Below are 576716 nucleotides of genomic sequence, written 5' to 3'. Positions count from 1 at the left end.
TGACTTGGACAATGGGGTTCGCTTATCAATCGGATTGCTAACCCCTTTGATTCCAAGAATGAATCATGGGCATGAATTGATCATACAAAGGTCCGAGCTAAAACTGTACTAAATGCCATTAATGTAACCAATGCTAACATAGCTGATTTAAAAAATGAAGCAGGCATTGCCAAATCCAATGATGCTATGCAACAAGTGCCAAATAGAGAAGAGTTGCTTGACAGTCCAACTGCATTGACAAATATAATTGAGCAACAAAATAGTGTGGAACTTTTGGTGTAACCTCCTTCGGCAAACCCAGGCTTTTTATCTAGGTGCCACCGTAAACTACAGCAACACGCAGTAAAACGTGCTGAAAAATAAGAGGCGATCTGCCAATGAAAAATAAAAAAAAATAAAAAAGTAGAACCTCAACATTGTGAATGGGAAATCATCAAACCCAGACTCCCGTATGAACGGGGATGAAGATCTAATAGACATTGATCAACTGTACCTTGTGTCAACTGGACCTCTTGGCGCGTCGGGGCGAAATGGAGAATCCCAGAAATGTGTGGTCAGAAGTTTGAGCCAATGAATAAAACCATTCTATTAGCCGATATCGGGGGAGGGAACATAAAAACTCTATCAAAATACTTACCGAGCGATGGTAGGAAATGTACTATGACTACTACTACAGATGGTACGAGCGTAAATAATTCTAATGCCAACTGTAACACCCACACTGTTACAAACCCTCAAATTCATCTGTACTCAGAAATATGTAGTAAGTCGTTGAACGAATCTAATTGTACGAATGTTCCTAAAAGCGGCTCACCTATTGTTAAGATTGGGGCGGGGAAATGCAAGGAATTAATTCCATCTGAGGAAAGGTATAAGCACGCTTTAAACTCTGAACAAGAAATAAATCTAGAGAAGAGCACGATTGCTCCTGTTAAAGAAGGATGGATTATAAATTGAAACGAAAATAAGGCCAGTAATGATAATAGTAGTAGTTCCACGAAGCTACACAACGGCATCATCACAAGGGTGTTGATGCCGAAAGGGGATGGAAATGATTGTGGCGAACCAGAAAAATCATTAAAAAATGTCATCTTGACGATAGAAACGGTAACAAATTTATTCTACACATTAAGACACCCCCTGAATTTCTGACCACAGGTAAAACGTTGAGTAATCACAATGTGGAATGGACCATGGAACAAGGAATATCGAATCTTTAAAGTTGCTCTCTAAATGTGACAAATCCAACTACTAGTAATCCAAATACTAAAGGGCCTGCTGAAAATCACGTATACGTGAACTATCAAGAGAGCCTGGTAGGAGGTGTCCCAAAACAGGGGATCAATATTATGGGACTGGAGGGTCGAAAAAATATCTTAGGGCAGGTTAGAGTAAACAGGAGATATCTGTTGGATCTAATTGATAGGATTCCAGCCTTAAGAATACTAACCTCCAATGACTTTGATAAGATTGCATTAGCATCACACAGTAACTATAGGATCACGTGCCATCTACTTTCAGACCATGCTTTGAAAACTTATTTGGTCATATAGAAAGGAATTAGCCGACATGGAGTTTGTTCTCCACACATTTAATGATGTAAAAATCGCTGAAGAATTTCTATATCATAACCAAAAGCAACAAACTGAGAATGCAAATGGAGAGATTGGGAATTCTCAAGATGAAAAGTTATGCATTTCCCAACTACAACATTAAGCAAGGTGATGTTGAAACTTAAGGTTCTTTCATGGAATTCATGTGGATACTTAAACATCCCAAAATTGGCTTCTTCTTTTCCATCTAATGAGTCACCTGCTATTATACTCTTTCAAGAAACTATGAAATTAGATACATTAGTGACCCCCGATTATTGCACTTATTGTTCTTTTGCCCGTAAAGGTTTGGAGGGGCGCCCCTCAGGAAGGCTGGCAATTAGTATAAACAATTCCATTGATTGTTATCCTAAGATGGTATAGTCGTCTGTTCATATTTTGGCTGTTTCAATGGACCTAAAGAGAGTGGAGTGTAACCCGCTACTGCTGATTTGTCTCTATTGGAACCCATTAAAATATACTATTGGTGAGGTATTCAATGAAATTGATGGATGCTTAGAATATGTACTCACCCTTAATCTTAATTTTGAAGTAATTGTGGGTGGCTATTCCAACTGCTTATGTAGTGAATACTCTGAAGGTGCGATCAAAAATGATTCCCTTAGATCGAAAAAGATGCGTCAAAGAAGACATAAATGGCGAGCATACTTTTAACGATTGGGAAATTTCATTTGTCCAATATAACTAATCAACATCTGAATATACTTGGAAAAGAGGCACATCCTGTTCCATGATTAATTATTTCTGCATATCTGATTCGCTTTTACCGATGACTGAAAGTGCAGATATGAATGAATTTATGGGAAGTGATCATGCGCCTATACAATTGTCATTATCAATTGAATGTAAAAACCCATGAGGTGAATGATTTTTTGTGTGCATTGGAGACTAAGCGCACTCAAATTTCAACAAGATGGAATCCTACTGTTTGTAGGAAACGTATGGAAAGAGTATCTAATGAGTTAAATGGTAGGGAGGACTTCAATATTCTAGAATTAAAGATCGCAATTTTGGGATAAAATTGTGGTTGGGGCTTTAGCGAATGCGTTATTATATCTCTTAAGCAAACAAAAAGCTTGTAGGATTGATACTTGGCACCCATTTGATCTCGATATCAAATATCTAAAACGAAAGAGAAATAGAGATTTAAGAAAATTAAAGAGAGAAAACAGTGTGACTCAATTTGGGTATCTTAAAAATAGAATTGTACACATTTATAAGAATAAGATCAAAGAATTACATATACTTAATTATCATAATCAAAATTGTGACATGATTAGAGCTCTTTATAAGAATATTAGAAGATATGTGTGTCCACGCTTAAGAACAACCAAGCTACTAGTTGTATCAATTCAAAAAATATTATTCCAGCTGATACATGGAGGGCCTTTTTTGGTTCTAAGTATGAATTACCCGTACGTTTCGCCCATACAAAATTTAACATACCATCTAGTGTTACATCCTTAACATTCAAGTGGATGATTGCAGATATTGAATGGGGCATTAAGAAACTATCCAACTCAAGAGCTGCTGGCCCCGATCACATTCCATTGTGTGTACACAAGGCAGATGCAAAATTTTGGACAAGTATACTCAAAATTAAGTTCAATAAGATTTTGATCACAGGAGCCGTTCTAGAATCTTGGGTGTCTGCTATTCTCATCCCCATCTTCAAAAAAGGAAACCTACTAAGTCCAGCAAACTATAGGCCTATTTTGCTAACTGACGCTGCAGCAAAACATTTTCTATTCTTGTTCTATTTGCATTGGACAAGCAGCTTGAAATTCTTAATGCATGTTCTAAGTCTCAAATCGGCTTTAGAAAAGCCATGAGTACAACTTTGAACGCAACGATCATTGCCCACCTACTTGCAGGCCTGAAATCAAAAGAACTTAGTACTCTTTATAATGCATCAATTAATATGACGGCTGCTTTTGATACAGTGGTACGTGATTTGTTATGGTCAAAGGTGTATAAAATGGGTATACCAGTTTACCTAATTAACTGGATTGCCAAATTCCATCAGAACACATCGTATAGCATAAAAAGGAGGGTGCATTAACTGAACCGGTTAATTCATACGTGGTATTAAAACAGGGATGTAATTATGCTGCAACATTGTTTAACTTATATCTTAGTGCCTTAGATGAGATATGGAGATATAATGAAATATTTCCCACACGTCTCTGCTCCCTAAGATTGAATTGGATAGCGTTTGCAGATGATATTTTGTTTGATGTGACTCCAGCCGGTTTACAAAGAAAATTGCAAATGTTGTCTGAATACGCATTCTAAAACAATTTGAAACCTAAATAATCTAAAACGAATATCATGATTTTTAATGCAGGTAAAATATAGACAGAAAGGTGATTAATCACCCCAAGAAATTCATTTATCTCGGTCATTGGCTGAGTAATTCCTCAACAATTAAAGTATGGGTTGAACACTTGCATTCTAAGGCAAGGCCGCTTTTGAGTCAGATGAAAATCATATTTTCGAAGTATTGTACATTTTCTTTGATTCCGCTATTGGACTTTTTTTCTTTAAAAGTAGAACCTGTTCTAGATATTTGTTTACATAATGTGAAATGTCAAGTTAATTTGTTACAGGGTAACATGTTAAAATCAGCACTTCACCTGTCTGCCTCCATCCCCAATTGCATTATCCGACATGAGTGTGTACTGATATCTCTTGCATGTAGGTGGGAATGGAGAGCTCTAGCAAATTATAGTAAGATTACAAATCCACCAATTAATTCACTCTATTAGGATTTGAATCTTATGATCAAGTAGCTCTAGCTCACTTACGGCATATGGTGTAAGAATGAAAGAAATTCTAGATGAATTAGGTGTAGATCAAATTGATTTACATATGCGCCCTGGCTATGTAAAAAAAAAAACAAAAAAGGTTTTTGAGCGAGACTTGATAGTTACCATTGAAGAACTAGCAAAGCTGAACACTTATAAGGAATACGCGAAGTATTCACCGAAAAGGGAAGATTGTTGTTTACATCTTGCAATCCTTCCCTGCAGTACTGCATGAAGGTACTACGTGAGACTTTAATTGAATCAGCTTCACACTCTCAAAAGGACTAAGTATTGGGGTCAGATAAGAGCTACCACCTTGAGAACGAATTGTCGATTTCCCAATTGTAACAAACCTGAAAAAACTGTGAGCTTTACAATAAATCAAGGTGAAGATAATACAGTAGAAAAGGTGAAGGATCCCAATACTGGAATGAAAGAAAACAAAAAACAGGAAAGCTGTAAAAATATAACTATCGATATGGAAAACTCAAACGATTTAATGGAGCTATCAATATATGAAGATGCAGGTGTAAGCGAAACTAAGAGCTCAGAGGACATCGTAGTCGGTGATCAACCCAAACCGTACGACAACCCTGCTCTGGAGGCCACGCAGGAAGCCAAAGACAAAACAAATGAAACTGTCTATGTCCCGTCCACAAGGGAAGGTCAGGATATAACAGAAGCGCGTGTATGTGTGATGGTGCCAGTAATGAACATCGAAAAAAGCAAGAAGGTAAATGAAAGCAGTCCTGTGTTTCGAACAATGGAGGAGAAACGGAACCAGCTATCTTGTAAAGAGCCGTACATCAGTGACCAGCCCAAGAGAGCTAGTCGATCCATAAGTCCATACATGCACAAGAAAGTTGCAACTCAAACCAGAGATGTCGCCGTTAGCCAATGCGCCTCAAAGAACAATTTCAATGGCCCAGCGTGGATCCCTCCTTCCCAAAGAGCTCAAACTGAGCATGCTTATAAAAAGAACAGTCGGCAGAATGGTAAACAGGAACCGGAACGAAAACCTCTATTTAAATATTGTCTCGGTTTAGAACGGACATTTACAGGAAAAGACGGTTTAACGTTGAACCGTACAAATGTCCTACAACTCTTTCACTACATCCCGGCGCTAAGGACAATTGAATCCGGAGACATTAAATGTGTTGAATTCTTCAAAGAACCGGAAAACGATAAAGTAAACCTCCATCTTGACTCTAGAATAGTATGTGACATCCTCCTAGATGCAACGGCAGCCTTACTCTCGCTAGGATTTGATATCTTTGAAGTCAACAAGAAGGAAGACCGAATCAACAACAGAACAAAAAATTCAAACATAAATATGCCATCCCCGATAAGAGACAAAGTGAAAGTAAATTATGAAGATTTAGACAATGAGAAGATGGCAAGAACGTATACCTTAACCGACAACTCAATAACAAGTGAAACTGTACACAGCGAAGAAGTAGAAATACAAGTAGAGAAAGAACAAATCCAAATCACGTTCACATGTAACAACAACCAAAGAAAGGACAGTAATACAAGATCTTTGCTGCCTGAGAACGATGATGATCTAAAAAACTGGAACTGGATCCCGGTTGCATTGACAAAATCTAATAGAAAAAATTAACGCCAGGCCGTTCCAGCTAAATCAACAATTAGCTGTGGATCATGGAATACACGAGGATACAAACATCTTCTACAACAGGAGTGGATGAAAGGCCTAGACATAATATGTCTCCAGGAAACCTGGATGACCGATCCTCCAATCTCTGACGCATATGATATCTGTCTTAACCCAGCCATTAAAAACGAGAAAGGAAGACCGATGGCTGGATTAATTACACTGGTCAAGAAAGAACTAGGATACAAGATAACTGAAGATATAAATGTAAACGCGTACATACAAGTGATCCACATGTACAAACAAGATAAAGATCAAAGGGCTACAGATTCAATCCATATTATTAACATCTACTGGCAACATAAAACAATGAAACCAACGTGCTTTATTGACATGATAACGCAATTGCTCGACGAAATCAATGAGCAAGTTGATGCGTCTAACATTATACTCTGTGGTGACTTAAACATCAAGTGCATAGAAGATAATACATCAGAGCACATGAGCGAGTCTACCACAGCTAAGCAATGGTGTATAGATATGGAAGCACAAAAGATGCATATGCTGAATGGAAATACGCCTGGGGATATTCCAGCTAACATGACCTGGAGAAGAGACAACCAGAAATCCAGACTTTGCACTGGAGAATAAAGACCATGCAAGTCCACGAAAAGCAAGAAAGCGACCACAACTTGGTGGAAATAACTCTGGCCAATATAACATCAGAATCCCGAGCTTATTGAAAACATGATGTTGTCATTGATTCGTCAAGACTCTGTTTGAAACTTGAGGACTCGGATGTTAAAGACATTACAGCTATGTATAATTCTGAAAAAGATGTACTGGAACATGATCATATTCTCGCACAATTCAAGGTAAAAAATCATGGCCTTAAAAGACCAGGCTTTGTACCAAAACATACATTTGATCTAGAGATTCTTAAACAAAAACGTAAAATGAGATCACAAATATTAGCTATACAAATAACGAATACTACAGAGAAACAAAGCAAAAAAAAACACAGTATGCAAATGTATAAAAACTGGTTAAAGTCCCATAAATCGATCGTGAAGCAACGCGATGCCGAAATGATGTTAGCAAAGCTCGATAAAACAAACACGCGAGACTTCTGGAGAGTCATTAACCAACATGGTACCTCGCAACAAGGAACCATGACAAATGCAGTAAAAGAAAAAGACTGGATAACTCATTATACAAATGTATATTGTAAGAAAGAGAATGCAAAAGAGCCAAAATTTGCACCCGTAACATCGTGGGACTTAACTTTTGAGTATGATGAGATTCTAACAATCATCAAAAATTGAAATCTCTCAAGAGCGCCGGGCCCAGATGGGCTGAGCAATCACATATTAAAACAGAATCCCGATGAATGGGCCAGCTTCTGTCATGTACTCTTCAATAAAATTGCGACCTCACGCTGTACCCCGAAATCCTGGAAAAGTGCTATTGTAGTCCCTATATACAAAAAGGGAGATAGAAGCCATCCGAAGGACTACCGTCCAATAGCATTTCTAGATGTCTTGGGAAAGGTATACGCAACAATGCTAACACGCAAATTAAACCAATGGATCTACACTACAAACCAACTGGACCCAAGGCAGACAGGATTCGTTAAAGGAGTCGGGTGTGCCTTGAACCTGCTAATTGTCAACACTCTAAAAATGGAAACGATAAGATCGGGCAAAAAAATATACATCGCTGTCATAGATTTTGCTCATGCTTTTGATAGTATTCCTCGAGAAAGGGTATGGGCCAAATTACAGGCTTGGAAATGTCCCATAAGTCTTATATTGGCAATACGCGAATTACATACTGAAACTAATATACAGATTAGACTGGACAGAGCTGGTAAATTATCGGATGCCATACCTACCCACTGTGGAGTCAAGCAGGGGTGTCCATTGGCATCCATATTTTTCTATTTATTTCTCTCTGATATAGATGTTACTCTTGATCAGATCCAGTCATTCTCACCAAAAATAAATGGTCAGCAAATAAGCCGTCTTCTCTACGCGGATGATCTAATTTTATTAGATCTTACTCCTATAGGCCTGCAACGAAAACTAAATGCACTAGAGAGATATGTTCAAACTAACAGACTTACCATTAACACGGCAAAGTCTGAAATTCTCGTGCTAGAAATTCTTAGAAGCAAAAGCAAAGGCAGAGTAAGTAAATTCCGCTGGTCATTAGAGAAGACTTTCCTTCAAAGCACACCATCGTCAAGATACTTAGGAATGATCATCAACTCAAGCATTAATGACACACCTTGGGTTGCTAGTGTTAAATCTAAATGCCAACAATTGGCAAATCAAGCATGCATTATCCATAAAAAATATGGACAATACTCACTCCTCCCAGCCTTGGCATTTTACAAACAAAAAGCAGTTCCAGCACTCATATATGGAGCTGAAAGTGCATTTGGGGCCTCATGGGAGCTGTGGAATTCCCTTGAAAACACCTTTTGGACTAAGGTATTACATCTGCCCCAAGGTACTCCGACGGTGTGCATCATATATGAGCTCGGCCTAATATCAATTCACGCCAGAATCTGCTGGAACACGCTAAATCTATACTCGAAAATAACCAACATAAATACTCCTATTCAATTTGAGATCTTAAAATACATTGAAAACTCCAAGGAACTAAATGTGCTAACCTCATGGGTGGAGAGCTGCAAGATGATTTTAAAGAATCTTGATACTGATACCAAAACCTTACACAGTAACCCAAACTTGGTGAAAAAATACCTATGGAGAAGTGACTGGATCGCAACAGAAGAGAAAAGAAGAACGCACAAATTGATGGAAAATGTACCACATGAAAAACAAGCATACAACGAAATCCCAAACTACCTAAAATTATTTCCAGAGACGCGGCGACGTGATTTATACTTTAAATTCAAATTGATCTATTTAAGACACAAGAGCGAAAAAGCTTATGGCAGAAAAATAAAAACATGACAAAGATCTGCAGATTCTGTGGCTATGTGAAGAGACGTTAAAACATCTTACTTTGCTATGCACAGCCCTCACAAGGGAACAAACAAGATGTCTCGGAGACTTGATCAACAAAAGACCCTTCCTAAATGCTGACGACTGGCGGCAAATCTTGTTTGATGAGACAGATAGGAAATTAACTTTTGTCCTTACCTTTTTTATAGATATTGTGGAAATTAAATTAAATAGCTTTGAAAAGGAAACTGCTTAAGCAAATAGCCGGAAAAAACTGCTGAGTAAAACTGCAACAAGCTGTTGAATGAACATTTTTATGTTATGTGTGTGGATTCGATGATGTAATCATATTTTAAAGGTTTGTAATAAACCGCATAAAATAAAAAAAAGAAAAGACTTTAAAACATCTTCTATTGGAGTGTCCGTATTTTAAAATTGTTCGGACAACTCTTTTGATGTGATTTGTTAATATTAAATATGTTGATTTTATGGAGAATTTGTGAGATTGAATGATGCTGGGACAAGGAAAAGCATTAATCTTTGCTGTGGTAGCATTTATAAAGGTGATTGATGACGAATTACTATTATTGTAACCTATTGGTATTGAAGCAATGGCAGTAATTGAATGGATGCGTTTTAGTAGCTACAAGATTTGTTATGTCTGACAAAAATCTTTTTTAACGGTTAGTTTTAATGATTTCAATTTTAAACTCTAAACTGACTTGAAAAGATATGGATTATTTGTATAGCTTTGAAATGAACTTTTGTAAAGGTTCATATTTTGGAACCATATACAAATAAAAATTAAAAATAAATTACACTTTTAACTGTTGCACCTGATCACATTCATTGTCCAAACTGCATTGTAACTTGCCAATAACTTCACTGTCATTCCCTTGCATCTTTATGGATCTGTGTAGCAGGAACCATAGTTTTGCACAGTCTGATGATGCAGTTGTTCTCCTTTGTGCATTCTGATGCCCAGAATAGCCTAAAGGGCCAAAGCATGCACAATGCTTTCTTCATCAAAAATATTTTCAAACGCCTCCGTTCTACCTCTGTGGTAATTCTGTCTTTCCATGTTGTCACATTTTCTGAGGACCAAACTGCATGGGCATAAAGCTTTGCCTTGAGATAATCTGACACCTCAGAAACCTCAGACTAGATATGGGTCATGGAGACACTATTGCCAATGGCACTATAATGTGAGTCAAATGAGAACACAGTACTGCACTACCTCACAGCACTAATTCAATTAATGAGTGCACAATATGGTTATGCTTTACAGTGCAAGGCCACGCCCAGTAATTTCTTAAACGTTTCCCAGCCAACGCACCAAATCTGTTAGATATATTTTGAGGTTATATCTAGTACTTCATGGTATTTTGCTATGGTGGCATTTTTATAGTCCTAGGCAATTTATTGTGGTAAACTTGTGAGGGTATTTTTATAATGGTGAGACTGATTTCAGAATACTGCCTAATAATTATGTCACTAACAACAAACAAATACTGGACTTGATATACTTTGAATAAATGGGTCATGCTCTCCTGTGAGGATTTATTTACAACATCACGATGATGCCCTTTTGTCCGTGTTCCAACAAATGTAAAGCATGCAATTGAAATACAGCACATTCATTCAGTCGTCTAGGTAAAACAATTCACTGCAAATCCATACACACATATCACCTCTGAAAGGCTCAACTCCCACAAGTAATTTACCTTATGTTTGCCACACGCGGTAAAAGGTGAATTACAGCCTGCAGCAAAATCAGTCTGTTAATTCAGACACACAGTAAAATGCTAGCCAAATTCGTTTTTCTCTTTTATGGTTTTGTTAAATTCAGAAAATGTCCAAAGAGTTGTATTCTGCTGTGCTCCTTTACAGAGACTTATATTTAAACATGGATAAAATGCATTTCATTAGAGAGCTCGCACACATTAAATAGCTTTTCTTTGTTTGCTGGCTGGCTAACACAGAGTCTGATGTAACCTTGAATGTCGCTGTCATACAATTGTTGGCAGCTACAATTCCCTTAACAAAGCTTGCTTCAAAATGGGAATCCACGCACAATATAGATTGGGAATTACTTTAAGAAAACAAACCTAGTTCTATCATACCACCCGTAAGCATTTCACATGTATGCTACACACTCTCCTCAATTATTATATATTTACCTAGATCAAGCTGGCGATATTCCAACTCTGCTTAGCAGTAAATATTTCTCTAGCCTTTCTGCCTGCCTCGCAGAGGTTCAACCGAGATAAGGATTCTCGAGATTTCGCAGCTCTGCTAAGTATCGCCACGCAGGAGGGAAACGGCTTCTTTAGACCAGCCCTCTGCTTTCTTCATCAGTCAGTGCCAGAAGAGGATTGTCTCTCTAGCTGTGCCTCAAACTCTTTTCATGAAAACCCCTTGTCAATCACGAGCACCTCCCCTTGTCCAGCTGATCCCACTAAGAATCACACAATTTCTTCTGTGCCTTCCATATTGTGCTAACTGCATTTTTCTCTTGCGCTTCCTGCTCCAACACAAAGCTATGTCTTTAGGAATACATTTCCAAATTTTTCAGCTTACCACACAGCACAGATTCCACCTGCATGTTTGAAGTTCATTTTTCTTTCCCATTTTCAGAGCATTATGCATTTATCAGTCTGCATCCAGCTTATTTCATGAACTAATTTGCACTAAGTGTTAATATGGGATTCAGTTAAATGGGGTTGGGTTAATTAGCATGTTAGATTATGTTAGTATTATATTCAGTGCAGTTCATTGAAATATCATCATAGAGCAAAGTAATCATTTTCTAGCATGTGCTCTGTGCATGGCATCTTTTTATATTAAGCTTGAGACTCATACTCTTGAATCCTTCAGTGAAGCTTCTTACACTTGGCCCTAGGTAAAACTCAAACCCTTGCTAAAATGTGAAATGCGGAGTCAAATGCAGAGCTCATATTCCTACAGCTCAAGCACTGCACAATGCCTCACCGTCCGAGGGGTGAAACGAACAGGGGGAAATGGAAGATAATTTCTGGTTCTAGTAGGAAAGGCGTGGCATGACCTCCCGGTAAAGTTAAGACAGGAGAGAAAACAGCACACTTTCTAGAAACAGTTGAAAACTCTGTTATTTAAATAAGATACCTGCCAATTGTTTAACAGTTATATGCACTGCCCAGTTGACAGAAATGGTGTTTGTGCGGTGCCCTGATGTCCAAGGGCAATGGCGTGCTAAAAACACAAAGTGGGAAAACACCCAAACAGCAGTAGTGGGGTACACCTCGAATTGGAAAACCAGGGTAGTGGACAGTCCCCTAGACTGGAGACACAGCAGTGGTGGGGAACACCTAGATTTGAAACACAGCAATAGTGGGGAAACACCTAGAAATGGAACACCAAAGTAGTGGGGAAAAAGACTAAACCTGAAACATAGTGCTAGTGGGGGGAGCACCCAGAATTGGAACACAGCAGCAGTGGGAGAAATGCCTAGATTTGAAACACAGCAGTAAAAGGGAAATACCAAGAATTGGAACACGAAATAGGAGATTGGTGTGATGCAATAAGTGCTTGGCCAAAAAAGTCCAATATTGTAAAAGTGCTGTTAGCTATTCATTAGCTTGCAAATGCATAGTCCATTCAAGGTTTGGTCTTTGAAAGCCAATTAATAGCCAACAGGACGTTGCATTATTGGACGTATTGCATCACACCAACCTCCTATTCTGTGACTTTGGGTGGAAAAGGATTTTACTACTCTGTGATGGCTATGCAGCCGGCCATACAATACACTATAGGGCTTGAGCGCACCAACCCCACGGTTATACCCTTCTCTCTGCATTTTGTATTTAAGAATTGGAACACAGTAGCAGTGGGGCAACACTAAGAATTGTAACACAGCACGGGGGGATGCCTAGATTTGAAACACAGCAGTATTGGTGAAACACCTAGAGTTGGACCACAGCAGTAGTGGGCAAGAGCAAAATGTATCCCAAATAAATGCGAGATAGGCTGATTGACACAAGTGGACTATATTATAGTAGGTAGTAAGACTGATGGGGCTTCATTGGAATACAATAATGGCTGTACTCCGGGCCTAAACCACACATTATCAGTCGCTGCTGGGCGACTGCGGCAGGCTTCTCAGGCGAACACGGACTGGAGCTGCTTCTTCGGGAGTTGTCCTTTGGCTTGAGGCCCTTAGCGGAGGGCTGCTCTGGGAAGTTGATCTAAATGGATTCTGCTGGCCAATCACAGGAGGTGGGAGGGCTGTGAGGAGGGAGTGGGCTTCCAATTAGGAAGCAGCAGTGGATGGTGCCAGTAAAATGTATACAAATGCACACACAGCACAAACTTATTTCAAATGCCCAACGCAGGTGAGATTTCAAACAAAGGGGTTGGGCAGCAAGATCTCTTGACCTTACAAAACACAAAACCAAGACCGTAGGCACGACCACACACACTGACCCTGCCCCACGGCACCATACTCCAGTCCCCATTGACAAGCATCAGGAACGACATCCATAACTACTGATTTGAACCCTAAGGGAGGGGCATATGGAGGAAAGGAGACTTTGGACTAGGAGTACATTATTCATTACAGTGAGTAACTTGTTCTTACGCCTACTTGCATTACTCGGCAAGAGATGCCGTATGAGGCCAGTACTCTGATAAATGCGATCTGTGCCTATAAATATTCGCAACATGCCAGTTGCATTTCAAAATACAGATAACCATCAGGCGACAGCCACCCATGACCTCTGTCCCGGTAAGACCACTCAGAGGACCTATCACGGGCTACAGCACATCCCCTCTTAGGGTAATTATAATCCTATAGCGCTTTGCCCCGCTCCAACCTGGGTATCTGACCCCAAAGGGACCCCTAACCTTGGCAATCCAACTACCCAAAAAACTAATAGTCACAGACTCAAAGCAATCTTACTCAATACACGCTCTCTAAATAAACATGCTAATAACATTCACAACCTCATTGTTGATAACGATCTGAACTTGTTATTTCTGACTGAGTGACTCTAGTGGCCCATGATAACTCTGGCAGTCCCAGAAGGCTATACCATTTACTGTAAAAACAGAGGGGGGCGGGGACGTTGAAATTATTGCCAGGAACTACCTCTCATTATTCAATGTACCTAGAAACTGCAATGGATGTGAGATTCTGCATTTGAAACTCAGCCCAACACCATGTAGCTGCATTCATTTCATTCTGTTTCAACGTCCTCCAACTACAATGTACACCTTTAATGACAAAAATGTACATCTTCTATCAGACTTTAGAGGCACTAACAGCGCTACCCTATTTTATGGCAACCTAAACCGGTGGTGGAGAGATTCCTCAGACAAAGAGACTACTTTATTAGAAACTAACCTCTCTAACGTTGGTCACCAAGTCCAGAACTCGGACGCTACTATTGATAAAGGCAATATCCTAGACTGGATTGTCACACGAAATATGACCACTCAAATTACTAATACTACTCCCTGTGTTTGATCAAACCATTTTCTGATAGAATTTGTCATTACCCTACAAACACTGCTACTCCTATTACCGAATCCTCGTAAAACTATTGCAAATCGAAATCTGAAGAAAATAACATCTCATGACCTTAGGGAATCTATTACTGATATTATGCTCTCAACCTCGGAGACAGACGCCATGGATTCCCTAATTAAACGGTACAATGAGAAATTATCTCTACTCCTAGACAAACTTGCCACCCTCAAATCTATGGCTGTTCGGGACAATCCCAGTCACCAGAATTGGTTCTCAGCAGAACTTTGCTCCCTAAAAACCAAAAAGAGAAAGGCAAAAAGGTGCTGGCGTAAGCACCCCTCGACTGACAACAAAAATATCTGGAAGTCCCTCGAGACAGCCTATAGGGATGGTATTACAGATCTGTCTGGACCACGCTGGTGCAATGAGGTTCATTTTGCAATGGCAACATCTGTGTGTTTTGACCACTCGTAGAAACTGCAGAATTGGAGGTAAAACATACAGGAAGAGGCTCTCCCACAGGAATCCCCTAGACTCCTCAGCTAAGGATATCAGCTGGCAAACTTCTGACACTTAGCATTGGCAGCCGTTGCAAAGAGGTTGATTTGAAGGCGACCCCCACTCATTGAGACAAGATACTTGCCTCTGCTGAAGCTCCCTTTCGTGGCAGGACTGCAGCTCCCTGCTGCAAATCCGCGACGCTGTCTTGATGTCTGCCAGGTGAAAAGGGACGAGGAACATGTACTGAGCAATGACCCAACCCCACAGATGTTGTGCTTCCAGGAAGAGTGCATCTCGGCCAGTTTTCTGATGTTAAACATGGTGCTGGTGTTTTCCGTGAAGACCAGCACCACCTTTCTCTTGAGTGGAGGATGAAAAGACTTGTGGGCCAAGAAAACTGCGTGCAGTTAGAGTATGTGAATGTGCAACTCCTTTTCCTCCGGGAGCCAAAGGCCTCTGGCGTGAGAATGCCATGTGGGCTCCCCAACTCTCCAGAGGCTAGTCAGTCATGATTGTAGCTTGATACGGAGGGATCTGAAAGGGAGCACCCTGTGAGAGGTGTGGACAAACTGACCACCATTGTAGGGCTTGATGGAATGCCCGATTGCGGACGAGCTTGTCAGTCCATGTGCCAGTTAGTTGTTGCCACCTGACATCCAGAAATTCTAGAAGGGGTGCCATCTGCAGCCTGCAGAAGGGGACCAGAAGGATTCAGGAAGACCTTCCCAGCAGGGACTATATGGACTGGAATGTTGCCACATAAAATGCTGACAGCTGTTGGACCTTTCCTGGGATGGCCTTCACCCTCTTTCGAGGGAGTTGCCAGACAAAAGACTGTGTTGAGTCTGGCACCCAGGAACAGTGCATTCTGCGATGGCACTATAGAGGACTTTGGATAGTTGATTGAGAATCCGAGCAAATTCCGAAGTTGGATATGTCTACGGTGTGTAAGGTTTCCAGCGCGTGGGAGTGAAACCGGATAAGCCAATCTTCCAAGTAAGGGTAAACGGAGATTCCTTTGTGGCGCAAATGTGCTGCCACTGGGGTCAGGCATTTGGTGAATACGCTTGGGGACATTTTTAGGCCAAAAGGCAAGGCCTTGAACTGGTAATGTCACCCGGAGAGAGAAAACGTAGGAACTTCTGGTGTTTGCAATGAATGGGGAGGTGGAAGTAGATCTTTCAGGTAGAGTTTTACCAGGAAACTCTTTTTCTCCAGTTGACGGAGTACGTGCTACAAAATTATCATCCTGAACTTTTGGGATTAGAGGAAGTTGAGGCGCCCCAAATCTAGGATCAGGCGCTACTGCTCAACTTCTTCCACACCAAAAAGTATCTGGAAACCACTCTGGAGCCTCAGAGACCTGTTCTATTTTCCCTTTACCTAGCATGGCTTGAACCTTCTTCAGCAGCTGAGCCACGTGCAGTTCTTGTCTTGTGACAGGAGGAATGTGTGGGCATCTGTCCTGGATTTGCAAAATGTGCCCCTGCTGAAAGACATCAAGCACCCATTTGTCCACGGAGATCTTTCACCACTGATCAACAAAGTTTGAAAGACAGCCTACCACTGGGATGCAGAAGTGGGGGAACCGGTCCTGGGCTAGTTCGGCCTGCTTTGGAAACTGTGTCCTGCATGGAGGGACCACACTGGGAGCCACTGCTCAAGTCCTGGGAGCATCCTCTATGAACCTTTCGGGTGATAGAGCAGGAAGGCTGACGACAGGGGTGGTGAAAGTCTTTGAAGACCTGGAGCTCTATCTCTATGTCAGTCTATGGCCTGAACAGTTTTGCTGACCGCCTTGCCAAACATGTTGTCTCAATCAAAGGGCATGTCAACAATCTTGGTCTGCACATCTGTGCAGAAGTTGGTGGCTCTGAGCCAACCCTGGCGACGGAGGGTCACGCCATTCCCCATCTAGCAAAAGCCGGAATCGGTGATGTCGAGAACGACCGCTGATGGCGTGGTCAGAAGCCACCTCCCCCGCCTGGAACAGGGATAAGGCTTTGCAATTTTTATCACTGGGGAGAAAGTAGAGTATAGGCCCCAACATATACCTAAGGCTTCTCGTTTTATGGTATTTATTTTTCTGCCATTTCCATCTGTATTTAGCCACATTTTTTTTTTGTCATATAAAAAGATAATTTGCAACCAGTATTTTTCTGCATTTATTCTAATTAAAAAATGCATTTATAAAAGCACACGCGCTGCCATGTAGGAAATAAATGTTAGCTCCATTTATTCCATAACAAACGGTTGCTCCTGTGACTGCTGCAGCCTTCAAATATATACTGTCAGCAGTTTAAAGAACTTTAATGCTATTTTTATACATTTGTTACACTTTAGAGAACCAGGCAGAAAGCCCTGTTTTTCCGTTTTTTTCCATTCTTTATAAATAACTACAGACAGAAAGGCTGATTTCCGTTTGTATTTACGTGTAGAAATCATTAAAAACGAAAGCCTTACATATACCATAACTCCCTGTCGTACCTTAACAGGATGGCAAGAGTCGTTGGCGGCCTTGATTGTTGAAGCTGCCGTATTGATGATGCACTTTCCTGCAGCATCTAGATTCTTACCCTCCTGGTCTGGAGGATCCATGGACAAAGAGGGGTTTGACGACCTCTTTCTAGCAGCACCAAGACTACAGAGTCTGGTGAGGGCTTGGACCCGAGGCACTTCGGGGCCCCGACTCTCGAACCTGGTACTTCTTCTCCAACCTGTTACGCTTAGCAGGAGCGGTATTAAGAGCCTTCATGATCCCTAAGCCGTCCTCCCATATGTAATCCAACAAAGGGACCGATACGATGGTCTTCATGGAGGACTCCCATCATTCAAAAAGGAAACCACCTTTTTTTCTTTTCTTCCAGCATCAGGTTTAATAGCTTGGCAGCCTTTGATATTATAGAGAAGATAACACCATCCGGAGAGAGGACCTGACATGCGCACGCACATCCAGGGCTCCCCATCCGCGGGAACATAGTCATCATACTCATTGGTGTATCAAGGATTGGCCACCACCCGATCAATGTGTAATATCTCACCATAAAACAACAGAATTCTGTTTACCGAACAAACAAAACATTTGGCCTTGATTTCCCCAAGAACAATGCACTTGGAACATTTTCTTTGCCTAACCAAAATGTTATGTTCATAGGTAACAACGGCATCCCCGCAGCAAAATGTACTAAGCTTTGGTTGTCAATTTGTTTATTGTCATTGCATTACGATCAGTTGTGCAAACACCGGATACATTACAATCTATGTCTCTTAGAAGACTACAGAATCAGTAAACCACTTATGATCAACTTTTTCGGTTTAAATATTAGGAACCAATTGTTTTTAAGAATGTTCTTCATGAAGAAAGTAATCTCTTGCTAAATCCAACATTGTTATCCACTCCTATTTTATGACCTATGCTCAGTCTAGATGTGGGTAAACTTGGATTTGAACACGGTCTCCATTCCTTGATTACACTTAATGACAATGATTTTCTTTGTGTATATATGTTGTTCACTTGATTTTCTCTTACAATACATGTAAATAAACACATGTCCCCCTGAATTAAGGGGTTTATAACAGTTGTGATGATTTATTCACAGACAAATCTGTTATTACCTTAAATGTGAGCAAAATTTGAAACATTTGCATCCTGGGAATAGGGTGATTATCTCTAACACCATCGCAGTTCCCTGTAATTAATACAACATTCTATAATTTTTTTTAACCATTTTTATTTTTGATAGAAGCATAGTCAATTACAACATATAATCATTATACTTTGTTAACACAATGCAAAAAATCAAATTTTCATTTAGGGTTAATGTCACCCGATGTGTAAATTGCCTCCAATTCTTAAACTATAAATTATTATTTTACTTTCAACAAATGTCCAAGAGTATAGCTTTTGACGATAAGAGTGAGCGTCATAACTTCATAGTCTGCTGCTATACAACAGAAATTTTCAGTTTTATCGATTCATTCTTAATTTTATTTCCTCACCCCCTACCCAGGTCCTTTATCTTTAGGTTCCAGAGTCTTTTGACCTTTCTGTTAATCCGTCCCCATATGAGGATTCCACTTCTTTTGTGTTCCTGGCTGTCAGGGGGTGTAACCGTTTTGGGAATCTGAGGTTTGAAGAAATAGGCTTCCGTTTTTTTTTCCCCGACAAAGATTTGTGAGGGGGAGCCAGTAGGCTAAAGTCTCTGCAGTGAGGTTCTTGAGTGTATCGCTTAGACAGTTAACTCCCTCCCCCCCTTTACTTTACGCCTTGTTCTTTTTTCTCGCCGTGCTGATTCTTTCTCTCTTTCTTCGCTCTGGGTTGTTAGGTGATCGATATATTTCTGAGGTTGCGTGGTTTATAGAAATGGGCTTCCCTATCTCTGACCCAGTCTCTAAACGGGGACCATATGGATAAGTATCTCTGTTAGGTCTCTGTTCTTATGGCAGTTACCTTCTCCATTGCCATTACTCCCCATATTTTCACCCACCACCATGGTGCCGTTGGGCCCTCTAGCGTTTTCCACCTTTGTGCCAATGTCATTCGTGCCGCCGATAGTAAGTGTGTTATTAGAGTGGATATATGCCCTGATGCCGCATATATACCCTCTGCCTCTGCTCCCAGCAGGATCACTTTAGGTGATAGTGGTAATTCTCTGCCAGTAATGTCTTTGATGTGTCCCAGTATCTCCTTCCAATAGGTAATCGCCATGGGGCATGTCCACCACATGTGGAGCAGGTCTCCTCTCCCTCCACATTGTCTCCAACAGTTTGGGGGATATTCTGAGTTTATTTTGTGTAGTCTGTGGGGGGGACATGTACCATCTGTAGCATAATTTATATGCAGCTTCTTCAATTGCTGTACATTTGAAGGATCTATGAGCTCTCGTCCATATCTGGTCCCACTCTCTTTCCGTTATCGGCTCTCCTATATATTTTTCCCAATTCTCTTTATATCTTAGGTTGTCCGTTGGTTGTGCTCCATCCAGTAGCCTGTAAATTCTAGATATCCCTCTCTCTGGTTTCCCCTCTTGCATTGTTAGTTCTAAACCTGTTAGTGTTCTTGTACCCGCTCTTTTCACTGATGGGTGGGAGATCCAGTGTCGTATTTGCATGTATCTGAACCTTTCATTTTCCCCCAGATCGAATTTCTTTTTGCATTGTAAGAAAGGGATTGGGTTACCGTTTTGGTACATGTCCTGCAGTGTTAGGGTGTCTGCGCCTTTCCACCCTACCAAGAAATTCTTCTTCAAGCCTGGGGTGAAATCGATGTTATGTGCTATTTGGGATAATGGGCCCAACCCTCGTTTGATCTTTTTCATTTGCATGGCTCTGTCCCAGTTACTCAGGACTGTTTTAGTAGCTCCTAGTAGTTTTCCTTCTGTTTCGCGGGCTTTGGGGTTCAGTGCTAGGAGCGCTGTTATCGGGATCTGTGTGGATGCTTGTTCTATGGCTCTCCATCCTTTGGTGTCGGCTGGGTTAGCCCACTGTAGCATGGGGGCCAAGTGCGCTGCCATGATGTATCTGCCCAAGTCGGGAACTCCCAGGAGCGGAAGACGGGTCAGTATACGTCTCTGTATTCTGGGTCTCTTATTTGCCCATATGAATCTAAATACTGCGTTTTGAAGTTCTTTGATCATCTGTGGCGGGATCTCCGCGGGTGTTGAACTGGTCACATATATTAGGTGGGGGAGAAGGGTCATCTTTACCGCTGCTATTCTGGCAAACCACGACAGTTCCTGGTTATCCCATCTCAGTAGGTCCGCTTGTAGTTGTTTCCAAAGAGGGGGGAAGTTTAATTTATATAAGTCCTCAAATTTCTTTGCCAGGTGAACTCCCAGGTATTCTAGAGTGCTTTCCGCCCATCTCAGGGGGAAACTCTGCTTCATGCCGTTTATTGTATTTGCGTCCTCTGTTATGTTTAATGCCTTTGATTTATTGTAGTTGATTGTGAATCCGGATAAGGTGGCAAATTCCTCCAGTGTTTCAACGGCTCTCGGTAGTGTGTTCTTAGTGTCTCCCATATAGAGCATCACATCATCAGCGTATAATGCTATTTTCTGCGGGGTCTCCTTGATTTGCACTCCTTTTATAGCGGGGTCTCCTCTGTACCGCGCTGCTAATGGCTCCATAGCCATTGCAAATATTATTGGGGATAGGAGGCAGCCCTGGCGAGTACCCCTCCGTATCTCCACTTGTTTTGAGTCGCGGGTGTTTATCCGGAATGATGTTGATGGGCGTTGAAAGTTTGCCAGGATCATCCTGCTGAATTGTGTCCCGCATCCGAATTTCTCCAGGATCATACGAAGGTATTCCCAGTCCAAGCTGTCGAAAGCGCGTGAAGCGTCTAGGGCTGCTATTGCAAGTTTCTGATTTGTACGTCTCCCCCATTCAATTACATTTATGGCTCGTCTAACGTTATCTTGGGTGTGGCGTCCCCTAACAAAACCTGCTTGATCTTCGTGGATGATATCTGGGAGGATCAGCGATAGTCTATTCGCTAGTATCTTTGTGTATAGCTTTGCATCTGTGTTTAGAAGTGCTATCGGGCGGTAACTTGAACATTCGGCGGGATCCTTGTTTGGTTTCAGCACAAGGATTGTTGATGATCTTGCCATATCTGGGGAGATCGATCCAGTCTCTCTGATTGTGTTGAAAAGTCGGGTGAGGGGGCCTAGTAGTTGTGTTCGGAATGTTTTGTGGTACGCATTTCCGAAGCCATCTGGGCCTGGGGTCTTGTTCCTTGACAATGAAGAGATAGCTTTGTTGATTTCTTGGGCTGTGAATGGCCTCCACAGGATTTCTGTGTCCTTGTCCGAGATTTGGGGTAGATGGGTAGCCAGTAGATAAGATGTTTGGTCTGTCGCATTTAGGTTTGCTCCCTGTAGTAGTTCTTCATGAAACCGGACCATTATTTCCAGATTCTCTTCCTCTTTTGTGATCATATCCCCTTTTTCGTTTCTTAGGGCGGCTATATAGTTACGGGATTTCTGTTTGTTTAATTTGGCCGCCAGGAATTTGTTTGCCTTGCCTCCGTGGACGTAGTAGGATTGCTTAGTGTTAAGCAACATCTGTGCTACCGCATCCGCAGTGTGACCTTCTATTTGGGCACGAGCCTTCTTTAATTCTCGCCAGGATTTCTGCGTTTGTCGGGACTTGTGGTTTTTCTCTGCCTCTTTTAGGGCTAGTTCCATCCTCCGGGTTAGTAACGCCCGTTCCCTACAGTATATTGCTGCCTGGGCCATGAATTCTCCTCGGATTACAGCTTTCCCCGCATCCCAGACTGTTTTCCAGTCAACCTCGCCGTTGTCTTTCTCTTCAAAATAGTTGTTTATAGTTTCCTCCATGTGTGCCCTAAGCGCTAGATCGCGCAGGATCAGGTCGTTGAGTCTCCACGGCGGGCGTTGTTTGTTTTCCCCTCCGTCTATTTCCAGGCTAACCAGTACTGGGGCGTGGTCCGAAATGTATTGTGTTCCTATTTCCACCTTAGTCACTTGGGGGGATTAGAGTTGCTGAGACCAGGATCATGTCTATTCTGGAGTATCCTCTGTGTACTACAGAATCGTGAGTGTATTCTCTCGTGTCTCCTTGGAAGAAGCGCCAGGTCTCGATTACTTCTAGCTCTCTGAGGAACTTTCCCAACGCCTGTCTGTTTCTCTGGTCGGCTACTGTAGGGGGCAGGGTTTTATCGAGGCTAGGGTCCATTATGCAGTTGAAGTCCCCTCCTATGATCGTTTGCCCTTCGCACCAACTCCCTATTTTCAGTAAGAGATCTGTGATGTATCGGTCTTGTTTGTCGTTAGGGGCGTATATCGCCAGGACCGTGTAGGTCTTCCCTTTGATAGTTCCCTGATTCCCAGGTATCTCCCTTCAGTATCACTAATTGTCTGTTTGCGGAAATTCAGTCCCTTGGCCAGCAGTATTGCGACCCCTTTTGTTTTCGAGCCGCTGGAGGGGAAGTATTGTTGTGGGAATGCCTTGTTACGCATTCTTTTTTCATCCGTTTTCAGGAGGTGGGTCTCTTGCAGGATAGCTACCTTTGCAGGCAACTTCTCAAGCCTGTTGAGAATCGCTCGTCGTTTCCGACATTTAGCGAGACGATCAGTGTCTCTGCCATTTTTGTTCGGGATATGTTTGTTGCTTCTGTCTCTTAGTGTGTTTTGCTTTGGGTTAGTTTGAGGTGGCCCACCTGCCGTGGTCAGGTGCTTCCTCCGTGTCTGCTCCAGTCGCTTCTTTATTTAGTGTCTTCTTCAGGGTGTTTCGTTCGTGATATTTGAACGGGCCTGCCAGTTTCTTTTCTCTATTGTGTCTTCTTTTCTTTTCTGATGACCATTCCCATTGGTTGTTTTGGCTGCTGGGTGTGTTATTTTGTGGGCTAGTTCCGGTTTGGCTTTGTTCTTCCTCAATTTGTAGTAACACCAGGCCTTCCTCGCATGTATTGATCCTTCTTTGTTTCCCTTTCCAGGGGAAGGCTAGTCCAAAGGGGAATGTCCATCTGTATGCGATTTGTTCAGATTGTAGTGCTTTTGTGATTGGTTGCATAAGCTTCCTCTTATGTAGGGTAATCGACGCTAGGTCTTGGTACAGTTGGATTCGCCCTCCATTGATTGTTAGTTCTTTGTGGGTACGTGCGGCTCTCAAGATGTCCTCTTTCAGGCTATAAGAGGTCATGGCGATAAGAACATCTCTAGGTCTCACTCCTGGTTCATTCCTTTTTGGGCCCACTCGATGGATTCTGTCAAATTCGAATCTCTCTGGGTGGGGTGGGAGGGTAGTTCAGGATGCTGCTGAAGCAGTGTTGCATGGTGTCCCGTAGGTCTTTATCCTGGATCGTTTCTGGGAGGCCCTTGACCCGGATATTGGATCTTCGTGAGCGATATTTTCCAAATCTTCGGTTTGGATCTCTAGGTTATTTGTAGCTCTGGCAACTTGGTCTAGCAGGCCATTGTATTGCTTTGCTTCCTCTGTCATATGTGAGAGTCCATTTTCGAGTGTGTCCACTCTGCCTCCAAGTTCGTCTATCTCTTGTCGTACCTCTTTCAAGGACGTCTTCAGCTCTTCTTTCATTTTTTCTAGTTGGTTCTGGAGCGTGTTTGTTATCCTGGATTCCATGCCCCTAAGGTAGTCAAGTAGTTCTTCATTATTTATAGCCATGTCAGAATTGTTAGGCGTCGTTGATTCTCCCTGTTCCTGAGGTTCTTGAGGGGCACTTTGTTGCGTTGTGTTCCAGCAGCTTTCTAGCACGCAGGTTTGGTTTTTCGCTGGTGTTTTGGTTCTTGCGTGGGGAGTTTTCCCTTTAATCCCGGGCATCAGGTTCACTTCTCGTTGAGACTCCGTGTGGGTCTCCTGACACTTGTTTTCGTGGGTCTCCGCTAGGGGATGGCTCCGTCCGAGTCGCGTATGGTTCGCCTTCACATGGGTCGGACCCCTGCCATGGGCCAAGGACAATGTTGATTGCTTTTGGGAGGCAGGCCCTCGTTTAGGTAAAGCTTATTTGCAAGGGTAAGTTGTCTTGTGGCCTTCTACCACCCCAAAGCAGACAGTGTTGGTGGAGGAGCTATGATCCCCTCTCTTGTTGGGACCTCTCGTGGTCCAAACACAATTGTCCCCAGTCTTCAGGGTTAATCACAGGTTTATCTGGAGATGTGTGATCCTGTAGGACAGGGACAGTTTATCTTCGGGCCAGGGGTGTTGGAGGTGCGGCAGTTGTTGGTGCTGTGGGCCAGAATTGCTCCTGTAATCCGCGTGTTCCACCCACGTGCAGGCCTAAATTATAGCCGAGTGCAGGCCCAAGTATGTAAAGTTATAGGCCCCTTGTGATATCAGTTGCTGTTGGGCTGTTCGACCAGTGTTCCTCAACCAACGTCAATAGGTGGGGTTTCAAGTTGTCGACAGTTTTCTGGCCCTCTCCTGGATGGAATGTATCCTCCCACGTATTATGAGAATGTGAGAGAAGATGTCGCTATTCGTGCTGGCTTTCTCCCTGTGGCGCTGGTTCCTACCTTTATAATGTTGGCGGGCCGCGTTCCGCTCCCAGTGCAGCCGCAGCTCGGTGTGCGCCCACTGCGAATTTCCTCCACCTCGTTTGCGGGGCTGTTGGTGGATGTCGCTTCCACGGAACCTCGCCGCACTGCGGGGGGCAGATGGGGGAGTGTGGGAGTCCCCGGGCGCGCTCCCGCGTCGGCCCGAGGTGGCAGTAGGCCCGGATGGTGGTGTGGGCCCGAGCCCCTTGCTGTTCGGATCCCAAAAGGGTGGGGTGTGGGGGGGCAAGGGGCCGAACACTGCTCCGCGCCGGCCCGGATCCCAAAGAGCGGGCCTCACCTGCATTGGAGGCAAATCCGAGGGGCCGTTGCCTCCCGGACCTCTCCCGTTGTCTTTTGCCTGGAAGGGCCCGGGCGCGCTCCCGCGACGGCCCGGACCGGTGACACCGAGTCTTCACAGGGCAGAGAGCGCGAAGGACCACAACATTCTATAATTTAAGAATGGTTGAATTTTTCGGCGGCTACCATCCCCCCAGTTATACATACATATGTACCAGTCGTGACAGTGTCTGTGTCCTTCTGACCTGGTTCCTCCACCACAGGGGTGAACGTCACTGGCATTGGCTGAGGAGTGACAAGGGCCTTATGAGGTGGCGTTGATTAAGCTAGAGGAAGCCTCCAAGTGCTTCTGTCAGAGCAGAAGCAGTGGGGAGTCACTGCTGGATTTCAAACACCAGTGTGTGTAAGATGGTTAGTATGTTCAAGGACATGTTCCTTGGTGCAAGAGCATGTGCAACAGGAGCAGGGCCTGAGCACCTTCAAGTGCTAAATGGCTTGGAAGACCTGCGGGCCAGTGACCCGCGATGATGCATAGGCAGAATGGGGTTCAGTCCCCCTGCACTACTTTCTGATCAGAGTAAAATAGTCTGGAAGGTCTTTTTCAGAGCTGGTGTAGATTGCTGGAGAACATCTGTGGGATCTCAGAGGTGCCAGAGTGAAGAGTGGCGCAGCCTTGGTGGGCCTGGGCAGAAAGTCCAGTGGTGGAGGTGTCTCTCTCACTGAATCAGAGCCCTTAGGGAAAGTGGCTACAACCGGAACCTGTGGAACAGGAAAAGGTGCTGTTGTTGATGGGACAGTCATCAGACCCGCTGATGGAGGGCTAGGTGACAGGGAAACCCTGGGCGTGGTAATCATTGCAATGGTAAAGGTGATAGATGTGGACAAACCCTTTGCTGTTGCAGTCGAAGGAAGAGCAGACTTCATAGACTGAGTCGTGAACAAAGTCCTCATCAATGGTCTTGGTGGACAAAGTAGTCAAAGTGTTGATGACAGTGGAGCTGGTGACAGGTCCTTCAATGACTTGCTCTTCCAGCCACTTTTTCGTGGATCAAGGCAGACTACCTGGCAGTAGGCTTGTCTTCCACAGAGCAGGTGACCGGCCTCCTGAACTAGTTCTTGTAGCCGCCGCGGCCGTCAAAGACGGTGGAGCATGTGGTTTAACCTTTTGGATCGTCACCAAGGAAGCATCCTCAAAGGACCTCAACCTCTTTACTGGAGGGAGCATGCTCTTTGGACCTGCCAGTCCTGGAAGAGGCATGACTACTGGAACAAATGATAGTGGTGTTTAGGAGGTGGTCCTACTCGTTGGACACAGGATAGGAAGCTAATCTGGCCCTCTGTTGAGACACCCGGACCCCACCAGTGGGGAACCGAGGGGTGGGGGGTGGTATCTAGTGGGTAGTCTAACCACAGGCAGTGTTGGATCTCGTGCCTGTCTGGAGGGGAGGGGGATGACTGAGTTCCACTATGTGTCTGTGGTAATCTTGCTAGCGTGAGTGATGTTAAGAAAAAAGTACGAGAGAGGGATTAAATCTCGTGGTCAAAGCGTAAGGGGCTGGTGATGACAAGTGCAAAAAATGGAGGCATCAGGATTTCCTTATGATTTATTCACCCTGGTGACTCAAGAGTTCTTTTGCAGATGGGTGGTTGCCCAAAAATGTACATCAAATGTTATCAAGTTTTTCTAAAAACGCACAGTCCCACTGACTATGGGATGTGCTTTCTGGGTTTTGAGTGTAATTTCGTGTGGTATCCCCTGTTGGTCTTGGGGATATCGTAAAAAGTTGTGGTGGAGCCACAACAGGTCAGGTGGACCGGTTTCGATGGTGTGTTAGTGGTTATCGACCATCTTCTTCAGGACAAGCTCAAACTTCATGTGCTAGTTAATAGTGACTGTCCTCTTAGTAGGGCAGCGGTGGCAGGCTGCTTAGGGATCCTGGAGCGGGAGACACAAAAACATATTGCGAAGAGGTCATGAGTGAACCTCTAATCGCAATGTTGCAACATAGGTGCATCCAGAAAACAGCTTGAGATCCTGTTACAAAGCTAGTAAATGCTGTCTAAAGGGTGCTCACTTACTGGGTTGGAGCAACAGCCACTGCAATGGTGGCTAAAACATAGACAACTAACCCAAGTGTGGGGGTGGGGGAGGGCGAGGGTTAAGAGAGAGGAGAGAAGAGGGATAAGAGTACAACAAACTCGGTGGCAGGGCCTAGGGTAGGCAGGGTTGGGTGCATGATGAGAGGCTATTCATGTGGGGGCGGGGGGGAGTTTAATTAAAAGGGTACTCGGGGAGAACAGAGTGCCATGTTAAATGCAAAAGCCTACCTGGATGGGGTGGCTGCACAGTCCAGGGGGGCCATATGGGGCGAAGATGGACTCTCTGCAACTTCGTGCCTATTGGTGGAAGCAGAGGGGGCAGAGAGATTAGAGGCTGGCTAAGCCTGTGCACTGACACCAACGCTGTATGGATGGAGAGAACCACATACCTGGATTTCTCAGAGCGGACACAACCGCTGCCGCCTGCTCAATACGAACGCTGTTGGCGTTTGTGAGCAGCCGCAGAGGTAGTTAAGTTCCGCGTGTGACGCGGCAGGGGGGCGTGGATGCACCCTGTCATCAGCGCGTGGGCCAATCAGGGGTGGCCATGTCGCGGGTGTGTCACCGGCGCTCGGCCAATCGTAGCGCGGCCCATACGGGTGTGTGGCCGGCGCTCGTCCAATCGCAGAATGCACTGTGGTGGGTGTGTGCTCTGCAGGACAGGAGCCCATGGTGCCGTGAGCAGGGGGGAGAGGGAGGAGCCTCTGGAAGGAGGTGGCGATGCATGCCAAGCGCTGAAGGGCGTGTAGGGGGATATGAAGTCCCTGTTGTTCATGGGCAGCCGGGCGGTAAAGAGGGGGTCAGAGGAGACTGACACGCTGCGGGCTGGGAAAAAAATTTATTAAAATGAAAATAAAGTTGAAATGAAAGAATAGCACATCTTGTGCTGCATGGTTTGTTGAAGTGAAAAAACTGATGATTGAACACAGATCCTGCATCCGAACCAAGAAATGGTCAGCACCCATGGTTCCCCATTTCCTGGCTGAAGGCCATCCAGCTGAGTCTTTCCAATGGACCATCCTGGAGAAAATCAAGCGACTCACGCTAGCAAGATTACCACAGACACATAGTGGAACTCAGTCACCCCCCTCCCCTCCAGACAGGCACAAGATCCATCACCGCCTGTGGTTAGACTACCCACTAGATACCACACCCCACCCCTCGGTTCCCCACCGGTGGGGTCCGGGTGTCTCAACAGAGGGCCAGATTAGCCTAGCCTTGCAAACTGACAAACTTTTTCCCCAGTGAACCGTTCTTTGTGTACCAGTATGTTCCTACGGTTTGGGAAGGCAGTTGCCACCCTGGCTCTTTGAGCCTTAATTGACCCTGTTGTTTTTTCCAGATGCATGATTACGCCAGGAGGCCGAGTCAGAGGCCTTCTCCTCTTCAATCCACGCCACCAACCTCAGATGGTGGTCCTTCCGGGTCTTTATGGAAAAGACTGGCAAATTGGGCATCCGTCCACATTGTGGTCCGGATGAAGACCGTAAATGCACCTGGGGATTCGATCCTCAAAGATATTCTTCGGGACACACATTTCACAGGACCTGAAAAGACTTTTCTTCATGGCATCTGCTGTGGTGTTAGAGCAAGACCCAAGCCTGGGCCTGTGGCACCACGAGCTGGAGATCTGATGCTAAAATAGGATCTTCTCTGGCTACAGGTCCTCGCCGCCGGTAGCCACAATGTGAAGGTAGACAATGAGATGAAGACATTTCTCAAAAATAGGCTAAAAACAGCTAAAAGCAACGATGTCGAGGAGTGAAGCTTGAGGACTCACATCATGAGAAACGTACAGTAAAAATCTGAAGATGGCCACCAGGGGTGGAGCTTAGGAGGAAGTCATTGGCTGGGGCAGTATGACCCAAAGTGACACTGAAAGCCTATAGCGGAGATGAGCAGCTTTTAGCTTAAAGTTTAACTGATTTGAATTTACAGGGTATCCCCAGCTTGACAAGGGGGAATATTCAAGAGCATGTGAATCCCCCATGCTGGAGAATTGCCCATAATTTTCATTCTCACTATAAGTATCCTGACCTTTATACTGTCCTTGTGGTTCTAAGTCTTGGACAGCTACCCCAGTATTTCCCTCAGAATCCCCATGCTGCTGAGCCTCGATGGGCTGCAGCGGGTTAAAGAACTCGAGGTGGGGTCAGTAGAAGCAGAGGTGATTGCAGAACAGGCACTGCCGGTGCAGAAGGCACTGGTGCTTGGCCCGGAGGTTGTTGAAATTCTTGTGGTATAACCTCCGGCATGAGCCCTTTCAATATGCCAGATATGTGAGTTGATTTCATCAATTGGAAACCTCTCAAAGAATCGGTCCTCGGAAGCAAGTGAAGCCTGAGCCGCCGCTGACAGTCTGCCTCTAATGGTGTCCAAGTCAGCGCGGCCTGCCTGGGTGATGTGTAGGGCTCAGAGTACTGATGTATGTTTTTCGTTAGAGGATAGGAAGTATACCAGGGAACGACGCCGCTGGCCAAATCCATCCTTGCCACTGGGTCATTAGTACAGACCAAGTGTATAGCCCACGGGTCTTTCACTGAGCTAAGCTTTCTAGGCCTCTCTGTTTCCCTTTCTGAAGGTGATGAGTCTACTGAGGATAGTGCTTCCACCACTAGGCCAGAAGTGTTTTCCCACATTGCTGCCATTTTGACACTCTCTTTTGAGACTGTCTGTAGTGTTCATTCTACTATGGGTGCATGTGGTGGCTGGGCCCAACGTGACACTCTTCAGAGCAGGTACTCCTCTGGACCCTCAATAGTTTTGCCAGTTCTCCCTTTGGCCCCAGGAGGCTATGTTACAGTAGTCCTGCGCACTGGAGTTCTGTCGGGCAAATGCCCTGTGCTAGAGCTTACAAGCCCCTCAGTACTATGCCCGGGAGGATCCCACAACCCCTTGGTACGCACACCAGTAGCTACACGAGCCTCGGCCTACTAGAGTACAGACTACCCCTCCCAGTAGGGGAGCTCCCTGGAAAGGAGTCCCCTTTCTGTGGTACCTTATAATATAGAGGTTCACTTGCTTTCCCGTTCGATTTCCTTTTGAAAAGATCTCTCTCCACCTCGCTAGCTTGTTCTTCAGTGAACGTGGTGCAAACGCCTCGCAAGTGGCATACTAATCCTACTGGTGTTCCAGGCCCAAGCACTCCAAGCAGAGTGAATGGGCATCTGACACTGACGCAGAAAATGGGGTGCTGCACAACACACCTATTGAACCCAGACAAAGGGAAAGTGAAATTATTTGCAGAGCAAAAGACTCTGATCCCATATGGGGACTCACATGCAGTATGGAGGAAAGGGGACAGGACGTTGGCGTATGGCAGCTACTCCAGTTCCACTAGCCCCTTTAGAACCCTTCCCAATTATTGATATTCCCTTCTCCCGAATAGCAATGGATATAGTAGGACCCCCTAGAACCATCCAAGTTGGGGAAATCAATTTCTTCTAGTCATCATCTATTACGCCACTAGGTATCCTGAAGCTTTTCTGTTGAGAAACACCAGTCAAAACATTGTGAAACACATAATTCCCTTACTTTCCCGGTATAGGTTCCCTAAGGCAATATGGACAGACCAGGGTACCACCTTTATGTCCCACTTGTGTGTGAAGTTAAGGAAATCCTTCTTATAAAGACCCTGAGGATCTGGATGTACCACCCTCAGAACAATGGTCTTATCGAGCATTTTAAACAGATTATTAAAAGAATGGTGCGCAGGCTCATAGACGCTGGAAGGCAAGAACTGGGACACCTTGATACCGTGGGCCGTTCGCCGTAAGTAAGACCACAGCCTCCTTTGGGGTATTCCCCTTTGAAATGCTTTAAGGGAGAGAGCCCCGGGATGTCTCAGACATGCTTAATGAAACATGGGAGGAGAGAGAAGGCAATGCTGCCCATTTCACAGACGGTGCAAAATCTACGGTGGCACATGACACCAGTGAGGGAAATTGTCCAAAAACATCTAGGACAGGCCCAGGAACATCTAAAGGCCATTCCCCACACTTTTACAGTTGGACAATTGGCTCTAGTCTTGTTACCGAAAGCAAAGAATAAAATGTTGTCGCATTGCTTTGGCCCCTATAAGGTTTTGGAGAAAAAGGGACCCTTTGACTGTCCAATTTCTCAGCCAGAGAGGAAAAACAAGACACAACAGTCTCATGTTAATCTCCTGAAGGTGTGGAGGGTGGATCCCAGTGAAGATTCCACTGTGACTATAGCCACGCTGCTCACAGATCTGAGCAAGAAAACACCTTGATCTCCCTAGACCTGTACCCATCTCAAGAGGTAGACATCAGGGATTTGGTAGCTCAATTTACCAATATCTTTGTTGATCAACCAGGGAGAGTTAACAACTTTTTCCATAATATCTGCACTCAAGCGAAAATTGTAAATCTACCGGATTCCCAAATCCCAGAAAAAGATAAAACAGGAGGCAGAGAACATAATTCAAGTGGATATTATAGAACACTCAGAAAACCCCCGGTCTTCCAACCATACTAGTTGTAAAACCTGATCAATCGTGGAGCCTTTATATTGATTTCCGGAAGCTTAATTCAATCTCACACTTGGTTATTACTGGTAGTTTATACCAAACTACTCCACCATAGCTGTCAACCTAACCTATAAACTCAGAAAATGCACAGCCTCAAAAGTTGGTATGGAACCCTAACGACCATAATAGTTTCAATGGGCTAAATAACATCCTATGCAATGAGCCTGCACAAAAGGTGCCATTACTTTAATGGAGAATTCTTGCAGATGGATGCATCCAAAACAGGTCTTGGAGTTGTTATCCCAAGAGTATGGTGGCATAGAACATCTGGTATTATATGCCAGCAGAAATCTTTTTCCAAAACAAAATACCACCATCGAATTGGAAGCCTTGGCCGTCAAATGGGCGGTAACACCTCTCAAGTATTACCTAACTGGAAGAAAGTTTGGTTACTGATCATTCTCCCCTCACGTGGATGAATTTAAGAAAGGATACTAACGCTTAAATTATGAGATGATGCTTAGGCCACCAACCATTCTGCTTCACTGTGGTACATCGAAAGGGGCAAGAACAAGGACATGTAGACTTCCTTAGTCGATTTTTTCCATCAGTGAAAAATTGGAAGCCAGTGAACCAAGGGAAATGGTATGTGCTGAATCGCAGGATTCAGTAACTTCTCCCCAGGAGGGGAGCCTTTCCCTGTGAGGCTAGGGAGGTGAGTTCACTATGCAATACCCTCCCTACTGGTAGACACAAGCAGGACCTCACCGGAGGGACTTCTCTCTTGGGGTCAAGGACTCCCATTCCAATGAGGAACCCCCAAACCAACTAATCTACTAGAGCCCATTAGTAATAACACCTACCAGAACAAAACATAATTTTTTTATTGTCACGTAGAACCCTTGAGTCAACCTGAAAAGATATACTTACGTGGTACTGAGATGAGGAAAACCACTGGAGCAGCACTCAGTGCAAGCAGGGCAGAGAAGGAGGAGTTTGACACTCCGCCGGGGAAGTTCCACAGCAGCGTCAAATCGGAGATGAGAATTGGAAAGTAAAGCAGCCCGGGAAATCTGAATCAGCTGAGGGTGAAGCTGAAGGAGACAGATGCATAGCTTCAGGTGCTGAGAAGAAGCTGGCATGCAAGGCCAGGCATTTTACCCTCAGGAAAACCTGAAGAGTGCGAAGCTGAAAGACTGACACAACGTCCAATAAGTGAATGAGAGGGATGGTGGCGTGACTTAAGTTGGGTGGACTGGGCAGTCCCTAAACAACGCAGAGACCACTTACAGAAAGGCACAGTGGAGCATACCAAATGTAGAGGAAATGAAGATCCAAGAAGCCAACCTGACAATCACTGAAGAAGCCACAGTGCTAACCGCATGCCCAGTGACGTGATCAGAGACAGAAAGGTAACTGGTAGACTGGAAGACAGAAAAATCACAAATCGACTATTCATACTCATCCCAGTAAGGACCAGGGATGGGAAGTATAGGAGCGGGAATCCTTAGTAGAACAAACTCGTCCCAGTAAGAATCAAGTGGTGGAGAAGAGTGATAATTATTACTGAAACACTCATCTCAGTAAAGAACATAGTAGAAAAGAGAAGGAATTATTACTGGAACACTCATACTTGCCCCAGTGAAGACTAAATGTCGGAAATATTGGAGAGAGAGAGAGAGCCTTAATTGAACAGTTCCGCCTCATGTTTATCTAACAAGAGAACATAAATTGCCCTGAGAAAAAAGGGGGATAGAAACAAATAAAGTAACAAGAGAAGAATAAAACAGGAAGAACCAACATGTAAAAGACACCATTTAGACATTGAACAGCCCAACATCTGAACTACACGACTTGATAACATTATTTACAAAGAACTACCTACAAATACTTTAATAATGTGAACTTGCAGAACAGCAGCTCACAGGAGAAGGGAGTCAGTCTAATGTGCCTTAATTTTTTTGTTTGAGAGTTAAACTTTATTAGCATTTCAAATATACCAACAGCACAACAAACTTTTTAATGTGCCCACTTCCGCCTCCACCCTCCCATACTCTCCCCCTGGCTTGGTCCGATGACATCTTCACCAAACTGGTGCTGACCATAGCCGACCAGGCAACATTCAGAGATCCCGCCAGGTATGTCCTACCGACCCTCCCCCTTCCCTCTTTACCACAACACCCCCCTTATGCAGCTCTCACCCTCTACCCCCGATAGGCTCCCCTTCACCTTGTTGTCCAGCCTCCTGTACATAGTCTCAGGGGCCGCTGGCTGATTGCACATAGATTCCACATTCCGGCTATGCTTTACCCCCAGCTGTCTACCCTGCATCCCTCTTGGGAACCCTTGGTTTAGTTCTCTGGGGCCATGTACCGTATAACCCCCTGGTATCTTCTCCCTCGGCCCTGGAGATCCCCCCATTGTTCAACATCTGTACTTCTCAAAAAACAGTACCCATAGTCCTTTGATGTTATCTCGGGACTCATCAAGTAGATGCGCAAGGAACTCCATATCGTATATGGCTCAGACCTTACGCACCAACTCCTTTTCGGCTGTCATCCTCGTACTCTTCCTCACCTGTGCGATGCAACATCTAGCCGCAACCAACATTACTCTTAACATGTGTCTATGTGCTCATGCCTCCCTTCCTGACCCGCCCAGCATCACCCCAAACAGAAGCATCCACAGGGAGAGTTCCCTAGTAATTCCATCAACCCCCTTGATCCACAACAAAAGCTCCTTCCAGTATGTTTGTACCCTCCTGCAGCCCCACCACATGTGGCCATAGTCCCTTGGTAGCCCCCTCACACTTCAGCCCCGGCCGTATCCCTTACAAATGTTTGCTAAACCCGTTGGTGGGTAATGCCACCTATGCATGACTTTTAAGGACTGGTGTCGGTATTGCAGGGAGGCTGTTGAACCGGTAACCCTGCAGCACATCAATGCCCAAAGAGCATTGTCAATCTGCTTCCCTAAATTCCAACCCAATCTGGCCCTGGCTGTGGATGTATCCCTGGGTTCCTCCAAAATCATCCCCTTAGAGTTGTGCTGTGAGGGCCTCTGAAGCCCAGCCTCAAAAGCAATAGTTTCTCGAAATCAGTCAACCCCCTCTGCAGGTTCTCCCCCCATTGTCCCTCCGATAAGACCCCCTTCAGCTGTAGATAATGGAATATGGACAGCGTGCCAATCTTTAGGCACTACGCTAACCTTTCTATCATGATTGAGGCCTCCTCCTCCCACATTTGACCCGCTATGCTCAACCCTGCCTCATACCACGATTGGAATGCCAGAGGTTCTTCGATCCAGTCACGCAGCGGCAGAGCCCAGATGAAACTTGAGGGGTATGACCATGTAGACGGCCACACTCCCCGTGTTCTCCTCTGCCTCCTGCCAGAGGGACCATACTACTTCCAGGACCGGATGACGCAGCACCCTCGAGATACTGGATTGGGGGACCCACAGCCACTCTCCAATAGGAACATGGGCCAAGATCAAGTTATCCAACGGTACCCACTGTTTCTCAGAGGCCAGGTCCAGGTGCTCAACCAACACCCAGAGCTGTGTTGCTTTATTATAGCTATAGAGATCCGTGAAACCCACCCTGCCCTCCTCCTTTGGCAATATCAGCGTCTTATATGCAATTCTAAGTTTGGCCCCTGCCCAAAAGAATTTCAGCAGGACCCCTTTCACCTCTTCGAGGAACGATTTTGGGACCACCAGAGGGAGCATCTGAAATAGGAACAGGAATTTGGGTAACACCACAATTTTATGCACTTTAGATGAGCCATCCATGAAATCCCTAGCGCGCTCCACCATTCCACGTCCCAGCGCACTGCTAACCATAACAACAGATAGTTCCCCTCATAGAGGTACCTTGCTTGCACGTATACTTGTATACCCAAATAACAAAAGTGCTCTTCCTGCACCTGGAATGGGAGCCCTCTTACATAGTCTCTTTCTGCGCCAGACAGTCCTTGAGCCAGCAGGGCCACTGATTTATCGAGATTCACTTTAACTCCCCGACAGCTTCCCCTATTGCACCACGTTATCCATGAGGTGCGGCACAGATTTTCTCGGTTCTGTGATGTACAGCAGGGCATCAGCCTCCAAGAGGCTGATCTTATACATCTGCTCACCAATCGTCTCCCCTCTAATCCCCTCTGTATCTCCCCGGTCCACGGTTCCATAACCAATGCGTAAAGCAACGGTGAAAGTGGGCATCCCTGTCTTGTGCCTCTTTGTAGCTGGAATGGCTGCAAGACTAACCCAATCACCACTACCCTGGCTGTCGGGTTAGAGTACAGTGCTGCAATCCATTGTCTCCACCTCCCTCACAGACCTATTGTGGGGAGGACTTCCCTCATGAAGGCCCAATTTACCATATCGAACGCCTGCTTGGCGTTGAAAGCCAGCAGTATGGTGCCCTCAATCGCCACTACCGGAGAGTTAAGAATATGCAGTGTTTTCCTCATGTGAGCTCCCTGTCTATGTAGTATAAATCCAGCCTGGTCTGCATGTATCAGACTGGGAACATAGGCCTCCAAATGGGACACCAGCACCCTGGTTAAGATCTTTGCATCCACATTTAGTAGTGAGATGGGCCTGTACGAGGCACAGCTTGTTGGAACCTTGCCAATCTTTGGAATTACTGTGATCAAGGCTCTGAGAAAAGTTGGCGGAATGGACTCCAACCCCGTAAAAGAGTTAAACAGTTTGGCTAGGGGCGCTGCCAGAAGGTCCCGATACTTCTTATAGAAATCTGAGGGACATCCTCCCCTGGGGCCTTCCCGGCCTCTAGCCTGCGAATTGCAAACACCTCTTCCCACATTACCTCTCTTTTTAATATCTCCCTATCCTACAATGCCAGGCTGGGTAGTTATTTCTCCTCTAGATACTCCCGGCTCTCCTCACGCTGCACCTCTGCAGGCGCTGAGAACAGCCCCTGGTAATATTCTGCGAATCAGGTTCGGACCTCCTCCCCTTCACCACCCAGGTGCCATTTGCACCTCGTACCTTATCGACCCTCCTGGTCACCCGGTCACCACTTGCCCTATTTGCCAGGAAGGTGCCCGCTGCATTTCCCTTGCTCGTAGCATTTGTGCCGTGTGTATCTTATCCGTTTAACCACCTCCCCTATGTACATCGACTGTAGCTGCTGCCGCTTGTCCCTCATCTCCCCCAAAAGTGTTACCCTGTCGGCGTCCTTTTGCACCAACTGGGCCCTCAGAACTTTCAGCTCCCCCTGGAGCCTGGCTTCCATTAACCCCCTTTCCTTCAGTGCCCCCCTCAGCGAGGAGTAGTCCCCTGAATGTTGCTTTGGCGGTTTCCCAAACCGTGGCAAGTCTAATTCCCCATTATCATTGGTTGTAAAGTACGCCCCCATCTCATTCCCAAGAAAATCACGAAACACACAGTCCCTTGCCAGTTTATCACTGCACCTCCAGTGCGATTGCCTCCTCCATCTTCCATTTCCCTACCAACAGCTCGTGGTCCGCCATGTTATTACCTCCACTCTGGGTGCCTGTACTCCTCCTCTCCGCTCCCCCGGCACCAGTAACTTATCTATCCTGGTATATGATTGATGGATGGGGGTGGGGTAAGGGGGGAGAAAAACGTGTAGCCTCCCAGCCCCGCATGGTGTTCCCGCCACACATCCGCCCAATGATAATCCCAGAGCAGGTTCCTGAAGTCAACATTTTCTTTGATCCCCGCCCTCTGTCTATCCCCCCTCAATAACCAACAGTCAACCGCTGGATCAACTACTAAGTTGAAGTCCCCCTCCAGGACGGTGATCCCCTCCCCCAGTTCTCCATTATTTCAAATATCCCACGCAGAAACCTCACCTGCCGCGCATTGGGCGCATAAACGGTAGCTAGTGTGTACTGCACCCCCTCATGGAGACCCTTTCCCCCAGAAAACTGTCACCAAATCCCCTCTTACCCAGCGTCACCCCTAAGTAAAACATTTTTGCCATTATGATATCTACCCCTTCCTTCTTACGGTCTTTATGGGAAGCCCAGTACGTGTTCCCAATAGCCCTACCCTTAATTGGGGTTTCCGCCCCCTGTTTATAGTGGGTCTCCTGCAAAAAAAAAAGAACTGTCAAACGCTGCTTATGGAACATATTGCCCTTCAGCGACTGTTTATTTTGGGAGTTCAGCCCCTTAACGTTTAACATGGCTATCCGCAACTCAGCCATACCTCTTTTTCATCTTGCTCACATCATCCCCCTCAGTGTCGCGGGAGTCCTCCCTCTCCCTTTTCTGTAAAGTTGGCTGTATAGAACCCCCCACCACCACTTCCCACCCTTTTTCCAGTACCCTCTCCCATCTCTCCCCCCTTAACACTCCCCTTAAGGTCTATGGACCCACATTTCATATACTGTGGTCTCAGAGACCTAACCACCGGGGGCAGAAACCCCTGCCCTGGTTCTTCTAACTCCTCCCATCTTCGTCCCTAGGCATTAGAGCCTCTACACCCACAACATGGTGTCCCCCCTCCTCTTGCCTCCCCCAGTCAAAATACCTCGATTAACTGCCCCCCTCCTGACATACAAACTAATCCAAAATGAGGCCCATCACTGTAATCGCCCCCCTTGGAGGCTCCTCTCTCCCCCTCGCCAACTCCCAGAAAAGAGAAGAAAAAGAGAAACATGCCCTAATAACCATCAAACTTAGTGGCCCCTCCTCCAACATCAATGTTCCCATCCGTCTAGGCCAGGAATCTCACAGAGCCGGGCCCTCTTCCCTTCAAGTGACTTCACCTCGTGAGGGTGGGGTTTGAGCTTTCGGAACTTCCTGGCGCCCTGGATCCTGCGTTAGCCCCATGTAGTCTCCGGATCCCGTTCTTCGTTGGCCTGGCTAGGACCTCCCTTGTCAAAGGCCCCTCTTCTGTCCGGCTTGTGCCCGTGAACTTCCTATGTGGCCCTTTTAATGGCCTCCATAACCATCTGGTTCCTCTCCCCCTCCCACTCATAGATTAGCGCAAAACGGTATCCCCATCTGTACTTTACCCCTTTCTCTCAGAGCCACCTGGTAAGGGGACCACATTTCTTGCACTGAAAGAGTGTCTGGGTGGAAAAGCCCTGAAATGACCACTCGTGATCCCTCATACTCTATGTCCCCCATGCGTCTGACCTTCTCCAGGACACATCCACCTTGTCCCCGTAGTGATGCATCCTGGCAAGGACTGAGCAGGACCCTTTAACCCCACCACCCGATGCACTCTGTCCAAGGACATTGTCTCTCCTTCCTTGGACCATCCGCATGATCTCTTGTATCTTGCACTGGGGCCCCGCCAGGGATTCCCCCTCCTGGTCTTAGGCCGAAAAAGTGAAGGTTATTCCGCCGCTCTCTATTCTCCATGTCCTCCACCTTGAGCTGGAGCTCCTCCTCCCGCCTTCCCACTTCTTGGAGACTAGCCTCCACCTATGTTTCAAGGATAAAGACGAGATGTGGTTTGCCTCCAGGACCTCCATCTCATCTTCCAGGGTAACCACTTTTGCTAAGAGATCTGCCACTATGGCGCCATTATCCGTTCTTATACCCTGTATTTCCTCCAAGATCGCTTGCAATTCATTCTTGATGGTGCTTATCCCCGCTGTACATGGGTGGGGATCCGAGTCTTACTTTCGCAATCTCTTCTTGCTGGGTGTACTGATACTCTGTGAGCACCTCTTTCCAGCTCAACCCCGTGGTCGATTGTGCACCCACTGTTCCCTGGCCACTTTTCCCTGAGTCACCTTGCTTTTACTTGCCCACACTCCACCGCCGGAGGTTGGGGGGCCTTCGCCAGACTCACCCGACTGCTTATTACCAGTCCAGTGCCACCCTTCTGTCCGGGCCCTGCATCAGCAGGATCCCATGTGCCAACTTCCACTTCACCCTCCACTGTCCTTCAACTCCCTCACCAGGCCACATGTGAGGAGGCAGCACCAGATCCTGCTCTGGTCTAGGCACCCCCACTTGGTCAGAGGGGTCCTCACTCTTCAATCCTCCGCCCGTGGTGCATGGGGTCTCAAGCGCTGGTCAGCCCCAGTGAATTCTTTTCGGGGCTCCCCCTGGTGAGCCCCAGAAGAGGATCCACCCCTATGGCTACATCTTCCTCACTGCGGTGGCACATTGGCAGCAAAGCATAGTGGGGGGGGCCTGTCCAGCCTCCCCCTGCCTGGCACTCACCAGCTGCCTCCTGAGGGCCGGATTCGGTTACCCCTGTTTCGTTGGGCTAGCTCCGCGTCCGCCAGTGTTAGGGAGAATTCTCTTATAAGGCTAATTTCCCAAACCTAGTGAGTCCCCCAGAAGCTTTTCTGGATTTTTGGGGTTTGTTTTTTTTCTCCTGCTAAGAGTGAGCCTCTTTTACTCCCACTCTTAGGCATGATTTGAGGTATGTCTTTGACTTGTTATGTGCTTATGGGCTATGGGGTTCCTTTTTTACTCCATAGGGTATCTGTTTTTCTGTATGTGTGGTACAGAGCACCCTCAGTGCAGTACCACAGGGGTGTCACAGTGACCCCCAAACATAGACTCCATACCCTGGGACTGACTACTGTCTCCCAGGGCATGTAAAGTCACCATTAGCTTTACTAGTCCAAAATTGTGAACAGAACCAGTACAAACCATCATATTGTGGAAGTACTGGTAAGGGGTAATTCGATTGCCCCTGGGTCTGTTTTCGAGGGGGCACTGTCCCGTCCCCCTCGTCGAGTTTCTGGCTGGTGTTTGGACAGACCTTCCCTTTTGAACTTGCTGACAACTGACGTGCACCCAAGATAGTTTTAATTCGGTAGGCAAAACCTGTAGTTTAGTGAAAGTCAGGATTTTTCACTTTTTCCTTTAATAAAGAATACTTAAAAATGCAAGACCAGAGTCCTTGCCCCGCCACACCTCACACCTCCATAGAATGGGAACGCTGCAGTACTCAAGGGGTCGAATTCTGCAACACCTTGTGCGCCCGGCATTTGTAGTGTGGGGAAAAAAGGACGGTCACACTTGGTCCTGAGGTAGGGGTAATCAGATTTCCTTTTAGCCTTACCAAGTGTCCCAGTTGCTTTAGCCCTGATCAGCAGCCTTGCAGCAGAAACCCAGTAGAAGCCTTAGCCCTAGTACTGGGATTAGCTGTCTGAGGAAGTCACAGCAAAGACTGTGCTGGATATAGCCCTCTAAAAGGGAGCCTCAGGTGTTTTAGCCCAGGCTGTGGAACCTCAGCAGGTCCCGTAATAAATATAACCTTACAATGGCGATCTATTTACCGCTGTTTGGACTGGAATCTCAAGGTTGTTCCTGCAAACTATCCTCGGAACAGAAGAGCCTCAGAGTTGTCTCCACTGTCCAGCTTAGTCCTTTGTATGGGGTACCTGGGGGAAAAGCCTGGGTGGAAAAAAGATCAGAAATATATTTTGGCCAATTAAAACTGAATTTCAACAGCCTTTTTTGTTGCAATAACAGTTTTGTAATATTTTGGTTGACAGATATCCACAGTAGTTTCCAACGGCTCAATAATTAGAACTGTAACCCTACCCTCAAAACCAAGATAACTGAAACAAAAGGCACTTTTAAAAACTCTGATCAGTACAAGGTTGCTTCACCACAAAGGGGTTACTGAATCAGATCACTCCGTACAAATGCTTTGGAGGCTGCGCAACAATAATTTCAGGCAGCAAGCAACGCTACATTGAGAAATTAAAAATACTCACGGTAGTGATTAGAGTGCTCATAGCCCTTAGTCCCCTTTCGTCCATCCTTGTGGGCATCCCCCAACGAGGGGATGGTACCGAAAACTTCTGCAGCAAAAAATGTGAACTATCCCTTTAAATTTGGTATAGCATGTGGGTGAGACTCTGGGCGTGGGAATGACCCCTTGGCCCCACCCTCCAGAACCTTACCTCAGTCCCATTTTGACATAGTGGACGCTTGCAAACCTGGCTGTACTGACAATTTTAGCCCCTGGCATACTAGCGGGGGCAGGCGGGTGGGACGTATGGAGGAAAGGGGTGGAGCTGTGACCACATGACTCATACGAAGGTAGCAGGGAAAATCTTCCTCAGAGCTACCTGACCAAGCCCCGCATCCTGCCTGGAACTAGTATCCAAGGAATAGTGTTTACAGAAAGTGGACAGAGTGGCCCACGTAGCCACCTTACTAATGACTTCCCAAGAAGCGTGCCTCTGAAATGCGACCACAGTAGCCTTGGCCCAGACCGCGTGAGCATGGATCCCCGCAGGCACAGTCCTACCCATGACCACAAGCTTCTGAAATGGCCTGGACAATCCAATGAGTGATGGAGCCTTGGATGCCACGCCCCTGAACATGACAAATAGAGATATGACCCGAGCGGCGTGGCATTACCGACTCAGGTAATGCCCCCGCCACGAGGGTCATATTGCTATTAGTACCCCGGGCCGCATTATGCGTGTGACCGGGGCACTAAAAGCATTTTTTTCTGTCCCGAAACGCTGCAGCGTTTCGGGACAGAAAATAAAAAGAAACGACCAAGAAAATGGCTGCCATGGAAAGGGAAAACTGAGTCCGTTTTCCCTTTCCATGGTGGCCATCGGGAGCGGACGTGCTGGGAACACAAGGGATCCCAGCACGTCCGCTCCCGAAAAAGGATCATAAAGAAGGTAAGTGGGATTGGGAGGGGATAAAAAAAAGTAAAAAAAATAAAAATAAAGCGTGCGTGCGTCCCCGGCAAGGGACGAGGGAAGCCTCCAGCCGTGTGGAGGCGCAGAGCCGAGCGTCCACACGGCTGGAAGTTTCCCTCGTCGGGGAAGCAGAAACAAGAAGGTAAGTGGGGGTAAGAGGGAGGATGGAGGAAAGGGAATTTAAAAAAAAAAAGCCTTACCCGAGACCCCAGCGGGCAGGGGGGCGCGAAGTCAGCCTCTCAGCCGCAGGGAGGCTCGGAGCGGGAATGGCCCTGCTTCAAGCCTCCTCATTGGCTGAGGGGCTGCCACGCCCCACCCTGAGGACAAGGCGGCTGGAATCCCGGCCGAGAATCAAAGGATTCTCGGCCGGGTAAGGACCTGGCAAGAGCCAATCAGAATGCGTGTTGCATTCTGCTTGACTCTCGCCGGGTACTAATTCTAGAAAGATCTCGTCCAAGATAGGTAACTATTCTACGCAGATCCAGGGAGTGCAACGCCCTCTCCGCCTCCGATTGTGGATTTGGGAAGAGTACAGGCAAGAATATTTTCTGGGTTAAGTGGAACGGTGAGACCACCTTGGGCAAGATGTTTAGATGAGTGTGCAAAAATACCTTGTTACTGTGGAAAGTAGTGATGAGTTCACATGACAACAGCACCTGCAGCTTGCCGACTACACAAGTGAGAGCCACTAGCAGAAGCACATTGAATGTAACCAACCTGATGTCGACTGTAGCCCTAAGCTGAAATGGTTCACGCTGTAAGTCAGCGAGAACCACATTTAGATCTCTGATGGGATAGGCACAGGTGGGAAGAGTCTGGTCAATACCTGAAGGTGGGCCTTAACCACCAGGTTGGCCTCTGAGAAAGTCTGATCCGGACAGTTTGTGTACGCCCTGATGGCTGCCAAGTAGGTACGCAAGTATCCATCCTCCTCTCTCGCACTTGCTTCAGGGCCCTACAGCCCACCCACCCTGATGTTCCCTAGAGAGTGGCTCTCTGCATTTACTCCAGTCCAAATATTCTGGGTGCACTTGGACCCCCCCCCTTTCCCTGTGACCTCCTGTGCACTTGCACATTCTGAAGGCACTATGCCTGAAAATAGTCTGCCTCTTCTCCCTTGTCCTCACCCCTAAATGCACTTAGTAAAAACTGCAGAATGGCTGTTCAGGCCCATTTGCTGGTTCTCAACTGTAAATTTACTATATGCACTTACTCTGCCTGTGCAGACTAATATCTCAGAATTTCAAGTGCTCTGAACGACTGTTTGTTTTTCCTCATATCCCCACCCTCCTTGAGCGCTTTGAAACACTTGCCTGTGTATGGGCGCTTTATAAATAAACATTACCACCTGGACCCCTGAGTGGGCATGGTGTGCTGAAAAAGACAACATGTCGCCCAGGGAGCCAGAAAGGGGCGTGGGGGGTCAATGCCCTCTCCTTGAGCCCATGACAGAATCTGATCCACTTACTCACGAGTGGATGGGCTCCTGTATAATCTACCAATTATTTTCAGAGAACAGCAAGGGACGAAGCCTCAGCTGATAAGGAGCTAAGCCTAGAGTGCCAGTTCGGCCAGGTCCGGGCGTTCCACCACCCGTGTTGCTGGGTGAGGAAGCCCCTGCTTGGAATCAGAAGATGAATGAGCCCCTGCAACCAGAGTAGGAGGAGGTCTGTGAACCACACCCTCAGTGGCCATAGGGGGGTGATTAGGATAAGGCTGCAGCTCACTGAGGCCTTAAATTATGGCACGCTGGAGCAACAGAGGGGGAGGAAAGGCATAGCATCTGCAGCCGTGCCAGCAAAGCTGGAATGCATCCCCTACGCAAAGAGGGGGCATTTGGAGTTCTGAGGCGATGCAAACAAGTCCAGACTTGTCTCGGGAGGATAGCTCAGGGGCAACGTGCTCGCCTTGGAAGCAAGACAACGCGGAGCACCACAGGTTTGATCCCCAGGTCCGCGCTTAGAAAACTCTGGGAATTAAGCATGTTATAAATAACCTATATCATATCACATCCCCCACATCTGGGAGAGCGGTAACAAGGAGGCGGTGTGTAATTCCCACTCGAAGGTGTTGTACCCCAGGCATCAGAGCTTGTATTCTGCATTGCTGTCCCCTGGGAGACGAACCGCTGAGATCCAGATCACCTCCGACAACGGCCACACCCAGAAGGACACCGCTTCCATGTAAAGGGGAGACCATCAGGTCAAGTAGAACATGGTTGTCAAATTGTCGGTCCTGACCAGAACCAATTTGCCCCCGATGACTGGTAGGAACGCCCCGAGAGCCAGGCCCACCACCCTCATCTCCAAAAGATTGATATGAACGAGAGCCTGGGCCCTGGACCATGAACCATGAATCGAGTAGCCGTCCAGAGGCAATCCCCAGTCCAGGAGGGAGGAGCCCACGGTCACCACCAGAGTGGACTCCTGCTGAGAGAAGGAGGCCCCCACCGTTACATTACCGTTGAGGAGCCACCAGCGAAGATCCGGGGAATGGGCAGCCCGTCCAACTGCGCCCCCGTTTCCTGCTCCCAAGTGGACGCAAGATGGAACTGGAGCGTCTCATCGGTGTGCACAGTGAGCACGCATGAGGCCATGAGACGCAGCAGGTCCTAGAAACACCATGCTGAGGTAGTCGAGATGGAAAGTGGCAAACTGCTCTCCGGAGGACCAGTAGCCTGTCGGCCGTGCGGAAAACCCTCTGAGCGACCATGCCCCCACCTGACTCCGAGAAACACAAGATCCTGAGAGGGGTTTAAATAGGACTTCTGCTGGTTGAAGGAAAACCACAGGTGAAGTACATCCGCTAGCAGGAGTGAAGGGCCCTCTTGGGAGAGCTGGCCCTTACCAGCCAAGCATCCATATAATGGTATAGGTGGTAGCCCTCCAAGCTAATGCGTCCAGCCACCACGCTCATAAGCTTTGTGAACACAGAGGGGGCCGAATAGCGGCAGTCTGTAATTTGTTTACATTTGTTAAGCGCACAAAACCCAAGGGCATCGAGGTGCTGTTACAACCAGGTACTTTTACTTAGTCGGCGGGAAAAATTGAAAAAAAAGGGGAGGCAACCAGGGAGGTAACAGTTACAGTGTCACGAGTGCTAGATAAAGAGCCAGGTTTTCAGGGCTTTTCTGAAGGCCCAATAAGATTGTTCCTTTTAGGTACAGTACGCGTGAGTTCCATTGGCATGCAGCTACAGCAGGGAAGCTGGCGCCTCCACTTTCAGCTAGCTAACATTTTGGCAGGACCAGTGTGTGGATATAGGTGGGTCTGGAGGATTGAACTTTGTGAGAGGTAAGGGGCTGCCAAGTTGGATAGGCATTGGTGAATGATCAAACGTGTTTTAAAGATGATCCTTTCCTTGACAGGTAGCCAGTGAGCATTTCTTCTTGCCTCAGAGATATGCTCTCTTTCGGGAATTTTGAGTGCTGCTCCAATGGCATTGTTTTGGATCACTTGTAGTTTGTGAGTGTTATTTGAGTATGTGCCGGCAAAAAGGGCATTACAGTAATCCAATTTCGCTCCTATGATACCTCTCGCAAAGGTAAGGCAGTTGGTGAGGCAAGGAATGGTCTGGCAGCATTGATAAGATTTGTCATGTAGGCTGATGTCGCAATGACGTTGACTTGCCGAGATAGGGAGAGGGCGAGTTTACCTAGACTCTGCGGGTCTTTACTGATGTGGATACTGGTATAATGAGGTTGTCAATCTTTAGGTTGGCGTATTGGCTGCCAAGGTTTTTTAGGACTGAAGGTGGCCTGATCAGGATCTCAGTCTTTTCATCATTTAAGCACAGGCCATTTCCAGCCATCCAAGTCTGGATAACTGCGTAGATTGAGTCGAGGTAGTGGGAGTCTTCCGAGTATATGCCAGTGAGGGGCAGCAGAATTTGCGTATCATGAGCGTAGTTGGTGTAGGTGATGCCGATGGAGTCCAGGTAGTCGAACAGGGATTTGGTAAATATATTGTAGTGTAGGGGAGATACAGAAGCCTTGGGCAGCACCACAAGACGTGGCTTATTTTGAGAAATACCTTAAGAATGGTGAAGAGCTCCTTCATGCTTGAGTTTGCATTAACAATCCTGATATTGTAGGAGGTGGCCATGGCAATGGCCAATTTGTAGATCCTCATGAGTCTGATGTTTTTTCAAAGATGCTTCTGTGCTGTCGGAGAGCACTTTTACATTGCGTAGAGCCAGTGGGGCAACCATGTCCACAGCTGTCTCCAGTGTCTTAAGTTAGAGTTCAGCTAGATCCACAGGGTTATCAGACCATGGGGGAAGAGGTGGTCAAGGTGTAGGTTGGATAGAAGTGGCGTGATCATGTTTGGGCAAGAAGTTACCATAAAATCAATACATAGGGGGCTTAGGGTTGCCTGCCTGTCAGTTGTTCCGGGGGAGTGGGATGTTGAAGTTAACAATGAAGTGATCAGACCAGGGATATGGTGAGACATCTGTGATGTTGCCTTCACAGTTAAGGTCTACCAACCAATCTAAGATACAGCCCTTGACGTGCGTGGGGGTGTTTATGCAGAGCATAAAGCCTAGCGCTTTTAGTGCTGTAGCTAGATAGGTGGCATTGTGGTCTGACGGGTCGTTTAGGCTCAAGTTCACATCTCCTGGGAGGATTACTTTGGAAGTACGTTTAAGTTGAGCATTGAGATGAATGAGGTCATCTTCTAATGTGTTCGGTGGTCCAGGTGGCCTGTATACTAGATTTAGTAGTATGCAACTAGTGTGGGATGAGATGAGTTTTAGGGAGAGTAGGTCACAGTTGCCATTTAGATTAGAGGGGCATTCTCTAATATTTAGAGTTTCCCTGTATATTAATGTCACCCCACCTCCCCTAGAGTCCTGTCTGTCTGCTCTTAGGATAGTGTACCCCGGGGGAATGTCAAGGGAGTGCACTGGCCCTGAAGCTGGATGTAGTCAGGACTCCATGATGGCTAGGAGGTCTAGGCTGTGGGTTTCAATGAGATTGTGGCTGTCCAGGGCATGGGCCAGTATAACTCTTGCATTGATGAGCGCTCCTTTTAGCTTACAGAGTTGGGTGTTAGTTACTTTCAAGGTTGGTTAGTGAGCTATATCTATAGTGTGTTGTAACTTGGGGGTTGTCTTGTCAGCAGATGTGGTGAGCTCGGAGGGGTCCGGGAAGGGCAGACTGATGTGGTGGGGTGAGTGTGGGTGGTGAGGTGTTTCACAAGGCGGGCTGTGTTCTGGGTTGAGGTATGACTTTACAAGCTAGAGTTTCTGGTGAAGGTGGTCAGGGTATAGGTTATGGACCTTGAGGCAGTTCTGCATTGGAGTCTGCAATTTCTAGTGGAGGGTGGGTGGGACATTTGGCTAAGGTTGGGTGGGGGGCGCTTCCCTACATAGGAGATGGAGAGAGGCTCCCAGGCAATGTGTAAGTTGAGCTCAGGAGCGCTTGGCTGTGTTAGCTTCGGTGAATGACTCAGGGCGAGTAACCACTTATGGTCTGTTGGCTGTTGCTGTAGGGTTAGGAGGTAGCCACTACCTTTTAGTGGGCTAGTGCAGTTCAAGAAAGGGCTCATAGGAGAGTGTTGAGGTGCACAGCTGTGAGCGGAATTCCTCATCGTTAAGTGGCCATGCTGAAGGGCGAGCTGACTTAGCAGAGGGGCGAGGAGGCCGTGTAGCCTGAGGGGTGGTGTTGGAGACCATGTAGCCTGAGGGGAGGTGTTGAGTAGAACAGAAATGCATGGTGGCAATGTACGGCGGATGGCATAATTGGCACAAGACATTGAAGCGGCATTGCCTACACAAGCTGCAGAAAGTGTGTGAAGCCTTAATACACGGCCTTGGATAACGGCCGGCTCTGCCATCCGGCCTTTCATCACCATTCGCAGGGGTGCTGTAGCTGTTGCTTGCTTCTGGGGCGACCATCTTTAGAGGGCTGCTTTCGCCTACGCGGCGGTGCGGGTAATCATACTCCATTATGTTGGGGAGGTTTAGATGAGGATCTCACCCAGGATCTTTGTCGCAGCGACGCTGCAGAAAGTGTTGGAGGTGTTGCAACAATCATAAACTGCAGGAATTTCCAGGGAGGTTGTAAAATGTGGACGTGTAGGTACACATCTTTGAGGACTAAGAAACAAATCCAGTTCCCTTCACAGCGACTCCGCTATGTGAGCAGGAGTGATCATCATGAAGTGTTCGAGGGGTAAAGACAAGTTGAGAAATGACAGGTCCAGGACTACCCTCAGGCCTGCCTGTTTGTTCCTGGGCACAGCAGAAATATTGGAATACCACTCCTAGCCCCTGTTTAGGAGGGGGGGCCGATTTCACCTCCTGCATGTCAAAATGGAGCAGGATCTCCCGCAGTAGCGCAGGCGACCCTTCCTGAAACAGGGGAAGGGGAAAAGACTGAACTCTGAAGTCCACTGAATGAATCCAGGGATTTGTGAGAAAAAACGCTTCCAGTTACTCTCAAAGAGAGCCAGTCAGCACCCCAACATAATTGTGGTCCCTGAGCAAAATGTAATTGCTTTTTGATGTCTGAGGCAGGAGTGGAGGGGCCACATAAAAAGCCCCACAAGGTCCGGCACCACTTCCTGCTATGCTCACAAGATGACCTGCTGGTTGGCGAGTTCTACAGTCATAAAACCCATTGAAGCTGCAGAAGGAGTGCTGCTTGAAGTCAGACCTGCCCGGACTGTGGAAAGGATTTCTGTCCCGGCTTATTTAGGATCACCAAGGAATTTGCTGTCTGGGTAGACATCTTTTTTGTTAATTCATCTGTTGACAAATGAAACAGGTCAGAGCCCTCAAAAGGGAAGTCGAGGATCCTATTTTCACGTCAGAGGAAAACTATGTTGCATGCATCCAGGCGGTCCTCCTCATCTCCCCATCCAAACAGAGCCCCTGCTGGCTGTGTCGATATGGGAGACCGTGGACTCCATTAGATCCTGCGGTAACACGCACGCCTCTGCCAGGCCCGCATTGAAGGAGGCCTGAATCAAGAGGTAAGCATGGAAGAAAATCTCCAATCTCCACCCACAATTTCTGGTTCGCTGCAGCAAGGATGGCATTAGCGTTAGCCTGGCGGAGATTATAAAAATTATTATTCTTTCATAACGTGCTTAATACCAAGTATAGTTAGTATATTGTTACTTTTGTGTTTCTCACGAATATAATTACTGTTGTATATGAATACAAATTAAATAAAGATGTGAGAAAAAAGAAATACCAACAAGTAGTTTCCCAGGACGGGATTGGGATTTAAACCAGTGTTGCGCTGCGTTGTCTTACTTCCAAGACAAACACGTTTCCCCCAAGCTATCCTTCCTCCCCAGTAAAGGCCAACACTGAAATGACATCTCTTGCTGACAGACTCTAATGCCTTGCCCTCCTTAGACAAGCAGTTAGAGCTGGCCCCAGCCACAGAGGAAGACAAATAAGACTAAATATAAAGACACAGCCGCAATGACTGAAGAGTGGGGCTGGGGACGGGACACTAGGAAAACTGGATACCCCTCCAGGAGCCGAAAGTTGCCATCCAGCTTCTTGCTGATTTGAGCATTGGCCCGAGGCTTTTCCCCCAAACCATCCTGGCCAATGATAGAACATATTTTTGCAAAGGAATGCCCGAGAGGCCCATGGCACGCAAGGCCAAGACCTCCACCAGCACCTCTTGGTGGGCCCGTTCAGGTTGAGGCAAACCCAAAACCTCAGCTCGGCCCTGAAGACTCATTAAACGCTTTTACTAATGCGGAAGGCGCCTCTTCCTGTGCGTTGACCCCCTCCACCCCAATGTTTGTATCAGGCGGAAGGTCCTGCTGCAGCAGAGCCAGAGGAAATACCCCCCCCCCCCATGAAACACCTCCCCCAACCCTCCCCACCCCCTTCCGCGCACCGAGAATGTTGTGCCGGAGCAATATGCGTCTGCGTCAAAGGAGGCGATGGTGAAGGTGGACTGGGCACTGGAGGAGGAAGAGAGGGGGGGGCTGAACCAGAGCAGCCACAAGCTGTGGTACTGGAACCCCCAAGAGGAACTTGAGGCCTTGGAGGCAACACCTGGGAATCCACCTCTGATGAGCTCTTTAAGGAGTCCAGACATCTGCTGAGAGCGGACAAGCAAAAGCATGCGCTTGGGGGTGGAGGGAGACGAAAAAAGTCCTGGTAGCCCACTGGTTTGTGTGAGAGAGGAGCACAGCCCTCCGACATGCTGGGCCTTCTGTCTGGCTCAATCTGCTGAGGTGCCAGGGAAGGGTATCTGAATGGTTGGCTGGCATAGATACCCCTGCGGGGATTGTTAGGCAGAATTCTGTGCAGTTCCCTTAGGGAGCACTACAGAAGATTAAGACTACATGTATGAGCAATAAATCCCCTTTGGTATCAGTCTATACCCCAAAGATTTAGTTGGTAGCTGTGACTAAGCAGTCAGACTTATCTCAAGAGGGAGATGAGCAGTATTCAGGGTTTACACTATAGGACTACAGTACAGTGGCACAAGGAAACACTGACCAAAGCTTTGTATTAAAAAGAATATATGTTTTTATTTTACACACTTCTAGTTCAACACATTAATCACAGTTGTTAAAGCAAGTTAAAATCAGTCAGGAAAAGTATACACAACTCCCTAGTTAAATTGTAGACAAGTTTGAGCAAGAGTGAAAACTGAGCAAAACGGCACAGTGACAACCAAACACAAATGGCACTCTAGCAATTTCTCACAAGGGAGTGAAAGACCAAGTTATGCAGTAATATACTCTTAGGCACCCTTGCAACACTTCCCAATAAGTTTGTGAACAAGTTTAGGCAAGGCAATACTTTAGTATGTATGATACTGAGGTGAAAACCGAGAAAAATGGCACCTCACAAGTTTAAAAGGGGGGAAGGAAAAGGTGGTTATAAGAGATACGTGCACCAACACATTTCTAGGAGAGAAGCAATCTAGAGAAGGCAGTTGTAACAAATTCAGCCAGAGTCAATAGGCATGTGCCAGAGTCAGTGGTACAGGGCAAAGAGCCCAGGAGCAAAATGTTCTTGTAGCTGCAGTCACGTCTTTGTTAAACGATTCGAAAAGGTGGTTGCAGAAGGTAAAAGACAGTGTCAGAGGATAGGGGCGGCCAACCCAACAGGTAGGTAAAGGATTTAAAACACCTTTAGCGCTACCAAACGTAAAGGGAGGCCTGGCGGAACAAAGTACCTTAAAATGTAGAAGAGGCTCCTGCGGTGGCGGTTGTTCCTGGCAGTTCCTGCAGTTCGGGGGATCCAGCAGAGGAAGAGGGACTCTCGTCATGGAGGAAGGTTCGAGTTACTGCACTGCCCAGGGATGAAACCAGCTGCGGTGCTGCCAAACGAAATAAAAGGTACGCTCCTTTAAATCGCGGTCCGGGTGGAGTGGTGCCTGATTTTCCGGTCTTCGAGTGCAGGGCACTGGCGATTCGACCAAGGCAGGTCCTGGAAGGCGATTGTCAAACTGGTTGGCCCTACCAGCTCGAGGGAAGAAGGCTCTTGCAGATGAAGATCTTCTCTCATCGTGTGGAGAAAAGTGGTGAGACACTGCAGAAGGGCTTCACCGGTGGTTCAGTTGGTGCATATGTCTTTGGCTTCTCTCCTCTTCGGCTTCTTAGTTTCAGTGGCAACGTCTTGCTCTTCCAGTCCTCAGGACCCTGCTTTTATGCAAAAAGATCCCCTTTCATACAGCCTAGCTGTCACTCACACAGTGGAGTGGCCATCCTGGCGGGAGACCCTCCAGCCTATTGTAACGCTCACCTGATTCCCACGGAGGCGCAGGTCGTGGCAGGAAGGTGTCTGTGACTCGAAAGGTGATGTGCAGGACTCGATGGGCTTCTGGGGTCGAACCTCTTCGCACAGTGTGACGAACTCGTAGGGTGAGGTTTCTGCAGGTGAAAGAATATAGGGGTTAATGGTCTGGGTTGTTTAATGTCTCTCTTCCTCTCTCTCCCAAGCTTCTCCGTAGAGCCCCCAGGTCAACGTGCTCACCTTAGATAGGTGAATGCTGGACTCTCCATCTGCGTCTGATGCAGGGTGCTGTTGCCAATTCTTTCACTGGTGAAACATAGGCCTCTTGGACTCAGAGGACCTTTACCGTCGTTAATTGCACGAGCGGTGAGTTTTCAGACACCTTTTTAGTCTTTATAGTCTTTAGAGTCTTTAGGTGCAAGGCACGTTAACATTGAACAGGACTTCGTATGATGCCTTTCTCCCCTTTTGCTTGCAGGACTCTTGAGGAAGATGAAATAAAGCGCCTGGAAATGCGTGAGTAAATGCAAGCGCTCTAGCTGTTTTTTCCCGTGCAGCGTAGTTCGTGCTGAAGAGGCACTGGAGTATTTGCAGGCGTTCTATTGGGAAGAGCGCGATGGGCGTAAGTAAATACCTGTCTAATGTCTCTTCTTTTGTCTTTCAGAAGCTTGTTTGCAGCGCCGGAGTCCGCGGAAGGCCCGTAAGAAAATACAATGCTTTTATCTCCGCAGGTGGCGATGCAGCGTGAAGAATTCCAGAGTTCACGGAGTGCCGGTAAGTAATGACAATGCTTTTGTCTTCACAGGCGAAAGTACAGCGTGCCGAAATGACCGCAGCCGATGGATCACGTGAGTAAGCACTGCGAGTTAAGACTGCCTTGCTAACCTGCTGTTTCTTGTCTCTGCAGATGCTGCTGTCGACTGGATACAGGAATGGTGAGTATGATTCTTGCAGATTGAGGAAGAAAGGCTGGAACAGACTCGGTGAGCGTTCTGCTGCAGATGCAGAATAACGCGAAGCACGTTTCATCAATCGGGTGTGGTTTAAATAGCCTTGGAGTGATGAGGTGTCTTCCTCCATGGCCCTGCCTAGGTAAGAAAAGAGTTCCAGTTCCAAAAGCTTTCCCCATGCTGAATCCAGGGAATGGAGCTGCCCCACCCAGGTAAGAAAGTAGTTCCTGTTTACAGAGGACTTCTAAGTGGCTGGTAAGTAAGCAGCATGGTCTATTGCAGGTAAGTCCACCCAAACATCTGCACACATATTATGAGCCTGGCGTTTCCAGTGCCGGGACCGATGATTCTGATGAGCCTGGTGCCACCGGCGCCAGGACAAGGTCCAAAAGGTCCCCGTGGGGACTGGCTGGTGCCTAGGATTAGGGTTAGGGGCCTGCTTCCAAGGACGTTGGGCTGGTCCTGGCTCCTTGGAAGCAGTGATCATGACAGTACCCCCCTCAAGGCCCCTCCTAAGCATGTCTTCTCCGGGGGTTTTGGCTTGTCGGGGTGATTCAGATGGAATCTCTTGACCAGACGAGGTGCGTGGACATATTCTGAGGGTTCCCAAGACCTTTTCTGGGGACCGTATCCTTTCCAATCCACCAGATAGTATAATTTAGATTTGGAGATTTTGGAGTCTAGGATGTTCTTTACTTCGAATTCGAGTTCTCCGTCTACCAAAACGGGTTCTGGGAGTTCAGTCAATCGAGTTTCTGGTTGTACTGGTTTTAATAAGGAGACATGGAATACTGGATGTATTTTCATATGCGTAGGTAATTCCAATTTGACCGCCACCGGATTAACTAAGGTAGAGATGGTGTAGGGTCCAAGATATCTCGGGTTGAAGGTGCGGGATCCTTTTAGAGGCAGGTGCTTAGTGGATAACCAGACCTGGTCTCCTACTGCGTAGTGAGGGGCCTCTTTACGGTGTCGATCTGCTCCCTTTTTGACTTGAGCTTTAGCTCTTTGCAGATGGGCAGTGGCTTCCTTAAAAGCACGGGTAATCTCAGAGTGTAAATGATCCACAGCTGGTGTTTCGAATTCTTGGGGAGGATCCAAATTAGAGGTTCTAGGATGATGTCCGTATAATAGGAAGAAGGGAGTCTTCCCGGTCCAAGAATGAGTCGAATTGTTGTAAGCGTATTCAGCGATCCACAGAATATCCTTCCAAGGGTTTTCAGTTTGTTGGAGCATGCAACGCAGATATTGCTCTAGAGTCTGATTTGTCCTCTCGGTTTGTCCGTCAGTTTGGGGATGGTGACTGGTTGAAAGTCTTACATCAATTTGGGCTAGACGACAGCAACTTCGCCAAAAGTGGGAGATGAATTGACTTCCCCTATCGGAGATTAAAACCGAGGGAAAACCGTGTAACCGAATGATGTTTTCTAAGAATTCTCGGGCCAATACCGAAGCCGAAGGTAGGCCCTTCAGGGGAATGAAATGAGCCATCTTGGAGAATAGATCCACGACTACTAAAATGGTATTATACCCTGAGCATGGAGGTAAGTCCGTGATGAAATCCATGGACAGGGTATGCCATGGACAGGGAGGAATATCCAGAGGGTGTAAAAGGCCGGCTGGTTTCTCCTTCTGACTTTTATTCTGGGCACACACACCGCAGGAGATTACAAAGTCTCTAATATCCTTCTTCCATGATGGCCACCAGAAATGTCTCTTGATCTTTTCCATGGTTTTGGTAATGCCAGGGTGACCCTCCATCAGAGAGTCGTGATAACCGGAGATTACTTGTTTTTGTATTTTCTCACATGGCAAGTACAATCGTCCTTGGAAATATGGTAGGTCTTGATCCACTGAGAATTCTTTTCCCTTTAATTGCCAGTCCTGCAAATCGGCCGGAGTTAGGAGTGACTTGACTGCAGTCTTGATGTCTTCAAAGGATTGAGTGCTGACTAACCCCAAAATCCTTTGATCTGGGATTATGGGTATTGGTTCTGGATTGGTCAAATATTCATCTACTCCCATCCGAGAGAGGGCATCTGCTTTTCCGTTTTTACTGCCGGGATTCGATAAGTAATTATAAAGTCAAACTCAGCCAGAAACAGAGCCCAGCGAAGCTGTCTGGAAGACTGAGCTTTGGCCGTCTTCAGATATTGTAGATTGCGGTGATCAGTCATTACGGTGACTGTGTGTCTGGCTCCCAAAAGATAATGTCGCCAGGCTTTAAAGGCCGATCTGATAGCTAAAAGTTCCTTGTCTGTAATGGAATAGTTGATCTCGGGAGCCGAGAATTTGCGGGACCAAAAGGCTACAGGATGTAATTGGTGTGTGACCGGATCTCTTTGTGATAAAACTGCCCCCATAGCAAGACTAGAAGCATCCGTTTCCACGATGTAGGGGAGTTCTGGGCGAGGATGTTTCAGAACAGGTGCAGAAATGAATTTAGCTTTTAAGTCCTGAAAAGCTTGTTCTGCTTCAGTAGACCATTCAAAACGTTTGTTCTTTTTTAACAGAGCGGTGATGGGCTGGACTATCCGGGAAAATTCAGGAATGAATCTGCGGTAAAAGTTAGCGAAGCCCAACATGCTTTGAACTCCTTTTACCGAGGTTGGTGATGGCCACTTGATGATTGCATCGACCTTCTTCGAATCCATATGAACCCCATTAGGTGACAATATGAATCCCAGGAACTCAACTTCAGTTACGTTGAAAACGCATTTTTCAAGCTTGGCAAAAAGGTTATTTTGACGCAGTCTCTCGAGAACCTTTTTAACGTGTCTCTGATGTTCCTCTTCAGAGGATGAATAGACAAGGATGTCATCAATGTAGACAACAACACACACATCTATGAGTTCTCTAAGGACATTGTTCATAAAATACTGGAAAGCGGCAGGAGCGTTACAAAGTCCAAAGGGCATCACTTGATATTCAAATAGCCCATACTTGGTGCGGAAGGCCGTCTTCCATTCATCGCCTTCTTTTATTCGTACCAAGTGGTAGGCTCCTCTGAGATCCAACTTTGTATATATACATGCTTCTTTGACTTGGTCCAGGAGTTCAGGGATCAAAGGTAACGGGTGTCTGTTTTTAACAGTGATTTGATTCAGGGCGCGGTAATCTATACAAGTCCTAAGGTCTCCTTCCTTTTTCGGAACGAAGAACAAAGCCGAGGAAGCTGGAGACTTAGAAGGACGGATAAACCCGTTAGCTAGGTATTGGTCCAGATACTGTCTGAGGTGAAGATTCTCTGGCTCGGTGAGGGCATAAATCCTACTGCAAGGAGGAGTTGTTCCGGGTATCAAGTCTATTTGACAGTCGTAAGACCTATGAGGAGGCAGGGTGTTAGCTTGATCCTTCCGAAAGACATCTTGGAATTCCTGGTAGTCGGGAGGTAATGTAGGAACCTCAGAAGAAATTGCCGCCACTGAAGCTTCAGGCCGGGGATAACAAGTGGTAAAACATTCTGGAAACTGAACCGTCTTTGCTCGCCAGTCGATCTGAGGATTGTGTTTCTCTAACCAAGGGATTCCCAGAATGATCTGGAACTGAGGGGCCTTGATCACATTGAACACAATTTTCTCCCGGTGTCCATCTTGGCTCACTAGCGTCACTTCTTGGGTGGCGTGCGTTACTGGTCCGGAGGCTATCTCCGTGCCATCCACTGTAGTAATGACGTCCTTTACTGCCTTAGGGACAAGGGGTAGATTCAACCTTGATGCCATTTCACGGTCCACATAATTGCCGATTGCTCCGCTGTCGATGTAAGCTTCAATTGCATGCAAACAATCCAGACGTGCTGGACTAATGAGGACCATGGGCACCACGAAATGCGAGGTCACGGGACAGATCTTAACGCTCGGCAAGAGGACCTCTACACTTGCCGGGCTAGGTTGTTTCCCTGCTTTGAACTTGTGGCACTGGTGTCTGCGGCCCCTACAGCCTTCTTAGCTGGTTTCACTGGACAGTCTCGAAGAAAGTGCCCTGAGTTCCCGCAATAGAGGCATAATTGCAGCTGTCTTCTTCTTTCCCGCTCCTTTTGGCTTAAAGGACCTTTCATCCCCCCTATTTGCATGGGTTCCACAGTGTCAGCTCCCTTAGTAGAAGTTTGTGGTTTAGAAAACACTCGGGTATCAAATTTAGAACGATCAGCCTTCCTGTTCTGTAATCTGTGGTCCAATTGGACGACTAAGTCAATATAGTCTGAACATTCTTGTGGAGGGTTCACAACTTGAGCTAACACATCCTTGAGCTCTCCACGCAGGCCTCTGTAGAAAAGCGTTATTCTCTTATCCTCGGGCCATTGAGTTTCCACTATGAGTCTGTTGAATGAGGCTATATAGGTCAAGAGGTCTTGATTACCCTGTCGTAATGAAAGAAGTTCATGGTCCAAGGCCTGCCCTTGTGCATGTCTTGCAAACAGTTTCTCCATACTGGACTGGAAGGCCTGGAAATCATGCAGAACCGGATCATCCTGGGTGACTAAAGGGATCGACCAATCTGCGGCGCTGCCACTGAGATAAGAAAGCACGAAAGCCACTTTGGTCTGATCTGTTGGGAATGCAGCTGGTCGACATAAGAAATGTAAGCGGCACTGGTTGATGATCACTGCATATTTCTTTGGGTCACCAGAAAAACGTTTGGGCGGAGCCAAGGGCACATTACCAGGTAGATTGATTTGCACTGGATTTACAGATGGTGCAGAAGGATAGCTTCCTCCTGGAGCGGGCAGAGGTGTCTGTCCGGCCTGCGTTTGTAGCAATTGCCTAGCGAGGTCCTCTGTTCGCTCCTTGGAAAGTATTAGTTCTCTTCTTAGAGAGCTTGTTTCCTGACGAGCTGCATGTACTTCTGCTCTTAATTCTCCGAGCAACTGGGCTAAGTGATCAGTGTCTGAGGTTTCCATTGCGCCTGGGTAGGAGTTTTGCGGTGGTCTTCGCGTTCTGTAACGCTCACCTGATTCCTACGGAGGCGCAGGTCGTGGCAGGAAGGTGTCTGACTCGAAAGGTGATGTGCAGGACTCGATGGGATTCTGGGGTCGAACCTCTTCGCACGGTGTGACGAACTCGTAGGGTGAGGTTTCTGCAGGTGAAAGAATATAGGGGTTAATGGTCTGGGTTGTTTAATGTCTCTCTTCCTCTCTCTCCCAAGCTTCTCCGTAAAGCCCCCAGGTCAACGTGCTCACCTTAGATAGGTGAATGCTGGACTCTCCATCTGCGTCTGATGCAGGGCGCTGTTGCCAGTTCCTTCACTGGTAAAACATAGGTCTCTTGGACTCAGAGGACCTTTACCGTCGTTAATCGCACGAGCGGTGAGTTTTCAGACACCTTTTTAGTCTTTATAGTCTTTAGAGTCTTTAGGTGCAAGGCACGTTAACATTGAACAGGACTTCGTATGATGCCTTTCTCCCCTTTTGCTTGCAGGACTCTTGAGGAAGATGAAATAAAGCGCCTGGAAATGTGTGAGTAAATGCAAGCGCTCTAGCTGTTTTTTCCCGTGCAGCGTAGTTCGTGCTGAAGAGGCACCGGAGTATTTGCAGGCGTTCTATTGTGAAGAGCGCGATGGGCGTAAGTAAATACCTGTCTAATGTCTCTTCTTTTGTCTTTCAGAAGCTTGTTTGCAGCGCCGGAGTCCGCGGAAGGCCCGTAAGAAAATACGATGCTTTTATCTCGGCAGGTGGCGATGCAGCGTGAAGAATTCCAGAGTTCACGGAGTGCCGGTAAGTAATGACAATGCTTTTGTCTTCACAGACGAAAGTACAGCGTGCCGAAATGACCGCAGCCGATGGATCAGGTGAGTAAGCACTGCGAGTTAAGACTGCCTTGCTAACCTGCTGTTTCTTGTCTCTGCAGATGCTGCTGTCGACTGGATACAGGAATGGTGAGTATGATTCTTGCAGATTGAGGAAGAAAGGCTGGAACAGACTCGGTGAGCGTTCTGCTGCAGATGCAGAATAACGCAAAGCACGTTTCATCAATCGGGTGTGGTTTAAATAGCCTTGGAGTGATGAGGTGTCTTCCTCCACGGCCCCGCCTAGGTAAGAAAAGAGTTCCAGTTCCAAAAGCTTTCCCCATGCTGAATCCAGGGAATGGAGCTGCCCCACCCAGGTAAGAAAGTAGTCCCTGTTTACAGAGGACTTCTACGTGGCTGGTAAGTAAGCAGCATGGTCTGCTCCAGGTAAGTCCACCCAAACATCTGCACACATATTATGAGCCCGGCGCTTCCAGTGCCGGGACCGATGATTCCGATGAGCCTGGTGCCACCGGCGCCAGGACAAGGTCCAAAAGGTCCCCGTGGGGACCGGCTGGTGCCTAGGATTAGGGGCCTGCTTCCAAGGACGTTGGGCTGGTCCTGGCTCCTTGGAAGCAGTGATCATGACACCTATCAGGGCAGAGTGCGACATGGGTTGCTGAGGCAACCCTGTCCAGGGGTCCTACCTCCCCCTCCCACACAATGGATCCACCCCAGACTCAGTGGTGCCGAAAGGAGGGCTTCTTGGCAGAAGCCCGCCAAAAGGACGAACAAAGGATCCCCGACCTGGGTTAGGTTTTTAGAAAGACACGAGAAAGAATTTATATAAAGGTTCTGGCAAATAAAACCTACCGGAGTAAATTTAATATAAAAATAAACCGGTGGTATGTTAGAGGCTGTCAGTAAATGTGGTAGCCTCGAACAATGGGAAAATCCCATAGGGAAATATTTGCAGTCGAATATTTTTGGTAGTAACCACTGCCACCAGCCAGAAACTTTTGAGAGAGGGACTGTACGGTACCCTCTCGAAAATGCACATAAGGGAAAAACTATTAACCCATGCCAGTACCTCCATAGTAAGATGGGTTGCACTGGTTTTGTTCATAAAGATTGACTAGTAAAGTCAATGGGGACTTTACATGCCCTGGGAGACAGTAGTCAGTCCGGAGGGTGCTGTGTAACACATGTGGATAAAGATGGTTCCTATGGGGGTGAGATAAACCACATAGACATTAAACATAAAAAAATAGCCTAGAACACACATAGCAATTGCCTAGCGAGGTCCTCTGTTCGCTCCTTGGAAAGTATTAGTTCTCTTCTTAGAGAGCTTGTTTCCTGACGAGCTGCATGTACTTCTGCTCTTAATTCTCCGAGCAACTGGGCTAAGTGATCAGTGTCTGAGGTTTCCATTGCGCCTGGGTAGGAGTTTTGCGGTGGTCTTCGCGTTCTGTAACGCTCACCTGATTCCTACGGAGGCGCAGGTCGTGGCAGGAAGGTGTCTGACTCGAAAGGTGATGTGCAGGACTCGATGGGATTCTGGGGTCGAACCTCTTCGCACGGTGTGACGAACTCGTAGGGTGAGGTTTCTACAGGTGAAAGAATATAGGGGTTAATGGTCTGGGTTGTTTAATGTCTCTCTTCCTCTCTCTCCCAAGCTTCTCCGTAAAGCCCCCAGGTCAACGTGCTCACCTTAGATAGGTGAATGCTGGACTCTCCATCTGCGTCTGATGCAGGGCGCTGTTGCCAGTTCCTTCACTGGTAAAACATAGGCCTCTTGGACTCAGAGGACCTTTACCGTCGTTAATCGCACGAGCGGTGAGTTTTCAGACACCTTTTTAGTCTTTATAGTCTTTAGAGTCTTTAGGTGCAAGGCACGTTAACATTGAACAGGACTTCGTATGATGCCTTTCTCCCCTTTTGCTTGCAGGACTCTTGAGGAAGATGAAATAAAGCGCCTGGAAATGTGTGAGTAAATGCAAGCGCTCTAGCTGTTTTTTCCCGTGCAGCGTAGTTCGTGCTGAAGAGGCACCGGAGTATTTGCAGGCGTTCTATTGTGAAGAGCGCGATGGGCGTAAGTAAATACCTGTCTAATGTCTCTTCTTTTGTCTTTCAGAAGCTTGTTTGCAGCGCCGGAGTCCGCGGAAGGCCCGTAAGAAAATACGATGCTTTTATCTCGGCAGGTGGCGATGCAGCGTGAAGAATTCCAGAGTTCACGGAGTGCCGGTAAGTAATGACAATGCTTTTGTCTTCACAGACGAAAGTACAGCGTGCCGAAATGACCGCAGCCGATGGATCAGGTGAGTAAGCACTGCGAGTTAAGACTGCCTTGCTAACCTGCTGTTTCTTGTCTCTGCAGATGCTGCTGTCGACTGGATACAGGAATGGTGAGTATGATTCTTGCAGATTGAGGAAGAAAGGCTGGAACAAACTCGGTGAGCGTTCTGCTGCAGATGCAGAATAACGCGAAGCACGTTTCATCAATCGGGTGTGGTTTAAATAGCCTTGGAGTGATGAGGTGTCTTCCTCCACGGCCCCGCCTAGGTAAGAAAAGAGTTCCAGTTCCAAAAGCTTTCCCCATGCTGAATCCAGGGAATGGAGCTGCCCCACCCAGGTAAGAAAGTAGTCCCTGTTTACAGAGGACTTCTACGTGGCTGGTAAGTAAGCAGCATGGTCTGCTCCAGGTAAGTCCACCCAAACATCTGCACACATATTATGAGCCCGGCGCTTCCAGTGCCGGGACCGATGATTCCGATGAGCCTGGTGCCACCGGCGCCAGGACAAGGTCCAAAAGGTCCCCGTGGGGACCGGCTGGTGCCTAGGATTAGGGGCCTGCTTCCAAGGACGTTGGGCTGGTCCTGGCTCCTTGGAAGCAGTGATCATGACACCTATCAGGGCAGAGTGCGACATGGGTTGCTGAGGCAACCCTGTCCAGGGGTCCTACTCCCCCTCCCACACAATGGATCCACCCCAGACTCAGTGGTGCCGAAAGGAGGGCTTCTTGGCAGAAGCCCGCCAAAAGGACGAACAAAGGATCCCCGACCTGGGTTAGGTTTTTAGAAAGACACGAGAAAGAATTTATATAAAGGTTCTGGCAAATAAAACCTACCGGAGTAAATTTAATATAAAAATAAACCGGTGGTATGTTAGAGGCTGTCAGTAAATGTGGTAGCCTCGAACAATGGGAAAATCCCGTAGGGAAATATTTGCAGTCGAATATTTTTGGTAGTAACCACTGCCACCAGCCAGAAACTTTTGAGAGAGGGACTGTACGGTACCCTCTCGAAAATGCACATAAGGGAAAAACTATTAACCCATGCCAGTACCTCCATAGTAAGATGGGTTGCACTGGTTTTGTTCATAAAGATTGACTAGTAAAGTCAATGGGGACTTTACATGCCCTGGGAGACAGTAGTCAGTCCGGAGGGTGCTGTTTAACACATGTGGATAAAGATGGTTCCTATGGGGGTGAGATAAACCACATAGACATTAAACATAAAAAAATAGCCTAGAACACACATAGCAAATATGCCTAAGAGTGGGAAAGAGAGTCACACTCTTAGCAGGAGAAAAAAACAAACCCTTCAAATCCAGCAAAGCTGCGGGGGAACTCTATAGGTAAGGGAAATTAGCCATAGAATGAGAATTCTCCCTAACAGGGATCACCTGCTCGGACCCTGAGGGCAGGAGCCACTTCCCGGAAGGAGGACTAGAACCACCACGAGCTGCCCATTCTGAGGCCGAGGGAGTTGCCGGAGGCCTGTTGTCAGAATCCAAGATGGCGGCTAATCAGGCCAGCTCAGCCACGTGCCTGTCTGCCATTTTGGGTGCCTGCGCCACCACTGTGCTGGGTCCGATATCAATGTGGACTGTTTGAGCCCCAACCCTGAAGCAGAAGTGCTGCACTCGGAGAGGGCTCCAGTATGCCTAGGGCCCTCAGCCAGCAGGTAGTCTATTGATCCCCCTGTGCAATGACATCGGAGTGGGCTCCAGGAGGCTTTTTGCCTCCAGCCGCTGAGCTGGTACTCCTATGGGACAACTCCTCAGACTTGCACCTGGAACCATAGCTCGAAAACTCCTCCCACCCCAGTGTAGAAGACAGCAGAGCTGGAGTGCACTTCGGTGGGTGGCCTGGAAGAGCCCCTGGGATCCTTGGCAAGGAGGCTGGTAGCCTTTACTGGCCTCGGGCCTACCACTGGTGTTAGAGTACAGAGGACCTCTTCCAGCCGGAGACCCTGGGAAGGAGTCTTGTGGCTGGGATGCCTTCGAGAATAAAGGACCTACCTTATCTTGGCACAAGGCCTGGGCCACAAAAATCCTTCATATGACCGGGAGGTGACGTGTAGAATATCGCCCTCCAGCGTTAAAGCCGATTCTTCAACGAACGATGACCGAGAGAACTGCAAGCTGCGAACACATCCCAGCGGTGGTCAGGCCCCAGGCACTCAAAGCAGAGTGCATGGGGGTCAGAAACGACCAATCGCAGGATGTCCATCTCAAAGCATCCTGCTGCCGACATGCACTGGGGAGGCAAGAAATTTGAAAGAGAAAAGAAAGGGGAACATGCGGAACGCCCAAAAGGTTTCTGTGCAAAGCTGCCAGGTCCGACGCCATCCATGCAGCAAAAGAGACAGAGGAGAGGCGGAGGCGGACGGGCGGTTTGCAGGCCTGGGGTCGCTCACCCATACGTTATAGAAAATTGAAATGGGTAGCTCACATTTTCTACTGCCAAAGGTTCCAGTACCGTCCCCATGTTGGGGGATGCCCACAAGGATGGAGGAGAGAGATGGCCACAAATCTAAACGCGATGTGAACTATACCTTTGTGTTAATTTTGCCATTATGCTTAAAAGCCCTCTACATGTCTCAATGCTTCTTTACGAATCTCACATAGACTAGTTCCAGAGGGTAAGCTACCTTCCTACTTCGTGGTAAACATTTGTTAAACAAACTCAAGTAAGGTATTGTCGTGGGTGTCAGTTATTCTTTCCTCATCAATCCCAAAGGTTGGTCTCAAACAAATAGACGAACCACTCAACACCAATTTTTTTATATGTTTATGTGGCCCAGGTTAGTTAATTCAGCAATACCACCCATATATATCATCAATTATATCTGATAACCGACCACCAATCAGTACACAATACATACGTGGATTGTGCCCCTGATGAACGTCTATCAGATTTAAGCCTCAAAAAGACAGAAATTTGAATGAGTTGGGCTATTCACACAATGTTGGGAAGGGGGCAGAGGCATTGTTAGGGAGGCTGAGGGGGCTATAGCGCCAGGTCTTTTGGTTGTAGCCCCGGATAAAAGCTCAGGGGCTACAACCAAAAGGCTAGCTAGCCCAGAGTCCTGACAGTCCCGACATTAGCATATCCCCAGATCTTTTTCAGACCAAGCAACACCCCTAGAAGGGGGGGCGGACAATCATCCTAGCCCCCCCCCCACGAATGATGCATCAAATGCCTGGAAGTGTGCGGTAGGGGTTCAGGGAGGGGTGCGTCACCAGACTATAGTGTGGAGAGGGTAGCGCATGCTTTGGGTTTAGAATACACTGGGAATTAAATGCCATGTTTGATCATAGCAGCCATATTGAAATTAAGGCCTACTAGCGCACTGCAGACCGCAGCCTCAGGCCAAAAACATGGAAATAAGTGTGCATGCAGGAATAGGTTGTATCCTGGGCACCGGTGAGAAAGGCCAGAGCTGCAGAGATTCATAGACCTTTCACATTTTCATGTTGCCAGCATTCATATCCCAGGAGGAAAGTGTCCTGCAAGGCCATGAGGGGGTTGAGAGCTCCCTGCGAAAAGCAATCCTACGAGAAGGAGGGCACAAGCCTCCGACATCCCCCCCATCCCAGATCCAAGTAATAGAGCCCAGATGCTCCTGTCCCAAGACCCCAGCATTCCAAGGTGCCAGTCAGTCCCAGACCACCGACCATAAAACTGTTAGACCCCCCCACCCCCCAACCAATCGATCAGAAAGCAGGGATCTGTTACCTTCACCAGAGGTCACGTGATTTGTGTTGTAAGGTGTCTGGGGCAACAAATCTAAAATAAGGGTGGTACACTTGGATGGGTGCCGACGTTTCTGGAATCGAGCTGGTGTGCGCGAGTTGCCATGACCTCGAAGTATACACTTTGCCCTTCTCTGAAGTAGCAGGTGCACATTAGGTTAGAGAATGTATAATTTCTTCTGCATATATGTTATGATTACTTATAACCCACACATTCGCCCGTGGGCATCTTGGCGCAAGGAAGTCCACAGAACAGTAGAAGCAGCCCTCAATACGGCACAGAAAGTTTGGTTTTTTAACAAACTGCGAAAGAGTAGATGGTTCTCAGTCAGCCTGAGTTGAAGGGGCAGACTTTTCCAGAGTTTACTGGCAGCCACCGAAAAAGCATGGCCACCCATTCACTTAATGTGAAAATTGGGGTTGAAATTTGTCCCAGAAATAATCCACTCCAACTTGATGGTAGGCCGAGGCAGAGGGATTTGAAAGCAATTCTGTTTCACTGGGAGCCAATGCAGACTGTGTGATACCAGGCTGATGTGGGAGCCATACGATGTGTCCGTGGTTATCCGGGCAGCAAGATTTTGGAGCAGATGACTTAGGCCAACTGGTTGGGCCAGATAGCGAACAATGCAGTAGTCCAGCCTTCTGGAAATAAGAGGCAACGACCACCAGCCGGAGAGGGCAGAAAGGGCAAAACCTTCCAGAGAAACCTCGAAGAAAGTGCCGGGTTTGACAGACCGCACTGACTTGCGGAGCCATAGATAGAGTTGGCGTAAAACAGACCCCCAGGTTCTCCACTGGAACCGGGAAGTCGCCTACTGAGGAGGGCCAAGAAAGTCAAGAGACCAAGAACAGGATTGAGAGGAGGCACCCACCCCCAGAACCTCAGTCTTGTCCCCATTCAGCTTCAGCCAGTTGGCACTTATCCAGTCCCCCCAGAGCCAGCAGACACTCTTGCACAGGAGCCACTACCCCTCCTCTGTTGAGAATCAATCGGACCAGTATCTGTGTATCATCAGCATACGAGTAGCAGCTGAAACCGAGGGAGCGGGTTAAGCCAATCAGCGGCTGAATGTAGATGTTAAACATCGGGGACAGGACAGAGCCCTGGGGCACACCATACAAAAGTGAAGAGCAGAGAAAAAACAAACTGATTGGCCCCTACCAGGCAATAAGGAGGTAGACGAGGCAAGGACTGAGCCTGAGGGGCCAATGGTGGCCAGGCAGGCGAGAAGCAGGGGGGGGGAGGGTGGTCCACAGTGTCAAAAGTATCGAGCAAAATCAGGACACCAACACCCCCGCCATCAAGCAGCGGGCCAAATCATCCAGCACAGAGATTAGGAAACTCTTGCTTCCCCTCGTGGGGCGGAAGCCAGGCTAGAAGGGACCACATACAGCAGAGTGCTTGAGAAAGGCAGATAGAAGAGGTGAGAAAAGAGATTCAAGTAATTTCATGAGAAAAGTTAGCAATGAGATAGGACGAAAGTTGGAGAACACAGCAGCATCCAGTGACGGCTACTTCAAGAGGGGCTCACAGTGGCCTGTTTAAGTTTATTTATTTTTTATTTATTTATATTGCACCAGTAACTCGCACGTCTCGGGCGCAGATACATGGACACAGAGGACATTTACATAGCCGAAGAGATGGGACTCAACAAACTATTACAGATACCTGGTCATTTGGGAGAGGGGATTCAGTTGAAGATATGGGTCTTCACTAGTTTACGGAAGCTTAGGTAGTTGGCTTACAGTCTTATATTTGTGGGTAGGTTGTTCTATAGGCCTGCAGCTGAGATGGGGAAGGATTTCTCTGAGTCAGGTTTACGCTTGTGAGTGGCTTCTATGAGCTTCCCTTGATCTGAGGATGTGAGGCTACGGCTGGGTGCATACAGGTGAATTTTTGTTTTTCCGTACCTTGGTGCTTTTCCTGTGGATGCATCTGTGCACCAAAGTCGAGGCTTTAAATTGGACTCTATCTTCAATTTTAAGCCAGTTTAACTCTTTTCTGGCATCACTGATGTGGTAATTTTTTGTTTTTTTCTTTACGATACTCACTGCGTTGTTCCGTACAACCTGATAGCTGTGGAGGCATGTTTTGTTAGACCCTAGCAATAATGTGTTGCAGTAGTCCAGGCGAGATAGAATTGTCCATTGGAATAACTCCAGAGCTACAAGAGAGATTGATAGCCTGGGTCACCAAAAGGTCAATCTCGGGTATAAGAGCCTTTAAAACAAAGAGATGGGATCAGACGGTGTTAGGTAAGATTTCCACAGAGCTGATAAATCTTCCTTTCCTGGTTCAACTCCAGAACTTTTTGCTTTTCTAGGGGGATATTTTTCATTAATACCTCAGTGAGTGGGAACCTTTTTCCACACTCACCTAATCTTTATCTCTTTTTATGGGTGTCATTTTTAAGACTCTCCATAGTGTCTTTTTAAATTTATCATGTCTAACAACTTATTGGAAATAAGTGCCTGTTGTTGCTGGGTTGCCCTAGGGGCTCCCCATTTAACTTTCTTGTGCTAACCTTGAGTGAACTACAGTTCCCAAGGGTAGAAAGCATCTTTGGATCCCTTTTACATTTTATTCTGTGAAACCAGCACACCCCACCTTATGTGGAGTGCTGGGGAGATACAATGTATCCCCTTTCACATAAAAACTGTAACAATTCTGTTACAGTGACAAGCTTAACTTTAATGGCTGGTGGCAGTGATACCTTTTACTAATTTGGTGCACGTTTACGGTGGGCTGTAATCACAGCTGCAGTAAAGGCACCTAAGTGTGCTCATTTTACCAAAATGGTCCCTGTCTTTTTTTTCTGCCATTTTAGTGTTTCTTGTCGCATCCTGCCTGGAACTAGTATCCAAGGAATAGTGTTTACAGAAAGTGGACAGAGTGGCCCACGTAGCCACCTTACTAATGACTTCCCAAGAAGCGTGCCTCTGAAATGCGACCACAGTAGCCTTGGCCCAGACCGCGTGAGCATGGATCCCCGCAGGCACAGTCCTACCCATGACCACAAGCTTCTGAAATGGCCTGGACAATCCAATGGGTGATGGAGCCTTGGATGCCACACCCCTGAACGTGACAAATAGAGATATGACCCGAGCGGCGTGGCATTACCGACTCAGGTAATGCCCCCGCCACGAGGGTCATATTGCTATTAGTACCCCGGGCCGCATTATGCGTGTGACCGGGGCACTAAAAGCATTTTTTTCTGTCCCGAAACGCTGCAGCGTTTCGGGAAAGAAAATAAAAAGAAACGACCAAGAAAATGGCTGCCATGGAAAGGGAAAACTGAGTCCGTTTTCCCTTTCCATGGTGGCCATCGGGAGCGACGTGCTGGGAACACAAGTGATCCCAGCAAGTCCGCTCCCGAAAAAGGATCATAAAGAAGGTAAGTCGGATTGGGAGGGGATAAAAAAAGGAAAAAAAATAAAGCGTACGTGCGTCCCCGGCAAGGGACGAGGGAAGCCTCCAGCCGTGTGGAGGCGCTGAGCCGAGCGTCCACACGGCTGGAAGTTTCCCTCGTCGGGGAAGCAGAAACAAGAAGGTAAGTGGGGGTAAGGGGTAGGATGGAGGAAAAGGAATTTAAAAAAAAAAAGCCTTACCCGAGTCCCCGGCGGGCGGGAGGGCGCGAAGTCAGCCTCTCAGCCGCAGGGAGGCTCGGAGCGGGAATGGCCCCGCTTCAAGTCTCCTCATTGGCTGAGGGGCTGCCACGCCCCCCCCTGAGGACAAGGCGGCTAGAATCCCGGCCGAGAATCAAAGGATTCTCGGCCGGGTACAAATTCTAGAAAGATCTCGTCCATGATAGGTAACTATTCTACGCAGATCCAGGGAGTGCAACAGCCTCTCCGCCTCCGATTGTGGATTTGGGAAGAGCACAGGCAAGAATATTTTCTGGGTTAAGTGAAACGGTGAGACCACCTTGGGCAAGATGTTTAGATGAGTGTGGAAAAATACCTTGTTACTGTGGAAAGTAGTGATGAGTTCACATGACAACAGCACCTGCAGCTTGCCGACTACACAAGTGAGAGCCACTAGCAGAAGCAAATTGAATGTAACCAACCTGATGTCGACTGTAGCCCTAAGCTGAAATGGTTCACGCTGTAAGTCAGCGAGAACCACATTTAGATCTCTGATGGTATGGGCACAGGTGGGAAGAGTCTGGTCAATACCTGAAGGTGGGCCTTAACCACCAGGTTGGCCTCTGAGAAAGTCTGACCCGGACAGTTTGTGTACGCCCTGATGGCTGCCAAGTAGGTACGCAAGTATCCATCCTCCTCTCTCGCACTTGCTTCAGGGCCCTACAGCCCACCCACCCTGATGTTCCCTAGAGAGTGGCTCTCTGCATTTACTCCAGTCCAAATATTCTGGGTGCACTTGGACCCCCCCCCTTTCCCTGTGACCTCCTGTGCACTTGCACATTCCGAAGGCACTATGCCTGAAAATAGTCTGCCTCTTCTCCCTTGTCCTCACCCCTAAATGCACTAAGTAAAAACTGCAGAATGGCTGTTCAGGCCCATTTGCTGGTTCTCAACTGTAAATTTACTATATGCACTTACTCTGCCTGTGCAGACTATTATCTCAGAATTTCAAGTGCTCTGAACGACTGTTTGTTTTTCCTCATATGGGCGCTTTATAAATAAACATTACCACCTGGACCCCTGAGTGGGCATGGTGTGCTGAAAAAGACAACATGTCGCCCAGGGAGCCAGAAAGGGGCGTGGGGGTCAATGCCCTCTCCTTGAGCCCATGACAGAATCTGATCCACTTACTCACGAGTGGATGGGCTCCTGTATAATCTCCCAATTATTTTCAGAGAACAGCAAGGGATGAAGCCTCAGCTGATAAGGAGCTAAGCCTAGAGTGCCAGTTCGGCCAGGTCCGGGCGTTCCACCACCCGTGTTGCTGGGTGAGGAAGCCCCTGCTTGGAATCAGAAGATGAATGGGCCCCTGCAACCAGAGTAGGAGGAGGTCTGTGAACCACACCCTCAGTGGCCATAGGGGGGTGATTAGGATAAGGCTGCAGCTCACTGAGGCCTTAAATTAGGGCACGCTGGAGCAACAGAGGGGGAGGAAAGGCATAGCATCTGCAGCCGTGCCAGCAAAGCTGGAATGCATCCCCCACGCAAAGAGGGGGCATTTGGAGTTCTGAGGCGATGCAAACAAGTCCAGACTTGTCTCGGGAGGATAGCTCAGGGGCAACGTGCTCGCCTTGGAAGCAAGACGACGCGGAGCACCACAGGTTTGATCCCCAGGTCCGCGCTTAGAAAACTCTGGGAATTAAGCATGTTATAAATAACCTATATCATATCACATCCCCCACATCTGGGAGAGCGGTAACAAGGAGGTGGTGTGTAATTCCCACTCGTAGGTGTTGTACCCCAGGCATCAGAGCTTGTATTCTGCATTGCTGTCCCCCGGGAGACGAACCGCTGAGATCCAGATCACCTCCGACAACGGCCACACCCAGAAGGACACCGCTTCCATGTAAAGGGGAGACCATCAGGTCAAGTAGAACATGGTTGTCAAATTGTCGGTCCTGACCAGAACCAACTTGCCCCCGATGACTGGTAGGAAAGCCCCGAGAGCCAGGCCCACCACCCTCATCTCCAAAAGATTGATATGAACGAGAGCCTGGGCCCTGGACCACGAACCATGAATCGAGTAGCCGTCCAGAGGCAATCCCCAGTCCAGGAGGGAGGAGCCCACGGTCACCACCAGAGTGGACTCCTGCTGAGAGAAGGAGGCCCCCACCGTTACATTACCGTTGAGGAGCCACCAGCGAAGATCCGGGGAATGGGCAGCCCGTCCAACTGCGCCCCCGTTTCCTGCTCCCAAGTGGACGCAAGATGGAACTGGAGCGTCTCATTGGTGTGCACAGTGAGCACGCATGAGGCCATGAGACGCAGCAGGTCCTAGAAACACCATGCTGAGGTAGCAGAGATGGACAGAAAGTGGCAAACTGCTCTCCGGAGGACCAGTAGCCTGTCGGCCGTGCGGAAAACCCTCTGAGCGACCATGCCCCCACCTGACTCCGAGAAACACAAGATCCTGAGAGGGGTTTAAATAGGACTTCTGCTGGTTGAAGGAAAACCACAGGTGAAGTACATCCGCTAGCAGGAGTGAAGGGCCCTCTTGGGAGAGCTGGCCCTTACCAACCAAGCATCCATAGAATGGTATAGGTGGTAGCCCTCCAAGCTAATGCGTCCAGCCACCACGCTCATAAGCTTTGTGAACACAGGGGGGGCCCAATAGCGGCAGTCTGTAATTTGTTTACATTTGTTAAGCGCATAAAACCCAAGGGCATCGAGGTGCTGTTACAACCAGGTACTTTTACTTAGTCGGCGGGAAAAATTGAAAAAAAGGGGAGGCAACCAGGGAGGTAACAGTTACAGTGTCACGAGTGCTAGATAAAGAGCCAGGTTTTCAGGGCTTTTCTGAAGGCCCAATAAGATTGTTCCTTTTAGGTACAGTACGCGTGAGTTCCATTGGCATGCAGCTACAGCAGGGAAGCTGGCGCCTCCACTTTCAGCTAGCTAACATTTTGGCAGGGCCAGTGTGTGGACATAGGTGGGTCTGGAGGATTGAACTTTGTGAGAGGTAAGGGGCTGCCAAGTTGGATAGGAATTGGTGAATGATCAAACGTGTTTTAAAGATGATCCTTTCCTTGACAGGTAGCCAGTGAGCATTTCTTCTTGCCTCAGAGATATGCTCTCTTTCGGGAATTTTGAGTGCTGCTCCAATGGCATTGTTCGATCACTTGTAGTTTGTGAATGTTATTTGAGTATGTGCCGGCAAAAAGGGCATTACAGTAATCCAATTTCGCTCCTATGATACCTCTCGCAAAGGTAAGGCAGTTGGTGAGGCAAGGAATGGTCTGGCAGCATTGATAAGATTTGTCATGTAGGCTGATGTCGCAATGACGTTGACTTGCCGAGATAGGGAGAGGGCAGAGTCTACCTAGACTCTGCGGGTCTTTACTGATGTGGATACTGGTATAATGAGGTTGTCAATCTTTAGGTTGGCGTATTGGCTGCCAAGGTTTTTTAGGACTGAAGGTGGCCTGATCAGGATCTCAGTCTTTTCATCTTTTAAGCACAGGCCATTTCCAGCCATCCAAGTCTGGATAACTGCGTAGATTGAGTCGAGGTAGTGGGAGTCTTCCGAGTATATGCCAGTGAGGGGCAGCAGAATTTGCGTATCATGAGCGTAGTTGGTGTAGGTGATGCCAATGGAGTCCAGGTAGTCGAACAGGGATTTGGTAAATATATTGTAGTGTAGGGGAGATACAGAAGCCTTGGGCAGCACCACAAGACGTGGCTTATTTTGAGAAATACCTTAAGAATGGTGAAGAGCTCCTTCATGCTTGAGTTTGCATTAGCAATCCTGATATTGTAGGAGGTGGCCATGGCAATGGCCAATTTGTAGATCCTCATGAGTCTGATGTTTTTTCAAAGATGCTTCTGTGCTGTCGGAGAGCACTTTTACTTTGCATAGAGCCAGTGGGGCAACCATATCCACAGCTGTCTCCAGTGTCTTAAGTTAGAGTTCAGCTAGATCCACAGGGTTATCAGACCATGGGGGAAGAGGTGGTCAAGGTGTAGGTTGGATAGAAGTGGCGTGATCATGTTTGGGCAAGAAGTTACCATAAAATCAATACATAGGGGGCTTAGGGTTGCCTGCCTGTCAGTTGTTCCGGGGGAGTGAGATGTTGAAGTTAACAATGAAGTGATCAGACCAGGGATATGGTGAGACATCTGTGATGTTGCCTTCACAGTTAAGGTCTACCAACCAATCTAAGATACAGCCCTTGACGTGCGTGGGGGTGTTTATGCAGAGCATAAAGCCTAGCGCTTTTAGTGCTGTAGCTAGTTAGGTGGCATTGTGGTCTGACGGGTCGTTTAGGCTCAAGTTCACATCTCCTGGGAGGATTACTTTCGAAGTACGTTTAAGTTGAGCATTGAGATGAATGAGGTCATCTTCGAATGTGTTCGGTGGTCCAGGTGGCCTGTATACTAGATTTAGTAGTATGCAACTAGTGTGGGATGAGATGAGTTTTAGGGAGAGTAGGTCACAGTTGCCATTTAGATTAGAGGGGCATTCTCTAATATTTAGAGTTTCCCTGTATATTAATGTCACCCCACCTCCCCTAGTGTCCTGTCTGTCTGCTCTTAGGATAGTGTACCCCGGGGGAATGTCAAGGGAGTGCACTGGCCCTGAAGCTGGATGTAGTCAGGACTCCATGATGGCTAGGAGGTCTAGGCTGTGGGCTTCAATGAGATTGTGGCTGTCCAGGGCATGGGCCAGTATAACTCTTGCATTGATGAGCGCTCCTTTTAGCTTACAGAGTTGGGTGTTAGTTACTTTCAAGGTTGGTTAGTGAGCTATATCTATAGTGTGTTGTAACTTGGGGGTTGTCTTGTCAGCAGATGTGGTGAGCTCGGAGGGGTCCGGGAAGGGCAGACTGATGTGGTGGGGTGAGTGTGAGTGGTGAGGTGTTTCACAAGGTGGGCTGTGTTCTGGGTTGAGGTATGACTTTACAAGCTAGAGTTTCTGGTGAAGGTGGGCAGGGTATAGGTTATGGACCTTGAGGCAGTTCTGCATTGGAGTCTGCAATTTCTAGTGGAGGGTGGGTGGGACATTTGGCTAAGGTTGGGTGGGGGGCGCTTCCCTACATAGGAGATGGAGAGAGGCTCCCAGGCAATGTGTAAGTTGAGCTCAGGAGCGCTTGGCTGTGTTAGCTTCGGTGAATGACTCAGGGCGAGTAACCACTTATGGTCTGTTGGCTGTTGCTGTAGGGTTAGGAGGTAGCCACTACCTTTTAGTGGGCTAGTGCAGTTCAAGAGAGGGCTCATAGGAGAGTGTTGAGGTGCACAGCTGTGAGCGGAATTCCTCATCGTTAAGTGGCCATGCTGAAGGGCGAGCTGACTCAGCAGAGGGGCGAGGAGGCCGTGTAGCCTGAGGGGTGGTGTTGGAGACCGTGTAGCCTGAGGGGAGGTGTTGGGTAGAACAGAAATGCATGGTGGCAATGTACGGCGGATGGCATAATTGGCACAAGACATTGAAGCGGCATTGCCTACACAAGCTGCAGAAAGTGTGTGAAGCCTTAATACACGGCCTTGGATAACGGCCGGCTCTGCCATCCGGCCTTTCATCACCATTCGCAGGGGTGCTGTAGCTGTTGCTTGCTTCTGGGGCGACCATCTTTAGAGGGCTGCTTTCGCCTACGCGGCGGTGCGGGTAATCATACTCCATTATGTTGGGGAGGTTTAGATGAGGATCTCACCCAGGATCTTTGTTGCAGCGACGCTGCAGAAAGTGTTGGAGGTGTTGCAACAATCATAAACTGCAGGAATTTCCAGGGAGGTTGTAAAATGTGGACGTGTAGGTACACATCTTTGAGGACTAAGAAACAAATCCAGTTCCCTTCACAGCGACTCCGCTATGTGAGCAGGAGTGATCATCATGAAGTGTTCGAGGGGTAAAGACAAGTTGAGAAATGACGGGTCCAGGACTAACCTCAGGCCTGCCTGTTTGTTCCTGGGCACAGCAGAAATATTGGAATACCACTCCTAGCCCGTTTAGGAGGGGGTGGCCGATTTCACCTCCTGCATGTCAAAATGGAGCAGGATCTCCCGAGGTAGCGCAGGCGACCCTTTCTGAAACAGGGGAAGGGGAAAAGACTGAACTCTGAAGTCCACTGAATGAATCCAGGGATTTGTGAAAAAAACGCTTCCAGTTACTCTCAAAGAGAGCCAGTCAGCCCCCCCACAGAATTGTGGTCCCTGAGCAAAATTTAATTGCTTTTTGATGTCTGAGGCAGGAGTGGAGGGGCCACAAAAAAAGCCCCACAAGGTCCGGCACCACTTCCTGCTATGCTCACAAGATGACCTGCTGGTTGGCGAGTTCTACAATCATAAAACCCATTGAAGCTGCAGAAAGAGTGCTGCTTGAAGTCAGACCTGCCCGGACTGTGGAAAGGATTTCTGTCCCGGCTTATTTAGGATCACCAAGGAATTTGCTGTCTGGGTAGACATCTTTTTTGTCAATTCATCTGTTGACAAATGAAACAGGTCAGAGCCCTCAAAAGGGAAGTCGAGGATCCTATTTTCACGTCAGAGGAAAACTATGTTGCATGCATCCAGGCGGTCCTCCTCATCTCCCCATCCAAACAGAGCCCCTGCTGGCCGTGTCGATATGGGAGACCGTGGACTCCATTAGATCCTGCGGTAACACGCACGCCTCTGCCAGGCCCGCATTGAAGGAGGCCTGAATCAAGAGGTAAGCATGGAAGAAAATCTCCAATCTCCACCCACAATTTCTGGTTCGCTGCAGCAAGGATGGCATTAGCGTTAGCCTGGCGGAGATTATAAAAATTATTATTCTTTCATAACGTGCTTAATACCAAGTATAGTTAGTATATTGTTACTTTTGTGTTTCTCACGAATATAATTACTGTTGTATATGAATACAAATGAAATAAAGATGTGAGAAAAAAGAAATACCAACAAGTAGTTTCCCAGGACGGGATTGGGATTTAAACCAGTGTTGCGCTGCGTTGTCTTACTTCCAAGACAAACACGTTTCCCCCAAGCTATCCTTCCTCCCCAGTAAAGGCCAACACTGAAATGACATCTCTTGCTGACAGACTCTAGTGCCTTGCCCTCCTTAGACAAGCAGTTAGAGCTGGCCCCAGCCACAGAGGAAGACAAATAAGACTAAATATAAAGACACAGCCGCAATGACTGAAGAGTGGGGCTGGGGACGGGACACTAGGAAAACTGGATACCCCTCCAGGAGCCGAAAGTTGCCATCCAGCTTCTTGCTGATTTGAGCATTGGCCCGAGGCTTTTCCCCCAAACCATCCTGGCCAATGATAGAACATATTTTTGCAAAGGAATGCCCGAGAGGCCCATGGCACGCAAGGCCAAGACCTCCACTAGCACCTCTTGGTGGGCCCGTTCAGGTTGAGGCAAACCCAAAACCTCAGCTCGGCCCTGAAGACTCATTAAACGCTTTTACTAATGCGGAAGGCGCCTCTTCCTGTGTGTTGACCCCCTCCACCCCAATGTTTGTATCAGGCGGAAGGTCCTGCTGCAGCAGAGCTAGAGGAAATACCCCCCCGCCCCCATGAAACACCTCCCCCAACCCTCCCCACCCCCTTCCGCGCACCGAGAATGTTGTGCCGGAGCAACATGCGTCTGCGTCAAAGGAGGCGATGGTGAAGGTGGACTGGGCACTGGAGGAGGAAGAGAGGGGGGGGCTGAACCAGAGCAGCCACAAGCTGTGGTACTGGAACCCCCAAGAGGAACTTGAGGCCTTGGAGGCAACACCTGGTAATCCACCTCTGATGAGCTCTTTAAGGAGTCCAGACATCTGCTGAGAGCGGACAAGCAAAAGCATGCGCTTGGGGGTGGAGGGAGACGAAAAAAGTCCTGGTAGCCCACTGGTTTGTGTGAGAGAGGAGCACAGCCCTCCGACATGCTGGGCCTTCTGTCTGGCTCAATCTGCTGAGGTGCCTGGGAAGGGTATCTGAATGGTTGGCTGGCATAGATACTCCTGCGGGGATTGTTAGGCAGAATCCTGTGCAGTTCCCTTAGGGAGCACTACAGAAGATTAAGACTACAGGTATGAGCAATAAATCCCCTTTGGTATCAGCCTGTACCCCAAAGATTTAGTTGGTAGCTGTGACTAAGCAGTCAGACTTATCTCAAGAGGGAGATGAGCAGTATTCAGGGTTTACACTATAGGACTACAGTACAGTGGCACAAGGAAACACTGGCCAAAGCTTTGTATTAAAAAGAATATATGTTTTTATTTTACACACTTCTAGTTCAACACATTAATCACAGTTGTTAAAGCAAGTTAAAATCAGTCAGGAAAAGTATACACAACTCCCTAGTTAAATTGTAGACAAGTTTGAGCAAGAGTGAAAACTGAGCAAAACGGCACAGTGACAACCAAACACAAATGGCACTCTAGCAATTTCTCACAAGGGAGTGAAAGACCAAGTTATGCAGGAATATACTCTTAGGCACCCTTGCAACACTTCCCAATAAGTTTGTGAACAAGTTACGCAAGGCAATACTTTAGTATGTATGATACTGAGGTGAAAACCGAGAAAAATGGCACCTCACAAGTTTAAAAGGGGGGAAGGAAAAGGTGGTTATAAGAGATACGTGCACCAACACATTTCTAGGAGAGAAGCAATCTAGAGAAGGCAGTTGTAACAAATTCAGCCAGAGTCAATAGGCATGTGCCAGAGTCAGTGGTACAGGGCAAAGAGCCCAGGAGCAAAATGTTCTTGTAGCTGCAGTCAAGTCTTTGTTAAACGATTCGAAAAGGTGGTTGCAGAAGGTAAAAGACAGTGTCAGAGGATAGGGGCGGCCAACCCAACAGGTAGGTAAAGGATTTAAAACACCTTTAGCGCTACCAAACGTAAAGGGAGGCCTGGCGGAACAAAGTACCTTAAAATGTAGAAGAGGCTCCTGCGGTGGCGGTTGTTCCTGGCAGTTCCTGCAGTTCGGGGGATCCAGCAGAGGAAGAGGGACTCTCGTCATGGAGGAAGGTTCGAGTTACTGCACTGCCCAGGGATGAAACCAGCTGCGGTGCTGCCAAACGAAATAAAAGGTACGCTCCTTTAAATCGCGGTCCGGGTGGACGGGTGCCTGATTTTCCGGTCTTCGAGTGCAGGGCACTGGCGATTCGACTAAGGCAGGTCCTGGAAGGCGATTGTCAAACTGGTTGGCCCTACCAGCTCGAGGGAAGAAGGCTCTTGCAGATGAAGATCTTCTCTCGTCGTGTGGAGAAAAGTGGTGAGACACTGCAGAAGGGCTTCACCGGTGGTTCAGTTGGTGCAGATGTCTTTGGCTTCTCTCCTCTTCGGCTTCTTAGTTCCAGTGGCAACGTCTTGCTCTTCCAGTCCTCAGGACCCTGCTTTTATGCAAAAAGATCCCCTTTCATACAGCCTAGCTGTCACTCACACAGTGGAGTGGCCATCCTGGCGGGAGACCCTCCAGCCTATCAGGGCAGAGTGCGACATGGGTTGCTGAGGCAACCCTGTCCAGGGGTCCTACTCCCCCTCCCACACAATGGATCCACCCCAGACTCAGTGGTGCCGAAAGGAGGGCTTCTTGGCAGAAGCCCGCCAAAAGGAGGAACAAAGGATCCCCGACCTGGGTTAGGTTTTTAGAAAGACACGAGAAAGAATTTATATAAAAGTTCTGGCAAATAAAACCTACCGGAGTAAATTTAATATAAAAATAAACCGGTGGTATGTTAGAGGCTGTCAGTAAATGTGGTAGCCTCGAACAATGGGAAAATCCCATAGGGAAATATTTGCAGTCGAATATTTTTGGTAGTAACCGCTGCCACCAGCCAGAAACTTTTGAGAGAGGGACTGTACGGTACCCTCTCGAAAATGCACATAAGGGAAAAACTATTAACCCATGCCAGTACCTCCATAGTAAGATGGGTTGCACTGGTTTTGTTCATAAAGATTGACTAGTAAAGTCAATGGGGACTTTACATGCCCTGGGAGACAGTAGTCAGTCCCAGGGTATGGAGTCTATGTTTGGGGGTCGCTACGACACCCATGTGTCACTGCACGGAGGGTGCTGTGTAACACATGTGGATAAAGATGGTTCCTATGGGGGTGAGATAAACCACATAGACATTAAACATAAAAAAAATAGCCTAGAACACACATAGCAAATATGCCTAAGAGTGGGAAAGAGAGTCACACTCTTAGCAGGAGAAAAAAACAAACCCTTCAAATCCAGCAAAGCTGCGGGGGAACTCTATAGGTAAGGGAAATTAGCCATAGAATGAGAATTCTCCCTAACAGGGATCACCTGCTCGGACCCTGAGGGCAGGAGCCACTTCCCGGAAGGAGGACTAGAACCACCACGAGCTGCCCATTCTGAGGCCGAGGGAGTTGCCGGAGGCCTGTTGTCAGAATCCAAGATGGCGGCTAATCAGGCCGGCTCAGCCACGTGCCTGTCTGCCATTTTGGGTGCCTGCGCCACCACTGTGCTGGGTCCGATATCAATGTGGACTGTTTGAGCCCCAACCGTGAAGCAGAAGTGCTGCACTCGGAGATGGCTCCAGTATGCCTAGGGCCCTCAGCCAGCAGGTAGTCTATTGATCCCCCTGTGCAACGACATCGGAGTGGGCTCCAGGAGGCTTTTTGCCTCCAGCCGCTGAGCTGGTACTCTTATGGGACAACTCCTCAGACTTGCACCTGGAACCATAGCTCGAAAACCCCTCCCACCCCAGTGTAGAAGACAGCAGAGCTGGAGTGCACCTCGGTGGGTGGCCTGGAAGAGCCCCTGGGATCCTTGGCAAGGAGGCTGGTAGCCTTTACTGGCCTCGGGCCTACCACTGGTGTTAGAGTACAGAGGACCTCTTCCAGCCGGAGACCCTGGGAAGGAGTCTTGTGGCTGGGATGCCTTCGAGAATAAAGGACCTACCTTATCTTGGCACAAGGCCTGGGCCACAAAAATCCTTCATATGACCGGGAGGTGAAGTGTAGAATATCGCCCTCCAGCGTTAAAGCCGATTCTTCAACGAACGATGACCGAGAGAACTGCAAGCTGCGAACACATCCCAGCGGTGGTCAGGCTCCAGGCACTCAAAGCAGAGTGCATGGGGGTCAGAAACGACCAATTGCAGGATGTCCATCTCAAAGCATCCTGCTGCCGACATGCACTGGGGAGGCAAGAAATTTGAAAGAGAAAAGAAAGGGGAACATGCGGAACGCCCAAAAGGTTTCTGTGCAAAGCTGCCAGGTCCGACGCCATCCATGCAGCAAAAGAGACAGAGGAGAGGCGGAGGCGGACGGGCGGTTTGCAGGCCTGGGGTCGCTCACCCATACGTTTTAGAAAATTGAAATGGGTAGCTCACATTTTCTACTGCCAAAGGTTCCAGTACCGTCCCCATGTTGGGGGATGCCCACAAGGATGGAGGAGAGAGATTGCCACAAATCTAAACGCGATGTGAACTACACCTTTGTGTTAATTTTGCCATTATGCTTAAAAGCCCTCTACATGTCTCAATGCTTCTTTACGAATCTCACATAGACTAGTTCCAGAGGGTAAGCTACCTTCCTACTTCGTGGTAAACATTTGTTAAACAAACTCAAGTAAGGTATTGTCGTGGGTGTCGGTTATTCTTTCCTCATCAATCCCAAAGGTTGGTCTCAAACAAATAGACGAACCACTCAACACCAATTTTTTTATATGTTTATGTGGCCCATGTTAGTTAATTCAGCAATACCACCCATATATACATCAATTATATCTGATAACCGTCCACCAATCAGTACACAATACATACGTGGATTGTGACCCTGATTAACGTCTATCAGATTTAAGCCTCAAAAAGACAGAAATTTGAATGAGTTGGGCTATTCACACAATGTTGGGAAGGGGGCAGAGGCATTGTTAGGAAGGCTGAGGGGGCTATAGCGCCAGGTCTTTTGGTTGTAGCCCCGGATAAAAGCTCAGGGGCTACAACCAAAAGGCTAGCTAGCCCAAAGTCCGGACAGTCCCGACATTAGCATAGCCCCAGATCTTTTCCAGACCAAGCAACACCCCTAGAAGGGGGGGCGGACAATCATCCTAGCCCCCCCCCACGAATGATGCATCAAATGCCTGGAAGTGTGCGGTAGGGGTTCAGGGAGGGGTGCGTCACCAGACTATAGTGTGGAGAGGGTAACGCATGCTTTGGGTTTAGAATACACTGGGAATTAAATGCCATGTTTGATCATAGCAGCCATATTGAAATTAAGGCCTACTAGCGCACTGCAGACCGCAGCCTCAGGCCAAAAACATGGAAATAAGTGTGCATGCAGGAATAGGTTGTATCCTGGGCACCGGTGAGAAAGGCCAGAGCTGCAGAGATTCATAGACCTTTCACATTTTCATGTTGCCAGCATTCATATCCCAGGAGGAAAGTGTCCTGCAAGGCCATGAGGGGGTTGAGAGCTCCCTGCGAAAAGCAATCCCACGAGAAGGAGGGCACAAGCCTCCGACATCCCCCCCCATCCCAGATCCAAGTAATAGAGCCCAGATGCTCCCGTCCCAAGACCCCAGCATTCCAAGGTGCCAGTCAGTCCCAGACCACCGACCATAAAACTGTTAGACCCCCCCACCCCCCAACCAATCGATCAGAAAGCAGGGATCTGTTACCTTCACCAGAGGTCACGTGATTTGTGTTGTAAGGTGTCTGGGGCAACAAATCTAAAATAAGGGTGGTACACTTGGATGGGTGCCGACGTTTCTGGAATCGAGCTGGTGTGCGCGAGTTGCCATGACCTCAAAGTATACACTTTGCCCTTCTCTGAAGTAGCAGGAGCACATTAGGTTAGAGAATGTATAATTTCTTCTGCATATATGTTATGATTACTTATAACCCACACATTCGCCCGTGGGCATCTTGGCGCAAGGAAGTCCACAGAACAGTAGAAGCAGCCCTCAATACGGCACAGAAAGTTTGGTTTTTTAACAAACTACAAAAGAGCAGATGGTTCTCAGTCAGCCTGAGTTAAAGGGGCAGACTTTTCCAGAGTTTACTGGCAGCCACCGAAAAAGCATGGCCACCCATTCACTTAATGTGAAAATTGGGGTTGAAATTTGTCCCAGAAAAAATCCACTCCAACTTGATGGTAGGCCGAGGCAGAGGGATTTGAAAGCAATTCTGTTTCACCGGGAGCCAATGCAGACTGTGTGATACCAGGCTGATGTGGGAGCCATACGATGTGTCCGTGGTTATCCGGGCAGCAAGATTTTGGAGCAGATGAATTAGGCCAACTGGTTGGGCCAGATAGCGAACAATGCAGTAGTCCAGCCTTCTGGAAATAAGAGGCAACGACCACCAGCCGGAGAGGGCAGAAAGGGCAAAACCTTCCAGAGAAACCTCGAAGAAAGTGCCGGGTTCGACAGACCGCACTGACTTGCGGAGCCATAGATAGAGTTGGCGTAAAACAGACCCCCAGGTTCTCCACTGGAACCGGGAAGTCGCCTACTGAGGAGGGCCAAGAAAGTCAAGAGACCAAGAACAGGATTGAGAGGAGGCACCCACCCCCAGAACCTCAGTCTTGTCCCCATTCAGCTTCAGCCAGTTGGCACTTATCCAGTCCCCCCACAGCCAGCAGACACTCTTGCAGAGGAGCCATTACCCCTCCTCTGTTGAGATCCAATCGGACCAGTATCTGTGTATCATCAGCATACGAGTAGCAGCTGAAACCGAGGGAGCGGGTTAAGCCAATCAGCGGCTGAATGTAGATGTTAAACATCGGGGACAGGACAGAGCCCTGGGGCACCCCATACAAAAGTGAAGAGCAGAGAAAAAACAAACTGATTGGCCCCTACCAGGCAATAAGGAGGTAGACGAGGCAAGGACTGAGACTGAGGGGCCAATGGTGGCCAGGCAGGCGAGAAGCAGGGGGGGGGGGTCCACAGTGTCAAAAGTATCGAGCAAAATCAGGACACCAACACCCCGCCATCAAGCAGCGGGCCAAATCATCCAGCACAGAGACTAGGAAACTCTTGCTTCCCCTCCTGGGGCGGAAGCCAGGCTAGAAGGGACCACATACAGCAGAGTGCTTGAGAAAGGCAGATAGAAGAGGTGAGATAAGAGATTCAAGTAATTTCATGAGAAAAGTTAGCAATGAGATAGGACGAAAGTTGCAGAACACAGCAGCATCCAGTGACGGCTACTTCAAGAGGGGCTCACAGTGGCCTGTTTAAGTTTATTTATTTTTAATTTATTTATATTGCACCAGTAACTCGCACGTCTCGGGCGCAGATACATGGACACAGAGGACATTTACATAGCCGAAGAGATGGGACTCAACAAACTATTACAGATATCTGGTCATTTGGGAGAGGGGATTCAGTTGAAGATATGGGTCTTCACTAGTTTACGGAAGCTTAGGTAGTTGGTTTACAGTCTTATATTTGTGGGTAGGTTGTTCTATAGGCCTGCAGCTGAGATGGGGAAGGATTTCTCTGAGTCAGGTTTACGCTTGTGAGTGGCTTCTATGAGCTTCCCTTGATCTGAGGATGTGAGGCTACGGCTGAGTGCATACAGGTGAATTTTTGTTTTTAGGTACCTTGGTGCTTTTCCTGTGGATGCATCTGTGCACCAAAGTCAAGGCTTTAAATTGGACTCTATCTTCAATTTTAAGCCAGTTTAACTCTTTTCTGGAATCACTGATGTGGTAATTTTTTGTTTTTTTCTTTACGAGACTCACTGCGTTGTTCTGTACAACCTGATAGCTGTGGAGGCATGGTTTGTTAGACCCTAGCAATAATGTGTTGCAGTCGTCCAGGCGAGATAGAATTGTCCATTGGAATAACTCCAGAGCTACAAGAGAGATTGATAGCCTGGGTCACCAAAAGGTCAATCTCGGGTATAAGAGCCTTTAAAACAAAGAGATGGGATCAGACGGTGTTAGGTAAGATTTCCACAGAGCTGATAAATCTTCCTTTCCTGGTTCAACTCCAGAACTTTTTGCTTTTCTAGGGGGATATTTTTCATTAATACCTCAGTGAGTGGGAACCTTTTTCCACACTCAAATAATCTTGATCTCTTTTTATGGGTGTCATTTTTAAGACTCTCCATAGTGTCTTTTTAAAGTTATCATGTCTAACAACTTATTGGAAATAAGCGCCTGTTGTTGCTGGGTTGCCCTAGGGGCTCCCCATTTAACTTTCTTGTGCTAACCTTGAGTGAACTACAGTTCCCAAGGGTAGAAAGGATCTTTGGATCCCTTTTACATTTTATTCTGTGAAACCAGCACACCCCACCTTATGTGGAGTGCTGGGGAGATACAATGTATCCCCTTTCACATTAAAACTGTAACAATTCTGTTACAGTGACAAGCTTAACTTTAATGGCTGGTGGCAGTGATACCTTTTACTAATTTGGTGCACGTTTACGGTGGGCTGTAATCACAGCTGCAGTAAAGGCACCTAAGTGTGCTCATTTTACCAAAATGGTCCCTGTCTTTTTTTTCTGCCATTTTAGTGTTTCTTGTCGCATCCTGCCTGGAACTAGTATCCAAGGAATAGTGTTTACAGAAAGTGGACAGAGTGGCCCACGTAGCCACCTTACTAATGACTTCCCAAGAAGCGTGCCTCTGAAATGCGACCACAGTAGCCTTGGCCCAGACCGCGTGAGCATGGATCCCCGCAGGCACAGTCCTACCCATGACCACAAGCTTCTGAAATGGCCTGGACAATCCAATGGGTGATGGAGCCTTGGATGCCACACCCCTGAACGTGACAAATAGAGATATGACCCGAGCGGCGTGGCATTACCGACTCAGGTAATGCCCCCGCCACGAGGGTCATATTGCTATTAGTACCCCGGGCCGCATTATGCGTGTGACCGGGGCACTAAAAGCATTTTTTTCTGTCCCGAAACGCTGCAGCGTTTCGGGAAAGAAAATAAAAAGAAACGACCAAGAAAATGGCTGCCATGGAAAGGGAAAACTGAGTCCGTTTTCCCTTTCCAAGGTGGCCATCGGGAGCGGACGTGCTGGGAACACAAGTGATCCCAGCACGTCCGCTCCCGAAAAAGGATCATAAAGAAGGTAAGTGGGATTGGGAGGGGATAAAAAAAGTAAAAAAAATAAAAATAAAGCGTACGTGCGTCCCCGGCAAGGGACGAGGGAAGCCTCCAGCCGTGTGGAGGCGCAGAGCCGAGCGTCCACACGGCTGGAAGCTTCCCTCGTCGGGGAAGCAGAAACAAGAAGGTAAGTGGGGGTAAGGGGTAGGATGGAGGAAAGGGAATTAAAAAAAAAAAGCCTTACCCGAGTCCCCAGCGGGCGCGAAGTCAGCCTCTCAGCCGCAGGGAGGCTCGGAGCGGGAATGGCCCCGCTTCAAGTCTCCTCATTGGCTGAGGGGCTGCCACGCCCCCCCCCTGAGGACAAGGCGGCTGGAATCCCGGCCGAGAATCAAAGGATTCTCGGCCGGGTAAGGACCTGGCAAGAGCCAATCAGAATGCGTGTTGCATTCTGCTTGACTCTCGCCGGGTACTAATTCTAGAAAGATCTTGTCCAAGATAGGTAACTATTCTACGCAGATCCAGGGAGTGCAACACCCTCTCCGCCTCCGATTGTGGATTTGGGAAGAGCACAGGCAAGAATATTTTCTGGGTTAAGTGGAACGGTGAGACCACCTTGGGCAAGATGTTTAGATGAGTGTGCAAAAATACCTTGTTACTGTGGAAAGTAGTGATGAGTTCACATGACAACAGCACCTGCAGCTTGCCGACTACACAAGTGAGAGCCACTAGCAGAAGCACATTGAATGTAACCAACCTGATGTCGACTGTAGCCCTAAGCTGAAATGGTTCACGCTGTAAGTCAGCGAGAACCACATTTAGATCTCTGATGGGATGGGCACAGGTGGGAAGAGTCTGGTCAATACCTGAAGGTGGGCCTTAACCACCAGGTTGGCCTCTGAGAAAGTCTGATCCGGACAGTTTGTGTACGCCCTGATGGCTGCCAAGTAGGTACGCAAGTATCCATCCTCCTCTCTCGCACTTGCTTCAGGGCCCTACAGCCCACCCACCCTGATGTTCCCTAGAGAGTGGCTCTCTGCATTTACTCCAGTCCAAATATTCTGGGTGCACTTGGACCCCCCCCCCCCTTTCCCTGTGACCTCCTGTGCACTTGCACATTCCGAAGGCACTATGCCTGAAAATAGTCTGCCTCTTCTCCCTTGTCCTCACCCCTAAATGCACTTAGTAAAAACTGCAGAATGGCTGTTCAGGCCCATTTGCTGGTTCTCAACTGTAAATTTACTATATGCACTTACTCTGCCTGTGCAGACTATTATCTCAGAATTTCAAGTGCTCTGAACGACTGTTTGTTTTTCCTCATATCCCCACCCTCCTTGAGCGCTTTGAAACACTTGCCTGTGTATGGGCGCTTTATAAATAAACATTACCACCTGGACCCCTGAGTGGGCATGGTGTTCTGAAAAAGACAACATGTCGCCCAGGGAGCCAGAAAGGGGGGTGGGGGTCAATGCCCTCTGCTTGAGCCCATGACAGATTCTGATCCACTTACTCACGAGTGGATGGGCTCCTGTATAATCTCCCAGTTATTTTCAGAGAACAGCAAGGGATGAAGCCTCAGCTGATAAGGAGCTAAGCCTAGAGTGCCAGTTCGGCCAGGTCCGGGCGTTCCACCACCCGTGTTGCTGGGTGAGGAAGCCCCTGCTTGGAATCAGAAGATGAATGGGCCCCTGCAACCAGAGTAGGAGGAGGTCTGTGAACCACACCCTCAGTGGCCATAGGGGGGTGATTAGGATAAGGCTGCAGCTCACTGAGGCCTTAAATTAGGGCACGCTGGAGCAACAGAGGGGGAGGAAAGGCATAGCATCTGCAGCCGTGCCAGCAAAGCTGGAATGCATCCCCCACGCAAAGAGGGGGCATTTGGAGTTCTGAGGCGATGCAAACAAGTCCAGACTTGTCTCGGGAGGATAGCTCAGGGGCAACGTGCTCGCCTTGGAAGCAAGACGACGCGGAGCACCACAGGTTTGATCCCCAGGTCCGCGCTTAGAAAACTCTGGGAATTAAGCATGTTATAAATAATCTATATCATATCACATCCCCCACATCTGGGAGAGCGGTAACAAGGAGGTGGTGTGTAATTCCCACTCGTAGGTGTTGTACCCCAGGCATCAGAGCTTGTATTCTGCATTGCTGTCCCCCGGGAGACGAACCGCTGAGATCCAGATCACCTCCGACAACGGCCACACCCAGAAGGACACCGCTTCCATGTAAAGGGGAGACCATCAGGTCAAGTAGAACATGGTTGTCAAATTGTCGGTCCTGACCAGAACCAATTTGCCCCCGATGACTGGTAGGAAAGCCCCGAGAGCCAGGCCCACCACCCTCATCTCCAAAAGATTGATATGAACGAGAGCCTGGGCCCTGGACCACGAACCATGAATCGAGTAGCCGTCCAGACGCAATCCCCAGTCCAGGAGGGAGGAGCCCACGGTCACCACCAGAGGGGACTCCTGCTGAGAGAAGGAGGCCCCCACCGTTACATTACCGCTGAGGAGCCACCAGCCAAGATCCGGGGAATGGGCAGCCCGTCCAACTGCGCCCCCGTTTCCTGCTCCCAAGTGGACGCAAGATGGAACTGGAGCGTCTCATCGGTGTGCACAGTGAGCACGCATGAGGCCATGAGACGCAGCAGGTCCTAGAAACACCATGCTGAGGTAGTCGAGATGGACAGAAAGTGGCAAACTGCTCTCCGGAGGACCAGTAGCCTGTCGGCCGTGCGGAAAACCCTCTGAGCGACCATGCCCCCACCTGACTCCGAGAAACACAAGATCCTGAGAGGGGTTTAAATAGGACTTCTGCTGGTTGAAGGAAAACCACAGGTGAAGTACATCCGCTAGCAGGAGTGAAGGGCCCTCTTGGGAGAGCTGGCCCTTAGCAGCCAAGCATCCATATAATGGTATAGGTGGTAGCCCTCCAAGCTAATGCGTCCAGCCACCACGCTCATAAGCTTTGTGAACACAGGGGGGGCCGAATAGCGGCAGTCTGTAATTTGTTTACATTTGTTAAGCGCACAAAACCCAAGGGCATCGAGGTGCTGTTACAACCAGGTACTTTTACTTAGTCGGCGGGAAAAATTGAAAAACAAGGGGAGGCAACCAGGGAGGTAACAGTTACAGTGTCACGAGTGCTAGATAAAGAGCCAGGTTTTCAGGGCTTTTCTGAAGGCCCAATAAGATTGTTCCTTTTAGGTACAGTACGCGTGAGTTCCATTGGCATGCAGCTACAGCAGGGAAGCTGGCGCCTCCACTTTCAGCTAGCTAACATTTTGGCAGGGCCAGTGTGTGGATATAGGTGGGTCTGGAGGATTGAACTTTGTGAGAGGTAAGGGGCTGCCAAGTTGGATAGGAATTGGTGAATGATCAAACGTGTTTTAAAGATGATCCTTTCCTTGACAGGTAGCCAGTGAGCATTTCTTCTTGCCTCAGAAATATGCTCTCTTTCGGGAATTTTGAGTGCTGCTCCAATGGCATTGTTTTGGATCACTTGTAGTTTGTGAATGTTATTTGAGTATGTGCTGGCAAAAAGGGCATTACAGTAATCCAATTTCGCTCCTATGATACCTCTCGCAAAGGTAAGGCAGTTGGTGAGGCAAGGAATGGTCTGGCAGCATTGATAAGATTTGTCATGTAGGCTGATGTCGCAATGACGTTGACTTGCCGAGATAGGGAGAGGGCAGAGTCTACCTAGACTCTGCGGGTCTTTACTGATGTGGATACTGGTATAATGAGGTTGTCAATCTTTAGGTTGGCGTATTGGCTGCCAAGGTTTTTTAGGACTGAAGGTGGCCTGATCAGGATCTCAGTCTTTTCATCATTTAAGCACAGGCCATTTCCAGCCATCCAAGTCTGGATAACTGCGTAGATTGAGTCGAGGTAGTGGGAGTCTTCTGAGTATATGCCAGTGAGGAGCAGCAGAATTTGCGTATCATGAGCGTAGTTGGTGTAGGTGATGCCGATGGAGTCCAGGTAGTCGAACAGGGATTTGGTAAATATATTGTAGTGTAGGGGAGATACAGCACCACAAGACGTGGCTTATTTTGAGAAATACCTTAAGAATGGTGAAGAGCTCCTTCATGCTTGAGTTTGCATTAGCAATCCTGATATTGTAGGAGGTGGCCATGGCAATGGCCAATTTGTAGATCCTCATGAGTCTGATGTTTTTTCAAAGATGCTTCTGTGCTGTCGGAGAGCACTTTTACTTTGCATAGAGCCAGTGGGGCAACCATATCCACAGCTGTCTCCAGTGTCTTAAGTTAGAGTTCAGCTAGATCCACAGGGTTATCAGACCATGGGGGAAGAGGTGGTCAAGGTGTAGGTTGGATAGAAGTGGCGTGATCATGTTTGGGCAAGAAGTTACCATAAAATCAATACATAGGGGGCTAAGGGTTGCCTGCCTGTCAGTTGTTCCGGGGGAGTGGGATGTTGAAGTTAACAATGAAGTGATCAGACCAGGGATATGGTGAGACATATGTGATGTTGCCTTCACAGTTAAGGTCTACCAACCAATCTAAGATACAGCCCTTGACGTGCGTGGGGGTGTTTATGCAGAGCATAAAGCCTAGCGCTTTTAGTGCTGTAGCTAGATAGGTGGCATTGTGGTCTGACGGGTCGTTTAGGCTCAAGTTCACATCTCCTGGGAGGATTACTTTGGAAGTACGTTTAAGTTGAGCAGTGAGATGAATGAGGTCATCTTCGAATGTGTTCGGTGGTCCAGGTGGCCTGTATACTAGATTTAGTAGTATGCAACTAGTGTGGGATGAGATGAGTTTTAGGAAGAGTAGGACACAGTTGCCATTTAGATTAGAGGGGCATTCTCTAATATTTAGAGTTTCCCTGTATATTAATGTCACCCCACCTCCCCTAGTGTCCTGTCTGTCTGCTCTTAGGATAGTGTACCCCAGGGGAATGTCAAGGGAGTGCACTGGCCCTGAAGCTGGATGTAGTTAGGACTCCATGATGGCTAGGAGGTCTAGGCTGTGGGCTTCAATGAGATTGTGGCTGTCCAGGTCATGGGCCAGTATAACTCTTGCATTGATGAGCGCTCCTTTTAGCTTACAGAGTTGGGTGTTAGTTACTTTCAAGGTTGGTTAGTGAGCTATATCTATAGTGTGTTGTAACTTGGGGGTTGTCTTGTCAGCAGATGTGGTGAGCTCGGAGGGGTCCGGAAAGGGCAGACTGATGTGGTGGGGTGAGTGTGGGTGGTGAGGTATTTCACAAGGTGGGCTGTGTTCTGGGTTGAGGTATGACTTTACAAGCTAGAGTTTCTGGTGAAGGTGGGCAGGGTATAGGTTATGGACCTTGAGGCAGTTCTGCATTGGAGTCTGCAATTTCTAGTGGAGGGTGGGTGGTACATTTGGCTAAGGTTGGGTGGGGGGCGCTTCCCTACATAGGAGATGGAGAGAGGCTCCCAGGCAATGTGTAAGTTGAGTTCAGAAGCGCTTGGCTGTGTTAGCTTCGGTGAATGACTCAGGGCGAGTAACCACTTATGGTCTGTTGGCTGTTGCTGTAGGGTTAGGAGGTAGCCACTACCTTTTAGTGGGCTAGTGCAGTTCAAGAGAGGGCTCATAGGAGAGTGTTGAGGTGCACAGCTGTGAGCGGAATTCCTCATCGTTAAGTGGCCATGCTGAAGGGCGAGCTGATTTAGCAGAGGGTCGAGGAGGCCGTGTAGCCTGAGGGGAGGTGTTGGAGACAGTGTAGCCTGAGGGGAGGTGTTGGGTAGAACAGAAATGCATGGTGGCAATGTACGGCGGATGGCATAATTGGCACAAGACATTGAAGCGGCATTGCCTACACAAGCTGCAGAAAGTGTGTGAAGCCTTAATACACGCCCTTGGATAACGGCCGGCTCTGCCATCCGGCCTTTCATCACCATTCACAGGGGTGCTGTAGTGTTGCTTGCTTCTGGGGCGACCATCTTTAGAGGGCTGCTTTCGCCTACGCGGCGGTGCGGGTAATCATACTCCATTATGTTGGGGAGGTTTAGATGAGGATCTCACCCAGGATCTTTGTCGCAACGACGCTGCAGAGTGTTGGGGGTGTTGCAACAATCATAAACTGCAGGAATTTCCAGGGAGGTTGTAAAATGTGGACGTGTAGGTGCACATCTTTGAGGACTAAGAAACAAATCCAGTTCCCTTCACAGCGACTCCGCTATGTGAGCAGGAGTGATCATCATGAAGTGTTCGAGGGGTAAAGACAAGTTGAGAAATGACGGGTCCAGGACTACCCTCAGGCCTGCCTGTTTGTTCCTGGGTACAGCAGAAATATTGGAATACCACTCCTAGCCCCTGTTTAGGAGGGGGGGGGGCGATTTCACCTCCTGCATGTCAAAATGGAGCAGGATCTCCCGCAGTAGCGCAGGCGACCCTTTCTGAAACAGGGGAAGGGGAAAAGACTGAACTCTGAAGTCCACTGAATGAATCCAGGGATTTGTGAAAAAAACACTTCCAGTTACTCTCAAAGAGAGCCAGTCAGCCCCCCACAGAATTGTGGTCCCTGAGCAAAATTTAATTGCTTTTTGATGTCTGAGGCAGGAGTGGAGGGGCCACAAAAAAAGCCCCACAAGGTCCGGCACCACTTCCTGCTATGCTCACAAGATGACCTGCTGGTTGGCGAGTTCTACAGTCATAAAACCCATTGAAGCTGCAGAAAGAGTGCTGCTTGAAGTCAGACCTGCCCGGACTGTGGAAAGGATTTCTGTCCCGGCTTATTTAGGATCACCAAGGAATTTGCTGTCTGGGTAGACATCTTTTTTGTTAATTCATCTGTTGACAAATGAAACAGGTCAGAGCCCTCAAAAGGGAAGTCGAGGATCCTATTTTCACGTCAGAGGAAAACTATGTTGCATGCATCCAGGCGGTCCTCCTCCTCTCCCCATCCAAACAGAGCCCCTGCTGGCCGTGTCGATATGGGAGACCGTGGACTCCATTAGATCCTGCGGTAACACGCACGCCTCTGCCAGGCCCGCATTGAAGGAGGCCTGAATCAAGAGGTAAGCATGGAAGAAAATCTCCAATCTCCACCCACAATTTCTGGTTGGCTGCAGCAAGGATGGCATTAGTGTTAGCCTGGCAGAGATTATAAAAATTATTATTCTTTCATAACGTGCTTAATACCAAGTATAGTTAGTATATTGTTACTTTTGTGTTTCTCACGAATATAATTACTGTTGTATATGAATACAAATTAAATAAAGATGTGAGAAAAAAGAAATACCAACAAGTAGTTTCCCAGGACGGGATTGGGATTTAAACCAGTGTTGCGCTGCGTTGTCTTACTTCCAAGACAAACACGTTTCCCCCAAGCTATCCTTCCTCCCCAGTAAAGGCCAACACTGAAATGACATCTCTTGCTGACAGACTCTAGTGCCTTGCCCTCCTTAGACAAGCAGTTAGAGCTGGCCCCAGCCACAGAGAAAGACAAATAAGACTAAATATAAAGACACAGCCGCAATGACTGAAGAGTGGGGCTGGGGACGGGACACTAGGAAAACTGGATACCCCTCCAGGAGCCGAAAGTTGCCATCCAGCTTCTTGCTGATTTGAGCATTGGCCCGAGGCTTTTCCCCCAAACCATCCTGGCCAATGATAGAACATATTTTTGCAAAGGAATGCCCGAGAGGCCCATGGCACGCAAGGCCAAGACCTCCACCAGCACCTCTTGGTGGGCCCGTTCAGGTTGAGGCAAACCCAAAACCTCAACTCGGCCCTGAAGACTCAAACGCTTTTACTAATGCGGAAGGCGCCTCTTCCTGTGCGTTGACCCCCTCCACCCCAATGTTTGTATCAGGCGGAAGGCCCTGCTGCAGCAGAGCCAGAGGAAATACCCCCATGAAACACCTCCCCCAACCCTCCCCACCCCCTTTCGCGCACCGAGAATGTTGTGCCGGAGCAACATGCTTCTGTGTCAAAGGAGGCGATGGTGAAGGTGGACTGGGCACTGGAGGAGGAAGAGAGGGGGGGGGCTGAACCAGAGCAGCCACAAGCTGTGGTACTGGAACCCCCAAGAGGAACTTGAGGCCTTGGAGGCAACACCTGGGAATCCACCTCTGATGAGCTCTTTAAGGAGTCCAGACATCTGCTGAGAGCGGACAAGCAAAAGCATGCACTTGGGGGTGGAGGGAGACGAAAAAAGTCCTGGTAGCCCACTGGTTTGTGTGAGAGAGGAGCACAGCCCTCCGACATGCTGGGCCTTCTGTCTGGCTCAATCTGCTGAGGTGCCTGGGAAGGGTATCTGAATGGTTGGCTGGCATAGATACCCCTGCGGGGATTGTTAGGCAGAATCCTGTGCAGAATCCTTAGGGAGCACTACAGAAGATTAAGACTACAGGTATGAGCAATAAATCCCCTTTGGTATCAGTCTGTACCCCAAAGATTTAGTTGATAGCTGTGACTAAGCAGTCAGACTTATCTCAAGAGGGAGATGAGCAGTATTCAGGGTTTACACTATAGGACTACAGTACAGTGGCACAAGGAAACACTGACCAAAGCTTTGTATTAAAAAGAATATATGTTTTTATTTTACACACTTCTAGTTCAACACATTAATCACAGTTGTTAAAGCAAGTTAAAATCAGTCAGGAAAAGTATACACAACTCCCTAGTTAAATTGTAGACAAGTTTGAGCAAGAGTGAAAACTGAGCAAAACGGCACAGTGACAACCAAACACAAATGGCACTCTAGCAATTTCTCACAAGGGAGTGAAAGACCAAGTTATGCAGGAATATACTCTTAGGCACCCTTGCAACACTTCCCAATAAGTTTGTGAACAAGTTTAGGCAAGGCAATACTTTAGTATGTATGATACCGAGGTGAAAACTGAGAAAAATGGCACCTCACAAGTTTAAAAGGGGGGAAGGAAAAGGTGGTTATAAGAGATACGTGCACCAACACATTTCTAGGAGAGAAGCAATCTAGAGAAGGCAGTTGTAACAAATTCAGCCAGAGTCAATAGGCATGTGCCAGAGTCAGTGGTACAGGGCAAAGAGCCCAGGAGCAAAATGTTCTTGTAGCTGCAGTCAAGTCTTTGTTAAACGATTCGAAAAGGTGGTTGCAGAAGGTAAAAGACAGTGTCAGAGGATAGGGGCGGCCAACCCAACAGGTAGGTAAAGGATTTAAGACACCTTTAGCGCTACCAAACGTAAAGGGAGGCCTGGCGGAACAAAGTACCTTAAAATGTAGAAGAGGCTCCTGCGGTGGCGGTTGTTCCTGGCAGTTCCTGCAGTTCGGGGGATCCAGCAGAGGAAGAGGGACTCTCGTCATGGAGGAAGGTTCGAGTTACTGCACTGCCCAGGGATGAAACCAGCTGCGGTGCTGCCAAACGAAATAAAAGGTACGCTCCTTTAAATCGCGGTCCGGGTGGACGGGTGCCTGATTTTCCGGTCTTCGAGTGCAGGGCACTGGCGATTCGACCAAGGCAGGTCCTGGAAGGCGATTGTCAAACTGGTTGGCCCTACCAGCTCGAGGGAAGAAGGCTCTTGCAGATGAAGATCTTCTCTCGTCGTGTGGAGAAAAGTGGTGAGACACTGCAGAAGGGCTTCACCGGTGGTTCAGTTGGTGCAGATGTCTTTGGCTTCTCTCCTCTTCGGCTTCTTGGTTCCAGTGGGAACGTCTTGCTCTTCCAGTCCTCAGGACCCTGCTTTTATGCAAAAAGATCCCCTTTCATACAGCCTAGCTTTCACTCACACAGTGGAGTAGCCATCCTGGCGGGAGACCCTCCAGCCTATCAGGGCAGAGTGCGACATGGGTTGCTGAGGCAACCCTGTCCAGGGGTCCTACTCCCCCTCCCACACAATGGATCCACCCCAGACTCAGTGGTGCCGAAAGGAGGGCTTCTTGGCAGAAGCCCGCCAAAAGGACGAACAACGGATCCCCGACATGGGTTAGGTTTTTAGAAAGACACGAGAAAGAATTTATATAAAAGTTCTGGCAAATAAAACCTACCGGAGTAAATTTAATATAAAAATAAACCGGTGGTATGTTAGAGGCTGTCAGTAAATGTGGTAGCCTCGAACAATGGGAAAATCCCATAGGGAAATATTTGCAGTCGAATATTTTTGGTAGTAACCACTGCCACCAGCCAGAAACTTTTGAGAGAGGGACTGTACGGTACCCTCTCGAAAATGCACATAAGGGAAAAACTATTAACTCATGCCAGTACCTCCATAGTAAGATGGGTTGCACTGGTTTTGTTCATAAAGATTGACTAGTAAAGTCAATGGGGACTGTACATGCCCTGGGAGACAGTAGTCAGTCCCAGGGTATGGAGTCTATGTTTGGGGGGTCGCTACGACACCCATGTGTCACTGCACGGAGGGTGCTGTGTAACACATGTGGATAAAGATGGTTCCTATGGGGGTGAGATAAACCACAGACATTAAACATAAAAAAATAGCCTAGAACACACATAGCAAATATGCCTAAGAGTGGGAAAGAGAGTCACACTCTTAACAGGAGAAAAAAACAAACCCTTCAAATCCAGCAAAGCTGCGGGGGAACTCTATAGGTAAGGGAAATTAGCCATAGAATGAGAATTCTCCCTAACAGGGATCACCTGCTCGGACCCTGAGGGCAGGAGCCACTTCCCGGAAGGAGGACTAGAACCACCACGAGCTGCCCATTCTGAGGCCGAGGGGGTTGCCGGAGGCCTGTTGTCAGAATCCAAGATGGCGGCTAATCAGGCCGGCTCAGCCACGTGCCCGTCTGCCATTTTGGGTGCCTGCGCCACCACTGTGCTGGGTCCGATATCAATGTGGACTGTTTGAGCCCCAACCCTGAAGCAGAAGTGCTGCACTCGGAGAGGGCTCCAGTATGCCTAGTGCCCTCAGCCAGCAGGTAGTCTATTGATCCCCCTGTGCAACGACATCAGAGTGGGCTCCAGGAGGCTTTTTGCCTCCAGCCGCTGAGCTGGTACTCCTATGGGACAACTCCTCAGACTTGCACCTGGAACCATAGCTCGAAAACTCCTCCCACCCCAGTGTAGAAGACAGCAGAGCTGGAGTGCACCTCGGTGGGTGGCCTGGAAGAGCCCCTGGGATCCTTGGCAAGGAGGCTGGTAGCCTTTACTGGCCTCGGGCCTACCACTGGTGTTAGAGTACAGAGGACCTCTTCCAGCCGGAGACCCTGGGAAGGAGTCTTGTGGCTGGGATGCCTTCGAGAATAAAGGACCTACCTTATCTTGGCACAAGGCCTGGGCGACAAAAATCCTTCATATGACCGGGAGGTGAAGTGTAGAATATCGCCCTCCAGCGTTAAAGCCGATTCTTCAACGAACGATGACCGAGAGAACTGCAGGCTGCGAACACATCCCAGCGGTGGTCAGGCCCCAGGCACTCAAAGCAGAGTGCATGGGGGTCAGAAACGACCAATCGCAGGATGTCCATCTCAAAGCATCCTGCTGCCGACATGCACTGGGGAGGCAAGAAATTTGAAAGAGAAAAGAAAGGGGAACATGCGGAACGCCCAAAAGGTTTCTGTGCAAAGCTGCCAGGTCCGACGCCATCCATGCAGTAAAAGAGACAGAGGAGAGGCGGAGGCGGACGGGCGGTTTGCAGGCCTGGGGTCGCTCACCCATACGTTATAGAAAATTGAAATGGGTAGCTCACATTTTCTACTGCCAAAGGTTCCAGTACCGTCCCCATGTTGGGGGATGCCCACAAGGATGGAGGAGAGAGATGGCCACAAATCTAAACGCGATGTGAACTATACCTTTGTGTTAATTTTGCCATTATGCTTAAAAGCCCTCTATATGTCTCAATGCTTCTTTACGAATCTCACATAGACTAGTTCCAGAGGGTAAGCTACCTTCCTACTTCGTGGTAAACATTTGTTAAACAAACTCAAGTAAGGTATTGTCGTGGGTGTCAGTTATTCTTTCCTCATCAATCCCAAAGGTTGGTCTCAAACAAATAGACGAACCACTCAACACCAATTTTTTTTATATGTTTATGTGGCCCAGGTTAGTTAATTCAGCAATACCACCCATATATATCATCAATTATATCTGATAACCGACCACCAATCAGTACACAATACATACGTGGATTGTGCCCCTGATGAACGTCTATCAGATTTAAGCCTCAAAAAGACAGAAATTTGAATGAATTGGGCTATTCACACAATGTTGGGAAGGGGGCAGAGGCATTGTTAGGGAGGCTGAGGGGGCTATAGCGCCAGGTCTTTTGGTTGTAGCCCCGGATAAAAGCTCAGGGGCTACAACCAAAAGGCTAGCTAGCCCAGAGTCCTGACAGTCCCGACATTAGCATAGCCCCAGATCTTTTCCAGACCAAGCAACACCCCTAGAAGGGGGGGCGGACAATCATCCTAGACCCCCCCCCCACGAATGATGCATCAAATGCCTGGAAGTGTGCGGTAGGGGTTCAGGGAGGGGTGCGTCACCAGACTATAGTGTGGAGAGGGTAGCGCATGCTTTGGGTTTAGAATACACTGGGAACTAAATGCCATGTTTGATCATAGCAGCCATATTGAAATTTAGGCCTACTAGCGCACTCCAGACCGCAGCCTCAGGCCAAAAACATGGAAATAAGTAGGCATGCAGGAATAGGTTGCATCCTGGGCACCGGTGAGAAAGGCCAGAGCTGCAGAGATTCATAGACCTTTCACATTTTCATGTTGCCAGCATTCATATCCCAGGAGGATAGTGTCCTGCAAGGCCATGAGGGGGTTGAGAGCTCCCTGCGAAAAGCAATCCCACGAGAAGGAGGGCACAAGCCTCCGACATCCCCCCCATCCCAGATCCAAGTAATAGAGCCCAGATGCTCCCATTCCAAGGTGCCAGTCAGTCCCAGACCACCGACCATAAAACTGTTAGACCCCCCCCCCACCCCCCAACCAATCGATCAGAAAGCAGGGATCTGTTACCTTCACCAGAGGTCACGTGATTTGTGTTGTAAGGTGTCTGGGGCAACAAATCTAAAATAAGGGTGGTACACTTGGATGGGTGCCGACGTTTCTGGAATCGAGCTGGTGTGCGCGAGTTGCCATGACCTCGAAGTATACACTTTGCCCTTCTCTGAAGTAGCAGGTGCACATTAGGTTAGAGAATGTATAATTTCTTCTGCATATGTTATGATTACTTATAACCCACACATTCGCCCGTGGGCATCTTGGCGCAAGGAAGTCCACAGAACAGTAGAAGCAGCCCTCAATACGGCACAGAAAGTTTGGTTTTTTAACAAACTGCGAAAGAGCAGATGGTTCTCAGTCAGCCTGAGTTAAAGGGGCAGACTTTTCCAGAGTTTACTGGCAGCCACCGAAAAAGCATGGCCACCCATTCACTTAATGTGAAAATTGGGGTTGAAATTTGTCCCAGAAAAAATCCACTCCAACTTGATGGTAGGCCGAGGCAGAGGGATTTGAAAGCAATTCTGTTTCACCGGGAGCCAATGCAGACTGTGTGATACCAGGCTGATGTGGGAGCCATACGATGTGTCCGTGGTTATCCGGGCAGCAAGATTTTGGAGCAGATGAATTAGGCCAACTGGTTGGGCCAGATAGCGAACAATGCAGTAGTCCAGCCTTCTGGAAATTAGAGGCAACGACCACCAGCCGGAGAGGGCAGAAAGGGCAAAACCTTCCAGAGAAACCTCGAAGAAAGTGCCGGGTTTGACAGACCGCACTGACTTGCGGAGCCATAGATAGAGTTGGCGTAAAACAGACCCCCAGGATCTCCACTGGAACCGGGAAGTCGCCTACTGAGGAGGGCCAAGAAAGTCAAGAGACCAAGAACAGGATTGAGAGGAGGCACCCACCCCCAGAACCTCAGTCTTGTCCCCATTCAGATTCAGCCAGTTGGCACTTATCCAGTCCCCCCACAGCCAGCAGACACTCTTGCAGAGGAGCCATTACCCCTCCTCTGTTGAGAATCAATCGGACCAGTATCTGTGTATCATCAGCATACGAGTAGCAGCTGAAACCGAGGGAGCGGGTTAAGCCAATCAGCGGCTGAATGTAGATGTTAAACATCGGGGACAGGACAGAGCCCTGGGGCACCCCATACAAAAGTGAAGAGCAGAGAAAAAACAGACTGATTGGCCCCTACCAGGCAATAAGGAGGTAGACGAGGCAAGGACTGAGCCTGAGGGGCCAATGGTGGCCAGGCAGGCGAGAAGCAGGGGGGGGGAGGGTGGTCCACAGTGTCAAAAGTATCGAGCAAAATCAGGACACCAACACCCCCGCCATCAAGCAGCGGGCCAAATCATCCAGCACAGAGACTAGGAAACTCTTGCTTCCCCTCCTGGGGCGGAAGCCAGGCTAGAAGGGACCACATACAGCAGAGTGCTTGAGAAAGGCAGATAGAAGAGGTGAGATAAGAGATTCAAGTAATTTCATGAGAAAAGTTAGCAATGAGATAGGACGAAAGTTGGAGAACACAGCAGCATCCAGTGACGGCTACTTCAAGAGGGGCTCACAGTGGCCTGTTTAAGTTTATTTATTTTTTATTTATTTATATTGCACCAGTAACTCGCACGTCTCGGGCGCTGATACATGGACACAGAGGACATTTACATAGCCGAAGAGATGGGACTCAACAAACTATTACAGATACCTGGTCATTTGGGAGAGGGGATTCAGTTGAAGATATGGGTCTTCACTAGTTTACGGAAGCTTAGGTAGTTGGCTTACAGTCTTATATTTGTGGGTAGGTTGTTCTATAGGCCTGCAGCTGAGATGGGGAAGGATTTCTCCGAGTCAGGTTTACGCTTGAGAGTGGCTTCTATGAGCTTCCCTTTATCTGAGGATGTGAGGCTACGGCTGGGTGCATACAGGTGAATTTTTGTTTTTAGGTACCTTGGTGCTTTTCCTGTGGATGCATCTGTGCACCAAAGTCAAGGCTTTCAATTGGACTCTATCTTCAATTCTAAGCCAGTTTAACTCTTTTCTGGCATCACTGATGTGGTAATTTTTTGTTTTTTTCTTTACGAGACTCACTGCGTTGTTCTGTACAACCTGATAGCTGTGGAGGCATGGTTTGTTAGACCCTAGCAATAATGTGTTGCAGTAGTCCAGGCGAGATAGAATTGTCCATTGGAATAACTCCAGAGCTACAAGAGAGATTGATAGCCTGGGTCACCAAAAGGTCAATCTCGGGTATAAGAGCCTTTAAAACAAAGAGATGGGATCAGACGGTGTTAGGTAAGATTTCCACAGAGCTGATAAATCTTCCTTTCCTGGTTCAACTCCAGAACTTTTTGCTTTTCTAGGGGGATATTTTTCATTAATACCTCAGTGAGTGGGAACCTTTTTCCACACTCACCTAATCTTTATCTCTTTTTATGGGTGTCATTTTTAAGACTCTCCATAGTGTCTTTTTAAAGTTATCATGTCTAACAACTTATTGGAAATAAGTGCCTGTTGTTGCTGGGTTTCCCTAGGGGCTCCCCATTTAACTTTCTTGTGCTAACCTTGAGTGAACTACAGTTCCCAAGGGTAGAAAGGATCTTTGGATCCCTTTTACATTTTATTCTGTGAAACCAGCACACCCCACCTTATGTGGAGTGCTGGGGAGATACAATGTATCCCCTTTCACATTAAAACTGTAACAATTCTGTTACAGTGACAAGCTTAACTTTAATGGCTGGTGGCAGTGATACCTTTTACTAATTTGGTGCACGTTTACGGTGGGCTGTAATGTCTTTTTTTTCTGCCATTTTAGTGTTTCTTGTCGTTTCTTGTTCCTTCCCCTGACATCCAGGGTGGGAAATTCCTTTGTTTGAGTTTTGTCTTTGGCGGGAGTCCCCTGGACACCCCGCGCAGGGACCAGTCAGTCTGTAAGCACAGGAAGTGGAGGAGGAGTCCAAAACTTCCCCCTCCTTGGTCTCATGCCTTCCTTCAACTGGGCCAAATCCCAGTGGGGGGCTGGCTGTCCTGATTGGACAGCCAGACGCCCTTTCTTGTAAAATGCGGGGGAGAATTCAGAGGTTGTGTTGTAGTTCCTGATAAATACTGGAAACCTGGAAGCTGAAGTCATGTCGACCACTGGAACAGAAAACCGAAGAGGATGACGAAGGAAAAGCGGCGGGAATGATTTACAGCGACCGGAGAGCCTGCTGTGTAAACGGAGCCTGCTGCAGCCCTTCCTTCCGATCAACCGGGGGTCTCCGAAAACAATGACCCAAACTCAGAGCCTGGTGAGACCCACTAGACTCAAGAAGACTTGCATTTTGAGCCATCCCACGGGTTGCTGCAACCTTGCGTTCTTGCAATACCCGAATACCCTGGGACCTCCAGCCACTGTGCAGTCCACGGTCTTCCCAATTCCAAATCTCGCTGAAACTTCGTGGGCATCCTGTTGTATCTCCAGAGACACGAATCGAGTCCGATAAGTCCCCTCACAAGAGTGCTGGAAATTTGTAATGACGAGAATTCAACCGCGATTTTCTGTCGTCTTCTGTGCTCCTTGAAAAGGCGCCAAACCCGCAGAACTGCATTCACCCACAATAGAAATCTTGCCTAGAGCCTTCTTCATTGATCCCTGCTGCAAAGTCCCTTCTGAGGCTTGTGTTCAGTCTCCAGGACAAGGAATCCACTGACTGGTTATTTGGCTGCAGTCCCTGAAGTTCTCCTGCTGCAATCTCTTCTTCATTGGTGAGGTACTGTGTTGGCTTGGGTATATACTTACCTTAAGCCTGTTGGGATTTCTGTGTAGCTTTGGGGTGTCTTCTGTGATTGGGAGGTCCCTCATCCAGTTCACCCAGTCCCACTGCTTGAATCCTGCTGGGGTGTCTTCTGTGAAGCCCCTGGACCCTCTTCTAACCCTAGAAGTAAAGTACTCACCTGTTTGCCCAGTTTTCCTAAGGAACTCTGACTTTTGCTACTAAAGAACTTATTCTAACACTGCCTTTTGGTCACTAGTCCTAGTGACCCCCCTTCTGCCACTGAGAACACTCATGCTCTAAGGGAAAGACTTTGAAGGGATTGGGACTTCTGCCTAGAAAAGAAATCAAGTGTTTTACTTACTTGTAAAGAGTTGGTGGGTAAATGTAATTCTCAGAGTGAACAGTTACAAAAGTTCTTACTGATCTTGAATGTGTGATGCACTATTCTAAAAAGTATGGTTAACATCTTTCCTTCCTTAGCCACTGTTTTGCCAGTCTAAAAGAAAGTAGATGTGAAGGTATTTTACTCTCCTGTTATTAGGTTGTGCCTCTGTACAAAAGTAATGTGTTGGTTTCACTAGATTATTCCTAAAGGGTAATTGTATGAGTGTCCTCCAGCTGTTGGTATCACCAGGTTAGTCCTGTTAGGATAACTGTATGAGTGTCCCCCAACTGGGTCTTGCTGCTAGCCTGTCCTTAATAAGTCTGCATTAGGTTGTTGCCTACCTAGAATAACTATTCAGTAAAGTGTGACATTGGGTTTTACTTTCCCCTTCACTGTGAAGTTAAAGTATGTGGGTTTTACTTACCTTGTGTTAGCTGTGTGCCATCCAAAACAAGTTACTAGAGTTATTGCTTACCTCAACCTGATTTCCAAAGCATCTGTAATTGTATATTACATGCTTAGATTTTACTCACCTGGTATAACTGTTATGACAAAAGTAGTTATAGGTTTTTACTGCACCTAGAATAAGTGTTTCACTATTCACCAAACGTATATTGTCCAGTTGACTGTTTATGTGATTTGTTCCGAGAGTCACTGTACAACTGGAAAGGTCTACTGTCCTTGTATTACCAAAAGTAATCTAAAAGTAACCATTGGTCTTTTACTCCCAAAGAATAGGCTTGACCTATACTAAATGTGTATAACAAGGTTTTGACTTCCCTAGAACTACTGTTAGGTGTTCCAAATAAGGTCTTTACTTGGTTCTGTGTACTTTTGGATCATCTGTATGACAATTTCATTTGTACTGTATCTACTGCCCTCTCTCCCTCCTAGGATAAGCCTGGCTGCTCTGTCTACGCTACCCCAAACTCAGGTGGTACAGCCTTCTACTAAGAGTGGAGTCTTGTACTGCCTCAGTGGAATGGTTTTGCTAGGCCCTTAATTGGACTTTAGAAAAACTGTCCTAACAGACGGTGCAGCAGATTTTAAGCGGGAAGTTGCGGCCAGAACATAATGAGCAATTAGATGCAGTTTCATGCCTGATAAGACGTGGGAGAAGATGGACAGACGGTGCTCGAACCAATGGTGTGGCATCCCTTATGGAGCAGGTAGCCTATGTATAGGGTCTCACCAACCAGCCACTGATTTGTACACTATGTGACTTACGTCACTGATGAGACAGTGTGCCTTTTTAATGGGCTGCTTGTAATAATTTTGGCTGAACGTTACGTGGCAGCAGATTGCTTTGCTGGCGCATCTCTATTTTCGTGGATGTTTAGTTACTTACCTATAACTGTATCCCTCCAGCATTGGTATCTTTAATAGATTCACATTCTTGAATATTCCCGTCGTCCGATTGGGAATCCTCTTATTAAAATAATATAAAATCTTATTCCTTAGGAAAAAAGCTAGAGCCCTATAGGCCCTGTGTAGCCCTTCACTTGTGGAGTCCCTCCACCTCATTTGCTCCTTTTAGGCCCCAACCAAGGGGGTGACAGGGCTTAGGCTCAACCCAGTCAGCCCTTGACGGCTAGTTTCTGATGACTGACTGGCGAAGGAGCAGCCTCTCCCCAGGGGGAGGAGGGCAGGCGCATGTGAATCTACGAAAGATACCAATGCTGGAGAAATAAGTTCCCGGTAAGTAACTAAGACTTCTCCAGCATTGGATCTTTCATAGATTCACATGCTTGAATAGAATACTTAACTAGCATGTCTGATAGCCGGAAGGTTGCACCTGAATGTGCATGCTCTATAGATTACAAAACAAGACTACCAGAGAAATCTATGCAATGGCATGGTGGGAACAAACAAGAGTCAAAGTTAAGGAACAAAAGGCTGCTCCTACCTAAGTGCTGAAGCACTGCTTGTCCTACCGCCGATTCCCTTCCGCTGTCTTCTTCCAAGCAGTAATGCCAGGCAGATGTGTGGCTGCCAAGCAGATGTTCTTCAGAGACACTCCTGCCTGGAATGCTGTTGAGACCACTCTTTGCTCTGGTGGAGTGCGCTGTGGGTGTGGCTGGCAGAGGGTTATTTCCGACTTTGTGACAATGAGTAAAGCAAATGGAAACCTAACGTGCTAGACTTTGCTTTGATATGCATTGACCCTTGGGTTGTCCGGCCAAAGGAGACAGTCTTAGAGGTCCTGAAATCCTTTGTTCTTTCTAAGTAGAACTTGTGTTCATGCCACACCTAGTGAATGTAGTGTCAAGTTGCGCTTGCATGGTTGCCAAAGAAAGTGGGGAAAACCATTCTTTCCGCTAAAATGGATTCAAATATGACCTTTGGAATGAATTTAGGGTGCGGTTGAAGAACGACCCTCTCCCTGTGAAAGTTGGTGGACAGTGCTTGTAGCTCCCGTGGAATTTTCGCTGCCGAGGAGCCAGCCCCTGAGTGATAAACTGGCTGGGTTGTGGTGAAGCAGTTTGCCCCTGTGCTGTGCGCTTGGAAATGAATTGGCTTCTCCAGTGCTTGTTGAAGGAGTGCAGGGTACCAAATCTGATGTGCCCACATCAGTGCCATCGGTATCATGGTGCAGGGTTGCTCATTCATCCTGCATAGCACCCACATGATGAACGTGTTGGAGGGAACCTGTAAAGGAAATTCTGCTTTAATTTTATGGAGAACATTTCTCGCAGGGAGTGTCCTTCCAGGTATCTGGAAGCGAACTGATCGCATTTCTTGTTTACATGGGTTGCAAACAGGTCTATGGTGGGTTTTCCCCCACCTGAGAAATAGTTTGTCCAGGTTGCGGTTGTTGATTCCCCATTCATGGGATTGGAAGAATTGCCGGCTGAGTTTGTCTGCTAATACATTGACCTTGCTGGCGAGATGTTCTGCCCCCATGTGAATCTTGTGGTGTAGTGCCCAGTTCCAGAGCTGTTGAGCTTCCAGCGAGAGGATGCTGGACTTGGTGCTGCCCCGTTTGTTTGTGTAGAGCACTGATGTGGTGTTGTCCGTCTGCACAGTTACCATTTGCTCAGAAAGTACTGGTAGGAAGAACATTAGCACCCATCGAATGGCCCAGAGTTCCAGCACAATTATGTGCAGACGGGATTCTGTTGCTGACCACACCCCACTGGTTTGTAGATCCCCCAGATGGGCCCTCCAGCCAGAGAGTGATGTGTCCATTCTCAAGAGTAGAGTGGAGTGGACGTTGGTAGCTGGAAAGGTAAACCCTGTAAAAGATTGTAGTGCCTGGCCCACCATTTGAGGCCCTTGTGGAAATTTGGCGTGAGGCAAGGTCCTCGCACGAGCCGCTGTCTAGCTCTTCCTGAAGCAGTCTTATATTCAATCTGCAATTTGGTACAAGCAAAATACAGGAGGACATCATGCTCAGGAGGGCCTTTTATTGTCGGACAGTGGCGCTTGTTCTCCCTTTGAACAATGCAATGAGGTTTTGATTGTTGCCACTCTGTTCGGGCAGGGACGAACCCTGGGAACTAGAGTGTTGAAATCTGCTCCTAGAAAGATTGCCGTTTGTGCGGGTTGAGGTGAAGATTTGTCCTCATTGATCAAAAACCCTAGGTCTTGAAGCAGGGTGGTTCTCCCTACTGCTTCTGACACTGTTCCCAGGGAGCCTCTTTTTACTAGCCAGTCTAGGTATGGAAACACCTGTACTCCGGAACGCCTGAGGTGAGCAGCCACTGGGGCCAGGAATTGCGTAATATCTCCTGGTGCAGTCCGAAAGTACCTTGAACTGGAAGTGTTGATTGGCAACAGTGAACCGAAGGGCTATCGTACAAAAATGTCACTCTCATTTGTGCACCCCCACAGTCACTGCAACTTAGGAGGCACACAAAATGAGGGTGACATTTACTGCACCCAAGCAGAGCGGGGGTGTCCCCCGCTCCTCCTGGGTGCAGTAATGGGTATCGGGGGGGTTGCAGGGTTGCTCCCCGCTTACCATTTTGGAAAGCGGGGGACATGTTAAGTTAAATAAATGTTAAAAAAAAAAAAAAAGCACCCTGTAGCGTCAGCTCCAACCCACGTTATTGGGAGGAGCTGACACTGCAGGGATCCCAGAGTGTGGGCGGCACAGGCAGAAGTGTGCCGCCCTAAAGGTAAGTGTGTTTGTGTTGGGAGAGTGGGAGAGGGCACAGTGATCCATTTGATCACTGCGCACACCGTAACTGCCGTCACATAGATCCAACTGAAGGTACTGTCTGTGGGATGGATGGGGATATGGAAGTAGGCATCCTCCAAGTCTAGCAAGGAAATCACGCTTTTTGAGCCACGGAAGGAAATGTTGAAGGGAGGTAATCTTGATTTTAGACGAGGAACAAACTTGAGGGCCCGTAGATCTAGTATCGGCTGCCACTGACTGTTTTTCCTCCTTACTAGAAAAAAGTGAGTAGAATTCCCCCCCCCCCAACCCCCTCAACCACAGTTGTAGAGGTGGTACCCGCTCTATGGTGGCCTTTAGTAAAAGCTTAGCGGCTTCGGCCCTTAGTTGTTGAAGCCAGAGAATGTTGGTTCTTGGCAATGGTCGAGGTGGTGGTAGTTGAAGCAAGTCTATGGTATGTCCTTACCTGAAGCACCCATTTGTCCGATGTTGTGGTGTACCAATGATTGAGGTGCAGTGAAATATCCTCCCACTGGGGTGTGGTGTGGAATGCGTGCTGAGTACGAGTCAATTCATCTTGGCCTGATCCCCTCTTGCCATGTTGGTTCTGGTACCTGGTGGAACTTTGTTGATATCTACTGCCCGATTGGTAGGAGGTTGAAGAGGATTCTTGACCCTGGAAAGACCCGCCATATGACCTGTACTTTCAAGTGGCACCTTGAAAGGAGCAAAAAGAACTGCGGTACTTTTCCTTTAAAGAGCTAATCGCCCTAGCGGTGTCAGCTTTGATGCCCTTTCTTTCCAAATAGGTCTTAACCATCAAAGGGCATGTCTAGGATCTGAGCCTGTACATCTGGCCTGAAACCTGTGGCCTTCCTACTGGCTTGCCGTCTTAAGACTGGCCGTGTGCCATCTTCCTGAAACAGTAGTGAGCGGTGTCCACAGAGGTGTCGATCATGTGGTCTGTGACCACTTTGCTGTCTGCAAGAATGACTTTGGCCTCTTCTTGAAACAACTCTGGGAGGTGTTTTGTGAGACGGGACATACAGAGCCATAATTCTCTATCCACCCTTGCCATCATGGCCATGGCGTTGCTGGCCCGTACCGTCACCTATGCCGCCGCTGAGACCTTCAGCCCCATCGCATATAATTTATATACCTCCTTATCAGGCAGAGATGTAGGGAGAGAGGCTGGGTTTTGCAGTCTTTTCCTCGCCACCACTGTGATAACTGAGTCGAGTTTGGGATGGGATGGGATGGGATCCGAGACACAATGGAGCCAAGTCCGGGGCTTTATACTTTTTCGCCGGTCTAGCCACCAGTGCCTGAGTAGAAAGAGTGGCCAGGATTTTCTCACTGTGTCCCAAATAGTCTCTATTATTGGTATTGTGGTGATGGTGCCGCGTCTTTTGTCTCTGTGCTCATAGAGGAGTGATGCTCTCTCCTCTGTGGCGCCTTGTATTTTGAAGATTTTTGCCAACTTGGCCATGATCGAGTGAAAAGATACGATATCGTCCGGAGGTGAGGACCCCCAGTGAGTCACATTTCTTTTGCTTCTCGATGACAATAGACTCCCAATAGTCTGGGTCTGTAGTGTCCTGAGGCAGATTACCTTCAGGCTCGTTGTCATGTGTGCCAGGGTTGGAAAACTCCCCAAAAGGGTGATGTTTCCCGGCATAGTTTGCAAGGTCATCAGGCCATTCAGAAGCTGTAGCAGTTGAGGGCACATTGTGCGCTCTGATTCTTTGAGGTGAAGACCTTGGAGGAGACGGAGAGCATCTTTTTTTAGGCCTGGGTGACCCGCCATAGTGTAAGCCTTGTCCTTGGTGGCTGCTTACTGATGATCAGCAAGGCGGTGGTGACTGGCGAGGGGTACAATCTCTAGGAGACCCACTTCCAGTGCGGTGCAGCAGTGATGTGCTTCGCGAGGGCCTGCTTACAGGAACTGTCTGGGTGACAAGGAGCCTTGCCCTTTGCCTCCTCTGAAATTCGGCCATAATTCTGTGCATAGACTGCATTAGAGTTGGGTCGAAAGGGTCTGCCATGTCTTGCATTATCAGTTCCAAGTGTGGACAGTTCTCTTTAGGTTGTACTGACAGTTGCTCCTCCCCCTCTGAAAACTCCTCCTGCAAGATGTCAGGCAGTTCATTCATTTCAGTTATAGGGGACAGGGGTAGCACCTTGAAACCCCTCTAGTTGTGTTTTATGGATGCTTAAAACTTCCTCTGGCTGTGCAAAAGGCTTGTCGATGACATCTGGTGGTGGTAAGTCACTGTCGTTTTGTTCTGCTTCTGGGAGTTTTTTGAGAGCTCTTCCGTCAACAAGGACGGGTCCTTCGTCGACTGTTTTGATGTCAACGAGTGCATCGACAACTAGGTCTTCGTTGACGTATGCTTTTCTGTAGCATCCTTCGGGTGCTTCAGTCAACGATTCTTTCGTCGATGATGTGGTTGGTTTGATCAGTCAACGGGACAGTTTTAGCGGACAGCAAGACTAGTTCAGTCGTGGACTGTGTCGCTGTAGCGGCCGTTACACCCATGAAGAAGTGGAGAAACATTCACCTTTGTGTAGTTCTCCTTCCCGCAGACCTTTAGGGGCTCCTTCAGGTTCAGTTGAGGATTTCCCACTCCTCTTGTTCTTGGGTGGCGGAGAGTCTGTCCTGTCCACTGAAGGTCTCCTTTTTGGAGCTTGCTTCTCAGGGAGCCTGGGAGAAGTTGAGGGCACAGTTTTGCTGGATTCCTCGTCAGATGACATCTGTCTGCTCTCCAGGTGAAGTAATAGCCTCCCATGCCTGCCCTCCAGAGTCTTCATGGAAAAAGTCTGACATATTTTGCATGACTGGATGTCATGTGGGTAAAGGCAAGAGATGCAGAGTTTGTGGGGACCTCTGAAGATTACCCTTTTACCACACTTGGAGCTGTCCCTGAAAAGGGAGGTCTTCTCCTTGACAGTCTGTACTGGAGTCTCAGCCATAAGGTGAAAGCAGGCAGCCTAAAAACACATTTTTAAATGGCAAAAGGGCGAAACCTGAGCCCAAAATATTCAGTCAGGACGCTCCAGTGATAGGGAAGCCAAAAAAAATTAAAAAGCTTCAAATATGACAAAAATTACTAGGGTTAGTTTGAAGAAAATACATTTAAGTAGCTGAAGAGGATTCCCCTGTTCAGTAAGTGTGAAAAATCAGAAGATGGATGACTGGGGTGGAGCCTAAGCCCTGCCACCTCATTGGTTGCGGCCTTAAAGGCCCAAATGAGGTGGGGGGAATCCACAAGTGAAGGGCTGCACGGGCCCGATAGAGCTCTAGGGTTGTAGCCCCCCCAGGAAAAAGATTTAATATTATTTTAATTACTGAGGATTCCCAGTGTGACACCCACGACAATACCTTCCTTTAGTTTGTTTATTACATGTTTCCCCATGAAGTAGGAAGGTAGCATACCCAACAGTGGGGCTGGCCAATGTGAGATTCATATGTTTGAGGCCGATTGGTCTCAGTGGCTTGTTTCGATTTCATCCTTTGCTATCCAGGAGTTCTGGATTCAGACCTACTATTTCACAATATTATATAAATTGTAAGAATGGACTACTTATCAGACAAATGTCTCACAGCAAAGAGTATGTATGTTCAGCAGTTCCTCAATTCCATGCCAGTTTTGGGCCTACAGTAATCTAGGCGATGTGGGGAAGAATGATCAATGGGACGATTTAATCCAAGTATTTAAGCGATTGATACGCGCTGAATTCCATGCAGTCATTTTGTTTAAATACTTAAAGAAACCAGCATTGTCACAAGGTTTAATTTTGCGCAATGAACCTAGATTATTTCTCGACAATTGATTTTAAACTCAAATGGCATTACGTAGCCAATAAATGTGGCCAAGATTGGCTGATTCTTATAATAGAAACAGCCCAGGAGACCAATAAAAATATTGAAATAGATCTTAATTACAAGAAATCAAGAAAGTTTGATGTAGAAGCATTCACATCTAAATTAGAATCCATCTAAAAGAGATGCAGGGTTTTAAACTTGAGACCGTTACAGAAAGTGTAAAAAGGATGAAAAAAGACCTGCCCACTTTTAACCATGAAAGTCTTCCCCCAACATAACTAAAGATCACAGATTTGGACACCCCCACCCAACCAGAAATGACAACAAAAAAAACCTGCTCCCCGGACCCTTTTCTGAAGAAATTCCAGTACCTGAGACAAATCCACCAAGAATCCTTGTCTCCTTGCAGAGAATAGGTTGCCCATTCCAGGGCTGCAAAGTTCCAAATTCTACCCACCCATTTGTGCTCCGTGGCAGGGTCCTTAAACTTCAATTTTTTGTGCCACCCTCAAAGCCCCTGCCATTCTTAAGATCATGTATACTTTACGTTCTGCTCTGGTGGTCAATTCTTCCAATGACCCCCCCTAATCCCAGAATAGACATGCCTCTATTGCTCCCTCCCTTCAGACCCAGTACCTGTGCCAGTGCTTCCCATATTAGCCTCCAATACTTTTGGATAAGGGGGCAGTTCCACCAAATAGGATTCCACATCCCCACCATACCGCATTGCCTCCATTGGGCACTGAGGGGTAGAATGTATGCATTTTGTCCTGAGTTAGATGCCAATTGTAGCATAAATGTAATCCATATTTCCTGGATTGGCAAAGATCTCGTTAGCTTATGTACATTGGCCCACAATTGCTTCCATTCTGTTACCTCTATTGCCGGGCCTGATACCCCTTCCCAAAAAGCCATGTATTTCCTTTCCCCCTGTTCCTCTCCCTGTTTGATATGTGAATATATCGCCACCACTAGATGTTTGTCCCTGGGGTCTATCTTTAAGCAATTCTCAAAAGGGGTTAAGCTTTGTGTTGCTGCCTCCCCCAAGGAGGACTGCATTAACCAATGCCTTATTTGATAGTATTGAAATCTCTGCCCTTCTTCCAGCCCAAAGTCTACCTTACATTGGGATAAAGGTTTTATGTCCGACCCCCTCGAACATGTCCCTAATCTTTAGGCAGCCACCTTCCCGTCATGCTCCAAAGCCCTTTCCTCCATTCCATGAAGTAGTGTAGATGACCAAAAATTGGCATAATTGGAGATGGGAATATGGTGATTTGAGACAGCCTTGGGAGCTCATCCCAGGAGTCCCCTACCACTGACAGTATCTTACTTCAGTAGAACAAGTTACTCTCTTACCTGGTAACGTTCTTTCGATGGGATGGTCCGACGACATATTCCATATCTATGACAGTAATCACCACAGCTGTGCTGCTTCGGAAAATCTTTTGGTGTCTGCGTCCTGTGTCGATGACGTCGATACGCTGTCCTCGAGGGCCTCCGTCGAGCCGACGTCACCGGATGTTATAAGTAGGACGCACGATGCCCGTAGCCTCAGTTGTAGTTTGTTCCCAGAACGTGTGGCACCAATCTTCTGCCAGTATGACCACAGAAAGCCTTGCAGAAACGTAAGCTGCAATCGCATAAGAAATTCTGTAGCTGGGCAGGGAGTGATATGGAATACGTCGTCAGACCATCCCATCGAAAGAACGTTACCAGGTAAGAGAGCAACTTGTTCTTAGAGGGGATTGGGTCCTCCGACATATTCCATATCTATGACAGACTCCCAAAGCAGTACCAACATATGGAGGAGGGAAAAAGAATTTAGAATATAGAAATTTAGAATGCCCAATCAAATTGCAGTGTAAAGGACCACCTAGCCAAAGGCCAGATCCTGCCCATGGATAGAATCTAGGGAGTAGTGTCATACGAAAGTATGGACCGAAGCCCAAGTGGCTGCTTCACAGATATTACGAATAGGAACACCCCTCTGCAGAGCAGTCGAGCCAGCCATACCCCTAGTAGAATGGGCCCGTAAGCCTACTGGAGGGTCCATACCCACCAAGCGGTAACATTCAAAAATTGCCAAGATTATCCATCTAGACAAAGTCTGCTTAGTAATAGCTTGTCCCAAACGCTTTCCAGCGTAACCAATAAAGAGCTGATCGTCCACTCTGACCCGGGACATGCGAGAAATGTAGAAGCTTAAAGCCCTCCTAGGATCCAACCTATGGAGCCTCTCCTCTTCCTTATCAGGATGTGGAGGAGGATAAAAGGCCGGAAGAACAACCTTCGGGCTTAAATGAAATTCGGATAACACCTTCGGAAGGAAGGAAGGACAAACTCTAAGGACAACCCTGTAGGGTGGCTTAACTGAAAGTGCCTGCAACTCATTCACTCTGCGAGCGGAAGTGACCGCAACTAAAAAGACAGTTTTAAGAGTTAACAGCCTCAAAGGACAAGAATGTAAAGACTCAAACGGAGCACCCATAAGGAATTTCAGAACAAGGATCAAATCCCAACCAGGCACCCGGAAAGGTGAAGGCGGAAACACATAGTAGCTCCTTTGAGAAACTGAGAAATTAACAGAATTTTGAAATAAGAACACTCCTCAGATGAGCGCTTTAATATAGACAGTGCCACCAGGTAACCTTTAACAGAACCCACTTGCAGGCCCCTGTGGGCCAACAAAAGCTAAAAAGACAGAACAACCGGAATGTCACATGAAAAAGGATCCACATTCTTAAACCTGCACCAGTCGCAGAACTTTCTCCAACGGTACAGGGGCATTGTTGCCGGCCGTCTGGCTGAAAGCAATACCTCCATCATGTCTTCAGGTAGAACCCAATCCTTATACCTCAACCTTTCAGAAGCAAAGCGTGAAGGTTGAGGGATCTGACCTCTGGATGGAGAACCTGGCTGTCATGATTCCTGCCCCTCATGTCCCCATCCCTCCAAGATGTCAGGCTGGAACCAGGCCATGATCACCTACATGGCCCTCAAGGGCCTCTCCATCCCTCCAAAGACCCACTTTGAGTCAGAGTTGGCGCTTGTGGCACCACACTCACTCACTCACTCCCATAGGATAACATTGGGGATTGATGGGGACAAGATGGATGCCCCCACATATTTCGGTTCCCAGAACTGCATGTGTGGTCTAGTCTTTTTGGTGTGGTTCAGCCCAGAGGCACCTGGGATACCCAGAGACTATTTAAGCCACACCCAGGCTGAGAAACATCCTTTGCGTTTTGTGCACCTGCAGCGTGACACTCACTGTGTTCGGATCGGTCTCCAGTAGGCCTGCATCTTTCTTCTGCGCTCAGCTCCTGCAAGAACAAGAACACTGTTAGGAACAGCCTTACATTGCAGCGCTTCTGCCCATCAGTCATCGCTCCTTTTGTTCTGCGGGCATCTTCGGTGGTGTCATTCCCATCCCGGCACGCCGCTTCGTAAGGAAAAATGAAAACAGAAAAAAGGCATTAGTAAGCATTCTGCAAATCTTCGCTTATTTTTAAATACTGTACGAGCTTCAAACGCCTACCTGAATCCCAGCCGCTCTGGGGGAACTCTGTCTCCGGAACTTCTCATCCATCTGCAAGGGGGAAAAGGCACTCCAGGTTAGCATGGAAACATCTAGAGGCGCCGCATACCGCGCTTACCCACCGCATTTGTTCTTCATAACCGGCATCCACGCTGAAAACGTCGAGGCACCTAAAAGACACAGAAAAATAACTCAGTGCAATGCAAATACGAAAGGGGTGCATTGCGCTCTCACTCACCTTCAGCGCTACTCATCTCAGCAGCACGCCACCATCCCCGGACGCCGGGCATCATCTAAGGAAGGAAAGGAACAAAGTTAGAGAACTGTTCAAAAGACTCATTATACTTATCTGTCGGACTCTTGCCAGTGAAGTAACTAGGCAGCAACGAGCCCGCATCAATCAACGTGCCCCTGTGCTGAAGGCAGGACAGAGAGCACACTATCCAAGAAAACAAGGTGAGCTGTGGATCAAAGGGAAGGGTTGGACCCCGGGGAAGAAGGGGTTCAAGCACACAGACAATAGGGAGTTAAACTCTACCAATCCTGTGTTTCAGGCCCAGTCTCCAGTCGAATAGTCTCCAGGGAATGGTTTGAGGTTGTAAGAGGTCAGAACAGGCTGAGTGACGTCCTTGTGGATACCAGGTGAGCGTTACACTGACCCCCCCCTCCCATGAGAGCAGGTTGTCTCGGTAGGGAAGACGACGTGGAGGGCAGATGGACAAGTCGAGAAGGTCCGGGTAACACATCCTCCGAGCCCAAGCCGGAGCAACGAGGATCATCCGGGAACCGAACCTCCGTAACCTCCGCAGCACTTGCTGGATGGCGGGGACTGGAGGAAACGCGTACAGCAGTGGGAAGGACCACTCCACCACAAACGCATCTCCTAAGGCTCCTTTTGGAGGAAATTCCCACGAGCAGAACCTTTCACATTTCCGGTTGACACTAGAGGCGAAGAGATCCACCTGAGGGGTTGCCCAAAGGGCGAAGATCTCCAAGAGAATCTCCTGAGCCAGCTCCCACTCGTGAGGGATTGCGCTCTGCCTGCTCAGAGCGTCCGCCGTCTCGTTTTTGTCTCCGGCCAGATGAACTGCCGAGATCGAAACTTCCTGCTGGATGGCCCAGAACCAGAGCTGCATTGCCTCCCTGCACAGAGGAAGTGACCCCCCCCCCTTTTTGTTGAGGTAGTGCATGGCCACTGTGTTGTCCGTCAGAATCAGGACATTCTTTCCTCGCACAGTCGGCAGAAAAGCCTCCAGGGCAAGCTTGACAGCCCTCAGCTCCAACAGATTGATATGGAGTCTGGACTCCGACGGAGACCAGCGACCGCTGACTGTCAACTCGTTGGCATGAGCTCCCCATCCCGTGAGGGATGCATCCGTCACGATCGTCACCTCCTGCCAGGGTAGCCAAAACGGAGCCCCCTTCATCAGATTGCCTTCGACGGCCCACCACAGAAGGTCCTGGGCGACCGAGGGCAGCATCTGAAAGGGGTCTGACATCCTGCCGGAGGACTGCAACCACTGCATCTTGAGGGCCCATTGCAGAGATCTCATCCGCAACCTGGCCTCCGGCACCAGAAGAATGCAGGATGCCATGAGGCCGAGCTACCTCAAGAACTCGAACGCCGGGAGACTCAGGGCGTGTTGAAACTTGTGCACCATCTGCTGAATGTGATGAGCCCTCACCTGGGGAGGAAAACACTGCCCCAGGGATGTGTCGAGCACTGGTCCGATGTACTGGAGCCGCTAGGTTGGCGTCAAATGGGACTTCTTTAAATTGAGGGAGAAGCCCAGCTTGTGAAGGGAGTGGCAAGTGACGAACAGATGATTCAGGACTTGCTCAGGAGAGCGCGCCCTGATCAACCAATCGTCCAGGTAGGGGTAGACGTGAATCCCCTCTTTCCTGAGATACACTGCCACCACCACCATAAGCTTGGTGAAGACACTCGGGGTGGAGGTCAATCCGAACGGCAGGACCCGAAACTGAAAGTGCGAGTCGCCAACCGCGAACCTCAGGTACTTCTTGTGCTTTGGATGGATCGGCATATGAAAATAAGTGTCTTTGAGGTCGAGAGACACCAACCATTCCTGAAGTTGAAGGGCCTGGAGGACTTGAAAGAGTAACCATCTTGAACTTGTCCTTCCTGAGGAGCTTGTTCAAACCGCGCAAGTCCATGATGGGTCTCAATCCCCCGTCTTTCTTCGAAATCAAAAAATAAGGGGAATACCATCCCTTGTTCCTCTCCGCTACAGGCACCAGTTCTATGGTGCCTTTCTTCAGCAGGGATTGAATTTCCTGCGCAAGGAGCGGATCCGGACTCTTAAAAGAGAGATTCCCTGGTGGATTGTCGTGAGGCCTCTGCCGGAAAGGAAGACAGTAGCCATGGGCTATGATATCCAGAACCCACACATCTGAAATAATGGCACGCCACTCTACAAGATGCTGCGCCAGCTTTCCCCCAACCGGTGAATCATGTGACATGGCCTCATGACTGAGCTGAAGCAGCTGCGGTAGTGTCTGAGGGCAAAGAGGCAACTGCCCAAGCGACTTTGGCACCTCGAGTACCCTGTTTTCCACCTCTGGCACTCCGACAGTGGCCCCTTTGACTTGCAACTCCTCTCGATTTACTAAAGGATGAGTAATATCGAAAGGAACCTTCATTCCATTGCTGTCCCCAAGGACGAAAAGGCAGAGGTTGGCGAACTGAAGCACTCTACGACTTCGCTGCAGCTTTGGAGGTCTGCAACCTCTCAAGGCTCTCGTCAGCCTTGCTGCCAAAAAGATGTTCACCATCAAAGGGCATGTTGAAGAGCCGGGCCTGCACATCAGGAGCAAACCCCGACTTCCGCAACCACACAAACCTGCGTATTACGGTGCTCGCCGCCATGGACCGGCTGACACAATCCGCCATGTCTAGACCCGACTGAACGGACTCACACATAGCATCCTTGCCATCCTGTATGATAGCAAGAAAACCATCCCGTTCCTCCCCTTCGGGAATATGTTCAGCCGCCAATGAAATACAGTTCCACAGAGTGTGCGTGAAACGCGACAAGGCACACACGGAGTTGGCTGACTGTAAAGCCATATCCCCTGAAGAAAACACTTTCTTCGCCCAGCCATCAAAACATTTGTCGTCCCTATCAGGAGGGATGGTAGGGTACGACGCCTGCTTTGCTGGGGCCATGGCCGCCTGCACCACCAAACTCTACGGAGTGGGGTGCGTGGTCAAGTAGGAGGGGTCACTACTGGCTGGACGGTATTTTCACGGCAAAGACTTGCTCACTGGCGGGAGACTCTCCGGAGCAGTCCAAGCCGCAGCCACCCTTCTTTGCAAAGCCATATGGAATGGCAATACCGGGTCAGTTGGAGGACCATGGTCGAGGATGTCCGTCAGGTCATCCTGCAGAAAATCCACAGGTGTCGCAGACCACCCCAAGTAGTCCGTGACCCTCGACATAAGGCCCCTGTACGAGGACTCTGCATGGGTGCCAGGCTCAGGCCGACAGAACTCCACCTCCGGAGAGGTGTCCAGACCACTGGCGTCGTGGAGTGACTGGCGCAGGTCTTTAATCTGGCTGTGACCAGACAAAATCTCATCAGGCACCAAACCTTCCTCAGATCCCTCATCCCCCTCATAAATAAAATCCAGAGGGTGGAAAGAGGGCACAGAAAAAGGGACAAAGACATTCTTAGCCTTGGCCAGAGCCTTTCTGTGGGGTTCCACCGTGCCTAGTGGTACCCCCGACAAAGCAGCCTCGAAAGGTGTTGAGGGCCTCGACGGAATCGGCATTGAGTGAGGCGCCGACAACTTTGACGGCGTCGACACAGGCCTCGAGGGTGGAGCCCCGAGCGTGTCCTTCGACAGCCTGGGCGCCGATGGCATCGATGACTTCCTCGGAGGCGGAGCCTCAAGAGAGAGTCCCTCGACGTCAATGTCTTCCTCGAAGACTTCACAGGCTCACGCGGTCTCGAGGGCATCGAGGACCGGGACCTGGAACAGGCTTGGCTAGAGCAACCATCCTTGTCCGACTGGGACCTCTAAGGCGCCCGGTGGTCGCGACGACCGCTCGAGCCCGAAGGCGGAAGAGCAGTGTCTCTAGCATGGTCACAGCCGGCATCCTTCGACGGCGCGGACGGACCGGAGCCCTGCGATTGAAAAACCACCATCATCTCCTTTCGGAAGGAATCCTATTCCTCAGGAGTGGAATGCTTGTTGGGACAAGCAACCCGCCGACGGGCGGTGTCCTCGGATGAGGACGGGGAAGGTGACCTGTGATGGCGCTTCCGTGAGTGCCTCGAAGAGGCAGAGGAATGGCGAGACCGACTCCCGAACCGAGACCCCTCGGACTCACTACGACGATGCGGAGAGTCGCCCCTCGTATCGTCCATCGAAAGTCCAGTGGATCGCGACTTCCGGGGCTTGGCCACCTTACCCACCGACAGCTTCTTCTTACGCTCCCGCAAGGCCTTCGATGTAAGCGACTGGCAGTCAACAGTCATCTGTATCATGGTCCTCCCTGAGGCACCAGAGGCAAGCTTTGTGCGTTTCCGTCAACAACATCTTGGACCCGCACACCCGACACTTCTTAAAACCCGACTGCGGGGTGGAAGAAGCCGAATGCGACATTCAATACACAAACGAACCGGTTCAAAGAACCGGAAGAACAGGATTCATTAGAACCGAGGCGGGCCGAGATCTCCAAAGGGAACACGTTCGCGGAAAAAATGGAACTGAGGCTACGGCGTCCTGCGTCCTACTTATAACATCCGGTGACTTCAGCTCGACGGAGGCCCTCTAGGACAGCGCATCGTCGTCATCAACGCAGGACGCAGACGGCGAAAGATTTTCCAAAGCAGCACAGCTGTGGTGATTACTGTCATAGATATGCAATACGTCGGAGGACCCAATCCCACCAAACATATTGCTTGGTCCTTTTCCCTTCGGCTTCCATAGTACTTCAAGATTTCCCCGATCCACTGCCTTGTACATTGCCCTCCATATCTTTTCCTGGTCATCCTTCAACCAGTCCCTCATCACCTTTATTTGTGCCGCCATAAAGTATACTTTAAAGTCTGGTTCCCTTGTTCCACCCCTACTTCCGCGCATCATCATTACCATTCTAGATATCCTCAGTCTTTTATTGTTCCAAGCAAAGTTCCCTGTGCATTTTTGAATAGCTTGGAAGAAGGGGACACAAACCTGTATTGCGAGAGTCTTGAAGTAGTACAACAGCTGGGGAAGGATAACCATCTTTAAAACGTTGATTCTACCCATCCAGGTTATCATTAATGGTCCCCAGTTGATCTGTTTTTTTTATTGTTTGTAACACAGGCAAGTAATTGGCCGAATAGAGCTTGTCCACGGTTTTAGTTTGATCCCCAAGTAGGTTTTGGCTTTCTCGACCCATCTATATGGAAGCATACCCTTGAGCCCCTCCTCAGGTTAAGGATTTCCGTTTTGTGGGGATTTACTTTTAGCCCCGCCACTGAACCCCATCATATCTCTCTGCATTGCCTGAAGGGAGCATTCCGGTTCTATCAAGGTCAACAACAGGTCATCTGCAAAGGCGGCGTTCTTGTGGGCACTACCCCCAAATGTTATCCCTACAATCTCTCTGTTCTTATTGCCGCCAGAAGTGACTCCAAGTAAAATGCATAGAGCAAGGGTGAGCGGGGGCATTCCTGCTTAGTTCCCCTTTTGCATCTCCATGGACTCAGACAGTTGGCCATTAATAGCTAGCCTTAGCGATGGGTTCTGGTAGTTGTCCTTGATCCTTATTAGAAACCCATCACCAAAGCCCATTTGCATCATTGCGAGGAACAGGAACCTCCACTCTACCCTATTGAAAGCCTTTTCGGCAGCTAGGGCTACTAAAATGGCTGGATTTTCTTTTCATTCACTTTTCTATAAGGTGGGCTATCCTTGTGCTGTCACTCGTCTGTCTACCCCAGATGAAACCTGACTAGTCTGGACTAATTATACCAGTAAGAATTTGGTCAAGGCGATTCGCCTGGGCCTTTGCATAGATTTTAGTTATGTTAATGTTAAAGGATATTTGTACTGCGCACTTCCGCAGTGGTCCCCTGGCGCTCTGAAAAAGGGAGAGCGAGGGGGTGCATTAGTGGGAATGAGCTGGGAAAGTGCTAGGTAGCAGTGATGTGCTGTTGGCAGCCTCAGCCCAGTGGGTCCGTTGGCTGGGCTTGGGGTGTTATATGGTCGATAGTCGTCGTGTGCGGTTGTGCAAGTCTTTGTGCGGTTTGTTTTGTTGTTGCAGTGCAGTGAAGTGAAGTTTGGGCGGTTTGCTGCGTTTTAGGCTTGCGGTTGTGTTTGGTTAGAGTTTGAGAGGAGTATGCAGAGGGATGACATTGTTAGTGGGTTGGTTAGTTGGCATTGCTGTCCTTGCAATTGTGTCTAGGTGTGATGTCTACTATCATTCACTATTACTTTGGAGTGTGGCGCTTGCTAGTTTCTTAAAAAAAAAATACACCAATATCTGGAACATCATTATGAAAAATGACATTGGCACACAGAAGAATAGAACCCCCAACAAGGAAGCTTGTGGGGATTACAGGTGGTAGGACACTACCCCTGTGGGAAACTGATGTACCCTCAAACTGTTCCCTTAGAGAACACACCAATTGTAACACAGAATGTTGTATATGTGATCCCTTGTCCATGGCCATGTATTACTATTGGGAAGACCAATAGAAAGTGCAAGACAAGAAGGATTGAGCATAGAAGCCGTGTTAAAAACAAAATTGAATTAGCACCACTAGTAAAACATTTTATGGAAAAAGGCCACACCTATACAGATTTTGAATAGACGATCCTAAAAAAATGGTCAAGGGTAAGAGTATGTCAATAAAACATTGTTAAATTTGGAGCAGAAACCTGTCCATTTCTAAAAGCCATATTAGCGGTTTGAATGAAAACATTGAGTGGCACAATGGGACCTAAAAGGTTCCTCCTATGTGTATCATTTGTCATCAGTAGGCTAATGAAAAAGGTCCACACCCTCAAAAGGCAAATCCAGAATGCGCTCCTGCACATCGGATGAAGACTTTGTGGCTTGCATCCACACCATCCTCATCTCTACTTCAAGGCACAGCCCCCTGCTGGCTGTATCAATGTGGGCAACCAAAGTTTCCATGAGGTCCTGCATCATGGCCCGGGCACCCACGATACCAGCTTTAAAGGAGGCTTGCGTGTCCGAAGTGAGGTCAGGCAAAAATTCAGTGAGCTCCTGCCACAGCTTTTGGTTAGCCGCAGCCAAGAGGTCTTTATTGTATCAAATTCTTTCTTCGCGTTCTCCAGCGCATCATCCACTGCTCTCCCAAAGAGGTTGGACTCCTCTGTGGGTTTATTAATAAGGGACGCTTGTGTTTCCGCCTTAAATCCGGAATTGCGAAGCCAGACGTGACGCTTCAGTAAAATTCCTTGTACCAACGTGCGGCCAGCCGTCTCTGCTGCATCGAGGGTATTCTTGACGATGCTTTGATTGACCAGAGAGCCCTCGTTAACTGTAGTCAGTAACCGAGTCCTTAGGGGTTCGGGAGCTTCTTCGATGTCCTGTCTGAGCTCAGCCCATTGAGCATCGGCGTAGCTTGCCAATAGGGTGTTGTTATTGGCGATTCTGGTAGAGAATCGCTGCAGAGGTGGCGATTCTCTTGGCTAGGGCATACAGCTTCTTCCCCTCTTTGTCTGGGGGTGCCTCGCTAGTAGATAGTGGGACTCCTGCCCTTTTCCTGGTGTTGGTCACAACCAGGGAGTCCGGGATTGAGTGACCCTTAATATATAATGGGTCTGATTGAGAGGGAGAGAACAGTTTCTCAATCCTTGGATTGACCCCTCTCACCAATGCCTGAGTGGAAAGAGAAGGTGTAATACGTCCCTTAACTGAGGCGAGGATGGGTATAACCTGGCTAGTGGGGTTTTTTTCTTTGATAATCCTCTCCACAAAAATCGGTGTCTGGGGTGACCTCCCCAGTTTCGATCTCGAAATGTGCTGCTGCTTTCTTCAGCAGTGCATTGAAGGTGGGTTGATCATCGACAGGCGAAGGGTTCCTGACTGGTGTAGTTTCAGTAGACCTGATGACTATACTGCTACTGCCTGTGTCAGTCGACCTAGCCGGTGACTGCCAGAGATTTGGCTCGCCCCCGCCTGTGTCTTCCTGGAATCCTTCCTCACATAGGTTAGTTTCCTCGTGAAAACCTTCCTCTTCTTGTTGGTCCTCAACATAGGTGAACTCATCTTCCTCTTGGAAGAAGGTGTCTTCCTCAGTGGGATTGTAAGAGTCTAAGTCCTCCTGTATGGGGTTATAAAACGTCTGGTATTTAGCCCTTGGACTCTCCAGGGGTGCCTCCCTTGGTCTCTTGGGTGCCCTGTCTTCTGGGATGGACATGAACCTATCTAGTTTGTCCATACAGGTCTGGAACCTTTCAAAGGTCCACTGAGGTCGGCCAGGACAGTCTGGGAAAGAAAAGGGGCTTTCCTTCCTCCTGTAAAAGTCTGGTTCTGTCCCATAACGTCGAAGAAAGAGAGCCTTCGCCTTCTGAGTATCCTTCTTGCTGGCTAGGGCCTTCTGTCGGCGTCGGGAACAGGCCTGATCTGTTTCCCGGCGCTTCGGCGTATCTTTGGCCTTGTGCGCGGTTTTCGGCGTTGCACTCAGCGTACGTCTTTGGCCATCCTTAGATGCTATGCGCGCGAGGCTTTCGGCGATCATACTCTATTCCGAGGGATCGGTCGCCGTCGCGCTATGAAACGTCGAGCCTTTGCTCGTCAAGTCCATGCCCGTCGAGTCCATGTTGGCAGCGTGAGCGCTCTTGCGATGCGCGTCGCCGGAAATTTTGGTGTTAGCGCCCTTATTTTTAGAGTGCCCAGTCGCCTGTCGACCCTTACGGTCGGTGGAAGACGTCAGTGGGCCCGGCGTCCCCGTTGGCGCTATGGCTGCCTTCGTCTTCGACGAATGTGTACCTGGGGGTATGTGCTTTGGTTTTTTTTGTGTGCGTACTTGTCGCCGGGGTGTTCATCCCCATAAGCTGGGCGTGAGCCGGGCTTGTCGGGGCCGGACGAGGAGGAGCGTGAACGCTCCTTTGAGAGGTCTACAGCCTCTGTTACGGGGGGCGTATAGTCACTTGTCCTCGTCACACTCGGCGGCGGCGGCAGCGGGCGAGGAGTCAGGCCTAGACATGGCGTAGGCCGCCCACCTTTTGACCCTGCGGTCTTTTAGAGTTTTGGGCTTTAGTAATTTACAGGCCGCACAGCCGTCCTCCTGGTGATCGAGGGGTAAGCAACGGTTGCACCGTTTGTGCTTATCCTTCCAGGTATATTTACCCTTGCAAAGCGGGAAAAACCTAAATGGCGTCCTCTCTATATATAGCTGAGGGTAATAAGTGTGACTACGACCTCGAAAGAGAGGGAGGGGAAGAGAAAAGCATTCTTAAAGAAAAGAAAGACCACAAAACCCCACTCTCCCTACTGTGTACGGCCGGCGAGGCCAGGCCACGTGTTCGGCAGCGCCGAAGGATCTCCTCCGCTCGTCCTTCCGTCGAAGATCTTGCTCGGCGGAGAAACAGCTCTGCGTCGAGGGAGGGATCTTCGTTATTGATATTAATAACAAACGACCAAAGGTCGAAGAACTATTTGGCAATGTCTCTCGAGAAGCTTCGCATAAAGGCGACCAGTAGCTGGGCGGAAAAAAACAATCTGAGGGACCTCGACGCGTGAGGGATTGTGGGTACAACGCACGTCACTATAGGGATAGTGTTAGACACGCCTTGTCGACGTCCCCTTTTCTACTACGAAAAACAAAATGCAATACTCCGCAGTGACCACTGGATGTCGGACCTATGCACAGCATGTGATTCTAAGCAGATTAAGAAATATATATGACATGGATGTAAAAAAAAAAGCCTTTTCAGGCAAAGAAGTTGGAATTTGTCTAGGCATGGAAAATGGCGTTGACTTGGGTTACCTTTGGGATAGGGCAGATGCTGGATTAGACTGTGCCGAATAACCAGGTTACTCACCGTAGTGACCACCTTACTCCTAGTCCATAGTCCCCTTTCCTCCATACTTATGGGACACTCCTCCGTCCTGTGGGACGGGACCGGAGCGCTTTGTAAAAGCATCCAAACATTTTGAGTCTTTCCTCTTTCTACATGGGGCCCAGCACACGGCCGTAACCCTGCCCATCTCGGCTCTGCCCCGCACATCACCCATCAGTCCCTTTCTATCGGCAGGTCAGAGACCTTTTAGCAATAACAGAGGAACCTTATTAGAGGGGATGGCGGGCGGGCGTATGGAGGAAGGAACAAGTTACTTACCTGCAACTGTTCTCCAGCATGGGTCTGGCATGGATTCACATGCTCATGAATATTCCCCGTCGTCAGGTTGGGAATCCTCGGTAAAGAAAAAAATCTGTTTCAGTTTCATTTCTGAACTGTCTTTCTCCTAATATCCAATCACTGTTCTCTGGGTCATACTGCCCCCAGCCAATAACAGCCCTCTACCTAAGCCCCTGCTCTGGCAGCCACCTTCAAATTTGGTAGCGAGTAAAGTGGCAGTATGACCAAGTGAAGAGCCGCAGAGGGGTAGGAGGGAGGGTTCGCATGTGAATTCATGCCAGACCCATGCTGGAGAACAACAGTTACAGGTAAGTTACTTGTTCCTTCTCCAGCATGGGGTCTGTCATGGATTCACATGCTCATGAATACAAAGCAGTAAAAACATGCACAACCACAGGAGGTGGCAAGGCTCAACATTAAGCATTTCATCACTCAACATTAAGCATCTCTTACCTCCTCACCAGACCCACTTTCAGGCGAACAGGTTGCACAGCACTGCCTGGCCGACTCTGGACTCCTCCTTGGAATCCTAGTCAACGCAGTAGAATCTCGTGAAGGTGTGCATCGACCTCCACGTAGCAGCCCTGCAGATGTCCAGCAGGGGCACACCAGACAAAAAAGCCATGGTAGCAGCGATCGCTCTGGTCCAATGGGCTCTCGGACGGCCGGGCAACGGTCAGTTTGCCAACCAGTGAAAGTGCGCCTTCGAGAGGGCCTTCCCTTGATTCACAGATCCAAAGTTCACAAAAAGCTGTGATGTCATCCGAAAACTGTGCGGTCCACGTAGAACTTCAGCGCTCTAGCTACATCCAGCGAGTGCAAAGTCCTTTAAGCCGGCCACGAAGGTGACCACGAAGGGCTCGTTGAGATGGAAGTCCAACATCACCTTGGGCATGAAGGAGGGGTGCATCCTCAGCACCACCCTTGTATTGTCAATAGTCAAGTATGGAGGTTTACAGGAGAGGGCCTAGATCTCTCCTACTCGTCGTGCGGAGGTGATGGCCACAAGAAACGCCGTCTTCCACGACAGGAACTTCAACGGTGCCGAATGCAGCAGCTCGAATGGCAGCCCCATGAGCCTGGACAGCACCATGTTGAGCTCCCACGCCGGGGCCGCAGCCTTCACCGGCAGGAATGACCGGAACAGTCCCTTCATAAACTCCTTCACCGGGCAATGGGACCAGAGAGAGATGATCGCCCCGGGGTCCTGGAGTAGCGGGAAATCGCTGCTAGATGGATCCTGATGGAAGTGTGAGCCAGCCCCACCTTGGCCAGCGACAGAAGGTACGGCAGCACCTAAGGGGGGGGGGCGTAATCCGCAGAGGGTTAGTCTTCTGTGCACGGCACCAGACAACGAACTTCTTCCATTCGTGTTCATTACACTTGAGAGTCGAGGGCGCCCTGGCCTGTGCAAGCACCTCCTTGCAGTCCGCTGGGATATCGTACTCTCCAAACCAGATCGTGGAGGATGGAGCCTCCTTCTCCGACAAGGATATCCACGTCCATGGGCAGCTTGACTTGGGGGGACGGAGGGGGCAGACATGTCCAGATGGTCCGGGAAGCAGATCTGCCTCGGCCACGCCGGTGTGACGAGGATCATCCTGCACCGGGACCGTTTGAGTTGGTTGATGAGTCTCAATGGCAACGCATACAGGAACAGGCCGTCCCAGGGGAACGAGAAGGCATTGCCCATGCTCCCCTGCTGGCGAAAATCTGGCACTGTGGTGTTCGCCGCCGTGAACATGTCAAGCTGGGGATTGTCCTATCGTCGCTAGAGGATGTCCACTTGATCCTGCCGCAGTTCCCACTCACGGCACGAGCGCAACTCCCTGCTGAGTGCGTTGGCGATGGTGTTTTTTATTCCTGCCAGGTGGAAGGGTACCAGAAACCTCCCTTGGGCTACGGCCCAATGCCACAGATCCTGGGCCTCCTTGGATAGGGCTGGGGATCTGGTGCCTCCCTGCTTCTGGATCTAAAACATCGTTGTGGTGTTGTCAGTGAAGATCCTCACCACCTTGCCCTTGAGGGACGGAAGGAACGACCTGAGGGCCCAGAACACGGCTCGGAGCTCCCGGACGTTGATGTGAAGTGACCTCTCCTCCGGTAGTTAAAGGCATCTTGCGTGGAGATCTCCGGAGTGAGCCCCCCATCCCTCCAGGGAGGCGTCCATCAGTGTCTCCCGATGGGCCAGGGTCTGGAAATCCATACCCGCCGTCAGATGCGCGCAGGTGCCCCACCACTGGATCATTCGTCGAAAGGTTTTGTTGTAGTGAGAGCTTATCGTCGAAGTTGCCCGTCGCTTGCATCCAACGGGCGTCTAGGAAGTCCTGCAGTGGTCGCATCCGTAGTCTGCAAAGGCGCACAAAGTAAATGCAGGAGGACATCATGCCGAGCAGGGACTTGACAGACCTCACCTTGGCCACGTCCATGGTCGACAGTTGTTGCACCTTGCCTAGGACGGCCTTCGTCCTCTCCTCCGACGGAGATGCCAGTCGCGCCACTGTCGAGCTTGGCTCCCAGGAACAGGGCAACTTGCGACGGTACCAGGTGGGATTTCGTGAAGTTGATCGAAAATCCTAGATCCATGAGCAGTTGGACAGTCTTCCTTGCGTGTTCGACAGCGAGTTCCCTTGACTCTGCCCGGATGAGCCAGTTGTCCAGTTAAGGGTAGATGTGGATCCCTTGTAGGCGCAGCCAGGCCGCCACAGGTGCCAGCCACTAGGTGAACACCCTGGGCGCCGACTTCAGTCCGAAGGGAAGGGCCTTGAACTGGTAGTGCCATCCTTGGACTACGAATCGCAGAAACTTCGATTTTTTTTCAAGATGGGGATGTGAAAGTAGGCGTCCTCCAAGTCCAGCGACGAAAGGAAGTTGCCTTCCTCCAGTTGCCCCAGCACGTGCTGGAGGGTAACCATCCGGAACTTCTGGGGCCTGATGTACTTGTTTAGACAACAAAGGTCCAGGATGGGTTGCCAACCGCCGGTCTTTTTCCTTATTAGGAAGTACCGCAAGTATACTCCGGAACCCTGGAGCTTCTTTGGGACGAGTTCGATGGCTCCCTTCTTAAACATCGCTCGTACATGCAGTAGTAGTTGTGGGACGTGGTTTTCCTTTCTGGCCACCGGTGGAATGCAGGAACTCTTAGAAATTCCAGTGTGTGCCCACGGGCCAGAGCATCCAGCACCGAACGGTCGGAGATGGACTCCCACACGGGGTGCTCAGGTGGGGGCCCGACACTATGGCCGGTTCAATCCCGCTTGGCAGCGGCCTTACCGCCCTGGTTTCCTTAGCGACAAAATCCTCCTTGCTTGCCGCTTCTCCTGTAGGCCTCCTGCAATGAGGAGTGAGCCGCCTGGCGGTATGTCGAGGAGCTTCCGCCAAATCCCTTGGAGGCACCCTGCTTGCATCTAGCACCCCGAAAAGGTGGCCGTCGTTACTGAAGAATGCCTAAGGCACGAGCTGTCTCCGTGTCGGCCTTGATGGCTTGCAGCGACTCGTCCACTGTCTTGCCAAATAGGTTGTTCCCGTCGAAGGGCATGTCCAGGACCCTGGTCTGCACATCGACGGAAGTCGGCTGCCCTAAGCCAACCGCGCCAGAAAGGCAAACGCTGTTACCTATCTGGCAGAAGCAAGTGTCTGCAATGTCAGTGGCCACTGTAATGGCGTGGTACGACGCCACCTCTCCCTCCTGTAGGATCTCTAGGGCCTCCGTCCTCTTGACGTCCGGGAGGAAATCCAGTAGGGGAGTGATCTTAAACCATAGCTCCCTGTCTTAGCAGGCCAAGATCGCGAGGGCGTTGGCCGCTTTAATGGTAGTCGCCGCCAACGAGATGACCCGTTGTCAGATTTCTTCCCTTCGCCGCCCGGCGGAGATGTCGAAGTTGATGCCGTCGCCCCCGCCGCTTTCTTCTTGGCTGCCGCAGAGACAACCGAGTCCGGGGTAGGTTGCGCCCTAAAGCACATGGGGGCGTAATCCGGAACCCGGCATTGCTCATACCGGTCTCTCTTGGCAGGGGCCGTGGATGGGTTTTTCAGGAGCAACAGCCCCTCATCCCAGATGTCATCGAGTAACGGGACCAAGAGGACCGTCTTCCTTTTGGCCACCCGTCGTTGGTAGAGGAAACCTTCCTTTTCCATGGGGAAGAGCTTGGATGCCCTGGCAATCATGGCGTGAAAGGAGCCAATTTCATCGGGTGGGGAGGCCCAAGCAGGTGGTGATGGAAGGTCCATCCCGTCGTCACCACCGTCGTCATGCGTCCCGTCGTGGCAGTCTCTGTACCCGTATCATCCCTTGGCTCAGGAGGCATGGGAAGAAGGCTGTGCAAGCCAAGAAGGCTGGAAAGGAGGGGGGGGGATGGGGAGGAGGACAAATTCGCCTCCGCTTGTTTGGAGGGCTTTTCGACGGTCCAGGCTCCGCTGGGTCATCCATTGGTGGTAAGGGCAACCTGGTCCTCATCTCCATACACAAGTCCTGGATTGCCATCAAGATCACCCCCGAGTTGTCTTGTGGTCCAGGGACCGGCTGCGACAGCCGCAACGGTTAGGGAGTGGAATCCTCCACCTCCACATGTTCCTTGTCGCCATCGCTTTCCTGGTCCGCCTCTTCGGGATCCTTCCCGTGGGACCGGACTTCGAACTTCTTGCTCAGGCCCTTTATGACTCCAGCCAGTAATCTTCAGAGGCTGTATCCATGTCCTTGATGGCCCCCGCCCCCCTCTTTTCCCACCGGGGTTTTCACGGGGGTCTTATTGATGGGCTGGAAAGAAGATTCCCTCCGTGGTGGCAGGGAAACTCTAGGCCCCAAGGTCACCTCCACAGGCTTTGCCAGGGCCGCCACAACTCCCTCGATAAGAGTCCTTAGCCGGGTGAATCAAGGCCTTCACTACCTTGGGGGCACTTGAGGCCTTCACCTTGAGGGGAGGGTCACCGCCTCGCTCCCCTTTGGCTGTCGTCGGGATCGACCAGGACTTCTCCCAAAGCTTACCCGGGTTCTCCGCTTTCCTCTTCCCCGAGCCAGAGCGTTGGCTCATGGTTGATGGCGTTGGTGAAATTGCGCCCTGCCTGGCAGCCAAGGAGCCCAACCGTCGCCGGGGTGCCCTCAAAGGACTTAGAAGACCACTCGACTTCTTTTTCTCACTCTCCAGCCAGTAGGTGAGGCGGGCACAACGATCCCTCATCGTCCGCTCGGACATGTTCTTGCAAAACGCAGTCCTTCTCCGTGCGTTTTGTCTTCCTGAAGGCAGTTGAGACATCGAGAATGTTCATCTTCTTTGAAGACTTTCTGCAGTCCACATCCAGGGCAGCTCCTGAAGAGCTTGAGTCCGGGCGTCGTGTTTCCTTTTTCCTGGGCCATGTCTACGTGGGGTAGGACTCAAAGATCTTCCGGAAGCCTCTGAGAATTCAAACTCAATGAAAATTCCACCCTTGAGGGGTGTAGAAAAAAATCCAAAACGGGTCCCCGTGGATCGGAAGTAGAAACGGTGGAGCTTGAGGCTCGATTGACCGAAAAATTAGATGAAATCTCTTTGAAAAGTCGCAAAACTCAGTAAAAGCTTGAGAGCTACAGTACGAGGACTCCCAACTCTTGAACGTGCAGTAAAAATCTGAAGATGGCTACCAGAGGAGGGGCTTAGGTAGAGGGCAGTCATTGGCTGGGGGCAGTATGACCCAGAGACAAGTGATTGGTTATTAGGAGAAGGACAGTTCAGAAACGAAACTGAAACATACTTTTTCTTTACCGAGGATTCCCAGCTTGACGACGGGGAATATTAATGAGCATGTGAATCCATGCCAGACCCCATGCTGGAGAAAGGGGATTATGGACTAGGAGTAAGGTGTCACTACGGTGAGTAACCTGGTTATACTCCTACGTCCCGTCCCCTTTCCTCCATACTTAACGGAGATTCCCAAGCACTCCTCACAAACTATGGGTGGATCGAAAAAAAAAACCTTACTGAAACAGGTTCTTCAGCACAGCCTGACCAAACTGGGCATCAGCTCTTGAACTCCGGTCTAGACAATAATGTTTACAGAAAGCCGATGGGCAGGCCCAAGTAGCTGCCTTTGCGATGGTCTCCCAGGGGACATTTCTGAAAGGCAACTGCGGCTGCCTTGCCCCACACCAGGTTTGCATGAATACCGTTAAGAAGCTTTAGCCCTTGAATGGTGTAAGACTCCGTAATGCAGGCCGCGATCCATCGGGAGATGGTCGCCTTATAGGCCTGCTTACCTTGTGGATTACCGAAGGTGACAAACAGTTTAGAAAAGCTCTTAAGTTCGGAAGTTCTGTCAAGATAGAACCTAAGAGCCCTTCTAACATCCTGACAGTGTAGAACCCTTTCTGCCTCTGAAGCAGTGTTCGGGAAAAAGACCAGCAAGGAAATAGACTGGTTTAGAAGAAACCCAGAAACCACCTTCGGCAGAAAAGCGGGGTTTGTCCGTAGGACCACCTTATCCTTGTGAAAAGCCAAGAAGGGATGTTCCACCGACAAAGCTTGGAGTTCACTCACGCGCCTTGCCAAAGTGACGGCCACCAAAAAGGACAACTTCCATGAGAGGTGCTTGAGGTCCATCATGGCCATTGGTTCAAAAGGCTTATGGCACAACGCCGCAACAGACACCAGCCGTTGCCAGCTGATTGTCCCATTAGGAGTGCAGCATAGGGCTAAGTCCCCGTTATTTTTAGAATCTCATGAATCCAATCCCAATCCAACCGGGAGAAGTTTTGAGTCACAAGAGACCACAATCTGAATTAGTTACGATGCAGTCAGCATTCACTGTGTTCATAATCTATTCATGTGATCAACAAGGTATATAAAGTATTTGTCTATCTGCTAGTCTACAGAAAAACACCACAAGGCTGAGACAAAACAGTTTTTAAACAGATAGTGTTTTTATATATAAATAAGTAAATTTTACCAAAATGCGTTCAAATTTACGACCCCACTATTACCTAATAGTGTGGGAAACCATTAACAACAAAAATAGTAGTGCATCGACAATATTCTGAGCTGAATAACAGTCCTCAAAAGCACCAAACTGTACTCAGATTATTCATGAAGTAACATTTTAATTTAAACTAGGAATTCATATGTAGCTGAACAACACTACTATTATTGTTAATGAGGCACAACTTTCATCGATAAGGCCTGGGCAGGCCTCTCAGAATTGTTGATCGCTTTAGCCTCTGCACGAGGGACCTCAGACCCAGGCCCGATAACAGCCTTACTAGCGCAGGCCTCAAACATCCGTTCGGTAACAACAAGCCCAGCAGAGGCCTCGGCGCGCACCCCGGTACTTTTGAGGGAAGCCGATCAGGCCTCAGCGCATGCTCGGTACCCCACGACTCAGTAGAATAGGGTCTTACAGGCAGCCCCTACAGGAGGGGCCTCGGAGCGTGCTCCGGCATCCACAGGCCCCCAACGGAGACCCTCAGAAAAAACTGGTACAATTATTAGGCCCCGAAGGCACCTTGGTGCAATCCCCGGTGACAGAGCGATCAACGCTCCTCCCGGCGCGGGAAGAGCCTGGAAAAATATCTCCCGGCCGGTGTGCTCTGAAAAGTAAAGAACGGGCGCTTCTTGTTTTCGTTGATAAACGCCTGAAAATGCAAAGGAGGAATACGTCGAAACGACACCTCCCACCACTCCAACCGACATTGAAAGTGCCCAGACCGAAAGGGAGTCGCAATAAAAACAGGAGTCGCAACGGACTTTAATAGACATCTTCCTGCCACACTTCAGAAATCTTTTGAACCCCGTCTTGGGTTTGGAGGGCGTTGAAGACGAATACATAGTGGAAGAAATTCTTGAGGCGCCGTTCGTAACACAAAGCAGTTGTGTCGGAAAAAACAGAACTGAGGTAACGAGCGCTGCTCGAGCCCTTTATACAGTGGATGACGTCGATGCCAGACGGCGGCCCACGAGGGACTTCGACTCTGCGGTCGAAAACACAGCACCCCCTGGTTAAAAAATGTTGCGAAGCAGCTGAAGTGGGGATACGATCATCATAAAATGAGGAATACGTGGGTGGACACTATCCATTTGAAAGACCCTGGTGGCTCTTTGTCTGAAAGAGTGCCTGCATGCAATAGTTGAGCAGGTGGTAACGCTCCAGGTGAGCGCAACGATGACCGGGTGAAGAGGGTTTTGCCTTGGGAGACAGGAGAGAGCTGCGGCATCTCCTTGGCCACACTAGCACCCCTGGGGAAGGATGCAATAACAGGGGCCTGTGGTGTCGACCGAGACAAAGATGTGCCGGCTGAGGGAGGCAGAGCAACTTTGTGGATGGTTGTCATCGACTGCTTTCCAGGTAGTCGACACAGCTGTCAGGACAGTCGATGTAGTGGGGGCAGTCGAGGAGACAGAGGAGCCATTCACAAGGTGGTAGACAAAGATTTTGGCCGGTGACAATGTCTTGGTGGAGACTTGAGCTTCAATGATGGAATGCGGACATGGATGTTACCCTTGGTATGACCGCCCGTGGATGGTGCGTCACTCATCACTGGTGAACTACTCACCAGAGGTTGATGCCGTGCATTGTTTTTCTGACAATGAGGCCGCAGCCGGAGTAGTGGCAGTGGACCCTGCTGTTGTACACAGAAACTTTGGAGTAAATGACAAATAAAGTTGGAGTGGGCCTTGTCCTCTGTAGGTCAATTACCCCGGAAATGTCCTCAAATCATCTCAACCTCTTAATAGAGCAAGTACGCTGAACAGATCTGCTGACCCTGGCTAAGGCATGTAGACTGTCAGAGGCAATGGCACCAACCTCCTGTGATGATCCCGCTGAATTTTGGAGGACTGGCAGATGGGAAAGCATTGTGGTCCGGGTGTAGGCAGTAGAAGCATTTGTCATGCTGATGGACAAAGCCGTTCATCAGGTTGCTCTTGGAGCAGGCCTTCAAGAGACTTCACCAGGTTGCATGGCAGACATCAGCGAGAAGGCCCAAATTCCAGAAGAAGGCCTCACTCGAAAATGATCCGATCATGGAATGGATCTTTACTGGCAATGGGTCACCGCTGCTGAAGGTCACACCGTGTCCATCTCAAACAAATATAAGAATTGGGATTTAAGGAGCGATATTCGAAGACTCCCAACACAAAAACATGCAGTAAAAATGAGGACATGTAGGAGTGAAGCTTAGGGGGACTAATGCCATTGGCTTGGACAGTATGACCAAAACGACAGCAATAGACTGCAAGCCACAAGCAGTTTTTTTTACTTTAAAGCAAAACTGCTTTTAATATCATCAAAGACTCTCGGACTGACAGGGAATATTCATGAGTATGTGAATCCATGTAAGATCCCATGCTGGAGAAGCAGGTGCTAAAATCGCTCCCAGCAACTTTTAATACAAAATGAAAAGCAAGACATTTATATTGCGCTAACGACCAGAGAAGGTATCCAAGTGCATTACCAAGACCCTTGGGGCTTTATCCCTGTATCCATTACTATAAACTATCTGGGGTACCCGCCGTTGCCTGTGTCCTGATATGAGTGGTGTCTCATGTGCCTTGGAGGATGTTGCTCTTGTCTTCATGCCAGCAAGTCTTGCTTCAGGTTTGCTCTGGCATCTCATTTGCCCTGGAGAAAGTTGCTCTTGTTGGCAGGTCATGCTGCCGTTTGTTGTGTTTCAGTAGCTCCTTATATTGATTGTCGCTTTGCATCAGATGGAGCTTTTCCAAGGGATGTTCGGTTTTTGTGCACCATGTTTCAGTCACTCAATGGCTTCAGCACATTTGAGAAAATGTCCAAAAAAATAATGAATTTTCTCTTATCGTGAATGAACTTAAGTAAACTATAACCGTGCCATTTCCCATATTTGCAGTGGCTTGACAAAGATTTTAATTTGTTTTAATTTCCTTAAACAATTTCGAATTGTATACAGTAATACTACATTTCAAAGGAATAATCAACACATCGAACATTTTGCTTCAGACAGGCTTCAAGATTTGACCCCTAGAACCGACTGGAGTGAATCGTGGAGAGTATCAGTAAAAGGTGTCTACGGAGTGAATATTTTTCATCCAAACAGACTACAATCGTGCCACAGAGACATACAAGGAATCCATGCAAAATTTAGTAGACGTGGGTTCAACGGTGTGGATTTTATTGCCAGACAAACACATATATATATATATATGGGATACATTACTCACCGTAATCGTATTTCTGATGCTTGTATCTGCTTAGATCACATGCTGTGCATAGGCCGACATCTAGTGGAAGCTGCGGAGTATTACAGTTTGTTTTTCGAAAGTCGAAAATGGGGCGTCGACACAGGCGTGCCAGTAATACTATCCCTAGTGTGACGTCCACTGTACCCAAGATCCCTCACGCGTGTAGGATACTCAGATTGTATTTTTTCTGACATGAGGAAGCATGAGGAGTAGCGTGAGTACAGATAATCCAAGCAGATAGACAGAAAGGTAAGACTACAAGCAATCATGCGCCTTCTCTCGGAGGGGAGGAAGGGTGGGTCGCATGTGAATCTAAGCAGATACAAGCATCAGAAATACGATTACGGTGAGTAATGTATCCCTTCTGAGGCTTGTGGAATCTGCTTAGATCACATGCTGTGCATAGATTAGCGAGCAGTACCAGAAGAAGGAGGTGGGATGTGAGAAGGGTCATGAGCAAACAGGTGTCTTAGAACCGCTTGTCCCACTTGTGTATCTGTCTTGGAATGAGTGTCAATGCAGTAATGCTGAGTAAAGGTGTGAATAGAGCTCCAAGTAGCCGCTTTGCAAATGGTGTCGAGGGGAACATTTGCAATGAAAGCCAGAGTGGCACCAATGCCTCTAGTAGAGTGGGCCCTTGGCGTAAAAGGCAGACTCTTTTTAGAAAGAGAGTAACACAGCTGTATACAGTTGATAATCCACTTCGAGATAGCGCCCTTGGAGACGCGATCCCCCTCTCTGCCTGTAGCTACGGAGACAAACAGTTGATCTGTTTTCCTTAGCGGTCTGGTTTTATTTACATAGTATAGGACCGCCCTACGCACATCTAGGGTGTGTAGTTTCACCTCAGCCGAGCTTTGCGGGTTTTGGAAGAAAGCCGGAAGCTCGATGGACTGGTTTACATGGAATTTGGATATGAATTTAGGTGAGAACCTAGGGTGTGTGCGTAAAACCAGTTTGTCCTTGTGGATAGTAAAGAAAGGATCCTGCACTGACAGAGCCTGAATTTCACTGACCCTTCTTATGGAGGTAATGGCTACTAAGAAGGCCGTTTTATAAGTCAGGTGTTTGAGACTACTTTTATGCATGGGTTCGAATGGGGGTCCCATGAGCTTAGCTAGCACCACGTTGAGGTCCCATCCTGGCGGTGGGTTCGAAATAGGAGGGTGAAGTCTCTTTACTCCTTCCATGAAGGCTTTAACCACTGGTACTTTCCACCACGAGACCTTGTTATGGGATGTGGTGTAAGCCGAGAGGGCTGCCAGGTGTACTTTCAGCGAGTTAAAAACCAACCCTGCATCTAGCAGGTGGAGCATGTATGTTACAACGTTGGAAGGAGTGCAATCAACCGGGTTGATTTGTTTATTCTGGCACCAGATAACAAATCTTTTCCACTTATCAAAGTAACAGTGCCTTGTATTAGGTTTCCTGGACTCCTTTAGAATGTCCATACATCTCTGTGGTAATTTGAGATGTCCAAACTCTATGACTTCAGGAGCCATGCTGCTAGGTTCATAGAGTTGGGTTTCTGATGCAGTGTTTGACCCTGTTGCTGGGAAAGTAGGTTGTACCAGGCTGGAAGTCTGATGGGTTCGCACACCGCCATCCTGCGTAGGTGTGGAAACCATGGTTGTCTCGCCCACATGGGAGCAACTAGGATGAGCGTCATCGATTCCTTGTTCATCTTGTACACCACCTTCCTGATGAGAGGAGTTGGTGGAAAAGCGTACGCAAACATCCCTGACCAGTTCATCCACAGGGCATTCCCTTGGGAGTCTGGCTGGGGGAACCTGGATGCAAATCCTGGGCATTGTTTGTTTTCGCTTGTGGCGAATAGGTCTATAGTGGGGAAACCCCACTGAGAGAAGAGATCTTCTACTACGTCTCTGTGAAGGACCCATTCGTGTTCTTCTGGGAGGGAGTCTCTGCTTAGAGTATCCGCTAGGGAATTGAGCTCCCCTGGAACATGTTGCGATGACAGGAAGATGTTCCGTCTGAGTGCCCATATCCATATTTCCTGGGCAAGCTTGGACAGATTTGGCGAACGAGTCCCCCCTTGCTTGTTCAGATAGAACATGGCTGTCGTGCTGTCCGTCCTGACCTGCACCGACAAATTCAGTAGATGGGGCTCGAACGCCTTTAGCGCTCGGAATACTGCCAGAAGCTCTAGCAGATTGATGTGGTTCTTGGCTACTGAGTGAGACCAGAGACCCTGAGCTGTGTGGTGGAGATGGTGAGCTCCCCACCCAGTCAGGCATGCATCTGTAGTCACCACGGCTTGTACTTCGGGATCGTAAAAGGGTTTCCCCTTTGCGAGATTCTCTCTTGTCCACCAGTGTAGGCTCTGTACGAGTGTTGGCGAAACGACCACTAGATCGTCCCAATGACCACTTGCCTGAGACCACTGTTTCGCCAACCATTCATGCATGGGACGCATGCGCAGACGCGCGTGGGGGACCAGGTAAATGCATGACGCCATCATGCCCAGTAACCGCATAGCTTTGCGTACTGTTATCTGTTGACCTGACTGATAATACGGAATTTGCAGAAGTATATTCCGAATTCTCTCTTCCGAAGGGAAGGTCAATCCTTTCTGAGTATCTAGGATAGCTCCTAGAAACTGTTTTGAGGTGCTTGGCATCAGACTTGACTTTTTCTCGTTGATGGAGAAGCCTAATTCGTGGAGGAGGTCGATAGTCCTCTGAATGTTTGACCTGCAAATTCCCGGGGTTTCCCCCGTTATGAGCCAGTCGTCCAGATAAGGGTACACCGGGATTGCTTCCCTGCGTAGGTGTGCAGCCGCCACCGCCAGTACCTTGGTGAATACCCTTGGTGCTGAGGCTATCCCGAAGGGCAGTACCTTGAATTGGTAGTGGCGGCTGTCCACCTTGAAGCGCAAGTACTTCCTGTGCGCTGGGAGCATGGAAATATGAAAATAAGCATCTTTCATATCCAAGGTTGCCATGTAATCCCCCTTTTTTAGGAGGGGGATTACCTCTTGTAGCGTGGTCATACGGAATTTTTGGGGCTTGACATACTTGTTGGCAGGCCGTAAGTCCAATACTGGGCGAATTGTCAAATCTTTCTTTGGCACAAGGAAGTAAGTTGAATAGATACCCTTGTTTACCTGGTGTCCTGGGACGAGTTCTATCGCGTCCTTTTCTAGCAAAATGGCGATCTCCTCGAGAAGGATCCTTTGATGCTCTAGGGAGTGCACTCTTTGTCGTGGAGGATGGTTCCGGGGACGCTGCAGTAGTTCTATACAATATCCAGCGGATACTGTTGACAGCACCCATCTGTCTGAGGTGATCCCTTCCCAAGCTTGGGTGAAGGTGGAAATGCGTCCCCCTACTGGGGTTGCGTGGCAAGGGACCCTGAGCTGAGCGTCACTGTTTTGGTGGAGGCGTGCCACCTCCCTTGTTGGGGCTGCCTCTGCCTCTTCCACGACCTCTCTTGTTACCCCTGCCGTAACTCTGGGTAGACTGCTGGTTGTTATTCCATTGTGTACCCTGTCCCTGGGCATAGTTGCCTCTTTGTGAATTTTGGCCGCGTGGGCGACGAAAATTACTGTTCCCCCTCTGGTTAGGGGGTTTGTTGGTAAGCTGGCCAAGGGATTTGAGAGTCTCATATTCATCTTTGGCATTTTTAAGTGCGTCTTCGACCGCTTTCCCAAACAATAGGTCGGGTTCCACTGGCTTGTCTATTAAAGAAGCCTGGGTTTCTGTCTTGAATCCCGACTGCCGTAACCACGCATGTCTCTTGATAACAGTACCTTCTGCTATCAATCTCCCTGCGTTGTCAGCGGCGTCGAAAGTTGCTTTTAAAATGCAACCAGACACGGCTCTCCCCTCTGCCGAGATCCGAGCCAGTTGGCCCTTTAACGGTTCTGGAGCAGAGGCAATGAGCGCCGCGACTTCTTCCCATTGATGGCAATTGTAACTAGCCAACAGGGTGGTGGAATTCGCAATCCTTGCTTGGTAGGCGGACGTTGAGGCTACCTTCCTGCCAAACCCGTAAAGTTTTTTGCTCTCCTTGTCGGGAGGAGCTTCTGATGAAGATAAGGGCGTGCCAGCCCTTTTCCTAGTGTTGGTAACCACTAGGGAATCTGGTTTAAGATGTCCCCTTATATACAGAGGGTCAGACTGGGCTGCCCGGAAAATCTTTTCAATTCTGGGGTTGACAGCTCTGGTGAGGTTAGGATTCACCAGGGAAGGATCTATTCTTCGTTGGATGGATTTGAGGATAGGGATGGTCTGAGCGACCGGTCTTCTCTCTCCTACAAACTCCTCCGCGAAGTCCCTTTCCTCCTGTACACCGTGGGTGTCGATGTGGAAATGTTCCGCTGCTCGAGCGAGAACCTCGTTAAGGAGGGGCTGGTTATCAACTGGAGAGTCGGTAACTGGGGCTTCGCTTTGTACTGGGGAATCTACTCTGTAAATTTCCTGCTCATCTTCTCCCTCCTCCAGGTCCTCATCCTCTGCATAGTAATCTGTCCCGGTTTGTTCTTCCATAATTTCAAACTCCTGGTCCTCTTCAGGGAAAACTTGTCCCTGGTGACTGGGGAGTGGAGTAGAATATGGAGTGGAGTAAGGCTGAACCTCGAAGGGTTCGGGTCTTACGAACCGGGGCTTTTTACTTAGCGGGATAGGATCGGAGGAGCCTGAGGGTGTGGCCCCTTGAGGGTTATATGAAAGAAAGTGTTCTGGGTTCTTATCATAAAAATCGGCCAAGGAAGACATCCTAGACATAACCCTGTCTATGTCTTCACTGGACCATTCCCTGGAACAGGGTATTACTTTAGCAGGTGATGATTTATGGGACTTTTCAAGGGTAGACTTGTGTTTGCTTGTCTGCCTAGGGTGAGAGGATGGCTTTACAGGGGTTGAAGGCTGTGCTTTCCGCTGTTTTCCCCCCTCCCCGTGCGTGGAAAAATGTTTTCCCAGTCCCTTGGAGGCCCCAGAGACTTTCGACGCCTGGCGCCGAGGGTCTGGAGAGGTATCTGTGTGCTTCGGGCGTGGGGCCTCACTGGTGTTAACCGCGGTCTCGGTATCTTGGAGCGCGGCCTGGGGGTGGAAGTCGTCTTCGTCTCCCGACGATCAAACTTCTGTTAATGTGTGTAGCGAGGCACTCTTGGCAAGAGTGGATGATTGCCTTGCGTCGTGAGGCGATCTCGATCGAGAGCGCCCAGAGGACACCGAGTCGGACCGTTCTTTTTGTGCCTCTTTCTGGGAAGTCGACGTCGTCGAGGTCCGGTTGGTCTTAGTGTGTTTAGTGTGTGTTAGGTGTGTAGCGCTTGCGTCGCCGGGGGTCTTCCCCATAGCCGCCCTGCCGGACGACCTTCCGAGGTCGGGGACCTGCGCTCGTCGGCTGTCTTTCGACGCCGTAATGCCCTCGCCGTCCGAAAGTGCGGCGTCGCTGCCATCGCTGAAGGCGCCCTCCGCTGCCATGGCCTCCTGCCTGGCGTGGTGGGCCCAACGCTTTGTCGAACGGTCCTTAAGTGTCTTAGGTTTAAACCTACTACACGCTCTGCAGTTCGCTTCGGGGTGATCCCTCGGCAAGCAGAGATTGCACGTGGCGTGCCTGTCGACCCAAGGGTATTTGCGATTGCACTTGGGGCAGAATTGAAAAGGGGTACCCTCCATACGCACCTTAAGGCAGCGGGCTGCTAAGTGTAGGAATATATAAAATGTAACTATATATCAAGAGTGAAGAGTATGTACCACCCCCCACTCTCTCTACTTGTAAGGGCCGAGGCCAGCGGCCTACTAGGCCCGGGCCGAGGCCAGCGGCCTTCCGAGGCCCAGATCCGTCGTGCAGCAGTCGACGGTCGATGACTTCTCCAGCCGTCGTCGAGGTTGAGGGTCGACGTGGGGAAGGGAAAGAATAAGAATTATAATTATAATAACAGCAAAAGTATGGCTAAGGCCAGGGAACTCCGCAAGATGCTTCCGACCAGTATGGCGGAAAAAAACAATCTGAGTATCCTACACGCGTGAGGGATCTTGGGTACAGTGGACGTCACACTAGGGATAGTATTACTGGCACGCCTGTGTCGACGCCCCATTTTCGACTTTCGAAAAACAAACTGTAATACTCCGCAGCTTCCACTAGATGTCGGCCTATGCACAGCATGTGATCTAAGCAGATTCCACAAGCCTCAGAAATATATATATATATTAAAAAAAATGTCTAGAATTTCAAGGAGAGCATGGATGAAATGATCGATAAATTGTTGCCCATCAAGTACATGAGCTACACTTCTGAACAGCGGATGTTGGATAAGTATACAGGAAATTTGAACTTTATGTAATTATTTACGTTTTCCAGTTGACAACATGCACCCATCTAACACATCTTTATAATGTTAAGGCGAGAAGATTTATATTGCAGGTACTGTTAGAACATCTCCCTATTATGTCAAGGATAGGGGCATAGAAGTAGATCCCATAAAAGGAACGCTTATGCCGTATCTGCAATAAAGTAGAAACTCCTACACATTTATTAACCAACTGCTGCAAATTAAATTAACTATGTGAAAGGTCATTATAATCTCTCCATAAAAGGGACATTTGTGGATGTGATCCAAATGTTCAACATACTTCACAACATGCTACAAACCTCAAATTTGGCATGTGGGTAGGTTCCATGGTGTAGACAATTGAACAAGAACAAAATACCCCCTTTTTGGATTTTCCTTTTTTCCAAAGGTCTGCAATGCTTACGGCCCTTTGCGTTGTAGTTCTACACTCATTGTTCTTAAAGTTCAGGAGTTCATGAATACTTCACCAGTTCATTGTTCCTAAATGTTCCACACCATCAGCATCACTCACTTTTGAAGTCATGCGGGTGACAAAACAGTGCTTTTGTAGGGTGACAGAAAACCATGCATGTCTTCAATAGTGTCCACGATGACGTTGTCCATCATCGTGGCAAATCTAATAATTACAGAAACATTTCCCATGGAAGTTAATGCATGTATGCCATCTCACCAGTACAAAGCTTACAAACTTCAGCCCTACATGTACGGCACATATGTTAAGGTTGCTTTTTCTTCAGCTGTAGATCGGGACACCTATAATGTTGCTGCACAATCTCAATGGTCCAACTCAAGGACGCTGGAACAGAATTACGGGATTCTTGCTTTCCGCATAGTCGGCTTTGTGTGGCTTGCTCCAGAGTTGGAAACAATTTGTTCACACTAACTCCTACAGGAAAGGCTTTCAATATTGTCTACCAAAGCAGCATTGGTTTAGTTCATTAAATACACTTCAAACTAGGACTGAAGTAGGATTTACTGTGCAAAGTTATTACAAGTTGTAAAGTACAATTTAGAAACAAACCTGGAGCCCATTGTATTCTGTAAACATTACGATTTTAAATTTTACTTTGTATCACATCTGGCTGGAAATTGAGAAACGCTTGGAATAAGTATGACATTTTAATTTTAAGAGTATTTTCAGGATGTTTTAGATGAACAAGTTACTTTCTTACCTAGTAAAGTTCTTTCGATGGGATGTTCGGCGATGAATTCCGCATTTATGACAGGTAATCACCACAGCTGTGCTGCTTTCGAAAAATATTCAGCGCCTGCGTCGATTATGTCGATACGCTGTCCGAGGGCCTCTGTCAAGCTGACGTCACCGGATATTATAAGTAGGACGCACGACGCCTGTAGCCTCAGTTGTAGTTTTTTCCCCCAGAACGTGTGGCACCAATCTTCTGCCAGTATGACTACAGAAAGCCTTGCAGAAACAGAAACTGCCATCGCATAAGAAATTCTGTGGAGGGGCAGGCTGGGAGGGTACGATGTGGAATACTTCGTCGGAATATCCCCTTCGAAAGAACGTTACCACTTAAGAAAGTAACTTGTTCTTCGAAGGGATTGGTTCCTCCGACGTATTCCACATCTATGACAGAGTCCCAAAGCAGTACCAAAGTAAGGCGGTGGGAAAATTGCCCAATTAAATTGCAGAATAGAGGACCGCCTTGCCAAAGGCCAAAACTTGCCCATGGATAGAATCCAGAGAGTAGTGTTTTACAAAAGTATGTACAGAGGCCCATGTGGCTGCTTCATAAATGTTACGAATGGGAACACCACTCTGCAGGGCAGTAGAGGCAGCCACACCCCTAGTAGAATGGGCCCGTAAGCCTACCGGAGGGTCCTTGCCCGCCAAGCAGTAACTTTCAGGAATTGTCAAGATAATCCATCTAGACAAAGTCTGTTTACTAACAGCTTGTCCCAAACGCCTTCCAGCGTATCCTACAAAGAGCATATTGTCCACTGTGACCCGGAACATGCGCGAGATGTAGAAACATAAAGCTCTCCTACGATCCAAACTGTGGATCCTCTCCTCTTCCTTACCAGGATGCGGAGGAGGATAGAACGCTGGAAATATGACCTTCTGGCTTAAATGAAATTCAGACAACTTTCGGAAGAAAAGGACAACCCTGTCCTTATGGAACACTGAAGGGTGGCTTAACGGAAAGTGCCTGCAACTCGCTCTGCGAGCAGAAGTGACCGCACCCAAAAATACAGTTTTCAAAGTCAGTCTCAAATGACAAGAATGTAAAGGCTCAAACGGAGCTCCCATTAGGAATTTTAAAACCAGGTTCAAATCCCAACCAGGCACCTGGAAAGGTGACGGTGGGAACACATTAGTGAGCCCTTTCAGAAACTGAGAACTCAAAAGGAATTTTAAAATAAGACCACTCCTCACAAGCGCTTAAATATGGACAGCGCCACCAGGTAACCTTGAATGGTACCCACTTGCAGGCCCTTGTGGGCTAACGAAAGCAAAAAAAGATAGAACCACAGAAATGGCACATGAAAAAGGATCCACATTCTTAACCCTGCACCAGTCGCAGAACTTCCTCCAACGGCAACGGTACAGGGACTTTGTTGCAGGCCTTCTGGCCGAAAGCAACACCTCCGTCCCAATCCTTCTACCTCAACCTTTCAGAAGCCAAGCATGAAGGTTGAGGGACTTGACCTCTGGATGGAGAACCTGACCACCCCCCACCCCCTCGCGTGAGAGCAAGACGGCGTGGAGGGCAGATGGACATGTCGAGAAGGTCTGGGTTCTCCTGGCCCATGCCGGAGCAATACAGGATCATTCGGGAACCAAACCTCTGCAGCACTTGTGGAATGACGGGGACTGGAGGAAACTCGTACATCAGTGTGAAGGGCCACTCCACTACGAACGCGTCCCCTAAGGCCCCTCTTGGAGGAAATTCCTGCAAGCAGAATCTTTCTTACTTCCGGTTCACACTGGTGGCGAAAAGATCAACTTGTGGGGTCCACCAAAGGGGAAAGATCTCCAGGAGAACCTCCTGAGCCAGCTCCCACTCGTGAGAGACTGTGCTCTGCCTGCTCAGAGCGTCCAGCGCCACGTTTGTGCCTCCAGCCAGATGAACTTCCGAGATCGAAATTTCCTGCTGGATGGCCCAGAACCAGAGCTGCATCGCCTCTCTGCACAGAGGGAGAGACCCTGACCCTCCCGTTTTGTTGAGGTAGTGCATGGCCACTGTATTGTCTGTCAGAATCGGGACATTCTTCCCCCGCACAGACTACAGAAAAGCCTTCAGGGCTAGCCTGACGGCCCTCAGCGCCAACAGATTGATATGGAGTCTGGACTCTGACGGAGACCAACCGTTGACTCAACTCGTTGGCATGAGCTCCCCATCCTGTGAGGGATGCGTCCGTCACGATCGTCACCTCCGGCCAGGGTAGCCAAAATGGAACCCCCCCCCCCATCAGATTGCCTTCGACAGCCCACCACGGAAGATCCTGGGCAACTGAGGGCAGCACCTCAACGGGCCCGAAATCCTGCCGGAGGACTGGGACCACTGCATCTTAAGAGCCCACTGCAGAGATCTCATCCGCAACCTGGCCTCTAGCACCAGAAGAATGCACGATGCCGAACAACCTCAAGAACTCGAACGCCGGGAGACACTGGGCATGTTGAAACTTGTTCACCATCTGCAGAATATGAGGCCTCACCTGGGGAGGAAAACAGTCCCAGGGATGTGTCGAGCACTGCTCCGATGTACTGGAGTCGCTGGGTAGGTGTCAAGTGGGACTTCTTTAAGTTGAGGGAGAAGCCCAGCCTGTGAAGGGAGTAGCAGGTGACAGATGATCCAGTACTTTGGGAGAGCGCGCCATGCTCAACCAATCGTCCAGGTAGCGGTAGACGTGAATCCCCTTTCCTGAGATGCGCTGCCAGCACCATGAGCTTGGTGAAGACCCTTGGGGCGGAGGTCAATCTGAACGGCAGGACCCGAAACTGAAAGTGTGAGTCGCCAACCGCGAACCTCAGGTACTTCTTGTGCTTGGGATGAATCGGCACATGAAAGTAAGCGTCCTTAAGGTCGAGAGACACCAACCAGTCCTGAAGTTGAAGGGCCCGGAGGACGAGAGAGAGTAACCATCTTGAACTTGTCCTTCCTGAAGAGCTTGTTCAAACCATGCAAGTCCATGATGGGTCTCAATCCCCAGTCTTTTTTTGGGGTTCAAAAAATATGGGGAATACCACTCCTTGTTCCTCTCCGCTACAGGCACCAGTTCTATGGCACCCTTTCTCCAGCAGGGATTTGATTTCCTGCACAAGGAGCGGATCTGGACTCTTCAAAGAGATTCCCTGGTGGATTGTCATGAGGCCTCTGACGGAAAGGAAGACAGTAGCCGTGGGCTATGATCTCCAGAACCCACACATCTGAAGTAATGGCACATCATTCTACAAGATGCTGTGCAAGCCTTCCCCCCAAAAGCTTCTTCTGCTCCCGCAAGGCTTTCGACGTTAACAACTGGCAATCATCACAGTCATCGGTGGTGTGGTCCTCGCCTAGGCACCAGAGGCAGACGTCGTGCGGGTCCGTAAGTGACATCTTGGAACCGCAGTGCCAACACTTCTTGAATCCCGACCGCGGGGTAGAAGACGAAGACATGATATCTTCACAAACACCAAGTTCGAAGAAGCGATAGAAGTAACAGAAGAAACGAGGCGCGCTGAGATCTCCGTAGCGAACACGTTTGCGGAAAAAACTGAACTGAGGCTACGGGCGTCAGGCATCCTACTTGAGGCCCTCTAGGACAGCGTATGGACGTAGAAAATCTTGCGAAGCAGCACAGCTGTGGTGATTACCTGTCAGATGTGGAATACGTTGGAGGAACCAATCCCTTCGAAATTAAATGGTTATGTAATTTTCAATAGTCTTTTTAGGTATTGTATTATTGAAGTAGATGAATTAGTACTATGTGAAGTGTGATGTGTTGATTCAAATGTATGATAACGTAAGCAATGTAAATTGTATTTTTGTTATTGTGTTAAAAGGTTTAACCAAAAGAGACAACTAAAAAAAAAAAAAAGTACTAAGTTGGATAAGGCTTCCCATTACCTGTTTGCAAAAAGGCATGAAAGCAAATTCTCCTGCGAGTCCTTCTGCACCTTCAGCTCACCGCTTTCCTTCAGCTTATTGAAGTTTCCTCAGATATTAATCTTGACAGCATACAAACAATCCTAATTTCATAGAAGAATCACACGGACAACACTATTTTGGGAGTAAATCATATGCCAATGTAAAACAGGCATATGGGTTTATTAAAAGGTCAGTACACATTTTTACAAGGCAAATATTAATAGGTTGAAGGGTAAAACCATTACACAATATGTACAGAACAATGTACAGCAGAAAGTAAAAAACAAGGTTTTACTTATTCCGTAATTTGAAGCGATTTTGGAAAAAGACTACTTGTTTAACCAACTCCTCCCAATGCTTCTTCACCTTTTGAGGAATAATTTATTTTCAATCAAACTAATGTTTGACCAAGAATGTACAAAATACAAAGGATGATCTGTCATTGGAAGGTTACACATGTTACAATGCCATGGCAAACTAGGTCAAACAGTTGTATACAAAGCAGGATTTTTTTAAAGATATATCTATGAGGTCATTACAAAATATATACTTTTTAAAAAATGTTAAGGCTTCATTTAAGTTCACAACTGTAGTACTGTGGTAAGCAGAATAAAAATAAGGAACCCAAGTTTTCCAGAAACAAGGCACCGCTTTCTAAATGGCACACGAGAAAAATGTTTCCCCAGTCACCAAAAGTAGCAGCACTGCATATGTTCCTCAAACAAGTTAACTTCCATTGTACCCACCCAGCTTACCCACTATCTGGCTTGCATTTATGTTTTAGCTCTATTTCTATGGAAGAGAAACCATCGACCACAGGGTTCTCCAACCCTTGGCTCTCCAGATGTTTTGTACTGCAACTCCCATCTGCCCTAACCAGCCCATTCAAAGTTGTAGGCTTAATGGCCTTCAAGTTCAAAATATTTGCAGAGTCAAAGGTTCAAAATCCCACGATTTACCTTGAGTCAACAGCAGAGTTAAGGCTTTGGTGTCTACGATTCCCATGCATGAAATACTTACCATTGAGGGGAAGTAGAAGGCACATACGCAAAACGAAATGGCACTGGCATTTCAGCTGCATGATTTTCAAATGCAGTTGGATCTTGCTGCCACACATTGAAAATGCTACAAGATTATACCAGTGTAGGTGGTGCAACAGACATGATTACTAGACCATGCAACATTGAAAGACGAACATAAATCGATGTGTTCCGAAAGCCAACTTTTCAGTTCGAATACTATTATGAGGGGAGGAATACACCAGAAGCTACACACTACCAAAACATCCTAAAGTTTATTTTTTGTGGTGATCGGGGGTGGTGGAAAAGGGTCCCAAAGCAACACAAAATCTGTCGGAATTCCGCAGCATGATCATGAGTAAGTACCATGTTGAAGGACAAAGGATGCTAATGAAATTTAAATGCACGAGCGAGTGACTTGGTAAAAAGAGCCACATTTACTTATCAACCGCAACAACTTTTCTTTAAACTAGGTCAAAGTATGGCTTTCAAAATTGCAGTAAACCATATAACCTGTACAATAGCCTTCAAGTCTACATACAGCACAGCTAGAAACGGCACAATTCAAAAAAATCCTAACTTTCATCATCTTGGAGAATAGAAGTGAGGCCTACAAATTGTTTATTTGCAAAGAAAAAACGAGTGGCCAAGTACAACACGTTAAGCTGTTTTTGATTCATGCCATACCAACAGCTTAAAAAGGCAATGACCATGCCGGATAAGGATTCATTTCACTAAATTTTACATTTCTTGAACTTAAGCTCAGTTTTTCCACAAGCCGACAAAAGGATCCCAAACAGTCTAGAGAATTGCTACTATGGTAGGATTGTGTGCCTATTAATTTGCAAACCAAGGTTGAAATGTAAAACTGATCTGCTTGACATGAATTACTTTCGTACACCTCCTAAAAGGAACTTTAGGCGACATGTACATGAGAGAAGCAGAGCCATTCAAAAGCTGGAGAAAAAATAAAAGGTGTGCACAACTGACTTGGCACTATGGTTGTTTTGGTAAATATGCATAGGAACTGGTTATATTCAGAATCTACATGTTCAAGTAAAGGAGAAGTGTGTTAAGAGCATCAAAATAAATACTGGATACTATTTGAGCCGGGCAACTTATTTTGGCAAAAGGCCTTTCGGGTGGCAAACATTTGGCAAAGCCAGAAAACACAAAAAATCATGCAAATACATGCATACAAAAGAATTACAAAAAAACCTTAGTGCTATGTGCTTTTAAGAATATACAATTTCACATTATATTTAAATATATGGTGAAAACTAGGGAATTGTGCCGCATGTCAAGGTTTTCAGTGCTATAAAACATAGCTAATCACCTTGTAAAACACGCAGCCAATACAACTTGTTAAGTTTACTTAAATAAAGAAGGTTCAATGGCACAGGTAATCCAGAACAGCTACCAGCATGGGCGGTGAATCAGGTTGGCAACCTTCACAGAGCAAGCTTTCCAAAGTAGACCATAGGCACTAAATGCTCAGAGAAAGTTACACACGAAAGTGAGTGGTTGATGGACAAGGCTTAGAAATTAAGTTTCTGGATTTAAAGCCAGATCTACAAGATGTTAAAGAAAAAGGCATCGGCTGGGGCCCTACCGACAATTCAATACTGGAAAAGCAATTTAGATGAATAGTTTGATGCTTTCTATTGCATAAAGTGAGCTGCGCATTTGGGAAGCCAGGGGATGCATTGATCAAAATGTATGCAAGTGATCTGCGCACATCCAGTGATCTGGAGAGCAAATTGGTTTCAATGTACATAGTCATTGCTGCACAAGCCCAAGGCACAACTCTGCAATAGGAATGATAACCCCACCCCCCATTGGACTCTGCACTGGAAAAAATGCCCTCCAGGTATTTCCCCGACAATAGTTCAACTAAATAATGGGGCATAAAGGCCACCAGTGTCAACTAACACTTTCCAACACAGACCAAGTGTCCCAAACACCCATGGCATAATTTACCACTGAGTTTGGAATCAGTGTGCACAAAGCAATACATTAACTACAATAGACCACATTTGCATTTACATTATTTTGCTGGCTCAAGCCTGGAAAGGACAGATAATGTACCTGTTTTAATCCTTCACTAACGTCATTGCAACTCATCCAAAAGGGAATGAAAAGACTTGCAGCCCTAGGAAAGTGGATATTGGTAGTTCTAGCAATCTGGCACAAGCTAACCATGCTTTCCACAAACCTAGCTTCAGTGAAAAACCTTCCATGCACCTAGGACTGTGCTTAAATATTACCTCCAAAAATCGTCCGCAATATAATTGTTTTGACACCAAATAAAAAAGCACCAATGCCTTTAGCCATTCACTGATTGGAGTGTGTATGCGTGTACACTAAAAGCACACTAAATACTGTTCGGTACCAAGATTCATGCACAGTTGACTTACTTTGGAATACAATAAACCTGGTTTACGGGGATTTACAGTAGTAAATAAATTCCTGGGTTAAGTAACCTTCAACATTTCAAAAACCTAGAAAAAGGCCCCAATAAACCCAAAACTCAGTTGCACATGCACAATAGTAAGAAACCATTAATATCCTACATACAAAAATAAAAATACCTGAGATCACAAAATTAGCTACCGTCATGGACAGTTAAAGGGCTATGAGAGTTATTTGTGCCTATACAAAAGCTATGCAGAGCTTGAATAGAGACAGTCAAGTAGTGAGAAGGATAGTATACCTTGCGAAGAACCTCTCCGCATTGCGAAAAATTAGAAATTGGAAGAACGATCGTGAATACATTTGGGTGGGGGGACAAGATTCACCTAAGCATTAAAAAGAGGCATCATCTACCAGTTTTCATTAACAATTAGAACAGTTTAGAAACTCACTGGAGTTGCTCTCTGAAATAAAGGATACACAGAATTTCCGTCCTCTACCCACAGCGCAAACAAGTACATATTTTCTCCAAACAGGTCACCTTACATCGCCTTCCCCAATGCTATAAAAAGTAGCTGTGCAGATTAAATTCTCAACTACCGTTCGGACTTTACCATGAATGAAATGCGATGTTTATGCCATACAGGGAGGGGGAGATTTTGGGCAGAGAAATAATTGCAAAACACTGCTCCCGCCATTATCTGCTATTTCAGTACAATGGAACAATCAAATTATTGAAATCTTATTTTCAAAACAATTCATTAAGCAACCATCTCATTTACACACAGACATGGGTCCGACATGCCTTTTGCACGGTTACCAATTTCAACAAATCATTTAACCAGGCACACTGGAAACTATGGAGCATCTGGCTTGCAAAAGGTAAAAATGTAATTTATTTGCAAGAGGGATGTGTGAGCACTGATCAAATGGTGTAGGCAGACAAAAGATTAACAGAAAAAATTGACAGCTTCTTGTAAGTTTAAAACAAAAAGGGACTTGGTTTAGAAATCATAGCAATGTTTATGGTATATAAAAAAACTATTTTGGCAAATGCATTTTAACATCTATTTTAATAAAAGATGTTCAACACCAATCGAGTTTGTAAAGACAACTCAACAATATTGCCTCAACATTATCAATGAACAACCAAAATATCGGAAGGATTATTGCTCCCCAAAATCTCCACTGAGAGCAAGATAAGGCAACGATTTGGTAGACCAAACATTTGAATGAAAGTATAAACTGAATATGCCTTCCTTCAGAAATGACACTGTGCATCAACGAATGCTTGTACGACTTCTAGTGGAAGACTGTTCACCAAAATGGTAATGTGGCAATTTTAGAAAAGTGCATGGCAAAACATTTTACTCAAAACTATTAGATTAAAAAACTTGCAATTTCGTTTCCCTTAACATACTGACATAGTGGCTCTTCATTGTACAGCTACGAGTTTTCATTTATGCCATCGTACCAGTTTGTGAACACCCCAGTCATAAGCATGCATTCAAAAATGCACATACGTAAACTTTAAAATACCGCTTAAGAACACGAATTAAAATCCACACTTTAAAAAAAAAAAGAAACATTGATTTTCCATACAGATTTGAGCTAAACATCCGTTGTCTCCAATAAACCCAGGGCCAAATCTGGGGCAAACATTGAATAACATTGGTGCATAATTTTCTGTAGAAATTTCTTGTAACCTTTATCATTTACTCATGATCAATACAATTCCAAAAGATTCCAACTTGAGAAAGGGATCTCTCCTTCAGAAGTCGTGCTGGCTTGCCTCTTTACCAAGTTCTCCTTTAAAATAAAAAACACTTCAGCGAGATGGGTGGAAAAAGAAAAAAATCATGGTAGCCAAGTGGCAACATTCAACTACCCGTGCCTGCCGAAAAGAGGCACGTACAACTTGGTTTCATCTTTAAGCTACAGTGGCTGCGCAGTTCAAAACAAAATCGCAACATTTTTGTCTGCAGCGGTACAGCCACCAATCAAAAGTCTTGTTGAGCAAGAATGGACTCCCTTTGTAAACTGTTGAAACAAAATTTTAAACTGAACACAAAGGGTGATCAAAGAAAGTCTTGTTGTGCACATCATTGCAGCATAAGTTGCTTGAGGTTGTCATGAAGGATTGTATCCTTGACATCACGGAAAACCAATCGAATGTTTTCGGTATTAATAGCAGTGGTGAAGTGGTGATATAGGGGCTTCTGTTGTTGGTCCCGGCGTTGATTACGGAAGCAATCAACCAGGAATTTTTGGACATCTGTTAGATTGATGGGGTCTCCTTCAAACTCTGGAAAGTAGTCCTTGATGCTCACAAGTTTTACTTTTTGCTCAAGCAAGTCTGTCTTGTTGAGAAAAAGGATAATTGAGACATTGCTGAAAACCCTGTTGTTGACAATTGTTTCAAAAATGTTTAGTGATTCAGTAAGACGATTTGTTGCACGGTCCTCCATCAGCACCTGATCATATTCACTTGAGGATACCAGGAAAAGTATAGATGTAACGCTGTCGAAACACTCAAACCAACGTTTCCTTTCCGACCTTTGCCCTCCTACGTCAACCATCTTAAAAGGAACATTTTTTATTTCAAAGTCGTACTCATGAATTCCTTTTGTCGGCCTCCTTGCCAATAGAATGTCTTGCTGAGATGGTAGATAGTCCTAGAAAATAAGAAAAAAGAAAATGAGAAAAAACAATTCAGTACTGTCAATCCATTACTATTTTGCCAACAGAGGATGAAACAGCAAACAAAATCTACTGTACTATTCATTCATATTTGGCAACTCAATGTCTAGATGAAGAAAAAGCAAACCAGTGCAAAATTATACCAGTACAATCCATACTGACGAAATGCATATCTTCTACAAGGTACATTCTGTGCTTCACAACGCTTTGGATTAAGGCGCTATATAAATAACAGAATATAGTGGATATTTTTCATAACAATTTGCCATATTTAAAGTTAGATAGCAGTTTAAGTCCCCCATTTACATCCGGTTTTGCCTCTTATTGTGCATTCCTGTCTAGTAGGAGACCGGGTTCTATGTGGACGGTAACCTTGCTGTCCAATTAACAGCCAAGAAGTCAAGGCAAAACTAGCAGTGTACTAGATGGGTAATTAGCGTAAATACCACATCATGCTCCAGAGACAGAAAATATCAACCTGTAAGCAATGATGGATGTGCTTTTGCAGTTTGCTGTGCATATGAAACGTTCTTGAAAATGGGCCATATATGTTGTGAGGGCCAAGTGTTTGAGGAATTGACACAGTGGATCGGTATCCAAGACAAATGTCTCAAATTCACAAGCCACACATTCTGGAACCGACTAGCTGAAGGATGGGAGCAAACGTGCAGTTCTGCCCATCTTGCAATGGTTGGCTTGTTTGGCCAGACCCCTTTATTTTGGATTAGGATAATTGGTTCTTCATCTGAAAGACTCCTAGCTTGTCAAAAGAGGACATTGGAATCTCCATGTTGGAGTGAGGATACAGTGGGTAAACAAACTTCCATAAATGTCTCACTAGCAAAGATATTTATTGGGAAGGAGGCTTGCTTTGTTAAGTTATAGTTACTCTAATCATCTTGAAGACTGCTCCTTAATGGGGTATGGCTGAAGCCGGTCCTTTAATACCACACTTCAATGATCGGCGCGGCAATAAGAAAAGATGAAAAGTAAATTGGAGCAGGTAAACCTTGAATGAATAACCATATTGGCATTCCAGCCTTTTTTTAGGGCGATGCAAGGGGAAATGCCTTCCAGAAGACACTGCCCTTGCTTCTTCAGCTGCTCCTGCAAAAAATACTGGGAAACAATTTGTAGAGGACTATGTTCCAAGCAAGCGTAAAGTAACAAACCCAGACAAATAATTCAGCTTCTGTGTTTTCCTGTAAAAGATGCTCCAAAAGCATACAAGGGAACTAGAACATGCGGTCTGAGCCCCAAAGTAGGGAATAGTGTCTTACCTGTAACTCCATTTCTCCAGCATTGGTATCTTTCATGGATTCACATGCTTAGAATATTCCCCGTCGTCAGGCTGGGAATCCCCGGTACATTATATAGACCCTTTCCCGTAGGAAAACTTTTGACGCTTATGCGTCCTATCCACCTCGTTTTGTATCATGCGTGCCCGCGCCGTCAGGACGCCATGATATAAATACAGGGCCCGCCCCCGCGCTCCCTCAGATTTCGGCCCCCAAAGTAGTGGGGGAACCGGTTTGCATGTCCAGGGGAGGCAGGGGGGCGCATGTGAATCCATGAAAGATACCAATGCTGGAGAAATGGAGTTACAGGTAAGAAACTATTCCCTTCTCCAGCATTGGATCTTTCATGGATTCACATGCTTAGAATAGATTACATAGCAGTACCATCCCTAGAAGATGAGGCGTGCATGCAAACCCGCATACTTCTCACAATGACCGTTCCCTATGGTCGTGTACACATCATTAATCATTAGCATAGAAAAACAGACAATATTGAAACACAATTGCAACAGGATATAACCCCTCAGCCGGGGCTTACCTTATTGGAATAGGTGTCGAAGCACCGCCTGTCCCATCCGGGTATCTTCAGCATGTTGTTGCGACAGGCAGTAATGGCGGGTAAAGGTGTGTGTAGCCGCCCAGGTAGCCGCCATGCAGATGTCCCCCAGCGGGACTCCAGACCACAGCGCCGTCGACGATGCCGCCGCTCTAGTTGAATGAGCTCTTGGCCGTCGTAGAAGAGGCTTCCCTGCCTTGGAATGGCAGTACGAAATGGTAGATGACACCCATCTGGACAGTCCTTGCTTTGAAATGGCCTTGCCTTTAGCACCCAACCCATAGGCCACGAACAACTGCCTCGTTTCTCTGAAAGGTTGCGTGCGATGAAGATAGAACTTGAGAGCCCTTTTTACATCCAGTGTGTGTAACGTACGCTCCACTCCCGAGCATGGTTCTGGAAAAAACGTAGGTAAGACAATAGAGGAGTGTTTATGGAACACTGACAGAGTTTTCGGTATGAACTGTGGGTTAGTGGCTAGGACCACCTTGTTCTTGAAAAAACCTAAGTACAGTGGGTCTACCATTAGAGCTTGGATGTCTGAAATACGTCGGGCTGAAGTGATGGCGACCAGGAAGGCCAATTTCCACGACAAAAACTTTAGAGATGATGATATTGGTTCAAAGGGAGGTTTCATAAGAGACGCTAACACCAGATTGAGGCTCCACGCCGGAGGAAATTTCTTCTCTGGAGGAAAACTCCGAAACAGGCCCTTAAGGAAGTGCTTAATCAGGCAGTCGCTGAATAATGGTGTGGAATGTCGTTGACGTGTAAACCTGGAAATGGCGGCCAGGTGTACTTTTATCGACGAGACCGATAGGCCCTTTTGAGCTAAGAACAGCAAGTATGGAAGGAGCTGTTCCGGCTTGATCGACTGCGGAACCAAACCTGGTTGATCCGAGCACCACTGACAGAACTTCCTCCATTTGTACGAGTATGAGGTGTTTGTGGAAGGTGCTCTTGCCGCTTGCAGAATACGCCGACATTCCTCCGGAATCGTTAGCTGACCAAATTCAGCGAAGTCAGGAGCCAGGCCGTCAATTTGAGGCTGTCCGGGTCGTGATGCCAAACAACCCCCTCCTGTCGAGACAGAAGGTTGGGGGGTCCTCTGGAACCTCATCGGTTCCGCCGCTGCTAGGTGCAGTAGGTCTGAAAACCACACCTGTCTGGCCCAGTACGGGGCCACCAGAATCACCCGACATGGGTACTTGAGGATCCATTGCAACGTCCTCCGGATAAGGGGAAATGGAGGGAATGCGTACAGGAATTTGTTCGTCCATGGAAAGGAGAACGCATCCCCCAGAGAGCCCTGCTGAGGCCATCTGCTTGCATACTGCAGGCATTTCCTGTTGTCCCTCGTCGCGAACAGATCGATGGAGGGATGTCCCCACTTCTTGAATACGTGTTGTATTTGCTGGTGGTTCAGCACCCATTCGTGAACATCGTTCAGTTCTCTGCTGAGGGCATCGGCCTCCACATTTCTCACGCCTGGCAGGTGGAACGCCAAGATTTGTATGTTGTGTTGCAGTGCCCAATGCCAGATTTTTTGTGCCTCCGTCGACAGGGACCTGGACCGTGTCCCTCCTTGCTTCCTCAAGTAAAACATTGTAGTTGTGTTGTCCGTCATGACACGCACCACCGAGTTCCTCAACTGAGGAAGGAATGATTTTAGAGCCCATCGCACTGCTCTCAGTTCCAGCAGGTTGATATGCAGGGAGGATTCTTGTAACGACCACCGGCCTTGTACCTGCAACGTATCCAGATGAGCTCCCCATCCGCTCAACGATGCATCCGTCACCACCGTCTTCTGGAACTCCGGTTCCACCAGAGGCATTCCTTTCGTTAGATGAGAAGACGCTTTCCACCAGCAGAGTGCTTGTACTAGTTGCTCGTCGACGACCAGTCTGTCGGACCAGCGACCTTGACTCTGCGCCCAACGGTCCGCTAGAAATTCCTGGCAAGGCCTCATAAACAGATGGCAGTTGTTTATCAACGGAATGCAGGATGACATAGTTCCTAGCAGGGACATGTATCTGCGCACCGATACCCTGGTACCGCATTGCCATTCCGACGCCTTGCTTTGTAATTTCTGTACCCTCTCGCTGGATGGTCTCACAAGGTTTGTTTGCGTATGAAACTCCGCTCCTAGAAAAACCAAAGTCCTTGAAGGCTCTAAGGAGGATTTGCTGAAGTTTATCGAGAAGCCCAGTTTCTGTAAGAGGGACAACGTGGCCCCCAGACTGTTCCGTGTTTGTTCCGTGGACGAACCTCTGACCAGCCAGTCGTCTAGATAGGGATAGACGTGGTGACCTTCCTTTCTTAAATGGGCCGCTATAGGGGCCAGACACTTGGTGAACGTCCTGGGGGAGGACTTGAGACCGAACGGGAGGACCTTGAACTGGAAATGCTTTCGTCCGACGACGAACCTTAAATATCTCCTGTGTCGTGGACGTATTGGGATGTGAAAATAAGCGTCTTGAAGGTCCAGCGACGACAGGTAATCCTTGGGTTGCACCGACCTGATAACCTCCTGGAGCTTTAGCATTTTGAATTTTACGCTCTTTAGCCATTTGTTGAGTACCCTCAGGTCGAGAATGGGCCTCCATTTTCCATTTGGCTTCTTGACAACGAAGAACCAGGAATAAACTCCGTTTCCTTACTGTGCCACAGGAACCTTTTCTACCGCTCCATTTTTTAGCATAAGCTCCACCTCTTGTCGTAGGACCCGAAGGTGGGGCTGGGCCAAAAACACCGGCGGAAGACGTGGAGGTTTGTCTTTGAATTGTAGCGCATGACCCATGCGAATCGTGTCCAGGACCCATCGATCTGTGGTGATGCATTTCCATTGGTCGATATGATGAGAGACTCGCCCCCCCAGGACGTTCCGAAGGCCATCATTGGTTGCCGGTTTGCTTGCCCTTCGTCGAAGAGGAACCCGAGCCACGTCTTCTGGAGGCTTGATAATCTCTACCTCTTCGTGCCGACTGGGATGCACGTCTGAAACCTTGTGAAGAGTACGAGGACCTGTTAAATCCACGGTCCCTAGAGGCTCCAAAGCGGGAGTTTCCAGAAGCACCCCTGAATGGGCGAAAGGAGCGAAAATTTCTACCTGTCTGGTGGGCTCCCAGAGACCTAGCAGTATCCGTGTCTTCCTTCATCCCCTTCAAGGCTTCATCTACCTTTTCTCCGAACAGATGTTCTCCTTCACATGGCATGTCAAGGACTTTGTATTGGACTTTGGGACGGAAAGTAGTACATTTGAGCCACGCTTGTCGACGAAGCACTACGCCATGATTGATCTGTTTGAAACCAGACTCTGCTAGATCAACTGCAATATTAATTGCATGGTTCGAAGCCTCCTCGCCATCTCGTACAAGTAACATGGCTGCTTTTCGGTGTTCTTCTGGCAGATGTTCTAGGATAGGGGCTAGTTTGTGCCACATTTCTCTATCGTATCTTGATACGATAGCCAAAGAATTGGCTGCCCTTACCGTCGTCGCGCCAACTGAGCACCTTTTTTCCAAAGGCGTCCTGCCTTCTGGCCTCGCTTTCTGGTGGGGTCGAACATTTTTGCTGTACTCTAGCCTTCCTAGCCGCTGCCGCCGACACCACGGAGTCTGACAGAGGTTGTGCCGTTAGACATTTTGGAGTTGACTCCGGAGCTTTAAACTTTTTCTCAATACGCCCCTTGATAGCCGGCTCCGAAAACGGATGGCGCATCGTCTTGAGGCCTTCTTGCCACACGTGGTCCAGAATTGGGATGGCAAAAACCGATTTCCTCCTTTGACCCATATGATCAAAGAGAAAACAGTCTTTCTTTTGTTCCTCAGGAATCAAGCCGAACTCGGAACACGCCTTTCCCCATCATGGCGTGGAAGCCTCCCACATCATCCGGAGGAGACGGTTGTGCCTGGCTTCTCGTAGACTCTACCTCCACATCCGAATTCCATGTTGGGTCTCTCGACGGTGACAGGGAAATATCTGACCCTGAGTCACCCTGGATAGAATCAGACTCCGATAGCTCACCCTCCTCCTGCGCTCGAGGACGATCCTTCACCACCTGGGAGGCCGATGGGCTTTTGGTCGTCGAGCGGGCTGTTTGAGCTTGTTCGTCGACGGAAGGTACAGGAAATAGCGACGATGAGGTCCCAGGTTGAGGGATCTGCGTATCCAGACGCTGTAGGAGCTTCTGCAGCGTATTCAGTACATCCAGAGACAAGACCGTCTGGGGGGTCAGCAACGTCGAGGATAGAGGGACCATACCCCCACTCGCCGTCGTCGAAGTGGAAGGCCGTAAGCCCAAATCCAACGGCTGTAAAACCATGCCACATTCCCCTTCCGCCGACAGCGCTGACAAGGCCGTGTCCGGCTGCAGTAAGACTTCAGGGGGGACCGGGTCGTAGACCTCTGGTTGCCAAGCCATAGACTGAGTCGCCGTCGACGAAGGAATCCCCACCGCTGCAGCCTGAACAGTAATAGGCATCGTCAACGTCACCGGTGTCGACGAGCAAGTAGCCAGCTCCGAGACTTTAGACTTGGAAGCCGATTTCGATGCCGATTTCCCGGCTGAAGAATCCCGACTCATGGAAGACCTATGACGGTCCCCTGAGGAGGATTTTGACGTCGCTTGCCTCACCGTCTTAGATAATGAGGAGGAGGAGGACTTTTTGTGTGATGAGGAAGACCCAGCATGCTTCCCCGTATGCTTGTCATCAGGGAGGTTGTCGACCGGCCGTACCTTCTTCGAGGGAGGTTCCGACTTGCTCCTGGAGGCCGTTGAGCCAACTTCTGATGCCGGATAGGCACCCGCTCCATCGTTAAGCCAGTCGACCAACCTTCTTTTTCTGTCTTTAAGGGTTTTTTGGGAGAAACCCTGGCATATCTCACATGTATCCGCCGTGTGGTGCGGGTGGAGACAGTAGATACAATCCATGTGGGCATCACCTTCATAGACTTTTTTGAGTCCACATGTCGCACAAGGGCGAAATAACGCTTTTCCGGACATAATTCTCCAGAATATAACGTCGCCGAAGCGAAAGAAAAAACAACCTAATTTCCACTAGTAGTAACCACGAGGATCCCACTACTTTGAAAGACGGTTGAAATCTGAGGGAGCGCGGGGGCGGGTCCTGTATTTATATCATGGCGTCCTGACGGCGCGGGCACGCATGATACAAAACGAGGTGGATAGGACGCATAAGCGTTGAAGTTTTCCTACGGGAAAGGGTCTATATAATGTACCGGGGATTCCCAGCCTGACGACGGGGAATATTCTAAGCATGTGAATCCATGAAAGATCCAATGCTGGAGAATGTGTTTTTCTAATTATAGAAAGAATGCAATGGCTACGAAGAACATGTTAGAGAGCTAAAGACCTAAATAAAGGGTTGCAGTTAACTTACTACAAGGCATAAACAGCACCAATTAAAAGTGGCAATAGATGGGAATCTGTGCATTTCATGAGCCTCAAGACAGTTAATCTTGAGTGGTCTGGGGAGAAACCACATTGTGCATCTGCCTGAATCCAGTCCAGGCAAGTCTTATTAGCTAGACAAATACAGGACAAGCCAATTCCCCTGCTGCTCCCGTTCACGGTAATGATCGCTGGGCTGTTAAATTTCAGGGACTGCAATGCAATTCTGCTGGCGACATGCAAAAAATTGTCACTTGAGCTACAAGGAGCACAAGTGGCGGTGTTCCCAGATTATCCTCGCAAAGGGACAAGCAACCTGGATGCAAGAGGCGCCTGGTGACCATTAACATTAAATATGCTCTTTATTAACCAGAAAACTTCAAGAGCCTACATGAGGACAGGGCTACCTTCTTTATTGACCCCCAAACAGGCATGGGATTGAACTGAGTTGTATCAGAGACAGATCACCAGCAACAGAAGAAACAGCCCACCGGAGAGTACCCGCCCCGAAGCCCTTCAGCTGTGACTCTGCCTCTACCAAGTGCACTACTGGGCAAGGACTGAGTAACTAGAGTCATTATCATGGTTTTGGTTATGCCCAAGTGAGTGGGCCCACAGGAATATAGTTTCTCCATAGGGTCTATTGTTAACTTTATGCTACCCGGGGGTAGAACATGTATTGGTAGCACAGAGGCACAGTAGACAGTTTTTTTCCATTGGCTTTTGTCCACCTCATAATGATATAGTTTGTTAGTTGTACATTAGAGTGACAGATACACCAAGTTGTATGGCTGCATGCGGACATGGGAGCTCTATTAAGTGGATGAGGGGAGTTTTTCAATCAGTAATCCATTTTGGCCAAACACTGACTGCATGTGCAAATATTGATTTCCATGTGTTCTCAGCATTTCCATAGAAGTACCAATAATAAAATTGTTCATGTCTGTCTAGGACCGACAAAGGCCCATGTGATGAGCTCAAACCAAGTACGATGCTGCAATTTCTCAACAGGCAGACCAGCCGTTTTCCTTCAGAAAACATCTCGCTGGAAATTGATGTAAATTCTGATTTAAAACCAAATATGCAAGAGCGTTCAATGCGGGATTCGCAAGCGGGTCATGACTGAATCAGAGAAATACACCTTTCGATTTAAAGGCAGTGGTAAGGGATGCTAGAGGGAGTTCTGCTGATCACTGGGTTATTCGAGGGTGAAATTGTCAGGTTAACGTGCATGCCCCACAAGTGTCCAGCATGGATTTGTTTCTGAAAATGCAACGCCAGACAGTCGATTGGTAGGCAGAGATTAGCGTCCTGGACCACGCCAAGGAAAGATTTGCACGGTCAATAACTAGGTTTGCCCATGTACTATGCTGTATGACTGAGCGCTACAGGCTTAGTGGATGTATGGTTGGACTGACCCTGTATAAACAGCGCCATTAGTTTCACTCCCCACTGCCCTGTATTATTTTTCTATGCCCAACAAGGATTCCGCTATGTAGTATCCCTCTTGAGGTATATCTGATCATTCCCAGATGTCCTTACACCAATCATGGACTGACGAAACCAGGGTATTTGTCCCTTCTCCCCAGGGGTGAGCCACCCACTTTGAGGCTAGGGAGGTGAGCCCACTCAGCAAGACCCTCACTAGGGGTCTGGGCAAGTAGGAGCTCACTGGGAAAGACTTACTTCGCAGGGACAAGGACTCCCATGCTGGAATACTTTGCCCACTTATAAAGACTGAAAAAGCAGATACTTTGGTTTTGAATGCTCCTATTTTGAAACCAAACAGTGACACTTCCATCTCTTTGCCTTCAGGTAATGCTTGATGTCGCCTGAGCACCAACGTCAAAAAGCATCAACAGAACCCTCTTAACTGTGATCTTAATGTGGATTTACTGAAAAGTGATGCTCCCTCCAACTCTCTGGCTTCAGGGAATTCTGAATTTCGCCTGAGTGCCATAGTCAAAGGACAACAACCTGTATGTTCGTGAAGACTCGTATGAAACCAAGATTAACTTTAAACCAGAGAGACTCCTACTGAGGGAGGAGAACCGCTATGCCGAGGCGAGCTTGAAGACTCACCGTCCTGGAGGGGCAGAGCAAGCAGGACAGTGGAGCATGTGGCAGTAAAGGAGGGAGAGCAAAACAGTAGCCGAAAGCCTGAAGGTTGGTGTTCTGACTGGAAAGCAGCGGTTGGAGAAAGAGCAGGGACAGCAATCACCACAGCTCATCTGGGAGGGTGACTACGAGCAAGTTGCGGTGGACCAGGAGGATGGTAACAGATGAAGAGTCCAGATCCTTGGAGGAAGCAGAGTTCTCGAGCTTCGCACACATATCCAACCATAGCTACCGAGACGAGTAGCTGCGGGTAAAGCCATCGAGGTTACAGGAGCCTGACAAACCAGACAGCCTACAGTTCCAAGGCATGAATATTGTGAGTTAAGAGCTGAGAAAGCTATCTAGGTTACAGGAGTATGAAGAACACAAGTGTACAAATACCCGATAAAGGGGGAGTGAGAACATCAAGAACATTGTGAGAAAGCGCCAAGATATCAAGGTTACGGGGGACTAAGAAACCAGAAAATCCCTACGAAAGGGCCAATGAGAAAAAGTATTCATATTCTGAATAACGGCTGGGAAGCCATCAAGGTTATGCGAGCATGAGAAATCTGAATATAAAATTAAATGCAAAGTGAAAAGCAAGAAATATGAACATTTTTAAACAAGAAAGGCAAATAAATTGTAAAACGCTGAATAACTATAGTGGACCACAGCCCTACCTACACAAACAATGTGTGATGAGAAAAATCAGCCATCTTAGGGTTGCAGGATCAGACAGTTTAAAGTTTCCAAGCCATCTTGGAGGATTAGAATTATTTGCATCAAGGAACAGTTTTCTCTAGGGTCCAAGAAGAGGTTGGAACCTTTAATTTTTGTAGAGGGGATGGGAAGCATGTCCTGCTTAGGAAAGCAGAACTTTTTTCGATGACCAGTCCCACCTGGACACGCCATCTCCAGCTGCTCCCCAAACGGGGGTGGTCTGACCAGCTGGCATTTTGTCGGGCTGCATGCCATGTGCCCAAGTCGTGGTACTTGCCTCACTGGGCATGGCCTCCTCCTGGACTCTTGGTGGTGGAGCTTGAGGCCTACCCTGCACCCCAGGACGAGGCCTTGTAGAGTGGGGCCCTCGGCTGCGTCATCGGTAGTGCTGCATACAGGCGCCCCCTCAGACATGCGTCTGGTAAAAGAACCTTGCGGTCCCTCTGCACTGTCTCCGGAAGGATCTAGCGACCCCTCAGCCTGGCTGCCGGTAGCTAAATGAGCCTCGGTACCTGTGCTGGTGTGAACCTGAATAGTCCCTTCTGCTCAGGCGTTTCCTGGAAAAGGAGTCGCCCTTGCGGGCTGCGTGGAAATAAAGCAGCCCTACCTTGGGCCTTAACTTGTGTTTGACCAAGTTCTTCAAGTCCTCTGGAGGAGACTTCTCGAAGAGTTCGTCCACCGATCTAACCTGTTTTTCAGAGCGTGCTGTGTAAGCGTGTCACATGCAGTACCAACCCTCCCTGCCGTGTTCAGAGCCAAGGCAGCGGAGGTAAAGAGCGTGGGGGATGGAAGCAGGGAAGAGCCCCTTGCAGACTGGCCACCTACTGAAGACCGCTGACGTGGACATGCGCAGAGCAGTAGCATGGCACCAGAGGACAGACTACCTGATTTAAGAGAAAAGACAGTATCCATGGAAGAGCGCATGGAATTACAAGGCCAAAGCCAAACCCAGGAGCGCTGGTGAAAGCGGTCCTATCCAGTAGATGGGGAGTGGCGCTGGTGGCCGGAGTCAGGGGAGCACATGCTCCCAGAGCCTCGCCCCTGCACGCTTCTAAATTTAAAGGGGTGGGGGACACACATTTTTTCTGGTGAAAAAGGTTTAGTCTCCCGTCCCTAGCGAGGGACGCCCTTATGCAGTATAGAGGAAAGGGGATGGGACGTAGGAGTAAGTTAGATGAGCAATCACAAAAGCTGACTGCCTTCAATACCGATTAGGGAACATTTCCGTTCGAGGATGCCATTTGCTTTGGTTTCTGGTTTTACAGAAAATTGATATATTGCTGAAGGATGTGCATCGCTTTCAGGACTACATCTTGGTTTGTGGACAACATCAGAAAAACATGAGAATTTCAGGAGTGTTGGAGATATTAGAGAGCAGAGAAATGTGTGTTTGGGAAAGAAGATTGAGTATCTGGGTCATGCTTTAAAAAAATAATTTAAACAAAATAACCAACAAATAACTATTACAAGCATTCATGTAATATAAGTAACAATTCCTTTCTGGACAATCAATGAATACACCAACAACTTAAGAATCCTATGACACAGGCTTGTACTATAATATTGCACATTCCCCACTAACCTACATTGTACTTGGACTACCCACAGAATACATTGAAACTTATCGAAGAAAGAAAAGCGACAAAATTAATAAGAAATGTGCACATATCCTCCACTCAACCAGAATTCTTCTTCTAACCTACTTGGCACACAAGGTATTAAATAACTACCCACCATAGAGGCTGTTAAAAGGCGACAAGAGTTCTAAGTAATCATGTTCTTTAGTTTTTGAAACAAGACCATCTCAAAGTCGGATTACACTTGCACGTCACTCACCCAACTCACCACTCATTTTCTTTCCTTGTTTTCAATAATTTTTATATTTGTTCTACAGCCACTACTAGCACTTTGTCAGTCCAATGACTACTGCCTAGCAATCTTACACAGACTTGGCTAGCAAAAGGACTTGCAAAGGCATCCTAGGAAAGGTCATTGATAATACTGGATCCATTCTGTCCACTACATCCACCCAAAATTTCTTCAGCCTAGAACAATCCCACAACATATACATAAATGTATCCCCTCTCCTTACCACAACCTCAGCAAACAGCATTTTCAATCAACCCCAAACCATGCATACGCATAGAATCCAGTATAGACATCCCAAAACTGAGGTCCAAGTCTCAAATTCAGATCAAACTTAATCCTAAAACCTACTCGTCCCATCTGCCCCCATTCCTTATCCAGAATTTCACAACCCAGGTCCTGTTCCCATACCCCCTTCAATTTTTTCCAGGAATCTTCAATGAGAGGATCCACAGGCATTACCTTAACATGTGTGGAGCAAATCAAGCACATCCTGCCTGGTCATCCTGTATTGGCATAGATAACATGCCTAGTCTAAGAAAAGCGCCTCAAGTCCATTGAATTTAACTCGCTCCATTGCTCAGACCAGTTGCAGTTCCTCAAAACGGTACCATTTGACCATCCTGCAGCACATCCCCATCTCAAGTATTCCCCCTAGAAACCCAACTACGCCAATACAATGTCCTATTAGCAATTTGAAGACTTGGATTATGCCAGAGGGAGGCATAAATAGGACATTACCTTCAAAGTTAGATAGCCACCAATTAAGTATTTATCTAGTCACAGTAGTTGTGGGCAACTGCACAACCATTCAGTATTGTCGCCATTGAGTAAATATCGCTCAATTTATAAGGTTTAAAAAGGTTCCACTCTCAATTGAAAACCAAATAGGCTTATGTGCAGCTTTCTTCATTAGGAAACCTCCAATATGTATCCAAATCACACGTTACAGAATGAACCTCTGGATTTTTTTCTTTTTACGCCACAGAACATTTTAAAAGATCTGATCAATTATTTTCAACATTTTTTTGAACCTCAATGGTATGGATTGTAGAATACAAGCACTTTTGGTAACAGTCATCTTTATTGCATTGAATTTAGCCCATATGCCCAAATTCAAACGGTCCCATTTTCTTATGTCCTTCCTTCAAAGTCTCTGCTAACCTATTTAGGTTGAATTCTACAATTCCCTTCAGAATCCTGATCAGGTAGATCACTAAATACCTCACATGTGAATCTGAACACTTATAGTTCCAATCCGCAAAATCCCCTCCTGCAGGCCGTTGAAAGAGGGAAAACCTCAGTTTTGTCCCAGTTTGTGGCCTGAAATTTCGCCTACCTTCTGAAAAGCATTCTTCAAAATTGCACTTCCTTCTTTGGGGTTAAAGTATAATCACCATGCCATCGGCGTAAGAGAACCTTGAACTCAACTCCTCAAACTTTAGTCCTCTTATTCTTTGTTCACTACTGATCTGAGCCGCCAAAGGTTCTAATGCAATATTGAACAAAAAGGGTGACAGAGGCCAACCCTGCCTTGTACCCCGTGTAAGAGCAAACATGTCCGATAATTCATAATTCACCCACATTTTAGCCCTCGCCGCATCGTGTAGACAACCAGCTACCTTAAGGAAATTAGTGCCAAAACCCATCCTTGATTTGGTAAATTAAAACAATTCCCAGTTGACCATCAAAAGCCTTCTCTGCTTCAATGAATATCAACATAGTACCCTGAGTTTGTTTGGCGAATGATCTATGGCAATTATAATGCGCCTATACATAAGTGTTTCAAGGCGTGAACAGCCAAGGGAGGGGGGAACAGAGGGAGGACAGAACAATCTTAATAGGCCAAGTGACATTGAGATTGTGCAAGTGCAGGGGAGGGGTCAGCGCTGTACATGGCATCAAATAAGAAGTACGGCCAGCAGGAGGCAAGTGAAAGGGTAAGCGCAGACAGCAGGTATCCAGTAAGTGTAGGTAAGGGGACTGTAAGGTTACAGATACAGACCCAGATGCAGTGTGGATGTGCAAATGGGTGGGCAGGGACATGGGCCCGAAATCAGAGGGTAGCCAAGTGACCAGTGCAGTATCAGACCGGAGATCAGCAGGACAGAGGAAGAGCGAAGGCAGAAGCAAAGAGGAATGCCTTGAGGCACTTTCTGAACAAGAGATGGTTCTCCTCAGGTTTCAGAGCGGCTGTTCCTGAGGGAGGCCCCAGCCGAAGAAAGATCTACCACAAACCCATTGCTTGGAGAAGCTACCGACCCAGAGGGAGTTGGAGGAGCGAATCGCTCAAGTAGGAATGAATTTACGAAACGAGAGTTAGAGGTATTGAGGACCCAATCCCCATAAGGCCTTGTGAACAATGTAGAGGGTCTTGATAATCCTTGCAGCCACAGGGAGCCAATGAAGATATTTCAGTGCTGGAGCAATATGATCCCTGGGCTTGAGGCCAAGGACAATTCTTGCAGCCATGTTCTGGATGAGTTGCAGAGGGCGGAGAGTAGAAGCAGGCAGATTTAGAAAGTCTGGTGCAGTAGTCCAGCCTAGAAAGAACCAGAGCTCTAGAGACAGTGATTCTGGAGGAAGGGCAGGAAAAGAAGAATACCTCTTAGGAGGTGCAGCTGGTAGTTTGACTTCTTAGAGACAGATGCGAGGAGAAAAGGAGAGTGTGGACTCTAAGATTAGAGGTTCATAGCCTCACAGGCCAGAAATAAACAGTAAAGGAGGGTGCAGGTGTGCCAATGACGAGAATCTATCAATAATGGTCCTTATATTATTATACCCGAACCTACCCCTCATAAATCCAACCTGAGATGCATGAATTAGACTGCCTATTCACTCAAATGTTAAATATTTTCACATTGACATTAAGTAGTGAAATAGGCCGAATTCCCATATTGGTCGTATCTTCCTAGCTTTGGTATCAAAGTGATCATGGCCTCTGTCATAGATGACACACTGCCACCCTGTATGAAAATATTAGAAAAAAAAAAAACTCACCTAGAATGAGTGCTAGAGTTGATCCAAATGTTCTGCAAAACTCTACAGGCAAGCCCTCTAAACCCAGAGACTTTCCAACTTTAAGCTGCTTTCAGCTGCTCAATTGCTAACAAAACGTCCTCAGGCATTTTCTGTTCTTCCAAACAAGTACATTCTTCCTGACTGGGCTTGATTCATTCTTAGAGTATCCTCAATGAAGGTTTGAATCCCTGACACTGTCAACTTCCCTCAAAATCCCGGTTTTGAGACACCACCTTACAAATTTAGACCTCTCGACTAAAATTCAAACAAAGGTCTACTAAGGCATGATCTGAAATCTCCCACACCCTAGTGTCTACACCAAAAGACCGGTATAGTAACTTATCAGATATTAAAATGTAGTCTAAGAACGAATCATGTACTGGCAAATAGAACGTGTATTCCTTCATGGATGGATTTAATGCCCTCCATACATCCACCAAGTCAAATCTCTGAAGGAAAAGGCTAAATTCCATACACACTCCTAAATTTGTGTATCTGAATTTGCCAGTACGATCCATTTTATGGTCAACAGTTAAAATCCCCCCGTAAAATGAGTGACTCCACACGTCACGCAGTAACTCATTACCTCAAAAATGACCGTACCCGGTGAGCAAGGACCATACACCCCAGAGTCGGGACCTTTCCATTATAATTAAAATCCACAAAATTCATCCGGCCTTCACCATCCACAGCTACCTTATCAATCATGACATGCATATCTTTCCTAATCAGGATGCTAACACGTCTCAACCTTGTTGATAAGCAATTCAACAATTCACGTGGGTATCTTGCACAAGTCTGACATTTCCTATCATTAGTCAAATACGTTTCTTGTAAAAAGGACCAAGTCTGCTCTCGCTCTCCATATCCTAGCCATCACCATCCTCCTCTTTTGCAGGCAATTAAACCCTTAAATATTCCATGTCACAATGGTCATTTCAGTCATTCATCCCAAGTCAACAGCTAGTTTCCTACAACTATACAGCTCTATAATTTACTAGACACCTTCTGTGAGTGGCATTAACCAATTATCCATCCTTGCCTCAAAAAACATAATCCAGAATCCCAAGCTAAATTAGATCCTTCACACAATAAATCCTACTGCGGGTAGCACAACCACCGAAGAACCTAGAACAAACCCAAAAGAAAAAAACAGGGCCTCCCAGACCGAGTAACACTCCAATGCACAAAAGATTATGAACCATACCACTCAACCCCCAATTTCCAGTGCTCCGACAGTATAAACAAATTAAGCATTCTCCCCATTATACACCAATCCCCATAACAATTGTCAATTGCCAGGTTCAAGTGTAACTAAAATCTTTGTGGCCCTACTTGTATGGCTAAATTATGTCTTCAAGTTGGACCAGAAGCTAAAAGTACAATACATTTGCCAGCTACATCGTATATTCAAGAGACCACAAGTGAATTGCAACGTATGTGCACTCTTTACACATCTCCATCACCAAATCAGCCAACACATCCATGTTGCCATCCTCCCTCTAGCACTTGCATACACTGGGCATGCATCTGATGTACAGTATTCAATACCGCAGCCTCCCCCCTATACACAGGAATATGCATTCTCTCCGCTGACAGTCACTTCTAGAATCATGTATTTCTAGAATTCCATAGATCTGAATGCTAGCTAAAATCCTGACCCGTGCATGTCAAAGGTTCAACCTGAATAATTTAGCAGAGAACACACGTGGGAATTCACTACAATTACCTGTTATATAGATCATTCAAGCCGTAGATACATTGGTTAGAGCAACAAGGGAAGTGAGACATCCCAACCAGAAATCTAATGTATTGACAATTATACAATGCTCATCGGTATAGGCTCCCTCTGTCTGTGTGCCACGCAAAGTAGCTTTCGTGTTTCGGGATCATCACCACTGCGCTAGAGTATGTTTCACTGCCCAGCATTGCAGGTCCTTATAAACAATGCCTTTTCCCCAATCCACTCAAGTACAGAGACTGGTCCCGAGCGATCACCCGGACGCCATCGCCTGCATTCCAGCTTTGAGGTCCGACTAATGTTCCTCCATACAGTGTCTCCTAGCCACTTCCTGGTATCTCATTTCGCTCAGGCCCGCACTACGTCCATTCCTGTTTACCTCCAAACTCACAGCCTAGATTCCATACAGTTTAACGGGCAGCATAATATATTATTGCATATGAAATAAAACTAAAATATTTGAAAAAACTTGAGTGGCAACAACTGTTGCCAATTATATGTAAAACACACAAGAACAATCCCCGGTTGAGAACTAAAATCCGATTTTGATAATCTGTTTCTTTCCAAACATCACACACTGTTGCTACAGACTCATCCATTAGTTCTTGATCCAGTTCAGGTAAGACAGCATCTGGCTCCATGATGGTCAAGAGTGTGAACCTGAAATTTCTATTGATGGGTTAAAACCCAAATCTGAAATCGTGAATGCGATAAGGAAAATAACCCCCCCCTCCCCTGAAAGGATGAAGGGGAGTTGAGGTCCTTTTTTGGCAGGATTGAATTTTGAATTTGACCAAATATTTGTGCAGAGCTTTGCGGCCAAGATTGTGAAAATGAGGGCCCTATTAAAGAAGGGTGTAGAACTCTGCTGGGATGCGGAGTGCAAGAAGTAAATTGTCCAAATTAAGCATGAAATTGATTTGGTGAGACCATTATCTATGTTTAACAGAAGAAAGAGCTCGATTTCTGTGGATGCCAGCGATTCAGGCATTGGCACTGTATTATCCCCGACTGGTGAAGATGGTTCTGAGCACATCATCACACACACGTCAAGGGTGTTGAGATGTGCAGAAAGGAATTCTGTATTAGAGAAGGAAACCCCTTCATGTCATTGGGCAGTTGAAGTGTTACAATTGTGTGGGGGCAGAATTTACTTGGAGAACTGACAAGCCATTGAAAGTGATTCTGAAACAGAAGGGCTTGGACAAAGTGTCAAGGAGGGTTCCCGGATGGGTGACCAGGATGCAAGGACATAAGTTTGTTATGGTTGCAATTCCTGGGGAGGAGAACGTTTTGGCTGATCATGTGTCAAGGTTAGAAGATGTAGAGCATGATTTGGGCAGTTCACCAACGGGGTCATATGTGATGTGACATGTGGCATTGTTTCTCGTGAAGAGTGGCAAAGTGCTGTGAGAGAGGAAGTGGTGTTAATAAGAGTAATGGAATTTGTAAGCGAGTGCTGGCCTGACAAAATATTACTTGATGAGGAGATACTTCTGGGAAGTTATCAGAATTGAGTGTCAAGGGTGCTATATTGTACAGGTGGGATTAAGCGGTGGTCCCCAAGTGCTTGAGAAGGAAGATGGAGATTGCCCATGAGGGGCATGTTGGGATCACCAAGACAAAAGATTCTGAGGAAGGAGTATTGGTGGCCTGTGTTTGATTGAGAAGTGGAGAGAGCAATAGCAAAAAGTATGGAGTGTGAAAGATCTGGTAAGGGGGTTGTGGCACGTCTACAGCCAATGATAAAGGTAGATGTTCCAGAAATAGGGTGATTTGGCATTGGACATCTAAGGTCCACTAGATCTAGGAGGGGGACGAGGAAAGTTATTTTATTTTTTGTGGATTTAACACGGATGCAGTTAAGCATTTTACGTGATAATTACTTGATTCACAGTTGTGGAATTTCTACAGAGTGCATTTGAGAGACTGTTTACCAAGTTCCATTCTGATGGACAACGGAAAACAGTTAGTGGGAGGATGTTTTGAGAAATATATGAAGCGTAGTGGTGTGAAGCATAAGAGAACTGCAGCTTATCATCCTGAGGGGAACAGTGCTGTGGAGAGGATGAATAGGTGTGTGATGGAAACCATAAGGATGGCGGATGCGTGTGGGAAAGAAAGGTTACTGTGAGGGATAGACTATGCGTTGGGCATGGCGCCTCATGCCGCCACGGGTGTGTTTGAATTGATGAGGGGAATACCAGAGTATCACCCACTTGGTTAAGAAGGGCACGGGTGAGTTACTGTGGTGGAAGAGTGGAAGGTGATGCTTACTAGAAAGAGATGGGTGGAGAACATGAATAAGAAATGTGGTAGGCGCAGTATGGTGGCGCCAGTAGATGATTGGGTGCGCACAACGAAAGGGGTAGTGAAGATGAAGGATGATCTGTTGTATTCAGATCCTGTGTAAGTGGTAGAGGTGTTAAAGGATGCAAAGAGGTTGCATGGAGGGCAAGTGTGGAACCAGTCAAGGGTGGCCCGCATCAAGTGTGGGTAAATGTTTAATAGTACTTCGTTCTTTACTGCTGTTGTGTAGGGCGTTATAAGTATTGTACATAGTAACCGTGTATTGTTAAATAATGTTGTGAGGACGGTGTTGAAATCTAAACATTGTGCAAAAGGTTAGGAGAAACTGTACCTAGTTACTGTGTATTCTTGAATAATGTTGTGCTGAAACGGTTTCAAATTTAAATGTTATACATCATTTAGAGAGTGAGATGTGTTGTATTGTCCTTTCCTGTTGCTGCAATGGGACCGGTCATAGGAACTGCTGTGTGGAACACAAATACATTCCAGGCTGGATTGTTGAGGGACGGAGTGTCAGTTTGTGATTGAAGAGGTGGCCTCCAACTGTGCTGGGGGTTGCTGCGCTGCATGATCTTAATATAGGTCTCCGAGTGCAAAGGACTTTATTCCACTAAACTATTGTTGCTCTAATTTTCTCGTATTGCTCATTGTTAGTCTCTTTTGGTTTGTCTACCTGCGATTCATATTGCCCTTCTCAGTTCCATTTACAATTCTGCTACTCTCCTACTCTTGTCTAAATTAAGATTTGATGAGTAGGAGCTAAAACCAGCTCCTGGGTATCAGGCCTCGCTCAGTACACAGGCGCTACCATAGAGGAACGAGCACCGACCGTACCGCAAATCTAACTTCCATATGAGATACACACCTACTGTCTTTTGTAGGATTCATTGTTTAAATGTGTACTAGGTGTGCCCAAATTCTTCATAAGCCGTCTCAAATACTCAAAGTTGTCACATGTGCATGTTTGTAAGGCACCAATTGGCCTGCCAAACGTAGCTCCTGGTAGTTTGTTTTAAGATACCAGTATCTCCTAGGCTAGAAGCAGGAGCTAAATGGCTCCAAGCTCCCCAATAGTTGCAACCCCATCTCTTTGATCTTCTATTTCAGCTGCACTTTGTGGTTGCTATCCTGCTGTTGGGAGTCTTGTGTTTTCATTTGTATTTAAATGTGTTCACGGTCTGGCCCCTCCTTACCTTGCGCCTCTGGTTTTCTTCTACTCACCCCATCCGCCACAACCCCACAACCCTGTGTGCTGCTTCTAGTTTTTGTTTATTCTCCTATTGCTCCATTCTCAATTCCACTGGAATTCTTCCTCTCAATTCGTTCTTACTGTTTTTGTTCCGTAGTCATTTAAAGACTAATTTCTTATCTATGCAATTTTCTTAATTGTTAAGCCTCCTCGCATGTCAAATTTATTATTGTATGTAGTTCTTTTTAAGTTTAATGGCGCTTTGGCAAAAGCACAGTATAAACAAAATACAAATATGGGCGGTCGCCATGCAGCCAATTGGCCAAAGTCAATTGCCTCTCCCCATAAGTCCTGAGATTAGGCAGCCCCATCACGCTCTACCAAAATGAATTTTGTAGGCGGAAGGCAATTCTCGGGTAGGATCCCTGCCAGAGAACGTCGCTTATGATAACATCTACTCCGTCATCTGCCTTGGGTATCGTGACCGTGGAGTTTGAGGACATACACGTGTGTAGGACGCATTGTGTGTAACATGGCTCTTTAACAGCATTTTCGGGGTTGGTTTTTCAGGTTTCATATCTTGTAAGAAAAGGCTAGTTATTGGTCCCAGATTATGTTTAATGAACAGCTTCGGATTCCCACACAAATGCATACCCAATTAGAAAAAAAGCACCTCTGGTTACCCTGTATGCACAGTCCCGGGGAATCGCCAGGCCATCCCGATGCAACGGAAACAAATTATATTTATGCTAGTTCACCTTACATCCGCTAAATATTCCATATTCACAAATAATCTGTCACTCATGGACAGGAACGAGCAAGATCTCCCATGAAGATGAGGTAGTCGCATACAATGCTACTCTGTCCTCATTTCAGATGGGACATATAAAGCCATTGCACATTGGTGTCAGATTGCCAGAGGTTTAATGGAGTGGGTGAACATAGATGAGGAACAGTCTGGAAGATGCCCCATTCACGTCCACTTCCGCCACTGGTTTCTCATACAGCAGTTTGGTCCATGGTAGAATTTCAATGCCAAAACCCATGCGCTCCATCACTTCCCACAGGAATGTTCATAGTACCGAATCAAACGTTTTTCAAAGTCGATTGACAGTGGGCCCTGAATAAGAGGTGCTTGTTCCATCGACACATGGAGCCTCTTAACATTCATCGGGTTGATCCATTAGGTAAAAAACCACACTGGCTGAGGTTAATGTGGGGGGGGGGGGGGGGGGAGGGTTTTGAGAGGTTGGTTGAGAGTTTACTCTACCAAGCTTATTCCATACCTCCAGTTCTTATTGTAGTCGGGAGGCCTGTAAAAAAACTGGGCGAAGGAGGGAGAGAGTAACATCTTTACAAGCAGGGATGCGCATTCAGTGTTTTGCCGGGTAGTTTCTCAGTTAGGACTGAAAGGTGATGCTTGTGGAGAAGGGCTATCCCTTCAGCTCTGCAGGACCTATTGTGCACGATCAGGGAATAGCTTCAAGGTGGGTGTTCGTAGTCAGAGAACCAGGACTCTGATGAAGAGTGGCAATTTTCATGTGTAGGGATACAATAGTAGATCATGTACTAGAGATGTGTAGGGATACAATAGTAGATAATGTACTACAAGTGTGTAGACGTAGGCATGGTTTACCTGAGCATTGCAATGGCTGTGCTCCCTGCCCGTGCCACCCTACCTGTAGTTGTCACTGTAGTGCGCTCCGTCAGGCATCCATGGGCATACAGGGGCAAACAGGAAGGTGAGCGTTGTAAGTGATTTCAATCCGGCACTCCAACTAAGTCAATGCCTAGTATGGGATACCCAATGGAAACCCTTATCTATATATTTTTATGTCAAAAGTTAGTTTAATTCTGGGTGATGTACCCTTATATAACGCCCCTCTATGAATTCCCCCGGTCTCACTGAACCAACAAATAGGTTTGTTTTGCAAATTAAAAGATTTGAATAATTGAATATAATCACACTTTTATGAACATGAATAATATCTGAATATCACATTTATGAATATGAACAATGATCAGCAATGGGTGATATTACAATCGACAATCTCTAATCAATTAGGAGTCGGAATAGGAAGAATAACATATCAGAATACTTTGTATGGGTCAAGGAAATTGCAATGATAGGAAAGAATGCAATACAGAAATAAACTGGATATGAATTTAACCAAAGACAATATGATCATCCCCCCAGCATGCAATATGGAGATCTGGAATGAGGGCACACAGGTTATCAGGAATAATCGACAATGCAGTTCAATCCCACTCCCCCCCCCCCCAGCAAGCAGAGAGAAACGGATAATTATTTTTTATTTATTTGTGTGAATCAAAATTTGAATTGATTTTTACAAAAAATGAATTTTTCCAAAGAATTTTCAATATCAGTTTGTCGAACAGCTTTCAGTAGTTTGCACGTGAGTTTTGAAATAAAATAAAGCGAGGTTAACTTGCTTTTTCAGCCCGAATACGCCTTTTCAAACTGATAGCTGAGAAAGAAGACTCGGGTGATTGTAGTTGTAGCGAGTTGACTTCGCTTTCTACGATCCCTTCCAGGTTATTCAGGGTGTCTAGTTTGGACATAATTTGTTGCACTATTTTGGAAGTGGCCATTAGCCAGGTTGGTTTATCCCCACTGATCATTCTTGACCACCAGAAAGATTCACTGTCGATCGAGGGATCCGACGAGAAATGCTGCATGTAGGCTGTCCTGCTACAGGGCTGATTTTAAACAGATCAAAATGCTTTTAAATGTGGTTTGAATTGAATGGGAAAATGCTAAAAATGATTTTAATTCACTAAATGGATTCAGAACTAGTGAGAGTTGCTTTGGATATGGTCAGGGAAACACTAGCAATGATTATAGAATGATTAGCAGATGGAAAACGAAATTCAGAAGTTGAAAACAAGAAATAGCTGTTTACATGGGGTGAAACTGAGCCAAATTGCAAATCGCTGCAACTTTTCCACGTGCGGGAAACGCGATTACAGAAACAATATAAGGAATTGGAATGTCTCAGGCACTGGGTTCTGCTCTCAGCAAGGCCCTCTGGTATGTGCGGCCTCTTGGACTGGATCTGATGGGTTCTGGGTTACAGCTCTGCGGGTCTGGATCTTGTTTCTAGCACGGAGTTCTTAGCTAGAGCAGCAAAACAGCTCAGCCAGGCTGTTGGATTTTGTGGTGCCCCTTGGAAGTTTCGGGGTTAGAATCAGGTTGCTTAAGATTCTGAAGGCCAGCTGAGAAGAGTTCAGCTTTTGGGTTGGGCCTTTCTGCTTCAAAGTTCTAGAGTCTGGATTCTGGATCTATGTCTGGAGCCTGGATCTTCCTGCAGGGTGCTTCGCCAAGGAATCAGTTGAGTGGAAAGTGTGTGCGTTTCTGGGTCCTCAACAGTCCCTACTTATCCATTTCCAAAGTGGGTGGGGAGGCTGATTATCTATGCCCAACTCTCTAAGGATCTGATAGGTCAGAGAGAATTTCCCCTCTCCTGATTTGAGACAGAAGCAGTGTGTCATATGCGTCAGAGTGACACTGTGTTTATGGGCCAAAGGAAATACCTCCCCTTTGCTTTTACTTAGGAAATTTGCCCCAAAAAAACATTTCCAAGATGCACAACTTGTCAATACATAATTACATGACAGATTGCTTAAGGTACATTGCTGTCCAACTCATCTTCCTGCGAGCTTTAGTTCATAAACGACAACTTTGTCACACTTTTGGTGGGTTTCTCAATGTTAGTTCTGCACCAATTTGTATACATGCATACACATCCCATCTAGGCATATTCCTGTAATTATTCATGTTCCTAACAAACACAATGGCTGGAATATGAATAATTTCTGGGGTTCAGTATCACATCGCACAGATTCCAGATTAGTTTTGAACTGTGAGCAAATTTTTCATTTTAACAACCTATAACTTTCATATTTTTGTCAGTTCAGTACAATTTGCTATAATCATTTTTCTAAAACATACATTTACTTCCACTTCAATCACCATTTTCAGTCTGGCACACCTCCAAAGCTGGGCCGAGTCAGAGGGTCACATGGCTTGCCTTCCTGCCAGAGCTGCTGTTGTCAGTCATACTGTGAAAGTTAGCATGTCCACTCCTAGACGGAATTGTGAAAGTTAGCATGTCCACTCTAGAACTGTGAAAGTTAGCATGTCCACTCCTAGACGGAATTTGTGAAAGTTAGCATGTCCACTCTAGAACTGTGAAAGTTAGCATGTCCACTCCTAGACGGAATTGTGAAAGTTAGCATGTCCACTCCTTGACGGAATTGTGAAAGTTAGCATGTCCACTCCTAGACGGAATTGTGAAAGTTTGCATGTCCACCCCTAGATGGAATTGTGAAAATTAGCATGTCCACTCCTAGACGGAATTGTGAAAGTTTGCATGTCCACCCCTAGATGGAATTGTGAAAATTAGCATGTCCACTCTAGAACTGTGCAAGTTAGCATGTCCACTCCTAGACGGAATTTGTGAAAGTTAGCATGTCCACTCTAGAACTGTGAAAGTTAGCATGTCCACTCCTAGACGGAATTGTGAAAGTTAGCATGTCCACTCTAGAACTGTGAAAGTTAGCATGTCCACTCCTAGACGGAATTGTGAAAGTTGGCATGTCCACTCCTAGATGGAATTGTGAAAGTCAGCATGTCCACTCTAGAACTTTGAAAGTTAGCATGTCCACTCCTAGACGGAATTATGAAAGTTAGCCTGTCCACTCTAGAACTGTGCAAGTTAGCATGTCCACTCCTAGACGGAATTTGTGAAAGTTAGCATGTCCACTCTAGAACTGTGAAAGTTAGCATGTCCACTCCTAGACGGAATTGTGAAAGTTGGCATGTCCACTCCTAGATGGAATTGTGAAAGTCGGCATGTCCACTCTAGAACTTTGAAAGTTAGCATGTCCACTCCTAGACGGAATTATGAAAGTTAGCCTGTCCACTCTAGAACTGTGCAAGTTAGCATGTCCACTCCTAGACGGAATTTGTGAAAGTTAGCATGTCCACTCTAGAACTGTGAAAGTTAGCATGTCCACTCCTAGACGGAATTGTGAAAGTTGGCATGTCCACTCCTAGATGGAATTGTGAAAGTCAGCATGTCCACTCTAGAACTTTGAAAGTTAGCATGTCCACTCCTAGACGGAATTATGAAAGTTAACATGTCCACTCTAGAACTGTGAAAGTTGGCATGTCCACTCCTTGGCGGAATTGTAAAAGTTAGAATGTAAAAGTTGCATTTAGAAAGTGTGCCCTACAGCCTTTCCGTCAAGCTTAGAAATGTGCCCAATAGCCTCTCTGGTAATTTGAATTTAGATGTGTGCCCAAGATCCTCTGTGAAAGATGCATTTAGAAATGAGCCCAATAGCCACTCTATGAAAATTGCATTCAGTAGTGTGCCCAATAGACACTCTGGAAAGCCGCATTTAGAAATGAACCCAATAGACACTCTGGAAAGTTCCATTCGAAGTATGCCCAATAACCTCGCTGTGAATTTAGTAGTGTTCCCAATAACCACTCTGTGAAAGTTGCTTTCAGAAGTGTGCCCAACAACCCTCTGTGAAATTTAGAGGTGTACCCATTAGCCGCAATGAGTTACATTTAGAGCTGTGCCCAATAGCCTCCCTAGTAAATTGAATTTAGAAAGGTTCCTAATAGCCTCGCTGGAAAACTGAATTTGGAAGTATCCCCAATAGCCTCGCTGGAAAATGAAGTTAATAGTGCGCCCAGTAGCCTCTCTGTGGAAAATTGAATTTAGATATGGGCCCAATATCCTCTGTGAAAGCTGCATCTAGAAGTGTGCCCATTAGCCACACTGTGAAAGCTGCATTTAGAAGTGCTACCAATAGCATCCGTGAAAGTTGATTATAGAAGTGTATCCAATAGACACCCTGGAAAGTCTCAAGTAGAAGATTGCCCAATAACCTCTCTGGAAAATTGAACTTAGAAATGTAGCCCAGTAGACGCTCCGTGAAAATTTGCATTTAGAAGTGTACCCAATAGCCTCCGCGAGTGTTACACTTAGAAGTGTGCCTAGTAGCCTCGCTGTTAAACTGAATTTAGAAACGTTCCCAATAGCCTCTGTATGGAAAATTATACTTAGAAGTTCGCCCGGTAGCCTCTCTGTGAAAGTGATTTTAGAAGTTTGCACATTGAAAGAGCATATAACCACTCTTACCACACCCCACGCTTACTCTCTCCTTTACATCACCACTCAACTAGAACACAGAGATACTATGACACCATTCGGTATATCTGTTCCCATACGAACATCCACCGCTTACTCCACATCATTCTATGTAAACACTGCTGGTCTCACACCCCCAGCCAGGCGTTCTCCTCAGGCCTAACGCAGCCACATCCGTTCCGGATAAATCCTGCCAGAACGAACACATTCTCCTGATCTCTCAACCACCACACCTACCAATAAGAATCAGCTATTACTTTGTGTACCGCACGAGCTGCACACATATCCGGTGCACACACGCACCTTTTGACTCTCCCTACTCTCTCTACTGATCTGAACTTCGGTTCCCAAGGGCGTTCAACCTACCAGCGCCTTCAGACCATACCAATGGTATATAAGGCGCTATATAAGTGCAAAATAACAATAACAATAACAATACTTAGCATTTTCTATTCAGTTCAAGGAACCCTTTGTTTCTTGCTCAGGGCAGCAGAGGAAATCTCCTCCCCTTCTGATTAACATGCCAATGCGAAATCCTCTCCTTTTGGTGGGAATGAACAAGGTGGGAGGTTCTCAGGGAAAGAAAGCCTTTTGGAAGTTTTAGCTAAACCAGGTTACCTTATGGTCAATTGTAACAAAGTTCCTTGTGAAAACATTACATTTATACATTTAACATCAGCAAACATATCCTTAATGCTAAGTCTTTTTCAACATGAAATCAATGTGTGGCACTCTATATGGCATTTTGATGAAAATCCCTTCTTTAGCATGCTTAGCTTTGAAAACACAAGTTTCTCCTGTCATATTTAGTGATCGCCAGCGTCTGTCGGAGGCAATTAACGGTACTGCACCCATTTTGACAGATTTCTTTCCATCAAGTATCTGTTGAAGTGGATTTTGTTCTGATAACATAGGATTCTTGCTGACATTGTATTTATGTGGATTCTTGCAGTAGAATAATGCGGAACAAGGAGGTTGGATCTTTTGGGTGGTTTGAGAGTCATGATTTTTCCAAATTTGACAACCAAGAAAACGGATTTCCAAACAGCTCTGTGTTTCTTTTGGCAATCAGAATTGCTTTTTCAAGTGGTTTCAGGCTACTTTGTGGGTAGCCCAATGGTGGGTTTTGGCAGTGGTCTCCTGTGCTCACTGAGATAGGCAAAAGAGGATAGCGGCCTATTTTTAAGATTTTTACTGCGCAATTTTGGCTGATTTTTAACGAGCAGCATGCTTTCCAGGGGCCATTTGAGGTTTCGGCTGCCAGCAATGTTGCAGGTCCTGGACCAGTGGGTTGAAACATCCCACAAGCCCCCCTCTTGCGATTGGCGTTCATCGTCCATCAATGGCAACTCGCAAGACTGGGATGTCAGCCTCATCTCTTCTGATTCCACAAATGGCAAGTTCAGCATCTTTTCCTCCATCAGGGGTGGATCGATCGGTTCTCCCCGCCAGTGCTGATGCGAGTATTGAGCGATACTCCAGGCCCTCGGATCTTTGCTCCTGGTCCCCGGGTAGTCCTCCTTGGTTAGTCTCCATGGTTTTCAATGAACTATAGATTATCTCCTAGGATGACAAAGCAAAATCATATTTGTAGACATTTCCCCACCACTATTAATGTAGTGGGGCAGACATACATTTTGATAATCAGGACACATTTTTATTATTATATTTTATAGACTATGTATGGAATATTTAGATTGTAATTTTATGGAGCTGGAGTGGCCCCCTCTGGGGTTCCAGAAGACTCCTCCATTTGCTGCAGAGTGCCTAGGATGGCAACACTTTAGATGATTAATATGGACCCACATATCTTCCCCCCTCTGCCAAACTGCCTTTGGGGACGTGGATTTTGTAGGCGACTGGTGAGATTTTGTCTATAATTTCAAAAGGACCCCTCCAGGTAGGCAGGAATTTTCGCTGTTTGGCCTGGTTCCTTTGGAAATTGTATAAGTAGACCCGGTCTCCTACATTGTATTCTTTTCTGGTAGTCTAAGTCATAGTGGGTCTTCATGCTGTCTGCAGATCCCTCTAGCTTTCGTGGAGCATAGGCAAAAGCATGTTGAAGGCGTTTTCTTAGATTTTCAACATACTCATGAGTTGTGGAGGCATTGATCAATGTCTGCTCTTGGGTTCTGTAGAGCAGATGCTGGGGAAGCACCATCCAGCGTTCAGTCATCAGCTCAAACAGTGACATTTTAGTTGCAGATGAAGGGGTAGATCTGATGGCCATTAGGACAAGAGGTAATCGAATATCCCAACTTGGCCCAGAATCTGCCACAAACTTTAATATGCTCACAATGGTTTTGTTGCATCTCTCCACTGCACCACTAGAGGTTGGCCAGTAAGCAATATGTAGCTTCCTTTTAACCCCAAGTATCTCCCACATCTTTGTCATTACTTCACTGGTGAAATGGCTACCTCTGTCTGACTCGATCCTTTGGGGTAGTCCAAAACGCAAAAAGATCTGGTTGATCATCAGGGCAGCTGCTGTTTCTGCCTTGCAGTTTGGGGCAGGGAGACATTCCACCCATTTAGTAAACAAGCATGTCACAGTCAATATGAACTTGTTCCCCCTAGAGGAACGAATCATGGGCCCAATGAAATATACTTGCAAATTCGACCATGGCAGTGTCATCCCCCTTCTTTTGGAGAGGTGCACGGTGTGAGGGATGTTGACTGAAATTGTGCACACACAAGACACCCCTTCAAGTATTGGTCGAGGTCCTGCCCCATGTGTGGCCAATATGCAACCTGTTGTATGACCGGCTGTGGCCGCATCATGGGCGTGACACATCAGGCTTCGGAATGAGGTAGGAACCACCCAGTGATCATGGCCAGCTAGGGATTTCCTCACGAACAAACAGTCTTGCATTCAGAACATTTTTGGACATTTCATCAACACTCTGAGGTCCTCTTTCCCAATGTAATCAGTATCCGTCAGGGGAAAGTTCTCAGGGTCCTCAATGTGTTGATAAAACCTACCAATTATTGGATCCCCTTTCTGAGCCATAATCAAATCAGCATCTGGGGTCTCCTTACTCCATTGTGCAGTTGAGAGGTCATTATGAGCATTTGTCTGGGACCTAGTGATAGCAGTGACCTGGATTTCCCCCAACAGGGACTCAATCTCTATTAGCTTCCCTTGGATGGCCCCGGTTTTGGCCAGCTGATCAGCTAAGTCATTTCCAGTTTTGTCTGGTCCCTCTACTTTGGAATGACCTTTGATCTTTTTCCAGTAGATGGTCATCCCATTCGAGGTGACCAGATAATCAATATTTTGAATTGACTTCCCATGTTTAAAGGGTTTATTAGCACATAACATGCCTCTGGTTTTCCAAATAACCAGGTGTTCCACGAGCCCGTTCCGTACATAATCCGAATCAGTAATTATGACCAGTTTGTGGAGTTGATGTTGGACAGCAGTGAGGATGGCTTGATGCACAGCCATCAACTCTGCCACTTGACTACTTTGGGGACCAATCTTGTACCCAGCGGAGGGTTCTGGGGTCTCATTCACCCATGCATTCCCTACACCGGCCACAAGTTATTTTTCCCTGTTGTCAACATGGTAAGAGCATCCATCCACATAGACAGTGGGCATTCCCTCACACTTTTCTTCAAAGACTGTGGGGAATTGAGGTATGTCTCCATGTTGTCTTTGATTTTTAGACTCTCGTCCTCGAGACAGTTTTCTCTGGCACAATCATGCAAGTCAGCCAGACCTTGCGCGAGGGGACTCTTCTTGTTTTGGCCATATCTGACCTGTACAGGGAAGCCTTGCATTGACAGAATCCTGGAAGTAATTCGGGAATTACTCACATTTCTCGCCCGGATTCTGTCACTTTGGAGATATTGCAGAGGCTAGTGCGGCGTCTCCACTACGATGTGTTCCCCCTGGATAAACAGGCGGTAATTCTTCAATGCCCACACCGTTGCCAGGAGTGCCTTCTCACAATCATTGAATTTTCCCTCCACAGAGGATAAAGTTTTACTCGCATAGGAGATTACTTTGACCTTGTCATGCTTTTGGTATAATACTGCAGTCAAGCATGTATTAGAGAACCCTGTCTCCAAGAAGAACTCCTTGTTTCTGACCGGGTAAGCTAGGCAAGGCGCTTGTGAGAGGCTTCTTTTGAGTGGTCTTACTGCCTCTGCTTGTTCTGGACTCCATCCCCACTTGACCCCCCCTTCAAGAGAGGAATCAGGGGTCTAGTGATCTCTGTATAGCCTTCAATGAACTTTCTGCTGTAATTAGTCAGTCCAAGGAGGCTCCTTAGATCCCGCAGAGTTGTGGGGTCTTTCAATTTCTGGAGTGCTTCCACTTTCTTTTCCTGGGGACTGAGACCCTGAGGAGTAATCTCATGCCCCAAAAAATGTACACGGGTTCTACACCACTGTGCCTTTTGAAAGGAAAGTTTTGCTCCGGCAGCCCTCAACTGTGTCAGTACATAACGAATCTCCGCTATGTGCTTCTCCACAGTTGAGCTTTTGATGAGATCATCACCTACATAGGCCAGGTTACCCCTCTCACCCAGGTCGGCATGGCCTTATGTAGAAAAATTTTGAACTCATTGCCGGAGTTAATGTACCCGAAGGGAGTCCGGGTCCATGTGTACTGCTGCCACCCCCAAAGGTAAAGGCCAGCTTGTATTGGTCCTCCCTACTGACAGGTACAGTCCAGTATCCATTGGTCAGGTCTATTGCAGTGAATACCTGTGACCCCTGGATCTGGGCCAGCCCTTGGTCAATGTAGGGAAGTGGCCATCGGGAAGTATGGACCCGTTTGTTGAGCTCCCTAAGGGCAGCGCAGAGTCTCCACTGGCCGTTTGGCTTTAATATCCCCAGCACCAGATTATTGAAGGTGCTGTGGACCGGACGGATTATCCCACGGGACTCGAGGTTTTAATTATTTCAGTAAGGGCCTCCATTGATGCGAGAGGCAAGCGATATTGCTTCACAAACACTGGAGTCATGCCAGGGTCCGTGGGAATTGTGTGGATGTCGGTGCGACCACAGTCATGAGTCCACCCCAAAGAGATCTTGAAAATCCAAGAAAACTTGTTTCAACTTTTGCTTCTACTCCAGAGTCTCACAGGCATCAGCTAGGTTGACTCTTCAACCATCTGCCTGAAGCCTGGAAAGACTTCTGGTTTTGCTATCTCAGCAGCCTCCTCCAGCTGGGTGGAGAAGTCCCTGGTCAAGGTGCCGATTTGGACTGGTGGCTTCAGGTGGGGGAAGGCAGTCCTCACGGACCTGGAAAAATCACCTCATCCCTCCTGAAGTCACAAGTCACATCTTCCTTACCATAAGGGCAGGAAGTGTACACCAGGAAGTTCCCCCATGCCAGGTAAAGATCCGGTCTGGTGTGGTGTTGTCATCACTGTCACAACAGTCCTTGGGGATTGGTCCTAACAGTTCGTTTCCTAAATCAATGGAAAAATATCGGTCAACCACCGCCATTCCAATAATGGTGCCTGCCGCTAGAGTGATACTCTAAGTCGCTGTTATCCACCTCCATTGGAATGGTGTCATGTTCTACATGGACTAGTGGTGTTGGGTTTACCCCCAACCCTTGCTGTTGGAGAGAAGCATTTAGATGAATATATGCATCAGGGTTTTTCCATTTGTCCTTTTAACTTTCACTTCCAGGGAGAGTTGTCGAGTCCTTTCTGGGATGGCGACTTCCTCTCCAATCGGAATTTCAACTTCATAAGGCAGCAGTTGAGCTGACCTAAATGCTTTCTCTGGGTCATCAAAGCCCATCGGATTATCCGCTAATCGGGAGCAAGCTTTGAAGTTTATTAGGTCCAAACTAATGGCAAAGCGTTTAAGAATATGACTGCCTAAGTAAAAGGCGGCAGTGATGTCTCGCATGACACAATTATGAACTATGCTCTTGTTGCCTATGGAGATTGAGCATACACCTGCTTGGCAGGAGATGTTTGGAATGGGTGTTTCCAGAACCATTTCCCATTAGTCTAAATGTGGGAATGGCTGGATCTTTTGGGAGTTGGCGGAACATGGCTTGGCTGGCGAAGCTCTTACCGCCGTTCACACACACTCGGGCAAGAACAGAGTCCTTCCCTTCATTTAACTGAACAGGGATGAACAACTGCTCTCCAATTTGCTGAATATCAGCCAGGCTCCGAGCTGATTTCACATCTTTCTGGACTACAGGAGTGGGAATGCCCGATTGTGGATTGGTAGAGAGTTTGAGTGTTTCCTTCCAGTGTGGAATGCCACCTTAGACTGGAAGGAAGGTTGATTTTCAGAAATAGAGAGGACCCCCCCCCCTCACCATTCTGTTGTCCTACTGCTATTACTGTCACGTCTGGAATTTGGTTGTTCTGGAAGTGAAATTCTACTTGGTCAGAATTTTGTTCAACCATGTGGCATGTGCCGTTTAAACTAACATGGTTGACACCGTTTTAATTTTATTGGTCGGCTAGTCTGGGTCCAGAGGACCTTGTTTAAACAGTCTATTAGGGGTGACAACCTTCTCAGGAGGTCATTCCCTAGTAAACAAGGTGTGCCCTCTGGAGTCACTACTATGACGGGTGTTTCACCTTGTGCCGCCCAATTTTAATGTCCAAATCTGCAGTCCCCTCGACAGGAATTTGATAATTCTCCCCCCTTCTTGAATTCAGTTCATCAAAGGACTTTTTGGACAGAAGGGTATCTTGGGATCCAGTGTCCACCAGTGCCAAAATTGTACCCTGCCCCTGTATTTGTACTGGGGCATAGTATCTTCCTCCTTCTTCGCAATGGGTCACAGATAATGCACATTTTTGGACAACTGGTGGGCTAGTTTTTTAGTTTTGGACATTGAGAGAGTGTCACGCTCACCTGATTCCCACGGAGGCGCAGGTCTGGCTTCGAGTGCTGATGCTTCTTCAATGGTGAAGCGCAGGACTCTGATGGACAGGAAGGGCCCCTCTACTCTGGCTTTTCTGGCTCGCAGGAATATTCCCCTGTGCGTGAAAAGGGAGTATTACCTACTGACGGAATAATGCTCAAGCCTCCCACTCCCTTCCAACCCTCGATACCCTTCCACGATTCCCCGTGAAGTCTCACCTTAGGGTCTGGAAGGATGAGTTCTCCATACTGCTTCTGATGCAGGGGCGCGTTGAAACCCAGTTACTTCACTGGATTGAGGTTTGATGGGAGTTCAGAATAAGCTTGACTATTCAGGTGAGGCGCTGTAAGAGTTCTGTTGCAAGTTCAAAAGTTCAAGCTTAATAATAATGTTCATTGTCTTATTGCAGCAAGCACTAATGCTTATGTCTTTTTCCCCTTAGGGGCCGGGGTTCGGAATGCCGGAGATATGGCGCCGACCCGAAGTGGAAGTTCTGGATGAGCGTTCAGGTAATGTCTTTGCATTCGCTCATTCAATGTCTTTGTCTTTTTTTCCCCAATGGGGCCGGGGTCCGGAATGCCAGGAAGCGGCAGGACCCGAAATGAAATGGGAATGACCCAACAGGTAAGTCTTAGAAGGAAACTGAGCTTTTCCGATTTCCCTTCCTTCTCTCACCTTGTTTTCTTGTCCTTTCTCTCTAGGCTCTGGGAAGTGGGTGCGGATCCGGATGATCGCTGCTGAAAATGGAGGCGCCCAGGAAAGGTGAGTGAAATGCAGCGCTGCAGCGATCGAAGCGAAATGCTTTTAAAATTATGTCTTCCCTTTCAGTATCGGTGTGATGTCTCCGTGATGCAGCTTTAGCAGGTAAGGTCTTCTTTCTCCCCAATTCTCTCTTATCTCCCTTTGCAGGCGACCCAGGTTGCTGACAGGCATGGCTGAAGTCCAGATGCAGGAGCTGACACGGTGAGCGTCCAGCTGCGAGGAGCAGAACGCGAAGCCTGAGTTGCTGATCGGGCGTGGTTTAAATAGCTTTGGAAGAAGTTCCAGGCATGTATCCTTCCACCGATCAGGTATGTATCCTTCCCCGACCACACCCAGGTGGAAAGTAGTCCCACAGGTAAAGTAGTTCCATTCAGGCCTCATGAGGGCCTGGATGTAGCAGCATGGTCTGCATCAGGTAAGTGCACATTAAAACACTTGAACACATGTCTAGCTTTATGAGCCAGGCGCCTAAGGCGCCAGGACAGGGGTCCAACATGAGCCTAGCGCCTAAGGCGCCAGGACTGTGTCCAAAGGGCCCCAGCTTGGGCCCGCTGGCACTTCCCTGGGGGGAATGATGCCTGCCTCTGGGGTTGCTGGGTCCGACCTGGCTCCTTGGAGGTAGGCATCATGACAGAGAAGAGATTTGAGCAGAATTCTGTGGGGAGTCTTGGGAATCTGCAAAGAAAAGGTGGCAACTAGATATGGGAGGAGTTTTGGATTCCCCTGGTTCTGGGCCGCTCACCCTTTTGGAGGCAGTCACCAGGATGGGTTTGAACCAGGGGATGTTCATGCTGTTGGTTCTGGGGTTGGATGATGGGCGGCGCTAGCTCAGTCCCCACATCTACCCAGTCTGAATTTGAATCCTTTGGGACCCATTTTTCTTTGGGAGGAGTTCCCCATCTCTGAAGATCCTTTCCCAGGATCCTATCAGGACCCCTCTCCTTCAAATTGGAAGATCTGTACCTCCTCCACAAAATGGGTCTGTTTGGATCCTTTGTTTCCCCTACCACCTCTCTGCTCCTTGGGTGGCAGATTTTCAGGGGCAGGAGATTTTGGTTCCGGTTCCTGGGTTTCCAGGGGCTTTTTACAAGTGGGGAAGGAAGCTTCCTCCAAGGCTTTACACCCCCCTTCCCCTTGTGCCTCCTCCCGGGGAACCGGTGGGTTGTCGGGGTGCTGACCCGGTCATTGTTCTGGAGCACCAGGTCCAGAGTTTGGGGCATTCTGTGCCGGCATGCCCATCTGAGGGTTCTGTTGAGCCCTCAGCATGCGACCCAGATCCTGTGCCATATTTTGGACCTGGCACTCTAGCTGTGAAATCCGCTCAGGCTGATACAGGGTTCTGTTTTCTCCCCTGGGCTGATCCCAGGAAGGGTAGCTATCCCTTCTCTGGTAATAACCCGGGTTGGGAAAATGTGGGTAGCCCTCCACCCTTGGCCTCCCCTCTCCCGGATTAGGTTGTTTGGGCTCAGGAAATTGGGGAAAGGAGGATGGATGATTTTGGGGTTTAAAGTTTTGTGGATACCTGGGGAAGAAGTACTGTCCAAGATTTGGGGAGTTTCTGCCCTCATGGGGGAAGTTAGGAGGGAAGTTCCTGGGGTTAGGTGTCTGGTTGGATCCCCCTCCCTTGGGCTGGAGGAGTCCACACATAACCCAGGATGGGTCTGTTCCCCTTGTAGCGGGGACTTACATAGTCAGGGGAGTGAGAGATCCCATTTGTAGGACTACCTCCTTGGCTCCCTGTCTGACTGGCCGGAGGGCCTTCTGGGCTTGGGATTATTCTGTTGTGCAGGCAAGTTAAGCCCCCCCCCCCCCCCGCACACCCATCTCTAAATCTAAAATGGGGGCAACCTTTACCTCTGCCACCTTAGCAGCAGCAGGGGGGTTGGTTGTTTTGGGGATTTTGAGTATTCTTGTTGTCTATAGGCTTTTGCACCTCATAGATCCGGGTGGCCTGTTCAATGACTCAGTCTCGTGATCTTTTCTCATGAAAATGTCTCACTAGCTGGGTCATGAGGTACTTTGGTAGAGCGTGGAAAAAAATATTAACAAATTCTCTGCTGTCCGTGCGCACCCTCCTGGTAGTCTGCGCAAAGGCACACGTTAGCTCCTGCACAAATTCTTGTGGGGCCTGATCCTCCCCACATTGCAAGTTGTAGGCTGCCTTGCGAGCTTCTTGGGGATTTCTGAGAACAGAAAAATGCTTCAAGATGGCCGCCCTATATGTGGACCATCTTAAATGATTATGGTCCTCCAGCTCCGCAAAGAAACTGGAGTATTCTGGTGAGAATGTCCATTTCACATACTGAATGCAGCTACTGCTATCTTTCAAATGGAAAGTTTCCATCATCTGCTCAAAGAGCTCCAAGTGCTCCCAAACAGAATACTTAGCGTTCTTATTATAAGGCGCAATGACGCGCCTTATTGCCTTGATTTGTTTTAAGTGGTCCTTAAGCAAGGCCCTTTTTGCCTTATTGGCCTTCTTAGTTCGGGTAACCCTGGCCCATTCATCCTCCGACTCAGAGGCACTGCTTCCAGAGGTGCCCGTCTGGTCTTCTAGGTTCTCCCGGATTCTGTGAGCCTGGGAATGGCTGGCAGAATGTGGGGACCCAGTCTCCTGGGTCACTCAGAGGAGTCTTCCGATTCCTCCTTGCTCCCAGGATTTGATGGGTACCCCCCCCCCCCCCACTGTCCTGGCTGGGCAGACCTTTTTAGGATGCGCTTAGTGGGCCTACCCTCCTGGAGTTCACCACTAAACTTCACAGTACTTGGGTACCCATACCCAGGTGCCAGCCCATCCATTCCTGGGAGGTACTGGCCTATCAGCCCCATACTTCTGACTGGATAGTAATCTGCCATCTCCGTGGCCCTGAGCGCATGTGTTCCATGGGGGTGGCAGAGTCCAGGGACTGTAAGAGATGAAGGCCTCTGGTACTAGGGTTCCTGAGGTTATGCTTGGTCCAGGATGAATCGAGGCAACCGTACCTGCTGAGGGAAATACTCTAACTTATACGTAACATTCTAGAAGAATAAATTGGAATATACCTGTAAAAGTGAATAGAAAATATAAAATTAATAAAATCAATCAAGATTAAGAGAACAAAAATCAATAACAAGGAATCTCTCCTGAGGAACCATAGCTAAAGCTATGGGGAAACACGTGTTGGGAGATAACTAATGTTATAAGGATGGAACTAAAGATTTGAATGTATGGATTAAATACATGGAGTAATTGAAAAATATTAAATCAAATTACTCTGAAAAACCGACCGTAATTCTTTTCTGGGGATCACATATTTTAGGAGTACCAACTATACTATTTGCAAATTTGGAATACTCTTAAAATGTTTAGCATTGGATTATACGAATTTATGCATATTTGTATATTGTGATTGCACATTTTTTATTGTGGCATACAGGTGTATTAGTCCAACGTTTGAGGAAATGGTGTCCTATGTACCAAATCAACTAAAAGCTTTGAAGCACTTTATATTTGATTAGTACATGAACTTGAATTCGGATTATTTATTAAGTGATTTGTACAGATTTTTTTTTTATCACAAACACGATTTAAAACCCAAGTAAAAAGAGTGGAGACATCACCTTATGAATTATTTTACAGTGATTCATTCCATTTGAGACCTTTCATGAACCGGACACAAAACCCCCACCTTTTAAGCACACAAAGATACCTGCAAATCTATAACAAACAGGACTTGGAAACCATTGGTCTACCTTGAATGTGAGGTAACAGTGATGACCTCAACATGGAAATATGCAAGGTTGTAGAATTAATGTCTAGAGTCGCGATGTACTTGTGCAGTTTTACAAGTGTTTTCACCTCCTGAAGCGTGGTTGGCATGAATTTGACAGACATTTGTTTGCTGGCCTCGTATCCGGTCTCATGGTCAGATTTTCTTCTAGTTCCAAAAACAGTTACTATATACCCATGTTTCTGTTAAATGCCACCTACACACTAACCACACCCCCTTTTGATGTAAAACGTCAACAGCAACAAAATGGAGCTGAATGTGTTCCAAAGGTGTTAGTAGATGCTGCAGTATTTTGTGCTAGAAATTCAATGCAGTACCCTTCCATTAGAGTAACATTTGTCAGTGGTTAAACCTTCCCATTTGTGGGTGAATGAGACTATCCTTGCCACTAGATGAGTAACATGGGAAGGGACTCTTAGCACAGAGGGACAGAGAAAGCATCCTTAGTCTTCCCCTGCACTATGGCGTGTATGGGGACTGGTAAGCAGTTCACTGGTGACCAGTTGTACCAGCAACCTATCCTGCTTTGATGTGAGAAGTGCTAGGATGCACCCAAGGTATGAGTCTGGTGGCAATGAAAACATCTGGCATCTGCACCCAGCAGAGTTACGGCAGCCCAAGTTTAGTCCTAATGTCTTGAATGTCTCATGACCCTTTTTGCTTTCTCAGTGGCCTATTCAACTAACTTTCCAAATCTGACCGAGTCCTCTAGAGGATTGTGCATGTAAGCTAAGCTGTCTTTGAGGCAGCTGTGTCAGCCTTCTGCCAACTGCACCCAGGGCATTACAAACAAACTTTTTGAATCAAGACAGACTGTTGACTTTGAAGTATGGACTGAAAGTTCTCCTCCAGAGAAACTAGAATGTACTGGATTAGCAAATGTCAGTCGTACCATTGAGTCAGATTACAGAGCCTTTAATACTGTGGCATTGCCACACATTCTGTAGACGTGGCTACTCTGTACCCTCTAGAATATATATTGTTGCCCAATTACTCTGGAGCAGAAAGTGGGGCAGCATATCACTTCCTCACTGTGGAAAGCAAGAGTGGTGTGGTAGCCACAAAATTAAAGTTACTCACCGTAATGACTAGAGTACTCCTAGTGCATAGTCCATAGTCCCCTTTCCTCCATCGTAGTGGGTCTCCCAACAGTGAACAGAACAGGGATAAAGGGGCAGGAGGTGGGGTAGCCATAATAGCAAGAAACACATTTCGCCTATTTAAATATTCACTATCCTGCACAAGTTGCAAAACCCCCCACTTCAAATACTCTCCTACCCCCAGAAAATGCATCAATTTTATTGTGATATATAGGCCTCCCTCGTTTCAGTCGGTATCACCCAGCAGCTGAATGTACTGAAATCTACCAACTCATCTTCAATTCTTGTGAGCGATCTTAATTGGAGGTGCAGAAACCCCCTTGAAAAAGTAGCAATCAGCCTTGAAAAGTTGTTAAAAAAGGTTTACTACTTAATCCAGAACAATGAACCCACCACAATGAAAGGCAATCAGTTGGACTGGGTTGTAACTCAATCTCATCATTCAGAATATAATAACCCAGCCATGCATCTGGTCCGACCATTTCAAAGGCAGGTTAGAAATATGCCTGCAAGATGCACCCAAACCTAAACAGTCCCCACATCAGGGCTCAGTAGAAATGTTAAAAGGCATAGGTCCAGAACAACTGGAAGCCTGCCTTTGTCAAATAGAGTGTTTTCAAACTGGGGACTCCTGTGAGAAAATGTTGAGGCACTACTCAAACCACATACTGGAGATTGTGGAACAGCATGCCCCTCTAACATAGTCAGGAAAACCAACCAGAGTTGGTTCAATAGTACACTCCGTGATCAAGACTGAGAAGACACGGCTGGAAAGAATCTGGAAAAAAGATCCTTCCCCAAGCCATAAAGGTGACCATCACGCCATTGTTAAAAAAAAACAGGCCTCGATGCCAAGGATCCCAAACTATGCGCCCAATCACCAACAGTAATTTTATCCTGAAAATTATGGCTAACATTGCCACAGAACTGTAGGCACATGTTGAAGCCAATAACATTTTGCATGAGCAGCAGTCAGGCTTCCGTGCTGTGTGCAGCACGGAAACCGCAATGCTAGATTTACAATCATGAATGCTCTCTATAGCGGACAAGGGCAAGACAGGGATACTAATGCTTTTGGATTTAAGCGCTGCTTTTGAGCTTGTTGATCACCTATTAGTACAGCAGGTACTGGAGAAAACGGCAGGATGCTCCAAAGCGGCCCTGGCGGGCAGGCATCTTTTCTCACAGACCCAGTAGCCAGAGTACACTGGGAAGAGAAGTTTTCAACTCCAACTCCTATAAGTGTAGGGGTCCCACAGGGAGCTAGTATATCCCCTCTTTTCAACCTCTTTATGAAATATCTATGTGTACTCCTAGAATCCATTGGCGTATATTTTAACAACTACGCCGATGATACAGTGTTAGAACTGGAGGGTGAAGATCAAGACCTTATACAACCTAATTGACAAAATTGACGGAAGATAATTGGATGTGCTTAAAAAAACGGAGGTAATTATTTTCGGCTCTAGCCAAATGAGGGATAAGCTCGGAATAGAATATGAGGAGTTTGTGGCCAAAGACTCACGTATTAAGGTAGTCTATGTAAAGACGCTTGAGATGATGGAATATACCCTGGGGACGGAGGCTCAGACAAACTACTGCTATAAAAACAACGCCTACCATATAAGGCTCCCGAGAGCCATCCGCCTGCTCCTTAGTGAGAACAACGCGGCTATGATAGCCAGGGCCATTATACGGTTGCGTCTTGATTACAGCAACTCGTTATTGCTGGGAGCTTCTAAAAAATGCATCAAGAAATGTCAGATGATGGAAAACAATGCGTTTCGGGTTGTAAAAGGGATCAATAGAAGAGATCACGTGACTGAAGGCAGGAGATCTCTTAATTGGCTCAGGGTTGAGGAGAGCATCCTCTTTAAATCCATGATGCAGGTGCATAGATTTTTATGTTGGGGGGGGGGGCTCTGTCGTACCTCAGATCCAAGTTCACCCGATATATCCCTAACACGGCCTTGAGATCACAAGCACTAGGCAAGTTACCGGTACCAATGGTAAACCAAGCCTTGGGTGCCGGGAAATCCTTTTGCGGTCCAGGCGGCTCCGAGGTAGGAACAAGCTCCCAGTGACAATGCGAGTGGAACCAAATTACAAAATTTTCAGGAAAAACCTGAAGACGCACCAGCATCTGACAGTCTACCCAAATTTGGGTTTGTCTGTCTGCACCCTGATGCCCGCAGGCTGTCGGCGCATTACAGATAAACAATGGGGCAGTACCAGAACTTTTGGCAGCGAGAAATTGAGCTCCCCAATAACATTTAGTATAGCAGGCAGGGGCACGGCCTGTGGCGTGGGAACGCTGCGCCGAGCCCCTGCCCTCTGGCACCTCACCTCAGTCCTCTTTGAACACGTTGGATGCTTAGATAAATGGCTACTCTTAGTACATATTAGCACTTCCCATACTAGCGGGGGAAGGTGGGACAGACGTATGGAATAGGGACTATGGACTGGGGGTACAATAGTCACTACAGCGAGTAAGGTTTAAGTTACTTACCTGTGACTATTGCTCTCCAGCATGTGTCTGGCAGGAATTCACATGATCATGAATATTCCCAGTCAGGCTGGGAATCCTTGGCAAAAGGACAAACAGTTCCACTTTAAAACTGCATTTCTCCTCGAAACAAATGACTTTTCTCTGGGTCATACTGGGTCATACTGCACCCATCCAATGTCAGTCCTCTCCCTAAGCTTATTTGGTAAGCTTGTAAAGTGGCAGTATTCAGAGTATACTAAAGAGATCTTTGCCAATCTGAAGGGATTAAAGAACCCATACGTCAAGCAGCAGGAAAATATTTGTTAAGATAAAGATTGGTGTGCACTTATCCAAAGAAAAACACATGTTGGATCAAATCAAAGATAATATACACATATCATGATCCCATGCAGTATAAGAGACTAACTAATGAAAATATCTACGTCCAGCAGAGCTCACTTTCAACTGAGTATTACAGAGGACGAGGTCCAAATTATTTTGTTTAAACTCCAGCCGACGTCCTCTAAAGGGGTTATTTTCCCAGCAAGAGCGATTAAGGCATGCTCGGAACTACTGATTAATTCCATTGCAAAAATAGTTAATGCCTCTTTCAAAGAGCGACATGTTGCAATGAGATGAAAAGGAGCCTGGATCACCTCTCTGCTGAAAAATCAAGGGCTGGATCCTAATACTGCCACTAGTTATAGGCCAATAACCAACTCTCCATTCCTGCTTAAAATATTGTCTAGAGTTGCTTACGAACAAATATTGAGCCGTTCTCCATCGTGGGCAGAAAGGTTTTAGACCCGGATTCAGCACGTAACAAACACCATTAGAACATGTTGACCAATATTAATGAAGGCAAAACTATGCTGCTGATGGCCTTGGACTCGGCCGCATTTTATTTGGTTAACCATCCACTGCCATTAGATTACAAGAGGTTGCCAATTCTAGTAAACTAGCAGTGGATTGGATGTTTAGGTAACAGAACAGGGAGGGTCTACAGCAATCAAGCCGAGGCTCTTCCAGTTGTGCTTAGATTTGGAGTCCCACAGGGTGCATCTTGGGCTCCTGTCCTATATAATATTTTTACCACTCCGCTTTTCCAGCTACTTGAGCATTAAAATAATTGTTTTTCAAACTACGCCGACGACACACAATGTCTTACCTCACTGTCAGGCAATTACGAGGAATTCTCTAAAGTGGTGAGAAAGGTTTATAGTCATTTGGTCGAAAACAAAAATGTCGAACGTCAATGTTGAAAAAAAAGTCGATTTTTTTTTCAATACTTTTTTTTTCGAAATGGGGGTTCCCACCCCAACCCCCTCTTTTATTTTACCCATTTTTTTATACTTACCAAACCCAAAAAATACAGAAATAAAATAGTCGACTTTTTTTTCAACATTTTTTTCCCGACATTTTTGTCATTCGACTTTATTCGACATTGTGACTGCACACCGGTGAGAAACACCTATTACCTCATACAAGACTGCATAGATACAAGTGGTTTGGCCTTGAACCACAAAAAAAAAAAAAAAACCTGTTTGTAGGCTCTAGGCCTAGACTGAATAAGCTGGATGGAGAAGATGAAAATACCATATTACTACTACAAAGGACAGGATAAACACGCTTGGAGTCATTCGTTCAGAGACTTGGTATTACAACAGAGGTGAAGAGTCTTGTCTCGTCAGCTTACTACATTAGATCACTCCCTCATATTCACCCATTTCTCGCTCAAAAGTGTTACGAAACAGTAGCTCGGGCCATTATTTCCTCCAAAATAGACTACTGTAGCAGACTGCTGGTAGGACCTGGCAAAGGAGACCTGGCCACTACAAGTAGTACAAAACAGTATCATCAGAGCCATTATGGGGATGTGGAAATGTGAGCATGGGTCTGAAGTGCGGCGGAGCCTGCACTGGCTCCCTATAGAGGCCAGGATAGATTTTAGACTATTGACTATCACTTACAAATCCTTGGCAGAACTATTTCCAGATTACATAGCCTGCAGGCTCAAACAAAGTGGAAACTAGAACTTTGCGTTCTAGTAGTCAGAAACTTCTTCAAATAACTAAAGCTAATTTAGCTATGGTAAAAAAAAAAAAAAAACTAAAAAAAATAAAAAGGAGCACCTTCTGGGGAGCAGCACACTTTGTGGAATTCCTTGCCATTGGAATTCAGAAGTTGCTCATCTTTAGATTGTTTCAACTCAAAACATTTATTTTCAGATAATTGGTGTTGGGGTCTCCCCTCCTGGTGGGGTTTTCCTTCCAGCTGGGGCTTTACACTTCTTAGGCACTCGTATGCCCCGGGCCACTTTGGTTGCGCGTTACAAATAAAGTATGAACCAAGAAGAGCCACAGAGCGAACAGCGGTAGGGTTTGCATGTTTATTTACTTTTATAGCGCCGAAAGCCCGTGGGCAACAGGGCGCTGACATACACAAAGGATGCAACACAATGACGGGACAAGAGAGGCAATATTAATATGCCCTATTTGAGGCTAGTTAATTCCTAACATTGAATAAATGTATCTTAAGAGATGTGTCTTCAAGGATCTTCTAAATTGACTCAAACTGGAGGTTTCTCTGAGGGACGGTAAGGAGTTCCAGAAAAATGGAGCCCTTGCCCAGAAAGACCTACCTAGGCCTCCGATTCTTTCGATTCTCATTTCCTGTAGAAGAGCGAGGGCGGAAGATCGCAGTTCTCTGGCTGGCTTGTAGGGTATTTTTTTTTTTTTTAAGTACTCTTGTGCTTTTCCATAGAGGGAGCGGTGGATTATTAGGCCCATTTTGAATTCAATGTGTTGCTGTATTGGTAACAAATGAAGCTCTCTCCTAGCATTAGAGATATGAGCTCTTTAGGCCTGGTCATGGCAATGCGGACATCTTCACTTTGGATGGTCTGGCAGATCCGAAGATTAGACTTTGAGGCTCCGCACAGCAGTATGTTTCAATAGTCTAGTCTTGATAAAATCACTGATGGTCACTGAATTCTTTTTGTTACAAAAGGCTGTATGGTCCGAAAGGTGATAGTTGCAGATTTTAGAGGTTTTGTGCCTCGGCATCGTAATTCAGGGAGGCTTCTAGGCTACCCCTCCTAGAGTCTTCACTTTGGATTGAGTCAGGATCTTGTTGCAAGGCATAAATTAGTTGTCAAAAATTGGATTAGCAGAGTTTGCCAATCAAGTTTTTGATTAGCAGACCGACCCATTTGATTAGCAATTTTGTACTGATATTGTTAATGTCACAAGACGTTTATTTGTACCAAAGACATGAAATGAGCAATATAGCAGTTCTGCCTACCACTGAAAGACGACATTAGTGAGGGGAGTCACGCCTTGCCAATTCTTCAAATTTCAGCTAGACCTGCAGGTCGGGTAACTTAGTTGACCTATTCAGCCTAAGAGAAATGCACTCGACCAATAGGAACGGAGGACAACACATTTAAAATGTGATTTTTGTCAAATGGTGCATCTTACAACAAACCCACATGTTGGGCACACTGCTTCCCCCCCAGAGGCCAGCCATGCACAGAGCAACTTGTTTTTGATATTTACTGCAAACAAAGTAAATGTTATAAAAGTTTCAAACGTCTTTTGTAAATGCTACTCGCCCTTCATAAAATCTACTAGACTATGCGAGTGGGCAAAAAGACTTTGCGAGCCATAGGAGAGACTGTAAAATGTAAAAGGTTAGCTGTATGACTGGACACAAATATTAATAACAAAAGTAATCAGGATGAGAGATCCTCAAGCAGTTAAAGTTTTTGGACATGTTAATTTCACTCTCGAAAACAGTTTCTTTAATTTTTACACTGCTTTGGCTAAGCACGAAAGCGACAACGGACAGATTTCAATACAGACATAGGGAAGTGCAACTGTGCACCCTCGTCAAGGGTGTGGAAGAAGAGTCCCTAATGAAAAGCACATTTGAGTACAAGAGATTGGTGAAACAAATAACGTGAGTGCTGCCCAAGGCTGCTATTCAGTCTGGTTGTGTTTTAAACAAACACTGTGTACACAACACTATATAGAAAGATACAACAAGGGGTATTTTCACAGTTGTGTCACAGGTAGTCGACACTAGTGTTTCGGCCACAGTGGCTGAGTTGGAGCTTGTGGTTATGGTGGCCTTCATCAGGAGAGACTTGTTGGGTGGGTCTGTCCGTGGGCGTTATCTGTGGGGTGGAGAACTGTGAGGATCTCAATAGGTAAGTATTAAAGGTGATCAAATAACGGCTTATTGGTGTCTGAGAGGTACACCAATGGCGTAAGACAAACCGCAGCTTACCATCCAGCCGGAGTCAGGCAGTGTTGCTGTGCTGTCAATCCTGGGAGCGGTCCTCCTGCTGCTGCCAATCTCATAGGGAACGTGCTATCTGTGCTGGTCTTGATCGCCTGCAGAGATTTAAACACCTTTCCAAAGAGGTTTTCCCCAAAGAGCATATCCAGCACCTTTTTGTGAACGTCCTGGCGGTAGTTTGTAGCTTTCAACCAACCTTGATGGTGCACACACACCGTTAGCCATCTGGCAAAAACCTATGGCTGCGATGTCTACCGCCACCATGATTGGTGTGATCCAAAGCCACTACACCTTCCTGAAAGAGTTCCAGTGCCTCAACGACCCAGCCTTCGGCCAGGATGTCCAGGATAGGGCCCAGCTTGTACCAGAGTTCCCGGTCATAATGGGTTGGGTGTTGGCCGCCTCGATGGAAGAGGCTGCCGTGTAAATTATCCTCTTGCCCATTGCATCAAGCTTCCTTCCTGCCTGGTCCAGAGGTACCATGGCTGCCGATTACTTGTTCGCCAAGCGTTTCCTAGCTGTGGGAGAGACCACCACAAATCCGGTGATCTGAGGCACATGGGAGCAGAGTTGGGTACTCTGTACTTTCCCAATGTCTTGTTTGGTCGGGGCTTTACTTTGATTCATTAGGCCCTCTTCCCATATGTCGTCCAGGAAGGGAACGACATGGTTTTCCTCCTCGACTCAGGTTGCTGGTACAAGAAACCCTCCTCTGGGACTAAAACAGTTCCAAGGATCTCGAGATGTCTGAAAAGATCCAACTACGTCCAAAGTAGAGGGCCTATGGGGCTCGTCTGCATGCAGAGTCTCCCCGTCCGTCACAATGAAATAGTCACCCTGGTCGGTACCAGCAGCTGTGTCAGAGTCCCTGTCCCTGTGTGGATCTGGAGCTCTGGTAGGAGTCATGTAAAGGTGGTGGTAAGGTCAGGTGGTGTCAAGGACCTGCGAACCCTGCCCCGAACCACACCCCCACCCCCGGTCTCTCTCTTCCGGAGGGGAGTGTTTTCCCTCTGAGGTTCAGGAGGTGACAGCCCAGATGGTGGCCTCCTTTGCTGGATTTCGGTGACTAGTGTGTGCAGGGCGGGTAGACTGTCCAGAGACACGTCCCTAGGTCTAGGGGTACCAGGCTAATGTGTATTCTTGCGCACAAGGGACTGATGTCCTACCTCTGGACCTCCCCCTTTGTGGCCCGAGCAGCACCGCTCATGAGGATCTTTGTCCTGGTCAGTACTAGAGTAGATCTGATCTATCTCAGTAGCCTGCCGTCTGCATACCTGGGACCGCTTCCCTCTCAGGACGCAGGTGGGCCGGAGCGGCTATTGCTTCAGGAGCCATATCTGGCCTTGGGGGCAGAGACACCCGCGAAATGGCTCCTACTTCCTTTCCAGACCTCGCACAGACAAAGCTTGTGGTTGCCGTTGACTGTGCCATCGTAGACTGATGACTTGGCCTTGGTTGAAGCCTTAGCTGGCTTTGACTAGTGCTCCACAGACTTCCCTCATCGGACTATCTGCAGACACACAGTTGGGACAGGGTCAGCAACTTTGTTCGAAGGCAGGCTCACTGGGTGAATGATGGTGATGGCGAATGCCTTTTATCCGACTCGGGACCTGCATCAGCAGCGAACCCAGCAGAGCTGGTCTTGCTCTTGGAACACTGCATGCAGGGCATCCTCAAAGGATCTCAACTTCTTCCCGGAGGGAGAACGATCCTCGGACAGGCCAGTCCTGGATGAGGCGTGACACTGCCTTGAGGCAGTGTCAGAGGCCTTGCTCGTCTTGAGCCATGCCGACAGTCTGCTCCATCGTCTTCGAGAAACCACTGCACACCTTGCATTCCCTCCACATCGTGGTCCAGATGCAGGCAGTACAAGAATTTATGGTGTCTATCTTCTGCAAAGGCATTTCTTAAACCACACTTCACGCAGTGTTTGAAGAGGCTGTGGCCTTCCTTCTCCTAAGCCATATTGAAAGGGCGCAAAGTATGACCCTCAGGCCGGGTCTTCTCAAAACTTTGATGATCCAACAGTGGATGAAGATCTTTGCCGGTCTCTATCCTTGGAAGAAAAAGCAAATAAATACAAATCGCTCAAATTCTAACCAATTTTCAAAGAACTCAAAAAAAACACAAAATTAGCTCGGAGAGCAACTTAAGTCTCCCAACACTAAAGCGTGCTGTAAAAATCTGAAGATGGACACCAGGGGTGGAGCTTAGGGAGAGGAATGTCATTGGGAGGGGGCAGTATGACCCAGAAGACAATGATTGGTTTAGAGGAGAAATACAGTTTTAAAGTAAAACGTTTCTTTTACCGAGGATTCCCAGTCTGAAGGAGAATATTTGCGAAAATGTGAATCCATGCCAGACCACATGCTGGAGACCTTTACTCATACGTCCCGCCCCTTCCCTACATCCTTGTGGGCGATTCCACTGACCAAGAACATTGGGTGCAGGGCAGCGGTGACAGCCAGCCTCCTATCTAGGATGAAGCAAAAAGTTTCTTTAGAACAGCCTGCCCAAATTCTGCTTCATGCCTGGAGCTAGTGTCCAGCGAGTAGTGCCTAGAGAAAGCCGACTAGTTGCCAAAGTAGCCGTTTTGCTGATAAAATTCCAAGAAGCAGGCCTCTGAAACACGATGGCCTAGGCCTTATCGCTGACCGCATGGGCATGAATCTCCTCAGGAACAGGTTAGCCCATGGCCGTGTACACCGTCGAAATTACCAGAAACATCCAATGGGCGATGAAAGCCTTGGAAGCCCGAGAGCTTGGAGGAAGGGGCGTCAAATGTCAAACAAATCCACAGACTTCCTGAAGGATTTCGTCCGAGAGAAAACTTGAGGACCCTATAGAGCTCCAAGTAATGTAGGGCCCTCTCTGCCTCCAACTGTGGGTTCAGGAAGAACACCGGCAGGCAGATCTCAATTCAGAAGGAATGGAGAGACCACCCTGGGCAAGAGGTTTGGGCGAGTATGCAAGAAGACCTTGTCGTGGTGAAGGGCTTGCATGAATACAACGCTTGCAGCTCACTAACCCTGCACGCGTAGGCGAGATCCACCAATAAAACCATTTTTAACATCACCAAGCGGATGCCCACAGAGGGCATCGGGTCGAAAAGCTTGCGTTGCAAAGTTGCAAGAACCACATTGGGGTCCCAGACCGGATGCGGCTTATGCACCGAAGGGAAAACCCTTGACAACTCCTTAATGTGGGTCTTAGCCACTGGGTTGGCTGATGAAAACACATGCTCTGGGGAATTCTTAGAAGCCACAATGACCACCTACATGTGCGGCAAGTATCCACCTGAAGTATCAACCATAACTCCAGAGCGAGACGGGTATACTGAAAAGGCCAGAACCTCACCTATAGGACAGGTGATGGGGTCCAGACATCTGTAGCAAGCCCAATGGCAGAACCCAGTCCATTTGCTCCTATACTGGGACAGAGTCGAGGGCCTCCTGGCCTACTGAATGATGTCATTTGAAAATTGAGCATGCTGAAGCCTCAGCTGACCAGGAAGGCGGCTGCCTGGGCCAGTTTGGCCAGATCCAGATGTTCGACTGCCCCGCCTTACTGCGTCAGGAACCCCTGCTGGGGATCGGAAGATGGACGGGACCCCAGGAGCACAACTGCAGCAGATCCGAAAACCAGGGTCCTTAAGGCCATTGGGGGGGGGGGAACTAGGATGAGGCTGCAGCCCACGGAAGCCCAGAACTTGCAGATGGTTGGAGCATAGGGGTGGGCGGGAACGCATAACAGCTGCAGCCGTGCCAACACCTGGAAGGCGTCTCCCAGTGACCTCCGACCTGCCCATGAGGCAAACTGGGGCACTTGGCATTCAGGGGAGATGCAAACAAATCCAGGTCTGCGAAAGCCCCATCGCTGGAACAGGGGCAACAAAGTAGTGTGCAATTGCCACTCGTAGGTGTTGAACCCCATGCAACTCAGCTGATCCACTTCTGCATTGCTGTCCCCCAGCAAATGGACAGCCAAAATCCCCTTTCTCAGGGCCCATTCCCAGATCTAAAATGCCTCCATGCAGAGGGTTGCAGGGATTTCGGGGTGGGGGTTGAGAGGTTGAGAAACAGGTGCAACCATGCTTGTTCAGGTAAAACATCGTAGAATTGTCCATCCTGACCAGAACTGACTTGTCCCCGATGAGGCAAAAATGTCTCTGCCCTGAGCTCAAGCAGATTGATATGTAGGAAGGCTTCCGTCCTGGAACATGCTCCGGTAGGGTTAAGGGGGCTCGCGCTGAAACATTGCCATCCCATCAGCCAGCAGCGAAGATGGGGCAGCAGGAGCAGTGGTATAGGGATCCTTTCCAACTGAAACCCCGTCTCCCGATACCAAATGGTCGGCAGGTGGATCTGGAGGTGCCTCATATGGAGGTGGCTGTGCTGTACCGTTTAGCACGCAGGAGGCCATTAGACCCAGAATGTGCTGGAACCATCATGTCGAGGTGGTCGTATTGGCCAGAGGGACAGAAGCCTCTTGGGCATAGGGAACATCCGCTGAACAGTAGTGTTTCAACACGCGCCTAGGAAGACCAGTTCCTATGATGGACGCAACAGTGACTTAGTCTGGTTGAAGGAAAACCCCAGTTGATGAAAGATATCCACCAGTAGCTGGCAGGAGTGTACCACCTCTTCGGCTAACTCCGCCTTCACCAGCCAGCCAGACAAGGTAAGGTATAGATTATGGCCCTCCAAGCGGAGAAGGCCTGCCACTACATTAATCAACTTTGTGAATACACGACAGGCAGAGTTCTGGCTGTTGGGCAGCACCTTGTACTGAAAGTGGCACAACAATCATGAACTGCAGAAACTGCCGATGCAGTTGGTACATGCAGGTACACATCCTTTGTGTGCAGGGGACTGGATGTGTTCACTGCACTCTGAGACTCGACTATGTGTGTGGGACTAATCATCTTGAAGTGCTCCAGCGGTAAAGACCGATTTAGAAATGACAGGTGCAAGACTACCATGCGGCCAGTCTGGTTGTTCTTGGGCAACGCAAAAATCCTAGCATAGTAACTGAAGCTCCGTCTACAAAAAGGAACCAGTTCCATCATCTCCAAGATCGAAAGGACCTACCATGAAAGACGAAAATGAGCAGAGGATGGAAGAGGCACAGGAAGACAAAGCCCATGGAGACTAAAGAGAGTATGTTACTGAAGAGATGCTTCCAGGTGTCCTGAACAGAGCCAAACAACCCCCACAGGCGAGCTGAGCTGTGCCCAGACCTTGACGTTGCTGCTTCTTGGTATCAGAGGAGGAGGGGTGGGGGGGAGCGGAAAAACCCATGCAACTTCCTCTGCTGATTCCTCCTGTTGTCGCTGGGCAACCCGTCAGGCCTCTGGATTCATGGGGTTCTGAGACTGCAGTACACAGAGCAAGGGCAGGGTTTGAACTTAGTCCTGCCGTGGGATTGAGAAAAGGACTTTGGATCTGGTTTTGTCAGGATGGCCAAGGAGTTGGCGGTTTGAGTGAATATTTTTTGTCAATGTGTCATCGTGTCATCGGTGGATGAATTGACAAGGTCCACCCCTTCAAATGGTAAATCTGCTCCTGCACGTCAAATGAACTTTGTGGCATGCATATATGATGTCCTCATCTCGACCCCAAGGCGCAGCCCTCTGCTGGCTGTGTCGATGTGGGGGACCAAACACTCCATGAGGTCCTGCCAACAGCCCAGGCATCTGCCAGTCCCACCTTGAAGGAGGCTTCCTTGTCCGAAGTGAGGTCAGGCAGAGATTCCCCAGAGCTCCCGCTACAGCTTCTGGTTTGTCACAGCCAAGATGGCATCCACGTTGGACTACCACAGATGAAGTCCTGAAATGGGGCAACACTTTCCCCAAGGACTTTGTACACCTTGGAGAGGCAACTGGAGGCGGCTCCCGTGGAGGAGGACTAAGGTTTAGAATACAAGGAAGCCTCAGCCACCACAGAGGAATGGTGCTGCGGATGGAAGGCAAGAAGTGTTTGCTCACCATTCGTCAGCTTAAACTTGCTGTCCAATTTCTTGTTCATCTGGGCGTTGGCCCTGGGCTTCTCCCAGACCTTCTGCACCACCTGCAGGACATGCTTCTGGAGGGAGATGCCAGGCCAGATTGTGAAGCATTTGCCCAGGACCACTGCTAACAGACTCCTGCCCCCTGCCCGGCCCATCCCATCCCATCCCACTCAGAACTTTTGTCAGGCCCTGAAGGCGATCATATAAGGCCTGAACAGATGACGAGGGTTCATCCTCCTGGACGTCATAATCATCGCTACCCCCCTCTCTTCTACAGGACGAGGGGAATCTGGGCTCAGGGACACAGGTCCCGGCGAGGTGCGCCTCAGGTCTAGAGCCACACAGGTGCAAAGGCCGCTGTGTGGGAGGCAGTGGTACAGGAGGCGGTCAGAACTGGTGGGGCCTGAGCCAGTGAGTGCAGGAGCACCACCCAGCAGAGGGGGGCCAGGGTGGTGCCACCTGCAGGAAGACGGGTGCCCCTTCATCCAAGGGGACGCAGGAGGAGGAGGATGCGCTCAAAGAAGCGGTTCTCACAAGCAGATGGAACCCTAGGGTACCGGCCCTCCGAGGTACTGGGCCTCTGCTCCTGGTGAAAGAACCTGGGCGCCCGAGGTGTGTAGCCGGAAGGCTGCGATGGGTAGATGTACCCCTTCCAGAGGGAAGGGGACTAGGATTTTCCTGTAAAGCCGATTCCATGGACAAGATCACAGGCGAGCCCCCGAGTTGGCTCCCAGATGGCCACCAGCCTGGCAGGCTCTGCCATGTGCCTCTCTGCCATTTTGAAACCTTGCGCTACGCCCCGGGCGGTAAGGCTTGAAGGCCCTGAGCCACGAGAAGCCTCAGACATGGGAGGATACACCTTGCTTGGGTCTTGCACGCGGAGTGGAAACGTCGACCTCAGAGATCACCCTCGGCCGGAATGCTGTAAGTCACAATGCCCCGACTCATGACCTAGGAGTGAGCTCTGGTAGGCTTGACGCCCTCAACACTTGTGTCGGTAGCCATGCTGGATTGTGCTGAGGACAGACTCATGAAGGCGGCACTCAATCCCTTACCCTTTTGGGGCGAAGAGTACTAACTTGATTGCCCCTCTGAGGACAGCGCGGTAGTGCCCCTGAGCCCCTCAGCTTGTAAACCAGTAGCCTGGATGGCCCCAGGCCTGCCCCCGGAAGTCTCCTTGGGCCCCTTCGCTTGGGTGCTGGTAGCCTTGGAGGCTTTCGGGCCTGCCAGAATGTGAATCCAAGGAACCCCTATCTGTGTTAATCCTGGGGAAGGCGTCACCACACTGTGGAGCCATGCTGAACAGAGGGCCGACCTGGTCTTGAAGAGAGGTCATGGAGACAAAGTCCTTAAGGTGAGGGGGGAGGAGAAGGGAGTAGTTTCTTACCTGTAACTCCATTTCTCCAGCGTTGGTATCTTTCATGGATTCACATGCCGGGAATATCCCCAGTCAGGCTGGGAATCTTCTGTTACTTTGACTTAGTAATTTTCCTTTGGAAAAGTGCAACACTATCCCATCGATGTCGTGGGTGATATTGGTCCCCACCAATAGTAGGTAGCGTGCATAGCTCTGCCCCAGCAGCTTCCCCTCAGATTTTAAACACGCCAGCTGGAGGATAGCCCCTATAGAGCACGATTGCCTGTAGGGTGCATGTGAATCCATGAAAGATACCAATGCTGGATAAATTAGTTAAAGGTAAGAATCTACGCATGCTTCATGGATTCACATGCTGTGAATAGATTTTTATAGCAGTATACATGTTAGCAGGAGAACAAACAAACAAGTTATAGACTAGCACATTTTCTGCGCCAATGCGAGAAGTATACATACATAAGTAGAAGAAAAATACCCCAGAAGCTGCAGGGCCTATCTTACTGGAACAGCCGTTGAAGGACTTCCGGTCACATGCGTACGTCTTCACTGTGCTGTTGTAAGCAGTAGTGCCTAGTAAAAGTATGATACAATGCCCATGTTGCCACCTGCAAAATGTCTGATGGGCACTCCGAACCAGAGAGCCGCAGGAGGCAGCCGGAGCTCTTGTAGAATGTGCTCTAGCCGCAGTTTGCAGAGACCTGTTGGCCTTCGAGTGGCTGAAGAAAATTGTGATGCCCTGTTTTGAAATAGATTTTCCCTTGTTGGATGGGCCAAAGGCGACAAAAATTGGTTTAGTTGATCTAAATTATTTTGTCCCGTCTAATATTTTAGCGCCCTTTTCCTTACCAGAATGTGTAAGGCTTTCTCCGCTGGTGTAGTGGCGTTTTGAAAGAAAGTAGGCAGAGCTATGGTTGCATTCTTGTGAAATTCTGATGGCACTTTTGGGATGAAATGAGGGTTGGTGTACTATATCAGCTTGTCCTTCGCGAATCGGAGATACAGAAGATCTACTACTGAAGCTTGTAGTTCCGAAACAAGTCTAGAGGATGTAATGGCCATTAAGAATGCCACCTCCCAGGTCACAAACTTAATTTGTCCTGTTGATAGAGGTCCGAAAGGAGTTTTCATAAGATCGGCCAGGCCGAGATTCAGGCTCCATACCGGTGGCATCTTTCTTTGGAGGAAAGAGTACTTAAGAGACCTTTTAAAGTGTGAGTAGCCTGGCGCTGTAGAGAGGAAGTGACCCTCTTTTCCTTGTGTATCTAGAAATTGCCGCCAAGTGCATCTTTATAGAGGAGGCCACTTGACCCTTTTGTGCCAATTTGAGAACGTGGGGAAGAATCTGTTGAGGTTTTATGGCCAGTGGTTGCAGGTTTGGCTGCTGTGCACACCATGTACATAACCTTTTCCATTTGTGGTTATACGAAATGTTAGTGGACGGAGTCCTAGCGCCGCTAGAATACGCTGGCAGTCTTGGGGGATGCTTAAGTGGCCGAACTCTCGGACAGGAGCCACGCTGTTAATTTGAGGGAGCCTGGGTCGTGGTGCAGAATCAACCAGTCGTTCTGTGACAGAAGATTGGTGCGCGATCCTAGATAGATTGGATTGTCTGCCACCAGTTGAAGGAGGTCCGAGAACCAGGTCCGTCTGTGCCAGCACAGGGCTACCAGGATTATCCGGTAGTGATATTTGCCTATCGTTTTCCTGATGAGGGAAAGCATGTGCGAACATTTGGGTCCATGGGAAAGAGAATGGTGTCCAGTCAATCTCAAAGCCAAAATGTCGAATTACAATAATATCGAAGCAATAATGTCGAATTTCTTTTTTTATTTACATGTTTTTTTGGGGTTCCGGTGGTAAAAAAAAGGGGTAAAAAAAATAAAAAAGGGGGGTTGGGGGGAACCCCCCTATTTCGAATAAAAATCAACACAAAAAAAGAAATTCGACATTTGTGTTTGACTTTATTTTTTCGACATTATGACTTTCGACATTATGACTATAAACCAAAGAGAATGTGTCCACTGGAGTCGGGATGAGGGATCCTGCTCATGAATTTCTTGCACCGTTGCTGCTCTGAGTCACGAGGTCCAGAGGAGGATCGCCCCATGTCAAGAAGATTTTGGATATCTAGTTGTGTAGTTGCCGTTCGTGCAACAAATCCCTGCTGAGTGTATCCGCTTGTTTGTTTTGTATCCCCGGTAGGTGGAAGCCTTGAAGCATAATATTGTTGTGAATGACCCTGTGCCAAATGGATGTGCTACTTTGGACAGGGTGTTTAACTGGGTTCCACCTTGTTCCTCAGATGAAACATTGTGGTTGGGTTGTCTGAGGACACCACATTTTTAATTGGAGGAATGATTTCAGAGCCCAAAGCACCGCCCGCAGTTCCAACACATTCATGTTGACTGATTCTTCGCGAGTCCACATGCCTTTGACTTGGTGTTTGTCCAGGTGAGCTACCCATCCCACGAGGGAGGAGTGTCACAATTGCGAGATAGTAGTTGGGTTACACAAGAGGCATCCCCTTCGTAATGTTGTAGGGGTATGTCCACCATTTTAGTGCAGTTGAGAGAGTCCGAGTGATGACAATTTTTTCTGACCAGTGCCCCTGGGTTTGGGGCCATCTGGTGGCTAGAAACCTTTGCACTGGCCGCATATGTAGCCTGCATGGGGTATTAGCGGGATGCAGGAAGACATGGTCCCCAAGAAATCCATGTATGTGCGCACAGTGGGAAGCATGTTTGGAGTGAAGGAATTCACTGGGGTTATCAATTTTTTTTCACCCTGTCTGAAGAATGCCTGATGAGACTTTGGTTGTGAGGAACTGAGCACCTAGACACCAAACCTTTTGAAGGAACTGTGAAAGATTTGGTGTCATGTATTGCAAATACCAACTATTGGATAAGAGCTTCGGTTTGTATCAGAGAAAACATGGTCTGCTGATCTGTTGGACCTCAAACCAGTCTAGATCTGGGTAAACGTGGTGGGCCTGCTTTTTGAGAAAAGCTGCTACAGGTGCTAGGCATTTTGTGAATTGCTGATTTTAGGCCAAATGGAAGTGCTCAAAACTGGTAGTGGCTTTCGCCGACCTTGAACCTGAGATACATTCGGTATCTTGGAAGTATTGGACTGTGGAAATACGTATCCTTGAGGTCTAACGCCACCAGATATTTGCAGGGTTGTATGGCCTTTTATGACGTCTTTAAGTGTTACCACCTTGAACTTCTGCTTTATGTTTTTGCTTAGCTCGCCAAGTCTAGAATAGGACACCTCATCCAGTCTGGTTTTTGGATAACCAAGTACCTGGAGTATACTCCTTTGCTGAATGAGGAACTCTTTCGATTGCCAGTTTCATCAACAATTGATGCACCTCCCGTTATGGCATTTGAAGGTGCGGGTGTGATACCTTTATGGGAGGAAACTGGATTTGTGGGCATTTGAATTCCAACAAGTGGCCATCCTAGGTGGCATCTAGCACCCACCCGTCTTATTGACTGCCACTTGCTGTGAAAAAAGCACCACATTTCCTCCCACCTGCAAGCCCCTGAGGCAGTAATTGTTGGGTTTTGTTCCGCTTACCTCTGATCCGTGCTTTCGCTGGCCTTGGTGATACTCCACTGGTAATTTCTCTTGTAGCCCCGAGAATAGTACCCGGATCAGTTTTCCCTTAAGGACGAGAATCTAAAATCAGCCGTGGCTCCTCGAAAAGAACGAAAGGACTGTCTGCCCTGTGGGTTAGTAAGATCTAGCAGTGACTGCTTTCATGGTTTTGAGGGCCTCTTCAACTTTGTCACCAAACAGATTTTCTCATTCAAACGGCACGTCAACCACCTTGTGCTGAACATCTTGCCATAAATTGGTGCAACGTAGCCATCCTTGCCTTCGGAGGACCACCCCATTGCCAATCTGGTTAAACCAAGTTTCAGCTAACTACAGCGATATTAATGCTGTGGTTTGAGGCTTCCTCCCCTTTACACATCAGTGTCATGGCTTCCTTCCTCGGTTGCTCTGGGGAGTGTTATAAGCCAACCGATGCCACATTTCTCAATCATATAGAGCAACTATATCAAGGGCATTTGCTGCTTTGACAGTTGTTGCTCAAATGGCAAGCACCTTCTTACTGAAGTACTGAAGGCATCAATTTTCCTGCCTTCACTGTCTGGGGGAGTGGCGCATTTGTGCTGCGTACAAGCCTTGCAACTCGCTGCCACTGACACCGACTCTGGAGTGGGATGTGAGGTAAGACATTTTGTTGTTTCAGGTGCCTTAAACTTTATCCAGACTCTTTAATTGCTGGCTCTGTAAATGGATGTTTAAGAGTGCCAAGACTCCCCTGCCAAACATGAGCCAGGATGGCTATGTGGTCAAAAAGGAAACAGTCTTTCTTCTTCAGGAATGAAGCCGAATCTCTGACACGCCTTAGAAAACATGGTGTGGAAGGCCCCAATGTCATCTGGAGGCGAGGGTTGAGCAGGACTGCCCTGCATATCTTGGTCGGGGTCATCATTGTCCCACATATCAGCTCTGTGAGGAGATGAAGGTGGTGGAGCTTGTTTCCTGTGGACCAGTGTCCTGGTCTGTGTCTACTAATTCTCCCTTGCAAATAAGTGGGAGAAAGCAAAGAATCTCACCAGCTCGAAAGACGGTTGAAATTTGAGGGGAAGCTGTTGGCGCGTGCCCCAAGCAAGTACCGAAGTACTGCATTGCGGCGTTACTCGGACGACTCCTGCTGGATTTCTGCACTCTGAATAGTGCATTACCCTGGATAAAGACTTCAAAAACTTGTAAAGACGCGTGTTTAGTATGGTACTGCTTTATACGCTATAGTGGACACTTTTACATCATACTCCTACTGTATGATGTCTGTTTTAGGTGTATTCACCTTTTGACACCCCATGGGGATGTGCCTATTTAACCGAGAGCGTGCGCGTGCACCAAGCAAGTACCGGAAGTACCACTTTGCCGCGGTGCAGCAGAGTAGCAGCTTTGCAGTCCAGGTACATTCAAGGGTGGAGGCGGTTTGAGGGGGTATAGATTGTTTGGTCATTTCATTCTGAGTATCATTTCATTGTCTCATGTTGAGATCACTATACACATTAAAAACAAATATGCCCAACAACCCGAAAAACCCAAGCACTCCTTCCAAACCCAACACCAATATGGTTGAACATGTTAAGCAAATATCTAGGAAAGCAATCACACTTTCACCAGTGTTGCGAACTCCGGTCCAACCGAGACAACTGCACATTGTGCTTTGCGCAACGAGAAAGACCGCCATAAAGATCAAGCAACACCAAGCACTGCTTCTTGTCCAACCGATTCACCAGACACTAGAAGTGTAGCAGCTGTCCATGCATGCTTTCCAGAAATATCAAAAGAGAAGGCCATCCTGCCAAAGACCCAGATAATATCGGATGTGACCATTTGAATGTAGCCAAGACTCCCCTCAAATTGATAACCAAACCTGCACCTACTGTCTGCGCCCTCACGGACTTGAGTGCAGTATTGTCCGACATCGATCCATGCTAGCTTCGGGAAGCAGAGTCTGTATAATGAGCCGCGATCTCCGGATTACACAGCTCGCTGCTCCATGGACTCTTCAATCCAATCGGTGTCAACAATACGCGCAACCGACCCCTCGTTGAGGGACCCCCTCTCTATGCACAAGCAAGCAATGCGGAACACCCGTCATTGCTAGAAATCACCCTTACCTCAGTCAACATTGCAAGTTTGTTCAAACTGTTCACATCTCTAGAAGCTAAAATTACATGGCAATTGGCCCAAATCCAGCATCTGGTCTCGTGGATGTCTGGCCTGTCCGAGGCCAAGAGACTTCTGCCTCTTAAAGAGCAATCTTCAATCACAGACATTCCGGATGACCAAGACAATCCATATGTAAAGAGTATGACGAAGATAACGCCAGCTGCGCTACCAGTGTTTAAGCACATCATACAACCAGTTGAACATGACAATAGTCCAGCTCTGGCCATAAACAACGAGTCATGGATCAGTGTCGACCCTTTCATTCCAACCAATGAAGACAAGACACCAAAATACTCCTCATTTCCCCAGACATTCCGCATAGTATCTCACAGAAAATAAGCAAAAAAAGAGGAACGTGTAAAACAAACAACAGCTAGAAGAACAAAAAACAGCAATAAGAATCAGTCATGCTGTCGCAACATGCCAAACAAGATCGCAGTATCGGATGTGACAGCTGGACCGATCCCGACGAACGCGACCACCACTACAATAGATAAATATCTGGTGACTCCCGGTAGGATAGCACCCTCAGCAACATGTGCTGATCCGAGAATCAATGAACTGGTGAGACATGTCCCACTTGATGCATTAGTGGAACTCATTGAATCAACTACAACAGAACTACAGCATAGGAGCAAGCGCCAACCAAAGACAAAATAAAAACAAATGCCTTTAAAAGCAACACTCATACATCCGATCTGGAAATTCGAACTTTGCAGATCAAGGCAGCTGTTGACTAGTATTTCGCCTTAACAAGGCAACAACGCCTCCATCGCAAGTGGTCACGGAATGTCAAACAGTGACGGCCGCACCAAGTTCAACAACATTCGATCAGCGAGAGAGCTTGCAACAAAAGAACACACTACCTTTAGGCTTCCTAGAAGCACAAGACCCCGAGAGACTAAGCAACAAGAGGGTCCTGAGGATCTGAAGAATGTAAGAACAAATGTAAAGAATACCACACCATCATCTCAATGTGCCTATTGCAACAATGCCAGCACCACTCATGATAGAATCCATGGTACACATTTTGCATAACCATCATTGATCAATAAATCGAAGCAACTCTTTAGCAAGCTGGAACTGTCGTGGTCACACATGTACAACTAGCAATGAACAACCAAATAAATAATTTTGACATTGCTCTTCAGGAGACATGGATGCCAACTTCCCCGATATGGGAGGGCCACGATATAGTACTACTTCCAGCAAAGTCCGGCACTCTACTTGTGTGGCATGAAAGGGGCTCCTATATCCTATTCCTCAAGCATTCCTTTCTCTGAAACCGCTTCCTCATGCACCTCTGAGAATAATTAATTCACCATTTTAGACTGTAATGCTGTACTGGAGAATAGTGCGATATTTGAGATTTTATTTTGAGCTTTGGAGACTGCCAAAAAAGTCCTTACACAAGTTAAAGTCTTGTATTTCTGGGCACAAGCAACACATTTTGCACCTAATGCTTGGTAGGCATTTCCTTATTAACAGTCTCACTCCTAGAAAAGAAACATGTACTGAACGTTTGCCTGGCTTTGAGACATGTGAATGTGACTAGACGTCATGTTTTAATAGCATCTTAGACCAGTTGGTGCACTGTTTCAGTCTCAAACCTGAATCTTCTGCGCTTGTGCAGATCAGCACATGTGCGCTGTATTTATTCGGCTGGACCTTGCCTTTCAAGGGCGTCTTCATCCATTAGTGACAAACTCAGTTGCCAGAAGTGGTCCCCCTAGGGGCGAACTGAAGGTGGCCCAGCTGTACAACTCTTGTAAGTATTGAAGACTGAGCCGCCCCCGAACCCTGACCCCTCAGTCTCCCACACAGCTCTACTAACGTGTGAAACACTATGATCTGAGGCCTTGCATAGACTGTCCACCACTTCACTTAATTGTTTTAATGATTTGTGTTTCAATAATTTAATTCATGCAGAGTATATGTTCTTGGAAGGCAACGGTTATGCATCGAATGGGTGCCCTTCCAACGGAACTTCGAGTGGACGGTCAGGAAGAATTTGAATGATATATTCTACATTAGAGTAATCTAGGGCAGCCAATTACTTCATAGATTTTTTTCTCTCCAGTTTCAAATGGTTTGTGTGCCCTATGTACACCAGGCCCCTTCTAGATTCGATCTCATTTCATCCAAGAGGTTTGTCAAGAACTCTATATTGTAGATACTTTGTACTTTTGAAACCCATTCCTTCTGTGGGGACCCTCTTCTCTTTCAGTACTACGCCAGGCAGCTGTGCACAGCCAACAGAAGGATTCTCACCATGTGTCCCATACTGCCTCCCCACTCCCCTTCAACCCCAAATAGTTTATTTACAAAGCACTCCTCACCCGCAGGTATCTGGGCGCATTGCAAGAATATGCAATTTCCTCCTTAGAATGCAAAAAAAACATGTTATATTACAGTACATTATAATACATAGAGTGTGTGGACACGAATGAGAGATCCAGTGATGTAAAGGGTAAAATACAGGGGCAATATTTAATTAAATATATTGGCAGTGCCCAAACCAGAAGGTATCACTGCGCTGAGAAACTTAGGGGGGAAAAAAACATGTAAAATAAAACTAATTGCTACATAAGCATCATAGTAAATGCAGCAGAGTTAGGTATGGGTGGATATCCTAGTTTCAGGTTAGTCGTATTTGTCAAACAGCCAGGTCTTTAGCAGTTTTCTGGAGGAGGTAGGATGCCTGCTCTTGGATGTGGAGAGGTAGGGCATTCCACATGGTGTGAGAAATGACCGTGAAGCAGGTGCCCCCTCCACCCCCAGCTCTTTTTAGAGACTCTGGGGATGGCAAGTGACAAAAGTGGATGAGGATGGTCTGGTGGTGTAGGCCGCTGATGAGGCCAGGGCTTTGATGCGTTTGTGCATAGATAGTTCTGCATCTAGGGGGACACCCAGTGTTTTCACATGGCTTGAGACGCTGGTGGGGTTTCCGTCAATGCAGAAGGATGCAGAGGCGGGGTCTAGGCATTTAAGGTGGCACAGGGAGCCTACGAGGAGTTCGGTTTTGTCATCAGTCAGAGATGGTGTTCCGCCATCCAAGCCTGAATGATGCTGTAGACTTGATTGAGGTTTGTGGAGTCAGTGGTGTGGTTACCAGTGAGCGTTAGCTGAATTTAGGTGCCTGCAAAGTTTGCGTAGATGATCGAGGTTGTTGAGGTGGTTGAACAGGAATTTAGTGTACATGTTGTACAGGGTGGGTGAAATGCAGGAACCCTGAGGGATGCCATAGTGTACTGGTAAGGGGTTGGCAGCTTCCGTAAAGAGTAAAGGAGAGTATTCTACTAATCCGATCTATTCTCTCAATCCACTACAGAATCTCTTTCCAGTAACCCTGGGCGTATTTACAAGCCCCCCACATATGAAGTCCTTGTTAACCCTTCCAACATCGAGACCCCCTCTACCCCCCCAGGGAACATTCTAGCCAGTCTGGCTAGTGCTGCCTGTGGATCCATTTTAACGACACCATTTGGTACAGAATTGAGACACTGGATTGGGACACCCACCTGCACATCGAAGACCATAATGTATCTGAGCTACAGGTCGAGATCCCTTGCCCATTTATCCCCACAGCCAATTAGTCCAGGGGATCCTCCTGGAGCAGTTCTGCATACAACCCCGCAATCAGGTCCCTTGAGCCTATGACCTGGAGTATCCTCTTTTCAAATTCTGTCAGCTCCCTGGAGCTCTCCCCCCTCTCCCTACACCTCCCCCCACCCAATCTAGTATTCAGGATGTGAAAGGGTGATAGCCAAACTTATCTGCAGCCACTCCAACCTCTCCAGGGAAATTAAGTTTCAATTCCTCATAATTGCCCCACTCTGGGACCTCCCTGGTACCATAACTGACATTTTAGTGGCTCTGCTATACAGTGGAGGCACACATATAAAACAGGGATGAAATCTATGTAATAAGCGATCAGGTGCCTCCCCCCTCCAAGATCGACTAAAATATCACAAGAACTGGGTGCAGTAGTACCCTTGTGGGAATCATGCCTTGGGGAACCCAGAACCAATCCGCCAATGACACCAGGGTCATTACCAGGTTATCATTTCCACCCACTGCTTCTGGGATGTGGGGCTTAAGTGATCCATTATTCATATTTGTGCTGCCTTATAATATAGACCCCTCAATCAAGGAATCCCTCCCCCCTGGCTCATCACGCTACCTAACCAGAGTGGCGCAGGCTATCCAGGATTTGACCCCTGCCCACAAGATATAAAACAAGACCAACTTTGGATCAAGACCAACCAACTTTGGATCAAGACCAACCAACTTTGGATCAAGACCAACCAACTTTGGATCAAGACCAACCAACTTTGGATCGGCCATTTTTATACAAGACTTGCCATCCACAAGAGATTCAGCCTTTCCCACATTCGCAAGCAGTGCTCCAGATAAGGTTTGGAAGTGGGAGTATTTTACTCCCCATTTTTTAAAGTTGGGAGTAAAATGATTTTTTAGTGAGTAAAAATGAAAATCCAATTCCCAATGAGAGTATTTTATAAGCCAGTACAAATATGTTTTAACTGAAAATCTGAATATTTTTTGTAATATGTATTTCTTTACCCTTTGTTATTCATACACATTAAAAGATACATGTTTACTTCTTCCAATTAGGCTGTTGAAATAGTAGTTTTACTATGTGCACTACTGGTGCAAACATACCCATGGAGCTGTATGGGTGAAAGCAGGAGCGCACGATTCTACATGTCTTTTTCCTATTTTTTGTTGGGAGTATTTTTACTCCCTCTTTTTATTTTTGGGGAGTATTTGCCAATTTTTGGTGCGTAAAAGTGGCCGATACACACCTTATCTGTAGGGCTGTTCGCAAGTCCAGATTTAGCAGAGGGAAGTTCATAATGTATGCCTCCTTTTAATCGTTTGGGATTCAGAAGCTGCCCCCCCAAAAGGAACTTCAACCCTTTGTGTTGAAACTGAAATGGGATATGCTGGACATTCACTAACACTCTGTTTCAAGTTACCAACCAGAAACACCACCGATTTATCAATGTTTATGTTAAATCCCTCCATATTTAGCTAGTGCCTGAAGCAGACGCAGCATGGTCTCCCTTGGCTCTTATATAAAGGGAGGTGTCGTCTGCAAAGAGACTAAGCTTATAATCGTGACTTCCTAATCTGGCCCCATTGATCTCCTGATCTGCTGTCAGCCCCAGAGCTCCATGACCAGCGCATACAAGAATGGGGAGAGCGGTTATCCCTGCTGTGTGCCTTGTTTCAACAGGAATTTCGGAGGCATCCCCACACCTCAGCAGCAACTACTCTTGCACCAGGAGTAGAGGGCTGCAATCCATTGCACAGCTATTCAATGCCGTTTCAACGATAGCATCAGTGATCCATCAACTAGCCAATGTGTGCAGAGTTCTCCTCAAATTGTCAGGCTGGTCTGTTTCGTATAAACCCTTTCATGTCAGGGTGTATCAACCTTGAGATGAAAAGCTCCAACCTGGCAGTCAGCACCCAAGCAAACACCTTGGCATCCACACGGAGTGGTGAAATTGGCTTGTAGGCTGGACAGTGTATGGTCCTGCCCCACTGTAGGTATGACTGCAACCAACGCCGCCAAAAAAGTATGCGGGATATCATCCGAACCACATATTGAGTTGTACACTTTAGCCAGGGGCCCCGGCAGGAAGCCTTGAAATTGCTTAGAAAAATCGAGGTAGAACCATCTTCCCCTGGGGCCGTCACTTTCTTCAAACGTCCTATGGCCTGCTTTACCTCCTATGTAATGTTACCCTCTTAACACAGACCTCTCAGTTTGGGAAGAGGCAACCCCTTCAGGTAGTCACGAATCGCCTAATCTGCTGCGGACCATTGTTAATACAGGTCTTGAGCCTGCAAAATGGTTCGGTATTCTACTTTGCGCCACCCCGAAAATTTCCTTTGCTATCTTTAATCTTTTCCACTCTTCTTTGCACCCTATTTTCCCCTCACTATTACCTAGAAGTGTCACAATCTGATCTCCCTTATAATATTTGCCTCGCATACCTCATTTTCTTCACCACCTCCCCCATCAGGAAAGTAGTTCTTGCAGTTTGTCCCTTATGGCACCTATGATGCTCTCCCCAGTCCCTTCCTTTCCAGTCATCTGTGACCTCCACTCCTTTTTCTCCTACCATAGCTTAGCGTCTATCAAGCATTGCTTTCTTTTCTTCCATGCCCCCTCCGCAATAAGACCCCTCGCCATCCCTTTGGCTGCCTCCCACACGTTTCTGGTGAGTTTTCCATTATCATTTACTTCGAAATAGTGCTGAAGTTTTTTCCATAAATTTAAAAACCACTTCCCCGAATGAGTCATTGAATCGCTCTCCGAGGGTGTCCTCCCCTGCACAACACCAGCTGGCACCTCGCTGGGCCCATCGCAGTGTCCGACCAGGTTACTGCTTCCACAACTGGTTCTGCTGCTATATGTCTGGTTCCCTAGGGACCAGTAGCAGGTCTATTCTTGTATAGTTGCACTGTGGTGGGGAGAAGATGGTGTACCATCCTGCCTGCGCATACGTAAGCCTTCCAAACATCAGTTCAGAAGTGCTCTTTGAGCATGTTGGCTAATAACTTCTTACTCTTGTGCTTACCACGTCAACCACCAATCTACACTTGGGTCTTCTATATTCATATTAAAATCCTCTCCCAGCAACATAGATTCCCCCGCTCAGAGTTCAATACCTACACCACAAACTCATTCTGCCCCTCATTAGGTTCATAAAGCGTGGTTACGGTGATCATTGAACCCCACCAGCTTCCCTTTGACCACAATGAAACTGCCCCGAAAATCCCCTTTCCAACTGCACAGCTCTCAGTAGGAAGGTTTACCCAGCAGTAATCCCATCCTTTTTTGAGATCTTCGTGAGGCCCAAATGTCCTATTGCACCTCCATTCATCCACCACTCCCCTCATTGCTTAAAGTGTGTTGCAGCAAGAGAAGCGAGAGGTGCGTTCTGAGTAACCGTGCTCAACCTCTTGTTGGGGGAATTAAACCCCTTCCATTCAGGATAGCTCCCTTGATGTCTGCAATCCCCCAAACTCTTGCCTCTGCTCCTGTCTGAGCAAGTAACACATTGTGTTACTAACAAGCTAAAACCGTGTGAAAAGTCCCCCTTTCCAATCTGCCCCACTCTCCTCACCCCTTTCATAACTTCGCATAAACCAACCCATATTCATACCCTGAAACCCAATAGTAGTGCGAGTCCTAGTTGATCCCAGGCCACTAGGTTAGCAAATATGCTCCCAGCTTCAAGCACATATCCATAATATTCCCATTGCTGCTGCAGCCCCTGCTATTATCAGTCTCTTTGTGCACCGGTCAGAGACTTCATCTCATGGTTTTCGGCTGCAGGGTGGCCGTCATCCAGCCCATCCTGGCTCCACTGTTCGCCCTGCACTCAACGGACAAGGCGAACACACTAATCTTTCTCAGTTGTCGACCCTCCTGCTCTCGAGATGCTCCCTCTCTTTGTAGCACCTGAAGTATAAGTTCCACGTTCTCCCCTTGTTTACGCTCATCCCTAGCTTCAAAGGCGAGGGCAAAAGGGAACCTCCATTAGTATCGCACACCCTCCCCGCCTGGAGCCATGTTGAGGGCTTGCATTCCCCTCACTTGTCAAGGGTGTAAAGAACTTGATACATGTATCCTGAGGCACCCTCCCCATCAATATGGTCTACTTCCTGTGCTTTCCAGAGGAAGTTGTCCTGGTCATCACCGAGCGGGGGTCAGCATCTGATCCCCGCAGCTCTGTGCACCCTATCAGAGTGCACCTCGAGTGTCCATCTGGCCCAAGAGCGTCAGCAAGAATCTCCCAACAATTGTCACCAAGTCCTCCAGTGTTTCCTCCATCTTTTTGCAGGGAGGCCACAGATCCGCAAATTTTTCCTCCGTTCCCCATTTTCAACATCATAGAGCTTGATCCTTGCCTCCTCGGTTCTCCAGCTCTTCTATTCTCAGCTCTAACTTCGCCTCCAGCACACCCGCTGAGAGCTGGTTGTTTTCCAGGGCGTCCGCCTCTCGGATTGCCCCTAGAGATGTCTGCAATTCAGCTTGAAATGCCTTCAGTTCAATCAATGCTTTGGATGTCCTGTGCATTCCACCCAGGCTTCTAGCTTGCATTGTGCCGTGCCAGCAGTCTGCAGCCCATCCAATCCTGTGTGTCCCTCTCCATGTTATGTCACACACCCACAAAGCACTCTAGGGTGAGCTCTTAGTATAGAATTAACCCACTTAGTCTGTCATAGGCACAATATATTCTGGCAAGATTTGAAAACATGTTGTGTAATGAATTAACTGTAGTGCTCAAGATAAGATAGACCAGTAGTGGAACAAACAAGAAAAAAGGAAAACAACAAAGAAAAACACATTGAGCACTAATTTTTCCAACTCGTCAGGGTTCAGAAAACCAAATGTGAAGTAGACTGTACAAGATCAGTGAAACTCGTATTCTCAAGCAGCCACATTCTTCATTCAGTACAAACATGATGTACAGTGGGGCATACAGCACAACTGGTCTCCCCTTTCCAAAAAACTAAGTGCAGCTTCTTATTCATGCCATGTGGCACAATGGACTCCAATCTGAACAACCAGAAGGCTTCTCTGTGCTGCTCTGGTAATATTACAGCGAAATTCCTGACCATCAAGTACCTCAAGCATCTGAAACTTAATTTGTGCCATAGTAGAACCATGTTCAACAAAGTGACATGCTACTGATGAGTGTGCATTTCTGGTTTGTATACTTGTGCTCAATCCATCTAACCCTCGGCCTCCTTTCAGTGTCTCCACATAGTACATGCCACAGGGGCATCTGATACAATATCACACTCGGTGGAACAAGTGGCAACATTTCTTTAACTTAATTTTCTCCCGTGCGGGGTGAAACCCTTAATCACATGGTTACAATCAACCACAGCTCAATTATGGATACGTGCCCTTCCTATTGGTCTTGATGGGGCTCTGCACTTGATCTCTTGTGCTAACAAGCATATCTCTCAGATTATTGCTTCTCCGATAGGCAAAGACTGGTGGCTCAGGAAACAAGTCTTTGGTTCTTTCCTCATTGCATCGAATGTCCCAATGTCTACCAATGCTTCATTTGACCTTGTTACTCTGTAGACAGAACTGTAGAGCAGTTCTCTTTGGTCTGTTTTGCAGTAATGTCGCTCTGGATTGGCTTGTGGCTTTACCAACAGCTGCCTCAAGGTCATGTGTCGGATACTCCATCCTTGAACTTGCTTACCATTCTGTTAAACTATCGTACATTCATCCGGATTGCGGACTATCCGTTTGATCCTTAATAGTTGTCCATGTGGCAAGTGTGAGTTTCCTGGATGAAAACTCATCCGATGGAGGTGGTTATTCCCGTCAGTAGCTTTGGTATAGTGTGGTCAATATGGTGATGTTGCTGACATTCCACACCCAAGTAATGGATGTAAGGTGTCCCCATTTTGACTGTACACTGGATTCGAGAGTCAATCTCTATGGAAGTGAGGAAATTCTGTAATGTATTAAGGGTACCATGTAAGATAGCGAAGAGATCGTCAACATACCTGACCCACTTCAAGTAGTTGCGCCAAACCGAATGTGTGACGTGTGTAGTTTCAAACCTGTGTATGAAGCAGTTGGCGTACCCAGGGGCCATAGTAGTCCTCATTGAGGTGCCTGATGTTTGGAGGTAATGCTCTTTCCTATACTTAGGATAGGAATTCTGGGAGAAACTAATAGAATCAGGATGAACTTTATTAGCACCAACACAGTCCGTTTGCAATAGCCATTCTACTGCCTCTTGGCCAAGAACCTGTGGGATGCTTGTATACAGACTGCTGACTGTAGTAAATGGAATGTCACCATTGGTAAGATTAACTGTTTCAAGTGTTTGGAAAAAGTGAGTCATGTCCGATACAAGGTGTAGCTTGAACATGTGGCTGGAGAAAATAGTCAATGTAAGTCCCCAATGGTTGGAGTAGTTAGTCCACCTATGGCTGCCACTATGGGTCTCCCTGGAGGATCCATCAATTGATTATGTACATTGGGAAGCAAAATGTCAGAACTACAGGGTGGGCTGTGGTTGGAAATGCTTTGGTTTTTATCAGAGATCCATCCCAGTTTTTCTGCTCTGTCAAGTATGTTGTCTATGCTGCTTTTAATCTCAAGTGTAGGACCATTGCTCATTGATACATATATATTAAGGTCCTGCAACTTTCATGCATTCTTTGCGATAGTCAGTGGTGTTTAATAAGACCAATGCACCACCCTGGTCTTCTGGGCAGATTGTGATGTCAGGATCAGTGTACAGTGATGCAAGATATTTCTCCTTCGTTTGGGAAGCCAAAATGCTCAAACCTAAAGTTAAACTGTTTCAGATCAGTCACTCATATTTTGAAAAATATCTGTTGATGGTACCGTAATGGGCTCACAACTGTCTTCTGAATTGATGTCCACTCACCCACACATTGTGCAATTTGTTTCCGCACATTCTTTTGAGTGGAGGCACGCAGATTGTGTCGTTTGACGACAGCGCTACCACACTTGGCTTTTCAGCCGATGAGGCCAACGCCATACTCAATCTAATCAAATAAACAAGACTAACAAGTAAAACAGATCCCCAACACGAGATCAAGCAGCTTGAATATGTCATAAGGAAAGATTAATCGCAAACTGCACGCTGTGACACTTGGTAAATACTATCTAGCACAACACATTCCTACAGATTCCTCAGACACACTCTGCAAAGACAATAAGGACTTTGTAACCAAATGGAAACATACTCAAAAGCTCACTTGATCCGATTTTACTCACCATTCAAGAGCTTGCTAGCAATATCAACCAACTAGAAAAAGATAGTTGAATTGACCATTGAGATTACTATTCTTACTAGTGCAGAAACTTATACAGAGAATCTATCCGATATTAAATCACATAGAGTCATACAAAACAGAACTTGAGACCGAAAAAATCTAAGGATATTTAAGAGACACAGGATTACCTCAAAAATGAAGTTTACATTTGGGCAGACAAATACAAACAACCACTATCACATTTGAGTGAGGTAGAAACATAACACCAACAATCCACAAGGCATCCCTATAGCCCAAGAGGTGAGTACTTCAGGCAGCAACATGGGCACAACAGGAGAAATCCACATCCTTGGATTCTAGAGGAAAAGGACAAGGAGGGATAGGAGCAAGAAACCGGGGGATGCAGACCAGGTTTCAAGCACAGAGAACTTCATGGTCAATCTGTCAAGTAGGCAACTTATACAACATGAAAGACATTACAGAAAGGGCTTAAGTACGTACCCACGTACAGTTCAAAACTGTTCACATGAAGGTTGATCTATTTAAATTTACCCGCAAACTGAAGCTCATGACTTTCTTTCCTGAACTACCCGAGAAGAATACTGCAGGCGATACGACCAATTCATAAGAGAGGTGTACACAGAGTCCAAACCTAAGAGCACATTAATACTGTTCATTACGGTACAATCAATAGATACTTTTCAAAATATGGTAATGACGGATCTGAAGCATGGGTCTTGCATGGATTCACATGCTCATGAATATTCCGTCCTCAGGCTGGGAATCCTTGGTAAAGAAAAAAAAAAAACAGTTTTTCTGAACTGTCTTTCTCCTAATAACCAATCACCGATCTCTGGGTTATACTGCCCCCAGCCAATGACTGCCCTCTACCTAAGCCCCTCCTCTTGCAGCCATCTTCAGATTTGTTAGCACATAAAGTGGCAGTAAGACCAAGAGAACAGCCGCAGAGGGGTAGGAGGGAGGGTTTGCATGTGAATCCATGCCAGACCCAGGCTGGAGAACAGTTGCAGGTAGGTAACCTGTTCCTTCTGCAGCATGGGGTCTGGCATGGATTCACATGCTCATGAATATAAGAATACATAGCAGTACACACATGCACAACCACGGGAGGTGGCAAGGCTCAGCATTTCATCAACTCAACATTAAGCAACTCTTACCTCCTCACCAGGCCCACCTTCAGGTGAACAGGTCGCACAGCACTGCCTGGCTGACCCTTGACTCCTCCCTCGAATCCCGGTCGACGAAGTGGAATCTCATGAAGGTGTGCGTCAACCTCCATGTAGCAGCCCCACAGATGTCCAGCAGGGGCACACCAGACAGGAACGCCGTGGTAGCAACAATCACTCTGGTTGAATAGGCTCTTGGACGGCCGGGCAACGTCTGTTTGCCAACCGGTGACCGTGCATGATGCAGCAGGAGAGCCATCTGGAAATTGAAGCCTTCCAGAGGGTCTTCCCTTGGTTCACAGGCCCAAAGTTCACAAAGGCTTCTTGCTTGGAGATCTCCGGTGTGCGCTCCCCATCCCTCCCGGGAGGCATCCGTCCTCACAGTCTGATGCGCTGGGGTCTGGAAGTCCATGCCCACCGCCAGGTGCACGCAGGTGCCCCACCACCAGATCGCTTGACGGAACGTCTCGTTGAGGGAGATCTTGTTTTCAAAGCTGCCCGCGGCTTGCATCCAACGGGCGATGAGGAACTCCTGCAGTGGCCACATCCGCAGCCATAGACGCACGAGGTAGATGCACGACATCATGCCAAGTATGGACTTGATGGACCTCACCATTGCCACTTCAATGGTCAACAGCTGTTGTACCTTGTCCAGGAGGGCCTTCGTCCTTTCCTCCGACGGCGAAGCCAACCGCGCCACTGTGTCGAGTCTGGCTCCCAAGAACAGGGCGTCTTGCAATGGTACCAAGTGGGATTTCGCAAAGTTGACCGAGAATCCCAGATCCGTGAGCAGTTGGAAGTTCTTCGTTTTGTGATCGACGGCGAGTTCTGGCCCTAATCGTCCAGGTAGGGGTATACATGGATCCCCTGCAGGCGCAGCCACGCCGCCACCGGTGCCAGGCAATTGGTGAATACCCTCGGCACCGACTTCAACCCAAAGGGCAGGGCCTTGAACTGGTAGTGTCGCCTTTAGACCATGAACCTTAGGAACTTTCGATGTCCTTTGTGTATGGGGGATGTGGAAGTAGTGTCCCAGCACGTGCTGAAGGGTGACCATCCAAAACTTCTGGGACTTGATATATTTGTTGAGGCGACGAAGGTCTGGGATGGGCTGCGAGCCACCGGTCTTTTGGATGCGGAAGTACCGCAAGTATACTCTGGAGCCTATTCGGGACAAGTTCTATCGTGCCCTTTTTTTTTGCATCGCTCGTACCTCTAGAAGCAGCTGTGGCATGTGGTTTTCCTTCCTGGCCACAGGTGGTAGACGGGGACACTTTCTTTTGAACTCCAGAGTGTGCCCGTGGGCCAGGGCATTTGGCACCCAACGGTCGGTGGAGATGACTCCCACACGCTGACGAAATTCACCAACCGGCCTCCCACCGGGGTGCTCTAACGTCACGGCCACCTTGGCGACGGTGTCCTTCGGGCTTGCTGCGGCCTCTGTAGGCTTCCTGCGACAAGGAGCGGGCCGCCGAATCCTTTGGGGGCACCTTGAGACTTGCCTCCGGAGGTCCGAAAGGACGGCTGTCAATGGAGAGAACCAAAGGCCTGGGCCGTCTCGTGTCCGCCTTGATGGCGTGCAGTGACTCGTCCACTGCCTTGCGGAACAGGTTGTTCCTGTTGAAGGCATGTCCAGTACCCTGGTCTGTACGTCCTGACTGAAGTCAGTGGCCTTGAGCCAACCGCGAAGGCAAACACATTGCCCATATGGCGAAAGCCGGAGTTAGCGATGTCCGTGGCCACCGTGATAGCGTGGTCCGAAGCCAACTCGCCTTACTGTAGGATTTCAAGGGCTTCCGCCCTCGTCATCCGTCGGAAAATCCAGGAGGGGAGCGATCTTGAACCACAGCTCCCTGTTGTAGCGTGCCACGATCGCGTTGGCCACTTTGATGGTCGTCGCTGCCGACAAGATTACTTGTCCCATGGTGTCCAGCTTCTTCCCCTCGCCGTCCGGTGGCGAAGTGGAAGTTGATGCCGTCACCCCAGCCGATGTTTCTTGGGCGCCGCAGAGACTCCTGAATCCGGGGACGGCTGTGCTCTGAGGCACATCGGGGCGTAGTCTGGGACCTGGTACTTCTCGTACCGGTCCCTCTTCGCAGGAGCCGTGGACAGGTTCTTCAGCAGCGACAGTTTGTCCCAGATGTCATCCAGTAACGGGACTGAGAGGACGTCTTCCTCTTGGCCTCCCGTCGTTGGTAGAGGAAACCCTCCTGCTCTTCGTGGCAAAGCTCCGATGCCCTGGTGATCATGGTGTGAAAGGAGCCAATTTCGTCGGGGGATGGGTGGGGGGGAGCTGGGGGATGTGTTGGGGGCTGCTAAGGGGCCAGACCCAGACAGGAGGTAATGCGAGATCTGTCCCGTCGTCACCACCATCGCCGTCTCATCCCTTGGTTGGGGGGTATGAGGTGAAGGCTGGAAAGGGGGGGGGTGGATTCACCTCTGCTTGTTCGGTGGGCTCCCCGACGGTCCAGGTGCTGCAGGATCGTCCACTGTGTAAGGGCAACCTTGTCCTTCTCTGTACACAGGGTCTGGATAGCCATCAAGATTGCTCCAGAGTTGCCCTGTGGCATCGGTAGCGACGGCTGGTGCGCGGGGACATCCGTTTCCTCTGCGGCCTCGGCTCCGAGTCGGCCCCACCGTTGCTCTCCGTAGGACCGGACTTCCTTGAACTTGTCCTGGATCTTTGACGCCAGCCAGCTCATCTTCGGAGGTGGTGTCTGTTATGGCTACCGTGCCCCCCCCCCCCCCCAACCTCTTTCTCGTTTCAGGGGGGTCTTCGATAGGCTAAAAAGAGGATTCCCTCCGGGGTGGCAGGGAAACTCTAGGCCCGGAAGTAGCCTCCACTGGGGTAGCCTCCACAGGCTTCGGCAGGGCTGCCGCGACTTCTTCAATCGATAGCCTTCGCCGGGTGAATCAGGGCCTTCACAACCTTGGGCGCGTCTGGGGCCTTCACCTTTGGGGGAGGGTCACCGCCTCACCCCTCTTTGATTCGCCATTGGGATGAACAGGTCTTCTCCCGAAGCTTACCCGGGTTCTCCAACTTCCTTTTCCCTGAGCTAGAGCGTTAGCTCGTGAATGATGGTGTTGTTGACATCGCGCCCTGCCTGGCAGCCGAGGAGCTCGAACCAACGGCGCTCCCGGTGCCTGCGGAATCACGGTGCTTTGCCTTTTGTCGGGTCGCCCGAGCGTCCTCAAAGGTCTTAGAAGACCACTCTGACTTCTCACCTGCTGCTAGGCTCTTCCCCTCCAGCCAGTGAGTGGAGTCTGACGGTCCTTCAATGTCCGAACGGACATGTTCTTACATAATGCGCAGTCCTTTTCCACGTGCGACTTGTTGTGAAGGCAGTAGAGGCTCCGGGAGTGCTCATCCTCCTTGAAGGCATTCTGTAATCCACATCCTGGGCAGATCCTAAACAGCTTGGATCCAACAGGCGTAGTGTCTCCTTTATCCATTTCCATACTGGGTAGGCCTCAAAGATCTTCCGGAATCCTCCAAGAAGAGAAACGCGACGAAAATTCACCCTTGAGGGGCGTAGAAAAATTCCAAAACTTGTCTCCGTTGATCGAAAGAAGAATCGGAGCTTGAGGCTCGAATTGACCGAAAAATAAGAGTAAACTCGTAGGAAAAAAGCAAAACGCAGTAAAAACGCGAGAGCTGTACCACGAGGACTCCCAACACTTGAATGTTCAGTAAAAATCTGAAGATGGCTGCCAGAGGAGGGGCTAAGGTAGAGGGCATTCATTAGCTGGGGCAGTATGACCCAGAGGCCAGTGATTGGTTATTAGTAGAACGACAGTTCAGAAACAAACTGAATTTTTCTTTACTGCGGATTCCCAGCCTGACCGGGAATATTCATGCACATGTGAATCCATGCCAGACCCCATGTTGGAGAAATGCGGTTCGATTCTGCCGAGTCTGCATTGTTAAGACTACACGGTATGGACATGACCGATTTATGCAGTTCTATTCAGTCTAGATAAGATGTCAGAGCGTTTGAGCCACATGACCAATTGGTCACTTGACCCACTACTCTATTAGTAACTTCCTGTAGCTGAGGCAAATTAACAAGAGCACTTCATTTCTACTTGCTGAAGGTGAAGCTGTACTTAAGACTGAGCAAGTAGCGTAGGGGCACTGAAAATGTAGGCACCGCGTGATGAAGATTATGGACAGGGGCCTCCTGTTTTTCCTGTGCAGGTTCATAGGTGTGTTTTTTTTAACTAAGCTCTCCTGAGCACCGTTTCTTCCATATTGGTGCGAATCACCAGCATGTTCTATAGACATACACTGTATGCACATGAAACTGAGCCAAGTACAATTCTGCACAAAGTTCAGCATTTCTTTGATTGTTTGATCCATATGGTGTACTGTGTATGACGTGATTCAGAGAGAAGCTATAGGTGCATGAGCATTAACAGTTCTGCTTTACAGAATGTAGTGTTGTACTGTTGGAGCTCCAGTAACCACTTTTAAGTGGGAAAATGTTGCCCCTTTATTCTTCTGTAACCTTAATGGTTTGTTTTTTCCTCCTTTCCCCCCACTGTTCTTTTTACGTTCTTTATCTTCTTCTCTCATTGATTTTCTTTTTATTGGAAAGAACCGAGGCCTCATGTGACTGCATTATTTGAACTAAATCTCGTGATTGTTTGTGCTGCATGCCAATTATCTCCAAACGTGTACCATAGCGTAATGCTGGTTGATCCAAGTACACGTGTCACGGGGTGATGTGCATGGATTCTCAATTTTCCGATTTTGGCGATACGGTCTGCAAAATTATGCCATCATATTGATTTACTGTATTTGTATGGTTTTGGTCAACAATTGGTTATGAGTATGTATAGAAAACTGCCCTGAGGATGGACATGTCTGAAATACAGCTGTTTTTTTCAAGAGTCGAGAGTGATGTTATTTAGGACAGATCCCCAGTGGGCTCCTGGCTCCCTGCACCAGTCCTAAATCCTGGGTGTGTACGGCATCCCCCCCTCCGACGCCCAGGTCTGGGAAGTCCTCTTGGCACTGCCTATTGAACCTTCAAATCAGTTCTCTTAGCAAGGCTTTAAGCTGCCCTTTCTTCTCACTTGAGGCTGCCTCTGAACAGGTCCAGTAACCTCCCTTTCCCTGCCGACACCTCTGCTGCCACAATCAACCCTATAAAAGGGCATCAGCCTTCCCCAAACAGTTCTACTTCCCGGGCCTTCCACCTATGTTAGGCTCTGTACCTCTCCCAGTCCGATTCTCTCCGCATCCAGGCCTCCATGCAGCTCCACTTTCAGTTCAGAAGGTTCTGCAGACCAGCCCAGCAGCCACCTCAACCTGGCCCCTCTACCTCCTGGAAATCCCTCAATGTGCAGAGTCTGGGGTCTCCCTTCCTTTACTAAGTATGTGCATTGCAGGGTATCTGTGAGCCAATCCTTTGCCATTGGTCAGCTCTGTTACCATCCAGGTCTCCTGGCTCCACTCAACCTGGCCTTCACTTCGCCTCAGGCTTTCCATGCCCAGCTGTAGCTTCCTGCCCAACACTGGCTTCTCCCTCCGTCTCCGCTGCTCACCCAATCTGCGAGGTCTTACGACTCTGCGACTATTCCCGCAGTCTGCACCTCCTGGGCCAGCGCAGTCTCATTGTGCCCCCTGCAGGACCCTTGCGGAAGGCCATGCGGCATCCTGCGCATAAGTGTTCCGCTGCTAGTTCACTAACGGCTGCCTCAGAATTCAGCTTTTTCCAGGGCGCTACCAGGTAGCCATATTGATCAGCGCACCCTAGTGGTCCAAGAAAGAAACTTTTTTATGCAACCTCCCAATTTTTCAGTCTTACCGTGGAGTAAGTACCTTGAAATTTGTATGTCTTGCATTATACTTTTCCATAGTTCCCATCCGATTCCCAACTTCATGGGTATTCAGCCAAAACTGGTGGAACATTCAGGCAGAGTAGTGAAGTGCAATCCCATCCATTGCCAATGAGGGGATTGGCCACTTTTTACGTTTGCCACTGGTAACCAGGCTGACCTTCAGGTTTCATAGAGGGAGGAGGAAATGAGGCAAAGCCTATTGAGGTTATTTTATTTCAATTCTAGACTTACCAGGGTTAACACTAGAGCATATAGAAGAGTTGAGGTTAGTAGACACCCGACCCCGCAAAAGTGAAAAATCACAACCATTGATCACTCTTGGCACAAAACGGTCACTTTGAAGCTGATATTTGCATTGCATCCCTTATCTATATTAAGCATGTCCGCATGAGGCCAAGTGCTGGATTGAACCACCTAAGCCACCCCCATTTTGAGCGCAGCTACAGGACTTTACTGTACCCCATGCATTCCTCAAACAGGACTGCATAAGCAACCAAACACAGACACTGCAGGGTCAGAGGGGCATAAAAGGCTTTCTCACAGAGAACATCCCTCCAGCAAGTCACATGGTAGCTTAGAACCGTGCCACATTGTTTCCACAGAATCGTCATCACCCTCACAACAAGCCCTCTCTAGGGCACTATTCAGGGTAGATAGCATAAGTAATGGCTTAAGCCAACTCCTAGCACCATCTTACTTTCCTCTGCAAGATGAGCTGGCAGATCTAAAGCGGTCATAAAAAGGTTAAGAATCAGGACACTACCAAACACCAGAGTCATCCAGAGCCTCCACTGTTCATTTATCGTGATTGAATTGCCATGGTTTAGCAATATTACCTAGCATGCCCATCTTCTTTGCAGGCGGATTTGTCCACACCAAACAGTGGCAGTAAATAGGAAATAAAGGCATCTCATGTATCGACCACAAGACAGTCAATCTGGAATTGTTTTTTCGTTTGATGGACTTCTACAGTCTAGGTTAGCCTAATTTGATCATGCCTTATTTGACACCTCATCTTCCTGGGCTCAACAGCTGTAGGTCTAAGGCCACCAAGGCAAACATAGGTCATGGCTTGAATTTACTTCACACTGCTTCCAAACACAGTGTAAAGGTAATGAGGTTTGGTTGACTGAAGGTTCGACTGCAGTTACTCAGCAACTGTTAACTTCACAAATCATTCACTTTAATGGCCCCATTTGTGAGCCTCATGGTATCTGGCTCCTCATCTATTTGATTATGGAGAATTTAGGAGCCTGGGCACTCAGATTTGTATGTAGGAGAGACTTGTAGGCAAGTGCCCTTTCAATGGTTTTGCTTATGAAGGGGCCAGGTGCTGAAATTTTACCAGGTTACTCACCGTAGTGACCACCTTACTCCTAGTCCATAGTCCCCTTTCCTCCATACTTGTGGGACATCTCTCCGTCCTGTGGGACGGATCGGAGCACTTTGTAAAAAGCATCAACATTTTTCCAAAAATGTGTCCCTCTCTTTCCTGCGCGGGGTCCGGCACGCGGCCGTAACACCGCCCACCTTGGCTCCGCCCCGCACATCACCCATCAGTCCTTTTCTATCGCAGGGTCAAAGACCCATTAGTAATAACAGAGAAACCTTATTAGAGGGGACGGCGGGCGTATGGAGGAAAGGGGACTATGGACTAGGAGTAAGGTGGTCACTACAGGGAGTAACCTGGTAATACTCCTACGTCCCGTCCCCTTTCCTCCATACTTGTGGGAGATTCCCAAGCACTCCTTACAGGAACTATGGGTGGATGGAAATACCCCTTACTGAAACAGGTTCTTTAGCACAGCCTGACCAAACTGAGCGTCAGCTCTAGAGCTCATATCGAAGCAGTAATGCTTATAGAAAGCAGATGGGGAGGCCCAAGTAGCTGCCTTAGCGATGGACTCCCAGGGAACATTTCTGAAAAGCGACCGCGGCTGCCTTGCCCCGCACCAGGTGTGCATGGATACCTTTAGGAGGTTTCAGTTTTTGGACGGTGAAAGACTGATGCAGGCGGCAATCCATCTGGAAATAGATGCCTTAGACGCCGGCCTGCCCCAAGGGTTACCGAAAGTCACAAAAAGTTGAGAACTCCGAAGCTCGGAAGTCCTGTCCAGGTAGAACTTAAGAGCTCTTCAGACGTCAAGACAGTGTAGAACCCTTTCAGCCTCTGAGGCAGGGTTCGGAAAAAAGACCGGAAGGGAGATCGGCTGATTCAGATGGAATTTGGTGACTACCTTCGGTAGGAAAGCCGGGTTTGTCCGAAGGACTACCTTGTCCTTGTGAAAGACCACGAAAGGATGCTCCACCGACAACGCCTGGAGCTCACTCACTCTCCTCGCTGACGAAACGGCGACCAGAAATGACACTTTCTAGGACACGTACGAGGTCACCGTAGCCATTGGCTCAAAGGGTTTGTGGCACAGCGCCGTCAGGACTACATTTAGATCACAAGGCGGGTGCGGACTACGAACCGGAGGGTAGAGGCGTGTCAAGCCAGCAAAATGTCTCTTCACCACCGGTTAGTTAGAGAATAAGAACACAGGTCTGTAGAAAGGTAAGCGGAAACTGCTGAGAGATAAGTCCTGCAAGACAGAACATGAACCCCTGACTCTGCTAGGGAGGATACGAAGGACAGCACCATGTCAATCGTGGCCAAACTCGGACCCAACTCTCTCCAAACACCAATGACAGAACCTGAGTCATTTACTCTTGTATTGAGATCTGGTCGAGGGTTTCCTGGCTGCCTGGATAATGTGCATGTTATCCGCAGACAAACTCAAATGCTCTAAATACTTTAACTCGGGCACCATGCTGCCAAGCTGAGCGATCGTGGGGAGGAATGCCACATCTGTTCCCCTTGGTGAAGAAGATCGGGAGTTACTGCTAACCTGATCGGCAGATACACTGACGGGTGTTGAAGTTCTGAGAACCAAAACCTGGCCGGCCACCACGGGGCTATCAGTAGAAGAGAACAGTTCACAGAGTTCTTCAACTTCCAAATTGCTCGATGAACTAGAGGCGGAGGCGGGAAGGTGCAAGCTGTCATGTTCTGCCATGGAATCTCGAGAGCATCCCCCAGAGAGGCTACCAGCCCCCCCCCCCTCTGGAGGCATACTGAGGAAGCTTCTTGTTTACTGCCGTGGCAAAGAGGTTCACCTCCGGTGTGCCCCAATGCGAGAAAATCCATGGGGGGACCTCTGCCTTCAACTCCCATTCGTAGCTGACCACTGTCCGCCGGCTGAGGGCATCCGCTGTGACATTCAGCTGGCCCGGGATGTGCACTGCAAGCAGCCACACCCCATGAAGCATGGCCCACTCCCAAATCTGGCTGGACAGGTCCAAGAGGGGGAGGGGGGAAGACTTTGTTCCCCCTTGCTTTTTTATGTAATACATTGACACCACATTGTCCGTTCTTATGTGGACCACCTTGTTGACAATGAGCGGTCTGAACGCCCTGAGCGCTAAGAAGATCGCCAGAAGCTCCAAATGATTTATGTGCAGGAGCTTGTCCTGAGGCGACCAAAGGTCCAAGACCTGAAGGAGATCTAACGTCGCACCCCACCCGAGGAAGGAGGAGTCAGTCGCAATCGTCACCATAGGGACCGGGTCCTGAAACCCAGCGCCCCCAGACAGATTGCTGAGAGATTACCACCAATCCAGGTCCACTCTCATGGAATCCAGAATCATTATCCGCATGGAGTCTGGTTCCACTGCCTGACGCCATGAATTCCAAAGGGCCATCTGGGTCCGTCTCATTTTGAGACGAGCAAGAGGAAGAGCCAGTACACACGAGGCCATGAGGCCCAGAAACCTCTGGAACCACCAGGCCGCCATGCTCTCTGACTGCGCAAACATCTGACACGTGGCCAACAGATCCGCCATTCTGTCCCCGGTCAGGTACACTCTGCAGTCGATCGTGTTCCAACGAAAACCCAGAAAGATCAGGTCCTGAGAGACCATCATGGAGGATTTCTGCCAGTTCACCGACAGCCCAAGATGGAGAGACTGGAGATTGCCCGCTGCTGCCAACGGGCAAGGGCTGCGTAAAAGCCAGTCGTCCAAATAAGAAGCACCCGAAACTGGAAGTGCTCCTCTCCCAAAGAGAAGAACTAGTTACTCTTACCTTGTAACGTTCTTTCGATGGGATGTTCCTCCGACGTATTCCTTATCTTAGATAGAAATCCTTCAGCTTTGCTGGCCTCGGAAAATTTTTTCGCCAGAGGGCGCTGCGCGTCGATGATCGCCGAGTCGATGACCCTCGACGGCCTCCGTGCCGACGTCGACGTCATCCTGCCTATAAAGGCCGCGCGCAGCGTCCGTTGCTCAGTTCCGTTTTGTAGTCCCCAGTAATGTTTTTGGATTAGACTAATCACCTTGAAGGAGCATAGGCTGCAAACCCACAGGAAGTCATACTGCGGGGATGGATGGGAGGGTCGATAAGGAATACGTCGGAGGAACATCCCATCGAAAGAACGTTACAAGGTAAGAGTAACTAGTTCTTCGAAGGGATTGTGTCCTCCGACGTATTCCTTATCTTAGATAGACTCCCATAGCAGTGGTATTGTGACTGGAGGCGGGAGTAATAAAAGTTATGTTACCCTTCCAGAATGGACAGAGTGTAACACAGCCTTGCCGAATCTAGTTTCTTGACTAGAGGAGGAATCCAGGCTATAGAATTTGGTAAATGTATGTGCGGACGACCATGTGGCAGCCGCACATATATCTCGAATTGGCACCCCTCTTTGAAGGGCTGAGGATGTTGCGATACCCCTGGTAGAATGAGCCCTTAGATTTTGAGGAGGCTCCTTTCCTGCCAATTTGTAGCACTCCAGAATGGCTAAAATAATCCATCTGGAGATGGTTTGTTTTGTTATTGGAAGGCCCAACTTATGTCCTGCATAACCTACAAAGAGTTGGTCTGCTTGTCTGATCTTAGCCAATCTGCTGATATAGAAGCTCAAGGCTCGCTTAGGGTCCAGCCTGTGCAGTCTCTCTTCCTCCTTCCCCGGATGAGGAGGAGGGTAGAAAGAAGGTAATATAATCTTCTGAGTGATGTGAAACTCCGAGACTACCTTCGGGAGGAAGTTAGGCTTCACCTGAAGAACAACTTTGTCCTTGTAAAAGATTGTATGTGGAGGTTTACACGATAAGGCTTGCAACTCGCTAACCCTTCTAGCAGATGTCAATGCTATTAGCAAAACAGTTTTGAGGGTGAGAAGCTTCAATGAACAAGAGTGTAGTGGTTCAAAAGGGGCACCCTTTAGGAAGTTTAAAATTAGGTTTAAATCCCATAAGGGAACTTGAAAAGGTTTCGGGGGATAAACATTAGTTAATCCTTTTAGGTATTGTATTACCAATGGAATTTTGAAGTATGAAGGCTCCTCTGCAGTGCGCTTAAAGATTGATAGCGCTGCGAGATAGCCCTTAATTGTGCCAACCTGTAGGCCTGAATTAGCCAGGTAAAGTAAGAATGACAACACCATAGGTGTACCACAAGAAAAGGGTTCAATATTCTTTTCTCTGCACCAGCTGCAAAATTTGTTCCAACGGCAGCGGTATAGAGTTTTAGTTGCCGGCCTTCTGGCCGAAAGCAACACCTCCATAACATCATCCGGAAGGTCCCAATCCTTGTACCTCAACCTTTCAGACACCAAGCGTGAAGGTTGAGGGTCTTGATGGCTGGATGGAGAACCTGACCTTCCTTCTGCGAGAGAAGATCCTCTCTGTATGGCAGTCGAATTGGAGGGCAGATGGACATGTCTAGAAGGTCCGGGTACCACGTTCTCCTGGCCCAATCCGGGGCAATTAGGATCATGGTCTTCCGAAACCTTCTCAACCTCCTGATCATTTGAGGAATGACAGGGACCGGAGGGAACGCGTACAGAAGTGGGAACTCCCAGTCCACTACGAACGCATCTCCTAGAGCTCCTCTCGGGGGAAATTCCCTTGAGCAAAATCTGTCGCACTTCCTGTTGATACTGGCGGCGAACAGATCCACTTGAGGGGTTCCCCAAAGGGCGAAGATCTCTTGAAGGACTTCCTGAGCTATCTCCCACTCGTGAGAGACTGTGCTCTGCCTGCTCAGAGCGTCCGCTGTCAAGTTCTTCTCTCCGGCTAGGTGAATTGCCGATAGAGAGATTCCTTCCTGAATTGCCCAAAACCAGAGCTGCATCGCCTCTCTGCACAGTGGTAGTGAGCCTACGCCTCCTCTTTTGTTGAGGTAGTGCATGGCCACTGTATTGTCCGTCATTATTAGGACGTTTCTTCCCCGTACAGACGGCAGAAAAGCCTTCAGCGCTAGTCTGATGGCTCTCAGCTCCAACAGGTTGATATGTAGTCTGGACTCCGATGGAGACCAACGACCGCTGATGGTCAAGTCGTTGGCGTGAGCTCCCCACCCCGTGAGTGAGGCATCCGTGACTACTGTTATCTCCGGCCATGGTTGCCAAAACATTTCTCCTTTCAGGATGTTCTCCCGACAGGCCCACCACTGAAGGTCTCGGGCTACTTTGACCGGGATCCGAAGGAGATCTGTCATCCTTCCTGAGAACTGTGACCACTGAGTTCTCAGTGCCCACTGGAGGGATCTCATTCTCAGGCGAGCCTCCGGCACGAGGAATATGCAGGATGCCATGAAGCCTAGCAACCTCAGAAAGTCGTAGGCTGGGAGATATTGGGCATTCTGAAATCTGATGACCATCTGCAGAATATCTCGAGCCCTCACCTCTGGTGGCAAGGCTTTTCCCAGGGAAGTGTCCAGGACTGCTCCAATGAATTGGAGTCTCTGTGATGGTATCATCTGTGACTTCTTTAAATTGAGGGAGAAGCCCAGCTTGTGAAGGAAGTGGCAAACATAATCTAGTTGTCTCTGAGCCTGTTCCGAAGATACAGCTCTGATCAACCAATCGTCTAGGTAAGGGTAGACATGAATCCCTTCCCTCCTTAGACTTGCAGCCACAACCGACATTAGCTTGGTAAAGACCCTCGGGGCGGAGGTTAGCCCAAATGGCAGAACTCGAAATTGATAATGAGAGCTGCCAATTGCGAACCTCAGGTATCTCCTGTGCCTGGGATGGATCGGCACATGGAAATAAGCGTCCTGGAGGTCTAGAGATACCAACCAGTCCTGAAGCTGGAGGGCCTGAAGGATCTGAGAGAGAGTCACCATCTTGAACTTGTCCTTTCGGAGGAATTTGTTCAATTCCCGTAAGTCTAAGATGGGTCTCAGTCCTCCGTCCTTCTTCGGTATTATGAAGTAGGGGGAGTACCAACCCTTGTTCCTTTCCGCTACAGGTACCAGTTCTATGGCACCTTTCTCTAGCAGGTCTAAAACCTCCTGCAAGAGGAGCGGATCTGGAAGCTTCAAAGGGTTGTTCCCCGGTGGATGACTCTGAGGGATATGTAGGAAGGGCAGGCAGTAACCTTGGGCCACTGTCTCCAGAGCCCAAGCATCTGACGTAATAGCCTGCCATTCCGTCAGATGGTGAGTTAACCTGCCCCCTACTGGTGTTCTGTGAGGGGAGACCTCAGAGTGGTTTTGAAGCGGCTGATGCAGTTGCCGAAGGTAAAGTGGCTCCTGCTCCTGCGGGTGCGGCTTTCTTTCCCCTACCCCGTCCACCACGGGTAAATCTTCCTTGGCCTCTTTGAGCCGGTCGTCCCCTGCCCCTTCCATATGAGGAATAGTAACGAAAGGACCGTCCTCTCCACGATGATCCCGAAGGACGAAAGGTATTCTGACGGATAGCAGCTCCCAATGACTTGGCTGCTGCCTTGGACGTTTGCAGTTTCTCCAAACTGTCATCCGCCTTCTTTCCAAAGAGGGTAGAACCGTCAAAGGGCATATTCAAAAGCCTGGTCTGCACGTCAGAGGCAAAACCAGACTTCCTCAACCACGCATGCCTGCGGATTGTGGTACTTGCCGCCATGGCCCTGCTGATACTGTCAGCAGAATCTAGGCCAGTTTGTAGGGTCTCGCACATCGCATCTTTACCATCCCTGATGATGTTTAAAAATGCGTCCCTTTCCTCTCCTTCTTGGAGGCAGTCAGCCGCTGATGAAGCGCACTCCCAAAGGGTGTGGCTGAACCTAGCGAGCGTACAGGTCGCGTTAATAGACTTTAACGCCATGCTACAGGCAGAAAAAACCTTCTTAGCCATGGCATCATACTTTTTGTCATCCCTATCCTGCGGAGCAGTGGGGTATGCAGATGTGCTGCCTGATGAGGTTGCAGCCTGTACAACCAAGCTCTCAGGAGTAGGGTGTTTTGACAAATATTCAGGGTCAGAACTAGCCACCCTGTATTTTGTTGACAGTTTTTTATTTACTGCCGGGATAATTTCTGGCGTTTCCCAGTTTGTCAAAATCCTTCTCTGTAGAGCAGAGTGAAATGGAACCACAGGATCCTCCTGTGGGCCCTTGTCCAGTATGTCAGTGAGGTCATCCTGCTGAAAGGCAGGAGAAGGTGCAGACCAACCCATAAATTCTATGATTCTAGACATCAGAGCTCTATATGGAGTCTCCGCATGTTCTCCTGGGTCTGGTTTGATAAATTCTGCTTCAGGAGAAGTGTCCAAGCCACTAGCTTCCTGAAGTGCATCCTGAAGATTTTTTAATCTTCCTTCCTCAGAGGCGAAAGTCTCTGGCTCTGGTGATGTGGTCCTCTGTAAATCAATATCTTGGTCTGAATCCTCCCTTTCCTCAAAAATCGAGGTTAAAGGGGGATACATTGGTTTTTGGAATGGTATAAACCCCATTTCCAATGCAGAAGGAGCCATCATCACAGGCCTTGAAAACGTCGATGTCGTCGACACCGACGTGAAAGTACTCGAAGGCGCCGTGAAAAGCGTCGAGAAATGTGTACTAGGCCTCGAAGAACTCGAAAGGATCGGAGTCTTGCTCGAGAACGACGTCGACGTTCTCGGCGTCGAGTCGGAGGTCTTTTGTCTAACCGTTGGCTGTGGAGTAGCCGTGGTTCTTTCCTTCACCGGCGTCGATATCGGCGTCGACGTCGGCGTCGACTCGATCGACTGATGCGCCGATGAATCCTTCGACAACGGCGTCGATGGCGCCGACCTCTGTTTCGAAGGAGTTTTCGACGATGGCGTCGATGATGCTTTATCTCCCGATGGCTCGAGGCGCTTTCGGGTTGACTTTTCCGCCGGGTACTGCGACTCGCGGCGTTTAGATTTTTTGGGTTTTTTACCCGGGGTATCACCCTCAGCTGTCTTCGAGGGGGACGAGGCCGCTTTCTCGAAGACGCTTAGCATCTTTTTCCTGAATTCCTCCCACTCAGCTTGCGAGCTGCGTTTTGTGGGGCAATGAACTCTCTCAGGAGAACTCGACGAAGATGACGAAGGGGATCTCCTACGTCTCTTCTTCGAGTGTCTCGATGTCGACGAGTGGTGGGAGCCACTTCGTGATCTAGATCGAGAGTGTTTTTTATGGTGAGGAGACGAACGTCTCGACTCTACCGAAGAAGCTTTCGAGGAAGTTAAAGTTGACCTACCTCTCTCGAGCTTCCCCCTACGCTCCTTCAAGGCTTTCGCCGTCATGGAAAGGCATTCCTCACACTCCGAACTCTGGTGCGTGATTCCCAGACACCACAAACAGACCCTGTGAGGGTCCGTCAACGACATTTTCTTCCCGCAGTCTCGGCACTTTTTGAAACCGGACCGAGGGGTCGTCGGGTCGGAGGAGGATGCCATCGATATCGAGGTAAATAGTAGTTATTATATACGTTATCTTGACGAGAACTGAGCAACGGTGTTCCGAGGCACAACGAAGCGCGGAAAAACGGAACTGAGCAACGGACGCTGCGCGCGGCCTTTATAGGCAGGATGACGTCGACGTCGGCACGGAGGCCGTCGAGGGTCATCGACTCGGCGATCATCGACGCGCAGCGCCCTCTGGCGAAAAAATTTTCCGAGGCCAGCAAAGCTGAAGGATTTCTATCTAAGATAAGGAATACGTCGGAGGACACAATCCCTTCGAAGCAGAGGCATCTCCTGTGTGGAGCCCAAATCAGGATATGCATGTACGCGTCCTGAAGATCCACCACACTGAGCCAATCGCCCATCTGCAAAGAGGAGCGAATCTGGCCGGGCGTGATCATCTTGAATTTCTCTTGGGGTAGGAAGAGCTTGAACTGAGAAAGGTCTAAGATGGTGCGCAGGCCAGCCTGGTTGGGTTTGGGCACCGTAAACAGCCGGGAGTAGAAGCCATCCCCTCGCTCCCAAAGGGGAACGGGTTCCACAGCTCTGAGGTCCAGAGGTTTCTGAACCTCGGCCTTGAGGGAGGGTGAGCCCGACAGCTGAAAAGGAAAGTTGAGGGTTGGGGTAGGGGGTAAAGGTAAGCAGAAGCCCGCTCGAGCGACTGACAAGACCCATCTGTCTTCTGTGATCTGCCACGCCTCCAATGAGACGCAATGCATCCTCCCACCGTGGTCTTGTGCGAGCGCTGAAAACCCTCATTTGGCAGGTTTATGGGTGGCAGTGCCCCTGAACCTGAGGAGGAGGCTGAGGAGCGGGAGAAAAACCACATACGCTGTTGTCTACGGCGGTTATTCCCCGCAGGAGTATCCACTCTGCGAGACTTGCGGTCGAGGAAGCCCCTGAAACCAGAATGACGACTCTGCGATAACGGTCTCTGTGGTTTGAAAGGAGCTTTGACCAAACCAGACAATGATTTAGCCGTCTGAGTGCTATTCTTGGTTTTGGTGAGCTCTACATCAGTAGAAGAGTGAAAAAGCTCTTTACCATCGAATGGAAGGTCCAGTACCTTGTCTTGCACTTCCTTCGAAAACTTGCCGCGAGGTATCAACCCCAAGCATCAGGCCCCGAGCCGAGGTGTCTACGTGATGAGCCGCAGCCTCCAGGAGATCCTGGGCCAAGACTGGCATCGGAAAGGCCACCTCTGAAGTGTTCCAACTTCTCGACCGGAATGTGCTCCTCAAACTCCGACAGACCTTTCCACATCCGCATGTTAGCTCCCGCCAAAATCGATTCTGCATTGGCCTGCCTGAGCTGCAAGGCCGAATTGGCAAAGATTTTCCTCCCTAGGGAGTCCAGGAGCTTGTCCTCCTTTCCCAAGACCCCGAGTAGCAGTCGTGGAAGAGGATGCTGCAGGTCAGGATTCCAACGTAGCCGCAGCCACCACTGTGGAGGAGGGTGGCGGACAAGACGACAAGGCCACTTCTTCCGAAGAATGCAGCCTGTACCTCGCGTCAATCTTTTTATTGACAAAAAGTCCTGAGAGTGGCTTTTCCCAGACTCTTCGGACCTCAGCCAGAACGTCCTTCTGCAGTAACAGGCCGGTACGCTCCAAAGGAGACAAGGTGAACGCCCCAGAAAGCACGCCCTCCTGCGGAGAGGGTGCGTCGGCGACCGGAACATCTAAGAAACTCGCGTCCAGTACCCGGTCATGAAAGGCTCTGACATAGTGGGGGAAGGTCCTCGTTGTCCTGATCGCCTTGAGGGTCATCTGACAGGTCAGGCACTGCGGACAATGGTGGCAAAGGCGGAAGAGCAGGTCGAGGCACCACGGGCAAGGGAGGTGCCGGCGGAACCACCAGAGGAATAGGTGGAGCCGGATGCGCAGGTGGACAGATCTCCTTGAAAAGCCCTTTGAAATATTCCCTCATGGGGTCGGTGCGCATAAGTGCTTGAAATTTACTGAAAAAGGCGTCCTCAGGAGATGGTTTCGGAACCTGAGGAGGCCTCTCATGAGGTGGACAAATCTAGGGACGTAACGGAGAAGGGTGCCACACCGGCCCCTCCACCGACGTATCCACATAAATCAAGGGAGCCGCCCCCGCAGGCAACGAAACATTGTGCGGAAGAGGCATCTGGGCGTCCCACTCAAACCGGCCGGTAAGGATGCGCACAAGGTACCTTAGGTTCACCCAAAGGACCGAACCCTACACCAGGGGCCGATGGCCTAGTTGTAGTGGTAGTGCCTAAAATGACCGCCGTGGGCATGGCGGGAACGGCCGCCATTTTGTCCTCATCTGAGGGGAACTGCGGCACGTGAGGAAGTGTGGCAGGGGTCCCCGTTGATGGATCAGGGGTCTTAATTTTAGCCTTAACGTAAGGAACCTCGGCAGAGCCGGTACTATGAGGCCTGGAATGTTTCTGCGACATAACAACCGCCAACTGAGCCTTCGAAGGAAGGGCCTCGGCACTGCCGGTAAAAGCACCACCTTGCTTCTTTGCCCCCTCAACAGATCTGGTGTCACCACTAGAGCGGGAACGGTGAGCAACCGCTTTCACCGACAGGGCCTTGCCCGGCCCCTGAGAACTGATGGTAGCCTTAGCCTCTGTACGAGGGACCTCGGACCTAGGCCCGGTAATAGCCTTATCGGCACGGGCCTCGAACATTCGTTCGGTAACCACAAGCCTAGCCAAGGCCTCAGGGCGCACCCCGGTTTTGTTTTTGAGGGAAGCCGAAAGAGGGGCCTCAGATCAAGCTCCGGTACCCCACGACTCGGTAGAACTGGGCCTACAAACAGCCCCTATAGGAGGAGCCTTGGAGCGTACTCCGGTGTACACAGGCCCCTTACGGAGACCCTCTGAGAAAACTCTGGTAGAATTATTAGGCCCGACAGGCACCTCAGGGCGAACCCCGGTAACAGAGCGATCAACGCCCCTCCCGGCCTGAGAGGAACCTGGGAAGGTATCCCCCAGTCAGGGTGCTCTGAAAAGTAAAGAATTTACCGGGCGTTTCTTCTTCTCGTCGATGAACGCCTGAAAATGAGAAGGAGGAGGAGTTTGTCGGAACACCTCCTCCCACCGCTCCAACATACGTTGAAGTGCCCGGTCCGAAAGGGAGTCACAGTAAAAACAGGAGTCCCAAAGGTGATCCGGACCCAAACACTAAGCAAAGAGGATGGGGATCGGCCCCCGCGAAGCGACGGTGACACGATGAACAGTCTCGAAAATCTAATTTAAAAGACAGACTAATAAACGAACGCTAGCGAGAGCCAGAGAGGAAAACAGGGAAGAAAATCTTCCGAGGATGCAAGTGCATCCGGCCCCAATCGTGCGGAGAAAAGGACTGATGTTTTATGGTTGGGTGTCCATGGCGTGAGAAACAGCCTCCCAAAAAAGCCTGCAACACCAACATGAAATCGTCTCCATGAACATTTCATGTACTTATTGCATGCCATCTATTATTTTCCATACCACCTCGGTCCCGACAGAGCCCTCCAATCTGCTCCCATGCCTGAAAGCAAGATCCCATTATACCAATTATAAAAGCAAATGTATTAGTAAGATTGTGTCCCAGGAACTAGTAACAATGAACAGAGAAACATTACATCAATGTACAAAATAGTTTTATATATAAAATATCAAACTTACTTGGTCTCCAAGTTTATCCAAATTGTCCAGGAAATATTTTACAGATTCACCCTAAAATAATAAAAATACAGATCAGTGTGCCATATGTGGTTAAAACATCAATACTTAAATCATAAACTCTGTACGGGCATCATGTGGTTATCAAGTTGATACTTCTATTGGAGCAACAGTGAAAACCCAATCAGAAAATATAAATTTCAAATGAAATGGGAAATGTAAGAACCAAACCAATTTGGCACAGATTGGTGTGAAGTTCGCATCTAAAATTAGCCAACACATGAATCCAACAGTTAAGTCGGGCCCTGCACATGCAAAGCACAGAATCCTCACATTCTAGGTATTTAACGTTCCAGGGAAAACATTTAGCCTCCCACCCATTTATTCTATTCGCTAATTTTACATGGTACAATAACAGAATGGTTGTACTTGCCCAATGCTATTCCCTTAGTTTGTATGCAGCAGCAAACGGAAAATCATTGCCAGCACACCCAGAAATGGAGTTACCAGGAAGAGATACGCCATTGCAGGAAGCACTCGATCTTGATAGCCACTTACCTGAATTCTCAATCAGCAATATTTACTCCCAGAAAAAAAAAAAAGGAGCACATTTCTCCAGTTCTATTTTTGCAACGGAAGAGGTTGCATTAAAAAAAGATTCGATACAAATTCTGATGCCCTAAACTTTCATCGGCTGTGTATGTAATCCTTAATACAAATGTTAAAAAAATATGCATCACAAAATATTCCAGTGTGGGCTCAATACAAACTCACCTGCAAGAAAATCCCCGAATCAGGACTAAAGCTAACAATGTAATACTCTAAACTATACTCCTCTTCAACAAGACAAGCTGGAGCAGTCTCTTGCAGTCCGATTTAGAAAGGCAGCATAGAGTTTACCCCGATTAGACGGCAGGACACTTGTTTGAATTACAACTTCTTACCAATTTATTCTTCAAAGTTGAAGAAATGTAACGCCATGTATAGCAGCGTTAGAACAGCATTTTTCATGGGGGAGTAGCAGAGTCAGAGCTCAATATGTGCAGTCAACACTCGACATTGGCTTGTGAGGTTTGACTCAGGGAGAGAAATACATGGTGTGCTCTCTGCATATGGAGAATTGGGGTGAGTGCACTTATTTGCCTGGCTAGTTACTTGCAACTTTCATTCTGTTACCCTGGCAGAACATGAAGGCTTACAGTGATGCACAGCAGAAGTTGCAGGACTCTCAAACACTGGTAACAAGTGCATGTCGGTAAGTTCTGTTAACCTATAGACATTCACATTTAAAGTATCAATAAACATTCAAGTGGGGGAAAGAAAGTGTGGTAAAGAGGATCCACAGGCACTTCAAGTGAGTTACTGGTTCCTTTATTCAGTTACATTATAAGTCCACAAGACAGGAACTCACTGGCTCCCACCACCCAGACTACATCTCACCAACTGGAGGTGGTGGCATGCCAGAGAACTCACATTCTCGCATTCAGCCATACACATTCTACATTTCATTATTCACGGACCTCATGCATTGCAGACTTGCAAGCATGCATCCACAAGCACATCACAACACATTTCCCTTCCTTTCCGAACAGACGAAATATCACCCTCACTGCAATACATTATGAACCATCTACACATTGGTCACATAACCCACACATTGCTCTATACTCCAGGCATTCTACTTATGCCACCACGTGTAGTCACTATCCACCAACTCGAGAGCAGTCGCTCAACTACAGCTACTGAGATGCCTCCTGACCCACCTCTACACGTAGTTCTTGCTTACTTATTCCGAGAATACTGTAACTATTTGCATCTTTACAATCACCACAATAAACGTGTGCACTCACAAAGTACTTCAGGTGCTACGTCTTTTTGAACTCATACATCCGGTACCCCACTGGTACGCAGTATCTTCATGCTAGCCAATCCATATCCATCCAGTGGCACATCATTGGCATCATACAAAACCTCTTTCATCACCTCATACCATGGCACATTACATGTACTAAATAAATTCGTTAACCATGCATACACTTTCAGGTCAGATAATAGCCTACACACCAAAGCTTCTTAATATACGTTGCCCCATTGCAGCACACAATGCTTTCCTAAACACAAATGGCAAGTTGGCTTTAACCTAAAAAAGTCCTTGTTGCTGTTGGAACAGTATGCCTGCAAAATTACTCGGCCAGCTGATGCCAAGGTTCTCCTCCCTCGATGTCGAGGACTGGCGGGCTACTCTAACAAGCGGAGAAAAGACATCACAGTCTCGTTTATGAACAAAACGCTACCAACAAAATGAGAGTGACTAGACGTTTGACCTCAAGGAAATTTCATTGCAGCTGCTACAAAATACTGCACACTATCCTAGTTATCCTGTACAATACACTGCGCATCCTAGTAACATCCATGCTACCTACCAATCGCAAACTATTTACAGCACATGTACTTTTCCTTGGCCATCTTCCCAAACCTAGCATTTCTACATGCCGCCACCTAAATTACTTTCCAAACTCAGGACGCTGTGCACATCTCTAATGGAACCCACATTTGCCAAGCACATTTACCAAGCAGTATTTACCATGCTCCTAAATCCTCAACTCTCCGACCCATTGTCTTTATAGGAACATAACATCCTCCCTGGGGAATGGCATCTCTCCCCACCTCCCCCCATCTCCTAGATTGTGCCTACACATAGCGAGAGAGATTCCTCAAGTTGGGCATCAAAACCATTACACATGTAAAACAGGCATCGGGTCCTCAGCTCAGACATGGACGTCATCACTCCAGCCCCATACCCTGGTCCAAACCAAGCTCCTGCACCCGACCAGATTCCGAATCACCACAGGTCTTTCAGTTAAGTCTCATGGAGAACTGAAACACTGCCACACTATCAACTACGCCTCGCAGGTACATGTACACTGGCACAGTTCAATGTGAAGGTTACAATTTAAACTGCGCTTCCCAGCAGCTTCTTCAAAGAATCAACTGTCATTCTTGCTGTGACAAGTAATCACACTGCCGTTTTCTACATGATCCATGTCTGGTATCTTTTACTTCCAGGTGCTCCCCAAGTACATCAGTCATCGTATCTATTTTCCCTCCATTATGGTATTTATTGAGCGCAGACCTAGTTTTGAGAAGCAATGGAGCGCTTTACAGTGACAGTACAGCTGTACAGGGGGATTAAAGGGGCAGACAGTCTAGCAAGTCAGGCAGCGTGGGGGTGATGTGGTGACCTAGGGTTTTTTTTTTTTTTAAACACTCATTTTAAAAACACAAGTCAGACAAGAAAATATGAACTTATCAATGGAGGTTAACATTTGGAATACACCATATATACAATATCTAACCATCCAAATATTATATTAACAATAGTTGTTACACTTATCTTTATCTACTGTACAAGTCCTCTATACTACTGCAACAATCCAATACACATAAGACCAGAGAACACCTCGTTGACAAACAAGTAACAGAATTTCCTAATAAACCTATCTCCTATCATGTCACATCCATCTATTTATTTATTTGCTTGATAAAGCCAACATTAGCCATACAGCTCATTGAATGATTCCCCAAATCTGAGTAATATTCCTCTCGCTTCTGTTTAAGCAGGACTTTCTCATAACCAGACAATGTTTGCAAGTCCAACAACCATCCTCCCACTTCAGTTTTTCCCACAACTTCCATACCCTTAGAATTTGCTTTGCCGCCACCACAAGCACTCTGTTAATCCACTCATGCTTTTGAGCTACTAAACCTCTCTATGACAAGAGGATTGTTGATTAAGGTGTTCCCTGTAGTGCACCCCTCAGCATTAAATCCAATCTAATCGGAACATCATTCCAAAAACCAACCACCCTTGGACATGCCCATAACATGTGTAATGAAGTACTGCAGTTACAACCCCAACACTAAGACAAGCCTAAACTAGCCATCCGCACTGGGGTCCAGTATAGTCAGAATCCTTTGCCGCACAATAGAATCATTTGCTGCACATCACAGGCTCAAATCCATCTTCGATTGCGTGCCAATTCTCATTAAGCTATCCTTTACAAGTATATCTTTGCCCAACTCCTGCCGCCAAGCCTGATGGTTTCTCCCATGCATTCACATAACTATCCATCGGCATCAGATTCAATAATACCATACACAGAGGATTGCATAACGCTACAAACCATAGGGCTATCCAACATCCCCCGTATTTCAGTTAGGAGGCACTTAAAAGTCCATATAACACCTGCGTTCTCTTCCACCTAACCCACAAGTTCCTCCAAGTAGCTCAAAAGGGACCATTTGACCATCTTTCCACACATCACCTATCCTCAAAATACATTTCTTAACCCAGCTCTGCAAACAGTCTTATTTTCAACCTGTAATCCCATACTATGCCATAATGATGCAGCGTAATGAATCCAAATATTTTCTCCACTGATGGTCATAAAAGTTCTAGGGCCTCTCCAGTAGTTCCTATAGTAGGCAACTTAGATGCTAAATTGGGTATCTTTCCCATCGTGCACACATCTTGTACAGCACAGACTTCTTGCCTCTCTAATCTTCCATAGAGTTATGTCATTATCCCTCCCATCACAATATAGTGCCGACTTCTGCAGTACAAACCCCCTACAGTAATATTCCAGGTTGGGGTACCCAAAGCCCCCCTCTCACACAGCCTGCATCAGGACGTACTTTGGTTTTTCTAGGCCTCTTGCCTTTACTCCCAAAGAAACTTTTGAAAAACGTTATCAATGCAGCCAATAACAACCTTTGTGAACCTAAGCGGAATAGACAATGATATAGAACCTTGTGCAGAAGTACCATTTTAATAGCATTAATCTTTGCCCAGAACCCCAATACTAACCGGCCCCATTTTAACACATCCTTCTAGATAATGTCAATAATTGAGACATTAGATTCCACCATCCTCTTCAAATCGCAAACCAGATGGACCTCTAAATACTTAATCGTTCCCACGTTCCACTGACAGTTCCACAAATTTAAATCACCCCTCAGTTATGAAATATCCAATGGAAACACCAGTCTTCTCCCAATTAATGTTATGACCAGACAAGCGTCCCACTTCCTCAAGCATGCACTTTAGCTTACCCCCCCTCCCCCTAAACCCCCCTCCTTTGGGTCAGACAATATTATGGTCATGTCATTCGCGTAACAGTACTTTGACCTCACTATCCCCAACTCTAAGACAACTAAAGGTCTTGCTCTTGTCTAATATAGGCTATCCGAGGCTCTAATGCCAGGTTACTAGATTAGGCGACTAGTTCCCCCTAGTCAAGGGAAAGTAAGCAGAGTACTCCATTAACCCATATTTTTGCGCTAAATGATGAATGTAAAGTTTTAACTCAAAAAGTTATCCCCAAAACCCAACTTCCTAAGCGTGTAATAAAAATAAAAATTAACCCGATCAAAAGCCTTCCCTGCATCCATGAAGATAAACATGTTCTTGTTCTTCACCTCATCCTTAGGAAGCCTCAATATATCCATAACTGTCCTGATGTGATCATAGCCATACCTCCCACGCATAAACCCAACTTGAGACTGTACAATCAATCTGCCAATGTACCTTTTCAAACGATTGGTTAATATTCTTGTAAATATTTTGAAGTCCACGTTTAATAATGATATTGGCCTATAATTCCCAAAGATTTTTATGCTCTTCACCTGGTTTAGGGATTACTGCCTCTTGCATAGTTGGACACAATCTCTTCAGTCATGAAATGGTTATATAAACTACATTATAATGGAGTTAATTCAGGACCTAGTGCCCTGTAGAACTCGACCGGTAGCCCACCCAGGCCCGGCGATTTACCCGTGTTAAGTTGGTAAATTGCTCTCAGTATCTCTTCCTCCCCAATAGGCTGGTCAATAGCGATTGCTTGGTCTACAGATCATTTTGGCAAGTTTTATCGTCCCAAAAAACTTCCAATCCATCAGGTGTTGTAACCCGAACCTCTGTATAGAGATTCATAACATTCTGAAACCTTCACGTATCTATTCCTTTTAAACCATAGATTTTCCCTCTTCAGTCACTATCCTCTGTACATAGGAGTTATCAACTAAACCCTTCAAATTGTTGGCAAGTAATCTGCCACCTTTGTCGCCCTGGTCGCAGTATTCGTTTCATAAAGAAAATTCCTCTGTATATCCATCTCACTTTTCAGAGACTCACGCACCCTATCTGCTTTGTCTTCACTACTTCTTGTCAATTGATATTTCTTCTTTACCCAATCTACTCACCAACCTTTTCAATGCCACCATTCCTTTTTTCTTGTGTGAGCTGTAATATTGATCATTTCATCCCTAATTGCTGCCTTAAACTATCCCAAACCATTAGCTCAGAAGCAGATCCTATTTTTCAAAAAAAGGTCTTGATAAATGATGCAAGTATCTCCTGTTGCTGTAATATGTATATTTTTAAACGCCATCTTGACGTTGCTGGCCGTACCTCCCCCAGTTAATTTCAGCATTATCAGACCATGATCCGAGATACCCCTCTCCATTAGCTTTAGACTAGTTGCCTTTTCGATAAGTCATTCAGAAAATCAATTCTGGAATACGAATCCTGAACCAGCGAGAAGAAAGTGCTCTCTCGCCAGGGTGTAAACATCTCCATATATCCACCAGACTATGTAAAAGTTCAAACAGTCTGCAAGTACTCGCTGATACATATGGACATTGTGCAGAGCGGTCTTTACAATCAAGGACAATTGAAATCTCCCCCCAAATAGTGTTATCCCGCAACAATGATTTTTGTGAAAAAACCACTCCCCGCAGTACATGGACCATAAATGGATCCTATTGCAATTACTCTGCCTTCATACTTACCAACCAGAATCACTCTTCTCCCTCCCCCACTCATCCATAACCACCTTCTCCACACTCGAGTCTTACCCTCTACGAAATAGTATTCTCCCTCTCGATTTAGAAACGTAACAGTTGAACAACGTCTTATTGTACAGTGTGTTCATAAGAGTTTTGGATTCCTCTAACAAGTGGGTCTCTTGTAGAAAGGCAACATCAGTCTTTTCCCTCTTTAGTCTCATTAAAACCTCCTTTTGCTGGGATTATTCAATCCGTTAATGTTCCAAGAACAAAGCGTCAATTCATTCATCTAATAGTCGGTTCTCCCAATAGCTCCCATTTACCCTTCTGTATTCCCAATTCGATATACACTTAGCACCAGATAATCCTTAACTGCTCTGGCAATACAAATTTGGAATCATGTTACTTGGAGACTCGATTTGGGAAAGGACATCAGAGCCAACTGTATCCAATTAATACATTCTTGACTTGACAGATTCACTTATCACACAGACAATACTCATAAGACAACACAAAACAAAGACATATACCCATTAAAACACAGAAAATTGACCTTGACACCCTGCATCCTCACAGAGCGAATCAGTCACAATATTTACATCATCACCGCTGTTCTGAACTAAACCACTCCAAAGGCTGATGCCTCAAAACATTAGCATTGCAAAAATAGGACCTACACCCCACTCTTTTTGCTGTTCATACTTAGTTCCCCATAATGCATAACACATTAGCCTGACACGAAACAGTAGTTCTAATACCGTCTTCAGATTCTATGTACAGATGTGGTAAATAAACCAGCATAAGATTCCAACTCCTGTCAATCGCTACTCCCTCCTTCGATCCACCTCACATCAATACCAGTCATTGCATCTCTTATTACAATAATTTAGCATGCATTAATGTGACCGCCCCCCCCCCCTTAATCTATCACTTCATGTTCCCCTATAAGTGATTGACTCTCCTACCATTACAGCACTTTGGAACCTTTCAGCGCCACACTCCACCCGCCATTTATATAAACATACATTGTCCCCCACCCACTCCCACTTAATGAATTACACTATGAATGTATTTCTTGGCGGTATTAAACCCATCTTCCTACCTTTAGTATCATGCCTACTCCAACCCAACAAGTCATTGTTATCGTCCAGAATTGCATAGCTGTCAAGAAGTTACACATATCCCAACTTTGAAGTTGCTGCTATTACTCCTCTCACTGCCATCCATAACCAAAATAATCTAACCTTCAGGCCGATATGTCATAACATACCCCATTACATGCAATTAACATACGTTATTCTAGCCCACTGTTGGCATCAACTAGACAACAGGTTGGCCTCCAACTGCGGGATTGCGTGCCAGGTTGTCCATGAAGACAGTCGCGGTCCAGGGCAAATTTAAGTCCAGATCATGATCCAAGAAGCGAGTTGCTCCCAAAGGGTTAATGCTGAACAATGTGCAGACGCCCATCCAATCACTCCTAGTAAGGCCAATTTGTGGTTTTTCACCCTCAGTAAGGGGAGTCAGTGCGTGGAAATGTTAAAATACGGACCTTGTACCAGGATAGTCATTTGGAGCTGCGGATTCATGTCTGGGGTGGCATTGGGGGCAGTTCAGTTATAAGTTAGTATCATCCAACTTGAGAGTTCTACTTTACAGCCGATTCCAACCTGTCTGGATTCAAATATACAGGCTGCATGTGCTCAACCCACTTTGCCACTTTAAGAGTGGTAGTTACGGAAACCACCATAATGGGTATACCATGAGAGACGGGAAAGCAATGCGGTTTATGCAGGGAAATGACTGGCGTCTTCATTCGGCTACCCAAGGTGCCATCTCTGCTGGCCACTCAAATCTTACGCTTTTGGTCCATCTTGCTTTCTAATCTGTGTTCATTGAAAGCCCCTCCTACTTACTAAGGAGCCCCAAAAATACCTATTTGACGCCATGCTTTCACGTTTCGCTGAGCCAAAATCCCATCAAGTCCGCTGAGCTGCCAAACACAAGATGTTCGCCCCTCTTTATATCCACCAGGCTCATGGGATAATACGGATGTAAGCTGCGTTTTAAACATCGGCTTGTAATGAAAAGGGATCAACATTGTTTTTCCGAGGGGAAAGCAGAATGCAATGAAAACTGAATTATTATAAACGTTAAATGCGCCATGGTCCATACTGCAAACCCCCATGTGCAGCAGTGCACTTTCCATTGAAGGAAACTCGCATTGGTAACAGCCCATGCATGCCGAGGGGCAGGCATGCCCGCGCAGCTCGCAGTTCCTGGACACGAGATATCTGCACGACCTAGGAGCCTCGCCATGCTTGCCTCCATTGCTTAGGTCTTTGGAGGGATATGCATGTTTAGCGCCAACTGTGCTGCGCCCTCTCCCAGCACAGGCCCTGGACCACCACGGCTAGTGCTGGACGCAGGGCGTGTCCTACAACACTACACCGCTGTCCACATCTGCACGACTACTGGAGGTCTAGCACTTATTGGCACTGGCCCGGCAGGAGGCTTTTGATGTGCGCTGGCGTGCACAGGACCGCAGCAGACGGATGCCAAGCGGCGCAGAGCAACTCATCCCTCAATCACAGGTCAAAGTCCGATAATGCTGCATCACACCACATACTCCGCTTACTGTCATTATGAACTGCTTCGCGTCCGTTTACTGTTCGCCTGTTCCATACTTGGCAGAATATGTGCTATTAGATTATCGACCGCACAAAGCAAAAGATGACGACACTCCATCAGTTATCTTTTACGAATCCTACCACCACTTGCTGATAACGTCGTACACGCAGCTCACATCACCGCTAGGGCCTTTCCTCCGATAGTTCTGGGCTTACAGACCAAAGTAAACAAGCCAGAACGAAATTAACAGCTGCAACTACCATCACATCTCTCAAACAAATACCTCGCCCAGACCGCCCCATTCTACCCATCAGAAAGATTACACCAGGGTCTAACTGACCAGACCAAAACGTGACCAATACGCCCACCTACTTACAGTCCCAGCATTCAACAGAGCTAAAGCTGGCGGCACAAGTTTCGAAGTATTAGCCCCAACAGCCTGGAATACAATCCCGCTTAGCCCAAGAAACGAAGAATCCCTCACAGTATTCAGAAAGGTGCAAAAAACAAAACTATTCAACTAGACTACCACAACACAGTACTTCCCCCAACACTGTTCCGTGCAACATCGGAACACCCCCCCCCCCCCCAACTTTGTTATCCAAGGCAGTATTGAATTTGTATTAATGCATAAGAACAACAAGTTACTTTCTTACCTGGCAACGTTCTTTCGATGGGATGTTTGACGTATTCCACATCTATGACTTAATCATCACAGCTGTGCAGCTTTGGAAAATTTTCGGTGTCTGCGTCCTGTCGATACTCTGTCCTCAAGGCCCTCTGTCAAGCCGACGTCACCGGATGTTACAAGTAGGACGCACGACGCCCGTAGCCTCAGTTGTAGTTTTTTCCCCAGAACATGTGGCACCAATCTTCTGCCAGTATGACTACAGAAAGCCTTGCGGAAACGGAAGCTGCAATCGCACAAGAAATTCTGTAGAGGAGTAGGCTGGGAGGGTACGAATTGGAATAAGTCGCTGGAACATCACATCAAAAGAACGTTACCAGGTATGAAAATAACTTGTTCTTCGAAGGGATTGGTTCCTCCGACATATTCCACATCTATGACAGACTCCCAAAGCAGTACCAACGTAAGGAGGTGGGAAAAGAATTTAGAATGCCCAATTAAATTGCAGAATAGAGGACCGCCTTGCCAAAGGTCAAAACTTGCCCATGGATAGAATCCAGGGAGTAGCGTTTTACAAAAGTATGGACAGAGGCCCATGTGGCTGCTTCACAAATTTTACGAATGGTAACACCCCTCTGCAGGGCAGTAGAGCCAGCCACACCCCTAGTAGAATGGGCTCGTAGGCCTACCGCAGGGTCCTTACCCGCCAAGCGGTAACATTCAGAAACTGTCAAGATAATCTATCTAGACAAAGTCTGTTTAGTAACAGCTTGCCCCAAACGCCTTCCAACGTATCCTACAAAGAGCTGATCGTCCACTCTGACCCGGGACATGCGCGAGATGTAGAAACCTAAAGCTCTCCTAGGATCCAACCTATGGAGCCTCTCCTCTTCCTTACCAGGATGCGGAGGAGGATAGAACGCCGGAAGAATGACCTTCTGGCTTAAATTAAACTCAGACAACTTTCGGAAGAAAAGAAGGATAAACCATAAGGACAACCCTGTGCTTATGGAACACTGAAGGGTGGCTTAACAAAGTGCCTGCAACTCTGAGCGTAAGTGACCACAACTAAAAATACAGTTTTCAAGGTCAACAGGACAAGAATGTAAAGGCTCAAACGGAGCTCCATTAGGAATTTTAGAACCAGGTTGAAATGCCAACCGGGCACCTGGAAAGGAGACGGTGGGAACACATTAGGGAGTCCTTTCAGAAACAGAAATCAAGGGAATTTTAAAATAAGAACATTCCTCAGACGAGCGCTTAAATGTGGACAGCGTCGCCAGGTAAACTTTAAATGGTACCCACTTGCAGGCCCTTGTGGGCTAATGAAAGCAAAAAAGACAGCACCACAGGAATGGCACATGAAAAAGGATCTACATTCTTAACCCTGCACCAGTCACAGAACTTTCTCCAACGGCAACAGTACAGGGACTTCGTTGCAGGCCTTCTGGCCGAAAGCAACACCTCCATCACTTCTTCAGGGAGGACCCGATCCTTATACCTCAACCTTTCAGAAGCCAAGCATGAAGGTTGAGGGACTTAACCTCTGGATGGAGAACCTGACCCCACTCCCGTGAGAGCAGAACATCTCGGTAGGGTAGACGGTGTGGAGGGCAGATGGACATGTCGAGAAGGTCGGGTACCACGTTCTCCTGCCCCATGCCAGAGCAATGAGGATCATTCGGGAACTGAACCTCCACAGCACTTGCGGAATGACAGGGACTGGAGGAAACGAGTATAGCAGTGGGAAGGACCACTCCACTACGAACGCGTCCCCTACGGCTCCTTTTGGAGGAAATTCCTGTGAGCAGAATCTTTCGCACTTCCAGTTGACACTGGTGGCGCAGAGATCCACTCGTGGGGTCCCCGAAAGGGCAAAGCTCTCCAGGAGAATCTCCGGAGCCAGCTCGCACTCGAGAGACACTGCTCTGCCTGCTCAGAGCATCTGCCGCCGCGTTTTAGTCTCCAGCCAGATGAACTGCCGAGATCAAACTTTCCTGCTGGCTGGCCCAGAATCAGAGCTGCATCACCTCTCTGCACAGAGGGAGAGACCCTGCCCCACTCCCGCCTTTTGTTGAGGTAGTGCATGGCCACTGTATTGTCCGTCAGAATCAGGACAGTTTTCCCCCACACAGACAGCAGAAAAGCCTTCGGGGCTAGCCTAATGGCCCTCAGCTCCAACAAATTGATATGGAGTCTGGACTCTGACGGAGACCAACGACCATTGACTGTCAACTCGTTGGCATGAGCTCCCCATGATGGATGCGTCTGTCACGATCATCAACTCTGGCCAGGGTAGCCGAAATGGCGCCCCCTTCATCAGATTGCCTTCGACGGCCCACCACAGAAGATCCTCGGCGACCGAGGGCAGCACCTGAACGGGATCCAACATCCTGCTGGAGGACTGACCACTGCATCTTCAGAGCCCACGGCAGAGATCTCATCCGCAGCCTGGCCTCTGGCACCAGGAGAATGCAGGATGCCATGAGGGCCAGCAAGCTCAAGAACTCGAACGCCGGGAGACACTGGGCATGTTGAAACTTGTTCACCATCTGCAGAATGTGATGAGCTCTCACCTGGGCAGGAACACAGCAACAGGAATGTGTCGAGCACTGCTCCGATGTACTGGAGCCGCTGGGTAGGTGTCAAGTGGGACTTCAAGTTGAGGGAGAAGCCCAGCCTGTGAAGGGAGTGGCAGGTGACTGACAGATGATCCAGGACTTGCTCGGGAGAGCGCGCCCTGATCAACCAATCGTCCAGCTAGGGGTAGATGTGAACCCCCCCCTTTCCTGAGATACGCTGCCACCACCACCACCATGAGCTTGGTGAAGACCCTCGGGCGGAGGTCAATCCGAACGGCAGGACCCGAAACTGAAAGTGCAAGTCACCAACCGCGAACCACATGTACTTCTTGCGCTTGGGATGAATCGGCACATGAAAGCAAGCGTCCTTGAGGTTGAGATACACCAACCAGTCCTGAAGTTGAAGGGCCTGGTGGACGAGAGTAACCATCTTGAACTTGTCCTTCCTGAGGAGCTTATTCAAACCACGCAAGTCCATGATGGGTCTCAATCCCCAGTCTTTTTTTGGGATAAAAAAAATATGGGGAATCTATGGCGCTTTTCTCCAGATTTCCTGCACAAGGAGCGGATCCAGACTCTTCAAAGAGATTCCCTGGTGTATTGTCGTGAGGCCTCTGCTGGAAAGGAAGACAGTAGCCGTGGGCTATGATCTCCAGAACCCACATCTGATGAAATGGCACGCCATTCTACAAGATGCTGTGCCAGCCTTCCCCAACCGGCGAACCATGGGACATAGCCTCATGACTGAGCTGAAGTGACTGCGGCAATGCCTGAGGGCAAAGAGGCAACACCTCGAGCGGACTTGGCACCTCGAGTACCCTGTTTTCCACCTCTGGTACTCCTACTTTGGCCCCTTTGACTGGCCGCTCCTCTCAATCTACCAAAAGACGAGTAGTATCGAAGGAACCTCCCCTCCATTGCTGTCCCCTAGGACGAAAAGGCGGAGGTTGGCGAACTGCAGTGCTCAACTTCGCTGCAGCCTTTGAGGTCTGCAACCTCTCAAGGCTCTCGTCAGCCTTGCTGCCAAAAAGATGGACACCATCAAAGGTCATGTTGAGAAGCCGGGCTTGTATGTCAGGAGCAAACCCGACTTCAGCAACCACGCAAATATGCGCATCACGGTGCATGCTGCCATGGACCGGCTGACAGTCTGCCATGTCCAGACCTGAATGAACGGATTCACATATGGCATTCTTGCCATCCTGAACGAGGGCAAGAAAACATATTCCCGAAGGGGAGGAACAGGATGGTTAAGTGTGAGTGAAACGTGCTAAGGCACACACAGTTGGCTGCCTGTAAAGCCATACCCCCTGAAGAAAATGCTTTCTTCGCCCAGCCATCAAAACCTTTGTCGTCCCCATCAGGAGGGATGGCAGGGTACGACGCCTGCTTTGCCAGGGCCGTAGCCGCCTGCACCACCAAACTCTCCGGAGTGGGGTGCGTCATCAAGTAGCAGGGGTCGCTACTGGCTGGATAGTTTTTTTGGCAACGACTTTCTCACTGCAGGGAGACTCTCCGGAGCAGTCCAAGTCGCTGCCACCCTTCTCTGTACAGCCATATTAAATGGCAGCACCGGGTCAGTGGGTGGAACTTGGTCAAGGATATCGGTCAGGTCATCCAGCAGAAAATCCACTGGTGGCGCAGACCACCCCCAAGTACTCCGTAACCCTCGACATGAGGTGCCTGTACGAAGATTCAGCACGCGTACCAGGCTCAGGCCTGCCAAACTCAAACTCTGGGAAGGTATCAAGACCACTGGCATCGTGCAAAGACGGACGCAGATCTTCCAACTGGCTATGACCAGATAACAGGTCGTCAGGAACCTCATCAGGTACCAAACCTTCCTCAGACCCTTCATCCACCTCAGAGATACAATCCAGAGGCTAGAATAAATCCCTGGATGAGGGCACAGAGAAAGTTTCAAATACAGGCATCACTGACTTCTTCAGGGCCTTCCTCGGAGTTTCTATCGATGCACAGGGTACCTCTGGTAAAGCCTCCACAAAAGGCGTCTAGGGCTTTGAAGTCGAGCATGGCACCGATGGCCTCGGCACAGGCCTCGAGGGCAGTGCCCCGAGCGTGTCCTGAGATGGCCTCGGTGCCGATGACTTCCTGAGGCAAAGCCTCGAGAGAGTCCCTCGACGGACATGGCGCCTACGGTGTCGACATCTTAGACCTCACAGGTTCTGCCGGTCTCGTGGGCGTCGAGGACCGGGACATGGGGCGGGCATGGCTAGAGTGATCCACCTTGTCCGATCGGGATCTCAAAGGCTCCCGATGATCGCGACGACCGCCCAAGCCCAAAGACATGCGAGCGGTTGCCCTAGCACGTTCCCTGCCAGCTTCTTTCGAAGGCGTGGACAGAATGGAGCCCTGCGATTGGAAAATCGTCATCTCCGTACGAAATGCATCCTATTCCGCAGGAGAGGCATGCTTGTTGGGACAAGCAACCCGCCATCTGGCGGAGTCCTCGGACGAGAAAGGCGACCGGCGACGGTGCTTACGCAAGTGCCTCGAGGAGGCAGAGGAATGGCGGGAACCACTCCGGAACCAAGACCCCCCCCTGGACTTACGCCAATGACGCGGAGAGTCGGCCCTCTAATCGGTAGAAAGGCCAGCGGATTTCGTCTTTCGGGGTTTGGAAACCCTACCTACAGTAAGCTTCTTCTGCTCCCGCAAGTCCTTCAACGTTAACAACTGGCAATCGTCACAGTCATCGGTGGCGTGTTCCTCGCCGAGGCACCAGAGGCAGACGTCGTGCGGGTCCATAAGTGACATCTTGGAACCGCAGTCCTGACACTTCTTGAATCCCGACCGTGGGGTAGAAGACGAAGACATGATATCTTCATAAACACCAAGTTCGAAGAACTGATAGAACAGAAGAACCGAAGAACCGATGTGTGCTGAGATCTCCGAAGCAAACACGTTTGCGGAAAAAACGGCACTGAGGCTACGGGTGTCGTGCGTCCTACTTAGAACATCCAGTGATGTCGGCTTGACGGAGGGCCTCGAGGATAGCATATCGACATCATTGACGCAGGAGCTGAGAATTTTCCGAAGCAGCACAGCTGTGGTGATTACGTCGGAGGAACCAATCCCTTCGAAATACTAATCTGAATTCACTGCCACTGAAACATCTGTCATAACCTGTATAAGCAAACATTCTGCAACAGAGCCACAATGCCTCTGGGCGCTGTACAAATAAAAATAAAACTGTACACACGGCACGTCTATGCCGGTAACTAAGGTTACTCACCGTAGTGACCACCTCAATCCTAGTCTTTAGTCCCCGTTCCTCCATACTTATGGGGGACATTCCTCCGTCCTGTGGCACGGAACTGGAGCACTTTGGAAAAGCATCACATTTTTAAAAAATGTGTCCTCTTAACACAGGCTACAGCATGCGGCCATAACCCCGCCCCCCCTTAGCTCCACCCAGCGCATCGCCCATCAGTCCTTTTCTATCGCCAGGTCTGAGACCTTTACGCAATAACAGAGGAACCTTATTAAAGGGAAATGCGGGCTGGCGTATAGGGGACTATGGACTAGGAGTAAGGTGGTCACTATGGTGAGTAACCTTACTATACTCCTACGTCCCGTCCCCTTTCCTCCATACTTATGGGAGATTCCCAAACACTCCTCACAGGAAAAACGGGTGGATGGAAACTCACTGAAAAAGGTTTAAGCATCAGACCTGGAGCTCAGATCCAGACAGCAATGCTTACAAAAACACTGATGGGGAGGCCCACGTAGCCGCTTTCGCGATGGTCTCCCAGGGAACATACTTCTGAAAGGCAACAGCAGCTGCCTTGCCCCGTACCAGAGGAGCATGAACCTCCTTTGGCGGTTGAAGGCCCTGAACAGCGTAAGCCTCTGCAAATACAGGCAGCAATAGGAAATAGTCGCTATAGAGGCTGGCTTTCCTTGCGGATTACTGAAAGTCACCAAGAGCTGAGTAGAGGAGCTAAATTCAGATGTGTCCAGATAGAACTTAAGAGCTCTTCTAGCATCCAGACAATGCAAAACTGTCAGCCTCTGAGGCTGGGTTTGGGAAGAAGACAGGCAAGGAGATTGACTGATTCAGATGAAAATCAGAGACCACTTTTGGAAGGAAGGATTCATCCTCAGGACATTCTTATGAAGGAAGGGATGCTCCACCGACAAGGCCTGGAGCTCACTCACACGCCTTGCCGAAGTCACTGCAACCAAGGAGGACACTTTCCACGAAAAGATACTTAAGGTCTACAGTAGCCATGGGCTCAAAGGGCTTAGGGCACAAGGCCGCAAGGACCACGTTCAGATCCCACGTTGGATGCGGTTTGTGAACAGGAGGGTAAAGATGCATGAGGCCCGCAAAGTGTCTTAACTGGATTCGAGAGCAAAAAGGAGCACTGATCTGTGGCCAGGTGGGCAGCAACAGCCGGAAGACGAGTCCTGCATGACAAGACATGAATGCCCAACTCTGCTAGATGGGACAAAGGACAGCACTGTGTTGCTCGTAGCCCCCCTCGGGTCCAGCTATCAAGCAAAGCACCAGTAGCAGAACCAAAGCCATTTGCGTCTGTATCGAGAGCTCATCGAGGGCTTCCTGGCCACCTGAATAATGCATTTTATCAGCAGACAAATTGACGTGTTCTAAAGATCTGAACTCAGGCACCATGCCATCAAGTTGAACGATTGTGGGGAGGGGTGCCACAACTGCCCAGCTCTCTGGTGAAGCAGGTCGGGAACCAACAGAAGCCTGATCAGTGCACACACAGACAGATGCTGAAGCTCTGAAAACCAAAACCTGGCCAGCCACCACAGTGCTATGAACAGAAGAGAACAAGTCACTGTGCCCCTCAGCTTGCAAAGCGTCCGATGAATCAGAGGCAGAGACGGGACAGCATAGGCCCTCATGTTGTGCCTGGGAATCTCGAGAGCATCGCCCAGAGAGGAGGCTCCCAGCCCGATTCTGAAGGCATACAAAGGACGTTTCCCATTTGTCGCTGTTGCGAAGAGGTCCACTTCTGGAATGCCCCAACACTGGAATATTTTGTAATAGGACCTCCGTGTTCAGTTCCCACTCGTAGCTGACCATTGTACGTCGGTTGAGAGCATGCGTAGCAACATTCCGAAGGCCCGGGATGTGTACTGCTATCAGCCAGATGCCATGCTGAACCGTCCATTCCCACATCTGAATGGCAAGATCCATAAGACGACCACCATAAGAGGCCCGTCCTCATGAAAGATGGGGAGCCAGTAACATTTTGGAATTGGGATACACTGCTTGGCGCCAAGCCCTCCGAAGGTCCATCTGCATTCTTGATATGAGCAAGAGTAAGAGCCAGCACACACTAGGCCATGAGGCCCAGAAGCCTGGAACCACCAGGCCGACATGCTCTTCGACTGCGTAAACACCTGACACGTGGCCAACAGATCCGCCATTCTGTCCCCGGTCAGGTATACTCAGCATTCGATCGTGTTGCAACGAAAACCCAGGAACATCAAGTCCTGAGAGACCTTCATGGAGGATTTCTGCCAGTTCACCGACAGCCCAAGATGGACCAGGAGCTGGAGGAGAGACTGAAGGTTGCTCAAGGCTGACAAAGGACAAGGACTGCACAGCGGCCAATCGTCCAAATACGGATACACATGGATACCTTGAAGCTGAAGATGCGTTGCGATGACCAACATCTTCGTAAAAACACACAGCGCCGAGCTGAGGTCAAACGGGAGCACTCAGAAATGGAAATGCTCCTCCCCCACGGAAAACCATAGGTATTTCCGATGCGGACTACAAATACGGATATGCATATAAGCACCTGAAGGTCCACCACGCTCTGAGCCAGTCGCCCTTCTGCAAAGAGGACTTTATCTGACCGGGCGTGATCATCTTGAATTTGTCTTGGGGTAGAGAGAGAATGAACTGGGAAAGGTCTAGGATGGAGCACAGGCCAGCCTGGTTGGGTTTGGACACCGTAAACAGCCAGGAGTAGTAGCCCTCCCCTCGCTCCCCTAGGGGAACGGGTTCCACCGCCCTGAGATCCAGCAGCTTCTAAATCTCGGCTCTGAGGGAGGGCGACCCCGACTGCTGGAAGGGAAGATTGATGGGTGGGGCGGGGGGGAAGGGACAAGCGGAAGCCCGCCCAAGAGACTGCCAAGACCCCACCGGTCCTCAGTGATGGCCTGCCACGCCTCCCAGTTAGACGCAAAGCGCCCTCCCACCGCGGTCTCGTGCGAGCGCAGAAATACCTCATTTAGCTGGTTTCTCAGTGGCTGCACCGCCCGAACCAGAGTAGGAGGCCGAGGATCGAGAGGATAAAATCGGCCTCGCTGCTGCCGCCGAGAGTTTCCTGATGGAGTATCGACCCTATGGGTCATCCAATCCAGAAACCCCCTAAAACCAGAGGAAGGCCGAGGATGCAAAGACTTTCTCTGTGCCCTGAAAGGTGGTTTCACCAGGACAGACAAGGACTTGACGGTCTGAGTGCTATCCTTAATCTTGGTCAGTTCAACATCTGTCGATAAATGACAAAGCTCTTTGCCATCAAAGATCAGGTCCAGAACTTTATCCTGCACCTCTTTACAGAACTTGGTCGTATGAAGCCAAGCCTGATGAGGTGTCCACGCCAAGCATTAGGCCCCAGGCCGAGGTGTCGATGCGCTGCGGCCTCCAGCATATTCTGCCCCAGGACCCTGGCATCTGACAAACCCGCTTTAAAATACTCTAGTTTATCCGCGGGAATGAATTCCACAAACTCTGACAGACCTTTCCACATTTTCATATTTGGCCCCGCTAATACCAGCTACGCGTTCGCCTGATGCACTGCAGGGCTGAATTAAAGATCTTTCTCCCTAAAGAAGCTTGTCCTCTTTGGCCAGAACCTGGGTTGCCACTGTAGAAGATGCTGAAGCCGGTCTGGATTGTAATGTAGCAGCAGCCACCACTGTGGAGGAAGGGGGCACACACGATGCAAAAGATACTTCTTCCGAAGAATGAAGTCTAACGAGTGTCAATCTTTTTGTTAACAAACAGTCCAGAGTGTGGTTTCTCCCAGACCTTAGGGACCTCGGCCAAAACATCCTTCTGAAAGAACAAGCCGGTACGCGCCAAAGGAGCCCAGGTGAACACCCCCGAAAGCACCTCTTCCCGTGTAGCAGGTGCTTCGGGTACTGGAACATCCAAAAGACATGTCCAGCACCCGGTCGTGAAAGGCTCTAACAGAGCAGGGCTGGTCCTCGCTGTCCTGATCCCCGTGTGTCATCCGACACATCCGGGTCAAGCTGTGTCGCATCTGGCCCTGCTGAAGGTTTGTCCACTGGAGACAAGTGAGGGAGAGCAGGTGGTGGCCTGACGGTATAGGCGGAGCTGGCAGAACCACTGGTGCCGCAACTGGGACCAACGGCGCAGGAGGGCATATTTCCCTAAACAAACCTCGGAAATACTCTACCATGGGGGTCAGTGTGCATATTTTTTTGAAATGTTCTGAAAAAAAGCATCCTCTGCCGACAATTTAGGCGCGACTGGAAGGGGTTCTGCCCTAGCGAAGTGTCGATCGCACAAATAAATAGTAAAATTTAACTGAAACGGCATAGACGGACTACTAAACGACCGCTAAGCCGGAGCAGGAGAGGAGTACACTAAGGAAAAAAGCTAAGGAGGGCATGGTTATGGCTGCGTGCAGTACCCCGCGTAAAAAAGTGAAGGACACATTTTTGGAAAATTTGATGCTTTTACAAAGTGCTCCGGTCCCGTCCCACAGGACAGAGGAATGTCCCCCATAAGTATGGAGGAAAGGGGATGGGACGTAGGAGAAGGAACAAGTTACTTACCTGTAACCGTTGTTCTCCAGCATGGGTCTGGCATGGATTCACATACTCATGAATATTCCCCATCGTCAGGCCGGGAATCCTCGGTATAGAAAAAAATCAGTTTCGTTTCTGATCTGTCTTTCTTAGTAGTAACCAATCACTGGTCTCTGGGTCATACTGCCCCCAGCCAATGACTGCCCTCTCCCTAAGCCCCGCCTCTGGCAGCCATCTTCAGATTTGGTAGCACGTGAAATGGCAGTATGACCAAGTGAAGAGCCGCAGAGGGGTAGGCGGGAGGGTTCGCATGTGAATCCATGCCAGACCCATGCTGGAGAACAACAGTTATAGGTAAGTAACTTGTTTCTTCTCCAGCATGGGGTCTGGCATGGATTCACATGCTCATGAATATAAGAATACATAGCAGTATACACATGCACAACCACGGGAGGTGGCAACAGGCTCAACATTAAGCAATACAACAACTCAACATTAAGCATCTCTTACCTCCTCACCAGGCTCACCTTAATCGAACAGGTTGCGCAGCACTGCTTGGCCGACCCTGGAGTCCCGATCGACGCAGTAGAATCTTGTGAAGATGTGCGTCGACCTCCACGTCGCAGCCCTGCAGATGTCGAGCAGGGGCACACCAGAGAGGAACGGCGTGGTAGCAGCGATCGCTCTGGTCGAGTGGGCTCTGCGACGGCCGGGCAGCGGTCGGTTTGCCAACCGGTGACAGTGCATGATGCAGCCGGAGAGTCATCTGGAAATGGAAGCCTTCGAGAGAGCCTTCCCTTGATTCACAGGTCCAAAGTTTACAAACAGCTGTGATGTCTTCCGAAAACTCTTTGTGCGGTCCACGTAGAACTTCAGCGCTCTAGCTACGTCCAGCCAGCGACGAAGGCGATGGGAAGAAAACTGGCAATACCAAGGATTCGTTGAGGTGGAAGTCCGAAGGCACCTTCGGCATGAAGGAGGGGTGCGTCTTCAGCACCACCCTTGTGTCGTGAAAAGTAAAGTATGGTGGCTTGCAAGATGGGGCCTGGATCTCTCCCACTCGTCGTGCGGAGGTGATGGCCACGAGAAATGCTGTCTTCCACGACAGAAACTTCAACGGTGCCGAATGCATCGGCTCAAATGGGGCCCCACCATGAGCCTGTTCAGTACCACGTTGAGCTCCCAGGCCGGGGCAGGGGCCTTCACCAGCAGGAATGATTGGAACAATCTTCATAAATTCCTTCACCAGCCGATGAGACCACAAGGACGCCCGTCCTGTAGTTCTGGTGTATCGTGAGATGGCGGCCATATGCATCTTGATGGAAGCGTGAGCTAGTCCAGCCTTGGCCAATGACAGTAGGTACGGCAATACTTGGGGGGCCGTAGAAAACTCCGAAACGGGTCCCCGTTGATCGGATGTAGAAACGGTGGAGCTTGAGGCTCTTTTTAACCAAAAAAATGAGAAAAATCTCCTGAAAAAGCGCGAAAACGCAGCAAAAACTCGAGCTAAAGCACGAGGACTCCCAACACTTGAACGTGGGGTAAAAATCTGAGGATGGCTGCCAGAGGCGGGGCTTAGGTAGAGGGCAGTCACTGGCTGGGGTCAGTATGACCCAGAGATCAGTGATAGGTTACTACTAAGAAAGACAGGTCAGAAACGGAACTGAAACTGATTTTTTCTTTACCGAGGATTCCCAGCCTAACGACAGGGAATATTCATGAGCATGTGAATCCATGCCAGACCCCATGCTGGAGAAGTGGAAGTTGATGCTGCCGCACCCGCTGCCACCTTCTTGGCCACTGCCGAGATGACTGAGTCCGGCATAGGCTGGGCCCTGAGGCACAAGGGGGCGGCGTTGGGGACCCGGTACTTCTTCTCGAACCTGCCCCTCTAGGCGGGCGTCATAGAAGGGTTCTTGAGGACAGCCAGCCCTTCGTCCCAGATGTCGAGCAACGGCACTGCTATGACCGTCTTTCTCTTGGCCTCCCGTCGTTGATAAAGAAAGTCTTCCTTTTTCTGTTTCTCCGGGCAGAGTTGGAAGAGCTCGGACGCCCTGGCTATCATGGCGTGAAAGGAGCCAATTTCGTCAGGCGGTGAGGCCCGAGGGGGAGGCGATGAAGAAATGTCCGTCGTATCATCGCCACCGTAGTTTTCCGTCCCCGTATCTGTCGCTGTATCATCCCCAGGGTAAGGCGAGGGGGAGGAGGGGTCCACAGGCCTTGTGGGCACGAAGGGCAGAGCGGGATGGACTCTCCTCCGCTTGTTCGGGGGGCTTCCCGACGGTACTGGCTCAGGATCCACCATCGGGGTCCGTGGTAACCTCATCCTTCTCAGTACATAAGGATTGGATTGCCAACAAAATGGCCGCCGAGCTATCCTGAGGCTCTGGCAATGCCTGCGACGGGAGGGACGGTTGCTCCGCCGGGCCTTCGTAGTCATCGCCATCCTCGCCATCTTCGATCTCCTCAGCAGGATCCTTCCCCTGGGATCGAACTTTCTCGAACCTCTCGTTGACGCCCTTCACGGTTTCCACCAGATCCTCCTCAGAGGTTGATTCCGAGTCTGTAATGGCCACAGGCTCCCGCCCCCTCTTTCTGCCGGGTTCTTCACGGGGGTCTTAACGATGGGCTGGAAAAAGGATTCCCTCCGCGATGGCAGGGTTACTCTGGGCCCAGAGGCCGTCTCCACTGGCGTAGTCTCAGCCGGCTTCGCCAGGGCCGCAGCGACCACTTCAATAGAGGCCTTTGCCGGCTGGATCAAAGCCCTCACCACCTTAGGTGCGTCCTGGGCCTTCGCCTTGGGGGGAGGGTCAGCGCTTCGCCCCGCCTCGGGTACCTTCAAGATCAACCGGGGCCGCTCCAGCAGCTTACCTGGGTTCTCGGACTTCCTCTTCCTCGAACCAGAGCGCTGGCTCGTGGTTGAACGTGCCGGTGAAGTCACGCCCTCCCTGGCAGCCGAAGAGCCCGACCTTTCGGCGCTCCCGGTGCCCGCGGACTCGCGTTGCTTGGCCTTCTGTTGGGCCCAGGTCGCCGGGGCGCCCCACAAGCCCGCTCAGACTTTCTTCACCTTCTCACCTGCTGTGTCCTTATCCAGCCAGGCGGCGAGGCGGGAACGACGATCTTGCTTGGTCCGTTCCGAAAGGTTCTTGCAGAATGCACAGTCCTTATCCACGTGCGTCTTTTCTTCATGAAGGCAATAGAGACATCGCAAATGCTCGTCCTCCTTGAAAACATTTTGTAATCCGCATCCAGGTCAGCACCTGAACAGCTTGGATCCGGGCGTCGAGCTTCCCTTGTCCTGGGCCATGTCCGTTGAGGTAGGCCGCAGATCTTCCGGAATCATCCAAGAAGCGTAAACGCGACGAAAACTTCACCCTTGAGGGGTGTAGAAGAATTCCGAAACGGGTCCCTGTTATCGGAGGTAGAAAAAGGTGGAGCTTGAGGCTCGATTAAACCAACAAAAAAAAAAAAGAGAAAGTCTCCTGAAAAAGCGCGAAAACGCAGCAAAAACTCAAGAGCTAAAGCACGAGGACTCCCAACACTTGAACGTGCAGTAAAAATCTGAGGATGGCTGCCAGAGGCGGGGCTTAGGGAGAGGGCAGTCATTCGTTGGGGCAGTATGGCCCAGAGATCAGGGATTGGTTACTACTAAGAAAGACAAATAAGAAACAAAACTGATACTGATTTTTTCTTTACCGAGGATTCCCAGCCTGACGGGGAATATTCATGAGCATGTGAATCCATGCCAGACCCCATGCTGGAGAATATTGCATATTTCTAGAAAATTGCTGTAGTTGTGCAGCTACCGCTTTCTTAATGATCTTACCTAGGAAGGGAAGAATTTAAGTGCTGCTCACCGGAATGCCCAACATACTCCTAGTCCATAGTCCCCTTTCCTCCATCCTGTATGGGCGTCCCTCGCAAGGAATGGACCAGAACCTTTTACCACCAGAAAAAAACAATTCCTCCTTAAACTAACTTATCCCCACCCACCAGCACCACACCTCAGTCGCCCTTTCACAAGTCGGCTGTATTACGCTTTAACAACCTTGCTGGTCTTATAGGGAGATGGATGGTGGGGAAGATGGTGGAAAGGGGACTATGGACTAGTATTACATTAGTCCCTCCAGTGAGTAACAATTACCCTGACATCCCATCCCCTTTCCTCCAACTGACAACACCCTGGGGAGGAGAGCCTGACCCTCTTAGGCAAATGGATTACACAGCACTGCTTGGCCAAATGCTGCATCTGCCTTGGCACTGGTATCTAAACAGGGTTTGCAAAAGGCCAAAGGGGTGAGCCATGTTGCCGCCCTGGCGAGTCACCTGCCATGGAACGTGGCGCTGGAAAGCAACTGGTCGCCTTGGCTCTTACTGCATGCTAATGCATGCCCTGCAGTGGATCATTACGCTGCACCTTGTATGCCGCTTGGATCGCTGTCATCCATCATGCTATGGATGCCTTGGAGTCTTGTCGCCCAGGCCTGGAACCTCCAAATGTTACAGTGCATCTGTCTTGCGGATGCCTTTTGTTCTGTCCAGAGACAGTGGAGTGTTTTTTTTTCTGCATCTTTCTTGGGGTCCAGGAAGAACGTGGGGAGCAAAATCTCCTAGTTGATCTGAAAGGATTACACTACCTTTGGAAGGAACATGGGTTGCGTGCGCAACAATACCTTGCCCTTGTGACATCTAGTTAGGGCTACGAGGCGACCAGTGCCCGAATCTCTCTCACTCTGCTAGATGAGCAAAGACCAACCAGAAGGGCCGTCTTCAGAGTGACCAACTTAATGTCTGCCGTGGCCATTGGTTCGAATGGCTTGGGGGTTATAGCACTTGGCAAAACATTGAGGTCCACCCAGGATGCAGGTGTTTGACCAGGGGAGGGTGGGCAGTGTTTTGCTTTTGAGGGTACAGCCTGGTCATGCCCATCTGGTATATTTTTTTACTACGGAATTGGCCGAACACAGGATAAGTGAGTCGCTATATGCGCCAATTGCGGCCAGGCATGTATGGCAGGTCTCCACCTGAACTTCAATCTGGCGAGGTAGGCCGAGAATGATCAGACTTGGTCCAGGGTACATGTCAGTGGATTCACCCCATTTTCCTTCACACAAAAGCAGAATCTCGTCCATTTGCTTTTGTACTGCTTGCACGTAGCCAGACTAATGGCACTATGAATAATCTCCAGATTGTCGTTAGATAACTGAAGGTGCTGGAGTGTTTGTTGCTCAGGAACTAGGCCGCTAGGGTTAGTTTCTCCGCAGAGGCGTGTAGCACTGCACCTCCTTGCTGCGCTAGTAGAGGGCCCTTCCCGAGGGGGGGGGGGGGAGACACCATCTCTGGTTGGGTTGACAGCTGCCGCAGGTCCAAGAACCAGGGTGGTGCCAGCCAGCGCTGCGCTACGAGGATCATCTTCAAGTGCCTGCTTTTGCTCACCACCTTGTGAATCAGCAGAGTAGGTGGAAATGTGCATATGCCCACATCCCGTCCCAGGGTATCTGGAGTGTGTCCCCTAGAGTCTCGCATTCTATTCCTCCCCAGGACGCAAATTGTGGACATGTCCGGTTGTTTGCTGTCGCAAATAGGTCTGTGGTAGGTTGGCCTTATCTGCTGAACACTTCCTGGAGTACTCTCCCATTCAGCTGCCACTCCTAATTGTCGGCAGCTAGTTGACCGAGTCTGCTTCCAGGTTGGATTTTCCCAGAAGGTGAACCACCGAGATCCACAACTTTTGACTGAACGCCCATTACCAGATTTCCGGGGTCAACAAGCACAGCTGCAAGATCTGGTGCCCCCAGTTTGTTGATATAGTACATTCAGGTCGTGTTGTCCATTTGAATATACACAGACCTGCCCTTGGTCTGGAGCAAGGACTTGAGGGCCAACTTGGCATAAGCTCCAGCCAGTTGATGTGATTTCCCCTAGTCGGTCTGGGTCCAGAGCCCATGCACAGTGTGGCTCCCCACACAAGGCATGAGGAGTCTGTGTTAATTGTGTATTTTATGAGGTGTGGATGAACAGCCTGCCCACCCGGATGTTCTCCTGCTGCCAACATTTGAGATTGTGGTCCAGATGTTGCGGGATGGAGACCTGGGCCTCCAGCACCTGGTAGCTGGAAAATGCAACCGAAGGCTCCTCATGCAGAATCTGGTGTATGGTATCACTAGGAAGCATGCTGCCAAAACACCCAGAACGTGTTCATACCACTAGGCCGTGGTGCTTGATCGGCTGCTGAAATGGGAGACGGCAGTCCGAATTGCTGTAACCTTATCCCTGGTGTGGAATACCCTCTGCTGCTGTGTGGCCCATACCAGGCCCAGGAACACTAGCGTCTGCTTAGAGGTGACCCGAGATTTCTGGTAGTCGATTGACAACCCCATTTCCAATAGGGTGGAGATGAACCTCTCTAAAAGGGAGCAAATCTCTGCTACGAGTGATTGTGTACTGATCCGTAAGGGGAGGGGATCTTGGGGGAGGAGAACGAAGAGGTAACTGGAATCCCTGGACACCGAAATGAGACGCGTCCACGAACTTCACCTGCCAAGAGGGACTGTGCAGGGCCAGCCTGGGGCGCTGTAGACCTGAAAAGAACAGTCATTGTTTGTTCTGGTCAGAGGCCGATGAGCGGGAGGGGGACTGGAAAAACCCCTTTAAGCTTTGTGGTTTCGCCTGTGCCAACTGAGGGACGTGTCAGGCTGCCTGGCTTTGCGGTCCTGGGATTTGCCAACAGATCACCCTTTGTCTAAAAAGAGACTGAAAAAGACTGCTGATGGTTTGGTAAGAACGGTCAGCAACTTGGCTGTCCGAGAGCTGCTCTTCTTGTCCAGCTCTTCATCAGTTATGGAGTGGAAAAGATTTCTCTCCTACCCCCCACCCGACCCCTTGGCAGGGAAGGTCCAGGATCCTATCCTGGACATCTGGGCTGAACTTGGTAGCATTTAGACAGGCCGTGCGCCTCATGTCTGTTGCGAGAGATCGCTCTGTTAGCCATGTCGATGTAGCCTACCGTGGCCTCCATAATGTCTTGTGCCAAGAGTTTTGCCTCATTTAGGCCCACTTTGAAGGAGACTTGCTTGTCCTTCGGGATGTCTGGCAAAAAGTCTGAGATTTCCCTCCACAGCCGTTGATTAGCTGCCACCAGGATGGCGTCTGCGTTGGCCTGTCAGATGTAGACCAGCGTTTGAGTTGACCTTGCCGTATGATTGGAGGGTAATTTCTTCCTTTGTCAGGAGCGCTGCTGAGGCAGTACTAAACAAGGACGCCCAGGGCTTGGCATACATGGATGCTGCAGTGAAAACCACTATCAGGATGCAGGCGTGTTCAGAGCAGCATGCCGCCCCCCTCAACATGCCCGAACTTAGCAGCCAGCCTTTTGTCAACAGGATTGTGTGGGGTGTGTCTTGAGCCGCCCCTTCATGGCCAAGGCCTGCACATCTTAGGGGGATGCCCGACCTTGCCCAAGTCCTGATGCTTAGACCCTCTGCCAGGACTCCTGCCTCCAGAGGCTCATTCTGGGGCTGGGGGATGCCCAAGTATTCCAACAGGCCAGAAACCTGTTCTGGAAGGCTTTGGCCGAGGAAGGTGTGTCCTGCTCCTCCTCATCTGTCCCGAGTGGGGTGACGCCAGCATACTTTGTAGGTGCTTCCGGTGTGGGGGTTTGCACCTGCACTGGGAGTACTGGAGCCTCAGTAACAGGTTGCTGCAGAGGCAGAGCTGGAGGCGGGAGCATGGACTGTGTTGCGGTGGGCTGAATGGGCTAAATCGAAGGCAACATATCCTTGATAAATGCCTCAGAGAATGGTGCCCATTTGTGGAGATCCCATGGGACCTGAATTTGTCCAAAAACCCTGTCCTCACAGGCTGGCTGAGGCGGTGGCGAATATGCCTGCTGCCTCCCCAGCCCTTGTCTGTACATGGGGTCACTGTACCTGGAACCTGAGGTATTGAATGAATCTTGGGAGGCATTTTGGAGACCACACTGGTGGGTCCGCATGGATTCTTTTCAATGTGTGGCTCAGACCTGATCCATTTGAAAGTAGGCCCCAAGATGTCCCTGCTGCTCTTCCAACCAGACCCTGCAACCACTGGAATTTACAATACGCACCAACTTGGACATTTGGGACATCGAGCTTGGCGAGACAGCGCTAGGGGATGCTGTACATGGATGACTATCACACACACAATCCATTCTGGCAGTGCTTTTGATGATAAAGACCTTTAGGTAGTTCTCTGGCCACAGCTTGAATGTAACAATGTGTTCATGTAGTCACATAAGATGGCAGATCCCACAAAAAGTGAAAGTTTCAAATAGCAAATAATCAGCAAGAAAAACAATACCTCTGCATGGTTTTCCATCGTAACCCGGCAGAACACGCATCATTGCAGAACTGCAGTCGGAGGTCTTAAAATGGTCCAGTCTGCAACAATCTTCTGTGCCAAGATTAGCACCCTAAAGAGGACTATGCTGCTGAGATTACTGGATGTTCATAACTACCTATCCAGTGTACAGAGCAAGACATCTTGAAGTTGCACGTAAATTGCAGAGCTCCTGGGCCATACTGAAAGCACCAGGGGAAAGATGCCGGCTACTCAAATCTAGTGAACTATTGCGCTGCGTACTTGCTACACCAATGAAGCTTCTGAAGTATAGATGAGCAGAAATTAGTGATGGTGGAACATGACATACCAGGCTCACTACTGTACAGCACTACACTTGGAGCGAGGTGGATGTCCAATACAGTCACTTTACTGAAAACTGTTAAGAAAGCAAGGACGTTTTCAGAAGTGGCAAAAAACAAAAAGTAGGGCAGATGCAAGACGCTGAAAGCATCCTGCTGAAAGAAAGCCTGATGGACGAATCTGGTCCTGTATCTTTTAACCATTTGCCGGTCAAGTGGCACAGCGAGTAGAGCGCCCGCTTTGACACCCGTGCAGAGCCTGTTAACGCAGGTTCGAATCCCGGCGGGGCCAAACTCAGCCTTTCATCCTTCCGAGGTCGATAAATGAGCACCACACACCGTGGGTAATAATAAGCAGCGCTCAGATACCTGAGGGTTTGTAGCGCTATATAAAAGCCTAATTTGCTGACCTACGGTTGGCAGATGGGCTTGCAGGCTGAGCGTAAAAATGCATGGAATCCTGGGCCAAGCAGTGAAGTAACATTGCACGGAATGAGGCATGGGAGGAGTAAAACAGCATGGAGGGTCCCATGTTTCGGCTTCGGCGATATGGGAGGCTGGGGGGGGGGGGGGGGGTCAGACAAGAGAAACAAATGCTAAACTGGGGAGGGGGCAGCAATTTATACAACCATTGGGAGGACAGGGACAAGCTAATTGCATCATATGGTAAAATCAGCATCAGCAGGCATTAGAACTTTATATAGCAGAACATTATCAGGATGTACAAAACTTCCCTGAAAAAACAGGCTGCCTTTGCTTGAGGTGCAGCAATTAGGAAGAGGGCTGCGAATGAATGTTTTGCTGGTCCAGTCAAATGGACTGTTGAAGGTGGATGACGGATCTAGTTGCTGGACAAGCACGGCTAGTGGAAGCTTGCTGATTTTGGAGGGCATGAACACAAGGCAATGGGCCATCGCAAGAAACGGATTGTAATAGCTCTCCATAGCCAACATGCTCACAGCCAGACACTAAGGGCAATATCACTAAAGAGGACTAAATTAGTAAAATAAATTGCAAGGGGAGTTAGGAAAATGTAACGTTCAGTGTGAAGAGCTTGAGGGCCGCATTTGAGAAGATTTGTGATGACTTTTGCAACTATATGAGGGTTGATTTCCCAGGTCTGCGTGCAGACCGACCACACAGGGGAAGGTTCCAATGTGTATAGGAGACCTGAACGATTTACGAGTTCAACCACTGTAATAGCCTTGTATGTGTGGCTACGACATGCTGTTAAGGCAACTGTAATGAACCTTAATGTAATAAATGCTTTGCAGAATTGCTGGTTCAAGTTGGTACAGAGCGCTTGTTAGATAAATACTGTCTAGGGTGACCGAAAAAGGTAAAGGGGCAGATTGGTAACTTTCAGAGTGCTCTAGGTCCCCTTAATGTTATCTTGATATGAAATGGCATTTATAACACGCCTATACACAAGTGTTTCAAGGCGCGACGAGGCAAGGGAGGGGAACAGAGGGAAGAGACGACGATCCTACTAGTCCAGGTGACAATGAGATCGCGCAAGGGGAGGTCAGGAAGGGGAGAAATGAGGGGGAAGAGGGAGTGGAAGTTCAGTACTTAAGATAACAGTAATAAACAGAATAAATAGGAATAAATAAAAAGTGCGACCAGCTCGTGGCAGGTGCAAGGGTAAGGGCAGACATCAGGTGTCCAAGTGCTGGTAGGGGGCAGTGGTATATAGAACAGCCCCAGAATGCAAGGGTTGCCAGGGAGGCAGTGCAGGTGTGTGCAACTGGCAGGCAGAGGACCAGGGCCCAAGAACAGGGTAGCCATGTGACCAGTGCAGTTTCAGCCAGGAGTTCAGCAGGGAGAGGAGGCAAGAAACCAGAGGCAAAGCGGAAGGTCTTGAGGTGCTTCCGGAACCGGGGATGGTTCTCAATTTTCAGAGAGGCAGGGAGGCTGTTCCAGAGGGAGGCCCCAGCAGAAGAAAGTTTTACCACCAACTCGTTGCTTGGAGAAGCGACTGAACCTGAGGCAGTTGGAGGCAGATGAGCAAAGCTATTTAGGAAGAGAGTTGAAAGTCTTGAGGCCCCAGAAGGCCTTGGACAATGCAGAGGTTTTTTTTAACTTAATCCTCAAAGCCACTGAGGGCCAGTGCAGAGATTTCAGTCCTGAGAGATACAATCCCTGGGCTTGAGGCCAAGGACAAGTCTTGCAGTCCTGTTCAGGGTGAGTTTTAGAGGTCCGAGAGTAGAGGCAGGCAGATTTAGAAAGAATATGTTGCAGTAAAAATACCTCTGGAAAAAAAAGTGCAGCTGGTAGTGTGACTTATTAGAGACGTCAGATAGGAGGAGTGTGGAGTCGAAGATGACCGAGGTTTTTAGCCTCACAAGTGGGAGCAGGAAGAGGGCCAAGAGGCCGGGCAGAGAGAGACAGGAAAGGAGGGGGCTGGTCACCCCGAGTTACCTGGGGGAACCCAGACGTTGACTCCCTGCTCACTGTGCTCAGAGAGGCACAGCTCCACCTCACTGATGAGGCCCAACAAGGCTGAAACACGTATGGCGTTGCTGTTGCTACTCTTGTTCAGAAGGGAATTGCCATAGCATTTCGGTGCTGGACTGCCCATGTGGGCGGGAGAAAGACCGATATTCAAATGGCTATTTCCCCCATCTGTGAAAGGTACAGTGAGCAAAAAGCAATGGCTGTGACCTCTTAGAGGGAGAAAAACAGAACAGGTTATCATGCCTGTTCTCTCTGGAGAGAGGCGCCTGCTACCTTTTTTGAAGGATTCCTAATTATGGACTTTCTGCTGGGCCTCTCCCTTTAACCAGAGTATATATTTGAACATAACCATACTCAACATCTGTTAATCAGGGGAGGTCGTGGGGGGAAAAAAAAAAAACACAGGAGGAAAGTGGAACTCTGCTCCAATGACCCCAGCAGGGAGCCGTAGTTGTGAAGCCAGAGACAGTCAAGGGTGGCTGTTTGGAGCAGAGGGCTCCTGCCGAAAACAGCTGTCTGCTGTGACCGTTGCATCACTAAGTTAATTGGGAGTCATGGCATCATGGAGTCCCTAGTGACTGGCTGTAGATTCTCAGACCTGGCCTGTTCTGCATGCACCGTCGTTTGACGCTCGTTTTGATTGCTTGTCGTGTTGCTCTGGGTTGGACCCCCCCCCCCCCCCCCCCCGCCGAATTATAATTGGAGTCGATCTGGGTTATTTCCAGCTTACTAGGCATTAACTGAAAAACTGGGGGGGGGGCTGGTGTGGGGGGATTCTAGAGTGTCCACGACCTATCCTTGCTTCTTCCCTGCCCGGACTGTCGATGCTGGGAGGGGTACTCTTTGTTCATAAGAAATTGACAGTGGTGAAAAGAAAGGCAGAGGGGTGGTCCAAGCACCTGTTGATAACACTCAGTTTACCTGTACCACACCCATTGCCCATTAGTAACTGTTTTCAGCCTCTGAGTGTTAGATAGAGCCCCTGTCCGAATTACAGAGTGAGCGTCAATTCGAGACTGTCGCGGAAAATAGGGGCAATTTGGGTGCGGTCCTGCCGGGTGGCATGGGGAAGCCAGTCTTAGTGCGACAAAGGCACTAAGATATACCATGACATAGGTACCCAGACATGCTGCCATAAGCCCGATGACATTTGTAATGACAGCAGCATGCCAACTAAGAAAGTCGAGACGATCCTGGTAGATCTAAAAAAAAGATTTCCATTATACCAAGTATGGACAGATGGGCTTGGGATCTACGGGAAGAAATCAAAAGAATCAAGAAAAGGTTGCCGGATTGATTGCCACCCCCCCACCTCCGCCCCACTACTCTCTTCCCCCAGTACTTAGAACCCTGGTCCTGTGAAACCTAACCACAGCCATGTTCCCCATAGGCCCAGGCAGATTTCCGAATATGCTGCTAAGAATCAAGAAACCACTGAAAAGGGAGATTGTACAACACAATCGCAGCCAGAAATTTGTATCAAGAGGGTTGGTGGGGGCAAACGACAAAATCGGAAGGCACAATGCCACAACGGTCGGGTTGCCCCCTTGACTGGCCCCAATGCCCTCCCCTTACCCGATCTCACTGTCAATACAACTGCTGGGAAACTGTACCCTGTAGGGGGTGACCCGAGGCCCTCTGTAATTATGACCAACATTGCTAGATTAGCTCCCTACACTTTAAGGATAAGTCACTTGTTAACAAATGCATTCACTGGATACGCCACTCCAAACACTGCCTCTCCATAATCAGGAAAGACCTCACGCATTGTGTCAAGGGTTCCATGATGTACCGACGATTATATTCAGGTTTTCTTAGTGTCTAATAACCGAACAGTGACAGCTAGGTATTTTTGATGATATGATTATTCAACAAGGAATTTTACCTTGAGATCGTGTAGGTCAATTGAAGATACTATTCATGAAATTCAGATTATGTACTCTGCCTTTCAGATCTTTGTTCCAGATTGCTGTCACAATTGTACAGGAATAAAGGAGGATGTGGTCAATATAATTCCTGGACTAACACCAAATAAGGAGAATGTGGTTAAAACTAATTATGAATGTTCCTGAACTACAGTGACTTAAACTTGCTATCCACACAGGTCTTCCAATGACGGGATTAGTACTTTTGCTGTAATTACCTGCAGAGAGACTGTCAGAAAAGAAGTCTGTCAATATGGCATTTGTATGCCGGCTGCTTTTGCTGTAACTTAAATGCGTACTGCTCTCGGGTGGATAGCTCCGGGGCAACGTGCTCGCATTGGAAGCAGGACAGGGAGCACCACAAGTTCGATCCCCGGCTCCGCACTTAGAAACCTCTGGGTATTAAGCATGTTATAAATAACCCATCATAACATACACCATTAGCCATCAGCTATGCGCATTTTCAAATCTGTTTAATATTTTCTTCCAAATTAATGAGCCTCCAACTGTTGATTTTAGTGTTCCAGCTGTAGGGAGTTTGGATTGTGGCACAGACGTAAATATCCATTCGCTTGTTTGTTTATGGGAATTAAATAAGTTTTTGCATTGAGAACTTTGCATGTCAATTCACTGCTACTTTTTTTTACGTGCAATTGCTTTGATGGTTAATACCGAAGTACTAAGAAACCACCATTCCAATTAAGGGAAAAAAAAATGATACGTTGGCATCTCGTCACCAACCGAAGTAAAACCAAACGTGACTCTAAGGGCCCTCTCAAGTTTACAGCTACTAAATGTAAACATTTGGCGTCATTAAAACCATTCTAGTTTGCACTTCTAATTTTTTTTTCAAACTTTACTCGGCAGAATGCTATTAAAGCACAAACAGTAAAAAGAAAAGAAAAAAAAAATCAGAAAAGCAAAGAAGCACTTGGGCAAACCACAATTATAGATCCATTTAATTGTATAAAAAATCGGCCATAGTCTTAGATCCGCATAAAAAAAAAATGCTGCCATCTTAAATTGTATAGCCATTTAAAGTTGAAGAATAGTTTGTGGTTAAGACGCATTATTATCAAAGAAAGAAGAGCACAAGTTACGCATTTTCCTTCCCCTTTGAACATACTTGTTGGTGTGTCTGACGCATTAGTGACTCAATCACGCCATCTCATTTCCCCTCGATACTTTTTCCTTTGTGCATCCGCGGACGGTTCAAACGGAAACCAAACCCAGCACTAAACGTAGCCCACAAAACTACCCTAACTGGTAAAAATGTTGTCATCCAAACATCTGCATAATATACAAGTCACCATCCACGGGTGCACTGAGGCTTTTGTTTAATGGGTCTGTGAAGTATTATTTAGCTTGCTGTTATACAGCAGTGGCAAACTGCAACAAAGCAAAGACACCACCATCTATAAAAAAAGACCAAACAATGCATTTCCTACCACATATTAAGATAACACTCCAAGAGACAGAAAGAAATGGGCGCAGGCTTCTATTGGCAACTAAGAGTGCTTTGTGGATAGAGGGCAAAACTACAGACCCCATTGAGTTAAAATGGGCTCTGGATATCCAAAGGGCAATGCCAATCCCACCTCTCCCTCTGTCCTGTAAACCCAAGGGTTCCAGAATAAATTGGGATTCAGCTGGGGTCACCATCTAATAAAATTTGACAATTACGCCAAGGAGCTGTATCGAACTAATCCCCCTCCCCGCAACCCCCACAAACCCCCATCCCAGACTCAAAATAAAAGGTAAATTCTGGCCATTAGATACACCCACGTAATGTTGAATGTGAGGGGGAAGAGAACACTTTTGCACCTTCAGGAGGGTATACATGCCCAAATTCTTGCAAGCGGATCATAGTGGTAACGACTTGTCACAAGTCCACTGCAAATTATACGCTCACACCACCCAAAAAGAATGGGAGGCACTAGGCTGACTGCAAAACATACTGCATCATACGAAGACGTAGCTCAGAGCAAAAGCTACAGGGCAGGCATGGCAACAGTTGGTTCATGAGCCTGTTCCCGCTTTGTAGCATGGAGTTTAAGTAGCACGCAAAGTGCCAGGGATGTAAAACCACACAAATAGACCAACAAACGAAATAATCGCCTGTGTGCCTTGATAGGTCTGGCAGTCCCTTTTTGGGATTGTTAGGATGCCTCGGGTCTACCATAAATCAGGCAATGCAAGGAAGTCTCCTTCACCCCTCCAGTGCACGAGATGCAGAACACGAAGATTGTATGCCTCTATTTTGCCTTCTCATTGATATGATATGGCATTTATAACGCGCCTACACACAAGTGTTTGAAGGCGATTCAACATCTTTGCACAGAAAATATCAATTAAATACAATGGCACCAAGACAAAACTGAAAACCGCACTGCTTACTTAGGGTAGACCTGAATTAGTACTCCTGCTAATCAAAGTGTGGAAAATAAAAAGTAAGTTACCCACTGTAGTGGCTCAGGTACTTAGTTTAGTCCCCATTCCTCCATCCTTGTGGGAGTCCCCCAACATGGGCATGGTACCGGAACCTTAGGCAGTGAAAAATGGAGCACAATTTAGTCCAGTGCTGCGGGTTCGGGAAGAACACCAGCAGGCAGATCTCCAGATTCAAATGGAATGACCAGAGTGGGCAAAAAATGTGGACGGTGCACGTTATGAAACTTAGTAAAGGGCTTGCATGACAAGCCTACAGCTCGCTGGCCCTGCGAGCCAAAGTGAGCGCCACCAGCAATATGGTCCGTTTTACCAGCCTCATGTCCAAAAAGGCCATCGGCTCAGAGGGCTTGCGCTGCAAGGCCGCAAGAACCACATTAAAGTCCCAGACAGGACGAGGCCCGTCACTGGAGGAAAGAGCCTGGACAATCCCTTAAAGTGGGCCTAAACCACTGGGTTGGCCGATGAAAAAACAGGCTCCAGGGAATTCTTGAAGGACCTGCCGGCTGCCAGATTGGTGCGGCAGGTATCAACTTTAACACCGGAGCAGGATAAATGTGTGGAAAAAGCAAACACTTTGTCCAGGGAGCAGGTACAAGGGTCCAGCCCCTCGTCAGCCCAGTGGAAAAATCTTGTCCACTTACTCTTGCACTGAGCCGTGTGTTAGGGAGAATTCTCATTTATGGCTAATTTCCCTCACCTAGTGAGTCCCCCAGCAGCTCTGCTGGACTTCTGGAGTTTATTTCTTTCACTTGGTAAGAGTGTGAGCTTTTCCCTCACTCTTACTACCCATGTTTTGCTATGCGTCTTTTACCCGTTTTAGGATTGTGGACTCTGAAGTTCACCACTTCAGTAGCACCCCCCCCCCCCTTCTGTGCGTTACACAGCACCTTCAGTGCATTAACACAGGGTTGTCTTTTAGACTTCCCACCGACATCCCACTGACTACAGTCCCCCAGAAAAGGGTAAAGTTGCCAATAACTTTAGCCAAATTACCACAGATCCATTACACCCCATCTTCCATGGAGTACTGAAAAGGGTTACTTCGTATCCCTTTGCATCTGTGCTTCCTAGAGCATTGTTTCGCTCTTTTAACATTTAGACTTGGCTGGTGGCAGTGGTATCTACCCTAACTTTTCTACTGCGATTATATTAGATAAACGTGGTATTGTTTTAAGCTATTATATTAGCCTCGAACTTAAACCCGCTTGACCAAATACTTTTTTTTGGCTCCGGTCGGGTTTATCCACCATTTCTTTTACTTTGCGCGGCAAACCAGGTTTGTCACCTTTGTTCGCAGTCTTTTGGCGGGCTTCTGCCAGAAGCCCTCCTCCAGGCGCCTGTGTGTCTAGGTGGGCTGAATTTGAGGGAGGGGTGCAGTCACCACCTGCACAGGGTATCCTAGGAAACCCAAGTTGCACTTTGCCATGACAGGCTGAGGTGGTTGTCCGGGCTGGACAACCCCCCTGCTGCTTGACAACCATGCTGTGTGAATGGGGGATTTTCACATAAAAGGCAGGTCTCTTGGGCTAGAAGTCAGAGTCGCCACTGGAACTACAAGTAACCGAAGAGAAGCGGAGAATAAGTCGGCTGCTGCAGCTACCAACCGAAGAGAAGCGGAGAATAAGTCGGCTGCTGCAGCTACCAACCGAAGAGAAGCGGAGAATAAGTCGGCTGCTGCAGCTACCCAGTCCCGGTGAAGACCTGCTGCAGTCCTGAGCTATCTACCCTTACAACCAGAGAAGATCCAGTCCAGAGTCTTCTACCCTTGAGCTTGGTGGGAATAACCAGCTCATCTCCACAGCCAGAGGATCCTCCTCTTGGACGAAATCGATGCAAACTGCTCTAGTGGTCCGGATAGCCATCTGAAGAGCCTCTCCTGTTTTTAAGGAGCACACCTTTTATTCATAGTCGCTGCTGCCGGCTTCATCCCTGTGTGGTGCAGACCCCTTCAGATGTTCTTCACATCGAAGCTCCAGAAACCGTGGGTCTGCGGGAAACCAACACAAACAACTGCCAAGGCACCAGCATCTCCATTTCAATAAGGTACTGTGTCCTGCTTGAGGAATTAGGGTGAATTGCTTTTCTTCATCTCCAAGGCTTGCCCTTGTCTTCCCTCCTTACTTTTGCTTCCGAATATTGACAATATCAAAGTACTCTTTGCTACATTGAATCGTGAACTGTCCGACTGTGATCCTCGACCACAGGCACCTGGTGTCACTTGACCCTGGCTCCGGCCGTTTGACTCTTGAATTCCTGTCTATGAGTATTCTTCGATTCTGTCTGTCCAACTATAATATTGCCTATGATTTTTGCCTCCAACTCCCTCTGGGTATCTCAGGTGCTAAGTGTGTTTTTACCCCGGTAGCATTTCTTGTTACGGATACACATTTAGTAGGCCGAACTGTCAAAAAGTGATCGCAATCGTATTCCCAGTAACATGTCTTGTTTCAGAACACTGGTCCATTCAAACACAGGGTACTTACCTTGAGTCCTACCGTACAAAGTGAATTGGTTAGTTGTAGTATATTTTAGGTGTGGGTTTGAATTTAATAAACGTGTTGTGTTGATAACAAATGGTTTAAAAATAAATGTACTTCTATTTTTCTACCTGAAACCTTGAGTCAGTGTTTGCTCGAGTCTCAGTAATTGTTATACTCTTGAGATAAGCCTGGCTGCTCCGCTACTGCCACCACTTGAACAAAGTAAAGGCTTGTACCAAAGGTAAAAAACTTTTATTGCCACCTGTAGTCTTAATTGTGTGTGGTGGTCCCTAAAGGCACTGCACAGGATTCTGCCTAACCACCATTCAGATATTCACTCACCATACAAGTCATTAAAGGGTGCCCAGAGAGCCAAATACCTTTCTTCTCAATCCTGCCTTTGAAGCATAACTCGCTCAAACAGATAATATCAGCACATCATTCACCCAATTCTCAACCTGCGGCTCTTTCCTTGGCTTCTACACTTTCAACACCTGCTTTGCTACTGTAAGTACCTTGTCAATCCATTGTTCATACCGTTCAGCAGCTCTGCATCGCCCTGATAACAGCACTAGTGGTGTCCTAGTGAAACTTGTTGATAATACTGCATCTAATCTGTCCAACACTTCCCTCCAAAACCTTAGTGTTCAAGAGCAGTACCGCAACATAATAAGTGTTCCCTTCTCTATACCACATCCCCAACATACATTGTCACTCCGCCCCAAATTACACATGCATACTGGCGTTTAATACAGAGGTCCTAATATTTTTTCATAAGTCTCAATTTTAAGTCCAACATACTCCTGTAGCCCACACACCATATTTGCCCCATTCTCCTTCTGTGATCTTACACCCCATTTCCGCCTTCCATTTCTCCAGCAACCTCCTCCAAGATTCAGTAACTGAACAGCTCACTGGCATGAGGTTTAAGTAGATACCATACACGGGGAGGTTAAAATAAAAACACTGCAACATTTTTAATTTATCACTCCCAATGGGAATTTAATTCTGCAAATCTACTACTCTTTCCATTAGCTAGATGAAACGCCCCTTTGCAGCTCCTCAAATGTAGTATCCGTCCATCTCGTACCACATCTCCTATGCTTAAGATCCCTTCAACACACAGTTTCACCAATTTAAAGTCTTGTTAGCAATCTGCAGGCAAGGCTTGAACCAAATAGAGGCCTCGAGATTTAGATAGATTTCCATTAAACATAATCAACCACCAAATAAGTGTTTCCTTGGTCACAACAATAGACAGTAACTTGTCAGCCCCTCCAGATAATTTCTCCATTGAATAGCGTTTAACTTGAAACGAGATAACATATCCCCTTCAATGGATAACCAAGTTGGTTCATGATCCTTCTCTATTGACATAATCTGCTGCCTTCTTCAATATGAATCCTCTATAATACCTCAAGGCCCAAACCCCCCTCTTTAGTACTAAGCATTAAGATGAATCTTGGGATCTTTGGTCTTTTCTTGTCATCCCACAAGATATTCTTGAAAAACTATTGTATATCAATTCTTTTGAGTAGCTTAGAGGCAAGGATTGCAAACCAGTACTTTTGGTAGAAGGGACATCTTGACTGCATTGATCTTTGCCCAAATCCCCAGGTATAACTGCTCTCATTTCCTTAGGTCTCCATTTAAGGTTTCCAGTAATCTTTTCATATTAAACGCCACCATCTTATTCATATCTGATCAGGTAAACTAGATATTTCACCTGAGATTCAGACCACTTACAATTCCAATCTGTAAAGTCTCTTGTGCAAGTCATAGAAAGTGGAAACACTTAAATCTTGTACCAATTAATTTAACAAGCACAAAGTTACCCACTTTTCAAAAATCATTTTCAAAAATTCCACTACCTCTCTCTGGGTTAGACAGGATTACCACCATATCAGCATAAAAAAGAAACTCCACTTAAGTCCAAATCTCAAACCCGATTCCTTGTTCTTTGCGAATGTAAGCCATGGCTCTAAAGCAATATTAAGTAAGAAAGGCGACATGTCTCGTTCCCTTGTTAGATTGAAAGTGTCAGACAATTGATTGTTCACCCAAATACATGCTTTCGCTCTATTCTGAAGGCAATTGATTACCCCAAGAAAGTTGCTTCCAAAGCCAATATATTGCATTGTAAACTTCAAAAATGTCCAACTCACTGTCAAATGCTTTTCTGCATCCATGAAAATGAATGCTGTATTCGAGAGTTGATTTATATTTTCACATCCAAATCTGTTGCTCATAAATCCTACCTGCGACTCATGAATCAATGTCGCAATATGTTTTTCCAACCTATTTGCCATTATTTAAGCAAATATTTTCACATCTACATTGTTAGGGAGAATTCTCATACTATGGCTAATTTCCCTTGCCTATATAGTCCCCCAGCAGCTTTGCTGGATTTGAAGGGTTCGTTTTTCTCCTGCTAAGAGTAAGACTCTTTTTCCCACTCTTAGACATGTTTGCTATGTGTGTTCTAGGCAATTTTTTGTGTTTAATGTCTATGGGGATTTTCTCACCGTCATAGGAACCATCTTTATACACATGTGTTACACAGCATCCTCCGTGCAGTAACACAGGGGTGTCGTAGCAACCCCCAAACAGACTCCATACCCTGGGACTGACTGTCTCCCAGGGCATGTAAAGTCCCCATTGACTTTACTAGTCAATCTTTATGAACAAAACCAGTACCACCCATCTTACTATGGAGGTACTGGCAAGGGTTAATAGTTTTTCCCTTATGTTCATTTTCGAGAGGGTACCGTACAGTCCCTCTCAAGTTTCTGGCTGGTGGCAGTGGTTACTACCAAAAATATTCGACTTCAAATATTTCCTTATGGGATTTTCCCATTGTTCAAGGGTACCACATGTACTGACAGCCTGTAACATACCGCTGGTTTATTTTTATATTAATATTACTCTGTAGGTTTTATTTGCCAGAACTTTTATATACATTCTTTCTCGTGTCTTTCTCTAAGATCCTAACCCAGGTCGGGGATCCTTTGTGCATCCTTTTGGCGGGCTTCTGCCAAGAAGCCCACCTTTCGGCGCCACTGAGTCTGGGATGGACCCATGGTGTGGGAGGAGGGAAGGGGATTGGGGGGGGGGGGGGGTAAGTAGGACCCCTGGACAGGGTCAACCCATCTCGCACTCTGCCCTGATAGGCTGGAGGGTCTCCCGTTAGGATGACCACTCCACTGTGTGACAGCTAGGCTCTATGAATGGGGATCTTTTTGCATAAAAGCAGGGTCCTGAGGACTGGAAGAGCAAGACGTCGCCACTGGAACCAAGAAGTCGAAGAGGAAAGCAGCCAAAGACATCTGCATCAACTGAACCACCGGTGAAGCCCTGTTGCAGCGTCTCACCACTTTTCGCCACACGAGGAGAGAAGATCTTCATCTGCAAGAGCCTTCTTCTCTTGAGCTGGTGGGGCCAACCAGTTTGCCAATCGCCTTCCCGGACCTGCCTTTGTCGAATCGCCAGTGCCCTGCACTCGGAGACCGGAAAGCCAGGAACCCGTCCACCCAGACGCGATTTAAAGCAGCGTACCTTTTATTTTGTTTGGCAGCACCGCGGCTGGCTTCATCCCTGGGCAGTGCAGTAACTCGAACCTTCCTCCACAACGAGAGCCTCTCTTCCTCTGCTGGATCTCCCGAACTGCAGGAACAACCGCCACCACAGGAGTCTCTTCTACATTTTAAAGGTACTTTGTTCCGCCAGGCCTCCCTTTTCGTTTGGTAGAGCTAAAAGGTGCTTTAAATCCTTTACCAACCTATTGGGTTGGCCGCCCCCATCCTCTAACTTCGTCTTTCACCTCCTGCAACCACCTTTTCGAATCGTTTAACAAAGACTTGACTGCAGCTACAAGAACATTTTGCTCCTGGGCTCTTTGCCCTGTACCACTGACTCTGGCATAGGCCTAATGACTATGGCTAAATCTGTTACAACTGCCTTCTCTAGATTGCTTCTCACCTAGAAATGTGTTGGAGCACCTAACTATCATAACCACCTTTCCTGCCCATTTTTTAAACTTGAAGAGGCATTTTGCTTGTTTTTTACCTCAGTATTATACATGCTAAAGTACTGGCTTGCCTAAACTTGTTCACAATCTTATTGGGAAGTATTACAAGGGTGCCTAAGAGTATATTGCTGCATAACTTGTTCTTTCCCTCCCTTGTGAGAAATTGATAGAGGGCCATTTGTGTTTGGTTTCCACTGTGCCGTTTTGCTCAGTTTTTCAGTTTTCACTCTTGCTCAAACTGCTCTACCATTTAACTAGGGAGTTGTGTATACTTTTGACTGATTTTAACTTGCTTTTATAACTGATTTATGTGTTGAACCAAGTGTGTAAAATATATATTCTTTTTAATACAAAGCTTTGGTCAGTGTTTCCGTGTGCCATAGTACTAAAGCCCTATTGTGTAAACCCTGAATACTGCTCATCTCCCTCTTGAGGTAAGTGACTGCTTAGCCACAGCTACCAACTAAATATTTGTGGTACAGCCTGATACCAAGGGGATTTTATTGCTCATACCTGTAGTCTTAATCTTCTGTAGTGCTCCCTAAGGGAACTGCACAGGATTCTGCCTAACATACATTTAATAAGGATATGGGCCTGTAATTATCAAATTTTGTATGATCTCTCTAATAACTTCACTCAGATTGGCACATTTCCCCCGCTTATATAGAAAAGTTTAATAGTCTGCACATGCTAGGTGCTAGAAATCTTCTATAGAATTCCACCGGCAAATCATCCATTCCTGGGGCTTCTCCCAGTCTACTTGTTCGATTGCCAACAGAACTTCACTAATTTCAACTTCTAAAGACACATTTTCCTCCAATGTTAGCTTAGTAATATCTATAGTGGCGGAAAAATCCAAGTCAAAATGGGGGGTGGCTCTGCTGATGCGAGGCATCCGAGTACTGTTAACTGATCTGGGTGTCTGTCGATAAAGTCCAGAAAACAGGACTTTCGCCCTAAGATCTTCTTAAATTGTTCTGGTGTAAAACGACACTCTGGTGGGAAGCCCGAGATGACAGGGCCCTGGGAAGGGACAACATCTTTAGTAGGGGTGATTTTTGTGCGAAGGCGGGAGTTAATAGTGTTGAAATTGTGGTTTTCCGGCAGCCTTGCCTTTAAGAGAGAGGCGCCAACCTGTTTTTGAATTAGCGCTTGTATATTCGATGCGTTTTAGGAGACGCCGAGATGCCTTCGACGCCTGTTTTTCAGGGTGCGAAAGGGACTTTATACGCGGTGCCCAGACTGACCTTTTCTTCTGGTTTTCGGGAGCTGTCAAAAGGCGAAAGCATGCACTATGGCCCAGAGGACAGTGAGGAACCCAAGGCTTTATCCCCAGTCACTGAATGGGCCTCAACACTCGACAGCGTCTTCGAGAGTCAGCAGTTGGGTAGGTCTTTAGCATGTTTATGCTTGTGTGTGCCGTAGCCGCTGGGTGTCTCCATCACAGGACCACTAGCCTGCTTCTGGGAGTCGGAGGCCTGCATTTGGGGTATGGGCGGATCCCAATCGCCCTCAGCGTCACTCAAGACTTACTGCCCTCGCTGGATTCTTTCGTCACGTCTATGGAAGCCTCGGCCTGCAGGTCTTGACCAGCCCAGTGTTTTGTGCAGCGATCTTTTAGGGTTTTAGCCAGAAAAGCTGACAACATTTACAGTGCTTTTTCAGTGTGATCCCTCGGGAGACACTGGTTGCACACGCGCTGCATATCTTTACACAGAAACTTACCACGGCAGGAGGACATTTAAATGGCGTTTTGGTCCATTATGTGTAAACAGAGCAGTTGGGCGAAAAGAGAAGGGGCGAATAGGATAAACATTCTATAAAACGAATCAGATAGAGAAAGCCTGTAAGGCTGTGCCTGGGCGCCGATCGATCAGTCAGATTCTGTTCGTCAGGAGCCGTTGAGAGGATTAGCAGTTGTGCAGCGAGGCGAACAATGAAAAGGAAAAGGAAGACATTCTACCAATATAACTAGTAAATCAAAGGCATCAGTCTAGAAAAGAACTCTGCATTTGCAACGGACCTCGATGGCAGAAAAAAAAGAAAAAAAAGACTGGATACGTGAAGGACCATAGTAATAGTACACTTCACAGTTGGGATAATATTACTAATCACGCCCTGTCGACGTCGAGTTTCAAAATCAAATCTTGTAATACTCTGCAACTTCCACTACATATATACACACACTAGTAAGTTGAGTATCAAGTTCCATCGGAAACCTCAAAAATGAATTGCTAATAACTTAAGATTGATTTGGCGGATATTTTATCAAAAGATGAGCCCTTCTTCCAAAATGATAGCTGCATCTCCCATGGTGCTTTACAGCAGAGGGGCTGTCAAATGAAAGCAGCTTTTTTTGGTTCAATGCTAAACCAGTGTGATTTCCGAAATAACAGGGGTTAGCCGTAAACAAAGTGGGAAACTATAAGAAAATGTAATCAAGCCTAAGGTGGAGAGAGGGCGTGGGGGTGGCCAAGGGGACACAATGTGAAATTTGGGGGTGCAGGCATGCTGGGGACCAAGCTCTTCGAACCAGGGTTATTTTCACATAACAGATTATAATAGAAACAGTATCAGGAATGAAAGTACACCACATGAATCACCCGGGGTGGTTACGCCACACGAATCACCCGGGGTTATTGTAGTACATTACTGTTATTAGGGTTATACCAAGCACATTTATAGCAAAAAGTTGTTTTTAAAGTTAAAACATGAATTGAAAAAGTGGAATGTTATATCAGAAAGGGATCAAGATCGGCAGTTTTGTAGTCTGTTGGGCTTTAGTATAGGGGAGTATGAAGTCAAAGTTCTGGCCTATGCAGACAATGTCACAATTATTCTCAGTAATCCTGACGAGGGGTGTGCAATTTCGCGTAATATTGTTAGACTATTGTTAAACTGGAATTGTAAGTGGGAAAATAATCATGTGAAATACTTGGGGGTATATTCGACTAGAGATGTAAAAGATGGCTAGATTTAACATTGATAGGGTTAAAGAAACTCTACAGAAAGATTTGTAAATGGAGTATGCTCCCTTTATCCATCTGGACAAAGATAAATGCCATTAAAATGGTGTTGCTGCCTTAAGTCTTGTATGTAATTCAATCGCTTCCATTCAAACTAAGAAAAAAAATCTAGGTAGCGTAAAGTCTTCCAAGAGTTCTTATGGGGCATTGGGAGAAGGCCCAAGATGCGTTATGTCTAGGAATGTAAATGGCAGGGGATTTGGTTATCCTTGAACTTTATAAGAGTTTATTGAAGAAATGTGATACTTAATTCGCAATGGATGGGCCAGTGATTACAATTTGGGCTCAAATAGAAGGATATAAAATGGTGCCTTTTCGTATCGATTGCCTATACTCGCTTGGCAAACTACCCCGATCAGTAACTTTACTCGCTTGGCAAACTACCCCGATCAGTAATCCTTACAGAGAAAGTTTGGATTTAATAGACCAGAGCTAAGGAGATATAACTTGTTAAAGAGCCTGAGGTCGCAAAGATGACGGATGCTCGATATACATATACTGGAGAGGCATGCAAGATGTGAGTTTCTTAAGGTTGCTCCATCTGTGGTATGTTTTTTAAAGCTCTTCCCAGCTGAGGATAGTGCAAAAGTGTATTGGATAAGTTGAGAATTGCCTGGTCAGAAGAATTAGGAACAGTAATTACGATGAAAGATTGGGAAAAATCTATGAAGAATTCCGGTTAAATTGAAAACTGATCTGAATCTGCGCTACATTCAGCAAAGGATCTTGGGGCGTTTGTTTTGGACTCCTGCTAAGATGTGTAAACTAGGATTAAGTATGAATGATCGATGCTGAGGATGTGCGGAGGAAAAGGGCACTACGCTAAGCCATGCAATGTTATGTTGGGTTAATATTGTCCTTTAGGTGGCAACCTGACAAATTCTGCGTCTCTGGAAAACTAGAAAAAAAAAAATCAAATCTGATACGTTGCATGGAGAATAATCTTATAAAGAACAATGGAGTGTTTTTAATGAGATTTATGCTTGAACTTTGTTAGGGCTAATTTTAATTGCATTTAATGTTTCAATTCAGGATGGGAGGTTTGGTAGGGGGGAGGGGTATTTATCATGTCTCGTGTCTGGTTTTTGTATATAATGTAAATATTTACAATTATACCATGTCTGTATATTGTGTGATAATCAGACTGTTATTGATAATACTTTACCATTTTATTATACTTTCATCTGGGTTTGTTTAGATTTAACTGTTATGCTTTATTGATGCTCTGGTTATTAATTTGTTGCACTTTTTCTGTGTTGATATATTGTAATTGCGGAAAAGTTAAATAACGTTATAAAAAATAAATAAAAAGTGCAATGTTACCACCACCTCAATGTATCTTTAAAGGGTGCGGACCAAGACTATGGCTAATAGGTTACCTTAAGGAACCAAATGGTGCAATATGGAAAGTAAACGCAGCCGAAGGCCATGGCTAGTTGAGTGCCAAACAAAATCAATTGGGGCAACTGTAAGGGGGGGAGGGGGGACAACAGCAAAATATTTACCACAACAAAACCCTTAAAATTCAGCAAATGTAGGAAGTCATGACCAGCTTTACTCTGCATGTTCCGACTGCAAAGCCCATGAGCACAAATATAATAGAAAAGATTCACAAAGACATACCAAATTGAATTATGGGGGATATTAACGAGCGCGCGCTGAAGCTGGTCATGATTTCCCACATCTTCTGAATTTCAAGAATTTTGTTGAGTCAGCACAACCTAACTGCACCTTAACTAAGGTTTTTTCTGTGATACATTTACAATTTAAATTTGTGTATAGAGATGTGCTAGATCACATTTTTTTGTTGTAGAGTAACAATTTCTGCGCCCGACTACAGGATATTAATTCTGGAAACAGTAAATTTTTCGTGTTGAAGACTCATTCAAAAAATCTACATAGTAATAGAATTCAAAACGTATTTCTAAGACTGTTATAGATGTAATCATTTTTTTCTATTGATGCTGAATGTAGGTTTCATTTAATTTGCCAACCATATTTTTGTTGATCCCGATGAAAAATTGACTGGTTCTCCAGCGGGTAACTGCTATTTAGGGAGATCATTCTTTCTCCTCATAGTATTGTGCAGCCTATTTACCAGCTGGGTGGTTTCACCTTCCCTGCACCCAAGTACAAATATATTTCCATATATCTAGATATATCAAGCAAAGTTTTCTTTTTTTTTCTCCAAACAGGTCTACTATGTGCATTATAGCTTTGTACTTGGTCCAACCAGATTTTAGAGCCAATAACTAAGCAAAGATGCCTCCAAAGATACCAAACATACCAACATTCAAACAAGTTGGATTTTATGATATTCAATATGGTGAACCCTAACATTTTATTTGGCTTCATTGTAGGAAAGCACATCTACCATGGAACTTTATTAGGAATTCCATGCATCTTGTTTTTGGCGATTCGTAGCATGGAAACAGTTTGAGGGTTAGGAATAAACAAGGCAGGGGTTATAAAGATAATGATAAAACATCCTCTTTAAAACACTTGCCCTTATCCACAAGTGCATCCATATCAGAGCCCTGCACTAACCATCTCAGAGTAAACATACTCCTCTCATCCAGACATAACACCCTACTCCAACCTGCTGCTTGTACCCAAAGTCGAGCAGACCGGGGGCGTGGGAATCTGGGGATGCAAGCTTCCTCTTCCTTGTTGCCAGGCAATGTAACTCCCTTCCACTTGCCCTCAGATCTGAACCCTCACAACTTGCGTTTCGCAAAGCTATCAAACCAAGGCCATTCTCCTAAACGCCTCAAAGCAAGCAGCGTCTCCATGCCAGGCCATGATGTGCACACATTTTTAACACCTATATGTAATGTGCCATGCCACGGTATGCTATACACCATGTAACCTTGCATAGCTATATCGCCCTCCATGTAACAAGTACCCAAGTATGTACACCTACTTGCAACCGTAACTAAGTGGATTCCATGCAACAGCGGCACAATGCCTCCAGGCTGTCTTTGCGCTTCATAAATGCCAATAAATAAATAAAACTGCTTGATATAACAAAAGCTGTGAATGACAGCTAGGGGGTCAATCTCACTTAGCCAACTGCTGTATTTGCAAGGGTCCAATATGAAGAGCTAGCTAAAGCAAGGTGCATTTAATGTGTTGTGTGACAGATTGCACCATGTCTCATTGATTCAGGGCCCTTAGTAGTCCTCGAGTCCATAGGGCTGTGGGTAGAGTCAATTCGTTGATCAAGTCTTGCTTAGAAGAATAGGCAAAGCCTTTCTAAAGCGCAGAAGGTTTTCCTATGTAGCACACAGGCAGTACCCGAGCAAAGTAAGCATCTCCCATTCTAGCCTGTGGCCAACCCTCCATGGGGCCTAGAACACCCTATACTGCATTTTCAATTTGCTCGCTCAAATCCCCGAGACGTACTATGAGGGAACATGTGCCCCGGACGACTGACTCTCCCCCCCCCAACCCCCTCCTTGGCGCTACAGAATCGCCTGCACTACGCAACTGGTACCAGACCTGGCCAACAAACCCAGCACTGAACTGCATACTTTGTGTTGCAACCTGTGCCATTGCCAATCTCCCCAACCTTAACTGCAGATCTTGCTGTCTCGCACTAGACACTGCTTTTAGGCCCAATGTTGTGCTGCATACCAGATTGTTCTGCATCCTGCCTTGACTACATTACATAATGTTCAACCCCATCACCAGCATTGCCACACACCCAAGGAGAACCCTGCCGTAACCGCTTTCCGGCGAACCCAGTACCCCCCCCCCCCCACCACTATGCGCTCGATCACACTCACAATGAATCCCTGAACTCCCAGACTTGAATTTGGTCCCCCCAGCAGATTCCGAACTTCAGCCCTTACCCTCTCCCACCTAGGTGAAGTAGCATACGTACCCCCAAGAAAGATGCACTCTCCCACAAGGAGGCCCCTACCACTCCAAATCCAACCACGCAACCCTTACCCCACCTGAGCTTCCCCTGTAGGCTCATCTCTAGAAACAGATTAGCGACTCGAACTAGGCCAAGGTCCACCATATCATCCATTCTTAACTTCGACCAGCAAAAGGAACCCACTTCACACATGAACCCTCAAATCCACTAAAACATCCCATCCAAACTACACTAGCCGACGCCCTCCAATATCCTTCAAGAACGGCCCGAGCTACAATACTAGCACCTCCGACACCCCAACATCAACACACCTCCATACAACAAACAGCTCAGACACACAAGATATTAACAGCGATTAAAATTTGGATTCAGGGGGCCCTCAAAGCCAGATCGCTCCTTGCGCAGGCATTAGGCATGGCCTACCTCATCACTTCTCTACTTCAATGCCATCACAAAAACCGGGCTCCATGTGCCGGCAGGCCATACCCTTTCGCTAGCTATCCCGGATAACTACACCATCTTCAGGACATACCCACGGCCAAAGGGGGTGGGGTTGCCACCATTGCCAAAATAATCACTCGACAGAAATTCCAAATATCATCCTTCAGTCGGGTGAAATATCCATCAAAATCGCCTACGGTTACATTGAACATGTATCTGGTCTACAGACCTCCTGACCCGATCCTCTCCTTCGAGGACGACATAGCCCAACTATGATGCAAGGCAGGACACCATCGAGTCTGGCCCCAAGGAACAGTGCGCGTTCAACAATGGTATCAAGCAGGACTTTGGATAGATGGAGAATCCCAGATCCGCCAGCAGCTTGACGGCCGTCTGTGTCCGAAGCCAACGCTCACGAGCAGGCCCGGATGAGCCAGTCATCTAGGTAGGGTAAACGTGAATCCCCGTGGACACAGATGGACACGTCACTTCGTGAACACTCTGGGGGCCGACTTCCAAGCCGAAGGGTAGGGCCTTGAACTGGTAGTGCTGTCCCTGCACTATGAAGCATGGAAACTTCAGGTGTTTCCTGTGAATGGTGAGGTGGAAGTAGGCGTCCCCTCTTACCATTTGGCTGCACACCTGCTGCAACATGTAGCCTGGCCCCTACTGCCTCAAGAGCTGAGGGACGTCCTTCTGACGGGCCACCGGCAGGATCCACAGACACCTGTGCTGAAATGCCAGGGTATGTCCTTGGGCGAGAGCATCCTGAACCGTTCTGTTAGTGGTGGTGATCTTCCACTCGCTGACTACCCTAGTCAACCAGAATCCCACTGGGGAGCATGGGTGGGGGCACGATGCCTTGGCCGTTTCAGGCTTGCTTTGGCGCCAACGCCCTGCCCTGCCGGCAACACCATCCTCCCCTCATAAGCCTGGGAACGGCTTTCTGGGTTGTGGATCTGGAAGGCTGACTGTACGAGAAGAAACCGTTCAAAGACCTGCCCGACATTCCTCTGGAGGAACGAAAGGAAGAGCGGTTCTGTTGAAGGGTGCCCAGGCCACAGCAGTCTCCATATCCGCCTTGATTAGCTTCCCGAACCTTCAGGACCTTCCCGAAAAGGTTCTCTGTCGAAAGGCATGTCCAGTACCTTAGTTTGGACCTCCTAATGGAATTTTGTGGCCTTCATTCAGCCTTGGCGACAAAGGCAGACACCGTTCCCCACATGCCAGAACCCAGTGTCCGCAATGTCCAGCGCCACTATGATGGCGTAATCTGATGCTACTTCTCCCTGTTGGCCTCCATCTTCTTTTTGTTGGGGACGAACTCCAGAATCTGATCCATCTTGTACCACAGATCCCGGTTATACCTGGCTAAAACTGCCAGTGCGTTTGCCACCTTGATGGTGGACACTGCGGTGTAAATCACCTTCCTGCCTATGGCGTCCAACTTCTTACCCTCGCTGTCCGGGACGGACGACGAGGACAGGTTAGATGAACACTTGCTCACGGTCGCCGAAACCACTGAATCCTGCGATGGTTGCGACCTCTGGTACCCAGTACTACCCCAGCCTATCCCACTTGGCTGGAGCAATGCAAGGGTTCTTCAAGATGACATATCGTCCAGGAGGGACACCGCCAAGATAGTCTTCCTCTTGGCCTTGTGCCACCGGTACAGGATCCCCACCTTCCTTCAGGCATGAGCTGCAACAGCTCGGAGGCTCTGGCTATCAGAGTGGAGCGATCCCACCTCGTCCGGTGGGGACGCCCTAGGCTGCGGGGACTCCCTGCCTGCTCAGACTATCTAGTCGTCGTTGCCGTCCCTGGGTATGGGTATGGGGGGAGATGGGACCAGGCGCAGATGTGGAGGCTGAAATGAGAGCGTCTGATGGCACTTTCTTTTGTCTGCGATTAGTCTGGGGCCTAGGGGACTGTTGGAACAGGCCTTTGTGGAACACTTTTCTGTATCTCCGACACCAAGGTGTGGAGGGTTGATAGTATGTCCAGAGACATCCCTCTGCAGATCTGCCATGATCGGAACACTAGGCCCCGCACAGTCATTCTCTTCCACGTCCTTGTGGACCGTAAGCAGAGACTCACGTCCCCATCGTCCGTGGATGAAATTTTCATGGCTAGGGCCATGGCCTGTGACTGATCCAGGGCCTCTTTGCCCCTCATCCCCTTTTTGTTCCACCCCGAGGGGCTGGAACCAGTTTCTGAGGCGTGTCCTCTTTTCCGGCATGCCGGTAGACTTAGTCGAAGTCATCACGGCGGCCTTGTGCCTCAGAGGGAGGGATACCTTCAGCGATGTGGGGGCTTCCTTCTCATGGTCAGCCCCTTTAACTTTCAAGAGAGCAGCCGCCACCGGCTATATTGTCGACAAAGAATTTCCTGTGCTGCCTGGGCCTTCTTGGGCAACTCTGCCTTCTCCTCAGTCTGACTTGTCTGACTTCTCCGGCTTCTCCCGTAGCTTAGCCGGGTTGGAGGACTTCCTCTTCAAGGAGGAGCTCTATTGCCAGCTGGCAATGGAGGCGGAGGGTGATGTCGATTGCGCCATCATGCTTCCATGGCGACTGTGGTGCTTGGCCTCATCTTGAGCCCCCACGGATGAGGCGCCCTCACAGGACTTAGAAGCCTGCGCCTCAGACCGGCCTTGGGTGAGGCATGCCCCTGCCCAGGTCAAAAGTCTTGGCGTTCAGCCATGCTACCAGTCTACTGAGCCTGTCCTTTGTAGTCTTCTTGCATCATATCTTGCAATCTCCTTCCTCCGGATGCAGGCAGTAGAGGTATTGCAGCTGCTTGTCCTCCACAAACGCATTTCGGCGAGTGTGCTTGGTGCAGGACTATGAGGGAGTTTCCTTCTTTCTTCTCCTCCGCCATGGTCGGAGGACACGAAGGAGATCAGGTGGCCTTCTGGAAACTTCGACGATATTCACCCTTGAGGGGGGGCTCAACTCCAACAATGGATCCCCGCTGTCGGCAGATAGAGATTAGAGCACACAGGCGCTTTTGGAATAAAAATAGAACTGCTCCCATGAAAAACAGATGTTGCTGGCAGAGCAAATCTGAGAACTCCAACACTGAAGCATGATGACCCAGAGGACAGTGATTGGTTTATGGGAGAACAAGTTACTTCCCCCCGGTAACTTTCTTTTTCCACTGGATGTTCCACCAACGTATTCCTCATCTTTGGCAGACTTCCAAAGCAGTAGTAGAATTTGGAGGAGGGTGTACAATTTATATATTTTATATATTTCCAGGGCAGAACAAAGTACTGCCTTGCCAAAAGCAAGATCTTGAGAATGGGAAGCATCCAGAGCATAATGCTTTGTAAACTTGTGTATTGATGACCATGTTGCAGCATCAGATATTTTCTATAGGGACCCCCCCCCCCTTGAAGGGCTGTAGATGTGGCCATGCCCCTGGTGGCGTGAGCCTGCAAACCTTAAGAAGGGCCTTTTCCTGCCAGACTGTAGCACTCAAATAACAAACCTTTTCTAGGAGGATATGACCCCGTTTATGTCCTGTATACCCTATGATCGAACCGTAATTTGATGTTCTAGAAATGTAAAGGCTTAGAGCTCTTCTAGGATCTAACCTATGAAGTCTTTCTTCCTCCTTACCAAGGTGAGGAGGGTAGGAGGGAAGGACAATCTTCTGGTTCAAATGAAAATCCAAACAATTTTCGGTAAAAAGGAAGGTTTGACTTTCAAGATAACTTTGTCCTTGTAGAAGACTGTAAAGGGTGGCTTTACTGACCGTGCCTGCAACTCGCTCACTCTGCAGGCTGATGTGAGAGGAACCAATAAAATGGTTTTAAAAGTTAACCTTAGCGGACACATGCCTTGCTGAAAAAAAAGATGGGACCTGTCAAAAGGCATATTGAGAAGCCTAGACTGCACATCTGGTGCAAAACCCAACTTCAACCATGCATATCTGCGCATCACGGTGCTGGTAGCCACGGAAATGCTTACACTATCCGCAGTATCCAATCCTGACTGAAGGGCTTCACAATTAACTTCTTTGCTGTCCTTCATAGCCAAGAAGCCATCCCTTTCTCCCCTCTCCCCTCAGGAATATTCTCTGCCGCCATAGATATGCAATCCCACAGAGTATACAAATATTTTGCAGGGCACAGGTGTAGTTTGCCAATTGCAGTGCCATGCTCACTGATTAAAATACCTTTCTTGCCCATCCATCTACACGCTTGTCGTCCCCATCAGGAGGGATGGTAGGGTACGCCGCCTGCACCACCAGACTCTGGAGTGGGGTGTTTCGACCGGTAGTCTGGGTCACTATTGGAGGGGAGGGGGGCAGGGGGAGTATTGCCAGATTATGGATTCATCTCTGGAGTTTCCCAGTTTGAAGCCACCCTCTTTTGTAATGCCATATGGAAGGGCAAAACAGGGTCTGAGGGCCTTTATCCAAATATTAGTTAGATCTTCCTGTTCATAAGGGAGTGAGGTGGTCTGCTCCGTCTTACGTTTTATAAACTGCACCATGAATGTTATTTTAAGTCCTAGAGATTTTTATTTTGGAGCCTCAGTCGGTATTTTTGGGGCAGAAAAAGTCAATGTGGTGGCTACGATTGTTACCAAAAGTGGGTTGAGTGCGAACCACAATCTTCTTATGACTTATTCAGCCTACTTGTTTCAGACGCGGATCCTAGCCGGTCCCGGGAGGTATGTTTTATGCTTGTTGCCAGCAGGGGCCTCCATAACACCGCTTGGCACCTGCCTTTTAGAGCTGGGAACTGGCTCATGGAAATGGAAAGGTTCCCCGTCTGATGTGGCCTCATTTTTGCTAACCGTGATTGTCCTTCTGGGTCTCAAGTCCTCTGCAACAGTGGGGAATTCGGCAAATGCCTCAGCCAGCAGCATGTAGGCTGCCCGACCTTTCAGCCTTCAATCGTCAAACCGTAATTTAAGCTTCTTCAGTTTGAAGAGCTTGCAGGCTCGGTACTGCTGATATCTAGGGAGATCATAGTTCCACACTGCATCTTTCCAGGGGAAAGTCTTATTGCATGCGGGGCAAAATTTAAAATTGAGTATTCTCCATTGTCGAAGCTGGTGGACAGGGAAACCTTGTAAATTAAAAGGGGGAATAAAATGGAAACATTCTCCAATATGAAACTAATGTATGTATCTCTCTCCAACACCTTCCTCCCCCACTCATTCTAGGACGTCTCCAGGCCTTTCGGTCTACAACCGACTCTCAATCTTTTGGAACCACAAGGCCCACTAGCGATGGATAGTCTCAGGTAAGTAGTATGCTCAGTTGCTCAATCTCCAGCCAAGACAACAGTCATGAATAGATAAGTATCTAAAGTATTGCTCGAGCTAAGTATTAATATTCATTATCTGCACATAAATCGGCCAACCAGATGACAGGAAAAAAACAATCCGAGGACCGACGCATGAAGGATCATGGGAACTGTACATATTACAGTAGGGATATTACAGAAAGGCCACATCGTCCTAGTTTCTACTTGAAAAAGAAGTATACTCTGCACCAACCACTAGATGTCGGCCACTTCAAAGCAGGCGATACCAATAAAATCCACAAGCCTCTGAGGTATACATCTATAAATAGCGACCACGCAACGTGGAAAAGTATGCAAAAACATTTTCCAAGTTGATGGCAGACATCGCGGCAGGCGGGAGTGGGCAGAAGGAGACCAGAGCGGCGTGCAGCAGCTAAGGAGATAGGGTGGAGAAAGATGGAAGGTAAGGGGATGGGAGGAGGCAGAGACCTGGAGGAACGGGGGAGTGACCAAAATTAATGGCAGCACTTGGTAGTGGTGGAGGCTGGAAACAAATGCAGGTTTATACCTAGAGTGCAAGTCCACAATTCGTAGTCCGAGTGCCTGGCGCCACTTCTTCAGGTGCTTGTGAAAGAAATTACAACAGAAAAGTCCATTCCAGTCTTTAGTTTGGAAGCAGCCTCAAGTGCCAAAGAAAACCCTCAGACACTGGTGGCCTTTAATTTGCCAAACTTGTTCGGGCACGCTGAATCAAGCTACTTGAAGTGGCTAGAAAAATCTGAACGGGTGATCCACAAACAGACCAAGGCAAAGCAGGCAATTTCCGGTTTCATTAGTGAAACAGGTATCATCAAATCAGGAACCTTTAGATTCCCCATGAACCAAACTCCAGTTCCGAAAAGGCAGGAGTCAAGGGTGGTTGCAGAGATTTGCTTCCTCTGGCGACAAAGTCAAACAAAACACACAGGAACCAGCATCCGAAACAAGTACGCATATCAAGTCTAAACGCACGAAACACTAAAACAATCGTTTTGACGCACATCAAAAAAAAAGTTTCAGAAACTAAAATCGGCCCTAGGTTCAAAACACGACCCACATTTTTTTTACATGTTTTTATTGTTGCATTAGTTTACATGAAACCTTATACAACATAGTACACATAATAAAAATAATTTATTTTTGAAACACATACCATTATACACATGTTTTATGGAGGATGAATTTACATTGGGGATCTTTTACCTTTTACATCTATCACAACCCTTAATTTTCCAATATAAGAACATTGCGCGTCAGATTCCTTTTTTACAATTCCTCCGTAATATCCTGGGTTAAGTTCAAAGCTAAAATTAAGGAAATGTTTTCACCCCACATATAACGGCTCCAAAACAAGTGCATAGACATATCGAGATCCTTGTAAAATCTGCCTTTCAGTTAGACCGCACGTTTAGGCTCAAAGTAATTACATGTTAGTACAAGGTGCTTAAGAGTCTCTTGCGTTCTGGTTTCTCCACAAAAATCGACATGTAAATTCGATTTGTTCCAGATTAAGTGCCACATCCTTGTACCCCAGTACCGTATCCTTTCGAAGGTCGGACTCTGATCAAGTCTGAAGTGCATGTACATGGATCTCGCCCTGTCACAAGGGAATCTTTGTAAATAAAGGGGAATGCATTCCCTGGCATATCCAAAACTTGCATACTCCTTGTATGTGGAGTAAGAGTCCATCCAGTTTACCATATCCACCCAATCTGCCAAAAATAGAAGTCTCTTAATCAGCCCAGGTCGCTGGACCAGATCCTCTAGACAAGGACCTAGTGTACCTAGCAATAAAGTCATATTGTCGATAAACTTTGATATATACTACTGACCCAGATTTTATAACCTCATTTAACAATTCATATTAAGTGTTTGTAGGTGGATCGTTCATTTTTCTAAACAAGGATAGTTGCCGCCAAAGTTATCTTGCTTTAAGTGAAATGAGACATAACTCGTGGCGGATCATGACATTGGGGATTGCTATTGGCAGACCAAGTACTTCTTTCCAAATTTTCTCCTGGATCACATTAAGGCTTAAACTCATATAATAGGTACAGATGTCCAGGCCATACAGAAGGACCGGCTCACATTTTCTAAGATAAAATCGACTTATAGGTAAGAGCGAAAATGTACATACCCTGACCATCAAAAATTTAATTTGCACCTTGAGTTTTGTTGCTTTCTCCTCCAGGCTCAATTTTCACATCTTCAGGCTAGATCTATTAGTAAAATTATAGCCTAAATATGTTGTGGCCTGGACCCGTTCCACCTGATCCTCACCCATCCACCAACTATAGGATTTGGTGGTTCTTTTTTTGTAGCCACAATCGTTTGGGATTTAGATGCATTCGGGGAAAGATAATTTACCTTCGCATAATGATAAAAAATGTCCATCTTTCGAAGGACACGTGGCGTGCAGTCAAAAAGAATAAAGTCGTCAGCAAAGGCCATCCACTCGATAGCCAAACTCCCCAACCTAGCCGGTCAATGGAAAGGCCCTGCCACATGCCCTCCACATCGCACACACAGGTTGAAGAGCGTGGGCGCGAGTGAGCAGCCCTGCTTGACCCCAACTTTAGTATCAATGGCCTCAGAAAGAGCACCTTCCTGGGTCAAGCGGACCCAGACTGAGGTATTCCTATGCATCAGAGCCAAGAGTTGGACAATTTTGCGAGGAAAACTCATTGCTAACATTTTGGTCCATAATCTCGCTCTAATAACTCCGTCAAAGGCGTTGGAAAGGTCTAAAGATGCCATGAAGATCTCTCCTATATTAGATTGATGGACCGTTTCTCTAAGGTGGGCCAGGAGAGTCCCGTTCAAGTTAGTTTCCAAACCCTCTCTAAAACCAACCTGAAATTTACTATAACAAGTATTCCTCCTAATCACTGAGGTCTCTTAAGAGCAAAATACCAAAGACCTTACTCACTGCGTCCAAAAGTGCTATGGGTCTGTAGTTATGGGGATTAAGAACATCACCCTTTTTGAATATGGGTACTCTTAATACTTTGAGTCCAAGATTCAGGGATGATATGGGTTATAAAAATATCAAATATGGGTTTGAGCAACTCAGCCCATATTTCGGACACTGCCTTTATGACAAACTGGGATATACCATCCAGGCCCAGTGCTCTGGACTGGTTCAGTTTGTTAATGGTCCAGATAATATCCTCAAGATCCCATGAACATTCACCCACAACCGGAGGACCTAAATCCGAGTCCTGTTCTTTAGCAAAAGTGAACGGCAATTCAAATTTTTTCTTATAACGAGTGCACCAAACCTCTGCTTGGATAGGGCAATCAAGTCTATCCTTAACAGGGGTAAGCGTATTAACAGTAGCCCAAAATGTAACATCTCTACCCGTACATAGGATTATACATCATCTTTGATGGACTGCAAGGTACTGGTCAGTTTTCAGAGACTTAACCAGATTGTGTTTCAGGATGATTTTTCTTTTCCTAAGCTGCAATTCAACAAATGAGATGGGTAGCTTCTTCAGGATCCTCGGATCCCTGCATTTAATGAGCTTGGATCTTTGGATTCTGGAGTCCCCATCCCTACCACTTTGTCTATGTACCGCCTTGCCACCCATCCTACTAATTTTATAGACACATGACAGCATAATATTATTGTAGCAACACCTCTCCCCCCCAAAGTGAGGTCCTCCTCCCCTCCTCCCTCGAAACTCGATGGGAGGCCAGGGCCAGATTCTCTAGAACAAGGGCGTTAAATTTCGCAATCGTTTTCCTATTCCAGATAATCATTCTCCCATTGTTTGCCACCTCTAGGCCCATAAAGTCAGGTCTTATATGGAGATCAGAACATGTCAGTGATTATGAAAAAAGTAGGAGTATGATCGCCCAGATCTACCTCCATAAGTGTCAATTTCCCACATGCTTGTTTCCATCTATTAGAAATATAGAAGAAATCAATCCTAGAACTATTAGCTCCCCTTTTCCAGGTATGTTTGGGTAAATTCCAGTCCGGGGAGTGGTCTAGGAGTCCCAAATCCCAGTGTTCCAAGAATTTATCCCACCATATACCTCTCCTAAAATTAGGTTGGAGCGTTTTCAGGGTGGCCCCTCTCTCATTCCACACGGAACCCTCTGCACAGGAGATAAATTCTCCTCCCATGAGAATACGATTGCCAAAGCCCTTCTCAAACCAACCCTCCAGAATTTCTCCAAGGGAATCCTCCACTATTTCGAGAGGCACCCTTATAGGATTCCAGTAAAGGTTCAACAAGAGGATGGGATAGGATCTACATCATTTTCTGAAGATAAAGCAATGCCCAGGAGCCATTCACTCGTAAAGATCACATTACTCTGAAGCCCCAAATTGCTAACAGCAATAGTCAAAGCCCCCCTGACCCACCTGGCTGCCCCCCTAGACGCTAATGAGAAAGTATAGAAACCTTCCATATACATTTCAGTGAGCATCATGGTTTCTTGGAAATAGATGCGGGGGCATGTATAGATCTCGCCTTTAGTCAGAAATGTATTCAAATGTAAGCCCCCCCACACGAATTCCAGGAAATAACCTCAATATTAATACTGTTAGGAGCGTCCAGTACCCTTTAGTTTTAAGAGCTGGCTGCAGCCATTACCAATCCTGGGCACTATTAAGAAGGCTGGAGATTAAGGCCAATGCTGGATCTGAATTTTCAGGTTTTTTAGAACCCAAATGTACAATTTGTTCCATTTGGGTGTTAGTTTTTGACAACATAAGGAACCGACTATCAGCCTATTTATCGTCCGCTAGTGTAAACAGACCATAACCCAAAGAATCAAGATTTTCTTCTTGGGCACACACCATATCTTGAATATTAAGGGCCTGTGTCTCTATGGGGCTTTTTCCCATATTATTGGATGAAGACCCACACCCACTCTCAGCCATAGCAGTCAGCCCATTGGAAGACAGTGTCTCAGTGGCTAAAACAGGGGCCTGTCCTTGTGCACTGGGAAGGATATTCATTTGTTGCGTATGTATAGATGTTCTAGCATGCTTAGTGCTGGTTATTTTGCCAAAGGCTGTCATCTTAGTTTGCGGGTGCTCCTGACCGGCCCTCAATTGATTACCCTCTCGGGTGTTGGGGTTGATATTTTTATCCCCCCAGCTGGTGGAAATTCCTTATTGGCCTCCCCCCTACTCGGGCCATTAGCTGTCCCACCATCACTGGACTCTTGAGCCGGAATATTTCTAATTGCTTTGAGGTTAGAATTCCTACCTCTAATCGTTGTGTTGGGCATGTTTTTAGTTTTCTTAAGCATCCTAGCCTGTTTTTCCCCCCGCCTATAAACAGGAGATTGGGGTACATCATTGATATCATAGTTAGAAGCATTTGCAGGGCATTCTCTATAGTGTTTAGAAGAACAACCAGTTTCCAGTTCCGAGTCCGCTGGTATTTTCTTCATACGTTTGGTTTTTTATTTGCACTTTTGCCCCCTTTTAGGTTGCGTTTGTTGGATTATTGTAACATCATCACTGCTAATGTTCAAGCATTCCCCCTCCTTGGAAATTTCCATGACATGCTCCTGAGCATTGGAAGTTTCCATATCTTGTTCCTGAATAGGTCCCCCAGATGCTATAGCGATGGCCTCCAAGAGAACAGATGGACTGTCAGGACACCTCTATTCATTTTCATAATCGTTCTGTAATATTCTTCCTCCTTGGCCTGGCAATTCTCGGTCCTTTACCCTCTGACGAAGTAGGGCGGTCCCCTGAAAGCATAAATTCCAACAGAGTGGTCATTTTTGCATCTATGGTTGCTAGCCTACTGTTTTGTTCCTCCCTATATTTTCCGTTGTTATTAGTCTTACCCTCCACAAGGCAGTCGTACCCTCCACAAGGCCCTCTAAAAATGCCAAACGTGTAACTAATCAGTTGAAAGCAGCTTGTTGACCTACCATAGAACCCCCAAGCATCTCGAATTTCCAATATCGCCTGGTCTGGTTCAGTGGATCTATCCACAGTTTACAGCTGGTCGATGCCATCCTTACCTTTATCAGTTTGAGTGGTACCAACCTTCATATGTATATGAGACTTCGGGGCATCCCATGCAGATAGTGGGGCATTTTTCCTTTCCCGCTTGTTGTTTACCCAATATAATATCTATAGTTTGAGTGCACCACTAGGTGCCCTCTCGGAAAGACTCCTCACACCCTTACCATTAGATAAAGGTCTCCCAGTCGGCATCTCTAAATCAATAATTGCTTTAAGCAGGTCTCCCGTGGCATCAGCCATAAGCATAAATCAATCATCCATGTCACCCCCCCCCCCCCCCATTGCTTGATTAAGGATGTGTCGAGGAGGAATAGGAGTCCCTTTAGAATGTTCTCCCCAACTAGTATATTTAGACTGGATAGGGATGAGTGGAGGAGTTTGTACCAAATGGATAATTACCCTTAATTTTTTTCTATCGTATTCCCCCTTAATGAGTCTAAGATCGGAACTTGCCTAGCTTTCATTTTTTCCCCTTAAATCAACCTTCTGGAGGGGGGTAGATGCATGAAAGCGAACAACCCTTTTAATAGCCAGCAGACTTTCTCGAAGACATTCTGCATCAGTAAGTTCCTGTCTAATACCCGACATACCAGGTTACCAATGAGTGCCTCTGTATCTAATACGTCTGGATTTCCCACAATGGGCGATTGCTCCCCAAGACCTGGTACGTTAGTAATTGGGGGTCTCTCAATACACACCTTGGGCTCTACAAGTGCTTGATTCGATCCTCTATCATCAGTTGTTTCCCCAGGTAAATTATGAACAACATTATTTTCCATAGGGTCTATGGTGATAGCCTCTTCACACTCTGAAGGAGAGATCAGCTAAGCTTCTACCACCATATTCTCCTGACACTAAACCGTTTCAAACCCGCTTCTAAGCGCTGGCATATTCAAATAGATCACCTGTACAAGCACACTCCCTAAGATTAAAAATCTGTTGGGTAGTATAGGATGGAGTGCAATATGAAAAAGTTGTCTAACCAACCAGGGGAGAGAACAACTCGCAGCCCCTGGAATTTAAATGAGGAAGTAGAAGAAGTTACAAAAAATACTTCAGGAGAGGAATTAGCCTTAAAAAAATAATCCAAAAAGAGAACAAAACCCAATAAGAAATTGAGGGTTAAAATTGTGCCAATGATAAAATTGCAATTATCTTAATAATCTGTAGAGGGGAGAAAGTTGCATCCCCTAGATAGTATTAAAAATAAAAAGGTTTGAGATAAGAGTACAGTATCAATAAAATATGTACGACATTCAGAAGGTACCCAGTGCAATATAATTTTGTTCAGTATTGTAAATATTACATTTTCGCTGTCTTGGGACCACCCGATGGCTTGAGGAGCAGCCTTAGTCCGTCTCTCCTCCCCAGTGTACAACCAAACAAAAGTTAAGAAAAATGATCCCTCCTTTCAGAGGTTAAATAAACTTAAGTCCCAATTAATGACGGCAAGAGGGTAAATTCCTGTAAGCCAGCAGTAATAGGACAGTACCTGGGATCAAAGACTACTCCTCCACAGCCTCCCAGTCTCCTGTCAGATAGTCTAAAAGATCAAAGTGGCGTAGTTCTTACAGGATATTGTAAAGTGTGTAGATTCTTGCCTGCAAAGATGACTCTGGGCAATGTCTCCTTATTTAGGACTGGAATGGGAGGATGTACTGCTCCTACCTCTTCCCTGACCCGGAGCCTCCCAGAGCCAAACAGCAGACAAACAGCAAGTTAAGATGCCGCACCCTTGTCTCCGCTGCGGGCTCAACGCTGCAAGGGTGGTTGGGCCGGCAGTATATGCAAGATGACGGTCACGTGATCAGTCACGTGGCCGCAGCAGGGTCCGCCTCCTCCAGGAAGCGATTTCGCGGAAATTCACAGCACAAAACACAGCAAGAGCTTGATGCAGCTCGCAATGCTGTAATAGATTAAATTGTTGCAGGCAAAGTACACGTTCCCCCAGGAGAGCGTTCCTTCCAAGAATGTCAAAAACCCACATTTCCAAACCATGGCAGCCAACAAAAAGTACTTCCTCCACCCCGAAAATATCCATTCAGACTAAAAAACAAAATAACTAGCAACAGTTTGTTTATAAAACCAGTCACACAGACGGTCCCACCACTATTTGAGCCATTATTAAATGGCAAACGCCCCCTCAAAATGAAAATGTGGAACTAATCAGACAATTTGATTCAATACTCTAATTGTGCAGTTTGTAAACATCTATGCTGGACTACAATTTGATGAGGAAAAAAGTCAAGTTGCTCACCCATAGGGGCTGCTTACCTATAGTCCCCCTTGAAGGGCAACAATGTTAATGGTCAAAACATGTTGCAGAGCAGCATATTCAAAGACAGCTGCATGGGCACATGCACATTCAAGTCCTATGTGGTACCTCCCTCGCCCATGCTCCCGGCCCCAACCACTAGTCCATATTTCGGCGCAAAATTAATTGTCTTTATTGGGGATGACAGAGGGTGGGGTTGTGTGAAAGGAGACAAAGGGGGCAGCAGTCACAAACTGAGTAGCCATCTTACTCCTACAATCTTTCCCCATCATACATATGGGATGCTTCAGAGTACCCACCAGATTGGAGGATGGAATGCATAAAGCAAGGTCTTAAAAAAAGCGAGGCATAGACCAAGCAGCTGCCTTGCAGAGGTCTTTCAAAGACTGGTAGGCAACTGTACTACTTCTGACCTCACCTGTACATCTTTGGGGGAGGAATTTCTCAGAAACTCCAGCATGCAGCTGGAGAAAAAGAGGAGCTTGTGGTGGCCGCTGTGGGAAAACATGAATTGTACTAATTAATGTTATCTTGCATACCCGACATTCAGCTGTGCAGAAACGTAACACCAGGGTGTACAACGTGACCATTGGCTAGTGACATTGGACTCTTGGCGAGTAAGAACTGCATGCTATGCAAATATATACAATTCAGGTGCAGAGTGTCTTTAGGGCTGGTTAGTAGCTTGCAACTTCGAATTTCTGCCCTTTGTTAACACATACTTAAACACATAGGTTTGTATATTTCAGTGACCAGTGGAAAAGTTTGCTATAGGCACCAATAATGGACACATCTCAGCCAACCACCCAATGGTCCTTTCCCAAAACTGCTTTATATAGTCACGCCTGAAGTGATGGACATGATTGAAAAGTAACAAATTCTTCCCCTTGCGAACTGGGCAATTGCCCACTCTCAAACTGTTGCACCCCTGGCTAAGCCCACCTCTCTATAGGCTGAGTGGGTAACTTGGAATCTCTTGGGGATAGGTTACATACACTTCAGCAATGAAAAGCAAGACACCCCTAACCTGTGTGAGGGGTGCGTATATCCCATACAGCGGCAATGTGTTTTGGTCACATTTCTGTCAGTGTCTGGCATTTCCACTTCAGTTTCCGTGTGAAGCTCAGCATGATGCACATCTGTGCTACTGATCACTTTGCACAACCTGGGGACTTCGGCCTGCAGGTATACCCTCTGGTCGGACCCCAGGGCCACCAATTTCCCCTGGGTTGAGGTTGAATAGCCGAAACTCACACCAGTTCCTGTGGGGCCCCTGCTGCTCTCTGGGTACAGACCTCTGTACTGGGCCAGGTATTGCATTGGCTTCCTAGTGAGAAGACATGCACATGTGATGTGTGTGTTCCTCCAAATGCCTTTGCCAGACTCAGAGTCCCTGTCCCACTCCACAGACTTTCTTCTCGCTGTCTGGTCATGGTGCACACCAAAGTGAAATCAGGGTACTAGGGACCCACTCCAGAATGCTTGGAGCCAGACACGCATACTCCCACTCTTCCAGCACCGATGGGGCACCTTCACAAGGGCCAAACACATACCAAGTCGTTCCGCTATTCTTAATCTGCAGTAGGTGTGAGGGGTCCTTTCTATGCTGTCTTTAATGAGCAGAAAACCTATACATCCCATCACCCTTCACAGTCGCAGGGTAACTCCTACACTCTTTAGCCTATGACAAACCCTGCCCCCTTCCCTGGGTGCTGCCCTACCCAGCAACCCGCAAGGCTTCTGCCGACCTCACTCGACGTTCTCTGCCATTTTTGTTGCAGCAGGTACCCCCCCCCCCCCCAGTGCTCCAGATAAGATTTTGAGGAGGGGGGTATTGTAAATTGGGAGCGAAATTATTTTTGGGGAGAATAAAAGGGTAAGTCAATTTCCCCGTATTGGAAAACAAATGTTTTTGTAATAATTTAATTACACCTAGTTATTCATACCCATTAAAAATACACGTTTACTTCTAATCAGGCAGTAATAGTAGTTCCTTCCTGTCGTACTACATTCACTACTGGTCCAAACATATCAATGGAGCTGTTTGGGTGAGACAGCAGGGCCACAAGTTTTTTTGCTGCGAGTATTTTTACTCAGTTTTGGGGAGCATTTGTTTATTTTAATAGAGTTAAAGTGGCCGATACCAAAACACAAGAGTAACAGGGGATTCCAGGAATATCCAAGTACTGTGACCTGGCCTGGATAGAACATATGAGAAATTAACATGGAAGGTCAGAGTACTGTTGTGTTCATGTGGTGAGTACCAGTGTAATACACCTGTCTACATAATCAAGTTAACTTCACGATACAAAAAACATCTAAAGAAAATGCGTCTTTCAAAAAACCAAACTCTGAGATGAAACAAATTAAATTCAACCCAGTAGACGCTCATACACAATTCAATATTTTTTATAAACATATATGGAATAAATCATTCTAAAAAATTGATTTCATAATAAAACCATACATCAATATTAGTATCAATAAATTCATTAATCAATCCATCAAATTCATCATTGGACTGGCGAGATACATCATTCCCCATCTAAAACCACAACGGACCACACTTCAACCATACTACATTCATACCCAAACAATTCATCAAATCACTCAATTGTAACAAATATTTCATCAATAAAAACAGCCATACTAAAACACAATTATACAATATCTAGTCCATTATAAATATGAACCGTGAGTTTAACACAACTGAGCCTGTAACTTATTAATATGATCTGTTCTGACTCAGACGAATAGGACTTAAAACTGTTTTACAAATAACAGTACATTCCCCGACCCGACATGTTTCTTTCTGTATAATTCTTGGTTAACAGAAATTCTTCAGGGGCACTAAGGTCCAGCGGGGTTGTGTGGAATGTGGATGGAAAAATGAAGAACGTGATACACCTTATCTGTAGGGCCGAGTTCATCCTTGGCAGAACCATTCCTGCAAGTTACCCAAAGACCATCAGGACCAGGATTTTGTGCTCCTCTAAACAAAAGGGCATGGCTTCCAACACACTATTATATGAAAGTTTCTGAACGACAATGCACATTGACCTAGCAATATACAATAAAACGTGTTGCAAAAGCCCAAGGACAGTGGGAATGCTTCCATTTATTCCCTTTGCCAGATGTTGCCTGGTAGCCCCACAATACAAGCCTCATTTGAGCAAGGGGCTACATTTACCAAACTACAGAAAAGGCAAACTTTGATCTGCGACATGCATTCAGAATGATGCCTTCCACCAGTAAGTTCCTCTGGGTTCTTTTTATTACCAGCTCTTCAGAACCAGTTGACCTGAATACAAGTATACAACAGTTATTTACATTGCCTCTACGTGAAACCTACAGCAAGTTGAGCACACGAGATGGTGTATCTATTGGAGTAGCCACCACTTAAAATCAATACACATGCATTTATGAAACTGAACGGTTTGCTGGCAATAAATGTACTCCATTTAGAACCTCTCGCTATGGGTCAACATGTGATAGCACATCAAAATCAGACCTCATACTGCCCTGGAATAGAATTTCATCCATCATTCTAAACTTCAGCTTCTAATGACCACATCCTATGTAGTCCGGGGTTTCCTAGTGGAACGCATTGAGGCAGGTTCACACAACTCCCTCAATTATAACCTAAGGCCTCAAAATAATGCAATCGCCATTGGCGGGTGATAGTCACTCTTGGCGAGTAAGAAAGGATGAACTGTGTGCATGTGGAGAATTGAATTTATATACCTGGCTGGTAGCTTGCAACTTGACAATTATACATAAGACAACATTTGTCAAGACAAACAGCTGTGTGACACTAGGTTCCAAAACAGTCTTATCGGCACTTAAGTACAAACATCTAAAACATACTTAAATTGTTGCACTAATAGAATCCTGTATGTTGTGTGAGCCACGACAACCACTACTAGATGTGCTCTGAATTAGGTTTTCGCCCATTCATGGACACTACAAATTGCACATTGTAGTTTTATAGCCCCCATGGGACACAGACGGCGGTATGGGGAAAGAACAACATGCAATAGTGTCACGCATACAAGAAAGGGCAATAGTTATCTTGGGGCAAAGATATACTACCCAGAGAGGTAGTGTAAAACAAAATGGAACGACCCAGAAAACTAATGTAAAAAAATAAAAGCCACAATCCCTAATGCAGGAGGTTTTCTAAAATTAAACTCAAAACAAGCCCTGCCCGGGGTATGCCAAGTGTGAGTTCAGGGGTCACTGGTCAATGAAAAATCCCCCTTGTGCCAATAATGACAACACAGATGCCACTCATTTGCTCTAAATACCTCTCAATAGTCGCTCGCCAGTTTTGACTTTTCAGAACTACATCTACCACAATTCAACAGCAAGCAGCCACCGGACCAAAACCACCAGAATCCTAGAACTTCAGCCAGTCAGATAACAATGCAGCACCATGTCCCAACAAAAGGCAACACCCAAGCAGTAAAACCAGGAAATCGTCCTTCCAAGAGAGATTTATAAAAATGCAATTTTGTACATTAATTTCAAACGGTGCTGTGTACTAGTGCATCAGTCCAATCACTATCACCTACAAAATACAAAAAGGATCTAGCACAAATCTAGAATTTAGTAAATAAACCACAAATTAATACATCAAAAATTTCATAGATGACAGGCTTCATATCAAAAATACAGACATCAAAATAGTTTACTACAAAAGAAAAGTCAGACAAATTATTAAATGAATAGGTCCCCTATGCATTCCATAGCTGCATTGCTACCAAAGAACCACCAACTACTTCAGGGGACCCTTGGAACTGAAGGTGAGCCAATAAATCTGTTGGGCCTTGCAGACTCATGCGTTACTGACTTAATAGTCCATACGTTTCGGCTGGTTGAGCAAGTGACTCCACCTCCTTCAGGACCAGGCAGAACAGCCCTGGGGACAAACATTTAGACTCGCTTAAAATTCAATAAGTGTCAAAGCAGTTGCAAGAAAACCATCACCATAAATGGCGTGGAAAACCCACCAAATGCCACAGCACAAATCTCTAAATGGAGCCATCTAATCACCAAAGCACGAGGGCTCTACTGTCCTCAGGAGAGGGGAAACGCGTAGCACAAATCGGAGAGCACACAAACCTTACCCTATACAATCATTCATTAATCATGAAGTACGAATAGTGAACCTTGGGGTTGTAAAAAATAGCACCAAAGTTCAATTAGAAAGGTGCTGGGGTGGCTAACTTAGACCTGTAAATAAAGTAAATATGAACTAATCAATCACGGGTAAGGTCCAAAACAAATTTGACCTCCTGAAAGAAAGGCATGCAATACATTTTCCAGGTGGTTGCTGGCTCCAGTGATGCTCACGAGCCAAATGTAGAAACAAATGCTTAACCACCATTAACTGCAGCACGTGGGAAACCTAGAAAGGGACGGGGAGAAAGTCAGTCAAAAGCCCTAATCCCATACGGAGTGTGATCAATTGAAACGAGTTATGCAGGCATCACATGATTTATCAATGGGCGCATGCTTACCTGGGCAGATATTCCCGAGATTAAGCTGCGCAATGTTGATACAGTAGCGGGCGGAAAGGAAACCCGAAACATTAAGGGTGACTTTAAAGAGCCACTGTGCGGTCTCTGAATCATGTGGCAGTGCATTGACACTGACCGTACATGTCGCACCACAGCGGCTAGAAAACTAAAGGCTGTCTCTAAAGTAAGGTCCGACTCACCATCTTCTAGTAGCTGGCGCCCCATGCAAAAGCTATGGGAGCTGAAGCACAAAGACAGAATAAAGTAGCGAAAGCAGAAGTACTGCACTGTTAAGAGGAGCATAATCAACAAAGCGATGTCCATCAGAAATGACTTTCCTGTGGCCAAATAAAGCCGCACAAAGCCATGCCTGTCAATGAAGGTAGGCAAAAATGCAGAGCGCTCAGCCACCATGTTGAAGTGGCAACCACAGCCTGATAGAAAGATACACTATGCCAAAAGCAGATCATACACAGACTAAGAGGAAATATGTACACCACTAGGGCCAAAAAGCCAGCGTAAAGGCAAATACAAGCTGGGAAACAGTAAATGCCAAGAATATCCAACCCTGAAATGCATCCTGAGCTGCACTGCACCTACAACATGGAAGGTAGCGATTCATTTAAACTCTACATGCATGGTCAGTCGGTGAATCCACAGAGCTTCCTTCAATAGGGGAGCTTGTTGCAGATTAGGAACATTTCTCAGTGTCAATTACCCACCACTGTAAATCATTCGCAGTGTGTTGGAATTGGGTTCTCTTGGTGAATTTACATGCCTTGCAGCGACCACACAGTAAGTGTCCACGTAATGGTTGTAGATCCCAATTGGAACTGGACGATCCATCTTGTTTGGACCAAGAATGGATAAGTATTTGGACCGTTTAAAAGCAAAAAGTGGGGTAGGTTCATTGGGAAAGCAGTTCTCCAAAAGTGACCAATATTTCTATCATTCCTTTGAACTGAAAGGAATTGGCACTATAGGTCACAACAGACTATCGTGTCATGTGGGGATATGGATTTTGGGCTCAAGGAGTGTTTCCCTGGAAGTGAAACACTGTTCATGGAATGTGAAACGAATTTCCTTGGATAACCCTGGGATTTTAACACACTGACAGACAGAAATCTCATCACCAATGTAGAAAATCAAACTTTCAACCACAGCAAGGCAAAGATGAATATTGCTTGTAAAACCCTGCTGTGAGAGGGGCTTAGAAGGGTTTTTAAAGCCTACCAGCTGTATAGCCCTCCTCCTGGGATAAAGGAAGGCACTGCAACCAATGGGTGCAAGGAGGGCTGTCAGTCCAGGTGTGCTGCACTATAAAACAAGACTGCAGCAGAGGCAGTGTGTGGTTTGTACCAGTGAGGTCGTAGGTGGAGTTGGAGAAAGACCCACAGACCAGGAAGAGAAGGACAGCAGAGTGTTGGAGAAGGTGTTACGATTCTATTAATGAAATCCATCTGACACATTACGAGCCTAAGCTACAAGCTTTGCCTTGTTTTCTAACACTTGCTAGATGCAATGGTAATAATGTCAGGATATGGTATTTTGGTGCTGAAATCCTAAATTAACAAAAGAATAGTTTTTAGAATACGAACGCATCTAAACATTCCAAATGGCAACATGGTTCTTGCAAAATGATCGACTTCTATTTATGTGCATTTTAATACAAACTCAAGGATCAAAAAACCAAGTAACTTACCAGGAGCTAAAAGTAGCTACTAAAAATTGAGAGGCACATGGCTTTGGAAAGCAGGGTCGATCGCTCCAATGCAACCTACTTGCTCACCTTGGGGACATGATGATCCTATGCAACATGCGTTGGATACGCATGTCGGGTTGAGGAAGGCCTTAAACCTCCCGAGGTCATTAAAGTGAGTATCACCAGTGGATGAAAATAGCGAACACAAACAGGAAGAATGTAGTATGAAGAACCATATAAGTTATGAAAGTATTTTACTGCAATAACGTCAGGGCGGCCCCTAATGTAATGTAAAACGAAAAAACCATGTTATATGTACTTGGCATTATGCCAATGATCATCTGAGTGAGGTAAAGTGCTTTTATACACGCCTGCAGAAACACTCATTTCCAAAAAAGCACATTTATAATCATGCCGACCGGCCCATCACATGCGTGAATAATTTGATGTGAAGGCACCAACACAGTTGCTATGGAGAGAACTCCTCGGAGAAGGCTAAGGAGGCTTTTCTGAGTTACAAGCTGGACGCCGATAGCTCCTATTTTCTGTGTATTTTGATCCATGCAAACTCACATAAACATATGTAAAATCGCTTGTTTCAGTGCAGCTGTGCAAATCGGTTACAAAAAGCAAAGCAAACCGTGTTTCAACATAACCTTGTAATTATTTGTGAATTTGCTTTCATAGCTCAAACTAGTTTAAAAATGGTTTGGCATGAAATAACCAATTGACATGGTTGTGTCTACTCAAATATTTCAGTACAAGCCACATCCTGTAAGATTTAGAGACTTCATAATTAAAAATCAATTGCTTAAAATAAGTTAAGTTAGAAAGCAATTTAAACTTGCTCGAGCTTCCTAGAAAACTGCGTTTTCAAAACATAAGTTAGGATTTCTCCTCAGACTTCTACACACCGACATCTGGGGACCACGACTTTTCGTACGGTCTGCAACTTTAGAATTATAGAAATTACAGGTCACAGTGAAACAATTTCAAAGGATGGAAACAATAAAATAAAAAATTAAAAAAAATGTTCTCGGGTATGGTTTCGAACATGGCTTACCAGTTGAAATTCTCGGCGTCTGTCATAGGCGTGTTGGATTCCATTGTCTTGCCATAAAGCTCGGATTGATGCAAGGTGTTTTAAAAAAATCTGTGTCTCCACGACACCTTTTGCCACCATGGGTGAACGAGTGTCAAACGCCATCATCCGTTCACCGTGCTTCTGATTAGAAGGGTCTCCCCAGGGAATATGTAGCTTTTCTCGAGCATCAACAAGCACTCGAACGCCTTTACAAACAGAAATAGAACAATTTAGTCCAAGCCATTTTGACCGTCCACTTCAGCCAGTGGATGTTTGAGCAGAAAAAAGCTAGTGCACACTTCAAATCAGTTAAGCAAACAACCAGAAAGGTTAAATATAGTAGGTTATGTAACATGCCAGTTTACATGACACAATGTTATTGTGAAATTTCTAAATATGGACGACTTGTAATGCAATTGTTAAGCAAACAAGTCTATTTTTTTGTTTACATACACAATCAGTTACTTAACTCCCTACACGAGTCCTGCAGCACCTATGCATCATTCCGTAACATATATTCAGTGCAGTTTGGCTTAAGAAACCTTTTGCACAGCTTCAATACATACATTTCCTATTTCATACAATTTAATTTAAACGATGTTTAAAAAATTAAAAACTGCAATACAAAGCCAGTGTTTGAGAATGTAAAATACAGTGCCAAAATAAGTCTGGCGTCACATACATTTAGTTAATGTCTAAAACACATTGCATATCTCAATGGGAGCTAAATAGTGCACTCTGATATTAAAAATCTTACATTTCCCACACCAACCTTACTAAGTTTGAGACCGTGGTACCTCCGTACCTCACCCACACTAGTTCAGAACAAATTCAATCTTAAACCCCCCCGCCCCCTAACTATAAAAGCGCAGGAAGAATGTTTTAACCAGGTTACTCACCGTAGTGACCACCTTACTCCTAGTCCATAGTCCCCTTTCCTCCATACTTATGGGACATCTCTCCGTCCTGTGGGACGGGACCGGAGCACTTTGTAAAAAGCATCCAAAAAATAAATACATTTCAAAAATGTGTCCTTCCTCTTTCTGCGCAGGGCCCAGCACGCAGCCGTAACCCTGCCCACCACCTTGGCTCCGCGCATCGCCCATCAGTCCTTTTCTATCACCAGTTCAGAGACCTATTCGCAATAAGAGAAAACTTATTAGAGGGGACGGCGGGTGGGCGTATGGAGGAAAGGAACAAGTTACTTACCTGTAACTGTTCTCCAGCATGGGTCTGGCATGGATTCACATGCTCATGAATATTCCCCGTCAGGCTGGGAATCCTCGGTAAAGAAAAAACCAGTATCAGTTTCGTTTCTGATCTGTCTTTCGTAGTAGTAACCAATCACTGGTCTCTTCGTCATACTGACCACAGCCAATGACTGCCCTCTACCTAAGCACCACCTCTGGCAGCCATCTTCAGATTTGGTAGCACGTGAAGTGGCAGTATGACCAAGTGAAGAGCCGCAGAGGGGTAGGCGGGAGGGTTCGCATGTGAATCCATGCCAGACCCATGCTGGAGAACAACAGTTACAGTTAAGTAACTTGTTCCTTCTCCAGCATGGGGTCTGGCATGGATTCACATGCTCATGAATATTCCCCGTCGTCAGGCTGGGAATCCTCGGTAAAGAAAAAACCAGTATCAGTTTCGTTTCTGATCTGTCTTTCGTAGTAGTAACCAATCACTGGTCTCTGCGTCATACTGACCACAGCCAATGACTGCCCTCTACCTAAGCACCGCCTCTGGCAGCCATCTTCAGATTTGGTAGCACGTGAAGTGGCAGTATGACCAAGTGAAGAGCCGCAGAGGGGTAGGCGGGAGGGTTCGCATGTGAATCCATGCCAGACCCATGCTGGAGAACAACAGTTACAGGTAAGTAACTTGTTCCTTCTCCAGCATGGGGTCTGGCATGGATTCACATGCTCATGAATAAAGAATACATAGCAGTACACATGCACAACCACGGGAGGTGGCAAAGGCTCAACATTAAGCATCACATCAAACTCAACATTAAGCATCTTACCTCCTCACCAGGCTCACCTCAGGCGAACAGGTTGCGCAGCACTGCTTGGCCGACCCTGGACTCCTCCCTGGAATCCCGATCGACGCAGTAGAATTTCGTGAAGGTGTGCGTCAACCTCCACGTAGCAGCCCTACATATGTCCAGCAGGGGCACACCAGAAAGGAACGCCGTGGTAGCTGCGATCGCTCTGGTGGAATGGGCTCTCGGACAGCCAGGCAGCGGTCGGTTTGCCAACCGGTGACAGTACATGATACAGCCGGAGAGCCATCTGGAAATGGAAGCCTTCGAGAGAGCCTTCCCCCGATTGACAGGTCCAAAGTTCACAAAGAGTTGTGACGTCTTCCGAAAACACTTTGTGCGGTCCACGTGGAACTTCAGCGCTCTAGCCACATCCAGCGAGTGCAAAGTCCTCTCAGCCGGCGACGAAGGCGACGGGAACAACACAGGCAACACCAAGGGTTCGTTGAGATGGAAGTCCGACGGTGCCTTGGGCATGAAGGAGGGGTGCGTCCTGAGCACTACCCTCGTGTCGTGAAAAGTCAAGTACGGGGCCTTGCAGGAAAGGGCCTGGATCTCTCCCACCCGTCGTGCGGAGGTGATGGCCACAAGAAACGCTGTTTTCCACGACAGAAACTTCAACGGGGCCGAGTGCAGAGGCTCGAACGGAGGTCCCATGAGCTTGGTCAGCACCACGTTGAGCTCCCACGCCGGGGCCGGAGCCTTCACCGGCGGGAACGATCTGAACAGCCCCTTCATGAACTCTTTCACCAGACGATGAGACCACAAGGACGTCCGCCCCGTGGTTCTGGTGTATCGGGAGATCGCAGCAAGATGAATCTTGATGGACGCGTGTGCCAGTCCAGCTTTGGCCAGCGTCAGCAGGTACGGCAGTACCTGGGGAGCCGTAATCCGTAGAGGGTTAATCTTCTGTGCGTGGCACCAGACAGAACCTCTTCCATTTGTGTCCGTAGCATTTAAGAGTCGAGGACGCCCTGGCCTTTGCAAGAACCTCTCTGCAGTCGGCCGGTATGTCGTATCCTCCAAACTCTAGCGCTGCAGGAGCCAGGCCTGCAAGTTCAGCGATTTCGGATCGTGGTGGAGGATGGCGCCTCCTTCCCTGGAGAGTAGATCCGCGTCCACCGGCAGCTTGATTGGCGGTGACGTTGACAAGTCCAGAAGGTCCGGGAACCATATCTGCCTCGACCACGCAGGTGCGACGAGGATCATCCTGCACCGTGACCTCTTGAGCTGGTTGACGAGCCGGATTAGCAGTGGCAAAGGAGGGAACGCGTAGAGGAACAGGCCCTCCCAGGGGAACGAGAAAGCATCGCCCATGCTCCTCGCCTGGGGAAACCTGCTGGCGAACCTCCGGCACTTGGAGTTTGTCGCCGTCGCGAACAGGTCGATCTGGGGTGTGCCCCACCGTCGGAAGAGGCGATCCACTAGATCCTGCCGTAGTTCCCACTCGTGGCACGAGCGCAGCTCCCTGCTGAGTGAGTCGGCGATGGTGTTTTTTATCCCTGCCAGATGAAACGGCACCAGAAACATCCTTTGGGCGACGGCCCAATGCCACAGGTCCTGCGCCTCCTTGGACAGTGCTGGGGACCTGGTTCCGCCCTGTTTCCTGATGTAAAACATGGTGGTGGTGTTGTCGGTGAAGATCCTCACCACCTTGCCCTTGAGGGACGGAAGGAAGGACCTGAGGGCCCAGAACACTGCACGGAGCTCCAGGACGTTGATATGGAGGGACTTCTCCGTCGGGAGCCAAAGGCCTCTCGCGTGCAGATTTTCGGTGTGCGCTCCCCACCCTTCCAGGGAGGCATCCGTGGTCACTGTCTCCTGGTAGTCTGGGGTCTGGAAGTCCATGCCCGCCGTCAGATGCGCGCGGGTGCCCCACCACCGGACCGCTCGGCGGAAACTCTCGTCGAGTGTGATCCTCTCCTCGAAGCCGCCCGTCGTTTGGATCCAGCACGCGTCGAGGAACTCCTGCAACGGGCGCATCCGGAGCCTGCACATGGGAATGAGGTAGATGCAAGAAGACATCATTCCGAAGAGGGACTTGATGGACCTCACCTTGGCCGCGTCGGAAGCCAACATCCGCTGTACCTTGCCCAGGATGGACCTGGTCCTTTCCTCCGACGGAGAGGCCAGAAGGGACACTGTGTCGAGCTTCGCTCCCAGAAACAGTGCGTTTTGCGCGGGTACCAGGTGGGACTTGGCGTAGTTCACGGAGAATCCCAGGTCCGTGAGAAGTTGGACGGTCCTTGCCGTGTGCTCCACGGCGAGCTCCCTCGTCTTGGCTCGGATGAGCCAGTCGTCCAGGTAGGGGTAGACGTGGATCCCCTCGCGGCGCAGCTGCGCCGCCACAGGTGCAAGGCACTTGGTGAATACCCTGGGTGCCGACCGTAGTCCGAAGGGGAGGGCTTTGAACTGGTAGTGACGCCCTTGGACCACAAACCTGAGGAATTTTCGGTGCCCCTTTAGGATGGGAATATGGAAGTAGGCATCCTCCAAATCCAATGACGACAGGAAGCCTCCTTCCTCCAGCTGACCCAGGACGTGCTGGAGGGTGACCATCCGGAACTTCTGCGCCTTGATGAATTTGTTCAGACGTCACAGGTCTAGGATGGGGCGCCATCCTCCCGTCTTCTTCACGAGGAAGTATCTCGAGTAAACTCCGGAGCCCCGAAGCCTCTTTGGGACGAGTTCGATGGCGCCCTTCCTGAGCATCGCCCTTACCTCCAGGAGAAGCTGAGGGACGTGAAGCTCTTTCCTGGCCACGGGGGGGGGGGTGGACGACACGCAGGCACCTTCTTTGAAACTCGAGCGCGTGGCCCCGGGCTAAGGCGTCCAGCACCCAACGGTCGGTGGAGATGGACTCCCACACGCTGACGAAGCTCGCCAGCCGGCCTCCCACCGGGGTGCATCGTGGGGGCCCGACCCCACGGTCGGTTCAATCCTGTTTCGACGAGGCTTTGCCGCCTTGACCTCCTTGGCGACGACGGCGGGGTCCGCCGGACTTGCCTCGTCCTCTGTAGGCCTCCTGAGACGACGAGCGGGCCGCTTGACGGTAGGTGGAGAAACCGCCGCCGGAACCTTTGGAGGCGCCCTTGCCTCCGCGGCTCCGAAAGGGCGTCCGTCGTCGCTGCAGAAGCCCAAGGGCCCGGGCCGTCTCAGTGTCCGCTTTAATGGCCTGAAGGGAATCGTCCACTGTTTTCCCAAACAGGTTGTTCCCATCGAACGGCATGTCCAGGACTCTGGTCTGTACGTCTTGACGGAAGTCCGTAGCCTTGAGCCATCCACGCCGCCTAAGGCACACGCCGTTGCCCAACTGGCGAAACCCAGTGTCGGCGATGTCCGTCGCAATAGTGATGGCGTGGTCCGACGCCACCTCACCTTCCTGTAGGATCTCCAGGGCATCCGCCCTCTTGTCGTCCGGTAGGAAGTCCAGCAGGGGAGCCAGTTTGTACCATAGCTCCCTGTCGTAGCGGGCCACGATAGCCAAGGCGTTGGCCGCTTTAATCGTCGTCGCTGCAGACGAGATGACCCTGCGTCCCATAGTGTCCAATTTCTTTCCCTCGCCGACCGGTGGGGAAGTCGATGTGGAGGCCGCACCACCCCCCCCCGCTTTCTTCCTGGCCGCCGCGGAGACGGAGTCCGGGGTAGGCTGCGCCCGGAGGCACAGGGGGGCCGCGTCCGGGACCCGGTACTTCTTCTCGTACCGGTCTCTTCTAGCTGGCATAGTGGAAGGGTTCTTGAGGAGGGCGAGGCCCTCATCCCAAATGTCGTCCAGTAGAGGCACCGCGAGGACAGTCTTCCTCTTGGCCTCGCGCCGTTGATAAAGGAATCCTTCCTTTTTCTTCTCCTCAGGGCAGAGTTGGAAAAGCTCGGATGCCCTGGCGATCATGGAGTGGAACGAACCAATCTCGTCGGGCGGAGAAGCCCTGGTGGGAGGCGACGACGGTAGATCCTCGTCGTATACCTCGTCGTCCGTACCCGTCGCTGCCGTGTCAGTCCCCGTATCATCCCCTCGGGTGGACGGGGAGGAGGGCTGGACGGTGCGCGACGGCTGAAAAGGAGGTGGAGGGTGAATCCTTTTCTTGAGCGGGGGAACGCCAGAAGGTCCCGGTTCAGGCTCCCCCGACGGGAGAGGTTCCTCCGTCGGCAACGGTAGTCTCGTCCTCATCTCTGAGCATAAGGACTGTATAGCCAACAAAATGGCCGCCGAGTTTTCCTGCGGCGCTGGCAGAGGGGAATCCGACGGGCGATCAGGGGCCCCGTCGGCACCCTCGACGATGTCGTCGTCACCTGCGTCGGGATCCATCCCGACGGGCCGGTCTTCTTCCACGCCAAGGCCGTGGCTTAAGACCTCGATCAGCTCTTCCTCCGAGGTTGAAGCCGAATCTACGACGACGCCCTGCCCCCCCCCTTCTTCCCTGCCGGGGATTTCACGGGGGTCCTATCGATGGGCACAAAAGAGGGCTCCCTCCGAGGTGGCAGGGAGACTCTGAGCCCCGAGGTCGCCACCACTGGTGTAGCCTCCACAGGCTGAGCCAGGGTCGCTGCAACAGTATCGATAGAGGGCTTGGCCGGATGGATTAAGGCCTTCACCACCTTAGGTGCGCTCACCGCCTTATCCTTGAGGGGGGGGGACACTGCCTCGCTCCCCCTCCGATGGGGCCTTCGAGCTCGACCGGGGCCTCTCCAGGAGCTTTGCCGGGTGCTCGCCCTTCCTCTTACCCGACCCAGAGCGTTGGCTCGTGGTTGATGGTGCCGGGGAGGGTGCGGAGAACAACAGTTACAGGTAAGTAACTTGTTCCTTCTCCAGCATGGGGTCTGGCATGGATTCACATGCTCATGAATATAAGAATACATAACAATATACACATGCACAACCACGGGAGGTGGCAAAAGGCTCAATATCAAGCAATACAACAACTCAACATTAAGCAACTCTTAACTCCTCACCAGGCTCACCTTAGGCGAACAGGTTGCGCAGCACTGCCTGGCCGACTCTGGACTCCTCCCTGGAATCCCGGTCGACGCAGTAGAATCTCGTGAAGGTGTGCGTCAACCTCCACGTAGCAGCCCTGCAGATGTCGAGCAGGGGCACACCAGACAGGAACGCCGTAGTAGCAGTGATCGCTCTGGTCGAATGGGCTCGGAATGCCGAGCAGCGGTCGGTTTGCCAACCGGTGACAGTGCATGATGCAGCCGGAGAGCCATCTGGAAATGGAAGTCTTCGAGAGAGCCTTCCCTTGATTCACAGGTCCAAAGTTCACAAACAGCTGTGATGTCTTCCAGAAACTCTTCGTGCGGTCCACGTAGAACTTCAGCGCTCTGGCTACATCTAGCGAGTGCAGAGCCCTCTCAGCCGGCGATGAAGGCGACGGGAAGAAAACTGGCAACACCAAGGGCTCGTTGAGGTGGAAGTCCGACGGCACCTTGGGCATGGAGGGGTGTGTCCTCAGCACCACCCTCGTGTCGTGAAAAGTCAAATATGGAGGCTTGCAAGACATGGCCTGGATCTCTCCCACTCGTCGTGCAGAGGCGACGGCCACGAGGAATGCTGTCTTCCACGATAGAAACTTCAACGGCACTGAATGCATAGGCTCGAATGGGGCCCCCATGAGCCTAGTTAGTACCACGTTGAGCTCCCACGCCGGGGCCTTCACCGGCGGGAATGATCGGAACAGTCCTTTCATAAATTCCTTCACCAGACGATGAGACCACAAGGACGCCCGTCCTGTAGATCTGGTTTAACATGAAAAGGCAGCCAGATGTACCTTGATGGAAGCGTGAGTTAGGCCAGCCTTGGCCAAAGACAGTAGGTACAGCAATACTTGAGGGGCCGTAATTCGCAGAGGGTTAATCTTCTGTGCCCGGCGCCAGACAGAGAACCTCTTCCATTTGTGTCCGTAGCACTTGAGTTGAGGATGCCCTGGCCTTTGCAAGAACCTCTCTGCAGTCGGCTGGGATGTCGTATCCTCCAAACTCTGGTGCTGCAGGAGCCAGGCCTGCAAGTTCAGCGACTCTGGTTTGTGATGAAGAATGACGCCTCCTTCTCTGGAGAGAAGATCCGCGTCTGTCGGCAGCTTGACTGGTGTGGATGCTGACAAGTCCAGAAGGTCCGGGAACCAGATCTGCCTCTGCCACGCCGGTGCAACGAGGATCATCCTGCACCGGGACCTCTTGAGCTGGTTGACGAGCCGGAGTAGCAACGGCAACGGCGGGAATGCATAAAGGAACATGCCGTCCCAGGGGAACGAGAAAGCATCGCCCATGCTTCTCGGTTAGGGAAACCTGCTGGTGAACCTCCGGCACTTGGAGTTCGCCGCTGTCGCGAAGATCGATCTGGGGTTCGCCCCATCGTCGGAAGAGTCGGTCCACTTGATCCTGGCGCAGTTCCGACTCGTGGCACGAGCACAGCTCCCTGCTGAGTGAGTCGGCGATGGTGTTTTTTTATCCCTGCCAGATGAAAGGGTACCAGAACCATCCCTTGGGCGATGGCCCAATGCCACAGATCCTGGGCTTCCTTGGACAGGGCAGGGGATCTGGTTCCGCCCCGCTTCCGAATGTAAAACATCGTGGTGGTGTTGTCGGTAAAGATCCTCACCACCTTGCCCTTGAGGGACGGAAGGAAAGACCTGAGGGCCCAGAACACTGCGCAGAGCTCCAAGATGTTGATGTGGAGGGTCTTTTCCTCTGAGCACCAAAGGCCTCTCGCGTGGAGACCCCTGGTGTGCGCCCCCCAACCTTCCAGGGAGGCATCCGTCGTCACCGTCACCTGGTGGGCCGGGGCTAGGAAGCCTGTTCCCGCTGTCAGATGAGCGCAGACACCCCACCATCGTATCGCCTGAGGGAACGTTTCATCGAGCGAGATCCTGTCCTCGAAGCTGCCCGTCTGGATCCAGTGGGCGTCGAGGAATTCTTGCAAGGGCCTTATCCGGAGTCTGCAATGGGGCACCAGATAAATGCAGGAGGACATCATTCCGAGGAGGGACTTGATGGACCTCACTCTGGCCACGTCTCTTTAGAATAGGTGTGTGGAAGTAAGCATCCTCCAAGTCCAACAACAACAGGAAATCGCCCTCCTCCAGCTGTCCCAGCACGTGCTGGAGGGTGACCATCCGGAACTTCTGTGCCTTGATGTATTTGTTTAGTCGTCGCAGGTCCAGGATGGGACGCCATCCTCCTGTCTTCTTCACGAGGAAGTATCTTGAGTAAACTCCGGAGCCCCGAAGCCTCTTCGGGACGAGCTCGATGGCACCTTTCCTGAGCATCGCCCACACTTCCAACAGCAGTTGAGGGACGTGATTTTCCTTCCTGGCCACGGGAGGAATGCGGGGGCACCTCTTCTGGAACTCGAGGGCGTGCCCCCGGGCCAGGGCGTCCAGCACTCTATGGTCAGTGGAGATGGACTCCCACACGCCGACGAACCTCGTCAGCCGGCCTCCCACCGGGGTGCTTCGGCGGGGGCCCGACCCGGACGACGGTTCAATCTTGCTTGGAGGCCGCTTTGCCTCCTTGACGACAACGGCGGGATCCACCCGACTTGCCACGTCCCCTGTAGGCCTGCGACGAAGGCCTTGCCGCTTGACGGTAAGTAGAGGAGCTGCTACCGGCTCCCTTGGAGGCACCCTGTCTGCCTCCGGAGCTCCGAAAGGACGGCCGTCGCTGTTGGAGCACACCCAGTGCACGGGCCGTCTCTGTGTCCGTCTTGATCGCCTGAAGGGATTCATCAACCGCCTTGCCAAAAAGGCTGTTCCCATCGAAGGGCATGTCCAAAACCTTGGTCTGAACGTCCTGGCGGAAATCCGTCACCCTGAGCCATCCTCGTCATCTCAGGCAAACGCTGTTGCCCAACTGAAGGAAACCGGTGTCGGCGATGTCCTTAGCCACCGTAATGGCGTGGTCCGAGGCAATCTCACCTTCCTGCAAGATTTCCAGGGCCTCAGCCCTCTTGGCATCCGGAAGGAAGTCCAACAGAGGGGCGATCTTGAACCACAACTCCGTCGTAGCGGGCTACGATGGCCAGGGCGTTGGCCGTCTTGATGGTCGTCGCTGCAGATGAGATGACCCGTCGTCCCATCGCATCCAGTTTCCTACCCTCGCCGTCCAGAGGGGAGGTTGAAGTCGAGGCCGATGCACCACCCCCCCCGCTTTCGAGTCCAGGGTAGGTTGCGCCCTAAGGCACAAGGGGGCAGCTTCGGGGACCCGGAACTACTTCTCGTACCGGTCCCTCTTCGCAGGAGCTGTGGCAGGGTTCTTGAGGAGGGCGAGCCCCTCATCCCAGATGTCATCAAGCAGCGGTACGGCGAGGACCGTCTTCCTTTTAGCCTCGCGCCGCTGGTAAAGAAACCCCTCCTTTTCCTCGGGGCAGAGCTGGAAGAGCTTGGACGCCCTGGAGATCATTGCATGGAAGGATCCAATCTCGTCGGGCGGGGACGCCCGGGCAGGGGCGACGGGGGACACGCCCCGTCGTCGCCTCCATCATCATCCGTACCCATCGTAGTCGTGTCCATGCCTGCATCATCCCCGTGGGTAGTGGACAGGAGGGAAGGCAGAGAAGGCCGCAGAGGCGGGAGAGGAGGCCTAGGATGCTGCGTCCTCTTAAGCGGTGGGCTCCCCGAAGGTCCTGGCTCCGGATCCTCTGTCGGGTCTGGATCAGGCTCCTCCGTCGGGGGAAGGGGCAACCTAGTCCTCATCTCCGAGCATAAGGACTGGATGGCTGACAAAATGACCGCCGAGGTGTCCTGCGGCGCCGGAAACGACGGGAGCGAGGGCTCTTGAGGAGCCTCGTCTGCGTCACCGTCGCCCTCGTCGTCGCCCTCGTCGGGATCCCTCCCGACGGGCTGGGTCTCCTCCATGACTTGGATGAGCTCTTCAGAGGTCGTGTCTGTATCCACGACGGCCACCGCCCCCCCCCCTTTCCAACGAGGACTTTGTGGGGGTCTTCTCGATGGGCCTGAAAGACAACTCCCTCCGCGGTGGCAGGGAGACTCTGGTACCTGAGGGCGCCTCCACTGGTGTAGCCTCCACAGGCTGAGCCAGGGCCGCGGCGACATCCTCAATCGAGGTCCTAGCAGGGTGAATCACGGCCAACGTCACCTTCTATACGCCTGGGGCCTTCACCTTCGGGGGAGGGTCTGAGCCTCGCTCCCCCTCTGCCAGAGTCTTTGAGATCGACTGTGGCCTCTCCAGAAGCTTCGCCGGGTTCTCGGACTTCCTCTTACCCGAGCCAGAGAGGTGGCTCGTGGTCGATGGCGCCAGGGAGGGTGCGCCCTGCCTGGCAGCCAAGGAGCCTGACCGTTCGGCGCTCCCGGTGCCCGCGGTGCTTTGCCTTTTGTTGGGCCTCCGTTGCCGGAGCACCCTCACAGGACTTAGAAGACCGCACTGACTTCTTCTCGCCTGGCGGGCTCTTACCTTCCAGCCAGTTGGCGAGACGGAGGTGGCGATCCTTCATGGTCCGTTCCGACATGTTCCCACAAAACGCGCAGTCCTTCTCCTTGTGCGTCTTGTCCTCATGGAGAGGCATAACGAATGCTCGTCCTCCTTGAAAACGTTCTGAAGCTGGCATCCAGGGCAGGTCCTGAATAGCTTCCCGGGCGTCAAGCTCCCTTTCTCCTGGGCCATTTCCGGGGTAGGCCTCGGAACTTCTGGAATCCTCCAAAAGCATAACTCGACGAGAGCGTAGAAAACTCTGAAACGGATCCCAGTTGATCGGAAGTAGAAACGGTGAAGCTTGAGGCTCTTAACCGAAAAAATGAGAAAATCTGAAAAAAGCGCGAAAACGCAGCAAAAGCTTGAGAGCTAAGCACCCAGACTCCCAACACTTGAACGTGCAGTAAAAATCTGAGGATGGATGCCATGGGCGGGGCTTAGGGAGAGGGCAGTCATTGGCTGGGGGCAGTATGACCCAGAGACCAGTGATTGGTTACTACTGAGAAAGACAGATCAGAAACGAAAATGATACGGATTTTCTCTATACCGAGGATTCGCGGCCTGACGGGGAATATTCATGAGCATGTGAATCCATGCCAGACCCCATGCTGGAGAAACATGAATACCCTGGAGACGAAGATGTGCCGCAATCACCGACATCTTTGTGAAGACATGCAGCGCCGAGCTGAGGCCAAAAGGAAGCACTCGAAACTGGAAGTGCTCCTCTCCCAAAGAGAAGCGGAGAAATCTCCTGTGTGGGTTCCAAATCAGGATATGCATGTACGCATCCCGAATAAACACCACGCTGAGCCACTGGCCCATCGGCAAGGATCGTATCTGGCTGGGCGTGATCATCTTGAATTTCTCTTGGGGTAGGAAAATATTGAACTGAGAAAGGTCTAGGATGGTGCGCAGGCCAGCCTGGTTGGGCTTGGGTACCGTAAACAGCCGGGAGTAGAAGCCCTCCCCTCGCCCCAAGGGGAACGGGTTCAACAGCTCTGAGGTCCCGAAGTTTCTGAACCTCAGCTTTGAGGGAGAGCCCGACAGCTGAAAAGGAGGGTTGAGGGGTGGGGTAGAGGTAAGCGGAAGCCTGTGCGACTGACAAAACCCATCTTGTCTTCTGTGATGGTCTGCCACGCCTCCCAATGAGACGCAATGCGTCCTCCCACCGGGGTCACGTGCGAGCGCGTAAAACCCTCATCTAGTAGGTTTATCAGTGGCGGTGCCAACTGAACCTGAGGAGGAGGATGAGGAGCGGGAGAAAAACCGCGTCCGTTGTTGCCTACGGTGGTTGTTCCCGGCAGGGGTATCCACTGTGAGATTTTTGGATGAGGAAGCCCCTAAAGCCAGAGGAAGGTCGACTTTGTGACAACGGTCTCTGGGTTTTGAAAGGAGCCTTAACCAGGACAAACAAGGACTTAGCTGTCTGAGTGCTATCCTTCGTCTTGGTGAGCTCTACATCTGTTGCAGAATGAGAAAGCTCTTTCCCATCGAATGGAAGGTCCAACACCTTGTCCTGCACTTCTTTTGAGAATTTAGTTGCATGCAGCCTCGCCTCCCGTGAGGTATCAACCCCCAGCATAAGGCCCCGAGCCGAGGTGTCTAGGTGATGAGCCGCAGCTTCCAGGAGATCCTGGGCCAGGACCCTGGCGTTGGATAGGCCTCCTTTAAAGTTTTCCAGCTTCTCGACTGGGATAAACTCCTCAAACTCCGACAGACCTTTCCACATCCACATCCACATGTTAGTTCCCACTAATATCAATTCAGCGTTGGCCTGCCTGAGCTGCAAGGCCAAGTTGACGAAGACTTTCCTCCCGAGGGAGTCTAGGAGCTTGTCCTTTCCCAGAACCCGAGTAGCCGTCGTGAAAGATGATGCTGCAGGCCTGGACTACAAAGTGGCCGCAGCCACTATTGTGGAGGAGGGGGGCGGACAAGACGACAGGGGACAATGGAGGCAAAGGCAGAACGAGTCAGGGAAGGCACCGTAGGCAAGGGAGGAACAGGTGGAGCCAGAGGTGCGGGCGGACATCTCCCTAAAAAGCCCTTTGAAATACTCCCTCATGGGGTCGGTACGCATAAGCGTTTGAAATTTACCAAAAAAAGCGTCCTCCAGAACGGTTTCGGAACCTGAGGCCTCATGAGGTGGACAAATCCAGGGACGTAACAGGGAAGGGTGCCACACTGGCCCCTCCACAGATGTATCCACAAAAATCAACGGTGCCGACCCTGCAGGCAACAAAACATTGTGCGGAAGGGCATCCGAGCGTTCGTCATAAACTGGCTGATAAGGATGCGCACAAGGGACTATGTTCACCCAAGGGACCAAGCCCTACACCTGAGGCCGATGGCGTAGTTGTAGGGGTAGCACCCAAAATGGCCACCGCGGTCGTAGAGGGAACGGGCGCCATTTTGTCCTCATCTGAGGGGAACTGCGGCACGTGAGGCAGGGGTCCCCGTCGATGGATCAGGGGTCTTAACTTTAGCCTTAACATAAGGGACCTCGGCAGAGCCGGTACTGTGAGGCCTGGAATGTTTTTGTGACATACCAACCACCAAATTACTGCCGGTAAAAGAAGAACTTTGCTTCTTTGCCCCCTCAACAGGTCTGGTGTCGCCCCAAGAGCAGGAATGGTGAGAAACAGCTTTCACCGACAAGGCCTTGCCAAGCCTCAGAACGGTTGGTAGCTTTAGCCTCTGGACAAGGGACCTCTGACCCAGGTCCGGTAAAAGCCTTATCTGTGCAGGCCTCGAACATCCGTTCGGTGACAGCAAGCCCACCCAAGGCCTTGGGGCGCACTCCGGTCTTATTTTTGAGGGAAGCCAACAGAGGCCTCAGAGCGAGCTCCGGTACCCCACGACTCAGTAGAACTCGGTCCACAAACAGCCCCCACAGGAGGGGACTCGGAGCGGTATCCACAGGCCGTTTACAGAGACCCTTGGAGAAAACTCTGGTATAATTATTAGGCCCAACTGGCACCTCAGGGCGCACCCCGGTGACAGAGCGATCAACGACCCCTCCCGGCCCGAGAGGAACCTGGAAAGGTATCCCCCGGCCGGGGTGCTCTGAAAAGTAAAGAACTTACCAGGTGTTTTTTCTTCTCGTCGATTAACACCTGAAAATGTGAAGGAGGAGTTTGTCGGAACACCACCTCCGACCGCTCCAACCGACGTTGAAGTGCCCAGACCAAAAGGGAGTCGCAGTAAAAACAGGAATCCCAACAGTGATCCAGACCCAAGCACTCTAAGCAAAGAGGATGGGGATCCGCCCTCGCGAAACGACGGTGACACGATGAACAGTCTGGGAAGTCAAGTTTGAACGACACAGACTAGTATACGATCGCTAGCAAGAGCCAGAGGAAAAAGGGAAGAAAACATTCCGAGGATGCAAGTGTATCCAGTCCCGAACGAGCGGAGAAAAGGACTGATGGACGATGCGTGGGGCAGAGCCAATGTGTGCGGGGTTACGGCCGCATGCCGGGCCCCGAGCAGAAAGAGAGGAAGGACACATTTTTGAAATTTTTCTTTTTTTTGATGCTTTTTACAAAGTGCTCCGGTCCGTCCCACAGGACAGAGAGATGTCCCACAAGTATGGAGGAAAGGGGACGGGACGTAGAAGTAAGAAAGATACCCTGGCAGCACATAAAATCCTATAATTTCAAAGATAAATGTTCCGGTAGCTTAACAGTTTAAACTATTGTCCGACCAGTCCAAATCAAATTGCTTTTTCTCCACCTTGGCCAGAGACCGTATTAAATCCTCAGCCGCACATCTATTTTCAATAATAATTAGAGCTAACTTAGTGGAGTGTTAGGTTCGTACTTACAATTGGTTACCGAACTAGCTGAGTGCAGATTTCATAAAACAAATAAGAATTTGGGGTCGATAAACATCAGTACAGCTGCAACATTTGCCAGTTTATGTGTGCTTCTAGTGAAATCAGGCTGAGTTCATAATGGATACTGACTACGAGTCCCTGCAGGAGGTTCAAAATCTTCCCACAGATTGAAGCCTCTTTTGTCCCAGTCCACACCAGACTCAATAGGTCCACCATATGTGATCTTAGCAATGATTTTGTTGGTAAAATAGCAACATTGGTCTGATTAATAATTTACCAAATCGCATATCTAGTTACTGCATTCTAGTTGATGCAATTTTTGTCTGGGCCATCAATTGGCCGAATACTTAGTGTCAATTCCCTACCGCTTGGAACATTATACCCAGATACTAAAATCATCCACCGATTCCAATTATTAAACCATTTAATAAGTTAAATTCAAACTTCGATCTATGGCATATTTCCTGTTCTCACAATCAACTTCGTCTTTTATACGAGTTAACAGATCTAAATCCCTTAAAAAGGTTTACCGCCACAAGGCTTTTTTGCAGGCCTATTGCAGTTTGATCACAAATTACGAGGTCATCAGCGTATACAAAGTACTGTACATGGAGCTTCCCTAGCTGTGGTGGGCTTGTATTAAGATTATGAAAATCCGACCTTGCATCGGAAATAGAATTAAAAATAAATGGTGCAAGAATGCAACCTTGTCTTAGGACACGGGTAGTATTGATCCATCCATGTACCTTTGTTGTCCAGCCTAATTTGGATAGCCTTATGCAAATCAAAGTATTATGCAAACTGGCTGGACAATTCCTACTTCGTAATTTGTTCCAAAGCTTGTCAACACAAAAGACCCGAGTGAGGTCCAAGAAAGCCATAAATAAACATTTCTTCTGGACTCTTGCCTGGATAGTTAAAATGTGTAAAACAAGTGAAGTCCCCAGGCCATTTTAAAAACCTGCTTGAAATGTATCCGCCACCCCCTCCTGCACAGCCCACTGTTCCAAAGGATAGTCACGACATCCAGCAGTGAAATTGGCCAGTAGTTCTTCAGGTTTGATCGATCTCCCTTTTCAAAGGGAATGATGTGAACACCCTTCCAGGAAAGTGATACACTGGGTATAAATATTTTGGAATAGTCTCAACAGTAATATAGACCATAATGTCTGGTTTACATGTACAGTTTGATGAACCATCCGGGCCAGGGGACGGTTTACACTACAGTCTTTTGTCTAATATCTACCACCTCTAAATTTAAATGCCCTGTTTCCGCAGTAGTGCTCAAGATCATTTGAGGCACATTCCCAATTGAAAAGGGCTCCAAAATATTCACCCCGGACTGATTCATCTATTGGGACCACTTGAAAAGAGTTGTACTTAAAAATCTAAGTCCAAAACATGTCCAAGTCTTTGCCCAATACAGCTCTCAGTATGGCTGCCTAATCTTTCTGAACCATGCTGACTTTATGGCTTCATAACCAGTTCTTAAACTTTGCTTTAAACTTAAGAGTCCTAGTTATCTGGTTAACACTGATATATCAAAGGTTTTAGGTTGGCATGCAGTATTGCAGACCAATCGGTCATATTCATGATCTTTTTTCCCGTAAATATTCCCCAGTGGAACAGCTTAACAGATACCGAATCTGCACTGGATAATGTTAAGGTTCAATAAAAATCAAGATTGTTGTTTGCCATTAAATTAATTGACAAATTAAAGTGAGAGCCATAATCTGGCCACCATATTAGAGCAAAGTCTCTTTTTCCGACTTCCAATTACAGAGGGCTTTCAGGCATATTACAATTAGATGGACAGTAAATAAATTCTAAAAAGGACATTAGGGTCACTTGCCTCTGTTGTTACTATAGACAGATTGACATATTTTAAGTAAATCTCAGGCAACACAAAACAATCTATTGTAGAAGTTAAGTATGGCATGCATTATTTACCGTAAAGCATTTCTGATGATTGTATCTGCTTGGATTCACATGCTGTGCATATGGTCCGACATCCAGTGGTAATGGCATCTCGTCTTTAGGGGACCGAAAGGGGACGTCGGCATAGGTGTGTCTGAAACACATCCCTATCGTGACGTGTGTAGTACCCAAAATCCCACACGCGCCAAGGTCCCTCCGATTTTATTTTTTCTGCCAAGAGGGAGCCCAAGGCTATAGTGAGTGAGTACATGAAGAGAGAAAGTAAGAAGTCGTATGTTCCTTCCACCCCGAGCGGGGAGGCAGGGAGGGCGCATGTGAATCTAAGCAGATACAAATGCTTTTACGGTAAGTAATGCATGTCTTCTGATGCTTGTTAATCTGCTTGGAATCACATGCTGTGCATAGACTAGCGAGCAGTACCCGGAGTTGGAGGTGTGTTGTGAGAAGGAACAGTAGAAAAAACATGTCTTAGTACTGCTTGTCCCACCTGAGAATCAGACCTAGAATAAGTGTCTAGGCAATAGTGTTTTGTAAAGGTGTGTACAGAACTCCAGGTTGCCGCTTTGCAAATGGACTCTAGGGGAACATTTGCAATGAATGCTATGGATGCCCCAGTGCCTCGAGTAGAATGCGCTCTAGGCTTGAAGGGCAGTTCTCTCTTTGCAAGAGAGAAACAGTGTGATGCATTGGACAATCCACCTTGATATTGCAGAGAGACAGGGTCCCCTTCTCTACCAGCTGCCGCTGAAACAAAGAATTGTTTAGTTTTCCTCAGTGGTTTAGTTCAATCCATGTAAAACATGACTGCCCTGCGCACATCTAGTGTGTGAAGGCTTCTTTCGGCCATGTTCGTAGGTCTCTGGAAGAACGTGGGTAGTTCGATTGACTGGTTCACATGGAACCTCGAAATAAATGTAGGCGCAAATCTGGGATGTGTGCGCAGAACTACCTTGTTGTTGAACTAAATGGTTGTTTGCCAGAGCCACCCCTCATTGATCATGTGTGTTCGATAGTGCCAATCCATTTTCTGAGGAGCCCTACCCCATACTGCTCAACCACAACTACCGCTCTCCCCCTCATGTCACCACAATTGTCTATCTGTTGATGGGCCAAGAATCTTACACCATTGGCTCCTCCCGTATGAAGAAAAGAGGGGTTTGGGCATTGGCATTGTTAGTCATTAATCCTGAGCCCTTAGGCTAGCAGTTGTATTTGTTGCCCTCCCCCCCCACCGCAGTTGTATTAGTGAAACCCCCCTCCCCAGAGTTGTCTTTGGCCCGACCTGCCTGGATTTCCACAAAAAAAACATTGAAAGTAGGGATTGCACCCCATTGTTTACTAAGTGTGTGTGCGCTTCAGACAGGGAACTTGTTGATACTGATGCAACCCTAATTCTTTGTTATCAGGGCCTCTTACCAGTTGATCTATATCACCCTCCCCTTTCTCCAACTCAATATCTGGGCGGACTGTTCATATGCTGAGATCCAATGCTCGGAGAGAGCTGTTGCGTTACCAATTGGTTTGAAGAAATGGGTGATGAAATGTTGACCGAGTAGCGGACCAGGGACTGACCTTTTACCCTTTTTAATTCCCAATTTAGGCACTTTCTACCGGATTGTTTACTGAGGCGGTCATAACTTCTGTAATTGACCCTTCGTGCTAAAACTCTAGTTCTAGCCCTTCCTCGAAACTACACATTTCATCTGGAATAGCCTGCTTTAGTTTAACTGAAGGGCCTGTCTTAATTAGGCAGAAACGGAACACCCAAAGTCATTTCCTAGAGCCTTTGTTCCTAGTTTTAGGGCCATTTTTGCCATGTTTAGATTTTTTTAGTGGCAGAACAGGAATTCATTTAATTTGCACTACCAAACCTTCTTGCATTTGTCGTGGCATCATTCCACACTCAACATTAACACAGTCTCCTAATTGAACCAAGTCAATTTGAGGCATAATTGTAGCATTCTGGTTATTAGTGATCGACCCATGCAAATCAGATTCTACTACGTTAAGCTGGTCAAGCATTCCTGCAGGTAGTGCCCCTCCTTTACCCCCTGCAGCTCCATAACATTCATCAAATTCGCATTAGAAAATGTGTTTAAACTTTATTTTAACAAAACAGAAACCTTGACATTGACATATGGAAGTACACACAAGTAGCAACAACTTGAGTGAAGTCAGCACAATGTACCAAATCAACAGCAAGTAATTGACTATGTCATGAACCGCTGGTACAGTGACCAACCCAGGAGTTGCCTACTGATCCAATGAAGCCTAGATGTCCTTCGGCCGACAGGCCGCTGTTACCATGGCAATGCATGTTTCCTCTCGTTGTATAGTAGACCAAATCCTTAAGTCATTCTTCCCATGTTATAGGATACATTTTTTAGCAATATAGACAAGGTTAAAAGACCCTTAGCGATATTTCTCAAATATTTTAATGGGGACATAACGGGAGGAACCCCAACAATGTCACTCAACAGCTCAGCACATTAGGCCAAAATACATTGGCAGGCGGACAGTCCCAAAACATTGAGTGAGATAGAAGGCGAGAAACCACATTACGCACAAGCACCATCCCCCATCAGAAGAAATCCAACTACACTACACCACTGTCAAAATAAGTATTTTGAACTGTATTAACCGGTACCCGGAATTCATAGTAACTTCAGTTCTTCGACAACACCTCCTCCACTACATATCTGTAAATGCAATGCCCAAGTCCTGCTCCCAAATCTGACGTGCCCCATTTCAACAACCCTTCCCTGCTTGCACCAAGTCATAAAGTTTGGACATCATGCGTCTCTTACACCCCCCCATTTATTGGCATAATAGATTCATGGGTTTCAGGATCCTGTGGGAAGGAAGGCCACAACCACCGGGCGGCCGCCTTGATCCTGAAAGCTGTCACCCAATTTGGACCGAAAGTCATTGGCACATATTTATCATCAGGAAACAGGTCTCCTACCAAATTGGTATTCTGTATCCCATGCCCTGTGTATTTCTGCATTGCATGTTAGAGGAAGACTTGGGTAGTGCCATAGAGCAACCCGCCGATTCTAAGGATTAGTGAGCGCCAACCTGCAAAACCGTCTAGCCCATGCGATTACTGTAGTGCGCACAGGATCAACTGAACAGGAATCCACAAACCAATCACTGAAAATGACAAAGTTAGAGTATCTTACTCCTAGTCCAAAGTCCTTTGCTCCATACTTGTGGGAGATTCCGTCCTTCAGGGTGGAACCGGGCCACTTGGCAAAAAGCAAAAAAAGTAATTTCTCCTATTTTTAGGTGGGGGCCAAAGCACGTTGCTGTAGCCCCGCCCTCCTGGGCTCCGCCCAGCCCTTCAGTCCTTTTCAGGCAACAGGTCTGAGACCATTTAAGTAATAGGATAAGTTTTAGAGGGGACAGCGGGCGGGTATGGAGGAAAGGGGACTATGGACTAGGAGTAAGAGTCACTACGGTGAGTAACTGTTATACTCCTACATCACATCCTCTTTCCTCCATACTTGTGGGAGATTCCCAAGCACAACCAGAGGTAGTAAGGGTGGATGGAAAATCCCTAAACTGAAACAAGTTTGAGGACAGCCTGGCCAAATTAAGCATCAGCCCTGGAGCTCACGCCTAAGCAATAATGCTTGCAGAAAGCTGATGGAGGCCCACCTAGCCGCCTTGGCGATAGACTCCCAAGGACCATACTTTTGTAAGGCAACAGCAGCCGCTTTGGCGCAGACTAGATGAGCATGGATGCCCTTAGGGGGTTGAAGGCCTTGGATCTTAAAGGCTTCTGCAATGCATGAGGCAATCCAATGGGAAATGGATGCTTTGGAAGCTGGTTTCCCTTTAGGGTCACCAAACGTAACAGTCGTGAGGAGCTTCCGAGTTCCCCCGTTCTATCGAGGTAAAACTTTAGGGCCCGCCTGACGTCCAAATTGTGTATAATTCTCAGCATCAGATGCCAGGTTCTGGAAGAAGACTGGTAAAAAGAAAGACTGATTCAAATGAAAGTCAGTAACCACCGTAGTAAGGAAGGGTGAGTGCGAAGCACAACTTTATCCTTGTGGAAAGTGAGGAACAGATGTTCCACAGCTTACTCACCGTGCGGATGGAACGGCAATCAGAAAAACAACTTTCCAAGAAAAGTACTTAAGGTAAGTAGTGGCCATGGGAACGGCTTAAGGCATAAAGCAGTGAGGATCACATTTTAATCCCATTTGGGATGAGGAGCGCGTACTGGCGGGAAAGATGGAGTCCTGCAAAATGCCTTTTGATGACTGAATGAGAAGAACAGCTGTCTGGACAGGTATGCTGCAATGGCAGATAAATATGTTCTGCAAGACAGGACATGAATGCCAGAAGCTGCCAGGTGTGAGAAAGTATAGAACGGTGTTCACCATAGCGTGTCTGAGGGGTTTTGGGGGGAGGGGGTGCATGGGTGTTGGTGGGGGGGTTGAGCGGTTTAGCTAAGCATCAGTGGCAAAAACAGAGCAATTTGCTCCTATATTGAGCCCTCATAGAAGGCTTCCTGGCCGCTTGGATAATGCGCATATTGTCCTCGGACAGATTAACTGTGCTAAAGATCTGAACTTAGGAACCAGACAGCCAAGCTGAATGATTGTGGGTAGGGGTGATCGTGCTGGTAATCGTTTTGGTGAAGGTCTGGAATCAGCAGCAATCTGATCAGAGGAAGAATCAGATATTGAAGTTCCGAAAACCAGAATCTGGCTCGCCACCAAGAAGCTATGAACAGAAGAGTGCAATTCGATGCAGTTCTGAGCTTGCAGAGTGACCGATGAATCAGAGGCAATGGAGGGAAGGCATAAGCCTTCATGTTGTCCCACAGGATCTCAAGGGCGTCTCCCAGGGAAGACGCTCCGAGGCAGTCCCTGGATGCATGATAAAGAGGTTTCCCGTTTGTAGAAGTTGCAAAGAGGTCCACCTCTGGAGTGCCCCATTGGCAGAAAACGTTGGATGGGACATCGCTGTTCATTTCCCACTCGTAACTGGCTGCCGACTGACAGCTGAGTAAGTCTGCAGTTACATTGATATGACCCAGTATGTGCACAGCCTGGAGCCAAACCTTGTGCTGAATGGCCCATTCCCAAATTTGTATGGCTAGGTCCACACGGAGCAGTGACTTGGTACCACCCTGCTTGTTGATGCAAAACATTGCCACAGAATTGTCAGTGCAAATACAGACTCCCCTGTTGGTGATACTGTTGAAAAGCTTTGAGCAGCAGGAGAACAGCCAGGAATTCCAGATAATTTATATGAATCTGCCTGTCCTGAGGCATCCATAGGTCGAATACTTCTGAGGTGACAGCGTCGCTCCCCATCCCAGAAGGGAGGAGTCTGTGGTAAGTCACTTGTGGGCAGGGCTCCTTGAAGGAGGCCCCCACTGAAAGGTTGTTGGTGGAGGACCACCATTGTAGATCCGCTGTCATGCAGGATGGACTGGAATAATGTTGGAATCCGGATCCAATGCCTGCGACCAGCAGCTCTGAACGGCTAGCTGAGTTTGCCTCATCTTCAGATGTGCAAGGGGCAGAGCTAGCATGCAAGAGGCCATGAGACCCAGAAGTCTTTGGAACCACCAGGCAGTCGTGTGAGGACTGGAGCAAGAGCCGACACGTGGCCCATAGATCAGCAATCCTGTCCACCGTTAGGAACACCTTGGTATTGAGTGTATTCCAACAGAAACCCAGGAAAATCATGACTTGAGAGACCGTCATGGACAATTTCCGCAAATTCACCGACAGCCCAAGATGGAACATGAACTGAAGGAGACTGAGGATTCGTCAAGGCAGTCTGTGGGCAAGGACTGCACAGGAGCCAATAGTCCAAGTATGGAAATACATGAACCCCCTGCAGTCTGAGGAAAGCTGCGATGACCGACTTCTATGTGAAGACACGTGGCGGCGAGCTGAGACCAAAAGGGAGTACAAGTGTTCAGCTCCCACGGAGAACCGCAGACATTTCTGATGCGGGCTTGAAATCAGAATGCACATGTATGCATCCTGGAGGTCTGCTACGCGGCGCCAATCGCCCTGCCGAAGAGGACTTTATTTGGGACCAACTTCTTGACGCCATTGGCAAGAAAGTCTTTTCCAATTCGGAGCTCCAATTTAGTCAGGCTAACACCAAGCTTATTCTGGCAGCGACCAATGTCAAGCTGTGGAGGGAGCTAGCCGATTTCCAGAAATGACTTCACAAGATTGACTGTCAGGCGGTTTAAAATTTACCCAGCTGTAGCAAAAGCAACTGCAGTCCCCGGGGGCCTTCAACACCAAATCATTGGTGTAGAATAACCATGGGATTACATTTTGGGCTAATCTTGGGGAAGACTATCAGTAAAATGACACCTCATATCTGCAATAAAGAAATAAAAAAGTGCTGAAGCCGTAAAACACCTCTGCTTCAGCCCCCTAAAGGTGGACATGGGGGCTGAAAGTTTACCATTTTAAGACATGCGCACATGGATGCTTGTATTCGAGTGAAATTGTAAACTCCAGTGCTGTAAATGAGTTGGACATGCTACCATTATTAGCTTACTTCTTAGTAACTCTTGAAATTGAGTCAAAGGCGGTTTGAAAATGTATAAAACGCTAGACAAATTGGTTGCTTCATTTACCATTCATGGGATTTAATCGCATGGAGTGTAAGCAAATTAACTGTCCCTAACCCTGGCACAAAACCTGTTTGGAAAGGATCTTGAGGGTTTGCCGTTCGTATCCACAGGTTAAAATCTTTTAGGATTAAACAGGCAAACAACTTACCCGGGACTTCTAACAGAACAACTGGCCTATAATTGGAAGCTGACGGTGTGCCTTTTTATAAATGCCGACGATTATGGATTTACGCCATGATGGGGGTATCTGGCGAGTATAAATGACCTGTGAAAATATGATGAATAAAATGTTGGCCCACGCCTCCGGATGCGATCTAAGCATTACAATGGAGAGACCATCAGGGCCTGGCACTCTAGATGTACTAAGTTTCGATATGTGGAAGATCAAGTCTTCAACACTGAATTTGATGTCGTTATCAGATAAGGTGTGCTCTACAGTCAGGCAGGTTGGTGTTGTTGCAGCATATAGAGCTTCATAAAATATTTCCCAGATTTCCTCTAGCACTGCATTTATCGGCATAGGTGTCCATAAAAAGTTGTTAGCCTTGTTTAATAAACTGCATATTCAAGCTTTGGCATCGAAAAGCTCAGCGTTAAGTATATGTTGTGCCTCCAATTGAATCATTGACGCTTTTCTGGATCTTAACCAGTTTTTATATTTGGTCTTTAGCTTCTTTAACCCATCAATCAACTTCGAGTCAAGTGGTGAAGTCCCTAAAGGCACGTTTCGTTGCTCAATTTGCTCTTGTGTTGTGAAGCTCAATCATGTGTGCAGATTCCTCTTTAGGATGAGCAGAAGTGAGTAATTTAAAAAGGACTGTACAGCTGCTACGTAAAAAACATCTGAATAAATGAGCTCAGGATGGAGAACATCTACCGGATATTTCAATTGCAGTTTTAGTTCTAGTAAGAGGTAGGGAGTCCACCTAAAGAGTTTCCTACCATTCGATATAGTAAGTGCCTGGACACACGTTTGGTGAATCATTGTACTAATGGACGATGGCCAGGACCACAAGGAAAAAAAGCTTGTTGTCACTATATTCCTGGGTTACAACCTGAACATGACCAAATACAGCAAAAAAAAAAAAAAAAATTATATATGGGATACATTAGTCACTGTAATCGTATTTCTGTTGCTTGCATCTGCTTAGATTCACATGCTGTGCATAGGCCGACATCTAGTGGAAGCTGCAGAGTATTACAGTTTGTTTTTCGAAACTCGAAAATGGGCGTCGACACAGGGCGTGCCAGTAATACTATCCCTAGTGTGACGTCCACATGAGGTAGCATGAGGAGTAGCGAGAGTACAGATTATCCAAGCAGATAGATAGGAAGATAAGACTACAAGCATCCATGCGCCTTCTCACAGGGGAAGGAAGGGCGGGTCGCATGTGAATCTAAGAAGATACAAGCATCAGAAATACGATTACGGTGAGTAATGTATCCCTTCTGAGGCTTGTGGAATCTGCTTAGATCACATGCTGTGCATAGATTAGTGGGCAGTGTTAGGAGGCGGGATGTAGAAGGGTCATGAGCAAACAGATGTCTTAGAACCGCTTGTCCCACTTGAGTATCTGTCTTGGAATGAGTGTCGGTGCAGTAGTGCAGAGTAAAAGTGAATAGAGCGCCAAGTAGCTGCTTTGCAAATGGTGTCAAGGGATACATTTGCAATGAAAGCAAAAGTGGCCCCAATGCCTCTTGTAGAGTGGGCTCTTAGCGTAAAGGGCAGAGTCTTTTCAGAAAGGGAGTAACATAGTTGGATACAATTGAATACCCATTTGGAGATGGAACCTTTAGAGACGCAATCTCCTTCTCTGCCTGTAGCTATGGAGACAAACAGTTGGTCTGTTTTCCTTAGTGGTCTGGTCTTGTCTACATAGTAGAGGACCGTTCTTCGCACATCCAGAGTGTGTAGTTTCACCTCAGCAGAGCTCTTGGGTTCTTGGAAGAAGGCCGGAAGCTCGATGGACTGGTTAACGTGGAATTTAGAAATAAACTTAGGTGAGAACCTAGGGTGTGTTCGTAGAACCAGTTTATCCTTATGAACAGTAAAGAAAGGATCATGCACTGACAGCCTGAATTTCACTGACCCTTCTTATGGGTGTAATGGCTACTAAAAAGGCAGTTTTATAGGTCAGGTGTTTGAGACTGGCTTTATGCATGGGTTCAAATGGTGGTCCCATGAGCTTAGCAAGCAACACAATAAGGTCCCAACCAGGTGGAGGGGAGGGGGGGGCGAGGGGGGGGGGGAGAATCTCTTTACCCCTTCCATGAAGGCTTTAACCACTGGTACTTTCCACCACGAAACCTTGTTGTGGGAAGTGGTATAGGCTGACAGCGCTGCCAGATGTTCCAGCAGGTGGAGCATGTAGGTAACAATATTGGAAGAAGTGCAATCAACTGGGTTGATTTGCTTATTCTGGCACCAGATAACAAATCTTTTCAATTTATCAAAGTAACAGTGTCTCGAGTTAGGTTTCCTAGATTCCTTTAGGATGTCCATACAACTCTGTGGTAAGTTGAGATGTCCAAACTGACTTCAGGAGCCAGGTTCATTGAGTTGGGTTGAGGGTGCACTGTTTGTCCTTGGTGCTGGGACAGTAGGTTGTACCATCACAGCAGTCTGATGGGTTCGCACACCGCTAGTCTGCGTAGGTGTGGGAACCACGGTTGCCTCGCCCACACGGGAGCAACTAGGATGAGCGTCATTGATTCCCTGTGCATTTTGTGACCACTTTCCTCATGAGGGGGGGTGGTGGAAAAGCGTAGGCAAACATTCTCGACCAGTTCATCCACAGGGCGTTCCCCTTGGAGTCTGGCTGGGGGAACCTGGATGCGAATTCTGGGCATTGCCTGTTTTCGCTTAGGTCTGTAGTGGGGAAACCCCACTGTGAGAAGATTTCTCCGACCTGAGTAGACACCCTTCGTGTTCTCTTGGGAGGGGATCTCTGCTTAAAGCGTCCGCTATGAGATCCCTGGAACATGTTGAGGTGACAGGTAAATGCTCCATCTGAGTGCCCATCTCCAGATTTTCTGGGCAAGCTTGGACAGATTTGGCGAACAAGTCCCTCCCTGTTTGTTTAGGTAAAACATCACTGTTGTGCTGTGTCAGGATCTGCACTGACAGGTTCAACACGTGGGGTTCAAACGCCTGAAGCACTCTGAATACTGCCAGAAGCTATAGCAGATTGATATGATTCTTGGCTACTGTGTGAGACCAGAGACCCTGAGCTGTGTGGTGGAGGAGGTGTGCTCCCCACCCAGACAGGGATGCGTCTGTAGTGACTACAGCCTGTACTTGTGGATCGTAGAAGGGTTTCCCCTTTGACCGGTTCTCTTGCCCACCAGTGAAGACTTGAAACAAGTGTTGGCGAAACGACCACTACATCGTCCCACTGACCATTTGCCTGAGACCACTGTTTCGCCAACCGTTCTTGCATGAGTCGCATGCACAGGCGCGCATAGGGGACCAGGTAAATACATGACACCATCATGCCTAGCAAACGCATCGCTTTGCGCACCCTTATCTGGTGACCGGGATTGTAAAAAGGAATTTGCAGTAGTAGATTTCAAATTCTTTCCTCTGATGGAAAGGCCAACCCCTCGAGTGTCTAAGATCGCTCCTAAGAACTGTTTGAGGTGCTTGGCACCAGACTATTTTTTCTCGTTTATGGAGAAACCCAATTCGAAGGAGGTGGTCGTTGGTTCTTTGAATGTTTGACCTGCAAATGACTGGGGTCTCCCCCGTGTTGAGCCAGTCGTCTAGGTAAGGAAGGGTACACCGGGATTGCCTCCCTGCACAGGTGTGCCGCCGCCACTGCCAGTACCTTGGTGAATACCCTTGGAGCCGAGGCTATACTGAAGGGCAGCACCTTGAACTGGTAGTGCTGACTGTCCACCTTGAAACGCAAGAATGTTCTGTGCGCTGGGAACATGGAAATATGAAAATAAGCATCTTTCATATCCAATGTTGCCATGTAATCCCTTTTTTAGGAGGGGGGATTACCTCTTGGAGAGTAGTCATGCGAAACTTTTGGGGCTTGACATACTTGTTTGCAGGGCGTAAGTCTAATACTGGGCACATTGTCAGATTTTTTGGCACAAGGTAGTAAGTTGAATAAATACCCTTGTTTACCTGGTTTCCCGGGACGAGTTCTATCGCGTCCTTTGCTAGAAGATTGACAATCTTCTTGAAGAGAATATTCTGGTGGTCCAAGGAATGTACTATTTGATGTGGGGTGGTTTCGGGGACGCTCGAGCAGTTCTATGCAGTATCCTGCGGACACTGGACAGCACCCATTTGTCTGATGTGATCCCTTCTCAAGCTTGGGTGAAGTTGGAAATGCGTCCCCCTACTGGGGATGTGCGAGAAGGGACCCTGAGTGCGGCGTCACTGTTTAGCGGGAGGCGTGCCGCCTCTGCTGTGGCTGCCTCTACCCTTACCACGGCCCCTCATTTCCTCTGCTGTAACTCTGGGTAGACTGCTGGTTGTTACCCCATGATGTACCCTGCCCCTGTGAATAGTTGGAACCTCTGAATTTTGGCCATGTGTGCGATGAAAATTACTATTGCTTCTTTGATTAGGGGGCTTGTTGGTCAACTGTCCCAGGGATTTCAGAGTCTCATACTCATCTTTGGCATTCTTTAATGCGTCCTCTACCGCTTTGCCAAACAGTAGATTAGGCTCCACCGGCAAGTCGATTAAGGATGCTTGTGTCTCTGGTTTAAACCTGGACTGTCTTATCCAAGCACGCCTCTTAATGACACTGATCTCTGCTATTAGCCTGCCGGCGTTATCTGCAGCATCAAAGGTTGCCTTAAGGATGCAACCGGACATGGCTCTCCCCTCCGACGCTACCTGGGCCAACTGGCCCTTTAAAGGTTCCAGTGCGGAGTCGATGAGGGCAGCTACTTGCTCCCACTGGTGGCGTTGGCAATCCTTGCCTGGTAAGCAGAAGTGGAGGCTACCTTCTTTCCCAACCCGTAGATTTTCTTGCTCTCCTTGTCGGGGGGGGGGAGGGAGGAAGCCTCAGATGGAGGCGTTCCCGCCCTCTTCTGGGTATTAGTAACTACCAGGGAGTCAGGCTTCAGTTGCCCTCTTATGTAAAGCGGGTCTGATTGGACTGCCCTGAACTATTTCTCGATTCTGGGGTTTACTGCTCTGGTGGGGTTAGGATTCAGAAGGGAAGGATCAATTCTCCGTTGGATGGACTTGAGAATTGGAATGGCCTGAGCAATGGGTTTCTTTTCTCCTACTAGTTCCTCAGCCAAAGTCCCTCTCCTCCTGTGCCCCTGAGTGTCTATGGGTTCTTGGAGTAGAAGTCTGCTAGGGAGGACATTCTAGACATAACTGTCTATATCCTCACTGGTCCATTTCTTGAAGCTGGGAATGACCCTTTCCTTTGACTGGATCTTTGGGCTTGTGCAGGGGTCTTGGCTAGCTGTTTATCAGAAGACTTAGAATTGTCTTTATGTAACTGTGGTGCAGAAGAAGGGCGAGATGGTGTATTCTGCTGTTCCCCGCCCCCACTCCCTTCCCCATGAGTGGAAGAGTGTTTCCCTGGTGTTTTCACCCTCTGAGCTTTTCGACGCCTGCTGTCGAGATTCGGGGGTAGTGTCCGTTTCCTTAGAGTGAGGGCGTCGGGATTCGGAAGCGAACGGTCTGCAAGCGCCGACTCCTGGTGAGCAGCTTGGGGCTGGCGGTCGGCTTAGTCTTCTGACGAGTGCACCTCCATGACTTGGTGAATGAGGCACTTTTGGCAACTGGATGGTTGCCTGGTGTCGTGAGGCGATCTTGACTGAGAAACGCCCACAGGACACCGATTCGGTGGACCGCTCTGTGTGCCTCTTTCTAAGAACTCAACACGCGCGTCTAGTCTCAGTTGGACTAGAGTGTTAAGGTGTGGAAGTGGTGTGGTTAGCGCTTGTGTCGCCGAATGTGTTCCCCATAACTGCCCTGCCGGACAGCCTTCCGAGGTCAGGGACTTGCACTTGGCCGTCTTGCGAGGCCTCGTTGCCCTCGCCGTCCGAAAGTACGGCGTCGCTGCCATCACTGAAGGTGCCCTCCACTTCCATGGCATAGCGTTGCCTGCCTGGTCGAGCGGTCCTTTAGTGTCTTAGCCTTGAACCGGCTACATGCTCTACAGTTCGCCTCGGGTTGGTCCCTCGGCAAGCAGAGGTTACAGGTGTACAGGTGGCGTGTTTGTCAACCCAAGGATACTTGCGGTTGCACTAGGGACAGAATTTGAAAGGGGTACCATATATATATATATATATATAGTAGGTTTCCACCCCCCCACTCCTACTTGCAGGGCAGAGGCCTTCCGAGGCCCAAAGTCCGTCATGCAGCTCTCGACAGTGGTTTCGTCTCCAGGCCGGCTTCGAACTTCGATTACTCGACGTGGGAGTGGAAGAAACAGGGAAATATGATATTTACCAAAATATGGCTGAAAGCCAGGGAACTCCGCGGAATGCTTCCGTCAAGTATGGCGGAAAAAACAATCTAAGGGTCCTACACTTGTGAGGGATCATGGATACAGTGGACGTCACACTAGGGATAGTATTACTGGCACGCCCTGTGTCGACGCGCATTTGAGTTTCAAAAAACAAACTAATACTCTGCAGCTTCCATTAGATGTCTGCCTATGCACAGCATGTGATCTAAGCAGATTCCACAAGCCTCAGAAATATATTTATCTCGCAATGAGCAGTTTGTTTACCTCTCTGCTAGTCATTAGGTGGTGGAATAGCAGGCACAGTTCCAGTGACCATTATGAATTGTCTGTCATAAGCAAAGACCACCGCCTTGCCAGTTTGGATAATTTAGCACCAGGCGCTCAGACAGTTGATGTTAAGATCTCCTGCAATAATTGTGTAGTTTATGCTAGTCACCAGAGATCGGATCTAAAAAGGATTCTAAATCATCCAGGAAATCATCCTTGATACCCAAATGGTTCCAATATGTGTATCACTACAATTGTAAATGAGTACCTGAATCTTAACCAACTGTAACAACATGTTAGGGGAAGCCCATGGTAAAATCTTCAAACCTGACGACACTCACCGCAACTAGCAACCAAGCCATCAGTCTTCTACTAGACAGCCAGGGTCTTAGCAAGGATCAAGGATAGTTTATAATTATCCCGCACCAGTGGCTCGTGAAACAAATCTTCCGCAATGCTACAGTGTCATAGGAGTTCAGGGGATTCAATATTGTTGTGGAAAGGTGCTTATGGCCTCTGCTATTCCATGAGGCAAAACTGCACCTATAGAGCAATTTTTCCTTGGGTTGTTGCTTTGAACAATGGCATGCTGAAGGGAGGCTAGTTGGTTCTACCAATCGTAAAGTTTGTAACGGCCCTTGAGAACAAGCAACCTTCAAGGGCGCCATGGGCAAGTGTGCATTACCACAATCCTTATAGGTCAATTGTCTGAGGTGCAATGGTTAAATGACGGTTGCTGAGACAGTAGAAAACCCAATTTATACACATCACGAGCCTGCCAAATCATGTTCATAATGCCGGACAACATACAAAGTTTAACAATTGATGTATCATGTTCTTTTATAAATTCAATCTGTGTAAGGTCACTAGAGCATAGATCAAGTATCGGACATCGCCCAGTATGTTTAGTACACTAGTTCTATTTAAAATCGTATACAGGGAAAGTCCAGCCTCTACGTTGCAACACTAAATGATGCGCGCTAGATTTACAGCTTCCATTTTTCTCATTTTTACATACATTTTCATTTGTTCAACTGTTGTGTTAATCTTCTGGCCTCAGCATTTACAATTTTTCTATAATGATCTGGCCCCAGTGGTTTCCTATTTCGATCTCCATCAGAACCAGAATTTTATAAGACTGATTCTGGTCTGAGTGAGCTAGAAATAACGCAACTGATTTCACAATTTCCTCACACCTCTCCTCTAGAGACTATTAAAGTTTTCATTTATTATTCAATGAAATTTTCAATGGTACAGAAGGAGGTATTCGCCAAGCTGCTATTAGCGTCCAGGATCAGCACTGGCGCTTCAGCTTTTTGGGCAAATTCAACTTCAGATAGTAAACTGTCCAAGCTCCTGTGCTAGACCAACTGAAGCAGCACCATGTGTCTGTTTACTTATCAAGGCCTTATTGCACGCTATATTTGCATATTTTTAGAGCCTGCTAGGCCAGTCACTTGTGTGTTATTTTTAGTGACTGTTAAAGAATGACTAAAAAAAACACAAGAGTATTTGATTTAAGGCAACTGTTTATACTTTTTTTAATGAAGCTGCAGGCTTTACTAATTTTTGTTCTCTTTAGCAAATATTGTGAATGTTGGTTTTATATTTGACCTTGAACAGGGTGGAAGACCCTCTGACTGCGTTCTTTCAGTCGCAAGTTCTGATTTTCAGTACTTAATGAGGTAATTTCAGCGACCACCGGGACATTTGTTCCCAGAGGTTTGGACATAGCCAAGGAGACTGGAAGATTAACAGTATGCAGATTCTCAACTTCTCTCAACCGCTAGTCAGTCCTGTACGATGTGAACTCGGGATGATCTGAGATACTTATCGATGTCCCAGCATCAGCCTTGACAATCTTTTAAGAGCTCATATGCATGAACTGTAACATTGTATTTGTTTGTTCATTCACTTTCATGTCTAAATTCTCATACAATTTTGCTAACGAGAAAGCAGAATTCATTGCCTGCTGAATGAATTCAATTATGGAAGGTGGATTTGTAGCAGATGGATTTGAAAAAGGGTTCATGCAAGTCCTTTGTTTTCCTGCGTGTTGGGTTTGTGAAAGAACTGGACAAAACAGACACCGAGTTTGAAAACATCACAGGCGTCCAATAGCTCACTTGAAACCGGGTAGGAGAGTGGAGTCATAGCAACTATCTGCGGAACATTTCCATACACAGCTGGGAGACTGAACAGTGACAAACCAGTTACTAATCGTCTTTGCAGATGCAGGCGAGCTGAATATCGGAAGCAGTAATGGCGAAGGGTTGTGTATTTGAACAATAGTATCAGGATCTTCTATTAGTACCCCTTCAGGCGTTTTCTGATTCTCTAGCTATCTAAAGAAAAACCCACGGCCACCAGGGAATCCGGCAGAGTACATAAGTTAATCGTTGGGGTGGGATGGAATTGCGTTCTTGTTGTTGTCACATGACCCATTTGTAATTGACAGCTGACAGCGATTGAACAACCGTAACCGAACAGACCATTTGTCGTCAGGTGTCAGAATAATACTTGTGAATATCATTTGTCGAGGATCTCTCGTGCAGCCGAACCAGCACTCTGAATCAAGTTTGTGCGTTGTACGTTTGAGCAGATTTAGATTCCTTGATCAAGTTTACTATATCTTTAGTCGGCGGCATTGCTGACGTTAGCGTGTAGACAGCAGACATTCACAAAAAAGCAACACTTCATACAATTTGGGTCAGAATTACACTTGAATGCCAACAGATCAGATATTTAGACCCACTAGCTCACCAGCAAACAGCTAAACAGCACTTCTGAAGGCACTTTGTGAATGCGCGCCTGTGTTTATGTTGTGCCCATTGGTACAGCAGGCGGAACTTGGTTTTCCCCGCTGTAGAATAGAAAGGGATATATTTCAATAGTTGGTCCAAGTAGATTAGCAATGTTGATGGCAGCCCATACTAATCCAAGAAGTAGTCCATACCAGTAGTAATATCCTCAAGTAAATATTCCACAGCAATGCAGAGCTAAGCAGCACGACACAGCCAAACTCTGCTAAACAGCATTTATGAAAGCACTTCGTGAATGCGTTCTCTTTATCCATCGTAGACTTAAGGGAGCTAATGTTGGCAACAGTATCATCCAATTTAGTAAAATTGGCGGTGAAGCCAGACTGCATCGCTGCCATCAAGGGTTCCATACCTGCAGGTACAGCCTAACCTGCATGTGAGGGCAGACCTGCTATGGAGACAAGAGTTGGCTCACTACCAGGTTTAATGACAAAGGAATCCAGCACGCCACGCTTTTTCACCGCTCCCATTGTCATTTCCAGTGTAAGTCATATTGCCAGGAGATACGCCCGTTATAACAATGGCAAGAACGCTCCATAGCAGTCAATGAACTGTGACTGCAATTTCCTTCAATCAGTGAAGAACCATGTCAAAATACCCGGCTATAAGGGGGGCCCTTTCCAGATAGCGACCTACCCAATTTGGGCAGCATACAGTGCCAAGTGTCAAATTACTCCCCTGAATACTCACTTGTTTTTGAAAGGAAGACCCCTCTGGTTCGATTAGCACTGTATACACTCCCAAGCAAGCAATTGGATAAGGCTAGCCTCCACTTTCTTTGCTGTGAATGAGGCCCGATTATATGGTATTTATGACGCGCCTATACACAAGTGTTTCAAGGCGTGCCGAGGCAAAGCAAAGGGAACAGAGGGAGGACAGAGACAACAATCTTACTAGGCCAAGTGACATTGAGATTGCAGAAGTGCAGGGGAAAGGGAAGGGGCAGTGAGTGCTGTACATGGGATCAAACAAGTGCGGCCAGCAGGTGCAAGGGTAAGTGCAGACAGCGGGTGTCCATTAAGTGCAGGTAGGGGGACTATAGGGTTATGGATAGACCCAAGTGCAAGGGTTGCCAGGGCAGGGACCGGGGCCCGTAATTAGAGGGTAGCCAGGTGACCAGTGCAGTATTGGACAGGAGATCAGCAGGGTAGAGGAAGAGAGGAGGCAGACGCAAAGAGGAAGTCCTTTCCGGTACGAGAGATGGTTCTCCAGTTGCAAAGAGGCAGGGAGGCTGTACCAGAGGGAGGCACCAGCCGAAGAAAGATCTACCCCAAACTCGTTGCTTGGAGAAGCGTCTAACCTTGACGGAGGAGCAGTGAAGAGCTTGAGTAGGAAGGTATTTAGGAAAAGGGAGTTGGAGGTATTGCAGACCCAGGCCCCAGAAGAGGGTCTTAAACTTAATCCTTGCAGCCACTGGGAGCCAATGAAGAGATTTCAGTGCTAGAAAGATACGATCCCTTGACTTGAGGCCAAAGACAAGTCTTGCAGTCTTGTTCTGGACGAGTTGAGACGGCAGAGAGTAGAAGCAGGCAGATTTAGAAAAGGAACAAGTTACTTACCTGTAACTGTTGTTCTCCAGCATGGGTCTGGCATGGATTCACATGCTCATCCATATTCCCCATCGTCAGGCTGGGAATCCTCGATAAAGAAAAATCAGTATCAGTTTAGTTTCTGATCTGTCTTTCGTAGTAGTAACCAATCACTGATCTCTGCGTCATACTGACCACAGCCAATGACTGCCCTCTCCCTAAGCCCTGCCTCTGGCAGCCATCTTCAGATTTGGTAGCACGTGAAGTGGCAGTATGACCAAGTGAAGAGCCGCAGAGGGGTAGGCGGGAGGGTTTTCAAGTGAATCCATGCCAGACCCATGCTGGAGAACAACAGTTACAGGTAAGTAACTTGTTCCTTCTCCAGCATGGGGTCTGGCATGGATTCACATGCTCATGAATAAAAGAATACATAGCAGTACATACATGCACAACCACGGGAGGTGGCAAAGGCTCAACATTAAGCATTATATCCAAAACTCAACATTAAGCAATTCTTACCTCCTCACCAGGCTCACCTTAGGTCGAACAGGTTGCGCAGCACTGCTTGGCCGACCCTGGACTCCTCCCTGGAATCCCGATCGACGCAGTAGAATTTCGTGAAGGTGTGCGTCGACCTCCACGTAGCAGCCCTGCAGATGTCCAGCAAGGGCACACCAGATAGGAACGCCGTGGTAGCTGCGATCGCTCTGGTGGAATGGGCTCTCGGACGGCCAGGCAGCGGTTGGTTTGCCAACCGAAGACAGTACATGATACAGCCGGAGAGACATCTGGAAATGGAGGCCTTCGAGAGAGCCTTCCCCTGATTGACAGGTCCAAAGTTCACAAAAAGTTGTAACGTCTTCCGAAAACACTTTGTGCAGTCCACGTAGAACTTCAGAGCTCTAGCCACATCCAGCGAGTGCAAAGTCCTTTCAGCCGGCAACGAAGGCGACGGGAAGAAAACAGGCAACACCAAGGGCTCGTTGAGGTGGAAGTCCGACGGCACCTTGGGCATGAAGGAGGGGTGCGTCCTGAGCACTACCCTCGTGTCGTGAAAAGTCAAGTACGGGGGCTTGCAGGAAAGGGCCTGGATCTCTCCCACCCGTCGTGCAGAGGTGATGGCCACAAGAAACGCTGTTTTCCACGACAAGAACTTCAACGGAGCTGAGTGCAGAGGCTCGAACGGAGGTCCCATGAGCTTGGTCAGCACCACGTTGAGCTCCCACGCCGGGGCCGGAGCCTTCACCGGCGGGAACGATCTGAACAGTCCCAACATGAATTCATTCACCAGACGATGAGACCACAGACATCCGTCCCGTGGTTCTGGTGTATCGGGAGATCGCAGCAAGATGAATCTTGGACGCGTGCGCCAGTCCAGCCTTGGCCAGCGTCAGTAGGTACGGCAGTACTTGGGGAGCCGTAATCCGTAGAGGGTTAATCTGTGCGTGGCACCAGGCAGAGAACCTCTTCCATTTGTATCGATAGCATGTAAGAGTTGAGGATGCCCTGGCCTTTGCAAGAACCTCTCTGCAGTCAGCCGGTATGTCGTAGCCTCTACACTCTAACGCTGCAGGAGCCAGGCCTGCAAGTTCAGCGACTTTGGGTCGTGATGGAGGATGGCTGTAGAGAAGATCTACGTCCACTGGCAGCTTGATTGACGGGGACGCTGACAAGTCCAGAAGGTTTGGGAACCATATCTGCCTCGGCCACGCAGGTGCGACAAGGATCATCCTGTACCGTGACCTCTTGAGCTGGTTGATGAGCCGGATCAGCAACGGCAATGGAGGGAACGCGTATAGAAACAGGCCCTCCCAGGGGAACGAGAAAGCATCACCCATGCTCCTCGGCTGGGGAAACATGCTGGCGAACCTCCGGCACTTGGAGTTCGTCGCCGTCGCGAACAGATCGATCTGGGGTGTGCCCCACCGTCGGAAGAGGCGGTCCACTAGATCCTGACGTAGTTCCCACTCGTGGCACGAGCGCAGCTCTCTGCGGAGCGAGTCGGCAATGGTGTTTTTTATTCCTGCCAGATGAAACGGCACCAGAAACATCCCTTGGGCGACGGCCCAATGCCACAGATCCTGCGCCTCCTTGGACAGGGCTGGGGACCTGGTACCGCCCTGCTTCCTGATGTAGAACATGGTGGTGGTGTTGTCGGTGAAGATCCTCACCACCATGCCCTTGAGGGACGGAAGAAAAGACCCGAGGGCCCAAAACACTGCACGGCGCTCCAGGACGTTGATATGGAGGGACTTCTCAGTCGGAAGCCAAAGGCCTCTCGCGTGCAGATTTTCGGTGTGCGCTCCCCACCATTCCAGGGAGGCATCTGTGGTCACTGTCTTCTGGTGGCCGGGGGTCTGGAAGTCCATGCCTGCCGTCAGATGCGCGCGGGTGCCCCACCACCGGATCGCTCGTCGGAAACTCTCGTCGAGTGTGATCCTCTCCTCGAAGCTGCCAGTCGTCTGGATCCAGCGCTCGTCCAGGAACTCTTGCAACGGGCGCATCCGGAGCCTGCACAGGCGGATGAGATAAATGCAAGAAGACATCATTCCGAGGAGGGACTTGATAGACCTCACCCTGGCCGCGTCCGCAACCAGCATCCGCTGCACCTTGCCCAAGATGGCCCTCGTCCTTTCCTCCGACGGAGAGGCCAGAAGCGACACTGTCGAGCTTTGCTCCCAGAAACAGTGCGTCTTGCGCGGGCACCAGGTGGGACTTGCCGTAGTTTATGGAGAATCCCAGGTCAGTGAGTAGTTGGACTGTCCTTGCCGTGTGCTCCACGGCGAGCTCCTTCGTCTTCGCTCGGATGAGCCAGTCGTCCAGGTAGGGGTAGACGTGGATCCCCTCTAGGCGCAGCCGCGCCGCCACCGGTGCGAGGCACTTGGTGAACACCCTGGGTGCCGACCTCAATCCGAAGGGAAGGGCTCTGAACTGGTAGTGACGCCCTTGGACCACGAATCTGAGAAACTTTCGGTGTCCCTTTAGGATGGGGATATGGAAGTAGGCATCCTCCAAATCCAACGACGACAGGAAATCGCCCTCCTCCAGTTGACCCAGGACGTGTTGGAGGGTGACCATCCTGAACTTCTGTGCCTTGATGAATTTGTTCAGTCGTCGTAGGTCCAGGATGGGACGCCATCCTCCCGTCTGCTTCACGAGGAAGTATCTTGATTAAACTCCGGAGCCGCAAAGCCTCTTTGGGACGAGCTCGATCACGCCCTTCCTGAGCATCGCCCTTACCGCCAAGAGAAGTTGAGGGACGTGATGTTCCTTCCTGCCATCTTTAGAAACTCGAGCGTGTGACCCTGAGCCAGGGCGTCCAGCACCCAACGGTCGGTGGAGATGGACTCCCACACGCCGACGAAGCTCGCCAGCCGGCCTCCCACCGGGGTGCTTCGGTGGGGGCCTGACCCCATGGCCGGTTCAGTCCTGCTTCGACGAGGCTTTGCCGCCTTGTCCTCCTTGGCGACGACGGCGGGGTCCGCCCGACTTGCCTCGTCCCCTGTAGGCTTCCTGTGACGAACGGGCCGCTTGACGATAGGTGGAAAGTCCGCCGCTGGAACCTTTGGAGGCACCCTGTCTGCCTCCGCCGCTCCAAAAGGGCGGCCGTCGTTGCTGGAGAACACCAAGAGCCCGGGCCGTCTCCTTGTCCGCCTTGATGGCTTGTAGGGAATCGTCCACTGTTTTCCCAAACAGGTTTCTCCCGTCGAACGGCATTGCCAAGAGACTGGTCTGCACGTCCTGACGGAAGTCAGTAGCCTTGAGCCATCCACGCCGCCTAAGGCACACGTCGTTGCCCAACTGGCGAAATCCAGTGTCCGCGATGTCTGTCGCTATCGTAATGGCATGGTCCGACGCCACTTCTCCTTCCTGAAAGATCTCTAGGGCCTCCGCCCTCTGGTCGTCTGGTAGGAAGTCCAGCAGGGGGGCGAGTTTGTACCACAACTCGCTGTCGTAGCGGGCTACGATAGCCAAGGCGTTGGCAGCCTTAATCGTTGTTGCTGCCGATGAAGACTCTGCGTCCCATCGTGTCCAATTTCTTTCCCTCGCCGTCCGGCGGGGAGGTTGACGTAGAGGTCGCGCCTCCCCGCTTTCTTCCTGGCCGCCGCGGAGACGACCGAGTCCGGGACCCGGTACTTCTTCTCGTACCGATCCCTTCTAGCCGGCGTTGTGGATGGGTTCTTGAGGAGGGCGAGATCCTCATCCCAGATATCGTCCAGTAGAGGTACAGCGAGGACCGTCTTCCTCTTGATCTCGCGCCGTTGGTAAAAAAAAAAAAAAACACCTTCCTTCTCTTCCGGGCAGAGCTGGAAAAGCTTGGATGCCCTGGCGATCCTGGGGAAGCCCGGGTGGGAGGTGACGGGAGATCCTCGTTGTAAACTTCGTCAGTACCCATCGCGGCCATGTCAGTCCCCGTATCATCCCCACGTGTCGTGGACGGGGAGGAGGGCTGAGCAGGGCGCGAAGGTTGAAAAGGAGGTGGAGGATGAATCCTTCTCTTAAGAGGAGGGCTCCCGGAAGGGCCTGGCTCCGGGTCCCCCGTTGGGAGCAGTTCCTCCGTTGGTGGTAACAGCAGTCTCGTCCTTATCTCCGAGCATAAGGACTGTATAGGCAACAAAATGGCAGCAGAGTTGTCTTGCGGCACTGGTTGAGGGGGTTCCGACGGGCGATCAGGAGCCCCGTCGGCACCCTCGACGTTCTCGTCGTCTCCCACGTCGGGGTCCCTCCCGACAGGATGTTCTTCTTCCACGCCAGGGCCGTGGCCTAAGACTTCGATCAGCTCCTCCTCAGAGGTTGAGGCCGAATCCACGATGACCTCCTGCCCCCCCCTTTTTCGTCTCCGTCGGAGGTTTCACGGGGGTCCCGTTGATAGGCATGAAAGAGGACTCCCTCCGCGGTGGCAGGGAGATTCTGGGCCCCGAGGTCGTCACCACTGGTGTAGCCTCCACAGGCTGAGCCAGGGCCGCCGCGACTGTCTCGATAGAGGCCTTGGCCAGATGGATCAAGGCTTCCACCACCTTAGGTGCGCTCACCGCCTTCTCCTTGAGAAGGGGTGGGAGGGTCACCAGGAGCTGAACCGGGTGCTCGGCCTTCCTCTTACCCGAGCCAGAGCGTTGGCTCGTGGTTGATGGCGCCGGGGAGGATGCGCCCTGCCTGGCGCCCGTAGAGCCCGACCGTTTGGTGCTCCCGGTGCCAGCGGACTCGCTGTGCTTGGCCTTCTGTTGGACCCCCGTCACCGGGGCGCCCTCAAAGGTCTTAGAAGACCGCTCGGACTACTTCTCGCCTGACGGGCTCTTTCCTTCCAGCCAGTTGGCGAGACGCTGATTGCGGGCCTTCATGGTCCGCTCCGACATATTGCCGCAAAACGCACAGTCCTTCTCCACGTGCGTCTTGTCTTCATGCAGGCAGTAAAGGCAAAGGGAGTGTTCGTCCTCCTTAAAGACATTCTGAAGCTGGCATCCAGGGCAGACCCTGAACATCTTTCCGGGCGTCGAGCTTCCCTTCTCCTGGGCCATGCTCGAGAAGGGCCGAGAAACTTCTGGAGTCTTCCAAAAGCGTGGCTCGACGAAATCTTCACCCTTGAGGGGCGTAGAAGAATCCGACACGGGTCCCCGTTGATCGGATAAAGAAACGGTGGAGCTTGAGGCTCTTTTAACCGAAAGAAAATTTTCCTAAGAAAAAGCGTGAAAAAAAGCACTAACGCTCAAGAGCAATAGCACGAGGATCCCAACACTTGAACGTGCGGTAAAAATCTGAAGATGGCTGCCAGAGGCGGGGCTTAGGGAGAGGGCAGTCATTGGCTGTGGTCAGTATGACGCAGAGATCAGTGATTGGTTACTACTACGAAAGACAGATCAGAAACAAAAAACTGATACTGATTTTTCTTTACCGAGGATTCCCAGCCTGACGACGGGGAATATTCATGAGCATGTGAATCCATGCCAGACCCCATGCTGGAGAAAGGCTGCTGCAGTAGTCCAGCCTAGAGAGACCCAGAGCTCTCAAAACAGTGAGCTTCTGGGGGAAAGGAGAGGGGAGGAAGAATACCTCTGAGGAGGTGCAGTTGGTAGTTTGACATGTTAGCAACATCAGAGATTTGAGGAGAAAGGGCGAGTGTGGAGATGAAGATGACCCCAAGGTTCTTCGCCTCACAGGTGGGGGCAGGAAGCGTGCCAAGGGAGGCTGGCCAGAGAGTGACAGGAAAGGAGGGCGCAGGTGTGCCAATGAGGAGAATCTCCGTCTTACTGTCATTAAGGCAGAGATCATTGGCGGCACACCTCTCCTGGATAGCAGACAGAAATGAAAAAAGGAGTAGCGGTGGCAGAGGGGAGCCTGAAAATGAGCCGAGTATCGTCTGCATAGCACTGAAGGTTGGCGCTGAGGGCGGCAATGCGGTGGGCAAGAGGTGCCAGGAATTAGTTGAAAAGCTAGGGAGATAGGTTAGACCCCTGGGGAACATCACAGGTAGAGAGGAAAGTAAGGACCCTAGCTGGACCGGAGAGGGTCTATCAGAGAGGAATGAGGTCAGCCAGGCCAGGGCCTGATCGTTGATACCCAGGTTATTAGAATCACGGTTAGAGAACAGGTCTTCACTGATGTTCAGGGGATCAGTTTCCATGCTTCTGGCTGCTGTGAAGTCAGACCGATTGTCATGGAGGCAACCAACAGATTCATTGTGAAGATTAAGATGGGAGATGGCCAGCTTTTCCAGGAGTTTGCCCTGGAAAGCAGTGATGGAGATTGGGTGATAGTTAGCCGGGCAGGAATGGTCGGCACAGGGTTTCTTAAGAAGAGGGTCCACAAGGGAGTGCTTCGAGGGGAAGGGAAGACTTCAGTGACGAAGGAGTGGGCGCAGAAGTCAGGCAGAGCAGGAGCCAGGGTTTCAATGTGGTCCTTGGTGGTTTTGGAGGAACAGGGGTGAACCAGTTTTGACGAGACTTTGATAGATCGGACTTGTCTAGAAACCTTGTCATGGGGACAACAGGGGAAAGGAAGAGAAGGAGGAAGGAGAGGTGGCCGTGGAAGGGCAGGGGCAGAGGGGGGAAGGGGAGAAGATGAGAGAACAGGATATCCTGAGTTTTAGAGCTGAAATGAGAAGCCAGGGCCGTGCAGAGGGCCTGGGAGGGAACAGGAGAGGTAGAGACTGTAGCAGGATTTGCCAGTTCCTTGCAGATTTTAAAGAGTTTGGCCGAGTTATTAGATGCCGCAGAGACGCAGGCTTGGATGTGGACTCTCCTTGGGGCATACAGAGAGCCGGTATTGCCTTTGGAGCAGGCCAGTTTGTCAGAGGATGTACCGGAAGCACGCCATTTCCTCTAAGCCCCCCTGCACTTGTGTTTAAGGGTGACGAGGTCCGAGTCGTAGCAGGAGTGGCCCTTGGCTTTGGGCTTTAAGCAAATCCTCATGACAGCAAGATCAATCATATAAAGCAGAGGGGAGCATGGAAAGGGCCGTCAGGGTGTGAGTCAGCCAAAGAAGGCAGGGGGGTGTGAAAGTGACACGCTTCATGGGTCAGGTAACCGAGAAGGTAGGTGGCAGTGCTGGAGTTGGCTTGGCCAGAGGGGTGGATATAGGGAGCTGGGAGGAAAGGAGAAAGTGATCACCACAGCAGACAGAAGTGATAAGGATAGGAAGGGGAAGGTCTGTAGAGATCAGAACATCCAGAGTGTGCCCTGCAGAGTGGGTTGGGTCGGGCCAGAGGGGAGGTTAGAGAGTGATAGTTGCAGAGGTCGCGAAACAGTCTAGAGGAAGGCCAGGAAGCATCCAGGGGGATGTTAAAGTCTCCAAGAAGGAGGAGTTGCATGGTCGCGACCAGGAGGGAAGAAGAGGTCCGCCCACTCAGAGGAAGGAGGAGCTCCGAGCAGGTGGCAGATAGATTGTAGCCACTGTAAGGGAAAGGCTAGGGGAGAGAGCCTGCAGACGAGGCATTCGAAAGAGAAGGCCTGCGTAGGAATGACAGAGGCAGGCATCCACTCAGGGAAGATCAGGGATACACCCCCTCCAGAACGATTGGACCTGGTAGCCGTCAGGGAGGAGTGTTGAAGCTGGTTACAGAGCTCTGAACCATATATCAGTGAGACCAAGGACATTGAGGTAGAGTTCAAGGAGGCGGCAGCAGTTGTCAGAGTGACAGCTGAGTGAGAGTTGAGTGGCAATATGGAGAAGGTTCCCGTCCTTTAAAGACTTCCGGGGACGGATAGGAGCGACGGGGGGCGGGGGGGGGGGGGGGTGGGGGGGTTGTAGGTACAGAAGGAGGAGAGGGCAAGGTAGCCAAGGAGTAGGTAGCAAGGGGAGGCAAGGAAGCTGTGGAACAAGCTCAGATTAATTTGCTTCTGGTCGCTGTAATACAGTTCAAGAGTACAGTTGGATACAGTCTCATTGGGCTGCTAAATGTTTATAAGCAGAAGCTGGATCGCTTCAATATGCAATGGACATAGTATAGCGATTATGAAGGTGCATCCAAATCAGGTCTATCCTGTTATGAAATAGTTGAACAAGTTACTTACCAACTGTAACGTTCTTTCTGGATGTTCCTCCCACGTATTCCTCATCTTAGATATCTCATCTCCTAGCTCTGATGCTTTGGAAAAAAAGTTTAGAGGGTGCTGTGCTCAAAGCCGCGGAGTTGAAGTTCGAGGGCCGCTGCTGAGTGTCTACGTCATCTGCAGTATCAGTTCTATTTTTACGGTTTTAGTGGTCGCATCAGTTTCAGGCTTTCATAGTCCCTTGGCTCTTAAGGAAGTTCAAGTGCAACTGGTGCGAACTGTACGGAGGGGTAGGTTGGGAGGGACAATGAGGAATACATGGGAGGAACATCCAGTCGAAAGAATGTAACAGTTGGTAAGTAACTTGTTCTTCAAATGGATGTGTCCTCCATGTATTCATCTGAGATAGGCTCCTAAAGCATTAGGAATTTGGAGGAGGGAGTACCAGAAATTTGAATTATGGACTGAATGAAGGACGGCTTTTGCAAATAAGCCTCCTTGATATGATGCACAGTCCAAGCAGTAATGCTTCACAAAATTGTGCATTGACAAACAGGTGGCCACAGCACAAATATCCTGCACCGGAACACCCCTCTGAAGAGCCGTAGAAGTTGCCATGCCCCTTGTTAAATGAGCACTTAGCCCATCTGGAGGCTCTTTGCCAGCACATTTGCAGCACTCTGATTGCAGAATTATCCATCTGGATAGAGTTTGCTTAGATACTCCAAGGCCCAATTTATGTCCTGTATATCCAACAAATAGTTGTTCACATTGTTGGAAATTTGCTAGTCTAAAAATATAGAAACTGAGAGCCATTTTTGGGTCCAGTCTGTGCAATCTCTCCTCTTTACTTGCATGTGGAGGAGGGCTAAAAAGAAGGTAAGGTAATCTTCTGTGACAGGTGGAAATCAGACTATTTTAGTTAAGGATGGTTTGACCTTTAGAATTACCTTGTCCTTATGGAAAATGGTGCGAGGAGGATTACAAGAGCGCCTGCAACTCCCTCCCATGTGGGATGATGTTAGAGCCACTAGTAAAATTGTTTTTAAAGTGAGGAGCCTTAACGGGCAAGAATGTAAAGGCTCAAAAGGGGTACATTAGAAGTTTTAAAACTAAATTTAAATCCCAGGTGTGAACCTGAAAAAGGCAGAGGGTACACATTTGTCAGTCCTTTTAGAAAATGGGTAAATAAAGGCAATTTAAAAATCAGAAACCTCTTCAGAGGAGCGCTTGAAGATAGATAGCGCTGCTAAGTATCCTTCAATAGTGCCAACTTGGAGCCCCAAATTGGCTAAGTGCAAAAGGAAAGACAGTACTGTTGCAGTATTACATAAGAATGGGTCCACATTCTTATCCCTGCACCAGATACTGAACTTGTCCCAACAACACTGATGCAGGGATTTTGTTGTTGGCCTCCTGGCTGTAGGCAAAATCTCTGTTACGTCATCCAGGAGGTCCCAACCCTTACACATCTCAGCCTCTCAGAAACCATGCGTGAAGGCCGACTGCCTGATTCATGGAATTATTTGTGCACTATTCTGCCCGCAAATCCCCGTTTGACAAATGGGGATTTGCAGGGAGAATGGCACACAAATCCCAGTTTCCGGTGGAAATAATTCCATGAATCAGGCAGTGAGTGTCTTGACCTCTGGATGGAGAACCAGACCTTCCTCCTGAGAGAAGATCCTCTTTGTGGAAAACGTATTGGAGGTCAGATTTACATGTCTCGAAGGTCAGGGTACCACATCCTCCAGGCCCAATCCGGGGCAATTAGGATCATGGTTTTCCTGAACTTTCTCAACTTCCTGATTACATGAGGAATCGCGGGGACTGGAGTTAACGAGTATAGGTGGAACTATAACCAGTCCACCATAATGAGTCCCCTAGAGCTCCTCTTGGGGGAAATTCCCTTAAGCAGTATAGTTCACACTTCCTGTTGACACTGGTCAAGAACAGATCCACTTGAGGGGTTCCCCAAAGGGCGAAGATCTCTTGAAATACTTCCTGATCTAGTTCCCCACTCGTGAGACACTGCTCCGCCTGCTCAGAGCATCCACCACCGTGTTTTGCTCACCAGCTAGGTGAACTGCCGACAGATTCCTTCTTGCATTGCCCAGAGCTGCATTGCCTCCCTGCACAGTGGTGGTGATCCTATGCCTCCTCTTGTTGAATTAGTACATGGCCACTGTGCTCCGTCATTATCAGGACATTCTTTCCCCGTACAGAGGGAAAAAATAAATGTGAACCCCCCCCCCCCCCCTCCAAGTATCAGAATTGGCTATCGGTGGATGATCTTCAGGTCTTTGTTGAAAAGGAAGGCAGTAACCATGGGTCACTATCTCTGCCCCACCGTTCGTGCAGATACTGAGTGATCCTGCCTCCCACCGGGGTCCTGTGGGTAAAGACCTCAAAGTGGCTTTGCAGCGGCTGCAGAAGCGGCTAACCAGGAAGTAGCCGCTGCTGGGGCTGATCTACCAACTTTCCCTCTTCCAGCACATGAGGGTTTTCTCCATTGGCCTCTTTAACTGGCCTATCCCCTCCCTCTTCCAAAAGAGTAGAAACAAAGGGGACGGCTCCTCCAGGAAGATGACCCTGCGTAGGAGTGTTGCTGAGGCTGTCTTATAGCAGTGGTGAGTGATTTAGCTGCCACTTTCGAGTTCTGCAGCTTCTCCAAACTCTCGTCCGCCTATTCTGCCCAGACCGGATTTGTTCCGCACAGAAACATTTCCGACAATCTCAGAAGGCTCCACCGAGTCATAGAGCAGATAGAAGCGGACTCACAAGATTTTGCAATTGTCTCAGACACGGTGAAGGCCTTTGATTCAGTCAAATGGCCTTGGCTGATGGCAGCCCTAAAGGTTTCTGGTATAGGGCCCAGGTACCCGAAGTGGGTGAAACTACTTTACAGTAAACAATCTCCTAGGTGTTAGACAATCAGGTTTACGCCCACTACATGGGACGGAAAATGCACTGGTAAGACTTGAAAACACAGATCGATGAGGTGAGAGACAAGGGAAAGCAGCACTTCTACTGTTACTTGACCTCTCAGCTGCATTCAACCTGGTGGACCACAAGGTCCTCTGTAGACACATTGACAGCAGCCCACTTCCCCCCGAGATGCAGTCAACTGGATAGAATCCTTCCTGAGTGACAGAACCATCAGAGTATTCTTCCCCTCAGCAGCGGCCGACCCTACCCCAATCATGTGCGGAGTCCCCCAGGGCTCTTGTGTGTCCCCTATCTTGTACAACATTCACCAAACCATTGTTCAAGGATTTGGACCTTCTGGGTGTCACCTACACCAACTATGCAGATGACAGATTCTCCTCCCACTTTCCGGGGATCACAGCAAGGACTTGGCCCTGGTGAATGGGATCTACCTCATTCAGGCATGGATGGCCACAAACAGCCTAAGCCTGAATGATGACAAGACAGTTGATAATTCTTGGCACCCCTTCCAGCATATCCAAATTATGGCACAAATATTCATCCATCATTGATGGCAAAAATATTATAGTCTAAGGAGGTAAAAAGTTTAGGTTTTTACCCAGATGCTACCATGTCATTTAACAAGCAACTGAAATCTTTAGCCTCCTCCACAGCTTACACGTAAGCTTATTAGAACTGGCAAGCCCTTCCTCTCCAATGACAGCTGCATTATACTAGCCAGAGCTCTGATCCTCTCCAGACTGGATTATTACAATGCCTTATATAGTAGTGCTAACAAAGTGTATCCAAAAACACCAAATTCTACAAAATAACGCTCTTAGAGCCGCACTAGGTATTAACAAAAGAGCGCTTATGACTGCAATTAGACACCAGTTTAGCTGGTTATCTACCCACAACAAAAGCCAACTAAAAATAGCCTCTGAGACACAAAGCATTACACAACGCCGCCCCCAGCTACCTAATCAATAAACTGTCCAGAAAAACCTCTAGCAGACCCATTAGAGCTGTCAACTCAAACTGCCTGGTGGTACCAAGGTTTAAGTATTCCAAGATCGGCGGCAACAGTTTCCATGTGAAGGCCGCCAAACTTTGGAACTCGCTACCAACCGAGCTGTGAGCTGATCTACCCTATCCTCTCTTCAGAAAGAACCTTATTCACCCACCTTAATCTATCCGAAGACTAATTCCCTTTCTTAAACTGTTGTACTATATGACACCCCACTCCGTGTATAACCGTCTGTATATTAATCTGTAAATACATTTCCTGTACATTCACCACATAGGCACACCACTATATACACCTGTGTATATTACAATGCAATAACTTTGCCGTAATTTGTAATGGCCCTTTTCTTAGCTTTACTTATTGTGCATCTCCTTTGTCTATGTATACTGTTTATCATTATGTAATTTGTTAAGCTTTGCATATCCCTGCTGCGCCCTGCTACCTTTGGGTCCAGTGCGCTTTAGAAATTCAATAAACAAGTAAATCACTAGCTAGAGTCAAGACGGGAGCGATCATCTCTGAGAGGTGGCAACTTAGTAGGGGCACCAGGGATGCCCCTGGTCCCCGATGCGGTTTATCCTAGCACTGGAACCTTTAGCGATATATCTGAGGCAACAATATGAGATGGGAATCTACACGAAAGGAGGGCCACATCTAATATCGATGTATGCCAACGATATGCTGTTATACTTTAGGTATCCAGAAGAAAACCTGCAATATATCTTATAAGTAATGGAGCAATCTGAGCTGCTCTCTGGCATCAGTTAACCCCAAGAAGTTAGGTATATTCCCCAAGAGGGATCCTGTCTTCGAAGCAGCCCGTCGCCTGAAACCAGCGGGCATCAAGGAACTCCTGTAGCAGACGCATCCGAAGTCTGCAAAGGGGTACAGGGTAGATGCATGAGGACTTCATCCCGAGGGGGGGGGGGGGTGGGGGGGAATACAAAGGGATTCCGCAAGAACATCTACCAATATTACAAATACCCTGGGAGACTAGAACCTTCAGATACCAGAGGATTAATATCCATCACACGGTGGAGGCTGAATATAAAACAGAAAGCAGTGGGAAAGGTTGAGAATAGCATGAGATTCTGGGCCAAGCTCCCTCTGGCCATGGTAGGGAGGGTGGCATTGCTCGAAGATGGTAGTACTGCCGAGGGGGTTACATTTTTTGGGAATATAAAATACATGATACCAAAGAGATTCTTTGTTAACTTCAGAGCATATGTAGAGGGTTCATATGGCACAATACCAGGAATAGAATAGCCCTGTGGAAACTGCAGAATATGTATGACAAAGGGGGCATAAAATTGCCCAACTCTGAGGTTTTGAGGTTTATCTGGCCAGCCAATTACAATATGCGGCCAAGTGGTTAATGGAAGACTCAACATCGGAGTCCAGACCGCCGAGGCCTGAATATGCTCGGTTCTTTTTGAAAAAATGGATATGGCTGCCAAAACCAGAGCTAAAAGGGTGCATGAGGATGTTAGAACTGGGATGGAAGATGTGATTGTAAGGCTTGCCAGGCCATGGAGAACCCCGACCCTGTGTTCTCCGCAAGTGGCATTTGCGGTACTGATTGGAGGGGAAGAGCAACTGAGGAAGACTATTCGCATGCACTGGGAACCGGTGGGCATTGCAACGTTGGGAGATGCATGGCAGGATGGGAAGGTAATGGAATTTCGCGTACTGATAGAAGCAACGGGCCTACACTCAGGACGGAACAAGTTACTTACCTGTAACTGTTGTTCTCCAGCATGGGTCTGGCATGGATTCACACGCTCCTGAATATTCCCCGTCAGGCTGGGAATCCTCGATATAGAAAAAAATTATCAGTTTCGTTTCTGATCTGTCTTAGTAGTAACCAATCACTGATCTCTGGGTCATACTGCCCCCAGCCAATGACTGCCCTCTCCCCAAGCCCTGCCTCTGGCAGCCATCCTCAGATTTGGTAGCACGTAAAGTGGCAGTATGACCAAGTGCAGAGCCGCAGAGGGGTAGGCGGGAGGGTTCGCATGTGAATCCATGCTGGAGAACAACAGTTACAGGTTAGTAACTTGTTCCTTCTCCAACATGGGGTCTGGCATGGATTCACATGCTCATGAATAGAAGAATACACAGCAGTACACACATGCACAACCACGGGAGGTGGCAACAGCCTCAACATTAAGCAATACAACAACTCAACATTAAGCATCTCTTACCTCCTCACCAGGCTCACTTTAAGCGAACAGGTTGCGCAGCACTGCTTGGTCGACCCTGGACTCCTCCCTGGAGTCCCGATCGACACAGTAGAACCTTGTGAAGGTGTGCGTCGACCTCCACGTAGCAGCCCTGCAGATGTCCAGCAGGGGCACACCAGACAGGAATGCCGTGGTAGCAGCGATCGCTCTGGTTGAATGAGCTCTTGGACGCCCGGGCAGCGGTCAGTTTGCCAACCGGTGACAGTGCATGATGCAGCCGGAGAGCCATCTGGAAATGGAAGTCTTTGAGAGAGCCTTCCCTTGATTCACAGTCCCAAAGTTCACAAACAGCTGTGACGTCTTCCGAAAACTCTTTGTGCGGTCCACGTAGAACTTCAGCGCTCTAGCTACATCCAGCGAGTGCAAAGTCCTCTCGGCCGGCGTCGAAGGCGACGGGAAGAAAACTAGTAACACCAAGGGCTCGTTGAGGCAGAAGTCCGACGACACCTTGGGCATGAAGGAGGGGTGCGTCCTCAGCACCACCCTCGTGTCTTGAAAAGTCAAGTATGGAGGCTTGCAAGATAGGGCCTGGATCTCTCCCACTCGTTGTGCGGAGGTGATGGCCACGAGGAACGCTGTCTTCCACGACAGGAACTTCAAAGGTGCCGAATGCATAGACTCGAATGGGGCCCCCATGAGCCTGGTCAGTATCACATTAAGCTCCCACGCCGGGGCTGGAGCCTTCACCGGAGGGAACGATCGGAATAGTCCCTTCATAAATTCCTTCACCAGGCGATGAGACCACAAGGACGCCCGTCCCGTAGTCCTGGTATATCGGGAGATGGCAGCTAGATGTATTTTTATGGAGGCGTGAGCCAGTCCAGCTTTGGCCAGTGACAGTAGGTACAGCAGTACTTGATGGGCCGTAATCCGCAGAGGGTTAATCTTCTGTGCACGGCACCAGACAGAGAACCTCTTCCACTTATGTCCGTAGCACGAGAGTTGAGGACGCCCTGGCTTTTGCAAGAACCTCTCTTCAGTCAGCCGGGATATCGTACCCTCCAAACTCTAGTGCTGCATGAGCCAGTCTTGCAAGTTCAGCGACTCCGGGTTGTGATAAAGAATGGTGCCTCCTTCTCTGGAGAGAAGATCCGCGTCCGCCGGCAGCTTGACTGGTGGGGACGTTGACAAGTCCAGAAATTCCGGGAACCAGATCTGCCTCGGCCACGCCGGTGCAACAAGGATCATTCCGCACCTGGACTTCTTGAGCTGGTTGATGAGATGGAGCAGGAACGGCAACGGCGGGACCACGTATAGAAACAGGCCGACCCAAGGGAACGATAAAGCATCGCCCATGCTCCTCGGCTGCGGGAACCTGCTGGCGAACCTCTGACACTTGGGAGTTCGTCGCCGTAAGGTCGATCCTGGGTTTGCCCCATCGTCGAAAGAGCCGATCCACGTGGCACGAGCGCAGCTCCCTGCTGAGTGAGTCAGCGATGGTGTTTATTCCTGCCAAGTGGAAGGGAACCAGAAACATCCCCTGGGCGACAGCCCAGTGCCACATATCCTGGGCCTCCTTGGCTAGGGCTGGGGATCTGGTGCCTCCCTGCTTCCGTATTTAGAACATCATGGTGGTGGTGTTTTCGGTGAAGATCCTCACCACTTTGTCCTTGAGGGACGGAAGGAACGACCTGAGTGCCCAGGACACTGCTCGAAGCTCCAGAATTTTGATGTGGAGAGACCTCTCCTCCGGGAGCCAAAGGCCTCTTGCGTGGAGATCTCTGGTGTGGGCCACCCAACCCTCCAGTGAGGCATCCGTCGTCACCGTCTCCTGAAATGCCAGGGTCTGAAAGTCCGTGCCTGCCGTGAGGCGTGCAACCCACTATAGGATCGCCCGACGGAACTCGTCGAGAGGGATCCTGTCTTCGAAGCAGCCCGTCGCCTGAAACCAGCGGGCATCGAGGAACTCCTGTAGCGGACACATCCGAAGTCTGCAAAGGGGTACAAGGTAGATGCATGAGGACTTCATCCCGAGGAGAGACTTGATGGACACGTCCGTGGCTAGCAGGCGTTGCACCTTGCCCAAAATGGCCTTCGTCCTCTGACGGGGAGGCCAATTGACCCACTGTATCGAGCTTCGCTCCCAGAAACAGTGCTACTTGCGACGGAGCCAGATGGGATTTGGGGTAGTTGATGGCGAATCCCAGTTCCGTGCGCAGCCGGACGGTCCTCGCTGTGTGCTAGACGGCGAGTTCACTTGTCCTTGCACGGATTAGCCAGTCGCCCAGGTAGGGGTAGACTTGGATCCACTGCAGGCGCAGCTGCGCCACCACTGGTGCCAGGCACTTGGTGAATAACCTGGGTGCCGACTTTAATCCGAACAGCAGGGCGCTGAATTGGTAGTGGTGTCCCTGAACCACGAACCTGAGAAACTTTGTGTCCTTTTAGAATGGGGATGTGGAAGTAAGCATCCTCCAGGTCCAACGCCGATAGGAAGTCGCCCTCCTCCACAGCTGACCCAGCACGTGCTGGAGGGTGACCATCCTGAATTTCCGTGCCTTGATGTACTTTAAACCGACGCAGGTCCAGGATGGGGCGCCAACCGTCTTGTCTTTTTGACGAGGAAGTACCTTGAGTACACTCTGAGCCCCGGAGCCTCCTGGGGACGAGCTCGATGGCACCTTTCTTGAGCATCGCCCTTACCTCTAACAGCAGTTGAGGGACGTGATCTCCTTCCTGGCTACGGGAGGAATGCGAGGACACTTCTTTTTGAATTCCAGCGAGTGCCTGTTGGCCAGGGTGTACAGCACCCAACTGTCGGTGGAGATGGACTCCCACACGCTGACGAACTTAGTCATCCGGCCTCCCACCGGGGTGCTTCGTTGGGTGCCCGACGCTACGGCCGGTTCAGTCCTGCTTGGAGGTCTTGCCGCCTTTGCCTCCTTGACGGGATTCTCCTTGCTTGCCGCGACCTCTGTAGGCCTCCTGGGACGAGGAGCGGGCCGCCTGGCAGTATGTAGAAGAGCAAGGGGCGTTGTTGTTCAAGTACCCCTAGGGCCCGGGCCGTCTCCGAGTCGGTCTTGATAGCCCGGAGCGACTTATCCACCGTCTTCCCAAAAAGGTTGCTGCCATCGAACGGCATATCCAACACTCTGGTCTGAACGTCCTGGCGGAAGACCGTCGCCTTGAGCCGCCGTAGGCAAACCCTGTTGCCCATCTGGCGAAATCCAGTATCGGCAATGTCTGTTGCCACCGTTATGGCGTGATCCGACGCCACCTCGCCTTCCTGAAGAATCCATAGGGCCTCGCTCTCTTGTCCGGCAGGAAGTCCAGCAGGTGAGCTAACTTGAAGCAAAGCTCCCTGTCGTAACGGGCCATGATCGCTAAGGCATTGGCCGCCTTATTCGTCGCCGCCGAGATGACTCGCCGTAACATGGAATCCAACTTCTTGCCCTTGCTGTCCAGCGGTGAAGTGGAAGTTGATGCTGCCGCATCCGCTGCCTTCTTCTTGGCCGCTGCCGAGATGACCGAGTCTGGCATAGGCTGGGCCCTGGGGGCGGCGTCGGGGACCCTGTACTTCTCGTACCTGTCTCTCTTCGCGGGCATCGTAGAAGGGTTCTTGAGGACAGCCAGCCCTTCGTCACAGATGTCGTTGAGCAACGGCACTGCTAGGACCATCTTTCTCTTGGCCTCCCGTCGTTGATAAAGAAAGCCTTCCTTCTTCTGTTCCTCCGGGCAGAGTTGGACGCCCTGGCTATCATGGCGTGAAAGGAGCCAATTTCGACGGGCGGTGAGGCCCGAGGGGGAGGCGATGAAGGAATGTCCATCGTATCATCGCAACTGTCGTCCGTCGCCGTATCATCCCGAGGGTCAGAGGGATGAGGGGTCCACAGGCCTTGTGGGCACAAAGGGCGGAGCGGGATGGACTCTCCTCCGCTTGTTTGGGGGGCTTCCCGACGGTCCTGGATCAGGATCCTCCGTCGGGGTCTGTGGTAACCTCGTCCTTCTCAGTACATAATGATTGGATTGCCAAAAAAATGGCTGCCAAGCTATCCTGAGGCTCTGGCAATGGCTGCGACGGGAGGGACGGTTGCTCCACCGGGCAGCCGTCATCGTCGCCATCCTCGATCTCCTCAGCAGGATCCTTCCCCTGGGATCGAACTTTCTCGAACCTCTTGTTTAGGACCTTCACGGGTCACACCAGATCCTCCTCAGAGGCTGATTCAGAGTCTGTAATGGCCACCGGCACCCCCCCCCCCTACTCTTTCAGCCAGGGTCTTCACAGGAACGATGGGCTGGAAAGAGGATTCCCTCCGCGGTGGCAGGGATACTCTGGGCCCAGAGGCCGTCTCCACTGGCGTAGTCTCAGCCGGCTTCGCCAGGGCCGCAGCGACCACTTCGATAGAGGCCTTTGCCAGCTGGATCAAAGCCCTCACCACCTTAGGTGCGTCCTGGGCCTTCGCCTTTGGGGTGGGGGTCAGCACCTCGCTCCCCCTCGTGTCCCTTCGAGATCAACCAGGGCCGCTCCAGCAGCTTACCCAGGTTCTCGGACTTCCTCTTCCCTGAACCAGAGCGCTGGCTCGTGGTTGAACGTGCCGGGGAAGTCGCGCCCTGCCTGGCAGCCGAAGAGCCGGACCTTTTGGTGCTCGCGGTGCTTGGCCTTCTGTTGCCCCCCCCCCCCCAATCGCTGGGGCGCCCTCACAGAACTAGAAGCCCGCTCAGCCTTTCTTCGCCTTCTCACCTGCTGTGCCCTTCTCCAGCCAGGCGGCGAGGCGGGAACGACGATCTTGCTTAGTCCCGTCCGAAAGGTTCTTGCAGAACGCACAGTCCTTATCCACGTGAGTCTTGTCCTCATGAAGGCAGTAGAGACATCGCAAATGCTCGTCATTTTGTAATCCGCATCCAGGACAGCTTGGCTCCAGGCGTCGAGCTTCCCTTGTCCTGGGCCATGTCCTTTGAGGTAGGCCGCAGATCTTCCGGAATCCTCCAAGAAGCGTAAACTCGACGAAAACATCACCCTTGAGGGGCGTAGAAGAATTCCAAAACGGGTCCCCGTTATCGGAGGTAGAAAAAGGTTGAGCTTGAGGCTCGATTAAACCAAAAAAAATGAGAAAATCTCCTGAAAACGCAGAAAAAACTCGAGCTAAAGCACGAGGACTCCAACACTTGAACGTGCGGTAAAAATCTGAGGATGGCTGCCAGAGGCGGGGCTTAGGGAGAGGGCAGTAATTGGCTGGGGGCAGTATGATCCAGAGATCAGTGATTGGTTACTACTAAGAAAGACAGATCAGAAACAAAACTGATACTGATGTTTTCTTTACCGAGGATTCCCAGCCTGACAACGGGGAATATTCACGAGTATGTGAATCCATGCCAGACCCCATGCTGGAGAAAGTATATTACCTACACCAGATTAGTACGGTGGGTGAAAGACATGGTGCGAAATAGTGCTGGAAGACAAACCTTACCCGGCCATAGAAACAATCTATGATATTTCAGAGGGATGGCGGAGGGCATGAGGTCTCTCGAATCTATGAACTACTGATGTCCAGGGTGGGAAAAGAAGTGACCCAGCTGAGAAGACTGGGAAGCAGCAGCTGGGGAACCCATGAATAATTGGTTGTGGGAGATGGTCCAGAGATACCATAAAAAAGTATCTAGGAATGCAACAGATCCAGCTATATGTTACCCACAGAGCATACATGAACCCCCCCAGAGGATTGCTTGATTCAAGAGCACAGAAATACAAACGTGTCCCAAATGTGGGGAGATGAACGCAGGGATGATACATATGTTCTGGGCATGCCCGTAAATTCGAAAAATCTGGGTAGAAGTACCGCACTGCTTAACTGAGAAGGGGATCGCGCTAGATGTGGAATCTGTGTGGGCATGCATGGAAGGGGGATTCTCTAGACCGTGCAAACTGTAACACGCAAGTAAACTCAAGGACTTGGCCTACATACTCGCCAAGCACATAATTGCCATGGGGTGGGCCAAAAGGTAGATGTCTGCTGGCATGATCTCCAGAAATGGGCAGAAGGGTAAACGGTATTTAATGAAGCGGCCAATAGGGAGGGGGATGAGGAAGCGGAAAGTCTGATGGCCTTGAGATAACTGGTGGCCACACCCTGGGTCCACCCAGGCATGCCCAAGTGATCAGGATTCCTCCAGGACTACAGACGGGGAGGTACCCCTAGAGGAAACAACGGCAGAGGGCGAAGTGGAGTAGGCTCGAGTTTACGGAGGAGAGTAATGGGGAGACCGTGGACATTGTACGATACTGTATATGATGCTTGAAGTTATGTTAGGTTATGTACTGTTGTGTTTGTTTATTGGTTGTTGTAAAAAATAAAATTGTTTAAAAAATGAGAAAAAAATGATATTGTTTTGGATAGAATACATTTTAACAAAAGTACAACAGCTCAAATGAATCAAAATAATAGATTGTAAAACTCATCAACTTCCTTCTCCTGCTGAGCCCCCCCCCCCCCTGGCAACCCCTTTCCGGCTTCCTTGCCTCCCACCTCTGCCTCCGTCTCACTCCTCCCCGCCCTTCTCGGGCTCCTTCTATACCTCCACAGGTCATACTGTTGGCTACAAGATGTGGTGGGGGTGTAGCCTTGATCTTCCTGGAGTGGATTCCTGCCTTTGTGATTCCCACGCAGGCCTACTCCTTTGAATGCCTTTTCTGTAGGTGCTCCGTCTCCCGGCCACACACACCATTGCTATCATCTACCTGGTCCGACTACCTCTTTCCTCTCCGAGGGGGCTGACTCTCCTCCTCCCTCCTGGCCTCGACCACTCAACTCCTCCAAGACCTCAATATCCACCCGGATGCTTCCTGTCCCTCTTCTGAACTCTTTTGCAACCCCTGCGACTATTCATCCCTCTGCAGGGCACACTCTGACCTCCCCTTCAACACTCTTGGTGAGAATCAATTTCTCCTTTCCCCCTCTACCCCGCAGGCCAAGCCTACTCCAGCACTGCCACATACCTTCTCGGTCACCCGGCCCATAAAACGTGTCAGTTGAGGCTTCCGCTGCCACTTTGTCCCCCTCCCCCTCCGGCTGACTCATCCCAACACTGCCCTTTCCAAGCTCCACTCTATCTCCGACACTCTTGATATTTATTGCCCCGTCATGAGGACCCGCTTGAAGCCCAAAACCAAGTGCAACTCTTGGTAAGACTCTGACCTAGTTACCCTTAAACTGAAGTGTAGGGTGGCTGAGAGGAAATGGCAGGCATCTTGTGCATCCTCTGACACACTGACAAACTGGCCCAACGCCTGCTCCAAAGGCACTACCGGCTCTCTTTCCACACTAACAAGAGAGCCTGCATCTCTGCGGTATCTAACAACAACTCGGCCGAACTCTAAAATCTGCAAGGAGCTGGCCAATCCTGCTGCAGTCTCTACTTCTCATGTCCCCTCCCAGACCCTCTGCACAGCCGTGGCCTCTCATTTACTCTTTAAAAACCCAGGACATCCTGTTTGTCTCGTCTCCTCTTCCCTCTTCTCGCTCTGTGCCCCTCCGGCCCCCCTGCAGCCGCCTCTCCTCCCCCTTTCTCTTCCTTTACTCTGCTCTCCCCAACAGGATTGCCAGACAAGTCTGATCTATGAAAGTCATTAAAACAGGTTCTACCCTGTTCATCCGAAACCATCAAGGATCATATCGACACCCTTGCTCCTGCCCTGACAGACTTCCACAACCACTCCTTCGCCTCTAGAGCCTTCCCCTCCTCTCTGAAGCACTCTTGTGCATGCTCTTCTCAAGAAACCCACAGCCAAACCCTTCTGCCCAGCTAACTATCGCCCAATCTCCATCACTCCTTTCCTGGGCAAACTCATGGAAAAGCTGGCCATCTCCCAGCTAAGAACCTCAGGGTCATCTTCAACTCCACGCGTTCCTTTGCTCCACACATCTCGGACGTCTCTAAAAAGTCGAACTACCAACTTCACCTCTTCAGAGGTATTCCTTTCCTCTCCTTCCCCCAGAAGCTCTAGAGCTCTGGTTCTCTCTAAGCTGAACTACTGCAACAGCCTCTTTCGAAATCTGTCTACTACTCTCCGCCCTTTGCAACTCACACAGAACAGGACTGCAAGACTTGTCCTTAGCCTCAAGCCCAGAGATCCTATCTCTACAGCCCTGAAATCTCTTCATTGGCTCCCAGTGGCTGCAAAGATTACATTCAAGAGCCTTTTCATTGTCCACAAGGCCTTCTGGGGCCTGGGTCTGCAATACCTTCAACTCTACTCTCCCTTTGGCAATACCTTCCTGCTCGTGCTCTTCACTCCTCCACCTTCAACTACCTCAGGGTTAGTCCCTTCTCCAAGCAACAAGTTGGGGGTAGATCTTGCTTTGGCAGGGGCCTCCCTCTGGAACAGCCTGCGGGCTATATCAAACCACTAGGCCTTCACTCATCCCTCCAACCACAGTACATATTGCAGAGGTATGTCCACTGATCAGAGATTCAAAAAAAAAAAAAGTGCTCTTTAGTTGCAGACCCTTCCGTTATGTTCGTTGAAGGGGGCCGTCACTCTACAGCGTGGCTGGGGTGCAAAGAACCAGTGTACTAAAAAGCAATGTACCTAAAAGAAGAACAGGTTACTTAAATGAATAACCACCGTCACATTGTTTATACGGGTATACCGTTTATACTGTTAAGTGTGCTATTTGATTTGGAAAGGCTGTAACGTAAAGTGTCCATGTGTGTGTATGCGCACAAGCGTATACTACAATCAGCCTCCATTGATCTGTGGCATGCAGGCTATCAAGATGGCAACATGTTATCTTCACCAGTAGCCAGTGGGGGAGCTAAAAGCCAAAATGACCACTTAAGAAAAGCTATTCTCCACACGTGTGTTTGGTGGAAGCAAGGGGTGGCATTTCAGTGGAAAGTATGTTGAAAAGCCTAAATCTGGCTGGTTTTGTTTGTGATAAATCTGACAATTTATGACCTTTTAGAAAAAATGTTAAGATTAGTTAACTCCACCTTCTATACCGCGATATACCGTCGTTTGGCAAGAAGGTTATCGTACCGTCAAAACTAATACTGTGACACCCCTAATCCTTACTTTCAGCTTTTCTGTTTTGGGAAAAAAAAAATATATTCTCCACCAGAGGGCACCTTGCTCGAGTCTGCGGCGTCGATGTCCCTCGGCAGTATCCGTCGACAGTCTGCAGTATAAATGGCTCGTGCCGTGCCAGTTGACCTCAGTTCTGTTTTTTTCGTATATTGTTGAAATCAGATAAGGCATGTCCCTTGACCAAAAGCTTTAAAAGGAACTTTAAGTGTAAAACACAAACTGTGCTGTGGGTTTGGCTGGGTGGGTCGATGAAGAATACGTGGGAGGAACATCCAATCATAAGAACGTTACAGTTAGTAACTTTTTCTTCGAATGGATTGTGTCCTCCCACGTATTCCTCATCTTAGATAGGCTCCCAAAGCAGTTTTAATAGAAGGAGTACATGAATATTAATCATGTACAGAATGGAGTACTGATTTTGCAAAGAGACCTCCCTGTGAAGAAGTTGAGTCATTGTTTTACAAATGTGTTTACAAATGTGTGGATGGATGACCATGTGGCTGCTGCACACATCTTGCATCGGGACACCTCTCTGAAGAGCTGTTGAAGTCGCCATGGCTCTGGTTCAATGAGCTCTCAGCCCATCTGGAGGATTTTTCCAGCCAATCTAACATTCAGTTATAGCTAAAATTATCCATCTGGACAATGTTTGTTTTTTTACTTCCAGCCCTAATTTACGGCCAGTATATCCCACAAAAAGCTGGTCACAATGCCGAAATTTAACCAGTCTCGATATATAGAAACTAAATTCTCTTAGGGTCTAATCTGTGTAATCTCTCTTCCTCCTTACTTGCATGAGGAGGAGGATAAAATGCAGGTAATGTTATCCTTTGTGACAAGTGAATCCTTTTGGTACTAAAGACGTTTTAACCTTTAGAGTAACTATCTTTGTGAAAGATGGTGTGAGGTTTGCTAGAAAGCGCCTGCAACTCACCCTGCCGGCTGAATTAATTGACACAAGTAGTATAGTTTTTAGAGTTAGGAGCCTTAACAGGCAACAATGTAATGCTCAAATGGAATACAAGTGAGAAATTGTAACACTAAATTTAGGTCCCACAGAGGTACTTGAAAGGGTATAGGAGGAAACACATTAGTAAGCACTATTAAGAATTGTACAATTAAGGGCATCTTGAAAGATTCCTCCTCCGAGGAAAAATGGATAGCGCTGCCAAATAACCCTTAATCGTGCCAGCTTGGAGCCCCAAATTGGCCAAATGTAAGCGAAAAGACAATATTTTAGGAATATTACATTGAAAAAAGTCCACATTCTTATCTCTGCACCGGTTACTGAATTTGATCCAACGACACTGGTACAGAGATTTAGTTGCTGGACTTCTGGATGGGGGGGGGGGGGGGGAGCTGGTGTTTGTGTGTGTGCTTTGTGGCAGATTTATTGGAGGGCAGCTTGACATGTCCAGAAGGTACCACTTTCTCCTGGCCCAATCCAGGAGAATTAGGATTATGGATTTCCCGAACTTTAACCCGATTATTTGAGGAATCACAGGGACTGGAGGAAACACGTACAGAAGGGGAAATTCCCAGTCCACCACAAACGCGTCTCCTAGAGCTCCTCTTGGGGGAAATTCCCTTGAGCAGTACAGTTTGCACTTCCGGTTTGGCACCGGTTGAGAAAAGATCCACTTGCGGGGAATTCCCCAAAGAGCGAAGATCTATTGAGACTTCCTGAGCTAGTTCCCATTCGTGGGATACTGTGCTCTGCCAGCTCAGAGCGTCTGCCGCTGTGTTCTGCTCTCTGGCTAGGTGAATTGCCGTTAGGGATATTCCTTCCTGTATTGCCCAGAACCAGAGCTGCATTCCCTCTCTGAACAGTGGTAGTGACCGTCCTCCTATCTTGGAGATAGTACATGGCCACTGTGTTGTCAGTCATTATCAGGACGTTCTTTCCCCGTACAGAGGGCAGGAACGCCTTCAGTGCTAGTCTGATTGCCCTCAGCTCTAAAAGGTTGATGTGTAGATCCTGTGCCATTCCGGTTGGGACTTGCAAAAGATCTGACATCTCCCCTGAAAACTGGGTCCATCGAGTTCTTGGGGCCCACTGTAGGGACTGCATCCTCAATCTGGATGCCATAAGACCGAGCAACCTCAGTAAATAGAAGGACGGCAGATTCTGGGCATTCTGGAACTTTGTTACCATCTGCAGAATGTGGCGAGTTCTCTTCGGGAGGAGAGGCTTTGCCCGAGAAAGTATCCAGAACTGCTCCGATAAATTGGAGTTTTTGTGACAGTATCATATTTGACTTCTTGAAATTTAGAGAGAAGCCCAGTCTGTGTAGGAAGTGGCAGATCTTGCTTAGATGCGAGTTTGTTCTGGAGAACGTGCCCCGATTAACCATCCATTAACGTCCAGGTAGGGGTAAACGTGAATTCCCCCTCTCCCGAGACTCGCTGCCACTACAGCCATCAACTTGATTAAAACTCGGAGCGGAGGTCAACTTGAATGGCAGAACTCGAAACTGATAGTGAGAGTTGCCAATCGCAAGCCTCAGGTATTCTGTGCTTGAGATGGATTGGCACATGAAAGTAAGCATCCTGAAGGTCCAATGATACCAACCAGTCCTGGAGATGGAGAGCATGAAGGATCTGAGAAATGGTAACCATCTTGAACTGGTTCTTCCTGAGGAACTTGTTCAAGTTTCTTTAGTCCAAGATGAGTCTCAATCCTGTCGTCCTTTGGGATGAGAAAATATGGGGAGTACCAACCCTTGTTCTTCTCTGCTACAGGTACATGTTCTATTGCACCTTTCTCCAGCAGGGTTAAAATTTCCTGCAACTGGAGCGGGTCTGGAATTTTGGCAGAGTTGTATCCCGGAAGGTGATCCTGAGGTTTCTTTCGAAAAGGAAGGCTGTAACCTTGGGATACTGTTTCCAGTGCCTAGCATCTGATGTAATCCCCTGCCATTCCTCCAGATGCTGAGAGATTCTGCCTCCCACCGGGGTCTTGTGGGTCAAAACCTCAGGGTGGCTTTGCAGCAGCTGCAGTAGCGGCTGATGGACAGTTGCCGCTGCTCGGGCAGATCTTGCACCTTTTCTTCACCCCGAGGAAATTGCCTTTGTCCTCTTGACAGGCCTGTCCCCTTCCTTTTCCAAACGAGGAATAAAATCGAAAGGGACGACCCCTCTAGGAAGAGGAGCATGTGTAGGGGCGTTGTTCAGGTTGTCGGATTGCGGCACTAGGAGACTTTGCTGCTGCTTTAGAGGTCTGCAGCTTCTCCAAACTTCCGTCTGCCTTGCTGCTGAACAACCTCAAGCCGTCAAATGGCATATTGAGAAGTCTGGCCTACACATCCGGTGCAAAACAGGACTCTCAGCTACGCAAATCTGCGTTGCACCGTATTAGATGCCATGAACGTGCTGATGCTGTCAGTGTCCTGGAGGCATTCCCCCATAGCCTCCTTTCCATCCTTAACCATGGCTAGGAAACCTTCCCATTCCTCACCATCAGGGATATGTTCAACAGCCGCCGTCATACAGTCCCACAGGGGGTAAGGAAATCTTGCAAGGGTGCAAGTTACATTTGTAGATTTCAATGCCATGCTACCCGAAGGAAAACAATCTTACTGGACCATGCGTCCATTTTTATCATCCCTGTCCGGGAGAAAAATTGTAGGGTATACTGCATTCCTAGTAGACGTGGCCCCTGAACCACTACTCATTTGATGGATGCTTTCTTAAATATTCAGGGTCTGAAGAAGACTGCCTGTATTTCGATGCGAATTTTGTATTCACTGCAGGAGCCGACTCCGGGCTTTCCCATGCAGCATTCACCTTCCTTTGCAAAGCTATGTGAAAAGGAAGTACTGGGTCTTGTTGCGGTCCCCCCCGAAAGGATGTCTGTCATATCCTCTTGGTAAGCCGTGGAATTTGTTCCATCCCATAAATTCTGTTACTCTATTCATCAATGTCCTGTATCCTGCATCTGCCTGATCAGCAGGGTCAGGTTTTTCAAACTCATACTCTGAGATGTGTCCAGCCCACTTGCTGTTTTTAAGCACTCATAGATCTGTCATTTTTGAATGAGGGTCAATAAACTCCTCAGGGACTCCCCCCCCCCCCCCCCCTTGTCCCAAACTTTACACCAGCCGGTGAAATATCCTCCTTTGAGGATTTCTCCTCATGAATGGAGGACATGAATTTGAAAAAATCCAGTCTATTTTCCTGATGGAAAATCTTCTCTGGTGGCATAGACCTTACCTTCGACACAGAAGTCGATTTAGTAAGGTGAATAAACGAAGACATCAACAATGGCGTTGACGTTAACGGTAAAGGCTTCGATACAGTCGAAGTAGTTATCGATGCCGAAGGAACCTTCGGCACCAAAGTAGTACTCGATTTAAGAGTCTTCAAGTGGCCTGTTCGACTCCCAAGTCTTTGAGAAAACCTTGGAGGAAGCCTTAGATGACGATTTGAATGGCAGACAAGTATCCAATGCCATTTTATCGAGTTTTGCCTCTGGTTTTTGCACTGGTAGGTGTTTGTGAGGTGTTGGGTAGGATCCCCTCGACGATTTTTCATCTGATCTTTTTGTTTTAGATCTTCCCCTGTCACTTTTAGCATGAGCAGGTGCATGGCTTTCAAAAGACTTTTGAGGGGGTCCGGCCCGCATTTGCAAACTTTAACATTGAGGCACTGTAGGCCTCCCACTTCTTTGGAGAATCATGTTTGGAAGGGCAGGTGATTACCTCCTCTGAAGACTTTGAAAGAGCAAGAGGGAGACCGGCATCACCTTTTCTTCAACTTTTTTGGAAGACGCAACTTCCTAGATCTACTCCTCGACCTTGATCTTAGATTTGACGTCTTTCACTAGACTCAGCCGAGCCTTTCTTTCCTCTTGAAGACTTTGAGAATTCCTCCCCCACCGCTAGTTTACCTCTATGTTCCTTTATCGCTTTATTGGTCATCGAATGACAGGAACCGCACTAGTCTATCCGATGGTTGGGACGGAGGCACCAGAGGCAATTTCAATGGGGATCTGTAATCGCATTTCTGACATTTTTTGAAGCCCGTTTTAGGCATAGAAGGGTTCGATGACAAAGACATTAACGAGAACTGAAGGGTGATGGGATCTAAAACAAAAGGACCTAATGCCTTTTTTGACGCCAAAAGGACTGAAAAAGGGTTTCATTTTTTTGCCTCGTCACTCCTTGAAACACTTGCGTATAGGCAAGTTATAAATGCCATATCACACCATTTCACTTGCCATGAGTCCATTCTCGGTTCCCAATAGCTAGTGAAGAGTGCACATATTGAGGAGTGATTAAACTATTGAGCTCAAGATGTAAAACATACTGTCAACAATAAGCTATCCGAAACAATTACGAAGCTACCAGCTCACATACCTGCAGGAGTCTACCTCAAGGTCTTTGTGCACCGTAATTGTGCATCCCTGCTCGATAACGTGATTAAGGATACATGCATGGACAGCGCCAATCATGAAACTTCACACAACTAAATTAAACTTACAGCCTTGGCTACATCTTTTCCAAAATCATGTTGCCATTTTAAACTGCTGTCCTTACCATATATGATACGATAGGTAACCCGCTTAATACCCAGAGGTTTTCAAGCGTGGACCCAGGGATCGAACCTGTCTTGCTTCCAAGGCGAGCACGTGGACGCAGAGCTATCCTCCTGTGACAGGTGTACTGGTTTGGTAGTAACTTCATAATCAGGTATTACTTCAGAGATATTGTGGCAGAAATACAACACAATTACAGTACAGAAATATCTATGTAGCGTGCTGCATGGAGGGAAAGGGTTCAGAAAGCGAAGTCCATATAGGACATGGAATACATGACTCACCTTTTGGATGAGACGCAAAATGACACAGGGGATTTGGCTCCCCTTCTTTAATGAACATGGAAGCTAACAGGTCAGTAGGAATAAGTGAAACCAAACCGTGATTTCCTGGTTGATATATATATATACATATATATATACATATACATATATATAGCACACATGAGGGAAGGCTAGAGGGAGGGGGGAATGAAGGTTAGTCGCCGAATGTCTATGTTATACATGTTGGTAACGATGTTGATGTTTTGGAAAATGACAAAGAATCTAAAAAAATAATATTTATGCGAGCAAAATTTTCTGATGGGCAGATGCGCGATTTGCTGGGTGTGAGGGGAATAGTCCTGTGTACTGCTGGTGATCAGACATCTGAAGAATTGGAATATTTAATGTGATCTCATAGGACTATGTAAATCCAAGTTTTTTCTATTTAATCCAGTTCCCATCAAGTTTCTGCTTTTAAATGACGGACTTGACAAACCCAACAAAGAAAATCTTATGGCAAACCCCCCCCCCCAATCGACCAAACCATTTCTGGCAAAGTCACACTTCTAACTTGCACCAACTGGTGGTAAATCATTTACACCACAAAAAAAATAAAAATAAAAATCCCTTCATTTATTAACCAGTTCATGTTCATGGGCCGAACAATGTGGCCCAGGAGATGAGCACTTGAATCCGATTTAGACTTCTGTACTAGGATTACGTTAGTCACTACAGCGAGTATAACATTTTCTTACGCCTACGTCCTGTCCCTTTTTCTCCATACTTGTGGGAGATTTCCAAGCGCAGGAGAACCATTACTGACTAGATGGATAACAGTATAAAAATATTTCCGAGGACAGCCTGACCGAACCGACCATCAGTTATAGAACAGATTGTGCTTACAAAAAGCAAATGGAGAGGCCCACATGGATGCGAATGTACTCCCAGGCGTTGCATCTTTGAAATGCCACCAATTGAACACAAGACCTTTGGGCGTCAGTAGCACCTGAACAGTATGATTTTCAGCAATGAAGGTAACCATCCTAAAGGAAATGGCAGCTTTAGAAGCTTGACCCCCCCCTCTCGCACCCCACCCATTTTTTTTAAATGACCGAGTGTTACAAATAAGTGAAGACCTAAAGTCCTTGGTTCTTATTGAGGTAGAGCTTAAATGCCCTTCTCATATCCATATTATGCAAGACCTTTGCTGCATCAGGAAGGAAAACTGGCAAGTCAATGTTTGGTCGATATGAAATTCTGCTACCACCTTAAGCAGTAAAGCATGATGCATGCAAATGATTACTGTACTCTATACAGGACGTAAAGGGTTCGGCGTAAAGTGCCCTTGGCTTGCGAAGCCTCCTTGCCAAAGTGATGAGGACCAGCAATGCCACCTTCCAAGAAAGCAATTTAAGGTAAATTATGGCCATGGGTTCAAAGGGTTTGTGACGGAACACATTCAGCACGACGTTAAAGGTGAAGTTCGAGAGCCACCCAACCAACCAACAGGGAGTACTCACACTACTCTGCACCACAAAACCTTTGGACTACATATTTAAACACAGAGGCAATCTGGGAAGTGTTGTCAGTAGAATATAAAGCAAGGGTCCCGTCAGACCATGTGCCGCTGGTGTTGACATGGCAGATCAGGCCACCCAGAGCCAGGATCCCCACATGGAGACTCAGGGCAGAATCATTGAAAGACAGCGTTTAGGGACGATCAGAGGGGGGAGATAGTAGAGGACTGCACACATAACTCAGGGAGTGTGGACTCGGCAGTGACATGGGAGGAATTCAAGGTGGTAATCAGGAGCAGCAATGGCTACATCTAAAGGGTTACAAAACGTAATAACACAAAGCCTGCAAAACAAAGAATGGAAACTAGAAGAGTTGATGAAGAGTACCAGAGCCCCAGAAGAGGCCGAGATTATGTCCCCATTACAGCAGGAGTGTCAAAATCACTGGGAGAGAGAGGGCAATTTAAGTTACAAGAAATATGTGGAGAATCATGCAATAGGGGATAAACCGGGCATGATGTTAGCCTGGCTGTACAAGAGCGAAAACCCTAAGCAAGCAATTCGAGCAGTACATGGACCAGATGGGCAGTTACGACAGACCCAAGGAGTCAATGAATGTTTCGTTGAATATTTTAAGCAACTGTATGCAGACTACAGTGTAGAGGAAGCGAGATATACAAGATTCGTTGACGGAGATCATACTCCCCCAAACTAGAGTAGGCAGAGAGAGAAAGCCTAGAAATCCCTGTAACGGCAGAAGCAGTGGAGCAAGTCAAGCTACTACCCTCTAGCAAAGCCCGGAACTCACTGGAAAATGTTACAAAAACACAAAATCGGCAATACTCCCCCATGTTTAATGAAGCGCTCAGCAAAAGCAAGTTGTCAGGCAATTATTGTCCCGCTACTGAAGCCCAACAAACCGAACACAGACTGTGGGTCTTATAGACCCCTCTCGTTGCTCAATTAAGATGGAAATATCCTGAAAGCAGTGATGGCCAATAGGTTAAAACCAGTTATAGTGAACTGATACACCCCGACCAGATGGGATATGTCCCACATAAGAATAACAAATTTACGGAGACTCCACCATGTTATAGATTAAAATGGAGGGAACACAAATGAAACGGCAATAGTCTCACTTGACGCTGTAAAAGCGTTCAGTGAAATGGCCTTGGTTGATGGCGGTCCTAGAGAAATATGGGATAGGGCCCAAGTGTATGAGATGGGTGAGACTGCTATATAGCGAACCAATAGCACAAGTCAAAACGGGCTCTAATATATCAGAACAGCAGCTAAGTAAAGGCACAAGGCAGGGATGCCCTGGCCCCCGATGCCATTCATTCTAGCGCTAGAACCACTAGCAGCGTACCCGAGATAACAATATGAAGAGGTAGGATCAGTACGGGGAGTGGCCTGCATTTAATATCACTATACGTCGATGATGTGACTGAACCAGAGTTACCCAGAAGAAAACCTACAATACATCTTGGAGGTAATGGAACGATATGCAAGATTGTCTGGCATAACGGTCAACCCCCCAGAAGTCCAGTATGTTCCCCTTAGGGAGCTATAAGGAAAGCCTATAAAGGAGCTGCCAGTACAACAGATTACCTGGGAAACCATCAAGTTCCGATACCTGGGGATAGAGTTCTACCACAACCCTGCCGAAGAACATAAACATAACACTGAGAAGGCAATGACTAATATATAAAAGAGCATGGCATTTTGGGTCAAATTACCACTGCTCTACTGAAGATGGTGGTGCTGCCCAGGCTATTACACTTTTTCGCAAACATTCCTTACGCAATACCAAAACGTAATTATATAGTATATGTAGAGGGTTCCTCTGGCATAATTCTAGGAATAGAATAGCGTTGTGGAAACTGCACAACACAGGAGAAAGGAGATATAAGAGTACCACATTTCAAGGTGTACTACCTAACTAGCCAACTGCAATACGTAGCAAGATGGTTATCGGAAGAAAGACCATCGAAATCTGCACTGTTGGGAGTGGAGTGTAGTGTACTTTTTTTAATGAAAGTATGTGGGTGCCGAAACACTGAGGGGTAGGCGAATGCAGGCTGCTAGAGCTAGGTAGTGAGATGTGGAGGAGGGCATGTTAACTTATAGGAAACCCAGCCTGTTCTCCCCGCAGATACCACCAGTGGTGCTGGAGGGGTAGACGAACAACTTCAACTGCACATCAGAAGGAAGTGGGAACTAGTGGTGATGTATGGAAAGACGGGGAACCCAAGGAGTTTGAGGCCTTGGTGGAGGACAGGGTTGCACAGAGGACAGCACATCACGTATCTGAGGCTGGCCAATATAATGAAGTGGAAGTAAGGTGGTCTAGCGGGACAACCAGATGTAGCAATAGAAACCTTTTATGGGATGTCGGAGGGAGGACAGTCTCACATATATGAGATGCAGATGTCTAGTATCGGAAAATGTGCGCGAACGAGGGCATACTGGGAAGAGGCGGGATAAGCAATGGATGATGTGCAGTGATACCACAAAAAGGTATTGAGAAACGCTCGAGTACAACAGATCCAGCTATGCATAAGAGCGTATTTTCCTGGGAAAATAGCGAAGTTCGAACACGCAACTGTACAGACATGCCTGAAATGTGGGGAAAATAGAAGCAGGAATGGTACACGTGTTCTGGGCTTTCCCTGAAATTGGGAGATTCTAGAGGGAGATGGTCCGACTCCTGATAGATGTAGACATTAAATTGGATGAGAGTGCCCCCTGGGCATGCTTAGTAGGGAGGGTTCCCTAGACCGTGCAGAGCAAAGCCCATGAGTAAAATGAAAGACATGGCATATCTTTGACAAGTGCAGGATTGCAATGAGCTGGCAAGCGCGTGAATGTTGGTCTTCGCCTGGTGGCATGTCTTACAGAAATGGGTGACTGCACAGACCAACGGTGTGGCAAGAGGCTTCCGGACGGAGGAGAAGGTGTAGGGACAATGTCTGCCTGGAGACAACCAATAGGGGCATTATCAATGCCACATCCGGATGACTCGGAGGTCAATAGGCCACCAAGTGGGATCAATGTCGTAGACAGTCGAGAGGATGACAGGGGTTAGAGCGATGCAGGAAGTAGGCTGTGAGGGAGGTGGAAATTGGGGGGGAGAAAAAGCAAGTTTGACTGTACAAGAAAAACTGAATGTAAAAATGATGCACTGTGAAATGTCTAACAAAAATGTAGTTCTCAGGAATTGTATTGGCCCAAGAGATAGGGCATGTTTTTGAGCATTAGCGATCACACATTTTTCCAATGCATCTTCCCTTCAATTTTTCGGACATTCACACATGCGAAACTCACAGGTTGGAAACCGCCATCTTGTGATATCTTATCCGCTGATCCATCGTCCTAAATCAGATCACCTCAAGCTAACATTAGATGCTTAAGCCCCTTGTCACAACGCCAGTGCACGTCTCATTCGAACATCCTCTGACCAATCTATTGACGTGTCTCATTGGAAATCTGTAGACTCCTCTCTGCGATAAGAATCAAACCCTTTCTGATCAGACAACATTGGAGTTTCTGCTGCCTAAGTGGCCATCTATTTGATTATGAGCCTTCACGTCTTGTGTTCAGCTAGCCACCTTTGATGAATTAAACCAACAAAATTAAATTTAAAAAAGGTACTTCACACTAGCTTAAATGAATGTACTCATTACATTTCAATTATGAAGACACTGAGAAATGTCGATTTAAATTTACATCAGTGTTTTTTCCATCCGCCAATGCTAACTTTCCAACTTTGGACCTATTCAGTTTTAAAAACCAGTAGTGCAAAGACAACAGGATCAGTGTTTTCTTTTACATGACATTTTCAAATAAAATCAGTTACACATCTTTTATTTTTCTCCCAGTGTTTATTTTTTACTTCAGTGCTCAATTATGGCATTCATACAGCCATACCTTTACGGGCCGGAGTATACCGAAGAGGAAATGGTTGCGAGAGAAAGTAGCCGAAGACTAGAGTGAAAGTCATGACGATCGCTCCCAGGATCCCGATTGTCACACGCAAGATGTTTCCTCTTGGCGTACATGCCATCGATGTGATGTAATGCCAACATTGGTGGAGAACTGTCGTTGCTGAGAAAACTAGGATTGCTAGGCCTACATAGCCTACACCACTATGCTGGGAGGATAGCTCAGCGGCAATGTGCTTGCCTTGGAAACAAGGTGAACCGAAGCAACACGTTTGATCCCCAGGTCTGCGCTTAGAAAGTTCAGGGTATTAAGCGTGCGTTATAAATGCGCAACTAAGACATTCCTGTAACAGCGCCTCGATGCCCCAGGGCTGTGTGAGCGCTTTAAAAATGCAAATAAATTAACCAGCTGCATGGCTTCAAGGCAGCCTGCCTTACAAGATCTGTGTTGAGAATTCAGATTGTGCAGATGCACGAAAACTGCTCGCCCTTGTGCTCAAGAGTATTGAGTATCGTGTGTTTTATTTGCGACAGCCTTGCACTATAGCATTTTATGTTCTAATACATTGTGATATGACTTTACTCCCGATCTACATTTTGATATACTGAAAAATGTATTTTGTTCATGCCAGAGTTTGCGAGTCGTCAACATTTTAGTAACAAGCTATTTTCCCAGCCCTACAGATAAGGGGGATGTATCGACCAATCACTACCTAAAAAATAGACAAATACCCCCGTCCCTGACTTTCACCACTGCACCTCAATATATATGTTTGGACAAGTAGTGCAGGCAGAGCCAACGGAAGAAACTCTTCAATCTGATCTGAAGAGGTAAAAATTGAGATTATAAAGTGCATGAGTAATTACAAGTTACTCAACGTAGTGACTAACGTACTCTTAGTCCCTTTTCCTCCATACTTATAGGTGTCCCTTCCTAGGGACGGAGACAACCCTTTTCACCAGAAAAACCTACTTCCTTTTAAATTTAGAGGCTTGCGGGGGTGCGGCCCTGGGAGCTCCCTGACTTCACCCACCAGCGCCACTCCTCAGTCCCCATTGACAACAATATTTAGCATTGCCTAATACCTGTATTATTAGGGCAGGGGAATAGTGGGACTTATGGAGTAAAGGTGAGTAACTTGTAATTACTCTTATGTCCCGTCCCCTTTCCTCCATACTGTATGGGCAATTACAACTGAATGTAGCACCAGGGTGGAGAGGAGACCCTGAAGCAAAAACGTTCCTTAGAACCACCTGTCCGAAGGCCGCATCTGACTTCGAGCCGGTGTCCAAACAGTAATGCTTACAGAAAGCTGAAGGGGTTGCCCAGGTAGCTGCCCTGATTAGGACCTGCACGGGACTGGCCACTGGAAGGTGATGGCAGTAGCCTTGGTTCGGACCGCGTGAGTGTGGATGTTTTGAAGAGGGAGGAAGAGGTTGAGGGTGGATAGGTCCAACACAACTCAGGCCAGCCTACTTCTTTTGTATGGGGAAAATCCTGGAATAGGAGGCTGGTACTACTTCCGGTTGCTCGCAGAGAGCCAGGCAGTGGATCTCTGACTACAGAGCTGTCATCCCAACCTCTGGGAGGGGAGGAAGGAGGAGAGGGAGAGGTATAGGCAGGCAGTACCCAGTGGATACAACAGAGGATGCAAAGGTCCGAAACATTCTGGCGCCAGAAATGCACGCAAGAGGCAAGCCTGCCCCCCCCCCCAAATGGAGACCCGTGGACCTGGGACGCGTCATGCCTTTTTATTCTCTGACGCTGCTGCTGAGGGGGGACTAGAAGAAGTCCATGCGCCCACCCCCCCCCCCCCTTTTTTGTTGCTAGTGCGGACTCGGCGAACGGTCAGGTTATCTCGTCCTCCATTCCTAGAATCCCCAGAACCCACCAAACACCCATCCTTTGTCAGAGCGTTGATGCGACTAGGCGTATGCCTTGGGTGTAGCCTTCGTCAGTTTGCAAGTTGTTCTTTTATCTAATTCCTCATCAGTGGTAGAGTGGCACGAGGTATCGATGTGGGCCACTGTGGACTCCATGATGCCCTGCGCTACCAGCCTGGATTCTCCTAGACCCGCCTTGAAGTGTGTCTGGCTCTGCAACTAAAGTTCCGGCAGAAAGTCTGCCATTTCATGCCACAACCTCTGGTTAGCAGCTGCCAGCATGGCATCTGCATTGGCCTGATGCAGGAAAAGAGGCGGAGTACAGCCTCTTCCCGTACACCTCCAAGATTTTCTCTTCCTTGCCTAGCAGCGCCAAAGAAGAGGTGGCCGGGGACGACTGAGGCTTAGAGTAGAGTGATGCTGCAGCAATCACATAAGAAGGAGGGGTGCTTTGATAAGAGTGTATAACCCTACATTTGTCTGTCTCTACTTGGAATTGAGGCACCAATTGACAGGTTGGTCCGAGTGAGGCTTGAGCCACCCCTTCTTGGCCAGAGCCATGACGTCTTTCTGCATCGGGATAACCATCTTGGTGGGGGGGGTCGTAGGGTGAGGACGTCTGCCAGGACCACCCTCTGTCAGCACGACCTCCGGTAAGGAAGGCCCAAATATTCTGCCAAACCCACAAGCCTGTCATGGAAGGCCTTTGACGACATCGTGTCAGGGTCGTCGTCCTCATCTGTATCCACTAGGGTGTCCGGCTAGTCCGGAGCGGGTGGCGGAGTGTTGGGCGCCATGGGCTGTGGTGTGGATACCAGGGCCAGAGTCTGGAGCCGGAATCGGATGAGCCGGCAGGAGCAGCAGGGGCATGTGGTGCCGAAGTGAACAAGTACCTCACTGCATCCCTTAGGATGCCCCCCCCCCCAATCTGGGGGGGGGTTGCCTCAGTCCCAAGAACCTCTCGAAGAACCAGTCTTCGAAGGCCGAAGAGGAGGCAGGAGATATTGACAAAGTGGCTGGGGGCTGCTGGGGCCAGAACACTCAGTCCGGGTTGCAGGGGGAACCTGCCCTGCGCTACTGATCAATGCACTGTAGGCCACATACCTGGTTGACAGCAGTCCCCACCTTGAAAATCGTTCACCCACCTGCTCTGTTCCTAGGAGTGGCATCGGACGAGCGGCCGTGTTATCTGGCGCAGCGACCATTTTGTCGGGCTGTGCCATAGTCGTGGTGCATGGCCTTCTGGGTACCACCTCGACCAAGACTCTTGGTGTTGGAACATGAGGCCTATCCCGCACCTCAGGTCTAGACCTATAAGACAAATCGCCCTCGGCATGGTCGCCAGCAGTGCTCCGTGAAGGCGCCCCCTCGGCAATGGAGCCGGTAATAGGACGTAGCCACTTGTGGTCCCTCATCACTGATACCGGTAGGTTTCGGAAACCCATCGGCCGTAAGGCCGGTAGCTGTTAGCCTCAGTATGTGTGCTGGCAACAGAAGAGTTTCCTCCCGCTTGGCCGTTTGGGAAGGAGTCACCCTTTCGGGGTTTAATGGAAAATAACAACCCTCCCTTGGGCCTAGATCTCTGCTTGACGAACTTCAAGTCCTCTGGAGGCAACTTTTCAAAGAGCTCCCTCCACCTAGCTAGCCTGTTCTTAAATGCGCGTGGAGTAATTGTGCACGCGGTGCAACCTTCCCAGCCTTGGTCAGGGCCAAGGCAGGGGTGTCATGGTGCATGTTCCCAAAACTGGTGAGCCCATCCCGGACTTTGGCTTTCTTGGGGACTTCCCAGGCCCCAGCTAGGCTCACCTGGACTCAGTCCTGGCGCCAGCTCATGGTAGGTGCTAAATACATGGGCCATATACAGGGCCATATACAGAGCCATTCAGTACAGGGTGTGGCTTGGGACAACTTTACCTGGAGACAGGATACGGTTAAGGGGGACTATTTTCCTGGGACTACTTGCAAGGCTATTTAAACTGCACCCTGCAAACTGAACACGCTTCGCGTTATTCTGCACTCCTGCAGCAGAACGCTCACTGTGTCAGCTCAGCTCTTGCTTCCCTTCTGGCACGCCCATCCCGAGTCTTCTTTCCATCAGCACCTGAGAAAAGAGAAGAACAGGAGTTAGAAACGCATTGAAGGCCTTACCTGCAGAACATCCTCATCTCGCCTTCTGCTTACCCATGGACCGCCGCATCTGTAGAAGAGCAACTGAAGGTACCCTGTCGTGTAGCTACTCACCTGAAATCGGCCACCTCTAGAAACTCCATCGAGCAGTTCATCATTCCAGCATCGCGCCGCAATTCAACCCGTCGAGCGGCTCGTCCATCATCTTCTTGGAACTGCACCGCACCTGCCGAACAGAACAGACAAATCAGGTTAGTCGCACACAGCAAGGAAAGCTAAATACAGCGAACAATTGGCACGCCCCGCACAGCGCTATACTTACCAGCTGGAATCCTCCTCATCGTCAGGAGAGTCATCCATCATCCAAAAGCCGCTCAAGCCGCACCTGAAATACACGAACGAACATTAGATATCTCGGGCAGAAAGACTTAAGGCAGCCATTTCAAGGAGTTCTTGGAATAGAGACTTACCTGCTTACTCTGGCCTTTCCACTTCAGCAATCTCCATCGGATCAGTGAAGTAACTAGATCCTGGAAAGACTGTAAAACCGCGCCCCTGCCAGAGTGTGCAGGACGGAGAGGGTAGAGTGATGCCGGAGGACCAAGTACCTAGATGACAAAGAAAGACAAAAGATAGTAGAATCTGTGGAAGAGCGTGTGTAATATGGCAGGGCCAAACTCAGGAGCGCTGGTGAATCCCGTCAATGCGGAAAAGGGGACCGTGGAGTGGCGCTGGGGGGCGGAGTCAGGGGAGCGCATGCTCCCAGAGCCACACCCCTGGGTGCCTCAAATTTAAAGGTGGGGAGGGGTGGTTCTGGTGAAAAATGTTCTGTCTCCCGTCTCTAGGAAGGGATGCCCATACAGTATGGAGGACAGGGGATGGGACGTAAGAGTAAATTGGTGCAAAGAAATATTTATCTAAAAACATTTGTTGAACAGTTAAAACATCTGTACTCATTAAATGTACTCCAGTGGGCATAAGATTCAGTTTGACTCTTTTTGTCCTATTCTTAAGCAGGCCACCGAACGCGACCGAAGCCCTGCCTTCCTGAGCTCCACATCGCCCTTCAGTCCTTTTCAATCGCCAGGACTAGGACCATTTAGCAACAATAGAGGAACCTTGTATGCCTCGGAAATATATGAAGCTATCCAACAGGAGATGAATGCTTTTGAGGCTGGTTTTACCTTTTCGCCACCGAACGCAACAAAGTTGTGAAGAGCGGAGTTCACTAGTTCTATCAAAGTAGAACTTCAGAGCTAGTCGAATTGTGTAGAACCCTCAGCATCAGAGACCGGGTTTGGGAATAAGAAAGGTAAAGATATGGACTGGTTCAAATGGAATTCAGAAACCACTTTCCGAAGGGCGAGTGCGAAGCACAACCTTACCCTTATGGAAAGTTAGAAAGGGATGTTCCACAGAAAGAGCTTGAAGCTCACTTGTCCGCCTTGCCGATAGTTATCGCAATCAAAGAAGCCACCTTCCAAGAAAGGTACTCTTGTTCGGTAGCGGCCACGGGTTCAAACTGTTTATGACAAAAGCAGTGAGGGCCACGTTCAGCTCCCATTTGGGGTGAGGGGCCCGAACCAGTGGATAACGATGTAGACCTGTCTCTTGATGACTGGATTAGCCAGTGAAAAAGAGCAACTGTCTGTAGACAGGTAAGTCGCAATGGCAGACAAATAAGTCCTGCATGACGACATGTATGCCAGAGGCTGCAATATCAGATACAAAAAACAAAAACATTGTCAATGGAACCATGCCTGGGATCAAACTCTTTGGGTAGACCCCAATGACAAAAACTGAGCAACTAGCTCCTGTATTGAACTCGTGTAGAGGATTTCATGCCGCTTGAATTATATGCATGTTGTCCTCAGAGGTTGAACTGCTCCAACGATCAGAACACAGACACCAGGCCATCAAGCTGAACGATTGTAGGGAGGGGTGCCACCATTGGCGATTGCTCTGGTGAAAAGAAGGTTGGGAATCTGCCGCAACCTGATCGGAAAGGACAGTGACAGGTGCTGCAGTTATGAAAACCAGATCCTGGCTGCCACCATGGAGCTATATAGAGGAGAGTGCAGTTCGACGCACTCCTGAGTTTCAAAAGTGACCAATGAATCAGTAGCAAAGAAGGGAAAGTGTATGCTTTCATTTTTCCCCACAAGATCGAGGGTGTTCCCCAAGGAAGACAACTGAGGCACGTCCCTGGAAGCATAAAAGAGGACGTTTCCTGCTCGATGAAGTCACAGGTCCACCTCTGGAGTACCCCATTTTGGTAGATCTTGGTGAGAACATCAGTGTTCATCTCCTCGCAGCAGATTGGCTGCTGAGGGAGTCTGAAGTCACATTGACGTGACCCCGGAATTTGAAAAGCTTGGAGCCAGACATTGTGTTGGATTGCACAATTCCAAATTTGGATAGCAAGGTCCACCAAGAGGGGAGACTTGGTGCCCCCATTTGTTGATGTACAACATTGTTGATGTACAACATTGCTACGGAATTGTCAGTGCAAATTAGAAACACACTGTTGGTGATGGAGGGTTGAAAAGCCTTAAGCGCCAGAAAAAGTGAGAGAAGCTCCAGGTAATTGATATGGAACCGCTGTTCTTGCAGCGTCCACAAATCGTACACCTCGAGGTGACGCAGTGTTGCACCCCACTCCATAAGGGAGGCGTCTATAGTAACAGTTACTTGTGGGTAGGGCTCCTGAAGGAGGTCCTCACTGAAAGGTTGCTGGCGGATGGCCACAATTGAAGAACCGCCGTCATGCAGGATGATCTTGGAATCCGGTTCCGTAGCCTGGGACCAGCAGCTCTGCAGAGCAAGCAGAGTACAAGAGGTAGAGTCAACACGCAAGAGGCCACGAGGCCTAAGAGTCTCTGGAACCACCAGACCTACTTGTGGGACGACTGCAAGAGCCGGCACATGGTCGAAAGGCCCGCAATCCTGTCCTCCGTCAGGAACACTGGTACTGACGGTATCCCAATGGAAACCCATAAAGATCAGGTCTAGAGACAGTCAGAAGTTCCGCCAGTTCACCAACAGCTCAAGATGAAACAGGAGCTGAAAGTGACTGATGATTGGGTCCTGCGCAGTCATTGCCCACAGGCCGCTTCCGCCAATCGTCCAAGTATAGATATAAATGAACCCCCCTACAGTCTGAGGAATTCTGTGATGACATCTTCGTAAATACACGCAGCGCCGAGCTGAGACCAAAGGGAAGCACACAATACTGGAAGTGCTCCGTTCCCACAGAGAACCGCAGATATTTTCGATGCAGACTCCAGATCCGAACATTCATGTATGCACCCTGAAGGTCTATCATGCTGGTCCAATCACCCTTCCGGAGAGAGTTAATCTGGCAAGGCGTAATCATCTTGAATTTCTCTTGGGGTAGAAAGAGATTGAACTTGAAGGTTGATGATAGGGCGCAGGACAGTCTGGTAGGTTTGAGCACTGCAGGAGTAATAGCCCTCCCCTTGCTCCCTTCAAGGGAACAGGTTCCACTGGTTGGAAGTTTCTGTACCTCAGCTCTGAGGGAGGGTGACCCAGTCTGCTGGAGAGTATGATTGGATGGGGAAGGGGCAAGCGGAAGCCCGCCCGAGTGACAGTCTTCTGTGATGTCTGCCACGCCTCCAGATGAGATAAAATTGAGTCCTCCCACCAGAGTCTTGTGCGACCGATGGAAAATAATTTAGATTATCGGCAGAGACCACCTGTTGCTGAAGAGGAGGCTGTTGGCCGAGAGAAAAACCAGCCATCTTGTCGTACTTTACGGCGGGGGTCGTCAGCTGGAGCTTCAGCGCAGTGCGCATGGTGGTCCTGAAAGTTTCTGAAACCAGAAGACCTCGTTTGAGACAATAAGGTGCCTTTGCAGGTGTTTTCGGAAGGACCGGTCTACTCCGACCATAAAGCCTCGAGCGCAAGTGTCTACGTGATGGATAGTAAATCCTGGGCCAGACCCTGGCGTCAGATAGGCTTGAAGACTAGCTTATCAGGCGGAATACATTCCTGCAAGTAGGCCATCTCCTTCCACAGCTTGACATTGGCAGCCGCCAGGATAAGCTCAGTATTAGCCTGACTCAGCTAAAGAGCTTTATTGGAGAAAAGAAATAAAATGTCCTTAATGGTGTCAAGAAGCGAATCCTCCTTGGAAAGGATTGAGATGCTGTAGTGGAGGATGTAGAGGCCGGCTTCGAACTAGAGCGTAGCTGCTGCCACCACCACCAAAGAGGGGAGCAGGCATGCGGACATGTCCTCGGGCACGTGAAGCTTGTAGCAAGCATCAATTTTCTTGTTTAGGTGCTGCCCGGAATGAGGGAAAGTGGAGGCAGAAGAGTCCCCACAGGGAGGAGAGGTGGAGGTGGCACTATCGGAACCTGCATAGGGATTGCCGGAGCAGGCTCCAGTTCAGGCAGCTTAGGATACATTTTCTTAAATAAATCCTTAAATTACGCCTTCAGGGGATCAGAATGTATAGTGTCTGAAACTTGCCAACAAAAAAAAAAAAACATCCTCAGACAGAGGTCTAGGCACTAGAGTGGGCAGAGGCTGCTCAGAAGGGGCATATCCCCCCCCCCCCAGGATTGCAAAGAGGATGGTTGCCAGGATGGTACCTAACCAACTGGATCCACGTATAATAAAGGCACGGATACAGGAGGGAGCGGGATTGTATGCAGCAGCAGAGTTTTAGCACGCCAATCCATTGGAGGGCTGAACAGGTTCTTATCCACAAAATGTGGAAGAAGCTGCTCTGCCCCAAAAACAGCCCCTCCGGACCAGCCTGTTGGAACGTTGGTGTAAGATAGTCAAAATGCCTGCTGTGGACCACGGTTGTTGGCCATTTTGTCAACGCCCAAGGCGAATTTGGTTACAGATGTAATTGAGGCCGTGCTCACCACAGGCGAGTCAGGGGTCTTGTGTTACATTTGAGCCTTGTGACAAGGAACCTCGACAGAGCCGGTTCGAGTCGATCTAGTGTTTGAGACACTTTAGGGACTGCTGTTGAATTAGCCCCAAGTGAGGGAACCTCAGTGAAGCCGGTACTAGAAGACTTACGGTGCTTGACCGGCTTCTTTGCCCCCTCAGCAGGATTGGTTCCACCACACGTCCGAGTTTGGGAAGGCCTAGAGTCACCCCCTGACGCCAGAGCCCTCAAATGGGGCCCCTTAATCTTGCTGGTCTTCGATATAGCCCCCAACAAGGAGAACCTCAGTCACCTCGACAGGACCTCGAGCCGAAACTCAGTACACTTAGTTCCAGATGTGGAAACTTCTGGGCCAACCCCAGTGACCACAGCCCCAGAAGTACTGGGTTAGCTTTAGCCCCTACAAGGGGAACCTCCGAAGAAGATCTGGTTCCATTTGCAGGTGTCCTCGGAGAACACCCCGGATCGCCGGTTAGATCCATTTCAGAACACCCCAGGGAGATCCCAGTCAATGGGGCCGCTTGAGCCCCTCCCGGACCTAGAAAACCCCGGGAAGAAGTCCCCTGGCCGGGGTACCGTGAAAAGGAACAAATTTAACATTTGTTTCTTTTTTTCCTTCAATGAGCTCTCACTTGACAAGCTGACAGTGGAGTGCCCGGATGTAAAGGACATGAGAAAACTAAATGGAACTAATTTCCTCACATCAACTTATCTTTTCCAATCTCATCTTGTATATAGGCGTGTTATAAATACCATACCATACATCAGAGGCAAAATTGAGATGGACCACCAGATTTAATGGTAAAAATTGAGAAATCCCAGAGATATGTTAATCAAGCAGTTTCAGCATTCATGACAGACCACAACCTATTATGGATTGCTAACTGTTTTATATGGCCTATATATATATATATATATATATATATATATATACATACATACATACATACATACATGACGGAGTACACCTAACAGATTAAGGAAATGCAGTGTTCTTTTATAACATCAAAACAGTACTCCTAATGTTCTAAAGTTCTACACTCCGTATACCCCAAAACAGTCCTTTTAAACAAACGACAAAAACATTTATTATAACTGCGGCTACAGTTCATTGACTTATCATAACCGCAGGTAAACCAGTTGACAAGGGATTAACTTCCAAGTTTTATACTACAATCTATCAATACAGAACACTACTCATGTACTTAACTGAAAAATAAGAAACCATAGATAAATACTTACAGTAAACTAGAAAGGGAAACATTGCACACCCACACACCATAATTCCATAAGTGAGAATACACAACCTAAAATACATTGTACGGCGCATCGAAAACTAGACTCCAATTGCTCCTTTTTAATATTTAGTTTGTTAAAGTTTTCCTCCATCTTTCTCCAAAGTCTCACATGCTCAAAAGTTTAAACGCGTCCAAAAAAAGGCTCCAATCCCTACCAGGTCACAGACTATAGCCTTCGGCAATGGCCAATGATTTTTCAGCCCTCCCCCCCCCCCCCAACATCACTATACCTAAACTAAGTACTTTAAAAAAATATGAAACACTGACACCCCAAATGATACAGCCGCAGATACCAAACTACACAACCTTGGCTATCTGTAGTCCTTTGTAGACTCGGCTATAGCTGCGAATATCAGCAAAACGGCAGGGAAAAAATGCTTTCCTGCCCCCAACCCCACACCTTGTGCCCCCCTCATTTGTGCCAGCTTACCCCACTCCGCAGGTGGCCTCCCCTCCCCTCCCCCTCAAAGCACGCTGCTTCTGTGACGCAGTTTGCTATGAGATGTCGGCTATTTGCAGATATAGCAGCGGCTACGGAAAATTGTGTTGCAAACTCTGTCCCTGTACCCCCCTCCATCTTCCAAATTTCAGTGTCCTCTAGCCCCACCTCTACCCTGAGAGCATTTGCATGTTTGACCTGCAAATAGCTTTTTACTACGGTTCTTTTTCCCAGAACCTCTGCTATAGATGCAAATATCTCTCGCATCAAGAGAAAAACAAAAAGAAAAAAAAAAAACAACCTTGATCGTGCAAAGCACCATGGGGGATAGCTATACCATGGGGGATATAACTTATTTTCAGGGAAGGGTCACCCCATTCTCAGTCAAATGTTTAAATAACTACGCAACCAAATCACCCCAAACCACACATGGATTACGAGTCAACGCTTTGTGGCCAAATTTCGAACCTGGTCCAAATCAGTCCAGAGTTTGGGCTGTAAACTGACCTTTGTCTAGGGGAAGTAGGCCACACAAATAGAATTTTGAGGGGTTCCTATGTGTCTCCTTAACTATAGTGCAGCGCCTTTCGCCCTATAAAATATAAACATATGTACACACATCAACTAAAAAAGTTTAAAAAAATACTTACTGTACATTTAAAAAAGTGAAGAATAATTTTTTTCCTAATCATTTCAATTTGGTGCATCATGTCAAGTTTTTAGTTTTCCGTGCGAATTTCAAGTTCATGCAAATTTTCAACATAAGGCACAGACCCTAAAGTCAAAATACTCAGTAATTCCATTATACGCCTGATTGCATTTCTTAATCTTATTTTTTCACGTTACTCTCGATTTCATTTCCATTTAGGAATACACACCTTATTAAGTGTTAACGATCACACTTGAGTCCTAGGAAATAAAAGCAATGAAGTAATATGATGGCAAGTAAACTGAAGGAGACATTTATCTCCATACACCTCAACGTAAGACCCGATGTCGCCATACTCCCCATTAAAGACAAGTCCCTGCAATCAAAATATCTGTGTCCTTTGACAAGGTGCCAGGCCTATTGCGCCAACTTCCATCCCACTCCCTTATCGACGGTAGGTTTCACTTGGGGCCATGCTCTAGCAATGGGGGTGGGGTTTCTATGGGAACACAAGGTGCCAAATACCATGTACAACTCTGAGCGATCTGTCGAATGGGGAGTGTTGGCCACATGGCCACTCCAGACCTGGTGTCTCCATACTCCCCTTTGAAGATCAAGATATCTGAACCATTAACGGGGCCCTGGGATCTTCCGCTCGCTTCATCCTTAAACACCCCCGCCCTTATCAAAAGCAGTTCTCACTTGGGGCTATGCGCTTACAATAGTTGTACGTAGGTGCCCACATTCATCTTTGAAATTTGACTCCATCAATCCTTCACCTCCATCAATCTTTACCCATAATCAAAGATGGCTATATAACGATACATCACGCCCCAAAATAAAAGAATATTTAAAAAGGGGGTGGGAGGGCGAAGAGTACCTCCACGCAACAAATTCACATACTGACCCACTAAGTGTTCATAAACTCACTCAAATCCTTAAAACACATCTCTGCGGTCTACTATCGATATATCAATCATCACACTGCTTGTTATCTTTGTTGTTGAATCACCTCGCTGATTTTTCCCTAATACAGGCAATTATACTCTCGATTACTGTGCTCTATTTTTCAGCTTAGTACATTCAAAGGGTGTTTTACTCAAGTTCATCCAAATTATATTTTCATAATAACTTCCCCCATTATCAACCTATGCATTGAAGGCCTACATCACACGATGGGGTCTTTTTTTGAATATCTAATGTTTTGTCATCCCTCTTCTTTCAGTGGCACAAATGTTACCAGTAATAAGTTACTTCGTGAGACAGACCATTGACATAAACTGGTGATTAGCCTGGTGGGTCAGACTAGCTTACAGGGCAATTACCAAACTTTAAAGTGCTTTGTCCAAGGTTTTCATTGGTGAATTAATCACAGGAGCTACAAGCAGCTCCAGGGTATCCAGTAGTAACCAGGAGCTACCACTTGTGAATGAGGAGCTAGTACATAGCGTTACACAAATCTAACTTCCACATGCAAATGTAAACATTGTATCCATTATTTATGGCTCTTTAGGCTTTAAATGTCAGATGTGTTGATATGTTTGTTTATAGATCTTCTCAAATGCACAAAGTTGAATTTACATAGCTGTGTTTATTTTAATTTATTGGACTTTTGTATGGCACCTATACAAGGCATCATGGGACAATGGGGCTGGGGGGTGCAGGGCCAAAGGAGAACCAAAAGTAACATTACGGCAAAACAGTCCTACCAGGCCTTGTGACATCCTGATGTGCAAGTGCACTGACGATAGGTGCTGTTGGGAGGGGGCTGGTCAGGGTGAAATGGCTGAGGTGAAGGAAGCGGGAGGGAGAAGAGCAGGAAGGTAGAAGACCCAGAGGCTGGGCAATTGCAGAGGGGGACCCAGGAGGGCCAGTGCCAGGGGGAGCAAGGGGACAGTGTGGGAAAAGGATGGACCAGATTCATGTTAGTCAGGAGGGTTGAAGTGTTAGGTGGTACTGGGGAACCCGTTTGGAGGACACCTTCATAGAGCGGACTACTGAGACCTCAAGGAGGAGGGGGGTGAGAGGTTTTGCAGGGGGGGGGGCGTGTAGAGTCGGGACAGGATGTCCTGAGCTGGAGGAGACATGCAAGGCCAGTGCAGAGGGCATGGGAGGTAAGCAATGAGAAGACTGTAGTAGGATTGCCAATTTCCTTGTCGATTTTGAAAAGTTGAACTGTGCTATTGGTGGCCATAGAAGACAAGTTAATTTCCCCCTGGTAACGTTCTTTCTATTGGATGTTCCTCCCACATATTCCTCATCTGTATCAAGGTTCAACTGCTTTGGAAAAAAAAAAAAACTCACTGTCGGCACGATGTCCCTCGAGGGACTCTGTCTAGGTTGAAGTCATTGTCAAGTACATATGCCATGCGCAGCACCCGTTCGCTTCAGTTCTGGTTTTATGCCTTCCATATGCAGAATTACCGCCCTCCAGTGCCTTTAATTTATGCGATTCTAAAAGAGCCTACAGTTTACTGTCTGGAAATTCTACAGCAGGGTAGGTTGTGATGGTCAATGAGGAATACATGGGAGGAACATCCAATCAATGTTAGCAGGGGTATGTACCTCGTTTGTCGATTGATTGCATCCTCCCACGTAGCAAGAGTATCAATTTAATTGCATTACTTGTCAAGGATAAGAGTATAGAACTGCTTTCCTGAACCTTACCTCTTTGTTGGAGGTATCTAAACAAAGTTTCGTAAACGTATGAATTGTAGACCAGGCAGCTGTCTCACAAACGTCTCATCGGAACTCTCCTCTGATGGGCAGAGGAGGTTGCCATGCCCCCACTGGAATGAGCCCTTAAGCCTGCTGGGGATCTTTTCCAGCTAGCCTGTAACATTGTGAAATAGCCAGCACTATACATCTCGATGAGTTTGTTTGGTAACCGATACACATTTTATGTCCTGTGTATCCAATAAACAGTTGGTCATATTGCAATTTTGAAACTGGAAATATAGAAACTTAGCCTCGAGCCTATGAAGACTTAGTCCTTCCTTGCTAGGATGAGATGGTGGAAACAAAGTCAGAAGCACAATCTCCTGTGCTAAACGGATGATCATCAGAAGCAATTTTCGGTAGGAATTATGGTTTGACCTTTAAAACAACCTTATCCTTATAATAAAAAGGTAATCTGAGGTTTCCAGGATAAGGCCTGCATCTCACTCACCCTGCGGGCTGAAGTTATGGCCAACAAAAGAGTGTTAGTAACCTTAATGGACAGGAATGTAGCGGCTCGAAAGGAGCACACATCAGAAATTGCAAGACTAAATTAAAGTCCCAGGTTGGGACTTGGAAAGGAGTTGGTGGAACCACATTAGGGAGTCACTTTTTGAAATCTGTATCCTCCCCCGAACATGGAAAGCGCTGCAAGGTAACCGTTGATAGTTCCAATATGGAGACCATAGATTTGCCATATATAATTTAAAAAGTAACACCTTAGGTGTATCACATTGAAAAGTATCTACATAATTTTCCTTACACAAGCAGCAGAACTTGTTCCAACGGCAGCAGTATAAGAATTTTATTGCTGGCGTACTGGCCTAAAGCAAAATATCCATTACATCATCCGGGAGGTCCCCAATCTTTATAGCTCAATTTTTCAGACACCATGCGAGAACATGGAGTGTCTGGACCTCTGGATAGAGAACCCGCCCCTCCTCTCACAAGAGAAGGTCCTGTCTTTGTGGAAGACTTATTGGAGGGTAGATGGACCTGTCCAGAAGGTCTGGGTACCATGTACTCCTGGCCCAATCCGGGGCAATTAGGATCTTGATTTCCCAAACTTTCTCAACCTCTTGATCACATGAGGAATGACAGGGACTGGAGGAAACACGTACAGGAGTATAAACTCCCAGTCCACTAGCAGCGTGTCTCCTAAATCTCTTGTGGGAAATTCCCTAGAGCAGGACAGTTCGCACTTCCGGTTGACACTGGTCGTAGATCCACTTCCACTTGACGGGTTCCCCAAAGAGTGAATATCTCTTTAAGGACTTCCTGAGCTAGTTCTCACTTGTGGGAGACTGCTATGCCTGCTCAGAGCATCCGCTGCGTTCTCTCCTTCTAGATGAACGGCCAATAAGGAGATTCCTTCTGGACTTGCCCAAGAGCTGCATTGCCTCTGCACAGTGGTAGGGCCCCTACACCACCTCTCTTGAGGCAGTACATGGCCACTGTGTTGTCAGTCATTATCAGGACATTCTTTCCCCATTGCAGAGGGCAGAAAGGCCTTCAGCGCCAGTCTGACTGCCCTTAACTCCAAAAGGGTGATGTGTAGTTGGACTCCAATGGAGACCAACGACCGATGATTGTCAAATCGATGGCATGTGCTCCTCACCCCGTGAGTGAGGCGTCCGTTACTACTGTTATCTTCGGCCATGGTTGCCAAAAAGGTTCTCCCTTCCGAATGTTGCCATCGCAGGCCCAGCACAGAAGATCCTGTGTGACCCTGCTCCGAATCTGAAGTAGATCTGACATCCTGCCTGATAATTGAGACCACTGGGTCCTGAGAGGCCAGTGAAAGGATCTCATTCTCAGGCGAGAATCTGGCACCAGGAAAATGCAAGATACCGAGCAACCTCAAAAAGTCAAAGGCCGAAAAAAGGCTGGGCATTCTGAAATTTGGTTACCATCTGCAGAATGTGTCGAGCCCTCACTTCTTGTGGAGAGGATTTTCCCAGGTATGCATATAGGACAGCTCCAATGAACTGGAGTCTTTGAGATTGTATCATGTGGGACTTCTTGTAATTGAGGGAGCAGCCCAGTCTGTGAAGGAAGTGGCAGATTATGCAGAGATGTTCCAGGGCTTGTTCAGGTGAACGTGCCCTGATCAATCGTCCAGGTAGGGGTAGACATGAATCTCCCCCCACTCCTGAAACTTGCTGCCACCACTGCCATTAAATTGGTGGAAACTCTTGGGCAGAGGTCGGCCCGAATAGCAGAACTTGAAACTGACATTGAGAACTGCCAACAGCAAACCTTACTTACTGTGCTTGTGATGGATTGGCACATGAAAGTAAGCATCCTGAAGGTCCAATTATATCCAATCCTGGAGCTGGAAGGACTGAAGGATCTGAGAAAGCGTGGCCATCTTCAACGCGCTTCCTGAGGCACTTCAAGTATCTCAAGTCCAAGATAGGTCTCAGTCCTCCACCCTTCTTAGGGATTTGGAACTAGGGAGAATACCATCGGTTGTTCCTCTCCATCACAGGTATTAGTTCTATAGGACCCTTCTCTAGCAGGGTCAACATTTCCTGCAACAGGAACGGGCCTGGAACATTTAGCGACTGGCTTCCCAGTGGTTGATCCCAAGGTCTCTGTATGAAGGTGAGGCAGTAACCTTGGGCTACTGTTTTCAGTGCCCATGCACCCAAAGTAATACCTCGCCATTCATTCAGATGCTGCGACAGTCTCCCACCGGGGTGTCGTGAGTCAAGACCTGCAAGAGGTTATGAGGTGGCTGAAGCAGCGGCTGCTGACAAAGACGCCACCGATTGGGGTTGCTTTGCACCTCTCCCACCACGAGGGAATCTTTTTTGACCAACCGGTCCTCTCTCTTAGAACTGACAAGTAGTAGCGAAATTACCTACCCCCTCCAAGATGATCCGCTGGGGTGAAAAGGATGTCGCTGCCTGATAGCAGCACCCAGGGACGGTCTGCAGCTTTGCAAGGCTTTTGTCAGCCTCATTACCAAATAAGTGCGAGCCGTGAAAGGGCATGTTGAGGAGTCGAGATTGTACATCAGGTGCAAACTCCGACTTCAACCATGCAAATCTGCGTATGACAGTGCTTGCCGCCATGGCCCTGCTGATGCAGTCCACCGTGTCCAGACCCAATTGCAGAGACTCCCACATGGCCTCATCAGGTTCAATAAGTCATCTTTCCTCACCATCAGGGGTGTGATCAGCCGCCATCGCTATGCAGTCCCACAGAATGAAAGTAAATTGTGCTAATGCACAGGTCGAGTTAGCAAGGCCATGCTACCCATAGAAAATACTTTTTTGCCCAGGTTTCAACCCATTGATCATCCCTATCTGGAGGGATAGTAGGGTACGCAGCTTGCTTAGAGGCAGATGTAGCTGCCTGAACCACTAAGCTTTCAGGTGTTTTATGTTTAGACTGGTAGCTTGGGGTCGCTACTGGATGGCACTTTTCTGGTGAGAATTATATTTAATGCAGGACTAGACTCTGGAATCTACCGGTTAGTCATTACCCTTCTCTCTAGGGTAACATGAAAAAGGTATTGGGTCAATTTGTGGACCCTTGTCCAATAGATGGGTGAGATCATGCTGCTCAAATGGCGGAGCTGGTCTAATCCAACTCAAAAAATCTATAACCTTAGACTTATGTCAAACCCAATAGCCGTTTGTAAACAATCAAGCAGTTCCCTGATCCTGGTTCATAAGGGGTAAAACTGTCTGGAACATTAGGGATGGTCCCCAGTGAATTAAGAGTATCTAATTGAAGGACAAAAGGTGCAGCCTCATTTGAGGTTTCATATCCCTCACAAATAGAGATTAAAGACTTGAAAGTGCTTTTTGGTAAGGGTTTATAGACATTTTCCCTTTTCATAGGTTAAGGTAAAGTCTTTGACACCTTGCAACCATGTTTTCGACTTGGCTACTGTCATCACACGAGGCATCGAAGATTTCTCGTCAAAATGTCTCAAGGTGTTTATGACCCGGGATCGAGGGTTTTTGTCTTGGCTTTATGCTGGTCTTGGAGAAGACCTATGACAGTTTATTCGACTTTATAGAGGATGAGGAGTATTGCCTGGAGTGAGATCATTAGTCTATCTTTGAGTCTCACGTCTCATGGGAAGACTCCATTTTTAAGGTGTGGTAGGGGATTTTTTTAACAACTCTATCTGCTGACATTTTAGCTGTATTCTCTTTTAGGGCCTTACCTGTCATTGACTGACAAGATAGACAGTCGGAGGTTACATGTTCAATGCGCAGGCACAAAATACATATTTTATGCAGGTCTGTAATAGATATCTTGGCGCCGCATTTTAAGCACTTTTTGAAGCCATGGTTTAGAGGAGGAGTCAAAGACAGGGCCATTTCAAAACAGTCTGAACACTGAATCGCGCCGTAATTCTTGAAGCAATCGTATTTACAAAAAAAAGGAACTGAAACCAACAGGCGTTGCACGTGGTATATGTACTCGATGGTGACGTCAACCGAGACGGAGGGCCTCGAGGGACATCGAGTCGACAGGTTCTACGCACAGCGCCCTCTGCCGAGAATTGTTTTTCCGAAGCAGCTAAAGCTGGATACGAATATCATAAGACGAATACGTGGGAGGACACGAGCCCTCTTAGAGCGGATGGAGTCTCGATATTGCCTTTGGAGCAGGCGGCAGGCCAGTTTGTCAGTGGATGTGCTTGAGGCCGGTCACTTCATCTCAGCAACTCTGCACTTGTGTTTCAAAGCAGCCAAGTCTGAGTGATACCAAGAGTTGCACTTGGAGGCAGGCTTCATGCGGATCCTCATGGCAGGAGCAAGGATGTCAAGAATGTTGGAGATGGGGAGATGGAGGTTAGCAGGTGGAGTCGGTGTGAGAGTCAAAGGCATGGGGGCGTGAAGGTGGTGGCAAAAGCAGTGACTGGCACATGCTTCATTGGTTGAATGACAGAAAGGAACTGGCAGTGTAGGCAAAGGCAATGCCGGTGGGCCAGGGAGCCCCAAAGGGGAGGAGAGTATGATCAGACCATTAGAGAGGAGTAGTTGGTGAGAGTGAGGTCTGCTGAGATGAGAGCATCCACGGTGTGTCCAGCAGAGTGGGCCAAGAATTGTGAGGGTAAGTCAGAGGTCGCTGAAAGATACAGTGGTCGCATCCTGAAAGTCTAGATGAACATTTAAGTGCCAAAGGAAGAGAGGTTGGCCCATTCAGAGGAGGGGGGTGGGGGTACAGCCAGGGACATGTAGATCATGGTGAGAGGGTAGGAGAGACACCCAGCATACAGACAAGGCATTCAAAGGAAGAGTAAGATTGAGTGGGAATGATAGTAGCAGGGATCCCGTCAGGGAAGACCGGGGCAAATCCACCTCTAGAATGGTGAGGCCAGGGCTTGGAGAGGATCTTGTAGCCCTCAGGAAGGTGAGTGTCAAAAGTAGTGACAAAGCTGGCATTGAACCACGTCTCATTGAGAGCGAGAACGCCGAGGTGAAAGTCTTCAAGGAGGTGACAGATGTCAGGAGTGTTCAACAGCAGAGCAAGAGTTAAGGGTAGCTATGTGAAGCTGGTTCCCACCTTTAAACGTTCTTCCGAAGCGGGGTACAGGGACGTGGTACACTCGTCAGGGACGGAGGGAGGCGAGAGGGACGGCAGAAAGCAGGGTGGCCCACGAGGGGGGGAAGTTAATGAAAGACGGAGGCGCCTGTCCAGAAGGAGGAGGAGATTGGGCCTAGAGCTCTAGGCCAAGTTGACACCTGGTTCCACCATTAATGAGCGAGGAAGTAAAATGGGAGAGGATAGAGACCAGATGTGAGTATGTCATGGCAATCATCCGCACGTCCATTTCTTGAACCAGAATTGGAAGTTCGCCATCACAAACGGTCATGCATATTCTGGTACGATCGTGCAGCACCAGTTTACCCATTTGCCGTGCCTGTCATCCTTTATGCAAGGATATGCATTTTGGTAGTTGATGTTTAACAAACGACCCCCCCCCCCTCTCACAAACTGAATAGAAAATAGAAGAAACAATTATACTTTACTCACAGAACTTTGGCTTTCACAATAAAGTACTTGTCATCGATGAACAGAATCTGATTGCATGGAATGTGACAGTCGACCTTATTTCTAACTATGGCTTGTAGTAAACATTGTGTTCTTCCACTAATTGTGTGAGCAAAACGTTTGAATGTTTCGTTGGATGTATTCCACTAATTTTCCCGCTGCATTAAGAAATATAACTTGGTAAATTCACAACTCAGTATTTATTGAAAAGCGTAAACTGTTTTTTTTCTTTTTGCAAAAGAGTAAACTTGTAATGTGTGCGAGTGCTTTGATCATCTGGGTACATGAGAATGTTAACAGTACATTTGGCTGCGATGTACACAAAGGTGTGGTGCAGCATATCGATTTGACATGTCCATGTCAACTTGAGGGGTGAGTGATGCGATTTACTGCCGCAAGGGCACTCAAACTTCGGGTGATGGATCAATGGAACAACAGATGGGTCTGGTACTGACACGTGAGATTTGCATGTGTACATACCGGAAAAAACGAAGGCAAGATGCATTGGGGAAAAATAATCTGATAGATATGCTCAAAAATACATGCCCTGTCCACTGTCCAATAAAATTCCTGTGAGCTTACCCTTTAATATCCCATTTAGCATGAGGAGCGTTAAACACATTTGACAAAGTGAAAGAACAAGAATCAGTAACCAAATATGCTCCATTTGACAGGCAAGTCCTGCTGTAATACAGTTGAATACGTGTGGCTTCCAATTCCGAGATGAAAGGACGTCAAGAAGAGGGTTGATAACCCTGTCTAGGCATCACTGGCAAAAAGGGAGCCATTTACTGTTATACTGCACCCGCATAGACCGTTTACCTGCATGATGTGAAGATTTTCATTGGAAAGGTCGAGGTGAGCCAACAACCTGATTACAAACCACACTGCAAAGTTTACAAATGCAGGGAGGGGTACTGGTTGCTCTGTTTCGGGATCTCTGGCGAATGGAAGGATAGGCTGGTCCGGTCCGAAAAACAGGACCGTCTTGCCACTGGTGCTATAAACTCCACTATGGAATTCTTTGCTCTGCTTCAGAAGCTTGTGATAAAATAAGAGGCAGTAGTGGAGAAGCTAAGCGAGCGCTGTCATTCTTCAAGGTTATTTCAAGGGCATCTCCCCGACAGCCTGGCCCCCGAGCAGCTCCTTGATGATGTATGTTGAAAATAACTAGTTTTCTAGTCGTAAAAAAAATCAGATGAAGATGTTGGTATTCAGCTCCCATTCATGAAGCAACAGATGGGAGGCCACCTCTGAATTCTATTGACATGGGATATAGATAGTTTGTAACCAAATCCCACTCTGAATGCCCAATGCCACAATTGACGTGATGCAGGATTAGAGTGCAAAATCTGATTATTCGTGTTTGTTCATGTAGAACATTGAAACAGCAATGCCTGCCCGGACCTACCCACTGCAATGCACCCTTGACTGGGTTGCTGACCTTCACTGTTCCACCACTATAACCCCCAATTCAGTGTACCCATGGATGGACCATAATTACATACAATTCACCATCCCTACCGAACCTACCAGTAAAGTCCTCTCCTATGCCCCTCCGGCCTATGTCAGAACCTAACTAAAGACAACATTCTCCCCTTCCTGGATGTTTCAGAGCTTAAACCTCAGTTCGCCAGAGACCCCAAAGCTCTTGCTGACATCTACTCCCACACCCTCAAAGTCATTGACACCATAGCCCCCATTGAAGCAAAAAAAATAATTAAATATCAATGCATTCAAACTCCTGGTTCACGGATGACCCATTATCCTTCCGCACTAGCAAAAGCGATGCCCTTGCTACTTGGCAGACCAACCCTAGCAACTCCACAAAGGACAATTTCAAAAGACTATCCACACAATATAAAAAAAAAAAGCCATCTTCAATGCTCAGTCCAATGACTTCAACACAAGGATCTCTAATGCCAACTCTAAACCCAAAGAACTATTCTCCAGCTTTTAGGATCTTACCACCCCTCCAACCTGCCCAAATGAGATCATAAAAGATCAAGCCTGGTGCTCAAGCATCCAAGCAGCCCTGCTAAACAAAATAACCCTTCTCCAAAATAAAATACGAACACAACGCAAAGCACTACCCAAATCTGATCCTTTTACCATGCCCAGCTGTCTCCTACCCAAGCCCCCCACTTCCGCCTTCTCTTTCAGAGATGTCTCTGAACTAGAGGTTATAGATTTCCTCCAACACCTTAAACCATCCACATGTAAAGGGGACATCTGCCCCCCCCAAAAATCAAAGATTACGCCATCTCCTTGGCTCCATTCATCAATGCCTCATTCGCCATGTGCACCGTCCCAACCAGCTTAAAAGCAGCTTGGGTCCGCCCGATTCTCAAAAAAACCCTCAATAGGCCCATCTTCACCCAACAACTACCACCCCATCACCACCGTCCCATTCCTCCTTAAAATACTGGACAAAGCCACTCACAACCAGATCCAACACATTGACACCAACGCCATCCTACATTGAAACCAAAGCCATCCTAGGGAAAAGGCAATCAGGCTTCCGTAAAGGCTGTGGCACAGAAACCGCCTTATTGGACCTCAAGAACCAGATAACCAAGATCATGGACAAAGGCAAACCAGCCCTCCCTCTTACTGCTGCTGGACCCATCAGCTGCATTTGATCTCGATCACAAGATCCTGACCTCACACCTCACCAATGAAGCCCACGTCTCCAAACAGGCCTCCTCCTGGATAACCTCCTTCCTCGAAGGCAGAACAATGAAGGTATTCTCTGATCAGGCCAACGCTGCTTCCACCACCATACACTGGAGTCCCCCAGGGCTCATGCACTGCACCAACCCTCTACAACCCGTTTACCAAGCCACTCTTTGATAAACTGGACTCCCTGGGCATAGCTTAGACTATGCCGATGATACTCAGGTACTCCTCCCCCTTACTGGCTCGTACGACCTAGACTCAGCAGCCCTCCTCCAAATTTACTAAACCATTCAAGCCTGGCAGATCATCCTCATGAGCCCCAAAAGGAAACTATCCGAACTCAACCACAATTATAGCAACTTCACCACAGAAAACACTGCCATCCCCGTCAAGACACTAGGGGTGTACCTAGATTCCACGCTGTCCATGATACAAGTCCATGCGATCACTTAATAAATGTCATAAAACCCTTCCTCTTAAACCAAAACTGCTTCTCCATGCCCAAGCCACCATTGGAGCTAAACTAGACTACTGCATTGCTCTCCTTGCAGGAATATCAGCAAAAAACCTAAATAGGCTCAGAGCAGCACTCAATATCCCAAAAAGAGACCACATCACACAAGCGAGACAGGCAGAACACAAGTGCTTATGCCTCTCGGGCCCCTCCTTACCTAGCTGACCCCATCAGAGACTCCTCTTCATGCCCTACAATAACCCACTATTTGCGCATCTCGCCCATCAAAAGGGCCAAAGCAGGAGGGATCAGCTTCCCCTCACTTAGCTCCTAAACTATGGAACGCCCTGTCCAACGGAGAGCCGAGACTTCTCACAGCTTTACGCAAAGGCCTCAAACCACGCTATTTAACTAATACACCCACATTACTACGAGCGGATCTACTCGGGACCTTCACACAGTATGTCTCAAACACTCTGTTATGTCTTTATCTCGCATGAAACCCAGTTATCATTTTGTCTTCAATTCTAAAGTCATGCCTGCATGTAACCATGTTTGTGTATCCTAACAACTGTAACTAAGTACTTCTGTAACCAGCCTATTGTAACAGCGCCATGATGCCTCAGGGCTGCTGTGTGCTATATAAAAACAAATAAATAAATACCTGGCACTTGGTGCTGGACTGAAAAGCTTAAGGCCAAGAATCACTGACAACTATAAAATGTTGGTGTTCTCTCTACCCCATATGACAGAGGTTAAGTTCACCCCCGCCCCCAAACCTAGCTACCCCTTCCCCACCCCCAAAACCCAGAAAAGAGGTGTTAGTTCTGGTCACTTGAGGATCTGGGCCCGAAAACAGAATCCTATTAGGTTGCTCTGGTTGGACTTCCACAAGATATGCGACTGGGTTTTGGTGCCGGTCACAAGGCTCATTTTGAGCCTTGCCAATAGAACTGCTAATACGCTGGAAGCCATTAGGACCAACAACTGCTGTAACACCCATGCGGCATGTGCGTGGAACTCAGGAAGATGGCACAGGATTGCAAAAGATCTCTCGTCCACAGCCGTGTGATGGAAACCCTTGCTATTGTTGCGTTTCAGCGAAATCGGATGAAATTCTGGTCTTGAGAGATCAAGGAAGTTTTCTTCCAATTCACTGATGACCACGGTGGAACAGAAGATTTAGTAGGCACTGAAGTTAGTTGCTTGCATTGTGTGGACAGAGTGATTCGAGGAGCCATCTGTGTGGACTGCTTGGAATCTGAAGAAGTCATTTATCGCCAACATCTTTGTAAAAACAGAGCCAAGCTGAGACCGACAAGGCTGGACCCTGTACTAGAAATTATTTTTGGTGTTTGGTACCATAATGGAATATGAAGGTAGGCGTTCTTTAAATCCACTACACAGAGCCAATAATCCTGCTGCAGAGAAGAATGTATCTATCTTTTGGGAGGTGAAGACAACTCTTGACAGGTCTAGGATAGTATGCAGAACATCCTGGGAGGGTTTGGGCACCGTGAATATGTGAGAATAAAACCTCTCACCCACTTCTGCCGGGGAGGGGGGAGGAGGGAATAGTGAGGGGTGGGGGTGAAGGGAGTGGAAGGCTGTAGCCTTTGCAGGCCACCAAGAGGACCCAAGCATCTTTTGATATATTCTGCCACACCTCCAGATGAAGAGCGATCCACCCGACAACTGTAGTTTCATGAGGGGATTTAAAAAAATAACAAATTACCTGCTTTCCCGTTTTCAGCACAGACAGGTCTGGTTGATGAGACTTGTGCCCCTGAAAACAACAGAATCCCATCATTTATCTGGAATGAAAGCCCATTCTTTGTGGATATGTAGACTTGGAGCAATGTGCTTCATAAGAACAGAAAGCGGTCTTGCTGCTAATGTTCTTTGCTTTGGCATCAGTTGAGCTGTGCAAGTTGCATGCCTTCAAAAAGGGAGCCAGCAGCTTTTCCTGAAAAGTCTTTGGAAAACTTGGTTGCATGGAGCCAAGACTGGCAACAGGGGTCTACTAGTAACGCTGCTGATGTGTCTATGCTGTGCTACGGTTTCAAACACACCCTGCGCTAGAAACCTGCCGCCTGAAATCCCTGTCTTGAGTGATTGAACTTATCCTAAGTGATGCAAGTCAAAGCTCTTTCCAAAGCTTTAAATTGGTGGCAGCTAGACAGCTTTGATGTTTGGCCTGTGTAAGCTGGAGTGCAAAAACATTTCCTTGCAGACTCCATACGGAATATTATCTTCCTTCATCAGGAGTTTGGAGACTGTGGAGGTGGATGTGTAGGAATTCGCTGCAGCTAGGAATGTATATGAGGGAAAGTTTATGGGGATGTCCACGGAGCATCAAAGCCTGTAAGCAGCATCTATTCTCAGTTTGTGTACAGACTAGAGTGCGGTATTTCCCCTACACTCTTCTAGCCTCCAGTAGGACATCCAGTTGTAGGATGAGGCCTGAATGATCAGGAGATTTTATGGTTCAAGCTCCCGATAAAACACCTACTTCAGAAGGAGATCTGGAGTTGGAAATGTGTAAATAAAAAAAAGCCTGAATTGAAGATTGTCCTCTTCTTTCTGCATGTCAGCAGGCACTTTATGTGGGGCTTCCGGCAGAATATCAGACTACTTTCTTTCAGAAGCAGTGGATGGACTTCCAATGGTTTTTGAATCTCCGGTGACTGAGAAATTGAGCATTAAAGTAGTTCCTCAGGTTCCGAATGCATTAGGTTTTGGAATCTACTGAGGGGTGTCGATATCGGCCTGAAGGGAATTTGTTCGCACGTTTCTGCCGGGAGACTGCCAAGAAGGACCCATCCCACTCCCAAACCATGGATCCATGTACTGTTACGAATCCTAGTTTGAGTGGGGGGCAGTGGTTGTGAAACGGTTAATGGTAAGGACATTGTGTGTGGTGTCTATTCAAGCCTAGGCCTAAAAGGGTTTCCATCTCCCCTCCCCAAAGGCAGCACTAGGCATCGAAATCAGCCTGGTGTCAACCAATTGGTCGAGTTCGTGAGTAGGCAAAAAGTCAGACATCAGTCAGTGTCATTTTGAGGCCTACTGTGGACACATGCCTCAGACTTTTCTATGGCCTCCAAAGTTTTGGCTGTTAAGGAGCTGCTCTGGTCCCGTCCCGATGGACGGAATCTACTCCAAGTATGAAAGAAAGGGAACGGGGTGTAGGAGTACGTTGGATACACCTGGACTAGAAGGTTTTAGTACGGTCAAGCAAATAGACTGTTTAAGAGGTCGGACATGTTGATGCATTGAAACCAACACCTGATCACAATACCAAACTAGTTTGCTGCAGACACTAGATCGCCATGCATGAGAAACCAGCCACCCCCACTCTTGCAAGAGTGGGACTTTAAGGATCCTCATGGTGAAATATAGTAATCAAGTAGATGCATTATAGAGAAGCTGAAAGCTGCATTAGAAAAGATGAAAAAGTCCTTCTGGGGCAATGTGGCCTAGGGGATTGGCCAGTATAAGTCACGTCGGAACATGAAAAAACCATTATCCAATCATATTTAATGGGGAGTACAGTTCTGATGAGGCAGAGGATGGGCTCACCATTACCTTACCCACTCTAGTGCAACATTAAGAATCAAAGACTAAATCTGGTTTCAAATACTGCCAGGTTTCCAACAGATAGCCACAGTAGAGGTTATTGTATGTACAGTCTATCAAGAAGGCCAGCAATAAATTAGCGAGAGCAAAGCACCAGAAGCACCTATGATTTGCACCAGAAACTTTCCAGAATGTCAAAAACAGCTATAGTAGAAGTGATTTTTCACCTTTTGTGGCAACAAGTGCATAATCGAGTCGCAGCATCAAATGAGCCCACTGACTGGATCAATACAGAAGGAATTTGAATGCAAATCGAGGGGACTTCAGACCAGGTCTGTCTGCAATAGATTAAACTTACATCACAATGTATTTGTCTCACAAGTATGCCTTTGGTGAAAACATGCGCTGGTGTGTTGCCTTCTTGGACATCAGAATTTGTTCTGGTAGCAAGAATCTATAGGACAAGCTAGCCAGAAAGATCAACCCAAGTTTGCTAAGTATCAGCATGGTCCTGTACTCAAAGACCACCATACCTAGTCAACTGGTTCAAATCAGACTACCGTATGTTCCGGCGTATAAGACGACTGGGCGTATAAGACGACCCCCAACTTTTCCAGTTAAAATACAGAGTTTGTGATATACCCGCCCTATAAAACGACACCCTGCGTATAAGACGATCCCTGCCTTTTGAGAAGGTTTTCCTCGGTTAAAAAAAGTCTTATACGCCAGAACATATGGTTATCACCAACTCCACCCATCACCTGTGAAGTCCCTGCAACACTCCATCCTGTCCCCTGTGATCTTCTCTCATTACATGGAACCGCTCAGAACACTGCTCATGCCACACAGACTAATATGCAGACGACACGCAGCTCTTCCTTAAGATAGCCTCCATGAAAACATCCACAGGATCATGGCCTGCCTCACACCGATCCAGTCCTGGATGCCCACTGCTTACCTGAAGCCTCCAAGAAGTGATTTATACAGATGAACACCACCGAACACCCTGGCATCCACACCAGACTATGCTATAAACCTTGAGGGCATCCACAGCCCCACTGGCCACCTGTGCCAAGTCCTTTGGGTTCAAAATCGGCAATATCACGTTCAAACAGCAACAAGGAAGACAAACGGCTTGGTGCAAACTTCTCTCCTGCAGAAAATCAAGCGCTTCATCCAACTTCATTATCTGCTGTCCAAGCCTTGGTCCTCCCCCACCTCAATGGTGGAAATGCTCTTTTGGAAGGCCTTCATGCTGCACCAAACAATGAAAGACTCTGCAAATTCGACTACACCACCCAAACCCGCAAACTGTACTGGCTCCCGCTGCAAGCCCGTACTATCTTCAAATCCTGCTGCATCATCTACAAAGCTGTCACCCTTCAATCCCCAAGCTACCCCAATGAGAAACATTCTCCAGAGGCCTGCAATCCACCCGAAGTAACGAAATGTCTAGACTCCAACTCAGTGAAGGAAGAAAAGTACAAGAAAACAGGCTTCCTCTGTGAACGCTCCTTACTGTCAACATCAGACTTTGCCCATTGCTTCAACAGTTCAGGAAAGAACTCAAGACCTACCGCTTCAAAGAATGGTTCCACCCAAACTCCTAGGTCCACACACCCTTCACTCCTCACCCTACCTGAGACTCTGATCTGCGCCACACTGTCCCCTCATTGCTTGTAGATCCCTTGCTGCCATTTCCCCACCCCTGCCTTCGACAGATAGCTCCCCGCTCCCTTTTTCTCTGCTTCTGCAACTGTGTTCTTCCCCCTATGAAAGTAAAGCACTCAGTTGCTTCCCAAAGCAAAGTCCACGCTCAATACCCCCATTTAAAAGATTTGCTTTGGCGGTAATGGTAACTAAAAGAGGTGTAAAACAAGGATGCCTACTAGCACCAGTGCTTAAACTGAAAAGTGTACGTTTTATAGCAGCGAAAGATAAAGGCTTTCAAAGATGCTTTAAGAACAGGACCTACGGATGCTTGTGCGCAGCAATATGTGATTAAGTGTAATCTTAGCCCCTCCATGGAATAGAGGGGCTACACTTGCATGTATAGAGAGAAGGAAGACAGGGGTGAGGGCCACCGCTACCGGACCCGCCCTCACAAAAGAACCACCTTGAGGGCAGAGGCACCGCTCAGTGCTGGTCTTACATCGGCCGATGATGCTTCATCAATGTATTAGCAGCAGAGCTCAGGGTCTTCATTTTGGATAATACAGTCAATGCAAAAGCGATTGACGCATGGATGCCTCTACTTGGAAGTAAGCCTGTTATTGTTATTTTTAGTCGAATCATTTTTTCTCAAATTGTTCTACTCTAACTACCCACCTCAAAAAATAAAAATGTAGATGGTGAGTTGGGTGTTATGCAATAATGCTGTGGGCATGCAGGGTTATAACCCAATTTAAATGCAAGAAAAAATTAACAAAAGAATGAAGAAAAAAAAGAAACCTCTGCTGCCCGCTCCAATGGTTGCACTCCTGGACCTTCCTCTGCAACACTTTGACCAACTGGGGTTTCCGGATGAGGAAGTGATGCCAGATAAATTCTTGAGGAAGGAGATTGATGAAATCGACCATCCGCACGGGGAGAGTGCGCTCGCTTGGGCTTTTTTTATTTTTTAATAATGAAAATGAATGATGGTAGATCAGCCTCCGAGAAATGTATGCGGCCATTCCATCTGCTTCCGGCACAAAACGCATAGTCACATGTACCCCGGGAAGACAGCCTACAGGTGACACCCCCCACCCCACCCCCATCATTCAGCTGGAATGTGACGGACACGGGATACATCAAAGCATTCCAAGAAGGGGTGGGGGGGGCGAAGACACCTTCCTGCAGCCTAATTTAAATATCAAAGGCTCCATGGATCTGCATTCCTATGGTCTACTCCGGCTGGTGGCAGTGCTTACAAACAAGGGTGGCAGTGCATACTAACAAGCCTGAAAGGGCTAGGTTGCCGGAAACAGGAAGGTGGGACTCCCAACCCTTTGGTATGCAATGTGTCAACTTGAAGCTAGTTCCCACCCCTCTGTATGAAAGGCAGTGAAATCTATGTCCGGGTCCACCATTTACTGTAGGCAAACCCCTGCAGAGCTGACCCCTTTCAGAGCGGAGAAGTATGCATTTTGCGGGTGTGGGGGTGGGGGGGGAAGAAGAAGTCTGCTCTCGCCACATACTTCAAGGAAAACGTAATCAAGAGTCGCAGATGGCTCAATTAACCAGAGACACTTTGATCGACAGACAGGAAGATGGGTGGGACTTGTGTTGTCACCCCTTGTCTGTCATGTTGCAGAGCACTCTGTTCCTGACGTCATGCATAACAAAAAATGTTGGTGGGGAGCCAGGATTGGTTTGGAACGGTAGGCTTAGCCTGCACCAATCACTGGGGCCCATTTGGTGTTCAGAGCGGGCTGAACCCCTAACTTAGCAGATCATCCAAAGACTCCGAAAGGAGTAGAAGGGCTCTGTACCTGGGCTGAAGGTACAGTATACCTTATATCAAGACAGAAGCAAGATCCCTCCCCCAAACATCTCCCAGGGAACAGAGGGAAATACCCAACTCTGAGGTTCTCCTCTTGTGAGATCGGGTCCTTTAGCGGTGGCCCTCACTTCGATCTTCCTCCGAAGCACACCTTGATGTGGCTGCCTTTTCTGGGCCAGAAACTTCAGCTCCAAGCTGGTCAAGAAATCGAAGGAAGTCAATGCCCTGACTGAACCCAAGTATAAGCAGGCCTAACGCTCACCATGGGTACAAATGTAGGGGCACCATCCAAGCACTGAGGGGCTCTATGCGCACCAGATTCCATGCAAGAGAGGGGATGAAGACAATCAAGCACGAGCCTAACCTCTTGCACCCGACTGTGGGAGCTCGGAACCACACGTGCCATCTCCACTGGAGGCTGTCTCCAGCTATTCAGCTCTTGGGGGAGGAGGGGGATAAATTAAAAAAAAAAAAAAAAAAAAAAAAAAGACAGTCTGGGACAGTGTCCAACAAATTCTGTTCCTATTCCCAGAAGCAGGGAAAATTACTTCACGCCCAGAAACTCCTCAAAGAAGTCAGCCCTTCAGGAGTGGATTTGTCAGCTTTTGCAGAAGTGGTTCATACAAGCGCCGTCTCCTCTTTACAGTAGCAAAGCCCTCATGAGGAGAGCATCCAATCAAACTGAGTCATAAGTTTCATTAAGGCTTTCTGGGGCCTGGGTCCAAAATACCTTCAGCTATCCCCCCGCAAATGCCTCCCCTCTCAAGCTCTTCGCTCCTCTACTTCCCAACTCCCTCAGGGTCAGCCGTTTTTCAAAGAAACGAGCTGGGGGTAGATCTCAGTCCTCCCAGCCACTCTAAAACTTGGAGAACAATTTCTGGTTCCAGAAGCACCTCAAGACCTTCCTTTTTGCTTCTGCCTTTGCTCCCCCTCTACCCTGCTGGTCTGCTCTCTTGTCACTGTGCACCTGGCCACCCTCTGTCCCCAGGAACCTGCTCATCCTGCCACCACTGCCTCCTGGCCACCCCTTGCACTGGGGACTGTATCTGTACCCATACAGTCCCCCACCCCCATTTTCTTTTTCTGCACTTATCACACTTACCGAGTTCTGCTGCTGTAAACAGCACTTGCCGGCTGCACTACCTCAGTTTATTGCCTCCATTATCCATTTGTATTTATTATAATGTATCTGTTCTCCTCTGCTCCGCACTTTCCACTCTCCCCCTTCCATGCATTACCCCCCCCCCCCCCTTTCCCATGCACTTGCGCGTTCTCAATGTCACTGGGCCTAGTAAGACCGTTGTTGTATTCCCATGTTCCCCTCCCTTGCCTTCTCGCGCTCGGAAACACTTGTGTACGAGCGTGATACAAATAAACTATATCATATTAAGCCGATTCCATTCAAAAATGGAGACCCTTCACAGCATCTTTCAATTTGATCTGTCTATTTTCTTAATCCCCATCAACCTCAAGGTTGCCAATTTCTGCATCCCCATCCAGGATGGTCATAGACGGTTCCTCCAGTTTGTAGTAGTGGAGGATAATTGTCAGCTTCTAATATTCAGCCCCCAAGGTCTTTAACAAAGGTCCTAGCAGCATTGGTAGCCCAGCTGATCATACCTCCGCCCTTACCCGCAGGAACACAACTACTGTGAGGCCCCCTTCTGGGGAGGTTTTGTTTGAAGAAACCCATGCTGGTCCCCGCTCAAGAGTCTGCATTTACTGGGGGACTTTACCAACACTCTGAGGATCTCCTTCCCTCCCATGATGGCAACGTAGCTTTGAATCACCATTAAGCAAGGCGGCTTCTGGGCACCAGTGATTGGAGGTACAGGGAACCATGGCCTTGAGAGTTTGTTGTGCCCTAGGTCAGGTTTCACATGAGACCTCCTGCACCACTGGAATGCTGCATCTTTGCAATATTTCAGCCTGGTCAAAGTGTCCCACTATAACAGGAGTTGGCGGGATGACTTAAGGAGTCAACCCCCCTTTCAGTGCTTCCGCTAGTCCCCCGATTACAACAGATGCCAGTCAGTTGGGGTGGAGTGCTATCATGTGGTCCTTGTCCATTAAGGTGAAGTTGTCCAAGAGGGAGTGGCCCTTTAACTAGACAGAGCAGTCTACCATCTGGAGGTCCCTAGGAGCCATCGCTCCAACCCTCAGAGAAGGGCAATCAAGATCTTCACAGAGGATATGGTTGCCATGTTTTATATCAACCATCAGGGTGGGATAAGGTCCAGCAGGATGACTACAAGATTCCGACTTGGGCAGATGTCAATCTCCTGTTTCTCGAAACCTTGTATATCCCACGAGTGGGAAATGTCAGGACAACATCATAAGCATAGTGTTCCCTGAGGCTCCTTGCCTTCAGAGTAATTTGATTTGCGACAAGTCTGGAATCCCGTCTGTTGGGCACAAATCAGGAAGCTTTCCTCCTGAATTACATGTAAAGGGCCAGGGATCTCCTCGCATTGGGCACAAACATCTTCTCTTCACCTTGCCCTCCGTCCTGCTATCAACCTATCCTCCCTTCCTGCTCATTTAGAAGGTTCTGTTACAAGTCAGGATGGACAGAGTGCATCTGGGTAGCCCCATTCTGGGCAAGGAAACCCTAGTTCACCCCACCTGTTTTGCCTCCTACAGTAGCCCATCATTCAAGTTTTGACCCTCAGTTTTCCTTTAGTGGAATGCCTTCTGAACAGGCAAGGCTTGAAAGAGCGGGATCAACAATGGCTCTTGCATTGGCCGTTCAAGGCTTCTCACCTTCACCAGGACCGTCTCTGCCTACCCTTAGGGAGTTCTGAGGGAATCCTCATCCCTACTCCTTATGCCACCCTTTTGATATGGGAAAGGTAGTCGAGGGTTATTTGGCAAAACTGGCACACACTACGCAGGGTTAACAGTTGTTGGGTCACCTTCGGCCCAGGGCATGTTTGTCGATAGCCTACAATGACAACCTTTAACAGATAAGTGAGGACAGTTATCAAGATGGCATAGGAGCCAACAGATCTACACTCATGAGACAGTACAGGGAAGATATACGTGTGCTAGGACTGGCTCCTGGTTGGATTTTAAGAGTGTCCCAATGGGCGATTTCTAGGGCCACCACTTGATCATACGCTGAAATATTAAGCTCCCACTTCGTATGTTGGTCTTCCGAGAGTCTTTTGGTTCAGCAGTTTGTCTCAGGTCATCGATTTTTGTTCATTAAACTTTGAAATTGTTTGCACGTGTGTAGTTGACCACTGTATGTTGTGCAATTCCCCTCCCCGATATTACCGGGTGTATCCTCTTTCTCCAAAGTCTTGGATGAGGAGGTAATGTTCCAATTAATTACTGGTATTCCGTTACTCCAAATGCTTCTCCTTCTCAACCAAGTCTTGGAACAACACTTCCCTCCCACCCGAGGGCTAGATGGGAGGGCTGAGGGGTACTACTTGGCAGGCAAGGACTTGACCATTATCCCCCCTGCTCTACTGGAGGGGCCAGAGCAACTACAATCAGGGGGACCCAATTGAATTGGAAATTCTAGATGTTCCCGTCTCATGAGGCAAGGAAGTCTAATTCTGGAAGGACTTGGGAAAGAAAGAGGGTGGAATGGATTTACTGGTGGGTGAGAAATAAGAAACCATTACCCTTTGAAGCAAATCATACAAGGTTAATTTAATAGACCAGCATAGAAATAACATCCCCCCCATCATAGGTTTTCTACAGCAAGGTAGCTCTAGGACCGCTGATCTATTCATTGCACAATTCCTTGGCATGCCCCTGCCTCTTGTTCCTTCTGCTCCAATCCATTCCTTGAACTGCTACAATTAGGCACCACACACTTAAGTAACCACAAGAATGCATGTATTGCTTTACACAACTCAAAATTATTGCTGTACATGATTGGCCTAACGTATGTGCTCACTTTCCATTCACGGCAGCTTACTTGACACGAAAGCCTGCTCTCCCTCAATTTAGCAAAGCATGGACCGTCTGTGAAATGGTACAGAGCCTGACACAAGAACCTTGCACACCAGAGCAGTCAAGATGAACAGGTTACAACAGGTCTCTGGAGTTGATGGTACTAGTCTTGTGCCATAGAACGTTACCAGACTTGATTCCCCAGAAAAAATATGCAGAGCCAAGTAAATACTTGAAGTACAATTCGGTTTATTAGCAGCACATTTAAATACCGTTTGTTTTGCATAGCACTGCATACCAGAAATTCCAGTTTCAGAGTGCTTAGGTAGCTATCGCCCCATCACCCATCTTCCCTTTCTAGGTAAGATCCCGAAAGCAGTGGCCGCAAAACCGCAGCAACACATCCACACCGAATCTCCTACAAATCGACCAATCCAGGTTCAGACTCAGATGCCACACAGACAGCAACCATACAGGTGGTCGACAATGCCCATTACCAGCCTTGATGACAGACACCCCTGCTCCTGGTTCTACAAGACCAGGCATTTAACAGACCACCAGGGGGGCTCACGGACACCAGCATCAGCGCATGGGGGCGAACCAGCCACCTTCTTCTACGCTGGTTCAAGTCCTAACTCGCCAACAGTTCAGATGACTTCCTCTAGATCGCCAATGCTACCCGTCACTTGTAGAGTTGTGCAGGGTGAGGATCAATCTATACAAGGAGCCACTAGGAGCCCTCCTAGCCACACACAACATCCAATATACAGACGACACAGCTATACCTCAAGATAACCTCCATAATCCTTAGCCTCAAAAACTGCCTCTTGCCGATTCCAGTCTTGGCTATCCAGTGCATACTTGAAGCTCAACCACTCCAAGACCGAATTCCTACTCCTCTCCAACACCACCAAACACCCACACATAGCTATCAACAGCTGAGCGATTCACACCTGAGCTCACCTTCGGCGCCAAGTCCTCAGGTTCCATATCGACAAACACCTCTCTTTCAAGCCACACATAGCTAAGACAACTGGTATCAGCACTCCCTCCTGCGAAATGACAAGCCCTTCCTCCCTCCAGGCAGCTTAAGATCCACTGTTCAAGCACTGGTTGTATCCAACCTGGATGGGGGAAATTCACTCCTCGAAGGCCTCCCTTGTGTCCTATATGAGACTGCACGCCTCATCAAGGGTCTACTCAGATACAACCACATCACCCCGGCCCTCATCGACCTTCAATGGCTTCCGCTGCACGCACGATCACCTTCAAGCATTACTGCATCATCTATAAGGCAGTCAGTCAGCTACCTTGCAGCATCTCCGGCTGATAGCGCACCACCAGAAGTCAGGTCATGTGCAGACTTGAAATCTGCTGCTGAAAAAAGGAAAGTCCAGAAAACAAGCCTTCTCTGCCTACGCCCAAAGACACGAACTTCCTCCCTATCAGCTTCAAACTCGCTCCTACAATCCAGAAAAGAACTCAAGACCCACCTCTTCAAGGAATCGCCCTGCCTCACCACCTAGGTCAAAACATCACCCCTCGCGGCACCTGACCAGCTAGACAATGCCTGCCCCCCTCTCCTCCCTGCCACCCGGTACAGCTGTACCCTCCTCTGTATATCTGTTCCATTATCTCTGAAAAGCACTCCGTTATGTATCTGTATTGTTGTATACCTCTGTAAAGTGCTCTGTTTCTCGAAGCCAGGTCCATGATCAATAAACAATGTTAGATAAGAGTAAATCAACCTTTTGCACTATAAAAAAACATTTAATCATTAAAACAGTAGTTTCATTTAACACTTCCACTAATGCACATCGTAAAATTAACATAATTTCCCACATTTGTGGTATTTAATTTGTGACTGCCGAAGAAATGAATACATGAGTCGGCCTAGAGCAGTTGTGAAACCCTTTGTCCAAGGTGTAGCTTCTACTCATTGGAGGTGCACATGCTATGTGTAGAGAGCATTTGACGAGAAGGTGATCACTTATAATTGCGCTTTTATCAATCATAACACACTTAATACCGGAGACCAGTTTCTAAGCGTAAGACCGGTATTGGAACCTGTGTTGCTATGCGTTGTCTTACTTCCAAAACCAACACGTTGCGTTGGAGCTATCCTCCCGGCCCTTGCGTGATCGTGGTCCACAACAGCATATTAAGTATGAATTTTAAATGAACACACACTGGGGCCATTTGCTTCTGGAAGCACCCACAAGACTGCACTTTGCTATCACAATGCATGCCTTCTATGTGCTTTCAAGGCAAACATTTTTTTTTAAATAAAAAATATTAAGGATTCACAATTATTTTTTTTTAAACTCATTTCCATAGTTGCTAGCTTTCTTTTTTTGAGGATATTAAAATGTTCGTCACATTATACATTTAACAAGCTCTGCGCGTCTGAAACAATGACTAAGCATTTGGCATTACCATAATGTCTTCGGTTGTATTACTAAACCTGCAAAGTATGTTCTCAAAACACAAAAGGAAGCTTTCTTTAGACTCACATGAATTTAAAGTCTGGTACTTGTAGAGTTCTATTCAAGATGAAGAAAAACAAATACTATGTCAGGATTTCCATGAGTGCAATGTTAATATCATTTCTAGAAAATTGGCAGCATACTCTTTAAAGCCAAAGAAACATTCCTGGTAAAGCACTATGGCAGACTACTCAAATCCCAGTTTCATCACTTGACTAAAGTGTGACCCTGGACAGATCATTTTCTCTCAGTAGGTTTTTCCTGCTAAAATTATGTCTAGAAGTGATCCATGTTACAGTCTACATTAAAACCAAGCTCTTTGTATGAAATGTACCTGACAACGCTATTTAACTGTAGAACGCATATGAATCACTCTGTATAACTACGCCTGTATTACTGTGACCATGAGACATCCTACCACTTGCCCTATCGCTGAAACCAAAGTCCAACATTTTCTTGTAACAGCACCTCGATGCCCCTGGGCTGCAAGTGCGCTAAATAAATAAATACAATACGCCCTTAAGCTTGATCCCTCGCTCATGGTTTATCATAGCGCTGCTTCAAATATAACAAGCAGCCATTGGTATAGTGCACATCACACAAATACTAATTTCTAGGCTTACTTACGACAGCTTTCTACTTTGCATGATTCTCTCGAATATGAATAACCTCACTCCTGGTGGTGTCAATGCAAATAAGGTGGCCCATGCACATCTCGCCACACAGAGGTCTCCCAAAAGCTAGAACCAGCAATAAGTCTAAAATAACCATCATACTTTTCAGGAGCAATGTTAACGCATTCCTTTTGCAGGTAGGTCTGTTCCATAGGATCCTTCTCTGACCTAGAAGCAAACAGATTTCATTCATTCATCCTCATAGCACCCATCATAGGCCTTTCCAGTCGTTCTCAAGTTAAGGGCATTCAAGAGTGAATGGTTAAATGATTGCCTTAAAGAACCATGCTGCCCAACTACCCATATATAAAAAGATTTAAAGCCTGTTTTTAAACTTTATTGAGGGTCACGACTCTGCAAAAGCAATCAGCAATAAACAGTGCATAGGCCAGGCAAGAACATAGCTTTACATAATATGTCAGGCATTTTCAAACTAGGGTCCTGGAGAGCTTTCTTCATCAGATACCAATTCACACAGGTATATTCTAAACGGAGTCCAAATGTCCTTTGGTCAACTCGTGTTAGGTAGTGATATAACATACTGTTCCTCGCATTCATTCACATACGTGAGTTCTTTAAGGAAGTGGTCTATGCGTGGTGCTAGAGGGCTTTTCCAACACTGAATATTTTCCCTCCTCCCGGCCTTCCCCCCCCACCCTGTGGTTGCTGCTCTACACCATTATTTGGGCCTTCCCCTCACAACAGGAAACTGTGACCTAACGGTTTAAATAAAAACAAATCCCACAGTAAGGTAAATCGCACAGCAAGGTGACCCGACTTCGCAAACCAACAAGCAATAGAACGGCCATCAATAAAACATCCCTTTTTTACAAAGCTCTTCATTTCAATGAATATCCCAAAAACGTTAGAAAGCTCTCCAGCACCACTGGTTGCCTACTAGGGATTGCAGCAAATTGAAGCACCAAATCCATCCTTACCTTTCGCCTTCTCCATCGTGTTTTACATAGGGAGGGGGTTAGGGAGTGCTTACCTGTGCTACCTATGTGGACATAATACAAGTGTTCAGCCTGTAAAACCCCTCTGCATCTAAAACCCAAACCTACTTAAAAGGACAATCTCCCCACCCCCCCTAACATCGAAGACGATGGTGGACTATATTATACGCCAAGTCTTGCCTCCTCCATGTTTCATGGGTGGTCCCCACCACTCAAACAATACAGCTATCTTTCAGCTTGAAGGAGCTTGCTTGGAGTTTACCACCCTTGCAGACCAGGGTATACATCCCTGGCTAGGCCTACAGATAAGCCTTGTATAAGTTACGTTTATTACCTAAAATATGCAAAGCCATGTTCAAGTTAAGTTTATTACCTAAAATGGGCAACTAGTCCAAAATATATAAACAGGGACTAACAATACAACCAATAGAAAAATATGGAACCAACACAGCCAGCCACCCTCAAAGTCACGTGTGGTAAGAGGAGCAGAGCATTCCCATAAGAAGGAGCTGTAATATTACTGACAGATCCGAGTATGACATTCAAAAACGCAAAATTGCATCTTAATTTGTATGAGTTACTGTGCAAACAAGTATTGTTTAAAACAACATAGCTATTCTTAGTGAACGTATTATTTCTCCTCACTGGGGTATATATTGATATATTTCTCCAAATCGATGTAAAATGCGAATATCGTTAACATCGAGACATATATAACACACTACCTATACTACAATTTTGTATTCACATTTTGATAATTATTCTCAAACAGGAAAAGGAACTCCATTCACACTTTATTTTGATCAATGACGTATAAATAAAAAAGTGTTTGCGACATCTCACAGGCAGTTGGCAGCTTACAACTGAGCATTTAACCCACAAACAATATCGAGATATTTATCGCATATCGACATTTAGCCAAAAAATATATGACTTTCGGTCCAGATCATGCAGCCCTACCTGAGATGGTAGGTATGTGCTTCCTGGGGGCGGGGTTCCTCAAAATAGAATCCAGAAGAAAAGTAATTTAAAGAGTGCGTCCTGGTAGCTACGCTTTATCTTGATGCAGCTGCTATGAAACGACTGACAACTCATTGTCCCGTGAATGATCTTCATTCACATTTCACACCTTTTGACATAAAACAGACTGGAATCCTGAACTAAAAAAAGGGGGATCTGCCCAGCCCTATTAACTAGTTGTGCCCCCGTGTAAGCCACTCCAACCCCTCAGGCAAGGTCACAACCATCTCTCCCTCCAGACCACGCACCCTTTGATAAAAGGGTGCGAGACCTAAGGGGGAGATGAGTCCTTAAAGCCATATTCAAACCATGACAACACAGTGCGGGTCGTGTCAAACATAGGGTCCATAAGACAACAGCATAGTAGATAATCATGCGAGTGTAGTGGCCTAAACTCTGGTCATACGGGGTCTGCTCCCCACGAACACAAGACTTAATGACGTTCCTTCAGACGGTCGTACTCAGCGGTTCCTAGGCTCATATCTAGATGACCGCCCGGGGTGTGCCCCGCCCCCCCACCGGTGCCCCCAGCTGCCTCACCCTTGATGACGTTGCTATAGATGGTAGCCTTGAACTCCTCCTTGGCCCTTAGATCGAAGTCCTGCCCGTGGATAATGCGCATCTGCTTCAAGAAGGTGGACTTGCCACTTTCGCCCGCGCCCAACAGCAGGATCTTCACAAGGCGTTTGACGTGCGTCTTCTCCCGCGACAGGCATTTGTCGATCTCCCGCGACTTACGCTGCTGCTCAGCCTCGCGGCTGTTCAGCACACAGTGAGGAAAGCAGACAGAAAGCACCGAACGAGTGGGCAGGAAGTCCGCCATCTTTTCCAAGCTTCATGCAAGGGAGGCCAAAAAGGGAGCGCGCGCGACCCGCCCTGCGAGAGGCCCGGCTCGCAGATACCGCTGGCGCTGTTTCGCCAAGACTGAAACTAGTCGCGGGAGCGTGTGCGCTTAGCCGCGCCCCACATGACACCTCTGGGGGCGTATTCCTTACGCCAAACTCAAAAATGGCTACTGAATTTGTTGGTCAAGCGCAATGTCACAACGGATTTCTGACATAAGAGGTTTTCTTTTCTCTGCCAGAATCTAAGATGGCGGTTGCCTTGAGCATGCGCAATTTGTTAATACGGCGCCTTGCCTTAGTATAGGACATGCAAACGCGTTTACAGGGTTTGCACTGTGCCACAATCATCACGCACCCGCACAGCAGCCAACACCCTGAGTCCGCGAACGCGCACGCTCGTTGAACCGCTCAACCCTTCTCACGTGCCCTTTTTCTACTTTACATCTGTTTAGGAGACAGAAGTAGGACAGCGAACCAACAGCGCTTACTTTGACCGACTTGAAATGTCAAAGGTATAACCACCCGAGAAACACATCACATTAAAGTTCCACTGCTAACTTTGGTGGAAATGGAAAACATTTGATGGGGGATCCCACAAGGTCCGTGCTGGGAGTGGAGTTTGGGGGGGGGCGAGGAGTCAGGGTTTGGGGGGGCGGAGCTGGCAGGTGCCCTCCGATCAAAGAACATTTCCAAAATAATAGTTTAAAACTGAGCGATTTCTTTCATGCTGCTTCTTTTCCAAACTATTTATCAATTCCAGGAGCGGCCACATGGCAGCAACAGCAATAAAGGAGAGTATACATTTTCAGCATTATACATCGGATTATCTGTGGAAAGTAGAGGGGAACAGGGAGCCCCCAGGGTATCAGCATTTCAACCACAAACACCGTACAAATAGCATGGCAATCACATTATGATGAACATATAGGAGAGGAGTGAGCGGAGTCTGAGGGGGAGGACAAGGAGGTCATATAGTCACAGAACCGTCGCCAGATGTCCCTTGGCCTTGCATGGGGATGTTGCATAGCGTTCCAGGTCTCTTCGGCGTCGTGTGCCCAAGTAACTGATCCAAGCCATTGTGAGTGCACAGGTGCCCTAGGCCGGAGCCAGCATAACAAAATGCACCAGACCGCCAGAAGCATGCAGAGTCCCGCCAGTTTCTTTGAACTACGGCCCAGGTGGGGAAAGTCATGAAAGAGACAGTATAGCGGGGTGGGGGCGATAGTGTGTTCCAGTATGTCCGATAACGTGGCACAGACGGAGGACCAGAATTGGGTCAGGTGAGGGCAGTGCCAGATCATGTGAATGTCAGATGCTTGATCTAGGCCGCACCTGGGGCAGCTGGAGGGGGTGTCAGCTAACATACGATGTAATCTTTTAGGTGTATGATGATATCTATGCAGGATCTTAAATTGTATGAGCTTGAATTTCGAATTATATGACACATCTTGAGTGCGAGCGCACATACGGAGCCACCTTACGTCGGTGATCTCCACCTCTAGGTCCACCTCCCAGCTGCGTTTCAACTTAGTGAAGGGAGGGGCTGCCCTAGCCTGTAATAGGGAGTATAGTCTTGACACTTTACCATCAAAGGATAAATAGGAGCAGAGTTCTGTAACTATGGGTTCGTCAGGTGGAAGTGTTGGGAAATCAGGGTATCTGGATTTGAGGTTCTTTCGAAGGGAGGAGTATTGCAGCCATGCAGTGGGTTGGCGCTTGAGTGACGGAGGGAGGTCCGACCACTCAATGAAGTTGCCTTGTTCGTATACGTTGCAAAGTGTTAGGAAGCCAGCGTCAGCCCAGCAGGTCACAATGGATTGCGGGATAGATGGGACACCAGGGAAGAAGTTCCATAGCGGCAGGTCTCCACGGAATGGGTGCGGTGTGTCACCCAAAGCCCAAAGTTTAGTGAGTGCTAAGGATGTGGTAGCCACGGGGTCTGCAGAGTTGGGGTTGGATGGTATAGGTTTGAGGATGAGGGAACCAAGGACTCGATCGGAAACAGTGAGCCTTTCCAGTCGGACATGTGTGGGGGGTCGGTGGTTTCGAACCAATGGGAGGTGATTTGGGATTGAGACACCACCCAATACCTGATAAAGTATGGGGCACCAAATCCGCCTAATGTCTTAGGGGTGGTCAGCGTGGAGAGTTTAAGTCGGACTGCACCTGAGTGCCAGAGGAAGCTGTTTCATATATGGCGTAGTGTCTTGAAAAAAGCTTCACCTGGCCAAATAGGTAGATTGGTAAAACGATACAGGAGTTGGGGCAATGCTACCATTTTGAGAATACCAATCCTACCTGCTAATGAGATAGGGAGTCTAGTCCAACTGGATGTTTTAAGGGTAAGGTTTGACAGATATTTTGAGTAGTTGTCTTCTCGCAGCTGCGCGGTGTGACGGGGCACTTCTACCCCCAGGTAGGTGATACTCGATTGGGACCACGTGAAGCCCATTAAATCCGAGGGGGGTCGTGTAGAGTCCGTAAGTGGAAATAAAGAAGATTTGGAGCAGTTTACCCTCAATCCCGATATTTCACCGAACCGGGCAATGTCTGCTAGGATAGGGGCAAGATTGGTTTCTGGTGAGCGAATATACAGGAGAGCGTCATCTGCATAGAGGGAAATGATATCGGCTAGGCCCGCCGTACGCAACCCTCAATGGGAGTGTGACCGGCGAATCATGTCTGCGAAAGGTTCGATAGCGACGGCAAAGACTAGTGGGGAGAAGGGGCAACCCTGTCGAGTCCCCCTTGCTACCGGAAAGAGGGTGGAACATCTGTCTTCAGTGCAGACTCTAGCTGTGGGAGCGGTGTAGAGTAACCTAACCCAGGTTAGGAAGTTGGGACCAAATTTACATTTCTCGAGAACTCGCCATAAGTATTTCCATGATACCGAGTCAAAAGCCTTCTGCATGTCTAGGGTGGCTGCCACCACCTGCTTGGTGGGATTGATCCTGCTGATCACGTTAAAGAGCCTTCTCAGATTTAGGGATGTGGATCTACCGGGAACAAAACCTGCCTGGTCAGGGTGAACAATGTGTGGCATAATTGGGGCTAGACGATTAGCTAGGAGTTTAGCGTATATTTTAATATCACTGTTAATCAGTGAGAGGGGCCGATATGAGCCGCTTTGGGAGGGGGGCTTGCCCGGTTTGGAGGGGGGATGTATACCTTTTTCACAAGCTTCCTCCCAGAGGGACAGCATATGTGGGACCAGAAGTGACTTAAATTGCTTATAGAATTCTATGGGGAGCCCGTCGGGGCCAGGGGCTTTGCCAGATGCTAATGATTCAATGGCTTTGGTGAGCTCCTCGGGAGTGATGGGTCCCTCCAAGGAGATACCAGCTTCTTCCGACTGGACAGAGAGAGGGAGAGAATCCAAAAAGGAATCGATTTCTGAGATGGGGGGGGCATCAGCTTCCGAGTACAGGGAGGTGTAGAAGGATAGAAATTCTGCGTTAATGTCTTGTGGGGAGGCGGCCATGGATCCGTCCGGTCTCATTATGGACGGGATATTAGTTGCACCGAGTTCACAGCGAAGCAGCCTCGCCAACATGCGGCCAGGGCGTTCACCTTCGCCGTATCTCCTCACCAAGTGGGGGGAGTCCAGGAATTTGATCTCCCGTTCCGTGAGTTCTCGAAAGTTATCTAGTTCCGAGCCCAATGCCGAGAGCGTGGTTGGGGAGTGATCGAGAGCATATTGGGCCTCGAGATTAGCCAGGGACGATTCGCTAACGGAGATGTCTGCGCGGATTCCTTTAAGAATGTCACATCCTTTGGAAATGGCAATTCCCCTCGTATACGCCTTAAATGATTCCCAGAGCGTAGCGTGCGTTGTCACCGAGCCAGCATTGACCTCAAAGAACTCTTCAATAGACGACTCAAGCTCGGCAGCAAAGACCTGATCGAGAAGTGCATGGGAGCTCATCCTCCAGTGTCGCGGTCTGTTGGCGTCAGCGCCCCAGTTCAGCGAGATGATAACCGGAGAGTGGTCTGATAGCGTTCTGGGGAGGATAGCTTGGTGGGTTAGGGATCTGACTAGCATGTCAGTTATAAGCCATCTGTCTATCATAGAGTGTGAATCGTGGACCGAGGAGTAGAATGAATACACGCGGGACTCGGGGAACATTAATCACCAGTGATTAACCAGTAACAGTCGAGGGAGTGTTGTGAGAATAGTATAGGCCGCTTTAGAGAGTTGGCGAGGTCGCGAGCCTGACCTGTCCAAGGTGACATCCAGTATGGTGTTAAAGTCACCTCCCCATATAATCGGAATCAGGGGAAAGCTTTCAAGGACTGAGGCTAGGTGTAAATAGAAATCAGGATCATCAACATTTGGGCCATAGACGTTCAGGATGGCTACCTCCTGGTATTGGAGTGTGCCGATGATTTAAGACATATCTGCCAAGGGGGTCTATACGTGAATGATTGCATACAAATTTCAAGCTTCTGTGTATTAGAGTGAGAGTGCCGTGGCTTTGGGTGGAATAGTTAGTATAATATCTTTGAGAGCCCCATTGCTTGGCAAACTGTTCACACTGCTCGGAGCGAGCATGGGTTTCTTGAAGACAAAGAATTTTGACACCATGGCGCTCAGCGTATAACTGTATGTGGCGCATCTTTTTGTGGTTGCCCAAGCCGCGGACATTCCAGCTCATGAAAGTCAGGTCATCACTCGCCATTCGTATAGGGATGCTAGTACAGTCTCAGCAGATAGGTTGCCAAATAAAAGGAAATCCAACGATCCGGGAGTAAGCGGATCTCTGCCGATGCATATAAGAAGTAGTGCTGTGGAGCATATGGCGCCCCTAGCGCCCGTCATGTCATTTTTAACCATAACTACCCCCAAAACCCACCCACCCACCCACATCTCTCCCCCAACCAGAGGGACGAAACCCAAACCGATCAACAACAGAAACAACGTGCTAGGCATCTGTGCCTGGGGGGGCTGTACGTAGCATGGCGATGGCACGCCAAACCGGGGAGAGCGTAAGGATAACAAGTAATGCAGCAGTAGTAAGTAGAGAACATAGTATTGGGGCAGAGGAGCAGCAGGGCCCCGACATGATGGAATGGAGGCAACCGGGGCCAGAAGTGTCTGCAGTGGGCCCCGGTACGCCACCACAAGTGCGATCAGTGAGCCCAGATATGGTTCAGGTGGATGTATAACCCAGGTGACCAGGCTCGGAGGCTTGAAACCGACCGTGGGGTAGTCTCCAAACTGGGATCTCGACCGGGTGACAAAGCTGCTCTGACACGCGGTGAGGTCGTGGGAACAGCCAATGACAGCATCGCCAAGGATAGTCGGGGCAACAAGACCAAAACTGGTGGATGGGAGTTTGTGTATAAGCATAGGTACCACAAAAAGCTTGTTCAGTTATGGTGGCATAACTCATATGGGAACGAGCAGGTGTCATCTTGGTTCTTAACCTATGCAGTGTTAAGGAGAGGGTCATCCGGGAAAGTGTTTCAATCCTTAACTTCGCAGGGAAGAGCATGGATTACTTGACTCCTAAGTTGCGGAGCCTCTTTTTCACAGCGATAAAGGTCTTGCGCTCCTGCTGGACAGCGACAGAAAAATCAGGGTAGAGGTGAATTCTTGCCGGCCCAAGGTGTAGTTCCCCCTTGACTCTTGCCGCATGAAGTAAGGCATTGCGGTCGCGGAAATTAAGCATCCTGGCGATGATGGGTCGGGGAGGCGCACCCAGCCTCGGTTTAGCAGTGAGAGAGCAATGTGCCCTTTCAACCGCGAAGTGTGAGGAGAGCTTCGGAGTGTCTAGTATTGTTAAAAGGATCCGGTCAACATAGTCCTCCATGGGCTCTTTGATGTTGTCCTCAGGGATGCCAACAATGCGCAGGTTATTCCGTCTAGAGCGGGATTCGAGGTCGTCGTTCTTCTTTTCTTCCGCTGAGATTCGACTGGTGAGTGTGGAAACCGTGGCCCGCAGGGAACCGAGGTCGTCCTCAGCCGTGCCGACTCTGGTTTCAATCTCAGCGACCCGGCTGTCTGTTCTCGCCATATGGGCTTTTATAGAAGAGATCGTACCGTTCATGTCGTCCAATTTGGAGTGTAGTGCGGTAAATCCCTCCTGCATGTATTCTAGCATCCTCTGCGAGTCATCAACAGGCGAGGGTGTAGAGGCGGAGGCCTCCTCTTCTGGGGGATCAGGTGGTGACTTGGACGGTGTCTTGGCGAACATATTGAGCAAGCTTTGCTTCTTTCCAGCGCCAGCGCCCTTGGTCATGGTGACAGTGGAAGTAGGGCTACAGGGATTCCGTAGGGTGCCAACAAGAGAGCACGACAGGTTTCTGTGCTAATGGTTGTCTAGATGGGGGGGTGTCAGAAGGATGGTGGTGAGACTCGGAAAGCCACGACCCATGCGAGGCGAACTATAGCCAGCCAAAGGCACCGATGCGACACACCAGTCCCCTAAGGCGCAGGCGCTGTTAAGCGCTATGGGTCCAAGGTCATGAGGGGGACGTATCTAGAAGGATGAAACAGACGGAGAGCTCACCAGTGATGGTAGTGGGGGCTCCGGGGCCCCTGACTAGTACAGCACTAAATGTAGGTGGTATAAGCACAGCAGCGCGCCCAGAGCTGGAGTTGCGTTCAATGAGTTGGGATTGCGCAGCCGTCCAGGCGTGGGCTTGCTCTCCAGGCGCGTGCCAGTGTGGACTAGTGATTGTAGTGGTAGAGGTCCGTGGCACCGGGAGTGAGCTGGGCCCGTGAGCAAGAGAGTCAATAATGAGGTATCCTCTGATGCAGCGTTGGATGCAGGCCAACCAGCATGCAACAAGTGTAGTGGATCAAGGGCTATGGACTGGAGTCCCCTGTGACAGCGGCGCCCCCCACATAGACACGCCGCTGCGTGGGGGCCCACAGGACACAAGGGGGGGAATGAGAGGCAGCCCCCAAGTGTAGGGCCGCGGGCAGGCCGCTGCCAGCCAAGCTCGCATAGAGCAGAGCCAGGCACCACGGGTCAGAGCACACCCGCGCCCCCCTACCTGGTTGCAGAGCCGGTCTGTGTAGGATCGGGTGGGGGGCAGCAGTGGCAGGCGAGCCGGCCTCGAGAAGTCGCAAGGGCTCTCGGGTCCGTCCGGGCCAGACGCGGCAGCAGCGAACGGTGGACTCCGACGCCTCCAGGCATCCCAGGAGTCGTTCCAAGGAGGCAGCGGAGGGTGTAGGCAAGCCCCGCAGGCCAGACGGGGCCGCGGATTCCAAGACAGAGAGGCGGAGCGATCACCGTGGCCGCGGCGGCCCGACTCGCCGAGGAGGGCTCGGACGCCCCTCCCCCCAGCGGCCTGCAGCGCTGCGCTCCCAGGTAGAGATGACAGCCACAGCCGCCGGAGCCGCGGGACGGGGCGGCCAGGCGCAGGCGGCCCCAAACGAAGGCGAGCGCCTCAGCCTAGTCCCACAGGGGCGCAGAGGCACAGGATTTGGCCGGCAGGTATCGGAGGGTCTCCCTTGTCCGCTCCGTCAGCGAGGGATGGATTGGGCGCACTTGAAGGGTCTTTTTTAAGGGTTTTGTGCTCTCCCGGTCCGGAGCGCTGAAATCAGACGGCCATCTTGCTTCGGCGCAACAGCGCCCCCTCATCAATTCCTCTTTAAACCACTTCCATGGCACCAAAGACGAGTTACTTCACTATGCGGATAATAGTTTTGACCAGTGTTGCTGAGTAAATCATTTTTTAAATACACAATTTGCCTCCCATTTTATTAAAAAAAAACTCTCCCATGGGCACTATTCAAACGGGGTGATTTCTGTACGCAATAAGCAACTTTTACTTGAAGGACACCAGGCACAGCGCCTGCAGGACCCCTCTGAAAGCAGTTGGGTGGCTGCATGGTGTGGGATAGTTTCAATTTTAATAGGGGTATTTATTCATGCAATGTTTGATACCCGTATATAGTTATTTATGCAATGTTTGTCGGATAAAAATATCCGACAAACATTGCATAAATAAATAACGCAAGTCCATGTATCTGACAAACATTGGATAAATAAATAAACTGGTCATGGCTGACGACTGTATCTTCCTCTGGTGACCCCTTGCACGGGTCACCAGAGGAAGTTACAGTTTGCTTTTCTTGCAGCTGTGACCTGTATCAACGTCCTGGGTACACATAGGGGGGCAGAGCCAGCAGAGGCTCATGGCAGCAATGAACTGCTCCGCCCCCCGTACCCTGTCCATCGTGGGCGTTTTTTTCACATTTTCTTTTTAAGGTAACCCTGCCATGAGCATGGGTTTGGGATTTGTGGGGCTGACTCTGGCCGGATCCTGAGATCCAGCTACACGCCTGGTGCTGGATCTCAGATCCGGCGAGAGCCGGCCCAATGACCAGCGCTGACTACTACCATACTTGCCAACCCTATAGGTAGCAAGTCAAATGCAATCCAATGAGTACAATAGGATTTTCTGCATTTAAAGAAGATTTGAAGAGGATTTAAATGTTTGGGAAAATCCAGTAGTAGCACTTTCAATCCAGATTTTTTTGGTAGGGTACTGATTTAGGCAGTAGGCTACTGCATTTTAAGCAGCCCTACCATCTACAGATTTTGGTGACAGATCCTACTGCTTTTTACAGTGACAGGCAATTTATGTGACTCTAAGGCAGGCTGCTTGAGACCAGGCATAGGACAAAGCATGCAACACATTAATTAATCTGTCTGTGCAGTGGGCGGATAAGTGATACATTTGAGTGATGGGCTTGGATCAATCCACTGACCTGACAGCTACATGACTCTGTCCTGCACTCTGGCCGGGGAAGGCCTTAGGTGAACCACCAGTGAAGGCAAGTGGCAGAGCGTACCACCATCACCCAGCATCTGCCTATCAGACTGAGGAGGGTATCAGTCTCCATGTTTTTCAGTGTTCGACCTGCACTGCAGGAATAAATATGTACTGTCCGGGCTGCTGCTACAGAGCAGTGGCAAACGTTGCCTACCAGCTCTGTAATTATCTTCTGTGAAGGTAGGTAATTGAATTTGGTGTTAACTTGCCATTCACAATAAACATTTGAGCATCTTTCCATGTTGTGCTGTTTGATGGGTTGTGTATTTTAGAATGCTCCAGTTGTGCCAACAATGTAAGTTTTGTAATTTCATGTGATGTCATTGTTATGCTAAGTAATGTTTTTGAAACTTGAAAAATCCTACATCTTTTTGGTCACAGAATGTTGGCAAGTATGTACTACAGTTCTACAAACAAGACGTTTTGAGAATATTGATGTATGTGTTGTGGTATGCTTAGCCCTGGGACGCCCTCATGCAGGCCTTGCTCACCCCCTGTCCCTGAAAGGAACACATGGACACAGATCCTGCAGTATCGGGCTTCCGGCGCGCACTGGGACAGCCGCCTTTATTACCAACTTTGCGCAACGGCTTAACGCGGCCATCGAGCGTCACATGATCGTGTCACATTCCTTCTTTTTCATAACAGCCAAAATAAACATTTATCTTCAGTGTTGACAGTGTAAACATAACAGACTTAACATGGTAAACATGGTAACATACCAAACTAGTTCTGGCCCAACGTTGGCAACATCAGGTGGCGTAGTCTTGACCCTGTCAGTTCGAGCCTATTCACCCATTATATAGTCTTTGAATCATGGGGGGCACCTTCTGCTTTCTCGGTTGGGGTATCTCCTCTCGCCTGCTTCCTCGGTGGCATGATCTTCAACCCGGACTGGCATCCGCATCTTGTTTTCCCACCATACCTCCTGGTCCTGGGTCCGCGCCTGTGGTTCCGGTCAGGGGTACCCCTTCATCCTGTTCTCCTATTCCCTCCTTTTCACCAACCTTTTGGAAAAAACTGGAGTTTCGAGTCACTCTCCCCCTTTGATCTGCTGCGGTCACCATCAAATCTCTGACTTGGACCACCTCCATGCGGGAGGGCTCGTAGGTGAGGAATAACTTCACCTCTGGTCGTCGATTACGCACCAGTATTGTATCTCCTATGGCTATGTCAGGTGGCGTGAGATGCTGCCAGAGGTTTTCTTCATTGTGGATCCTATGATCCTCTGTTGTTCTCTCATTGTCAATGGTCCCTGGGGGTCGGCCCTCTATCTCTGGGATGAGCCCACTGGGGCATCTCCGGAATAGTGCCTCTGCTCTGGCCACACCAGTGGACCGGTAAGGCGCAGCTCTGTATTCCCACAGGAATTGGTACAAGGTCCTCTTTAGTTCATTGCCTTGGCCCTGCGCTATGCAGAACACCTTGTTTAACGTCCTCATAAAACGTTCAGCAACCCCGTTGGCCCGGGGCCAAACTGGCGTGACTTTCTGGTGGGTGATTCCACAGTCTGTCATGAATTCTGCTAAGCTCTCCTCTTGAAATGGCAGCCCGTTGTCCGAGCATATAATCCTGAGGAAGCCGTGTGTTGCAAACATCTTCTACATGACCTGCCCAACTGGGTCAAAAGATTTAGACTCAACTAGCTCAACCTCTGGATACCTAGACCACTGGTCTATCATCACTAAGAAGTGCATCCCCTGGCCCGTGGACCCAAAGTCTGCATGAACAATATCCCGTGGCTGGTCGCTGTGAGGCATGGACTCTATCATAGGCTCTTTGTTGACAGGGGCTTTTGCTTGACACCATACACAGTTTGCAACAAACTCGTCCACTTTTACATTGAGGCTTGGAACCAGACCTTCAACGGTAGCCTCAACTTTGTCTTTGCCGTTCCTTGATGGCCACAGTGTGCTAGCTCGATTTCTCTTCCCACCAGTGCCTGTGGGATCACCAACTTGCATCCTCATAGGTCTTGCCCTCCTTCTGTTGTTGATAGCTTGTGTGAAACCCACCACAGCTGCTCCAGGTCTTGCTGCGTACCTCGATTCCTATGGTGAGGGCTGGACAGGATAGTCTTTCAGTCTTCACTGGCTCTGGCCACTGTGACCACTTCAAAACATCCGTCACAGTTTGATGCGTCTGCCACCTCTTCAATGGAAAGTGCAATGGGTTTGGCAGCCCCCACTACCATGCAAACAGGCTCCATGACCGCTATCTGTTCGGTATCTTCTGCCTGCTCCTTGGGCGACGCGAGAAGTAGTCTGCTGGATTGTTGGCCCCATGCCTGTACGTCAGAACCACCCATACTCCATCAGTGCAAGCATCCAGCGTTCGATCTTCGGGGCGGCTTGGAAGAGGACCCTGCCATGATGGGCAGTAGCGGTTTGTGGTCGGTCACTACAATTACAGGTTTGCCAAGGATGTAAATACGAAAATGTCGGCTTCCCTTTCGATCTGGGAGTAGCTTTTTTCCGTGTTTGTTAGCGCCTTGCTAGCATACGCTATCAGTCTCATCTGTTCTTGTGCATCCTGTTGTGACAGAACCGCTGCCAGCCGACAGGGCTGGCGTCAACAATGATCTCCGACTCTTTCAGCGGGTCAAATAATGCCATAGACTCCTTTCCAGTGAGTCCCTGTTTGATGGCATCAAAGGCGTTCTGTTCTTTTCGCTGTCCACTACCACACTCTGTCCTTTCTCGTCAGCAGTATGAGGGGCTCGGAGAGGGTCACCAAGTGTTGGATGAAGCGACCGCAATACCTCACCATCCCTAGGAAGCTCCTAACTTCCAACACGTTGCCTGGCGGGCTCGCATCCTGGATATCTCGAATTTTCTGCGGGTGCGGGGAAATGCCTTTCTCATGAAATATGAATCCAAAGAACTCTATGCTGTTTTTCAAGAACTCGCACTTCTCGCGATGGAGAGTGAGCCTGAGGGGCTGAATCCTCTCTAGTGTCTTCTTGAGCCGTGCCATATGTTCTGCTTCCGACGTGGCGTACACCAAAATGTCATCGCTGAGGTTGATGACACCATCGAGACCCGCCAAAGCCCCACATATCACGTTCTGGAATTCTTCCGCTGCGGAAAAAATCCCAAAGCTTAAACGTTTACATTAATAGAGGCCTTGGTGGGTTTTGAAGGTGTTAATGTAACTGGGTGGAGTTCCAGTTGATGGTACCCGGACCGCAGATCCAGCTTTGAAAACACTTGACCACCCTGTAGTTCCCCCACCACATCGTCAAGAGTCGGAGTAATGTGTTGTTCGCGCTTGATGGCCTCATTCAGAAGTCTCCTGCGCACACAAATACATACCGACCCTGGTTTCTTCGGTTTGCCCGCAACAATGATGGGGGAGACCCATGAGGTGGACCCTTCCCATGGGTGTTGCTAGATCGGGAAAAGATCTGGTGCTATGCTAATGTTGGGAGTGTCAGGACTCGGGGCTAGCTTGTCTTTTGGTTGGAGCCCCTGAGCTTTTATCTGGGGCTACAACCAAAAGAACAGGAGCTATAGCCCCCACAGCCCCCACCCCCAGCAACGCCTCTGACCCTTTCACTCTTTCTATGATGTCTAGTCTCACCAGGTTCTGCAATTCCAACTCTACCTGCTTTCGGAGGTGGAAAGGAATCCAAAAGTGTTTCAGTGCAGTTGGGCATACTGTTTCATCGATGTGCAGCTTGATGGGTTCGCCCTCTAACAAAGTTTTAAACTTTTCAAGAACTTCGTTGATATCTTCAGCGTACACGCTAAAGGCAAAATGAACAATTCCAAGGGCCTCTGCTGCCGCACAGCTCAGTAATGAGTGACTACTTATGTCGGTGACAAAGAACTTGGCTTTAATTTCTTTCCCTTCGTGGTCCACTTTGGTGATGAACACACCTTTTAGAGGTATCAGTTGGGTGCTGCCAAATGTAAAAATCTTCACCCTGGCTTTGGACAGTGCTGGAGGTCCCGGGAGGGCTTCGTAGTGGCGGGTTGCCATCAAGCATACCGTCGCTCCCGTGTCTACAAGTACTGGTATCTTTGCCCCCTCCACGGACACTGTGCACATGGGTTGTCTCTTTTTTCTCTTCATGGAGTCTATGCTGGAGATTAAAAGGATCTCATCTTGCTCCTCCTCTTCCTCTGCCAGATCTTGATTTGGTGCCTTCTGTTCGACAATTGCCAATTGCCTCTGTCGTCTCAGAGTGTCACTGGGCATCTTGCTAGGTCCTCTGGGGATGGTCACGGGTGCGTGGGCTTTACACGTCCCTGCCAAGTGACCCGCTGTTCTGCATCATGCACATACTCTTCCCCTTGCTGGGCATTCCCCCACATGCGGAAGGTGGTAGCCACACTTGGGGCAGGTTGTCAGGATTTCAGTTATTCTCGTGTTCCATCGAGGTCTTGTTGGACCAGTGCCTTGTGGTCGCCCTATTGCGCACGCGCATGCGTCCTCCACTTTGATAGATCGGATTGCAATGTCCATTTTTGTGGCACGGATTTCTGCCAGTTTGTATGATCTGCCCATTTCCAGTATGCAGGCTAATGTCAGACCAGGCTCACGCAGCACTTGGCGGCGCAACTTCCTTGAAGCGCACCCATGTATCAGTTGGTTTCTTACCATTCCCTCCTCATTCTCCCAACCGCACGTAGTTGCCAGATGTCGGAGCCTTACAAACAACTGGTCCAGGGATTGCTTCTCCTTCTGCTTGGCGCCGCATATAATGAACCTCTCATTGTCCTGGTTTGCTAGCGGCAAGAAGGGTTCCTTGAGGATGTCCTTTGCCGCCTAATAAGAATTGTTAATGGGAAGTTGGGGACTTCAAGCTCTTTTGACCCTCCGACCCAACAGAGTAGATGAAGGTTGCAATTTTGGCCTCGTCATCAGTGTCGCTGGTTGCTCTAAAGTACATGTCCAACTTCTCCATCCACAACACCCATTTCGGTCCCAGACTCAAAGGGTTGCCTGAGGTGTCACATTCTAGCATTGGGCCAGAGTGCCTTGTTGGCGTGGTGTTCTTCTCTCCCGAGGGGGCCTCACAGCACCCTGTCCAGCTGCCTGTTGACCTTCCTCATAACACATGGTCACAGGTCGCACAGACACCTCCTACGTGAAGGAAGGCCGTGACCTACACCTGTTGACGCACTTTGGGGACATGTCAGTCGCTGTGGCACATCCACTGTTCTCCCCAGGGCCACCACGCTGTAGTGTGGGCGATCCTGTACCTCGCACCCAGTACTACTTCCTCTCCTGTCGACCACTTTGTGGGACTGAGAAAAGGAGAAAGATTTTGATAGAGGAAAAAAAGGCAGTGTCTGATGGTCGAGACTGTCTCATGGCTTCTTTCTTCCTCTTGCTACAAATGTTATCCATCGCTGTGATTATTGTATACCGAGGCTTGAGCTTCATAACTCCATCCTCTAGGGTTGAGTGTGTAGTCGTGGGTTGCATTTCTTCATGGTCTGTGTGGACTTGTCACAATAAGTCTGGTTCTGCACGATCTTTGCCGTGATGGATCACGGATTGCGGTCAAAAGGGTTTGCAGTGGTGACAGTGAGTCTCCTGATGAGAGGGTTCACATTCTGACCCAGTCCTTTGCAGAAGTTCTTGATCAGCTTTGCTAGATGTTCGTCCAATATCTCGATGTCCAGTTCTTTGTGAAGGTCAGCTGTCTTGGTGAAGAGGACAGCTGACCTTCACAGAAAATAGCGCCCCTTTTATTAACATACACACGTGATCCCAATCACGTGACTCAGCACAAGCCCCCGGCACGTGGCTCTGGTTACAACATCCCATGCCAAGGGTATGAAGTGAACAACCACGTTAACAATAATTACACATCCATAAAACACGCATCAACAGTCTGGGCGCTTGGCGCAACCAAGATCACATAAATAAACTGCATTTCAGATTGAGTGTGTGGGGACATAGATATTTGCCCCTGGGAGAACCTTTATTAGTCCAGGGGAGTGGGAAGCGCCCCACTGGTTGGCAAAGCCACACACAGGGACACTGGGGCCACATCGGCAGCTTGGTCCTTGGGGGTGGCTACTGTTTATCAGTCCAGGAAAGGTGAGGCAGGGCTAGCAGCAGGCCGCTTACTGGATCCACTTTAAGCATGCACGCTCATGCATGGTCACGGCCTATCAATCCAGAGCCCACTTTAAGCACTGCAGGCATACCGGAGACAGCTTAGCACTGGTCCCTGAAGAAAAGGGTGAAAGTTGATATAGAATTGCTCTGGGAACTCCGGCCGCGTAATACGGGAGGATAGGCATAGACATTGTTTTGTTGGGGCTCCAGGGTGGCCAGACTCCACAACATTAGAGGAACTGGGGAAAGGCCCAGCCACATGACCTGCTCCTGGCTCGTGGATGCAAGGGTAGGCAGGGTCATTGATGGGGCTTTGCGGTAGCCAGGACCCACACCGTTAAATGTGCTGGGGAAAGGCCTAGCTGCGTGACATGCTCCTGGCCTGTGACCGCAAGGATCGGCATGGTCACTGTTGAGGCTTTGGAAGAGTTATGGCGGCATTGGTTCTTGCCATGCCATTCTTCTCACAGGCAGGAGTTCATTGCACATTAATGTGGCAGCGGTCCCCGCCACACCGCTCCTTTCTCCCCCAGGTTGGAGCCATGCATGATGCACAGCTGTGTGGTACTTGCTGCACCGTTATTCTCCCCTAGGCAGGAGTTCAATGTGCAGTGCCCACTACCCCAGGCAGGCCAGGCATGAGTTATCTTCCATCAGTTCAGTGGCACGCACCAGGGCTTCTGGGGCATGCAATCGCCCAAAGCGAGATCTCGTCAGAGCGACCGACGGTCATCGGCAGCAGCAACACTTTCTTTGAGCTCTGCCAGCCGGCAGCTTATCGCATCGCACGGGGGATGCCGGCTGCAGGTCGGGGGCATGGCTGCATTCCCCTGCGGCCATGTGCAAACTTCCCCTTCATCAGGAAGTGGGCTTCACCATGCCAGCAGCTGCTTTTATTAACATACACACGTGATTTCAATCACATGACTCGGCACAAGCCCCCGGCATGGGGCTCTGGTTAAAACAATACATTTAAAACAGTTCTTGACATTATTGAAGGATAGGTGTGGTTGGAAATAATTTTAAGTCCACCTCATAGTATTTCCATAATTATCATGAGATTAGTATTTATTTATTTATTTATTTATTTGTTTATGCATTTATTAAGTTTACTAAAACCAGAAGCATGAAGGCACTGGTTAAAGACAGTGCACACAGTAGAAATAAGTGAGAAGCATATAGAATCATTACAAGGACACAGGACTGGCTCAGACGAGGGGCGAGCTCGGATCGAAGAGTAGTGTCTTAAGAAGTTTTCAGAAGGTCCAGTAGGATTGTTCAGATCCCAGTGTCAGGGATAAAGAGTTCCAGTTCTTGGAAGCAGTGACTGGGAAGCTCAACCGTCCCTTGATCTCTTTGGACTGAATTCTGGAGTGATAAATTGGTGAAAGTAGGTGAATGGCTAGGTCTTGATGAGCGTGCTTTTGTAAGCTTTTGGTATGGGTACCGAGGGGCAGTGTTTGAAAGGCATTTGTGAGTGATGGCTAAAGGTTTGAAGATAATGCGCTTTCGATTAGGTAGCCAGTACGGTTCTACGTTATTTCATCACAGGACTTTTCATCGCAGGTTTTTTTACTGCATATTTTTTTTCGAAAAAAACTTGATTTCTTTTTTTTTGGAGGAGGGGTTAACGCCCCAAACCTCCCTTTCTCTTTTTTTTTTAAATTCCCATACACCCACCCCCATTTTTAGAATTCCCCCCCCCCCCCAAAAAAGCGATGAGTTTTTTTTCGGAAAATAAAAAGCGGTAAAAAAAACCCACAATGAAAAGTCCCGCGATGAAATAACGCTATACCAGCCAGTGCATGCTTCTTCTGGCAGCTGTAATATGCTCACGCCTCGGGATGTTTAGTGCAGCCCTGAGTGCATTATTTTGAATACACTGGAGTTTATTAATGTGGCGCGTGAAGGTGCCTGCAAATAAGGCATTGCAATAATCCAATCTTGAACCAATGAGCACCCGGGCAATGGTGAAGCAGCTGTCGGAAGTTAGAAAGGGTCTGCAGGCTTTAATTAGTTTGGTGATATGTGCTGCAGAGGAGGCAAGTACACTGCCAGAGTCTTAACATTACTAGATACAGGGATGGCGATACCCTAAATGGTGAAAGATTTGTGGGCTTGGTCAAGTTTACTGAGAGAGATTTGCGAGCCGACCAGGAGGATTTCAGTCTTGTCATCATTGAGACAGAGAAAGTGGGAGGCCACCCAGGCCTGGATGGTTTGGTAGACTGAATGCAGAGTGTTGGAGCTGATAGTGTAGATTCCAGTGAGAGGGAGAAGATTCTAAGTGATCCGACCGCGGCTGATTTTGCCGGAATGTTCGCATGAGAAAGGTGGAAACTACCAAAAGTTCACACCTTTCTCATGCAACCACACTTACATATTATGGGGGCTGCAGGGGCTTCCCGCGCAACCCTCACTCTCTATAAAGTACGGGGGGTGTCCCCCGCAACACCCCGCTCACTATACCACACAGTATAGTGAGTGGGGTATTGTGGGGGACAACCCCGCAGCCCCTGCAGTCTTTTTTTTTTTTTACTTACCTGCAATGCTACCACCAAAGGTTCGAACTTTTGGTGTTTGAACCTTTGGTGGTAGCATTTTTCGTTCGTTTTGTATGGTCGGATCTTTTCTTTCAGTCCGATCGTACAAAACCAGGGAGAAGGATCTGAGTCATCAGTGTAGTTGGTGTAGGATATGCCACAGTCATCTAGCAGGTCAAATAAGGGCTTTGTAAAAATATTGTAGAGGGTGGGGCAGACACACGACCCTTGAAAGACACTACAAGTGACAGGGGCAGGAGGGGATGCAGCAATAGCTGAGAACACTCTCATAGATCTGTCAGACAGAAAGGAGGCGATCCAGGAGATAGCTTCGGGAGAGAAATGAGCTGCAGAGGCAAGGTGACAGCAGAGAATCTGGTGGTCTATAAGGTCAAAGGCAGATGGCGGGTGAAGAAGAAGGAGGAGGGCTGTGTTGTGGGCATCTTTGATCACATCCAATTGGTTTTTTAGATCCTGCCAGGCAGATTCTGTGCCATAGCCTGGTCATTAGCCAGATTGGCCCAAACCTAGGAGGTATTTGGAATCCAGATATAGCTGGATCTGTAGGTAAGTGTTACGCTCACCTGGTCTCCAAAGGGGCGCCGAACGGGACTGGCAGATCTGATGTTAAATGGTTTCACGTGTCTCCACTGTATCTGTGCTGTCACAAAGGTGCGCCTAAATGGTTAAATGAAACGTTACCCAACTGTTAGGCGGAAGGCCCACACCCGCCTCCCGTGGTCTTCTGAAAACCCCTCTGCTATGTCTCACCTTTGTTTTAAGAATGGCAGGCTCTCCGTCCTCCAACAGTAGGCAGGGGTGCGTAGAGTTCTAGGATCCAGTTACTTCACTGATCCTGTCGAGTCTCAGACAACGTTGATACAATGGGTAAGTCTTTACCATCTATATGGTTCGCCAAAGAGTTCAAATTGCCCAAGTTTCTCTTTGTTGTCTTTCCCTTGTAGGTTTCCCTTTGATGCGAAAGTACGTAGAACGCAGAGTTGTTTTCCAAGAAAAGGTAAGTTCACACCAGCGTTCTGTAATATGTCTTTATATGTGCTATTGCTCTTCTGTGCGACTGACCTGCTGCTTTTGTATTACAGGTGCTGTACCTCGGACCGCGAGGTGAAGACTAGCGGGATCGCTAGTAGGAGCGGCCTCAGGTGAGTATGACGCTGCAATGAGTTAACTGTTCAAAGTGGCTTTTCCCCTATATGCGCTAACCTTATGTTTCTTCTTGCATCCGACAGTTGCGGTGACACCGGAACGGCGGGCGAAAGATGGGAGCGGTCGAGAGATGGAGGTTTGTTGGTTCGCCGGACAGAGCAGCTCTCAGGTAGGTATGAACGATGCGCTGGATAGCAATGTGGAATCCTTGATCAGCGCGGCTAACCTGATGTCTTTTCCTTCCTTTGCAGGTTGCTCGAAGAAGAAACTGGACTGGCTTTGTAGCAGACTGGCCTGAAGGTAACAGACACGGTGAACGTTACGCTGCAGGAGTACAGAATAACGCGAAGCGTGTTCTGTACTAAAGGCGTGGTTTATATAGCCTTCAGAAAGTAGTCCCCAGGTAAAGTAGTCCCAGCAACCACACCCAAACAAATAGTTCCCTAGGCAAGTAGTCCCTTCAGCCTGCCTCAGATTGATCCACATGTGCTTCACTTAGTTTGAAACTTGCCATGTTGGTGATGGCACCATGAGCCTAGTGCCACCGGCGCCAGGACCAAGTCCAGGAGGCACCTGAGAGAGACTTTGGGGCCTTAAAGGCCCTCATGGAAGTCGAAGTCCTGGGCAGGTTGGTCTGCACCTGATGTGTGGGGGTATGGACCATGACAGTAAGCTGCACAATCCAGGATTTTAAGAAGGAAGGGAACAGTGTTGATAACACAGTAGTTTGTGGGGATACCTGGGTCTAGTGTTGTTTTTTTTAACAGAGGAAGGACCCAAGCATCCTTTAGACACAGTACATGAGAATAGCGCGTTGATGAGGGTGGAAATCAAGGGTGCAAAGGGTTTGGCACAGTCCTTGATGACAGCAGCTGGGCAGACATACCCCTGGCATCGGTAAGGTTTGAGGCCTTGATGATCTGAATCACCTTAGTTTCTGAGACGGGTTTGAAGTTAAATACTGGTGCATTTTGTAAGGTGGCCCGCGAATACGCCTTAAATGATTCCCAGAGCGTAGCGTGCATTGTCACCGAGCCAGCATTGACCTCAAAGAACTCTTCAATAGACGACTCAGGCTCGGCAGCAAAGACCTGATCGAGAAGTGCATGGGAGCTCATCCTCCAGTGTCGCGGTCTGTCGGCCTCAGGGCCCCAGTTCAGCGAGATGATAACCGGAGAGTGGTCTGATAGTGTTCTGGGGAGGTTAGCTTGGTGGGTTAGGGATCTGACTAGCATGTCAGTTATAAGCCATCTGTCTATTCTAGAGTGTGAATCGTGGACCGAGGAGTAGAATGAATACACGCGGGACTCGGGGAACATTAATCACCAGGGATTAACCAGTAACAGTCGAGGGAGTGTTGTGAGAATAGTATAGGCCGCTTTAGAGAGTTGGCAAGGTCGCGAGCCTGACCTGTCCAAGGTGACATCCAGTATAGTGTTAAAGTCACCTCCCCATATAATCGGAATCAGGGGAAAGCTTTCAAGGACTGAGGCTAGGTGTAAATAGAAATCAGGATCATCAACATTTGGGCCATAGACGTTCAGGATGGCTACCTCCTGGTATTGGAGTGTGCCGATGATTTAAGACATATCTGCCAAGGGGGTCTATACGTGAATGATTGCATACAAATTTCAAGCTTCTGTGTATTAGAGTGAGAGTGCCGTGGCTTTGGGTGGAATAGTTAGTATAATATCTTTGAGAGCCCCATTGCTTGGCAAACTGTTCACACTGCTCGGAGCGAGCATGGGTTTCTTGAAGACAAAGAATTTTGACACCATGGCGCTCAGCGTGTAACTGTATCTGGCGCATCTTTTTGTGGTTGCCCAAGCCGCGGACATTCCAGCTCATGAAAGTCAGGTCATCACTCGCCATTCGTGTAGGGATGCTAGTACAGTCTCAGCAGATAGGTTGCCAAATAAAAGGAAATCCAACGATCCGGGAGTAAGCGGATCTCTGCCGATGCATATAAGAAGTAGTGCTGTGGAGAATATGGCGCCCCTAGCGGCCGTCAAGTCATTTTTAACCATAACTACCCCCCCCCCAACCACCCACCCACATCCCTCCCCCAACCAGAGGGACGAAACCCAAACCGATCAACAACAGAAGCAACGTGCTAGGCATCTGTGCCTGGGGGGGGCTGTACGTAGCCTGGCGATGGCACGCCAAACCGGGGAGAGCGTAAGGATAACAAGCAATGCAGCTTAGTAAGTAGAGAACATAGTATTGGGGCAGGGGAGCAGCAGGGCCGCGACATGATGGAATGGAGGCAGCCGGGGCCAGAAGTGTCTGCAGTGGGCCCCGGTACGCCACCACAAGTGCGATCAGTGAGCCCAGATATGGTTCAGGTGGATGTATAACCCAGGTGACCAGGCTCGGAGGCTTGAAACCGACCGTGGGGTAGTCTCCAAACTGGGATCCCGACCGGGTGACAAAGCTGCTCTGACACGCAGTGAGGTCGTGGGAACAGCCAATGAGAGCATCGCCAAGGATAGTCGGGGCAACAAGAGCAAAACTGGTGGATGGGAGTTTGTGTATAAGCATAGGTACCACAAAAAGCTTGTTCAGTTATGGTGGCATAACTCATATGGGAACGAGCAGGTGTCATCTTGGTTCTTAACCTATGCAGTGTTAAGGAGAGGGTCATCCGGGAAAGTGTTCATCAATGAATTTCGATGCCTCTTCCGGGATAGTGAAGAAAAACGTTTGATTTGAGTGTTCAATCCTTAACTTCGCAGGGAAGAGCATGGATTACTTGACTCCTAAGTTGCGGAGCCTCTTTTTCACAGCGATAAAGGTCTTGCGCTCCTGCTGGACAGTGACAGAAAAATCAGGGTAGAGGTGAATTCTTGCCGGCCCAAGGTGTAGTTCCCCCTTGACTCTTGCCGCATGAAGTAAGGCATTGCGGTCGCGGAAATTGAGCATCCTGGCGATGATGGGTCGGGGAGGCGCACCCAGCCTCGGTTTAGCAGTGAGAGAGCGATGTGCCCTTTCAACTGCGAAGTGTGAGGAGAGATTCGGAGTGTCTAGTATTGTTAAAAGGATCCGGTCAATGTAGTCCTCCATGGGCTCTTTGATGTTGTCCTCAGGGATGCCAACAATGCGCAGGTTATTCCATCTAGAGCGGGATTCGAGGTCGTCGTTCTTCTTTTCTTCCGCTGAGATTCGACTGGTGAGTGTGGAAACCGTGGCCCGCAGGGAACCGAGGTCGTCCTCAGCCGTGCCGACTCTGGTTTCAATCTCAGCGACCCGGCTGTCTGTTCTCTCCATATGGGCTTTTATAGAAGAGATCGTACCGTTCATGTCGTCCAATTTGGAGTGTAGTGCGGTAAATCCCTCCTGCATGTATTCTAGCATCCTCTGCGAGTCATCAGCAGGCGAGGGTGTAGAGGCGGAGGCCTCCTCTTCTGGGGGATCAGGTGGTAACTTGGACGGTGTCTTGGCGAACATATTGAGCAAGCTTTGCTTCTTTCCAGCGCCAGCGCCCTTGGTCATGGTGACAGTGGAAGTAGGGCTACAGGGATTCGGTAGGGTGCCAACAAGAGAGCACGACAGGTTTCTGTGCTAATGGTTGTCTAGTTGGGGGGGTGTCAGAAGGATGGTGGTGAGACTTGGAAAGCCACGACCCATGCGAGGCGAACTACAGCCAGCCAAAGGCACCGATGCGACACACCAGTCCCCTAAGGCGCAGGCGCTGTTAAGCGCTATGGGTTCAAGGTCATGAGGGGGACGTATCTAGAAGGATGAAACAGACGGAGAGCCCACCAGTGATGGTAGTGGGGGCTCCGGGGCCCCTGACTAGTACAGCACTAAATGTAGGTGGTATAAGCACAGCAGCACGCCCAGAGCTGGAGTTGCGTTCAATGAGTTGGGATTGCACAGCCGTCCAGGCGTGGGCTTGCTCTCCAGGTGCATGCCAGTGTGGACTAGTGATTGTAGTGGTAGAGGTCCGTAGCACCGGGAGTGAGCTGGGCCCGTGAGCAAGACAGTCAATAATGAGGTATCCTCTGATGCAGCGTAGGATGCAGGCCAACCAGCATGCAACGAGTGTAGTGGATCAAGGGCTATGGACTGGAGTCCCCTGTGACAGCGGCGCCCCCCACATAGACACGCCGCCGCGTGGGGGCCCACAGGACACAAGGGGGGGAATGAGAGGCAGCCCCCAAGTGTAGGGCCGCGGGCAGGCCACCGCCGGCCAAGCTCGCGTAGAGCAGAGCCAGGCACCACGGGTCAGAGCACACCCGCGCCCCCCTACCTGGTTGCAGAGCCGGTCTGTGTAGGATCGGGTGGGGGGCAGCAGTGGCAGGCGAGCCGGCCTCGAGAAGTCGCGAGGGCTCTCGGCTCCGTCCGGGCCAGACGCGGCAGCAGCGAACGGTGGACTCCGACGCCTCCAGGCGTCCCAGGAGTCGTTCCAAGGAGGCAGCGGAGGGTTTAGGCAAGCCCCGCAGGCCAGACGGGGCCGCGGATTCCAAGACGGAGAGGCGGAGCGATCACCGTGGCCGCGGCCGCCCGACTCACAGAGGAGGGCTCGGACGCCCCTCCCCCCAGCGGCCTGCAGCGCAGCGCTCCCAGGTAGAGATGACAGCCGCAGCCGCCGGAGCCGCGGGACGGGTCCGCCAGGCGCAGGCGGCCCCAAACGAAGGCGAGCGCCTCAGCCTAGTCCCACAGGGGCGCAGAGGCACAGGATTTGGCCGGCAGGTGTCGGAGGGTCTCCCTTGTCCGCTCTGTCAGCGAGGGATGGATTGGGCGCACTTGAAGGGTCTTTTTTAAGGGTTTTGTGCTCTCCCGGTCTGGAGCGCTGAAATCAGATGGCCATCTTGCTTCGGCGCAACAGCGCCCCCTCATCAATTCCTCTTTAAACCACTTCCATGGCACCAGTGACGAGTTACTTCACTATGCGGATAATAGTTTTGACCAGTGTTGCTGAGTAAATCATTTTTTAAATACACAATTTGCCTCCCATTTTATTAAAAAAAAACTCTCCCATGGGCACTATTCAAACGGGGTGATTTCTGTACGCAATAAGCAACTTTTACTTGAAGGACACCAGGCACAGCGCCTGCAGGACCCCTCTGAAAGCAGTTGGGTGGCTGCATAGTGTGGGATAGTTTCAATTTTAATAGGGGTATTTATTCATGCAATGTTTGATACCCGTATATAGTTATTTATGCAATGTTTGTCGGATAAAAATATCCGACAAACATTGCATAAATAAATAACGCGAGTCCATGTATCTGACAAACATTGGATAAATAAATAAACTGGTCATGGCTGACGACTGTATCTTCCTCTGGTGCCCCCTTGCACGGGTCACCAGAGGAAGTTACAGTTTGCTTTTCTTGCAGCTGTGACCTGTATCATCATCCTGGGTACACATAGGGGGGCAGAGCCAGCAGAGGCTCATGGCAGCAATGAACTGCTCCGCCCCCCGTACCCTGTCCATCGTGGGCGTTTTTTTCACATTTTCTTTTTAAGGTAACCCTGCCATGAGCATGGGTTTGGGATTTGTGGCGCTGACTCTGGCCGGATCCCGAGATCCAGCTACACATCTGGTGCTGGATCTCAGATCCGGCGAGAGCCGGCCCAATGACCAGCGCTGACTACTACCATACTTGCCAACCCTATAGGTAGCAAGTCAAATGCAATCCAATGAGTACAATTGGATTTTCTGCATTTAAAGAAGATTTGAAGAGGATTTAAATGTTTGGGAAAATCCAGTAGTAGCACTTTCAATCCAGATTTTTTTGGTAGGGTACTGATTTAGGCAGTAGGCTACTGCATTTTAAGCAGCCCTACCATCTACAGATTTTGGTGACAGATCCTACTGCTTTTTACAGTGACAGGCAGTTTATGTGACTCTAAGGCAGGCTGCTTGAGACCAGGCATAGGACAAAGCATGCAACACATTAATTAATCTGTCTGTGCAGTGGGCGGATAAGTGATACATTTGAGTGATGGGCTTGGATCAATCCACTGACCTGACAGCTACATGACTCTGCCCTGCATTCTGGCCGGGGAAGGCCTTAGGTGAACCACCAGTGAAGGCAAGTGGCAGAGCGTACCACCATCACCCAGCATCTGCCTATCGGACTGAGGAGGGTATCAGTCTCCATGTTTTTCAGTGTTCGACCTGCACTGCAGGAATAAATATGTACTGTTCGGGCTGCTGCTACAGAGCAGCGGCAAACGTTGCCTACCAGCTCTGTAATTATCTTCTGTGAAGGTAGGTAATTGAATTTGGTGTTAACTTGCCATTCACAATAAACATTTGAGCATCTTTCCATGTTGTGCTGTTTGATGGGTTGTGTATTTTAGAATGCTCCAGTTGTGCCAACAATGTAAGTTTTGTAATTTCATGTGATGTCATTGTTATGCTAAGTAATGTTTTTGAAACTTGAAAAATCCTACATCTTTTTGGTCACAGAATGTTGGCAAGTATGTACTACAGTTCTACAAACAAGACGTTTTGAGAATATTGATGTATGTGTTGTGGTCTGCTTAGCCCTGGGACGCCCTCATGCAGGCCTTGCTCACCCCCTGTCCCTGAAAGGAACACATGGACACAGATCCTACAGTATCGGGCTTCCGGCGCGCACTGGGACAGCCGCCTTTATTACCAACTTTGCGCAACGGCTTAACGCGGCCATCGAGCGTCACATGATCTTGTCACATTCCTTCTTTTTCATAACAGCCAAAAGAAACATTTATCTTCAGTGTTGACAGTGTAAACATAACAGACTTAACATGGTAAACATGGTAACATACCAAACTAGTTCTGGCCCAACGTTGGCAACATCAGGTGGCGTAGTCTTGACCCTGTCAGTTCGAGCCTATTCACCCATTATATAGTCTTTGAATCATGGGGGGCACCTTCTGCTTTCTCGGTTGGGGTATCTCCTCTCGCCTGCTTCCTCGGTGGCATGATCTTCGACCCGGACTGGCATCCGCATCTTGTTTTCCCACCATACCTCCTGGTCCTGGGTCCGCGCCTGTGGTTCCGGTCAGGGGTACCCCTTCATCCTGTTCTCCTATTCCCTGCTTTTCACCAACCTTTTGGAAAAAACTGGAGTTTCGAGTCACTCTCCCCCTTTGATCTGCTGCGGTCACCATCAAATCTCTGACTTGGACCACCTCCATGCGGGAGGGCTCGTAGGTGAGGAATAACTTCACCTCTGGTCGTCGATTACGCACCAGTATTGTATCTCCTATGGCTATGTCAGGTGGCGTGAGATGCCGCCAGAGGTTTTCTTCATTGTGGGTCCTATGATCCTCTGTTGTTCTCTCATTGTCAATGGTCCCTGGGGGTCGGCCCTCTATCTCTGGGATGAGCTCACTGGGGCATCTCCGGAATAGTGCCTCTGCTCTGGCCACACCAGTGGATTGGTAAGGCGCAGCTCTGTATTCCCACAGGAATTGGTACAAGGTCCTCTTTAGTTCATTGCCTTGGCCCTGCGCTATGCAGAACACCTTGTTCAACGTCCTCATAAAACGTTCAGCAACCCCGTTGGCCCGGGGCCAAACTGGCGTGACTTTTTCGGTGGGTGATTCCACAGTCTGTCATGAATTCTGCTAAGCTCTCCTCTTGAAATGGCAGCCCGTTGTCCGAGCATATAATCCCGAGGAAGCCGTGTGTTGCAAACATCTTCTACATGACCTGCCCAACTGGGTCAAAAGATTTAGACTCAACTAGCTCAACCTCTGGATACCTAGACCACTGGTCTATCATCACTAAGAAGTGCATCCCCCGGCCCGTGGACGCAAAGTCTGCATGAACAATATCCCGTGGCTGGTCGCTGTGAGGCATGGACTCTATCATAGGCTCTTTGTTGACAGGGGCTGTTGCTTGACACCATACACAGTTTGCAACAAACTCGTCCACTTTTGCATTGAGGCTTGGAAACCAGACCTTCAACGGTAGCCTCAACTTTGTCTTTGCCGTTCCTTGAAGGCCACAGTGTGCTAGCTCGATTTCTCTTCCCACCAGTGCCTGTGGGATCACCAACTTGCATCCTCATAGGTCTTGCCCTCCTTCTGTTGTTGATAGCTTGTGTGAAACCCACCACAGCTGCTCCAGGTCTTGCTGCGTACCTCGATTCCTATGGTGAGGGCTGGACAGGATAGTCTTTCAGTCTTCACTGGCTCTGGCCACTGTGACCACTTCAAAACATCCGTCACAGTTTGATGCGTCTGCCACCTCTTCAATGGAAAGTGCAATGGGTTTGGCAGCCCCCACTACCATGCAAACAGACTCCATGACCGCTATCTGTTCGGTATCTTCTGCCTGCTCCTCGGGCGACGCGAGAAGTAGTCTGCTGGATTGTTGGCCCCAGGCCTGTACGTCAGAACCACCCCATACTCCATCAGTGCAAGCATCCAGCGTTCGATCTTCGGGGCGGCTTGGAAGAGGACCCTGCCATGATGGGCAGTAGCGGTTTGTGGTCGGTCACTACAATTACAGGTTTGCCAAGGATGTAAATACAAAAATGTCAGCTTCCCTTTCGATCTGGGAGTAGCTTTATTCCGTGTTTGTTAGCGCCTTGCTAGCATACGCTATCAGTCTCATCTGTTCTTGTGCATCCTGTTGTGACAGAACCGCTGCCAGCCGACAGGGCTGGCATCAACAATGATCTCCGACTCTTTCAGCGGGTCAAATAATGCCATAGACTCCTTTCCAGTGAGTCCCTGTTTGATGGCATCAAAGGCGTTCTGTTCTTTTCGCTGTCCACTACCACACTCTGTCCTTTCTCGTCAGCAGTATGAGGGGCTCGGAGAGGGTCACCAAGTGTTGGATGAAGCGACCGCAATACCTCACCATCCCTAGGAAGCTCCTAACTTCCAACACGTTGCCTGGCGGGCTCGCATCCTGGATATCTCGAATTTTCTGCGGGTGCGGGGAAATGCCTTTCTCATGAAATATGTATGCAAAGAACTCTATGCTGTTTTTCAAGAACTCGCACTTCTCGCGATGGAGAGTGAGCCTGAGGGGCTGAATCCTCTCTAGTGTCTTCTTGAGCCGTGCCATATGTTCTGCTTCCGACGTGGCGTACACCAAAATGTCATCGCTGAGGTTGATGACACCATCGAGACCCGCCAAAGCCCCACATATCACGTTCTGGAATTCTTCCGCTGCGGAAAAAATCCCAAAGCTTAAACGTTTACATTAATAGAGGCCTTGGTGGGTTTTGAAGGTGTTAATGTAACTGGGTGGAGTTCCAGTTGATGGTACCCGGACCGCAGATCCAGCTTTGAAAACATTTGAGCACCCTGTAGTTCCCCCACCACATCGTCAAGAGTCGGAGTAATGTGTCATTCGCGCTTGATGGCCTCATTCAGAAGTCTCATGCGCACACAAATACATACCGACCCTGGTTGCTTCGGTTTGCCCGCAACAATGATGGGGGAGACCCATGAGGTGGACCCTTCCCAGGGGTGTTGCTAGATCGGGAAAAGATCTGGTGCTATGCTAATATTGGGACTGTCAGGACTCGGGGCTAGCTTGTCTTTTGGTTGGAGCCCCTAAGCTTTTATCTGGGGCTACAACCAAAAGAACAGGAGCTATAGCCCCCTCAGCCCCCACCCCCAGCAACGCCTCTGACCCTTTCACTCTTTCTATGATGTCTAGTCTCACCAGGTTCTGCAATTCCAACTCTACCTGCTTTCGGAGGTGGAAAGGAATCCAAAAGTGTTTCAGTGCAGTTGGGCATACTGTTTCATCGATGTGCAGCTTGATGGGTTCGCCCTCTAACAAAGTTTTAAACTTTTCAAGAACTTCGTTGATATCTTCAGCTTACACGCTAAAGGCAAAATGAACAATTCCAAGGGCCTCTGCTGCCGCACAGCTCAGTAATGAGTGACTACTTATGTCGGTGACAAAGAACTTGGCTTTAATTTATTTCCCTTCATGGTCCACTTTGGTGATGAACACACCTTTTAGAGGTATCAGTTGGGTGCCGCCAAATGTAAAAATCTTCACCCTGGCTTTGGACAGTGCTGGAGGTCCCGGGAGGGCTTCGTAGTGGCGGGTTGCCATCAAGCATACCGTCGCTCCCGTATCTTTGCCCCCTCCACGGACACTGTGCACATGGGTTGTCTCTTTTTTCTCTTCATGGAGTCTATGCTGGAGATTAAAAGGATCTCATCTTGCTCCTCCTCTTCCTCTGCCAGTTCTTGATTTGGTGCCTTCTGTTCGACAATTGCCAATTGCCTCTGTCGTCTCAGAGTGTCACTGGGCATCTTGCTAGGTCCTCTGGGGATGGTCACGGGTGCGTGGGCTTTACACGTCCCTGCCAAGGGACCCGCTGTTCTGCATCATGCGCATACTCTTCCCCTTGCTGGGCATTCCCCCACGTGCAGAAGGTGGTAGCCACACTTGGGGCAGGGTGTCAGGGTTTCAGTTATTCTCGTGTTCCATCGAGGTCTTGTTGGACCAGTGCCTTGTGGTCGCCCTATTGCGCACGCGCATGCGTCCTCCACTTTGAGAGATCGGATTGCAATGTCCATTTTTGTGGCACGGATTTCTGCCAGTTCGTATGATCTGCCCATTTCCAGTATGCAGGCTAATGTCAGACCAGGCTCACGCAGCACTTGGCGGCGCAACTTCCTTGAAGCGCACCCATGTATCAGTTGGTTTCTTACCATTCCCTCCTCATTCTCCCAACCGCACGTAGTTGCCAGATGTCGGAGCCTTCCAAACAACTGGTCCAGGGATTGCTTCTCCTTCTGCTTGGAGCCGCACATAATGAACCTCTCATTGTCCTGGTTTGCTAGCGGCAAGAAGGGTTCCTTGAGGATGTCCTTTGCCGCCTAATAAGAATTGTTAATGGGAAGTTGGGGACTTCAAGCTCTTGTGACCCTCCGACCCAACAGAGTAGATGAAGGTTGCAATTTTGGCCTCGTCATCAGTGTCGCTGGTTGCTCTAAAGTACATGTCCAACTTCTCCATCCACAACACCCATTTCGGTCCCAGACTCAAAGGGTTGCCTGAGGTGTCACATTCTAGCATTGGGACAGAGTGCCTTGTTGGCGTGGTGTTCTTCTCTCCCGACGGGGCCTCACAGCACCCTGTCCAGCTGCCTGTTGACCTTCCTCATCACACATGGCCACAGGTCGCACAGACACCTCCTACGTCAAGGAAGGCCGTGACCTACACCTGTTGACGCACTTTGGGGACATGTTAGTCGCTGTGGCACATCCACTGTTCTCCCCAGGGCCACCACGCTGTAGTGTGGGCGATCCTGTACCTCGCACCCAGTACTACTGCCTCTCCTGTCGACCACTTCGTGGGACTGAGAAAAGGAGAAAGATTTTGATAGAGGAAAAAAAGGCAGGGTCTGATGGTCGAGACTGTCTCATGGCTTCTTTCTTCTTCTTGCTACAAATGTTATCCATCGCTGTGATTATTGTATACCAAGGCTTGAGCTTCATAACTCCATCCTCTAGGGTTGAGTGTGTAGTCGTGGGTTGCATTTCTTCATGGTCTGTGTGGACTTGTCACAATAAGTCTGGTTCTGCACGATCTTTGCCATGATGGATCACGGATTGCGGTCAAAAGGGTTTGCAGTGGTGACAGTGAGTCTCCTGATGAGAGGGTTCACATTCTGACCCAGTCCTTCGCAGAAGTTCTTGATCAGCTTTGCTAGAAGTTCGTCCAACATCTCGATATCCAGTTCTTTGTGAAGGTCAGCTGTCTTGGTGAAGAGGACAGCTGACCTTCACAGAAAACGGCGCCCCTTTTATTAACATACACATGTGATCCCAATCACGTGACTCAGCACAAGCCCCCGGCACGTGGCTCTGGTTACAACATCCCATGCCAAGGGTATGAAGTGAACAACCACGTTAACAATAATTACACATCCATAAAACACGCATCAACAGTCTGGGCGCTTGGCGCAACCAAGATCACATACATAAAGCATTACTGCATTTCAGATTGAGTGTGTGGGGCATAGATATTTGCCCCTGGGAGAACCTTTATTAGTCCAGGGGAGTGGGAAGCGCCCCACTGGTTGGCAAAGCCACACACAGGGACACTGGGGCCACATCGGCAGCTTGGTCCTTGGGGGTGGCTACTGTTTATCATTCCAGGAAAGGTGAGGCAGGGCTAGCAGCAGGCCGCTTACTGGATCCACTTTAAGCATGCACGCTCATGCATGGTCACGGCCTATCAATCCAGAGCCCACTTTAAGCACTGCAGGCATGCCGGAGACAGCTTAGCACTGGTCCCTGAAGAAAAGGGTGAAATTTGATATAGAAACGCTCTGGGAACTCCGGCCGTGTAATACGGGAGGATAGGCATAGACATTGTTTTGTTGGGGCTCCAGGGTGGCCAGACTCCACAACATTAGAGGAACTGGGGAAAGGCCCAGCCACATGACCTGCTCCTGGCTCGTGGATGCAAGGGTAGGCAGGGTCATTGATGGGGCTTTGCGGTAGCCAGGCCCCACACCGTTAAATGTGCTGGGGAAAGGCCTAGCTGCGTGACATGCTCCTGGCCTGTGACCGCAAGGATCGGCATGGTCACTGTTGAGGCTTTGGAAGAGTTATGGCGGCATTGGTTCTTGCCATGCCATTCTTCTCACAGGCAGGAGTTCATTGCACATTAATGTGGCAGCGGTCCCCGCCACACCGCTCCTTTCTCCCCCAGGTTGGAGCCATGCATGATGCACAGCTGTGTGGTACTTGCTGCACCGTTATTCTCCCCTACGCAGGAGTTCAATGTGCAGTGCCCACTACCCCAGGCAGGCCAGGCATGAGTTATCTTCCATCAGTTCAGTGGCACGCACCAGGGCTTCTGGGGCATGCAATCGCCCAAAGCGAGATCTCGTCAGAGCGACCGACGGTCGTCGGCAGCAGCAACACTTTCTTTGAGCTCTGCCAGCCGGCAGCTTATCGCATCGCACGGGGGATGCCGGCTGCAGGTCGGGGGCATGGCTGCATTCCCCTGCGGCCATGTGCAAACTTCCCCTTCATCAGGAAGTGGGCTTCACCATGCCAGCAGCTGCTTTTATTAACATACACACGTGATTTCAATCACGTGACTCGGCACAAGCCCCCGGCATGGGGCTCTGGTTAAAACAATACATTTAAAACAATTCTTGACATTATTGAAGGATAGGTGTGGTTGGAAATAATTTTAAGTCCACCTCATAGTATTTCCATAATTATCATGAGATTAGTATTTATTTATTTATTTATTTGTTTATGCATTTATTAAGTTTACTAAAACCAGAAGCATGAAGGCACTGGTTAAAGACAGTGCACACAGTAGAAATAAGTGAGAAGCATATAGAATCATTACAAGGACACAGGACTGGCTCAGACGAGGGGCGAGCTCGGATTGAAGAGTAGTGTCTTAAGAAGTTTTCAGAAGGTCCAGTAGGATTGTTCAGATCCCAGTGTCAGGGATAAAGAGTTCCAGTTCTTGGAAGCAGTGACTGGGAAGCTCAACCGTCCCTTGATCTCTTTGGACTGAATTCTGGAGTGATAAATTGGTGAAAGTAGGTGAATGGCTAGGTCTTGATGAGCGTGCTTTTGTAAGCTTTTGGTATGGGTACCGAGGGGCAGTGTTTGAAAGGCATTTGTGAGTGATGGCTAAAGGTTTGAAGATAATGCGCTTTCGATTAGGTAGCCAGTACAGTTCTACGTTATTTCATCACAGGACCTTTCATCGCAGGTTTTTTTACTCCATATTTTTTTTCGAAAAAAACTTGATTTCTTTTTTTTTGGAGGAGGGGTTAACGCCCCAAACCTCCCTTTCTCTTTTTTTTTAAATTCCCATACACCCACCCCCATTTTTAGAATCCCCCCCCCAAAAAAGCAATGAGTTTTTTTTTCGGAAATTAAAAAGCGGTAAAAAAAACCCGCAATGAAAAGTCCCGCGATGAAATAACGCTATATCAGCCAGTGCACGCTTCTTCTGGCAGCTGTAATATGGTCACGCCTCGGGATGTTTAGTGCAGCCCTGAGTGCATTATTTTGAATACACTGGAGTTTATTAATGTGGCGCGTGAAGGTGCCTGCAAATAAGGCATTGCAATAATCCAATCTTGAACCAATGAGCACCCGGGCAATGGTGAAGCAGCTGTCGGAAGTTAGAAAGGGTCTGCAGGCTTTAATTAGTTTGGTGATATGTGCTGCAGAGGAGGCAAGTACACTGCCAGAGTCTTAACATTACTAGATACAGGAATGGTGATACCCTAAATGGTGAAAGATTTGTGGGCTTGGTCAAGTTTACTGAGAGAGATTTGCGAGCCGACCAGGAGGATTTCAGTCTTGTCATCATTGAGACAGAGAAAGTGGGAGGCCACCCAGGCCTGGATGGTTTGGTAGACTGAATGCAGAGTGTTGGAGTTGATAGTGTAGATTCCAGTGAGAGGGAGAAGATTCTAAGTGATCCGACCGCGGCTGATTTTGCCGGAATGTTCGCATGAGAAAGGTGTAAACTACCAAAAGTTCACACCTTTCTCATGCAACCACACTTACATATTATGGGGGCTGCAGGGGCTTCCCGCGCAACCCTCACTCTCTATAAAGTACGGGGGGTGTCCCCCGCAACACCCCGCTCACTATGCCACACAGTATAGTGAGTGGGGTATTGTGGGGGACAACCCCGCAGCCCCTGCAGTCTTTTTTTTTTTTACTTACCTGCAATGCTACCACCAAAGGTTCGAACTTTTGGTGTTTGAACCTTTGGTGGTAGCATTTTTCGTTCGTTTTGTATGGTCGGATCTTTTCTTTCAGTCCGATCGTACAAAACCAGGGAGAAGGATCTGAGTCATCAGTGTAGTTGGTGTAGGATATGCCACAGTCATCTAGCAGGTCAAATAAGGGCTTTGTAAAAATATTGTAGAGGGTGGGGCAGACACACGACCCTTGAAAGACACTACAAGTGACAGGGGCAGGAGGGGATGCAGCAATAGCTGAGAACACTCTCATAGATCTGTCAGACAGAAAGGAGGCGATCCAGGAGATAGCTCCGGGAGAGAAATGAGCTGCAGAGGCAAGGTGACAGCAGAGAATCTGGTGGTCTATAAGGTCAAAGGCAGATGGCGGGTGAAGAAGAAGGAGGAGGGCTGTGTTGCTGGCATCTTTGATCACATCCAATTGGTTTTTTAGATCCTGCCAGGCAGATTCTGTGCCATAGCCTGGTCATTAGCCAGATTGGCCCAAACCTAGGAGGTATTTGGAATCCAGATATAGCTGGATCTGTAGGTAAGTGTTACGCTCACCTGGTCTCCACAGGGGCGCCGAACGGGACTGGCAGATCTGATGTTAAATGGTTTCACGTGTCTCCACTGTATCTGTGCCGTCACAAAGGTGCGCCTAAATGATTAAATGAAACGTTACCCAACTGTTAGGCGGAAGGCCCACACCCGCCTCCCGTGGTCTTCTGAAAACCCCTCTGCTATGTCTCACCTTTGTTTTAAGAATGGCAGGCTCTCCGTCCTGCAACAGTAGGCAGGGGTGCGTAGAGTTGTAGGATCCAGTTACTTCACTGATCCTGTCGAGTCTCAGACAACGTTGATACAATGGGTAAGTCTTTACCATCTATATGGTTCGCCAAAGAGTTCAAATTGCCCAAGTTTCTCTTCGTTGTCTTTCCCTTGTAGGTTTCCCTTTGATGCGAAAGTACGTAGAACGCAGAGTTGTTTTCCAAGAAAAGGTAAGTTCACACCAGCGTTCTGTAATATGTCTTTATATGTGCTATTGCTCTTCTGTGCGACTGACCTGCTGCTTTTGTATTGCAGATGCTGTACCTCGGACCGCGAGGTGAAGACTAGCGGGATCACTAGTAGGAGCGGCCTTCAGGTGAGTATGACGCTGCAATGAGTTAACTGTTCAAAGTGGCTTTTCCCCAATATGCGCTAACCTTATGTTTCTTCTTGCATCCAACAGTTGCGGTGACTCCGGAACGGCAGTCGAAAGATGGGAGCGGTCGAGAGATGGAGGTTTGTTGGTTCGCCGGAAAGAGCAGCTCTCAGGTAGGTATGAACGATGCGCTGGATAGCAATGTGGAATCCTTGATCAGCGCGGCTAACCTGATGTCTTTTCCTTCCTTTGCAGGTTGCTCGAAGAAGAAACTGGACTGGCGTTGTAGCAGACTGGCCTGAAGGTAACAGACACGGTGAATGTTACGCTGCAGGAGTACAGAATAACGCGAAGCGTGTTCTGTACTAAAGGCGTGGTTTATATAGCCTTCAGAAAGTAGTCCCCAGGTAAAGTAGGCCCAGCAACCATACCCAAACAAATAGTTCCCTAGGCAAGTAGTCCCTTCAGCCTGCCTCAGATTGATCCACACGTGCTTCACTTAGTTTGAAACTTGCCATGTTGGTGATGGCAGCATGAGCCTGGCGCCAACGGCGCCAGGACCAAGTCCAGGAGGCCCCTGAGAGAGTCTTTGGGGCCTTAAAGGCCCTCATGGAAGTCGAAGTCCTGGACAGGTTGGTCTGCACCTGATGTGTGGGGGTATGGACCATGACAGCACTCCCCCTCAAGGCCCCTCCCAAGGTCGTTTGTCTCGCTGGTCCGGGTTTGGTCGGGTAATTTCGATGGAACCGGTTTACTAGGTGGGGTCACTTGGCTCCCATGACCTTTCTTGGGCACCATAGCCTTTCCAGTCAACTAGATAGAAAATTTTCAATTCGACCCACTTTGAGTCCAGAATGTCTTTCACCTCGAATTCTGGTTCACCGTCTACCAAAATAGGTCTTGGCGGTTTTGTTCTCCAAGTTCCTCGTTGTACTGGTTTCAAAAGGGAAACATGGAATACGGGGTGGACTCGCATGTTTGGAGGTAGCTCCAGTTTTACAGCCACTGGGTTGATGATGGCCTTGATGGTGTATGGTCCCAAATACCTGGGCTTGAATGTGTGGATTCCTTTTAGTGGTATATGTCTGGAGGCTAACCAAACCTCATCTCCAGTCTGGTATTTAGGAGCCTCATTCCTATGTTGATCTGCATATTTCTTGTATCTTTCTTTAGCTTGTTTGAAATGTTTCGTTGCCCTCTTGAAGGCTTGGGTAATGGTTGTGTGCAGAATGCTTACGGCAGACATTTCCAAATGTTGAGGTGGGTCGAGTTCTGAGGTTCGTGGATGTATTCCATATATTGCATAGAATGGAGTTTGCCCCGTGCTGGAATGCAAAGAGTTATTGTAGGCATACTCGGTTATCCATAAAATGTCCTTCCAATTGCCTTCAGTTTGATGCAACATGCATCTTAGGTACTGCTCTAATGTTTGGTTGGTTCTCTCGGTTTGACCATCCGTTTGGGGATGGTGGCTGGTCGAAAGTCTGACGTCAATTTGGGCCAACTGATAACATTTTCTCCAAAACTGTGAAATAAACTGACTGCCCCGATCTGAGACTAAGACGGAGGGGAATCCGTGTATCCAAACAATTTGTTCTAGGAATTCCTTCGCCAAAATTGAAGCGGAGGGCAAGCCTTTTAGCGGAATGAAATGGGCCATTTTTGAAAACAAGTCTACCACCACTAATATGGTGTTGAAGCCGTTACAGGGAGGAAGATCTGTGATATAATCAAGGGATAACGTATGCCAGGTGTAGGGGTATGTCCAAAGGCTGTAATAGACCTGGTGGTTTCTTTTTTGGGCCTTGTTCTACGCCCAAATGCCACATGATAGTACAAATTGTCTGATATCTTTTTGCCATGTTGGCCACCAAAAATGTCTCTTGATCTTGGCTTTAGTTTATGCAATTCCAGGGTGGCCTTCCATAAATGACTCATGATAATTTGAGATAACCTGTCTTTGCAGTTCCTTACTAGGTAAGTAGAGGCGTCCTTGAAAATCAAGTAAGTGTTCAATAACAGAATGATGGCTACTTTTGCTCGACCACTCTTGTAAAGCCTCAGAATTGAAGATGTAAGAGATTTCCTTGTGGATGTCGTCCAGGGTTAGTGAAGTGTTGATTCCAAGGATTCTTCTCCCTGGGATAATGGGTACGGGATCCGGATTTGAGTATGCCTCTTCCATCTCTATACGGGACAGTGCATCAGCCTTGCCGTTTCAGCAACCGGGTCGGTACGTAATCACAAAATCATATTCCGCAAAAAATAAAGCCCATCGGAGCTGGCGAGAGGACTGGGCCTTGGCTGACTTGAGGTACTGTAGATTTCGGTGATCGGTAATCATAGTGCTGGTGTGCCTGACCCCAAGGAGATAATGTCGCCACGCTTTTAATGCTGCCTTGATGGCCAGAAGCTCCTTGTCGGTTATAGCATAGTTCAGTTCTGGCTCAGTGAATTTTCATGACCAAAAGGCCACCGGATGAAGTTGACTTGTTTCGGGATCTTTCTGAGAAAGAACCGCCCCCATCGCCAAGCTGGACGCATCAGTCTCCACCACGTAGGGGAGGTCTTGGCGCGGATGTTTTAAAGCTGGAGCTAAGGTGAATTTCTTTTTCAAGTCTTGGAAGGCCTTTTCAGCTTCGTCAGACCACTGGAAGTGTTTGTTCTTTCGCAACAAGGATGTGATGGGATGTACTAAATGCGAAAAACCTGGAATGAACCTGCCATAGAAGTTTGCGAATCCAAGCATGCTTTGCACTCCTTTCACCGAAGTTGGAGAGGGCCATTTAAGGATAGCATCCACTTTCCGCGAATCCATTCGCACTCCACCTGGCGTTAGAACAAACCCTAGAAACCCAACCTCTGTAACATGGAAATAACATTTTTCTAATTTGGCATACAGCTTGTGTTGCCGAAGTTTCTCAAGTACGGCACAAACGTGTTTTCCGTGTTCCTGTTCTGAGGCCGAGTACACAAGGATATCGTCAATATATATGACCACACAAACGTCGATCAGCTCTCGAAGGACATCGTTCATGAAATATTGAAACGCTGCCGGGGCGTTACAAAGGCCAAAGGGCATAACTTGATATTCAAAAAGTCCATACTTAGTGCGGAAGGCGGTTTTCCATTTGCCCCCCTTTTTAACTCGTACGAGATGGTACGCCCCTATGAGGTCCAATTTAGTGTAAATTCGAGCCTCCTTTACTTGGTCCAGCAGTTCTGGGATTAGAGGTAGGGGGTACCGATTTTGACTGTCACTTGGTTTAATGCGCAGTAGTCGATACAAGTTCTTAGGGCCCCCTCCTTTTTTGGGACGAAGAATAAGGGGGAGGATTTGGATGGGCGAATAAAGCCGTTAGCCTGGTACTGATCTAAGTATTATTTTAGGTGAAGATTTTCGGGTTCCGTGAGGGCGTAAATTCTGCTGCATGGGACCTGAGCTCCAGGTATTAGGTCGATCTGACAATTATATGGCCTATGAGGTGGTAGCGTGTTGGCTTGGTCTTTCTGAAAAACGTCCTGAAAATCCTGGTATTCCTGGGGTAGCTGATTTGCTGGGCCCATGACTGTTGCGGTTGCTTTGGGCAGTGATTTCTCTGGATAGCAGGTATGAGCACATTCTGAGAAGGTTAACCTCTTGTCACCCCAGTATATGCAAGGATTATGCGTTTCTAACCACAGTATTCCCAGAATTACTTGAAATTGCAGGGCTTTGATTAAGTCGAACACAATGGTTTCTGATGCCCATCTTGGCACAACAGGGTCATCTCCTTCGTCAAGTGTGTTACAGGACCCGAAGAGATCTCTGTTCCGTCGACGGTGGTGACCAAATCGGTTATTGCTTTTTGAGACAGAGAAAGACACAACCTTGACGCCAATTATTGATCCATATAGTTACCTATAGCTCCACTGTCGATGTAAGCCCTAACTGCGTGCATACGAGACGGGTGCTGGTGACTAATAAGGATTATTGGTAAGGCTAGATGCGTGGTCTGGGATTCCTTCTTCTCGCTCGACAAGCGGACCTCTACGCTTGCCGGGCGGGGTAGTTTTCCGGCTCTGGTTCGACACTGACCTTGTCGGCAACCCTGACTGCCTTCTTGGGAGGTTTCACAGGACAGTCTCGGAGGAAGTGACCGGCCATTCCGCAATATAAGCACAATTGTTGTTGTCTCCTCTTCTCTCTCTCAGATTTAGATAATGGCCCTCGAACAACTCCAATTTGCATGGGTTCCAAAGTGTCTGAACTCTTGGGGGTGTTGTCTTTCGGATGCACAAACACTCGATTATCAAATTTAGCTTGATCAGCTTTCCAGTTCTGCAACCTGTGGTCTAATTGCACCACAAGGACTATGTATTCCGAACAGTCTCGGGGAGGATTCACGACTTGGGCCAAGACGTCCTTTAGTTCACCTCTCAACCCCCAATGAAATATGGTAGTCCTTTTGTCTTCCGGCCAACCGGTCTCTACCACTAATCTGTTGAAGGTTGCAATGTAAGTTAACAAGTCTTGGTTCCCTTGGCGAAGAGACAGCAGTTCGTTATCTAAGGCCTGGCCTTGGGGGTGTCGGGCAAACAGCTTTTCCATATTTTGCTGAAACCCCTGGAAGTCTCGGAGGAGAGGATCATCCTGATTAACTAGTGGAATTGACCAGTTTGCTGCGCTGCCGCTGAGGTATGAAAGCACAAAGGCCACCTTGAATTGATTGTTCGGAAAGGCCCCTGGCCGACATAGAAAGTGTAGACGGCACTGGTTCATAAAGACCGCAAACCACTTGGGGTCTCCTGCAAAGTGTTCTGGTGGAGGTAAGGGTATGGTTCCCGGTAGGACCACCTGTACTGGGTTACTTGACGGAGTTGAGTTTGATCCCCCCATCGCGGGTAGCGGCGTATTACCAGCCTCGGATTGGAGTAATTGTCTGGCAAGGTCATTAGTGTGCTCTTTTGCCACAATGAGTTCCCTTCTTAGAGCATTAGTCTCTTGCCGAGCCGAATGCACCTCTGCTCTGAGTTCCCCCAAAAGCTGTGCTAGTTGATCCGTCTCAGAGGTTTCCATGGCGCCCAGGTAGAGTTTTGTGTGAGGCTTTGCGTTCTGTTACGCTCACCTGGTCTCCACAGGGGCGCCGAACGGGACTGGCAGATCTGATGTTAAATGGTTTCACGTGTCTCCACTGTATCCATGCTGTCACAAAGGTGCACCTAAATGGTTAAATGAAACGTTACCCAACTATTAGGCAGAAGGCCCACACCCGCCTCCGGTGGTCTTCTGAAAACCCCTCTGCTATGTCTCACCTTTCTTTTAAGAATGGCAGGCTCTCCGTCCTGCAACAGTATGCAGGGGTGCGTAGAGTTCTAGGATCCAGTTACTTCACTGATCCTGTCGAGTCTCAGACAACGTTGATTCAATGGGTAAGTCTTTACCATCTATATGGTTCGCCAAAGAGTTCAAATTGCCCAAGTTCCTCTTCGTTGTCTTTCCAACGCAGAGTTGTTTTCCAAGAAAAGGTAAGTTCACACCAGCGTTCTGTAATAAGTCTTTATATGTGCTATTGCTCTTCTGTGCGACTGACCTGCTGCTCTTGTATTGCAGGTGCTGTACCTCGGACCGCGTGGTGAAGACTAGCGGGATCACTAGTAGGAGCGCCCTTCAGGTGAGTATGACGCTGCAATGAGTTAACTGTTCAAAGTGGCTTTTCCCCAATATGTGCTAACCTGATGTTTCTCCTTGCATCCGACAGGTGCGGCGACTCCGGAGCGGCGGGCGCAAGATGGGAGCGGTCGAGTCATGGAAGTTCGTTGGTTCACCAGAAAGAGCAGCTCTCAGGTAGGTATGAACGATGCGCTGGATAGTGATGTGAAATCCTTAATCAGCGCGGCTAACCTGATGTCTTTTCCTTCCTTTGCAGGTTGCTCGAGAAGAAACTGGACTGGCGTTGTAGCAGACTGGCCTGAAGGTAACAGACACGGTGAACGTTACACTGCAGGAGTGCAGAATAACGCGAAGCGTGTTCTGTACTAAAGGCGTGGTTTATATAGCCTTCAGAAAGTAGTCCCCAGGTAAAGTAGTCCCAGCAACCACACCCAAACAAATAGTTCCCAAGGCAAGTAGTCCCTTCAGCCTGCCTCAGATTGATCCACATGTGCTTCACTTAGTTTGAAACTTGCCATGTTGGTGATGGCAGCATGAGCCTAGAGCCACCGGCGCCAGGACCAAGTCCAGGAGGCACCTGAGAGAGACTTTGGGGCCTTAAAGGCCCTCATGGAAGTCGAAGTCCTGGGCAGGTTGGTCTGCACCTGATGTGTGGGGGTATGGACCATGACAGCACTCCCCCTCAAGGCCCCTCCCAAGGTCGTTTGTCTCGCTGGTCCGGGTTTGGTCGGGTAATTTCGATGGAACCGGTTTACTAGGTGGGGTCACTTGGCTCCCATGACCTTTCTTGGGCACCATAGCCTTTCCAGTCAACTAGATAGAAAATTTTCAATTCGACCCACTTTGAGTCCAGAATGTCTTTCACCTCGAATTCTGGTTCACCGTCTACCAAAATAGGTCTTGGCGGTTTTGTTCTCCAAGTTCCTCGTTGTACTGGTTTCAAAAGGGAAACATGGAATACGGGGTGGACTCGCATGTTTGGAGGTAGCTCCAGTTTTACAGCCACTGGGTTGATGATGGCCTTGATGGTGTATGGTCCCAAATACCTGGGCTTGAATGTGTGGATTCCTTTTAGTGGTATATGTCTGGAGGCTAACCAAATCTCATCTCCAGTCTGGTATTTAGGAGCCTCATTCCTATGTTGATCTGCATATTTCTTGTATCTTTCTTTAGCTTGTTTGAAATGTTTCGTTGCCCTCTTGAAGGCTTGGGTAATGGTTGTGTGCAGAATGCTTACGGCAGACATTTCCAAATGTTGAGGTGGGTCGAGTTCTGAGGTTCGTGGATGTATTCCATATATTGCATAGAATGGAGTTTGCCCCGTGCTGGAATGCAAAGAGTTATTGTAGGCATACTCGGTTATCCATAAAATGTCCTTCCAATTGCCTTCAGTTTGATGCAACATGCATCTTAGGTACTGCTCTAATGTTTGGTTGGTTCTCTCGGTTTGACCATCCGTTTGGGGATGGTGGCTGGTCGAAAGTCTGACGTCAATTTGGGCCAACTGATAACATTTTCTCCAAAACTGTGAAATAAACTGACTGCCCCGATCTGAGACTAAGACGGAGGGGAATCCGTGTATCCAAACAATTTGTTCTAGGAATTCCTTCGCCAAAATTGAAGCGGAGGGCAAGCCTTTTAGCGGAATGAAATGGGCCATTTTTGAAAACAAGTCTACCACCACTAATATGGTGTTGAAGCCGTTACAGGGAGGAAGATCTGTGATATAATCAAGGGATAACGTATGCCAGGTGTAGGGGTATGTCCAAAGGCTGTAATAGACCTGGTGGTTTCTTTTTTGGGCCTTGTTCTACGCCCAAATGCCACATGATAGTACAAATTGTCTGATATCTTTTTGCCATGTTGGCCACCAAAAATGTCTCTTGATCTTGGCTTTAGTTTATGCAATTCCAGGGTGGCCTTCCATAAATGACTCATGATAATTTGAGATAACCTGTCTTTGCAGTTCCTTACTAGGTAAGTAGAGGCGTCCTTGAAAATCAAGTAAGTGTTCAATAACAGAATGATGGCTACTTTTGCTCGACCACTCTTGTAAAGCCTCAGAATTGAAGATGTAAGAGATTTCCTTGTGGATGTCGTCCAGGGTTAGTGAAGTGTTGATTCCAAGGATTCTTCTCCCTGGGATAATGGGTACGGGATCCGGATTTGAGTATGCCTCTTCCATCTCTATACGGGACAGTGCATCAGTCTTGCCGTTTCAGCAACCGGGTCGGTACGTAATCACAAAATCATATTCCGCAAAAAATAAAGCCCATCGGAGCTGGCGAGAGGACTGGGCCTTGGCTGACTTGAGGTACTGTAGATTTCGGTGATCGGTAATCATAGTGCTGGTGTGCCTGACCCCAAGGAGATAATGTCGCCACGCTTTTAATGCTGCCTTGATGGCCAGAAGCTCCTTGTCGGTTATAGCATAGTTCAGTTCTGGCTCAGTGAATTTTCATGACCAAAAGGCCACCGGATGAAGTTGACTTGTTTCGGGATCTTTCTGAGAAAGAACCGCCCCCATCGCCAAGCTGGACGCATCAGTCTCCACCACGTAGGGGAGGTCTTGGCGCGGATGTTTTAAAGCTGGAGCTAAGGTGAATTTCTTTTTCAAGTCTTGGAAGGCCTTTTCAGCTTCGTCAGACCACTGGAAGTGTTTGTTCTTTCGCAACAAGGATGTGATGGGATGTACTAAATGCGAAAAACCTGGAATGAACCTGCCATAGAAGTTTGCGAATCCAAGCATGCTTTGCACTCCTTTCACCGAAGTTGGAGAGGGCCATTTAAGGATAGCATCCACTTTCCGCGAATCCATTCGCACTCCACCTGGCGTTAGAACAAACCCTAGAAACCCAACCTCTGTAACATGGAAATAACATTTTTCTAATTTGGCATACAGCTTGTGTTGCCGAAGTTTCTCAAGTACGGCACAAACGTGTTTTCCGTGTTCCTGTTCTGAGGCCGAGTACACAAGGATATCGTCAATATATATGACCACACAAACGTCGATCAGCTCTCGAAGGACATCGTTCATGAAATATTGAAACGCTGCCGGGGCGTTACAAAGGCCAAAGGGCATAACTTGATATTCAAAAAGTCCATACTTAGTGCGGAAGGCGGTTTTCCATTTGCCCCCCTTTTTAACTCGTACGAGATGGTACGCCCCTATGAGGTCCAATTTAGTGTAAATTCGAGCCTCCTTTACTTGGTCCAGCAGTTCTGGGATTAGAGGTAGGGGGTACCGATTTTGACTGTCACTTGGTTTAATGCGCAGTAGTCGATACAAGTTCTTAGGGCCCCCTCCTTTTTTGGGACGAAGAATAAGGGGGAGGATTTGGATGGGCGAATAAAGCCGTTAGCCTGGTACTGATCTAAGTATTATTTTAGGTGAAGATTTTCGGGTTCCGTGAGGGCGTAAATTCTGCTGCATGGGACCTGAGCTCCAGGTATTAGGTCGATCTGACAATTATATGGCCTATGAGGTGGTAGCGTGTTGGCTTGGTCTTTCTGAAAAACGTCCTGAAAATCCTGGTATTCCTGGGGTAGCTGATTTGCTGGGCCCATGACTATTGCGGTTGCTTTGGGCAGTGATTTCTCTGGATAGCAGGTATGAGCACATTCTGAGAAGGTTAACCTCTTGTCACCCCAGTATATGCAAGGATTATGCGTTTCTAACCACAGTATTCCCAGAATTACTTGAAATTGCAGGGCTTTGATTAAGTCGAACACAATGGTTTCTGATGCCCATCTTGGCACAACAGGGTCATCTCCTTCGTCAAGTGTGTTACAGGACCCGAAGAGATCTCTGTTCCGTCGACGGTGGTGACCAAATCGGTTATTGCTTTTTGAGACAGAGAAAGACACAACCTTGACGCCAATTATTGATCCATATAGTTACCTATAGCTCCACTGTCGATGTAAGCCCTAACTGCGTGCATACGAGACGGGTGCTGGTGACTAATAAGGATTATTGGTAAGGCTAGATGCGTGGTCTGGGATTCCTTCTTCTCGCTCGACAAGCGGACCTCTACGCTTGCCGGGCGGGGTAGTTTTCCGGCTCTGGTTCGACACTGACCTTGTCGGCAACCCTGACTGCCTTCTTGGGAGGTTTCACAGGACAGTCTCGGAGGAAGTGACCGGCCATTCCGCAATATAAGCACAATTGTTGTTGTCTCCTCTTCTCTCTCTCAGATTTAGATAATGGCCCTCGAACAACTCCAATTTGCATGGGTTCCAAAGTGTCTGAACTCTTGGGGGTGTTGTCTTTCGGATGCACAAACACTCGATTATCAAATTTAGCTTGATCAGCTTTCCAGTTCTGCAACCTGTGGTCTAATTGCACCACAAGGACTATGTATTCCGAACAGTCTCGGGGAGGATTCACGACTTGGGCCAAGACGTCCTTTAGTTCACCTCTCAACCCCCAATGAAATATGGTAGTCCTTTTGTCTTCCGGCCAACCGGTCTCTACCACTAATCTGTTGAAGGTTGCAATGTAAGTTAACAAGTCTTGGTTCCCTTGGCGAAGAGACAGCAGTTCGTTATCTAAGGCCTGGCCTTGGGGGTGTCGGGCAAACAGCTTTTCCATATTTTGCTGAAACCCCTGGAAGTCTCGGAGGAGAGGATCATCCTGATTAACTAGTGGAATTGACCAGTTTGCTGCGCTGCCGCTGAGGTATGAAAGCACAAAGGCCACCTTGAATTGATTGTTCGGAAAGGCCCCTGGCCGACATAGAAAGTGTAGACGGCACTGGTTCATAAAGACCGCAAACCACTTGGGGTCTCCTGCAAAGTGTTCTGGTGGAGGTAAGGGTATGGTTCCCGGTAGGACCACCTGTACTGGGTTACTTGACGGAGTTGAGTTTGATCCCCCCATCGCGGGTAGCGGCGTATTACCAGCCTCGGATTGGAGTAATTGTCTGGCAAGGTCATTAGTGTGCTCTTTTGCCACAATGAGTTCCCTTCTTAGAGCATTAGTCTCTTGCCGAGCCGAATGCACCTCTGCTCTGAGTTCCCCCAAAAGCTGTGCTAGTTGATCCGTCTCAGAGGTTTCCATGGCGCCCAGGTAGAGTTTTGTGTGAGGCTTTGCGTTCTGTTACGCTCACCTGGTCTCCACAGGGGCGCCGAACGGGACTGGCAGATCTGATGTTAAATGGTTTCACGTGTCTCCACTGTATCCATGCTGTCACAAAGGTGCACCTAAATGGTTAAATGAAACGTTACCCAACTATTAGGCAGAAGGCCCACACCCGCCTCCGGTGGTCTTCTGAAAACCCCTCTGCTATGTCTCACCTTTCTTTTAAGAATGGCAGGCTCTCCGTCCTGCAACAGTATGCAGGGGTGCGTAGAGTTCTAGGATCCAGTTACTTCACTGATCCTGTCGAGTCTCAGACAACGTTGATTCAATGGGTAAGTCTTTACCATCTATATGGTTCGCCAAAGAGTTCAAATTGCCCAAGTTCCTCTTCGTTGTCTTTCCAACGCAGAGTTGTTTTCCAAGAAAAGGTAAGTTCACACCAGCGTTCTGTAATAAGTCTTTATATGTGCTATTGCTCTTCTGTGCGACTGACCTGCTGCTCTTGTATTGCAGGTGCTGTACCTCGGACCGCGTGGTGAAGACTAGCGGGATCACTAGTAGGAGCGCCCTTCAGGTGAGTATGACGCTGCAATGAGTTAACTGTTCAAAGTGGCTTTTCCCCAATATGTGCTAACCTGATGTTTCTCCTTGCATCCGACAGGTGCGGCGACTCCGGAGCGGCGGGCGCAAGATGGGAGCGGTCGAGTCATGGAAGTTCGTTGGTTCACCAGAAAGAGCAGCTCTCAGGTAGGTATGAACGATGCGCTGGATAGTGATGTGAAATCCTTAATCAGCGCGGCTAACCTGATGTCTTTTCCTTCCTTTGCAGGTTGCTCGAGAAGAAACTGGACTGGCGTTGTAGCAGACTGGCCTGAAGGTAACAGACACGGTGAACGTTACACTGCAGGAGTGCAGAATAACGCGAAGCGTGTTCTGTACTAAAGGCGTGGTTTATATAGCCTTCAGAAAGTAGTCCCCAGGTAAAGTAGTCCCAGCAACCACACCCAAACAAATAGTTCCCAAGGCAAGTAGTCCCTTCAGCCTGCCTCAGATTGATCCACATGTGCTTCACTTAGTTTGAAACTTGCCATGTTGGTGATGGCAGCATGAGCCTAGAGCCACCGGCGCCAGGACCAAGTCCAGGAGGCACCTGAGAGAGACTTTGGGGCCTTAAAGGCCCTCATGGAAGTCGAAGTCCTGGGCAGGTTGGTCTGCACCTGATGTGTGGGGGTATGGACCATGACAGTAAGCTGCACGATCCAGGATTTTAAGAAGGAAGGGAACAGTGTTGATAACACAGTAGTTTGTGGGGATACCTGGGTCTAGTGTTGTTTTTTTTAACAGAGGAAGGACCCAAGCATCCTTTAGACACAGTACATGAGAATAACGCGTTGATGAGGGTGGAAATCAAGGGTGCAAAGGGTTTGGCACAGTCCTTGATGACAGCAGCTGGGCAGACATACCCCTGGCATCGGTAAGGTTTGAGGCCTCGATGATCTGAATCACCTTAGTTTCTGAGATGGGTTTGAAGTTAAATAGTGGTGCATTTTGTAAGGTGGCCTGGAGCCCAGTGGCAGAGGAGTAGGGCAGGGCGCAACTCGAGGATATTTGTTTTGGTAAGGATCTTATTCGGGAGCGTGTCAATTTTATGTAGCAGGGCATTTTGGATCTTGGAACACCAGGTTCTGTCCTTGGTGCAGTTTGTTGGCGCGGGCGCAGGAGTCTCCAGACCGCGCAGTATTTCAAAAAGAGCTCACTGGTACTAGATTTAGTGTTAGAGATTCATGACTTATAGGAGGAACATTTCTTTAGGAGAGTCGCCTTTTTGTATTCTCTCGCTGCGACTGTGAAGCAGGCTTTATTAAGCTCAGTGGGGTTGTTCCTCCGCCTGTTTTTTGCTGTGCATTTTAATAGGCGGAGTGCTTTTAAGTCAGCAGCGAGCCAGGCATTGAGATGCAAGGCAGATTTGACTTTACGTTGGGTGAGGGGAGCCACAATTTTGATAGCCCATGTGAGGGTTACATTTTACAAGTCTACCAAAATGATGGGGTGGTTGACAAGTGGCTGTGTGGGGAGCAAGTCATCCAGCAGAGACAGGATGCTAGTTTTAGTTATGTTGCAGATGCTCTGTGTTGCTGTAGGCGGCAAGGGCAAAGCTACGTTTGGGTGGAGGTTTGACATTGGTATGGTGAATAAGATAATATTGTGATCCGTCCAGGGGCAGCGGTGATTGGAAGTGACTGCAATGTTACAGTTCAGGTCAGCTAGCCAATCTAGGATTCAGCCTTTGGAGTGCTTAGGGCTGGAGATTCTTTGGGAGATCCCAAGGGCTTTGAAGGAGCTGGCTAGGGAGAGAGCAATGAAGTTAGCCTCGTCGTTCAGACCCAAATTGAGGTCACTGAGGAGTCTGGTCTTAGAGGTTGATTTGAAATTGGAAAGAAAGTGCAGGATTTCCTCTTCAAAGGAGAGGCGTGGGCTGGAGCACGATAGACCAGGTGTATGGAAATCATAGAGGTGTGAGAGAGACTAAGCTTGGTAGACAGAAGTTCTCCAGTTGAGAAAGATGAATTGCAGATTTCTTGGACAGGGAGAGAGTCTCTTACTATAGGGGCGACCTCTCCACCGCTAGCATCTGATCTGTCTTTGCGGCAGATGGCAGAATTGCTAAGGAAAGTGCCAGGGCAGAGGTGGCAATACGCCATGTTTCCGAAATAGCAAGTAGATTGAAGTTATTAGGTGTCATAAGGTCAGAAATATGAAGGTGTGGGCAGTGATCAACCTTGCATTCACTAACTCACCTTTTAAGGGTGTGATAGTAGGTTTAGGTGGAGACTTGCTGCGTGATAGGGCAGTAGTTTATTGGGATACCTGGGTCTAGTGTTGTTCTTTTTTAACAGAGGAAGGACCCAAGCGTCCTTTAGACACAGTACATGAGGCGAATAAAGCGTTGATGAGGGTGGAAATTAAGGGTGCAAGGGGTTTGGCACAGTCCTTGATGACAGCAGCTGGGCAGACGTACCCCTGGTATCAGTAAGGTTTGAGGCCTTGATGATCTGAATCACCTTAGTTTCTGAGACTGGTTTGAAGTTAAATAGTGGTACATTTTGTAAGGTGGACTGGAGCCCAATGGCAGAGGAGTATGGCAGGGTGCAACTCAAGGACATTTTTCTGGTAAGGATCTTATCCTGGACCATGTGAATTTTATGTAGCAGGGCATTTTGGATTTTGGAACACCAGATGTAAAAGGGGGAACATGGATATCACAACAGCTTAGTTCAAAGAATGAGGTGTCCCCAGTGGAGAAGGGGTTAGTACATGGTTGCAGTGATGCAGTTTTACATGTTTGGGTTACCACTGAACAAGTGATAGGAAGTGGGCCATGTCCATTAGGGCGGAAAAGCGTCTTCGAGGTGGGGCTAAGTGGCAAGACATTGGTGCTGGTGCAGACTCTGAAGCAGGGTAGTGGTGTGCCAAGTAAAGTTTGTATGTTTCGATAGGCTGCCAAGGTGATGTTCAGTAGGTGGGTTAGAGATATTCCTGCAGCAACTAGTTTAGGTGTCCAGGTCCCTTTGGGTTGAGAGGTGGCTGCTGGAGTGCACGTGCAATTGCCACTGATGTTGGTCACATAGCCCTAATAGGTGTTGGGCACGGAGGTGGGTAGCGAGATACGACGGTCGATAGTTGATTTCATGCTTTCATTTTATGTATTTATTTTATTTTTACATTCACAGCAGTGCACCAAGCCCTCTGGCTTCTGGGCGTTAGTTACATTGTTAAGTATAGTCCAGGTGGGTGATGCATGAGTGTAGTTAGACATTTTTCTGAATCGTTTTTAGGATGCCTCAAAGCGCAAGTGAAGTGATAGGTTGTTCCAGAGGTTAGCCACGATCGTAAGGACGCTGGAACCACCTTCTCACTTCCATCTGAATCTGACAGTCAGTATGCACTGGCTGTTGAACGATCTAAGTGGTTTGGCTGGTGAATATATTTTGATCTTCTGGACAAGGCAAGAGGAGGCTTTGTTGGCCAGGCGGCGGTGTGCAATCGTGAGGATTTTAAATGCGATTCCTTCCCAGATGGGTAGCCAGTGGACTGAGCGCCTTACCTACAAGATGTGGTAATTTTTGTTCAAGTCTAGGTGTCAGATCTCTGCCCTCCTTCCCAATCCTCCTCTTCACCTGATTCTTCGGATGACTTGTCCTTGGCAGTGGAAGTTGTCTTCTTGTGGAACTTCCTCTTGTCTGGGGGCTGTTTCTCATTAGACTTTCGGTCGTGTAAGTAGGGTCTGGCTTCTTCGGAGGCCACCTTGGCAGGGATTGGTACCTGCCCTTGGGGGACCCCGAGGAGCCAAACCCCCAATTCAGGGAAAAAGCAGATGGGCAGAAAAAACCCTGATATCCAATTTCACTGGATGGATGTCTGTAGTCTTGGGTGGTGGTGGATATTGTGGTATAGATACAAAACTGGAAACCCAGCTCGGGAACACTTCAAAGGCAAAGACCGTCAAGTAGTGGGTAATTCAAAATGAAAATGAAAGTAAGGGGAGTACGGAGGTAGAGAAAGGTAGGAGTCAGAAAGAGGAAAAAAGGGTAGAATGGATAACGTGCTGCAGAAAGCCAGCTCCTCCAGGGAAGAGAAGCGGGAACTCCACGGGTGATATTCAAGAAGGGAAAAGAAGGTAAGAGGTAAGAGAGAAGGACTGCTGAGGCGTATTACTGTGAAAACTAGAAAGAAACCGAACTGTTGACTAGCCTCATGAGCCCTCTTAGCAAGATTATGTGCATCGCGCAGGTCTTTAAGCACACTGGGCCTCATTACGACCCTGGCATTAAGGGTTTAACGGCGCCGTAAAAGGTGTCAGCGCCGTTAAACCCTTAACGCCTGATTACGAGGTCCCTTTGCGGGAACCGACCTTAACGGCTGGTTTTACCAGTCGTTAAAGTAGGGTGCCGCAAAGGGACCTTGGTGCTAAGTACGGTGCCGCAATTTGCGGCACCATACTTAGCGCCTTCCCCATTCCCATTGAGCCCTATGGGGCAATAATGGGAATGGGGAAGGGCCCATGGTGAATGGGGAATTACCGCTCCGCCAACCTTGGAATGGGGCGGTAATTCCGCCATTCATCATGGCGGACTCCGGCATGGACCATGGTGCTAATAGCACCATGGTTTAGTACCGGGGTCGTAATGAGGCCCACTGTCTATAGCTGGAATACTTGTAGATTGCATGCTGGACCAAGGTAAGTGTTGAGGATGATAGCCATAAGTGCAATAGAACGGGCTCATCTGGATGGACTGAGTTATTGTAAGCAAATTCTGCTTGAGGTATAAAGCAAAACCAGTCATCCTGTTGGGAGCTGCAGAAGCATCGTAAATACTGTTCAAGGCTGGCATTAAGTCGTACGATCTGCCCATTACTCTGTGGATGATATCCTGATGAGAGGGCTCTGTGAATAACCAGTAATGAACAAAGGGCAGACCAAAAGTTAGAGGTAAATTGAGTGCCCCTGTCTGACACTAGAGACCTGGGCAGACCATAGAGAAGAACAATATCTCTTAGAAAGGTGGCAGTGGTTTCAGGGGCTGAAGGGATCTGAGAGAAGGCAGAGAAGTGGGCCAACTTACTATATGAATCCACAGTATCCATAATGGCAGTCATGCCATAAGACTTAGGGAGGTCAACAATAAAGTCTGTGGATATATGTTCCCACGGATGCCCTGGTAACTGAGGTTGTTGCAACAACCCAATAGGTTTACCAGTCTGATATTTACTGGATGCACAAATGGGGCAAGAAGACACATACTCATATACATCCCTTCGGAGTGTGGGCCACCAGAACCCTTTGCTGAGTAATTCATAAGTCTTCCTTATCCCTGGGTGTCCTGATAATGGTGAATCGTGACACCAGGAAAGGTCTTGTTCCTGAAGCTTCATTGTGGAGACATAGAGTGCAGAATCATGGTAGTAGAGCCCATCTATACCTTGTGTGACAGTAGAAGGAAGGGTTGCCTGACTTTGATAATGTGGAACCAGTTCTTGGAAAAATGGGGAGGCTGCAGCTATTATTCTCAGTTCCGGGGATACCAGTTCATGACCCTGGTAGACACCAGAGTCTTCTCCTTGACAACGAGACAAGGCATCAGCCTTCTTATTTTCAGATCCAGGAATGTAGGTAATGAGAAAATCAAACTGTAGAAAAAAATAAGCCCATCTAGCATGGCGTGCATTGGAACATTCCATCTGCTGCAGTACTCGAAGGTTGCGATGGTCCGTGCGGAAAAGAAACCTGTGAGTCGCGCCTTGCAGGAGATGGCGCCATTCTTGGCACACTAACTTGATGGCTAATAGTTCTCTTTCAAGAACCGAGTAGTTGCGCTCACTGCTGGTCAAGGTCTTGGAATAATATGCCACAGGGTGCTCCAGACCATCAGGGGTCTTTTGAAGTAAGATGGCTCCAACAGCTCCTATCGAAGCATCTGTCTCTAGTATGAATTGTCTGCTTTGATCCGGTTGTACCAAAACCGGAGCTGAAGTAAACAGCCTCTTGAGATGTTGGAAGGCATCTCTGGGTTCCTTCTCAAATGCAAACATGATCCCTTTCTTGAGAAGCGATGTGATGAGTAACACCATTCTGGAGAAGTTGGGGATAAACCGACGATAAAAGTTTGCTAGCCCAAGAAATCTCTACACCTCCTTGACGTTCTGAGGTTCCTTCCATTTTAGTATAGCCTTGATCTTTCTGGGATCCATCTCGATGCCCTCCTTAGAAAGAACGAATCCCAAGTATGATACTGATGTAACCTCGAACTGACACTTTTCTCGTTTAACCGGTAGTCTGTGTGATTGCAGGCGGTTTAATACCTTCTTCACTTGATGGCAGTGATCCTGTAAGGTTCGGGAAAATATTAAGATGTCATCCAGATAGACTACTATAGACAAGAACAACATGTCAGCAAAGACCTTGGCCCTCATTACGACCCTGGCGTTGGACCATGGTGCTAATAGCACCATGGTCCATGCCGGTAACTTACCGACTCCGCCATGGCGGAATGGGGAATTACCGCCCCATGCCGAGGTTGGCGGGGCGGTAATTCCCCATGCCGCCATGGCCCTTCCCCATTCCCATTTCTGCCCCATAGGGCTCAATGGGAATGGGCAAGGCGCTAAGTACGGTGCCGCAAATTGCGGCACCATACTTAGCACCAAGGTCCCTTTGTGGGTTGGTTTTTAACGCCTGCAAAAAGCAGGCGTTAAAATCTCCAACCCGCAAAGGGACCTCGTAACCAGGCTTTAAGGGGTTAACGGCGCCGCCACCTTTTACGGTGCCGTTAACCCTTTAACGCCAGGGTTGTAATGAGGGCCCTTGACCACAAACCTCTGGAATATCTTTGGGGCATTAGCCAACCCGAACGGCATCACTCTGTATTCGAACAGACCCAACGGGGTACGGAAGGCCGTCTTCCATTCGTCCCCCTTTCTTATTCTCAGCAGATGGTAGGCCCCTCTTAGGTCAAGTTTGGTGGAATAGACAGCTCCTTGCACAGCCTCCAAAATGTCTTGTATCAATGGCATTGGATATCGGTCTCGAATGGTAATCTGATTTAGACCTCTATAGTCGATACATGGTCGTAGTTCGGAAGAGTCCTTCTTAGGGATAAAGAACAATGATGAACCACAGGATGACTTAGATTCTTGGATGAGGCCGTTCTGTAGGTTGGCATCTAAGTAGTCCTTTAAGGCACGCCTTTCTGGTAACGATAAATGGAACATGCGTCCAAAAGGTACCGTAGTTTCAGGAATCAGGTCTATGGCACAATCCTCAGCTCTGTGAGGTGGTAACTGTCTGGGTAAGGCATCTTGGAATACCTCTGAATATTCTTGATACTGAAGTGGGACTGCAGATACCGTCATGGTTCCGACGACGCTAGTCTCTTCCTCTTCTGTCTTCTTGAACAAAGGATGCATACAGATGGATCCACAATATTGCGATTTAAAGATCACCTGATTGGATGACCAGTCGATCTGAGGGTTATGCTTCTTCAACCACGGCATTCCGATTACCAGAGGGAAGTGCGCCACTCTGATCAAATCGAAGATCATGTATTCTTGATGTTCTCCCAACTTCATCTTCAAGGGTAACATCTCTCTTGTTATGGGACCAGACGACAGAGGGTTTCCGTCAACTCCTTCAACTGGAATGGGTCTCTGCTTGGGTCTTGATGGCACCAGATTCTCTCTGGCCCAGTTTAAATCTATAAAGTTGCCCGCAGCACCACCGTCCAACATAGGCAGTACTTCCTTGGGTTCTGAACCAGACAACCAAAGTAAGACCCGAAAGACCATAAATTGGCCGTCCTCTGTGTTCTCTATTGGTCTTGAAGAGTCACAAGGGTAGAAGGTAGCTCCCCCGATACTTCCCTTGCAGCAGATCGGGGGCTGCAGTTTTCCTTCCTCATAGGTGGAACTTCAGGACAATTCCTTAGTAGGTGCTTGGAGGAACCGCAGTACATACAAAGGCCTGCATCTCTACGTCTCCTTCGCTCATCAGAGGTCAAGGGTCCTCGTGTTGCTCCAATCTGCATTGGTTCCTCTGCTGCGTGACTGCTTCTAAGAGATTGGGAAGGTAGGCTGGTTGCCTGAGGAGTGGTTCGGGGTCTTCTTCTTTCTTGGTGACGTTCCTGCAACCTGAACTCGATCTGTAGGAACAAAGTCATCAGTTCTTGAAAGGATGCTGGTCGTGCCACCCACGCCAGCTCATCTTTAATCTCATGGAGTCCACGTCTGAAGATGGTTTGTTTGGCTGAATCTGGCCAATCTTTTTTAGTTGCCAATCTCAAAAAGCGGGTTATGTATGTCTGTAAATCCGTTGTTCCTTGACGCACATCTAAAATTGCTTCCAAAGAAGTAGATAGGACCTCGATCGGACAAAACGCTCCTTAAGCGACTCCAGAAAGCGGTCATAATCATTTAAGGAAGGATTGTTTCCAGTTACCAATGGAGTAGCCCAAGTTAAGGCATTCCCAGTCAGATTTGCAATGATAAATCCGACTCGGGATCTTGCTGTTTCATAAGCATGGGGTCTGAAGGTAAAATATACCTGGCAAGCATCAAGAAAGTCCTTGAGTCCTCCTGGATGCCCATCGTACTTGCCATAAGATAGTGCCATGGGCGGTAGATCACCACAGTCATCCCGATGTAACACAACCTGTTGCCGAAGTGCCACACGTGAGGTTCTGCATTGCTGCAACCAACTCCTGGTACTGCTCCAAGGACGCCATGGGTATTATTGGGCGTTGTATGCTGTCAGACCTCTGCCCTCCTTCCCAGTCCTCCTCCTCACCTGATTCTTCGGATGACTTGTCCTTGGTAGTGGAAGTTGTCTTCTTGCAGAACTTCCTCTTTTCTGGGGGCTGTTTCTCCTGTTTCGGTCGTGTAAGTAGGGTCTGGCTCCCTTGGAGGCCACCTTGGCAGGGATTGGGCCCTACCCTTGGGGAACCGCGAGGAGCCAAACCCCCAATTCAGGGAAAAAGCCGATGGGCAGAAAAAACCCTGATATCCAATTTCACTGGATGGATGTCTGTAGTCTTGGGTGGTGGAGGATATTGTGGTATAGATACAAAACTGGAAACCCAGCTCAGGAACACTTCAAAGGCAAAGACCCTCAAGTAGTGGGTAATTCAAAATGAAAATGAAAGTAAGGGCATTACAGAGGTAGAGAAAGGTAGGAGTCAGAAAGAGAAAAAAAGGCTAGAATGGATAACGTGCTGCAGAAAGCCAGCTCCTCCAGGGAAGAGAAGCGGAAACTCCACGGGTGATATTCAAGAAGGGAAAAGAAGGTAAGAGGTAAGAGAGAAGGACTGCTGAGGCGTATTACTGTAAAAAATAGAAAGAAACCGAAATGGCAGAGCAGTGACCTGAAGAGCTGCGCACTGTCCCTCCCACAGATGAAACCGCAGAGAGCCGTGGAAGAAACCCGAAACCAGAGGAAGGTGTCAGGTAAGAATGAATGGCGGTAGCTCGCCAAGGGATAGAAACACAAGCAGCGCCGAAATAGAAGACGCTGATATTAACACCGATAGGAGCGTGGGTGTGCTGCAGAAAGATACAGAAGTAGAGAGGAGGATCAGGTAAGCGTTTAACGGCATAAGAACGCCAGAAAGATTGAACGAAGAAAACCAAACAAACAGTAGCGGGAATAAAGTAGAAAGTAACTCGCAAGGGCACAGAAGCAGAACTACAAAAGGGGAAAAGCACGGAGTACAGAAGGAAGGCACTGGTAGAATATACCGAGTAAGCAGCGGAGCACTGTAAGGGTGAAAGCAGATACAACGCACAGAGTGGGGGGCGGAGTCTGCTTAAATACTGAAGTCCACCATCTTCAATGAGGACTAGAGGGGGGAAAGTGTTCCTTGGGCTAATGTTTCCAACTATGCCACAGCTTCCACCTGCGATTCCTGACACTAGGACTGCACTTTCATTCTGAAGTAGCAGAAACCACAGGCTTGCAGAGGGGGTATAGTGCTTGTAACTGGCGTGTATAGTATCCGCAGGGAGACAAGTCCGCCTGGCATTGCCTTATGTGAGAGGTCAGAAATGTGAGGCGGGCAACTTTGTGAAGAACTTTAAAAAAGATGACATTTTATTAACTCAAAAGTTTGGATAAACCCCTCACCATCCCTTCCCTGAGGAGGATTTCCCTGCTTAAAGCAAATGAAAAGAAACACTTTAAAAAAAGGTTTCTGTCCATCACACTTGTACATAAAACAAATCAACACGTTATTATATGGCAATTCAGAACCAACAAAAACAGATATGTTTGCATCATTAGAACTGTCTCTACTTTTTCTCTGGGTGAATTCCCCTTCCCCAGATGAAAGAAAGATTCAATTCAACAGTTCCAAAAGAATAAGGAAATACTATATTGTAACAAAGTTCCAATGCAGTTCTTTAGCTTCCAACTTACCAACAAAAGTTCCAATGCTTCAGAACTGTTCAACAAGGATTCTTTCTCTACAACTTGTGATATCAAGAACTCAAACAATCATCTTTGTATAAACCCAGAATACTTAGTTCATCAGTTTTAACGTAAATTGTCTTGTCAGGATTATTCCGCAATAACACACTTCTTCTGACAATGTTAGAGAACTTTGCAGCAGTTTACACAACACTTGCTTCAGCAATAAAAGTTTCTCCGGACAATTCTGTAATATTTTACCAAAACATCTCAATTGTTCTACTACTTCTTCTTTACAACTTTTCAACACCACATCACAGTACTTAATCAGCTTCTACCTGGTCCACTCACCTACCAAGCCCATTAATTCAAAGTTATCTGCTCTGGTGTACCCTCCTGCCAGAACAGAATAAAGTGTTAGAATTACCTCTTACCTGGTGTACTCTTCTGCCAGGCCGGAATAAACTACTAACTACAAGTACTTCTGTGGGAAAGATCAGCTTCCAACAATTAAGCAATGACTCTTGCTTCAATACATCACGTTTAAGAATTTCTTCAGTGAAAACAAGAATCCCAATGGTGCTATTTGTTATATTTCTGATTGCCACACACTCTGCAAGTTATGCTCCACTCTGTGAGAAACCTGAAGGTGTCTCACCTGCTAGTCCCCTGGGTTCTGTCATCTAGGTGGCCAGGACACAGCCATCGCTTTTGGATCCAGTTCCTGGCGGTGGACTAGCGCAGGAGGGTCACCTGGGTGATGGGTCTTTGGGGAGTGGAAGTGGGACACCAGATGTCGAAATGCAGTATCCCCTTTCCTGTAACACCTTTACCTCATCCTACCAAGTAGGATACTTAGGAACTCAACCCCCCACACCCTTTTCCAACACAAACACTTTCTCACGGACAGCCCGCTACAAGAGAAAACAGACTAACACTCAAACCGTATGCCTGACATATCCCAATACAATGGTCAGACAGGGTCAGGCAATTACGGACCATCACACAAACCTGACTTCCATTACACTTCCCCACACGGATAAAAGGCGGAGCATGAGAGCACACTCTGAGCAAGGCAAAACACACGAGGAAGCAGCAGTTCCCAAATGGCAGTTTAATACAAGGCGAAAAACGGTAAAGCTGAAGGGGATTGCAAGGAAGAAAGTGCCATTGACCTCTTCGACAAGGAACAGTTACTTTCAGGAACCTTTGAAAGTGAAAAACGTAAGACCAGGAAACAAGGCTGAAGAATCCTGCATTGTGTATAGGAGGTACCTGGGGCTCTCCCACCCTGATAGTCAAGGCACGGAGAATCTCTTGCTGTTGTGGTACTGTCCATGGCTCCTACAACAAAGCAGCACCAGTGAAGTCAGCACAGCCGGTGAGTTTTGGGTGACTGATACCAGGCCGGTCTGTTTTGAAGGCAAGGATGCAAGCAGCAATATTGTATAGTGAACACTGAAAATAACATTGTATGAAGCTTTTGTGATAATAAATGTGAGGAAAAGTTAAGAACAAATGAGTAATTAAACTTTGAAGCCAAGATACAATACCTTAGAAAGAACGGTCTGTCACTGTGTCAGTGCTCATTCGAAATTCTCTGTAAGATATCCAACTGAAAGGTGGCAAAAGCGAAAGAGTGACACAGAATTGTGAATTGAAGTGGTCCTGCAACAGGTCAAGTAAAATCCTGTGCACAATCGAAAGTCTTCAATGTTAATAATGTAAAGAAAGTTGATGACAATGAAGTTGGTCCGAGCCCGGTGGAGGGAGATCAGCAGAGAGCTTTTTGATTAAAGCAAGTTTTTTGATAAAAAGTTAACTTGAAATTGGTCTGAGCCTGTCTAAGGGAGACTAATTGAACAGTGTGTTAAAGAGGATTTGAGCATGGCTGAAGGGGTTCCGGGGGAACCGTGAATCACCCAAAAAATTGGATGCATGAATGACCAACGAAGGTTGTATTGAGTGGATCTGAGCCCGATTCAGGGGGATCCGAGGTGAATAGTGAATCACCTGAGAAATTGATTACTTGTGAAATCTAAAAGAGAAAAAGATCATGTTGTTTTTTTAAAATTTCTTTTGATAAAATTTGACCTTTACAAAAAATGTTTTACCAATCATTAAAATATAACATATAAAATACAACACAATCACTTTTTCACTCCTTGAAAAGAAAATTCTAATAAAGACAGAATTATTAACGGAACCTCAAAAACAAAAGAGTATGTTTAGGCAATCAAGCCCTGCCCAATTTTCTTATCTCTCCAAACTCTCTTTTTCCATTATATAGAAAAATTAATGAGGGGTGGAACAGAGAAAAACAAGACAATCATTGCCGCTCCTGCTCCACGCCTGGATTTGTTTAGCGCTAGTGTCTTCGTTCTGCCAGGCTTCCGTAGGTAGCAGACCAATCTTTGTTAGAACCTGTCGCACCGCAATTGTTAGGGCAGTGTTATACCCTGATATCAAGAGGTTACAGAAACCTTCCGATAATAGACATTCCACTTTTTCTACAAACTTAGAGAAATAGATTGTTCTGATATCTCAGGTCCCTTCACAGTCTCGGAGTAAATGCTGCAAATGTTGCTTATTAGAGTCTGCACACATATTGCACAGAGTGATGGCATTGTGATTTTGTCCTCAAATGTTTAAAATTTCTCCTGTATCGATTAAGTTTAGGCGTGCCCTAAGGAATATATTTCGTGATTCCCTATCTGGATGCTTTTGTAGATACTTTGGTAGCTCTCCCAGTTTTTTTATCCAGAGTTAGGAAGCTATTCTTTGGTTCTGAGCGCAGCATGTCTGCTCCTGTCTTAATCCAATCCATTGTTTCAGTTTATTTCTTCGCTTTCAGGGGATTGTCTTTCAGAGTTTCTACCGACGAATCGACCTCTGTCAAGATTCTCGCAACTCTAACTTCCAACTGATGAAGGATCGTTGACCTGTCCGTTTGAAGCTGTGTCTTTATATCCTCATAAAGTGAGGTTTTTGGTGGGGCTACTATCAACATATACAGTGAGAGCAATCTCCAACCCACTTGTTGCTGTAACGATTTTAGTCCGAGCTCAAACCTTAAGGCAGACATAGGAAGGCAGTTAGGTAGGCCTAATGATCTTTTCCATAACTGACCTTCCACTTTTTGCCAGTCTATGTCCCAAAGAGTTGGTTTGGCCTCCAGTCCATGTAGTAGCACTGGAATTATTTTTGCAATGTAAAACTTTAGTAATGCCATGATTGAGAATTTACAAAGTTCACAGAGAATTTTCTTCATCTGCGGCACTGCTTTCTCAACCTTTAGCCTTATTTCTGCTTCCGCTTTACTTACTGATGGGAAAGAATGCACCACGTAACCCAAGTAAACTAGCTCTTCTGTTCCCTCGATTGCCTCATCCTCAAAAAAACATTTTCCATTATTAATAAGCTTTTTTGGGTGTTTCAGTATTTAAGAACAAATGAGTAATTGAACTTTGAAGCCAAGATACGATACCTTAGAAAGAGCGGTCTGGCACCATGTCGGTGCTTATTCGAAAGTCTCTGTAAGGTATCCAACTGAAAGGTGGCAAAAGCGAAAGAGTGACACAGAATTGTGAATCGAAGTGGTCCTACAACGGGTCAAGTAAAATCCTGTGCACAATCGAAAGTCTTCAATGTTAATAATGTAAAAAAAGTTGATGACAATGAAGTTGGTCTGAGCCCAGCGGAGGGAGATCAGCAGAGAGCTTTTTGATTAAAGCAAGTTTTTTGATAAAAAGTTAACTTGAAATTCGTCTGAGTCTGGCTGAGGGAGACTAATTGAATAGTGTGTTAAAGAGGATTTGAGCCTGGCTGAGGGGGGTCTGGGGCGAACCGTGAATCACCCAAAGAATTGGATGTATGAATGACCAACACATGTGTTGAGTGGATCTGAGCCCGACTCAGGGGGATCTGAGGTGAATAGTGAATCACCTGAGAAATTGAGTACTTGTGAAATCTAAAAGAGGAAAAGAGCATGTTGTTTGTTTGTCGCATCAGACCCTCTGAAAGAAGAGACTTTGAAAGGCAAAGAGACTTGGACATGGAAGGCCCTGTTGCTAAAGATTGAACTGTATCCTCATGCTAGAGAAGCCAGAGACTGTACTGAGTGTACCGCTTTGTCCCGTGCTGAAAACGTGATGAAGGGAGGCCAACGGCCTGAACATTCTGACATATTATTTTGTGAACACTTCTTTCTTTTTTGTAAACACTGTTACCCACACTATTTGTATTTAAAGGTAAGGATTAGCTATAGGTTTGTTCGTATAGGCCATTTTATTTTGACAAGACACCACTAGGACTGCGTTATTATTATTTGATGGTTATAGCTTGCTCCCATCTGTAGATTTAGAATTAGATAGGTGTTTGACAAACCCTTATTGGAGTTTGATGAACACCCTTGCACTGTGGTCACTTGTGTCTGTCTTATGTTGATACCATGCCTTCCTTACAACTCCTTCTGAATACCTTCTACCAGAAGGGCAGCCTTATTGCCACTCTTGTTTCCCCACTTCCTCTTCACAACTTCAAACTCAAGCATGACTTGTGGGAGAGCAAGAAACACATTGGTGCTGTTTGTTAAATACTTGTGATTTCCACACACTCTGCAAGTTATGCTCCACTCCTTCTGAATATCTTCTGTCAGAAAGGCAGCCTTCTTGCCACTATTGTTTCTCCTCTTTCTCATTAACCAGATGCTGACAATAAGTCAGTCTCCCTCTGATTCTTCTTTGGCTTTGGCAACGTGGGTTTATGAGCTTCTTTAAACATGGGCAATAGAGTTGAGAAACGTTTGGATTCTCATCTAACCCCTCTTGGCTTTGGCCATGATTGTTCTTTTTACTTTGTCTTGTTATAACTCTCTTTTGGCTTGGTCAATTTTAGTTTGTATAGGGTTCTCGAATTATTGACCCATCTTGTCGCTGGCTTTCAATTTGACCTGCATGCATATAACACCCATTTGGTCTGACCTTCAAGCTCTTATTATTCCACTTGTTTCTTTCAAAGTCATTTTGGTTTACAAAATAATAATATAATTGCTTTCTGTCGGTTCAGTATTCAAAATTACTTTTCCTCTTGAATTTCACTCTACGCGTGTTGTTTTTAATGTTGAAGCACCTGGTCAGAGCAAGTGAGCGGTTACGGAGCCCTCAGCTGTCACAATATCTTAGTGAACTTACCAGGTCTGTCTTGTGCGTCAGTTCACCTTGCTACTTCCAGGTCCTCTGCCTCAGCTGCTTCTCACGATTCAGCAAATGGCTTTTTTCAGGCTCCTGCGGCCCACGCCACTTGCTCAAGGAGCTCTCTCTGTTACAAAGGCTCTCCAGTGCTCGCATGCCACCAGAAACAGCCTTTCCTTGGGGAAAGCTTTTTAAATGTACACTTCCTGCTATGCAGGCTTTGAAATTCAGGTCTCCAGGTGGGAAACTTCTAGCTCTGATGCTTCCCGCTGCGCAACCTCTGCAATTAAGGCTTCTAGAGGCAAAGAACCTCTCGGTACCGGCAACTGCTTGATACTCAACATTGGTCCCTGCATCTTCTTCATCCTCCTCCAGATTCTGCTTCTTCTGCAATGTGGAGAGTTCACAACTCCTCCACCTAAGACTACTGCTCTGCTACTTCTTCTTACTCATGGCCTACACCTGAGGGGGCCTTTTAAGCCTCTCAGTCTCCCTCAGGTGTGGGTAATTTCCACTAATAAGCTGAACTCTGCACTTTCGTGCCTCTTAAACTCTTCATCCCAGTACCTTGGGGATTATGGGACCTGGAACCCATTAAGACATTCAACTTGGGAATTTAAACGTTCTATCTGACAACAAGCCATTACAATTTTTGGCATTGCAAATATTTCTTTCCTAGAGGAAGACAAATATCTCATCTCACCCAAAGGAGTCCTCCCGCTCCACTGGGGTCCTTCTCCTCCCAGGTGATCCTCACAGCTAATACCACCCCCAGGGTCAGGAAGCGTCTGCCTTTCTCTAGTCACCTGGTAGGACACTTTAGGCAGGGTCACTGTGAGGACTCGGTAGGATTCATCACACTAAGCATGGTACAAGAGTGCAGTGGGTAATTCGCTTGGGCCGGGACTCAATGTAGGAACCAGTTAGTGTGAAGGGAAAAGCATACTTAGCCCTAGGGCCGGAGGTAACGGTACGGGGGGGTGGAAGAGGGAATAGCAGAATGGCATGGGAGGTTTTGGGGCACAGTGTTGGTAATCATTGCACCAGAAGGGTGAACAATAACCCACCTGACAGGACGAGTATCCTTACAGCCTTCCATGGCCTGACAGGGACAGACAGGGGAGGGCACATAATGCCTGAAAAGTAGGCATTTGAAGGGGCCGGTGTCGCCTGCCAGCTCCCTTGCCATAACTGCTTTTGTGGAACGGCCATTCAATGCGAAGTTGCCAGAGAACAGACTTCTTCAATTACGGTCACCCAGAGCATGGCGGCCCACCAATTTAGCCCAAGTGTCGTCTGCAAATGTTGGCCTCCACATATTATGGCGATGTCAGGTTAAGGACCTCAGGGGGTGCTGGCTTCCGGACTTCAGCAGCTGTGTCCAGAGCTATTGCGAGGGGCAGAAACGGGTTCAGCAGCCAGCAGAGCCCAGGAGTTGAGGACACTGAGTTCAGCGCTATGTGTGGTGTGCAGATGCCGGCATAGGCAAATTTGGGCAGTTGAGCATGAACGCAAGGTTCCAGGGGACGAGCGCCGTTGTAGACACTAATGTTGGTACTCAGCATTCTCGTGAATGCCATGTGGGTCAAAGAAAGGAAAGACCCCTGTAACATCCACTCACCTGTTGGCACAACCAAGAGGAAGTCTGGTATCGATGGATGGGCTTTGTGAGGTCACCCCAGGAACCAAGCGATTTCAGGACAATGGTAATTTCCATTACATTGTGATGTGCAGCTGTTCACAAGATTAGAAGACAAATGACCAACACATAAGATTCCAAGGAGATTGTGACACATTGTGGGAGTGTTCCGATGAAATTATCAATTGGAGAGAAAAGTATCAGGAGAGAAATGAATAACAAAAATAAAAATCTATTCAAAAGGAAGGATAATTGTGAGAACTAGAATAAAGAGGATTAAGCAAACAACATAACAAGGAGCACTAAAAAAGAGACTAGAGAGAGAAGCTAAAATAAGAGTCATTTGGCCTCATTTTGACCCAGGCGCTACTGGGTTAACGGCGCTGTAAAAGGCTGCGGCGCCGTTAACCTATTAGCGCCTAATTACAAGGTCCCTTTGCGGGACCCGACCTTAATGGCTGGTTTTACCAGCCGTTACAGTAGGGTGCCGCAAAGGGACCTTGGCGATAATTACGGTACCGCTAATAGCGGTACCATAATTAGCGCCTTCCCCATTCCCATTGAGCCCTATGGGGCAAAAATGGGAATGGGGAAGGGCCATGGCGGTATTGGGGAATTACTGCCCTGCCAACCTCGCAATGGGGTGGTAATTCCCTATTCCGCCATGGCGGACACTGGCATGGACCATGGTGCTAATAGCACCATGGTCCTCCGCCTGGGTCGAAATGAGGCCCATTGTGATCTGTCCACAATTCAGAGCATGCATGCCCCATGCCCTTTCCTTGCCACTCTGGGTGAACCACCAATCCCATTGGGAACAACATTTCAAGTATACATAAGGGCAATTGGTGGGGCTAAATTCATTGATGATTTAAGGGAGGCATCACTCTTAAACTGTCTAGGAAGTGAAGGACTGCAGATTATTCGTACCCTCCCAGACTGCGTTCTTCAGGATGGTTCTGGTGACTCAAGCACTACCACATCTTCAAAAAAATATGAGGTAGCCATAGCCAAGTTGGAAAAACATTTTAGTAATAAAACGTATGTAGTTCTAGAACAGTACTGTGAATATGCAAATCCAATGCTCACAAGGGTGGCGTTCTGTAAGGAAGGCATGGTATCAAACAGTAAGACAGACATTGAACTTCAACTGGGTTTTAAAAAGGCCTATCCAATTCTAAATCTAGAGATGGGAGCAAGCTACGACCATCAAATAATAATAACGCAGTCCTAGTGGTGTCTTGTCAAAATAAAAGGACCTATACTTATAAACATATTGCCAATCCTTACTTCTAAATGCAAATAGTGTGGGAAACAATGTTATGCAAAAGAACAGTGTTCAAGAAATTATATGTCTGGACATTCAAGCCATTGGCCACCCTTCGCCCACGTTTTCTGTACGGGACGAGATGGCACACTCAAGCTTAGCACCGTCTCTGGCTTAAAGATGCAGTTCAAATCTCAGTATCAGATCCTTCCATGTCAAAGTCTCTTTGCCATTCAAAGTCTCTTACTTCAGAGGGCCTGATGCGACAAACAAACTTTCAAAAGTTAATTTCTCCTTATGATTCTCATGTACAACTTCTTGGGTGATTTTCGGTTCAATTCGGGCCCCCACCACTGGGCTCAGACCCACTTTAGCACAAATGTTTCAATTGATCTCTCTCTGTCGGGCTCGGACCAAATCCATGTACTTTTCCAAACTTTCTATACTTCATCGAAATGGAAGACTTGCGACTGTGCGCAGGATTTGACTTGACCCGTTGCAGGGCCACTTCGATTCACATTTATTCAATTGATCTCCCTCTGTCGGGCCCAGACCAACATTATCTACTTTTATCACTTCTCAGCTGGGTACCTTACAGAAGACCTTCGATTGAGCACCCATGCAGTGCCGGACCACTGTGTCAAAGGTATTGTAGCTTGCTTTAAAGTTCAAACACTCATCAGCAGTTTTACTTCATTTGCATCTCTTATCACACACGTTTTAACAATGTTAGCTCCAGCGGTTGCCATACTATGTTGCTGCTTGCAACCTTGGCTTCAACACAGACCGGTCTTGTATCGGTCTCCCCAACTCACCGGATGGCTGTGCTACTTTCACTGAAGCAGCTTTGTTCTTGGAGCCAATGACTGTACCAAAGTGCCTGGAGATTCTCTCCACCTTTATTACTGACGTGGGAGGGCCCCCGGTACCTCCAACACACAATGCAGGATTCTTCAGCCTGGTTTCCTGGTCTTACACTTTCTTTCTAGGTTTCATGGAAGTAATGGTTCCTTGCCCAAGAGGTCAAGGGAACTTCCTTCCTTGCGACCCCCTTCTGTTTCGCCTTCTTTCTCCTCTTGTTAACCTGCCACCTTGGAACTGCTGTTTCCTCGTGTGCTTTGCCTCACTCAGAGTGTGCTCTCGTCCTCCGCCTTTTATCCGTGTGGGGAAGTGTAATGAAAGTCAGGCGTGATATATTGCCGATAATTGCCTGACCTCGCCTGACCATAGTATTGGGACATGTCAGATATGCGGCTTGGGTTTTAGGGCCTCATTACACAGACGGCGGTAAGGGTTTACCAGTACCGGTATTTTACCGGTAACGGTAAACCCTTACCGCCTTACTACGAGGTCCCTTTGCAGGTTGGAGAATTTAACGCCTGGCTTTTGCAGGCGTTAAAAACCAACCCGCAAAGGGACCAGGGAGCTAATTACGGCACCGCAATTTGCGGTGCCGTAATTAGCACCTTCCCCATTCCCATTATGCCCTATGGGGCAAAAATGGGAATGGGGAAGGGCAATGGGGGAAGGGGGAATTACCGCCCACCAATCTTGGAATAGGGCGGTAATTCCCCTTTCCACCAAGGCGGTGCCGGTAGCTTACCGGCATGGAGCAAGGTGCTAATAGCACCTTGGTCCACCGCCGTCCGTGTAATGAGGCCCTTAGTCTGTTTTCCTTTAGAGCGGGCTGTCAGTGAGCAAGTGTTTGTGTTGTGAAAGGGGGGGTTGAGTTCCTAAATATCCTACTGGGTAGGATGGGGTAAAGGTGTTTAAGGTAAGGGGATACCGCCTCTCACCATCCGGTTTCCCACTCCCCGAAGACCCCTCACACAGGTGATCCTCCCGCACTGGTCCACCCCCAGGAACTTGATCCAAAAGCTATGGTCGTGTCCTGGCCAACTGGATGACAGATCCCTGAGGACTAGTGGGTGAGACACCTTTTGGTTTCTCACAGCACGTACAAGCTAAAGAAGTACTGCAGTAACGCCAAAAAGTAACATGAGGGGTGACATCACAATGCAAGTATACCACACCGATATTGCACCTAGTGCACCACACGTTAGGGAATAGGGCACTGCCCAGGGAAGTACACGCACGAAAACACAGAACTTCCATGTATTGTTTATTAGTAGGTTACTAGGGATAGGTTAGCATAGTTGGCACAATGAAAAGTATACGTGCAGCAAAAGCAATATTATTTTTTTTTAATGTTATTTAGAAGTGTTATGAGTTTAAGGGTAAGGTGTATTAATTGTAGTGCTGCAGTTATTGACCAGGAAGAGATGAAAATATATCCTACAAGAGAAGAAAATATAAAGTGAAGGACACGTTTGAAAGGGAAACATTTGAAACCAAGCTTTAAACATTCAAGGAAATGCAGCTGCCATAAAGAATTAGTTAGCTTAAATGACATTAGTGTGGAAACTAAAACTAGATTGCATGGAGCACAAGTAGTGTGCACACCAATGTAGAGAAGAGGTAGGTTCCAGCATACACAGTTGAAGGACTCACTACACTGATAGGGCAGCTGAAAACCATAGGTAGATTAGAGGCGTAATACATGGGCAGAAAATTCAATATATAGCTGACCTGCATCAGGACCGATAGATAGAGAAGTAAGTGTGTCAGCATGGAAGTAAACTTGACAAAACCATTGCCATTTTAAAAGCACAGTAGAACACAGGCCCTGGAAATCGAACTGGGCCTCAGAGTTATGCCTCAGAGCTCAAAGTAGGTAATTGAATTGAAACATATACATTCTGGAAATCTGCAGTGGCTGCACAATGGCTAAAGCCGAAGGGAATTTCTGGGATGCGGGAACCAGAAGGGAGGTTTGCACACAGGAACAGCGAGAGATGAGGGAGTGATTCCCAGGTCAGCAAGTGCTCAACCATTAAATGTAATTAGCTACAATGCAAGGCAGACTGCATTTGATGTTTAGGTGCGAGCAAAAAGCAAGCCAAGGAATACCCTGCTACTTGACAGATTGTTGTCCCAAGCTGTAAGACAGGCCAAATGCACACACTCAGAAGTATCTGAAATCCCAATAAATAGAGGGATGAAAATCTGAAACATGGTTTGGTAGCATGCGATTCAAAACAATAGTCATTCAAAATGTGCCAAGACTAGATAAGGCATCCACCGTTCCAGGCAGGGAGGCAGGCAAGCAAGAGGAGACGCCCAAGGACAAATCCTCTCAACTAGAAAAGGCCTCATGGTGGTGGGTATGATGTAAGGCTGTTCTTTAATTGGAATAACAGTAGACCATTGAATTATCTACCCCACTATGTATGTCTCCTCATTTCCTCGCACCTTGTCAGTGCCCATGTTTGGCTATATTACATGCCAACCAATGAGGACCCATATTGACCCTAGTTTAGCCTTAACCAATAGGGTTTTAAAGCAATGATGTATTATGCTTCGTATCTGTAGTGGGATGTCACTTTAGATTTAGATAGTGACCCCTCCAATCATAGGTTGTGCACCTATACGAAATATATGTAGCTTAGTAGTGTGAACCAATGAACATAAGAGATAGGCTTTTGTAACAAATCAGCACTTCATAAACTGTTGTCATCTATTGGAACTTGTAGAACTCAAGTGAGAGCCTGCCTATCAGTCTTGTTTCCCCCAGATCTTTTTTTGTTTGCTTTTAGTAAAAGCTGGGTTACCTTGCATTTCCATTCTCGATCCTCTGTGTTTCCTCTTTTATTGGCAAATACCAGATAGAGGGTAGTGTTACCTTTTGGGCCCCTGATTACATCATCAATAACACTTTGGCCATACTTCGTTAGGCCCAGGGCAGAATAGATAGAAGCCATTTTTGTGTTGTTTTGAAAGACCACAGCTGACTACGGCACTGAAGTTCTGCTGACACTTGCAGAAATGCTAGATCAGCAGGTGAGATAACAAGAAGCCCACTGTATCTAATTCATTGCTGCAGAAAGAAAAGATTCTCATGGGAAGAGAACTGCAGCCAAGTGCCAGGTGCAGTCCCACATGATGATATGAAGGAAATTGGTCTGGGTAGTAAGGGCCAGGGCAGCGAAACAGCAGTAAAAGAGAATGAAATAAGAGACATTCAGTTTCACCAACAGTGTTCTGTACATTATTTTCTACCTAGAGCTGGGACGATGCAAGAGAGGAGACAGGGAGCGAAGAGGTGCAGGCGGTGAGGGAAGAAGGGGACCAATCAGGAGACAGGGGACTGGGATATGGTGTTTCAGAGGCGGTAAGAATGACCCTGACCATGGTGCTTTTCCCTCATAATTCCATTGGATAGATCCAGTGGAATGCTGTGGCTCGCACTGTCTCCAAAGAAGGGGTCCAATTCCCATTGAGGGATTTATCAACTTGTACAGTAGCGGATGCCAGCCAATGGCAGGCCAGAGTTTCTGCAGGTCAGCAGATAATGATGTAATTGATGGGAGGGACGCTTGAGGGTGATGGCGTCATGAAGGGATGTTCAGGGTGATGTTCCAGGAAATGTTTTTATCCAATCAGGACATATATATGAATATGTAGGGGACCAGTGATAACCCCCCAATTATTTATTACCACAGCCCCAAAATTGTAACGATTGACAAATTATTTTAATATAAGATTTTCTTGTATGAATGTTGTGGCCCTTCTGGACAGAGTTGAGAATGTATTACAGTTCAGGTGCACTGAGCTGTTTGCTCTCCCAGTTGATTTTGTAATAAAGCTGTTTTTTTTGCACAGTGTGCTCTTCTTTTTTATTACTTTTGGATTTTTTCCCTGGTTTGCAGCACTACTTATTTATGGGGAAGCAACATAGAGGGTAATCTGTGGACAATTATATAGCGGCCTCGAGGGGCCTTATTGTAAGCTACAAATTCACAGGAGTAGCTGATGAATACATCAGGGATCAACTTATGCTACACACAGCGGATTCCCACACCCAACAAAGACTGTGACCAGCGAAAGACGCCACACTAGAACAAGCTGTAGATATAGCAAGAATGATAGAATTGGGCAACACAGGTATGAAAGCCGTCCAAGATGAGGTATTCGCCCATGATATGAACAATTTACAATTAATAGCCGAAGTGGAAGAGGAAGAAGTGGAGATAACACTCATCAATAGTGGCCAGAAGCCTATCATAAGACCCAAGATAAATTTGGCAGATGGGAAAAATAAGCCAATGAATCTAAATGCACTGACCAACTGACCACCATCCAGATGTTTCAAGTGTGGGTGCACCAATCACTTTGATGGAGAAAAAGAGTGCCTAGTAATCATGGCTGAATGTTGCAGATGTTGCATTATTAGACATTATGGAAGAGCTTTTAGGAACTCCCGGGAAAAAAAAATAAGGCACAATTAGGGCGTTTGAAGGGATTGGTAGACTAAGTAGTTAACTCACTATTACAGAAGAGGACAGTGGCTCTGAATACATATTAACCATAAGTGGTAACTGTTACAGAGAGTGCTAAATTTCCTCTACTTTTTATTTTTTTATTTTTTTATTGTGTTTGGTTGAAACAAACTTTTACAAAACGATTCACAACTGAATATTTCCTTTAGACAAGCAAACAAAGAACAATAAACAAAAAGAAACAAAAGAAAAACAACATATTACTCTCTACGAACACATTCCAATATACCCCTAATTGTCACATATAAAACCAATTATTATAAAACACTATTTTAAAACAACAATAAAAACTACAAAAATAAATTACCTAAATTCCCTCTACCTTAGAGCCCTCCAGCTCTTTTGCTCTATTTTGGGGCTTAGAACTTTTCATTTTCAATGTGTTTTACTTTTGTTTTCTTTGGTTATGGAGTTTTAAAACAACTCCATAGGTATCATCTTTTTCTGTGTGTCACACAGCACCCTCAGTGCAGTGGCACAGGGATGTCTTTTAGACTCCCCAAGGTTTAACTACCTTCTCTGGGACTGACTACTGTTTCCCAGAGCATGTAAAGTTAAATTGACTTTACTAGTCTCTTTAACTTTACAGACCTTGCACACACTATCTTCCTATAGAATGTTGGAGGGGTTGCCTAGCACCCCCTGACTCAAAACACTCATGTAACAGTCAAATGTTACCCTTTCCTACTTGAAATGACTGGTGGCGGTGGTTTAGATCAAACTACCATGATTTTTCCCGACCGCGAACAACGGTAGCTAAAAACCGGGTCAGCCATGTTTTTCAATTTGGCGCCCAAGACCTATCTGTAAAAACAGATTCTGATCAATCTTTTTTGCCATTTCTTTTAGGAAAGGTCCTCCTTGTGTTTGTCTCTGCGTGCCAAACCAGGTTTGGTCTCTTTGTTCGTTGGCCTTTGGCAGGCTTCAGTGCTGAAGGCCTCCTCTGGCGCCTAAGTGTCTGGGGTAGACAGGATGTGAGGGAGGTTCCTGAAACTTCCTGTGCTTAGTCTCCTAGGAGACCTGAATACGCTCTGGCGTGATCGTTCGGCTGGCTGTCAGGCAAGGACAGCCACCCTGCTGTGTGATTGACTTCCTGGCTGGAATGAATGGGGGAAAGCTGTTTGAAAGCAGGTCTCTGGGACTTGGAAAGCAGAGTCGACAACTGGAACAAAAGAACCGAAGATGAGCTGAAGGAAGAGGCCTGCTGCAAATCCTGGATAACCGGTGAAGCCCTGCTGCAGTTCCGAATTGCCTGAAACTCCATCGACAGAGAAGCCCTTCAAGGTTAACTTCTTCCCTTGAGTTTGGTGGGAGCAACCAACTCGCAAGCCACCTGGACACCATCCCCATCCTGTGCCGTTGAAAACCGGTTAGCCAGGGGGAAGGAAACCAGCTTGTGGACTTTAAGGCACTCACACCTTGAACCGACGTTTTGCCAGAGCTTTTGGCCTCTTCCCTCGGCAGTGCAGGAACCTCCCGACGTCCTCCTTCTTGTCTCCGCGACTGAAGCTCAGGAACAGCGAGATCTGCTCGAACTGCCAGGAACAACTGCCTCAGCTACAGCTCTTCTTCACCTTAAAGGTACTGTGCAAACGCGGTCTGGAAATCTTTTCGGCCATGGAGAAAGTTTGTGAAACCTTCCCGACTTCAAGGCTTGTCCTTCCCTAAACATTTGTCTAACTTTTCGTCTGACCAAATTCTTCTAAGATGTGTGGCAAAGACATAACCGTTTACTACCAGAACTGTGCTATACTATACAAAGACTCTGAACCATTGACTTTGGCCCAGGCCTATGAACTGAATTGCTGGTTGTAGTTTACTGAAACCCTTTGCTCTGCCTATGAAAGTATTTGTGCTGCTGATTCTTATAACTTTGTCTTTTTACCCCTTTTCAGGGGAGCTGAACTTGTTCAGTAACCTATTGGTTGGGTATTTGTAGTATATTAGTATATGATATTGAGCTGCTCTGGCTAGTCTAATGTTTTCAAACTGACTGTGTAAATAAATGTATATCCTTTTACCAAGAAACCTTGAGTAAGTGTTTGTTTGAATCATTGTATTTGTTGGCCCTTTGTGTAACATGTTCTACTGCTCATGCAACTCTTGAGATAAGTCTGGCTGCTCAGACACTGCTACCACATAAACTGTGTAGTACAGGCTTGTATCAAATGAGACATTTTACTGATACTTGTAGTCTTAATTGCATGTAGTGTTTCCCAAGGGTACTGCATGTGATTCTGCCTAACACTGGTGTACAGTGGTGAGGATAAAGTATACTTGTTACATTTAGAGTGCCACTCTTACCTTTGTTCAAATAACCCTTACAAGGCTAAGCAACACTAGAGAAAAAAATTGTTTTATCATGACTGATATGGAAAGATACAGACAGGAGACCCTATCCACTTTAACAGTTGATCAATTAAGAGATATGTGTAAAGCTAGGAATCTCACTGTAAAAGGCAAAAAGGTTGAATTGATAGAAAAGGTGTTAGAATATCAAAGTCTGAGGAGTGGGTCTGAAACACCTACCCCTGCAGCAAATGTGGAAAATATTGATGAGGATGATAATGGTTCTGAGCCCAACTCAAATGTTATAGATGAGTTAGATGAGACAGACGAGTCTCACAATGTAGGCCCTGTTTTACATCTAACTGCTCATAGGCCTCAACCTTTGACCACAGGGACCCCATCAGGTCCAACACTTAGTCCTGAATTTTCTCTCTTTGGAAAGAATGTGACTTGCGTTAGAATTTAAAAGACTCCAAGCTCAAACTGAAAGCAAACATCAAGAACTTAAACTCAGAGAAATGAAGTTGTACCATGCACTTGAAATGAAAAAGTTGTCTCTTGAAACTGGTTCTCTCCCAGAGTCTTCTAGGTCTTCCAGTCCTAAGAGGCCTCACATGCCCAAAGAAGCAGTAAGTATGTATGAGGTTAAGCTTGATATTTTGGATTGGTTGGCTGCCTTTGAATATAACCATGGGATTCAAGACACTACAGGGAATCAGCTGATTCCTTGTTTTTTTTCTAGGCTACCCCCTGTTGCAACTGATGTGGTAATGGGGATGGGGGATATAGACAGAAAGGAGTATGAAACTGGGAAACTAGCTTTGATAGCTAGGTTTGGCAAGACCACCATTCCAGTATCATAAGAGATTTAGAACCCTCAAAAAGCATGATGGTAGCCCTTAGGCTACCTGGGTGTGTGAATGTTTGAAAAACGTAGATGGTTGGGTTAAGGGTTACAGAGTTAACACTTATGAAGGTATGAGGAATCTGTTTATGTTGGAAACTATTTTCGATGCCTGCTCTCCTGAGCTGAGACAGCATTTTGCTGACTCTAAGGAATTAGATCCAAAAAAGTTAGCTAGAGCAGCTGACTCATGGGTAGCCAACAGGGCCACTCATAAGGATTCTGAGGCAACTTCCAAAAAGGATGGGGGAAGCAGCACAAAGGTGAGAACAAAGATAAATCTAAATCAAAGGAGGTTGTTTAGATATGAAAGATGATGGGAGAGTGGTCGATGAATCGCCCAGAGGGGGGAGTGTAGAGAATGAGAATGAGCCAAGTACTCCCACCTCAACCATCTTGCCCATATTGCCTATATGTTGGGAACCAGACTGTGAGACACGTGCAGTATCACTGAAAATACAGATACTGAGGAGAATACTGGAAGGAAGGTTCCCATTGAGAAAGCCATACCTGCATACATGACAGTACGATGGCCATTTGGATGAAATCCCAGAACAAGCAGGACCAATGAATGAATCAGCAGAATGGTGACGTTACACGAAGAGATGCAGAGACAAGAGAATGCACATATTCTATAAGGCATAGAGAAAGTATCTAAGATAAGTGACATCTTGGGCTCAAGATGAAGAAACTTATGCTACAGAAATGATGAAGATATCAAGCCATTTTACATGTGTACATATGCCAATAAATGCAAGCAGACAAAGTATTCTTGAGGTTAGCTAAGTAGTGAATAGATTGCAGCAAGCGCCAATGTATACATATATAGGAGCAAGTACAGAATGGATGATTCCACTACATGTTATAGCAGTGCTGGACCAGAGAAGGAAGGACTTTCCAGTGTGTCACAGTTGACAAAGCAATCGAATTACAGAAGCAGATCTCAGAAAGGCGAAAGGCGAGGCTGGATGAGCCCCAAGAAGCCAAGTCGTATTTAACTGGGATGAACAGACATTAGTTACAATTGCGTGAAAGAACGAAACTCCTGTTCAGAAGGCATAGACAAAAACAAGGAAGACATCAGAGGTCTATTAAAAAATAGTATTTTAAATGCACCAGCGCTCAAATTTGTGGTCTTCAGTCACGTGGAAGGATGAAGTTGGACAAACATGGCTAACCACACCTACGCATGAAAGCAGAGCGTGCGTTCACTCTCCTGAATCCTCCAGAGCAAAGAACATTTCCAAGGACAAGTTCAAAGCCTTAATTGACAGCAGACCACTAAGGTGATGATGGATGATATGCTAATTGGTGGAAAGCAATGGTTATGACCAATTCACCAGCACTTGGAAGTCTAGCCTGCGTGCTACTAACGTAGGTGGAAAAGTACTGACCAATGTAAGAGTGCCACGTAATTAAGGGCCCTATAGTTTGTGCAACCAATGGGACGTTGTGTAGTTAGTGATGTTCATAGTGACCAGTTTGAGGTGAGGGCTTAGTTGCCCCACCTGATGTTAAGGAGCCTATCATTTTCTTAAACTAGTATGGAACGTATACTTAGATGTTCCCTAAAACCCAATCACAATTGCCACTAGGTTTTTGGAGTTTGCCACGTAGGATGGCGTTAGTGAATACGCAGGTTAACGTCATCAATGACGACTTTTTACTATACATATTATGTTTTTTCTGAAGCAAATTGAGAGCTCATGTTGTGAGACGTCCATTGATGTCCGTTGTACTCCCTGTTTTAGATAATTGATACTAAAAAAATCAACCCTTATGCCAACTACCTGAGCCGTTTTCATTATTGATGTTTGAGTAACTTCTGCATCCCCATTCATCTCATACTACTACTACCTTTCATACAGTACAGTACAGTGATATGTATGGCAATTGCCTTTCTTTGCTCTTCTTTGTATGATTTCTCATTGAAGTATTTCTCTTTTATTTTTTTTATTTATTTATTTTGCATTTTGAAAGCGCACACACAGCCCACGGGCATCGAGGCACTGTTACAGGAACTGTTTGTTATTTAGATGCGTAATTGTTTTTTTTGTCTTAGTTGCGTATTTATAACACGCTTAAACACCCAGAGGTTTCTAAGCATGGACCCGGGGATCGAACCTGTGTTGCTTCATGCCGTTTTGCTTCCAAGGCGAGCACGTTGCCACTGAGCTATCCTCCCGGGACGAGGAGTGCTGGTGGTGTGCCTCCACTGCCCTGTATTGATGTTGTGAAGGTATATGTTGAAAATGCGTTTGCTTCTAACTAGTGATGGTACTGTACAGAGTAATTTTGTCAGTGCCTTCATTTTCATTAAATTTAATTGAAATATTTTTCATTTTAAGAGCATTGCACTGTCTACAACAGTTTCCAGGATTCGTTTTGTGTGGTAAGGTTTAAGGGTTGAGCGTGATTTCTCCTCTCTAGTTGTAAGGGTCTGAAGGACACTGTGGTGGAACATTTTTTGTAAAAAGATTTTTTGGAATGCTTTCTTGTGGTGTCATTAGCATTTGCACATACTCTATTGCCAGTAGTGACAGTTGCACTGTTTTCAGTACCTTTCAGTACCTTTATTTTCATTTCTAAATTTTGATAGAGGCATTACATTCTCCTTATTGGTAGGTGCTTTCATTTTCCTTTGTGCCTGTATAGCTGTCCTCTTTCAACTTTATGTACACAATCTGCTAGGGGTGCATGGCTACTTTCTATGCTTTTAGGTTCAGCTGGCCTATTTTTGTGTTGTTTTCTACTGAGTTCCTTTTTGCTAAGCATTCTGTAACAGCTGCTGGAGAAAAAAATAAACCTGTAGGTCTGCAGATTTTGTGATGTATATGTGTGCATCTGTGCATGAATGGATGAATGTGAGGGCAGGAATGCATATAGAGGTTTGTAATTGTGTAATGGTGTTATATTGCTATTTGGGAGTTACTATAATGCCGGCGACATGATAACACAAAGTGAGCAACTGCTGAGGTGCACTTAGTAAGCATTCAGCAAATACCAGTGGGCTGATGCTATTTTGTACCTTAATATACAAGAACACTGCAATGTCTTAGTAAGAGTTGCACCTCCACGATAACATTGCACTTTTCCATTTTGGCTGTCGACAGTAGGCTTCCTCTGGGTTGCATTTTGAAGTTGACACGCCACTGGCTTTTAGGACAGAGGTGGCTACTACAACTGTTAAAGAAGACTGTAAGACAATTTGTTTGTTAATGGCATACTGACTGCATTTGGAGAATGCATTACATGACAGGGTAGGGGGTGTGTGTTGGCAGGAACACTTAGGGGGTCATTACGACCCTGGAGGTAGCCATGCCGCTATTTGCAGCATGGTCCGGGTACTGGGTCCGGGTTCCTGGAATGGGGAAATACTGGGCCATTCCGACCTTAGAGGGCCCGGTATTTCCCCATTCCAGGAACCCATCCCCATTCCCATTCGAGCCCCCATAGGGCTTATTGGGAATGGGAAAAATGCTAACAACAGGCCTGTTAATGACGGGCCCGTTGTTAACATGCTGGTCTACTCGCGGGACCCGCTAAGGACGCCTGGTAGAGCCAGGCCTCCTTAGCGGGTCCCGCAAGGAGACCTCATAATGAGGCAGTAGGGGTTAATGGGGCTGGCAGCTCTACCGGCTCCCTTAACCCCCAACTGTCAGGGTCGTAATGACCTCCTTGGTGTGTGTCTTTAATTGGATGGCTTTGTGTATGATTGAGGATTTGGGAGCAGTAGCATTGTTGGTAAGGGGGTACGTGGTTGATTTGTAAGTGTACCATATAAAGTGCCATTTAGCAAGTGGTGCATTGGGGTAGGACTATTTACTTTTCAAATGGATTAGTCAGAGTTATGGAAGGGTGATAAAAGGTTGGGAAAGGTGCACAGCTTGGAAAGGACAATGTGTTCATGTGTGAAATTCCATTAACTTTTCTGCACATATATGCTTCCTGCATGAGTAAAGCAATTATTACCCTTCTTGGATTTATGTATCCACATTTACGCTTGGTACTGTTGTCAATGTACACATACATTTTTTTGCCTTTCTAACTAATGTTGCATTCTGTGAAGTGTGCAACGTAAGTGGCAGGCCCCCTGTTTTATGCATGCAATGTATGTACTTGATTTAGGCTGGTAGGATACATTCAGTGCTGTTTTTGTGCGATCATTTTACGAATTTTGTAGGAAATGCGTTAGTGCGGAAATAAATTAATACCATTATCGGAAAGGAAATAAGAGAGTTCCTGTTTGGCTATTGCAATGGTTGCTATGGGTAAATGGAAACTTTAAAAGCACATACTAATGAAGTGGCACTTGATGGTAGGTAATGGGAGAAATGACAGTATGCTTTTTAAGGACGTTATGGAGGTTCAGGGGCAGATAACGTGTTTAGAGGCACTTACAACATAGTTGTAAAAATACTGTAGAAACAATATTTATACCTGTATTTTGTGGTGTTGGGTGGCGGTGTGGATGAATCGGCATGCAGAAATATTGGGTAGTTTCACAGAACTTTTTACTGGGATGACACAAGACTTGCACTCTGAATGTTTAACGATACATATGGAGTGTTGTACAGAACTGCTAGTGTTACCTGCAGAGGTCTTGGATGTGATTGGTGGATGCGTGTGTGACTATTTAACAGTACCCAATGTGGGAGTGCTGGAACAAATATAGTGGAAAGGGAAGAAGAACTGCTTCTGCTTTACTGGGGTGCGGCCCTTGCGGTACTTGGAGAAGCACACATGCCACATCCTGACCTTCTCAGCATGCTGGCCATGGGAATGGGACTGTGGGGATTATCCAATCAGGAGCTGAGCGTGTGCTTTACAGTAAGGGGCGGTAATATTTTTTTTCAATTCTGTGTGTAGTGAGAGTGGCAGACATGGAGAGACGCACAGTGTGGATCGTGGGTGATGCCTTTGTGCTAAATCTGCACAGGTATGGCCTCGAAAGAGACTTTGATGGAAATTTTGATTTGGAAGGAGTGGAGGCTTTGTGGGGCAGTGCCGATGTGTGAAGTTTCGGCAATGTGCTAGCACTTTGCAGTGAAGTGGCTACTTTCGCAACTGTTGATGTTGTCGTGGTGCACTATGGCGGCCAGCATTTGGGTTACGTTGCTTGTTCACGTTTGTTCCATCAACTAAAGAGGTTGATGAAAGCAGTGAAGCGCCTTTTTCCCACTGCCAAGGTGTTGTTTTTCTTCCATACCACCAAGAAGAGTATGGGACTATATCAATATTCTTTGTCCCCAGCCAGTGGTCGGAAGGTGTCTTATGAACAGAAGCATGTGTGATGTCCTGTGCACTGCTGGGATGTTCTTTTGTAACAATGATATCATTGATTCTAAAGGTGTGAACCTTTTAGATGCAAATGGCATTTTTTTGTCTGCCATTGCAAAAGGTATTTTGTTTCACCATCTACAGGATGCGTTGAAGAGGTTATTGTAAGAATGTGAGGAGAAGAAGAAAACACAAACTCCTATAAAAACTGAAAAAAGGTGTTTGTTTACAAGTACCAAAATAAAAAAGTCTCTTTTCAGAGCCACCACTAAAGAGGAAATCCCCTACCCTGGTTGAAATCTGTTCACCCACTCCTGTACACACCATGATGTGTCCGCAGATATCGCGATATTTGCGGGATTGCACGTGCCACATCCGGGGCTTTCGAGGATGCCAGGCATGGACATGGGACTATGGAGGCTAATGAATTGGCCAATAAGGTTTCTGGGTGTGGTGTGTAAGCAGAGAGTGCAGTGTTGTGAACTTGGTGACTTTCTCGCTATATTTAGTGAGAAATCACGCCCCCCTAGCGACTTTGTACTGTAAAAGTGGCTAGCACGAAATCTACCTACTTTCTTCCATTGGTTTGGAAACTTACACTTTTTTCTATTGCTTTCCAATCCAATAGAAAAAAGCGCTACATTTCTTGCTAGCTGTATGGCTAGTATTTGCCCATTGTTTTTGAATAAATACTCTGTAAAGTGCACACTTTGCATCAAATGTCATTAAAAACTCACAGTTGCGTACTATTTAAAAAAAGTCTGCCACAAAAAGAAGGGAGAGCCATTTGCAACTGTGATCTACTTCTTCATTGGTGCCCAAGACAATTTTATGCCCCAGTCGAACCATAATGCTGATCTAGTAGGTGTATTTCCACATCAGAAGTAGGTAAGTGAGGTGCATTGGTAGAGCAGTACATTGTGTCAGTACTGGCACTGTGAACTTTTCAGGAGCTTTGAGGTTCCTACAGTGTTGAAACCTGTGGAGCTATTTAGGACTGAAATAGTTTCTGGGTTGGAAGCAGACAAGGGCCCTGCAGAGGAATTTTACACATTTTTACCTTTTTCCTACAAATCATAAAGAAGGAAAATATAGTTATTACTATTTCTAATAGGTATTTACTTCTGGCTATGACATATTGATATGCATGCTGTACTGCACTTATGCATTATGTTATGTACTGTCATCTGTAGGTCATCAGACCACGCCCCACATATACTTAGGCAGCTAGCTGGGTGAAAAATTGAATCAGAGGCTATAACAACCCTGCCCTCGGTCATTACCCATTATGCACATGGCCAACTATGCAAATTAGGGGATGACGTTATTTAGCTACTTCTAGGTACTTTTAGGACAGCAAATAGCTACTTTACTTACTGAGGAGTTGGCAACACTGAGAGACTTTGGCAGACAGTCTGTTTGTAGAGAGGAATGCAGAAGTGTATGGTTATAGTTGTGTGCTTCAGGTGGCTAAGTGTATGGGTTTTGAGAGACTCTTACATACCTTTGTTGGAAGTGCATGCAAAACATTGTGCAGTGGCTGCACATTTTGGATTCTATCATGGGCATGTGCACTGGTATGGAGTACGTGCAATGAAGTGTCTGATTTTGGTTCCTCTTTCTGGCACTTTGGTCATGCTCAATCATCCAGCCATTCTTATCCTTCATTGTGGAGGAAATAGTTTAATACATGGTACCAAAAATTGCGATGAAGGAGGCACTTGGCTAGTTCATGGGTATGTTTGCGAACTCCTGAGTTATTTTTTTCTCGCATTGCGCAGACAGATGTGGCCGCCTTCTTCTTGCTTTGGTACGTAAATGGAGAAAGCAAAGTGCAATGTCAAGAAGGCTGTTTGTGCCTTTTTGCGAGATGTTACCATGTCGTACTTCCACAATGCCAGCATTGCATTTAGTAGCAAAACCATTTTTCCCACAGATGGAGTTCATCTTACTGATGCTGGTAATCAGCTTTGTCTGCAAAATATGACAAATGCATTGCTGCCCTTTTTGCAAGTACATCAAGTATTTTTCTAGTAGGTTTTGCTAATTCCAACCCTTCAAAACACACTCAAACACCAGAAAAAGCCTCTTTATAGAGCCAGGACTTTCTCCCGGAAACAACTACAATGTTTTTGACTGAGCTACCACTCCCATTATTCATCATGCAATCTGTACAGTTTATTGGCTGCGTGTCAGCCTGCATCGTTTCATTGGCAATTCTATTTGTGAACTTTGAAAGGTGACTCTGAAAAGAGGTCTTTTTAAACTTTTTTTCTTTTTTGGTTGTGCTGTATGTTTCTTGGTCTTGTAACACACAACACAGGAGGAAAGGAAGGAAAGGGAGGGTAGGGAAGGGGCACCAACCACAGGGATAAGATGCTGAGAGAGGAAGATGCTGGGTGGCCCTCAGTTAGGTATAGGACACTCATTTGCATTCTCCTGGACCGACCCCTTGAACACACTTCAAAGTTGCTCCCCCCCTGCAGAGTAGCGCATCACAGTATATGCACAACCCAATGACCTTTGAAAGGTAAGGGTCTGCTGTGGTGCATATAGCCTGCAAGGCTGCTTTAGGGATATGTTGCCCCACAGGAGTGTCCCTGGTGGTGGCAGGAGCAGATGCGGAGGATGCTGTAGAAGAAAGTAACCTACTGCCTTGTTTGAAGGGCACTACCATCTGAACTGCTGCCTTCTGGTTCACTTTGAGGTGGTGCCATAAATGTACACTCCAGGTTTTCCGCAACTGAGTGAGTGGATCTTACTTGGTTAGCACGACATTTCGGCACGTCTCCTACGCTGTTAAACTGTTTGCACACCCAACACTCACGCTGCCTGCAGGTATTGGGGATTTGCTCTACTGCATTCTCGTTGTCCTCTTGATGTATATGTACAATACTGTAAAGATACCGGTGGGGGGTGTCTGTACTTCTGCTCTCTATACCGTAGAGGAGAGGCACAGAGGACCCCAGCCAATATTCTCTATGTGGTAGCTATGGTCGAGCAATCAAGGCCTAGCTTCTCAGGAGATGATGCAGGCTGGTTCTTAAGTACAGTGTAGTCCCTGAACCCCAGGAATGTCCACATACTGTATTACTGAAAACACAGTCTTTATATAATTAATATTCAAAGGTATGTACACGATCACAATAACGCACTTTGTACTCGGAAATCAACAATGATAAATATATACAATTCTAAAGTGGTACCACCAATGTTATCGAATCTCATTAAAGTGCATCAACTGTACGGTTAAAATGTCACAAAGATCAATAACGAGGGCACCAGCAATAGAGATAGCAAGGAGCGTAAGATGGTTGAAACAATAGGTAGAATGCTGGCCTATACCGATAGACACAGTTCTGTGTGGAGATCCCCCCACCTGAGCAACCTGTTAAATAAAGATATATAGCACAAGCCCAGTCCAGATATTGTTCAATAGCCTTATTTCCTCCTATTAAGGTTTTAGCCCCCCAATGTACCTGGTGGAGTAGAGTTCTTCGAAGACGCGTCGAAGGATCCTTCTTGAGTGACTCCCTTTAATGCAGGAGCCACAGATCATCGAGAGGCGTCGAAGATGGTGAACTTGTCTTCGACGGCGGCAATGAGAAGTTCAAGGTTGCCGAGACCCCGATGTCGATCCAGGCAGTGCTCGTCAGCGACGTCCTGCGAGGATGAGGTGTGCGGGGCACCTCGGCGATGGATTGTTCAGGACCGCAAAGAGTTTCAGAAGATCTGTGGCCCAACAAGGGCGTCGAGTCGTCGAACACTTTGTGGCCTTCAGGTGGCGGGAAACCCACCGGCGGATTCTCCTCGGCGCGTTGGTCGTCCTCGACTTTCTCCGGCGGGACAAATCGGTCGACATTGCGGACAAGGGAGTCTTTGGATTCAAATGTTCTTAGGCAAACGAGCGGGCGGCTCTGGTCGTCAAGTGGTCCCCACGGCTGGGCAACACAACTTCGACAGGCCTCCAGTGGTTACACAAACCTGCAAACCCTGGTCGACGGCAATGGACTTTGACAGCGGCGAAGTCTGGGTGCTTTGCTTCGTTCTCCTCAGCGGTCCCGTCTCGGGTCGGCAGCCTTTCGAGGGTCTGACTTCCAGGGAGCTTCGGCGAAGGTTAGCGGTGCTCGATGGTCCCTCGGAGCACGGGAAGAGGGCGCCTTACCAGGTCCTCTCTCGGATCAGTCCTTGACGAGTTTGGCAGCTTTCAGATCAGGTCGAAGCAAATGCAACAGCAAGTCTTTGTCTTCCAGCTGGGTGTCGAGGATCAGCAGTTCCAGTTACTCTTCAAGTGTAGACACAGCTTCTGAACAATTTCCAGTGGTGAGAGGTCCCCAAATATACTATCTTGTCTCTCATCCACACTGCTGGGTCACTCTCAGCAGCCAATCATACAGAAGGGCATTCATGCAGTCAGTCAGCCAATCAGGCACACAGTGCATTCAGGCCATCCTCCTCCCTCTCAGACACTCACAACAAGGAATGTGGATTGGGACAAATACCCAGCCATTCAACACTACACACTGCATTCAGGCCAGTTTCGGGTAGGGCTGTCTCAGTCTTTGTCTCTCATACCAGAAACCAGACAGCCACAACAAGAAGTGCATATTGGTCACACACTCCATTCACCCAGGTCTCACCCACAGGGCGTACCCCAACATACAGTCGCTGGGAAGGCTCCAGTCAGTCTGGACTGGACTTCACAACAACACCATATATGGAACTTCCATCCAACAGCCAGTCAGGGGGAAGGGACAGAGTCAGGGCTTCCCAGGACTTTGGGAAAACAAGGTAATAGGTAATAGAAAGCAAGAGGCCACAGGAGCCATCTTGTTTTCCATCAGGAATCAACTGATTCCAATGGCAGGGCCTGGGGATCCCCAAAATGGAGGATACTCAGCGCACCTGTCAAAGTCAGCATGGAGCTGCGACCAGCCCATACCCTGCTCTGCGGGCCACCCCCAGGTGCCCAAAAACATACACTAGGGGCACAGGGTTGTACCCCCACCCATGGGTGCCGTAAGGGTATCCCACGGGTCTGTTCACCAAACCAAAAGAGAGAGAGCTGCACCGCCAGGAGTCCCACATGAACTCCTGCGCGGAAAATATGACAGAACACACGATAAAAAGGCAGTAAAGGACAAGGATACAGAGACCCTGTCCCTCTGATGCATTTCCAGCATCACAGTTGCCCCCCCCAGACTGAGGTGGAGGGTGCCTAATCTCCCACGGGATAGACACCTTCATCCAGACGGTCAACATACCTTCTGGAAAGGCCATCTGCATTATCGTGACTCTTCCCTGGTCTGTGCTCTATAGTAAAGTCTAGCCCTTGCAGGCTAATGGACCACCTGAGCAGTTTCTGGTTTTCACCCTTCATCTGCATAAGCCACTTCAGGGGCTTATGATCTGTTTGGACCTTGAAGGTAGACCCCGTAAGGTAGGGCCTAAAACGCCTAAGGCTCCAAACTATACTGAAACATTCCTTCTCAACAGTAGCCCACCTAAGTTCTCTACACTTGAGTTGTCTACTGATGAAGATGATAGGATGTTCCGTCCCTTTGTCATCTAACTGGGACAAGACAGCTCCAATTCCGGTGTCACAGGCATCCATCTGGACGATAAAGGGTCGGCTGTAGTCAGGCGCACACAACACAGGTGCCCTACACAGACTTTCTTTCAAGCCATCAAAGGCCCTCTGACAGTCTTCCGTCCAATTAACCTTCCTAGGTTTTTTGGGGGAAGTCAGAGCTGTCAGTGGTGCAGCTATGGTTCCATAGTCCGCCATGAAATTGCGATAATATACAGTGAGACCCAAGAAGGCTCTCACCTGGGTTTGAGTAGTGGGAGTCTCCCAGTCCTGTACCTTACTGGGGAGAGGTTGGATTTGACCCCCTCCTACCTCATGACCAAGATATGTGACTTTCCCCTGAGCTATCTGGCACTTGGTGGCCTTGATAGTGAGGTTAGCCCTTTTCAAGGCCTGCAACACCTTACCCAGATGTGTCAAATGCTCTTCCCAAGTGGAACTGTAGATGGCAATGTCGTCTAAATAATCCACACAAAAGGCTTCCAGCCCACTGAGAGCATGATTGACCAATCTCTGGAAGGTGGCAGGGGCATTCTTCAACACAAAAGGCATGACCCTAAACTGGTAGAGTCCCTCTGGTGTTGAGAATGCAGTCTTTTCCTTAGCATGGTCCGTCAGAGCTATTTGCCAATAGCCTGAGGTGAGGTCAAAGGTGCTCACAAATTTGGCAGCACCTATGGTGTCCAAGAGCTCATCAGCCCTGGGCAATGGGGGCGCGTCAGTTTTGGTGACAGCATTGACACCTCGATAGTCCACACAGAACCTCCAATCCTTGGTACCTACCTGGGAACTTGCCTTGGGGACAAGGACCACGGGACTGGACCAGGGACTGGTTGAGGGTTCAATAACACCCAGATCCAACATCTTGGCCACCTCAGCCTGGATGTGGTTCATAACAGTGTCTGACATACGGTAGCTCCTGCTTTTGACAGGCACGCTGTCACCAGTGTCAATCTCGTGCTTACACTATGGTGTAAGGCCTGGCGTCAGCGAAAACAGAGAGGCACACTGCTGGAGCAAAGTCCTGCAGGCCCTCTGCTGCTCTGTTCTCAAATCTGGAGAGAGATGCACTCCGTCCACTGAGCCATCTTGAGGGTTGCTATACAGCAAATCAGGAAGGGGCTCACTCTCATCCTCTTCTTGCTCTGAAGCCAGCAAGAGACATGAGACTTCGGCTTGCCTGTGGAAAGGCTTGAGCCTATTAACATGGAATACCTGAGGGGTTACCCCTGGGATTCCCATGTCAACCAGATAATTGACCTCGCCCATCTTGTACATTATCCTGAAGGGTCCAGTCCATTTATCTGCCAATGCCCGAGGCTTGGTAGGCTCCATCACGAGGACCTCCTGTCCCGGAGTCCAATCCACTTGCGACGCTTTGAGGTCATGCCAGTATTTGTTCAATTCCTGGCGGGCCTTGAGATTCGCTGTTGCCTGACCCATCATCTGTGTCATTCTCCATCTGAGGCCTAACACATAGTCCCCCACTTGCTTGGTGGGACCTGGAGGGGTGGCTTCCAAACCTTCTCTGATCAAGGCAAGGAGCCCCCTCACGGGATGTCCAAAGAGTAACTCAAAGGGGCTGAAACCAACACCCTCTTGAGGTACCTCTCTGTAAGCAAACAGCAGGCATATCAGGAGGATATCCCATTTCCTCCGTAGGGGCTCTTCCAAAGCACCTATCATGCCCTTGAGAGTTTTATTAAATCTCTCAACCAGACCATTGGTCTGGGGATGACAACTTCTTCCATGGTAAAGCGTAGTGCTTGGAAGATGGACTAGACTGGACCCCCAAACCTCGTCTGTCTGGCCCATAGAATAATCCTTCTGTAGATGGGAAAAGGGAGTTAACTGTCTGCTAGATTGTGTGTGAGATTCCCCCCTTTTTCCCCTTCTCACCCTCCGCGAACCCTAGCTGTGCCTTCCGCAGACTCTCACCTTAATTTCTGTATGGATGAGCTCTCCATCCTGCTTCTGACGCAGGGGCGCGTAGATTTCCAGTTACTTCACTGGAACTCGGATTTGGCGAGGGTTCGATGTCTGCTTGCCTTTACCAAAATGCTGCCGTAAGTATATAGTTCAAAAGATCAAGTCTTATTTGTCCCTTGGCCTTTGTTTAATTTTCAGGGACTAGGTGAGGAATCCGTGTGGAGGAATGGATTCGCCGAGGTAAGCTCAGGTGAGTACTTTTAATGAAGGTGTGTCGTAGTGGTTTGCTCCGACACCTTAATGAGTGTGTCTTATTTCCCCATAGGGGCCGGGGTATGGAAAAGCCAGAAAAGCCGCTCCGACCCGAAAAGGGAACTGAGGACCCAACAAAATTCAGGTAAGACTTAAGGTGAGTAATCTGTCCTTTTGCAATTAGTTCGTTGCTCACCTTGTTTTGTCCTTTTTCTCCGTAGGTCTTGAATGCGACCGATGTCGCCTATGGGCACTGAAATGGTTGCCGGCGCCACGTGAAGTTAAGTGGAAGCGGCGCAGCAGCGTGAGAAGCGGAGCGCTTCTAACTATTGTCTTTCTTTTCCGTAGGTGCTGGAATGCGACCGATGTCGCCTATGACCGCTGAAGAGCTAGACAGCGCCACGTGAAGGTAAGTGGAAGCGGCGCTGCAGCGAGCAATGAGATGCGTTTCTAACCCTTGACTTTCTTTTGCAGGATCGACGGAGTGAAGAATCCGGATGCTGGATGAAGGTAGGTAATGTCCTAATGCTTGCCTTTCTCTCCTTGCAGGTGTTCCAGGTGCTGGCGGGTGTGGCAGGAGCCAGGATGCAGGAGCCGACTGGGTGAGCGTCCTGCTGCAGATGCAGAATAACGCGAAGCATGTGTGGCCATCCGGGCATGGTTTAAATAGCCTTGGAAGAGCTTCAGGTGAGTGTTCTTCCACTGACCCCACCCGAGTAAGAAAAGAGTTCCTGAAAGAAAATAGTTCCTCCCCAGCCTTAGTTGGCTTGGAGCTTCAGACAGCATGGTCTGCCTCGGGTGAGTATGCAGCATGGTCTGCCTCAGGTGAGTTCACCCAAGCATTACCATACGTTCTGCCATGATGAGCCTGGCGCCTATGGCGCCAGGACAGATGCCCTTTATGAGCCTGGTGCCAAAGGCGCCAGGACAAGGTCCAAAGAGCCCCTATAGGGGTTTGCTGGGTCCTGCTTGGTGAGTATGAAGTCTGCTTCCGGGGACATTGGGCCTGACCTGGCTCCTCGGGAGCAGGCATCATGACAGGTGGAGAACTTGTAGGTTACTCCACACTCCTTCCACATGGTCTTCATGTAACTAGACATGAAGTTGGATCCTCTGTCAGAGACAACCTCACTGGGGAATCCAACACGGGTGAAAATGCCCAGGAGAGCCCTGGCAACCACCTTGGGAGTTAAAGTCCGAAGGGGTATAGGCTCAGGGTACCTGGTGGCATGATCTACCAAAACCAGGATGAACCGATGTCCACCTGAAGTAGGAGGGTCCAGGGGACCGACAATGTCGATGCCCACCCTCTCAAATGGTGTGCCAACCACTGGCAATGGCTGCAGTGGGGCAATGACAGTGCCTCCAGTCTTGCCAGACAACTGACAAGTTGGGCAGGTCCTGCAGTGGGACTCCACTTCTACTCCCATGCGAGGCCAGTAGAAATGGGCAGAGAGCCTCTGCTTAGTCTTCTTGGTACCAAGATGACCAGCCAAGGGCACCTCATGTGCCAACTGCAGTAGGAAGGGCCTGTAAACCTGGGGTACCACCAACTTCTTGAGGGCACCAGGTTCAGGCTTAGTGGGCTCACTAACAAGGAGCTCACCCTCCCAATAAATCCGGAATGTCCTAGGCACTTCTCCTTGTGCCTGGGACAGGGCCTGGTTCCTCAGACCCTCGAGAGTGTGGCACTTTCTCTGTCCTTTACAGAAGTCTGCCCAGGAGGGTCCCCCTTCAGCTAACAAGCATGGAAGATCGGGATGATCCTCCGGGTTGAGAACCTCTCCCACAGGAGAGTCCTCTGGCTCTTCTCCCACAGGAGTTGAGACAGGGTTTACCACTGGACCCAGCCTGTCCGGAGCATGGATCCCAATGGGTGCTGTAGGAACAGCAGGAAGAGAAGGAGCATCCTCCGCAGAGGTGGCCTTCTTGTTCTTCCTTCGTCTTGCCTTAGGCTGCGCCTTTGGCTCGGGTACCTGACTCACAGCCAGACCCGGGGTCACCTGTGACCTAGTGACCACAGCAGCAGTCATGGGAAGACCATCCGAGATCAATCCCAACTCTACTAGATCATTACCTAACAGAATGTTAGCAGGGACAATGTCCTGAACCAGGACAGGAAGCTTTGCCGTCTTGTCTCCAATTACGAGTGTGACTAAGGCTACAGGCGATAATTTGGGAGGCCCACCAGCTAACCTGGTGGTTCTCAGAGGAGCACCTACATAGTCCTCTGGCTTGAGCAGGGTCCTGTCCACCACTGTCATGCTTGCCCCAGGGTCTCTCAAACCAGCAGAAGGCTGGTCATTCAGGAGGACACTTCTCAAAAATCTACGGGTGTTCTGTGGGATAGTCGCCAGTACTTCCGCGTACTGGTCACAGGCCCCAAGGGACACTAAGGAAATCTCTACAGGAGCACCAAATGTGATTCCTGTAGAGGAGGGGAGGACAGTGGCCTCCACCTCAGACATGGGGTAAGGGTTGGTCAGGCTGACAGCCTGTACTCCAAGTGCCTTACCTTTACACTTGGAGGCACCCCTCTTGTGATCCAGAGCCCCACAATCCTAACAAGTGCCGGGAGTGCGGGGTACGGTACTGGAACCACTGGGAGCCTGCTTTGCAGCAGGTGGACCACTACTCTTATTCCCACCCACAGATGACTTATCCCCATTAGATTTTTGCGTTTTAGGAGAGGAGGGTTTAGGTTTACCTGACTGTGACTGCTTTTGGGACTCCTCAGCTTTCTGAGAGGCCCCCTTTTCTTTGTCCTTGTCCTTCCCACTGGAGTCCTTAGGGGACACCCGGTGGGAGACCCACTTGTCAGCCAGCCTAGCCAGCTTAAAGGGATCCAAAATGTTCTGGACAGCAACATACTGACGCAGCTCCGTTGAACAGGCTTCAGAAAAATGCTCAAAAAACAACAGGTGGGACAATTCAACAAAAGTTTTCACCTTGTAACCATCAATCCACCCCATCATGTTCATAAGCGCAGCACTCACCCAGTCAACCCAAGACACATTCTCTCTTTTCTTAAAATCCCTGAACGTTTTAAGGTATTGGGTAGGTGTCTTGCCAAACTTGGCAATCAAAGCAGATTTCATACACTCATACTGACCCCTTTCTTCCACACTCAGCTTCAGAATACAGTCATACCCAGTCTGAGGCACTCTGTTTAACAAACACTTAGCCCAATCTCTTTTGTCAACATCATGAATTGCACAAGCCATTTCAAACGCTTCAATCCATTGGAGGATATCAGAACCCTCCACAAACACACCAACCAAATCTTTCATAAATTTAGTTGCTGGGGACCTGACACTCTCACTGGGTTTCGCTGAAGTCTCCATTCTAGCTTTCTCTAGCTGGATTCTCTGACATTCAGAGTCCTGGTTCTTGAGTTCAAGCTCCTTATTTTTGGGTTCAAGATCCCTATTCTTGAGCTCCACTTGTTGAGCCAACTCCTCCTTCTTAAGCTCAGCATCTATTTCCAACTTGCGATATTCAAAGGCCAATTTCATCCTTAATTACTCAAGCTCCAAGGAATTGCTGGGGTTCGGAACAGAGGCAGCAGGAATGGTGGTATTCCCAGAAACAGATTCAGTAGAACCCCCAGGGGCAGAGTCCTCATTGGTTGCATTCCACCCCTCATCAAGAGTTTCACCATCGGTCTGGTAGTCCACCAGGGCAGCTATCAGCTCAGCCCTAGACTTATCCACAAAGTCTAACTCCCTGGCTTCACAAGCACTCTGGAGAGCCTCTAAGCTCATTCTAGTCAATTTACCATTTGCAATAGACTCCATTGCTTGTAATGCAGTTATTTTGTACACAACCAAACCTTAATTTAATAAAGTGCAGATATTTTGTAAGTGGCACGGTTCTACACTGATTCTTAAAACCATAAGCATCCCACCGCTGCCACCAGTGTAAAGATACCGGTGAGGGGTGTCTGTACTTCTGCTTTCTATATGGTAGAGGAGAGGCACAGAGGACCCCAGCCAAGATTCTCTATGTGGTAGCTATGGTCGAGCAATCAAGGCCTAGCTTCTCAGGAGGTGATGCAGGCTGGTTCTTAAGTACAGTGTAGTCCCCGAACCCCCACAAAGGAATGTCCACACACTGTATTACTGAGAACACAGTCTTTATATAATTAATATTCAAAGGTATGTACACGATCACAATAACGCACTTTGTACTCGGAAATCAACAATGATAAATATATACAATTCTAAAGTGGTACCACCAATGTTATCGAATCTCATTAAAGTGCATCAACTGTACGGTTAAAATGTCGCACAGATCAATAACGAGGGCACCAGCAATAGAGATAGGAAGGAACGTAAGATGGTTGAAACAATAGGTAGAATGCTGGCCTATACCGATAGACACAGTTCTGTGTGGAGATCCCCCCACCTGGGCAACCTGTAAAATAAAGATATCTAGCACAAGCCCAGTCCAGATATTGTTCAAAAGCCTTATTTCCTCCTATTAAGGTTTTACCCCTCCCAATGTACCTGGTGGAGTAGAGTTCTTCGAAAATGCTTCGAAGGATCTTTCTTGAGTGACTCCCTTTAAAGCAGGAGCCACAGATCGTCGAGAGGCGTCGAAGATGGTGAACTTGTCGTAGATGGCGGCGGTTGTAGGTCAATTGGTCGAATCTAAATGGTCGACAGGACAAATGGTCGACACCAAAAGGTCGACAGGTCAAATGATCGAATTTCTTTTTTTTTCACTTTTTTTTTTTTTTGGGGGGGTCCCCCCCTAACCCTCTTTTTTTTGCTAAAAACCCCCTTTTTTCCCTAAACGAAAACCTAAAAAAAATATATATAACTAAAAAAAATGCGATCATTTGTCCTGTCGACCAATGGACTGGACTGTTCAGGACCGCAAAGAGTTTCAGAATATCTGTGACCCAACAAGGGCGTCGAGTCGTCGAAGTCTTTGTGGCCTTCAGGTGGCGGGAAACCCACCGGCGGATTCTCCTCGGCGCGTTCGTCGTCCTCAACTTTCTCTGGCGGGACAAAGCGGTCGATGTTGCGGACAAGGGAGTCCTTGGATTCAAATGTTTTTAGGCAAAGGAGCGGGCGGCTCCGGTCATCGGCGGCACGGCGTCAAGTGGTCCCCAGGGCTGGGCAACACAGCTTCGACGGGCCTCCAGCGGTTACACAAACCTGCGAACCCTGGTCGACGGCAATGGACTTTGACAGCAGCGAAGTCCGGGTGCTTTGCTTCGTTCTCCTCAGCAGTCCCGTCTCGGGTCGGCAGCCTTTCGAGGGTCTGACTTCCAGGGAGCTTTGGCGAAGGTTAGCGGTGCACGATGGTCCCTCGGAGAACAGGAAGAGGGCGCCTTACCAGGTCCTCTCTCGGATCAGTCCTTGACGAGTTTGGCAGCTTTCAGATCAGGTCGAAGCAAATGCAACAGCAAGTCTTCGTCTTCCAGCTGGGCGTCGAGGATCAGCAGTTCCAGTTACTCTTCAAGTGTAGACACAGCTTCTGAACAATTTCCAGTGGTGAGAGGTCCCCAGATATACTATCCTGTCTCTCATCCACACTGCTGGGTCACTCTCAGCAGCCAATCATACAGAAGGGCATTCATGCAGTCAGTTATCCAATCAGGCACACAGTGCATTCAGGCCATCCTCCTCCCTCTCAGACACTCACAACAAGGAATGTGGATTGGGACAAGTACCCAGCCATTCAACACTACACACTGCATTCAGACCAGTTTCGGGTAGGGCTGTCTCAGTCTTTGTCTCTCATACCAGAAACCAGACAGTCACAACAAGAAGTGCATATTGGTCACACACTCCATTCACCCAGGTCCCACCCACAGGGCGTACCCACAACATACAGTCACTGGGAAGGCTCCAGTCAGTCTGGACTGGACTTCACAACAACAACATATATGGAACTTCCACCCAACAGCCAGTCAGGGGGAAGGGACAGAGTCAGGGCTTTCCAGGACTTTGGGAAAACAGGGTAATAGGTAATAGAAAGCAAGAGGCCACAGGGGCCATCTTGTTCTCCATCAGGAATCAACTGATTCCAATGGCAGGGCCTGGGGATCCCCAGAATGGAGGATACTCAGGGCACCTGTCAAAGTCAGCATGAGGCTGCCACCAGCCCATACCCTGCTCTGCGGGCCACCCTCAGGTGCCCAAAAACATACACTAGGGGCACAGGGTTGTACCCCCACCCAGGGGTGCCATAAGGGTATCCCACAGGTCTGTTCACCAAAACAAAAGAGAGAGAGCTGCACCGCCAGGAGTCCCACATGAACTCCTGTGTGGAAAATATGACAGAACACACGATAAAAAGGCAATACAGGACAAGGATACGGATGCCCTATCCCTCTGATGCATTTCCAGCATCACAAACACCACCTCTGTTTCCTTGTGCAGGCCCTTCGGAAGGAGGAGGTGGTGGTGTGGGTCAGGATGTGGGTGCTGGTGATTTAGAGGCAGTAGCAGAAGTAATGGTTGCCATTAGTTGCAAAGGTAATATAGCATAGTAGAAATGATGAGAAAGCAATTCCAGCACAAACCAAAATGGCCTTCTACTCTGCTCTGCAAGGGCACACACTGAATGTGGCGCATCTCTGGGGTGTAGCTTTTTGTAGGGCTGCTGTGCAGCACTTGGAGACGGAAAGCGGGTCTAAATCGTTCAAAAAATAGTTACATGCACAGTGTGGGACGTTTGCAAGGGTATACTTTCACAATAACACTTCTTATATTGCAGAAAACACTACTTTTCCAATGCTCGGGGGCTCAGAGTGTTTCTGGCAAATAAGGGTGTACGCGCAGCGTTGATGCGGTCACATACTGATGGTGTGAATGTTCTCCACTGGGGCGGCTGTTCGCAGGACCTGTCTTGGGTGGAATACTTTGTGCGCATGTGCATAGGTGTCCTACGAACAGGCATGGCTTCCCCGGACTTCTTAAAAGTGCGACACATGTCCGGGGACTATTCTTGCACAAGCTGGTTGTTTGTAGGGTACAGCCAGTGCAATTTTCGTGTGCGCAGCTGTCCGTAGGACGTGGGTTGACGCTTCAAAGTATTGAAAGTACATCATAACATTTTCTTACCATGCTGCACAGGGCCGGTGTTACCAGGACACAGAGGATGACATACGCATGTGCATAGTTGTGGGACGGACAGACGTGCGCTCCTAAAACTGATAAAAGGTGCATCACAAGATGTGGACATGAGGCCAGTACTGGCGTGCTATGGATACCTGCATTGTGTTTGCGCATACGCTGGGCAGGTGCGGTGTCCGTGGGAAACCTCCATTTTGCTTAACTGCAGCCATTCTGAACAGTACTGTGCGCTACAGACTTATAATGGAATTTTAAAATAAAAGGAAAAGCCACTCACACACCCAGCAACACTTTACATCTACATCTTTAATTTATGACATACATAGACACTATTAGAAAAGGGAAAGGGTAGCTGAAATGGATACATACACAGGGGAATAGGGGTTTGTATAAGGTCGTCAAGAGGGGAGGCAAGCATTGAGGTCTCATTGTAATGTATGTGCTCAAAGGATGTTGTTGGGGATGGTGGGCTGGGAAATGGGGAAGGGGTACATGTGCAGAGGGGGCAGTGGTATTTAATTTTTCCCATATTATGTCCTTGCACAAAATCTTTTAAAGCGGCTAAATTGTTTAGCAATTGTTCAATTTTGGCGTACAGTCTGTGTAGACTGTTACTTACAGACTTTCCTTCCTTTCGTGTGGCCATATGTTGTTGTGGAAGAGGTGCTGCTTGCAGTGCATTCATTTCATCTCCACTATGTCCTCTTAAAGATAAAAATATTTGTTAGGTATATATGAAGCAATACATATTAACTGTCTTACTTTTCAGACTGTGCTGTGTACCAATGGGGTTACTATTGTTACTCACTTCGTCATGAGGGAAATTCTCTTGCAGCCCTTCCAAGGTGTTTGGTATTGCTGCCTACAAAAATAAAACTCATGGTTTTCCACTATTGTAAACTATACAAGCTGTGTAATTATAGAAGAAACTTCTGTGATGTCATCTTTGATGTCATGGGTGTTAGTCCTTGCAGTGCACAGTCGTGTAGCGAGTTATGGTTGCTTAGTGTAATATCCTAGTACCTGAAGAACACCCGGACCAGCAGGTAAGTTATTTGTAGGTTTATTGTAGATAAGATGCCAGGAAGAAACATCGGCATGTCCCATCAAGCCAGCATAGTTCTCAACTGTAAACCTTAGAACCAGCTTTCAGAACATAACATCCCCAACACTCCACACACTCAGACATCACCACATTCCATACAGCAGTGATATCACCACCTCACCTCAGATACACATTACAACACTTAGCTTACCATAGCTGGCAAATTTCTGTTTTTGTTTGGTTTTACTTGTAACCATAATATGGCTAGGTTGTTCTGCAAAGTAACTATAATGTCCCTTCAAAAAGGTTATTGCACTGAATTTGATAGGTTTTTCTTACAGCAACTGAACCATAACGTCCCTTTAACAATGTTTTTCACTGAATTTGATAGGTTTTTAGTAGCACAGCTTAACCATAACGTCCCTTTAACAATGTTTTTCCACTGAATATATATATATATATAAATACATATATATATATATATATATTCAGGAAAAAACATTGTTAAAGGGACGTTATGGTTAAAGTGCGCCACTAAAAACCTATGGAATTCAGTAAAAAAACGTTGTTAAAGGGATGTTATGGTTAAGTTGCGCTACTAAAAACCTATGAAATTCAGTACAAAAACTTTGTTAATGGGACGTTATGGTTCCAAGTAAAACGGAAAAACCCCTGACATTCGCTAGTTATGGTAAGCTAAGCAACCATAACTCGCACCACCACCGTGCATTACTAAGACTAACACCCAGGACATCAAAGATGACATCACAAATGTCATTGATGACATCACTGATGACATCACATGTTCATTTACTTTTCATGAAAAGTCTGTACAAAGGATTCTTATTATAATATTGACAAAAAAAGTGTCAAGGATCATTGGAATAAATATCATGAGCTAGGTAGTGCATTGATATAAATAGCATTCTATTATGACGTTTTATACGCTGTGAGTGGACCCTAAGTGAATTATTGTAAGAACATATTTGAAGTATAAGTATAGTAAGCTACTGATGTATAAACATAAGCATTGTGTGCAGCATACATGATGGAGGTGCAATATTCATAATCTTCCCATGTTGAATAGTGAAATGATAAATGCTTTCTTATTAGAGTTTTGCGTACTGTGCAACATGTAATACGTATCTAATAAAACCCACTTACTAAACCCACTTACTACATAATTTCATTATTACATACACAACACAAACACAGAACAACACATACAATTATGAGTATATAAAGAGAAAGTGAAGTACACAAAAAAAGCAGCAGTAGAACCAGAAAGTGTTTATTACCTAACTGATTATCTTTATGCATAGAAATGATTTCTCTGCTTGAAACATACTACTTCCCTATGTATAATTATCACATGATGTGACTGCACCCTAAAGAAAGTAATGCAAACACGAATATGAGCATATCCAGAGAAAGTACAGTAAAAAAAACCAGCAGAACAATAAGAAAGTGTTGATAACCTTACTGGTTCTCTTCATACACAGAAAGCATTGCTGTCTTTCAAGTGTGTATTTTCCTTATGTGTATATTTTATATGCTGTGAGTGGACCCTAAGTGAATTATTGTAAGAATATGTTTGAAGTATAAGTCTACAGATATAGTACTTTTAGAATTTTTTGTTCCTAACTATTACTGGCCAAGATATATCACTAAAGGAAAAAAGAGCGAGTCAGACATGTGATGTCATCAGTGCTGTCATCAATGACATTTGTGATCTCATCTTTGATGTCCTGGGTGTTAGTCTTAGCAATGCACTGTGGTGGCGCAAGTTATGGTTGCTTAGCTTACCATAACTAGCAAATTTGAGGTGTTTTTCGGTTTTACTTGGAACCATAACGTCCCTTTAACAAAGTTTTTTTTACTGAATTTCGTAGGTTTTTAGTAGCGCAACTTAACCATAACGCCACTTTAACAAAGTTTTTTTGCTGAATTTCATAGGTTTTTAGTAGCGCAACTTGACCATAACCTCCCTTTATGAAATTTTATTTTACTGAATATACATTTTCATAGTGTGAATTTGATAGATGTTTACTAGGATTCCCTTACTTATACATGTAACATAGAACATACTGTACCCCCATCTAGTGATTTTGATGTCCGCGGACTGTGCGTATGTCCGCGGACGGACGCGGACAACATCAACACCACCCAAAAACTCAAGGGGTATCTTAAATTATTCTATCATGCCACGTAAACACTGCACAAGTTCAAAAAGCAGCACATAAACACATTATATGTAATAATAAATAAGAAGTGGAACCTATATATCTAACACATCAACCATCCATTTAAATACCATATGTACTAAAATGGAATATACCAAAACAAAAAAGATATGCTTCCAACATAATTAGCTCACAGAAACTGCACAACAAGCAGCAACAGCAGACCTACAGAACAGTGAGAACACAACTTACCAGAAGCTAGTAAGTAAACTTCATTTTTCTTTTATACTTCTAAACTTTCTGTATTAGGTACACTAAAAGTAATATATATATATTTTTTTTACACAGAAATGTCCAGTACTTTGGAATGGCTTGAGGAAAATTTCCCACATGAGGAAATGTCTGAAGATAGTGATGCTAATGGTATACACTTCTCTATGTAACAAAATTAATAATCATTACTTTATGTGCACTTAACATATATATTTCTTTTTAACAGACCATACAAACATTGAAAATAATACACCAAAAGAGACATTAGAAAATACTCTGCAGCGCATGGAACAACAAATGGACATGCTCATGGAAAATTTCAATCTTTTGAAACATTTTGTGGAGGACCACACAAAAGAAAAAATTAAATATCATTGTCCCACATGTACCTGTTCCCCCTCTCTATATCCCAGTCAACTATCCCCAAACCCTTAACACCAAGAAAAACGTTACGATGAGACTTCCATCCTTTCATCTCCTCCCATCCATCCTCTCCAAACCCCCAATTCCCCTGTGTTTGTGTCAGTTTATGCTTCCCCCTCTCTTTTATAAATTTTATATCTGTATATAATTAAAAAAGATTATGTGTGTTTTAATTCAGTCCTTTGTGTCTTATTTTTTTTAAAAAGGTAGTTAAGATGTCCGCGGACAGCATGGGTGTCCTGGATGTCCGTAATTATCCAAAATGGCTGTGTCCTAAGGACACTATACCTGCCCGTACTGTCCGCAGGCAAGATGAAACAGTTCTAAGAACATGCGCGGTGTCCAGAATGTCCGTAATTAAACAAAATGGAGGTGTCCTAAGGACACTTTACCTGTACATACTGTCCGCAGGCAAGGTGAAACTATTCTAAGAGCACGCGCAGTGTCCGGAATGTCCGTAATTAACCAAAATGGAGGTGTTCGAAGCACACTATACCTGTCCATACTGTCCGCAGGCAAGATGAAACTGTTCTTAGGACACACTTGGTGTCCAGAATGTCCGCAATTAACCAAAATGGAGGTGTCCTAAGGACACTATACCTGTCCGTACTGTCCGCAGGCAAGGTGAAACTGTTCCAAGAACAAACGCAGGGTCTGGGATCTCCGTAAGTAAACAAAATGGAGGTGTCCTAAGGACACTATACCTGTCCGTACTGTCCGCAGACAAGTTGAAACTGTTCTAAGAACACGCGCGGTGTCCGTAATGTCCGTAGTAATTAAACAAAATGGAGGTGTCCTAAGGACTCTATACTTGTCCATCCTGTACGCAAGCAAAACAAAACTGTTCTTAAAACACGCGCGGATTCCGGGATGTCCGTAATTATCCAAAATTAGAGTGTCCTAAGGACACTATACCTGTCTGTACTGACTCTAGAACATCTACACGCACGTGCACCACACCCATAAGTCCCATGAACATTGCGCCTGTCTGTAACTGTCCGTCTCACTTGTGTCGCACTTTTAATTCGTTTCAGGATCCGAAAACTGTCCGTAGAACACCCGCGCGCATGCGCACAACCGTTCCTGTGCATTTGGTGTCCTGCGGACACCCGTTCCCTTCGCTGACGTGTTCGCAACGTCATCATGTGACCGCACCCACGCTGATCGTGTGTCCTGAATTGCGGACACTGTCCGGGTCCCCGAACATTTTAAAAGTACTTTTTCAGACAATCCAAAGTATTTTATAGTAAAAATTCACCATTGCACATGTCCCAGACAATGACCCTGACTTTCTACATACTTTTTAGAACTTTTTAGACTTTTTTGGGTGTTCGATCTGTCCGCGGACAGCGCGGGTGTCCGCGAAGCGCACACCAGCACCCCTATAAAAGGCCATACCAGGGAGCTGATCCTCATTGTGCTTCAGGCTATTGCAAATTTAGTTTTGCTATATTTGCTGATCTGACTTTTGATTTGAGAACATCTCATCAATCCTGATGGCATTGATGGCTGCTGCTGCTACATCTGCCTCAGCACCACCCACACCCCCTCCACCACCACCACCTCCCCAAGGGCCTGAAGAGGGGAACAGGTGTGAGGATGTAAAGGAGGATGAAGAGGATGAAGAGGATGAGGTAGTCGAAGTCCCTACTACCAGCACTCGCCGTGAGTCTTGGGTGTGATGGTTATTTACCATTCAAGGGGACGTACCAAAAGCACATGCGAACAAGGTCACCTGCAACCAGTGCAAGATGGTGCTGAGTCATGGGAAGCCTGGTTCGTACAGATTTGGCACGACATCTATGAAGCGACACCTAAGGTCGTTCCACGGTGAGGCCATTCGCAAGGTTGTACCTTGTGATCAACGTAGTAGATTGAGTTCCTCTACCACGTCCTCCGTTTCTGCTCCTGTCACCACAAGATACACTCCTGTGGGATAGTGCATCCCTCCAGCTGCCTCACAGGCCATCCATGATGCTGTTGACCCTTACCTTTCGAGGGTCACAGTTTTGTGTATGTACTGCGACGCAGTACTCTGAAGGGGGGAGAGTCTTCGGAAGACTCTCCCTTCGAGACTACGGTCAAGGAGCATGAGATCCTACATCTTCCTCTCTCCACCTGCCCTTTCTTATCCCCGTGGTTGGTGTCCCTTCCTTACCCTCCTTCCCCCTCCTCTCCTAGTGTGTTATGTGTAATAAACAAAAAAATATATAAAACAACAAAAATAAAAAAAAGGCTCTTTTCAGAGCCGCCTTTCACAGTCTAAAAATAGAAGTGGCAAATAAATTGAACATGACCCTGTGCATTATTTAGAAGTCCGCGGACAGTTCACGGACATCTAAAATTTTGGGGTGCTGCCCTATCAAAACCATTGCACTTTTCTATGGGAGGAAGTGGTGTCTCTGAAAAGAGCCTTTGGGTGGTGTTTTTTTTGTTTGAAAAACTTGAAATAGTCAACACCTACTACAAAATGGATGGCTGTAATTCCAAAAAAGGTTGCAATGCATTTTGTACATTTCTCAAAAATCTGATTACCAGCATAAGTAAGATGAACTCCATCTCTGCGAAAAATGTATGTGCTACGAAACATAATATCTCCATTGTGAAAAGAGTACATGCCAACATCTCTTAGAAAGGCACAAACAGCCTTATTGACATTGCACCTCGCTTTCTCCATTCGTGGACCAAATGAAGAAGAACACAGCCACATTTGTCTCTGTGCAATACGAGAAAAAATTACTTGGGGATTTGGAAACATGTCCATGGCCTTCCCAAGTCTTTCATTGCAAATTGCAAAGAAATTCCAGACACATGTCCTAAACTGTTCCCTCCACAATTAATCATAATTATGTCTGTGTGATGCTCTGTCTCCAAGCTAGCACAGAGAGGTACCAAGTCCAGCCACTTCATTCCACACACTCCATGCCAGTGCACTTCCACATGAGGAAATCCAAGATCTGTAGCTCCTCCACAGCGTTCTGCATACACCTCCAACCAATGTATCCATGAGTCTCCCAAAATCCAGATAAACTATTTTCTGAAACACACAGCCATAGCTAACTGTTCTTCTTTCAGGAAAAAGACTTTCTGACAAACTCTCTCCTTGCACAACACACCCAGTAAACTTTACTGATCAATCCCTTGCTCTGCTCATTCTCATTTGCATGCCTCTCCACCCCAAAATCCCTGAATGTAATATGCGATGTCTGCGGACTACTGACATGTCCGCGGACATATCGGAAATCTGAGCGTGGTGAATGTAAATTTAAATAGTGTGCCCCATTTCCCCTTTGAGGTTGGCTCTGAAAAGAGCATTTTTTTGTTTTTTTTGCAGATGCTTGACAAACACCTATTAATTTGTACTTTTATTTCTTACTTTACTACTAAAATCTTCACATAACCTTCTCCCAAGCAACCCTTACATTCCAAAACAGCATGGCATTTCCCAAAAAGATAAGGAAATGCCATCTTCTTTAAAATAAACATGAAAGCACACATGCCTCGGTTGATTGCACACCTAGCAATGTTTTGCTGAGGACAAAAATCAGAACTATTGTCCCATATTGCCCTAGGTACTAATCCTGAAAAAATTACTTTGGCATTTGGAAGGATGTTCATTACTGCTTGAACCGAGTGTTCCAAATCTGCCAACAAAGTAAGGGCACTGACATAGCCCAAATGGAAAGCACCATAATGCAAAACTACCACATGGGGACTGTTCTTCACAAACTTCTACAATTCCCTGTACATTGCAATCAGGCACAGTGCTCCACACCACCTTCACTCCTTTAACATCAAAGTTGTCTGCCACATGCCTGCATTGAGCATACTGCTGTAAACCATGCGCAAACATATCTCCAAGCACCAACACCATGACATTCTCCACCTCTGCCATCTTCACTACACTCAGTCTCTTTCAATACAAATCCACAACTTCAACATCTGATTGGCTGATCCCTACAATCCCCTTTCCATGCTGCATTTGCTGGAAAACCCTGGATGTGGCACGCCCTGTCCACGGACAGCTGCGGTGTCTGTGGACCGTGTAACTCTTGGACAGCCCTTCTTCCCTTTCCACCTCACTCTCTCTGCCATTCCCTCATTGGATACAGCTAAGCAGTCACACAACCATCCACCAATCACATCCAAGACCTCTACATCTAACTCCATAATCGGAGTTCAGCACTTCAAATGTACTGTTGATCACTCTGAGTATAAGTCTCATATCATTGGAAAGCACCTACTACAAAACGACTGTACAAGTCTCCAATATTTCTACTTACAGCTGCATGCATATCCACATGCTTGAATACAAACTACGGGTATGCATATTTTATTCAGAGTACATGTACAACTCTTATGAATGCATATAAACAGAGTAATGCCACTTAACCTATATAACCTATAAAATCAACTTATTTTAATTTTTCCTATCTGCTATAATCAACTGTCACTTCCAAACCTGTCTGCTATCTACAGGTCTTTTACAGACACACCTATCTAAAAAATTATAATATTAGAAGATGAGAGAAATAACAGTATAATTGTGGAAAAACACTCACAGGCTAATTCATAGAATTTCGCAGAAAAGTGTCGCAAGCGGCTGGCGCAGAGTGTCCGCGTGCGATTGACTGCGCCAGGCACGTGCGCTAAAACCGATTTCCGCGCACAGCGTATTCATGGATTTCATGCTCCCAAACCAGCCGTGGCGCAGAGTATCGCAGCGACCCTGCAGCAGCGCCAGTAACGCCCCCAAGAACGCCCTCGCGCAAGGAAAAGCCATCAAAATCGCTAAATCATCGCAAAGGGCTGCGCTAACCCTGGACCAGTTTACAGGGCTGCCAAACAAGGAACGCAAAGCGGGTAACGTGCATATCAGGGGTACGCGTGAAGTTATACACGCGAATAGCCAGTGTACGTGTATTACAGGGGTACGCGGGAAGTTTAACACGCGATTGGCCAGGGTACGTGTATTACAGGGGTACGCGTGAAGTTATACACGCGATTAGCCAGGGTACGTGTATTACAGGGGTACGCGGGAAGTTTAACACGCGATTGGCCAGGGTACGTGTATTACAGGGGTACGCGGGAAGTTTAACACGCGATTAGCCAGGGTACGTGTATTACAGGGGTACGCGGGAAGTTTAACACGCGATTGGCCAGGGTACGTGTATTACAGGGGTACGCAGGAAGTTTAACACGCGATTAGCCAGGGTACGTGTATTACAGGGGTACGCGGGAAGTTTAACACGCGATTGGCCAGGGTACGTGTATTACAGGGGTATTCGGGAAGTTTAACACGCGATTGGCCAGGGTACGTGTATTACAGGGGTACGCGGGAAGTTTAACACGCGATTAGCCAGGGTAAGTGTATTACAGGGGTACGCGGGAAGTTTAACACGCGATTAGCCAGGGTACGTGTATTACAGGGGTACGCGGGAAGTTTAACACGCGATTGGCCAGGGTACGTGTATTACAGGGGTATGCGGGAAGTTTAACACGCGATTGGCCAGGGTACGTGTATTACAGGGGTGCGTGGGAATCATCACACGCGATTAGGCTGGGTGGGTCCTCACAGGTGTTCCCTGTACACCCTCCACGGCCCCTGCAGGCAGCCTACAAAACAGGGGACTACCCTGCACACCTGCTCATGTCCCCCTGCACCCCCACCCCCCAGCAGTGCAGGGGCAGCCTCCACCAGGCCCCCACTCATGTCTCCCACCACCCCCACCCTCCCGCCACCAGGGGCAGCCTCCACCAGGCCCCCACTCATGTCCCCCTGCACCCCCACCCCCCAGCAGTGCATGGGCACCCTCCACCAGGCCCCCACCCATGTCTCCCACCACCCCCACCCCCCCGCCACCAGGGGCACTCTCCACCAAGCCCCCACCCATGTCTCCCACCACCCTCACCAGTGCAGGGGCACCCTCCATCAGGCCCCCACCCATGTCTCCCAACACCCCCACCCACCAGCACTGTGGGGCACGTGGCCAGCAGGCAGTCAGGCAGCAGCAGATGGCAGGTGGGAGCGTGCTCAGGGCTCTGGGGGGCAGTAATTTGGCCTCCTGGCCAGGAGCGTGGTCTCTCGTGTGTGAACGCGTGGACAGCCTGATAGGGAGTGAAATCCCACACGTCAGCAAAGGCCCTTAGCGCGTAAACCCGTCAACAGCATATGCGCGCCTATAGTCACCTGCACGTGCAGGAAATTGTTGCGTGACACGTCCCAGTGTCAAAGCGTGTGATTGGTGAAAATGGATCTACACGCAGAAGTGACAAAGCGTGTGATTGGTGAAAATGGATCTACACGCAGAAGTGACAAAGCGTGTGAATGGTGAAAATGGATCTACACGCAGAAGTGACAAAGCGTGTGATTGGTGAAAAAGGATCTACATGCAGGAGTGACAAAGCGTGTGATTGGTGAACGTACACGCCGCGTAAGTGACGCTGTACGTGTGGGCCTGTATATAAGGTACATGTAGAACACCATTTCCTTGTACGTGCTTTTCGTGGAGAGCGAGTGGGTGAATTCTGTACTTCTTGTCGTTTCACACGCGATTTACTTCACGGCGTTTCCAGTTCGTATTCCCTGTTACCTCTGACAGCTTTTTCTCTTTTTTATCTTTTACTGGTTTACCTGGGCCTGTTCCCTCAAACAGTGTCCCCTTCTACTGTTGTCCTGCCTTCTCAGACAGCGTACACATCTTCTTTTGGCGGGGGTTTAGCCAGCCAAACGCGCTCTTTCTTCACGCTCTTTTACCTGGCAGACGGTGAGTCACGCACGTATCCAACTTCTGTGCTTGCCCCGTGTGTAGCCTACCCCTTCAGAGGTCATTCTAGGCTGCGTGTGACACGCATACGTTCATTCTTGTGTTACTGGGTGCCACAGCGTAGTGCAGGTTTTTCTTTCTGCACACGTGGTCTAGGAGGGGTTGCGTGCACGTCATCTCCCTTTTTTGGGCCTCCTGTGCGTTGCGTGACCCGTCATCTTTCCCCAGGGGTTACAATCAGCCGTGCTAGAGCACTAGGGTACAATTACCATCTGGTACCCAACCCCTTTGACCCCCAATTGCCCAGGACAATTGTCTACAGCCACTCCCATACGCACATTAATATCAGTGCCATGGCTGGGAGGCGAGGATTCCGTAAGGGTGGCAAAGGTGGAAGAGCCACAAGTGGTGGCCGTGGTGGATCCGGTAGGGGACGTGGTCGTAACTTGCAGGGTGAGCCTGTCCCCCCATGTGTGGAGGACCAGTCAAGGGCACCCATCACCCCCCCCCCCTCCCCCCCTCCCGTTGAGGCTGAAGTGGCTGACACCATCCATGCTCAGCCCTTGTTGGACCAGCCCATTGTGGCACCAGACCTGGCTGACTCCATGGCTGACTTCCAGGTCAGCAGGGCTACGACACGTGCGCTGGTGCACGTTGATGCCATCATGCCACGTGGATCTGGGGCAGCAAGGTCATCTGCTGCACCAAGGAGGCAGGGCGGAGTGGCTGCAGGGGCAGCTGCGGCTCCATCCACCCCAGCCCTCACACACCCAGCCAGGACAGTGTCGGTCCTAGTCCATGCTGCTGACATTCCCCCTGACACCATCACACTAGAGCCAATGCCTGCACCAACTCCCATGCTGAGTGTGCAATCCCACACTCCTGATACAGAGTCCACCAGGGCTCCTGCCCCTAGTGTCCAGAGCGGCGCAGGACACTCAGGATCACCACCACCTTCCAAGCGGAAGAGGAAGAGTGCTCGTCCGGCACAGGCTGATGCCCCAGACACGGCTACACAGTCCGGCCCGTCCAGGAAGCCCAGCTTCACGGATGACGAACTGAATGCACTTGTCGAGTATGTGTCCGGACATGACAACGAGATGGTCATTGTTGCAGGATCCAAGACCACACCTGCACAACGCCAGGCACACTGGCAGACCGTTGCGGACATCGTAAGTGCCCTTGGAATCGTGAGGCGCACAGCCAATGATTGCTATAAGCGCTGGAATGACCTAAAGCGCAGGGCAAAGAGTAAGCTGGCCTCAAGTCATGCCGCAACTCTAGTGACTGGAGGTGGGTCTCCAGTAGTAGACATGGAACTCACTCCACATGAGTCAGTCGCTGGGACCTACGTCACGGAGGAACAGATCCAAGGCGTGGGAGATCTGGCTGATTACGAGGCATTGTCCGGTGAGTGCACATGCATGTGTGTGTCATCCATGTGCATGGTGTGTGTGTGAGGGCTTCTGTTTGGGTGCCAGGTGAGAGTGTGTGCGCCTCAGTCGTATGGGTCAGCCATGTGCTTCATGCAATACTTCCTGCGCAGCTGCATTTGCCCATAGCAGTATCCCTTCTGCCAACAGTAGACATCTAGCACAACTGCACGCCAGTTGCCCTTGAAGTGTCACCTTGACACAACATATTTGCTTATTTTTCACTGTTCATTCAGTCAGTTTGTTTGCATTCCACCACTTTCACTAGGCATGTCGCTGTCCACTAGTCACATGTCTGACATGGGTATGGTAAAGTGGAGTGACTTTGTTACCTGGATATCATTTGTACACACATGTCCCTGTGCAATTTGACCATTTCAGACTGGCAGCTGCAGGTGAAAAATCTGACCTGTTAGAATCAGAAAAGCTATTACATGCGGGAACTGGACTGAATGAATAGGTGCTGCCCTCCTCTCCATCTTCACTCAATAGCAATGGTACATGCCATCTGTGTGATGGCATGTGTGTTTCACCTGCCAATCACAGGCCAATGTGTGATGCCACTGCCAGGCAGCATGCAGAAAATGTGTTCATCTTCCATCTTGGTGTCATCAGTGTGTGCCATTTGCCTGCACTTCATACGCAGTGAGGGTGCATGCATGGGAGGGTTTTAGTCATGTGGGACATGTGTCAATCAAGTACTGGTTCTCTTGCTTCTCAGCCCTCAATGTGTGCCATGGTGCTAATGCCTGTTTCCATTACTTTGTTTTCATGTCTTTGCAGGGGAAGACGCACCTGATACTGCTGGGGCTGTGGAGATGGTGCAGACCCAGGAGGTGTCCCAGGGCCGACCAACCACCAGTGAGGGACGTGGTGTTATGGTGGGGGAGAACCCACAAGTGCTGCAGGTCGTGCTCTCAAGGGGTGTCTCTGGCTGCACCTCCCCCGAGCTGTACTCAGGTGTTGATTCGGATGAGACCTACGTGCCGTCGCAGGTGAGTGTTCCAGGGAGGGATTCTGTTCTGTCTCACCCACCTGCACCAGGGGCAGTACCCTCCATGGGGAGGTCAGTGTTGGCAGCTACGCCTTCGGTGGTTACGGATGCAGGGTCACACTCCGCGACATCTGATCCTGTTCCTGGGCCAGCAGATCAGAGGTGGAATGCAGTCCTGCAGCCTCAGGCAGTGCCGGCACAGCAAGGCGCAGTCGCCTTGCCCCAGACAGGTGTGGTGCCCGCCGACGTGGTGGCCGTACGCCACCCGGCAATACCGCATGGGAGCAATCCATTTACGGTATGGCTACCCAACAGGCTGCATCATCCGAGATGATGGCTCAGGCCATGGATAGGGTGGCCACTTCCATTGTCCCCCCAGAAAGGCTGATGGAGCGACTAGAGCAGGCAACCGACTCCATCTGTAGAAAAAGTAATCAATCTATACAGCCTTTGTTAAAGAAGTGGTTCCTTGGCGACTGCTTATTATCTTTGTAAAGAAATGAGTATAGAAAGTTTTAAAGGGTTATCTGCATGAGAACTTCCCAACTCTGCGTGGCTGCTACACAGATATTACATTGAAGAAAAAAAAGAAATTTTGGGAAGATGAACTCAAATGCGCTAACCCCTTTGAATGAATATATAAAGGCGAGTCTTTTTAACAGTCTTGTAAATTTTATTAGTGTTTTTTCACACTAATAATTTTTATTTTCCTTTTAGGATTTCAAAAAAAAAAAAAAAAAAAAGAGAACATTCATATTCCAAATGAAGCTGCACACCAGTATAAAGTAGTTCATAAAGTACAGTGAATCAGATATTTCTCTTTTTCTTTCAATAAATCAAATATTTTCATAAATTGCTTTCAAATAATTCTCTCTCTCAATAAATCAAATATTTTCATAAATTGCTTTCAAATAATTCTCTCTCTCGACACGTGTTTCCCCATTGTTACTCTCAATGGTTCTTCAGGAGAGGAAATTTTAGTAGAATGTTTCGGTACTAAAAAGAAAAGAAAAAAAGGGTTGGCCAAATTCTTTTTTAGTAATGTATTGGAGTTTTTTTGCCCAAATAGTAATTATATTAATTTTTTCAAAAGACTCACCGTTCTGATTTTCTGATTATTCACATATATCATGTATTATTTTTCCAAAATAAAGGTTTTTTTTTATATAATGTTCATCAGGATATTTGACTTAGTTTAGTCTGTAGAATATGGATCCAGGTTTAAGCTGTAAAAGGGAGAATGGGGGAAGAAGATAAAGTAATTGCTTCTTGTTTTCAATCTATAGGGAGTGAGAAATTTGGTCTTAAAGAAAGGTTCTAATCAGTTTCAAGGCAGAGAGGGTACAGGCTTCTCATTTTCTTACCTTATGTTGATGATATTTTGTGGTCCTGTGCCATGATAAGCACCCAAGTGCTAGGATATCTAACTGAAGCTTATTTTGGCTTTTTATTGCCGCGATCGTGACGTGATGACGTCATCACGCCACACCCACGTGATACCGTGTGGCGCGATGACGTCACCACGCACGTATTCGCGGCCCAGCGGCCATTTTGAAAATAAGTTGAGGTGCATTCAAATGTTGTTTCTCAGCAATACGCCAATTATTTTTAGCGCTTGCTGAGAAAAGTCCAGAACGATCATTTTAAGGAGCCATTTTAGAATTAAATGATTCCATCTGCCAGTCACACAGGGAGGACATGTTGGCGTCCAACAGGGACAGGCGGGCGGCACTGGCGACTCTGCAGGAGGCCATCTCCATTGAGTCCCAGGGCCACAGGGAAGCCCTGATGCAGGAGCTCCTACACCTCAGGACGACTCTTGTTGAGCTTGAGGCTTCAACACACCAAAGGACAGAACAGCAGCTGGAGCGTCTCACCCGTACGCTCTCAGCTGAGATGCAGGCAACGAGGGCGGAGGTCCGGGCATCCCGTGAGTTGTTGCATGGGGACCTCCGCACACTCATCCTCCAGAACCAGACCTACCACACCCGCATGCTTGCAGCCATGGAGGAGCAGACTAGGGCCTTGCGTGGGCTGCCTCCCATAGTGCAACCACCTCCGGATGCAGCTGCACAGGGTGATAATAGCGACAGCAGTGATACTCCCACAATAGGGTAGCCGTGTGGGCCATGAGCCCATGGAGGTGTTTTATCTTCCCAGGATCCACGCAGGTGGGTTCTGGTGTGCATCCTGTCCTCGGACCTCCTGGGTGGCCTCCCCAACCCCCCCGGGCCCATCAATGGCCATTTTTGATTGTTTCTTATTTTTATATTTTATTTTGATTTCTTTTATTCCCAATTTTTTTGGGACGATCTGTTGGCTTCGATCTGTTGGCTTCGATCTGTTGGCTTCGATGTGTTGGCTTCGATGTGTTGGCTTCGATCTGTTGGCTTCGATGTGTTGGCTTCGATCTGTTGGCTTCGATCTGTTGGCTTCCGTGGTTCCTGTGGGCATACGCTGCATTGTGGCTGGCTTGTAATGTATTTGGTTCAGATGCTTGGGTTTGAGTCACACACACCCCTCCTGCTTCCCGTTTCCATGGGCTTGCAAAGGGTGTGCCCAAGTGACAGTGAATTACACAGTGACGTTGGACTCCCATGAGCTGTGTGGCCAGTCTGTAGTCAATACTGTGTATACATTCATAGTGCATATTGCTGTTGTGTTGTACACTGCATGTTGCATTGATGTGTAACTCTTCTTCTGTGTCTACCTCCCAATTTGCAGGTCCCTTCCTCAAGTCCACACAAGGACCTCTAGTCTGGCGATGGGGACCATGTTGGCAGCAGTGCACCTACAACTCTACATGGCGCCAACACTGCACAGTTGGTAGTGGTGGGAGTGCAGGCATTTCCAGGTGGTGAGACTACTAATATGTAACATTTTTGATGTCATGTTAATGGTACTACGTGCTCAAGTATGTTGTTGGTCCGGCATTGCTGTGAGCATTTCAGGTGTTGCAGGTTTCTAATAGTGCCACTGTACATAGTGAGAGTGATGTCATGTTGTGGGGATTACTTTTTTTACCTGCAATTAGCATGACATGGCACGGTGTGTCGTGTGGCAGTGCTGGGGTTGGGTTGGCTGACATGGCACTGTCCTCTTGTTGCATTTTGCAAGTGGGTATTCATTTTAGCTGCTTCAATGTGTAACTTCACAAAACTGCATTGGTGGTGTCTGTGTGGGTAGGGATGCACACATTGTGACACTTCCAGGTGAACAATCTCAGGCTGACATGGAATTCCCGGTTCATTCTCCAGACATTCAGGATCAGTGTCAGGTTGAGTCATCATTGATTGTCAGATGGAATGTGCCAGGGCAGTGTGCACTCCACAGGGGTGTGATTTCTATGTGAAGTAATTAGCCACTAGCTGTGTACGGGCTGCCTCCCCCCGTGCCCTTTCCCCTCCCATGCGCAGCGGCTGTGCATGTGGTTGGGGATGTGGGGCCACCACCATGTCCACGGCCAGGCCCCGGCGTGTTGCAACGTTGTGCAGGACACATGCTGCCACTATGATCCTGCACACTACTGGGGGAGCGTATAACAGCTGCCCGCCAGAACGGTCAAGGGAGCGAAAGCGTGACTTTAGCACTCCGAATGTGCGCTCCACTATGCCCCTGGTTGTAATGTGGGCTGTGTTAAATCTTACCTGGGGTGGCGTGGTGGGGTTCCGAATTGGCGTCATCATGTGGGGGCTGAGAGGGTAGGCACTGTCCCCTGTGGAGGTGGGGATTGGTATCATTGGTGAGGTTGTGACCTTGCTCAGTATCCAACATGCATGCATGTGCAGTGGCATACATACTCACCAAGCAGCCATGTATCGCCATGCCGCCCAGCTTCTAGGTCCCGGCTTAGGGTGGACATTCGGTAAATGAAGCTGTCGTGGGTGGAGCCGGGATAGTTGGCATATACTGAGGTGATGATTCCCTTGGCATTACATGCTACCTGCACGTTGATGGAATGCCAGTGCTTGCGGTTCCTATAGATGTGCTCAGATGCCCTGGGGGGACGTAGAGCCACATGGGTGCAGTCGATGGCACCTAGCACTTTGGGGAATCGTGCCACTGCGTAAAAATCCAGGGCGGCAGCATGCCTTTCTGCAGGTGTTCTGGGCAGGTATATGTGCCTGCGGACTGATGGGCGTGCAGTCATGATGTTCAAGACCTGGTGTAGGCAGCGTGACTGGGTGGCCTGTGACACCCCACCCACTATGGCACTTGTCCGCTGAAATGATCCAGTGGCTAAGAAGTGCAGTACATTGAGGACCTTCTCCAGGGGGCTGAGTGCTTGGGAGCACAGGGTGGGTGATGTGAGGTCATCCTCCCACTCACTCACCAGGTCCAGTATGATGTGTGGTGGAAACCTGTACCTCCCATACACCTGGTCATCAGGCATCCCGAAAAGGCTGGTTCTGGGTGTGAATATTCTGGCCCTGACTATCCTCCTCCTCCTCCTTTGGTAGCCAACTGCCACTGCTGCTAGGAACGGTATGTTCATCCTGGCGTCTGAGCTTGTTATTGTTAAAGTCCGCAATTTATGCTTAGCGCGTGTTCTAGGCGAGCGTGTGACCCGCGCACCCCTGGAATCCAGTTCCCAGTCCAATAGCGTGTGGAAATTCACACGCACCACGGGATACAGCGTGTGACCCGCGCACCCCTGGAATCCAGTTCCCAGTCCAATAGCGTGTGGAAATTCACACGCACCACGGGTTACAGCGTGTGACCCGCGCACCCCTGGAATCCAGTTCCCAGTCCAATAGCGTGTGGTAATTCACACGCACCACGGGATACAGCGTGTGACCCGCGCACCCCTGGAATCCAGTTCCCAGTCCAATAGCGTGCGGAAATTCACACGCACCACGTGATACAGGTTCGCTGACGTACTTGCGTGTGTAAGTGGCCGCGCACTCATTAAATACACGTACATAGGCCAATCGCGTGTACGCGCACTTTTGTCCAATTACACGCGATGACACTCTGACGTGCAGTATCTCCACGTGTGCCCCGTCATCACGTGCTGAGTGGGGAACACCCGTGCGGGTCACGTCACAGACGCGCTTACGCGCTGAGGGACTCTGGTCCAATAGAATCGCGTATGCGTGCTGACGCGCTTACGCGCTAAGGGCCTTTCCTCGGATTTCACGCTGACGTGCAGGATTTTCACGTGCCAAATCACTCCGTATCAAGCTGGCCACGCGAAAACACACGGAAGCCCACGCTCCTGCCCAGAAGGCTGAGTTACTGCCCCCCAGTGCCCCGAGCAGCCTCCCACGTGCCATCTGCTGCTGCCTGCCTGCCTGCCTGCCTGCTGCCACCGTGCCCTGCCATTTGGTGCCTGCACATCAGCCATCTGCAGGGGTCCAGTTGCTGTGTCCACCCCTGCTGGAACTGAAGACTCCCGACTGGTATTACATCGCTCCACAGCCCAGCCCCAGGACCCAGTTGCCCACCCACACCTGCCTCTGGGGTTGCCATGTCGGGCACTTCCACATCTGGCACCAGTGGCAACCCCAGGCCAGAGGGGCAGAGGGGCACCAGCTTCACTGTCACCGAAGTTGGTGTCCTGGTGGAGCATGTCCTGGGGCAGTATGATGCCCTCTTTGGATCGTCCCGCGCCAGCAAGGAAGGACGGCAGAGGATCTGGGCCGACTGTGTGGTTGCCATCAACGCGGAGGGGGTGGCAACCCGCGACGTCCTGAAGATCAAGAAGCGCTGGGAGGACTTGAGGTCCAGGACCCTTGTGAAGGCCCGGCGCCTCGTGGAGGGGGGCCGGGGCCGCATGAGTTCCATCCAGTTGAGGGTCCTGGAACGCGTACGCCCAGCGCTCCACGCCCAGATCCTTGAGAGGGAGGCCCGTCTGGAGTTGAGCGGTAAGTGTCCATGCATTACTGTGTGAGACAGGGCATGTTGCGGTGTGCTGGTTCTATGATACTTGCCTGTATGTGTGCCATAGGCCATGTATGCATGTATGTGTGCAGGGACATCATGGTAATGCATGTGCGACCAGTGATGTGTGATGCACATGGTTGTTGCATGTGTTGAAATGCCGCATGGGGAGCCCTATTCAGATTTTGAACATGAGAGCATGCCAGTCTCTGTACCTGGACATGGGTGGGGGTGAGGGATGGGTGCTGATGCCAGGTACATATATGGAAGCCATGTCTGTGTGCCTGACCTGCGTGTCTGTGACTTGTGCATGCCATGGATGCATGACACATGTGTGTGACAATGCAGAGATTCAGTAAAGCAGCCAAATTACCCTTGTATCCACTGTGTTTGGTGTGTTTGGGGCCAGATGGATGTGACTGAGGTGAAGTGTGTGCATGTGATGGGCATGAGGCATGATGCATGTGAGTTACATATCATTGAATGTTTCAAGAGTCCATTGGACATGCATGGAAATGTCCATGGCATGCACCATGCCTGTTACTGTGTGTGTTTTGCCTGGACTGACCCATGTGTTGTGGAGGGACATGATGGAAGTGTACTTTGACAGTGGTGCTCATCTGCTATTGCTTCCTGTCTAGGGGACCATTGTACAGTGCCCTGATGCTTGTGTTCTTTGTCTCCCTCTACGCAGCGGCTAGTGAAGAAGAGGGCGGAGACGGCGCTGTGGAGCAAGGCGGCGGGGATGCCCCCACGGCTGCAGCGGAAGGGGTGGGTGAGCCCCCACAGGGGCCTGCTACGGTGGGAGACGGTGAGGAGCCATCCAGGTTGGTGGTTTGCACAGAGGAGGAGGAGGCCGCCACTGGGGCACACATGGGGCCTGGTGGGGGCATCCCTGCTGGTGCAAGTGGTGCAGTCCAGGGCCAGGGGCAGGAGGCAGCACAGGTCACCGTGGAGGGGCCTGTGCATGTCGCTGTCCCTGACCCTGTGAGTGCACCACCATGCACCAGCAGGGATGCCCCGTCCCAGGCCTGTCCGCAGGTAGAGGGGATGTCCATGTCACCTGACTCCCCTCCACCTGCGGACGTGGGAACCCCTGGCCGTGCGGAGAAGGTCCTGATTGGGGTTGCGATGCGCACGGCTGTGATTCGTGATGCCGTGCGTGCTTCCCGGGAGGAGCACGCACGTCATCACGAAGTGCACCGTGCCGACGTGGCCCAATTGGGATCGGCCATGTTCGGGGGTTTCCTGCATGTGTTGGCCAATGTGGCGGCCCTCTCCTCCTCTGTGCAGGCTATCCACCAGTCGTTCTCCTTGCCGTCTTCCAGCCCAGATGCCACCAGGGCCCCCTGTGGACCTGCCCCGACCAATGCAGCCAGCTCGGTGGGGATCCCATCCCTGCCACAGTCGGGAGTCAGAGATCCAGCAGGGGTGGACACCAGAGCAACTGGACCCCAGCAGATGGAGGATGTGACGGCATCATCGGGCAGGGCACGTGCACGACGGCGTCGGTGGTTTCCATCAGCCTGGATGCCGTCGTGCTGGCACAGGCAGTTGCGTCGGAGGCAGCAGCAGGCTCAACGTGGGAGGCATCATGGCTCGGGGCCATCAACATCAGGGGTGCAGGCATCGGCCGGAGGGCAGGAGAACCCTGGAATGGGAGTGGCTTCCGTGTGGGAGAGGTTGTGCCAGCGGATAGGTGCGGAGCGGCAGCGGGCAGAGGAGGAACGGCTCACGATGGTCAGGGCGGAGGACTCCATGCGGAGGGCGCTGAGGCGGGCTGAGTGCCTCGAGGGTCTTCGCAGGGAGTTTGAGCTTGACACTGCGTTATCCCTGCGGGACCTCGGGGCCAGGGAACATGCCCGCCTCCAAGCCATTGACCAGGAGTTCGATGATGCCCTGGCCCATGACAACAACCAGTGAGCCGTCCGAATAGCCCGCTGCCTTTGTATATAGTTGTATAGTTAGGGTTAGGTTTCCTTTGTTTTTTTGATTTTTTTTTGGTTGCGATTGGACAATGCACCACTTTTTTGTATATAGTTCACTTTTTAGTTAGTAGTCAGTTAGGTTTAATTTGGTAGGGCTCATGGACCCAGGATGATCTTAATTGGCTTATTTTAATTTTTCAGAATTTTTTCTTGGACATTCATCTTGTTTTGTTTGATTTGCTTTGTGTTTTTTCTTATTTCATTTCCATTCTACTTGCTGTTAAATACATATTATTTTTTTAATCTTCAATGTGTCGTATCATCTCATTGCTTTCAGGCATGTCATGTTGGGTGTTTTGTCATTCACTTGCAGCCATTGTGTGTGACAGACATGTGTTAAATTGCATTATTTAAATTGGGGGTGTAACATGTAATTGCCTTTGATATGTGGGTGGGTGTGATAGTTGGTTGGGCCTTTTGGCAGGGGAGGATGGGCATTACGGACATGATTGGGGAATGTTGGGACCCAGGTGCAGGGGGGCATGGATTGGACATGGGTGGGGGCCTGCTGGCAGGTGCCCCACAGTGCTGGGGGGGTGGGGGGGTGGGAGACATGAGTGGGGGCCTGGTGGAGGGTGACCCTGCACTGCTGGGGGGTGGGGGTGGTGGGAGACATGAGTGGGGGCCTGGTGGAGGCTGACCCTGCACTGCTGGGGTGTGGGGGTGGTGGGTGACATGAGTGGGGGCCTGGTGGAGGGTGACCCTGCACTGCTGGGGTGTGGGGGTGGTGGGAGACATGAGTGGGGGCCTGGTGGAGGCTGACCCTGGTGGCTGGGGGGTGGGGGTGGTGGGAGACATGAGTGGGGGCCTGGTGGAGGCTGACCCTGCACTGCTGGGGTGTGGGGGTGGTGGGTGACATGAGTGGGGGCCTGGTGGAGGGTGACCCTGCACTGCTGGGGTGTGGGGGTGGTGGGAGACATGAGTGGGGGCCTGGTGGAGGCTGACCCTGGGGGGTGGGGGTGGTGGGAGACATGAGTTGGACATGGGTGGGGGCCTGCTGGCAGGTGCCCCACAGTGCTGGGGGGTGGGGGGGTGGGGGACATGAGTTGGACATGGGTGGGGGCCTGCTGGCAGGTGCCCCACAGTGCTGGGGGGTGGGGGGGTGGGGGACATGAGTTGGACATGGGTGGGGGCCTGCTGGCAGGTGCCCCACAGTGCTGGGGGGTGGGGGGGTGGGGGACATGAGTTGGACATGGGTGGGGGCCTGCTGGCAGGTGCCCCACAGTGCTGGGGGGTGGGGGTGGTGGGAGACATGAGTGGGGGCCTGGTGGAGGGTGACCCTGCACTGCTGGGGTGTGGGGGTGGTGGGTGACATGAGTGGGGGCCTGGTGGAGGGTGACCCTGCACTGCTGGGGGGTGGGGGTGGTGGGTGACATGAGTGGGGGCCTGGTGGAGGGTGACCCTGCACTGCTGGGGTGTGGGGGTGGTGGGTGACATGAGTGGGGGCCTGGTGGAGGGTGACCCTGCACTGCTGGGGTGTGGGGGTGGTGGGTGACATGAGTGGGGGCCTGGTGGAGGGTGCCCCTGGTGGCTGGGGGTGGGGGTGGTGGTAGACATGAGTGGGGGCCTGGTGGAGGCTGACCCTGCACTGCTGGGGTGTGGGGGTGGTGGGTGACATGAGTGGGGGCCTGGTGGAGGGTGACCCTGCACTGCTGGGGTGTGGGGGTGGTGGGTGACATGAGTGGGGGCCTGGTGGAGGGTGACCCTGCACTGCTGGGGTGTGGGGGTGGTGGGAGACATGAGTGGGGGCCTGGTGGAGGCTGACCCTGGTGGCTGGGGGGTGGGGGTGGTGGGAGACATGAGTTGGACATGGGTGGGGGCCTGCTGGCAGGTGCCCCACAGTGCTGGGGGGTGGGGGGGGGTGGGGGACATGAGTTGGACATGGGTGGGGGCCTGCTGGCAGGTGCCCCACAGTGCTGGGGGGTGGGGGGGTGGGGGACATGAGTTGGACATGGGTGGGGGCCTGCTGGCAGGTGCCCCACAGTGCTGGGGGGTGGGGGGGGTGGGGGACATGAGTTGGACATGGGTGGGGGCCTGCTGGCAGGTGCCCCACAGTGCTGGGGGGTGGGGGTGGTGGGGGACATGAGTGGGGTCCTGGTGGAGGGTGACCCTGCACTGCTGGGGGGTGGGGGTGGTGGGTGACATGAGTGGGGGCCTGGTGGAGGGTGACCCTGCACTGCTGGGGTGTGGGGTGGTGGGTGACATGAGTGGGGGCCTGGTGGAGGGTGACCCTGCACTGCTGGGGTGTGGGGGTGGTGGGTGACATGAGTGGGGGCCTGGTGGAGGGTGCCCCTGGTGGCTGGGGGGTGGGGGTGGTGGTAGACATGAGTGGGGGCCTGGTGGAGGGTGACCCTGCACTGCTGGGGTGTGGGGGTGGTGGGTGACATGAGTGGGGGCCTGGTGGAGGGTGACCCTGCACTGCTGGGGGGTGGGGGTGGTGGGTGACATGAGTGGGGGCCTGGTGGAGGGTGACCCTGCACTGCTGGGGTGTGGGGGTGGTGGGTGACATGAGTGGGGGCCTGGTGGAGGGTGACCCTGCACTGCTGGGGTGTGGGGGTGGTGGGTGACATGAGTGGGGGCCTGGTGGAGGGTGCCCCTGGTGGCTGGGGGGTGGGGGTGGTGGTAGACATGAGTGGGGGCCTGGTGGAGGCTGACCCTGCACTGCTGGGGTGTGGGGGTGGTGGGTGACATGAGTGGGGGCCTGGTGGAGGGTGACCCTGCACTGCTGGGGTGTGGGGGTGGTGGGTGACATGAGTGGGGGCCTGGTGGAGGGTGACCCTGCACTGCTGGGGTGTGGGGGTGGTGGGAGACATGAGTGGGGGCCTGGTGGAGGCTGACCCTGGTGGCTGGGGGGTGGGGGTGGTGGGAGACATGAGTTGGACATGGGTGGGGGCCTGCTGGCAGGTGCCCCACAGTGCTGGGGGGTGGGGGGGTGGGGGACATGAGTTGGACATGGGTGGGGGCCTGCTGGCAGGTGCCCCACAGTGCTGGGGGGTTGGGGGGGTGGGGGACATGAGTTGGACATGGGTGGGGGCCTGCTGGCAGGTGCCCCACAGTGCTGGGGGGTGGGGGGGGGTGGGGGACATGAGTTGGACATGGGTGGGGGCCTGCTGGCAGGTGCCCCACAGTGCTGGGGGGTGGGGGACATGAGTTGGACATGGGTGGGGGCCTGCTGGCAGGTGCCCCACGGTGCTGGGGGGTGGGGGTGGTGGGAGACATGAGTTGGACATGGGTGGGGGCCTGCTGGCAGGTGCCCCACAGTGCTGGGGGGTGGGGGTGGTGGGAGACATGAGTTGGACATGGGTGGGGGCCTGCTGGCAGGTGCCCCACAGTGCTGGGGGGTGGGGGGGTGGGGGACATGAGTTGGACATGGGTGGGGGCCTGCTGGCAGGTGCCCCACAGTGCTGGGTGGTGGGGGTGGTGGGAGACATGAGTGGGGGCCTGGTGGAGGGTGACCCTGCACTGCTGGGGGGTGGGGGTGGTGGGTGACATGAGTGGGGGCCTGGTGGAGGGTGACCCTGCACTGCTGGGGTGTGGGGGTGGTGGGTGACATGAGTGGGGGCCTGGTGGAGGGTGACCCTGCACTGCTGGGGTGTGGGGGTGGTGGGTGACATGAGTGGGGGCCTGGTGGAGGGTGCCCCTGGTGGCTGCGGGGTGGGGGTGGTGGTAGACATGAGTGGGGGCCTGGTGGAGGGTGACCCTGCACTGCTGGGGTGTGGGGGTGGTGGGTGACATGAGTGGGGGCCTGGTGGAGGGTGACCCTGCACTGCTGGGGGGTGGGGGTGGTGGGTGACATGAGTGGGGGCCTGGTGGAGGGTGACCCTGCACTGCTGGGGTGTGGGGGTGGTGGGTGACATGAGTGGGGGCCTGGTGGAGGGTGACCCTGCACTGCTGGGGTGTGGGGGTGGTGGGTGACATGAGTGGGGGCCTGGTGGAGGGTGCCCCTGGTGGCTTGGGGGTGGGGGTGGTGGTAGACATGAGTGGGGGCCTGGTGGAGGGTGACCCTGCACTGCTGGGGTGTGGGGGTGGTGGGTGACATGAGTGGGGGCCTGGTGGAGGGTGACCCTGCACTGCTGGGGTGTGGGGGTGGTGGGTGACATGAGTGGGGGCCTGGTGGAGGGTCACCCTGCACTGCTGGGGTGTGGGGGTGGTGGGTGACATGAGTGGGGGCCTGGTGGAGGGTGCCCCTGGTGGCTGGGGGGTGGGGGTGGTGGGAGACATGAGTGGGGGCCTGGTGGAGGGTGACCCTGCACTGCTGGGGTGTGGGGGTGGTGGGAGACATGAGTGGGGGCCTGGTGGAGGCTGACCCTGGTGGCTGGGGGGTGGGGGTGGTGGGAGACATGAGTTGGACATGGGTGGGGGCCTGCTGGCAGGTGCCCCACAGTGCTGGGGGGTGGGGGGGGGGTGGGGGACATGAGTTGGACATGGGTGGGGGCCTGCTGGCAGGTGCCCCACAGTGCTGGGGGGTGGGGGGGGTGGGGGACATGAGTTGGACATGGGTGGGGGCCTGCTGGCAGGTGCCCCACAGTGCTGGGGGGTGGGGGTGCAAGGGGACATGAGTTGGTGTTCATTAGTTCAAGGAGACATGTGCCTTTGCTGGGGGGCATGCCCATGGTGGGTGGGCTGCCTGCGGGACATGACCAGGGATGCAGGGTAGTCCCCTGTGGTGTGGGCTGCCTGCAGGGGCCGTGGAGGGTGTACAGGGTACACCTGGGAGGACCCACACTGTCAAATCACATGTGGAACTTCACGCGCACCCCTGATATACACGCGCCCAGGCTATTCGCGTGTGGAACTTCCCGCGCACCCCTGGAATACACGCGCCCAGGCTGTTCGCGTGTGGAACTTCCCCCGCACCCCTGAAATACACGCGCCCAGGCTGTTCGCGTGTGGAACTTCCCCCGCATCCCTGAAATACACGCGCCCAGGCTATTCGCGTGTGGAACTTCCCGCGCACCCCTGAAATACACGCGCCCAGGCTGTTCGCGTGTGGAACTTCCCGCGCACCCCTGAAATACACGCGCCCAGGCTGTTCGCGTGTGGAACTTCCCGCGCACCCCTGAAATACACGCGCCCAGGCTGTTCGCGTGTGGAACTTCCCGCACACCCCTGAAATACACGCGCCCAGGCTGTTCGCGTGTGGAACTTCCCCCGCACCCCTGAAATACACGCGCCCAGGCTATTCGCGTGTGGAACTTCCCGCGCACCCCTGAAATACACGCGCCCAGGCTGTTCGCGTGTGGTACTTCCCGCGCACACCTGAAATACACGCGTCCAGGCTATTCGCGTGTGGAACTTCCCGCGCACCCCTGAAATACACGCGCCCAGGCTATTCGCGTGTGGAACTTCCCGCGCACCCCTGAAATACACGCGCCCAGGCTATTCGCGTGTGGAACTTCCCGCGCACCCCTGAAATACACGCGCCCAGGCTGTTCGCGTGTGGAACTTCCCCCGCACCCCTGAAATACACGCGCCCAGGCTATTCGCGTGTGGAACTTCCCGCGCACCCCTGAAATACACGCGCCCAGGCTGTTCGCGTGTGGAACTTCACGCGAACCCCTGATATACACGTAGCCCGCTCCCCCAGACCCGATCGCGTGTGAAACTTCACGCGAACCCCTGTGATGCACGTACCCTGCTGAAATCGCGTGTTAGACTTCCCGCGCACCCCGGTATACACGCACACGTATTTTTTGTCAGCGGGTGTCCGTGTTTGTGGGTACCCCTTTGCACGTCATTTTTCCTGGAGGGCCACAGTATGGGACATTCATCATGGCAGTATATAGGTGCGATTTGTTGGCGCACCTTTTGGCGCACATTTCTTACAGCCGCAGAGACGCTACCGCCTGCTTTCTTGTGGCGGTCGTGTTTGTGCCTGTGCGCTGGTTTGAGCGTGCGCTTTTTTCCCCTATTCTATTCCATGAATACGTGTTGTAGGCGAGCGTGTGGGCGTTCCGCGCACTTGTGCCCTGTACTTCCCCCGTGACGCCCACGTTTTGGCAAGTTGTTCCCCATTCCGAGTGTTACGCCCGTGTTCCGCCTACTTTTGTTGCGTGCGCCGCGCTATGTGCGATTTTCGCTGTGGCCTGTGCGATTTTCGCAGTGACCTGGCGCACGCTGTTAGATGGCCTGTGCGCCAACGTGCGCCGCGCACTTTTTATCGCACATCCGCTGGTTTTCTCGCGCACGGCCTTCCATGAATCGACGTGCGCTGCTTTTCGTGCGTTTTTCGCAATTGCACTGCGATTTTCGCTATTCCACTGCGATTCGCACGTTTTTGCCCACTTGCGCCGCGCTCATTATTCCATGAATCGGCCTCTCAGTAATGTATTATAAAATTACACACAGCCAGGAAAAGGTCATGCATCTTCATACACTCACACACATAGACACTATCATTGAAAAAGCTCCTTGCTGCAATAACACCACTGCCTGTAAATCACATCCTTCTGCTTTATTACCCACACCTTCACAAATGCATACATTCCATGCTTTTCTATACAGTTTCTGCCATTTACCTTATACAAATTGTAAAATAAATATATTATTATTTCTTCTTTCTCCTAACATTCTATAACACAGCTTTAAAATACCAAGTGAGTTTCATACACTTAATATTCTACTCATTTGCAAAGCACGTTGAACTAACAGAACTAACATATTGTAAATAAAATATAAAAGCTGCACATAGTCAAATGAACTGCATGCATTCACTATTTTCAGATATCAAACAAGAATAATACTACAAAAACATAAAAATCAACGTCTTAATTAACATCAGTGCTATAAACACACAAAATTACTAACTTATTTCTTTTACAATTGCAGTGAAGACCACTCTCCTGAAAAGCAGCAGCATCTGAACTACAAACAACATCTCCGAAGAAACCTGTTCATTCCACAAAAAAAGAGTAAGTACAATACTCCCTTAATATTCTTACTGTTACTCAAACACACTGTGCGGTTGATTCATGTAACCAAAACAACAGAGATTTCTGCACCATTTTTGGAACACAATAACATAACTCAGCCACTGTTAGTATTACAAAACAAAGAACTGTTTTAATTTCATATCATTAGATTTACTATTAGTGCTTCTCCTCACCAATAGCTCACTTTCTACTGTCATCTGAACCACAGTATAGTAACACACAAATAGAAGAATAGCCTTCCCAACTAATTGTAGCTGCCCACAATCACACACCACCACATACATCTTAACCATCATACTCAGACACTCATGCACACAGCACACATACATTGCAGAACAGCCCAACCCATACCTTCTTTTTTTTTCAACAGACCCCAAAGAATGCCTACCAAAAAGCAAGCCCGTAGAAAGCAACGCAGAAATAGAGCAAATGAAAATAAAAGTGTCCAAAATAAGCATCCATCTCTAGCAGAGTTTGTACAAAAACTTCAAACAAAACAGCTAATACAGTCATTTAGTGAAAGAAAACACGCTTCCAGTACAGAAACCTTGCCTCCTCTATCAAAATGTAAAACGAAACAGAAAATGATTAACAAGAATTCAGCTACCACTACTGCTAAAACTGTTCCTATAAATCTTGATATAGTGGCAAGTAACCATACCAAAAAAAGTATTTTAGCAAAAATGTTCCACCACAGAGTCCTTCAGAATCTTATAAAAACAGGAGACAAATCATGCACAACCCTTAAAACCTACCATAGAAAATTAATCTTAGAAGCTTTGACAGATAGTGCAGTCCTTCTCAAAAGAAAGTTATTTATTTTAGTGTTAAACAGAATGAAACCACTAACAAAACTAACTACTAAATCAAATTACAAAAAAGACTTCTCAATAAACGGAATGTCAACAAAAATAACTTCCTAAATATCTGTGGAGGTGAATGGAGTCACACCACGAGCATATAACCATATTTTTATGAAGAAGCATACAAACAAAAGCAACCAAACACAATTGCCATACATAGCAGTGGACGAGGTTATGAAAAACTTAATATTACCATAATGCGACAAGAAATACTGCTTACAAAAATATCCCCCTGCTACTACACACATACAAAAAAGAAATACTAAAATTTAAAAGAACATCCGCTGAAGTACCAAACCATTTGTGTATGTGTTGCCGCAGAACTTTTTATAAAAGTAACACAAAAACTATAGATGTAACATACAAAATAGAAAACAATGAAGATTCCAAATGGTTTGAATTAGCTCTCTACCTTATAGCAGAAAACAAATATGAAATAACTGACCCCTTAATACTTTGCAGTTACTGCACTACAAAACTTGACAACAATCAAACTCCTTCACGTGCTATCATAAATAATTTGGAATTATTCCCACTACCAAAACCCCTGCAACAACTCAATTTATATGAGAGCATCATAATTCAAACAGTTCAAACATTTCAAGCAATAATATGCCTTCAACCAAATACAGCAAAATTACCTCACTATGAATTGGTGAAAGGCATTCGTGGCAAAGTAGTTTATTTACCATTAGATCTAAAAGAAAATGTGCACACTCTGGGAGTGCAACATCCAATAGAGCAATCTTTAATTGTCTTAGTAAATGGTGTACCTACAAAAGACAAAATAAATTGGCAACAACTCGTAGACTTACATAAAGTTAGACGATGCACTAGAAACGCACCAAATGCAACAAACCAAAGGATCACCAATCAGCATATGGGAAAAAAGTATAGAAGCACGTGCTTTTCCTCTACTCTTTCCTACTGGGACAGGAGGAAGGTACGATGATAGACCTATTCAGATAACAGCATCAGAATACCGCTCATTGCAAATGTATTCTCAAGAGCCCAGATTTAGACAAAATTTGGAATACATATTCCACCTACTCTTTGAAAGTGAACTAGCAACTCTATGTTACAGAGTTGCACACACATTGAAATCAGGAACCCACTTTCAAAATATGTCAGCTATGCAATTACTACAAAAAGTGCAAGAAAAAGATGATGTTTTACAATCAAGCATTACAAATCTGTTAGCAAACATGCATGGTACTAAGGAGTACTAGTTCCGACGTCACAGAGATTTACGTTGTATGATAAGAAACCTTGGTCCACCCACTTGGTTTGTTACATTAAGTTGTGCAGAATATGCATGGGAAGATTTACATGATTTCCTACGCATATCAAACAAAAACAAAACAAACATAGCTATACTAACACCTGGAGAACTTTGCTCTCTAGATCCTGTTAATGTTTCAAGATATTTCCATCATTGTTTCATTGCTATGCTACACTTTATTTGTAATAAAACTTTTCCTCCCCTTGGAGAAGTGCAACACTTCTTTTGGAGAAAAGAATACCAAGCCAAAGGAGCACCACACATTCACATGCTTTTTTGGATTAAAGATGCTCCTAAATTTGGTCAAGACAGTGATGCCACTGTTTTACAGTTTATCGAAAAATATGTAACTTGTGAAATTCCATCAGAAGCAACAAATAGTGATCTTCATGCACAAATTGTACAATTCAAAGACACAAATGTGGGAAATATTGTCGTTGCAAATACAAAAACAAAGGGAAATACTACACCAAATGCTGCTTTGGTTTCCCTAGACCAGTTACAGAAACAGGTGAAGTGAACAACTTCATGTCTTCAGTTAGACATAGTGTTAGAGGTAAATCACCTAAGAACACATATTACATAAAGAGAACAGAAGAAGCAAAATATATCAATGATTACAATGCAATCATTGCCCTCTTATGGAATGCAAACATAGATGTGCAGTACATTGCAGACAATTCCACTGCAGTTGCACGATATGTTACAGCCTACATAACCAAAGCAGAAAAAACAGAGCTTCAAGACCTCTGGAATGACCTATCATCAGACAAAACACTGTCTCAGAAATTGCACAGCTTAGGCACAAAAATGCTCCCTCATAGAGAATGTGGCTGCTATGAAGCTGCAGATCGTTTAACTTCTACTGCTTTGTATGGAAAATCTGAAAATATAGTATGGCTAAGTCTTGGTCCTGCCAAATCTATGAAAAGAGTTCTCAAATCATACGAAGACATAGAAACAATAGCCAAAAAGGATCCCAACAGCCAAGACATTTTGAAAAACAATTTACTAGACACATACTACCCAAACAGGAGTACTACTTTGGAAGCCATGTGTCTATACCACATAGCCCAAAACTTCACGTACAAAAATAATATAAAAGCTGATGAAAAAAAAGGTAGATACAGAGTGACAAATTGTGAAGGCAGCTTAGTGAAACTTACCAAACCAAGCTTAATTAATCATATCAAATATTCATTAAAAACTCCTCAACATAAAGAACTATATTACATGTCCCTGCCACAACTTTTTAAACCATGGAGAAAAGAAGAAGATATACTAGATAACTATGACTCCTGTGAAGACGCTTTCAAAGCAAATGAAAGCCCTATAACTGATGTAAACTTTACACAGTACAAAACAGTGTTGCACAATGAACAGCAACACGAAGAAGAACTCCAGGCCCAACTAGATAAGGACACTCCCGACAGTAGTCAACCCTCTGTTACAGGAAGCCAAGAACCACTGGGACAGCCACTAATAGCAAATGAGGCAGAATTAGCTATGACAGAAGTAGAAACACCATGTGTCACTATGAAGAAGATACAGAAGACTTAACTGTACTACAATCCAAATTGAACAAAGAGCAGCGTACCATTTTTCAAGCAGTAACAAAAGAAATTGCACATGGTAAACAACATGAAAATAAAGAATGTACCGGCCAAAATTACAAACATATACTACTATACGTGAGGGGTGAAGCTGGTTCAGGCAAAAAATTCTTATATAAATCACCAGCAAGTTCCTTCCACAATTGACAAACAACAAACTGTCAGCTGTTGTAACTGCCCCCACAGGTATAGCTGCCTACAACATAGGCGGTGTCACTTTACACTTTCCTTCCAGTAGAACACCAAAACAAATTAGCATATTACAAACATTCTACAGAAGCTGCAATGGAACTACCCAGAGTGTTAAAACAAATGAAAAGGCTACTAATAGAGGAAGTGAGCATGGTCTCCAACGTAATGTTGGCTTTGATTCACCTCAGCTTACAAGAAGTACTTAAAACAAACTACGAAGAGCTCTTTGGAGGAAAACACATTATTGTTTTCGGAGATCTTCTTCAATTGACACCAGTGAAAGGTGAACCTATTTTTAAAACCTTAGGACACAAACTCTGCCGTAAAACTGTTGGCAGCATAGGCAATGTCAACCTTTGGCAACATTTCCAATACAGAGAATTAACAAAAAACATGCGCCAATCTGCAGAAATCACCTACGCCAACATTTTAAAAAGAATTAGAGTTGGTGTACTATCTCAAGAAGCACAAGCAATATTAAAAACCCGGCACATCTATGCACTTTATGGCCATAACTCATGTGCTACTGATGTCATGGAACAATTAGCACACAAAAATGTCAATTGTATGTCCTTAATGCCAACTCTTGCAAGCTGTTCCAAATTCAATTAAACAATGTTGAAAAAAGAAATGCAACCAATAATTGAAATTTGCTCCACAGACAAACTGGACGTACATGGTATGATATTACCCACGTGTCAACAAGTCAACAAGCCACAACAAGACTAAATACCTTAGAAATTTCTATCTCCAACACAGCTGGTTTGGAGAAAATATTAAAATTATCTTTAAACTTTAGAGTAATGCTTAAACGTAACCTTGACGTGGAGCAAGGACTAGTTAATGGAGCACTGGGTACAGTTGTTGACTTTCAAACATACCCACGTGACAACAACATTCAGTTTGTCAATATTCTCTTTGCCAAACTTTCAGAAGTAAAAAGGATAGGGCACTCAACAGCTCGATTCCTTCTTTTCAAAGACATGTATGTACACAGAGAACAATTTTCTCTAACTCTAGCATACGCAGTCACCATTCACAAATCACAAGGTCTTACCCTAGATAAAATATTGAAAGATATTGGGAACACAGTCTTTAAAAAAGGCATGAGCTACGTAGCACTATCATGCTTACGTACACTTGACGGTCTATTTCTAATCAACTTTGATGCAAGTAAAGTAAACGCTGATATTCCTTGCATTTTAAAATACAACAGACTACATTCACTATACACCCCCATTTAAAAACATGTCCTGCTCCACAAAAAGCAAAACGTTGTAAAAGAAAACTACTTCAAACAGAAATGCAACAGGATCTCACTGCAAATCCTCCAAAGAGAGTAAAAGAAGCTAATACTTCATCAATTACTACAACCAAAGAAGAATCTATTACTCAAAGTAACTCAGGTACTTTTTCAAAGAAGCAACACACACTCCAAAAAAATGACTTGGATACAGAACTATCTGGTCCATTCAAATTTTCAAATATAACTGGTGTAAATTGCTACGCAAATGTAGTAATCAATATTCTATTTCAATTGCCACCAATTGTTGACAACATTTACTTACACAGTACAGACCAATTGTGTTTGCAAATGTTAGTCCTTCATAGAAATGCAACCAACAATCCTGACAACACATATAGGGCCTCATTACGACCCAGGTGGTAAGTTACCGCCTGGGCCGTGACTTTACCATCATGGCGTAAACTACGTTTACGCCATGGTGGTTGGCGGACTTACCGCCCCATTCTGACCTTGGCAGGGCGGTAAGTCCCCAATCCCCATTTACCCTTCCCCATTCCCATTTTTGCCCCATAGGGCATAATGGGAGTGGGGAAGGCATTAATTACGCCACCGTAAATTACGGTGGCGTAATTAACTCCATGGTCCCTTAGCGCCATGGATTTTAACACCTGCTAAAAGCAGGTGTTAAAAGCGCCATGGCGCTAAGGGACCTCGTACTCAGGCGGTAAGGGTCGGCGCTGTTAACGCTGCCGTAAACCCCTTACCGCCTGGGTCGTAATGAGGCCCATAGTGTTCATGGAATAAAACAAGAATTGGACTACTGTGCTGGAATGGGAAAATTCACTATAAACTCACAAGAAGATCCACAAGAATTTCTAAAGTACTTACTACAAGTACTGGAAAACAAAAACATACCTATGAATGAAATCATCCAGATTTCATACATGTGGAAACATACATGCACTCTGTGCAACAATATGCAACACGAAGACACCTCTAATGAACGTTTTGTGTATGTATCAAATAGTACATAAACTGTAGATTTGCAAATATTAAATGGATATTCAATTGTATGGATGTCATCTATGACCATAACCGCCACAGCATATCACACCCATAGATCATACACATAGAATCAAACGGCCATGCACCCAAGACTCTAGGCCCTGGCCACCACCACCGCAGCATATCACACCCATAGATCATACACATAGAATCAAACAGTCATGCACCCAAGACTCTTGGCCCTGGCCACAACTACCGCAGCATATCACACCCATAGAATCAAACATTTTATCTAGCTATATGAGCTACCGCATTCATTTTTTATGTCCGCGGACAGCACAGGGTTTGTGTACAGCACGGACAGGTATGGTGTCCTTAGGGCACCTCATTTTGGTTAATTGTGAACATTCCGGGCACCAAACGTGTTCTAAGAACAGTTTAATCTTGCCTGCGGACAGTACGGACAGGTATAGTGTCCTTAGGACACCCCTATTTAGGTTAATTGCGAACATTCCAGACACTGAATGTGTTCTAAGAACAGTTTCATCTTGCCTGCGGACAGTACGGACAGGTATAGTGTCCTTAGGACACCCCCATTTTGGATAATTACTGACATCCCAGACCCTGCGCGTGTTTTAAGAACAGTTTTATTTTGCTTGCGTACAGTACGGACAAGTATGGTGTCCTTAGGACACCTCCATTTTGTTTAATTACGGACACTCCGGAACCCGCTCGTATCCTTAGAACAGTTTCAACTTGCCTGCGGACAGTACGGACAGGTATAGTGTCCTTAGGACACCTTCATTTTGGTTAATTATGGACATCCCGGACAGCGCGGCTGTCCGCGGACAAGAGGAACACAACAGGGTGCCTGCCACCTAAATAAATATAGCATTTGACCCATCTCTGACTCCCCCACCTTCCCCAAACACTCTTACACACCAACACACTTGCCAAAGTTGTATTTCTCCCCCATTTGTCACTGCGCTATCCGTGGATGCACGCAGATCCAAGATGGCGGGCGCATCGAAACAATCCGATGCATTTCACGCTCTTCACCATCCAATAAATGAACACGTTGCATGTCCGCGGACATGACGCAAGCCGATCAGCCAATCGGGGTCCTGTCCGTGGAGCGAACAGAGAAATGTGTCCGTGGAGCGGACATAGATATCACTAATTTCTTGTGACCTACTTTTTGGTAATTTAAAAAAAAACTACTAGACGGATTTTCACCAAATTTACAAAGGCACGTTTTCAGGACAAAGCCGCTGCTCCTGCCGCAAATTTGGTGAAAATCCGTCCAGTGGTTTGGGCTGTAGGCATGAGCAAAGTTTTTCCCCATTCAGTCTATGGGAAAAACAGAAATTTTGGGACCCCCGCCCTATAACTTTGCCCCCCCTGGACCAAACCTCACAAAGCATTGCATTCAGAGTGGGCCATATACTTTTTTTGCAAAGTTTGGTGAGGAATCGTCCATGGGGAGCGAAGTACCATGGCTATGTAATGTGTATATATATATATATATATATATGTGTGTGTGTGTATGTGTGTGTGTGTGTGTGTGTTTGTGCACGAACAAACAAAGAAACTGATTACCGACTATCATAATTAACTGAACAGTAATGCTTGGTAAAGTCTTTTAATTTGTCTTCCTGTCATTTAAATGAAACAGGACCTTTTCTAAGCTGTTTGTTGTTCATCACAACATATCTTATATTTTGTTCAGGTGGACAAAAAAAATAATCTGACAAAGGCTATGATTAAAATCTTGTTGTCCTTGACAAGTTGGTTTAGGATGGCTTACATTCATCAGATCCCATTTCTAGGGATGTACTTTGAGAAGACTGAAATGCTGGATAAGCTTCCAAAAAATACTTTGAAATGTAAGATTATGCATTGTATTTGCTGGTATTCAGGAGCAAGAAATCATTCAAAAAACCCCAGTAAGTCTCTATCCACCTCTCTCTCCTAATGGGGGACATGTGGGGGGGGGGGAGCTAGGTACTTGTTGTCAGTTTTATCACGTTACCACTGAGGGTTGTGATGTCAAGTTGGAGCTACTTTTCATTGCTAGTGGGGGGGTTTGAGAGACAGTGGACTGAGGCGTGTCTAGAGCTGAAGATGGTGTTTTCCTTTGGCAGCTTCCTGAGGAAAGCATGGGCTAGTAGAGCTTGATTATTGTTACCAGAGCAACCGAAACCTGTGTAAAGGGAAAGGTGAATTACTATTCCTGTACCCATGCAATATCTCAATGTAATCATTGTTTTATGTCAATACTCACATGAATGAGTGCATGTTTTTATCCCTATGATGTCATCATAACAACAAATGTACAAATCATTTTTCAATTTCACTATTTTGTTTGGATGGACACATTTTTGTCTTTGATTTTAGATTGTATGTAATGTGTTTTTATGTACGTTGTACGGATGTATGATCTGAAATAAACGAGTACGACTGACTGATTATATTTTATTCTTGTGTGCATGTCCATATTTTTGAAATTGGTACATATGTATGCGGTCAGCCACGCAGTAAATGCAAATATGAAAGTGCAAGGCTTCTGCATGTGCTATGCTTGCATCACAGAGCCCTAAAGAAACACCCTGCTGAAGCTAATATTGTACTGGCCCTGATGTTGTCAGCACTGCTTCTAAAACCAGGCTTAGCAGAGGCAGGGGCACGGGATTTCAATGGGAATGCCAGGTGTACCCCCAAATGACATCTATGACTAACCTGCTGTGGTTTGGCCATTAACGGGGTAATTCATGGAATAAATGTGCACCGAAAAGGGGAGCGCAATGTGAAAATCGCAGCGCATGCATGACAAAGCCGCGCACGCAGCCGTTGATCGATTCATGGAATGCGCTGCGCTAGTAAAAGCTGGGATGTGCGCCAAATCCGTGGGTGGCGCACGCGGGCGCACACGTCACTAAACGGCGTGCGCTACGCGCACAGGGAAAGTGCACATAGTGTAGCGCACACAAGAAAAGTGGCCGTAACACGGGCGTAACACACAGAATGGGGAACAACGCGTGAAAATGTGGGCATTGCAGGGGGAAGTACAGGAGGTAAATGCTTGCGATGCCCACACGCGCGCTATCAACACGTATTCATGGAATCGAACGGGGGAAAGGCGTGCGCCAAAAAAGACGCGTTAATCCGGAAACACATACGCCAGCAGTAAGCAGGTGTAAGCAGCCCCCCCGCAGCATAAAAGTGCGCGCAAACAACAAACAAGCTCAGACGCTACGATGAATATACCGTTCCTCGCAGCAGTGGTCGTGTGACACCGCAGGAGGAGGAGGATAGCCAGGCCCCGCATTTTTTTACCCAGGACCAGCCTTTTTGCGATGCCTGATGACCAGGTGTATCGGAGGTACAGGTTTCCACCACACAAAATCTTAGACCTGGTGAGGGAGTGGGAGGATGACCTCACATCACCCACCCTGTGCTCGCAAGCACTGAGCCCCTTGGAAAAGGTGCTCAATGTACTGCACTTCTTGGCTACTGGTTCATTTCAGCGGACAAGTGCCATAGTGGGGGGTGTGTCACAGGCCACGCAGTCACGCTGCCTACACCAGGTGTTGGCCATCATGACTGCATGCCCCTCAGTCCGCAGGCACATATACATGCCCAGAACACCTGCAGAAAGGCAGGCTGTTGTCCAGCAATTTTACGGGGTGGCACACTTTCACAAAGTCCTAGGTGCCATTGATTGCACCCATGTGGCTCTACGTCCACCCAGGGCCACTGAGCATATCTATCAGAACTGCAAGCACTGGCATTCTATCAACGTGCAGGATGTATGTGATGCCAAGGGAATCTTCACCTCAGTATATGTCAACTATCCAGGGTCCAGCCATGATAGTTTCATATTCAGAATGTCACCCCTAAACCGGGACCTGGAAGCTGGCCGTCATGGCGACACATGGCTAATTGGTGAGTATAAATGCCTCTGCACATGCATGCATGTCAGAAACTGAGAAATGGGAAAACCCCACTAATGACAACCATTATCACCTCCCCAGGGGACAGTGCCTACCCTCCGAGCACCTACATGATGATGCCAATTCGGAACCCCACCACACCACCCGAGGTAAGATACAACACAGCCCATATTGCAACCCGGGGCATAGTGGAGAGCACATTCGGAGTGCTCAAGTCATGCTTTCGTCCCTTGACCGCTCTGGTGGGCAGCTGCTATATGCGCCCTCAGTAGTGTGCAGCATCATAGTGGCAGCATGTGTCCTGCACAACATTGCAACCCGGCGGGGCGTGTCAGTGGACATGGTGGTACCCCCACATCCCCAACCACATGCACGGCCACTGCGCATGGGAGGTAAAAGGGCACGTGGTGAGGCAGCCCGGACCAAGCTTGTGGCAAATTACTTCAGATAAAATCCCACCCCTGCGGAGTGCACACAGGCCTGGCACATACCAGCTCACAATCAATGATGATGACAAAAGGGACAGTCAACTGTCACAACCATACCAGCCTGAGATTGTTCACCTGGAAGTGCTACATTGTGTACATCCCTAGCTACTCAAAGGCACCCAAGGCTGTGTCACAAAAAGGCACAAATTCATGCAGCATGAAGGACTACCCCCTTGCAAAATACCACATCAAAATAGTGGCATGTCACCCAACACCTCCCAAGCACACCATGGCATGCAATGTGAAAGCAACCAAATGAATGCACAACACATGACACAAGTGTCACAAAGTGCACTGTCCCAAATGGAAACAGGCCACAGACAATTTGCTCTCAATAATGAATAAAAAAACAACACACATGAACAAATACTTACCAGCAAGAGAAAACATCAGTACATGTTCAAACAGTGGCAACATACGGGGTGAGCGGAGGCCACCCAGGGGGGACAAGGTACAGGGTTCACCCCAACACCCACATGTGTGGATGTTGAGAAAAAACCAAAATATCTCCATGGGCTCATGGCCTGCAGGGCTACGCTACAGTGGAAGAACTACCGTCACTGTCATCACCTTCTGGTGGTACATTAGAAGGTGGCTGTGATATGGGATGCAGACCACGCAAAGCCCTGGCATGCTCCTCCATGGCAGAAAGCATGCGGGTCTGAAAGGTTTGGTTCTGCAGGATGATGGTACGGAGATCCCCATGCAGCACCTCACGGGTAGCACACATTTCTGCCTGCATGGCCTTGCGTGATGCCCGGATCTCCTCACGGGTTGCCTGGAGCTCAGCTGAGAGTGTGTGTGTCAGCTGCTCCAGCTGCTTTTCTGACCTTGTCCTCTGGGACACCTCAAGTTCAACCAGAGTATTTCTGAGGGAGCTATGTTCTAACCTCAGGGTCTCCAGTCCAGCCCATCGCTCCCTGTTGGACACCAACATGTCCTCCCTGTGTGAGTGGCAAATGGACTCTGTTGCCTGCTGCTGGAGCTCCATTTGGCTTTCAGGGGGGAGAATGGATGTGGCCACCCTATCCATTACCTGAGCCATCATTTCACATGATGCCCCCTGTTGTGCTGCTATAGTGTACATGGAGTTCTCCCACACAGTATTGCCTGGTGGCGCACGGCCACCGTGTTGGCGGGCACCAGACCTGTTTGGGGCAAGGTGATATGCACCTTGCTGTGCTGGCACTGCCTGAAGCTGCAGGACTGCATTCCTCCTTTGATCTTCTGGCCCAGGAACAGGAGCACATATTGTGGAGTGTGACCCTGCATCCGTAACCGCCACAGGCAGACTTTCCAACACTGAATGCCCCATAGAGGGGTCTACCCCTAGTGCAGGTGGGTTGGACAGAACAGCATCCCCGCCAGAAACACTCACCTGCGATGGCACATATGTCTCAATGTCTGATTCAGCACCTGATTCATAGAGATCTACGGAGGTGTACCCAGAGACACCCGTGGACAGTATGCTCTGTAGGAGTAATGGGTTTTCACCCACCACCACCCCACGTCCTCCACTGGTGCCCGGTTGTGGCTGTGAGTCCTCCTGGGTCTGCGCCATCTCCTCCTCCTTAACAGCATCAAGTGCCTCATCATCTGCAAAAACATGAAAGATAACAAATGGAAACAGGCATGAGCACCATAGCACACACACATAGGCATGACGAGGCAGAGATCCAGTACATAAATGACACATGTCCCACGTGACAATAACTCTGGCATGCATGCACTGTCAATGAGATGGAAGGGGAGGCAAAAAGCACACACTGATGACTGCAAGATGGAAAACCAACGCATGTGCTGCATGCTGGATAGCACTGGCATCAAACATTAGCCTGTGAGTGGCATGGACAATCCACATACATGACACATGCCAGCACACAGACGGCACGTACCATAGCCATGGAAGATTTGCCAAGGACACCCAGTTGGTAGCAAATCAGTACTGTCACCCATCCATGTGAGATGGACATCATGAAATAAAACATGTAAAAAAGAGTGAGAAAACACGCATGTGCCACACACTGCAACAAAGCCAGTGTTCACTGATGCAGTGATGGCAGGCACATGGATACATCAATGGTTGGTCACTTCGATACGAGAGGATACAATTGTCATGTTCAGCCTTCAAACAGGGTCCCAAAATGATAGTGTGCAGGCCGTGTGTAGGTGCACATTACTCAATCAGCCTGATTGTAGAAATCTTTCCCCTAATAAGTCAAGAAATGTGGACCATTGTGTGGTGTAATCTATGACAGAAGTATGTCACATTTGGGACAGTAGGCCACAATAATGTCTGGTAAATATGCTAATCATTTCATCAATCAGGCTGCATGAAGAGGAAAACAGTATGAACAATGTTGTGGCAAGAGGACAGCTGAAGGCCAAGTGGATCAATCATGTGAAAAAAGTGAACTGTGGTCAGAAGGGATACTGTGAAACGGAAACACAAGGCCGGGGAATTGTTTTGAGGGACCACATGGGTGACCCATAGCAGTCATGACTAGACAGCCTCACCTGGCACTCAATCAGAACACATCACCCAGGCAACATACACATGGATTGCACACACATGCATGGTCACTCACCGGACATTGCTTCAAGATCTGGTAGGTCTCCCACGCCTTGGATCTGATCCTCTGTGATGAATGCTCCAGCGACAGACTCATGTTCAGTGAGTTGTTCCTCCTCTGGTGGAGACCCACCACCAGTCACCAGAGTAGAGGCATGATTTGAAGCCAGCTTGCTGTTTGCTCAGCGTTTCAGGTCATTCCAGCGCTTAGACCAATCATCAGCTGTGTGCTTCACAAATCCAAGGAAACTAATGTGGTCCGCAATGGTCTGCCAGTGGGCCCTACGTTGAGCAGTCGTAGTCTTGCACCCTGCAGTCACCACCATTTCGCGTCCATGGGCCGACACATAGCCCACAAGTAAATCTAGTTTTGCATCATTGAAACTAGGCTTCCTTGACGTGCCGGAGTGGGTAGCCGTGTCTGGGGTCCCAGCCTGTACTGCAAGAGCACCCTTCTTCCTCTTGGAAGGTAGTGCGGACCCTGAGTGGCTTACGCCGCTCTGGTTGGTAGGGGCAGAAACGCAGGTGGACTGGGTACTGGAAGTTGCCAAAGGCACGATGACCAAAGGTCTCACTTCAGACATTGGCTGCTGGGTGATGTTGGCAGGACCAACCTCGGTGTGATGGACTTGGACCGACACTGTCCCGGCTGGGACACTCGGAGCTCGGGTGGATTGAGCTGCAGCTGCCCCTGCAGCCTCCTCACCCTGGCTACTTGGGGCAGCAGATGACATTGCTGCCCCAGATCCACGTGGCCTGGTGACAGAAAATGTCACTGCCACACGTGGCTTAGACTTGGTGACACAGAAGTCAGCCTGGGAGTCATCCTGTGCCGGTTCTGTTGACAATATGGGCTTGTTTAACAAGGGCTGAGCTGGGATGGTGTCAGCTACATCTCCCCGAACCATTGAGGGGGGGCATAGGTGTCCCTGATTGGTCCTCCACACACTGGCCTCTTGGGCCACCCTTCACATCCTAGCCATGTCCCCCTACCGCGCCCACCGCTTTGAGGACGGCCACCTTTGCCTCCCTTACTGCTTGGTCGCTTCCTAACCATGGCACTGATCTTGTTGTGCGTATGGGAGTTGCAGTAAACAATTGTCCTGGGCAATTGGGGTGAAATGGGTAGGGTACTAGATGGAATTCGTACCCTAGTGCTCTAGCAAGGCTGTCTGTGACCCCTGGGGGAAGGGGTCACAGACAGCCGTGCATGCAACCCCTGGTAGACCCCTAACGTGCACGCAACCCCTGGTAGACCACGTGCGTGGAAAAATTAACCCGCACTACGATGTGGCACCCAAAAACACAAGAATAAGTGCACGCGTGGTACACGCAGCCTACAATGACCTCTGAATGGGTATGCGACACACAGGGGCAACCACAGTTGGAAAATACGTGTGCGACTCACCGTCTACCTGGAAAAAGAACATGAAAAAGACACGTGTGTGCACGTTGGCAACATCTCCGCCAAAAGAAGAATTGAACGCTGTCTGAGTATACAGGGAGTACGAACTGGAACCGTTGTGAAGTTATCGCATGTGAACCGACAAGAAGTACAAGAATCACCTGCTCGCTCTCCACAGAAAGCACGTACAAGAAATAGGCGTCCTACACGTACCTTTTAAGCCAGCCCACATGTGCAACGTCACTTACGCGCATACGCGCTAAGGCCCTTTCCTCCAATTGCACACAGACGTGCAGTTTTTTCACGTGCCAAATCACTCCGTATCAAGCTGGCCACGCAACAACACACGGAAGACCAGGCTCCTGCCCAGAAGGCCATTTTCCTGCCCCCCCAGAGCCCTGAGCACGCTCCCACCTGCCATCTACTGCGGCCTGCCTGCCTGCGGCCAAGTGCCCTGCTGTTTGGTGCCTGCACGTCAGCCATCTGCAGGGGTGCAGTTGCTGTGACTTCCCCTGCTGGAACAGAAGACTCCTGACTGGTATACCATCGTTCCACAGCCCAGCCCCAGGAACCAGTTGCCCACCCACACCTGCCTCTGGGGTTGCCATGTCGGACACAGCACCATCTGTTATCACTGGCAACCCCCAACCAGAGAGGCAGAGGGCTACCAGCTTCAGTGCCAATGAAGTTGGTATCCTGGTGGAGCAAGTCCTGGGGCAGTATGATGCCCTCTTTGGAGGTTTGTGCGCCAACAACGGAAGAGGATCTGAATGGACATTGTGACTGCCATCAATGCGTCGACGTACTTGGACGGGTCACCAGTGCTGCATTCCTCCGTGTGCTGGACCTTGTACCGACCCCCTCCTCACCTGAACCCCCTATGCGCCAGTCATCCTCAATGCCTTCTTGCGACCCATGTATCACCTGGGCACCCTGTGGAGCTGCCTCTGACCCAGAAGCCAGGCTGGTGGAGGACACATCCCTGCCACAGTCGGGAGTCTGAGGTCCAGCAGGGGTGGCCACACCAACAACTGCACCCCAGCAGGAGGAGGACATGCAGGCATCAAGAGGCAGGGCACAGGCACAGCAGCAGCAGGCTCAAGGTGGGAGTGATGATGGCTCGGGGCCATCAACATCAGAGGGGCAGGCATCAGCTGGAGGGCAGGAGGACCCTGGATTGGGTGTGTCTTCCGTGTGGCAGCGGTTGGGCCAGCACATAGATGCGGAGCGGCAGCGGGCGGGGGAGGCACGGCTCACTATGGTCAGGGCGGAGAACTCCATGCTCAGGGTGCTGAGCGGGCCGAGTGCCTCGAGGCAATTCGCAGGGAGTTGGAGTTGGACATGGCGTTATCCCTGCAACACCTCGGGCCATGGAATAGGAATAGGAACAGGAGTTCGATGATGCCCTGGCCCGGGAAATCAGCAAGTGAGCTGCAGGACTTGCCCGCCGCCATTGTATATAGTTAGTTATTGTTAGGTTTCATTTATGTTTTTCTTTCATTTGGGGCGCTTGGACTATGCCCCACCATTTTGTAGATAGTTCTTTATTAGTTAGTTTTTTTGGTAGGTTTGATTTCAATGGTTGGGCTCATGGACCCTGGATTTGTTATTTGTATATAGTTGAACAGTGGATTTATCATCATTTTTTGTTTTTCACATGGAGCAATGGATTTTACTTATTTCTTTCCCTTTGGATTGGCTTTGTTGGACGGAGACTTTGGACACATTTTCTTTTGGATTTATTTAAATTCTGATTTAATATTTTTTTTCATTTTGGGACATGCTGCATTTTATTTTTTATTTTCATTATTGTGTGTTTTCATTTAATTCCCTTCATTTTGTGTTGAATACATTTTTGTTTCATACTTCAATGTGTGGTATTCTCTCATTGGTTACATGCATGTCACGATGTGGGTTTTCACATTCACTGGCACCCATTGTGTGTGTGTGACAGACATGTGTTAATGTACATACATGCCATTTGGGTTGTATCGTGTAATGGGCATTTCAATGTGGGGTGGATGTAATACTTGGTTGGTTCTTTGGGCAGGGGTGGCGTGCGGTGGGATTTGGATGGCCATGAGCGCCATGATTGTGGATCATGATGACGTGTTGGGGGGACATGAGTCGGGGCCTGCTGGCAGGTGCCCCTCACTGCCGGGTGGGTGAGGGTGCAGGGGGACATGAGTTGGGGCCTGCTGGCAGGTGCCCCTCACGGCCGGGTGGGTGGGGGTCCAGGGGGACATGATTCGGTGCCTGCTGGCAGGTGCCCCTTACTGCCGGGGTGCATGGTGACATGTGGGCTGGCTGGGGGGCATGTCCAGGGTGGATGGGCTACCTGCGGGGCATGGCCCAGGTGGATGGGCTGCCTGCGGGGCCTGGGGAGGGGGGAGAGGGCACACCTGGGAGGACCCACACTGCCAATTCACGTGTGAAACTTCCCGCACACCCCCCGAAATACACATACACCGCTCGCCCAGCGAAATCGCGTGTGCAACTCCAAGCGCACCCCGAGAAATACACTTACCCCGCTCGCACAAGGCCTATCGTGTGTGAAACTTCCCACGCTCCCCTCAGTATACACGTACCCCCTCGCACAAGGCCTATCGCGTGTATAACTTCCCGCGCACCCCCAAAATACACGTACTGCGCTCGCCCAAGGCCTCTCGCGTGTGAAACTTCCCACGCACCCCTCAGAATACACGTACCCCACTCGCACAAGACCTATCGCATGTTAAACTTCCCGCACAACCTTGTTATACACGTATCCCACTCGCCCAAGGCCTATCGCGTGTTTTACTTCCCGCGCACCCCCAAAATACACGTACCCCGCTTGCCCAAGGTCTATTGCGTGTATAACTTTCCACGCACCCCTGAGAATACACGTACCCCGCTCGCACAAGGCCTATAGCATGTTAAACTTCCCGCGCACCCCCGTTATACACGTACCCCGCTTGCCCAAGGCCTATCGCGTGTATTACTTCCCGCGCACCCCCAAAATACATGTACCCCGCTCGCCCAAGGTCTATCGCGTGTTAAACTTTCCGCGCACCCCCGTTATACACATACCCGCTCGCCAAGGCCTATCGCATGTATAACTTCCCACGCACCCCCAAAATACACGTACCCCACTCGCCCAAGGCCTAGAGTGTGTGAAACTTCCCGCGCACCCCCCAAATGCACTGTACAAGCCCTGTGAACTGGTGCAGGGTTAGCGCGTCCCTTTGCGCTGCATTGGGATTTCAATGCCTTATCCTTGCGCAAGGGGCATTTTTGGGGGCGTAACTGGCGCTGCGGGATGTTCTCTGCGCCAGCGCTCATAAAGGCTTTGATATTCCATGAATACACAGTGCGCCAGAATGCTGTTTAGCGCACACGGCTGGCGCACGCTGGCGCACGCTACCTCTCTGCGCTGCTCGCGTGCGCTGCCTCTGCGCTGAAATCTATGAATTACCATCTAAATGTAGCTGACAGTGGGCAAGAAAGTTATTTAAGTTTTTGGGATCTCCCGAGAATTTCTCTGGATTAGCCAAACTTCAAGGTTTGCGAGATATGTTTAGGGGTGGGATTAGAGGTTTTTCGGGTATGGTAAAGTAGTGTAGGATGCTGGATTCACTTTGAGAACACACTGATGTTGTACTGTGCCCTGGGTCGAACTGGGACAAGAAATAGGCCCAAGAAAAAGTGGCCTACCTTTGAGGTAGCCTTGCTGGAATTCGACCCTGCAACCTGCAGATCACACACACATCACCTCAGCGAGCGCCCAACCCACTGAGCTATCATATCGGCTATAGTAAAATGAGCAATTATTCTGTAGTGGATACCATTAAAATAGTAACTGAGATTTAACAGCAGACCAGTTAAGTTCATCTGCAGGTCTGGTGCAAAGTTGGTCGCATGCTGCAGCAGCATGTGAATGATGCATGCATCATAATTTATGATGCACTCATCATGCATGCAAATCAATCATCAAAGCAAGGTAACATTTGCACGTTGCAGGTGCTTTTTGTCCGTTTAAAAACATTTTGAGACGTTCTCAATAAAGCAAAATTGCCACTTACACAGAAATTGCTATTCTTGCTGAGCCAATTTATTAATGCATTGCCCCATAACATTTGTCTTGCAGCCAGGGTAAAAGGTATGACAGGATTGCCATGACAAATCTCTGATGAAACCACAACACACTCCTCCTTCCCCCACAATCACCTGCCTGAACAAACATAACACATAAACACAGCACTCACACACATGCGGGAACATTCACCCTGAAGTGTCATGCACACATGCACACACACGCTCACACACAAACACAGGCCCTCTCACCCACACACGCTCTACCCCACACCACTAATGCACCCCAGTCAGCTTCCTCAGCTCCAGACTTCTGCTGCAGACTCAAACGCTCCTGCATGCCCCACTACATGCTCTCTGCAGGCAATAAGCAAGTGATGTTGTTAACAGACACCTCTCCCTGAGCCCTGTTTCCTGCCATGAATGTGCACTGGGATGTCACCGCCCCTGACCGGCTTCCAACATGGGGATTTCTAGGAGCACCTCTACACTGTGTAGTGCCTGCAGTACCCCAGCCAGCATGCCCAATGGACCATGCCACTTCGTGGAAGTAAAATGCTCCCTGCCTTGCATAGGTAATTGGACACGTGCAGCTGAGGTACTCCAAACCACAGGGAAACCTGCCCCTCCCTATAACACCGGCTGTCCCATGTGCTCTTTCTCAGCAGCTTGTTTCAACTGAAGAAGCAGGGCCTGATTTGGCTCCTGCATAATGGGTGCCAGGTTGATGGCCTTTCAGCCATTATGGAAGAGACGCCCTGCCCCTGTGCACTGACAACTGGATTTGGTGCCCATACTATGCTGCTTGACATTGGACTTTGTTGGTGACACTAACTGGCAGAGGCACGACCTTTGAACACTGAAAAGGCTCTTCAAAGGGTTTACGTACCTGTAACATGTATAAGATTTTACGTACCTTCCCTGGAGCTAAAGTACTACTTTTATTCACATCCTTGCATAGACATTCCCTTATCAAGTGTTGTAGGATTTACATGTTGCCTGAAACCACCATGCTCCCTCCCTGAAACTGTTCCTTGCCTACTCAGCCATCGCTACCAGTAGGTGAGCCAAGTATTGTTTACAAAAAACCCTGCTGCCAAGTAGATTGGCCCCATCTCTTCTGAACTTCAGGATTTAACTGAAGACCCTTCTGCTCAAAGAACACCTTGTCTCAGTGTGCCCCCATAGTATTTCTCTCTCTCCTCTCTCTCTCTATCTTTCCATCTCTCTCTCTCTCTCTCCCCCCCCTCTCTCTAATAGAACAGCACTTCATTGCTTTCTAGCCAGGGATGCTCTACATATGCTCTATGTAAATCACACACATGCATACATAAGTTAGTTTTGAAAGGAAGGCGTCATTAAAGAACATGCCATTTGCAATTAACTGTGCACAGCAATTTAACCAGCCGCATTATAAAAATAAAATGTGGTAGGCCAACGCACATGGCATACGTTGTAGCAGAAGTGCCAAACACCTTCTAGATAAATCGATGAGTACGGTGGTGGCTTTCCGTAAATAGATCATCAAAACAAAACTGGCGCAAAGAGCTCCAGAAACACGGATCCTTCTGTCAGCAGCACCCCAGGATATGTGCAGTTATGTCATCATCGCAAGTGTAAGCACCTGTTCCAAGGTCTGTCCTTTGTAAGCCTGCCCTACCTAATAATTTGCTAAATGTTGCCTCACTGTAGATCCTTGACAACGTACCCATTACCGCAATTTTAAGTGCACGTGGTGTTTGTGAAAGACCAACATTTTCCTTTGGGGAGCTCAACAGCCTGAAATGAGCGTGCATTGAGAGGTGTGCTGTCAGAGTCAGACTGATGAAAATCACTCCTGCAGTGCTTACTGCTATCCCCTTTGAGCTCCACTGGATAACGCCTCTTACGCTTTCTTCAGGGTCCGATTAGTGGTGAGACTTTAGGGACATGTGTCCAGGGCCCAGAGACTTTAGGAGGGTAAGGTGGTCTTTAAGACAGAAGCATTCAAGCACCTGGCAGAGTTGGTGCTATGACTGTTGCATTGCTATAGAAGGATGCCTGACCAGCAGCAGAGATCACAGTAAATCCTGAGCTCTGCCCCCTCATGCAGGGAACCAAAATCGGCTACATTTATATGTCATATTCTTTTCTTCACCCTGCTACAAGTCAAGCCACGCAAATGTTCCCCGAAATACTAACACAAAAAGGCTACAAACTCGGTCTCTTTAAAGCACTTCTGGCTTCCACTATGTGTAAAACCCTTAATATTGTGAGAGGCACAATTGCACTCCCCAAAAAGGTTTGTTCTAAACACGGAAAAGAAATGTAAAGGTAAAATTGTACTGCACTTCAAGCTGGATCAAAAGAGATTTGGATGTAGAGGTGTAAGGAAATAATTCCTGTAGTAACCCTGTGGGAGACTACACCAGCATTGTCCTCTTGGTATTCCGTAACCCACCTTTTGGTATAGGTCTGCACTACACAAGTTGGTAGTGTGACTGAGCAGCCAGTCTTATCTCAAGAGGGGTAAATGTGAGCTGTATGGCTTTAGCAATGAAATTCACCAATACAAGTAGCCAAGTAACACTTACACTCAAGGTTTCAGTTATAAATAATTACTTAATTATTTAACATCACTTTTTAAATAAGCATTCTTTAAAAAGGGCAATACATGTAACAAACAAATATAATTTAAAATACTTTTCCAGAATCAACACAAAGCTAGTAGATACTCTTTAGAGATGCTTTTTACAGACTTCCTACACCCTGAGGTGACTTCACTAACAAGGACAGTAATGGCATTTATATATCACTAGTACACTTTGTAGATTCTGAGGATTGTAGAAAGGAAAGGTTAAGCGTCGCAAAAAGGTAAAACAGGTTCTCAGAGCATGTGAGCTCTTACATCTTCCAATGAAATCTAGATAAAAACCCTTCCCAGCAATAATAGTTAAAAACCAAGTAATCACCTATGAGGGACAGTAAGTATCAATGTCAAATGGACTAGAAGAGTCTTCAGGGACCCAGGACAGCCAAAGTCAATTGGAGCACATTCTATGGAGCTGAGGCACTTCTTATATAGCAAAGTCTTAAAGTTAGAGTTTGTTGAAGTAAAATCACTGTAGGGTCAAAAGCTGTTACACTTAAGAAGGGTAGAACTGCAATCAATTCTAGCAAAGTAGCTACTGCAAGTCTCAACTGAGAAGAGCAAAGCTAAAGACACTGAGGTAAGTACCCCAAGTCAGAACAGTACCTTTGGTTAGAAGAACAGTGGTCCAGCTGGCTTCTGTGTGGTTGCAGTGATGCAGATCCTGGGTTCCTGGGCCTCAGTCATGGGGACCAGGGGGAGAATGTCTGAAGGACTCTTGCGGTAGCAATTCGGAAGTCACAGCAGCTACGGGCTCTTTTCAGATCAGTAGCACTTTATTGTTTCAGCGCTCGGTAAACAGCACCACCGCGGATCTTGTATACCGGTTGGGCTTCCTTCACTCCTTGAGTCCTGAACTCTGGTGAGGGGACTCGAGCTCTGGTCGTCCTGCTTCTGGAGGGTCCTGGGGAGACTCCTGGAGCTTCTGGCCGGATCACAGACGTTGCACTCAACTACGGATTACTCGACCCCTGGAACTCGGTTCCTGCAGCAGCAAAGATGTACATCCAGTCGGGGAAGGTGGTCCATTGGAGTTCGTCTCTGGGTTAGTTGGTTCCACTAATCCAAGGCAAGAAGTCGTCCCTTCCGGAGCTTCTCTTATCGATCAGAAAAAGGAGTTTCAGCACAGCAGCAGAGCTTCACCGGGCAGTTCAAAGATCCAGGAGGATACAGCAAGCTTTGTTCACGGTTTCTTCATCAGGTTGTTCTTCCCAGTGGTCGACTCTGTCTTCAGTCCTAAAACCCTCACCTTTTAAGCAGGTTTCAACCATGCATGCACAGCCTAGCTGTCACTCAAACAGCAGGCTGGCTGTCCTGAAACATATTCTGGGCTTAAATGTGGACCATGTGGGGTCCCAAAGGAAAATGGCTAAGGCATAAGGGCAGGTTGTAGCAGAGAGGGTCTCTCTTCCTGAGACTCCTCTACCTCTTCTGACTCCTCTTGAAGATTGGAGTTTGACTGTAAAATAGCACACTCATCATTATTTCCCACATTACTTAAGTAAGTAGGTGTTCAAGGCCTACTACCCAAATTTTGGTGATTCAAAAACCTTGTACTCAATTCACATGTTTTTCCTTTCAGAGTCAGACCCCTGGTTTTACACATGTCTTTCAGTTAATCTACTGTCAGGACAATGAGGGCTGTCTCATTAAAGTAAGTACCCCAAGTTAGCACAGTACCTTTGGTTAGAAGAAGAGTAGTCCAGCTGGCTTCAGTCTGGTTGCAGTGATGCAGATCCTGGGCTTCAGTTGTAGGGGCAAGAGGGAGGACATCTGGAGGACTCCTGCTGCAGCAATTCGGAGGTCGGCGGCAGCTACAGGCTCTTTTCAGATCAGCAGCACTTCACCATTTCAGCGATCGGTAAACAGCACCACCTTGGATCTCGGATCCCGGTTGGGCTTCCTTCACTCTTTGAATCCTGCACTCTGGTGAGGGGACTCAAGCTCTGGTCATCCTGCTTTTGGAGGGTCCTGGGGAGACTTCTGGAGCTTCTGGCTGGATCACGGACGTTGCACTCAACTATGGATTTCTCGACCCCTGGCACTCGGTTCCTGCAGCAGCAAAGAAGTAGAGCCAGTCAGGGACGGTGGTCCAGTTTAGTTTGTCTCCGGGTTAGTTGGCCCCACTAACCCAAGGGAAGAAGTCGTCACGGCCCTTCCAGACACATTGGAGCCAGAGGCGGGTTTCGGTATGGAAGCCCGCCAGAGGCAAAACAAACAAAGGGCTCAAACCTGGCTTGGTGTGCAGAATAAAACCCAAGAAAGACCTCACAAACAGAAAATGGCAAAAAAAGAACAGGCCCATTTTGACAAAATGGTCACCTATGTGTGCTATACTGCAGCTGAGGATTCAGCCTGTGGTAGAAAAGCACAATGGTACGAAAATTAAAACACTGCCACCAGCCATTTAAAGTAGTGAGGGTAACATAAAAATGTTACATGAGTAGGTAGGAAAAGGGGCTACTAAGTAACCCCCCAGCACTCCACATAAGATTGCGTGTGCTCGACCTACAAAAAGAGAAAAGGTAAATAAAGTCAATTACACTTGACTATTCTTGGGAATAGTAGCTCACACATGAAAAGGTAGTTAAACCTTATGAACAATCTTAAGGATTTCTCTGTGACACTGCACTGAAGGTGCTGTGTGTCACGATAAAAAAGTAGATGCCTATGGAGTTTGTCAGACTCCAAAAACAAAGGAAGCACACAATCCAAATCAGGTCAAAACACGTGAGAGAGTGAGAAAAAGGGCTAACTCTTTCCAGGGTTAAAATTAAAAAGTACTAATATCCAGCAAAAGACCTGGGGGTCTCTAAGGTTGAAGGGAATTAGCACAGAAATGAGGTACTCAAGGTGGACTGGGAACCAGAAGTGGCTCTAGAAATGCTTTCCAAAGTGACCCCGTATTACACCATACCAGCAAGCCCAATCCCTCTAAGTGGAGCTTGGGGGTTTGCCTCACAAGACATTTGAGAACAATTAGTCTAAATAGTGGATTTTAAATCATATTTGCCCCTGTATTGGGATTGAAAAGTAGCAAGATTTAACACAAACTGGCATATAACTTTGAGGGGCTGATTCATGGAAGCGTTTTATAATGGTGCAATCAGGCCTAGAGTCGGATCAAAATGACGGGGGTCCCCCCCCCCCTTCATCATGGGCATCACAGCATCGTTATTTGCATGTGCACATTCTGAGTTTCTAGCACATTGAAAAGGCTTTCTGAATATGTTTTTTGTATATGTATGAAAAATGTGTTTTTAGAAATGTGAATTGTTTCTTAAGAAATTCAGAAGGATTTGTACTTTATTTGTTTGGAATTTTAAATGCATATTTTAAAATAGAAAATACAGATTTTATAATGAATTAATGGGTTACACTGACCCATCACACCTTTCATTACTGTCTTGAGTCCTGAATATGAAATAATTGGAAGGAATTACAGTTCCATGAGGCATCATTCTTTGTGTCATGGTGTGGTTTCCCTTTTTGGAATATTATAGATCCCATAAACTGGCAGATGGAGTACTGATCAGCCCACCTCATGCGGATGATTGAAGTCGGGTGGGATTCTCATCTCCACGATTTGGCAGCCGCCCTACGATGCACTCCCCTATAGTCTACAGATAACATCCTGGTCCCCAGTTTTAGACATTTCCAGAAGCTCTTCATCTGTTGTTTATTTATCTTCTATCTTCCAACGACACAATAGAAAGGGAGGGTAGACAGGGGTGGCGGTTTCTTATTGAAAGGGGACATTGTACACATTGTATACAACCATAATATTGAAACGTTCGATGTACACGTTGTTTTTATTATCCCAAAATCACTGTATTCCAGAATTGTTAAGCTTCGGATCTGAACTGTGTACTTAACAGTGTATTTTCTTTGTATGTGTACTGTGACATTGTCCCTCTATAAAAAGTTTAATACATATATATTGACACACAAAAAATTGTTTTTTTCGGTCAACCACATGACCTCTTCCTCATAATTCAACTGTTGATTAATTTTTTTCCTCACTTGTGTTTCAAACCTTCTTTTCCAACTTATAATCAAACCTTTTCACACTTTCATTTTCGAATTCAACACCAGAAAACTCATAAGTGATGGCAGGGAAATATTTATGAATGTTTGCTGTGGTGCCCTTGATTGCAGGTGGCCCTTTTTTAAACTTTTTCTGAATTATTCAAATTCATGATTATTGAGTTAATTCGACCATGATTTCAGACTTTGGAAGACTGGGTGCTGAATGTTTTGGACACACTAGCAGGCTCGGTTTGGCCCATAGGGCAACAGGGCAATGTCCGAACCAAAAATGCAAAATGCTTGTTTAGGGCTGTCTTTTGGGTCAAAGTGGCCCAATTCTTTTGCTATTGTGGGCCATTTTGATGAGTTACTTAACTATGTGGCTAGTAGTTTTGACCATTGTTGTTGAATATTATTCTTTAAATTATACAATTTGCATTACATTTAATTAAAAAAAAACTCGCCCTTGGGTAGTATTCAAACAGTCTGTCAACAAAGGAATGAATTACCATTTGAAACCGTGGGCCACTTTTTCATTGGCGCCTGAGACAATTTTATGTCCCAGTCCGACCCTGCACACTAGGCGACACGAAGTGAGACTGAACAAGCAATCCCTGGCTTCCCATGGGCTTCAATAACTGATCTGTCGATCTGCACCGAAAAGAAACATGTCCCATGTAGGCAAGTGATGAACATCACTTGGAGCCCCAGAAGAGAGAAATGGAAAAGGGACAAGGACACGCACAAGCACATTGCTATTTCGAGCATAAGGGACACATGGTCTTCAAGTGTATTCATCCATGAACTAAGCACACTGTCAGGATGTCTCAGCAATGTTGTTAACTGATTTGTGAAGTACGTTTTCTATTTTTTCTTGGTTTTGTTAGTAGAATTTCACGCTTAGTTCTTTCTGTTGTCTGATAAATGTTAATGCTTCACTTAGGGGCTACCTGGGCCACTTTTAATATGTCTCCAGGCAGTTGTGTGCATGGTGAATTTATATACGTGGAATTAACGCTTTCTTCTTGGGTTATGTTGGGTACAGACCATTCGGTAGTGCTGTGTGAGGCACCAACATGGACTGTTAATACATTTTAATTCACTTCCTGGTGTGGTGTAACCAAGCAGGGCCCGATCAAGTGGGCGAGGGGAAACCCAATTCACGTGGGATAGGAGTAATAAAATTTAGCCGGAAGACAGACATTCCAGCGCGAGTATAGAAAAAAGTGATTTGCGCGTGTTTATTGCTCTGAGCGTGTGAGGCCTGACCGGGCGTATGATTGCTTCCCTGACCTCCTACTGCTCACCAAAGGTCAGGAGAATTAATATCGCACTGGTGACGAGGATCCCGACACTGCGTGCGTGTCTAGAAGAAAAAGAACAAACAATGAAAACCGAAGCGCTTTGCCGCTCTGCTGCCTGCCCAATACTCGGCAACGTGCACAACAGGGAGTCCCAGAATGGCACGACAAGCAAACCCAACGTTCGCATGCCACTCTGCTGCCTGCCCAAAAAATGTTTCTTTTCACACACCGATCTACCGCCTAGCCAACATTTCTCAACTCGCATGCCAGAAAGGTCTAGAACGGCCCAAAACACCTGGTGCCCAGTGAGGCCCATCATTCAGTGTGCAGGCATCTGAGGGGCCCAGGAGAAGCTCAGCGACCTCCTCTACCATAACTCCCAGGCCATTCATAAGGGAGTCACCGAGAATTTGACAACTTTCACGCACGGCTAAGAGAACTGGCAATTGGGTGTGAGATCCCCAACGAGGAATTTGCAATCCGTCTGCAGATCATCAATGGGCTGTCGTCCGAGAAGCTACTACGGACAGTACTGTCAGAAAAGAACATCCCACTAGATCGTATACTGGCTATGGGAAGACTCTGAGAGCGAACAGATGACCAAGTAGCAATCATGGAAGCCGCAATGCAGTGCCTGCCTCTTGACAATCCACAAAAGGAAAAAGAAGAAGCAGCAATCCGAGGGCGACAAGATACACGGCGACAAGAGAAAACACAAGACCTGGACGCTTGCAAAGACGAAACGACACATGCAAATGGTGTGGTGGCCCCTGGCACAGAGACGAGCTGTGCCCAGCATGGGGAGTAACATGTCGGTAGTGCAAACAGCTAAACCAATTCGCAGCCGTATGCTTAAACTCCACGGGCCCGAGGGACTCAAACCAACAACACACCTCCAACTGACAATAAAGAGGGAGAGGAAACGCCAGAGCAGTCGACACTTCCCAGAGTCGCCCAGCGGCAGTGGGACAGAAGAGTCCTCTGACAAAAGTGCGTACCCAGATAGACGTGGAAAAGAAAGGCGGAAGAAAACAAGAGGAAAAGAACATCGAGTACACATGATCTCCGCCATAAAGTCAAACAGAACAAAGCATGGGCGGAAGAAGAAGCAACACAAGCGGCCATCATGGACCATCCTGTCCGACAGAAACCCCACCAAGGTGGTAATTGACACGAGTGACAGTGAATGTCATGCCCATCCACACGTACAACAATCTTGACCCAAGGCCGACGCTTCAAAATAAGCGAGTGAAGCTGTTTGCATATGGGTGCAAGAAGCCCCTACCAGTGAGCGGGTCATTCTGATCAGACCTTGCGTACAACAGAGCCATGTGCAGAACAAGGATATACGTAGTGGATGCAGGGCTGGAAAAGTTACTAAGCTGTTGCACCGCGGAAAAACTGCACCTAATACAGTTCGCATTCAGCGTGAAACCGACGGAAGTAGACGACCTTCTAGCAAAACACCACAAACTATTTCAGGGGATTGGGTGCATTGACATGAGGCTACCCAATGTGGCCATTGGGCGCGAACGCCATGTCACCCCTACCATCGATGAACTGATCGTAGACCTAACAGGAGCCATGGTTTTCAGCACGTTAGATCTAAGGTCAGGCTACCACCAGCTGCTCCTCACCAAGGAGTCCAGATATATAACAACCTTTTCATCCCACTTGGGCCTCCAAAGATACAAACAGCTGAATTTTGGTATCTCCTCAGCGGCGGAGGTCTTCCAGAATGAGATCAGGAGAGTACTCCATGGCCTTGCCTGAACCACTAATATCAGTGATGACATACTGGTATACAGCACTACGACAAGTGAGCACCATGAGCGACTAGCGGCAGTCCTCAAATGACTAGAGAAAGCAGGCCTCACCCTACATGCAGAAAAATGCAAATTCAACAGAAGTGAACTGAACTTTTTTGGTTATGTATTCAACTCCGACGGAGTGTCGCTGGACCTGGCCAAGGTTAGCAACATGAAAGCATCAGCATCCGAGGTGAGGAGCTTCATGGGCATGACTACTTACTGCGCAAGATTCATACCCGACCTGACCACCCTTGCAGCGCTGCTAAGGGAGCTCACGAAGAAAGAGAATCCATGGGAATGGACAGAACATTGATATGATATGATATGATGATATGATATATGATATGATAATGATATGATAAGGCATTTGTAACGCGCCTATACACAAGTGTTTCAAGGCGCAACGAGGCAGGGGGGGGGAACAAGGGGAGACAGACAACGATCTTACTAGGCCAGGTGTCATTCAGATCGCGCAAGTGCAAGGGTAGAGGGGAAGGGAAAAGTGCATGGGGGAAGGGAGAGGGGAAAGTTCAGTACAGGGTTATAAGCATACAGCATACAGGATAAATAACAAGGGCCAGCTGGTGGCAAGTGCCAGGTAAGTGCAGACAAGTGCTGGGAAGGGGGGCTGTATGGATACAGACACAGTCCCGTAGTGCAGGGGTTGCCGTGGAGGCAGTGCAGGGGAGAGTGGCTGGGCCGAGAACGGTGAATGGCCCAGTTGCAGATTCAGTGCAGTTTCAGTAGTATTAGCAGGGGAGTGGGGGAGAGAAAGCGGAGGCAAAGAGGAAGGTTTTGAGGTGCTTCCGGAACCGGAGGTGGTTCTCCTCAAGTTTCAGGGAGGTAGAAAGGCTGTTCCAGAGGGAGGCCCCTGCAGTGGAAAGAGATCTGCCCCCAACTCGTTGTTTGGAGAAGCGGCTGACCCTGAGGGAACATTACCAACAAGCGGTCCAACGCATAAAAGACTAGCTATCCAGTACCACAAAAATGTCGTTCTTCAACACAGACCGGCCCACAGAACTCCTGGTAGATGCCAGCCCTGTGAGGCTAGGAGCAGTACTCACGCAAATAGACAAAGATGGCAGTGTATACCCAGTGACATTCACCAGCTTAGCGCTAACAAAGATGTAACAAAACTATGCGCATATTGAGAAGGAAGCACTGGCGATTCTGTGGGGCTGCCGCCACTTCAGAGTATATCTACTAGGGCAACCAGCAAAAGTGTTCACGGATCACAAACCATTAATACCAATCTTCAGGGGGTCAGCACCGCACCCCCAGCATTGCTAGAGAAGTGGATGCTCCAACTACAGCCATTTAACATTGACGCTGCATAACGTGCCGGAGCAGACAATCCAGCGGATTACTTGACGAGCGACCCGCGACCCACCATCAAACATGAGGAACAACACGCAGTCGAGACGGAGTAGCATGTATGCCACGTGATCGCCTGCGCTCGCCCATGAGCCCTCAAACTACAAGAAATAATGGCCGAGACGAAGATAGACACCTGCCTACAACGGACCACCCAAGCCATCCATTCAGGCGACTGGAGAAACTACTTAGCCGCCGTAGCGCATCGCAGCAAAACAGCCCAGGAGAAGCTACAGGCGCTGTTTGGCATCCATCACAAGCTCACACTGTCGGAAGAAGGCATTGTGCAGAAGGGACACAGAATCATCCTACCTGAATCATTGGAAGCAAGAGCCCTGAAACTAGCGCATAGAGGTCATCAAGGCATAGTGAAGACCCAATCATACTTGAGATCAAGGATGTGGATGCCACGGATGCAACACAGTGTGACGGAACTGGTGGAATCCTGTGCAGCGTGCCAATCATCACCGAGACTAACGAAGCCTGAGCCCATCACCAGAGTGCCCAGGAGTCATACAAGGTGGGAGTCAGTGAGCATGGACTGTTGTCACATCGCCGGAGAGGGGTACCTCCTTGTCCTGGTCGACGAGTTTAGCAGAGACCCGGAAGTGGAGCACGTCAAGTCTACGAATGCAGAGTCAGTAATCACAGCCCTCAAGAAGGTATTCACAGTGCACGGGATACCCAGGAAGCTGAAGAGTGACAATGGCCCACCATTTACCAGCCAGGAACTCAAACAATTCCTCACCAACCTAAATACCAAGCACAGGAAAATCATCCCTTGCTGGCCGCAAGCAAACAGGTATGCGGAACACTTCATGGGTCCCTAAACAAGACCATACAAATCGCAAAAGACCACAACCAAGCACGGCTGCCGGCAGTGTACAGGTTCCTACGAACATACCAACAAACCCTGCACACATCAACTGCTGTGAGCCCAGCAGCACTGATGTCCGGGATGCCGATATAAGCTGAGCTACCACTACACCCAAGCTGGGTAAGGAGAGACGAGCCAGGCGGAACGGAAAAGAAAGCCAAGCCCGCCACGCACAACACAGGGAACTCCAGCCTGGGCACACTGTATTGGTGAAGAACCGAACACCCCAAAATAAAATGATACTGACATATGAATCCCGCCCCTGGACAGTGCAAGACACCAACCACAGCATGGTGACAGCCACCCGAGGGACAGAAGTTGTGATGCGAAACGTATCCCATTTCCGAAAGGGTCCGGAGACACTACGGAGGGAGCAACCAGGGGCTGAGGCCGTGGGCGAAGACCCCCCGGCTGGTCCTGATAGGCCAGCGATAGTGAACAAGGACTCATCCCGGCAAACCGATCCTGATACAGTCTCAGCCCAAGGACATGAGTCCATGACCGCAAGCATCCCTGAGTCTGAGCTGCCCGAAAGGTCACACTCACGGTACCAGCTTCGAGAGAGGACATGGCCATCATCCCGACTACATGGATATGTACTTCAAGGGAAATACCATCAAAGGGCGGAGAGAGATGGAAGTCAGTAAGAGACACTGATGCACAATGTTATGTTGATTCAGCATTCTAAGTTTGAGAGGAATGTGGTGTAACCAAGCAGGGCCCGATCACATGGGCGAGAGGAAACCTGAGTCACGTGGGATGGGTGTAATAAAGTTTAGCCGGAAGACAGGCATTCCGGCGCGAGCATCAAAACAAGTGAGTTGCACGTGTATATTGCTCTGAGCGTGTGAGGCCTGAGCGGGCGTATGAATGCTTCTCTGACCTCCTCCTGCTCACCGGAGGTCAGGAGAATTAATATCACACTTGGGTGGTGCTGTCTTTGCCATTATGCTCTGTAGTGAAAGAGAGGGTGGTGCTGTAGCATAGTTCTCTGGTAAACAGCAGTGAATATGTGTGTTTTCAATTTCAAAAGAAAGGAAACAATGGACGTGTTTGAAAATCCGGTTGTCAGGGAACCCTCACAGCCAGTTGCAGCTATGAGAACTGAAGTCCCAATTTACCTGTTGTGTGTTCAGTGGACGCATGTCAAAATGTGATGTTCGTTAAGAGCAGAGACGTTTTTATGGGAGGGCAAAAGGGGCACTTGCCCAGGGCCCCCACCTTGGAGGGGCCCCACAAAGCTGCCTGATCTGAAGAAGTAAGATACCATTGTTCACTAGTTCTAAATAGCACACGCCAGTATATTTTATAGGGTGTTGCTGAGGGTCTAAACCCATTGCCTTTCTGTTTTCACAAGTACATTCTGCCTTGATCAATTAATCATGTATTGCATTCTAAGTTTGGGAGGAATGTGGTGTAACCAAGCAGGGCCCGATCACGTGGGCGAGAGGAAACCCGAATCACGTGGGATGGGTGTAATAAAGTTTAGCCGGAAGACAGGCATTCAACGCGAACATCGAAACAAGTGAGTTGCGTGTGTTTATTGCTCTGAGCGTGTGAGGCCTGAGCGGGCGTATGAATGCTTCTCTGACCTCCTACTGCTCACCGGAGGTCAGGAGAATTAATATCACACTTGGGTGGTGCAGTTTTTGCCATTATGCTCTGTAGTGAAAGAGTGGGTGGTGCTGTAGCATAGTTCTCTGGTAAACAGCAGTGAATATGTGTGTTTTCATTTTCAAAAGAAAGGAAGCAATGGACATGTTTGAAAATCCGGTTGCCAGGGAACCCGCACAGCCAGTTGCAGCTATGTGAACTGTAGTGCCAATTTACCTGTTGTGTGTTCAGTGCACGCACGTCAAAATGTGATGTTCGTTAAGAGTGGCACATACGTGTAGCCCTCTTTTGAACATCGTCTGCTGCTCCTCACCAGAACTCGATGGGAACGGGGTGAACAATTATGTATTTTTGTAGCATCATCAGCCATCTGTTGTGTCCCTGATTCCTGCCGATGCGTCGGCGGCAAACAGGGAGGAGTAGGACCGCGGGGGGGGGGCCTCGCTGCGTGGCTCCGGCAGGAGCAGTAAAGACACAGACACCATTCGTGTTGCTGTCTTGCCCCGGAACTGCCTCCGCGGCGCGGGGGCGGGGCCTTTATTTGGACGCCTTGCGTCACCGCGTAGCGGGACGTAA

The 576716-nt window shown here is 48.1% G+C and overlaps 1 protein-coding gene across 1 annotated transcript; it reads right to left on the bottom strand.

Moving 5' to 3' along the window:
* Positions 1-149335: 149335 nt before the first annotated feature.
* Positions 149336-423266, bottom strand: GNA13 (G protein subunit alpha 13). The gene is made up of 4 exons (XM_069655057.1): positions 422683-423266; positions 312908-313134; positions 241203-241253; positions 149336-151137 (listed from the first exon to the last, which is right to left on the bottom strand). Exons 1-4 carry the CDS (start codon positions 422963-422965, stop codon positions 150565-150567), a joined length of 1134 nt encoding a protein of 377 aa, XP_069511158.1. The 5' UTR covers positions 422966-423266; the 3' UTR covers positions 149336-150564.
* Positions 423267-576716: the final 153450 nt, after the last annotated feature.

Source organism: Ambystoma mexicanum, chromosome 3q, assembly GCF_040938575.1.
Source record: "Ambystoma mexicanum isolate Mex_15411 chromosome 3q, UKY_AmexF1_1, whole genome shotgun sequence".
Classification (NCBI taxonomy): Eukaryota; Metazoa; Chordata; class Amphibia; order Caudata; family Ambystomatidae; genus Ambystoma; species Ambystoma mexicanum.
Note: the sequence above shows the minus strand (reverse complement) of the source record. Positions and strands in the feature narration are given on the sequence as shown.

Coding starts and splice junctions, on each gene's coding strand:
- GNA13 (XM_069655057.1), bottom strand. CDS start 422,965: ATGGCGGACTTCCTGCCCACTCGTTCGGTGCTTTCTGTCTGCTTTCCT. Junction 241,254..312,907: donor GACGCCGAGAATTTCAACTG/GTAAGCCATGTT, acceptor TTATTATTTTAG/GGTGAATCTGTAAAATATTT. Junction 151,138..241,202: donor TGGATAAACTTGGAGACCAA/GTAAGTTTGATA, acceptor CTTATTTTCTAG/GACTATCTACCATCTCAGCA.